This window comes from Chlorocebus sabaeus, chromosome 14 (assembly GCF_047675955.1).
Source record: "Chlorocebus sabaeus isolate Y175 chromosome 14, mChlSab1.0.hap1, whole genome shotgun sequence".
Classification (NCBI taxonomy): Eukaryota; Metazoa; Chordata; class Mammalia; order Primates; family Cercopithecidae; genus Chlorocebus; species Chlorocebus sabaeus.
Window position 1 is genome coordinate 55,089,945 of NC_132917.1, and position 576,716 is coordinate 55,666,660.

Below are 576,716 nucleotides of genomic sequence, written 5' to 3' on the forward strand. Positions count from 1 at the left end.
AGAATCACTTGAACCCGGAAGGCGGAGGTTGCAGTGAGCCGAGATCGCGCCACTGCCCTCCAGCCTGAGCGACAGAGGGAAACTCCGTCTCAAATAACAACAAGAACAACAACAACATAGTCAAAATGTGTGAGCAGTATGAGGTGAAGGAAGAGTTCCGGGAGAAAATGGATGGGAATGTGTTGTTACATATTCTGATCTGTGTACAACCAAAGTGGTGGAAGGGTGACATGCCCTTCCTGTTAAGCACAAACTCACCTAAAGCTCACTCTATTTATGATAGTATCTTTATTATCTGACCTAATAAAACAAGAAAACAGAATTTAGCCCACACAACTGTTCCTTGAGTGGAAAAGGTGGATCCTTCTCAGTGTGGCCCTAACACATTAATACACATGGGAGTTTAAAGGTAGAGTTTGCACCCAATGGAGAGCTAAAAATGCTTGGTGGTGATTATTGCTGCAGTTTACATACAACATGATAATGGAAACCCCCCCACAGCCACAGTGGAATTTCCACTGAAGAGCTAACTGGATAGAGACAAGGATCCACGTAGGCAAATCTTCAAAATGTAATTTTGTAGCCTCTATTTTAAAACTATACTACTACTTCTTAACCAAGCTTATGGCATACAGTTGGGGAAGAATACTATAGATTAATTTTTTAGAGTGGGGTTGGGGGAAGTCAAAATTACTTAAGGACTCTGTACCTTTTTCTCTTTCTACACACAGATTACATCTGTGTTATCTTACACGTTCCTCTGCATTAGAAACCAAAATGGCCTCCATACTGGATTGGCTTCCACATAGTAGCTCTATCCTTTATCCTCCCTTCTGTTACATCAGTAAATTGGGTATTCTGCAGTAGGCTTTTCCAAATGAGAAAAAAAGGTAATTTTTTTTTTTTTTTTTTGAGACGGAGCTCGCTCTGTCGCCCAGGTTGGAGTGCAGTGGCGCAATCTGGGCTCACAGCAAGCTCCACCTCCCGGGTTCATGCCATTCTCCTGCCTCAGCCTCCCGAGTAGCTGGGACTACAGGCACCCGCCACGATGCCCTGCTAATTTTTTGTATTTTTAGTAGAGACAGGGTTTCACCATGTTAGCCAGGATAGTCTCGATCTCCTGACCTCGTGATCCACCTGCTTCGGCCTCCCAAAGTGCTGGGATTACAGGCATGAGCCACCGTGCCCGGCACCAAATGAGAAAATATGGTAATTCTTTACTATCTTTATCCACTCAAAAAGCTTCATTTAAAGTTGATGGAGGCCAGGCATGGCGGCTCACGCCTGTAATCCCAGCACTTTGGGAGGCCGAAGCAGATGGATCACTTGAGGTCAGGAATTTGAGACCAGCCTGGCCAACATGGTGAAATCCCATTTCTACTAAAAATACAAAAATTATCTGGGTGTGGTGGTGGGCACCTGTAATCTCAGCTACTCAGGAGGCTGAGGCAGGAGAATCGCTTGAACTTAGGAGACGGAGGTTGTAGTGAGCTGAGATTGCGTCACTGTACTCCAGCCTGGGTGACAGAGCAAGACTGTCTCAATAAATAAATAAATAAATAAAAATAAAGTTGATGGAAACAAGAAATCAAATCTAGCCTCAGTTTAGGACAGAGGTTTCAAATGAGTGACCTGCAGGTCAAGTCTGGTCTGCTGATGTGTTTTCTTTGGCCCACACGGTATTCTGAAAAATCAGGACTGCTTACATCAAATCTACATTTCCAGCCTCCCAGAAGGTAACACCGAGTCCACAGTCCTGCATAATAAACGTTGCGTGGAATTTATCACAATTGTCCCTTTCAAAAAGTCCTCAGATCCTCCTTTCCCTGACTGTGATACATTTCACTCATTTACAGTAGTGCCAGACCTCTATAGGTAGACACAGATCCTCTAGCTAGGGAGGGTACCTGTAGATAATTATCAATAAAAAAAAATGAAAAAAATTATATAAAAAATAGTGTCTTTTTTATGTATCCAATATATTTTTATTCAAGAACACAACAAATTATAACTACTAGCAAATTGACAGTTTTATATTTTCAGTAGTGCTACACCGAACATTTGTTAAATGTTGTTTTTTTCTGAGAAAGAATGGAAGAAACGTACGCGCTTTCTATGAAATGTACAAAGTTAAAAAAAAAAAATAAGGCCTCTGCTATGATTTTTGACTTAACATATGCTTTAGCAATCCAACAGAATTCCAGGCACCTAAAAAGTATCAGTTTTTCATCTTTTAAAGTTAAAAAAGTGATTAATTTAATGGTCATTTCTTAGTTAATTCAGGAATTTGAAAAAGTTCTAAATATTAAGAAAATTTTTTTCATTAGATTAGATTTCTGTTTCAGAACATCTCTAAACCTTTCCAAATGAATGAATTTAATAGAAATTCATTCTGATACATGCATGACTACAATAAACAAAAATGTAGCTAGTTACAATTAAATATTGGAAAAAATACCTTCCTTTCCTCAATGGTATGGTAGAAAGAAAACCTAATGTGAAATCAGAGAAACTTACTTCATCATGGCTCTTGCTATGCAACTGCTATGTAAAGCAATCAATGGCAAGAAGAAAAAAAGAGAGAAGACACGCTCAAGACAGCAAGACCTAATGGAACACACGAACATTGGTTAAATCTTCATTGGAACAATTCAAATGTTAAAAGGCATTTTTAAGCAACTGGTGAAATTTGAATATGGACTATTAGATAATGTTAAGGAATTATTAGTAGTAACTTTTAAAATATGCTGTGTGTTTCCATTGAAGTTGTAATCTTGCTAGCAGAAATTGTATGCAAAATAGGTATTCAGTAGATGTTGTTGATGCTGATGTCGAATTGTAGTATTTCAAATTTAGGCTGAAGGTCAAGAAGCATTGGGAAATAATTTGTACCTTTTCAGAATTACTGAATTTTAGAGGTGGAAATGACAAGAGGAGTTATCTAGTCAAAATAAATTTATCTTAAGCATGAGGAAAAGGACACGCAGCTAGACAGTGGTGGGGCTGGTCTAGAATGCAGGTTTCTGTGCTGAGGCCCAGATGATACCTCCTTCAGTGTAGCTTACACGGAGGCTCTGACAGCTTCAAAGCCCTCTGTAGCTCACAACTCAATTCTTTCTCCTTTCTCATTTAACTTTATAATCTTGCTCTTCCTCCCAACTCCATTTTCCATCACCAGGCATTTTAATTTATATTCACTTAACAACTTTCACTTTCCTTGGGAAAGCTGCCAAAGGCAATGCTAGCTGAGAAGGAGTAATAATGAGCAAAGGAAAAACAAGGCAAAATTAGAAGAAGAACAACAACAGCTGTTTAAGCTTTCTCTAGATTTATATACCTACTTTATCCTCCCAGCTTTCATGGAGACATGTTTTTTCTAAGCTCTGTCAACGGACACATAATAGCTTTCTATCAATCATATAGGTCTCAAAGAAAAAAAAAAAAAAGGTTTTAAGCCATTGGTACACAAAGAACCAGTGCTGCTGAAATACCTCTCCCTCTCCATTCCTTTTTTCCATCCTTTATCTGCTCTTTTCAACAGCTAGCATGAAGGCCAAAAATCAAAATATTATTTTGATAAGCCTTTTAGTAATAAATTGCTTTTTAAACTATGCACATGTATTACTTTAAAAAAGCTATGTTTTAGAAAGCTGAATTATAATTATCCAGTACTCTGTTTAGCACCAAATGGAAAAATTAAAAACTCAGCTTGAATGCTTCTGAATTTATAAAATAAGCCAGGCAACCCTAATACGAGTGTGGACAGATAATATCAGCAGTAAGTTGTACCAATATATCATAAAGAAGGATAAACATATAAATACAAATGAATAGACATATGGGATTTAGTAAGTACAAACTAAGTAGAAAAACGTGTGTTTCTGGGGCCTATTACAAAGGAATTATAGCTATCTTTTACTAAGTTCCTCTATCATGTTATACACTTACACTACACATACATTATCACTAATCCTCACAACAAGCCTAAGGGAGGACTGCCCATATTTTATAAATGAGTAAGAGGTAGGACCAGAATTTTAATATGAAGCTGTCTGACTCCCTGTTCATCTTCTTTCCACTATAACATAAAAATACATATGCAATTTAAGTTTAGGAGGGGAAAAGTTATGCTCTTTGCTCTTATTCTAATAGCAGCTCATTTTCATTTTTTACTTGAAAATTTTTTTTCTTTTTTTAATAACAGAGATGGGATCTCACTGTGTTACCTAGCTGGTCTCAAACTCCTGGGCTCAAGTGATCCTCCTGCCTCAACCTCCCAAAGTGCTGGCATTACAGACATGAGCTACCTCGCCCAGCCAGCAGCTCATTTTAACCATGTTCCATGGTCCAGGCTAACATTTAGCTAGTATGCTGTGGTGTGGCATAAGGGCTAAAGGCTGTTCTGATTAATCGGGTATCTGTTCTGTTCGATTTGTGCCCATGCCATACTAATCATTAAATATTTTAAATATTACAACTGTCCACGGCACAGAACTTTCAGAATTTTCAATCAAATACTTATTCAGATACTTGAAATCATCCAAAACCACTTCTTATGACATATTTTCCATACCTATAGGTATCACAGGTCTACTTCTATGCAAAATTTGACTGGTCCTCTCTCTAAGTAATAATATGCCAAGATTCCCAGTTTTTATACTAGAAGCTTAAGCTTTGCCATATTTATGTATATCAAAGCATGGGGCACATCTTTAAATCAGCAATACAAAATTACTGTACTCCAGGTTTTTGCCAGCAAGTCCAACCTTGAAATGATATCCTGTTTTTCTTGTCAAGTCAGGCTTGTAGCATTTCACATTTGGGAAGACAGTCTAATACACAGGATACTACCTGCACCTTCTTTAGTTCTTGCTATCATATTACATCACCAGAAAGTAATATATCTGGACATTAGCTTATGTCCTTAGATAAAAATGCCTACACTGTTTCGCACAAAGTTATAATCTTGGATTTTATCAAGATTCAATATAAGAAATGACCATATGGGAAAAAGGAAGCAATGGTATAAATATTTCAAAGACAAATCCAAATGTCATCATAACAAAAGTGTGATTTATTTCTGAGAGCTTACTCTAAATTTATTTATTAGTTAGTTATGTTAAAATCCGTTTGCCCAACCAGCATACATAAAGTGTTGTACAAGCTCCCTCTGCTGGTTAAGATATAGAACTACCAAAACACATGTTCCATTAGGTTAACTGCGTCATCCTCTTCAGAAATTTCTGTAACTGCAGCCTGAGATCGAAGAATAGACATGATGTCATTAGATAATTTGTCAAAGCCATTCTGTGAACATATATTTGCCACTTCTTGCCACCTTTCTGTGGAGCAAAATGAATCATTTATCATAAGACTTTCTACTGCATCTGTGGGGGAAAAAATACAATATTATAGTATGGCACTTATTTGATAATCCATACTTTAGTGATTCTTCAAAAATAGAAAAGGAGATAATCTCAACTCAGTTACTGTTAAACTCTACCTGATTCCCCTAAGACTAATGATATAACATGCAGCAGTCTAGCTCATGGTAAGTATTCGTGTTAGTTCCTTCTCCTCCTCCCTTATCATTAACCTCTTGATGTCTCAATTCAACCCTTTACCACTTCTCACATTCCACGTCTCCACTCATTGCCTTCTTGTTATGGTAGCAGATGTTGAAGGCTATAAGGCAGGAGCTCAGAAAGTGATGAATGTGGGCTCATTCTTATTCAAAGAGTCTATAAGGCACCACTAGAAACTATCAAATAACTGTGGACCTATAGGTGAAGTTTTCATGATTTCAAACACTTATATAAATGCCTTAGTGCTGCTAACCCAAGGACTTAGGAAACTCTTTGACAAACTCTTCATCCTGTCTCTAGATGGAGACCTCTTAATGATGGGGCTTCTATAACAAATATTTTTCTTAAGGAAATAAAATCATTTTGTTAAAGAAATTTAATATTATTTACTTTTAAAAATATCTTAGTGATCTACCAGTTTATGGAACTCATTTCTTATCTATTACCTGCATTACTTATGGTACTTCATAAAAGAGGATCACTTTTTAGAACACTGTCATCACTATAATTTTATTTCTACCATAATTACCATTTTTCTACAAAAATATTTTAGTTGATATTTGTAATGATAATTTCAAAATATAGTTATCTTCCAAAATATGTTTTCAAGTAATTTAAAATCAAGTTGTCTGTTCAACTTCCTATATTAAATTAATGAAAAGAAAATAAAAGTGAGTTTTAATTATTCTCTCTCTCTCTCTCTCTTTTTTTTTTGAGGCAGGGAGCACAGTGGCACAATCACGGTTCACTGTAGCCTTGAGCTCCCTGGGCTCAGGCGATCCTTCCACCTCTGCCTCTCGAGTAGCTGGGACTACAGGTGCATGCCACCACACCTGGCTAGTTTTTGTATTTTTTTCATAGAGACAGGGTTTTGCCATGTCACCCAGGCTGGTCTTGAACTCCTGAGCTCAAGCGATCCACCCGCCTCAGCCTCCCAAAGTGCTGGGATTACAGGGGTGAGCCACCGCACCCAGCCTAATCAGTTATTCTCTAATCCACAGCAGAGTCAGGTTCAGAGTGAATATCACATGTAAACACACAGACATTTGGTTTAGGAATTAAAACATATAGTTTATATCTACATAACATTTAAAATACATATAAAAGATAGCTAAATATACACATGTCAATATATATAACGTTTTTAGTGTTAGTGATTACAATTATTGTAACATCTCCCTCAGGCTTCATAAAGATTATCTCTTCATTTTAATTCTCTCAAGAAACATATCCTATTGCCAACGGATTATTATTTATATGGCAATCTTTATATTTATAAACTCCTTAAGTTAACTCTTGCTAAGAAGGAACTCTTAGGGAAATTTGAGTTAACTCATGCATAATCATCTTGAACCTCTCCCTAAATAACCCACTACTATTTCTTCCACAACATTTTACTCTACTTACCTATCCCACCTTTATTTATTTCTTGAAGTAGCTTAATGCCAATTTTTTTCTTATCTACAGAGAACAGATGAAGTATGGCAAGACCAAAAGATAAAGATGTTTGTTTCTCATTCAACTCTTTAGTGAGACACTGAATTAATTCAATCTGGGGACATGACATTAATAGCTGCAACAGGTCATCTGAAGGCAAAAATGAAAGAACTTTATCTCAACATCCTAACATGATAAATCAACTAGAAACTAGGACTAGCTAATGTCTATACCTGCCAATCAACAGTTTTTCTAATCCTTTCAAAGCCCTCAATGACCCACTCCAACCTAAACTCAACAGTACTATCCCCTAGCCCCCCCGAAAAAAAATCATGATCAGCATAGCAAAAAACAAAGGAAAACTACCCATAAGAGTATCCAAAATACAATCAAATAATTATAACGAAAAGAAATGTGGTATAATAAAAATATAGATTGGCTCTCAGGAAACCTGAATTCTAATCATAGCTCTATCAGTCACTTACTCTTTTGGAACTCAGTTTTCACATCTGAAAAGCGCTAGAATTGGATATAATTTCTTTTTTTTTTTTTTTTTTGAGACAGTCTCACTGTCGCCCAGGCTGGAGTGCAGTGGTGTGATCTTGGCTCACTGCAAACTCCGCCTCCCAGATTCACGCCATTCTCCTGCCTCAGCCTCCCAAGTAGCCAGGACTACAGGCGCCCACCACCATGCCTGGCTAATATTTTGTATTTTTAGTAGAGACGGGGTTTCACCATGTTAGCCAGGATGGTCTCGATCTCCTGACTTGTGATCCGCCCGCCTCGGCTTCCTGAAGTGCTGGGATTACAGACGTGAGCCACCGCGCCCGGCCGAAGTGGAGATAATTTCAAAGGTTCCATCTAATACTACAGTTTGTTTGTCTATATCTTGTGGCTCATATTTGGACCAAATTCTGGTGAGTATAATGTCTTTCTGTGCCTTGCACAGAAAATGCAATTCAGTAATTTTTTTCCTAAAACTATCAAGTATTTAGAAATTCAAAAATGAAAACTTTAAGAAGCCATTAGCTATTTCAAGTAGCTAGAGGTGGAGCCATATGAAGTTGCCTATGTTTGACCACACACACACACAAAAATCCATATGGGTTAATCTACTAGTTAACCACTGAGGTAATCTAAAGCTACAATTATGATTTGTATTCTTAAATTTTTTCAAAACAAAGTCTCACTGTGCTGCCCAGGCTGGAGTGCATCGCTCATCATAGGCATAATGATTGTGTACTATATCCTCAAACTCCTGGGCTCAAGCAGTCTCCCGCCTCAGCCTTCCCAATAGCTGAGACTACAGGCATGCACCACCGTGCCCCACTCTATAGTCTCAAATTTGTAAACTTTGTATTAACTTCCTAAATTTTTTTAAGTAAAAATATTATTTTGGGGCCACAATAGAGGTAATTTTCAGAATAACTCTGAGAGCCTTTCAAGAACTACCATAAACATAATTTAACTCTGAAAGCCTTGGGTTTTTAAAATGTATTTAATATATAGAGACAGGGTCCCACTATGTTGCCCCAGGCTGGTCTTGAACTCCTCGTATCCCTTTCGCTTACTACATTTCAAAATCCATTTTCTTTTTAAAAAATTATTATTATTATTATGGGATAAGGTCTCACTCTTATGCCTAGGCAGGAATGCAGTGCCACAATCACAGCTCACTGCAGCCTAGAATGTCTGGGTTCAAGCGATCTTCCCATCTCAGCCTCCTGAGTGGCTGGGACTACAGACCCTATCCCTAAAATTTTTAAATTCTAAAAGTAATTAAAATCTATATCCCATGTCTAAACATTAACTAATATAATTCTTACCTATGGAAAAATAATAGTTAACAACCCAGAAACTGAAACTGTATACTTAGGTAATGGAATATTAACTAATACCTACTATGCCAGATTCTGTCCTGTCACTACACAACAAAATCACTTACCTCTAGCTGTGCCTTAGCCTCTGTATGGAAACATACTATTTTTTTCATCTATAAAATGGTACAATAACAAAATCTACCTCATAGAGTCAACATAAGGATTAAGTGAGATAATCCATGGAAAAAAGCCTAGCTATTATTACAATAATAGTATAGGGCATGCTGTTATTAATGAAGACATTTGTAACTCAAAAAATATATAGATTCTAAGAAAAAGTCAGTTAATTGCTTGAAAATGACCAGATTCAACAACCACTAAAACTCCTTTTTCCTGGAAGAATGTGACCTAAAACAGCTATGTTTGGTTCCACTTTGCATCTTCTTAGAACTGGGATACACAGCCTGCAAATCAGGACGGGCAGTGGCCTGGGAGATGGGGAGATGTCAGCAATGCCCATACTCAGAGTTATTGCCAAACTAGATCCAGAGTAACAGATCTGCTCATCCAACTAGGGTCACCCTAAGGTCCACAGTTCTCTTAGATGACTGCTCAATTGTAATCTCAGATTACTGTTCAATTGTGTTTTAAAATTTTGAAATAAATTAGAAATTCTTCATTTCTAATGCTTATATTACACTTTAAATATATCACAGGCTGGGCATGGTGGCTCACGTCTGTAATCCCAGCACTTTGGGAGGCCAAGGTGGGCAGATCACAAGGTCAGGAGATAGAGAACATCCTGGCTAACACGATGAAACCCCATCTCTACTAAAAATACAAAATATTAGCCAGGCGTGGTGGCGGGTGCCTGTAGTCCCAGCTACTTGGGAGGCTGAGGCAGGAGAATGGCGTGAACCCAGTAGGTGGAGCATGCAGTGAGCCAAGATTACGCCACTGCACTCCAGCCTGGCAACAGAGTGAGACTCTGTCTCAAAAAATAAATAAATAAAAAATAAAATAAAATATTACAAATAAGTTATTTTTAAAAATCACATATGTAGTATGTTACTCTGTATAAATTTATCTTTAAAACTGTATATTTCCAGGACTATCTGGTTTATTAAATGTTTTTATTTTGAGGAAATACATAATATTTTTGAACATCTAGCATGAAAGCCAATCAGCTCCAGCTTACTTATGTTCATGAAAAATTACAAAAGAAATTTCCCACTTATTGGTATATATAAAATTGATATTATAATGTAAGTTTAAAGTAGTGCCTGCTATCATGGGTAATTTTACAATTAAAGTCCAGAATTCAAATGTATACAAATGGCAGACATTTTAACTTACCGGTAGTAAAGTCCTTGAACTGCTGTATGTACTCCATGACCCTATGAGTCTGACCCTGTTTACACAAGCAAAGAATAACTTTGTTGTGCAGGCCACATTCACTGTAGATAATCTGAGCTAAAGCCAGGCACTTGGCCTTGTTATAAGTATCCTGCTCCCCATAATCACAAATCACATCCCCAGCCTCCTCAGAAAATGTCAGTCTAGAACAAGCAGATCAATAAGACATACGTTAGAAAATTCCTGATGAGTGGCTGAGGCTGAAATATTTGAAAATTCAGCACAGTAGAACTGGATTTTCTACTGCCTGCAAGAATTCCAAGTTACAATTTAATAGGCCATTTATTATGTAGGAGAAATTAAACATATCTGAGATTTAACAACAACAACAAAAAAAACAATCAGTGTGTATTCCCTTGGAGGAAGACATTTTGGCTCCTCAAAAGCTCAAGTTTCAAAAAAAAACCACAAACAAGATTAAAACTCTCCTAAAAAGACTGATAGGTCTAAAAATTATGAGGTAAACAAAAATGCTCTCATAATTGAGGGTCTTAATATTCTCAAGCAGTTATCGAGATTCTAAACCCTACGGAATATAAAAGCTTATTAAATATTGGTTATAGATAGTGACAACAATTTCAGCTCATAGAGGTAGATATTGCAAGCATTTTTACCAAAAGTAAAACAGAAAGTGTGACAGCACTGTTATTTTTTAAATTTGTTATAGATTTATAAGAGGCAAGACGGGAAAATGGACATAATTGTGCCTATTAGGAAAGACTGAAGAAGCAGTTCTTTTGAGATGGGTCAACAGAATAGATTTCACTTGTCCTATTTTAGTGTACCACCTTTATACACAACTGAAGTTAATCATCCGTTGTACTATCAGAGTAACTTCACCTAGAAACTATAAGCATAGCCAAAAGACCATCTGTGCATGATTAAACATATCACTTCTAATTACTAGTGGTATGAAAATTATATTTTATATTTTTAATTAATAGTTACAAAATAACGGCAATCATATGATATTGGTGTCTGTATACATCTAAAAATGCTGGTAACATTAAAATGAAATCCTGAACCCCCTACAAAATGTCTCTTTACTGAAAATTCAGTAAATAAAGCCTTCTGTGTTTATTGGGGTGGGCAGCAGAGGGGGGAGTCTAAATCAAAAGGCAGCTTGAGTACAAATCAATTATTTAATTAAGCAGTTCTCTGACTTCCACACTTTAATACCAAAATAAAGTTTAGTAGCTACAGTTGCCACAATTCCTGAGGCTGAACAAGTTAATTATTTCAGTCTATGTAGAGACTGAAATACTGTAGCAAAATCATAATGCCAGTATTTTAGTATTTATTTATCTTATTAATGCCATTTTATTTAAGGGTCACCACCTCAGAGAAGGCCAGGGCTGGGAAGTTTTTATTTCCCTCCAATCACCTCATCATACCCTCTTTCTATTTTCCTAAAGTCCCCTTGTTGGGTTTTCTCACCCTTACTCCTAACTCAAAGAGGACTGTTTCTGGGACTTCTGAAAGTGGATCTGAGACCAGGCTAGCTCTGGAGAATATGAACAGCTAATAAATAAAATAAAATATGCTTAACCCCACAGTAATCTAAGACATACTGGATTATAAATTTGGTTTAAAAATTTTTAATGTCAAAATAAAGGTAATATACAATCTCCAAATCCATGCATAAAATTTATTTACTGTTACTTTCTAGGATTGAGTTTGCAAAGTTAAAATTTCAGAGGATATTTATCTTCTTCTGGGAGCAATGTCTGCAATTAAGAGAAGTAATACCAGTAAAGGATGGTTCCTTAAAATTTAGACTTTGTAGACCAAGTGATTAGACTTTTCACAGGTAAGAATGACTAAGAGAGCCATGATTAGCCCATTAGGCAGGCTGCTAAAGGGCTAGCTCTATGCTGAGCTTCTGGGAATGAACTGGAAGGCTTTTTAAGGTAGCTATGTGATAGAGGCCAGATAATCAGAGGCAGAAGCCAGGAAACAGAGACTAAGTATGAAGAATGTGAATTGCCTTTAATATTCCCTGTTATATTATCTCAGGATCCTTAAAACTAGTGGCATTTCCTCAATGCATGTAGTCACAGAACTGCATAGTTATTAAAGAATTTAAATTCTTAGAACTAAGAGGTAGAATGGGTCAAGAACCATCACTATGTGTAAGAAACTTAATCTTGTCTGAAGTGTCTTTGCACTAGAACTTTTTAAAACAGGTTTTGGTAAAGAACATACACTTTCTGATGATGTCATCAAGTCCAAACCATTTCCAGTGCTCCCTGATAAGTACTTTTTGTGGAGGGTGTAGAAACATGATCAGGCAGAGAAAGAGAGAAGGGCGCAAAGAGAGAAAAGAAGGGCATACATATGAAGAAGAAATTTCCTAAAGCAAAATTAACAGGCCAGTCGCGGTGGGTCATGCCTGTAATCCCCAGCACTTTGGGAGGCCGAGGCGGGTGGATCACCTGAGGTCGGGAGTTTGAGACCAGCCTGACCAACATGGAGAAACCCCGTTGCTACTAAAAATACAAAAAATTAGCCAGGTATGGTGGCGCATGCCTGTAATTCCAGCTAATCGGGAGGCTAATACAGGAGAATCGCTTGAAGCCGAGAATCAGAGGTTGCAGTGAGCCGAGATTGTACCACTATGCTCCAGCCTGGACAACAAAAGTGAAATTCCATCTCAAAAAAAAAAAAAAAAAAAATTAACTATTATGTGGACAGTAAATGAAGGTCATAATAAGAATGGGTGGGAGAAACACTTCACACTGGTAAATAGTGCCATCAAGATAGCTTTAACAAGTTGTATAGGGGAAACGGTGATTTTGAAATGAGTGGTAGTAGGCAGTAGTATGCAAACCTACCATTTTTATGTTTGGGACATTTCTAAGTCATGAATTTATTTAGGAAGTGCTTGCTTACTAAAGTCCATTTATCTCTTTATGATACCCTTCTTAAAGATGAGAGCTCTTCATTATTCCCTAGTATGTGTTCTACATCCCTATGCATTCAGAGCCAAGTAAGCACAGCCCTTATGCTGCCAGCAGCAGGCTATAACTACTAGACAGATGACAGGGAGGCCTTTCCCTACTCTGCCTTCCAATATGCACAGCCCAGCCCATCTTCGCAAAGACACAGTACAAGCAGCTGCTATCTATTCTCTGACAGATCTTCGTAAGTTGTTCCGTTGTTATGGTAGACACTGTTCTGGTGCCTCATCCAGGTCCCATTTACTGAACTGGTGCCCCTTCTCCAGCTGACTACTAAGAGCTCACAGTTGCCTTCTTCTCTGAAGAATTGTCCTCAGGTGTCTGCAGCCTCCTCACCTAGAAAATTATGCCTATCCACAACCCCCAGTAGTCTATACTCAACCCCCAGGGACTGACTGATAGGGGTTACAAAAGGCCAGCCCCTTAATAAAAGGAAAGAACTCTGTGTAATGTCTATGCTCTATAACCCTCTCCCTGTGATAATGGCTAATACCAGACTTGAACTGAGTTCACATCCTGCTTGGCTCTTAGTTCTAAGTCCTATCCTATTTCATTCCCCTTAAAAATTTTCCTGAGGAGTAGTTTATTAGTAAATGATCTGCACCCTAATCTAAGTCTTAAGTTCTCTTCAAGGAAATACTGAGTGCCAAAAATATTCCTTTCTGCTCCATTATATAGCAACAGTCCTACCTGTTTATGATAATCAAGTCAGTCAAAACTTCCTGACTCACAAACACTAAAGTTGCAGACATGGGAAGCACACATTTCCTGAGATGGTTAATTTTATGTGTCAACTTGACTGGGCCAGAGGGTGCCCAAATATTTGGTTGAATATTACTCTGGGTGTGTCTGTGGGGTATTCTGGGATGAGATTAACTTTTTCTTTTTAGTTTGGAAGTATTTATTTTCAAATTGTAATGTCAATTTTACCAGTACTAAAAAAGAGATTACACTTATTATAATGAGTTACGTAGTTTGTCAATTTTTTTGTTGAGATGACAATGTTAATATATATACTTTTATTCATCTGATAAAGATATCATTCACACATTCTATAAAGTTTCATTTTAATTAATGGTTTCCTTCTCTGACATTAGTGCTATTATCAGAACAGGAAATTAGAAAGTATGTCAAAAGCAACGCAAGCTTTTACTCTGTGGCAACTGGCTCTGTTGTGTAGGTAATACTTAACATTCCACACTTATTTTATTCTTACACTGGGAAAAACAGTCCAGTGTTTTTTGTGAGAAATCAATGAGGGAGGGGCTGAAGACTATATAAAAATCTGATTTATTATAACAGCAATTTTAAATGACCACTCTAACAGAGTACATGACCTGTAAGTGGTACTAAAAAATACTGATAGACTTTCAAAATAAATTTAACATAATTCGTTTAATAATTTTCTCATTTTCCCTAGTGTATACTTTTGTTGTTGTTGTTTGTTTTTTGAGACAATATCTAATTCTGTTGCCCAGGCTGGAGTGCGGTGGCATGCTCAAGTTCACTGAAGCCTTGATCTCCCAGGTTCAAGTGATTTTCCCACCTCAGCCTCCTAAGTAGCTGGGGCTACAGGCATGTGCCACCACGTCTGGGTTATTTTGTTTTATTTTATTTTTTTCATAGAGATGAGGTCTCCTATGTTGCCCAGGTTAGTCTTGAACCCCTAAGCTCAAGCAATTCTCCCGCCCTGGCCTCCCAAAGTGTTGAGATTACAGGCATGAGCCGCCATGACCAGCCTTCAAATTTTCTTTATAAGCTAACAAAACGGATTTTCTTGTTTTGTTCAAGGCTGAACAAAATTCAAAATATTTCTAAATAAAAAGTCAATGTCTGAATAAACTGTATAATTTTGCCAAACATGGTAATTTTAGGTGCATGGGAATAGGCTCTCAGGCCCTAAGATGAGTTCCTCTTCTTTTTTTTTTTTTTTTTTTTTGTTTTTTTTTTTTTTTTTTTTTTTTTTTGAGATGGAGTTTCGCTCTTGCTGCCCAGTCTGAAGTGCAATGGCACAATCTCGGCTCACCGCAACCTCTGAGTTCAAACGATTCTCCTGCCTCAGCCTCCCAAGTAGCTGGGATTACGGGCAGGTGTCACCACATCCAGTTAACTTTGTATTTTTAGTAGAGACAAGGTTTCTCCATGTTGGTCAGGCTGGTCTCCACCTCCCAACCTCAGGTGATCCGTCAGCCTTGGCTTCCCAAAGTGCTGGGATTATAGGCGTGGGCTGCTGCAACCAGCCAAGATGTGGTTCTTCTTTGTGTGAAAATTGAAGACTGACTCTGCCCTACCCCAAGGTATTCACACAGGAATGTTCTATGAAAGGTCTTTACTTGCTCCCAAGCTTATAATTGTGATAGATATGTATATGAATATGTATATCCCCAGTGTCAGTATGTACTTACAATCATTCCTACAATCGCTTTATGGTTTGCTCATAATTATGAAAAGCCAGCAGGCATAGCGATTGTTCTACTTATAGCCAGAAGTATCCACGAGGAGAAAAAAAGCTTACAGGAAAACCTAGGATTCGTTTCTTAGATGACCTGATAGGATTTTCACCCTTTGCAGCTATGTGACTAGTGAGGAAAGTTCATAGACCAGAAAAGCCAAACATTTGGTTGAAATGATGCTGTTCTGTTCTCTGCTCTAGATGGGAGCCATCTTCCCGCAGATGTTACTTTAAAGGATCTCCTCTCCTTTGCCTATGTCTATTGATAACTCTTGTCAATTTCTATCACCCCGATAATAGTCAATATGAAAATAAAGTTATTTGGAATGTAGTTGTGTATTTGCTAAGAAAATTAGATTTCTATAGGAAACTAAATGCATATATATATATTTTTTAGACTGAGTCTCGCTTTGTCACCCAGGCTGGAGTGCAGTGGCGCGATCTCGTCTCACTGAAACCTCTGCCTCCCTGATTCACACGATTCTCCTACCTCAGCTTCCCGAGTAGCTAGGACTACAGCCGTGTGCCACCATACCTGGCTAATTTTTGTATTTTTAGTAGAGACGGGGTTTCACCATGTTGGCCAGGTTGGTCTTGAACTCCTGACCTCAAGTCATCTGCCCACCTTGGACTCCCAAAATGCTGGGGTTGCAGGCATGAGCTGCTGCACCTGGCCATCATGCCTGGCTAATTTTTGTATTTTCAGTAGAGACAGGGTTTCACCATGTTGGCCAAGCTGGTCTTGAACTCCTGACCTCAAGTGATCCTCCCAAAGTGTTGGGATTAGCGGCATAGGCCACCATGCCCGACCACTAAACACTTTCTGATTAATTGCAATAGGGACCTGAAGTAAATCTTCAAGTAACATATTGATAAAACTATTAATATTTTTAGAACAAACAACTTTATTAACCAAATGTCAAAATTAAGTTAAAAGCTTAATTTTGCTTACCTTTGCTGTGTAACCCAATTGATAACTAAATCTAACCGTTTTTCCGATAATCCACATTTGATTCCTTCCAGGGTTAGAGCTGCATCAACAGGACATCGAAAAGCATGACTTGTGATAAAGAGGGCCTCAAAAAATAAGAGTAATGGAAGAGGCTTTCCTCTAATTTTTCCAACAGCTACAGAAAGGAGAAAATTTTCTGAGTCAAATACTTTAAGAAATAGTTTGCTTTTTCTTATTTCATATTACTATTTTCGTGCCTTTGCTTTTCTAAAACTTTAACAATCTAAAATTACACATTTATAATTTTTAACTCATGCTTATAGATTAAACTTTATATTCTGGATAATGACTAAATATCACAGGCCATGTGAAGATGGAGGCAGAGACTGGAATGATCTGCTACAAGCCAAGGGAGGCTAAAAATCACTGACAACCACCAGAAGCTAGGAGAGAGGCATGAAATGGAATCTCCCTTAGAGCCTCCAGAAAGAATGAACCCTTGACACCATGATTTCAGACTTCTGGCCTCCAGAACTGTGAGAGAATATATTTTTCTTTTAAGTCCTAGGGTTCTCCTGTTAATGAGGCCAATTTACCTCATTCTTTGGTCATAACCAAAGAAAACAAAAGGTGCAGCTGCAGATACACTGAGGATAAAATTCCTAATGCAAACTAACCTGCTCTAATGACCAATCACATGAGGCAAATATAAAACTGGACATTTAAAGGTATATACTTAGACTACCATAACCTAACTTGGAAAATAATTCAATGAGAATGACAAATTAGGATCCTGAAATTTACATGTAGATTCAGCCAGTGACCAAATAAAGTATGCCAATCCCAAATCAGCATGACTACAATTCATTTTTTATTAAGCTGTATGTACACTCAATGCTTGAACTTGCAGGGGAGGAAGACTGTCAATTTGAATTCTTAATTAATCCATCAGATTATTTTCCTTTTTGTGAGCAGAAAATAAATTTACCACCATATCTTATTTCCTAGATTTTTATTTAGTTCTCCTCCTCAAAGTCAAGTGAGACAGTTTAGAGAGAACAACTGGATATGGATGTCTTGGAATTTAGAGAACAAAAAGACCAGAGCCTGATATTTGCCTGGAAAGTGTAAAGGTGAAAGGCTAGAGTGAGTAAAGAGAATTAAAGTACGAGCAAATTCTACTTCCACAAGATTGCATGTTCCTCCAGGGTGAAGGAGATTCCATGAAAGGCAGGTTGGCTGGTTGTCTTGAAAAGGCTCTCTCAGAGAGGTCAGATAACCCCACCTGAGAGTGTTTGGGGATACACACCACCAGAAGTAGCTAAAGGGGAGTCATAAGCAGCCAGCTAAAGTAATACCTCCTGAATCAATAAAAGGCACCACGGAAAGTCCCCAGTGAGGGAAGGCCCTAAAAAGCAAAGACTAAAACAGTCAACTAGGAGCCATCATTGGGCATCTACCACACCCAAGAAACATCAAAGCCAAATGACCACTGCACCAGTTGAGTAAGACCTTTCCTGTCCCTTATATAACCCCACTGTAAAGCTGCCTAGTGATTAGAAGAGGAGTGAGCAGCAGAGCAAAGAAGAAGCAAACATGTCTCCTGAGCCTCAATAGGTTCTGGAGCCAAACCAGAGCCAAACCAGGGTAAGGGGAAAATTTTTAGATTAAACAAGAGACTGCAGTTTCTATTTAGTTTAGACTAGACTTTTCGGTACCTAAACATAAAACTATTAACATCTGAAAGTGAGTGAAAAAAAGCTATGTGACATGACCAAGATATTATCCAATAAAATAAATAGGAACGTCAACACAGTCCTTTTAAAGGGCAATGGTGAGGAAGAAAAAAGTTGTTTCTTGCTTTGTACTCTTATCAAGTCTAGCTTGAACTTTAGACTCTATCATGTCTAACTGATTTATGATCCAGTTTTATAGATATCAAAGCTGGTAAAACCAGAATAAAAATTGATTCTACATCTGATTGAGGGTCTACTAATGAAATGTATGGATTTTCACAAGATAATATATGATATCTATTTTTTAATTGTTCACAGACTTTTTAAACTTATTTCTCAACTCTCAGATGTACTGTATTGTAAATAAAAATTAATTCTGAATAAGTGGTGTGGTGCTAAAAACCCCTAAAGCTTGTATAGTGCTTTGAAATTATCAACTGGTCTTAACCAATAACTCTAATAAGTTGGGTATCATTAAAATTCCTAGTTTTCTCTTTCTCTCTCTCTCTCTCTCTCTCTCTCTCTCTCTCTCTCTTTCTTTCTTTCTTTCTTTCTTTCTTTCTTTCTTTCTTTCTTTTGAGATGGAGTCTCACTCTGTTGCCAGGCGGGAATGCAATGGTGCAATCTCAGCTCAGTGCAACCTCTGCCTCCCGGGTTCAAGCGATTCTCCTGCCTCAGCCTCCCATTTAGCTGGTGCATGCTACCACACCTGGCTAATTTTTATATTTTTAGTAGAGATGGAGTTTCACCATGTTGGCCAGGATGGTCTCGATCTCTTGACCTTGTGATCCGCCTTCCTCGGCCTCCCAAAGTGCTGGGATTACAGTCATGAGCTACCACGCTCGGCCTGTTTTCTTTCTTTTCTTTTCTTCTTCTTTTTGTTTTTTCAGACAGGGTCTCACTCTGTCGCCCAGGCTGGAGTGCAGTGGTACGATCACGGCTCACTGTAGTCTTAACTTCTCAGGTTCAGGTGATCCTCCCACTTCAGCCTCCTGGGTAGCTGGGACTACAGTCACGTGCCACCAAGGCTGGCTAATTTTTTTGTATTTTTTGCAGTGACAGAGTTTCGCCATGTTTCCCAGGCTGGTCTTGAACTTCTGGGCCAAGCAATCTGCCTACCCCAGCCTCCCAAAGTGTTGCTATTACAGGCACGAGCCACCACACCTGGCCAACATTCCTGTTTTTCAAGTAATAAAACTGAGTTTCAAGTAGATAAAGTAGCTTGCTCAAAGAACACAATGCAAGTGTATACTAAAGATAAAATTGAAACAAAGGTATTGTGCCTCCTACCCAACATTTTATAACATTCTATCTTCTTCATGTTTTGTGATAAGTTAAATATATATACATTTACACATACATATGATGGCAGAAGATTTCTTAGGCCAGGCATGGTGGCTCAAACCTGTAATCCCAGCACTCTGGTAGGCCGAGGCAGGCAGACCACAAGGTCAGGAGTTCGAGACCGGTCTGACCAACATGGTGAAACCCTATCTCTACTAAAAATACAAAAATTAGCTGGGCGTGGTGGCACGTGCCTTTAATCTCACCTACTCAGAAGGCTGAGGCAGGAGAATCACTTGAACCCAGGAGGTGGAGGTTGCAGTGAGCTGAGATCGCGCCACTGCACTCCAGCCTGGGCAGCAGAGTGAGATCCGTCTCAAAAAAAAAAAAAAAAAAAAACAGATTTCCTATACCTACTATAGATTAACAAGATTAAGGACAATTCAATTAGACTTTCAGGTAAAGATGGTAGACTGAACACACACATTCAATTTTAGTTCATTAAAATCATTAAAATAATAGTAAAGGGATTTCATAAGAACAAATTTAAAAGGAAATAACAAACAAAATTCTGAAAACCAGAAAATAGAGAGTGGAAACTAGCAGAGCAGAGCCTTAAAAGTTTGATTCCTGGCTGGGAGTGGTGGCTCACGCCTGTAATCCCAGCACTCTGGGAGGCTGAGGCCGGCAGATCACGAGGTCAGGAGACGGAGACCATCCTGGCTAACATGGTGAAACCCTGTCTCTACTAAAAATACATAAAATTAGCCTCTACTAAAAATAGATAAAATTAGCCGGGCATGGTGACAGGCGCCTGTACTCCCAGCTACTCCGGAGGCTGAGGCAGGAGAACTCCATGAATCTGGGAGGCGGAGCTTGCAGTGAGCCAAGATTGCACCACTGCACTCCAGCCTGGATGACAGACGGAGACTCCGTCTCAAAAAAAAAAGTTTGATTCTTAAACTACCAATAAGGAAAACCAAGAAGAAGCAATCCAGTTCACACCAAACACAGAAAGCCTCAGGAATTGCCAGCACCAGGAACCTCTGTAATGAGATGAGCTAAAACTAGAAATCTTGGCTGAAAGGCTGTTTAAAAAGCTATCCCTTACCCAGTCAGATGATACCCCCTTCCAGCTAGAAAAAGCTGAGGATTATTCTCTGAAAAAAATAAAACAAAAGGTGTCTACATGAAGACAGCAGACACAGTTGAGGGTAGAAATGCCAAACTATTAATACGCCTTTTTTGAATTTCCAGAGAACTTTCTTCATATTACTAGAATCACACTACATATAAGCTCCATGATGCAAATCATTTTTGCAGGTTTTATTTTCTGCTACATCCACAGCACCTAGAACAATGCCCAGCATATATTAGATAATCAATTTTGTTGAATGAAGAGTAGATGAATAAACAAATGAATGAGTTGGTTCCACACTTGTCTGTCTCTTTATCTCTTTTCCCAGTTAGTCCTTTATCTCATTGAAAGGATTAGGTCTTACTAATCTTTGTATCTTAATACCTAGGTCATAACAGTTTAAGCTACAGTTAAAAATAGTCTATTTATTAAAATTTTCTGAAAATGTTACAGTAATGTACTTCTGTGAACATTTTATTGGAAGCTCTGCTTCTACCAATGATATCTTTGAGCTTTAATATGTCTTAAAAACTAGGTTTTATACAAACTTTTAAAAACAGAAAGCAACTATCTGAAAAATAAGTATTTTAAGATTTAAGTAATTTTAATCGATTCTAAGCTATCAAACTTCGGATGGGCCTTTAAAGATCTAAGACTCTGAAAACGTGACAGTGTGGATCACATGGACTACTATTTCTGACTATATCTTTCCCTCTCCTTAGATAAAATAAAACAACCTACATCCACATGGGAATGAAGTTTGAATTTCAGTTATGTATGTGATTCAGGAAGCTAAAGCCAAGAAATTAACAAAGATCAGTTTAAGGCTGTGAAACATCAGAGACCAGGCAGAGACAAACATAAAGCCTTTCTAGAGAATACATAGTTATCCCACAGTGGGGGAGAAATTACGTTCACAATATTATCAATGTAAAAAGCTTACAATATTATAAATAAAAATTATCAGTCACACAAATCAAAGCGCATCCATGAGCAAGAGTTAGGATACCCAATAATCTGGAGAATTTATATACTTCAGAACTACACACAACTGACTATAAAAGAAAGTATAAAATATCTATGTTTGGCTGAGCACAGTGGTTCACGCCTATAATTCCAACACTTCAGGAGGCCAAGGTGGGAGGAATGCTTGAGCCCAGAAGTTTGAGACCTGCCTGGGCAACACTGTGAGATGTCATCTCTACAAAAACAACAACAACAACAAAAAAACACATTAACCAGGCATGGTGGGTGTGCCTATACTCCCAGCTACTTGGGAGGCTGAGGTGGGAGGATCACTTGAGCCTAGGAGGTCAAGGTTGCAGTGAGCTATGATCACACCACTGCACTCCCACCTGGATGATAGAGTGAGACCCTGTCTCAAAAAAAAAATTATATGTTTAAAATTATTAGAAATATAAAGGTAGAAGGCCGGGCGTGGTGGCTCAAGCCTGTAATCCCAGCACTTTGGGAGGCCGAGACGGGCGGATCACGAGGTCAGGAGATCGAGACCATCCTGGCAAACATGGTGAAACGCCGTCTCTACTAAAAATACAAAAAACTAGCCGGGCGAGGTGGCGGGCGCCTGTAGTCCCAGCTACGTGGGAGGCTGAGGCAGGAGAATGGCGTGAACCTGTGAGGCGGAGCTTGCAGTGAGCTGAGATCCGGCCACTGCACTCTAGCCTGGGTGACAAAGCGAGACTCCGTCTCAAAAAAAAAAAAAAAAAAAAGAAATGTAAAGGTAGAAATGGAAGCCATAAAAAAGAGGAACAGATTTTTAAAACAAGCAGATTTGAAATTTTCTAGAAACAAAAGATATGATCATTGAGGTGGCACTACAAATTAGTGGAGAAAGTACAGACTTTACATAAATAGTACTAAAACAGAGAAACTATATATTTAAAAAAATAAGGCTGGGCGCAGGGGCTCACGCCTGTAATCTCAATACTTTGGGAGGCTGAGGTGGGTGGATCACCTGAGGTCAGGAGTTGGAGACCAACCTGGCTAACATGGTGAAACCCCGTTTCTACTAAAAACAAAAAAACAATAATAAAAGAAATTAGCCAGGCATGGTGGCATGCTCCTGTACTCCCAGCTACTCCTGAGGCAGGAGAATCGCTTGAACCCGGGAGGCGGAGCTTGCAATGGGCCGAGATCACGCCATTGCACTCCAGCTTGGGCAACAAGAGCGAAACTCCTTCTCAAATAAAATAAAGTAAAACTGGCCCTGGCACAGTGGCTCATGCTTGTAATCCCAGCACTTTGGGAGGCCAAGGCAGGAAGATCACTTAGACTCAGGAGTTCCAGACTAGCCTGGCCAACATGGCGAAACCCCATCTCTACCAAAAATATAAAAATTAACTGGGTGTGGTGGTGCATGCCTGTAGTCTCAGCTACTCAGTGGTTGGGGCACGACAATCACTTGAACCTGGGAGGAGGACGTTGCAGTGAGCTGAGATCAAGCTACTGCACTCCAGCTCAGGCGACAGAGCAAGACTCTGTCTCAAAAAAAAAAAAAAAAAAAAAAAAATTATTATTAAAGAAAACAACTGAACTCCCAAATCATACTGAACACAAAAACAAGTTTCAGGTAGCTTAAAAACCTAAATGTAAACAGCAAAACTACGATATTTTCAGACGAGAAAAAAGAAAAATGAAAAATGACTTAGGGTAGGGAAGGACTTTTACATAATACATAAAAATAATTAACCTAAGAGGAAAAGACTGATAAATTCCACTACATTAAAATTAAAAACTTCTGTTCATCTTAAGATATCATAATAAGAAAAGATTTTTGTAACTCATTTTAACTAACAAAAGATTAATATTTACAATACGTAGGTAACTCCTAAAAATCATTGAGAAAAATATAGACAATTCACTAGCAAAATGGGCAAAAGATCTTAAGTACTTCACAAAACAGGAAATCCAAATACAAAAATATATATGAGCTGAGTGCAGGGGCTCACACCTGTAATCCCAGCACTTTGGGAGGCCAGCATGGGAGGAGGGCTTAAGGCCGGGAGTTTGAGACCAGCCTGAGCAACACAGCAAGTCTCCATCTCTACAAAAGAATTTTAAAAATTAGCCAGGCATGGTGGCTCACAGCTGTAGTCCCAACTACTTGAGACACTGAAGTGGGAGGATCACTTGAGCCCAGGAGGTTGAGGCTGCAGTGAGCCATGTTTGTACCACTGCACTCCAGCCTAGGTGAGAGAGCAAGACCCTGTCTTAACAAAAGGGTATATGTGTACACATATATATGAAAAGATACTCAATTTCACTGGTAATGAGGCAAGTTCATATTAAAACCATAATAAATTTACATGACCACAAGAATGATAAATATTTAAAGGTCTAACACTACCAACTATTGTCAAAGACATGGAACATAGCTTCAAAATCGTATACATTACCATTGAGAACATAAATTAATACAGACACTTTGGGAAAATGTTTGTCATTATATTCAAAAGCTGAAAATATGCATACCTTATGACTCAGAAAGTTCAATCTTAGATGCATATCCCAGAGAACTTTACATACATGCACCAGGATATATTTTCATAGCAAAACTGTTTATAATAGCCCCAAACTAGAAACCGTCTCAATGTCCATCCACCACAGAACAGATAAATACATTGTAGTATATTTCATTCTAGAAGATTTAAAATAAACCACAGCTACATGTAGAAACAAGGCTAAATTTCACAACTAATGTTGAGTGAAAAAAAGACATAAAACAATATAATTATAAGCAATAGTACAATTCAGGAACACATGCAGTATTAAAGAACATATACAGTATAATTCAATTCACATTTAAGTGGAGTGGATTACAAGGATGTGATCCAGCTGCCTACCTCAGTAAATATAAAAGACATATTTTTATTTTCATAGTTTCCTTAAGACACATGTGAATATTTAAGGCAAAAATAGTAACAATGTATATGATAATAGCACAAAAGAAGAAAGGTGATGGTAAGGTTCATGCATTATATGTAGAGTAGTAAATTATTAATTCAAGGTAGATTCTGGCAAGCAGTGAATATTATAATCCTTAGAACAACTAAAACAATAGTACAAAGAAGCGTAGCCAAAAAGCCAAGATAGGAGAAAAGAAGGAATTCTTAAAAACTACTCAATTCACACAATATAAAATTGAAAAGAAGAAACTAAGGAACAAAGAACTGATGAAAATAATTGGGAAAAATATAGCAAAATGATAGGCTTAAGACCAAATATATCAATGCTTTTGTTAAATAGTTATTATGTTAATTATGTTTAGTTACAGCAAATGAACTAAACATTCTATGTTTAGTTGAGGACTAAACTCAATTCATGAGGACTAAACATGAATTGAGGACATGGAGCTGGAAGTCTGGTGAGGTCAATGTAGATAAAGATCACAGGGTAGACTACCAGAAGAAAGAGCACTGCCTGGGGTAAGAGCTTCAAAGATCTGCACAGAGTCCCCCACAGGTCATCAGCTGAGTACTGATTAGCACATGCGGGTGAGGAAGCTACCTAAGGCCAGGGAAAGAACTATTCAGAAGGATTAGAGGGACTAATCCCTAGGGCTTAGAAAGAGCTGAGAATAACTCTTCCACTGGAATGGGAAACTTCATAATCCTCAGGTATGAGGTAGAATATTCAGAAAGGTTTTTCCTCAAACCAAACACTGCTCCAGTCCTGCCTAACAAAACTTGAAAACAAGCTCCAGAAGGATCACATTGTTTCCAAGTAACTTACCTATATCCCAGAACAAAGGTTAAGAAGAATTTACCAAAATCCAGCACCATTATGGTAAAATTCTCTTTTTTTTTTTTGAGATGGAGTCTTGCTCTGTTGCCCAGGCTGGAGTGCAGTGGCGTGATCTTGGCTCACTGCAAGCTCCGCCTCCCGGGTTCATGCCATTCTGCTGCCTCAGCCTCCCGAGCAGCTGGCAGTACAGGCGCCTGCCACCACACCCAGCTAATTTTTTTGTATTTTTTTAGTAGAGACGGGGTTTCACTGTGTTAGCCAGGAAAGTCTCGATCTCCTGACCTCGTGATCTACCTGCCTCGACCTCCCAAGTGCTGGGATTACAGGCATGAGCCACCGCTCCTGGCATAAAATTCTTAATGTCTTGCATCCAATCAAAAATGAAACTTGCAAAAAAGCAAGAAAATATTACTCATAATGAGAAAAAAAGTAATAAATCAAAATTGACATGATAGAATTTATAGAAAAGGATATTAAAAGTTATTATAACTATATTATTTCATATTTATGAGGGAGAGAAAAGATGGAATATGTTAAGTGGAAACATGAGCTGTATAAGAGAAACTCAAATCAAAGTTACAGAGATGAAAACTACAATGTCTGAAATGAAAAATATACTGGATGGGATTAACTGCAGATTAGATATTGAAGATTAGTGAATTTAAAGAGAGCAATAGAAAATATCCAAAACAAAACATAAAAGACTAAAACTTGGACAAAGAATAAATGAGCTGTAGGACTGTAGGACAACTTCAAGCATATAATTCATGTCCCTGAATGGTGAGTGGGGAGAAGGGAGGCGGGGGCAGAAACATATTTGAAAAATAATGACTATGTATTTTCATATATGAAGAAAGTCATAACCCACAGATCCAAGAATCTCAATGGATTCCAAGCATAAGAAGCATGAAAATAAAACTATACTAATGCTCATAATCAAATTGCCAAAAACAAGTAAAAATGAGAAAATCTTAAAAGTAGTAATAGAGAAAAGATACATATGTACAGAAGAACAAAGATAAGATGAAATAACATTTCTCAGCAGAAATAATGCAAACCAGAAGACAGTGAAACAAAAATCCTTTAAGTATAGAAAGAAAAAAAAGTCTATCTAGAATTCTATACCCAGTAAAAATACCTTTCAAAAGTGAAGGTAAAATGCAGAATTTAAAAGCTGAATGAATGTATCACAAGCCAATCTGCACTAAAAGATTAAAGGTAGCTTTTCAAGCAGAAGTAAAATGATACCAGATGGAAATATATATATATATTTTTTGAGACAGAGTCTCTCTCTGTCACCCAGGCTGGAAAGCAGTGATCTCAGCTCACTGCACCTCCACCTCCCAGATTCTGGTGATTCTCTTGCCTCAGCCTCTCAAGTAGCTGGGATTACAGGTGCGTGCCACCATGCATGGCTAATTTTTGTACTTTTAGTAGAGACGGGGTTTCACCTTGTTGGCCAGGCTGGTCTCAAACTCCTGACCTTGTGATCCGCCCACCTCGGCCTCCCAAAGTGCTGGGATTACAGGCATGAGCCACTGTGCCCAGCCGGAAAAATAGATTTACACAAAGAAATGAAGACTAGATGTGGTATATGCTATGAATGTAAGTATTTAGATGTGTAGTGTTTTTATTCTATACATCAAGTGGTATACTATCACTTGAGAATAGAATAGGGTAAGTTAAAGATATAATCTATAAAACCTACAGCACAACCAAAATAAGACAATAATGAGTTATACAGCTCCTACATCAACAAAGGAGAAAAATATTCAATTAATCCAAAAGAAGCCAGAAAAAGCAGAAAAAAGGTTAAAAAAAAAAAAAGAAGAAGAAGAGACAAGAAAAATGAAAACAAAACACACCAGCAAAGTGTGGTGGTGTGGTGGTGCACACCTGCACTCCCAGTTACTCTAGAAGCTGAGGCAAGAGGACACCTTAAGTTCAGAAGTTTGGGTTGTAATGCACTATGACTGTGCCTGTGAATAGCCACTGCACTCCAGCCTGGGCAACATAGCAAAATCCTGACTCTAAAAACAAATAAATAAAAACAAAACATAACATGTCGACAACAACATTACATGTAAATAATCTAAGCACCCCAACTAAAAGGCAAAGATTGTCAGATTGTTGTTGTTGTTGTTGTTATTTTGAGATGGACTCTTGCTCTGTCACCCAGGCTGGAGTGCAGTAGTCTGATCTTGGCTCACTGCAACCTCTGCCTCCCAGGTTCACGCGATTCTCCTGCCTCAGCCTCCTGAATACCTGGGATTACAGACACCCATCACCATGCCCAGCTAATTTTTGTATTTTTAGTAGAGACAGGGTTTCACCATGTTGGCCAGACTGGTCTCGAATTCCTGACCTCAAGTGATCCACCCACCTTGGCCTCCTAAAGTGCTGGGATTACAGGCGTGAGCCACTGCATCTGGCCTCAAATTGTATTTTTGAAAAGTAGGATCCAAGTACACATTGCTTAGAAGAAACTGACCTTATATATGAAGACACTAATAGATTAAAAGTTAGAGGACTGAAGAAGATAAACCATGCTAATACTAAACTAAAGAAAGAAGGAATCACTCCTCTGACTTCAAAACTTACTACTAAGCTACAGTAATCAAGATAGTATACTACTGGCATGGGGTAGACATCTAGAGCAATGGGATAGAACTGAAAGTCAAGAAATAAACTCTAAATATTTATAGTCAATTGATTTTTGACAAAGAGGCCAAAATTCAATGGATTCAAAGTATTTTCCCAACATGGTGCTGGAAAAACCGGATTATTCATAAGCAAAAGAATGAAACTGGACCCCCACCTCACACCCTACACAAAAATTAACCAAAAGTAGATCATGTATCTGAATGTGTAAAACTCTTAGAAGAAAACAGGAGTAGATATCTGTGATCTTAAGTTAGGCAAAGATCTCATTGCTACAACACAAAAGGCAAAGCCATAAAAGAGAAAACTCATAAGTGGAACTCATCAAAATTAAAAACTTTTAATTTCGAAAGAAACCAGTGAAACACTTTTTTTTTTAATTAAAAAGAGTGAAAAGATAACTCACAGATGGGAAAAAAAAATTTGCAAATCAAATAGGGTTTTAATTCAGACTATACAAGGAACCCCTAAAACTCAATAATAAAAACACAAAAAACACAATTTACAAATTACTGGGGGGAACCCCACCCCCGATATTCAACGTGTGTTCTTTTCTATTTCCCTATGTGTCAGCTGGTCTGAGAAATAAAGGGAAAGAGTACAAAAGAGAGAAATTTTTAAGCCGGGTGTCTGGGGGAAACATCACATATTGGCACGTTCCATGATGCTCCCTGAGCTGTAAAACCAGCAAGTTTTTATTAGTGATTTTCAAAGGGGAGGGAGTGCACAAATAGGGTGTGGGTCACAGAGATCACATGCTTCAAGGGCGACAAAAGATCACAAGGCAGAAGATCAGGGCGAAACTAGAATCACTAATGAACTTCCATATCCCGCTGTGCACGAATTGTCAGGGTTCAAGAGGAGAGAACCGGTCTGACTAGAATTCGCCAGGCTGGAATTTCCTAATCCTAGCAAGCCTGGGGGCGCTGCAGGAGACTAGGGCGTGTTTCATCCCTATCTACATCTGCATGAGGCAGACACTCCCAGGGTGGCCATTTTAGGGGCCCTGCCCTGGGAATGCATTCTTTTCCCAGGGCTGTTAATTATTAATATTCCTTACTGGGGAAAGAATTCAGCGATATTTATCTTACCCATTTTCGGTAATAAGAGAAATATGGCTCTGCTCCGCCCAGCCCACAGACAGTCAGACTTTATTTTTTATTTATTTTTTTTAAGACGGAGTCTCGCTCTGTCGCCCAGGCTGGAGTGCAGTGGCCGGATCTCAGCTCACTGCAAGCTCCACCTCCCAGGTTTATGCCATTCTCCTGCCTCAGCCTCCCGAGTAGCTGGGACTATAGGCGCCTGCCACCTCGCCCGGCTAGTTTTTTGTATTTTTTAGTAGAGACGGGGTTTCATGGTGTTAGCCAGGATGGTCTCGATCTCCTGACCTTGTGATCCGCCCGTCTCGGCCTCCCAAAGTGCTGGGATTACAGGCTTGAGCCACCGCGCCCGGCCGACAGTCAGACTTTAAAGTTATCTCCCTTGTTCCCTGAAAATCGCTGTTATCCTGTTCTTAAGGTGCTCAGATTTCATGTTGTTCAAATACACATGTTCTACAAACAACTTATGCAGTTAACTCAATCATCACAGGGCCCTGAGGTGACATTCATCCCTAGCTTATGAAGATGATGGGATTAAGAGATTAAAGTAAAGACAGGCATAGGAAATAACAAGAGTATTGATTGGGGAAGTGATAAATGTTCATGAAATCTTCACAATTTATGTTCAGAGACTGCAGTAAAGACAGGCATAAGAAATTATAAAAGTATTAATTTGAGGAACTAATAAATGTCCATGAAATCTTCACAATTTATGTTCTTCTGCCATGGCTTCAGCCAGTCTCTCCGTTTGGGGTCACTGACTTCCCGCAACACAAATGACCAAAGGATAGACATTTCTCCAAAGAAGATACACAAATGGGCAAGCGACAAGTCAAAAGATGCCCAACATTATTGGTCATTATGGACGTGTAAATAAAAACCACAATGAGATACCGCTTCACACTTTGAGAAGTCTATAATCAAAAGATAGGTAAAAACACATCCTGTTCATAAGGAACCCTCATACATTGCTGGCAGGAATGGAAAATGGTGCAACCAAACAGATAAGCAGTTCCTCAAAGTGTTAATACAGAGCTACCATATAATTTAGCTCAGCAATTTCACTCCTAAGTCTCTACCTAAAAGAAATAAAAACATGTAACCACACAAAAACTTGTATACAAATGTTCATAGCAGCATTATTCATAATAGCTGAAAAGTGGGAAAAGCCCAGTGACCATCAGCTGATGAATGTATAGACAAAATGCAGTACATTCATACAATGGAATATTATTTAGCCATATAAAGAAATGATATGTGCTACAGCATGAGCAAACCTCAAAAACATGCTAAGTGAAAGAAGCCTGTACTAAAAAGACCACATAGTATATGATCCTATTTACACAAAAGGACCAAAACAGGTAAATCTATACTGACAGCAAATAGACGAGTGGTTCCCTACAGTTTGGAGAGGAAGAAGAGATCAGGGAATGAGGAATTAATGGGTACAAAGTTTATTTTTGTAATTATGAAAATGTTCTAAAATTAGGTTATGGTGATGGTTTCACAACTCTGTATTACAGTAAAATCACTGAATTTTGTGGAGATTTTCCCACAAAGGCAACATATCTATTATACTAATAGAAAAGAACAAAACTAACATAATCATCTCAATAAATGTAAAAAAGTATTTGACAAATCTAATATCCATTTCTGATTCTCAGCAACCACGAATACAAGAGAATTTCTTCAACCTCTTAAAGGGCATCTATGAAAAACCTATAGCTAATAATTAATGATGAAAAACTAAATGCTTTATCCCTAAGATCATGAACAAGGCAGAAATATCTGCTTTTATCACTTCTATTCAAAACTGTATTGGAGGATTTAGATAGTACAATAAAGCAAGAAAAAAAAAAAGTGATCCAGATTCAAAAAGAAGTAAAACTGTCTTTATTAGCTGATGACATGATCACTTATATAGAACATTCTAAGAAAGCCACAAAAGTACTAGAACTAACAAAGATTTAGCAAAGTCACAGGATACAAGACCAATATACAAAAGTCAACTGAATTTTTAAAGATTTCTTTTTTAAAAATAAAAACGGTATATCTGTATATATTTAAGGTCTACAACATGATGTTTGATATACATACTGAAATGATTAATATGTCAAGCTACTCAACATATCCATTACCTCTGTGTGTGTGTGTGCATGTGTGTGTTGAGAACACTTACACTCCACTCTCTTAGCAACTTTTTTTTTTTGAGATGGGGTATCATTCTGTTGCCAGTCTGGAGTACAGTGGTGTGATCATAGCTCACTGCAGCCTCAAACTCCTGGGCTCAAGCAATCCTCCTGCCTCAGCCTTCCAACTAGCTGGTACTACAGGTATGTGCCACCATGCTCAGCTATGCAATTTCAATTTTGCAGTATAGTATTATTAACTGTAGTCAACATGCTGTACATTTATCCTACATAACTCAAACTTTGTATCCTCTGACCAACATTTCCCTATTTCCCCCACCTACCCTGTCCTTAGTTACCACCATTCCACTCTCTGCTTCTATGAATTTGACTTTTTTGGATTCCACATATAAATGAGATCATGTACTATTTGTGTTTCTGTGCCTGGTTTAGTTCACTTAGTGTAATGTGCTCCAGGTTTATCCATATTGTTGTATCTGATGAAAGAAATTAAAGAAGACACAAATAAATGGAGAGATATACCATGCTATGAACTGAAAGAATTAATACTGTTAAAATATCCAGGAAGGCAGAGCAAGATGGCTGAATAGAAGCCTCCACTGATTGCCCTCCCCACAGGAACAACAAATTTAACTGTCTATATGGCTGGGCATGGTGGTTCACGCCTATAATCCCAGCACTTTGGGAGGCAGGCAGATCACTTGAGGTCAGGAATTCGAGACCAGCCTGGCCAACGTGGTTAAACCCCATCTCTACTAAAAATACAAAAATTACCCAGGCATGGTGGCAGGCACCTATAATCCCAGCTACTGGGGAGTCTGAGGCAGGAGAATCACTTGAACCCGGGAGGCGGAGGATGCAGTGAGCCATCGCACCACTGCACTCCAGCCTTGGTGACAGAGTGAGACTCTGTCTCAAAAACAAACAAACAAACAAAAAACAAAAACAAAAAAACTATCTACACAAAAAAGCACCTTCATAAGAACCAAAAGTCAGTTGTGTAATCACAGCACCTCATTATACCTTCATGTTACTGAAAGAGGCACTGAAAAGGGTAGGAAAGACAGTACTGAACTGCCAACTCACCACTCTCCCATTCTTTGGCAGTGGCCATGTGCCATGGAGAACCTGTGCTTTGGGGAAGGAGAGTGCAGTGATTGTAGGAGTTTGCATTGGAACTCAGTTCTGCCCTTCCACAGTGGAAAGCAACATCAGGCAGAACTCAGCCAATTCTCATGTGGGAAGCAGTTAGACCAGCCCTAGCCAGAAGAGAATCATCTATCCCAGCAGGTTGGAATTTGAGTTCTGGCAAGCCTCACCACCACACCCTCAACTGCTTTGGGGTCCTAAATAAACTTGAAAGGCAGTCTACACCACAAGGACTGCAACTCCTAGGTAAGTACTAGTGCTGTGCTGGACTCACAGCCAGTGGACTTGGAGGGCATATTTCCTAGTAAGAAATCAGATGATGTGACCGAAGGAGTGTTTGTGCCACCACTCCACCAACCCAGGGAGTACAGCTCACAGCTGTGAAAGAGAGTCCTTCCTTCCACTTGAGAAGAGGAGATGGAAGAGTAGAGGACTCTGTCTTGCAATTTGGATACCAACTCAGCCATAATAGGATAGGAAACCAGGGAGAGTCATGAGGCCCCTATTCCAGGCCCCCCAAGCTCCTGGACAACATTTCTAGACACACACTGGTCAGAAGGGAAGCCACTGTCTTGAAAGGAAGGACCCAATCCTGGCAGGACTCATCACCTGCTGACTAAACAGCCCTTGGGCCCCGAATAATCAGAAGCAGTAGCCAGGTAGTACATGCTGTGTGCTTTAAGACTCAGAGATATACTGGCTTCAGGTGTGACCCAGCACATTCCCAGCTGTGATGGCTATGAGGAGAGACTCTTTCTTCTTGAGAAAAGCAGAAAAGTAAAAAAGACTGTCTTGCAGCTTAGGTACCAGCTTGGCCATAGTGAGGCAGAGCACCAAGCAAGCTCTTGGGGTTCCCAATTCCAGCACTTGGTTCTTGGACAGCATTTATGGACCTACCCTGAACCAGAGGGGAGCCCACTGCCCTGAGGGGTGAGTTTCAGGACTGGTAGCATTCACCAGTAGCTGACTGAAGAGCCTTTGGGTGAACACTGGTGGTAGCCTGGCAGTACTTCCTGTGGGCCTGTGGCAGTGGTATCCATAGGGAGAGACTCCTTTGCCTGTGGGAAGGAGAGGAAAAAATGGGAAGGACTTTGTCTTATGGTCTGGGTACAAGCTCAGCCACAATAGCATATAGTGCCAGGTAGATTCCTAAAGTTTCCAACTCTAAGCCCTGGCTCCCGATGGTATCTCTGGAGCCACCCAGGCCCAGGGAACTTGCTACCATGAAGGGAAAAAAACAAGCCTGGATGGCTTCACCACCTGTTGATTGTAGAGCCCTAGGCCTTCAGCAAACTAGGAGGTAGCCATGTAGTGGTTACAGTGGGCCTTGGACAAGACCCAGTGCTGTGCTGGCTTCAGGTCTGACCTAGTATACTCCCAGAGCTGGTGACCACAGTGGTGCTAGTGTTCCACCCCTTCTCCAGCTCCAGGGAGCTCAGCACAGATCTGAGGCAGTCTAGCTCACAAGGACTGCAACTTGGAGAGACTCCATTTTGGGGGAGAAAGTAATGGAAAAGAACAAGAATTATCTGGCAATCCAGAGAATTCTTCTGGATCTTATCCAAAACCACAAAGGTGGTACCTCTAATGCAGATATGGTTGCAGTAACCAAAAACTTAGATCACAACACCCAAGTCTCCTTGAGTATCTGGAAAGCCTTCCCAAAAAGGACAGGTACAAACAAGCTCAGACTGAAGACTACAATAAATACCCAATTCTTCAATGCCCAGAAACAGATAAACATCCACAAGCATCAAGACCAACCAGGAAAACATGATCTTACCAAATGAACTAAATAAGGTAACAGGGACCAATCCCAGAAAGACAAAGTTATGTGACCTTTCAGGCAGAGAATTCAAAATAGCTGTTTTGAGGAAACAACAAAATTTAAGATAACACAGAGAAGGAATCCAGAATTCTATCAGATAAATTTAACAAAGAGTTTGAAATAATTAAAAAGAGACAAGCATAAATTCTGGAGTTGAAAAATGCAATTGACATGCTGAAGAATGCATCAAAGTCTCTTAGCGGCAGAATTAATCAAGCAGAAGATTAGTGATCTTGAAGTCAGACTATCTGAAAATACACAGTGAGAGGAGACAAAAGAAAAAAGAATAAATAAGAATAAGGCACACATTTAAGATCTAGAAAATAACCTCAAAAGTGCAAATCAAGGAGGTATTGGTCTTAAAGAGGAGGTAGAAAGAGAGAGATGGGGTAGAAAGTTTATTCAAAGGGATAACACCTGGCCGGGTGCGGTGGCTCACACCTGTAATCCCAACACTTTGGGAGGCCGAGGAGGGCGGATCACCTGAGGTCAGGAGTGTGAGACAAGCTGGGCCAACATGGCAAAACCAAGTCTCTACTAAAAAATACAAAAATCAGCTGGGTGTGGTGGTGCACCTGTAGTTTCAGCTATTCAGGAGGCTGAGCCAGAAGAATTGCTTGAACCCAGGAGGCAGAGGTTGCAGTGAGCTGAGATCATGCCACTGCACTCGAGCCTGGGTGACAGAGCGTGACTCTGTCTCAAAAAATCCAAAAGAAACAAAAGGGATAATACCAGAGAACTTTCCAAACCTAGAGAAAGCTATCATTATTCAAGTACAAGAGGTTATAGAACACCAAGCAGATGTAACCCAAAGAAGAACTACCTCAAGGCATTTAATAATCAAACTCCCAAAGGTCAAGGATAAAGAAAAGATCCTAAAAGCAGCAAGAGAAAATAAATGACATACAATGGAGTTCCAATATGTCTGGCAGCAGACATTGTAGTGGAAACCTCTCAGGCCAGGAGAGAGTGGCAAGACATGTTTAGAGTGTTGAAGAAAAAAAAACGTTTACCCTAGAATAATATATCTGGCAAAAAATATCCTTCTAACATGAAAGAGAAATAAAGACTACCCCAGACAAACAAGCTGAGAGATTTCATCAATATCATACTTGTCCCTTAAGAAATGCTGAGGTGGCCAGGTGTGGTGGCTCATACCTGTATTCCAGCACTTTGGGAGGCTGAGGCGGGAGCATTGCCTGAGCTCAGGAGTTCGCAACCAGCCTGGGCAACATGGTGAAACCCCATCTCTACTAAAATACAAAAAAACTAGCTGGATGTGCCAGTGTGCACCTGTAGTCCCACCTATCTGGGAGGCCGAAGCAGGAGAACTGCTTGAACCCAGGAAGCGGAGGTTGCAGTGAGCCGAGATCACGCCACTGCACTCCAGCCTGGACAACAGAGCGAGACTCCATTTCAAAAACAAAAAAAAGAAGGAAAAAAAGAAATGCTGAGGGGAGTACTTCAATTAGAAAGAAAAGGATATTAATGAGCAATAAGAAAGTATCTAAAGGTACAAAACTCACTGATAATAGTAAGTTCACACAAAAAAGACAGTATTATAACACTGTAATTGTGTGTAAATTACTCATATCTTAAGTAGAAAGTCTAAAAGATGAACTGATCAAAAATAATTACTATAAAAACTTTTTAAGACATTGACAGTACAATAAGAAATAAATAGAAACAACAAAAAAATTAAAAAGCTAGGGGACAAAGTTAAAGTGTAGAGTTTTTATTAGTTTTCTCTTTGTTTCTTTGTTAGTTTTTTATTTGTTTATGTAATCAGTGTTAAGTTGTCATCAGTTTACAATAATGGGTTATAAGATATTATTTGCAAGTCTCATGACAACTTCAAATCAAAAAACGTACAATGGACACTCAAAAAATAAGAAGCAGGAAATCCAAACATACCACCAGAAAAAATCATCTTCACTAAAAGAAAGTCAGAAAGGAAGAGAAGACCATAAAACAACCAGAAAATAACAAAATGACAGGAGTGGGTCCTTACTTAACAATATCAAGTGAATGTTAACAGACTAAACTTTCTAATCAAAAGACATAGGGTGGGCCACACAGAGTGGCTCACATCTGTAATCTCAGCACTTTGGGAGGCCAAGGCAGGAGGATCACCTGAACCCAGGAGTTAATGGCCAGCCCAGGCAACATGGCGAGATCCTGTCTCCACAAAAATTTTAAAAATTGGCCAAGTGTGGTGGTGCATGCCTGTGGTCCCAGCTACTTGAGAGGGTGAGATGGTAGGATCACTTGAGCCCAGGAGGTTGAGACTGAAGTGTGCTGTGTTTACACCACTGCACTAAAGCCTGGGTGACAGAAAAAGATTGTCTTAAAAAAAAAAAAAAGTGACTGAATGGATAAAAAAAATAAGACCCAATGATCTGTTGCTTACAAGAAACACTTCATCTTTAAAGACACATATAAACTGAAAATAAAGGAATGGAAAAAGATATTCCATGCAAATGGAAACCAAAAAAGAGCAGGAGTAGACAAAATAGATTTCAAGATAAAAACGATAAAAATAGACAAAGAAAGTCATTATATAATGATAAAGGGTTAAATTCAACAAGAGGACCTCTTGTTGAATTGCATATATATTCAACAATTATAAATATATATGCCCCTAACACTGGAGCACCCAGCTACATAAAGCAAATGTTATTACAGCTAAAGAGAGAAACAGACCCCAATACAATACTAGTTGAAGACTTCAACACCCTCACTTTCAGCATTGGACAGATCATCAAGACAGAAAATCAATGCAGAATCATCAGACTTAATCTGCACTATAGACAAAATGGACCTAATAGATATTTACAGAACATATCACCCAACAGCTGAAAAATACATATTCTTCTTCTTAGCACATGGATCATTCTCAAGGAAAGATATGTTAGTCCACAAAGCAAGTACTAAAACATTCAAAAATTGAAATAATATCAAGCATCTTCTCTGATCACAGTGAAATAAAACTAGAAATCAATAATAAGAGGAATTTTTGAAACTATACAAATACGGAAACTAAACAATATGCTCCTGAGTGACCAGTGGCTCAATGAAGAGATTAAGAAAGAAATTTAAAGATTTCTTGAAACAAACAACAATGGAAACACAACCTACCAAAACCTATGGGATAACAATAAAAGCCGTACTAAGAAAAAAGTTTATAGCTATAAGTGCTTACATCAAAAAAGAAGAAAAACTTCAAATAAACACCCTAATGATGCATCTTAAAGAACCAGAAAAGCAAAAGCAAACCAAACCCAAAGTTTTTAGAAGAAAAGAAACAATAAAGATCAGAGCAGAAATAAATGAAATTGAAATGATGAAAACAATTATAAAAATCAATGAAGAGTTTTAAAAAAAAAATCGACAAACCCTTAGCCAAACTGAGTAAGATAAAAAGAGAGAAGACCCGAATAAATAAAATCAGAGATGAAAAAAGAGACGTTACAACCAATACCACAGAAATTCAAAGGAGCATTATAGGTTACTATGAGCAACTATATGCCAAAAAATTGGAAAACCTAGAAGAAATGAATAAATTCTTAGACACATACAACCCACTAATACTGAACCATGAAGAAATCCAAAACCTGAACAGACCAATAAGTAATGAGACTGAAGCTGTAATATAAAGTTTCCCAGAAAAGAAAAGCCCAGGACCTGATGGCTTTACTACTGACTCTACCAAACATCTAAAAAAGAACTAATACGAATCCTACTCAAGCTATTCCAAAAAATAGAGGCAGAGGAAATACTTCTAAACGCATTCTACAAGGCCAGTATTACCCTAATACGAAAACCAGACAAAGATATATCAAAAAAGAAAACTGCATGTCAATAATTCTGATAAACATTGATGCAAAAATCATCAACAAAATACTAGTAAACCAAATCCAATAACACATTAAAAAAAATCATTCATCATGACCAAGTGGGATTTATCCTGGGGATGCAAGGATGGTTCAACATACAGAAATGAATCAATGTAATGTATCATATATCAACAGAATGAAGGACAAAAATTATATGATAATTTCAAGTGATGCTGAAAAAGCATTTAATAAAATTCAACATCCTTCATGATAAAACCCATAAAAATATCTGGGGATAGAAGGAATATATCTCAACATAATAAAAGCCATATATGACAGAACCATAGCTAGAATCATACTGAATGGGAGGAAACTGAAAGCCCTTCCTGTAAGTTCTGGACACAACAAAGATGCCCACTTTCACCACTGGTATTCAACATAGTACTGAAAGTCCTACTTAGAGCAATCAGACAAGAAAAAGAAATAAAGGGCATCCAAATTGGAAAGGAAGAAGTTAAATTATCTTTGTTTTCTGATGACATAACCTTATATTTGAAAAAAAATCTAGCCAGGCACGGTGGCTCACGCCTGTAATCCCACCACTTTGGAAGGCCAAGGCATGTGAATCACCTGAGGTCAAGAGGTTGAGACCAGCTTGACCAACATGGTGAAACCCCGTCTCTACTAAAAAAACAAAAATTAGCTGGGCGTGGTGGCAGGTGCCTGTAATCCCCGTTACTCGGGAGGCTGAGGCAGGTGAATTGCTTGAACCCAGGAGGCGGAGGTTGCAGTGAACTGAGATTGCGCCATTGCACTCCAGCCTGGGGGACAAGAGCAAGACTTCATCTCAAAAAAAAAAAAAAAGTGAAAGAAAAAAATCTAGAGACTCCATCAAAAAACTATTAGAGGCCAAGCGTGGTGGCTAATGCCTGTAATCCCAACACTTTGGGAGGACAAGGCAGGCCAATCACTTGAGGTCAGGAGTTCAAGACCAGACTGGCCAACATGGCAAAACTCCGTCTCTACTAATAATACAAAAAAGTTAGTTAGGCCTGGTGGTATGCGCCCATTGTCCCAGTGACTCAGGAGGCTGAGACAGGAGAATCACTTGAACCTGGGAGGCGGAGGTTGCAGTGAGCTGAGATTGCACCACTGCACTCCAGCCTGTGTGACGGAGTGAGACTCTGTCTCCAAAAAAAAAAACCTATGAGAACTGATAAACTCAGTAAAGTTGAAAGATACAAAATCAACATATAAAAATCATTGCATTTCTATATGCCAACAACAATCTGAAAAGGAAATTTAAAAAAGTAATCTTGCTTATCATAGCCACAAATCAAATACCTAGAATTAACCAAAGCATTGAAAGAGATCTATAATTAAAACTATGAAACACTGATGAAAGAAATTGAAGAGGACACACAAAAAATGGAAAGATATTTCATGTTCATGGATTGGAAGAATCAGTACTGTTAAAATATCTATACTACCCAAAGTAATCTACAGATTTAATGCAATCCCTATCAAAATACCATGAAGTTCTTCACAGAAATAGAAGAAACAACCCCCAAAATTATATGGAACCACAAAGACCCAGAATAGCCAAAAACTATCCTAAGCAAAAAGAACAAAACTGGAGGAATCACATTAGCTAACTTCAAATTATACTACAGAGCTATAGTAACCAAAACAGCATGGTAATGGAATAAAAACAGATGCACAGACCAATGGAACAGAATAGAGAACCCAGAAACAAATCCACACACCTATAGTGAACTCACTTTTGACAAAGGTGCCAAGAACATACACTGGGGAAAAGACAGTCTTTTCAGTAAATGGTGCCAGGAAAACTGAATATCCATATGCAGAAAAATGAAACTAGGCCCCTATCTCTTGTCACATAAAAAAATCAAATCAAAATGGATTAAAGATTTAAATCTAAGACCTCAAATTATGAAACCACTACAAGAAAACATTGGGGAAATTCTCTAGGACATTGGTCTGGGTAAAAATTTCTGGCATAATACTCCACAAGCACAGGCAATTGAAGAAAAAAATGGACAAATGGGATCACATCAAGGTAAAATGCTTCTGCACAGAAAGGATACAATCAACAAAGTGAAGAGACAACCCACAGAATGGGAGAAAATATGTGCAAACTACCTGTCTACCAAGGAATTAATAACCAGAATACATAAGGGACTCAAACAATTCCATAGGAAAAAAATCTAATAATCTGATTAAAAATAGGCAAAAGATGGCCAGGCACGGTGGCTCATGCCTGTAATCCCAGCACTTTGGGAGGCCAAGGTGGGTGGATCACCTAAGGTTGGGAGTTCGAGACCAACTTGACCAACATGGTAAAACCCCATCTCCACTAAAAATACAAAATTAGCTAGGCGTGGTGGCACATGCTTGTAATCCCAGTTACTAGGGAGGTTGAGGTAGGAGAACCACTTGAACCCGGGAGGCAGAGGTTGCGGTGAGCCGAGATCATGCCATTGCATTCCAGCCTGGGCAACAAGAGAGAAACTCTGTCAAAAAAAAAAACCAAAAAAACAAAAAAACACTTGATCATTAAAAAGTCAGGAAACAACAGGTGCTGGAGAGGATGTGGAGAAATAGGAAGACTTTTACACTGTTGGTGGGACTATAAACTAGTTCAACCATTGTGGAAAACAGTGTGGCGATTCCTCAAGGATCTAGAACTAGAAATACCATTTGACCCAGCTATCCCATTACTGGGTATATACCCAAAGGATTATAAATCGTGCTGCTATAAAGACACATGCACAAGTATGTTTACTGCGGCACTATTCACAATAGCAAAGACTTGGAACCAACCCAAATGTTCATCAATGATAGACTGGATTAAGAAAATGTGGCACATATACACCATGGAATACTATGCAGCCATAAAAAAAAAGATGAGTTCATGTCCTTTGTAGGGACATGGATGAAGCTGGAAACCATTCTCAGCAAACTATCGCAAGGACAAAAAAACCAAACACTGCATGTTCTCACTCATAGGTGGGAATTGAACAATGAGAACACTTCGACACAGGAAGGGGAACATCACTGTTGTGGGGTCGGGGGAGTGGGGAGGGATAGCATTAGGAGATATACCTAATGTAAATGACGAGTTAATGGGTGCAGCACACCAACATGGCACATATATACATATGTAACAAACCTGCACATTGTGCACATGTACCCTAGAACTTAAAGTATAATAAAAAAAATTTTTTTTTAATTAAAAAAAGGGTAAAATAAATGGCAAAAGATTTGAATAGACATTTCTCAAAAGAAGACATACAAATGGCAAACAGGCATATGAAAAGGTGCTCCACATCATTGATCATTAGAGACATGCAAATCAAAACTACAGTGAGATATCACCTCAGCCCAGTTAAAACAGCTTTTACCCAAGAGTCAGGCAATAAGAAATGCTGGCAACGATGTGGAGCAAAGGGAACCCCTGTACACTGTTGGTGGAAATGTAAATTAGTACAACCACTATGGAAAACAGTTTGGAGGTTCCTCAAAAAGCGAAAAATTGGGCTACCATATGATCCAGCAGTCCTATGATTAATGCAGCGCTATTCACAATAGCCAAGATTTGGAAGCAACCTAAGTGTCCATCAACAGACAAATGGATAAAGAAAATGTGGTATGTATAGGCAATGGAGTACTATTTAGTCATAAAAAAGAATGAGATCCTATCATTTGCAACAACATGGATGGAACTGGTGGTCATTATGTTAAGTGAAATAAGCCAGGCACTGAAAGACAAACCTCACATGCTCTCATTTATTTGTGGAGTTAAAAATAAAAACAATTGAACTCATGAACATAGTAGACGGATGGTTACCAGGGGCTATGAAGGGTAGTAGGAGAGTTGGGTGGGGGAGGTGGGGCTATTTAATGGGTTAAAAAAATAGTTAAATTGTTAAAATGGCCATACTGCCCAAAGCAGAGAAATCTACAAAGCAGGGAACTACAAAACCACAATGACATACCATCTTACACCAATCAGAATGGCTATTAATAAAAAGTCAAAAAACAACAGATGTTGGAGAGGATGTGGAGAAAAGGGAATGCTTATACATTTTTAGTGGGAATGTAAATTAGTACAATCTCTATGGAATACAGTATGGAAATTTCTCAAAGAGCTGAAAATAGAACTACCATTCAATCCAGCAATTCCACTACTGGGTATCTACCCAAAGGAAAAGAAACCATTATATGAAAAAGACACCTGCACTCGTTATGTTTATCATAGCACTATTCACAATAGCAAAGTCAGAGAATCAACCTAAGTGTCCATCAAGGGATGACTGGATAAAGAAAACACATACACACACAGAAACACACACACACCACCGAACACTACTCAGCCATAAAATAAAACTGAACGCCATTATCCTAAGTAAAATAACTTAGGACGAGAAAAGGACAAGAGAACTAGGAAGTAGTGGGAAGAGAGGGATACTGAGGGGCATGAGGGAACTTTTGAGTGATAATCTCATGGGTGTATGCATATGTCAAAGGTTATCAAATTGAGCCGGGCGCGATGGCTCATGCCTGTAATCCCAGTACTTTGGGAGGCCAAAGTGGGCAGATTGCCTAAGGTCAGGAGTTTGAGACCAGCCTGGCCAACATGGTGAAACCCTGTCTCAACTAAAAGTACAAAAAATTTAGCTGGTTGTGGTGGCACACACCTGTAATCCCAGCTATTCGGGAGCCTGAGGCGGGAGAATCACTTGAGCCCGGGAGGCAGAAGTGGCAGTGAGCCAAGATTGCACACTGCACTCCAGCCTGGACGGTAAGAGTGAAACTCTGTCTCACAAAAAAAAAAAAAACTTACCAAATTGTGTCCTTTAATATGTATAATTTGTTGTATTATGTCAATTTACCACAAGGAAGCTGTGTTTTAAAATAATGTGGAGCAAATTTGACAAAATATTAACATTTATTAAATCTTGACAGTGAGTACATTGGTGTTAATGTTTCTCCATACTTTTCTATATACTTAAAATCGTTCATAATATAATTCAGAAAATCTAATCAAACCCCTAATGTTACTGCTAAGCAAACTGAGTGAATGGTAGAGAGAGGGCTGGGGCCTAGACCTCTAGACTCCCAGTTTAATGCTTTTTTCATTTTATGAGAGAAAAAGTAGTAAATTTGCATACATATATAAGGTTCAGAGAGAAATGCTTACCCTTAAATGTATTCATTGTACCAACATTTCGAAGAATTCTTCTAGGACTGTTTGCTGCATAACAAGCTGCCTTTTCATATTCACCAAGTGAGATTAACTCATTAAATCTATAGGCATCACATTTTATAATGTGTTATGATGACACCAAAAGAGAAAAAACTGATTAGAAATGTTTAATACAGACCAAATATAGTGGCATAAAGATATGGAAAAACAAAAAGGAATTTTAATAAACTGTAACGAGAATCATTCACCCTGTAAGATGTTTTCCGAAATCTTTCTCTAATATTCTGTTGGGTTTTTTTTTAAGTCTCAGAATAAAACTCCCACCTGCTAGCTAACTTTGAACATGATCCTAAACTTTATTCCTATAGCACTTACAGCAAGCCATAGAGAATGGAAGAAAGAACTTGAATTTATTATGAACTCAGATTTTTTTCCCGCATATCACTTCCACATGAAAAAGTACTGGTATCAGAGGAAAGAAGGGCAATCTGCTTAGAAATGCCACCTAAAGGAAATACTAATTGAAGACAGAAGCTGCTAAATTGGGCTGGGCGTGGTGGCTCACGCCTGTAATCCCAGCACTTTGGGAGGCCAAGGCGGAGGGGATCATGAGGTCAGGAGATCGAGACTATCCTGGCTAACATGGTGAAACCCCGTCTCTAATAAAAATATTAAAAAAAAAAAAATTAGCCAGGTGTGGTGGCATGTGCCTGTAGTTCCATCTGCTCAGGAGGCTGAGGCAGGAGAATCACTTGAACCCGGGAGGCGGAGCTTGCAGTGAGCCGAGATTGCACCACTGCACTCCAGCCTGGGCCACAGAGCTAGACTCCATCTCAAAAAAAAAAAAAAAAAAGAAGCTGCCAAATTGGAGATCAAGAGGTGTCCTCGGTATTCAGAAGCCTATGTTGTTCTGCCAGGCAACAGGCTCCCAGTCAAAGATTAACACAAGAAGGAAAGATAATAGTTAAGATAACTTAAGCCTCTACTCCTCTTCCTATGGCAAAAGGTCTTCAAATCAGTCCTTACCTCACAATTAATAAAACTAGGATAAACAGAAGTTACATAGTGCTGCAAATGAACGTAGAGCCCCAGGCGGAAAACCTACTAAAGTAATATTAAGCAAAATACATAAAACTTTCAATCTCAATGAGGGTTTTTCTCTCATATCAAACTGTCAGACTTAGAGAAGCATTACAGTGTAAGGAAATAACATGAGCTTTTGTGCTCTCCCCAAAATTATCTTTACCCCCTTCTTTTTACCACACCAACCTTCCAATTAACAGTTGAAAACTGTTTAACATATAAAGACCTGGAATATTACATATGTTCATTACAGATAAGCCTTATAGCCTGTGAATTAACCTCTTAAAGAATACAGTCTTACTATGTATTAAAAATGTTTTAAAATGCAAGTGCATGTTAAACACCAAGGGAGCAGCTGTGTGGGGAAAAAAGGAGGGAAAAGGAATTGAAGACAGGAGGAATGATACACAGCGGGATGTCAACTATAACAAACTTCTACAAAAACAGCTGAAGCAAATACTGCAAAATGTTAACTTCTTGCTAAATTGGTACACAGAATAACATTTTGTTAATGTTATTCTCTGTATTTTTATGAATACTTGAAAAGATTTGATAAAAGTAATATTTGATAAAAAGTAAACAAGGTATAAAAAAGGATACAGTCTTAAATCTCTTTAATCTTCTATTATATACTATATATAATAACTTAAGTATTAGGGAGAAATATGCCTTCTTAATAAGTCATGGGATAGAAATAATGAGAAAGAAAGGACTGAATTGGCTAGAATAATCTGAATCAGGAAGACATTCTCAAAAACATTTTGTAACATCAGGTTGATAGCTAGGAAATGTAAGAAAAATACAGGCTGAGCTTCCCTTATCCTAAATGCTTGGGACCAGAAATGTTTCAGATTTCAGATTTTTTCATATTTTAGAATATATGCATATACATAATGAGATATCTTGGGGATGAGACCCAAGTCTAAACACAAAATTTATATTTCATATATACCATATACACATAGCCTGAAGGTAATTTTATGTAATACTCTTTTTTTTTTTTTTTTTTTTTGAGTCTTGCACCATTGCTTGGGCTAGAGTGTGCAGTGGCACAATCTCAGCTCACTGCAACCTCTGCCTCCCAGGTTCAAGCAATTCTCCTGCCTCATTCTCCCTAGTAGCTGGCATTACAGGCATCCGCCACCACGCCCAGCTAATTTTTTGTATTTTTAGTAGAGATGGGGTTTCACCATGTTGGCCAGGCTGGTCTCGAACTCCTGACCTTGTGATTCACCCGCCTCAGCCTCCCAAAGCGTTGGGATTATAGGCATGAGCCACTGTGCCCAGCCAGTAATTTTATATAATACTTCTAATAATTTTGTGCATGAAACAAAGTTTGTGTACATTAATCCATCAGAAAACACAGGAATCACTATCTCATGTCAGTGCTCAAAATTTTTTGGATTTTGAAGCATTTCAGATTTCAAATTTTTGGATTAGGAATGCTTAACCTGTATAAATAAAACATATCAACATTATAATCCTCTTATCTCCTCTGAAAAACCTCCTAGATTCCCAATCTGGTATTTTATTCACAAAGAATCTATGAAAAAATATAATTCTGAAAAATTAAAGCTTTGAAAATAGTTGCCTTTCAATGTAGTGAAGCATAATTTCAGCTTCTTTTGCCCTGTGCGGATCATCTTCCATTAGTTCTTCAACAATGCCTCGGTCACCTGTAAATATTGAAAGTACCACACTGGAAGATATTTAAGGTTACTTATCAATAGAAAACAATAAACATACATGTGTTTAATACCAACAACTTATTGCTATAGATCCTAACAGCATCAACCTCTTCCAAAACTTAGTGGCCTCCTCCTCCCTTTCCTCTTTATGTTGATGTACATTTTCAGGCATTCTGTCTTTGGCTCACCAAGTCTATTCTTTACTCATTACCTGTTAGTTAGCTGTTGAAGGAAGGAACCCATAGGGTAACAGAGAACTAGCTGAAGTATGTTTTTGCTTTATTTTAACTCGGCCTAAGAAAACCCCATTCTAACTTTCTAGGGGAAAAAAATGTCTTCCATTATTGCTACTAATTTAAAAATATAGATAATCTACCTTGTAAATATTTGGTTTTCTGAATTTGCTCCACAAAGTCTTGAAATGGGCTGCTCATATCAGATTTTACCCATGAAGTAAGTGCCTGTGAAATTATCTGCAGTCTTTGATGACTATAAAGATAAAAAACGTCAATAACATACTGAGCCTAAAATCAAATGGTGGAATATTAGAATAAACACAAATAAAACTCCAAACTTCAAAAACATATGATTAACTTCCATACCAAAACTGTAACTTTCTGTTCAGATTTTCAGCTACATCTCGCCGTTTTAATAACACAATCATTTCTTCATCTAAATCAGACTTCCTCTGAGCTGGCACATATTTTATCAACATAGCTTGTTTAATTTCTGCATATTTATCTTCAAGATGTTTCATGTATTTAGTGAGAGCATCTAGATTCATGGATTCTTGGAGAGTCATACCTATGGGAAAAGGGAACAAATCAAACAGGCCAAGCCATGTGTGGGACGCCTGTGTTCAAAGAGCAAGTCTTAGAAAGACAGTTCACTATGTTAAGAAACAATTTAGAAATGATAGTATGTACTTACAGCTTACTGAACATAGGTAAAATTAGCATAAACTTATAAATGGCTAGCAGGTTATGATTGATTGATTGATTGTATAGACAGGGTCTTGCTATGTTGCCCAGTCTAGTCTTAAACTCCTGGGCTCAAGCAATTTGCCCACTTTAGCCTTCCAAAGTGCTGGGATTAAAGGTGTGAGCCACTGTGCCAGGCCAGGCTAGCAGTTTTATTTTAATTTATTTTATTTTTATTTTTTTTGAGACGGAGTCTCACTCTGCTGCCCAGGCTGGAGTGCAGTGATGCAATCTCGGCTCACTGCAATGTCCATCTCCCAGTTCAAGCGATTCTCCTGCCTCAACTTCCTATAGTAGCTGGGACTATAGGCGCGTGCCACCATGCCCGGCTAATTTTTGTATTTTTAGTAGAGACGGGGTTTCACCATGTTGGCCAGGATGGTCTTGAACTCCTGACCTCAGGTGATTCACTCACCTCAGCCTCCCAAAGTGCTGGGATTACAGGCGTAAGCCACCACACCCGGCCTCAGGCTAGCAGTTTTAAACATTATCAATGAAGACTCAGTGAAGACTGAGAACACACAAACCTTAGCATCTGAAAAAAATTTTTTTAGTGATTTCATTAACATACCCTGAAGACCCCTAAATATCACTCTTACTCAGTAACGCCAAGAGCTTCTGCCTAACAATTCAGGATTTGTCAACTCATTTCTCTCTAAACAAATCTCTAATTACCCTATTATAGCTAACCCCAGAGTAATCAGTTTATTATTCCCAACACAAATATAAATGCCTGCCAAATCTTCAGTCCTCTCTCTCACTGTTCCCTCTACTTATTATTCCTCTCTCTCTTTCTCTTCAAATGCCTTTGAGAGAGAGAGAGAGAGACTCTCAAAGGGTCTACCCAGGCTGGTCTCAAACTCCTGGGCTCAAGAGATCCTCTCACTTCAGCATCCCAAAGTGCTGGGATTACAGGCATGAGCCACTGTGCCCAGCTCTAAATAATCTAACTTTCTCATCTGGGCCAACTGTTGACTTCAGTACATATCACAAAATACTCCTCCTCCAAAAACTTACCTGAATTGATTCTACTTGATTTTAACCAGTCCCTTACCCAGAATCTTCTCAGCACTTAGTCCCAATTTGCCAGTTACACTGTACTTATTAATGTGTATCTTATTTGTCATTTGCTAGTCACAATTTTATATTTGAAAGTGAATCTAGGCCGGGCACGGTGGCTCACGCCTGTAATCCCAACACTTTGGGAGGCCAAGGCGGGTGGATCACAAGGTCAACAGATCGAGACCATCCTGGCTAACACAGTGAAACCCCGTCTCTACTAAAAACACAAAGAAATTAGCCAGGTGTGGTGGCAGGCACCTGTAGTCCCAGTTACTCAGGAGGCTGAGGCAGGAGAATGGTGTGAACCCAGGAGGCGGAGCTTGCAGTGAGCCGAGATCGGGCCACTGCACTCCAGCCTGGGTGACAGAGCGAAACACCGTCTCAAAAAAAAAGAAAGTGAATCTAGTCCCCACTTTTATGAAACACAAGATGATTACTCAACCTCAGTTGAAATCCTCTAGTATAGAGTAGCTCATTACTTCAAGACATAGCTTCTTCCACCGAGACCAAATCTGGCTTCCTAAAATTCTACCTATTAATCCTGCCTCAGAATAAACACTAGCCAAAATCTTTAAAAGTTTGGAATACCATTATGTATTCTCAAAGTCTTTCTTTTTTCCAGGATGAATATTTGTAATTCCTCTATCCACTCATCGTAAAAACCTCTCCATATCCTAGATGAATTCCAGGATATACTACAATTTCTTAAAATATGGTAACAGTATTATGCTGAAGATGTGGAAGCAGTGAATGCTGACATCAACATGAATCAACAATATCCACCAAAACTTAATACACTACAGTTTACTTTATATTATACCAGTGGTTCTCAAACTTTAGAGTGTATCAAAAAAACCTGAAGTGGCTGGGCACAGTGGCTCATGCCTTTAATCCCAGCACTTTGGGAGGCTGAGGCAGGTGGATTGCTTGAGCCCAGGAGTTTGAGACCAGCGTGGACAACATGATGAAACCTCGTCTCTACTAAAAACACAAAAATTAGCTGGGCATAGTGGCACACACCTGTAATCCCAGCTACTTGGGAGGCCAAGGCACGAGAATCGCTTGAACCCTGGAGAGGGAAGTTGCTATGGGCCGAGATCTCACCACTGCACGCCCAGCCTGGGTGCCTGAGAGAGACTAGGTGTCAAAAAAAGAAAAAAAAGAAAAGAAAAGAAAAGAAAAAGAAAAGAAAATCCTGAAGGACTTGTTAAGACACTGCTGAACTCCACCCATCGAGTTTCTGACACAGTTAAGTCTCTGATCTGATGGGAACCATGAATTTGCATTTCTAAGAGGTCTTTAGGTGATGCTGACATTGATACAGGAACCACACTTCAGGAGTCACTGCATTACACTTCATATAACCCAGCTGACTGAAACTCAATCTTTTAGAGTTTGTTTTTCCATTCCCTTGAATCTACCTAGAGTCCTGACTAAAACTGTGTACAACACACATGTGCAAGATGCACATACATCAGCACATTTATAATAATGCGTGGCTTAGGTAAAAAATTGGAAATAATCAGGATTTCTCTCAAATATTTTAAACAAAATACAATACCTGGAATAGGTTTTGAAGGATCTTTGGAGAAAGTACAATATTTTACTTCTTTCGTGTCATACGCTGCCCTAGACTGCTTGATTTGATCTATTTGAGATTGAATCTTCGAGGAATTATTTTCAATAATCCTCATTCTGGAAAACAGAAAGTCTTTATTATGTCTTTCAACTAACTTAATTCTTGAACCACAAAACCTCAAGTAAAACAGTTTAAATCATTACTTTATTTTGAACCATTATGGACTAGGTGAAATGCCCTGAAAAAGTTATCTAGCCTCACAAATGAGGAACAATTTTCTTTCTGAGCATCAATAAAATCTCATACTACGATTCTGAACCCTACTGGAAATTCATAAGTGCTAATCACAATAATATGGCCACAAACTATTCTCTTTAGTAGAAAATTACTTTTGTAATTTAAAAATTCTTTTGGTAGGTAATTATATTAATTTCCTGTGGCAACTGTAACAAATTACCACTAACTTGGTGACTTCAAACAACAGAAATTTATTCTCTTACAATTCTGGAAGCCAGAAATTCAAAATCAGTATCACCGGACCAAAATCAAAGTGTTGGCAGAGCCATGCTTCCTTCAGAATCTGTTCCTTACCTTTTCCAGCCTTGGGGCTGCAGGTATTCTAACTTTATCACTTCACTCTCTGCCTCTGTGGTCATACCGCCTTCTCCTCTGCCTGTGGCAAAGCTCCTGTTTCCCTCTTATTAGGACATTTATGATCATATTTAGGGCTTACTTTTATAACCTTCCTATATCAAAATCTTTAATTACATCTGCAAAGACCCTTTGTCCAAATAAGGTTAACATTTAGGGGTTCTAGAGAGTAGGACCTGATGTCTTTGAGAACTGTTATTCAGTCCACTACAGTAATTTTGATCCTAGAGCTAGAGGAAGGACAGCACTTCCCTGAGATAAAATTAAGTTTACCTAGAAATGAAAATTTTGAATACCAAAAGGTAGTATAAACTTTTCTTAAGCATTATTTGAAGTTTTCTTCCTAGTTATGTTGGCCCAAGGGAGAAATAACATATTAAAATACACACAGAAAAATTATTTTTGACACTTGTTAAAGCATGGTAAGGAAGACCTTTTTCAAGAGGGGCCATGCCAATAGGTACAGGAACCACTGCAATGGAGAATGATTGGATTCAATCTGAATATGACATGGCAAGTGGGAATTTATAGCTAAGGAGCAAGGTGGGGTCAGTGGATGACAAATTACTAAAAGAAAACATGAGATGTGAGGAGAGAATCTGGATCAACGGACCTAAGAGGATTTCTGTTGAAGGCAGGCCATGGTAACTAGACATCACCTGGAGGATGGTTCGGGGATCACATGTCATAGATGGGGAGTTCTGGCTAAACTTACTTTACAGGATTCTTGCTAAAACAGAATGGTGCAGAGATGAATGTAGAAGTCCAAAAGTCGGGCCTAGTTGAAAAGGGTTCAGGGAAGCCTGAGTAAAATTTGATCAGGAAGATAATTTTTGTCAATATATAAATGTCACAGTGTTTTTGGCAAATTAAAAACAAGTTTGGGCCAGGCTCGGTGGTTCACACCTGTAATCCCAACACTTTAGGAGGCTGAGGCAGGCAAATCATGAGGTCAGGAGTTTGAGACCAGCCTGACCAACATGGTGAAACCCCATCTCTACTAAGAATACAACAATTAGCTGGGTGTGATGGTGGGCACCTGTAATCCCAGCTACTTGAAAGGCTGAGGCAGGAGAATAATTTGAACCTGGAAGGCGGAGGTCGCAGTGAGCTGAGATCATGCCATTGCACTCCAGCCTGGATGACAGGGCAAGACTACGTCTCAAAAAATAAAAAATAAAATAAAAAACAAGTTTGTCAGTAGATACTGCTGGCTGCTGCTTCTGATTATTATATAGTGTTCTTGGTAACTATTGATGGCTCAGAGTAAAAGCTTGCAGTATTAATGAAAGGATTGTGGGAATAAAATATCCACTGGCTTTATTCCAAATTGATTTGTGCTTATAAACGAAAGATATGTTAAAAAAAAAAAAAAAAAAGGCAGGTTTTCAAAAGAAACTGAAAGCAGATACTTGTACATGAATTTTCAGAGTGGCATTATTCACATAGACAAAAATGGAAACAATCCAAGTGTCTAAAAACAGATGAATGGATAAACAAAATGTAGTACATCCATACAATGGAGTATTATTCAGCCATAAAAAGGAATTAAATTCTAATACATGTTACCACATGGATGAGAAAGTATCTAACTGTTGCTCCCTTCTATGCTAATTTTATGATCTCTATTTTTGACAACTTCACTAAGATGAACCTAGTTGAGTATTTCTTAGTATTTATCATGCTTGGGATTCTTTGGGTTTGTTGAATCTGTGAGTCGGTATCTTTCACATATTTTCAGTGTTACATTTGGTAAATGATGGATACATTATTTTTATAGATAATTTTAAGTCAACTTGGACAACTATGCAAAGTTTGACCTCCATTTCTGGTAATATGACTGGCTAGATGCTGAGATAGATCTTCCTATTGGGAAAAAGTACTACATAATATATTTTTAAAAAATCTTTCCAAAAGCATCAGAAACTCAAAATCAGGGCAAAATCTAACAGAAGACAGAAAACTCGTAGTCATTATTTCTTCAAATATTGTCTGTGTCCCATATTCTCTTCATTGTAGAGCTGTGATTAGACAGAATAATATGACCTTCTCACTCTGTCCTCCATATCACTTTATAATAGCTTTATTGAGATATAGTTCACACACCTTAAGAATCATCCTTGTAAAGTATACATAATTCAAGGAATTTTAGTATAGTTGTGCAACCACAACCCCTATTTAATTCCAGAACATTTCATTGGCCCAAAATAAACTGTATACCCATCAGCAATCAACTGAGTAAAGGGCAATTTTCCCTGCATTCCCAAGGTTGGAGCAGTTTACCTGTGGTTCACCCTACGATGGTATACCTAGCCTTTTACCATCCTAGCTTTATATGGTGAGTGTTTCCCAATAGACTATACCATGTGGAGCGATCCTGGGCTTTGCCTTTTATTCTGCATGTGATAGTAAAAACTGAAAATTATGGTCACTAGTTTTTAAAAAAATGTTCTCAGGGTCAAAGCAGTTTTAGTGCTCCACTTATCTTTTGTCTTCTGTTAGATTATGCCTTGATTCTGACTTTCTGATGCTTTTGGAAAGATTTTTGAAAAAATATATTATGTAGTGTTTTTCCCCAGTAGGAAGGTCCATCTCAACATCTAGCCAGCCATATTACCAGAAATGGAGGTCAAACTTTGCATAGTTTTCCAAGTTGATTTAAAATTATCTATAAAAGGCTGGGCACAGTGGCTCATGCCTGCAATCCCAGCACTTTGGGAGGCTGAGGTGGGCAGATCACCTGAGGTCAGGAGTTCGAGACCAGCCTGGCCAACATGGTGAAACCCCATCTCTACTAAAAATACAAAAAGAAAAATTAGCTGGGCGTGGTGGCGGGAACCTGTAATCCCAGCTACTTGGGACACTGAGGCAGGAGAATCGGTTGAATCTGGGAGACGGAGGTTGCAGTGAGCCATAAGCCAAGATCACACCATTGCATTCCAGCCTGGACAAGAGCAAAACTCCATTTCAAAAAAAAAAAATTATCTATAAAAATAATTTATCCATCATTGACCAAATGTAATACTGAAAATATAAGACTACTCAACAAGACTGAGCATCTTATCCTCTCCCAGTAGGTCATTTACCTTTGTGAATAACAGGATTAAGTGCTCTAATTCAGATAGTAATTATGAAATGATACTATTAAATCTTCCATGGAGGAAATTACCTGGAGCAATTACCTGTATCCCTTATTTATTTTATTTTATTCCTTTTTTTTTCTTTTCCTTGAGATGGGTTCTCACTCTGTCACCCAGGCTGGAGTGCAGTGGCGCAATCGTGGCTCACCTGTCTCCATCTCTCAGGCTCAACCAATCCTCCCATCTCAGCCTTCCAAGCAACTGGGACCACACCCAGCTAATTTTTTTTTGAACTTGTAAAGACAGGGACTCACCATGTTGCCCAGGCTGATCTCAAACTCCTGGGCTCAGGCAATCCTCCTACCTTGGCCTCCCAAAGTGCTGGGATTACAGGTGATGAGCCACCCTATGTGGACCCTCATTTTATGATACGACAATGTGCTTTCAATTATACTAAGAGGGGCAGGAGTGGTGGCTCATGCCTGTAATCCCAGCACTTTGGGAGGCCAAGGCATGCAGATCACTTGAGCTCACAAGTTGGAGACCAACCTGGGCAACATGGCAAGACCCCACCTCTACAGAAAATACAAAAATTAGCCTGACATAGCAAAACTCCACCTCTACAAAAAAAAAAAAAAAAAATACAAAAATTAGCCAGGTATAGTAGCTTGTGCCTGTACTCCCAGCTACTTGGGAGGCTGAGGTGGGAGGATCACTTGTGCCTGGGAGACAGAGGTTGCAGTGGGCCAAGATCAAGCTACTGCACTCCAGCCTGGGCAACAGAGCAAGACCCTACTTCAAACAAACAAAAAAACTATAACTGCCCACTCTTGCCTTTTTGAGCCGGCACAGTGGTTCACACCTTCAATCTTAGCACTTTGGGAGGCCAAGGCAGGAGGATTGCTTGAGCTCAGCAATTCGAGACCAGCCTGGGCAACACAGTGAGACCCCATCTCTATTTTTTATATTAAAAAAAAATTAGCTGGGCATGGTGGCATGCACCTGTAGTCCCAGCTATTCAGGAGGCTGAGGCAGGACAATAGATTGAGACCAGGAGGCAGAGGTTGTAGTGAGCCAAGATTGCGCCATTGCACTCCAGCATGGGCAACAAGAATGAAACCCTGTCTCAAAAATATATATATATATATATATATATAAAAATATATATATATATACACACTAAGAGGTAATATTTTTTAATTGAAGTAAATAATACAGTAGCTTCAAGTTACTAGGAGAAGGTAACATAAAAATGTGTCTTTTAAATAAAATTGAAAAATAAGACTAAGAGCCACCAGCTAGAGTTATACTGGCTAGTTATTATAATCAAGCAACAACTACTATCTTTTGGGCTAGTTACTAAAATACTTACTTTGCTTCAAGTTGGATTGTTCTTTTCCTGTGATATACCAAAGCTGTAGGCTCTGCTGCCAAACCTTTAAGTTTTCCATGAAGACAAAATGCAGTTCTTCGGCCTTTCTTTATTGTCTCAATAAAGGCATCATATTCTTTTTTGATTGAAGTAAGAACGGATTTGTATGCAGTGACATGCTCTATTACCTGAAATATTATTTTTCTGCCTATGGTATTGATATTTTTTCTAAAAGACTATGGATTGAAATTCTCGCAAATAACATTATAGATTATTTTTTAAATGAAACATGATTAGCAATTAGAAATCTAAACTTTACCGCAAGCTCAAACATAATTGGACACTAAAGGCAATATTTACTAAATATGTGCTCTTTGTGGAACATTATGGTAGATAATGTGGAGTTTAAATATGAGAGGAAAAAAAGACCATATTTTTGTTCTACTTGGTATGAACACATACATTATATGATTCCAGTTAAAACTAATACTAGTTCTAATTTTCCAAATTCTGAATCTTTTAAATATAATTCTGTATCTTCTCTTACTCCCTCCAAATCTAGTCTCTAACTTCATTTAAACCTTAAAATCCTGGATTCTCTTCATCTCCTTATTTTTCTAACCCATCAGCTCCTATTGGCTCATCAATATTCTCAATATCTAATTGCATTTCTAATCCCAGGATGTCATGTGCAACTGTAAAAAATCCCTCATCACTATACATTCATGGCTTCAAATGGTGTTTAGGCACAGAAAATCTCTGGAAGGATAACAGAAGAAAACAGAAACAGTGGGTGCCTGCAGAGAAGGACAGGAGAAGTTGAATCTGAGATGAGAAGGGCCAGACTTTCCATTGTACAATCTCCTTTACTGGTTTATTTATTCATTTTTTGTTAATATTATATATGCAGTACCCATGCAAAAATAAAGAAACATTTTTTAAAAAGTCAAAAAATAAAAATAGAAAAGTTATAAATAATATATGGTTTCCAAATTCTGCACATGAGAATTTCAGAGGGATTGATGAATATAGAGAATAGACAGGCTCAATCTCTAATTTTCTCAGAAAGCTGCAATTATGCTTTCTATTCCTTCTACATCTCTAGCCTCTGATATCCCCCACTGGCTTTCTTTACCTAGGCAATATCTAGAAAAATTATCTAGGAAGGCATCTGGTCTATCAGCAAATGATATAAGGAGATTATTGATCTCCTGGCAAGTGCCATGGAGATGACCACACTACCTATCCACCCATATCAAGAATCTTTAATAAAATAGAGGTCATCAATCTGTGGCTTTCCAAATTAAGTACCCTGTTGCTCCTGGCCATCTGCTTCATACACTCCTCTGATATGCTCCAACAATCCAAGACAGTTCATATACATTAATGAGTAGAAAATAAATATGTAGTGGTATCATGATCAGCTCCCAAGTCTGTTTGCTAGAAGAAACAGATTTCAGAAGAGCACTCATGGGAACCTTTATGAATGCACAGAAAATACACTAAAGTAGAATATGCAAACTGGCACACCACAGGTTGAATACAGCTGGCAATTCTGCTTAACCAACAAAATATTTTAAAATTTAGGAAATTTCACCCCAAAACCACATTTTCAGCTTCTCTTGCAAACTCTGAAAAATCTACCTCCATGGAACCCCTATTCCTTAATGGCAATAATAGCTGGAGTTTTTGATTAGGTTGGTTTTTCATTTTACCACAATCCCCACCACTCCTTATTCTCTTATAGCCAGCCCACTTAACTCTTTTATATTACCTTGGTGGCCTCTGCAGGCATTTAAGTTTGAGACTCCTGCATTAAGGCTGCTACTAAATCCAAGAAAATAACCATAGCTATACTTACCAGTTACAGGGGTCTGAGGGAGAAGAGGTATGGTTTTCATTCCCCCTCAGCTACTACATACGGATCTGAACTATTTGTACAATATGCTACAGGAACACGAAAGGTCAGCCACTTTACAGAGTCCAGCTACCTCCATAACCCCGCCCCCCTTTTCTTTTTTGGTAGAGACAGAATTTTGCTATGTTGCCCAGGCTGCTCTCAAACTCCTGGCCTCAAGCAATGCTCCTACCAATCCTCTCAAAGTTCTAGGATTACAGACACGAGCTATTGCACCCAGCTGAGTAAGTCATCCATTTCTAAAAAAGCTCATTCTTTCAAGCTTTGGTCTTCTTTGCTTACTAGGTTTTTCATTCACCCTGCAATCCACCCCTAACTCTTGGTATGAGTTTCAAGTCCTCCTTGCTTTGATTCAGGCATGATTCTCCAGGTCAAACCATCTATCTTTGATTTTAAACACAATTTGGTATTTGTTCCCTGGTTCAAAGTACCCAGAGATGCAAGCTGACACTTTTATCTTCTGCCCAACTAGTTCCTTTTAAGAGGGTAGGAAGATCAAAGAAGACAGTCATTAATAGTTCATTAATAATCAAAGGTGCTAAAATAATGTGAAAATGAAAAAGGTCAATTATCTGTTATCAAGAAGCTAGAAGAAAAGTTTCTCAAAGTACCAAATGACTTCCATTTCTAGATCCCCTCTCAGTCCTGAAGAACAGAATTCTTTACAAGGTAAAATTTACAATTACGTAATGTGCAAATAGTATAAATGGAAATCTTTTCTCCTCACTAGGAGAAAAGAAACAGGGACTATAGACGTCAATATTATTTTCTTTTTAACACTGTATGTTTTCTCTAGGAATTAAAGTTACCAACAATACCTCCAAAATGACTTCACTATAACTACATTAATGCAAAGCAAAGAGCTCTTTATGTAAGAAAAATTCTGACAAGTGTTAGCACTCGGGCATGCAAAGATACACGTTACAGTTATGACTTTCCTTTGCTAATTTCACACAGTAGAGTCGCAGCATGACTCTTGATATTTATAAAACCTATTAAATACATTATCTTTATTTAAACATCCATTCAATACATTCCTTAACAACTAAAACACCAAGAGCAGTATCATTGATCATAACGCATATAAAATGAAGCTAACCTGCCAATGTACCAATTCTAAAAGATAGATTTTCTGTGTGATATAAAAGGAAGGAAAGGCCGGGCACAGTGGCTCACGACTGTAATCCCAGCACTTTGGGAGGCCTAGGCGGGTGGATCACAAGGTCAGGAGATCGAGACCATCCTGGCTAACACAGTGAAACCCGGTCTCTACTAAAAATACAAAAAATTAGCCGGGCATGGTGGCGGGCGTCTGTAGTCCCAGCTACTTGGGAGGCTGAGGCAGGAGAATGGTGTGAAGCCGGGAGGCGGAGCTTGCAGTGAGCCAAAATCACGTGATTGCGCCACTGCACTCTAGCCTGGGCCACAGAGTGAGACTCCGTCTCAAAAAAAAAAAAAAAAAAAAAGGAAGGAAGGAAAGACTCTGTTTCTCTCTATTACTCCTATGAATATGTATCAACGAATTTCCTTATTCTGGTAGGTATATATCACTATCATATGCTCACTTTCCCTTAGAGTGAGGCACTAGGTTTTTATTTAGAGCAGACATAAGAGTCATAGTGTATAATGTTTAAAAATTAAAAGACTGAGTTTCTATTTTGCCTGTGGCTGTTTACTCAGAGACCAACAGTTTACTGAAGTCTTAAGGTAAGTACTTCCTCTGGCAAAGAAGAAAGATGCTGATTTCATTTATTTCACTGTCAGGGCATCTTCCCGGAATGGGGTGGAAAAAAAAGGGCTGCATAAATAAATTAGGATTGGTGGGCAAACGGCAATTGTTTAGAAGGATAATAGGTATTTCTAAAACCTTAAAAAGCAAAATCAAATATGTTCCACAAAGTGATAGCATTTTCTAAGCTGATCTCCATATTTCCAATATTAAGTCCAGTCTAATTTCTTGTAAACCATGACTAGATAATTCGAGACAGAACTCCAATATACAAGGAACCTCAATTTAATGTTAGATCAAATCTAAATCAAGATTTTAATGATACCACAAACAAACTCAAAATAACAAGGAAGCATCATGCTCCTGTTGCAGCCCAATTCCTAATAAATCAGATGATACTTTTAGATGAAAAGGTCAAAATTATTATCAGAGAGCAGATACAGCCAGGTAGTTAATCAAAAACTGATAGTCTGGGCTAGGCGCTGGTAGTTCATGCCTGTAATCCCAGCACTTTAGGAGGCCAAGATAGGAGGATTGCTTGAGGCCAGGAGTGCAAGACCAGCCTAGGCAACATAGAGATCTTGTCTCTACAAAAAAAATTAAAAATTAGTCAGGAGTGGCGGCACAAGCCTGTAGTCCCAGCTATACAGGAGGCTGAGGCAGGAGGATCACTTGAACCCAGGATTTTGAGGCTGCAGTGAGATATGAGTGTGCCACTGCACTCCAGCCTGGGTGATACAATGAGACTCGGTCTTTAAAAAAATATATAAAGGAAACTTATAATCTGCTCTCAAGCTAAGATAACTGAAACACTCATTCACAGTCAGGAAATACAAATCCAGAAGTGCATTTTTCCCATTCATGCCTTTCTGAGAAACTGGATGAACGTCTCAAAATCAGCAAATGGAATGTGATCATTCAAACAGTAGTGTTTCTAAGGCAGGAATATTGGTTGTCAACATAGATCATTGCTATCTTCATGAAAACTTAATTGTTTTAAGAGCATTATGATACCTTATCAAAAACATTTCGGTATATGATATAATATTCATCAGCAGGTCCTTCCTCATTACAGCCCAGTCTTTCAGTTTCTGTAATTATGTATCTTTGCATACTTTCCAAAAATTCCTTGTCACTTCTACAAATGATAGGTGGGAGAACTGCACGTTTTCTTATTTGATGAACTGACATATTTGACAATCTGCACACTTGCTCACTGAAGAAAAGTTAAATCTTGACCTGCTCTTGCAACAAAGCCAAAACTTTGATAAGCCTGAAAGAAAAAGAGCAACAATTAATATAATAATTTTTAAAATTAAGTCACATATTGATCTGAAAATATATTTTCTTCAGAAAAAAATTTTCCATCTGTCGCTGTGATAAATACTTCAACCTATGTATTAAAAGGTCTATGCTGCCAAGTGTGGTGCCTCATGCCTGTAATCCCAGGTCTTGGGGAGGCTGAGGCAGGTGGATCACCTGAGGTCGGGAGTTCGAGCCCAGCCTGACCAGAACAGAGAAACCCCGTCTCTACTGAAAATACAAAATTAGCCAGGCATAGTGGCGCATGCCTGTAATCCCAGCTACTCAGGAAGCTGAGGCAGGAGGATCGCTTGAACCCAGGAGACAGAGGTTGCGGCAAGATCGCGCCATTACACTCTAGTCTGGGCAACAAGAGTGAAACTCAGTCTCAAACAAACAAACAAACAAACAAAAAACTATGTTATTCCACTGCCATATGCTGCTGCTCTGGGACAGAAACACAGAAATACCAAACACCAGTCAATGAAGAGCTGTTCTCTTCCTAACTGTGCACAACTCCTCTCACATGTATCATATAATTGATGGTTTCTCATGTATAATTCACACTTTCTAATAGAAGGTTTGGTATTTTATATTTATTTGTGTCATGTGGGAAAACTAGTTTGTAAGCCTCTTGACACAAACAAGGTCAAATACTTTACGACCCCTACGCTTATCTGGCCTAGCTTCATCCAGCACACAACAGCTATAAATAATGTATTTATTTTTGGCTCACGCTTGTAATCCCAGCACTTTGGGAGGCCGAGGTGGGCGGATCACGAGGTCAGGAGATCGAGACCACAGTGAAACCCCGTCTCTACTAAAAATACAAAAAATTAGCCGGGCGTGGTGGCGGGCGCCTGTAGTCCCAGCTACTCAGGAGGCTGAGGCAGGAGAATGGCGTGAACTCAGGAGGCGGAGCTTGCAGTGAGCCGAGATGGCACCACTGCACTCCAGCCTGGGCTACAGAGGGAGACTCTGTCTCAAAAAAAAAAAAAAAAAAAAAAAAAAAAAGTATTTATTTTATAATAAACTTTATTATAATCATCTTTAATATTAAAGTACTAAGCAAAAAGAGGTCAGGACTTCTGCAAAAACCCAACACTCAATTATATAAAAAATAACAGTATTTTTCAGCGTAGAGCTTTCAAGCAGCCACATAGAGCTTGCAGTGAGCGGAGATTGCGCCACTGCACTCTAGCCTGGGCGACAGAGCGAGACTCCATCTCAAAAAAAAAAAAAAAAAAAAAAAAAAAAAAAGAATCATAAGCGGCTGCGGCCTGGTGGGGGCGAGCACGCCGTGGGCCGGTCCAGCGCCGCCTCAGGGCACCTCCTACTCGCCGGGACTGAGTTCCCCACCTGCGTGGCCTGCTGTGCTCTGAGCGCCAGGGGTCGGCGCGGCAGCTCGGCTTTGGGGACCCGATGGAGGAGCGGGGTGTCGGCCTCGCGGGACGGTCCCCCCTGACCTCGGGCGGCGCTGGGGCGAGTGAGGGCGCGCGGAGGCTCGCGGGGACCACTACCGCCCCGGACCCGCTCAGCGGTCCCTGCTCACAGACGCCGCCCCCAGGAGCCTCGGCAGGGGCCTCGGACGCCCGGCTGTTCAGAAGAGAAGCGGGATCAGGTTCACTCACGCCCGCGATCGGATAGTAACTTTTTTTTTTTTTTGAGACGGAGTCTCGCTCTGTCGCCCAGGCTGGAGTGCAGCGGCGCGATCTCGGCTCACTGCAAGCTCCGCCTCCCGGGTTCACACGATTCTCCCCCTCTCAGCCTCCAGAGTAGCTACAGGCGCCCGCCACCACGCCTGGCTAATTTTTGTATTTTTAGTGGAGATGGGGGTTTCACCATGTTGACCAGGCTGGTCTTGAACTCCTGACCTCGTGATCCACTCGCCTCGGCCTCCCAAAGTGCTGAGATTACAGGCGAGAGCCACCGCGCTCAGCTGATCGAAACTTTAAAGTCATTGGTAACCCGCGCTTCCTGGAGTTGCATTTGGGGTCACCCAGTGGCGAAGCCCATACAACTTGATACGCCCTTACACACCAAGCTCAGTTCAGAAGAGGGGAGGTCACAACCAGGAGCCAGAGGCCAGCTGATAATGTTGTACTTGATTCCATAGTCAAAGGAGCTGGATGGCGTCTTATGCAGAGTGCCGCGCTCCGGAAGTGTTTGAGTATGAACTCTATGCCTTGACAGCTCCCTACACCCAGTCGATAGTCCTGGAGGAAAGCTGTCATGAAGGATCCCTTTATCTCCGACAAGGTCAGATTCCTGGTCCTTGGCTGGCGCTGCAGTTTGTGCATCAGGTTGTGTGGCCAGTGTACTCGGAGTGATCCAGGAGTCTGAGAAGTCCCTGAGCATCTGGCACAGGGCGACATGCACACAGGGGAGCTGTATCAACAGCCAAGGGGGCATGAGATGGCCAGGGCAGGAGGAGCCTCCGCAGTGCGGGTAGGGAGTGTCTGAGGCGCACTGAGGAGCTGGCGGTCCAGGAGAAGCTGAGAAAGGAAGACTAGAAAGGAGTGCAGTTTATTCTACTTCAAGAGATTCTGTTGTCCAGGAGAACATCGTGCTTTTCCTCAGGAAATTCAGCAAGGCTTGGAGAAAAGGAAAGCTCCGTCAGAGGCCCCCCAGCCAGCCCGGTTCTCGGACGTGAGTACAGCTGGGGCTGAGTCAACGGGCAGCACTCTGCAGGGAGCTCCTGGGCCAGCCTGCGCCAGAGATGCTGCTAAGCTGGGAGCCGCCGTGCCCGGCCTTGTTTCTGGACCATAGGGAGCAGCACTGCAGCCCAGGGGAGCTGGAGTCCAGCTTGGAGCAGCCACAGGCCCAGGGAACTGTGCTGAAAAGGTAGCCCAAAGGCAGACAGATGCCAGACCAGACACAGCAGGGAACTGGGCCAGGCGCCCCCGCATGACCCTCAGGGCCGAGGCCTGAGTGCTGCTCAGATGTGACTGAGAGGGATGACCTCCTTCAGCAAGGCAGCTCCTAAGAGGCTACCTGCAGGTCCGTGTGGGGGAAGACGCCATGCTGTGTCGGGGCCATGGCACACAGTAGGTGGCTGCAGTGGTTTCTCTGTAAGGAAAATCATTGACAGCAGCTGCCTTCTGGAGCCAGTCTGGAAGGTCTAGAGCAGGATATATAATTTTTACTTCCCATCCTTATGTGATGCTTGGAAAATGGTTTTAACATTGATCATGTACTCTGTTTATAATTAAAAACCCAAAGAACCAGCAAATGTTTGGAAAAAGAATCTTCCACTGAAATATGTGTGGATACCTGACGTTCTCCCAGGGCACTCTGGACCCAGCAATGGTTGGGGTCTCCTGGGAAGCTAAGTGCTGGCTTACAGCCTCTCCAGTTCCCTCAGGCTCTGGCTTCAGCTCAGGCCCCTCCAATCTGTCTCTTCCAACCCCAAGTCAGTAATGCTGTGGGCTTCCTGCCCTCACCCCGCACCTCATGACCAACACGCTACCTGCCTGCTTGCCCCCTGCCATCTTGAATTCAGTCCTGGGTGCCTTCGAAGCCCGACCCCACTGCCTGCCAGGGTTCCTGCAGCATCCCCTCTTCCAGGCTCCCCATCTCCCTGAAGCTTCCAGGTAGCAGTTGGTGTGGCACTGATCTGTAAGCTCTGGAATGTCTGCTTAGAGTTCTGAGAGGCAGGAACTGCTCTTTGTAAATACTCAAGGCCAACTGTCACACGATGAAGGAATGAATAAAGAGTTTTTACTGAAGGGCCGGGTGCGGTGGCTCAAGCCTGTAATCCCAACTTGATTTTGGGAGGCCGAGGCAGGCAGATCACGAGGTCAGGAGATTGAGACCATCCTGGCTAACACGGTGAAACCACGTCTCTACTAAAAATACAAAAAAATTAGCCGGCCATGGTGGCAGGCGCCTGTAGTCCCAGCTACTCAGGAGGCTGAGGCAGGAGAGTGGCGTGAACCCGGGAGGTGGAGGTTGCAGTGAGCGGAGATCGCACCACGGCACTCCAGCCAGGGCAACAGAGTAAGACTCCTTTTCAAAAAAAAAAAAAAGGAGTTTTTACTTAAAAAAAAAAAAAAAAAAAAAATCATTGTCTGACTGAAGTTGGATACAGAAGTTGGTTCCTAAGATTTAGTCACATTAAGTTCAAACAGAACTCTTGGCTTGCTTAATAATGGCTGGCAAGGCAAAACATCGTAACTTTTTCCCTAATTACAGAAGCATACTCTGGTATAAAATTTGGAAAATAAAAACCAAACAAAATTAATGAAATAAATATCTATTTAATATTTTGGAATATTTCCTTCCAAACATTATAAAACTTGAAATTAAACTCTATATTCAGTTGTGCATCACATTTTTTTTCACTTAATATTAAAAGCACTTTTTCATGTTGTTAAATCGTTTTCTAAAACATGACTTCTAAAGCTTACACAGTATTTCATGGTATGATGCTCCATTAATTTATTCCCCCATTGTCAGATAGTTTCACTATTTTTGTTTTGATTTGAGACAGTCTTGCTCTGTTGCCCAGGCTGGAGTGCAGTGGCGCGATCTCGGCTCACTGCAACCTTCACTTTCTGAATTCAAGTGCTTCTCCTGCCTTAGCCTCCCGAGTAGCTGAAACTAGAGGTACAGGGCACCATGTCTGGCTAATTTTCTGTAATTTTAGTAGAGATGGGGTTTCACCATGTTGGCCAGGCTGGTCTCAAACTCCTGGCCTCAAGTGATCAGCCTGCTTTGGCCTCAGCGGTTTGAAACCAGTCTGACCAATATGATGAAACCCCATCTCTACTAAAAATACAAAAATTAGCCAGGTGTGGTGGCACACACCTGTAATCCCAGCTACTCAGGAGGCTGAGGCAGGAGAATCACTTGAACCCTAGAGGCGGAGGTTGCAGTGAGCTGAGATTGCATCACTGCACTCCAGCCTGGGCAACAAAGGAAGACTCCGTCTCAAAAAAAAAAAAAAAGTAAAAGATAAAAGTCAAAAGAGGAAGAAACGAGTGTTGTCATTAGGGAGGGGGTAGTGACATTTGGACACCAGTGGCTTCCTATAGTATTACCCTTAGGATAAAATCCAAATTCCTTTACTTGGCCTATTAGTGCCCTTCAGGAACCAATTACTCTTGTTCTTTGAACAAATTTACTCTCTTCATGTCCTTGTCCTTTGCCCCATATCCCCATCCCCACTCCCATGAACTTCCTCTCTTACCTTAGGATCTTTCATAATTTTCTCCCCCTCCCTGCAGACCATCCTCCTACATTAGCCCCAACCCCCAAAATACATACATACTATCACTTTGATTCACTTGGCTTTTACTCTTTCTTCAGCTTCTGGAAAGCTGTCCTGGATTCCCTTAAAATTGGTCAGATGCCACTGCTATGTTCTCCCATAATACTGTGCACTTCCTCCATCATGGTATTATTCTTCCACCACACTGCCTTACAGACTTCCTGTTTATATTCTGTCTCATCTGTTAGGCTATAAGCCTGACAAGATTAGGAAACAAAATGTTCTCATTTCCCATTATCCCTCCTCCACCATATGCATGCAAGTGCATAATACAGTTTCTAGCAGAGCAGTACTCAAACATGTTTGCTGAATAATCAATAATCACTGAACAACAATCTAGTCTGTTTATAACATTGGACTTGTGGTGCTCTCAAACCATAACACAGCTAAAGTGATTGCTCCTTAGCATCTACAAAATGCCATTGAGTTACATAAACCAACCAAGATTACCATTCATTCATTCATTCATATGAGACGTTTAGGGATATGTTGACAAGTCAGAAGGGTTCCTAGTCAAGTGTTCCAGGTCTAGTAAATGAGCCACTGCTACAAAGCAGAAAAGGCAGTGCGACAGAGGTGAGCACAATGGGCTACAGAAGGCCAGAGGGGCATCTCATCAGCCTGTGGAAGGGGGCAAGGAAACATGAGGGAAAACATCTAGTAAAACAAAATCTAGGGCAATGCTTAAGTTGTGCTGCATTTATTTACTCAATATTTGGGGGGCACCTATTGTTTGTCTGCCATTATTTTAGACAATGGAGACACAGGATTGAACAAAACAAAGTCCGTAATGTCATAGAGGTTACATTCATGTAGAGACAGACAGCACGCAAGAAAAAAAAAAGGCCAGGCACGGCGGCTCATGCCTGTAATCCCAGCACTTTGGAAAGCCGAGGCAGGTGGATCACTTGAGGTTAGGAGTTTGATATCAGCCTGGCCAACATGGCAAAACCCAGTCTCTATTAAAAAATACAAAAATTGGCCGGGCGCAGTGGCTCAAGCCTGTAATCCCAGCACTTTGGGAGGCTGAGACGGGCGGATCACGAGGTCAGGAGATCGAGACCATCCTGGCTAACATGGTGAAACCCCGTCTCTACTAAAAAATACAAAAAACTAGCCGGGCGAGGTGGCGGGCGCCTGTAGTCCCAGCTACTCGGGAGGCTGAGGCAGGAGAATGGCATAAACCCAGGAGGCGGAGCTTGCAGTGAGCTGAGATCTGGCCACTGCACTCCAGCCTGGGCGACAGAGCAAGACTCCGTCTCAAAAAAAAAAAAAAAGAGAAAAATTAGCTGGGCACAGTGGCTCACACCTGTAATCTCAGCAACTTAGGTGGCTGAGGTATGAGAATCGTTTGAACCAGGGAGGCAGAGGTTGCAGTGGGCTGAACTTATACCACTGTAATACAGCCTGGGCGACAGACGGAGACTCCGTCTCAAAAAAAAAAAAAAGAAAAAAATTATATAGATAGATAGATAGAAAGAAATATAGTATGGCAGATGGGGTTAAGTTGTATGAAGAAAAATAAAACAAGGTATGGGGCATAGAGAGTAAGGAAGGTGGGAGGATGCTATTTTCTATAAGGGCAGTAAGTCATGACAGACAAAAGACCTCACTGATAAGGTGACATTTCAGAAATCTGAAAATAGCAGGTCATGTAGATTCCTGGGAGATGAGTGGTTGAGGCAAAGACAGTAGCCAGTCCAAAGGCCTCAGGGTGGGACAGAACATTTGAGGAACAGCAAGACAGCCCATGGGGCTAGAAGAGAATGAGAAAAGGAGAGAAGAGATGAGGTCAGAGAGGTAACTGCCAGATTATGTAGGATATAGGGTCTTGAGGGCAGAACTACTATCAGCCCAGGGGGTATCTTTGTGCGGTTTAGAAAAAGAGGTCCCTTCTCTGGGCAGACTTGGCAAGAGGAGCAACACTGGACTATGGCCTCTACTTGTTCCAGAGCTGGAGCAACAGCCTCAGTTGTAGGAATTTAGGCTTTCCTCTGAGTGAGATGCGAAGCCTTTAGAGGCCTGTGTGCAGAAGAGTGACAGCTGACTTAACATGTTAAATAATTGTTCTTGGCCAGGCATGGTGGCTCATTCCTGTAATCCCAGCACTTTGGGAGGCTGAGGCGGGCAGATCACCTAAGTTCAGGAGTTTGAGACCAGCCTGACCAACATGGAGAAACCCTGTCTCTGCTAAAAATACACCATTAGCTGGGCATGGTGGTGCATGCCTGTAATCCCAGTTACTGGGGAGGCTGAAGCAGGAGAATCACTTGAACCTGGGAATCGGAGGTTGCGGTGAGTCAAGATTGTGCCATTGCACTCCAGCCTGGGCAGCAAGAGTGAAACTCTGTCTCAAAAAAAAAAAAAGAAAAATTTTGTTCTTGTTGTTCTGTGGAAAACAGATTATAGGACGCAAGGGTCAAAGCTGGAAATACTGTTAGGAGGCTACTGCAATCAATAATCAAGGCAAAAGATGATGGTAGCTTGAATCAGGTTGGTAACAATGGAGGTAGTGGGAAGTGTTCTGAATATATTTTGAAAATAAAGCCAAGATCAGCCAAGGTAAGTAAGATGTGGGATATAAAAGAGCAGTCAAGGATGACCATCAAGTTTTTGGCCTTAGTGACTGGAGAAATGGGAATTGCTATATATAAAGATGGGAAGAGCAATTTCATGAAATTAACCGTTTGGGGCCTGCCCATTAGAGATGTTGAGTACATAGCTGGATATGTGAATATGAAGTTGAGGTAAGTGGTCTGAGTGACAGATAAGTTTATGAGTCATTTGCATATGATGACTTTAAAAGTTATTAAACAAAATGAGATAACCAAGAAAATGCAGACAAAGCAGAGGTCCAAAGACTGGGTCTTGGGGACCTCCATGGTTAGAGGTCTGGTAGATCAAAAGGAAGCAGCAAATGAGCCTGGAAAAGAGCCTCCAGGGTGGCAGAAAAACGCAAAGAGGGGAAGTCAGATAAAGAAAGGGTTTCAAAAAGAGATGGAATGAGCAACTGTGTCAAATACTGCTGACAGATCAAATAAGACGAAATGGCCATTGAATTTAGCAACATGGAGGTCATTAGTGACCATTACAAGAGATATCCCATCAGAATGGTGGGGACAAAAGCCTGACAGGAGTGGGTTCAGACAACAGAAGGGAAAGATTAGAGACAATGTGTACAAGCAACTCTGGGAAATTTTGTTGTAGAGACTAGTTGGCGGACTATGGTATGAAAAATGTTCCAGGAGGCAGGGCATGGTGGCTCACGCCTGTACTCCCAGCACTTTGGGAGGCCGAGGTGGGTGAATCATTTGAGGTCAGGAGTTAGAGAACAGCCTAGCCAACATGGTGAAACCCCATCTCTACTAAAAATACAAAAATTAGCCGGGTATGGTGGTGGGTGCCTGTAATCCCAGCTACTCGGGAGACTGAGGCAGGAGAATTGCTTGAACCTGGGAGGCGGAGTTTGCAGTGAGCTGAGACCGCACCACTACACTCCAACCTGGGCGACAGAGCGAAATTCCGTCACACACACACGCCCACACCCACGCACAAAAAAAAAAAAAAAAAAAAAGGAAAAAGGAAAAACGCTCCAGGAAGAAGAAATGATCGGAATCTTCAGAAATGCCAAAACACGGGAGAGCATAAGTCAGGAAATTAAATTAGCTTCATTTACTAAAATGTAAAGTAATGGGTTTAGCAGATTGGGTTGTAAGGAAGGCAGAGGCTGCATGTCATTCTAAGAGATTTGAATTGTATCCTGAAGGTGAGGTATTTTAAGTAGAATAATAACACACATTTACCTTTCAGAATGAATATTTTGGAGGAATAGTGAAGGGGGGTTAGAAAGGAGAAAAGACTGGAGAGAGAAAGAATTACATACGGAACCCCTACAAGAGAAAATGAAGGTCTGAATTTGGGGATGGGGTCGCAGGCGGTAGAGGATGAAGAAATAAATACAGAAGACATTAAGAAGGTTCCTTAGAAAGGACTCTGTGGTTTGTAGAGTGGAGAAAGGACAGGGGGAACTTGCTTCTAATTGGCCTCCTTGCCGGAAGAGCACCAGATACATATCCCCAAAACTTCCTCTCAGATCCAAGACTCCCAAAGCCCAAATTTGGAAATTCTACAACTAAATAACCATTCTGCAGGTTTCTTTTCCGTACGGCTTCACTTTAAAATTTGAAAACTCCTGAGATTTTTAAACATATTAAAGCTTGTCACACTAAGGAGTGACACACAATACTCAGACTCTTCTTCCCTAGGCTGGGAGAGAGTTGGCGGTTGAAAGCAGGGAGGCGCTACAGGCGAGAAAGGGCTGAACCCCCGCTTCCGAAGATTTCACCTATTTTTCAGTTTGCCTGGAGCAGGCCATGCAGATTCCCTTCCCTTGGAGGCCCAGGAGCGGCTGGTAGATCGCTGATTCTCTGCCCCTCACCGCTTCTGCAAGCGGGTGAAGGACACCTTTCGTACCCCGCACTCTCGGCCCGCCCCTTAACCTTTCTTCCTAGTCACTTCCGGCCCGTTTCCACGCTCCGGAAACCATTATTCCGCTTCATCCTCCCTCCAGTCCTCACCTGAGTCCCTTTCTCCAAACACCGACTTTAGTGCTTAGCGATAGTAACTAGGGAATCTGGGAGGCGGAACTGCATCTTGGGACAAGTAGTCCAAAGTAGAAGAAAGCAGAGGAGAACTACAATTCCCAGAATACACCTCCATTTCCTACCTCTTCCCCAATGAGGCCCCCCTCGACCCACCTCCTTTTAAAAATTCTCTTAGCCACGTTGACTGCACGGGAAAAACCTTTTTAAAACATTTTTTACGTTGCTTAAACCTACCATTTCGAAAGCATTCCGAAGGCTAAAGTGAGAAATAAGCCCCGGTTAGGGAGAGGAGAAACGAGTTTCACGTCCTGGTCTAGCACCGGGTTGGATTGTCGCTGGGATGGCAGTCAGGCATTTGGTGTGGTCGCCTAAGGGGTGGGTCTTTCGGCTGGGGCGCCGGGAAACCCCGTGGGCCTGCGCGGCGTTCTTCCTTTCCGATCCGCCATCTGCGGTGAGTGTATGCTCTTCGGCTGCTCTGGGGCTAGCGCCGTATGCCGCCTTCTGTTGTGATCCCTGACCTATCCCATCTCTTCCTTTTCCCCAACCTCAGGTGGAGCCGCCACCAAAATGCAGATTTTCGTGAAAACCCTTACGGGGAAGACCATCACCCTCGAGGTACGGGCCAGGTGGTCATGAGGAAGCCAAGGTCCGAATAAGGTCCTGAGGTGGATTTTAGGACCGGCGCTGCTTTCCATGACTTAGACAATGATTCCGAATTTGGGTTCTAAAACTTAAGCTTTGAAATGAGTATCTTTTGCTGAGCAACGGCCTCAAGGTGATTTTCGGTGGCCAAAGGCGGGCCTCTCACCTCTCGAGGGGTTCCAGCTAGTTAAAACGGAGGAGCTGCGCCGGGTAACTCCCCCCCGCCGGGCGCGAGCACGTGTGGCCCTGTGGCGGCCGCCCGCCCTGGGCTAGGGAGATGAAGGTGCTGCTTTCCGGTAGCAGACTTGGGAGGTTGCCCACTGGGTGGGTAATAGGTCTCTTGAGTAGGTTTCAGCCCTGTCGCCGGTTCGGTTCAGTGGTAATTGTCAAACTAAATGAGTTCTGCTGTAGTTCCGTAATGTGTAAGCAACATACTTTCATTTTAACATTCATAGGTTGAACCCTCGGATACGATAGAAAATGTAAAGGCCAAGATCCAGGATAAGGAAGGCAAGTAATATTTTGTAGTTAAGAAAACTTAACCTGTGGAGACTTCAGCCTACTTGTAGGTGCTAGACATATCTGCTCATGGTGAGGGGGGGAAGGGCAGATTGACAAAGCAAAATACTTGGGGAATAACACAATAAATGTTTGTGATCGGGGAGCACAGTCCCTAGATTGGAATCCTTAAGGTGTATTTCACTTGTGTGAATTTGGACACTTACTTAGTGTGAGATGGGAGTCTCCTCTGTTGCCCAGGCTGGAGTGCATTGGCTCGTCCCGGCTCACTGCAGCCTCCGCCTCCCGGGTTCAAGTGATTCTTGTGCTTCAACCTCCCTAGTAATGGGGATTACAGGCGTGCAGCACCACGCCCGGCCAATTTATTGTATTTTTAGTAGAGACTGCGTTTCACCATATTGACCAGGCTGGTCTGGAACTCCTGACCTCAAGTGATCCCCCCACCTCGGCCTCCCAAAGTGTTGGCATTACAGGCGTGAGCCACTGCAGACAGCCCAGTATTGTCCCTAAGATTAAATGCAGTAAAATGTGATGTGTAAAGATTTAGAACCATGCCTAACCTCTAGTAAGGGCTTATGGTCAGCTGTTAATACCATGTATTTAATTAAGGCGTGTTACCTTATAAATCTGGAGCACATGACAGGCTTCGTGTGCTGTGACTTCTTGTTTTTTTCTTATCAGGAATTCCTCCTGATCAGCAAAGACTGATCTTTGCTGGCAAGCAACTGGAAGATGGACGTACTTTGTCTGACTACAATATTCAAAAGGTCTGTCTAGGGGAAGAGCAGCCTCTTAAAAAAATGTTATTTTGGAAATTTTTAATTTTACTTTTTTTGAGACAGGCTCTGACTTTGGCACAGTCACTGCAGCCTCCATCTCTCAGACTCAGGTGGTCCTCTCACCTTAGCCTTCTGTAGTTGGACCTATAGGCACACACCACCATGCCCAGGCTGGTCTCAAACTCCTGGGCTTAAGTGATCTTCCCACCGTGGCCTCCCAGCCCTAGGATTACAGACGTGAGCCACTCCATGTGGTGTATTTTGGACATTTTGACACGCAAAAGGGGAGAATGGCATTAGATTAGCAGTAGATTTTTAGGTAACTCCTATACTGATACTTGAGAAGCGCTACTGTAGTTTTTCCCATTATGAATTTTGCAAGTTGCATCCCATGGTGTAATGTAATGCATTCTTTAATCTCCCTATAAACCGTTAAGAATCAGATACTTTATTGGGATGGGGGCAGCAGGATTACCTCATAAATGTTACTGTGTACTGCTACTGCTTTTAACTAAGAGATGCATAATGTTGGGTGTGCCCATTCTTAGTGGAATCATGAAAGCTTACATCATTCTTCCATTAACAGGAGTCTACTCTTCATCTTGTGTTGAGACTTCGTGGTGGTGCTAAGAAAAGGAAGAAGAAGTCTTACACCACTCCCAAGAAGAATAAGCACAAGAGAAAGAAGGTTAAGCTGGCTGTCCTGAAATATTATAAGGTGAGCCAGTTAAAGTGATGGGCAGAATGTCAGCAAAGTCTTGGCCTATTTGGAAAACTTTATAGTAACTTGTCAGTATTTTCTTGGACTTAAGTATCCAGTATTACCCCACTTTGGTTTAAATGAGGTATTCTGGAAATGAGAAATTCAGACTTCGTGGGGTTTTTCCTGTTTGGTTTTTGAAATCACTTATGTAATAGGGTTCTGAGTTTAAAGTCGGGTCTGGGTTCAGGTCTTTGTCTACGACTTGCAAAGCTGGCCTTTAGTGTTCAGAAGTCCCAAGACTAATGAATCTTTTCATTGTACTAATAATAACTGGTGAGAATTTAGGGTGCTTTGGTTTGTAAGCATGAAAACTACCAGTATTACATAGTAAAAACTTACTTTGAGTCACTTAAATTAGACTTCAGAATGTGTTGTAAAATTATCTTACAGCAGGTTTGTACTTTTCAGGTGGATGAGAATGGCAAAATTAGTCGCCTTCGTCGAGAGTGCCCATCTGATGAATGTGGTGCTGGGGTGTTCATGGCAAGCCACTTTGACAGACATTATTGTGGCAAATGTTGTCTGACTTACTGCTTCAACAAGCCAGAAGACAAGTAACTGTATGAGTTAATAAAAGACACGAACTAACATTTATTGTTGGATTTCATTGCAGTAAAAAGAACAGTTTTTAAGCACCAAATTGATGGTCACACCATTTCCTTTATTAGTGCTACTGCTATCACTGTATGAATGTTGCTTCTGGGGATTGTGTGACCCAGTGGTTCTGTATACCTGCCAGGTGCCAACCACTTGTAAAGGTCTTGATATTTTCAATTCATAGTAACTTCTTAGAATACCTATACTTTGGCAGAAGTTATACAAGCCAGTTTTTGTTTCTGTCCATCTTGACCTCAACACAATAGACATTTGGGGCCAGGTAAGTCTTTGTTGTGGGGTCTGTCATGTGATGAGCAGCATCCTTTCCCTTTACCCATTCAGTGGCCAGTAGTGCCTATCTCTTGTCTTTGAGAATCACGGTTTGTGTAGGTATTAAGACCTTGGCTTAAAAGAGACCTTGGCTAAGCATACTTCTGTTAAAGGCTAAAGTTGCCAACTCAAAAATGGATTCTGGCTGGGAGTGGTGGCTCAAGCCTGCAATCCCTACACTTTGGGAGGATCACTTTGTGTCCACGAGTTCGGACCGGCCTGGGCACCATAGCAAGACCCTGATCTCTGCAAAAAAACCCATAGGCTGACTCCTATGGTCCTGCCTACTGGGGAGGGTGAGACAAAAGGATCCCTTAAGCCCAGGAGCTGTAATCATGCATTGCACTTCAGCCTGGACAAGACCTGTTTCAAAAAAAAAAAGAAAATGCATCCGCAGTCTCTGGGTGGTTTCAGTGGAATGTTTGCTGTCTGTCGTACAACTCTTGGGAATTTAATGTTTGTTCAGGATGGATCCCTATAAAGGAATGATTACTTATTTGTACTGTTAACACTAAAAGACAGTTTAGTTTCAAGCAGGACTTGCGTAGCATATCTTCCTTTGGAGCTCAATTCAGGGAAAGCTGGTTCACTTGATAAGCCTCTTAACTAAAGCATCCACTTTAAAGAAATCAGTGATGTTTAAGTAATTAACAATTACCTTTTACCATATTGCCAGTCTTTCCATTAAAGGATTTCTAGCTGGAGGCATCCTTAAATAAGATTTCCTATTTCTGAGCACTTCTGACAGTTTGTGCACATGAACACATGGTAGAACAACTTAGATACTTTTTGGCCAGTAGTAGTGCATTTCTACCTTCAAAAAAGCAACACGTTGAGTTATTTACATTTTTAATGTATTTTAAAATCCTGGATCCCAAGAAGTCTTGGCTTGAATTTGTTTTTCTTCGTAACAAACAATTCTATCTCCCACTTTAAATTCCATATTTTCTTCATCTAAACTGAGACCACAATCCATTCCCGTTTTGACAATTGAAATGTCATCTTTATGGTGTTTCAGTGAGGTTAATGAACCTTAAAAAGATATAATTTGAGGTTAGTATATTCAATAAATGATAAGTACCTACTAAATACTACATTATATGGTGTTACCAGGAAATTACACTGAAATTCTTAAAAATTGCATGGTCCTGTCATGTTCAATAATGGGACTAAATACCAGGGGAACCCCCTGAAAAATGAAGTTTGCTGTAACTAAGACTTAAATTTGTAGCAAAATACCCTAATTCTCCTATTTCAAAGGTAGACACAAACTTTTTGCTGAGGATAGGATGGTACTTACCTGAGATATAAAACCAACATACATCTCAAGCAAAGGGAACCGATCAACTCCAGACAATTTAGGAGTTACAACAGCAATAAGAAATGGCCTGAGCTGAGATTATGGACGTGAAAGATGAACAGATTTCAGATGGTTATGTAGTCAACAGGTTTTGGTGACTGGATATAGGAGATTTTGATGTTGCTTACCCTTCCAAATTACATGTCCATCACGGGTTAATTTAAATTTTTTCTGTTTTTCTAACTGTCCCTTTTGGACTCTGCAGCCAGCCACAGGAACTTTTTTCTTCCCTTCTGTTATAGAGAAGGTAGCTAGTATAGATGCCTCACCTTTAGGAAGAAGAGAACATTAATGTGCAGAAAACTAAAGATTCTGAGATAATGCAATTTCTGACATTCTGTGGTATAAGAATTAAAGGTATGACAAAAATCCAAATTCATGCCTAGAAAAAAGTCTAGGTTTAACTCCAATTTTATTTTCCTGACCAATATTAAGAATAAAAATGCATGAAAATCTTTGGCTATTCCTTTTTTTTTTTTGAGACAATCTCACTCTGTCATCCAGGCATGATCTTGACTCACTGCAACCTCCACCTCCGGGGTTCAAGTGTTTCTCCTGCCTCAGCCTCCCAAGTAGCTGGAATTACAGGCGCCCACAACCACATACAGCCGATTTTTATATTTTTGGTAGAGACAGGGTTTTACCATGTTGGCCAGGTTGGTCTCAAACTCCTGACCTCAAGTGATCCACCCGCCTCGGACTCTCAAAGTGCTGAAATTACAGGCGTGAGCCACTGTACCCAGCCATCTTTGCCTATTCTTGTCTGCTCCATGAAAACGTTGTTTTAAGCTTTCCTTCAATATATTTTCAAGAGTAGATCATCTGTCATTACTTTATTTCTCTTTTATCTTTTTAAAAAAATTTTTACAGATGGGTCGCCCAGGCTGGAGTGCAGTGGCATGATCATATCTCACTGTAACCTCAAGCTCCTGGGCTCAAGCAATTCTCCTGGGCTCAAGCAATTCTCCTGGATAGCTAAGACTACAGGCACCACCATACCCAACTAATTATTTTATTTTTACCTTTTTTTTTGTGGAGGCTGGTCTTGAATTCTTGGCCTCACGTGATGCTCCTACCTCAGCCTCCCAAAGTCCTGGGATGACACACGTGAGCCACTGCACCTGGTCTCATTATTTTTCATTTTGCCACAGGTAATTTATATCTACTTAGAAGTACTAATTGAGTCTTTTTTTTTTCTTCTTTTTTTTGAGATGGAGTTTCGCTCTTGTTGCCCAGGCTGGAGTGCAATGGTGCAATCTTGGCTCACCGCAACCTCTGCCTCCCGGGTTCAAGTGATTCTCCTGCCTCAGTCTCCCAAGTAGCTGGGATTACAGGCATGCGCCACCACACCTGGCTAATTTTGTATTTTTAATAAAGACGGGGTTTCACCATGTTGGGCAGACTGGTCTCAAACTCCCAACCGCAGGTGATCCGCACGTCTCGACCTCCCAAAGTGCTGGGATTATAGGCATGAGCCACCACGCCTGGCTGAGTCTGTTTTTTTTACTGACTAAAAATTAATACAAATTCCAATAATGAAGTAACACACACTATAATGAACCAGTTTTCTAGGGAGCTATTTTACTGGTGGTGGTAGTGTTATCTGACTGGTGTGTTTGCTTAATCCTAGAAACCCTCATGACTTATTGTTCCAAATTGCTCTTAGCACAAGAACATAAAAATCTGTACGATCATGTTGAGCAGGTCAGAAAAACCTAAAATAATAAATCTGTTATGTAGATTAAAAATACAAAATCAAATCTCATGGGGAAACACTGGACAAATCCAAATCAGGGTACATTCTACAAAACAGCTGGCCAATACGCTTCAAAAATGTCAAGGTCAAAAAAGACAAATTGAAGAACTGTTCCAGATTAAATGGAGCCAGAGAGATATGACAACATGGATATATTATAATCCATGATCCTGGACTGGGAAAAAAAAGTACATTGTTGGGACAGTGGACAAAATGTGAATATGGACTGTGTATTAGATAACTGCATTGTATAAATAAACGTTAAGTTTCTTGAGTTTGATTAGTTCTATGGTTTTATAAGATAGTATCTTTTGCTTAGCAGATGTACATATTTAGAGGCAAATAGGCATTATATCTCAAACATTTTCAAATGGTCCAGGGAAAAAAAATCCGTGTGTATGGAGCAGGACAAAAATGAGGCAAATAGGACAAAATGTAAACAACTGGTGAATTAGGTAAAAGATATATAGGAGTTCCTTGTATTTTTCTTGCAATTTATCTGTAAATTTAAAACTATTATCAAAATTAAAAGTTAACCAAAAAAAAAATCTACCTGGGGAGGGAAAAAAAACAGATGAAGTAATTTAATCAATTTTAAATAAACTCAGTCTACTCTGGCTGATATATGCTAGAAATAGTATTTTTAAATATTTAATATTTCAATGTAAATTTTCTTCTTATGGTAGACTTCTCTGCCAGCCCTACAACAAGGTCAACAGCTCTTTCCATGACACTGTTAATAATCTTTATGCATTCAATAGTAGTATAATTTGTATTATAATTATTTGTTCATATCTAAACTGGAGGGCAAGTTCTTAATTCCTTATTTGCTTTTGTATCCTCAAGGCATAGGCACAATGTGTTACACAGGGCAGGTGTTTACATAAGAAGTTACAATGAATTCTCATGGTAGTCTTTTTTTTCTAGAACACAGGATATATCTTTCAACATTGAAAACATTTCCTCTAAGCTCTGAAGTGCTATTTATAGCACCTACTATACTAATTTTTAAAAGTAACACTCAGTGATCACTCACCTACTGGGTGCTCTTCCACAGCACAGGGTAATCTGCTGCTCAGTTCCTCTTGCAAATCTTCAACAAGACGGTAAATTATTTTGTGAAGTTTCATTTTTACACCTTTTTTTGCAGCTGACTCTTGGATAACTTTGCCTACATTCACATTAAAGCCATATATAACACCTAGCAAACAGAAATATGATGAATGAAGTAGCACAAAGATTACATTATAATCATTTATTTGTCTTTCAAGCAGAAACTTGAATCTAAATTGTTTTATTTTCTAAATTAAAATAGCAAATAAGAGGCCGGGTGCCGTGGCTCACGCCTGTAATTCTATCACTTTGGGAAGCTCAGGCAAGTGGATCACCTGAAGTCAGGAGTTCGACACCAGCCTGGCCAACATGGTGAAACCCCGTCTCTACTAAAAATACAAAATTAGCCGGGCATGGTGGTGGGCACCTGTAATTCCAGCTACTCGGGGGGCTGAGGCAGGAGAATCGCTTGAACCCGGGAGGCAGAGGTTGCAGTGAGCTGAGATCGCGCCATTGCACTCCAGCCTCGGCAAATAGAGCAAAACTCTGTCTCAAAAAAAAAAAAAAAATAGCAATTAGAGGAGGTTAGAAGGTCTATGATTTTTTTCTCACCAAAACTAGTAAATTTTCCAATTGATGAAAGAATTTTATAAATTGTATTGTGGCTTGTTTAACAAAATTTCTTTATAATTTCAAATCCATTCATTTAAGGACCATTAAGTGCCTATAACGTGTAAAGCAGTATGCTAAACAAAATTTGGCTTTTATACCAGAGAAATAAAAACACAAAAAATGACCAGGGCTAAAATATTATCGCTTCATTTTAATAACACTACATTATTAAATTATTATCTTATTGTCTACAATTTTTGTGGTTTGCACTTAGGTATTCAGACGGCCAAAAGATGCCCAAAAATAGTGACTTAAAGGGGTGGAGGGAAAAATAGTGACTTAATTGGTAAGGGTCAAGAGTTATTTTTAAGAAGCAAGTTTCATGGAGCTGACCATTGCACCAAAAAACAAATAATGTATTTAACTGTAAATACTTTGGGAGAAAAAAAAGCAAAACACTCTTGTCTTAAAAAAAGATGAATGAAAAAAATTAACCTGGACGGGCATGGTGGCTCATGCCTGTAATCCCAGCACTTTGGGAGGCCGAGGCGGGTGGATCACTGGAGGTTGGTAGTTTGAGACCAGCCTGACCAACATGGTGAAACCCTGTCTCTACTAAAAATACAAAAATTAGCTAGGCATGGTGGCAGACGCCTGTAATTGCAGCTACTCAGGAAACTAAGGCAGGAGAATCTCTTAAACCCAGAAGGCGGTGGGTGTGGTGAGCCCAGATTGCACCATTGCACTCCAGCCTGGGCAACAGCGAGACTTTATCTAAAAAAAAATTAACCCAAAAAGTAAGAAAAAAAAAAAAAAGCTTGTCTTAAAAAAAAGCTTTGTTTAAGACACTCTTGTCTTAAACAAAATGAATGAAAAAAAATTAACCCACACAGTTTAATACGGAGAAAAATACAATCACCTTGAAACTCCTATCATTAAGAAGTCATTCTGGCCGGGCGCAGTGGCTCAAGCCTATAATCCCAGGACTTTGGGAGGCCGAGGTGGGCGGATCACCTGAGGTCAGGAGTTTGAGACGAAACTGGCCAACATGATGAAACCTCATCTACACTAAAAATATAAGAATTAGACAGGTGTGGTGGTGGGTGCCTATAATCCCAGCTACTCGGGAGACTGGGGCAGGAGAATCACTTGAACCGAGGAGGCAGAGGTGGCAGTGAGCCAAGATTGCACCATTGCATTCCAGCCTGGTTGACAAAAGCAAAACTCCATCTCAAGAAAAAGAGCTCATTCAATTGGCTGGGCACAATGGCTCATGCCTATAATTCCAGCACTTTGGGAGGCCAAGGCAGGTGGACCACCTAGGTCAGGAGTTCAAGACCAGCCTGGCCAACATGGTGAAACCCTGTCTCTACTAAAAATACAAAATTAGCCAGGTATAGTGGTGCATGCCTGTAATCCCAGTTACTCAGTGGGGGCTGTGGCAGGAGAATCCCTTGAACAAGGGAGACAGAGGTTGCAGTGAGCCGAGACGATGCCACATGTCAGCCTGGGCGACAGAGTGAGGCTCTGTCTCCAAAAAAAAGAAAAAAAGTCATTTCAATATCATTCAATACACTGTCTATATTACAGCACAGTACTAAGCCAGTCAGTGCCTATGAAATACGTTTAATTAATCAGTTAGATGTCACCTCTACCCTTTTCAGTAGAGGTGACATCTAACTCTAATCAAGTCAGGTTTCAAAGAAATCTCTTTCCTAAATGATTCCTAATAACTCAACAATGTTTTTGCTTTACTAGGTGTTCCACTTATTTAACAGTCATGAGTCCCCCTTTTTGTGTATCATAAATTCAACTAATAAAGACAGTTCCATGCCTTCTAGGCTTATAAAGCTAAAAAGACCTTTTGCTCTAAAAAGATATGACATATAAAGTTATCAATTACCAAAGATAGGAAGCCAAAAGTAAAAGATGAAGGAAAGACTGAATAGGGTGATTACAGTGCTAGGAACATTCAGAAGTCTAATGAAAGATATGAGAATCAACCTTGGGATAGTAAAGAACTTGGAGGGAGAGGGGGCAGTAATGGTGCTTTGAAAAAAAAGATAAACGTGACTAGGTCTTGAAATAGTTCCCCAAAATTGCAATACAACCACAACAAATGGAGCTATGGCCACAATACTGCACATCCCATTCAGTTTAAATTGCTAGCTGGGACTGGACTATAGCAGGAAGGGTGATGCTGATGGGAATAAATGTCAGGTGTGACAAGCCAAGCAACAAAAGACAGAAGCAGATGGTTCAGTGTTATTTGGGGAACACAGATTAACAAGAAAAAATGGAATCCTTACCATTAAATGTTTCAGCAAGGTTAACATCATTTGCACTTATATCACCTACTCCAAAATGTACTAATTCTAGTTCACACTCGTGTGAAGCATCATAGGTATCTATAATGTTCAAAATGGCCTCAACAGAACCATCAACATCACCTAAATACAGAAAAAGTTTATAATTGTTGCTTTTAAGAGTTAGACATCAGCAGACATAAAAATGACAATAATCTATTTAAAGCCATGATAGGAATGTCATTTACCACTAAATCCACTTTTATGTAGGCTTAGCATTACATATATCTACTTGACTTAATAGCATATAATGAGCCAAAGGTTCATTTACAACAAAATCAGCAAGAAATATGTTGAATAAGAAAATCTCTCCTAAAATACTGAAATAATTTTCATGTAAATGTAAAGGACCAAACTATGAGAATAGTTAAAATATATATATATATGTATATATATTCAGAGAATGTAATGTAAAATCTTTAAAAAGATACCTTTAATAATCACAGGAAGTACATTTGAATCTCTTTCCATTTCCTGTTTTCGCTTTAAGGATGTTTGTTCTTTTCTTTCTAAATACTGTAGAAGTGATCTCTTCTTCCACTGCACATTGCTATACTTCTCACGGGCTTTCTGATATGCTTCTTGGTGTTCCTTTCGCTTTTCTTCTATTATTTTCATATCCTCTTTACCTTTCTCCTGTTCTTGTTCATACTTCCTCCAGTCAACAACTTCACGTGCCCTTGGCTTTATAGGGGAAAAATGCGTTATTTAATGAAGTAGACAACAATAACTGTTAGATTAAAGCCTTTGTGTTGTCCCCCATTAGGAAATTAGTGTAACTCATGTATGAAACTGCTACTTTTATAAGTTTCAAGAAACATGTAAAATTTTAATTTGAGAGCTTATATAATTGAAATGATTTAAAAATCTTATCCCCCCAAAATTCTATAGTCTAATGCTATAATAGCACAACTTGCGTCCTCACAGCCTCTTATAATCTAGAATTATTTGTTAACATTAATACACATATTTGGTATAACATTGTAAACTGACATTTAAAATCATTATATTACATCCTACATATAGGAATTAAGCTTGATATACCTCAGATTCTACTTCAAGAATTTCTTCTCCTGCAGAAGGAAGGTCTCTCCAGCCTGTAATTCCCACTGGCATGCTGGGATGGGCCTCATGGATTGTTTTTCCATTTTCATCAAACATTAAGCGTACTTTTGCCCAACAATTTCCAGCAACCAGAACACAACCTTTTCTTAAAGTTCCTCTTTGAATTATAGCTGTAGTAACAGGACTAAAATGAAAATAAAAGTATATTTTTAATGTCATAATCAGGATGTAATTGTACTTTAAGTAGAGCAAAGATATCTTTATGAAGTTTAAATTACATAAACGTGTATACACAAGATTAATTCCGCCACTTAACTTCTTAAGCAGTTTTTCATACTATAAAAACATTTCAAAGCTGGGTGCAATGGCACACCTGCAATCCCAGCTATTCAGCGGGCTAAGGCAAGAGGATCACTTGAGCCCCCGAGTTCAAAGTCAGCCTATCAAGACCATTTTAAACAAATTTATTTGCAATAGCCAAGAAGTAGAAGCAACCCAAATGTCCATCAAAAGACAAATGGACATTTCTTCCAAAGAAAATGTGGATTTTACATACAAAGGAATATTATACAGTCTTTAAAAAGAAGGAAATTGGCCAGGTATAGTGGCTCATGGCTGTAATCCCAGCAGCACTTTTGAAGGCCAAGGTGGGTGGACTACTTGAGCTCACGAGTTTGAGACCAGCCTGGGCAACATAGCAGGACCCCATCTCAATTAAAAAAAAAATAGACTGGGTGAAGTGGCTCACACCTGTAATCCCAGCACTTTGGGAGGCCGAGGTGGGTACATCAACTGAGGTCAGGAGTTCGAGACCAGCCTGGCCAACATGGTGAAACCCCATCTCTACTAAAAATACAAAAATTAGCCGAGTGTGGTGGCATGTGCCTACAGTCCCAGCTACTCAGGAGGCTGAGGCAGGAGAGTCACTTGAACCTGGGAGGCAGAGGTTGCACTGAGCCGAGATCACACTACTACACTCCAGCCTGGGTGATAGAGCAAGACTCCATCTCAAAAAAAGAAAAATTAAAAAATAAATACATATTAAATTTTTTTAAAAAAGGAAATCTTTTCACGGGCTACAACATGAATGAAACTCTAGAACATTATACAAAATGAAATAAGCCAGTTACAAATGGACACATACTGTATGATTCCACTCATATGAAGTATCTATAGTAGTCACAAAATAAAAACAGAAAACAATGCCAGGCGTAGTGGCTCACGCCTGTAATCCCAACACTTTGGGAGGCTGAGGCGGGTGAACCACCTGAGGTCAGGAGTTCGAGACTGGCCTGGCCAACATGGCGAAAACCCTGTCTCTACCAAAAATACAAAAAGTAGCCAGGCGTGGTGGTGGGTGCCTGTAAATTCCAGCTACCTGGGAGGCTGAGAAAAGAGAATCGCTTGAACCCAGGGAGCAGAGGTTGCAGTGAGCTGAGATCATGGCCACTTCACTCCAGCCTGGGCAACAAGAGCAAAAGTCTGTCTCAAAAATAAATAAATAAAAGAAAAACAGAAAACAGAAAGGTGGTTGCCAAGGGCTCGGGAGAAGGACTAAGGTAATTTTAAAAGGTATAGACTTTCAGTTTTACAAGATAAAATAGTTCAACAGATCTGTTGTACAACAATGTGAATAAACAACAATACTGAACTGTATATTTAAATATGGTTAACATAATAAATGGGATGTTAGGTGTTTCTTACCACAATTTTAAAAAAATAATTTCTTACAAGGTTATGCTAAGAGAAGAAACAGGGAGCAAAGTGTTCTGACAGAATCTTAACCCACTTTCTATCCCAGTCTCCATCAGCTAAGGGATTACTCACAGTTGTTAGAGAGTGTAAAACAATGAGAAAACCTCTCTTGCTGATACGGAGGAAAATTCAAGCACACCACTTCAAAGATCTTTCTGCGTATTATATTAATGGGTAAGGTATAAAGAATTTACAAACCCTAAAATGCAACTATTGGTATTTCATTCTAATTTATGTTATCTGTAAGTATAAAGAATTTACAAACCCTAAAATGCAACTATTGGTATTTCATTCTAATTTATGTTATCTGTAAGTATAAAGAATTTACAAACCCTAAAATGCAACTATTGGTATTTCATTCTAATTTATGTTATCTGTAAGACTTTACCAATTCAGTCGAGTCAGTGGGGGAAAAAAATAAAACAAATTGAAATACTTATGTCATCTAAATATGACTACTAGATGTATATGGATAGTTGCTATGGTCTACTGATAATAACCGCATTCTTGTGTTCTTGTGTCAGTACAAACAATAAAATACTTTTTAAAACAAATGCTTTGAAAATATTGTTCATGAACGAACAATAACATGCAACAAGAATACTATATCATCATATAATCAAGTCACAAAAACCACAGAGCAAATTAAAGAGGCAAGCAGTTTAAGAGTCCTACCCTCTTCCTTTGTCTGTGAAAGACTCTATTACTGTTCCTTCCACTGGACCATTGGGATCTGCTTTCAATTCTAATATTTCTGCCAGAGCAATTGTTGCTTCTGCCAAAGCCATCAGATTATTGCCCTTTAACAATAACAAAGGTTGTTAATACACATTAATAAATATTATCAGTAAATATAAATACCAAGGACAGAAAGTCACATAATCCTTGCAGGATATATTATACTTTTCTCTTTAATCATTAAAAGCATGATTACTCAATTTAACAAAGAAAGGAAGGGAGGGAGGGGAAAAGAAAATAAGAAAAAAGAGAATGGGAAGAATGGAAGGGAGGGAGGGATCAGCAAGAAAACCTGAGCCATGGACAGATCTTGCAAGGAATAAGTGGCTATTTTTTTTTAAAGTATGGCCACTGGTGGTACTTGTTACTATCCCTTTCATAAACACATGCAATGCTTCATTCTTTTCTTTCTCCTCCGTCTGTCCCTACAATTGTGTTTCCTTCCTCTTGCTTTCTTTTTTTAAGTTCTACCCAACTGAACGAGATTTCACATCTATTATTTCATTTGATCAACTCAAGAATCCTATAAAGTAAATCAAGCATTACTTACCCTTATTAAATAAATGATGAGAAAATAAATAAAAAAGAAATCACCTCACCTCCCTGGATCTTCTTACCTCAACCATAAAATGAAGAAGCTGGAGTGGGTGATTCTTTTACCTTTCATGGTCTATGTTTACTATGCTCTCTAGGGCTCCAAGATTACAAAGCCGATTAACTGGTGATGAAACTGGAACTGACAGGCAAGGTATTTTTCCACTCCTCGTATCAGCTAAGAGATTGCTCACAGTTGTTACCAAATATAAAACAACAGACAAGGGCCGGGCACAGTGGCTCATGCCTGTAATCCCAGCACTTTGGGAAGCTGAAACTGGCACTTAGGAGTTCGAGACCAGCCAACATAGTAAAACCCTGTCTCTACTAAAAATACAAAAAATCAGTCGGGTGTGGTGGCACATGCCTGTAATCCCAGCTACTCAGGAGGCTGAGGCAGGAAAATTGCTTGAACCCAGAGGCAGAGGTTGCAGTGAGCCAAGATCATGCCATGCACTCCAGCCTGAGACACACAGCAAGACTTTGTTTCAAAAAATAAAAAATAAAACAATAGACAACTGTAAAACAAAACAAAACAAAAAAAATTGACTATTTTGCTTACCCACCCACTTATTCCTAGTATTTATTCCAATTTACAAAATGCTGCTCCAAAAAGCAGAACTAGAGTTGTTAACTTGCATGAAGTAATCCTTTACATACCTTAGAAAATCATCTTACCTCCCTGCCACTCTCTTCCAATCCCCTCCATTCCCTTGGAATCATCTCTGACACACCTCCAAATCTGCCTAAGTAGCTTTATATCTACCTACTCATCTCATGGTATCTGGTCAGAAAAGGTAGTCAACTCTTCAAATATTTTAATTTTTTTTTTTTTAGACACGGTCTCACTCTGTTATAAAGGCTGGAGTGCAGTGGCAAGCTCACTGCAACCTCCACCTCCCTCGCTCAAGTGATCCTCCAGCCTCAGCCTCCCCAATAGCTAGGACTACAGGCACATGCCACCAAGCTAGGCTAATTTTTGTGTTTATATGTAGAGACAAGGTCTCACCATGTTGCCCAGGCTGGTCTTGAACTCCTGCCTCAATGGATCCAACCATCTCGGCTTCCCAAAGTGCTAGGATTATAGGCGTAAGTCACTGCGCCTAGCCAAATATTTTAATCTTATTGTAGTAAGCTTAACATGTGGCTTTCGGAGTGCAATAACAATTGAGAGATAGTGCAGAAGATAACAAAGTCTAAGTCAGCATTTTATAAATTTCAGAGAAAAAGATGCAGTTTTACTACTAATGGAGGCATAATTTCTAAGGATCTTGGAGGTTTAGTAAAAGTAAAGATGAAATTTAGGAAAAGTAAAGATGAAATGAGATTTAATTGGAGGAAGGTGTAGAGTAACCCACCATCCCTTCAGTGAATGATCAGGAGAAAAAAAAAAGGCTATATTATATAACAAGGATGGACAAAAAAGGAAATTGTTACTTAGCAGCAACCTCTACGGGGTAAAAGAATTGGAAAACACTGATATGAGGCAAGTACTGACTTTCCTTGGTGCTTATATTCAAGAAAGAATAGATGGTAATTTTAAAGAAAATGGAATTCATTTAAATAACATTTTAAAACATGTAGCAATTTAATCCACAAAAACATTCAGTCAATCAACAACAAAATCAACCTTAATATTTAATCTTGGTATTCATGAACTTTTTGTTTAAATCTCTTAAATGCTGTAAGGCCTGTTTTCCACTTGTAAGAGGCATGAAATATGAAATATAAGCACTTTTTTGTTAACAACTGGATTTCATTTCTGCTTAAGATAGTCTTTGGTCAGGCACAGTGGCTCACACTTGTAATCTCGGTGCTTTGGGAGGCCAAGGTGGGACAATGGCTTGAGGCCAGGTGTTCAAGACCAGCCTAAGCAACACAGTGACACCCTATGTCTACAAAAAATTTTTAAAATTAGCTAGGCATGGGATGGCACCTGCCTGTAACCCAAACTACTTAAGAGGCTGAGGTGGGAGGACAACTTGAGCTTTGGAGGTGAAGGCTGCAGTGAGCTGTGATAGCACCATGTCTTTATCCTACTATTTCCCTTATTCCCCATTTATTCTCATCCTAAGTATCTCATAATAAAAAACATATTCCATTTAGACTTGACTCCACACTGATCAGCTGGTGACTGACCTCTCTGAGCCTAATTCCTAATGTGCCAAACTGAGATAATACCATCTTTGCCTGACACCCGGAAAATGTTTTAAAAACAACACAAATTATGTACATCAAAATGTTCTTTAGATGTAATATACTGTGTGCATTGTGTACAGTGTTCCCATTCAGGCATATTCATATGAGGTCCCCACATTTACCGTAAGTGCGGAGACAGGCACTGCTTGAACATCACCTCCATAATCTTCACATACCACATCATAAGCCAGCAGCTCTTTTTTCACTCTTTCAGGATCAGCCTCAGCTTTGTCACATTTATTTATGGCAAGGACAATAGGAACTGAAAGAAACGGAGTTAAATAGAGTGAAAATGATGACACCTTCAATTCCAGGTATTCACAGTGAAAGACACCAACTTTCTGTTCCAGTTTTCTCTTTACTCAGTGGATGTTTTTATCTAACAAAAGGCCAAAATGACCCACTTTAGAGTCATATCACCCTACACTGCTCTCTACACATAAATAAATCCAGATGCAAGACGTTAAAAGTATAATTATAAGCAGATTCTGAGTGAATAACAGACACCTGAGATTATCAAAAAAAACAATACAGTTGGGCCGGGTGCAGTGGCTCATGCCTGTAATCCTAGCACTTTTGGAAGCTGAGGCGGGTGGATCACCTGAGGTTAGGAGTTTGAGATCAGCCTGGCCAACATGGAGAAATCCCATGTCTACTAAAAAATACAAAAATTAGCCGGGCGTGGTGGCACGCGCCTATAATCCCAGCTACTTGGGAGTCCGAGGCAGGAGAATCGCTTGAACCGGGAAGGTAGAGCTTGCAGTGAGCTGAAATTGTGCCACTGCACTCCAGCGTGGGCAACAGAGAGAGACTCCATCTCAAAAAAAAACACAACAAACAATACAGTCATTCCTGGGTATACTGGTGAATTGGTTCTAGGAACCCCCCACCACTGCCTGTATCAAAATCCCGGCATACTCAAGTCTTGCAGCCAGCTCTACAGAACCGTGTGTACAAAAAGCCATGTAAGGAAGTTTCAAATTCTGCGAATGCTGTTTTATTAATGTTTGGTTGAAAAAAATGTGTGTGTTAAGTAGACTCACACAGTTCAAACCCGTGATGTTCAAAGGTCAACTGTATTTTGGGTAGAAAAAGGCCTATCCTTAAACATAAAAGCAAGATCAACAAGTACACTGGAGATAATCTCCAAAAAAAAAAAAAATCATGAGAAGATTCCAATTCAATACTACTAGATCATTTGCCTCTTCTTTCCAGGGTTTATTAACACATTGTTAAAACCCAACATCTCATCCTAGGTTAAAACTAAGTACCAATATCACAAATTTCCTTTTAGGACTTATACTATTTATTCATACACCTAGGTCAGTGACCAACACATAGTCGACTAACACACAGGCTCTCAATAAATGTTTACTTAATGAAAGGACCAAATAATCTTTTAATCTACTTATCACTAGATAATCTACTTATCACTATTTCTCTCTTTAGAGAAATCACACAAAATTCTATGAGATAATTCTGTGGCTGCATTTCATCATCTCTGTAATTTTCTCAGGTATCAAACAGAAATTTAAAAATATACAAAAAAGTTTTGCAATCCACAACATACTATTACAAAAAAGTACATCCCAGCTGGGCACAGTGGCTCACGCCTGTAATCCCAGCACTTTGGGAGGCCAAAGCAGGTAAATCACCTGAGGTCAGGGGTTTGAGACCAGCCTAGCCAACATGGTAAAACACCATCTCTACGAAAAATACAAAAATGAGCCGAGTGTGGTGGCGGTCACCTGTAATCCCAGCTACTCGGGAGGCTGAGGCAGGAGAATCACTTGAACCTGGGAGAAGGAGGTTGAAGTGAGCCTGAGCCAAGATTGCACCACTGCATTCCAGCCTAGACGATAAGAGCAAAACTCCGTCTCAAAAAAAAAAAAAAGAAAAAGAAAAAGAAAAGAAAAGAGAAAGAAAAAGTACATTCCATGTTGATGAGCTGGAACTTAACAGGTAGGTACCAAGAGAAGAGGTGTACAAAGCATGATTTAATGTATTTATCCTATCTCAGCCAATTGCTTTGTAATGGGATCCCTGGCAAATTTATCCCTCTCTTCTTGCCATGTATTCCCTAGAATCATTAAGAACATAGTACATCATACAAAGGCAGTTTTAAGGAATTAGAAAGGAAAGAGAATAACATTGGAAGCTAGCAGATCTAAATTCCAAATGCAGACATACTGAAAATTAGTTGTATAATTGTATATAATTACGGAGAGTTCTGGCTGCTGTCTGAGTCTTACTTTCCATGCTGTAAAATAAAAGAACTGGACTAGCTCAATAACTCCCAACCTTTTAAAAATCTTGCCAGTAAATCTGGGGGGAATATGACACACTTCATCAAGTACATTTTCTCAGTAAGGGTAGGGGTACAGTCATTTCAGAATAAAAATGAATATATTGAATGTGTAACTTTTTTTTTTTTTTTTGAGACGGAGTTTTGCTTTCGTTGCCCAGGCTGGAATGCAATGGCATGATCTCAGCTCACCACTACCTCTGCCTCCTGGGTTCAAGTGATTCTCCTGCCTCAGCCTCCCGAGTAGCTGGAATTACAGTTATGCACCACCACGCCTGGCTAATTTTGTGTTTTTAGTAGAGACGGGGTTTCTCCATGCTGGTCAAGCTGATCTCGAACTCCCAACGACCTCAGGTGATCCACCTGCCTCAGCCTCCCAAAGTGCTGGGATTACAGGTGTGAGCCACCGCTCCAGCCTAGAATGTGTAATTACATGTGTGGGTATTTATTATTATAACTTTTAAATGAAGAAATAAAGGAGACGATCATTAAGTGATTTTCCAAAAGTTTCAATTTTATATGTCTGATCAGATAAGAACTTATTTATTTATTTATTTATTTATTTATTTTTTATTTATTTATTTTTTTTTTTTGAGGCGGAGTCTTCGCTCTGTCGCCCAGGCTGGAGTGCAGTGGCTGGATCTCAGCTCACTGCAAGCTCCGCTTCCCGGGTTCCCGCCATTCTCCTGCCTCAGCCTCCCGAGTAGCTGGGACTACAGGCGCCCGCCACCTCGCCCAGCTAGATTTTTGTATTTTTTAGTAGAAACGGGGTTTCACCGTGTTAGCCAGGATGGTCTTGATCTCCTGACCTCGTGATCCACCCGTCTCGGCCTCCCAAAGTGCTGGGATTACAGGCTTGAGGCACCGTGCCCGGCCTAGATAAGAACTTATTTAAAGCAGAAGGGAAAGTTTCTCTTTAGAGAAGAATTCCACATAATAAATTAACAGGAAATAACAGAATATAACCACTATGCAACTTGTAATGAATTTAGGTGATGGGTACATAGAATTTCATTATTATCTTCCTACCTTTGTATCTGTTTAAAATTTCCATGATAAAAAGTTGAAAACAAAACAAAAAAAAAAGCATAGGAAAGACTGTACCTGTGGTATGTACTTATGGTCACAAGTCCCAAGTTGAATCCTGCTATACTCTTCCTATTAGTTATAAGTCTGTGGGAAAACAATTTATCTTTGAGGCTTATCTATAATACAGGTATAACTCTGGGATTGTTGTAAAGACTAAATGAGCCATATGTAAATGGCCCCAGAACTTTGACTTTATGTAGTACATCCATTAAGTCAGCCACACAGTACCTTGTGCATCTTTGGCATGCTGAATAGATTCTACAGTTTGTTTCATCACCCCATCATCTGCAGCTACAACCAATATGACAATGTCAGTGACCTGAGCCCCTCTGGCTCTCATTGCTGAGAAAGCAGCATGTCCTGGAGTATCAAGAAAAGTTATCTTTTCCCCAGAAGGCAGAGAAACTGTGGAAACAGAAATTCAAGAACATCAAGGACTCAAACATGTACTTCCTTAATACCAAAGAATATATGTGACATTATCAGAAACCATCAATAATTCTTTAAAATAATTTTATTCCTTCCATTAATCTTAATCAGAACACAGATCATAATAATTTCACAATGAAAAGTGATAAAACGTCAGTGAAACTTTTATGGGTTTTTTTCCACGTAAAAATTTTAAACTAAAGTCTCCATATTTCTAGAACATAACTACTTTCATAAATATATCAACTGATAAATCTATTTTAGAGATAGAACAGACCAACTGTTGTACAGGGAGCCACCCTTTCATTAGCAAATCAGAGTTGCACAACCCCCTGAGCCACAGAAAGGCGATTTAGTAGGCAGTAGCTCAGGATTTGAGTCCAGTGACCTTGGGTTTAAATCCTGGCTATGCTACTTACAGGCTATATACTGTGGGAAAGTTACTTAACTCAAAAAAGTATCAGCTTCCTTATTTGTAAGTGCAACTATTAATACCTACCTTATGATGTTGTTGTAAGATAAAAAAGACAAAACATATAAGGTGCTTAGCACAGTACTGGACACATGCTAGGTGCTCATAATTGGGACTATTATTTAATTATTATCAGCAACATTATCACAACCTAGCAAAGGAGGTTATATAAACATAATTAATTAACAAAAAATTGTAGGCTCATTAAATCAAACTAAGAATAAGCTAGAATTAAAAGTTAACACAATTTTCAGCCAGGCACGGTGGCTCACACCTGTAATCCTAGCACTTTGGGAGGTCAAGATGGGCAGATCACTTGAGGTTAGGGGTTCGACACCAGCCTGGCCAACAAGGCAAAATCCTGTCTCTACTAAAAATACAAAAAAATTAGGCCAGGCACAATGGTTCACATCTGTAATCCCAACACTTAGGGAGGCCGAGACGGGTGATCACAAGGTCAGGAGTTTGAGACCAGCCTGGCCAACACGGGGAAACCCTGCCTCAACTAAAACTACAAAAATTAGCCAGGCACAGTGGTGCACACCTGTAGTCCCAGCTACTTGGGAGGCTGAGGCAGGAGCACTGCTTGAACCGGGAAGGCAGAGGTTGCAGTGAGCCAAGATTGCACCACTGTACTCCAGCCTGGGTGACAGAGTGATACTCTGTCTCAAAAAAAAAAAAAAAAACCGGTAACACAATTTTCTTGTCATAGAAAGTTAAAAAATAGCTTTACTAATCACTTGCTCTACATTTCATCAAACCAACGACTGTAAGCTTTAGCCTTCTCTTTTACTTTGAATTTGTATACTTCACACTATGACATTTGGTTTAAGAAAATAGTAAGTGGGGTTCCCAAGCACATTGTAAGGTAATTTGTGTTCATACCAAGAAAGGCACCAATGTGCTGAGTGATGCCTCCAACTTCCATTGCTGCCACTTGAGTTTTTCGAAGTTTGTCAAGTAATGTCGTTTTCCCATGATCAACATGGCCCATTATAGTAACAATCGGGGACCTTGGGATTAATAAAGCTGGATCTGCCTGGGGCCTACAATTAACAGCAAAAGAGTTTCATTTCTTAAATATCAGAAATATTTTAATATAGCCTGTGAATTGGTTGACATTTATCCCTGTGAGCTACCATTAACAATAAAACCCAATATTCAGTGTGGATTAGGCCTATTTTCCCTTCTTATACATATAATGACTTATGACAGACTATTTAATAACTGCCTACCTCCCTGTGGTTTACATTTTCATAAGAATGAGAATTAATCAAATCTGAAAATTCAGACCAATGTATACATTCAGCAAATTTAAAAAAACCTTACAGTTTTATAACTTGAATGTATTAATACACTTTCTAATGCTTTAAGTACTTTGAAGAAAAGTTTATAAACACGTATCTTTATTACAAAAGAAATTTTAAAGCCAATCTTTCCATTAAAAAGTGTGAATATAACTATGTAGTCTCTCCCAAACCCCACCAGTATATACAGTTAAGTTTTACCTTCTTACAGCATCTTTATTTTTTTTGACTTTGTCCTGTTTCAATTTACTCCACTTTAACTTCATCCCTGCCTTCATTATCACTTCCTTGATCCAGACTTCATCTAAATGTGAGTCTGCTTCCAGTGAATCTATGTCAATAGCAGTGTTCAATAAAGCTTCATATATATAATCTGGTTGGAATAAAATAAAACCTTTTAGGATCATTAATCAAATGCTCAAGAAAGTAATCTCTATTAATAAATGTCTATATGAATAGTACACTCAATGAGAGGAATAACTATGCAAACTGTTTCTCTAATATTAATAAATCACAAGGAAGCTAAAAAATGTTTTTAAATTATTCAAAATATGATACATTTCTATTTACTGACTTTTCTGCATATTCATAAATATTTGAATTTATGTATTCTAAGCCATCTGAATCATCAGTAAAATGTTAAGATAGATTTAGTATTTATAATAATTGATTGTAGTCTACTTCTCTAAAAATTAAAGTCACAAATGTCATGTATATATGAATGTGTGTGTGTATACAATCAATTCCCATTATTTGCAATAATTATGTTCTATAAAGTCACCAAAACTATTGAATTAGCAAATATTGAACCACTGTTCTGAGGGGAACTACACAGTTGGGTTCCTGCAAGCCTTTAGTGACATTTCATTAACTGATCAATACATAATTTTGTTTTACGCATTTCTGTTTAAAGATACTATATATATATTTGATTCATTAACATTGAACTCATAGCCAATTGCACTGTAACTCATGCCGGAACAAGCTTATTTGAGATGCATATTTTCTCTGTAAGGCATATCACAGCCTTCTTGAGCTTAGGAACACTAGATAGGACTTCAGTACCACATTTAGGAGCCATTTTAAACAGCAAAATTACCAACAAAAAGTATAAAAATGTGAAAAAAATGTGGCACTAAATAGAATACAAAAAGGACACTTGTTTGCAGTACGACAGCTGAAACAGAGTGTCACCTCATTCAACCTCAGCTTCAGAACATGCAAAATGCACAACTCACATTTTTCACTGTTCTGCACATGTCCAATAATAACTGCAAGAGAACCTGAGTACTGATTTTTTTTTTCTTTCTGGGACAGAGTTTCGCTGTTGTCACCCAGGTTGAAGTGCAGTGGGGCAATCTCAGCTAGCTGCAGCCTCTGCTTCCCAGGTTCAAACAATTCTTCTGCCTCAGCCTCCTAAGTAGCTGAGACTACAAGTGCATGCCACCATCCCTGGCTAATTTTTGTATTTTTAGTAGACAGGGTTTCACCATGTTGGTTAGGCTGGTCTCAAATTCCTGACCTCAGGTGATCTGCCTGTCTGGGCCTCCCAAAGTGCTGGGATCACAGGCGTGAGCCACCGCGCCCAGCAAGTACTGATTTTTGAGCTGCAAACACATTTTGTTGAGTAGGTGAATTTTCAAATACAGAATCCACACCTAAAATAAATAATCCACGCATAATGAGAACTGACAGTATGTACAGACACACACACTATATATCTCTCTCTCTCTCTGAATACATGTATCCTCAATTCATTTACCTGTTTATGTATCTAATAAAAAGTCTTTATTTTTTATTTAAAAAATTTTTTTGGCCAGGCATGGTGGCTCATGCCTGTAATCCCAGCACTTTGGGAGGCTGAGGCAGGCAGATCATGAGGTCAGGAGTTCAAGACCAGCCTGGCCAATATGGTGAAACCCCATTTCTACTAACAATACAAAAATTAGCCAGGCATGGTGGCAGCGCCTGTAGTCCAAGCCACATGGGAAGCTGCGGCAGGAGAATCGCTTGAACCCGGGAGACAGAGGTTGCAGTGAGCCAAGAATGTGCCACTGCACTCCAGCCTGGGTGAGAGAGCGAGACTCCATCACAAAAAAAGAAACAAAAAAAACCAAAAAACTTTTTTTTGAGATAGGGTCTTGCACTGTCATCCAGGCCAGAGTGCAGTGCCACAATCCTAACTCACTGCTGTAGCCTCAAATTCCCAGGCTCAAGCAACCCTCCTGCCTCAGTCTCCACTGTAGCTGGAACCACAGGTGCCACCACCACATCCTACTAATTTTTTGTAGAGAAGGGGTCTTGCCATGTTGCCCAGGTTGGTTTTGAACTCCTGGTCAAGCAATTCTCCCACCTTGGCCTCCCAAAGTTCTGGAATTACAGGTGTTACTGCACCTAACCCAAAAACTCTTGAAATATAGGAAAAATATTTACCTATTCTCTTTTTCATTTTATTTAATGTGCTTTGTTTTAATCTCAGTCATGTTTCCCTGTGGATGATAAACAAATGTATCTGTGATGATAATGAAACAAGTAGTTTTATGTTCCAGACTTGTAGTCACCCTATAAAAATATGTTTAAAGCTGGGCTTTAATATATTAATTAATATATATTAATATATTAATATATGGTGGCTCAAGCCTGTAATCCCAGCACTTTGGGAGGCCGAGGTGGGCAGATCACCTGAGATCAGGAGTTCGAAACCAGCCTGCCCAACATGGTGAAACCCCATCTCCATTAAAAATACAAAAAATTAGCTGGGCATGGTGGCACACACCTGTAATCCCAGCTGCTCCAGAGGTTAAAGCAGGAGAATCTCTTGAACCCAGGAGGCGGAGGTTGTAGTGAGCCAAGACTGAGCCACTGCGCTCCAGTCTGGGCAAGAGTGAGAATCCGTCTCAAGAAAAAAGAAAGGAAGAAAGCCATCCTCAGATAAGCAGAACATTACACTAAAAGAACATCCTATTCACTGGTGTGCTGGCAAATGTTTAATAACTATGCTGTCAAAAATAAACCTCTAATTTACAGCATTCCCCAATTTCCATGGTGCAAATATGCCCACCATGGTTGATTACAAGCTACCAACATAAAGTCACTGAATACAGAGTTGGGAAGAGATGCACAGTAGTAGACTACTATATAGTCTTTCTCCCATACAGATATGATAGGCATAAATAACCTTGAGAACACAAATAATTGTAAAATGCAATAAAATAATTGGGAAGTGAAGAGTTGGTTTTGTTTGTTTGTTTGTTTTGGGGTTTTTTGAGGCAGGGTCTCACTCTGTCGCCCTGGCTGGAGTGCAGCGGCACAATCTCGGCTCACTGCAACCTCTGCCTCCCAGGCAATCCTCCCACCTCAGCCTCCCAAAAAGCAGGAACTAGAGGCTTGCGTCACCATACCCAGCTAATTTTTGTATTTCTTTTGTAAAGATGAGGCTTCACCATGTTGCCCAGGCTGATCTCAAACTCTTGGGCTCAAGCGATATGTTTGCCTCAGCCTCTGAAAGTGCTGGGATTATAGACATGAGCCACCACACCCAGCCAGTAAAAGAGTTTTTGAGTTTTTACTACCTTTATGACTTAATTTTTTAAAATGGTTGTGTTTAACAACCAATAATGCCAAGAAACCATTTCCTATTTATCTTTCTACCACATGCTTTCCCAAGGAAACACATTTTAAGAATGATACAACTCAAATTTACTATGTGAATATGCTCTCAGAGAACTGTAAAACTATTTCAAAACAAAAATTATTAGTTGGCCGGGCACAGTGGCTCACACCTGTAATCTCACCACTTTGGGAAGCTGAGGTGGGTGGATCAGCTGAGGTCAGGAGTTTGAGACCAGCCTGACCAACATGGTGAAACCCCATATCTACTTAAAACACAAAAATTAGCAAGGCGGCTGGGCAGTGGCTCACGCCTGTAATCCCAGCACTTTGGGAGGTTAAGGTGGGCGGATCACCTGAGGTCAGGAGTTAGAGACCAGCCAGGCCAACATGCTGAAACCTCGTCTCTCCTAAAAATACAGAAATTAGCCAGGCGTGGTGGTGCATGCCTGTAGTCCCAGCTACTTAGGAAGCTGAGGCAGGAGAATCGCTTGAACCTGGGAGACAGAAGTTGCAGTGAGCTGAGATCATACCACTGCACTCCAGACTGGGTGAGAGAGCAAGACTCCATCTCAAAAAAAAAAACTTAGCCAGGCATGTTAGGCACCTGTAATCCCAGCTACTCGCGAGGCTGAGACAGGAGAATTGCTTGAACCTGAGAGGTGGAGGTTGCAGTGAGCCAAGATCACGCCATTGCACTCCAGCCTGCACAACAAGAGTGAAACTCTGTTCAAAAAAAATATATATACATATATATGAGTACAATTCTATTTCTAATAATGCTAAAAATACCTAATACTCTAGTTTTCCAATACATTATATCGAACTTTTGGGAAGTAGCTTACATAGAGAGATAACCATTTCCCCTCTGTATTAAATGCATATGGTATTAACATACTATTTTATTTTTACCAAAGACTTAAATATTTACATGTAGAAAAGTATCCAACATATTGCAACATTAAATATTACATCAAGCTACTTAAATGACCCAGGAGAAGAGGGAAAAAAAGTACTCATATCGCTAATATATATAGTAGTTAAAAAGAATCACCTCATGAAAACTATCTTTAATTCAGAAGAGATCTGAATATGAAATAAGCTTCAAATAGACACCCTTTATTTTCATCATAAACAATCAGTTTGGGGTTTAGAGTACTGCTCCATGAGACTAAATTTGTATTTTAATCATTCTATTTATTAGTCATACTAAAGAATTCTGGTTATGGGTTCCTCTATGTGTATAGGGGTAGGGGGTAATATTTGAAAAAAAAAAAAAAAAAAAAAAGGAGTACTCATCTTTTAGAGATATATACTGAAGTACTAATGGATAAAATAAAATATCTGTTGTCACTTACTTATGCATACATTTAAGCTTTTTCCATTCTTTCTGCTACCATATTTGTCTGATAATTGCTAATAATAAAAAGTTTTGCCAGGCACAGTGGCTCATCCCTGTAATCCTAGCATTTGAAAGGCTAAGGTGTGCAGATCACTTGAGGCCAGGAGTTTGAGACCAGCCTGGCCCACATAATGAAACTCTGTCTCTACTAAAAATACAAATATTAGCTGGGTGTGGTGGCATATGCCTGTAATCCCAGCTACTTGGGAGGCTCAGGCACAAGAATCACTTGAACCGGGGAGTCAGAAGTTGCAGTGAGCCAAGATCCTGCCACTGGACTCCAGCCTGGGTGACACAGCAAGACTGTGCCTCAAAAAAAAGTTTTAAAAATCAAGCCTATCATCAATACTATTTATAAAACCACACCAATACAATTTTCTGCAGAAAAAATTCTGAATGATATAGCCATATTCATTTATTTTCACAGTTTTCTAGCTATAAAATGACTGAATAATCCATCTGCAAAATTATTAAAAATGCCAAACAGGCCGGGCACGGTGGCTCATGCGTGTAATCCCAGTACTCTGGGAAGCCGAGGCGGACGGATCACCTGAGGTCGGGAGTTCAAGACCAGTCTGATCAACATACAGAAACTTCATCTCTACTACAAACACAAAATTAGTCAGGCGTGGTAGTGCATGCCTGTAATCTCAGCTACTCGGGAGGCTGAGACAGGAGAACTGCTTGAACCCAGGAGGCAGAGGTTGTGATGAGCCGAGATCGCGCCATTGCACTCTAGCCTGGCTAACAAGAGCGAAACTCTGTCTCAAAAAAAAAAAGGCCCAACAGTGTGCTAACAATTTTGTACTCTTTGTAAGGATGTACATGCACAAAAAGTAGTAACACTTTCAGGCAGGAAATACATTGAAGTTTAGCATTGCTGTGATTTACAAAATAATTCTTGAGAGATAATTTGGTTGATGAGTAACAGCATGTGCTCTGGAGCCATAATTCATAAGATCAAATATTCCCCATATTTCCGAGGTTCAAATCCTGGTTCTCCCACAACTAGCTGGAAAGAGTGGGTAATTACTTATCCTCTCTAAACCTCACTTTCCCAGCCTGTAAATAAGGACACCTAACTTTAGGGCATTGTGAGAAGAAGTACAAGAGTTAAAAAAGTACTGGTACATATTAATGGCTTAACATATATGAGTTACTATTAATTCTTTTTTTCCCCAAGAGTCTGTTACACTTTGTTACAATAACAGGGTATATTTCTCATACACTGAATTTTAATATCACTTTATAATGAAAACTCAAATTTTGTTTCAAAAATCCTAAACTGGTAATAAGCACATCACAATGAAGGAATATAAAAATGGCAATAATATGCTCCATTTATACATAAAAATAATATTATAACAAGTTGTAGTTATTATTATCAGTATTTTTTTTTTTTTAAAGACAGATTCTCACTCTGTCGCCCTGGCTGGAGTGCAGTGGTGCGATCTCGGCTCACTGCAAGCTCCGCCTCCTGGGTTCACGCCATTCTCCTGCCTCAGCCTCCCGAGTAGCTGGGACTACAGGCGCCTGCCACTATGCCTGGCTTATTTTTTTGGTATTTTTAGTAGAGACGGGGTTTCACTGTGTTAGCCAGGATGGTCTCGATCTCCTGACGTAGGGATCCGCCCGCCTCAGCCTCCCAAAGTGCTGGGATTACAGGCGTGAGCCACCGTGCCTGGCTACTATCAGTATTTCTCATATTGTCAAAATGAGTGAAAAGGCTGGGCGTGGTAGTTCACGCCTGTAATCCCATCACTTTGGGAGGCCGAGGTTGGCGGATCACTTGAGGTCAGGAATTTGAGACCAGCCTGGCCAACACGATGAAACGCTGTAACTACTAAAAATACAAAAATTAGCCAGGTGTGGTTGTGGGCACCTATAATCCCAGCTCCTCAGGAGGCTGAGGCAGTAGAATCACTTGAATCTGGGAGGCGGAGGTTGCAGCGAGCCAAGATTGTGCCACTGCACTCCATCCTGGGTGACAAGAGTGAAATTCTATCTCAAAAAAAAAATAATAATAATGATGAGTGAAAAAAAGGAAACCAGAAAATTATAGGGCCAGGCATGGTGGCTCATACCTATAATCCCAGCACTTTGGGAAGCTGAGGCAGAAGGATTACTTGCACCCAGGAGTTCTAGACAACATAGTAAGACTCTGTCTCTACAAAAAATAAAAAATTAGCTGGGCATAGTGACACATGCCTGTAGTCCCAGCTACTCAGGAGGCTGAGGCTGAAGGACTGTTTGAGCCCAGGAGGCCAAGGCTGCAGCAGTGAGCCATGATTGTGCCACTATACTGGACAAAGCAAGACCCTTTCTCAAAAAAAAAAAGAAAAAAAAAAAAAAAAAGGAAGAAGATATAGAAAATTATAGAAAAACAAAGAGAAAGTATATAAGTATAGACCCTCAGTCTAAAAACATTCTTTGGATTTATTCTAATAGCCCACAAAACTTCCACGAAAGAAAACTTAATTCATGTAAGAAAATCTTTTCCACTTTAATTAAAAGCAAAATCTTGGAGAACTACATTTGGCAGAGTCAAGAAACTAGGGATTATGACTTAAAAAGAATATTACGATGACTTAATATATTTTTTAAGTGCCAGTCTAGTTTTTAATCTTTAAATGCCTTAATCTCATTGCAAATAAAATGCCTGGTCTTCCAACATTCCCATATTTTGCTTTGTAAAAATATCTGACTCACCTGTGTTTTTTTCCATTGCCCTGGCCAGTTCCTCAACAGTCATTCCAATCCATACTTCTACCACCTTTTTAGATTTTGTTGAAGATAACTGAGATTTCCGTGGTCTTTCTTCCTATTAAAAAAATCAGAACATATAAACAAAAAGGAAGAAAAAACTTGTGACAATTTAGATTTATTCTGAAATATCTACCACAATCATAGCTACTATTTCTTTTTTTTGAGACAGAGTCTTGCTCTGTCATCCAGATCTCATCCGATCTCAGCTCACTACAACCTCCACCTCCTGGGTTCAAGCCATTCTCCTGCCTCAGCCTCCCCAGTAGCTGGGATTACAGGTGTGCACCACCATACCCAACTAGTTTTTGTATTTTTTTTGTTTTTTGGTTTTTTTCTGAGATGGAGTCTCTCACTCTATTGCCCAGGCTGGAGTGCAGCGGTGTGGTCTCGGCTCACTGCAACCTACAACTCTCAGGTTCAAGCGATTCTCCTGCCTCAGCCTCCTGAGTAGCTGGGACTACAGGCATGCGCCACCATGCCCAGCTAATTTTTGTATTTTTAGTAGAGACAGGGTTTCACCATGTTGGCCAGGCTGGTCTCAAACTCTTGACCTTGTGATCTGCTTACCTTGGCCTCCCGAAGTGCTAGGATTACAGGCGTGAGCCACCGTGTCTGACCATAGCTACTATTTCTACCAACAAACACTCCCATAAGTAGTTAAAACTTAGGCTTAAATTCCTACATCCTTAATTCACTGTTGTACACTGATTCCCAAGGAACCAAATTCATCAGCACCACACAATTAACCAGAACTTCCCTTTCTCACAAAGCGCTATTGCCTGGAATATAGCATTAAGTAATAAATATTCTGTAAATGATAAAATACTCAAAATGGATTTCTACTCATGGTTCTAGGCACTTTCATTTTAGATCAAATAATAAAATAACTTACAGAAATCTGTAACTATGCCGGGCGCGGTGGCTCATGCCTGTAATCCCAGCTACTCAGGAGGCTGAGGCAGGAGAATCACTTAAACCCAGGAGGCGTAGGTTGCAGTGAGCCGAGATCGCGCCTGTGCACTCCAGCCTGGGTGACAGGTTGAGACTCCGTTTCAAAAAAAAAAAAAAAAAGAAAACTGTAACTACCTTTTTTGTTACTAGAAACCTATACTGAGATAAAGCAGCCCCAATGAGCATTTCTGTTGGCCAGGGCCATGCATACAGCTGAGCTGTCCACACAGGGTAAGCAGATGAAAACCCATGGCTCCACTGTCTTAATGCTCTTCTTTGACACAGACTGTGCAGTTGCCTATAAATAGTGTGAAATCGTAGCAAGTTCTCCAATTTCAATAGCTTCTGGTTCATGTTTCTCCTAGGAAAAAAAAAAAAGGTTTTAAAATAATATTCAAATCAAGTTAGCAAATATTAATTGGATATTTACTATATGCATAGCACTGGGCTACACTTAGCTCACTAGACTTACAACAACAAGTAAAACTGGGTTCCTGCCCTGAAAAAACTCAGTCTCATCAAGAGATGGGATTCCATACCAAGTACTCTCTAGATACTAGCTATTATTATTACTGTTAATGTTACTACTATGATAGAATTGAAATACAATAACAACTTGTAAAAGGCTCTTTTTTCACTTTTGAAATATCAACTAACCAAATCACAACTAGAGTAATTTTTCTAAAGTGCAAATGTGAAATGATCACCTTTCTGTTAAACACCCTGAAACTTCTTTTTTGAAACTGGGTCTCACTATATTGTCCAAGCTGGAGGCTGGAATGCAGTGATGTGGTCACAGCTCATTGCAGCCTCGACCTCCTTGGCTTAGGTGATCCTCTCACCTCAGCCTCCCTAATAGCTGGGACTAGAGGTGCCCACCACTATGCCCAGATAATTTTTTGTTTGTTTTTTTGGTAGAGATGGTGTTTCACCATGTTGTCTAGGCTGGTCTCAAACTCCTGGGATCCAGTGATCCACCCTGGTCTCCCAAAGTGCTGGGATTACAGGCATGAGCCACCATGCCCAGCCTTACCTTATTTCTTACACTCCTAGAGTCTCTACACTCCTACCTCTCAAGCTTTTGTTATTATAACCCACCTATAATCTCTGATGGCTTGTCATCTCATCTCTGAAACTTTGCACACACTTCATCTAGTTGGAACTGTCTTTCAATTCTTAACACTTTTCCATCTTCCCATCTCACCCCCTAAAAAAAGATGCTTTATAGTAGGAAGAAGACACCCACTATTTATTGAACAATGCCTTTTGAGTTATTATTCTTAGAATGAAAGAAGAGTTTTTTGAGAGAAAATTGTAACAGAACTCATTAGTAATAGTTCTTTTCCTCCCAGTGGCCTCTACTGCCTCTGCTCTCAAGACTGCATTTCTATGGCTTTGCTTTTCAGTTTTTAGGGGCAGGAACGACAAAAACAATGTAAAAAGAACACGTTTTCCGGCCGGGTATGGTGGCTCATACCTGTAATTCCAGCACTTTGGGAGGCCAACATGGGCAGATCACCTGATATCAGGAGTTTGAGACTAGCCTGGCCAACGTGGTGAAACCTCGTCTCTAATAAAAATACATATAAAGCTATCTTGAACAAAATTATAAACTTTTACAAAGTTTTAAAATTTTTGGCCAGGCACAGTGGCTCATGCCTGTAATCTCAGCACTTTGGGAGACCAAGGCAGGCAGGTCATTTGAGGTCAGGAGTTCGACACCAGGCTGACTGATGTGGTGAAACCCCATCTCTATTAAAAATACAAAAAAATTACCTGGGCGTGGTGGCACAAGCCTGTAGTCCCAGCTACTCGGGAGGCTGAGGCAGGAGAATTGCTTGAATCTGGGAGACAGAGGTTGCAGTGAGCCGAGATTGCACCACTGCACTCCAGCCTGGGAGACAAGAGCGTGACTCTGCCTCAAAAAAAAATTTTTTTTTAATGATTTCTCTTATAATATGGCATTTCTACAATATGCTTATATTTTATATTTATATACAACATATACATTATATAAATATATTTATATTTTCTACTAGATATTCTTTAAAATTGTTCACAAATGATAATAGTTATTTGATGTGACCAAAGAAATCAAGGCTCTGGACGGGTGATCTTTGCTAGATAACTAGACATTAAATGTTACATTTCTTTCTTTCTTTTTTTTTTTTGAGATGGAGTCTCCCTCTGTTGCCCATGCTGGAGTTCAGTGGTGTGATCTCAGCCCACTGCAACCTCTGACTCCCGGGTTCAAGCGATTCTCCAGCCTTAGCCTCCCAAGTAGCTTGAACTACAGGTGTGCGCCACTGTGTCCAGCTAATTTTTGTATTTTTAGTGGACGCCAGGTTTTACCGTGTTGGCCAGGCTAGTCTCAAACTCCTGACCTCAGGTGATCCACCTGCCTCAGCCTCCCAAAATGCTGGGATTACAGGTGTGAGCCACCATGCCTAGCCTAAATGTTACATCTCAACCAATCTTCCCAAAGTGTATTTTATGGTTCTAACATAGTAAATTTATGGTTCTGACATGGCAAATAGAATATACTGAAATTTTTTTTTTGAGATGGAGTTTTGCTCGTCACCCAGGCTGGAGTGCAATGGCGCAATCTCGGCTCACTGCAACCTCCACCTCCTGGGTTCAAGGGATGCTCCTGCCTCAGCTTCCCAAGTAGCTGGGATTACAGGCGCCTGCCAGCACAGCCGGCTAATTTTTTTGTCTTTTTAGTAGAGACGGGGTTTCACCATGTTGGTCAGGCTGGTCTTGAACTCCTGACCTCAGGTGATCCACCCACCTTGGCCTCCCAAAGTGCTGGGATTACAGGGGTGAGCCACCGCACCTGGCCTATATTGAATACTTTTTAAAAGAAAGAAAATAAATCGTAACTGAAACAAGCACAGTATAGTGAAGAAAGTATCTTATTGGGCAACAAAGGAAACTTAGCTGGACACTCACTCTGATAGTAAGTGTTATCTGGACTCAGCAAGTCACTTGTTTCCTATGGGCCTCATTTTCTGGATCTCTGTTAAAAAATAAATAAATAAATAAGTGTTTGAATATCTGTCCTTCCTATTACAAGACTATGAGGAGAAAATGGGATGATGTAAAGACTTTATCATCAGCTATTTTAAAACCATATCACACATTTCAGTACTGGCTTATAAGCTTTGAGGATTCATTGCTTATAAGTTAAAAATATTCACAAGTCATTAACTTGTTTACCTTCAGACAATTAAGAGGTTATGTATGTGCGTGTAATCGAGCAAGCATTTTACCTTAAAAGGCTTATTCAAGTAAAGATCAAGGAAAAATCTGACTTAATGCCAACGAAATAAACACATTAAGATTTAGAAATTCAGGCCGGGCATGGTGGCTCATGCCTGTAATCCTAGCACTTTGGGAGGCCGAGGCGGGCGGATCACCTGAGGTCATGATTTCAAGAGCCTGGCCAACGTGGTGAAACCCCATCTCTACTAAAAGTACAAAAATTAGCCGGGCGTGGTGGTGGGCGCCTGTAATCTCAGCGACTTGGGAGACTGAGGCAGGAGAATGGCTTGAACCCAGGAGGCAGATTGCAGTGAGCCGAGATCACGCCACTGCACTCCAGCTTGGGCGACAGAGTGAGACTCTGTCCAAAGAAAAAAAAAAAAAATTGGAAATTCATTCAATAGTATTTACACACATTAAATACTTTTAAGAATGGCACATACTTACGGTTGTGCCCCTGGACCAAAAGTAGAGTGCTCGGGAAACACAGGATCCCTTGAGAAAATAATTTTTAAACGAGTATGAAACCAGATTTGAGAAGAGCACAGATTAAGGGAATGGGAGGAAGGACACTACAAGATATTAACCAAAGCACAGATATGTAATTGAGGCAGAAACTGGAAAGACATATTGGAGGCAATAACCCAAATGTCAAAACTGGAAGGAAATTTGTCACTTATTCCAAGCTCCTCATTTTACAGAAAAGGAAACGTAAATCCATAGGGGTCAAAAAGGCGTCTCCAGTGTCATACCGCTAGTTAATGGCAGTCAAGACTAGAACCCAGACGTTCTGACTCCCAGTAAGGTGGTGTTTGGTCACTAGGATATTCTTGTCAAGGAATCTGAAAAAAGTATGTTGCAAATACGTAGTTGCGTTAGTGGAAATGTCTGAAAGTGAGCTGGAAGCTTTCGAACTTACCTGAAAGGTAAAAATAAATCACTGCAGAAAAATTACGAAACTGGGGTGGCTTCGCCTCAAATTGGAGCCCAGAAGGCCTTGGGCCTATGGGAGGCTGGGACTTGAGGACCTGCGCCCGCAGCGGCGCCCGAGGAGGGGAAGCCGGCCGGCCGCTTCCGAGAGAACAGAGCACATGCCTTCGTGAATGCTTAACGTGAGTTTACGCAGGGATTAAATGCATCTTGAAAAGGTTTCCGAACGCACAATGTTTATGAGTTCGCGTGATTTGTGCCACTGACACGTTAGGCGAAACAACACACACCACCCACACCGGACAACCCTGGTTAAGGGACCCTACCCACTTAACTCCTACCTACTGTCCCGGGCCCCTGGATCTGAGCACGGGTGGAGATCACCTTCCGGACCCGGAAGAATGGTCGGTAGGTCAGTCCGTCCCCGCTACGGTCCCCGCCGGGCTTCCGGTCCCGCTGGAAAAGGTTCTTTCCGGTATTCAGAAGAGTCGCTGTAGCCGCCCGGGGTGGGGCTGTCTGCGGTGTCCGCAGCGGGCGTCCAGCCTGGGAGGCGCTCGTTCAACCTGTGGCTCCTCCCAGGGTCAGCCGCGCGTGGTGAATCGTTTCTGCAGGTCCCTTCCATTTCTTGTTTTCCTTTCCTTTCTTTCTCTCTTTCCTTTTTCTCTTTCTGTCACTCTCGTTTCTTTCCTTACTTCCTTCATTTCTTCCTTCCTTTCTTTCCTCTTCCTTCCTTTCCGTTTTTCGCTTTTTTTTTTTTTTTTTTTAAGAAAACTGCCTTTATTCAATTAGAAGTTGGAAAATTTAACTGTTACAGAAAAAAAGTGTAATCAGCTGGAGAAAAAAGTGCCACCCATGAGAACTGATGGCTCCTCTGGGAGGGAATCTGGATACAATGAGGGTTTCTAGGAAGCAAATTACTTCTACTCTGGGGCTGTGTGTGGCCTCGGTGGTGCTTGCACTCGAGGAAACGTTAAATGGAGAACTGTGGGAGAAATGATACCTCCTTCAAAGATACGTGTTCCTAACAAGAAGGAAAAAAGAAATGCAAGGAAACAGTGGCCGTAGAACCAGTTAGTATTGTGCGAACAGTACTTTCTCTTTTTTCAGAAGTCAGCTTGTATGTATGGCATTTGGAGTAATAGAGTCAGAGTGTCTGATTTCCTATCCCAGCTCATTCCTAGTGTGTGGTTGGGGATGTCTTGTCAACTGTCCATGTCCCAGTTTGTTCATCTACATTATAGTAATGACAGTAGCTAGTTCACAGGATTGTAATACGGTTTTTGTTTTGTTTTTTGTTTCTTTTTGTTTTTGAGATGGAGTTTCGCTCTTGTTGCCCAAGCTGGAGTGCAATGGCACGATCTCAGCTCACCGCAGCCTCTGCCTCCCGCTTTCAAGCGATTGTCCTGCCTCAGCCTCCCGAGTAGCTGGGATTACAGGCATGCGCCACCACGTCTGGCTAATTTTGTATTTTTAGTAAAGACGGAGTTTCTCCATGTTGGTCAGGCTGGTCTCGAACTCCCTATCTCAGGTGATCCGCCCACATCGGCCTCCCAAAGTGCTGGGATTACAGGCGTGAGCCCCTGCTCCCAGACTGTTTTTTTGTTTTTTTGAGACAGTCTCACTGTGTCGCCCAAGCTGGAGCTCAATGGCGCAATCTCGGCTCATTGCAACCAACCTCCGCCTCCTGGGTTCAAGTGATTCTCCCCCCTCAGCCTCTTGCTTGGCTGAGATTACAGGCACACACCACCACACCCTGCTAATTCACCATGTTGGCCAGGCTGGTCTGGAACTCCTGGCCTCAGGTGACTGCCCACCTCAGCCTCCTAAAGTGCTGGGATTACAGGCATGAGCTGCTGCGCCCGGCTGTAATAAGCTTTTAATGGGTTGATAAACTGTTGATAAATAGTGCCTGGTTCATAGTAAGTGTTTGCTGTTATGGTTATTACAGCCTGCCCCCAGAGCTTTCCCTCACTTGCTTGGACATTATGTCTTTCAGCTGGTCCTTTTGACCACAACCATCACCACCTCTCAAATATAAATATTGTTTTATTATCTGTGTCTTTTGGTAAAAGGAATTTGAGAAGAAAACAAAATCAATCAATTAATCTTTGTCTTTAAGATCTACCACTCCCCTAGGTAATTGGTATTGTACAGAAGTTCATTACTCAAAAGCATACTTGCCATCATCTTACCTCCTAACTCACGCCCCCACCCCAATCTACCACCCTCTTTTTTTCCCCCACCTTCCCAATGCCTACTACAAAGCTGTGCAATCGGTGTTACTGAATGATTTAATGCAAACTTCTCTCCTGGACATTTTTTTTTCTTTTTTTGAGATAGGATCTCACTCTGTCGCGCAGGTTGAGTGGCACAATCTCAGCCGACTGCAGCCTCCACCTCCCACGTTCAAGCGATTCTCCTGCCTCAGCTTCCAGGTAGCTGGGATTACAGGTGTCTGCCACCATGCCCGGCTAATTTTTTTGTATTTTTAGTATAATTGGCCTGCCCAGTTTTGAACTCCTGACCTCAAGTGATCCGCCCGCCTCAGCCTCCCAAAGTGCTAGAATTCCAGGTGTGAGCCACTGCACTGGGCCTGGAAACTTTTTTTAACTGAACCTAACATGCACAACACTTGAAAACTATTGAAGTTTATTCCAATTGCTATCATTTTACCTACCACTCACAGATATCTACTGAAGTTTAATTTCTGTGAGAAGTAATTCTTTGCTATCTTACTTGCCTTGCAAGGCAGTTGAGAAACAACCAGAAATCAGTTGGTAAACCATCAAAGTAGTTGCCAGGTCATTTTTCCACAATATTAAGGTGAAAATAACCATCTATGCCTCTATGTTCCTCTAATGTTCTAATCATTAAGATTTTCTAATCATGCTAATGCAGAAAATTAAAGCAATATACCAAAATATAGAAAGTGGCAAAAAAAAAAAAAAAAAAAGAGAGAGAGAGAGAATGAAAACAGTTCAAGGAACAGAGAAGCCAACCTGAAAGAGCTCCCAATGGCCAAAGCTGGAAATATTTGAGCAGCAAAATAACAGTACTAGATTATAACCAAAAGTATCAACTAAGTATACATATGTTCATACTAATATAAATAAATAATAGAATAAATACATAAATAGAGAAGGAACAAATCTTCCTTACAGAAGATGCCAACTTTTATATATATATGCATATATATAAAACCTTCACTAGGAAGTGAAGATTAATTCCTCTCCACCTTAGTGTGGGCTGGACTTACTAACTTGCTTCCAAAGAATACAGTATGGAGGCCAGGCACAGTGGCTCAATCCTAGCACTTTGGGAGGCTGAGGCAGATGGATCACGAGGTCAGGAGGTCGAGACCAGCCTGACCAACATGGTGAAACGCTGTCTCTCCTAAAAATTAGCCAGGCATGGTGGCACGCACCTGTAATCCCAGCTACTCAGGAGGCTGAGGCAGGAGAATCGCTTGAACCCACGAGGTGGAGGTTGCGGTGAGCCGAGTGCCACTGCACTGTAGCCTGGGCGACAAAGCAAGACTCCGTCTCAGAAGAAAAAAAAAAGAACACAGTATGGAAAGGGGAAATTAATAACTTTACAGTGGAGAAACTTGGCACACAATGCATTGACCAAATGATCAAGGTGAACATCACCTGCAATGTTGTGTTAATATCATGGGCACCCCCACACGAAATGATGTGATGAGGACACTTTACCCCTGTAATATCCTTTTCAAAACCCACAACCCTACTCTAATCATGGGGAAAGCATCAGAGAAACCGAATTAAAGAGCCTTCTACAAAATACCTGACCAGTACTCTTCAAAGCTGTCAAGGTTAGGAAAAGCAAGAAAGGACTCAGAAACTGTTACAGATCAGAAGAGACTAAGGAGACATAACAACTCAATGCAATATGGTATCCTGGATAGAATCCTGTAACAGAAAAGCACATTAGTGGGAAAACTGGTAAAATCTGAATAATGTCTGTAGTTTAGTTAACAGTAATACTTCAATGTTAATTTCTTAATTTTCACAAGTGTATCATGGTTAATGTAAGATGTTAACAAAATTGGGTAAAGGGCACATGGCAACTCTCCACTATCTCAGCAACTTTTCTGCAATCTAAAATTATTCTAAAATTAAAAGGTTCATTGCTGGGTGTAGTGGCTCACGCCTGTAATCCCAACACTTTGGGAGGCCAAGGTGGGCGGATCACCTGAGGTCAGGAGTTCAAGACCAGCCTAACCAACATGGAGAAACCCCATCTCTACTACAAATACAAAATTAGCCTGGCATTGTGGCACATGCCTGTAATCCCAGCTACTCGGGAGGCTGAGGCGGGAGAATCGCTTGAACCTGAGAGGCGGAGGTTTCAGTGAGCTGAGATCGCGCCACTGCACTCCAGCCTGGGCAACAAGAGTGAAACTCTGTCTCAAACAAACAAAAAAAAGTTGATTTAAAAAAGAAAGGACCAGACGCAGTGGCTCACACCTGTAATACCAGGACTTTGGGAGGCTGAGGCCACAGGATTGCTTGAGACCAGGAGTTCTGAGACCTGGGCAACATGGGAAGACCCTTCTCTACAAAAAAAAAAAAAAAAAAAAATTAACTGGGCATGGTGGTATGCACCTGCAGTTCTATGCTACTCTGGAGGCCAAGGTGGGAGAATCACTTGAAGCCAGGATTTCGAGCTTACAATAAGCTATGATCATGCCACTGCACTCCAGCCTGACTGACAGAGTGAGACCCTGACTCTAAAAGGAAGGAAGGAAAGAAGGAAAGGAGAGAGGGAGGAAGGAAGGAAAAAATATGGAGGGAGGGAGGAAGGGAGGGAGGGAAGGAAGGAAGGAAGGAAGGAAGGAAGGAAGGAAGGAAGGAAGGAAGGAAGGAAGGAAGGAAGGAAGGAAATCCTAAAACATGCATAAATATACCTACAGATACAATGTATATTTGGTGGCTCAAGCCTGTAATCCCAGCACTTTGGAAGGCTAAGGCAGGTGGATCACCTGAGGTCAGGAGTTAAAGACCAGCCTGGCCAACACGGTGAAACCCCGTCTCTACTAAAAATACAAAAATTAGCCAGGTGTGGTGGCTGCCTGTAACCCCAGCCACTCAGAAGGCTGAGGCAGAATTGCTTGAACCCACGAGGCAGAGGTTGCAGTGAGCCGAGATTGTGCCACTGCCCTCCAGCCTGGGCAATAGGGCAAGACTTTGCCTCAAATAATAATAATAATAAATATATATATATGCATACAATCTTATATAAATGGGATTCATACAGTAAATGCTGCCTTTTGCCTTTTCAACAATATATAATGGAAATTGGCCAGGTGCAGTGGCTCATGCCTATAATCCCAGCACTTTGGGAGGCCAAGGCAGAAGGATCACTTGAAGCCAGGAGTTCAAGACTAGCCTGGCCAAAATGGTGAAACCCTGTCTCTACTAAAAATAAAATTAGCTGGGTATAGTGGTGTGTACCTGTAGTCCCAGCTACTTGGGAGGCTGAGGTGAGAGGATTGTGTGGGAGGCTGAGGTTGCAGTGAGCCGAGATCACGCCACTGCAATCCAGCCTGGTTGACAGAGGGAGACCCTGTCTCACAAAACAAAACAAAACAACCAAAAAAATGTGTAAACTGTGTAACTTTGCAGATTATTGGTATTCTAAGGAATACATGAAACAATTATGCATATATGTGTGTATATATATGTGCATATATATGTGTGTGTGTATGTGTGTGTGTGTGTATATATACACATACGCTGAGAAAGAGAAATACACTTATCATAGCCTTATTTGTAATTATATTGAAAATTTGGAAATGACTAACATTTAGGTCATTGGACATTGGATATTTCCAAATTTGGAGTTGGATATGTAAATGGAATATTATACAGCCATTATAAGTAATAAAGTAGATCTGTTGACATGGACTCTTAGATGAAAACAGAAAAGCAGATTATAAAATATATAATTCTGTCTAGATTAGAAAAATTAGAAATAAATAGCATTACCAGCCTGAGCAACATAGGGAGACCCCCATCTCTACAAAAACTAAAAATATACAAAATTAGTTGAGTGCAGTGGTGTGTGCCTGTAGTACCATATACTTGGAAGGCTGAGGTGGGAGCATTGCTTGAGCCCAGGAGGTCAAGGCTGCAGTAAGCTATGATCACACCACTGCATTCCAGCCTGGGCATCACAGAGCAAGACCTTGTCTCAAAACAAAACAAAACAAAACACTCTTTTAGAAATAAACAGCATTAGAGTATGTACATTATGTGTGCAATGTGAATATTTTTATACACCTGTGATTTAAATTTTTGTATCTTCATATGTGGTCTAATTTTTTTAACTATATATATGTTGTTAACTTGTCTTTATTTTTAAAGTGTAATATTAAAACATTTATTTTAAAAAATAGGGGGCTGGGCACAGTGACTCACACCTGTAATCCCAACACTTTGGGAGACTGAGGCGGGTGGATCACGAGGTCAGGAGATCAAGATCATCCTGGCTAAGACGGTGAAATCCCATCTCTACTAAAAATACAAAAATTAGCTAGGTGGCGCAATGGCAGGCGCCTGTAATCCCAGCTACTCAGGAGGCTGAGGCAGGAGAATCACTTGAACCCAGGAGGCAGAGGTTGCAGTGAGCCCAGATTGCATTACTGCACTACAGCCTGAGCAACAGAGTGAGACTCTGTCTCAAAAAAAAAAAAAAAAAATGCATGCAACTTGTTAGAAAAGACACTATTTTATGTTTGGTAAAAATACTGAATATGAGTTTGTTTTTAATTGAACTGGCCCTTTTTGTTCTTAAAGCCAACACATTCCAAAATATATTTATTGACATTTACTCAAATCAGCATTTACCATCAGTAGGTAAATCCATCCAGCAGGGATAGAGGAATAATATGTGATTTCTGATCTCAACTTAATATTTTTATTAAAATTTATGCAAATATATTTCACTTGCAAGTTAATTAAAGCATTAAAATCACAGGAAATTTCTCTTGGCCAGTAACACTAGGACAGAAATTCCAATGTAGTTCCCACAAACCTAATCCAGTCGAACCAGTCACTGAAATCCACAACTTAAAATATCCATAGTCCATACATGCAAAGCAGGAAAAATATCTCTGTTATAGTACTTTTGTGTGGAAGTCAGTTTTCTTGGGTTGCTATGAGAACCACCTGCAGACCCTGTAATAATATTGAATATATGGCCAGGTGCAGTGGCTCACGCCTGTAATCCCAGCACTTTGGGAGGCCGAGGCGGGTGGATCACCTGAGGTCAGGAGTTTGAGACCAGCCTCACTAACATGGTGAAACCCCATCTCTACTAAATACAAAAATTAGCCAGGTGTGGTGGCGGGCACCTGTAATTCCAGCTACTTGGAAGGCTGAGGTGGAAGAATCACTTGAACCAGTGAGGTGGAGGTTGCTGTGAGCTGAGATTGCATCACTGCACTCCAGCCTGGGTGACAAGACTCCATCTCAAAACAAAAACAAAAAATGAAAAACAAACGAAAAAACCCCTGAATAGATGACTCTATTCATTAATTTAGTGGTCTAGGTAGACCCAGAAAATTAAGTGTGATTTAAAGAACAACTCAGGGCAGGTCTTGCTCACCTGACCTCCTTCTGCACGCTTCCTGAATTGCAGTAATTGTGGCTCTCAGGAGTTACACATTGGGAGTTTATAGCACAGCCTGGGGCTCAGCTGTGTCTTCTGTAAACAGTGCTTGTCCAAGGTAAAGCTTCCTTATAACCACAGAATTTTAAATGGGTGTTTTAAAGTGAATGGAAAAGAAAAAAAACATGCTCCTTCTCTGCTTAACCCAGTTGTCCTCTACTGTGTAGGTTTTGTTCACACTGCGTGAAACTAGTGTTTTCCCAGGCAGGCAAGCAATGTGTTTACCTATTTTATGGTTTAATGAGAAGGGAACTGGGGCCAGGTGCGGTGGCTCACGCCTGTAATCCCAGCACTTTGGGAGGCCGAGGCGGGCGGATCATGAGGTTAGGGATCGAGACCATCCTGGCTAACACGGTGAAACCCCATCTCTACTAAATAATATAAAAAATTAGCTGGGTGTGGTGGCGGGCGCCTGTAATCCCAGCTACTTGGGAGGCTTAGGCAGGAGAATGGTGTGAACCCAGGAGGCGGAGCTTGTAGTGAGCTGAGATTGTGCCACTGCACTCCAGCCTGGGTGACAGAGCGAGACTCTATCTCAAAAAAAGAAGGAAATTATATTATGTATGACCAGTTAACTAGTTATTGCCTTTTTTTTTTTTTTTTTTGAGACAGGTTTCACTTTTTCCTCCCTTCCTTTCTTCTTTCCTTTCCTCCTTCCTTCCTTCCTTCCCTCCCTTTTTCCTTTTGTTTTTTTTCTTTCTTTCCTTTTTATTTTTTGACAGAGTCTCCATCTGTCGCCTAGGATGGAGTGTAGTGGTGTGATCTCGGCTCACTGCAACCTCTGCCTCCCTGGTTCAAGCGATTCTCCTGCCTCAGCCTCCCGAGAAGAGGGACTATGGGTATGCGCCACCACGCCCAGCTATTTTTTGTATTTTTAATGGAGACAAGAGTTCACCATGTTGGCCAGGCGGGTCTGAAACTCCTGACCTCAGGTGATTTGCCTGAGGTGGCGTGAACCCGGGAGGTGGAGCTTGCAGTGAGCCAAGATCGCCCTACTGCATTCCAGCCTGGGTGGCAGAGAGAGACTGCATCTCAAAAAAAAAGAAAAAAGAAAAGAAAATTTGTCTATTAAATTTGAAAATTAAAAATATATATTCTGCAAATTTGGGCAAAAATATAGTAAAGTAGATTCATACATTGCTAATTATACATTAGAATAATTTTTGGAAAGCAATTTAGAACATCATGATTCATTAACAACAAGGATGTCCACCATATGGAAATGGTTAAGAAAATTATTAGATTGGTGCAAAAGTAATCGCGGTTTTTGCCATTGAAAGTAATGGCTAATATCAGCAGGGCTCAGTGGCTCTGGGCACTTTGGGAGGCCGAGGCGGGCGGATCACTTGAGGTAAGGAGTTCAAGATCAGCCTGGCCAACATGGTGAAACCCCATCTGTACTAAAAATAGAAAAATTAGCCAGGCATGGTGGTGTGCGCCTGTAATCCCAGATACTCGGGAAGCTGAGGAAGGAGAATCGCTTGAATCTGGGAGGCAGCGGTTGCAGTGAGTGGAGATCATGCCACTGTACTCCAGCCTGGGTGACAGCAACCCTGTCTCAAAACAAAAACAAAACATAATAGCTAGTATGATCCAGCTACATAATATATCTTTATTAAAGAAAGACACTGTGGCAACAGAGGAAAATGCTTATAAGTAATAAAAAGGCAGGACACAAAATTTAATATGTAGGAAGTTTCAACTATCTGAAAAAATCATTATGTATAGCCAAAATAGCAAGAATAAAGGAAACAAGACTGGAAAGATTGCCACCAAAATGGTAATAACATTGCATGAACACCATGAAAGTCTGAGTGATCTTTCCCCACTTTCCTGTTTTCTAAATCCTCTGTAATGTGATACATCGCTTTTGTTGTTGATCTGAATTTAGTAGACCATGGGAAGTGTGGCCTGTTGATTCTATAATCAGAGATCACAGAATTAGATGGAGTTTTTGAAGGGAAACCATGATTTAATCATTAAAGAGGTAGGTTAAACTGAGACATTTTAATATTCTGCTATCCAAGGCCAATTTTGGGTGAAACTGTGAGGTTGACTTTGAATTCCTCCTCTTTTGTAGCTTCCTCCAGGGCTGCGGGTAAGGACTAAGACATTTTACTGTGTCTTAAGAGGGTTCCTTCTCCAGCCGTTCAGTTTGCACCCCAGAAATGACCCATTCACACTAAGGTTAAATGTCCCTAGGTATATCTATGTGTTATCTGGGATTTGAGCCTTAATCTAAATTCATAAATGAACTCCTAAGGTGGAATTCCAGAACTCACACATGTGGGGAGTGTGTCCCAGGATAGCTGTGTTTGAAATGCTTGTTCCCCGCTGCCATAAAGAAACAGCACTTGAACAGTAATTTATTTAGTAAGGCTATTTTTACTTCCTGCAGAAAGGGTACACTCACCAGCAGTTTTGCCAGAAGAGTACACCCAGCAAAGGCGACAGCGTCATTTATAACCTGACACATCCACTCTACTGGTGTGTCCAGTTTCCACTGGCTGGAACGGGAGGTCACATTCTGTATTTGCCCCAATTGGCTAGCAACTTAGAACTTTTTAAAAGAGGCAAAGGTAGAGGAGAACAAAGGAAGGAGGAAGTAACTTATGGAATGCTGAGAAAGATAAGAACACTTTTAAATAGGGAAGAGGAATACACTATGACCTAATACTTGCTTGGACCAATATAAGCATGCCAGGGCAAATATTTAGGCTAAATTGTGGAAGTTAAGAACTTAAAGCACATTGATTTCTTTATTACGGCTAGCAGATATTTAAAAATGTTAGCACGGGTCTTTGAATAAATTTTGCATCTAAGATAAGTTACTATTTATTCCTAATTAGACGAAGAGGAAGGTCTTTGAAGAGGAACTGCTACTTTACTTTTTATAGCTGAAAACACCAAGATAGCTTAAAACTACCTGGAGGTAGTCAAACTACCTTGGAAAAAGGTGAGTCATAGTGGCACAGTCAATTATTCTTAGATCAATAATAAGAACTGTTGGCCGGGCGCGGTGGCTCAAGCCTGTAATCCCAGCACTTTGGGAGGCCGAGACGGGCGGATCACGAGGTCAGGAGATCGAGACCATCCGGGCTAACACGGTGAAACCCCGTCTCTACTAAAAAATACAAAAAACTAGCCGGGCGCGGTAGCAGGCACCTGTAGTCCCAGCTACTCGGGAGGCTGAGGCAGGAGAATGGCGTGAACCCGGGAGGCGGAGTTTGCAGTGAGCTGAGATCTGGCCACTGCACTCCAGCCTGGGCCACAGAGCAAGACTCCGTCTCCAAAAAAATAAAAATAATAATAATAATAATAATAAGAACTGTCAGAAAGGGTAAAATGTAAAATTATAATTTACAATAAAAGTTGAAAAGCCTTAGAACAATGTGGATCTGGGCCCCCTCCACACTCCCTAATCTGGGAGTTACTATGTGGGTGTGATTGACTAATGATTATTTATTTATTTTTAGAGACAGGGTCTCATTATGTTGCCCAGGCGGGTCTCAAACTATGGGCTCTGAGCGATCCACCTGCCTCAGCCTCCCAAAGTGTTGGGATTACAGACGTCAGCCACCGTGCACTGCCTATCTGCGGTTTAAACAATAAAAGCGGCCGGAAGCGGTGGTTCAGGCCTGTAACCCCAACACTTTGGGAGGTTGGAGGATCGCTTGAGCCCAGGAGTTCGTGACCAACCTGGACAACAAGGCGAGACCCTGTCCCTACAAAAAGTACAAAAATTAGACGGGCATAGTTGCTGGCGCCAGTAATCCCAGCTACTTGGGAGGTTGAGGCGGGAGAATCACTTGAGCCCGGCAGGCGGAGGCTGCAGTGAGTCGCGATCGCGCCACTGCACTCCAGCCTGGGTGACAAAGCGAGGCTGCGTCCCGAAAAACAAAAAAACCTCCCAAACTCCCAAACCCTCAACAGAAGATACGGCGATCTGGGAAACCTGAAGTGGGATCAGGGAGGGCTGTGAGATCGCAGGCCCCGCCGCAACAAGGCGCCTGATGAGAGCTCCCGCAGGCCTTCGCAAGCCGGTGCCCTCAGCGGACGATGTTCAGGGACCAGCAGGCGAGGCGCTCGGACAGGGCGGACCCGCCTCCAGCAGGCACCAGCACCACGCTGCCGGCATCGGCCGAGATCCCTCCTGGCAGTTCCGCCTCAGGCTCCGGTCTGCGCAGCCGCGGGAAGCAGTGCCCAGTTTTTCCGCCCACCGCCACGACAGCGACTGCATGGCGGGCGCAGAGTTGCGGGCGGCGCTGGAGCAGCGGCTCGGTGTCCTGGCCATCCACACCGAAGTCGTGGAGCACCCCGAGGTGAGACCCCTAAAAGTGACCGCCGAGACAGGCCCAGCGGGGTGGGCTGTGGTGCACGTCCGTCGGGCTAAGATCAGGTGTCTCAGGGTCAATGTACCGTGAGAACGTCGCTCCTGGAATATTTCCCCGGTCTCAAAATACGAAGGTAACCCTGCAGGGACAGCAGAGGACTTACGTCTTGGGACCATGAGGTTACTGCAAGGAAATCTTTCCTCTTGGGAGTGATTTGCTTACATTCCGTGTTAAGAACTAGCACAACATATGGAGGACTGTGCATCTCAAATCGGTCTGGGGTGTTGGGTCAGTCTGTCCACTTTTTGTGTAGATAAAATAAGCAAGTGGTTAACACTGTGTTCAGTAGGTACGACGTATCGGGCACCATACATAGAGCAGGACACTGAGGTTCAGAGTGATATTTTTCTACTGTGGTCAGGGTTGATCACAAAGCATGCACCATGGCAGAAACCACAACCCCTAAAAGTGCTTACAAAAACTGACAGGCCTGTATTTTCATAAATTGTAACATTTGTTGTGTTTTGATAGGAAGTCTTACTTGCATTTATTTATTTATTTGTGACGGAATCTCTCTGTGGCCCAGGCTGGAGTGCAGTGACGCGATCTCTGCTCACTGCAACCTCTGCTTCCTGGGTTCCAGTGTTTCTCCTGCCTTAGCCTCCGAATAGCTGGGACTACAAGCGCGCTGGCTAATTTTTGCATTTTTAGTAGATACGGGGTTTCACCATGTTGGCCTGGCTGTTCTCAAACTCCTGACCTCAGGTGATTCTCCCACCTGGGCTTCCCAAAGAGCTAGGATTACAGGCGTGAGCCACCGCACCTGCCCGGCCACTTGCAGATATTTCACAGAACGAATGTGTAACTTGAGTGGTGCAAGGACATGAAGTTTACCCAAGGCTTAACAGTTAATAATGGCTAAATATGGTGATCTTCATAGAGAAATATAACGTTAGTATTCCTCACCTTCACAAATATATCAAAACTGTAATCATTTTCTCTGACTTTCCTCCCTCCCATATAGTCCTATATTCTCCCCCTTCTTTATGTGTGCGTATCCAGCTTTTCTGATGTTGTTAGTCTGGGTTCTTATTGCCTCCCCACTCACCTTCTTTGTGGTTACATATTTGTAGAATGGAGGTTGTCACATGGTCTGGACATAAGGGAATGCTAAGGAATAGGAGTCTAGAACTGCTGTAAACTTTCAGTACTGAAAGCTTAAATTCAGAAATAACAAAAAGCTGCTGAGGAGGACTTGGCCAGTACACTGGAATAGAAAACTGACCAAAGAAACTGCCTGAGGTCCTGAGATGAGGAAATGAGATGGCATGGGCTTATAAGTAATTATTTGGTAATGGGGTGAAGATGGGTCTTTAACAGTGAAATTCAGGGCGATGAGCACTCCCTAACCTTGCTGTTTTCACCCAGCAAGCAAAATAGGTATAAATGTGTGCATATGTAAACATGCATATTACTTTATTTTAAAACTTATTATGTGATATTTTATAGGTGTTTACAGTTGAAGAAATGATGCCTCATATCCAACATTTGAAAGGAGCACATAGTAAGAACCTATTTCTTAAAGACAAAAAGAAAAAGAATTATTGGCTGGTGACAGTTCTTCATGATAGACAAATTAATTTAAATGAGCTTGCCAAACAGTTAGGTGTTGGGAGTGGAAATCTGCGATTTGCTGATGAAACAGCCATGCTAGAAAAACTAAAAGTTGGTCAAGGCTGTGCCACACCCTTGGCACTTTTCTGTGATGATGGAGATGTGAAGTTTGTTCTGGATTCTGCTATTCTCGAAGGTGGACATGAAAAGGTGTACTTTCATCCAATGACCAATGCTGCAACCATGGGATTGAGCCCTGAAGACTTTCTCACATTTGTGAAGACGACAGGACATGATCCCATAATACTAAATTTTGATAAAAACAACTAAATGGGCCAATGTTTAGAATAAATTTCTTTCTGAAAGCTGTTTTTCTTATTTGTAATTTATAAAAAGCATTGAAAGCGTAAGAATATTTGGTACACTTAGTTTGGTGACTAAACCACTTCAGGAGGAATATAGTATTTCATCTTAAAAGAGCTTTTTTTTTTTTTTTTTTTTTTTGAGACGAAGTTTCGCTCGTCGCCCAGGCTGGAGTGCAGTGGTGTCGTGTGATCTTGGCTCCCTGCAACCTCCGCCTCCCGGGTTCAAGCGATTCTGCTGCCCCAGCCTCCAAAGTAGCTGAGATTATAGGCGCACACCACCACTCTCGGCTAATTTTGTAATTTTAGTAGAGATGGGGTTTCACCATGTTGGCCAGGCTGGTTTCAAACTCCTAACTTCAGATGATCCACCCGCCTCGGCCTCCCAAAGTGCTGGGATTACAGGCGTGAGCCACTGTGACTGGCCCTATAAAAGAGCTCTTTTTAAAAAGATGTATGGAGGTACTTTTAGTCAGCTCCAAGATACAGTTTTCCATCTCCCATGATAACTACTTATTACAGGAATGCCTCCAACAATTAAAAACACTTCTAAGATTAACTAGCTTACATCTTTAGGGTGCTTATTGTACTTGAAAAAAACAAGTTGTAAAACAGTATGTATAAAATTATGATAGTGTACATAATACAGGGAAAAAATCAAAAGGAATATAGGAATTATTGTTGAGGCCAGGTGTGGTGGCTCCCACCTGTAATCTCTGCTTTCGGAGGCTGAGGCAGGAGGATCAGTTGAGGCCAGGAGTTCCAGACCAGGCTGGGCAACAAAGTGAGAGAACCCCCTCTCTACAAAAAATTGAAAAATAAAACAAGTGTGGTGGTTCACACATGTGGTCTTAGCATATTGGGAGGCTGGATCACTTGAGCCCACCAAGTCAAGGCTATAGTGAGCTATGATCACAGCACTGCACTGCAGCCTGGGTGACAGAGTGAGACTGTCTTTAAAAAAAAAAAAAATTGTTGATAGTGGCTATTTTTGGGAAATGGGGATTAAAGAATAAGAACTCCCTAGCAAGATAATTAAAACAAACATGAAGGCAAAGGTAAACACTTTCCATTACTGGGGTTTGTTTATAAACCAGTGATTTTTTTTTCCAGTGAAAAATAAGCTAACTTTCTATGAAAATATATCTTTACAAAATTTTAATCCAGAAAAACAGCTAGGGGTGGAATATATTATGTCATAATCATTGTACTATTAAAGTTACAGGCCGGGTACAGTGGCTCACGCCTGTAATACTAGCACTTTGGGAGGCTGAGCTGGGTGGATCACCTGAGGTCAGGAGTTCGAGACCAGCCTGGCCAATATACTGAAACCCCGTCTCTACTTAAAATACAAAAATTAGCTGGGCATGGTGGTGTGCGCCTGTACTCCCAGCTTACTTGGGAGGCTGAGGCAGGAGAATCGCTTGAACCCAGGAGGCAGAGGGTGCAGTAAGCCAAGAATACGCCACTGCACTCCAACCTGGGTGACAGAGTGAGACTCTTGTCTCAAAAGAAAAAAGAAAAAAAGTTATAGGCTGGCCTGATGGTATTAAGTTATCTCAACTGATTGTTCAGTCAGTTACAGATGGAACTCCTTGTTCCACTCTTTCCTCCCCTTCTACTACTACACTTGACTAGTCTTAACAAAGTATTACGTTTAAAAATGTTGTAATGGAATATGCATTGTTATTAAAAAGGATTTGGGGCCAGGCGTGGTGGCTTATGCCTGTAATCCTAGCACTTTGGGAGGCCAAAGGTGGGGTCAGATTGCTTGGGCCCAGGAGACTGGTTTGGGCAACATGGGGAAACCCTGTCTCTACAAAACACATAATAATAACCGCGCCTGTAGTCCCGGCTACTGTAGTCCCGGCTACTTGACAGGCTGAAGTGGGAGGATTACCAGGAAGTCCAGGCTGCAGTGAGCAGTGATCCTGCCACTACACTCCAGCCAGAGTGACAGGGTAAAACCCTGTCCCCCACCCCCAAAACAAGGATGTGTTTAGTCTTTGTTCAGAGGTTGGTACATACAATTAGCCAGGCGTAGTGGCGCGTCCCTGTGATCCCAGCTACTTGGGACGCTAAGACAGCAGAACTGAAAGAAATGTGAACATACCTGTCCAAGTTTCTTCTGTCCTCCAGTCTATACTAAAGTTTTGCTCGTCCCCTTTCAGTTTTTTTGTTTTTGTTTTTGTTTTTTTTTAAGACAGAGTCTTGCTCTGTTGCCAGGCTGGAGTGCAATGGCGCGATCTCAGTTCACTGCAACCTCCGCCTCCCGGGTTCAAGTGATTCTCCTGCCTTAGCCTCCTGAGTAGCTGGGACTACCGGCGTGCGCCACCACACCCAGCTAATTTTTGTACTTTTAGTACAGACGGGGTTTCACCATGTTGGCCAGGATGGTCTCGATCTCTTGACCACATGTTCTGCCTGCGTCGGCCTCCCAAAGTGCTGGGGTTACAGGCATGAGCCACCATGCCCAGCCTACTCATCCCCTTTCAGTTATGGCATTTGAGACAATATAAAATTTCAGGAAAATCTGGAGTCATCTGTTATATAAAAGCTAGCTCTAAAACAGAAAAGTTGACATTTTTAAAATCTCACTTAAATGTAAACAAAATCCTTCATTAGTGGAGGGAGGATCTGATGTAGGCTATTCCTGTTCTTGTTTGGTCATGAAAATTCTAGTATTTCCTTCTAGTACAACCAAATGGGATGGTCTTTTGTTTCAGTTTTTTTCTTTTTTTTTTTTTTTTTCTGAAATGGGATATTCTTAAAAGAACCACATTTTCCTAAGTTTGATCACTCAAAAAGTAGTTTCCATCTGGTAGAAATATTGTACTTAATCTGTACCAAGTTGTGTTACTAAAAGGCAAAATAAAAGGACTTTATTCTAAGGTTCCTCTTAGTTTTTACATACTCTGTATTCTATCTCTAACACAAAGTAGCTGTTTTAAGTTGCTCTGCATATGAAATGAAGGTACTAATGAATACACATAAATTAAGTACGTTAGGTGTTTGGTCTAATTGCCCTCCCCACTTTATGGTTAAAACAGGCCCAGAAAAACTGACTTGCCCAAGGATGAGGCCAGTTGCTTTGTCTCCTAAAGTCTAAGTGAAAATGAGAGATTTATTTGTGCAATCTATTAGATCACATTTAAACCTATTTTGGGACTGATAAAACTGACAGACGCTCTTTCTCTCCAAACCCCTAATACTTATCACAAAATGTTATGACAGAATCAACTAAACAAGGTCATCGGTTATGTCTGACAATAGTTCTCTAGGGAAAACGGAAAGAAATAAAATAACACTTGGTTAAAATGATATCATTTTTAAATGATTACTAACCCGTTGTTACAAAAATCACCTCTTGGTTTTATTTCTTTTTATATTAGTTTGATACGTGAATGTTAGTCCAACTTAATTTTTGAAGGAGTACCAAAATGAAAAATGTTTTTTAAAAAACAAACAGCGGTATCTCTTGTCATGAGTTGGATGCCTGTGACTGACATCAGGTATTGCCAAGTAATAAACATTTTGCCATTCAATTCTAAATCCCTTATTAGTTTTAAAGGAAATGTTACAGCTTTTATATTATTTGATTTGGTATTTAATAACAGTTATAAGTACAATGGTAGACACTGAAAAAGAAAACCCTTAATAGAAAAGAAAAAGACAATTTAAAATCAGATTTTGTTGAAGGGTGTTATAAGTGCAACTTTATCCATATGCATTCCTTTTAAGGCATTTTCATTGTCCAAATATCTCAACATGTACATCAAGGTTTATATTATAAAATGGGCTCCTTTTGTATTCATTCAAGACTTAAAGAAAAAATACATCTCAGGACTAAGTGTAGCTGAAAAGAAAAACACAAAAATTCACCACTCACAAAAAGTAACTTAAAATACAAAAGTCATTTAGCATACATTATTACTCCCCATTGTAATTCCAGATTTGGTACAGTATCTTTTTCATTTCCTGACATAAACCATTAAGACAGCACAGGCTGTAGTACTTCATTGGGAGGTGGCTACAATTCTATAATATGCACAGTGATTTTAAAATAGGCTTTTAGCATGCCTTGCATGAAAGGTGCTACATACAAACCTGTTTTGTGAACTCTTTAGTAACCACCAATTAAAAAATTTGGATGAAAGCATTTCCACATGGACAGATCTGAAGCATATTATTGGAGCTCTGAACCAAAACTATTACCCTGTATATTGATTCTGCAGTTTCCTTGGGGGTTTAGGTGTTGATTTAGAATAGAGCCAGATAATTTAAAGCATGTCAGGCCCCAGTTAAAATGGCTCCAATTAGTTTCCAGTTGACTTTATTATTGTTTGGCAGAAGTTTAAGGGAGAAGAGTGGCTTCCTACAAAGTTTGCTTCTCAAGGTATATTGAAGAAAGTAAAATATTCATGTGGTTACTCTTATCTAGTCTTTTCTTGAAATGGTATGAAAAAAGTGTGATGAATATAATTGAGATTATTCATATTTTTGTAGTCTCAATGTGTTCCCTTGGTTGTCTCTTTAATTGTCCCTTCTCAGGGTCAGCCTACTCAGATTCAGTACTTTACAGGCTGTTTTTCAGCATTTTCTGCTTGAAGCACTAATGCACTTAACGCAGCATGTTCTCTATTTTAAGATATTAGTGTTCTGGAGAGGTCAAGCTGTGATGTCATTCGCCCTCATTGGGCTACCTCACCACTCATTAAATTTCAGCTTTTCAGTAATTGTTCTGGGATGTGTTCTAGTTGTGCAAATTAGATGCTAGCTAATATAAATCTAAGTTACCCACTTACTGTATTTAGCCATAACATAATTTCTGTTTACTTTTATCCACCTAAAAATGAATATACATTTTTTGACATGCAAGTGTCTCTAGACTGCTCTGACACCTATTACCAATGTGCTACTTGAATCCAGGGAGTTATGACAGAGAGCGATGTTTCAAAGTCTACAGAATAGGTTTTAAATATTTCTGTTGTGCATTATTTGTATGTTAGTAAGAATCCTTTGTATTTACATTTACATAGCACCTTTCATCCAAGAGTTTCAAAATGATTTAATGTTAACAGCATTTGGTGGTAAAACCTAAGTTATCGGTGGCATTGAAGTATGTAAGTAAGTTCAAGTTCTCTTAAGTTCCATTTCAATTGAAACATGCTCTTTTTTATTGATGGTCTTTTGGAAAGTAGACTGTGAACACAACATTGCTACTGGCCTATGAAAGAGAGAGAGAGAGAAAGAGAGACAGAGGGAGAGAGACTTTTCTCATGGTTACTGGGTTAGTGATGAAACCCACAACTCATAAACCACACACTACGGAATATGGAATTATTCCAAAAAGTTCTTTAGAGCTGGTAATGAAAGCCTAAGAAGTACACTGTTAAAATTTTAAAAAGTCAGTATCTTTCTCATTTCAGACCTTGAAGATTACTCTGATATTGATGTTAAATAATGAATTTGCATTAATATCAATGCATTTTTTGATTTCATAAGAAAATAAAACTGTGATATAAAATTGGAACTACTAAAAAAATTGATGTTTCCTGGGTTAACTAAATCTATTTTTTTGTGCTTCTTCCAAATGTTTAAAGGTAACAAATGCATACAAATATTTCAAAAGTACCAGTAACAATTATCAACTTTAATGTAATATTATAAAGGAGAAAAAAAGTCATTAATAAATGATAGCCTTAATTATAAATGAGTTTCTGGCAAAATGCAGATCATAGTAAGTTATTTACATTCTTTTTGCCATAAGAAAACTTCTTAAGCAACAGTCAGCTCTCAAGTTAAAAAAATGCACACACATACATAACCCAATACCAAAGAAAAGAAATGAGTTAAAGCACAACAGCTTTATCTTGGGAATGCCATTTGCTGGAAAACCATCTTACTAAAAAAAGTTTCAGAAAAACACTCTTTACCATGGATTAACGCATGTATGCTTAGTGTTGCTTAATGGGAAATATGTAAAGATTAATATCACTATAAATTTTTTATAACTCCTATTTCGTTATGGATTTTTCAGATTTATCTTATAAACTGAATTTCTTTTGCATCAAAATAATTGGCTTTAAGAAAAAAAAGTACCAACACATGCAGTCTGCTAACCAAATAAGGCTCTGACATGCCAAAACAACTTTCTCTGTATCTTGCTATATAGTACATTCCACAAAATACTACAGCATTTAATTTAGGTTTACACAACTAAATATAAATGGCTAGATTTTGGCTAACATTTAGCAGAAGCATTAAGCAAACATGGATAAATTCATAAAACAAATGATGAAAAAAGCAGATTGTTCTTGGAGTACTTCTTTAAACACTTAACCTTAAAACACTTGGTCCTTAGCGAGAGAACGTCCTTTATTCAGTAGATCTTAACAGTACAAGGTATAGTAAGTCCTAAAACCTTTAAAAAATTTTGGCAGTTGAATCCAGTAGTGCTCCTTGATTCAAGGAATGAAGGTTTGTATTTCTTGCCTGCTCTATTCACGAAGGACTGTTAAAAGTCTCCTTAAAGATTTTTAAAAATGATTCCTATAGTTGCTAGGTGTCTTGTTACTTCAGAAATAAAGGCTTCATACTGAGAAACTGAAGGACACTTTTCTCTCTGTATTTAGTTGGAAGGTAGAAAGAAGAAAGAAAATATAAGAAAAGCTTGAAGAGAGATACAAAATACAGAGCAGCCACTATAAGAACAGCATGCACCAGATATTTCTATAAGAATGAGAATGACAGAAAATCAGAGATAATTTTTGAGTGGCTCATCATAGAATAGGCATTTAGTTTATTCTCATTAATTTTCAAGAAAACTGTGGGGAAGTTGTATTCCTACCACAAAAGGCTTCAAACTAAAAAAGTAATTCCTAGAACATAATTCACTAGTAAAATTAAATTTAAAGTGAGAAAAAGACTTAAAAAAAAAACAAAAAAAAAAAAACTTGTTCCTTGCGCTGACAAGTAAAAACCTATGGCAGCTAACTAATCTTGCTTCACTAGTAAGTAGAACAGAAAGTCAATGAATTAAGCAAGCAATATTTACATCTGTTAATGCAATGTGCTCGTTTCACACTTAATTTGGTTAGTTTGTATAAATGAGACTAATCTCATTTACATGTTAAGCAGGAAACTCACCACTTGGCCCACATGTCATGTAGTGGGTAATAGAATTAGGAGCTTTGTTGCTCCCTAGACCTGCTTTTTGAATTTCTGCTTTCTTGTACTTTGTCCACATCTGCAGGAGAAAAGCATTTCATATTATTTAGTCAAAGATGAAACAAAATACAATTCAGAAGATAAGAAATGCACTTTCACTGAGTAGGGCAAGGAGAAGGAATCTGTAACTGTCTGGGAAAATTATTAATCACATAGGCATCTCAATACTTAAAGATTGATTTTTATATTTTAAAGCTGTAAGTAATATTCCTAGGAAAGCTATAATTTTTTTAAAAACTATGACAATTACATTTTCCCCCCTCTTAGTGCCAGATAGCCTTACTATGTTTATTTACTAAATGGTCACCTATAGTTTTAAACATAATCTTGCATGCAGTAGCAAAACCATCTGGAATGAAATATTTGTATTATTTACTAAGAAAACCAGGGCTTGATGCATATTTTATAGGCAAATAATGTTCCTCCTTACATTGGTTATAACTAAAATTGCTTTGGTCAAACGGGATGCCGTGCATAAGAATATGTTTAAAATTTCTAGAAAGGTAGGCCAGGAATACTGAAAGCTATCCAGCTTCATCATTAATAAAATTAGGATATTGAATCTTCGAATAGTTTTACAAATAATCCTTTGGAAAACTGGAGGTGTCTTAGAGAAAATAAGTGCAACTGCTCAATTGAGTCAGAGTTGCTTCACTTTCACTTTAAATGAAATTAGTTTTTTAAAATTTGGGGCATCCATGTAAGATTTCACTTACAGAAAGTATTGTTTTTCTTAAATGTTTGGGACACATTGGTTCCATATGATTTCTAAGGTATTTCCACCACTAAAAATTTGATTCCAAATGTTATGATAAAACATTGTGCAGTCGCGGTGGCTCACGCCTGTAATCCCAGGACTTTGGGAAGCAGGTCAGGAGTTGGAGATTAGCCTGGCCAACATGGTGAAACTCCATCTCTGCTAAAAATACAAAAATTTGCCGGGCGTCGTGGCATGCTCCTGTAATCCCAGTTGCTCGGGAGGCTGAGGCGGGAGAATCGCCTGAACCCAGGAGGCAGAGGTTTCAGTGAGCTGATATCATACCACTGTACTCCAGCCTAGGCAACAGAGTGAGATTCCATCTTGAAAAAAAAAAAAAAAAAGGAACTAGTGTTGTTTTGGGGAAATTTTATGACGCCACAGCAGGTGATGATTTCTGAAGTCTAGACTGTATTTTCCAACAGTCCTCAGGACACATGGACATGATACATATTTCTCTTACATGCACAGTGTATTTTTTTTTTTTTGAAAACATGCTGCATATATACATATAGCTATTTGGGTAGTAAATAGTTCTTTCCTATAGGTCTAATTTTGTAAAATAATCACATAATTTTAATATCATGGCATGTGATTTTTCAATGAATTTTGAATTAATAAATATATTTTAAAGTGTTATGGTCAGAATTATGATATCTAAACAGTTGAAATAGCTGTGAAATAATCTGACTCAGTGTGGAAAAGAAATAACACTAATTATAACATTTGTGTCATATATTGCCCCCATTTAATTTCAGCTATGTTTACCATTAAGTTTTATTACTGGCTTATGAAAAAGCAAAAGGGAAAATATTAGCGCCAAATACATTTGAAATGTTAGACTGACCGGGAGGTAACTGACAATAAAATAGAAGGATGCAAAAGTATATTAGGTGGTACTAAAATATGACAATCCTTTGATTGTGTTCATTTGATTACCTGCACCAGAACCATTTTTTTCTTTTTTCTGTAATAGCTATCAGAAAAAAAGTATGATTATAAAGGAGACAAATTTCATTAGGCAAATATTCTCTACATATTTTTTCTTTGGTCCAGTTAATAACAACTTAATACAATAACAACAAGTATAATATAATTTCATCCCCACATGGTCACATTTCAAGGCGTTCCTTCCAGGTGCCAGGCTGAGTCATTATCAGTAATATATAGGCTAAATCCAAATGGCAAAAAACATTCCAGAGAGAACGCTAACATGTATTCCTCTGGAAGTAAACGGATCAGGGTTATGGGTTTTTTTGTTTTTAGCAATTTTGGGAGTTAGAGATTCAAATTTAGCTAATTTGCTTTAAAAGTGCTGTGAACACAAAAATAAAACTTCTTTGCACTGGAGTCAAAGTTAACAAATATTTTCTCTCTCTCTTTTTTTTTAAGCTAAAGAGTTTGTATTCATTCTTAGTTCTAAAATTTGTTCTACTAGAAACATACTTGTTTAAGTGGTTACAAGATCTAATTTTACATTTTAGTGTGATTATTCATTTTTAAAAATTGTTTTAAGGACATACGTGTATAATTTAATAATAGATTAATTATAGAAGTAACAATTTTTACCACTTTGTAAACTTGCTACCCTTTTTGATTAGAAGTAAAAATACAGATTTCCAACACAATCAGTATAATTTGGTTTATTTCTCTTTGACTCTATATAAAAAAAAAGAACTAGAAAAACTATTGTATTAACTGATTTCAAGTATAGAAGCCATCTTGAAAAAAAGACAGTTACTTAAGCTCTTGTATTTATCAGATGAAGAAAAGTGCAGAGAAGAAACAATAAATACAAATGTTCCTAGTCACTGTGTAAATCACATTTAAATTTGATGGGGTTTTCTAAGAATAACACTAAGTTTATAAGTATTAACAATCTTTTAAATCTGAAAAGTGTTTTATAAATATGGGTATTAGTTACTATTTGTTATATAAGGTATTGAATTATTAACTCTTTCTTTAAAACAGGACAGATGGCCTAATTAAATGACAAAAGAAAACATCTTTTTACATTTTCCCTCCCGATATTGTACATGTACAATATAAAGTACACATTCTGGAAGAAAAAAAGGAGTGAGAGGAAGAGCAAGTGAGGGGTGGGAAGAGGAGAAAGGGAGGGAGAAAATGAACTTTTTTTTCCAGAAGCAACAAAGCAAATATGACTTGAAAATGTCTTCTTGGTAAGACAGCATGCAACTGTTTTAACATGCTTCTGGATATCAAAGTAACAATCTTATCAGGCAACAAAAAATGTGAAGGAGGAGCATGTATGGTTAAGGTTTTTAAAGGCATGCAGCAAATGGACAAAGCAATTAATATTTCATGCAGACTTTGGTGTGGTTACACATTCACATTAATATACATGCCATCATGTACAGCTGAACACTGTGCAACAATTTTAAATAAAAAATATAAACCTAGCCAAATGATATTTTGTTAACAGAAACTTTTCAAACAATATTAGAGAAGTAGTGTATATCAAATAACATCAATATATTATATTGTGCAGTTTTGATCATATACAACCATATTCATACCAAACAGTTTGATTATCCTCAGAAACCAACAATGCAGCTTCTGTGTCATCAGGACAGAGGCATGCAGGAGTGACAAGATAGTTGCTATTTATAGAAAACTGTAGGTTACTGTTACTAGGGTTCTGATGATCAGAAAACTGTTCATTTTCTTTCTGTGCAGGTTTATCCAAAGAGGCAGAAGCCTGGTCAGTTATTCTGGTGACTGGCCTAGGAGGTAACCCACTTATGTTACTAACTAATTCTGTATTGAGGGATAAGAACGGCTGAGATGAATGGGCCACAGTAAATGGCCCTATGCTATCTTTTGCCAACATTCCGAATGCATCACTAGGCATCTTAATAGTGGCAAAAGTTTGGTTTAGAAAATGTGACCTTTCTGTTCTTGAATTTCTAGCCCGCACATATAGAGACTCAGGCATGTCTATAGCTAAATCATTTTGGGCACAAGAACCTATAGTATGTGTTGGGCTGTCAAGTATATCAGAGGACCACTGGTGTAAATGGTACTCACTAGATGCTGCAGTAGTGTTGCTGTCAGCAGCAGCTGGTGATGAATCAACTGATATAGGCAGTCTACTGTCCTTGGTCAAAAAATCATGGATGCTTGTCCTTCGTGTAGTTCCTTCGGCAGTTGAGATCACGCTGCTTGCACGAGGTAAAGTGGCATAAGGGTTACTATCTTTTGATTGTCGTGACAGAGAAGATTCTTTTACTAATTTTATCTTTCCTTGAGTGCCTGGTGTAGGTTTTCCTGCAGAACTAATGAAGTAGGTATCTTCAGTTTTTCGAGGACCAGGTCTCAAAAACTCAGGCTTAGTTGTCCATCTATCATAGAAGTCCCCTGGGGTTTTTCCACTTACTGACCTGGCCAGACCACAGCTAACTGGTTTGTCTTTTCCCAAAAAGTCAGAAGAGACAGATAGACTTTTCATTACTTCATCTAAAAGATTTTCTTGACTTGAGGACTTTATCTGTTTTAAAAAAAATTCAAAGCAGATTAGTGAATATAGTACCATGTTTTTACTTTCCTGATTTAGCAGACTGTACAATATATAATTGTGGGTATCTCTTAATACACCTTAACTTAAAAAAAAAAAGGCTCTGAAGTTCAATTATAGAAATTTAACTTGTGGTGTTCATCTAAATTAAGGTCATCATAGATAAAACTAACCTGTATTGAGGTAAGCTTATTGCTTTCTTCCAAAAACTGTTGTAGAGTAACAACTTCACTTCCAGGGGAACCAGTTTTGATTTTGTGATGTCGACTCTCCAGTGTTTCAGATATTTTGTGTTGGAGCACTGGACTTGATCTGGTCTGTCTTTTCAAGTACTGAATTGGACTGCTACCACTGCTGGACCAAGCCTCATGGTCATGAAGCAGGCTAAATTCTCCACTGCTGTGGCTTTGTGGCCTGCTTTGGTTATTAACTGCACCTGCTTTTGGAGTAAATGGGGTGTTGAGATTTCAATAATAGAAATGAGATTAATACTTTATGAGTAATAACATTTGTTGACTGTGAGCTAATTATATGAACAGCCAAATTTACTTTCAAGCTTTATTTAGAAATGCTTAGTAAACAATGTTAATCTTTTATCAGTGTAACAATTGTCTGCCATAGCCTGCTTCCTTATTTTGTCAAACTGACAACTATTGTAAACTCCACAAGGGCAAAGATATGCTTTTACTACCACACACAGAGCCTAAACAGAGCCTCATACAAAGCATTCAATACATTTGATGAGTAAATGAATGAATAAATAAATAAGTGAATAATACATTTTTTTTAAAAGTTAGGTTCAAATAGTTATAAAATGCCTCACAGGCCAGGCGCAGTAGCTCATGCCTGTAATCCCAGCACTTTGGGAGGCTGAAGCAGGCGGATCACGAGGTCAGGAGTTGGAGACCAGCCTGGCCAATATGGTGAAACCCCGCCTCTATTAAAAATACAAAAAATTAGCCAGGTGTGGTGGTACACGCCTGTAGTCCCACCTACTCAGGAGGCTGGGGCAGGAGAATCGCTTGATCCTGGAAGGCGGAGGTTGCAGTGAACAGAGATCGCACCACTGCACTCTGGCCTGAGACTGTCTCAAAAATAAATAAATAAATAAAAGTAAATAAAATAAAATGCCTCACAATTTAGGATAAGAACATGATTAGATGAAATATATATATATATATACACACACACACACACACGCACACACATTTTTTTTTTTTTTTTTTTTTGAGATGGGATCTCACTCTTTTGCCCATGCTGGAATGCAGTGGCACGATCACAGCTCACTACAACCTCCGCCTCCTGGGTTCAAGTGATTTTCTTGCCTCTGCCTCCCAAGTGGCTGGGATTACAGGCATGCACCACCATGCCAGGCTAATTTTTGTATTTTAGTAGAGACGGGGTTTCACCATGTTGGCCAGGTTGGTCTCTTAACTCCTGACCTCAAGTGATCTGCCCACCTCGGCCTCCCAAAGTGCTGGGCTTACAGGCATGAGCCACCATACCTGGCTCATTAGGTGAATTTTATATTATTTCAGTATGTTAAGACCAAAAACTGTTCTAAATGCAGAAAATTCTAATTTAATTCTTTGCTTATCTAAGAAGTCCTCATTACTACTTGAAGGCTTCTCTGTTCATCCTACATGAATAACTTTAAACATTTAAAAAAATTTAAATAGCATACATATAAGAAAAGTTAAATAAAGACATGAAGCAATTACTTACAACATTTCAGTAAAAGTATAAAATCAAATATGTAGTGCTTTATTCTTTTTTAAAAGTCTTGATCATCTTGCTGTCCACTGTTGATATGGTACCTATATAACCTTAAAAGACTCAGTTGACATTAGCAACTATATAAAATGCAAATTAGCTAGTTCTAGAATAAAACTCCCTCAAATCTTAGTGTTCCTTAAGAGTACTGATTTGATCACTAACAAACTGTACATCAAAACAGAAAATGCAACTTTCCATGGTTTCCCAGTCACAGAGAGTAAAGTGGGCCACGAAAGAATTTGGCTCAAGTTATGTAACATTTTACAAAAGTAAGAGTTTCTTAAATTTTCAAATCAGAAAAAAAATCATATTTTCAGACTACATTTTTCTACTGGATGTAAAAACATTTTTAATTAAATAATTTATTTCTTTTAAGGCTAGTCAAATGAAGTAGTGGGAGTGGGGAAGGAACAAACAAATCTGAAAAACATGATAAAAATTTTTTAAAAATCTCACCTCAAAATTAGGTATTTCAGATCACTGTACTAATGTCATAGCATTAACTGATAAAATAAAATTACAACTGAGACAAAATGATTTTATAATACAAAAAGGAACAAAACAAATGCATTCTTTGTAACCTGACAATTCTGGAGTACAGAGAATAACTATGATATGTTGGTTAAATAATTCAGAGGCTGGATGAGGTGACTCACTTGAGCTCAGGAGTTCGAGACAAGCCTGGGCAACATGGCAGAAACCCTGTCTCTAACAAAAATACAAAAAAACTAGCTGCGCATGGTGGCATGGGTCTCTGTAGTCCCAGTTACTCGGGAGGCTGAGGTGGTAGGATCGCTTGAGTCTGGGAGGTGGAAGTTGCAATGATTTGAGATAGTACCACTGCACTCTAAGCCTGGGTGACACAGTGAGAACCCATCTCAAAAAAAAAAAAAAGAAAAGAAAACCTTCTGGGCCAGGCGTGGTGGCTCACACCTGTAATCCCAGCGCTTTGGGAGGCTGAGGCAGGTGGATCACCTGAGGTCAGGAGTTCAAGACCAGCCTTGTCAGCATGGTGAAACCCTGTCTCCACTAAAAATACAAAAAATTAGCTGGGTGTGGTGGTGGTTGGCACCTGTAGTTCCAGCTACTTGGGAGGCTGAGACAGGAGAATGGCTTGAACCTGGAAGGTGGAGGTTTACAGTGAGCTGAGATCACACCACTGCACTCCAGCCTAGGCGACACAGTAAGACTCCGTCTCAAAACAAACAAACAACTTCCAGAATCTTAGTAGACAGAATATCTTTGAGGAAAAAGTTATCAGTCAAGGTTTCCAGACATTTACTTAAATACCTCACCTTGGAATGCATATTTAAACATTAAGAAAACAAATCTTGAAATAATTCCTTACATGAGCCAAATGCATTCATATAGTTCCTGTTTTATACACACACACACACACACACACACACACACACACACACAAATAGTTGTTTCTCAAATTAAACACAAAATCCATCCCTTATTTTGTGGATAAATTAAGTCAAACATATTTCTAAAATATGAGTAATGTGAGTTCAATGTCCATGCATCACAAGAAAATGAAGGACAATCATTTTCACGTCAAAGAAAAAATGTCAGTAAAATAAGGACCTATAGATAATTTTGAAGTACAAATATTACCATAAGACTTTTATCTGTGAAGATGAAAAACTGAAACTAAATAACTGCTCCTGTTTTTACATTTGTATACATTGAAATACATTTGTATTACAATGTGAAAAGTATAAAATGTTCCAAACAACTATGTTCCAAACATAGATGATTTGGATTTCATGCTTTACCCCAGAAACTTCATCCCATCTCCCACCTTTAAATACTGGAAATGGATGGAGTGCATTAATAAATTTACCTACAGCATACCTTTGACTTCATGTAGTGAAGCATTATTATTGCTATTGCTAGTGGATGTTCTGCCACTATCAAGGCTGGCTGGTCTTGAAGCTAAATGAAAAAACCAGGAGACGGTGTGATAAAACTTCTAGCTGATGATGCTGATGAGCTTTTACATTCTGATTACAGAATGCTTTGAGGAAGCAATCATGCATACTTTCACAAGATGAGCATGCCCACAGATTAGAAAGCAAATTTCCAGATAGTTCATTGAGACATGTTAGAACAGGACACTTCTGAAACAATAGTTGAGATTCAAAGAGGAGGATAAAGTGCCTATTTAGATTTGAAAATGAGTTCTAAATGGATATGCCAGGAGTGTTTTAGTTGAATAGAATGACATATCCCCCCAGATCCCCCAAAATGCTACTGATTGGGTCACTTACAAAAGATCAGACAAGGAACTCTGCACATTGCAGAGATGTCAAGAAGAGGAGGAATACAAGCATCTATACAGTTAATGTCCTGTATTCCTATCTGTAACAAGGGAAACAACTGTATAGTTAACACTACCCTATGCTAACTCTTAAAACCCTGCTTACATTAAAATTCCTTTAACATGTTATCCACTTATTGCTAATAGTTTGTAATCCCAGCTACTTGCGAGACTGGGATTTTCTAGACAGAAATGGAAAAATCTGAAATACTCAACATTGCCCAAAAATTGGTTTCTTTTTGAGTCAGAGTCTCGCTCTGTCACCCAGGCTGGAGTGCAATGGCACAATCTTGGCTCACTGCAACCTCTGCCTCCTGGGTTCAAGCGATTCTCCTGCCTCAGCCTCCCAAGTAGCTGGGATTACAGGTGCCTGCCACCACACCTTACTAATTTTTGTATCTGTAGTAGAGATGGGGTTTCTCCACGTTGGCCAGGCTGGTCTTGAACTCCTGACCTCAGGTGATCTGCATGCCTCTGCCTCCCAAAGTGCTGGGATTACAGGCGTGAGCCACTGCCCCTGGCCCAAAAATTGGTTTCTTAAAGTTCATCCTTTAAAACAAACATTTTTAATATTTTAAACTAGTATTTTAAATTGGCATTTTAAACCAATGGCAAAATACAACTCTTATAACTTTAACCTTATACAAAAATGGTAACAAAATTACCTTTGAAGACTGTGCAGGCATACTTTATAAATGACCTTGACTAAAATAGAGAATATTTAGATGAAGCAATTATCTTAAAAGAGGCAGAAGGGAGTATTAGGTTTGAAGAAATGGTAGAGGTAACTAAGAGATGCAGGATAGAGAAAACATGCTTGCTGGCAATGCCACATTCACCTATTAAGTGCAAGAGTCCTAGCATTCCCATTCTGTATTTAATGTGTACTCTCTAAATAAAGTTCATTATCTTACCATGAACTCTTGATCCCGTACTAGAATCATCACTAACACCTTGTGGACTTATGTCTTCAAAGGACGTAGTATCTATATAAAATAGCAAAATGGATATAAAGATATTTTTGCAATAAAAAACCATTAAAAAATTTTATTTACACAGAATATGGAAATTGTTTTTCAATCATGTATAATACAGCTTGACTTAACATATTTCATAGACTCAACCAGAAACTGGAACTAGGAATAAGAAAAATGGCAACTCTAATTTTGACTTGCTTAGGGAAAACACCAAAAGCAATGAAACAATCTCCCCTCTGACCCTGCAAAGCAAAACAAGAGCCTGGGTGGTTCTAGGTAGTTCTGTTGGAAGTTGTAGTGCTTTTAGTTTTTAGAAAACTAGCATTGCCTTCTTTTATCACTCTTTACCTGGTTTACTTCTCCTTTTCTTGTGAACTCATTAGCTGTTTATTATGAAAGGAGGCCTGGAAAAGATTTTAGTTATTTGTATAATGTTTAAAATTTTTTTAATGATTTGAAAGTTCCTCCAAATCCAATACAAATCATGTTTTGATAATTATTTCAGGTTGTTGCTTTTTAAAAAGTACACAGGGAAAAGTCAAATTAAAATTCTTGTTGCCAACAGTGACACCACAGTGCAAATAGCAGACGGCCTATACCTTTATTATTAACCAACTGCTTGGATCTGAAGCCTGCAGAAGAGTTGACAGTTGAAAAGTTGATGGCTGTAGTAGAGAAGGCCATAGCTCCCAATTCTTTTCTCCTTTTACCCGTTGAAATATCATCAGGAACCTCCAAATTCTCAGTACTACCTGTCCACTGTCCTGCTAGGACCATGGACTGCACCAGGTCATTCATGGCTGGGATGCAAATGAAAGCAAATGAATCAGCATGGTTAATGTATTTGTTTGTATTTCTATTTTGTAGTATAAATACTGTGGTTTTTGTCTATGAATTAATGCAAATGGACATTAAAAAATTATAACCAAATGTTCATTTAAATTATGACATGCATTCAGCTGAATGAAATGAGTAGGCCAAAGGCTGATACATTTAAATAAATACTTTTATCCCACCTCCACCCCCTTTAAAAGACAGAGAAAGGAATTTTACTAAGTACGACTGCCATGCTATTGCGCAGCAATGTGCTAAAACTTTAATTAGCAGCCTTCACAATGTGGTTTTGTGGTGACAAAAATGGAATAGATAAAGGTAAGATGAAGAGCAGTTCTTATATAGCATCATTATTGAAAATGAAAGTCCTTGGTCAGAGCAGGTTACTGAAGAAATTACTCATTTTATGACTCAATAAGTATACCATTCAATAAAAACCTGAAAGAGATGATATCCAAAGTGACAGACACTTAATGTGATTATGTAATTACCCATGCCACATAAAAAAAGAAAATCCAGAATATTATTATTTAAAGAATGACAAGCATTTTCAAGGGTTTTTGGCCATTTTATTTATTTAATTAATCTGGTTCATTAAAGGAAATTAATTTCTAATACTAAAAGTTTTGTTATATTCTCCTTAAGCAAACTTCTTTGGGAAAAAAATCTCTATGGCATAAAGAGGGTTTTTTTCTGCCAATTTTTAGAAAGCACTGGAAATTCACGAGTAAGTTACATGTATGACTAGAAATATGCATGTATATGTATAAGTGGACATATACATAATACAAATTCAGTGCCACTTGAAAAAAAAATTCTTCCAGCTCCTTATATTAGAGGAAGACTGACCTCTGCAAAATAAGGAAATTGGCACAGTCCAGAGAAAGGTTAGTGAAAAATTAGTAATGAAAGCCAGTGTAGTCAGTTGAAAGAAGCTGAACTGTCATAAAGTCTTACACATGGAACGACGGTAGCAGGCCTTCATTTTGTCTTTATCCTTCGGTCTGTTCCTCAAAAAGGGCAGTCTTTTCAGTGCAACCACTTTAATGTCAGAGCATGAGGAAAAACAGAAACAGGGAAATGAAAGAAAAAAGGGAGAAGAACAGATGGGAGTTAAATGTTGAAATTAAGGACAGAAATGAATGTTTGAGTTTTAGCTATGTATGCTATATTAAGGCTATTATTCTCATGCTGCTGAGTGATAATGAAATATGAAATATGTACTCTGATATTTTAAAATACTTGGAAAAGCACTGAAGACAATGATGAGGAACATATACTTTTTTTTTTTTTTTTTTTGAGACGGAGTTTCACTCTTGTTGCCCAGGCTGGAGTGCAATGGCGCGATCTTGGCTCACCGCAACCTCCGCCTGCGATTCTCCTGCCTCAGCCTCCCTAGTAGCTGGAATTACAGGCATGCGCCACCATGCCCGGCTAATTTTGTATTTTTAGTAGAGACGGGGTTTCTCCATGTTGGTCAGGCTGGTCTCGAACTCCCGACCTCAGGTGATCCACCCACCTCTGCCTCCCAAAGTGCTGGGATTACAGGCGTGAGCCACCACGCCCAGCCTGAGGAACATATACTTTTAAAGTTTGGATTGGTTACAGTCCTACAAAAACAGGAACTGACTAGAATTATTTATGCAGGGATCAATTTTCCTAGTTAAGTTGTAAAGGTAAACCTTTAAAATGAAGGCTATTGGTGGTTCACAGAGTCTACATGATGAAAATGTACAAGGCTTTTGAAGTCTCTATTTTAGCTACTTTAACTTTTTAAACATTAGTTAAAATATTTATTTTGGAAAACAAAAATAACTTAGGAAAATGCACCTTCTACCACAGTATTTTATTATTATAAAGCAACAAAAATTAGGGTGCCCAGGAGATGTTTAAAACAATCTTAAAAAATGGGCATGGTGACTTCTGCCTGTAATCCCAGCATTTTGGGAGGCCAAGGCAGGAGGATCGCTTGAGCCTAGGAGTTCAAGACCAGCCTGGGCAACAGAGCGAGAACCCATCTCTACAAAAAATTAGCCATGTGGTGGTGAGCACCAGCTGTTCTGGAGGGTGAGGCAGGAGGATCGCTTGAGCCCAGGAGTTCAAGGTTGTAGTGAGCTATGATCACGCCACTGCACTCCAGCCTGGGTGACAGAGGAGACCCTCTCTCAAAACAAAACAAAACAAAAACACTCGAAAAAACCTTTCATTAGTTTATTACACCTTAATAAAGAAAATAAATTCCTTCTTGGTTTAAACTGGATTCTGATGCATTATTTAGCAGCACCACTGAGATAAACATTCTTTTGACCAAAGTATTTCTAAAGATTAAATAAACAATCACATTAAGTTCATTTTACAAAACATTGGTTGAGGGAAAGAAGGGAAAAAAAGAGTATTCAGATAGTAGAAATAAGCATTAGCAATAAGCTCCAATAAACCTAAAAAATAAGGAGGTACCCCAAAGCAAGAAAAAACGAGAGAAAAGTATAACATTTTTTAGATATTTTGAAGAGCTTTTGAAGGAATTTGATCTTGTGAATAAAAGGATTATCACTAAAATATAGGAGTCATTAGAACAAAAATAAAAACGTTCACTAGAGTCACTAAGCATTCTTAAGCCACATTTTAGTAATATTTAACTATAAAAAATTATTGTATCTTTTTAGAAATGTAATTTAGGAATTAGGAAAAACAATTTGCATAAAGACCTAAAACATATTATACACTGTCTATTTAATAACTACATTCTTTCTCAGTGTTTGCTGTCATCGTGTAAATAATCAAAGTTCTTTTGACAAACTGACAAGTATCATTCATTAAAGAGAGTGCAATGGACATATAGCTCTTTAACCTGTTTGACTGCTATTAGGAGCAGTCATGATTCACTTAAGCTTTTAGTTTGACCTATTTCTTTTCAAGCTTAGTAAACACAGCTGTTTTCAATGATTAAAAAGAAATGAACTGAAAGCAATATAAAAATGGACACTTAGATAAAACAAAGCTGAGTGGTTGCAGCATGCATATGTTTTCTTGTTTACTTTTAAGTTATTTCTTTTTCTGTTTTTAATTTTTTTTCTAAGGACTGCTTTACTGACAGATACTCTTCCAAAACGAACAATATAAAAGGAGTTTTATATTTGTCAGGAAGAAATGATTCTTCTTATAGTAATGAGTTTGTACATATACAATGTTCATTTCCCAAAGCATACCGAAATTAAGGGAACATTAGTATTTGTTGGGTTTGGGGTTTATTTTAAAAATTCTAAAACTGAACAATTGTAGGAAAGGAGAATATCACTTCCTTCTGATTCTTATTCTGGATGTTTCAGCAGAGAATATGAAATGATGACAGATTTATACTTAAAACAGACAAGATGACTTCAAAAAAGACTTTTGTGCCTTTCTTGTGTATGCTTATATCTGAACTGACATTTCTTTCCTTTAAAGCCAGGCACAGTGGTTCATGCCTGTAATCCCAGCACTTTGGGAGACCAAGGCTGGAGGTTCGCTTGAGGCCAGGAGTTTGAGACCAGTCTGGGCATAATAAGTGAGACCCTGTCTCTAAAAAACAATTAAATAAAATAACAATTGCCAGTGCAGTGCTGTTTTCCTGTAGTCCCAGCTATTTGGGAGGATGACGCTGAAGCAGGAGGATCCCTTGAATCCAGAAGTTCAAGACTGCGGTGAGCTATCATTATACCACTGCACTCCACCTTGCGCAACAGAGTAAGACCCCATCTCTTAAAAAAAAATCTTCCTTAAAAAAAAAAATTAAGTATACCTATTACCATTTCTTTTTTTTTGAGATGGAGTCTCGCTCCTGTCGTGCAGGCTGGAGCGCAGTGGCACAGGGTTGGGGGTGCAATGGCACGATCTTGGCTCACTGCAACCTCCACCTCCTGGGTTCAAGCGATTCTTTTGCCTCAGCCTCCTGAGTAGCTGGGACTACAGGAGCACACCACAATGCCTAGCTAATTTTTGTATTTTTAGTAGAGGTGGGGTTTTACCATGTCGGCCAGGATGGTCTCGATCTCTTGACCTTGTAATCTGCCCGCCTCAACCTCCCAAAGTGTTGGAATTACAGGCATGAGCCATCACGCCCGGCCCCATTTCTTATTAAGATGTCAGATATTTTATATCCAAAAATAACAGATAAAATTAACTTATCTGCCACCTTTTAAAGAAAACTTGATCTCTCTAAAACAGTGATTACTTGGAGGATTTATGTAGATTTACTTGGTGGACAAAACCAGACAGCAAAAGACCCAGGGTAACCATAATTTTATGTGGGGATATAGAATTATAAAACTGCTTTCTTGAGACATATATGTGTATATATATATATACACATACACACATACACATATGTATATATACACACACATATGTACATATATATACGTGTGTGTGTTTATATATAGATACACATACACACAAATGTACATGTGTATGACTTTTTCTGTTGCTCACCTATGGATTCTACTTTTTAGACTGCTATACTTGCATTCTGAAATATATCCCATAATTTTATTTTATTTTTTTGAGACGAGGTCTCGCTCTGTCACCCAGGCTGGAGTGCGGTGGTGCAATATTGGCTTACTGCAATCTTCACCTCCTAGGTTCAAGCGATTCTCCTGCCTCAGCCTCCTGAGTAGCTGGTGCATGCCACCATGCCGGACTAATTTTGGATTTTTAGAAGAGATGAGGTTGTCACCATGTTCGCCAGACTGGTCCTCAACTCCTGACCTCAAGTGATCTACCTGCCTCAGCCTCCCAAAGTGCTGGGATTACAGGCGTGAGTCATTGCGCCCGTCCTATAGCCCATAATTAATGCCTAATATCCTATACCCTAAAATACTATGTTTTCAGAGATAATTCACCTGAGGCCAAAACACTGTGAATAGTTTTTTGAGTGTTTTGAGAACTGCCCATTTGGAGAGTCTACCTCTGGGAGAAGCAGCAGTTGCATTTACCTGCTATTTCAAAAGAATGGAGTGTGTGTGTGTATGTGTGTGTGCTCAATTAGTGACATTGGCGATAGTGTGAGAGGATTAAAAGTATCCTGTTCACATATTTTGTAAGAACTTTGATAGTAGTCAACTTCTTAAGACATCTTTAAAAAAATTTTCTCATTTTCTTGGAATATACTTCCAAAGCTTTTACTTTGCTTTTACTGTTTAAGCATACTAGTAATGAAATTAAAAGGTTATAATTGTATGGCGCATATTATAATGTGTACTTCTACATTTGTAATAAAAAATTACATCACAAGTTTATATACAAATGTTTATCTCTTCAACTTTTTTTTTTTTTTTTTTTTTTTTGAGACAGAGTTTCACTCTTGTTGCCTAGGCTGGAATGCAATGGCACAATCTCAGCCTCAGTCTCCGCCTCCCGGGTTCAAACGATTCTCCTAACTCAGCCTCCCGAGTAGCTGGGATTACAGGCATGCGCCACCACGCCCGACTAATTTTGCATTTTTAGTAGAGACAGGTTTCTCCATGTTGGTCAGGCTGGTCTCCAACTCTGACCTCAGGTGATCCGCCCACCTCGGCCACCCAAAGTGCTGGGATTACAGGTATGAGCCACTGTGCCCGGCCTAATTTTTTTAAATAATAGAGACAGTGTCTCACTATGTTGCCCAGGCTGGTCTTGAACTCCTGGCCTCATGTGATCCTCCTGCTTTGGCCTCCCAAAGTGCTGGGATTACGTGCGTGAGCCACTGTGACTGGCCCCCACGTCTCTATTTTATTTTTATTTTGAGATGGAGTCTTGCTCTGTCACCCAGGCTGGAGTGCAGTGTGCAATCTTGACCCACTGCAACCTTCGCCTCCCAGGTTCAAGTGATTCTCCTGCTTCAACCTCCTGAGTAGCTGGGATTATAGGTGCAGAACACTACACCAGGCTAATTTTGTATTTTCTTTCCTAATTTTGTTTTTGAGACGGAGTTTCACTCTTGTTGCCCAGGCTGGAGTGCAATGGTGCAATCTCGGCCTCAGCCTCCCAAGTAGCTGGGATTACAGGCATAAGCCACCACGCCTGGCTAATTTTGTATTTTTAGTAGAGACGGGGTTTCTCCATGTTGGTCAAGCTGGTCTCGAACTCCCGACCTCAGGTGATCCACCCACCTTAGCCCCCCAAACTGCTGGGATTACAGGTGTGAGCCACCGTGCCCGCCAGCACCTCTCTATTTTAGTAGATCCCTTACCAAGCAATCCTTCAATAATTTTCTTAACCTTCTGTAATTTCTAAATCATTGAATAACACCCCTTCAAATTCATACCTATTTTTGCTTCCCCAAATGTAACTGTGTTCCAATGTGACACCATCAAAGTATATGAGCAGAAACTTCATTATAAAATGCCTTATTATTCTGATTAAGTTATACATAATTATGAAAATGACATCTCATATTTCTCACTTGCTCCTTGCAACTGTTCTGTGAAGTATGAAGCAAAGGTAAAAGGCTTGCCCATATTAACAGAAATAGCAAGTGGCAGAGGTATTCCAGCTCTTATTTCAACTTTCTTTCTGCAATATTTTACCCCTCTGGCCAAATGATAGTATATCTGTGTATGATTTACCTCAGAAAATTGTGTGGCTGTATAATAATGCAGTACACAATTAATTTTATAATATGAAATTAAAAATAAATGCCACTCATCAGACTATTCCCCCAAAGGACTATTGAAGTTTTAAAAAATCTTTAGAAAGGATTCTAAATCAATACTATGTTTAAAGAGTTTAAGCACTCACTGCTGCTCTTCTTGGTCCCCAAGGTCTGGCCATCTTCTAAAGAGTTTGAACCTACTGAAGAACTATCTTGACTGTCTTGATGAGGGAGCTGAAGAAATCCTTCACTGGAGTCTGAGCGGGTAGGTGTTAATGTTAGAGATTTCTGGCGTTCCCGATTAATATCTTTCTTAGACTTTATCAATTTTCTCATTTTTAGAGTAATCCAGTTGCCTCTCCTAACAGAATTTTAAAAATTATTATCAGTTTAAAATTCAACATACAAATCCTTCACAAAATTAGAAGTCATCACAATATTAGAAATAACGTACAGTGTTTTTTTCAAAACAAGAATTCATAAAATTTGGTTAATGGTACCTTCTAGGAGGAGATGGGTCATAAAATTTGTATTGATCCATAATTTTCTCTTCTAATTTCTCCTTCTGACGTCTTAATTCATTTAACTTATCACTATAAAAATAAAAATTACCTTTTAGGACAGGCATCATATTTTGTAAAGCTATGAATATTAAATTATTTTGTGACTGTGATCTAACTTCTCCCCAAAACATAAAAAAATACAGATACCATGGTTGGCAACTAAGATTTTATCAGGTAGTTAACAATGGGAATTTTTCCATGTTTCTCCTTTTTTAAAAATTTACAACTTTTTTTTTCCTTTTTGGAAGAAAGGTGATCTATTACAATTTATATTAGCAAAAAATAAAAATATTTGGATAGTTTGCTTATAATTATAGATATAATGACTAATCCTGCAAACACATGTTCATGCAAATAGATTTTTTTCTTTTCGGCAGAATTACTTAGGCTTGTTTTACTTGTAGAGAATCATTTCCTGACTCCAGCAATGCATGAGTCATCACATCCTAGTCTCATTTTTATATTCTCAGTAGTATTTACTATATAAACATCAAAGATCACCAAAATAATGTCTCTAAGAAAACCCCACAATGCTAAAGAATACTATTTACTTAAGAAACATTAGTGATCATTTACAATGAGGAAGGCATGAGATATATATGAAGATGAATAATAAATAGCTTTGTTTATAATATAGGAGAAAGAAAATATATCCATAAATATAACATATAATATCGTGTGTATGCATATATATATATACACACACACACACACACACACAAATATATATATGTAAAATGACTATATAATCCAAGGAAGTAGCAGTACCAAAATAAAAATACTGTGCAAGTACAACAGGAAGGTAAATATATCCATCTTAGATCATGAAATAAATCCCCATGAAGAAAAAGGCCATTATTAGATAGGTTGAAAAGGAAAGATAAGAATGCTAAATTATATGTTGGTGTAGTGTAGGAAGTTAAAAAAATGCTAAGTTATGTTTAGCTTGAACGTTATAGGCTGAGACGAAGTAGTGAGGGAGAGTTTTGGTTTTAGATTCTGCTCAGTAGGAAATCAGAAGTATTCCAACTTTCATTACAAAGTGGTAAGAAATCTTTGTTTAAAGTACTTTAACCCAATGATGGAATAGGATATATCAGAAAGATTGGAGATAAGGCAGGGTGCAGTGGCTCAGGCCTATAATTCCAGTGCTTTGGGAGGTGGAGGCAGGTGGATCACTTGAGCTCAGGAGTTTGAGACCAGCCTGGCCAATGTGGCAAAACCCTGTTTTTACAAAAAATACAAAAATTAGCAGTGTGCGGCAGTGTTTGCCTGTAGTCCCCGCTACTCGGGAGGCTGAGGCAGGAGAATCGCCTGAACTCGGGAGGGGGAGTTTGCAATGAGCTGAGATTGCGCTACTGCACTCCAGCCCGGCTGACAGAGCAAGCCCAGAAAAAAAAAAAAAAAGGACTGGAGATAAGAAAACATTCAGGAAGCTAATGGGGTAGTCTATTGGAGAGGGAAGGCTGAATTACAGTGGTGGAGACTAGGAAGAACTAACTTGAGAGATTCTGTAGAAGATGCCTTGTGAACAGATATTGCCAACAGTTATACCACGGCACAAACAGCACACAGCCTACATTTATTATTCACCAACTGCTTGGATCTGAGGCCCGCAGAAGAGTTGACGTTTGAAAAGTTGTAAACAAGGCCATAGTTCCCAGTTGGTTTTTCCTTTTACTGGTTGAAATATCATTAACAACCTCCAAAATCTCAGTACTACCTGTCCACTGCCATCCTGCTAGGACCATATGACAGAGGCATTTAGCTAGAAATGTCTGACATGCAAGATGGGTATTTGTAATTTAAATTCAGTAAGTCATAATAGATAAAAATCTTTGGAAGTCAACTATTTAGACACAAGCACTTTCACCTGGAAATGTATTAGTCACCAACGGTCAGAATAGTTAAGACAACAAAGCTTTGGATAATGCCTCTGCTTAAGGGGCAGGAGACTCAAATGTCAAAAGTTTTATATATACTCAAAGCTTCCTAACCTAAAACAAGGCTTCTTTTGAAAGCAAGTAAAGGAATATATACCCCAGAAAGGACTAAAAGGACTAAAGGTGGAGTCCAAGGTGTCCAGCCACAAATGTGAAATTTCTTTGAGGTTTTACATTTACTTTGAAAGTTTATACAATTTCTGCCTTTGTTCCATGATACACCTGTGTATTAATAAAGAAATAATGTTCCCTGCCTGAAATTTTTTGGTAAGACTGGTGCTTCAGAAAAATGTATGATGTATCCTGGTTTCACATGTGCCCTGGCTATTTATGTACATCAAGTCTGAAAGGCACAGACATACTACTTCATGTACTCCTTGAATAATCTGGAAAGTAAGTGTCATCTCTATTTTAGAGAAGAAACTAATGATCAAAGAAATGAAGTGATTTGTCTATGGTCACATAGCTAGTGAGTGGATGAATTGGGACATAAATTAGAAGCTGTCTGATTTCAACATCTGTGCTATTTCTATTATACTGTGGTGCTTCTCATTTGTGGAGCAAAGAGATCTATTGAGTAAAGATGAATCATTGTGTAGTAATACAAAGACTACCCACTGGGCCGCACAGGCCCAAATCTGAGTGTTAATAGATTGTTTAATTCTCTGGAGACACAATTTACCAATAATTAAGCCTTGCCAATTCTCTTTCACACGTCTTGCAGCCTGATCTCAACTCCTTTGTATGGCATAGAACAACCTTTGTAAACTGGGTCCTGACTGTTTAGCCACTTCTCTATTGCACCACTCCTTTCCTCAGTTTTGCTCCAGAAAGAACAATTAATTTTTAGGTCCTATGCCACACCACAACATACTTTCATCACACCTCCATGACTTTGTATTGCAGCTCTCCTGGGCTGGTATGCCTCCTCAAGCAAACTCCTATTGAATCCATAAGTCTCTGCTCAAGTCTCATCTTTGGAAAGTTCACCTTGCCTCTCCCAGACTAAGATACTCCTGCCCTATATGTGCTGTTTCTATGGCCTCCTGCATATACTTCCATTATAGAATTACTGTATTTAAATGTTTATTTGTATTTCTCACTTTATATTACTAATTTCTTAAGAGCAAGATTCATGTGTTTTCATGATAGTATTTCTGATTATTAGGAGAGTGCCTGGAATATAAGCACTCAAAAATATTTGTTGAAATAATAATGTTGAAAATCAATAAAAATTAGCATGAATTTTCTCTGCCACTGGGTATGGCAATGATAAAATCATGAGTAACATATTTCAGAGTGCAAAATTATTTGGTACCTACATGTACTGTCTTTGTTCAACATGAAAAAGATCCTTGCTTTCCATATTCTGCTCCAAAAGTGTTCTGTTCTGTAGCATTAATGTCTGAATTTGATCTAGTAGATGTCGATTTTCTTCTTCTAAATTTCCTTTAAGTTGGCTTAGCAACTGTTTAAACACAAACATTTTTTTAAAAAAACATTTACATTTAACATAAATCAACTGAAAAATATGAAGTACTACACAAAGATTTAAGTGTTCCACTGTTTGAACAATTAGATGATTGTACTTTTATCAGAGCATGATTATTTTAGTGACAATGATACCTACAGCACTGGGTTACATGATATATGTGTGTGTGTGTATGTATGTGTATATATACACATTCGTACATACATATATACGTACACATGTGTATATATACATACACACACACACATATATTCTTAATTCTCACAAACACTGGGTCTAATTAATATATAATAAATTATCTAACTCCCCAGACACTGCTTTCTGTCTTTAAAATGGTTTAACTTACAGTCCGAAAGCTAGATTCAAATATCTAATATTTTATTTCTATGAAATGTTAGACAAGTTAGTTCTCAAATCTATGAAATGAGGATAGCTCCCACGCAACAAGACTGTTGCAAGGATTAATTAATATATGTAAAGTATCTAGTAGCATGTGTATAGCACACACTAAGTACTTAGTATGTCTCATAATTTCCCCATCTACTGTTTTCTTTCTTGTGAGACAGAATTTCGCTCTTGTTGCCCAGGCTGGAGTGCAATAGCCCGATCTCAGCTCACTGCAACCTCCGCCTCCCGGTTTCAAGCTATTCTGTCTCACCTTCCCGAGTACCTGGGATTACAGGCATGTGCCACAATGCCCAGCTAGTTTTGTATTTTTAGTAGAGATAGGGTTTCTCCATGTTGGTCAGGCTGGTCTTGAACTCCCAACCTCAGGTGATTCACCCACCTCAGCCTCCCAAAGTGCTGGGATTACAGGTGTGAGCCACCGTGCCCGGCATCCATCCACGGTTTTCAAGAAACCTTAAAAGTCTGTGTGTAGTTTTTGTGGCTTGATCAAGGGAAATCAGGTAATTTAGTCAACAGTTGGTATTAACAGCTGGCATTACTAGTAGTTGGGCTGCCAGCAGCATTGGGCCTTTTGTACGCAGTTAGTAGAAACTGGAAATATGCCTTAGCTAGGCCAGAGGTTCAAACAGAAGTTCAGAAGGCCCAAAGTAGTGATTCTAAAAGTTTGGCATCCCTTGTAGAGTAGATTTCTGGGCCCGAGCATTCAAATTTGGCAGGTCTCGAGTAGAGCCCAGAGATCTGTATTAAAAAAGCAAAAGCAAATAACACATACCTGCCCTGGCTACACCACCCACCCCACCTCCCCCGCAAAAAAAAACATTTTGAAAAATTTCAAAAAGTAGAGAGAAAATCAGAGAGAATGATACTATAATCATAAACAACCATCTAGATCTGTAACTGTGAATATCATACTATATTTATCTGTATGTTGTTAAATTGAAACAATATACATGGTAGATTTATTTGAATAAATTTATTTTCTTCCCTGTACCTATGCCCTCTTGCAATGTGACTTCTCACTTTGTCCATAAAGAAGTGGAATCTATTTCCCTTCTTCTTGAATTTGGAATGCTTTTGGCCAAGAGAAAGTGGTGGAAGTGATGGTGTAACAGTTCCAAGCCTAGGCCTCAAGTTGCCTGTGGACTTCCACTCAGACTCTCAGAGCCCCGCTGGAGGATGGAGAGACCACACGGAACAGAGAAGGGTTATCCCGGTGAGGCCACCATAGACCAGCCAGCCCTCAGCATACATGCCAGCTAATTACAGATGCAGGAGCAAACCCCTGGCAGTGAGTAGATTAGTATAGATGCTCAGCAAACTCAGACTCATTAGGCAAAAAGAAGTGTTTACTGTCCATTACCACTAAGGTTCTCCCATTGTTAAAGAGCATTATCGGTGTCAATAGACAACAGATAAAGCATATATAAAGAAAATAGAACAATTTTTTTGTTGTTGTTAGATGGAGTTTCGCTCTTTTGCCCAGGCTAGAGGGAAGTGGCGTGATCTCAGCTCACTGCAACCTCTGTCCCCCAAGTTCAAGCGATTCTCCTGCCTCAGCCTCCTGAGTAGCTGGGACTACAGGCGCCCGCCACCTCGCCTGGCTAATTTTTTTGTATTTTTTAGTAGAGACGGGGTTTCACCGTGTTAGCCAGGATGGTCTCGATCTCCTGACCTAGTGATCCGCCCATCTCGGCCTCCCAATGTGCTGGGATTACAGGCTTGAGCCACCGCGCCCGGCCCCAAGAACAAATTTTAAGTGTATATAGAGCTCAATGAATTATCACAAAGTGAACATTACGTTAAACCAGCACCTGGACCAAGAAACAGAACATTAATTGTATTCTAGAAACACCTGTGTTATCTTCCAACCACTATCCCTTCCCACCAAGATTAACTACTACCTCAACCTTTTACACTATAGTTTTTTCCACCTCCACTAAATCATGTCATTATGTGACTTAGCCCTCGGCCAATAATTAACATTTGACCCAAGTTGTGAGAATTAGCCAGGGATGCATAGATAGCCAGGGCCCTCTCTGGTCTCTCTCGAACAGTTTTCTGGACCACCAGTGACATGTGGGATCTTATGAAGACCCACTGAGGCTGACTCATTTCTTGAAAATCCTTTAATTTTTGACTAGTTCACTGGTCTGTTACTTGCCCCAACCAATATTTCAACCTCAAGCTATCTAAGAGTTGACCTTTGACAACTCTCCCAGGCATGGGGCTTTGCTATGCTCTGTTCCAAATCAAGTCAGTTTCCTCCAGTAGAAAGGCTGCTGGTTTTCACAGCCTGCTCTATGCTCTGTCAAAACTACCAGGTATAGGAACCAGGGAATGAGAAGAGGAATGGGAGAAGCCCCAAGATAAAATGCCTCAGACAATCACAGTTCCTTCCCAGGGTTGAACAGTTTTGCTTTAATAAATGCTTCTCAATTTGTTATATGCCCTTGTTGGGTTCCACAGTCCCAACATTGTTGTTTTTGACAGTTCCGTCCAATTGTATTGTTTCTTAAGGAGTTGATTTGCTGCATTCCTCACTCTACCATTCTAGAGGTATACCATCCTAACTACAATTTATTTAGACTTTTATAAACCATAGGTAGAATGAACTACTTTCTGAGCTTTGTTGGGTAATTAATTGTATGTTGTTTCCAACTAATTTCTCTATTGGTTTATAATTTCATGCCAGGTGTGAACATTTTTTCATTAAATGAATAATTTTACAATTTTCAAAGAATCTGGACATAAGTTTAAGCTAATACTTTTTAAGAGATTGTAATTAATGATATGGGAAGTTGTTCTGAATCACGTGTAGGTTTCAATGATCCTTGACCAAATTCTTTTAGATATACACCACTAAATATATACTAGTATTGTCATTGTAATATAGTCATTTATTTCTTAGGCATGTCTTGGTGCCTAAATGAAGGAAGCAGCGATTAAACTTATTAAAGCTCACCTCACACTGGTTATTCAGCTTGGTTGATGTAATATCCAGTTGTTGGTATTGTTCCTTTAGCTTTGAAAATTCAGCTTCTAATCTTGTTTGTTCCAGTTTGGAATTATTCAGAAGACTTTTCAAATTTTTATGGTCAGTTTGTAAAACTTCAGTCTCTTTTAAAAGTTGACTATAGGTATGATTCAACCTATAATTAGAAATCACAGAAATATAATTAGATTATCTTAATAGCTTTTGGTATAATTTATACAATATGAAATGATATAAATAACATTAAGACATACTTAGAATAAAAGACTGTTTTACAAGTTACTAAACTTATCAAAAATCAGTTTCTATTCTGTAAAAACTAGATTTTTAAAAATTCTGAGTACCTTTCCCTTGAAAATAATTTTTAATTTCCCTTTTCCATCCACCCATCTCCACACTTGGCAAAGAATTTTTTAGTCTTTAAATATGTTCAAGTATAGGTACTGAAAGTTTCAAGTATTAATAAGAAAGTACTGGCTGGTTACTGATGGTCCATGTCTGTAATCCCAGCATTTTGGGAGGTAGAAGCAGAAGGATCACCTGAGGCCAGGAGTTTGAGAGCAGCCTTGGGGATCAAAGGAGACCCTATTTCTACAAAAACTAAAAATTAAAATAAAATTAAAAAAAAATTAGCCAGGCATGTTGGTGTGTGCTAGCAGTCCCAGCTGAGGGGCTGAGGTGGGAGGATTGCTTAAGCATAGGAGTTTGAGGTTGCAGTAAGCTATGATCGAGCTACTGAACTTCTGCTTGGGCAACAGAGTAAGATCCTCTCTCTCTCTCTATCTCTCTCTCTCTCTTTTTTTTTTTTTTTTTTTTTTTTTTTTTAGGAGATGGGAGTCTTACTCTGTCATCCAGGCTGGAGTGCAGTGGCACGATCTCGACTCACTGCAACTTCCACCTCTCAGGTTCAAGCATTTCTCCTGTTTTACCCACCCAAGTAGCTCGGGCTACAGGTGTCTGCCACCATGCCTGGCTAATTTTTGCATTTTTAGTAGAGATAGGGTTTCACCATGTTGGTCAGGCCGGTCTCGAACTCCTGACCTCAGGTGATCTACCTGCCTCGGCCTCCCAAAGTGCTGGGATTACAGGTGTAAGCCATGCACCCTGCCTATTCTATTTTTTAAAATTCTAAATTCAAACTATGCTTGGTACTACAAAGGGACAGTATGTATTTTGGATGTAAGAAATAATACATAATAAAAAATATATATATACACACACATATATATGTATATACTTTCTACATAAAATGTTTGTTATATATAATAAGTATTTATTACCTATCATTTTCACCACAAAGTTTCTTGTATTCTGCAGCTACCGTTTCATGGTTTTTATTTTCAAGCAGCATTTTTTCCTGTTCTACTTTGAGCATTTTTTCCAAATCTTCCAATTGTCCTTTCTGTTTTAATAACTGATTGTAACTGGGGGAAAAAAGGCATTTGGTTTATAATATTTACAAAAGAGAAACTTTAGAAATGAAGGAAATGAGTAATTAATATCATTTAAAACACATGTAAATTTATATAAATTTCTTACGTAAACTAACATTAGATGTGTTTAACATATAAAATTTATTATACTACTTGAAGAAAATTCATTTTAAATTCACAGTACAACAAAATATAACAAATTACCGGTCTTCAAGGTCTCTATGTTCCACCTCAAGATTTTTGTGGGCAGACTTCAGAGTTCCATGTTTAGAGATAAGAGATTCATACTCTGAAGCCTGACGTTCATGAAGAAGTTCCAGCTTTTCATGATCTTTGATCAGAGAATCATAGAGAGATTTTAGGTCTTCTCGCTCTTTGATTACAGATTCATTTTCATTTTCTAAGGAAGACTGCTGGATTAGGAGTTGTGCATTCTGGTTCATAAGTGAGGTACTTTGGGAATTAAGAGTAGAATTTTCAACCTATAAGAATATGTATTGTTATCAGACATAAGAAAAATAGTTCACGTTCTTTTTCAAAATACAAGATTACAATGTTAAATAAAGCAAGCTCTAAATGAATCACAGCAGATATATTTACATTATACTGGGAAGATTCTGATTTTAGCTTCCCAAAGAATAAGGCTACCATTTAATTTTGATTTTTGGAAGTTTTATAATACACACATACATACGTATATGTGTGTGTGTATATTAGACATATATATGTATTTTATGTTTTGGGTTGAATTTATTTTAAATGAAGGTGATTAGCAACCATTTTATTATATTACAAATGAAAATGTATAGAATTTGAAGTGCTAGTTTATCATTTCTAGAATTTGGTGATAGAAGTTGATAGAAGTGAAAAATTACTTGTGGAAATTTTTCAAGAGTCCGAATTAAATAAATATTTTCTTTATCAAACAAAGTGTTGATGCTGATCAAAGAAAAGGGTTACAGAAAGAAGAATTCTTAGATTCAGAGAGGGAGAATCTGTTTCTGTTTCTGTTCTTTAAGAGGTTTCAGAGTTGAACTTCCCCCCACCTGATTGTTCTGTCTGGAAAGACACTGGCGGTGTTAAGTGAAAGATGGATCCTTTGAACTTAGGACAGGTCTAAAGACAAAATTCTCATGTTGTCCTGCTTTCCAGTAACTAAACTGATAAAAAAAAGCTATACAAATGAAATAAGGAATAGTATGCTGCAACCATACTCTCAAACAAGGGTTTCTACCTAATTTATTACAATCAACTTAATGAAATGGTAGAAAGACCACAAATATAATTTATCTTTATTTTGATGTATTGACTGAATTTATTAATATTTAAAGCCTTTGACATTTAAAAAATTGATGTGTGAAAGTTTAGGCATGGCACTAAATAAAAACATTTTCATTTATCTTTAAGTTCATTCGCTAAGAAACAATGTTTCCATGTTTACCCTCCCTTATTTTAATAGCATAATTCAAGAGTTTGGTTGCATATTCCCAAAATATTATATTACAACCTGAAGCTTGGCATTCTGTGTTTGAAGAGTGGTATTCTGTTCCTGTAATGATACTGTCTGCCTCTGAAGTGCAAGAATCTGAGCCTGCAAATTATTGTTTTGTGTCTCAAGCTGCTTCAGTTGAGTTTTCAACGCTTGCTTCTCTGCTTGCAGTGTAGCATTCTTAAAAAACAAAAACCGAAACCAAATATATTAACAATAATAGCAATACTAAACATATTTCTATAATATACTGAATTTTATACTATGAGTATTTATTAGCATTACAATCCATAAAACCCCAACAATCTTAAGAGCAAAAAAAAAAAAAATTTTCCCCATCCCAAATTGTAAACAGACATTCATCAGAAAGAAGGCAATAATACTAAAACCTTAATATTGTGCCTGTGTCTTGTCTGCACTATAATATCCTAAAAATAAAATATCCTATTCTAAATATATTTATTAACACAAAAACTAGAAAGGAATTGTCAGTTGTATGGTTTTAATACTGCTTGAAGGTTCCCAGAATGACCAGAATAAATGGGGCTGTGTCCAACCATGGAGGTCTATCTTTTCTAATTTACCCAAAGGCAAATATATACCTAAGTGAGTGGTGGTCCCAGAGATAGTGCAAAACTAAGTAATTTCCAAACACAAATATTTCAAAGGGAAGCAGGTTTACAGGAACAATCTTAACTATCTGTTTAAAATTTGCAGTCCACAACAGACCTAATGCAGATATTTTCTTATTTTTCTCACGATATAAAATGCTAATTAAAACTCTACTTCAACTGTAAGACTCCTGGAGCATTTCCAAACAAAACATAAAATTTTCCGTTTTTCCGTAAGGCCATATTTCAATTTTATAACAAATGAACTACTATGCGAATCAATGATTATTATATTTTAAAATACTTGTCATTAATCTTTTCAGGATTATTTCTAAATTAAATTTCATAAAAAATCAGCAACAGCAAAGTACAAAGAACCCTCCAGAAAACAGAAATAAAACTTTAATATACAAAAGGTCATAATTGGTCTACCCTGCAGTATGCATAAAAAGTTAACAACTGAATCACAACAGATCACTCTTAACATATCTATATGTAAATATAACATTCACTTTATTGGCTTTATGTTATATACACTGCATATCACTGTGTAAAAGGCAGGTCAGGATTTGACCCACATATTATACTATAAAATTGAAGCTGAGGAAACAAAATGCTTTAAGATGCGTTATGATTTTGTATTTCTCTTTTGTTCATTTGTTCAAATAAAAAGGATGAAAAAATGTATATTAGAAAAAATAAAATGGAATACTGACAGTACTGACGTATTTATATACCATCTCAGCACAAAGAGGTGAACCATTTTTCACATATATATGTGAAATACTATTGTAGTTTAGCACTTTAGAAACTAAATTGTACAAGCTCTACCGATTATTCCAGGTGTCTCTAGGAATAAAAAAAATTCCTATAGTCTATAATGAAGAGAAGAGATAGCTGAGAGGGTATCTTAGAGCAGGAAAAAATCTACAATAGAAAAGAAAGAAGTTAGCAAATATAATACTGGCAAACACAAAAATTACCAGCCTATTATATGGCTGACCGTCTTTATAACCCCATTATCTAAAATATGAAACGAAGTAATTTTTTTCCAATGGAAATTTATAAAGGAAGTCTACAAGAAAAAAAAAGATTCACCTTACAGAACTTCATATGCCAGCTCAATTTTCTAAAATGTAATTATGAATCCAAGCAATATAGGTGTATATATATCACTGATTAAAAATAGGTATTTATAAATGGCCAATACATGAAAAATGTGTAATGCCTAACTCATAATTTTAAATGTACACATTAAAATATTTTCTCCTATTGCTTTAACAAAAATTAAAGCACTAGGTACTATCCAGTGTTAATATGGAAAGATAGGTATACTCTTTTAGTGGGATTGAAAGTTGATGTGATTTTTAGGCTGGGTGTGCTGACTCACACCTGCAATCCCAGCACTTTGGGAGGCTGAGGAGAGCGGATCACTTGAGGCCAGGAGTTCGAGACCAGTCTGGGCAGCATAGTAAGACGCCACCTCAACAAAAAATACAAAAATTCGCTGGGTGTGGTGGTGTGCACCTGTGCTCCCAGCTACTTGGGAGGCTGAGGCAAGAGGATCACTTGAGCCTTGGAGGACGAGGCTTCAGTGAGCTATGATCTTGCCACTGCATTCCAGCCTGGGAGACGAGTGAAACCTGTCTCAGAAAAGAAAAAAAAAAAAGAAAGAAAGAAAATTGATGGGATTTTTAAAGACTAATAGAAAATATCAATTAAACACACACACACACACACGTATATATCCTTTGGCCTTGCAATTTCACTGTCAGGAATTTAGCATTCTATGAACATGTTTAAAAATAACCTAAATGGGCCAGGTGCAGTGGCTCACACCTGTAATCCCAGCACTTTGGGAGGCCGAGGCAGGTGGATCACAAGGTCAGGAGATCAAGACCATCCTGGCTAACACAGTGAAACCCTATCTCTACTAAAAATACAAAAATTAGCCGGGCGGGTGTGGTGGCGGGCTGAGGCAGGAGAATGGCGTGAACCCGGGAGGCGGAGCTGGCAGTGAGCCGAGATCACGCCACTGCACTCTAGCCTGGGCAACAAAGTGAGACTCCATCTCAAAAACAAAACAAAACAAAACAAAACACCTAACTGTAGAGAAATGTGAGCTTTATTTAAGTAAATTATGGTAACATTCACACTATGGAATAATAGGTAGTCATTAAACAAAATGAAATACACATACATCTGCTAAAATTGAGAGATCTCCAAGATAATATTAACAGAAAATGCAAATAGGAATTTTGTATAGCATGATCCCACAGGTATAAATTTGTAAAAGAAATATACTTCTATATACAGATAAATGACAAAAAAATTTTCTAGGAAGATAAACTGTTCATAGTGATTCTTTTTGAATGAGAAAGCAGAAATCAATGGTGTGGGGATTATTTTTTGGTTTTATTGTTTAGTTTTTAATTAAAGGTACTATTTTTGTGTTAAATTAAAAAAAACACCACCACAGCTATTTTACTTGCTATTGTGTAAGTTCCTTAAGTTTATTCATCTTTTGAAGGGTAACTATTTGTTGTTCAGCCTGTTTGCTTGTTGTTTACTGTCAAGTACGTATTGAACTAATTTAGCAAATATTTGTTAAGTGTCTACTACATACCAGGCACTATTCTAGATATTAAAGGCACGGCGGTAAAAAAAAAAAAAAAAAGAAAGACAAATTACCTGCTTTCATAAATGAATATGAAATTTAATTTCACTGTGAAAAGTGTATGAAAAAACTAAAGCAATGAACAATAGTGAATAGTTTAAGTTGGGGATAACAACTTTACTGGGGGAAGGAGTCAGGGAAGACCTTCTGCAGGACATATGATATGGCACCCAAATGCTGAGGGAAGCCAGTCATATGTTCCAGGCAGGAGAAGCAAAAGGAAAGGGCCCTGAGGTACGAACAAATAGAAAAAGGACTATATGACCAGAATTTTCTTATTAAGTGCCATCAATTGTTTAAATATTAGACAATATATCTAAGATAAATTTCTCCAGTGATCCTCTATTTCTAAAAAAAAGATTCCTACTAAAATTAAAAAATACTTACATTTCTTTCTACTTCAATTAATCTGTCTTTGACTTTCAGAAGTTCTCTAGTTGTTTCTTGACTTTCTCGCTCCCATTTGTTGTCTTCACCAGATAGTGGAGGAGAGCTCTGTACCATCCTTTCCTCATCTTGTCTCTGTTTGAGAGCTTCATAATTTTTTTTCACCTAAAATTTTATTTAAAATATTTTAATGGGGAAAAAAAAATCACCACAGTTACATTTCTCACAATTAATTTGACTCTGGGCTGATCTGGTGAATATGAGAGGCAATATACTTTTAAATGTGATGAATAACATGTATGATTTGTGCTTTTTAAAATGCAAATTGTTTCCTCCTAGAAATATAAAACGTACTCTGTTTATGTGCCAGAGTAATGTCAAATCCTATTGTTTGTCGTGCAAATGCCCCTGGATAAGAGTGGATATAGATATGTTGCTAATGACTAACAATTCTTTTTAGAGCTATCTGTAACCAATTTAGAAATTTCACAGAGATGTCTATGTAAAGCACAAAGATTTGACATTTTATTAATTTTAAGGACATATCGTATTCAGGATTTTTTAGTTTTGAGTTGGCTCTCTTAAAGTAGATTATAATCACACTAGAAAATCCTAGAGAAGATATATCCTTGGATTGTTCGCATGTATGATGTTTAACTCATCATATATGACCAACTTGCTCATCATATATGACCAAATTTGCCAGATTTAACTTAATAACTCTTTCTCTTCAACTCAAATTTACTATTAATATACTTATCTTGAATTATTAAACTATCTTGAAGCACTAGTTTATCCTAGGAGATTCTTATAATAAATTTCAAGTTAACCCCAACCTTTGCATTAAGGATAGAAATGTTTTATAGTTCAACATCTAATGCGCAACTTAAGAAAGCCTACAACTCAACAATTAATAATGCTACCGCTAAGTTAGAAAATAATGAGGTGAGACTAAAAAGATGCCAAGATAGAATGTAATGTCAAGTTTCGCAAGCCATCTAATGGGTACCCTATGATCCTAGTTTCCGGGTTTTGTTTGTTTTTACTTTTAACACCCTAATAACAATAGATAAGTGGCATCATTTCCAGTCTCTATTTTACATGAATTTCCCACAAGGTCTTTATTCTAGGCTTAGAAAAGCTATAAACATATGCAGTTATTAAGAAGGGGAGCTGAGAATAAAACTCAAGTCCTCTCATTTTATATTATTTTTTTGAGACACAGTCTCACTTTGTCACCCAGGCTGGAGTGCAGTGGTGCGATGTTGGCACTCTGCAACCTCCACCACCCAGGTTCAAACCATTCTCTTGCCTCAGTCTCCCGAGTAGCTGGGATTACAGGCATGTGCCACCATGCCTGGCTAAGTTTTGTATTTTTAGCAGAGACGAGATTTCACCATGTTGCCCAGGCTGGTCTCGAACTCCTGACCTCAAGCGATCCACCCACCTTGGCCTCCCAAAGTGCTGGGATTACAGGCGTGCACCACTGCACCCGGCCGAAGGCTTCTCAGTTTAAAGCCATTGTTCTTTCAAGTAAGTATTAAAAATGATTACTTTATGTATCATTAATCAAAATCTTTATATTCAGAGAGGAAATGAATACAGAGTCTAGATAAAAATAAATCACTGTAACAAAGTAATTTAGAGCTAATTAAAATATTGTGAATTATGTTATGAATTCAAATTTAAAATTTTCAACAGTTCCCAAAGATAACGTAGTCTTTAAAAATAGAATTATAATTTGCATGAAGTTGCTAATGTACAGATTTTAAGTGTAATTCGGTAATTTTGAGAATGGCAAACACCTATATAACCCATATATCAACATGACAGAACACTTCCATTACTCTAGAAAGATCACTGCACCAGGCAACCACTGTTTTCATTTCTTTCATAAAAGTTCTGCTTATACTAAAATTTTACACAAATACAATCACAGTGTATATAATGTGTGTGTGTGTGTCTGTGTGTTTCCGAGTATATTTCTAAGCTTTATCCATGTGTTGAGTACTTCAGTAATTTTTTTCTTTTAGTCATTATATCCAGTTTTTTGATTATGATGAAGCTGCTAAAAAAATTCATTTATCTATGTTTTCATTTTCCTTGAGTAAAGAGAAGTAGCATTATCACCTTCTTTTTCTTTTCTTTTTCTTTCTTTTTTGAGATAGTCTCACACTGTTGCCCAGGCTGGAATGCAGTGGTGCAATTTTGACTCACTGCAACCTCCACCTCCTGGGTTCAAGTGATTCTCGTGGCTCAGCCTCCTGAGTAGCTGGGACTACAGGTGTGCACCACCACGCCCAGCTAATTTTTGTATTTTTAGTAGAGACAGTGTTTCGCCATGTTGGCCAGGCTCGTCTTGAACTCCTGGCCTCAAGTGATCCGCCTGCCTCAGCCTCCCAAAGTGCTGGGATTACAGGCATGAGCTACCATGCTGGGCCATGGGCTAGGACTTTTTGAGATACTGCCATACTGCCTGCTAAATTAGTTATAACATCTTATATTTGCATCAGTATGCATGACAGTTCCAGTTGCTCCCAATTTTCACTAATATTTGATCAATATTTCCATATACATTTTAGAATCATCTTGTTAATCTGCCTGTTGGGATTTTAATTGGGATTATGTTGAATCAAGAGATCAATATGGGGAATCTGCCATTTTAACAATATTGAGTCTTCTAATTCCTGAACATGATTCTTATTTCCATTTACTGAGGTATTCCTTTGGTGTTTCTAGTAGAGTTCTTGCACACATTTCCTTAAATTCATCCGTAAGTATTTCATAGTATTATAAATGGTGTTTTTTTATATTTCATTTTCCAATCTTTCATTGCTAATATAGAGAAATAAAATAGACTTTTATATATTGACTTTTATCCTGTGACATTGATTAGTTCACCTTAGCTGTAGACATTTTTCTGTAAATTCCTCATGGTTTTCTGTAAATATAGTCATGTCACATGTGAAGAAAGACATTTTTACTTCTTCCTTTCAAATCTGTATGCCTTTCATTTCTTCTTATCTTAGTATACTGGTTAGGATAATCGGTACAGCATTTAATAGTAACAGTGAGAGCAAAATCTTTGTATTCTTCCTGATCAAAAAGGAAAGTGATTAGTCTATAGGCTGTTTATAGAAGCCCTTTATCTGGCAGATGAAGTTTTTTCTACTTATTCTCCAATTATTGAGAGATGAGTATTAAACTCTCTAACTGTAATTGTGGATTTGTCTTTCTCCATGTAGTTCTACAGATATTTGCTTCATCTATTTTGCAGCTCTGTTACTAGGTGTACCTCTGTTATTAGGTGCATAAACATTTAACCTTGTTATCTTTGTGCTGGAATGACCCCTTTGTAATTATGCAATGAACTACTCAGCTCTGGTGCTATTTATTGCACTAAAATTTACTTTGCCTAGCATTAATATAGCCAATCTAGCAATTTTTTGATATATCGTTTTCCATCAAGATTTCTGACAGGTAGCATATAGATGGGTCTTGCCTTTTTGTCTAATTTATTAATCTCTGCTTTTTAACTGGGGTGTTTAGACTTTTTATATCTAATATAGTTATTGCCATACTTTAGTTTAAAGCTGCCATCCTACTATTTGTTTTCTATTTGTCCAATCTGTACTTTGCTCTCTGTTTCTTCTTTCTTTTTGCCTTTTGGATTTTTTTAACAGACAGGATCTCCCCTATGTTGCCCAGGCTGGTCTCAAACCCCTGCGCTCAAGCGATCTTGCTGACCTCAGCCTTCCAAAGTGCTGGGATTACAAGAATGAGCCTCTGTGCCTAACCTGGATTTATTTTTTATGAGTCCATTTTATCTCCCTTTTTTGGTCATATTACCTATATCTCTTTGTCATACGAATTTAGTGGTTACTTTAACCCTTATACTATTCGTATTTAACTTTCACAGTCTATCTTAAAGAGAATACTTCTTCACATATAGTATTAAAAGTTTATAACAATATAAATTCAGTTGAATACATAGCAAGAAGCTAGTCCATAACAGTTATGTCCAAACAGCTGAAAGTGGAAGTCAGCGATGGCTTTTGAGACCGGGTCTTACTCTGTCACCCAGACTGGAGTGCAGTGGCACGATCTCGGCTCACCGCAACCTCTGCCACCTGGGTTCAAGTGATTCTCCTGCCTCAGCCTCCTGGGTAGCTAGCTGGGATTACAGATGCCCACCACCACGCCTGTCTAATTTTTGCATTTTTAGTGGAGACAGGGTTTCACCATGTTGGCAAGGCTGGTCTTGAACTCCCAACCTAAAATGATCTGCCTGCCTCGGCCTCCCAAAGTGCTGGGATTACAGGCATGCCACTGCACCCGGCCCAGTGATGGCATTTTAAATATCTACTTGAAACACACATACACAACCCACACCCAAACCCACTAATTTTCTGGTTGAGTAGCTTCATGAAGTTGATTTTATTTGCAACTCAGTGATACAGCTAATGGGGTAAAAAATTCAGGACAAAAAGCAGGTTAATGTGTTGTGTGTGTGTGTGTGTGTGTGTGTGTGTGCTTTTTTTTTTTTTTTAAATAATCCCTTTGGTTAACTAGACACAGTTCTAAAATTTATTCTCTGGCTCTGAGAATGTCTGGTTGAAAAATAAGTAAAACTTATTCTGTAACAATGTATGTTCCATGGCAATGTCTGTGACAAATAGCAGCAATGGTGTCAGCAAATAGTGAAAAAAAATTGGAACATTCTATGTTACTAGATAATATTGCTTATTGAGAAAAATGACTAGGAGAAGTTTAAAGACCAATAGGCAGCCCTATCTCTGAACTTCTCTGAGTACAGCACCTCCTATAATTGGCATGTGCACTGTGGGGATCTTAAATCTATACCTTTGGAGTTGCTGCAAGAGGTAATCACTACTATGAGCATGAGGATTCAAAGCCAGGAGAGCTACTGCACACACCCAACGTGAATCTTATCTTATACCTAAACCATCTGGTAGAAAGATTATTCTCAGACAACTACGTGAAGAGGATGGACTGACACGGCCCTGCTGTCTATTTGTATTTCTTATAGTGTTCTGAGTAGAATGATTCTAAATGTAGCCTATAGTAATCTTGTCAGTCTAAGTATTCAGTTAACCTTGAGACCACTCCTGGGGCACTGCAGAGGTAATAAAAGGGTGAATAAACCAGAACATGACTCTACCAATCTACCATCTGCCAGCCCTGTGGAATGGGAAAGTCTCTTATATTTTGATTTGCTTCCTTAGGGAAAATAAACAGTTGCCTCTGCCTTGCTTGCGTACTTCACTGAATACTTCAAAATATCAAAAGAAAACAGATCTAGAAAAGACCTCAAATTTATGAGATCAGGTGCTGTCATATTTTGCTTAGCAGAATTTTCCCTGGATCCTCAATAGGAAAGAGTGACAGAGTAAAATGTCAATATCACAATGAGAGCTTTTCCCAATAATATAAGACTGCCTCTTCCTCATTCCACCCACACACTTCTGATATATCCCTAACAGCATGCAGGATATCACACACATGAAATAGCACTGAATAAGCTATACCATATTCATATGACAGAGATCTGTTTAAGAATATTCTCAAGTGGCCGGGTGCAGTGGCTCACGCCTGTGATCCCAGCACTTTGGGAGGCTGAGGTGGGCGGATCACAAGGTCAGGAGATCGAGATCATCCTGGCTAACACGGTGAAACCCCATCTCTACTAAAAATACAAAAAATTAGCCGGGCGTGGTGGCATGCGCCTGTAGTCCCAGCTACTCAAGAGGCTGAGGCAGGAGAATGGCATGAACCCGGGAGGCGGAGCTTGCAGTGAGCCAGCATCACGCCACTGCACTCCAGTCTGGGCGACAGAGCAAGACTCTGTCTCAAAAAAAAAAAAAAAAAAAGAAAACTCTCAAGTTTATGAAAAAGGAATAAATATCAATAAAATGTTTTATATTTTTATTTTCTACTTTATATTTTTTCTGTCCAAATATTTATATAATAAATGATCCTTAAAATTCTTTCCAAGAAAATCACTTACTGTTTTAAGTTCTTGGCGCAATTGCTGGTTATAATTCGTGGATTCTTCTAATCGAGCTTCTAAAGCAGCAATTTTTTCTTCTTTTATTTCAAGAGACTTCTTAAGGGTGGATTCTAATTTTGATTCCAAAAGTTTATACCTACTATCCAAGTACAAAGTAATATAGTTCATCATTGGAGGTCAGAAAATTATTTTTAAAGATAATTTATGACCACAAATATTCATGCCATAAATGGGTCTTATAAAAACCTTATTGTTAAAGAGGCAAAAGAACTTATCCTCTTCTTACTGCCCCATTCTCCCTTTAAAACTAATCCTGGTAATGAAGCAACAAAATCATTGAGTGAATAGAGCTCCAGATTATGGCTTAGATTATCAAAAGCAATAATTAATTCTCAAGGAATCTGAAAGATCAAAGTCCCAAAATAGCCCCTTTTAGTAATTAAGACTCTTTTTTTTTTTTTTTGAGATGGAGTTTAGCTCTTGTAGCCCAGGCTGGAGTGCAATGACATGATCTGGGCTTACTGCAACCTCTGCCTGCTGGGTTCAAGCGATTCTCCTGCCTCAGCCTCCCTAATAGCTGGGATTATAGGCATGTGCCACCACGCCCAGCTAATTTTGTATTTTTAGTAGAGACAGGGTTTCACCATGTTAATCAGGCTGGTCTTGAACTCCTGACCTCAGGTCATCTGCCAGCCTCAGCCTCCCAAAGTGCTGGGATTACAGGCATGAGCCACCACACCCGGCAATGAAGACTCTTTATCTCAGGGTACAGAGTAGTTACAGTTAAAAAAATGACGTATTTGTGGCACAGGATACTGTTGACAGAGTGGCAAGAGGGAGACGGATGTGACTGTTAGTGTCGCAATTATCTTTCTGAATGGCAGATAAATAATTATTAATACTTTTTTTTCCACAAAAAGGATGGTATATGAACACAATTCAGAGTGTATCATAAACCAGTATTTATGATCCATTTCTTAAACCCAAAGACCCTGAAGACAAAACCAAATAAAAACCTAAAGTGTGTATATGAGAGTTTCACCACATTCTTTTACTGGAATTAATTTTTATGTAAATATTTTCTTCTCAATCAGATTTTAATTTCATTGAATATAGAGAACAAATCTCATTCATTTTGGTATTGGCTCAAGTCAACAAACATTTAAAAATCATTTACTGAGTCCGATTTTGGGTATGCCGAATTGGTGACGTCTGAGTTGCTTCTGGTCTATCCTGGTAGAAACATACAGTAAACAGAGAAAAAAAAAAGGATCTCAGGTGAGATGATGTATGGGAAGGCTCAGCATACAGAATGAATGGATAAGAGGCCTGAAAACATATGAAAACATAATCCTGTGAGCAACCAGATTGAAAGAAAAGACAGAAGACAAAGAGGTATTAAAGGAGAAAAGACAAGAGTGATCACCTCTGTTTACAACTCTATCACTTTATTAAGAGACAGAGTCTCACTCTGCTGCCCAGGCTGGAGTGCAGTGGCGCGATCTCAGCTCACTGCAACCTCTGCCTCTCAGGCTCAAGTGATTCTTGTTCCTTGGCCTCCTGAGTAGCTGGGATTACAGGCGTGCACCACGACGCCTGGCTAATTTTTCGTATTTGTAGTAGAGGCAGGGTTTCACCATGATGGCCAGGCTGGTCTTGAACTCCTGACCTCAAGTGATCTGTCCCCCTCGGCCTCCCAAAGTGCTGGGATTACAGGCATGAGCCATCGTGCCCGGCCTACTAAATTTATTTTGTTGCATTTAAATTTATCTACTTATACATTCAATTCAAAAACTAAACTATATATTCCTTGATGGCAAGAATAAGTATCATAATAATACTGTACCGTCAAAAAAATTCAGAAAGAATAACATGAATTAGAAAGATGGGAAAGTTAGGCTGGGCGCGGTGGCTCATGCCTATAATCCCAGCACTTTGGGAGGCCAAGGTGGGTGGATCCTGGGGTCAGGAGTTCGAGACCAGCCTGGCCAGTAAAAATACAAAATTAGCCAGGCGTGGTGGTGCATGCCTGTAATCCCAGCTACTTGGGAAGCTGAGGCAGGAGAATCACTTGAACCTGGGAGGTGGAGGTTGCAGTGAGCCGAGATTGTGCCACCGCACTCCAACCTGGGTGACAAGAGGAAAACTCTGGCTCAAAAAAAGAAAGATGAGAAAGTCAGACTAATCAAGGAATTAGGGACATCATTTGAGACTGATATACCTAAATCCCAAGGTGGAGGGAATGGCACATTAAAGGAATATATGTCTGTGAGCTTCTGGGTTTTTTTTTGTGACATAAAGACTAACTCCCTGGCTGAGAAAGAAGCTGGTTTAGTAGTTCAAGCCACTTTCTATTTCCAAAAAGCTTTAGTTCAACATATACCCTTACCTCCATGCCTAATATGTAAATAAATATGTGGAAATAATGAATGCCATCACATGTTGCCTAGACTATTATAATCACTTCCTAGCCTGTCTCTGTGCTTCCAAATTCATCCTTTTTGTAATCCATCTTTTATATACTCTAAAAATTGCTCAGCACATTTTTGTGCTTTTATACAAATGCTTTTGTCTACATGGAATGCCCTTCCCCACTGTTCCCACCTTGTAAAACCTCTGTCATTTTTTAAGATTCAGTTGAAATATTATCACTACTTTGATGCTAGATGATCAGCAGATAAGAAGAGCTCAATTAACATTGGCTAACTGTATGAATTAAGGTTTGGGACGAGGAGCCAAACTGTATAAAGGGTCCACCCAGAGCTGGGTTCATAAATTTATATGAACCTAGGGTCAATTAGCACTATAGGATGTACTCTACTTTTTCTTTTGCAAAGAACATGCAGTACAGTGTCTTACATATAGTAGGTAATAAATCTGTTTGAATAAAGAGGGGATGCATATTCAGTATCTATATTAAAAGACAGTCAATGAAATCTGCACTTAAAACTATCTGATTAATTCAAATAAAAATATTTCCTCATGAAATATCTGTATAATTAATTCAATAATCATTGCTTGACTTGAACTGATTGCTAGAATATATGCCTCAAATTATATCTCTGTTATTACACAACTAACTTTTTAAGTATCAATCTATCCTATTTACTTTGAACATTCTCAAAACTACATGAACAAATCACCATTAATTTTTCCAATATACATTTAATATAGAATATAAATACTGGAACAGTAATAATGAGTAGATAAAATATAAGTTATATAATTACAGAAATGGAATGAAAAATCTAGTCTATATAAAATAATGTTCTTAACAATATACAACCTCTATTCCAGCTGGATTCATGGAGCTGACTGGATGCTAAGTAATAGACTACTTGAAAATCAGATTAACTCTGTTTGACAGACTGTAATTACCATGAGAGAATACATATTTTCTTTAAACCTATACTGATCATTTTTAAAATTAAAAGGCATATGAGTTAATTTTTTAACTCATATCCAGCTTTTAAGGCTTTAGTTTTCCACATTATTTTTATACCTCAGTTGCTTTTCTTTTCCTTTGTTTCATACTTTTCCTCCATTTATCTTTAAGTCAACATTTTGGCAAATAAATGAAAGAACAGAGGTATTTAAGCACATGATTCAGATAAAAAATAACTTGCTTAATTGACTGTGTTTGATGAGCCGGAGGTTGGTTTGTTGTTAATGTCTTATTGTTTTCACAGTCAATTATAGCCTCTGATCTTCTGCTACCTGGGTAGCATCCTGTTTTCCTATTTTATAACTGTATTTATATAGTAACATTTTAGGTTTTTATTTTCTTATATCTATATTAGATTGTCTATGATTCCTCTTTTCTCCTTAAGAACTTTTTTTTTTTTTTTTGAGATGGAGTTTCACTCCTGTTGCCCAGGCTGGAGTGCAATGGCACGATCTCAGCTCACCGCAACCTCTGCCTCCCAAGTTCAAGCGAATCTCCTGCCTTAGCCTCCCGAGTAGCTAGAATTACAGGCATGCACCACCATGCCCAGCTAATTTTTTTGTATTTTTAGTAGAGATGGGGTTTCTCCATGTTGGTCAGGCTGATCTCGAACTCCCGACCTCAGGTGATCTGCCCGCCTCAGCCTCCCAAAGTGCTGGGATTACAGGCGTGAGCCACCACACCTGGCCACACAACTTTCTTTAAGGGAAGAAAGGAACCAGAAATAGGGTGAAATATATAAAAGTTTTCTATAGCTAATACAGAAAAGAATTAATGTATGAGCAAAAAAAAAAAAAAAAAAAAATTTCAACTGTTTGCCAAGTAGACTTAGTACTCACCTGTCATCAGTACTTTGCTCATCATGTAAGAGTCTCTCCTTATTTAACCCTATCTTCTCAAGCTCATGAGTTAATTTTTCAAGATCATTGTTCATCTGTTGGGTCTTCAATTTTTCACTCACCAAATCCTTATTTTAAAAGAAATGCAAAACTTACGTGTCAAGGGCATAAACATCTAAGAAAGTCAGCTAAGATTCTAATTACCACCATCTAGGAATACATGTAATTTGAACCAGGAAATGTCGTTAAACCATTCCTTCATTATTAAAATGTAGCTGAAGTTATAACCTAGTTGAAATAACTTTTTTCCTTTTTTTTTTTGCTAATGCGTTAAAACCTTAAAAGGGAGTAGTAACTCTTTACTTGTGAATACGCATTTAGGTTTGAAAACTGTGGGTGAAAACCATATCCATTTACTTTTTAATAACGAGCCTGAACTTTAGTGCACCTTTCTTCTTATAAATATATGTTGACTATAACACTTCTCTCCCACAAGATCCCTTCTCCCAGTGAAAGAGGTCTTACGATACTGATCTGAAGAACTAGAGGATGTTCTTAGAAGTTTAGGCACAAGGAACCTGTTGTTCATGTTTATAAGTCTACAGAAGAGAAAAATAAAAGGTCCCTCTCAATGCCTCTTTAGCAGAAATGCAGACTGCCCAATGTGACCTTCTGCCAGAATGCTAATATACTTTTAAATTGAACTTAAACGGTTATCACATATTATAATGCTTAGAGATGGGAAAAAAGAGCCAAACATACACCTTCTGACTTGCACCAACCATGTTTCACAGAACATACTGCCAATTTACTCCTGGAAGTTTCAGAATTCTTCTTGATACACAGATTCAAGCAAATACTAGTTGCTCAGTGTTGAACAGTTGAACCTGATTTGCATTCTCTGGCTTTGAGGTCAAAATTCATGGGGCTTTGGAGTCTGAAAAATCTGGATTTGAATCCAGTAATCCAACTGTGCTATTTATTAGCCATGTGATCCTGAGTAAATTATTTAATGTTTCTGAACCTGTTTTCTCATCTAAAAAATGGATATAATACTTATAAAGGATTAGTTGTAAAGATTATGTGCATGTATATATATGTATATATATTTGTGTGTGTGTATATATATATTATTTATATATATATACAACTTACATGAAGATTTTAGCCCAGTACTTGGCACATAGCACTCAATAAAAAGTAGCTATCATGCTTCTTTATTATACTTAGAATTTAGTAAGAGTTTTGATCAAGCATTTTATTATTATATTGAAATAAAGGTTTAAAATTATAATGTAATAAGTCAGATACCACTAGGAAACTTTATTACTACAAATTCTTTTAAAAATACAATTTATAGGTATTTCTTAGTTTAACAAAAGTAGGAAACTTGGAAGGTATTTCTAGTTCTAATTCCAAAATTCTACTGAACCATAAAATAGATGATGCAAATTACTGATAGATTCCAATAAAACTTAAAGAAACCTTGAGTTAAAAATATTAAAAATGATGCAAATTAATGATAGGTTCCAATAAAACTTAAAGAAACCTTGAGTTAAAAACATAAAAAATATTTGCCTTAATTTAGGTAAACATATTTACCTCACGTAGTGTAACCAACGTTTTTATATCAATAGTTGCTCTTTTCACAAGCTCCTTATTTTCTTTTTCTAGTTCTTTTAGACGGATACAAGATTCTTTATATACACCAATTTCTTTGGATAGAGTTTTGTTTTCTTTTTCCAAATTTCCAATCTTCACATTATTTTCTTCTAATGTGGTATCTTTAATTTCTGCTTGCTGTCGGAGTCTCTTATTTTCCTTCTCCAATTGTTTCTTATCCTTTTCCAGTTGAGAAGTCTCTTGCTCTAATGATTTATTTTCTTTTTCCAGTTGTTCTAGTCTTTTGCTAGATATTTTTAGTTCTTCTAGGTTTTTTTGCAATGTTTGATTTTCCATCTCTAAGTCTTGTAGTTCACTCTCTAATTGCTGGATTTTTTTATTGCTGTTCTCTAAAGCTTTTTGCAGTCTTTGATTTTCTATATCTAAACCCTGGTAGCTAACTTCCAAGCGTTCTGTTTTCTTGAAAGATGCTTTCAGGAGCTCCAAACCTTTTTTAAGTTGCTCTTTTTCACTTTCCAGTTCTTTGTTTTCTAGCTGTAGCTGAGCCATTTTCATGCTTGCACACTTCAAAGATTCTACATTCCTTCGCAGCTCTAAGTTTTCCTCATCAAGTTGGGAATTCTCTTTCTCTAGGGATTCTAACTGAAAGGTCAGATTTTTAAAGCTATCCAATGTTTTTTTTAATTTTCTATTTTCTCTTTCCAGCTCTGAATTTTCTTGTTCTAATGCCTCAATTTTTTCACAAGTAATTTTTAAATTAGTTATTTTTTTCTGTAACAATTCATTTTCCTTTTCAAGATGATGCAATTCATCTTCAAGTTCTTCTGCTCGTTCTCCTTTTTCTTTATAATGTTCCAATTCTTTTTTAATTTGTCTTTTTTCAAATTCAATCTTGCTTAGCTTGCTACTTGTTTCTTTGATGGATTCATGGAGAATTTTGTTTTCTTTTTCAATGTCTTTCACTCTTGCTTCTGCACTTATCTGGGACCGCTGCCTTAAAGAAGACACTGTTTGATTCAGATGTTCATTTTCCTGTTCCAATATCTTAATCTAATTTGAAAAAGAAAATAATTAAAAGCTGTAATTGAGGAAAAACTAACTATGGTTTATCTCTTCCAAAAACTACCAAGAAAAGGGGAACAAAAAAAAAGGGTACTAGAATGCCTGTCTTACTTTTAATTCTGACAAGTATTTACTGAAGACCACTGTGTACACATGCTGTCAGGTCATTAAAGTTCATGTCTTTAGGAAGTTCACAGTTTAAAGGAACGATTGAGAAATGTATTTTCTATTAATCATAATGGTCTTCAGATTATTTATAGTTACATGCTTCAAATACAAATAGGAATACCAGTATAACACACACACATACCTCCTTGAGAACATAAGGTTTTACTTTTACTGAGTAACTTTTGCAATGCCTACAGTGGGTCCTCAGTAAATACGTGCTCTATTGTATGTGTATATATCGGTTTGTATGTGTGTGTATTCATTCCCAAAAAGAATTCTAAGTAGGAAGCATCAAAATCACAAAAATTACTGGGTACATTTGAGAACTAATTCATCCAATTTATACCATGACCTAATACAATGATTCTCAAAATTTAGTGTGTTAAATAATCTCAAGAAGCTTGGAAAAGTGAAGATTGAAGCTTAGTCTAGAATTTCTGTTCGGTATCTCTAAAGAAACCTTCATTTTTATGGCTGGTCTGAGGACTACACCTGGATGATATAAACAAATAATCTTACTTCTAAAAAAATTAATGCTCAGGCATGGTGGCTGACACCTATAATCCTAGCACTTCGGGAGGCTGAGGCCGGAATATCTCTTGAGACCAGCCTGGGGAGCATAGCGATACTTTGTCTCTACCAAAAAATAAAAATTAAAAAATTAAAAAATTATCTGGGCATGGTGGTGCATGCCTAGTAGTCCCAGCTGAGGTGAAAGGATTGCTTGAGCCTAGGTGTTCGAGGTTGCAGTGAGCTATGATTGTGCCACTGCACTCCAGCATGAGTGACAGAGCTGGACCCTGTCTCAAATACATAAATATTTCAAAAACAAGTCAATTAATCTATCCAGTTCTCAGTTTCCTCAAATATAAAATAAGAATGAACATTAAACACTTGAAAACAAATTTCATAATATCCAAGACAGTGTGGTTGCCACCGCATTTCTCCCTCTTCGGTAGGTCAGAGGACAGCTGCATTTCCTGGCCAACTCCACTCAGGGACTCCAGAATCTGCAGCCCTATTCCATAGACGCTTGAAAGCACAAGTACTGCAAATGCTTATACTAGATGATTATCAAGCACACTAGCAGTTTAAAAAACTCTAAGCTTTCTCTTCAACTTTCCTAAGATACATAGGTTAGAAAATGAGGTAAAATTACAATTACTTTGAAATAAAAAAATTCTAAAATATTTCCCTTTAATGTTTATATCAACGTTTTGTTTGCATATATTTTAAATAACTTTTGCTAATAAATTTTAAAATACATTGTTTACTTAGTAAAAAAATGTATGAACCTGTCTCTCTGAATTTTCTCTCAGTGTTTCAATTGTTTTTTCAAGCTGAGCTTTCTCCTTCATTAGATCCTTGCTTAAATTCTGACAATTCTGAAGACTTTGCTTTTCTTGAACAATCTCATTTTCAAGAATTTCAACCTAGAGAAAATTAAATCACAAAACAATATGTTAAATATTCTACAATAGTGAAAACATGTCAAAACAAAAGATAATCACTGAATAAAGGATAAAATAGTGTTAATATCCAAATGCTAAAATTTAAGAACTCAGTATAGAAATTCAAGCAGCATTCCATGCTAATTTCTGTAGCTGTATAAAATCTGCAGACATGATTTCTTATCCTATGCATCTTTTGGGGTAAGTTTCATTTTCTAAACACAAAGACAAATCCAGCTGAATAAATGATAATGTGCTATATGAGAACTATATAAACTTTTTAAAAAGATTCTCTTGGCTTCAGTGGATTTGTAAAGTAAAATTTTACTTATACTCAGAGAATTTCAGTGAGCAAGAAGGGAGAAGATATAAAAAGCATGAAGGAAAAGATGAGAAATAGTACAGTATAAGTTCAATGAGGAAAAAAGAAAGGACTTGGTTTAAAATAAAAAAGAGGGAGAAAAAGAATACTACTATAAAAAATGACTAAGGAAAACAGCAGCAAATATTTATATTTCAGGTTCAAATTTCTTTTCAATTACACATTTTAGAGATAAAAAATACTGGTAGTTAATATGTACAAAATAGCAAATTAAAGTTAAAAATATGCTAAGACTATTGATTTTTCCATTATCATATATTCAAACTAGGCAATTAAAAAATCGAGAAGACTTTATAAAATATTCTACTGCAAGTTAAATGTTAAATTCTTATGTCAATAGTGAAGCACTCTAAAGCAATTTTAATTTTCCTATTTTAACATTAATGGAAATAACTACACATGGAAACAATCTTCCAATAATATTTCTAGCCTGGGCAACATGGTGAAACCATGTCTCTACCAAAAACAAACAAACAAAAAAACCACAAAAAAACAAAAAACTGAGCCAGGCATAGTGGCCTGTGCCTGTAGTCCTAGCTACTTGAGAGGCTGAGGTGGGAGGACTGCTTAAGCCTGAGAAGCGGAGGTTGCAGCGAGCTAGGATTGCGCCACTGCACTCCAGTATGGGTGACATAGTGAGACCCTAGCTCAAAATACTACTACTACCAATAATAATGGTAATAATAATAATATGAAAAGCACCAGGTCAAAAAACTTATCCAATAACTCAATTCAACATTAATTTACAGTTCAGGAAGCTTTCAGTTATGAATAATTAATCTGGTTCTCATATTACATATATGGAAATATATGAATGACAGTTATTGAAACTCATTTGTTGTTTTGTATCAATGGGATTAAAGTGAAACATTCAGTTTATAAAAAATCATTTTTACAATTAATTGATCAAAAATTGCTTGAATCACTAAGAATTTACAAATCAAACTTCAAAGCTAATTTCAAAAAGAAACTGTACTCTACAGGCCCAATTTTAACGACAACCAAAATAAAACTGTTCTAAATTCTAAATGGCCATCCTACTTTAACACTATATTGTCAAACACTCACTAAGATTATTTAGTTAATGGATTGAAGACAATGCAAAAATGTTTTAAAACAGTAAAAATCTTACAAGAATACCAAGGAGCCTCTGAATAATCTAAGGCAGTGGTTCTCAAAGCATGATTCCAGGACAGCATGATGAGCATCACTTAGGAACTTCTTAGAAACAATTCTTAGTCATGCATGTTTTTATGATGGGATTCTATTTATGTAGAATTATGTGCACAGAAAGATATGCAAAAACAAAACACTTGTTCTTCCATAACTAAGTATTTCTGTTCAATCAGAGTCTGATTAAGATTCAAGTTTCATAATACCTAAATTGTGGTCTCTAAATATTATTTCCCACTAAACGGAATAAAGGCTAATTTTAGAGAAATGGCTGTCTCCAGATCTGGGACAGAAAATATTCAAGATGAGCCTAGAATATTTTGTCATGGCAGAAAGTAAGACAACTCTCAAGGAGTGCTAAGGCCATGTAACAAGGATTCAGAACCAAAGCAGCTTTTAAAGAGGCTTCCACTAGCCCGAGTTGAGACAGTAAGAAAAACAAATGGAGTGGATTGAAACAATACAAATATTTTTAAATTCATGGGTTCATAATGATACTGAAACAACAAACTCACTCACTGTTCTCTCAAGAAGATATGAGAGAACCAATTCATTATTTGGAAACTGGCAAATATAACTCCTCTAGCCCTGCTGCCTCTTTTTTTTTTTTTTTTTTTGAGACTGAGTCTTGCTCTATGGCCCAGACTGGAGAGCAGTGGCGCATCTCGGCTCACTTCAACCTCCAGCTCCCAGGTTCAAGAGATTCTCCTGCCTCATCTTCCTGAGTAGCTGGGATCACCAGCACCCACCACCACATCCGGCTAATTTTTGTACTTTTAGTGGAGACAGGGTTTCACCATGTTGGCTAGGCTGGTCTCAAACTCCCGACCTCAGGTGATCCATCTGCCTTGGCCTCCCAAAGTGCTGGGATTACAGGTGTGAGCCACCGCACCTGGCCAAGATCAGCTAGTAAGTTCTTAATTGTTGAAGCTGAATAATGAGTATAGGATTCATTCACACCATATTTGTGTGTATTTGAAAAATTTCATAAGAAGTTAAAATAACATTGAGGGTGCATTTAAAAAGTGGAAAATAAATGTGCCATTTATTTACACTTTTACAAGTATTTTTTAACATTAAAATAAACATTACATTTTAATTTACCTTTTTACTGAGTCTTTGATTTTCTTTTTCAATTTTCAGGATTTTGGAAGCATTGCCTTCTACAGAATCCATAGTGGTCCGAAGCTCTTCTACAGTTTTTGTCAAACTTTGATTTTCCATCTCTAACTTCAATAATCTACTTGATGTCAACTCATTCACCTCATGGCCCAGGGATTTCTGTGGTGCTATAATATTGAAAAATACACCATTGTATTTACTCTTTACCATTTTTACTATGTTTACTCTTTACTATTTAAAAAGTTCAGTATATATGCATTGCATCATTTGATCCTTAACTTTATTAAAAATTCAATGAGATTATATAAGATAAACACGATAAGAGAGATAAATCTTTTTCTCCTTTTCTTTTTTTCTTTTTTTAAAGAGATGGGATCTCTCTCTGTCATCCAGGCTGGAGTGCAGTGATGCATTCCTAGCTCACTGCAGCCTCAAACTCCTGGTCTGAAGGGATCCTCCCACTTCAGTCTCCCAAGCGGTTGGGACTACAGGTACAGCCAACTAATTTTTTTATTTTTTAGTAAAGACTGGGTCTCTGTTACTTAGGCTGGTCTGGAACTCCTGAGCTCAAGCAATCCTCCTGCCTTAGCCTCCCAAAGTGCTGGGATTACAGGCATGAGCTGCTGCACCCAGCCAAGAGATGAATCTTTAACTTTTAATGCATCCACAGCATTCTAGTGAAAAAAAAGCATAAAATTTAGATTGAAGAAACTGGAGTTCAAGCAGACCCATTAAATATTTTGCTGATACAAGAACATTAGGATTTACAAATGAAAGATGAGACCTACTATTTCAAGAAAGGAAATGAATAAAGGCACTGGAGGGAATTTCCAGGTCTGCTTTTGTGTATGTTTCAAATTCTTCTTCATAAAAACCAAAGAAACACATGCACATCCAACATATCCCCCACCATGTATAAAATCTCTTCAAAATTAGATAAGTAAATAACCTCCATATTTAAGTAAAGAAAACCTCAATTTTTATTTCCAGCTTTTCTAGTCATCATGTTGTTAATCTTTTACTGAAAGCTGGTATACTGAATAATTACTGACTTTTAACATTCCATTAGTTGCCCAAGTCTTTTTTTAAATTAAAAGATTATTTAAATTTAATTATAAACTTACAGGATACATTATTCTAAGTAGCAACTAATGAAGGATTAAATGAATTTTGAAAATACAATACTACTTGTTTTACTTTGGCTAAAAGTTCAAAATGAATATTCTGAGCATGCTGAAATTATTTTAAAATCTTAAATCCACTTCCATTCATTATCCCTTTATAAATCTGATTCTGTCTTAAGATATCTATTAAAACACAGTATAGAGTTTAAATATATAATATTCCCCAAGAGTAGCATTACTGTTAATCTACCTGGATTAGGTGTTTTTAAATAGTCACCATGATAAACAATAGATCTCTTGAAATTATTTCCATCTAAGTGAAATCTTGTGTCCTTTGACTAACATCTTCCATATACCCTCAACCCCTCAGCCTCTGCTAACAACCATTTTACTCTGTTTCTATGAGTTTGAATTTTTTTGATACCACATATAAATGAGATCATGCACTATTGTCTTTCTGTACCTAGCTTATGTCACTTAACATAATGCCCTTCAAGTTCATCCATATTGTTGCAAATGACAGATTTTTTTTTTTTTTTTTTTTTCCTGAGACGGAGTCTCACTCTGTCACCCAGGCTGGAGTGCAGTGGCGTGATAGTGGCTCACTGCAACCCCACCTCCCAAGTTGAAGAGATTCTCCTTCCTCAGCTTCCCGAGTAGCTGGGATTACAGGAACCCGCCAGCACGCTCAGCTAATTTTTGTATTTTTGATAGAGATGGGGTTTCACCACGTTGGCCAGGCTGGTCTCAAACTCCTGGTCTCAGGTGATCTACCATCTCAGCCTCCCAAAGTGCTGGGATTACAGGCGTGAGCCACCATGCCCGGCCAAACTTTTTTTTTTTTTTTTTGAGACAGAGTCTCACTCTGTCGCCAGGCTGGAATGCAGTGGCACAATCTTGGCTCACTGCAACCTCCACCTCTTGGGTTCAAGTGATTTTCCTGCCTCCGCCTCCCAAGTAGCTGGGATTACAGGCGTGCGCCACCACACTCAGCTAATTTTTTTTTTTTTTTTTTTTTTTTTTTAAGTAGAGACAGGGTTTCACCATGTTGGCCAGGATGGTCTCGATCTCTTGACCTCGGGAACTGCCTGCCTCGGCCTCCCAGAAGTGCTGGGATTACAGCCATGAGCCACCATACCCGGCAACCCCCCCCCCCCCCACCTTTTTTTCTTCCTGGGACAGAGTCTTACTATGTCACCTAGGCTGGAGTGCAATAGGGTGATCTCAGCTCACTGCAACCTCTGCCTCCCAGATTCAAGAAGTTCTCCTGTCTCAGCCTCCCAAGTAGCTGGGATTACAGGTGCACGCCACCATGCCTGGTTAATTTTTGTATTTTTAGTAGAGACGGGGTTTCACCATATTGGTCAGGCTGGTCTTGAACTCCTGACCTTGTGATTCATCTACCTCGGCCTACCAAAGTGCTGGGATTACAGGTGTGAGCCACTGCACCTGGCCAGAATTTCATTCTTTTTATGACTAACATTCCATTATGTATATAAAACACGTTTTCTTTATCCATCATTTCATTGACACAGATTGATTCCATATCTTGACATATGTGAATAATGCTGCAACAAGCATGGGAATACAGATATCTCTTTGATATACTGATTTAATATCCTTTAGATATACACCCAGGAGCAAAACTGCTGAATGCCATGAGAGTTCTATTTTTAATTTTTTGAGGAACCTCCACACTGTTTTCCAGAATGGCCAAACCAGTTTACATTCCCACCTATTCCATAGAAACTTGAAAGCACAACTACTGCAAACTTTTATACTAGGTGATTATTAAACACACTGGCAGTTTAAAAAACTTCTAAGATACTTTTAACTTTCCTAAGACACATGGGTTAGAAAATGAGATAGAAAAGTTCTGAAGCAAATTTTCTGAAATTCTGTAAATTTTCTAGAAAGTCCCTTGTATAATTTAAAAAATAAAAACTACACCACAGTAAAGCAAATATTCTGTTCTACAACCCAAGCTAAGATCAATTACAAAACAACAGTGACAGAATAATAATGATATTTAATACTTGAATTCTTACTATTTACCAGGCACTATTTAAGGGCCTCACAAATACCAACAATTTAATCCTCAGAAGTCTAGACTAACAGAGTAGTAATTCTTAATTAACAGAGTAATTCTAACTACCTTTAGTAGAAAATACTTAAGTCTGAATTGCTTTCTTTGTAACTCAATTCACAAGGAATATAATTTTTAAAGTTTCACAAATATTTTAAGTAACACAGGTTCAATGATTGAATATCATCACTTACTCTATAGTTGGTACATGGGGCCCCAGAATTTGGTATTCGATTCTCAAGTGTAAAATAGGAAGAACCTAACTGGTAATCAATAGGAGGAATCATCTATAGAGGTAATTATTCTGTAAGCACCAGATTATAAAATCTCAAGAGTTTATGTCTACCTCAACAGTACATCCTCGGTGTCTGGTATAGTATTTTACACATGATAGGTGCTTAGTAAGTATTTGCTGAAGAAATGCAAGTAGAACAATCTAACACTGGGCAAAACTGACGAGTTTTGAAACTAGTCTAATTTGAATAAATGTGACCTAACTGGTGAATTTTTTTGTAATTTCAAAAATTCATATTGCACATCCAAAGCTATAATCCAAACAACTGTATAAAATTATGCCCAGCTTTGAGAAAGAGGACAAGTCAATGTGAAGCCCAGGAAAAAAGAGCAAAAAGTTAAAAATTTACTTGGGGGAATCTTTCATTAGGTCCATGGTATAACCAGGCTGGGCTGGTTGGCAGGTATAATCTTACAATGGAGACTATACATATTACAAGTAGTCATGAAGATCCTTAAATTAACTAATTCTAACTATATTTTCACCTGAAAATTTGCCCATTATGCTTTGACTCCCTATTTGGGTTTACCTATAGTCAAAGAACATGCTGACCACTAATATGACTTTTCTATTCTATTTACTAGATGACTATATTTCTTAAAATAAATTAATAAACTGGTATTGCAGCCTCTTAGGATACTAACATGAAATAGTGGATAAGAAACCAATTAAATCTCTTATTGCATTCATAAAATTCAGTTGTAAGACATGCAAAGCTAGGGACCAGACCCAAGAAAATGCAAACAATGTATTACTGTGTGAAATCGTATCTATGGAGACAGGTAGTCTTCTGAGATATCTCCCACTGCAGAAAATAAAGAACTGAAAGTAAACATAAATATAACTTCATGATTCAATTATCTATTTAAATTTTTAAAAAATTGAGAATACCTTCGGAAAGTTCACTAGTTCTGGATATCTGTTCCAGCTCCCAGCCAAGATGTAATGATTCATCCATACTTTGTTTCTGTGCCATTTCCAAAGTCATATTTTCTTCCATTAATTCTTCAATCTTTTTTCTATCCATATCTCGTTCCTTTTTTATTGGCAAGGATTAGGGAGAGAAAAAAGGCTAAGAAACAGTACAATTTCAAGCAAAAACTTTATTACTCAACTTTTATTTATCAGAAACTTAGTCATAATCATGAGTTCCTTAAATTGTTCAGTTTTGAAGGCACTTATAATTATGACTGGTAATCATACTGATTAAGTGTCTGACATCCTTTTAAGCTGATCTTTGGGGACACAATGAAAATTCTTCTTCATAGTCAACATACTGTTTTGGTGATATAACAAAAGAATTATGAACCAACGCTAAATTTTAGCAAACAGATTTCTGTATTTTTAAAGACATGTTTACACAATAGCTTATTTATTGTGGTACTGAAAGGTTGAAGACAAAATTAGTAAGTAACATGCTTCTGTAACAAAAGCAGAAATTTCTACTACTTTTATATTTATATAAAGTTGGAGGCATCTAACTTATTTAGCTCTCTCTTCTCTGTTAAAGCCTCAAGGACACTAGCCATCCTTGCCAATACAAGGAAATCAGTTGAATCTTGAAAAGTTTTCCTTAGAGGCCATGTAACTGATCTCTCTCTTAAAACTTACCATTTCCATATCATGAAGTTTAGCTTTTAGTTGTAAGTTCTCTTTTTCTAATTCATGTAATTTATCAGAACGAGCACGAGTTCCTTCTAGTTGGTCTTCCAACATGGTTTTTGTTTCTAATAAAACTTGATTGTCTTCTTTTAACTCCTATAAACATTTATCACAAATGTGTTAATATCTGTTAATTTTTTAAAGTTATGGAACATAGAGATTATCACAAAACATTAAGCCATCTTTATCAACAGTTTTATGCATGAGTAAACCTACTAATAGAAATACAATTAATGTTTTCTTGGCTTTTTACCCCAGAATGCAAACAAAACACTCAGTACTTAAGATATGAACTACTACTGTAACTTCACATTAAATTGTCGGGGCATATTTAACTTCCTCAGTCACAAAGATAAGGAATTAACTAAGTAGAAGTAATCTTCCAGATATTTAAGATACAACTCTCCATGGAATCAAGGCTTAATGTATTGACTGAAATAGATTTAAATATTTCTCTGTACTTTGGGCTATAACTTCGAAGTGAAGGGCTTGAGGTTTTTGCAGTAAAATACCAAGACTTGAATCAGAACTCACATAAATCATAAACCAAGGCTCTATTAATAAATATTTTACATAAATACACCTTGAGAAAATCCTTAAAAGTCCCTGCATATGTTTTGAAGATAAAAGAGTTCATAATTCTATCTTGCTAATTTATATACCTATGGTTTCTAAAGTCTAGAAAAAGTATACTAAGACAGTGATATTCATGAGAATCTCTTAACAGTGTCATGCATACACACACCTTTAAATAACTGACAAATAATTAATATGTACTTTATCTCTACAGTCCTATTGGGTCTACTTACTGGTAACCTTCAAGTTAGAATGTTCTAACCACTTTCTCTTACATTTTCATTTCTTGATTTTGTATACTCTCTCCTTCTTATCCTACTACTGAAATTGACCAAAATCTCCTGTTTACAGATAATGAGGAAATTAGCTGAGAAAGAAGAAAAAGATACAAGACCTGTCAAAGTCTTTTTTTTTGTTTTGTTTGAGACAGAGTCTCACTCTGTCACCCAGGCTGGAGTGTAGTGGCGCGATCTCGACTCACTGCAACCTCCACCTCCTGGGTTCAAGCGATTCTCCTGCCTCAGCCTCCTGAGTAGCTGGGCTTATAGGCATGTGCCACCATGCCCGGCTAATTTTTTTATTTTTAGTTGAGACGGGGTTTTGACATGTTGACCAGGGTGGTCTCGAACCCCTGACCTCAGGTGATCTGCCCTCCTTGGCCTCCCAAGTGCTGGGATTACAGACATGAGCCACTGTGCCCAGCCTGACTTGTCAAATTCTTGTCAAACTCAACTTCACGTAACACTGAACTGTAACTATCAAGTTAGAAAAAATTTTTTTCATTTGTTTGCATATATAGAGGCTTCATTAATCTTAATTTAGTGATCTCAATTAAGAAGCAATCTGAAATATGTTTCGCTTTCACTTTTGGGAAAAAGTTTGAAATTAATAGAAATAAATATTTTGACTATAAGAAGGACTTCAAAGGTCTGCTCTATATATGATGCTAAGAAAAGGAATAAAAGAAGAGCCCCAAAGAGTTCAATAAAACTAGTAATATCCACAGGTCCCTTTTGTAGAAGTCTAACTAAAAGCAATATGCTAATCTATCATAAAATAAACATACCCAAATGTATTTACTGTTTGTTCACCATTTCAAGAGTTTCTCATGTTTATTAACTGCATTTTAAATATGTTAAAATTCTAACACAGAAAAAAAAATCATGGTTAATTATGCAACATACCTCAACTCTTGCCTTATAAAATTCAATATCATGTAGTCTCTCTTTATATCTGCTGACTTCACTTTCAAGCTTATCAACTCTGACTGCTTTCTCTCGAAGTGCATCTAATTCATCTCGGTACATTCTGGCAGAGCGAGCATCCGAAAGCAAATTCATGTTCTAAATAAAAATTTAAAAATATATTTTAATTATTATTTTCCGTTATCAACTTGTTACTTTTTGTTGCACAATTTGATACATTTATTTATTTACTGAGACAGAGTTTCACTCTTGTTGCCCAGGCTGGAGTGCAATGGTGTGATCTCAGCTCACGGCAACCTCCGTCTCCCAGGTTCAAGCGCTTCTTCTCCCTCAGCTTCCCAAGTAGCTGGGATTACAAGTTCCCACCACCATGCCCGGCTAATTTTTGTATTTTTAGTAGAGATGGAGTTTCGTTATGTTGGCCAGGCTGGTCTCAAAACTCCTGACCTCGGGTGATCCACTCACCTCAGCCTCCCAAAGTGCTGGGATTACGGGCGTGAGACACTGCACTTGGCTAATAAATTTACTTTAAAAATCAATGAATTACATACTTTAAAAAGGTGAATTTTATGGTATGTAAATTATATCTAAATTTTTTTTTTAATGGGGAGATACAAACTTTTTTTTTCATTATCTTGGATACATTACTAAAATTTTTTAAAGCCTTTTTAAAAAAACGAAGTATTTTAAACATATATATATATATACACATTTATGCTCATATTTTTTAAACATGTTCTCTGTCAGGAATGTAAACAATATTCAGGATATTTTAAAATAAGTTAACATCCATGTAACACAACCATTTGCAATTAATTTATGGTGAAAAAGTTAATTTTAAAATAAAAGATGGTAAAAATACAGAAAAGGCAAACAATATTACTAAAATAAATCATTAATTACTGTATAGAAGTAAAGTTTCTATAGATATGTTGTGACATACCAAAATCTTGCTGACATTTTTTTAAAGCTTCCAAGTAAAATCATTAGGGCATATATTAGTATCATTTGAGACAAATATTAAAATCCAACCTTTAAAAAGGCTTATTGTAATCTTTTAGGATAGTAGTTCTTAAAGTATAATCCAGGGTCTTCTGTGGGCCCTGAAACCTTTTCAGGGAGTTCAGAAGGTCAAAACTATTTTCATAATAACACTAAGACATTATTTGTCTTTTTCACTTTCATTCTCTCATGAGGGCACAGCAAAGTTTTCCAGAGGCTACATGGTATGTGACATCTTAACAAACTAAATGCAGAAACAGCTATGAGAATCTAGTGGTAGTCATCTATTAAGCAAGGTATTAAAGAGATCTGCAAAAATGTAAAATAGTACCATTCTTTTCATTATTCTTTGTTTTGGAAAATAATGGTTATTTCATTAAAATACCTATGTATTCATCTACCTATTTTTTTTTTTTGAGACAGAGTCTCACTCTGTCACCCAGGCTGGAGTGCAGAAGTGGCACCATCTCAACTCACTGCAACCTCCACCTCCCAGGTTCAAGAGATTCTTGTGCCTGTCTCCCAAGTAGCTGGGATTATAGGTGTGCACCACCACACCCACTTAATTTTTGTATTTTCAGTAGAGACAGGGTTTTGCCATGTTGCCCAAGCTGGTCTTGAATTCCTGGTCTCAAGTGATCTGCCTGCCTTGGCCTTCCAAAGTGCTGGGATTACAGGTATGAGCCACCACGCCCAGTCTATTTGTTTATTTTAGAGATGGAGTCTAACATGAAATGGGTTATTTTTTTAATGAATTTTTTTTTTTTTTGAGACAGCGTCTCACTCTGCTACCCAGGCTGATCACTGGCACATTAACAGCTCACTGCAGCCTCAACCTCCTAGGCTCAAGTGATCTTCCCACCTCAGTCTTCCAAGTAGCTAGGACTACAAGCGTGTGCCCAACTACATGCAGCTAATTTTTTCATTTTTTTTGTAGCGATGAGGTTTTGTCATGTTGCCCTGGCTGGTCTTTAACTCCTGGGCTCAAGCAACCTACCTGCCTTGGCCTCCCAAAGTGCTACAATTATGGGCATGAGCCACTGTACCCAACCCAAGTGACTTAATTTTTTTTTTTTTTTTTTTTGAGACAGAGTCTCGCACTGTTGCCTGGGCTGGAGTGCAATGGCACGATCTTGGCTCACTGCAACCTCCACCTCCTGGGTTCAAGCAATTCTCCTGCCTCAGTCTACTGAGTAGCTGGGATTACAGGTGCCCACAAACACACTCGGCTAATTTTTTGTATTTTTAGTAGAGACAGGGTTTCACTATGTTGGCCAGGCTGGTCTTGAACTCCTGACCTCTTGATCCACCTCCCTCAGCCTCCCAAAGTGCTGGGATTACAGGCGTGTGCCACTGCACTTGCCCAGACTTAAGTTTTTAAAAATTCATAGTTTTAGTTTTTAATATGATAAATACCAATAGATATAATCCATATTCAACCAATCCTCATTAATTTTTAAGAATGGTGAGGAGGCTTGAGACCAAAAAGACTGAAAACTACTGCTTTAGAGAAAACCAACATACATTTAAAAAAAAAAAAACAAAAAAAAACCCCGCTGCCCACAAGTAGAAAAGCAGCCACAGCATGTCTAGAAATAAAGACTATGAAGACCAGTCTCATTTATCTATGAAGGTCCCAGTTTATGATCCGGCAATTACAGTATTCCCTGCATCTAAAATGGCAGGTATGGGGAAGTTAAGGGAAAAAAACAACTATCCAGCCTTATCCTAATCCTTAGCACTTATGGATTAAAGAGCTCACACACTAATCTCAAATAAAAATGAAACATTAGAGTGACTGTAAAAGTGAGCTATTAATTACTCTTGGTTTAAGGTGAAAAAAGAAGCTGCTGCTGTAAAATAAAGATACTTTTAAAATTTTTTAAATCTTATTTAATAGGAAAAGAGTGAAAAAAATCAAAAAGCATTCTGTCATATATAAATTCGTATAAAGCACTATCAGGCAGCAGAGACACAGAGAGATACACATAAAGAGCATAGTTTACAGTAGAGGTGTTCTAGCTTCCAAGGCCACAGAAGCCAAACACATCAAAAAGAAAAATCTGGAACTACCCCAGTCCTAAGTAGCTCTTTTGAATCTTAGCAGAGTTTGAACAGCATTAACATGGAAGAAAGTTTGGCTCTGGCATTTTTGAAGAGAGAGACTCTGAAAAAATCATCCAATCTCTGGAGGCCTCAGTAACCTCATTTATTTATATAAAGCATTGAAGGAAAGGTTATAAATTACAAGGAAGAAAATCAATTTCCAATTACTTGGTGGTCCTAAGTAATAGATATTCCAGGTACCAACCTCTTGTTGCAGCCTTTTGAGTTCTATTTCCATTTGCTCAAGTTCTTGTTTACAATCCAACAACTGTTCAGTCTTTTCCTCCCTTAAATGCAAAAATACATTCATTAAGCATATTATTTTTGAAAACTGTGATCATCATCTGCATTAATATAAATGTATTATCACTACTAGATAACTAGTTGAACATAGTGTTAGCCATAACCCTAATCTAGAAGAGAAAAAAAGATAGGTATTAGGAATTTATACAATTAGATGCCATTAATCAAACCTCTTCCCTAACTTTTTCCAAAGGCTAACCTCAATGGCTGATGTTCTCATAGTATGTAATACAGTTTTTCTCTTTCTCTCTTTTCATCTTTCCTGCCTTCCACCCCTTCCATTTCCACTCTTCTTTCTCTCTTCCTCACTCTCTGCAGTCACAGACAGTTAAGCTAAGAATTTTTTTTGAGACAGAGTCTTGCTCTGTCGCCCAGGCTGGAGTGCAATGGCAGGAACTTGACTCACTGCAACCTCTGCCTCCCAGATTCCAGCAATTCTCCTGCCTCAGTAGCTGGGATTACAGGCGCCCACCACTATGCAGGCTAATTTTTTTTATTTTTAGCAGAGGCGGGGTTTCACCATGTTACTCAGGCTCGTCTCAAACTCCTGACCTCAGGTGCTACCTGCCGTGGCCTCCCAAAGTGCTGGGATTGCAGGTATGCGCCACTGTGCCCGGCCTAAGCTAAGAATTTTTATGCAAGGCAGTTCTACCTGTGTCTGAGACTTATAAGGGTCTCCAACTATTTTCAACATTTACAGTGGCTGAAAGGAAATTATTACTTCCAATTGCCGTAAGATACTAAAATCTTTACTTCTCTATTGGTTTCAGCCTATAAACATCCTCGAATTTCTTCTATTAGTTTTTCTCTTAGAATTGCTTTACTTCTAATCTCCATTTTTTCTCTCTCCTTCACAATCAAGCTCCTTAAAATAAGCCTCCACTACTATCTCTACTTTTCTACCCTCTGTTCTTTAAGAATAAAGTAAATGTTCACTGTATAAAACAATTTATTGTTCTAATCTCCTCATGCCCTTACATTTTTCAAAACCATTATATATTAATACATATTATAAAATATAATGTTTATATTATTTAAAATATATTATTAAAAATATATATACTTATATATTTTAAGAGACAAGATTTCACTCTGATGCCCAAGCTGGAGTGCAGTGGCATGATCACAGCTCACTGCAACCCTGAACTCCTGGACTCAAGTGATTCTCCTGCCTCAGCATCTGGAATAGCTGGGACTATAGGCATGTGCCACCACTTCTGGCTAATTTTTTGTAGAGATGAGGTCTCACTCTGTTGTCCAGGGTGGTCTTGAGCTCCTGGCCTCAAGCAATCTTCCTGCCTCAGCCTCCTACAGCACTGGGATTACAGGCATGAGCCATGGTGCCCAGCCCAAAACCATAATTTTTAATGGTAGAAAAATATTCCCTTTGCTAGAGAAACCATACCCTATTAAATGGATTCCATTTTTCATTGTACTATATGATCTTTTAGTAAATAAGCTCATTACTATATATAAAATCCTGTGTATTTCAGGACAGTTTTCTTCTTCTTTTGTTTTTTAAGAGACAGGGTGTCACTATGTTGCCCAGCCTTGCTTTGAACTCTTGGGCCCAAGAATTCCACCCAGCCTGCTAAGTAACTGGGACTACAAGCGCACACTGCTGTGCCTGGCTTTTGGGACAGATTTCTAAAAGTGTATTACAAGTTAAAAGGCATTTGAAACAGGTTAAGTATCCCTTATCTGAACTGCTTTGGACCCAGAAGTATTCAGAATTTTTTCAAGTTTTTTTTCCCCCCTTTGAGACAAGGTCTCATTCTGCTACCCAGGCTGGAGTGCAGTGGTGCAATCCCAGCTCACTGCAGCCTTGACCTCCTGGTTCAGGTGATCCTCCTGCCTCAAGCTCCCACGTAGGTGGGACCACAGGCACGTGCCACCACACTGCAGCCTTGACCTCCTGGTTCAGGTGATCCTCCTGCCTCAAGCTCCCACGTAGCTGGGACCACAGGCACGTGCCACCACACTCCTAATTTTAAAAAATTATTTGCAGAGACGGGTCTCCCTGTGTTGCCCAGGCTGGTCTCAAACTCCTGAGCTCAAGCAATCCTCTTGCCTCAGCCTCCCAAAGTGCTAGAATTACAGGCGTAAGCCACCATGCCCTGCCTCATTTTAACCATTTTAAACATATAATTCAGTGGCATTAATTATGTTCACAATGTTGAATGATGGCCATTCCTTATGTATGTTAACACACAGAATTCAAAACAGATGTCTACACAAAAATATGCACCTGAATGTTTACAGCAGCATTATTCATAATAGCCAAAAACTGGATTCAAATGCCCATCAACCAAAAATCGGCTAATCAAAATGTGGTATATCCATTCAGTGGAATATTATTCAACTCTAAAAATAATAAAGTATTGATACATGCTACAACATGGATGAACCTGGAAAACATTATGCTAAGTAAATGAAGCCAGTCACAAAAGGCACGTACTGTATGATTTCGTTTATACAATAAAAAGTCCAGAATAGGCAAATTCATGAAAACAGAAAGTAGATTAGTGATTGCCAGGAGCTGACAGCAAAGGGGGATGGATAGTGACAGTTACTAAATATGGGGTTTCTTTTTGCAGTGATGAAAACGTCATGAAATTGGTGTGTGGGCCGGGCGCAGTGGCTCATGCCTGTAATCCCAGCACTTTGGGAGGCTAAGGCAGTGAATCACAAGGTCAGGAGCTCAAGACCAGCCTAACCAACATAGTGAAACCCCATCTCCACTAAAAGTAAAAAAATTAACCAGGTGTGGTGGTGCACACCTGTAAATCCCGGCTACTCAGGAGGCTGAGGCAGAATTGCTTGAACCCAAGAGGCAGAGGCTGCAGTGAGCCAAGATCACGCCATTGTACTCCAGCCTGGGTAACAGAGCGAGACTCCATCTCAAACAACAACAAAAACAAAACAAAAAAAAAAAAACACAAGAAATTGCTGTGTGATGACTGCACAACTCTTTGAATAGACTAAAACCACTGAATTGTTCACTTTAAAAGGATGAATTTTCTGACCTGCGAATTGTATCTCAATAAGGCTTTTATTTTTTTGAAAAACAACAAATAGTTTATATTAGAAAAATTCTTTCAAAACACGGGATTTATGGAGGCAGAGTTAAAGGGACTCTTTGGTAGTGCTAACTACTGCATAAAAGTGAAATTACTATTTTAAATTTAAAAATTACTTCTTTTACCCATATCACAAATTATACTTTTACACTATATGTTTATAAATCAAAAGCAATTATATCATAATGTCCTGCCCCATAAATGAGTATGCTGTTAATTTGCACTTTCTGGCTGTAATTACTTATTGTATAGTTTCCATTCGGTATAAGGCAACCTGCCGTTTTTGTCGACCATGATTTCTGCACTTCATTCACTTTAGCAGAGATTTGTCCCAATAAAAAGAACTAATAGGAGATTTATTTCTTTTTAATAGAAGAAATCCATAAAGAAACACATTTTCAAAGGGCAACGAAGATATTAGATGGTATTTGTTGAAAAGCTAGTTACTGAGAATACTTGTTACAATACTGGCACATTTATTTACCCATTAAAAATATCCATTTACATTTTCTAATCAGTATTAGAAAACCAAATTTCATCAATCTCCTCAAGTTGTTTGGAATTTTAATATACTCTATGTACAAGTAAATTTTATTTAAAAATTAAATTTGAACATAGTGCAAAACCTTAAACGAATTCACAGCCATCATTACGGTTCTAATTGCATGCTTTATCTAAAGACTGGAGAAATTGTGCTAAATTATATGGAACAAACTAGTGTTCACTATTTAGACTATCCATTAACTGCCAGTCAAACTAATAACAGCAATCTCTTCCCTAATTTTCCTGGTGCAGCTGTTTATAGAATATCCTGGGCGTGTTCATTTCAATAGATACATAATAATGCAGACATCCACAAATGAAAGCTGTTATTTTTTATTTTCAAATTTTCCTATGGACTGTAATATTTTTTCTACCTTGCATATTCAGTCACTTTCTTTAACTACTTTAAATAATCAGTAAATAAATTTAATTGCTACACTGTGGTTTTAAACTTAAAATCTGTATTCTGAAGCTCAAATTCCAAGAAACCAAACCAAAAAAAAAAAAAAAAAAACCGGCCGCCACAACAAAAATCCTTTGTTCTTTTAAAAGTACAAAATAAAAACAAATCTCCAGCAGAGACTGATCACATCTTTACTTGTGGTTCACCAAGGAATGCCTATGTAACATTTATACTTAGTTTTCTGTAATGGTCTTTTAAAATTAAGAAAATACAATTTCATCAGCACTATCCAAATCTGAATGCAGTCATGCATCGTTTAAGTATGGGAATACACTCTAACGAGTTAGGTGATTTCATCAATGGGCAAACATCACTGAGTATATATAGTACTTACACAAATCTAGACGGTAATACCCTACTATACACCTAGGCTATGTGGTATAGCCTAGTGCTTCTAGACTACAAACTTATACAGCATGTGACAGTACTGAATACCATAGGCAACTATAACATAATGGTAAGTATTTGTGTTTTTAAACATATCTGAACACAGAAAAGGTACAGTAAAAATAGGATATAAAATATTAAAAATGGTACACTTTTTTTTTTTTTTGAGACAGAGTCTCGCTCTGTCCACCAGGCTGGAGTGCAGTGGTGTGCTTTTAACTCACTTCAACCTCCACCTCCTGGGTTCAAGCGATTCTCCTGCCTCAGCCTCCCAGGTAACTGGGACTACATACAGGTGCCTACCACCATGCCTGGCTAATTTTTGTATTTTTAGTAGACACAGGGTTTCACCATGTTGGCCAGGTTGGTCTTGAACTCCTGACCTCAAGTGATCCACCTGCCTCGGTCTCCCAAAGTGTTGGAATTACAGGCATGAGCCACAGCACCAGCCATGTTTTTAATAAACTTTAAAATTTTTAAACTTAATTATTTTATAATAATGTTTAGTAATGTTTAGTTTAAAATGTAAACACATTGTACAACTGTACAAAAATATTTTCTTTCTTTATATCCTTATTCTTTTTTTTTTTTGAGACAGTGTCTCGCTCTGTCACCCAGGCTGGAGTGCAGGGTCATCATCTCGGCTCACTGCAACCTCCACCTCCCTGGTTCAAGCAATTCCCCTGCCTCAGCCTCCCGAGTAGCTGGGATTACAGGTGCACCTCACCATGCCCGGATAATTTTTTTGTATTTTCTAGTAGAGACAGGGTTTCACCATGTTGGCCAGACTGGTCCTGAACTCCTGACCTCAGGCAATCTGCCCACCTCAGCCTCCCAAAGTGCTGGGATTACAGGTGTGAACCACCGCGCCTGGCCTATATCCTTATTCTATCAGCATTTTTCTTTTCTGCTTTTACTTTTAAACTTTTTTGTTAAAAACTAAGACACACATTAGCCTAGGCCTACACAGGGTCAGGCACATCAAGGTGTTACTAGATGATAGGGATTTTTCAGCTCCATTGTAATCTTACAGGACCACCCACCATCATATACGTGGCCCACTGTTAAATAAAATGTCGTTATGTGGCACATGACTGTATTTACCTTTACTAAGTACGTGACTGAGGCATTTCAATGCAAGACACATACACGAAACTATCTTTTGGTAATAGTATAATGCCAAGAACTCAGTCTTTTAAAACATTAAGTTTTGGGGGGGGAGAATAGGTGCAAAACATTAATTTTAAAAGAGTTAGACTTACTGGTCTCCATCAGTAGTTCCTAGTAATTTGGATTTCAAGGAAAGTAAGACAAAAAATTAAGAGCTCCAATTTGCCAAAGGAGGACCTTATTTTAATAAAAAAATACATTAACACTAGAAAGCTAGAAAGGCCATAAATCCAGAATAACAGGTATCCTTTAAATTGGTAAGATTTAACATAGGAAAACCTTATGCCAACCTCCTTATTTTTCTCATTTTGACACATACTTGTGAAAACACTGACACAAGCTAGAAATATTTCCATAAGCTTAAAAATATTGTTTAAGTCACCTTTGGGACCACATAAATTCAATGAACCTCGAAAATCAGCAACTTACAATTCCTGCCTAAGCCTTCTTATCTTGGCTTTAGCATCTGCCAGTTCCACCGACAGATGTTGTCGACTTTCTGTTCGCTTCATGCCTGGAGAACCACAGGGTGACTGTGCAGATGAAGAGGCATGGGGTAGAGAATGAAGACCATCCCGCTCTTCAGAGAGTTCTATGATAGTCTAGAAATACACACAGAATCACTTTCAGTATTCTACATATTAGCAAACTAAACACATCAACAAGATCCACTAGGTCTAAGAATTGTACTACAATATCAAAAACAATTCATTGGTCAAAAACATCTTAACTATCATATTTAGTTGTCATTCTTAAAAGTTCCATTCAACAGTTCATGCATGAGCTACTTAGTAAATGATACTAAACAAGATAATGTTTTTCCCTTCCTAGTTTTTTTTTCTTATTTATTTATTTATTTTTTAAGTTCCGAGGTACACGTGGTAGGGTATGCATATTTGTTACATAGATAAATGTGTGCCACAGTAGTCTGCTGCACCTGACAACCCATCACCTAGGTATTAAGCCCAGCGTGCATTAGCTCTTTTCCCTAATGTTTCCCCACCTGGCCTCCCCCGAAAGGCTCCATTGAGTGTTGTTCACCTCCCTGTGTCCATGTGCTCTCATTGTTCAGCTCCCACTGAAAAGTGAGAACGTGTGGTGTTTGCTTTTCTGTTCCTACATTAGTTTGCTGAGGATAAAGGTGTCAAGCTTCATCCATGTCCCTGCAAAGGACATGATCTCATTCCTTTTTAAGGCTGCACAGTATCCCATGGTTTATATGTAACACACTTTCTTTATCCAGTCTATCATTGAGGGGCATTTGGGTTCATTCCATGTCTTTGCTATTTTTTCCCTTCCTAGTTTTTTTAACAAAAGAAATCAATTATGATGAAAATGATTAGATTAGACAGCCAATGGTGGAAAGGCATAAAAGACCTGCTGACATAGAAAAGAAATAAAGTGATTTGGCTGGCACTATGTTGTCCAATATAATAGCCAGTAGCATAGGTGGCTATTTAATTAAAAATTTTTTAAGTTAAAAATTCAGTTCTGGGCCGGGCACAGTGGCTCACACCTATAATCCCAGCACTTAGGGAGGCCAAGGAGAGCAGATCATTTGAGGTCAGGAGTTCAAGACCAGCCTAACCAACATGGTGAAATCCCATATGAACTAAAAATACAAAAAAAGTAGCTGGGCATGGTGGTGCACACCTGTAATCTCAGCTACCCGGGAGGCTGAGGCAAGAGATTACAATAAGCCAAGATTGCTTCACTGCACTCCAGCCTGGGTGACAGAGTGAGAGTCTCAAAAATATAAAATAAAATAAAATTCAGTTCCTTAGTCACACTAGCCACATTTCAAGTGCACACAGCCATTACTGTATGCACTGGGACAGCCCAGAAACACAATCTTGGACAGCCCAGAAATACAATCTTGCCATCACAGCAGAATTGGACAGCACTGCTCTTGAATTATGAACAGGGTTCTTGGAGGGTCCTAACAATACCTCAAAGGTTTAGCTTAATCTCTTTACTCTGCAGTAAGTAACTGAGGAACAGTGATTGATTTCTCCATAATCACACAGCTAGCTAACATGCCATGACTTCAGGCCAGCCTAACTCCACATCTTCTGCTCTCTCTAATAGCAGTTCCAATCTGCTTCCCATCTCAAAGATAGATTCCTTCCTTCCTTCCTTCCGCTTCCAGATTCCTTCCTTCCTTCTGCTTCCCATCTCAAAGACAGATTCCTTCCTTCCTTCCTTCCTTCCTTCCTTCCTTCCTTCCTTCCTTCCTTCCTTCCTTCCTTCCTTTCCTTCCTTCCTCCCTCCCTCCTTCTCCCCTCCCCTCCCCTCTTCTCTCCTCTCTGCCCCCCTCCTCTCTCTCTCTCTTTCCCCTCCATGGGACACAAACCTCCCTTTCATTTTCCTAAATCTAAACTTTAAGGGCTATATGTACTTATTCCTCCATTCCCCTAATTTTCCTTTTGTTATCTGTAAATTATCTTACTCTAAACCAATTTCTCAGGTTTTCTTTCAAACTTCTCAGGCAAATAAACTGTCTTATATAGAAATTTCAGCTGTACTACTATTCCAGAAAGAATGGTGGGGTTACCATCTTGGGATCATGAAATAAGCATCCTTGCTTTATTTTTCATCACCAAGTCTTATCTGCCTTCCCTGAATCATTACTTTCTTTTTTCCCAACATCTACCACAATTCATTTATTTATCCTCAGGATACATTTCACCTGTATCAAGGTCTGTCTTACCTTCCTGCCTGTAACTATTGCTTTCCGATTCCAGTATGTCTGTTGATGAATCTCAGAATGTTACTTCTCATTTCTTTTTCTCCCTACTAATTTCATGCCCACTCCTTATTCAATACATACAGTTTTCTCTAGCAAAGGAAGCAATTTTTCTATTGTAGCATGCCTCCTTTACTGTCATTTTCCTATGTCACCATACCTACTCCTGAATCTTTAATCACTCAACTCCTCCCTGCTTTTACTCAGTCCAGAAGATTATTCCTGGCTACTTTAGAGTTCCTACTCAGTCTGGAATTATAATTAGGCCCTTAAATGTCATCCTTACTGTGCTGTTACTGACTCACTCTTTGCAGAAAAAGAAAAAGGAATTAACATTTATAGAACTTGTGAGGGATTTTCCAACAAGATCTCATCCAATACTACAATTTGCAATAGAGGTATTATGCCAGTTTCAGACATGAGAAAACTTAGGCTCATAAAGATTAAATAACTTAACCGAAGTCACCCAACCAATAATACAGATAGCAGAGATTCAAATTCAAGTTTGACTCTAACACTGTTATCTTCCTGACCCACCATCAGTTTTCTCTATTTTTACTCCAAGATGATAAAGCTCTAGCAGAAAAACAAGAAGTTACGCAGTCCTACTATAGATCTTGCCATCCATTTTCAATTAAACTCTTTCCACTGCTCATCTATCCTTTTATTGAAATATTGCTGATCTCCTTTCAAATTTCCCTATGATGACTCTGTAAATGTATTACCTTTTCTCTACTTAAGCCTCCAACTGCAAACTGCTACCATTACTTCCAATAAATGACCTCTCCTCCAATTTGCCAAAGAAACAAAACCACCTGGGATTAACTCCTTTCTTCTTATGCATTTTTTTTGCTCCTAATACATATTCCTTACTTAAACATTTCAATTTCTTTCTTCTTATTGGCTTTTTTCTCTGTGTTCTTCAAAGATATACAAGTTTCTTTTACTCAGGAAAAAAAAAATCATATTCCCTTCTTGGCACTTTTTGAAGGATGGTTCCTATGTCCAATGACACTATTCAGTTCTATCCCTCTATCAGCGTGCTCATCCCAACTTCCCTATCTCTCTGTGAATAGTGTTATTAATTTTCATAGTTGACTGTATGCACTTGGAGTCAACTTTTATTTGTATATTTTCTTACTGTCTCAATCACCTTTAATCTTGCTTTCTAACATCTCCTGACTCTAACAAAGTTGACAGATAGTAGTAAGTATATAATATTTGTCTCATACACAAATAAACTAACACTTAATTATATGCTAGCTCATATTTTGTACTTACAAATAATGTAGTTTTCTCAATAAACCAGACACAATCTTTCTTACACCTCCTTTGTATCTCTCAATCTCTAATTTTATCTAGCATAGTATTTTACATAAAAATGGGTGCTCAAAAATATTCAATTAAGCAATTCACAAAACTAAGAACAGGAGAAAATATAGAAGACAGACACTACATGTGAACTTAGTAGGTGGTGAAATGGTGATATCTATCAAGAACTTCCAAAAGTCAATGAACTACATATTACAAAATATTAAAAAGAAAGAAAGAAACCTGGTATTTTAAAAGTTAAGAGTTCCCAGCGTATTTTCCATTAAAGATTATTTAGATATTTTGACTTTTCTCTAATAGCAGTAACTTCTTGAGCTCAAGGTTTCCCATACATTTTCAAAATAGTCTGATGCAAAAACAAACAAAACAAAATAATCTGATGGTAAATGTTTTTAAAGCATAACTAATTTCATATGCCCTCCCACTCCTGTAGCATATATGTAAGAATATATATAGGAATATATACTATATGCTACAGGAATATATATAAAAATGATATACATTATTTTTTGTACTTAACACTTTTACAATTTTATTACAGTTAATTATTTTAATAAAATAACTTCCTTATTAGACTATAACAATTTTTGGTTCTTTTTTGAAATAGTTTGTCAATTTTTTTGCTCCCAAGCACAAGACCTTGCAAAAACCAGTTGTTTCTTAATATATGGTGAAGAATGAACATAAAAAGACACATCAATGCTAAAGACAAAAAAAAAAAACAAAACACAAAAACAGGTGACCTATTAATTCTACTTGTAGAACTCATTATTAAGGAAAAGAAATTAGAGATGCGCCCAGTACAATCATGGATTTAGGCAAAGGTATTATAGTATTATGTTTCTAACCACAGGCAGTGGAGTTAGATCTGGCAAATTACTTAACTACTTGGGGCTCAAGTATCTTTATTTATAAAATGGGGTTTTCATGCAGATTTAATAAAACAGTATGTGTTAAACTTACAGCACAAAGTCTAGCATAAAATAAACAGTGATAATAAAGAGATCTTAAATTCATTAAAAATCTCCTATTTGGTTTTCAGTAAAAGGAGAGGACTGAAGACATACTTTTTCTATAGCATTAAGAATACGAAAGAGAAATGTTAAAAAAGGTGACCAAATATATACTTTTTAAGCTGAAGTGAAACAATTATAACAAAAGCTAATCAAAATTAAAAAAAGTTAAAGGGAAACTCTAAATAAGAACTTGTTTCAATCTAATATATGACACAGAATTACATTTACATACTACCTTTACATTTGTCTAACATTTTTCACAATTTTTTTAATGACCTTTTCAAGTTAGTCTACTGGTAGCCCAAATTGAGGGAAAAAAATTTCCCAGATGATTGGATATCTCTCGCCTACCCTATCCCAGCTAGCAAGTTGCTTCCCAAGTATCTGAGACAGAAGAGTACGACTTTTTCTTCCTTATTTGAAAAACAAATTCAACAAAAATGCTTAATTGGCAGGATAACATATTTTAAAAGGTTTTTCAAACAATCATTCTATACAGTATTTCATATTCCTTTTAGTTTACCAGAGTCACGTAATGGTAAGTATTCTGTTCACCCCACATTAATCAATTCACTTAAATGGGATCAAACTTTTTTTTTTTTTTTTGAGACGCCCAGCCCAAGATCTAACATTTTATATGCACCCATCAGTCATATAAAACCAAAGTATAGGCTGGGTGCAGTGGCTCACACCTGTAATTCCAGCACTTTGGAAGACCGAGGTAGGAGGATCACCTGAGATCAGGAGTTAGAGACCAGCCTGGCCAACATGGCAAAACCCTGTCTCTACTGAAAATACAAAAATTAGCCGTGCGTGGTGGTGCATGCCTGAAACCCCAGCTACTTGGGAGGCTTAGGCAGGAGAATTGCTTGAACCTGGGAGGCGGAGGTTGCAGTGAGCTGAGATTGCGCCACTGCACTCCAGCCTGTGCGACAGAGCCAGACTCCATCTCAAAAAAATTTAAAAAATAAAATAAAATAAAACCAAAGTATAGATTCTTAGAAATAATTTCTCAGAAACTGGAGGATACCTTACTGCAATACCTTTAACAACCTGAAATACAAATAAATATTCTAGAAAATGCATAAATCAGTAAAAAGACACTAAAAAATGATAGCATATAGCTAAATAATCTGATTGAAAATGAAATGATCTGAGTATCTCAGGATAAATTTGATGCGTAGTAGGAATGTTTTCCAATTTATTCTTTCCTTCCTTTTGTCTGCGTGTCCTAGCTTTTTAAAAAATTTAATTGTTGCTTTAAAATGTTTATCTCCTATATTTTTTGTTTAACGCCTGAAGAAAAATTGAAAATTCACATCAGAACTGACTAACCTCTACAGAGATAAGAAAGTTTTATTCTGAAAAAAATGTTTAGGAATTTTCTCTATGTAGTCTTTCACTGGTCTCAAGAGTATTGATACAAATTCTCTATAAATAAGCTCAAAACTGTCTCTCGCATGTAAATGAAACTGATAAAAGCTATACATTCTGCAGAATGGCAGAGTACTTCGCTCTGCTATTAAGAAAATATTATCCACCATCACATGCATTAAAAGTCTAGACTCTTTAAAATTATAAACTGCTTTCAGACACTGCAGATAGAAAACTTGGTACACTTTTACTCTTTTTAAAAAGCAAAGTTCTGTTTTAACAGACTTAAAATAATTCTCTTTTTAAAAATCACACCTCATTTGAGATCTTTTGTGGGACATTTTATTCAGAACACCTGTTATTCTCCTTTTATTAAAACTTACTTTTCCAACCTCAACATGTGGCAATAAAACTAAGAAATTAGCCTTAAGCAAATTCTTAAGCTTCACGGCAATGATTTTTCCAGTTACATCAACTATATTTTCAGTTTCACACTTTTGTATTGTTGCCAAAGCTGTGGGGATGACTTGAAAAACACACAGGAACAAAAGAATAATGTTGATTTAAAAGAAAAGGAGAAGAGAGGCCGGGCGCGGTGGCTCACGCTTGTAATTCCCGCACTTTGGGAGGCCAAGGCGGGCGGATCATGAGGTCAGGAGATCGAGACCACGGTGAAACCCTGTCTCTACTAAAAATACAAAAAATTAGCCGAGCGTGGTGGCAGGCGCCTGTAGTCCCAGCTACTCAGAGAGGCTGAGACAGGAGAATGGCGTAAGCCCGGGAGGCGGAGCTTGCAGTGAGACGAGATCGCACCACTGCACTCCAGCCTGGGCACAGAGCGAGACTCCGTCTGAAAAAAAAAAAAAAAGAAAGAAAAGGAGAAGAGAAAACCTAACTGCAATCTGTTTACTAGCAATTTGGGGTTCTTACACATCCTTTCAGGTTCCTGTGTTCCACACAAAAAAAGACACTCCTGTATTACCTGCCTCTAAGAAATAGTATCGTTTCTGAAAACTGCCTAAAGCTACTATTTTCTTTTTTGGAAAGCAGACTTTCACAATATACTGAAAGAAATTTACAAACCTCTGAATGTTCATCTCTCTCATCTATAAGTCTTTTTAGATGCAATGCCATATTTTTCAAGAGTGGTTCTATGTCCTCCTGCGACATATCAGTCACTTCCATCCATTGCAGGTCAAACACATTTTCCTGATTATGAGTTACCTTTAGAAAAGTAACCGAAATAAACAACCAAAAAAGTGGTTAATACTTAAAAATCTATTCCACTATAGTACAATATTAGTTCAAGTATTATATAACCCATATAAAATATGAAAAGCCAGTATGATGTTAAAAGGAGAACATTTGAAATTAATGATGAAAACACTACAAATAAAAATTATTTTTAACTAAATATAATCCTTAAATGAATTAATATTCATTTTCTAGTCAACAAAAATAAAATGCTAATATTTAACTCAAGGCATTCTTAAAGGAAAGTAATGTTGATATATCCTGACAACTTCTTTAACAAAATCAACTGAATTTTGTAGATAAGACTTTTAATTTATTGTACTTGAATTCAAGAGCAAAAGGTTTTTAATCTTGTAGGATATATGTTATTGCATTGTTGTTATTGAATATCTAGGTCTTTATAGATTCTGAAGATGACACTGTCACAGAAGCTTAGGAGAAAGGATTACCAATATAAAGATTTTTAAAAGAATGGAAAAGTTATATAAGTGCCTTCCATTTCTCACTATAATTCTAATATTTTGCTTTAACTTTCATAATAGCAAAAATAATTACACTTCCAAGGATGGTGGCAAATTCCATAACTTGCAATACTTAGCATTTATTCAGAATAAAATAAAACCATATAACTAGCGTAAAGCAAATATGTCTCTATAATGGGAGACTACCAATAAAACTACATCTTGTAAAGTACTAATATGCTTATGGTTGATAATAATGTTACTGATAAGAAATCTGGGCTTTACAAATGCTAAATAAGAGAAAAGATTACCTATGGAACACAAAAATCTTCTAAATAAAGAATATTTTAAATACTACCAATTTTCACCACTTTAAAATTTTCTTTTCCCTTTTCTAATAAACATGTAAAATTTAACATACTCTAATTCTAAAGTGTCTTTATAAGATTAAAAGCCCAAGAATAGATACAGAAATAGCTTTTAAAATGAATCTTAACAAATTTTAATTTCAATTATTTGACACTGCACAAAATGCCCTAGACTTAAGTTTTTACATGAATGCTACAAATCATTAATGGGTTTATAATTCAAGTAATATCTTTAATAAAAATTATGCTGTCTATTCATTCAAAAGAAAATCATTAGAATGACAATACTAAGCTTGTCATCTTACCTCACTATCGCTTTGAATTACAAGCAGTGTTCCACTTTCTGCTGTTTCCATTTACTGCTTTGTAATCTATTCTAACAAAGACATATATTCCTCAAATAACACTTTCTGCCCATATCACTATAGAATAAAGGCAACAGTATATTTATAGTTAACACTGTGCCATGTGTAAGGAACTATCTCTAAAGACAAGACAGTTTGTATAAAAGCAGGCTCCATATCTATTTGATCTTGATTTGTTCTTGCGTATACTATGACTTTTTAACACTTTCTGCCTATGTCACTATAGAATAAGGGCAACAGTATATTTGTAGTTAACACTGTGCCAAACTTAAGGAACTATCTCTAAAGAGAAGACAATTTGTATAAAAGCAGGGTTCATCTATATTTGATCTTGATTTGTTCTTGCTTATTATATTACTTTTAGGTATTTTAGGAGATAGACAAATAAGTACACCACAAGCTTCATAAATAGCACATAAAATTGTATATATTACCTCTTGAATATGTGCGGCAACTGCTGCTTTTGTATCAAAATCTAAACCTTGAATTCTTTCAATAAATTCTTCTTTTTTCTGACACTAAAATAAATGAATAAAATAGTTATTCATACTTTATAGGGTATGGTCCTTAAAATGTTGTATATAACTAAAATTTATGAGGTTTGCTATATTTTGAGAAGTATAGTAAGAGTTTTGTTTTGCATTTAAATTGTCTAACATACTTACCTAATAAACAACAACTTAGAAATAATTATTTTAAAAAGCAAGGCACTGAAAATCCATACTATTTTTATGCTGGAAAGTTCTAAAGTGGGAAACCATTACGCAACCCATCTGAGGTTAGCACAATATTATTATGCTAACTTTACACACAGAGAAGTAAAGAATCAAGAACTTGTTTCAGTGAGGATAAGTTACTTGCCAAAAAACACAGTGAGTCAGTGGCAGAATTCGGAATACAGCCAAAATGCTCAGTCAGTCTCTGACTATCACCAAACAACACAGCCTTTCTTCTTGGAAAAAAAATTTAAGCAATTTTTACTTCAAGCTTACAATTCATTCTCACATCTTCATTCCATCAATCTTAATAAAAAAAACCCACTTTTGTGGCCCAGTTCAACATTTATAATGTAATCTAATAAATATTTGATTTGTTTCTAACATACCAAAGTTACCGGGGCAAAATTTAAAAATATATATACGAGTACACATGTAACCAAATGGAATAAAGGGGGTAATTCTTTATTGTGTAACTTTTAGAAAGCTTTATATAAATTACAAATATTAAAATGCAAAACAATCTTTTTCTTTCCAGTCAGCATTAACAATTTAACATGCATTTTAATCTCTGCCTTCACCTACATCTCTAATGCTGCAAACCAACTGCTAGTATCACTGTATTCTTACAGCTAACAAATGAGAAGTGCCTACAAAATAGACAGCACTGCCTTGTCTCACTTAGATGCATCTCCTGGACCAATTACTGAACTACTAGTGAGGACAATATAGTCACAAAATTTAAAACTAGCTCTTTGATCATGAAACTTACAAGGCTCTGATTTATGCTTTACATGTTTATTTTATCAAATTGTAATGCTCTATTTTCTACTACTATACAATTTAAACACACTTCCATCAATGCAGAAAGTTCTGTATCTTGCAAACACAGAATTATTAGGATAATAAAATGGTTAAAACTAAATTACCAGAAATGTATAATTCCTAGTTGTGATTAGGAAGTCAGAGTTTTGGGTGGATGGAATACAAATTAGTGGGTTTAAACACAAGAATTTTTGTCTAGCAAACAATACTTGACAGGCCTTGTAAGAACAATTAAGAATTATGTTCTAATAATAAATTCGTAGCATATATAAAATAATTAACATTTCAGGTATAGTAACATCAATTTTAAAATTTAACACTACCAAAATTGCTGACCTATGCAGTTTCTGAGCCTATCAGAACACAAAACAGCAAAATTATTATCAAAGATATTGACTATGACTCACCAGAGTCCCTTAATTCAACTGCCATATCTTTCTCTGCCTTCAGTTTAGACTAAATAGATACACTTCCCTTTTCTAAGCCAGAGCCACTTGTATTTTACTTGTATTATCTTTAGGAACTCATCCTTTAGCACAATCTCAACACAAATCAATGAAAATTTTTCCTTTACCCTTGTAACACACACAATTTCTACTAAATCTCACACCTTAATTTAACTCTTAAAGTTAAGCATTCTCAAAATGTTTTATAAACACGTTAGGCTTCCCTAAAGATACAGAATAAATTTCATAGGCTTTTGAAGGATAGGAAAGGGAAAGACTGTCAAGATGGAAAAAAGAATAAAAGATTCAAACTCTGAAGTTGAATAATCAGATCAAATTTCTGTATCAGAGCTGCCCAATAAATATGGTGATCATTAGCTATATGCATATATGCAGCTATTGAGTACCCGATATGTAGCTAGTACAACTGAGAAACTGAAATTTTAATTTAATTGTAATTAATTTTAATTCAAATAGCCACATGCGGCTAGTGGCTACTGTATTGAATAGCCCAGGTCTACAGCGTGAGAAAGTCTGGTGTTAAAAACAGATATATAGCTTAATACCAGCTGTGAAGACTAAATAATATCAGCAAACTGTTTTTTCCAATTAAAATTAAGCTCTCTTATCTTTATGTAAAGTTCTTAAACTATCATGGACACTAAAATTAATTGTTTAACTCTGAGTTAAACAATTGTATTATAGTACCTGATTACTAAGCCAGTAGATTACCATGATATTCTAAGAATATGGTACGGAGGCCAGGCGTAGTGGCTCATGCCTGTAATCTCAACACTTTGGGAGGCCAAGGCAGCTGGATCACCTAAGGTCAGGAGTTCAAGACCAGCCTGGTCAACATGGTGAAACCCTGTCTCTACTAAAAATACAAAAAATTAGCCAGGCGTGGCAGCAGGCGCCTGTAATCCCAGCTACTTGGGAGGCTAAAGCAGAAGAATTGCTTGAACCCAGAAGGCGGAGGTTGTAGTGAGCCGAGATCGCGCCACTACACTCCAGCCTGGGCAACAGAGTAAGACTCTCTCTCTCTCTCTCTCTCTCTCTCTCTCTCTCTCTCTCTCCACACACACATACACGAGCACATACACACACACAAACACACACAAGAATATGATGTGGAAACTGGGACATAGCAAAAAAGCAAAAAAGTGATTAGGGTGGGAGGTGGGTGGGAGAGAGAAATGCATAAACCCTAAAGTTGTACATCTTCTACCGGAGAACTTAAGCCCTTGATACATTATTCCTCAAATTCTTCATATTTTCAATACATGCTCTATGATCTTAAAGAAAGAAGACAGGTTTATGTGGAAAAACTATACTAAAATAGAGGAAATGGCACCCAAAACAAGATATTGAACAAGAAAATAATAAAACAAGGAGCACATTACAGTGTTTTAAATAAGAAAACTGATAATATAGGTGTAAACAAATCATAGTTCTACCAAAGAGCAATAAGCAGGGCTTCGAACAGACATTTGTACACTCATGTTCATAGCAACATTGTTTACAAAGGCCAAAAAATGGAGGCAACTCAAGTGTTCATCAATGATGAATGGATGAACAAAATTTGGTATATATAAACAATGGAATATTATTCAGCCTTAATAAGGAAGGAAACTGACACAAGCTATAGCATGAAAAAACCTTAAAGACATTATGCTATGTGAAATAAGCCCATCAAAAGGACAAATACCATATGATTCCATTTGTATGCGGTACCTAGAGCAATCAAATTCACAGAGACATAAAGTAAAATGGTAGTTACCAAGGGCTGGTAACAAAGGGAGTCATTATTTAATGGGTACAGAGTTTTAGTTTTGGAAGATGACAAAAGTTCTTCAGATGGATGGTGGTAATGGTTACACAACAATGTGAATGTAGAGCAATCAGAGTACCACTGAACTATGTATTTCAAAAATTGTTAAAATTGTAAATTTCCAATTACGTATTTGAAAACAATACTCGTAACCACAAAAGTCTCCCTCTTTGAGCTATATTTGTATTTTTAAATATTCTCAGAAAACCAAATGCCTTGCTAGAAATTGTTTTATTTCCTTTTTTTTTTTTCTTAAGAGACTGGGCCTTGCTATGTTACCAGGCTGGAGCACAGTGGTTATTCATAGGCATGATCATTGCATACGGCTGCCCTGAACTCCTGGCCTCAAGTGATCCTCCCAAGTAGCTGAGACTAAAGACGCATCACTGAACCAAGCAGAAATTTGTTTTATTTCCTTAAAAAGTGATATGATAAAGTTCTAAAATGCTAACTTTTAAGATGCTTTACAGATCAGTGATAAGAAAACAACAGATTGTAGCCGTCAAACTGAACAAGTTCAAAACTGGTTTTCAGAATCAAATACTAATGTTAGATTCCCTCTGAGGTACATAAAAGGGTCAAATTTTTAATTCTAACCACACTTGACACTCAGTTACTTTCGGCACTACCCAACCTGGCCAAAGTCCAAAATAAGTAATATTTCTGGATACTAAGTAGCCTGCACTGATAGGTTTTAAGTTCTGCTAAAAAGGGTGAATTTCACATAGTCTTAGAACAAAGAAATTTCCAAACAAAACACTGCAAAAATTTTTCTTCTGCATAGGATGGTTTCACCTAGAACTCTCTTAACTACTTCAGGGCTAGGATGAAGAGTCACAGATGTGTGAAAATTCTAGGTGATGCTCAGAACTGGTTCAGAAGACTTGCGTTACCCATTGAAAAAGATTCTGGAGGAACCTGACTGAGTTGGACAGTCAATAACAAAAATACCCAAGCCCTGGCCTTGGACGGTTTTCTTCATATTTAAAGTTATTTCTGTGGCTTTTACTTACATATAATCAAGCATTAAAAGTTGTAATTTATTTTGTCAGGTAAGATCTTTGGATGGTGGTTAACGTTACCGTTTTTGAATGCTGCTTCCTCTTAAGAAATTCATTTTTTTTCTTCAAAAGAAGAAAATATTTTTCAATTTCCCAATGCTTATTTCTCTCTCCCCCCTTCCCTCTTTAACTTAAATTTTTTTTCTTTTCTTTCTTTTTTCTTTTTTTTGTACAGATAGAGTCTCCTTATGTTGCCCAGGTTGCTCTCAAACTCCTGGGCTCAAGCAATCCTCCCGCCTCGACCTCCCATAGTGCTGGGATTACAGGCATGACCCACTGCACCCAGCCCTATTTCTTTCCATTCATATAGTATCTCTTGAAACCTGTGGTCCACTGATTTCCTAAACTCTAGTACCATATCAGCAAATTTTACCTTGCTATTTCTACCTACAAATAACAATTGTAACAGATAAAATTGATTGACCTAGATGTGGGAAAACATGCTATTTACATATTGTACTAATCATCAGAATTTTAATCTGTCCAACTACAAGATGAACAAAATTTCTGTAATAGAGAGGACATTTTACAAAGTATTCCAACAATACTTGTTGGTTGATTGGTTTACTCAATAGCTTGTCGTCCAGAATAGCACAGTCTGGCTATTAAGTATTAACAAAGACTTCTAACTGTTTATATGATCATGGTGAAGGCTGACAGATTTTGGTCACACACTTTATATTATTATTAGTAGTGACTCCAAAACACCTACAGAATAATTTCTATTTTTTTTTTTTTTTTGAGATGGAGTCTTGCTCTGTCACCCAGGCTAGAGTTCAGTGGCACGATCTTGGCTCACTGCAACCTCTGCCTCCCGGGTTCAAGCAATTCTCCTGCCTCAGCCTCCCAAGTAGCTGGGACTACAGGTGCCCGCTACCACATCTGGCTAATTTTTGTATTTTTAGTACAGACAGGGTTTCGCCATGTCAGTCAGGCTGGTCTGGAACTCCTGACCTCAGGTGATCCACTGTTCCAGCCTCCCAAGTGCTGGGATTACAGGTGTGAGCCACTGCGTCTGGCCTGAAATCTGAACTCTATCTTAAAGTGGCAAACCCAATCCTTCATAACTCAATTCATGTAAACTCTCCAGTCTAATATCTTGCCATTCATCCCCATAAATCCTACATTTCAACCACATTTTTTTTTTTTTTTTGAGATGAAGTCTTGCTCTGTCGCCCAGGCTAGAGTGCAGTGAAGCCACCTCGGCTCATTGCAACCTCCATCTCCCAGGTTCAAACAATTCTCCTGTCTCAGCCTCCTGTGTAGCTGGGACTACAAGCACAAGCCACTATGCCCGGCTAATTTTTTGTATTTTTCTTTTAGCAGAGACAACGTTTCACCATGTAGCCAGACTGGTCTTGAACGCCTGACTTCAAGTGATCCACCCACCACCACCCCTGGTCCAACCACACTTTATGTTCCCTGAATAGGCTGTTTTCTCAACATCTTTTCTCTCATTTCAAATATTACCTTGTCAGAGGGCTTTCCTAATACTACAAGTAAACTTAAGAAAATACTTCTTCTATGCACCAATGTATATTACATTATGGTAATTATTACTTCAAATTCGTACTGTTTACTCTGTCTTCTCTAAAATTCAGTCTCTTTGAGCTTTACATGCTTTTTCTAAAATCCCTGTCCCTGTCCTTTACTATAGCACCCATAAGCATTAAAAAAAAAAAAAAAAAAAAAAAATTTAGGTCACTAACATTTTTAAAATACAGAATGATAACAACATTTTTCAAAATTGGATCTTTCCTCCTTTCTTGGTAGGTAAGTCATGCTGGCACCAAAATAGATGCAAGTCTTAAGGGCTCTCAAGTAAAAACATAATTCTGCTATGACTACATGGACATCAAATATATAAAAAGATGGGTCTCCAAGTTTCTTGACAAGCTGATATCACATCAAAGACCAAGGTCTGACACCCTTTCCATCTCCTCATTTCTAAAAAAACCTTGAATGATGTTAACATAGGTTAGAATGACAGTCTCCTTGAGCCTTTGCTTTGTTTTCTACAGTTGATAAAACTTATTCTCTTTTAATATGAAAAAAATTAGGCCGGACACGATGGCTCAAGCCTGTAATCCCAGCACATTGGGAGGCTGAGGCGGGCAGATCACCTGAGGTCAGGAGTTCGAGACCAGCCTGGCCAACATGGTGAAACCCTGTCTCTACTAAAAATAAAAAATTAGCCAGGTGTGGTGGTGCACGCCTGTAATCCCAGCTACTAGGGAGGCTGAGGCAGGATAATCACTTGAACTTGGGAGGCAGAGGTCGCAGTGAGCCAAGATAATATCATTGTACAAAAAGAATGAAACGCCATCTCAAAAAAAAAAAAAAAAAAAAAAAAAAAAAAGAATTAACTTGAGTATAATTAGTTTTTCTTTATTTTCAGATAAATTTACCCTTTGGGGCCAGGCAGGGTGGCTCATGCCTGTAATCCCAGGACTTTGGGAGGCCGAGGCAGGAAGATCACTTGAGGACAAGAGTTTGAGATGAGCCTGGGCAACACAGTGAGACCCTATTTCTTAAAAAAAAAAAAAAAAAAAAAAATTAGCCAGGCATGACGGCACATGTCTGTAGTTCCAGCTGCTTGGGAGCCTGAAACGGGAAGATCATTTGAACCCTGGAGGTCAAGGCTGCAGTGAGAGTCATGATCATGTTACTACACTCCTGCCTGAGTGACAGAGTGAGACCCTATCTCAAAAAAAGGTCCTTGGTTCTGCTCCATTCCTACTGTCAATTTTAGTAATCAGCAATAACGACCAAGCAGTAACCAGCAATAAAAACCATATTTATGCCATTGCTATGTAATCTAAATTTACACAACATCACCAACACAGGGTATTTTTTAAAGCAAATATAGTACATAAAGGCTGTAAATAAGAGTTGTACTTCTGACTCAAAATCTGATGACCAAATTAGAAGACTACAAACACCATATTCAACTTAATATTTAATCAGTTGTGAAGTAAACACCTGTACATTACACAGCATGAAATTTTAATAACATACATTATGTAAGATTATTGCTTCCAAACAGTCAGCTCTAAAAGCCAACACTCTCTGGGACATATAATTTCTGTTGTACGTATGTAAAAAAATTACTAGTAATCATATTATTTGTTTATAAATAATCTCATTTCACAAAGAAGACAGTTTAGAATGACACTATAATAATTCATCCAAAAAATGGCTGAAATGAAAAACTAACATAGTATAATAGAATTTTGAAGTCCAGAGCAGAGTTGACTCTCAGTTCTTTGGCCTACTAGCAATATGACCTAAATTTAAACTTAGAGTAACCATCCTGGTTTGCCTGGGACAGTCCCAGTTTACACATGCCATTCCACTGTAATTACTACATGTATTTAAAACAGAAATGGGATTTCATTATGTTGCCCAAACTGGTCTCAAACTCCTGGCCTCAAGTGATCCTCCCATTTTAGCCTCTCAAAGTGCTGGGATTACAGGCGTGAGCCACCATGCCTAGCCCACTATAATTATTAACAGTACCTTCTTTGATTTTCGCAAGTGTCCCAATTTGGATAATAACTTAAATATTACCCCACCCGATCTCCTGACCTGAAAGAAGATATTATGAGAAAATATATATAAGGGATAATATCTGACCAAAAGCAGGCATTCTATAAATCATAGCTATTATTATAGTCATTGATCAAAGAGCAATATAATAATAACCAAGATTCCTAAAACACTTTTCATAAATTCTGCCTCCTTTTTACCTTTTTTTTTCTTTTAAATAAATTCTGCCTCCTCCCTTCCCTTCTCTTTTCCCTTCCCTTCTCTTTTCCCTTCCCTTCTCCTAAAATATACACAAGTACAACAAATCACAAGGATGTTTTGGGAGAGATTTTTAAGGGCACCTCTGGAAAAAAAACTCAAAAATTTAGGGACACTATAAGCTTCAGAATAAGGAAAAGAGTAATTAAATATTTTAAATGATATGACTATGATAATGTAACTAAATTCTAAAATAAAGTAAGTGTTTTTCTTCAACATAATCTCCTTAGGAGGTTATATAGTTATTGAAAATTTTCTAACATGGACTTTGAAAACCAATGGTCCATCCTTAAGTCTTTCAGAAATGAGAGCCTGATAAAAAGATATAAAGAGGTTGTTAAAATGAAAATATGAAAAAATATTTTAACTTACCTGAACTGCACAACCCAATAAAAGTAAAAGCAGTTTTTTAACTTCTTCTGTGCCTTGTTCTAAAACAGAAACAATTATTAAGGACAACATTTTGCTACATTTTCAACTCTATTTGGAGAATCATTTCTAGAGGTAATTATGCACAGTAACTTGACTGAAGGATTCAGTGTAAGCATATATAGTGGAGAATTCAAAATAGCAGCTCTGTGTATGTACAAGGTGGTAACAGCAGAAGAAATGGGCAAGAATATCCATTTTGAAGGGCTAATGGATAAAGAGGTTTCAAGGCTCTGTGCAACAAGTATGCTAATTATGAATTTACTCCTTTTCTATAAATGATTGTACTACCCCAGCCTGAAAAATCAAGAACCTACCAAATCAGGTTGATATAGGGACATGCCACAAAGGCAGCCAAAATGACTCCTAATAGGTCTGGCTCCTCCTAGGCCTATTAGTGTTTTCTTACTTAAAATACAGATCTTATGATTCATCTCCTTATAAAATTTAAATGGTTTTCCACTGTGCATGCTCATGAAGACCAGAATCTTAAACGTCTGTTATAGTGAGGCTGTTAAATGTATATAACAAGCCAGGTAAAAATTAACAATCTATAACAGAAATGGAGAGAATATTCCCTGTCCAACAGCATTCAATTAAGATTTTCTTAAAATATTCAACTGGAAAAAAATTACTTCTTTGGGCCAGATTTTCACCACCGGGCCAAACTGTCTATGAAAAAGTCCAAATCTTCTTATCAGACATTTCCTTCTACTCTCCATGAAACAACCTACTTTCTAGCTACGCTGAGCCATTAATCACCATTCCTCCCAAATATGCATATATACACACTCCTCTGCCTTAATACTACTCCCTCTATCTGTCCTCCTTCCCCAACCTCCTCATCCCCCTAGTGAACTACTTGCTAATCACAATCCTAGGCACAGTTCTTATCATCTCTGTGTAGTCTTCCTTGACCCAGTCATCAATGGTCCCCAACTCTCACTTATATGTCAACTTTAAGAATAATTAATGGCTCCATATTTTATATGCCAGAACATTTGGTACATATTTCTACTTCATACCAATTATTACATGATTTCTCCATAATCTGTGTATCCTTTACCAAATCATAAGAGCTTCTAGAACATAGACCATTTATTTCCACTCCTGGTCCCTACAACTTGGTAGGTACTTACCAAAGGTAAGTTTTTTCATTTTTAAATTTATATAATCAAACATCCCATTGGATCTCTAAAAACTATCTAAGCTGCTAATTCACCACATCTAATTAATAGTTTCCTCTATAAAAATAGCTATTTGATTTTAGTTTTTATTTTGGTTTTGTTTGTTTTGACTGAGGGGGGTATGGGCTGAAGAAATACACTAATTTGGATAACATGTAGACTGTAAGGATAAGCCCATTGTTGAAACTGTTAGGTAGCTGCTAATTTCCTCAACTGTTCAAAAATTACAATTCTAAAATATCACATTTAAAATGTGATAAAGGGCAGAACATTTTGAAGAAAAAATCTGAATGATCTAAAACTGCCTCTCATCTTTCCATTCAGACTAAGTTTAATATAAATTAAAACATATCAGACCGGGCGTGGTGGCTCACGCCTGTAATTCCAGCACTTCGGGAGGCCAAGGCGGGCAGATCACCTGAGGTCAGGAGTTCGAGACCAGCCTGGCCAACATAGTAAAACCCTGTCTCTACTAAAAATACAGAAATTAGCGTGGTGGCCACGCCTGTAATTCCAGCTACTCGGGAGGCTGAGGCAGGAGAATCGCTTGAACCCAGGAGGTTGAGGTTGCAGTGAGCCGAGATTGTGCCATTGCACTCTAGCCTGGGCAACAAGAGCGAAATTGCATCTCAAAATAAATAAATAAACAAACAAAAAATCAATCAGTAAAACTTAAGATTCAAACAATTTTGGCAACGGTAGATAGTAGATATATAAATAGAAACCTGGAAATTATTTCAAAATCATTTCTTTTCTAAGGTAATATCTTTTAAGTTTGTAACTACATCATCTTCTATACTTCTTTATAACAAGACACTAAAAATCATCACAGAAAAGTATCTGTTTGGTATAGTAGAAAAAATACTGAACTTAATGTAAAATTTATGTCTGGTCTTACCTATAACTTACAAATATTCTAAGCTTGCGTCTTTCTAGAAAATGGAACGTCACCTCCAACTTCTACAGTTATGAAAAATCTAGTGAGTTAATGTAAATAAGCTCTTAGTAAAAAATAAACATCATATTATTACACAAAGGTTAGACATTACTATCACATTATGTTAATTTTAATACTTACCAGAAAAGGGATTTTTGCCAATGATTAAGACATTTGGCAACGACATCATGATCAATTGCTGCAAAGTCTCCTGTAAAAAAAAATCCAATACTTGTTATATGGGTAATGCTAACTAGGTAATTATTCACCAAGCTATAACATATGATTTGTACATTCTTCTATAGGTGTGCTACACTGCAATTAAACAAATATGGAAAAAGTTATATAAGGTCTTAAATCTTTTGTAACTTTAATGAATTAAATAACTAAAGTTATAATATCAGATAGACTTCAGTTAATAATATATCAGGCTGGGTGCAGTGGCTTATGCCTGTAATCCTAGCACTTTGGAAGGCCAGAGAGTGAGGATCACTTGAGACCAGCCTGGGGAACAGAGTGAGACCTTCGTCTCTACACACACACACATAATAATAAAAAAGTTTTAAAAATATCAGATGTCCTCAGATTAAAGCATTTAAGTCAAAATGGTCTAATTATTATTTGGAACTCTGAAGTTTTAGGTGCTAGAAAATTAAGAAACATTCCTCAACACAAGATTGAGCAAAATTAAGAAACACTCCTCAATAAAAGTTCGAGCATGTGTGTTCTTTTTGTTCTTGTTATTTCTCCCTGAGGAAACTAAAAATACATCATACAAATTTATAAGTACTGTCACTGTACATATATATATATATATATAAACGTGGTTTTTTTTTTTGAGATGGAGTCTCGCTCTGTCGGCCAGGCTGTAGTGCAGTGGTGTGATCTTAACTCACTGCAACCTCTGCCTCCTGGGTTCAAGCTATTCTCCCGCCTCAGCCTCCCGGGTAACTGGGACTACAGGTACCTACCACCACGCCTGGCTAATTTTTGTATTTTTAGTAGAGACGGGGTTTCACCACGTTGACCAGGTTGGTCTTGAACTTCTAACCTCCCCAGGCGGAGTTCAGGAACTCCAAGTGATCCACCCCCCTCAGCCTCCCAAAGTGTTGAGATTACAGGCATGAGCCACCACACCTGGCCATATTTTTAATATAATAAATAAGAGCTATATTTTAAAAATGTCAACTGATATTAAAATTAAGAAACCTAATTGCTTTATTAAAAACGTTGTCTAATGATCATTTCATGAAAGTCAGTTCCTCCTCAGTGAACCATTATTTCTCTCCTCTACAAAAGATGTTTAACTTCTGTAAAACTTTAGTGACGAGAATATATGTAGATTCTGAACATACAAGGTGATTCAGAAAGAACTGAATGCTTTCAAATTCTTCAATTTAGGTAATACATCAAGTATGCACCTTCGGTTTATACCACCTCTTCCTTGAAGAAATGAAGAAATACATTGTGTCTGCCATTACAACCACTGACACTGATGATACAAAAAGGGTCTGGGATGAATTAGACTATAGGATGGATGGGTGCCATGTGATAATTACTGAATCATTGTAATATTAAGGAATAACTATGACAGATTCTTCATAAATTGACTACATGTTCAGATATAACTAGTTACTAAGGAATAAGTTTTTGAAGGTATTCAACTCTTTTTGAATCCATTATTTAACTTAACACTATGATAAGAAAGCAAATAACCATGGAAAAACAACTATTAAAAGTTAACTTGTGCTGTTTTTTTTAAATTTATAATTCTAGATTCACTAGAGCACTTACCCATGGTCAGAGGCTGGCATGACACCAGATGTTAATTAGAATTCATCTCTTATCTATAATTCTTTATATATATAAACAAGAAAGTTTCAAAAAGTTTTCCTCAGTATTATATTAGCACTTTAAAAAACTATTGCCAAAATATGCCTGCATTTAAAGGAAAGTACATACTTGATATATGTATCACGTTAGAATAAGTATCAAAACTTGCTAAAATCACTTATTCCAGGAATGATATGAAGTTTGGATATTTAATGAATTAGTTTTCCAATTAAAAGCAAGTTATCTCAAGAGAGAATATGCTATAGCTATGTGTGCAACAGCTAAATGGGCTTAAAGGAATAAATTTCTGCTTCATTCTTTTTTTTTTTTTTTTTTTAAGATGGAGTCTCACTCTGTTGCCCAGGCTGGAGTGCAGTGGCACGATCTTGGCTTACTGCAACCTCCACCTCCCAGGTTCAAGCAATTCTCTGCCTCAGCCTCCCGAGCAGCTGGGATTACAGGCACCTGCCACCATGCCTGGCTAATTTTTTTTGTATTTTTAGCAGAGACGAGGTTTCACCATCTTGGCCAAGCTGGTCTTGAACTCCCGACCTCATGATCTACCTGCCTTGGCCTCCCAAAGTGCTGAGATTACAGGCTTGAGTCACCACGCCCAGTCACTTCATTCGAATTTTTAGTTTCCTTGCCTTGAAGCAAAATTATGAGGACTGTCATTATAGATTTTTTTTTTTTTTTTTTTTTTGAGACAGGGTCTTACTCTTGTCACCCAGGTGGGAGTGCACTGGTGCAATCACAGCTCATTGCAGCCTTGACCTCCCAGGCTCAAGCGATCCTCCTGCCTCATTTGTTTTTATTTTTTATTTTTTATGGAGACAAGGTGTCACTATGTTGCCCAAGCTGATCTTGAACTCCTGGACTCAAGCGATCCTCCTGTCTTGGCCTCACAAAGTGCTGTGATTACAGGCATAAGCCACCGTGCCCAGCCAGATTTTTTTAAAATCATAAATAAGAGAGCTGCATTTTTAAAAATCACTGTTTTGTCTATATCCTACTTTGTGAAGATAACCTAAGTCAGATGCAAGAGCCTTCAAATTCACCTTCGTAAAGAGAAGCTTTAAATTTTTTATTTACTTTTATTTTAATTAATTAATTAATTAATTAATTTAGAGACAGAGTCTCTCTGTCGCCTCGGCTGGAGAGAAATGGCATGATCTCAGTTCACTGCAACCTCCCCTTTCCAGGTTCAAGAGATTCTCCTGCTTCGGCCTCCTATCTGGGATTACAAGCGCATGCCACCATGCCTGGCTAATTTTTGTATTTTTAGTAGAGACAGGGTTTCACTACATTGGATCTCTTGATCTGCCCACCTCGGCCTCCCAAAGTGCTGAGATTACAGGTGTGAGCCACCACACCTGGCCGAGAAGCTTTAAATTTTAACAGACACTGAATTTTTTTTTAAGTTTTATCTTAAAGATGTTAGAGATAAAACTCATTTACGTCACTTACTTTTGCGTGTATATATATTTGAGTGTGTATGTGTGTGTGTGTATATATATATATATATTTTTTTTTTTTTGAGACAGAGTCTCGGTCTGTTGCCCAGCCTGGAGTGCAGTGGCGCATTCTCGGTTCACTGCAACCTCTGCCTCCCAGGTTCCTGCGATCCTCCTGCCTCAGCCTCCCAAATAGGTGGAATTACAGGTGCACGCCACCACGTCCAGCTAATTTTTGTATTTTTTAGTACAGATGGGGTTTCATCATGTTGGCCAGGCTGGTCTCAAACTCCTGACACTGAGTGATCTGCTTGCCTTGGCCTCCCAAAGTGCAAGGATTACAGGCATGAACTACTGCGCCTGGCCTGGATTCTAGCTATATTTTTGTAAAAAGTCTTTTTATTTCCCCATTCCAATTTTATGAATAATATTAAAAAATATACAAGACATAAAACAGAGATGCTTAAAAACTGACTGCTATTGTTAAGATTTATTATATCATCACAGCCTGCCTAGACTTAACTTAGCTCTAAAGAAATTCACCATTAAAGTATTAAAGAAATGGAAAAAGAATATATAAATGAGCCCAAGATGAGTTCACTAAAAGGAGGAACAAATTAACGAACAGGTCAAAGTTGATAACATATGTATATAAACTAGTGAAGATACTTCAATTTGTTAACTCAAGTTATAAGAAACCTATAAAAATAAATGGAGAAATAAATTATTTTAGCAATTCAACTGAAAGAGAAAAAGGTTTCGAGAAAATCAGAGCAGTCACCTATTCAACAAATATTTATTGAATATCAATTATCTGCCAGATGTTCTAGACACTGAAAATGCAGCAGTGAATAAACAGAAATCCTTGTTCTCATGGAATTTATGTTTTAGTAAGAGAAGACAGACAATAAAACAAGTAAGTGTTTTTGATGATAAGTACTAGTAATAAAAATAAAGCAGAGGGGCCAGGCACAGTGGCTTACGCCTGTAATCCCAGCACTTCGGGAGGCCGAGGCAGGTGGATCACTTTAGACCAGCCTGATCAACACAGAGAAACCTCGTCTCTACTGAAAATACAAAATTAGCCAGGCATGGTGGTGCATGCCTGTAATCGCAGCTACTCAGGAGGCTGAGGCAGAAGAATTGCTCAAACCCAGGAGGCGGGGGTTGCGGTGAGCCAAGATTGTGCCATTGCACTTCAGCCTAGTCAACAACAGCGAAACTCTGTCTCTAAATAAATAAATAAATAAAAAAGCAGAGGCCAGGTGAGGTGGCTCATGCCTGAAATCCCAGCGCCTAGGGAAGCCAAGGTGGGTGGATCACTTGAGGCCAGGAGTTCGAGAACAGCCTGACCAAGATGGCAAAGCCCTGTCTCTACTAAAAAAAAAAAAAAAAAAATAGCAGTGTGTGCTGGCACATGCCTGTCATCCCAGCTACTCAGGAGGCTGAGGCACAAGAATCACTTGAACCCGGGAGATGGAGGTTGCAGTGAGCCGAGACTGCACCACTGCACTCCAGCCTGGGCAACAGAGTGAGACTCTGTCTCAATAAATAAATAAATAAATAAATAAATAAATAAATAAATAAAAATAAAGCAGAGAATGGGAAAGAGTATTATAGGTGGAGGTGGAGAAGAGGAGAATGTTAAAATTTTTAAAGATATGTAAGTATTCAAATATAGAGATTTTGAATGTTTTCAGGGTCATTAAAGCAAAGTTTCACTAAATAAGTGGAAATTCTATTCTGGCATGAAGACATTTCAGAAAGATTTGGAGAACTACAATCATCAGGAAAAGACAGAAAAAAGAAATAACTGGCAGAGATTATGGTACTAGCAAAATAATAAGCAGATGTTCCTTGAAAGATATTACAATTTCATTTCCACCACATTAGCTGGCTTTGTATAACTTTTTTCATTTAAAAACTGGTATACTAACCATTTTTAAAAATTTTTTCTTTAATTTTTTGAGACAGAGTCTTGCTCTGTCACCCAGGCTGGAGTGCAGTGGCATGATCTCGGCTCATTGCAACCTCCACCTCCTGGGTTCAAGCAATTCTCCTGCCTCACCCTCCCAAGTAGTTGAGACTACAGGTGCGTGTCATCATGACCAGCTAATTTTTGTATTTTTATTGGAGACAGGGTTTCGCCATGTGGGCCAGGCTGGTTTCAAACTCCTGACCTCAAGTGATTGCTTGCCTTGGCCTCCCAAAATGCTGGGATTACAGGCATGAGCCACCGCGCCCAGCCAACCACAGTTTTTAGCTGACCATCTAAAACCCCTTTTTATTGATATATAGGCATGCAACATGTAATGACATTTTTGGTCAACAATAAACCATATATATGATGGTGGCCACATAAGATTATAAAACCATATTTTTACTGTACCTTTTCTATGTTTAGATGCACAAATACCACTGAGTTACAACTGCCTACAGTATTCACTACAGTAACATGCTGTACAGGTTTAAAGCCTAGGCGCCATAGGCTATACCATATACCATAGGTGTGTAGTAGACTATACCATCTACATTTGTGTAAGTACACTCTATGATGTTCGTACAATGACAAAATTGCCTAATGACACATTTTGCAGAACATATATTCGTTGTTAAGGTACACAAGACTGGCTGGGCATAGAGGGAGGCTGAGGTGGGTGGATCACTTGAGCTCAGGAGTTTGAGACCAGCCCAGGCAACATAGCGAAACCCTGTCTCAACAACAACAAAATTAGCCGGGTGTAGTGGCACGTGCCTGTATTCCCAGCTACTAGGGAGGCTGAGGTGGGAGGATGGCTTGAGCCCAGGAGGCGGAGGTTGCAGTCAGCCAATATTGTGCCACTGCACTCCAGCCTGGGCAACAGAGTGAGACCCTGTCTTGAAAAAAAAAAAAAAAGTACACAAAACTACACAGACTATGCATTATAAATTTTTGTGAATTAAAGCTTACGCTGCTAATGCATCGTAAGAAAGACTACTTCACGAATATGCCACATATAAACATGATTTAGTTACTATTCAAAGATAATTTAAATTAGCCTTTCCTTCTTCCTAGAAATTATCCATAATTCTTTCTTCACAGTAAGAAGTTAACACTTCTGGCAAAGGTCAGGCTTCACTTCGCTTTCCTGAATCACCACACAGAGTAAAACACTGTTACTAAAACTGCATAATTCTATAGAATTAAAAATAGGTTCAAAGAACTCTAAAATACACTGAAATGACAGTCCCTCTTTTGAGACCTTTATAATCTACTTTTGAAATTCAGTACATGACAACATTTATCATACTATTACGTATCTGTCATTTTATCCATGTTATTAGTGAAAAGAATACTAAATACTAAAATACTTAAAATACTTCGCCTCAAATACATCTTCTCAGGGGCATATGACATATAAAAAATTTAATAGTTTTCTACAGTCATTCCCCAAAAATCTGATTTTTGGGGGAAAAAGGTAATTTAAGGGCTGATGAGAACTCCATTGATTTGGAAAATATTAACTTGCAATGTGTCATATATTAAACCAGACCCTCTCTAATATAACAAGAACAAAAAAATTATTTCAATAAGTCAATTAACTGTATATATAAAATGTCTGACCTATTTCTGAAGACAAGTTAAAGTACTGGTTGGTGCAAAAGTAACTGCATTCAAGACTGTAGTGAGCTATGAGCTATGATTGTGCCACTGCACTCTAGTATGGGTGACAATACCAGACCCCATCTCAAAAAATTAAAAAATATAGCATAGTGACACACATGTGTAGTCCCAGCTACTTGGGAGGCTGAGGCAGAAGGACTGCTTGAGCCCAGAAGGTCTTGGCTACAGTGAGCTGTGACCTAGGCAACAAAGTGAGACCTTGTTTCAATCAATCAATCAATAAAAAACGTAAACACATAAAAACATAATTGATAAACACATAAAGAAAAAAAAAAAAATCCAGGTGGAGGCAGAGATTGCAGTGAGCTGAGATTGCACCACCGCACTCCAGCCTGGGTGACAGAGCGAAACTTCATCTCAAAAAAGAAAAAAAATATCCAGAAACATGAAATGTATACATATTCAGGTGACAACAGTGGTAATTTCCTGGCCCTAGAACTATGTCTGTATTATCTATTTTTTTTCTAATTTTCTATAGTACAACAATATTGCTTCTCTATGAACTTGCTTAAATGTACATATTTAATTATAAATATAAGTACATAAATATACTTAATTATATATTTAATAATATTTATATATATATATATTTTTGTTTGTTTGTTTTAAGACAGAGTCTTGCTCTGTTGCCCAGGCTGGAGAGCAGTGGCGTGATCTCCACTCACTGTAACCTCTACCTCCCTGGTTCAAGCAATTCATGTGCCTCAGCCTCCCAAGTTGCTAGGATTACAGGCACGCACCACCACACCCAGCTAATTTTTGTATTTTTAGTACAGGCAGGGTTTCACCATGTTGGCTAGGCTGGTTTGGAACTCCAGACCTCAAGTGATCCACCCATCTCGGCCTCCCAAAGTGCTAGAATTACAGGTGTGAGCTACCGCGCCTGGCCAAACTTGCTTAAAATAAAGGTGATTCAGGGTTGGTTGCACAACAGGTAACAAATCCTCTCTGAAGCAATGCATCCTTGACTTGAACACAAAGAATCCGCACAGATAAAGGCCCCCCAAAAATGAGTTCACAATTAAAACACACACATATCACTGCCACCCCCGCCACTGCCACTACTACTATCACCACCACTACCACAAGAAACAGCAAGCAGAAAACAAAGGACAGATTCAGATCTGTACATATTTCAGATTTTTAAATAATCAGATATGAAATCTAAAACAGAAAAAATTTAAATATCTGAAAAAGTAAAGAAAATGACTAATGAAAAAAACGAAAAGGCAATGTAAAAAGAACCAAATCTTCCAGAAATGAAAGATATAATCAAGGGGTTAAACAGAAGATTTGACACAAATAAGGAGTGAATTAGTAAATTAGAGAGTTCTGAAAACAAGACTCAGAATGCAGCACAAGCTTAATAAATGTTTAATAAGCAAGAAATAGAGTAAGAAAGACTAATATATATAAATAGAAATATTTGAAAGAGATCAGATTAGCAGAATAGGAAAGAGTAAATATTAGAAGAATAAATACTAAAAGCAGCTTGGAAAGAAAAAAGACAGCTTAGCCAGGTGTGGTGGCTCACGGCTGTAATCTCAGCACTTTGGGAGGCTGAGGCGAGTGGATCATCTGAGGTCAGGAGTTCGAGACAAGCCTGGCCAACATGGTGAAACCCCATCTCTACTAAAAAATACGAAAATTAGCCAGGCGTGGTGGCACGTGCCTGTAGTCTCGGCTACTCGGAAGCCTAAGACAGGAGAATCCCTTGAATCCGGGAGGCAGAGGCAGAATCCGCAGTAAGCCAAAATTGCGCCATTGCACTCCAACCTGGGAACAGAGTGAAACTTCATCTCCAAAAAAAAAAAAAAACACAGCTTAAATAACAAAAATTAGAGAGTTAATTTCTCCAGAGCAAAAAGAAACCACAGAGGCCAGGCGTGTTGGCTCACGCCTGTAATCCCAGCACTTTGGGAGGCCGAGGCAGGCAGATAACTTGAGGTCAGGAGTTCAAGACCAGCCTGATGAGTATGATGAAACCTGTCTCTACTGAAAATACAAAAATTACTCAGGCGTGGTGGCATGCACCTGTAATTCCAGCTACTCGGGAGGCCGAGACAGGAGAATCACTTGCACCCAGGAGGCAGAGGTTGCAGTGAGCTGAGATTGTGCCATTGCACTCCAGCCTAGGCAACAAGAGCGAAACTCTGTCTCCAAAAAAAAAAAAAAAATCCAGAAACAGAAGAATTAAGTCTGCAAAGTACTGAGAGAAAAATAATTGTCAACCTAAAACTGCATACCTAAAACTATTTCATCCTAGTGCAATCACTCATGCCTGTAATCCTAACACTTTGAGAGGTTAAGGAAAGAGGACTGCTTGAGCCCAGGGGTTCAAGACCAGCCTGGGCAACATAGTGAGACCCTGTCATTTTTATTTTATTTTATTTTATTTTATTTTATTTTATTTATTTATTTATTTATTTATTTTGAGATGGAGTCTCACTCTGTTGCCCAGGCTGGAGTGCAGTGGCCGGATCTCAGCTCACTGCAAGCTCCGCCTCTCGGGCTTACGCCATTCTCCTGCCACAGCCTCCCGAGTAGCTGGGACTATAGGCACCCGCCACCTCGCCCGGCTAGTATTTTGTATTTTTTTCAGTACAGACAGGGTTTCACCAGGTTAGCCAGGATGGTCTCGATCTCCTGACCTTGTGATCCGCCCGTCTCGGCCTCCCAAAGTGCTGGGATTACAGGCTTGAGCCACCGCGCCCAGCCTATTTTATTTTTTGTAGATGGAGTTTTGCTCTTGTTGCCAAGGCTGGAGTGCAACAGCATGATCTTGGCTCACTGTAACCCCCGCTTCCTGGGTTCAAGTGATTCTCCTGCCTCAGCCTCCTGAGTAGCTGAGATTACAGGTGCCCACCACCAAGGCTGGCTAATTTTTGTATTTTTAGTAGAGACAGGGTTTTGCCATGTTGGACAGGCTAGTCTAGAACTCCTGACCTCAAGTGATCTGCCCACCTCGGCCTCCCAAAGTGCTGGGATTACAGGAGTGAACCACTGCGCCCAGCCTTCCGACTCTATTTAAAAACTAAAACAAAGAAACTATCTTCCAAAAACAAGAGTGAAATAAAGGCATTTTCAGACAAATATTCTCAAAGAAAACATGCAGCGTGAGCTAAAGAAAAAGGGCTGGGCACATGGCTCATGCCTATAATCCTAGCATTTTGGGAGGCTGAGACAGGCGGATCACACGAGGTCAGTAGTTCAAGACCAGCCTGGCCAACATGGCGAAAGCCAGTCTCTACTAAAGACACAAAAAAATTAGCCAGGTGGAGTAGTGGGCACCTGTAATCCCAGCTACTCAGGTGACTGAGGCAGGAGAATTGCTGGAACCCAGGAGGCAGAAGTTGCAGTGAGCTGAGATCATGCCATTGCACTCTAGCCAGGGCAACAGATCGAGATTCCATCAAAAAAAAAAAAGAAACATTGGTTTTATTTATTTAACAGTACTTCTCAATATTTAATTTGTAGGGTAAAGAAAAAACCCTAAAATACAAGACAAGAAGAGCTTAAAAGTCATAAAAGAGAACGACTAGAATTAAAACATTCTAACGTCATAGCACTATTCCATTAAAGGATAAAGATACTCATTAATTTTGGCCTTTCCTGTGTTTAGGTATAAAATGTATAATTTCAAGTCACCTCTGAAAAAACAGGAAGAGTGAAAAAATTTTAAACCAGTAGAAAGGAAAACCATGCAGAAACAATTATTGATAGGCTGGGCATGGGGGCTCAAGCCTGTAATCCCAGCACTTTGGGAGGCTGAGGGTTGCAGATCACTTGAGGTCAGGAGTTTGAGACCAGCCTAGCCAACATAGTGAAACCCTGTCTCTACTGAAAACATAAAAATTAACTGGACACGGTGGCATGCACCTGTAGTCCCAGCTACTTAGGAGTCTGAGGCAGGAGAATCGCTTGAACCCAGGAGGCAGAGGTTGCAGTGAGATGAGATCGTGCCACTGCACTCCAGCCTGGGCAACAAAGTGAAGCTCCATCTCAAAAAAAAAAAAAAAGAAAAAAGAAAAAAAAGAAAAAAATAGGAAAAGGAACAATTACTGATAAATAATCAAATTTTTCAGGCAGATTTAACAATTTTAAATTTATTTGCAACTAATAACAGCTTTAAAGCCTATAAAAGAAAATTTGATAAATTCATCATATGGGATATTTCAACTCCTCTTTCTCAATAATCACTCAAAAGACAAATCAATAAGGCTGTAAAAGATTTGAACAATACAGTTAACAAACAAGGCTGCTCTCACTCTGTGTCCAAACAATAGGAGAATACATACTTTTTCAAGCACACAAAGAACTTTAAAGAAAACTGACAACAACATACTAGGCCAAAATAAGTAATTCTTAACAAATACCGAAGTATCAGTATTATACAAACCACATTCTTTGACCAAAAATCAAAACCAAAAAGGATACTTGAAAAATAGCATGTTCAAAAATTTAAAAGCATACTTACAAGGAACTCATAAGTGAAATAAATCATAGCAGAAATTAGAAAATGCATAGAAATAATATTTTAAAATATGCCAAACCAAAATTTATGTGACGCAGATATAACAATTCTGAGAGGCATACTGAAAGCCTCAACAATGTTCATGTTTAAAAACTAAAATATGCATCCAATTCAGTTTTCTTTTCTAAATGGAAGTACACTTTTCAAAGGCATAATTCCAGAAGTCTAACAACAAAATGTTACTCTATGCAAGTTCTCAGGAAACTGGGACCTGATTTTTAAAGCATAAAATACAGTAGTCATTTGTAACATTAGAAAATTATTAAGTGCTTGCTTAAGCCTTTAACATTCATAAGAAATAAACTATCTTATTTACTACTCTAACTCTAGCAAATAGATCAGAACCTAGCATATAATAAGCATTTAAATATTTGTTAGATGACTGATGCTAAATAATACAAAAATGTAAGTAGTTATTAAAACCCCGATTTTTAAAAACAGCACTTACCTGGTAATAAAATTTTATCTGTCTCACCAAAATGGATAGATTGTGCATTCTAAGTGAGGCATCATTATTGACTTTTTTATTTACTCTCTGACTCTCCAATTTAGGATTACTGTAAGAAATACAAAAATACTTTAAAATTACATAAAATACTACTATCAACCTATTTATAATTAAAATTAATCATATAATACTTTTTTACTTAAATAAATTGTGTGCTCACCTGCATTAACAGAGATGGTCCAAAAGGGCAGATTATTACTTTGACATGTATTCCGTGCTTCTAATTAATATAAATGCAACTGATTTCCCAAAGCAAGAACAAAATTAATTTCAAGCCTAAGTCAAATGTTGCCTTTCATTGTCATGTTGCCACTCCATATTCCTGGGATGAATAACTATTTCCTTTGAATATATAGTTCTATCACACAAAATAAATCCATTTAAAATATGGGCTAATAACCAATAAATGTTATTTCTCCTCACTGGGTAATAGGGATTATATTTGAACAGGCAATGTCCCAGAGAAATTCAAGGATAAAGTGGATGACACAGGTTAGTTAGTACTTTTATCTTGGGTAAAACTGTAGAGTCAATGAAAGCAAAGGGCTCAATAATCCTGAGGCAGCAGAAACTGCAGAAGAAAAACAGTCAAGTCATCCATGGTTCAGAATGGGAAATTGTGGCACCTCCACACAAGGATGCAGAAAAGTCAACAAATTGACACCCATCCAACAGGAAATAGAAAATGAATAGAAATGCCTCACTCTTTAATCTGTTCCCTTTTTACACAGTCCATTGCATTCCTAATGCCTTTAGTTCCTTCCCTAAACAGATTAGACTCTATGGTGCTTTCTTTCCATAATTCTCAAACTTTTAGGTCTCAAGACCCCTTTGTAATCTTAATTGATGACTCCAAACAATTTTTGATGTTGCGGGCTATCTTTAATTAATACTTAGTATGTTAGGAATAAAGACTGAGTTAGCGCATGGTGGCTCATGCCTGTAATCCCAGCACTTTGGGAGCCCCAGACTGGTGGATCACCAGATGTCAGGAGTTCAGGACCAGCCTGGCCAACATGGTGAAACCCCATCTCTATTAAAAATACAAAAATTAGCCAGGTGTGGTGGCGCGCAACTGTAGTCCCAGCTACTTGGGAGGCTGAGGGAGCAGAATCGCTTGAACCCAGGAGGCAGAGGTTGCAGTGAGCCAGGATCACACCACTGTACTCCAACCTGGGCTACAGAGTGAGATTGGATAAAAAAAGAAAAAAAGAAAGACAGACAGAACATTTCAAAGTTATGTATGCATTAACTCATTTTAACAAAATAATAAACCCATTACATGCTAACAAAAATCAAACAGAAAGAACTTAGAAAACTGAGTGGCATTGTTTTACTATTTTGTGTATCTCTTTAATGTGTGGTTTAACTTTTAAAAAACAGACTCTTATCTCTGCTTCCGCACTGAATCCATTGTTTATTATTTTGGTTCAAGCATATGAAGACATTTCACCCTCACATGTAGTTAGAAGTGGGAAGACCCTATGGATCCCCAAAAGGATCCTCCATCCATACTCTGAGAACCACTGCTTCAAAACCACTGTTTGCTTGCCACCACTCCCAACATCTTGACTCTTTTGTCCTTTGACCACATTCTTAATCCCCAACCTTGGATCAATTCAACCACTTATGCTGAGATTACTCAAGGGACTAGTTGAGAAAATAATGCAATCAAACTAAGCTATTAATAAAATAGGAAGGGGTAGCTATTACAGAAAGGAGGAAGATGCCTTCTTGCCATAAAAAACTAGAAAACTGGACAAAGCACGAGAAAACTGTTTTCAGACTTTGGACAGCAGGTAAAGCAAGACTAGGTTCTCTCTAGTAAGGCAGAGAGGTGCTTTCCAGAATGAGGTACGGGAAAATGGGTAGCCCAAGTCTTGTTGAATTTGAGGAGACAAAGCTGGAGTTCATGGATGCTGAACTGACTGACACATTCAGAAAAGAATACCAAAGAAAAGGGAGCTACACTAACAAAGAGCTCCAAAAATCTGCCTTTAAGATTTTGGCTGTGGCTTCACACAAGCATGGATGTAGTGGCTCACGCCTGTAATCCCAACACTTTGGGAAGCTAAGGTGGGAGGAATGCCTGCGGCCAGGAATTCAAGACCAGCCTGGGCAACATGGTGGGAGCCTGTCTCAAAAACAAAACAAACCAAAAAACCAACAAAATTTTGGCTAAATACTAAATTGTGCATGTATAACCTAAAACTCCACAAGGCTAAGCAGAGATCAAATACAAGAAAGCTGTAAGCTAAACAATTCTCAGAGCTCGCAATGTAAAGACAGAAATTTGAGTCCTGACAAGCAGAGTTAAGTAGACTTAATGAACATCCAGAACATACAGCAGAGACCGCACAACAGTCATGTCTTAGAAGGAGAACTAAATCAGCAGATGAGTAAAAGCTATTCAAGAACCCCACCCCCAACAAAACAAGTCTTGAAAGGATCATGCTGATTGCAAGTAACTTGACAACCTGCCAAAACAAAGTTTGTCACTCTAAAAGGACAAGGTCCAGACACTCCAAAATATAATCATTACAATATCCAGCATAAAATTTAAAAAAATGAATAGACACAAAATATCAGGAAAATGTGATCTATAACCAGGAAAGAAAATGGAAACAGTCAACAGAAACAGACCCAGAAATGAAAAAGATGACAGAAATAACAAACAAGGACTTTAAAACAGTTATTATAAACCTACAAAAGGATTTAAAGAAAGACATGAATGTTAAGCAGGAAGAAACGTAAATCATGTTTTGAAAAACTCAAATGGGACTTCTAAAGCTGCAAAATACAACTATTGGAAATGAAAAATTCACCACACGAGCTTAACAACGGATTAGAAACTGTATAGCAAATGATTAGTGAACTTGAAGACATTACAATAAAAACAATCCAAAGCAGCATGGAGAGGGGGGAAAAAAAGCTGAAATGAATGAACAGAGCCTAATGATCTATGGGGCAGTATTAAACATACATTACTACATAGTCCAATCTTAAGAATCCATTCACGTTTCCCTACTTGTCCCAATAATGAATGGATGTTGTTTACAGGAAATAGATCCAGTTCAGAATCACGCTTGGCATGTGGTAGTCTGAACTGCAATCTTTAATCTCTTTCAGGCTGGAGATTTCTCAGCCTTTTGTTGATGTACATGAACTAGACACTTTAGAAGGGTTACAGGCCACATACTTGATAGAATGACTTTCAGTTGGGTTTGTCTGATAAGACTGTGCTGACTCATAATTAAGTTCAGGATATATATCCTTAACAGGAAAAACACAGAAGAGATGCTGTGTTCTTCTCAATGCATCCTATTAATATATGGGCCTGGCTTGTTTCTGTGTTCTCCTTTATGTTTCACTGGTCTACCTATATATTCCCATGTCAACAGCACCACCTTAACAACTATAGTTATTTACATCTTGATGTGTAGGTAGGGCAAGATGCCCTGACTAAACTGTTTTTTCAAATTTATCTTAACTATTCATTCATGGTCCTTGATGATTTTTAGGATCAGCTTGTCATATTCTGCATAAACAAAAAACAAAACCTATTAAGATTCTGACTGAAATTGCACCCAATCTACAAATTTATTAAGAATGAACTGACAACTCTACAGCATTGAGTCCTCCCACTGATAAGCATGGTGTATCTCTCTACATTCATTCAGCTCTTCTTCAAAACCATTTTATAATCTTCTTCAGGAAGGCCTTTTATTAGATTTATTCCTAGATGCTTATAGTTTTTGCCATTAAAGTTAATGTAATATTTTAAAAATGTATTTGCTGATAGGTTAATACTGATATGTGAACATCAAATGATATGCTATCATTTTTTGTTTATTCTTCTTAATTTTAGCAACAATGCTAACCTTTTTTGCTCTAATAGGTTGTCTACTGGTGCTTTTGAAGGTCCTCTTGAATTTAATTTGTAGCTTTTCCATACTGATAATCAATTATGCCAACACCATTTTCTAAACAGCTTACATTTCTCACTGATTTCAGATTCCCACATTAAGTGTATGTCTACTTTTGGAGTCTATTCTGTCCCACTAAGCCATTTGTCTATCTCTGTGTCATTAAAACCTTGTTTTACTATAGTTTATTATTATAGCTTTATTATGATCTCAATTCTACTAAGACAAGTCCCTTTCTTTTGTTGTTGTTTTTTCTATACTGTCTTCATTAATTGAACATAGTGACCTTTTCTATCATTTTAGGATATTTATAAGGTTCTATGAAAAACCTTGTTGGGATTTATTGACATTAGTAATATTAATTTGATTAAAAACTGGCATTTCATTTCCATCAGTAAAAATTTAAAATTTCCCCACAGAAGTCTTACATATTTAAGGTTTTTTTTCTTACTTGGGTAAAGAAGCTTTTGTTGCTTTGTGAAATGGATTTTTTTTTCTATTACATTGTCTACTGGTGCTATTGTGTAACAGGAAAACTATAGCGTTTTGTTTTTGGTTTTTCGGGTTTTTTTTTTTTTTTTTTTTTTTTTTTTTTTGCCACAGAGTCTCACTCTGCCAGGCCGGAGTATAGTGGCACGGTCTCAGCTTACTGCAACCTCTGCCTGCAGGGTTCAGGCGATTCTCATGTCTCAGCCTCCCAAGTAGCTGGGACTACAGGCACGCACCACCACGCCTGGCTAAGTGTTATTGTATTTTTAGTAGTGACGGGGTTTCACTACGTTGGCCAGGGTGATCTCAGCCTCCTGACCTCAAGTGATCCACCTACCTCTGCCTCCTAAAGTGTTGGGATTACAGGCGTGAGCCACCGTGCCCAGCCAAAACTACAGAGTTTTTGAATGCTGAATGTCTAATTAACCACCTTTCAAAACTTAGTTTACTAGGTTCATGTTCTTGGGTTTTCTAGGTTAAAAAAAAAAAAAATCACACCATCAGTAAATGACAGTTTATTTCCACCTTTTCAATCTTGCATTACATTTCTAATTCTTTACTTGGTGCATTAACAAATAGAAATGGAGACAACAGATATCCTTCTCTTGTTGTTATCTAAGAGAACAGCATTTAATGTTTCACCATTAATGCATGATGTTTGCTGTAATTTTCTGATAGATACCATCAATCAGGCATTCCCTTCCATTTCTATTCACTGTCTGAATGGGTGCTGAACTTTATCCAGTATTATTTATTTTTTATTTTTTTGAAGACAGAGTCTCCCTCTGTTACCCAGGCTGAGATGCAATGCCATGATCATAGCTCACTGCAGCCTTTAACTTGTAAGCTCAAGAAATCCTTCTCAGTCTCTCAAGCACTTGGAACTACAGATGCGCACTACCACACCTAGCTAACTTTAAAATAAAAAGTTTTGATTTTTGGTTTTTTTTTTGAGACAGAGTCTCGCTCTGTTGCCCAGGCTGAAATGCAATAGCACAACCTCCGCTCACTGCAACCTCCACCTTCTGGGTTCAAGTGATTCTCCTGCCTCGGCCTCCTGAGTAGCTGGATTACAGGTGTGTGCCACCACACTTGGCTAATTTTAGTATTTTTAGTAGAGATGGGGTTTCACCATGTTGGCCAGGCTGGTCTCAAACTCCTGACCTCAAGTGATCTGCCCGCCTTGGCCTCCCAAAGTGCTGGGATTACAAGTATGAGCCACCGTGCCCTGCCTAAAAAATGTTTTATAGATGAGATCTCTCACTATGTTGCTCAGGCTTGCCTCAAACTCCTGGCCTCAAGTGAACCTCCTGCCTCAGTCTTCTAGCTAGCTAGGATTTCAGGCACAAGCCACAGCACACCTGGCATATCCAATTTTTCCTACATCTACTCCCACCTGATCCTTCTCCATTAATATGTTAATGTAGTGAGTTACACTGTTACATCACCCTCAAAGTCCTAGACTACATACTCTCTCAGCTCCAGTCTATGGTATAAATATTCCCCTTTATTTGTACATAACTCTGTCACGGGTCTTCCAGTACTTGGTCTTTTTGACTCCCACTTTCTCACTAGATTCTAAGTTCCTTGAAAAGAGGGACCGTACCTTCTTATTCATGTTTTTGTTTCTAAAAATTAGCATATTTCCTAACACAAATATTGTTTGAATAAATAAAAATAAGAATAAACAAAGACTAAGCATAGTGTTTTTTAAACCATTGCTTTCTATTGAGAGTTACAAGCTGACAATCTCCAAGCTAACAACTCACTTGGCAGTCTGGAATAGGTTCTCTTACTAAGGTGCGTATCAAAAATCAGTTGAATAATAGAGTCCTAAACTACAATTTGAGATCTGCAGAACAAGGAAGACTATTAGCAAGGCAAGCTAAATCTGACCTGTGACTGATTTATGCTTATTGCAAGACAAATAGTGAAAAAATCAGAACAGCCCAAGGCAAATGAGAGTTTAAATGGAAAAGCGAGTCTCTCAAATAAAAGCATCAACTAGAACTAGTTACTTACAAAAACAAGGAGACTATATTGTAGAAGTCAGATCACGTGTCATGGCAAACAAAGACAAACAGCAGCATGGTCAAGAAGTCATGGTAAAACTGAAGGAAAAACCCTGTTTTATTTAACAAATAAACCTGTTTTATTTAGGCAATCGACTCTGGTATCTTTTTTTTTTTTTTCTTTTTTCTTGTCTGGTATCTTTTTTAGTCAGTAAGTTAAACAAATACTCACTGAGTACCTACTGTACTGGTCACATTACTTAATGCATAAAAGCTCGGTCTAGTCAAGCTATCATTGTGGAGAAAATTATACTTGTAATTGGGAGAACAGAGTAAGAACAACACCAGTAACAAAAATTTTAGGTATATTTACAGTTATATAAATTTCATTTGCAAACACTAAATACCTTTCCTTTCTAGCCTTCTTCTATCTTTTATTTTTATTTTCTTTATTCTACATTTGAATCCCTTACATACCTCTCATCTATGACTGTCTCCTACTCATACACTAACCACATTTAGACCTAGAAACACTTTAGAGATACCTGGATTCACCATAAATCAGAAAACCAAAGTTCAAACTAGTAATCTGCCTAGGATCCTAGAGCTCCTTTACTCTCTCCTAGTTTTTCCTTTTATAGGATCATTCAAGAAAACAAAGAAAAGACTGACTTAAAAAAAAAAAGGTTTCAGCAATGTTTTTTCTAAAACCCAAGTGTACATCATACATCACTGTTTTATTGTATTGTTTGAGCATATTCCCAATTCTGTTTTCACAGTGAGTAATCAAACTAAAGATGATTAATTTCCTTCCCTCCTCCAGTTCACTGTGGTGATATTTTATTATAAACCTGGGTATTTAACTCTAACAATAAGTACTCAAGAAAAAAAAATTTTTTTTTTGAGATGGAGTCTCGCTCTGTCACCCAGGCTGCAGTGCTGTGGCATAATCTCAGCTCAATGCTCCTGGGTTCATGCAATTATCCTGCTTCAGTCTCCCAAGTAGCTAGGATTACAGGCACCCGCCACCACACCTGATTCATTTTTGTTATTTTTAGGAGAGATGGGGTTTCAGTATGTCGACCAGGCTGGTCTTGAACTCCTGGCCTCAAGTGATCCTCTCACTTTGGCCTCCCAAAGTGCTGGGATAGCAAGCGTAAGTCACCGCGCCCAGCCTAAGAAAAATTTAATATTAGAACTAAAAATATATATAAATTTTAAAACTGTATTATTTGTAGTGCAAGCTCATTACTACATGACCATATACAATTTGGATTATACTAATTTGGATTATCCAAATACACAATTTGGATTATATTATACTTTGGATGTGTAATATTCTAATGAACACATGGTGATATCATTCCTTTAATAAATTTTATAATGTAAATGCTACCTTTGTCCTTGACAGAGTTGTTACCAAGTTCTGTTTCCTTTAAAGCGTTTTTTCAAAAAAAGTGTTAATGCTTCTTAAATTTTGTGTCCAATATTCCTCACATGATATCTTGAAATTTATTCAGTTGTCAGGAAATTCTACAGTCTTTGCATAAAGCTCTTTCAAGAATTAGCAAGTTTTCTGAATTTAGAATTTTGGTTTAATCAAAATCTTTTAAAATTTTTTTGTAAAAAAAAAAAATGATGTTTTATATTAAGTTTTTTTCAGACTTTGTGAAAGACTGCTTTTAACAATTAAAATAATTCTGGGTATAAAAGGAAGGAATTATATAGTTATATACTAATGATACCAGATGAAATTTTAGAAATCTGAGGAAAAATGAAAAACGCAATTTAAACATTTGAGAGAAAAGTACTTCAACACCTAAAATTAACCTCACAATCAAAAGGGATCTTAAAGATAGGTGAATGAAAACTTTCTATATCCCTTCATAAAACTGTGCTGCTTTGTGTCTACAAATCTATGAAATGAGCACATGGGCTGTGAAGGGTTTCTATGCTCTGATTTGACTCTAGGAAAACCAATAGAATAGTGGAGTTCTTGAACAGGCTAATACCCTAAGCACTCCAAGTCTCTATCTATAACTTCTATACTGTACCTATTCGAGAGTTATTTTAGTATGAAAACAGAACTGAAAAGTTCCTATTTCTTTATAACCATCAGATGTTATATCACAGTCTATAACTTTCTGTACTTAGAGCCCAGGATAACCATTAAGCACTCTCGGCATGGATCTAGAAAGCAATAAACTTCCCATTATAAGGCTTGAGTTTCCCATTTGATGCAGGCCCAATATGAGTAAGGGTCATACTGACATATGTTAGGATCACAGAAAACAGGCCCTTTCACCCTAAGGATGTGATCGCTTTATTATCCCTATATATGGGCTAAATAACAGAAGAAATTGCTTTAAAAAAAGTTTAAAAAGTTGTCACTCTGGGCCAGGCGCGGTGGCTCATGCCTATAATCCCAGCACTTTGGGAGGCCAAGGTGGGTGGATCATGAGGTCAGGAGTTCGAGACCAGCCTGGCCAAGATAGTGAAACCCCATCTCTACTAAAAATAAAAATAAAAATAAATTAGCTGGGCATGGTGGTGGGTGCCTGTAATCCCAGCTATTCGGGAGGCTGAGGCAGAGAACTGCTTGAGCCGGGAGGCGGAGGTTGCAGTGAGCCGAGATCGCACCATTGCACTCCATCCAGGGCAACAGAAGGAGACTCCGTCCCCCACCAAAAAAAAAAAAAAGAAAAAAACCCCGTAAGAAAAGAAAACAGTATTAAAAATTTCTTCTATAAAAATAATGCATCCAATATAAAGACAGAAAAAAACACTCATTCCTGTGTGTGTGTGTGCTTTTATCAGCTTCCTCAGGTTGAATCCTGTATTCCAATACTTTTATTATAATAAAAATCACAATACAGTAATTTAAACAAACAGTATGGTATGACTCCAGAATGTTCTAAAAAGAAATATAGTCTATTAAGTATGACTCACAAAATTCTCTAAAGAGAAAATGTAGTCTATTAAATATTCCAAATATTCTGCCTTTCATTTTGTTTAATACTTAAAATGCAAAACAAAAATTAATTCAGAATAAATAATCACAATAAAGTTTTCATCAGGCTCTTTTTGAAAGTGTTACTATACCATTTTTTTCTACAGAATGTATCTTGGGAAAGGCCGTTTTCTAAAATAAAAGATGAGCTATTGAACAAGATACACGTGGCATGTGAAATGTGAGCAAGTACCTTTCCAATCACACACAGCTATTTCCAAGGCAGCACAATTTCAAGTCAACCATCTTCCTTTATAAGATGAAAAGTAAAAAAATGCTTTAGTGACAAATAGCCTAATACAGCTCAAATCTGTTCAACCAGGAGTTAAATGCAACATGGCAGTAAAAGATGGCCTCAAGCAATTTCACATTTATAAATGACCTACTTATGACAAGTTGCATTAATTTCAATTAAAATAATAAACGGACAGTAGTATTATCAACCATTGTATATAAAAATTTATAAATCAGGAAAAAATACGAAGTTAAAGTTAGCAATTTTGCAACACTAATACTCTTAAGATTTGGTCCCTGTATGACCAAGGATTATATCTTTACTTATTCATTAACTAATATATATAAGAAACAGAAATCTGATAGTTTTAATGGCTCTATGCTTTTCTCCTCCAGACTGTAAACCTGTTGTATGTCCTCTTAGACCATCTGTTCTGTGTTGGTGCTTAACTGATGGGGGTTTTTGATCATGGCACTGTAATTTAAAACTACAGTTGTAGTGTGTTTGTGGTCTTTTAAAATTTTTGAGATAAATTATATAATAACATAACTATGTAATATTTGCATGTTACCATGATACATCTGAAATAACTAATTTACGTATCTAACTTTAAGTGTGAATAAACCAGAATGTTTGCTTGATGAAAAATAATTAACTGGGTAAACAGCACCACCATTAAGGGTTATCCAAGTATCCAAGTAGTAAGGTATTTCAGGAAAATTAGTGGCTTTCTTATTTTGCAGCACTGTTTGGAGGGTACATTACAGAAAATCAGTGGTTTTAAGGGAAAAAATGTATTGGCTAGAGGAGGTGGCTCATACCCATAATCCCAGCACTCTGGGAGGCTAAGGTCAGAGAATCGCTTCAGGCCAGGAGTTTGAGACCAACCTGTACAACATAGCAAGACTCCCTGTCTACAAAAAAAAAAATTTTAATTAGCTGAGGATAGTGGTGTGTGCCTGTAGTCCTAGCTACGCAGGAGGCTAAGGCAGGAGGATCACTTGAGGCCAGGAGTTAAAAGCTGTAGTGAACTATGATCTCACCACTGCATTCCTGGATGAGAGAGCAAGACTCTGTCTCAAAAAAAAAAAAAAAAAAAAAAAAAAAAAAAAAAAAAAATATATATATATATATATATATATATATATATATATATTCCTTCAACTCAATTTCTTCCCACTTTCATAAATTCAATTACTTTGCATGACAGCCAACAAGAAGTCTAATATTAATATAAGCTTTTACCTACCTACAGAATATTTTCACATATATTAACTATCTTGATCTTCACACTGACTGAACAGGTCATTCTTGGAGAGGTATGTGACATATAATTACCATACAGAGATTACAGACACAGTCTTTCATGTTTTTGTTCGCATAATTTTGGACACATTAAGTTACCTTTTCAAAAGTTGGAAAATCTATGACATGTTCTAGTTAGTCCAAGATTAAGCTAGCAGTAAAGCATGATATTCACTGATTTAGCAAACAGAAGTAATGCTTTAATTTAAAAACTGCAAATGGACGCAAAAATAATTAAAATCCAGTACTATACATATACTTTACTTCAGTTTCATCTAAACTTAATAAAATGGCTGAACCCACCCTTTATTTATTAGAATGTCAACTTAGCCCTTCAAATATTAAGTTAGCAGTTTTTTAACTTTTGGTTTCAGAACCCCTTTTTACTCTTAAAAAATTACTGCAGATTCCCGAAGAGCTTTTGTTTATGTGCATTATATCTATCTATATTTACTATATTAAAATTTAAAATAAAGAATTTTTTAAAATATTAATTCACCTAAACATAATAGTGTTTGTTAACATAAGGAACATTTTTATAACTTTTTCAAAACATAACATTTTAGTGGGAAATAACATTCTTTCACTTCTTTGCAAATCTCAGTGTTTGGCTTAATAGAATACAGCTGTATTCTTAAACCTGCTTCTGCATTCAGTGTGCTGCGATACATTGTTTTTGCTTTAAGTATAAGAAATAATGACTTCACACAAGTATGTAATCAGAAAAAGGAAAATTATGATTGGCACATTCACATAATTATTGATATTCTTCTTTGATATTACCAATATCCAGTAAAGGTTATTTCTTAAAGGTTAAGTGCAATGTGGAATCTGAATATCAATGAACTTTTCTTTCTCTGTTTTACATTAAAATCCATTGGTCTATCTGGCACATTCAATGATCTTTTAACTATGTATGCATAACTTCTTAACATTATTCATTGGCCATTTAGAAATTATTGGTTCTCTGAATTATACAGATCTTCCAAATGTCAGCACATTTTATTACTTTAAAAAAAAAAAAAACAGCCAGGCACGGTGGCTCACGCCTGTAATCCCAACACTTTGGGAGGCCGAGGGGGATGGATCATGATCATGGTCAGGAGATGGAGACCATCCAGGCTAACACGGTGAAACCCTGTCTCTACTAAAAATACAAAAAATTAGCCGGGCATGGTGGCAGGCACCTGTAATCCCAGCTACTCAGGAGGCTGACGCAAGAGAATGGTGTGAACCGGGAGACGGAGCTTGCAGTGAGCTGAGATCAAGCCATGGCACTCCAGTCTGGGCGACAGAGCAAGACTCCGTCTTAAAAAAACAAACAAACAAAAAACAAAACACATTCATTAATATCACCTCCAATCTCATCAAAGCTGTCAAGCCCATGTTTTCTGTAAATCAAATTTCATCATTGACAACAATCAGTTGTTTTCCCTGAAGTGACAGGCTCACTTTATTCATTTCTGAGGAACTGTCTGCCCAGTACTCAAGTATTAACAACCAGTTTGTCTGTCATTCTTTCAAATAAAAATGGTGTTCCAAAAAACAGGGACTACTTCAACCTTGCAACTCAAAAATCATGAATACCTTTTCTTGAGATAATCATCGAGCAAGAACATTATATATGGTTCCCATTTTGCCCACGGAATGTTAAATAGATTCAAGGGTCAAGACCCAACAAAATAACTTTCACTGCTTCATCAAGGACATGGTGAAACTGGGTTTATTTATATATGTCTTACAAGTATATAATGAGAAAAATACAATGATTGCCCATACAATTTGGTACAATTCCTTGATTCATACTAAAATGTCAGCAGTTTTACTAACCTTTGCTTTTGCACCATCAGTGCTTTAGCAACACACAAAAAAAGGCAAAGGACATCCTTAGTAGTATTATGAAAATAATTCTGACCTGACAGACAAACCTTGAAGGAATCTCTGTGCTAGCAGGGGTCTGATCTCATTTGAGAACTACTGTATTAGGTAACTCAATTCCTGTTGTTGGTATAGAGACCTGGGGACTTAATATTATGCTAATCTAGAACATTCACTTATATGGTTGCCAACCTCATGACCAGTAACTGAAACAAAAGAAGGCTGTTTATAGATTCAATGGACAGCACTGATCTGTGATGGAACATTTTACCCATCGTCCCTAAGCCCTAAGATTGGGTCACAGAAGTTGGTTTTAATCAGTATTCTAGAGTAGTAATTGCTCCAGATCTACTTAGGCCTAGAGACTCAAAAAATTGCAAAGTGAGCTGATATACAGTCAGGTATTTCCCTTGATCAGTGACAGACTTACCTACTATGGCTTTCACTCCCATACTATCAATTCAGTATAGTAAGGCTTCTTAATCTGTACTCCCCTCCTAAGGTAATTTAAATAGTTCACTTGATTAATTATGGGTAACAAGTATCACTTTCATTTTTGAGAAGAAAGCCCTTTAAAATGAGAAAAAAATCCCAAAGAACAATCTCTTCTAATTAATGAATTAAATTTAGTCATGGAAACTTAAGTAAGCAGTTTTTAAATTTGGTAAGAAAATCTTTTTTCTGGCCGGGCGCGGTGGCTCAAGCCTGTAATCCCAGCACTTTGGGAGGCCGAGACGGGTGGATCACGAGGTCAGGAGATCGAGACCATCCTGGCTTACACGGTGAAACCCCGTCTCTACTAAAAAATACAAAAAACTAGCCGGGCGAGGTGGCGGCGCCTGTAGTCCCAGCTACTCGGGAGGCTGAGGCAGGAGAATGGTGTGAACCCGGGAGGCGGAGCTTGCAGTGAGCTGAGATCCGGCCACTGCACTCCAGCCTGGGCGACAGAGCGAGACTCCGTCTCAGAAAAAAAAAAAGAACATCTTTTTTCCAATCACCAATTTCTCTGATTTTTTTAAAAAGTCCCCATACAGGACAACTCTAAGTATATGAATAAGACTACCACAATATTCGTTTGTCTTTTTCAATGTACCAGAAAAGTGCTCCAAATGGATCAACGCTAACTTCATTATAAACCCACCAATTAAAGGCAAAATAATAGATACCTATTACAAAAGCACTAAGACAGACAAAAATTAAATTAGATATATAATAAAAAGTAAAATAGAAGACAAAAATAGCCACACATACATTCAAGATGAGATGAACCAAGTTAGAGGAAAGATACACATACAGAAAGGTAAGGAATTATTAATAGACAAGTTAACAAAACTTGCAGCCATGTTCTACAAATGGTCCATGAGAAAGAAACTGTTTTGGGGACCTCCAATTTAGCAAAAGAGTCGTTTTTTCGAGACAGAGTCTCGCTCTGTCGGCCAGGCTGGAGTGCAGTGGCACGATCTCGGCTCACTGCAACCTCTGCCTCCCGGGTTCAAGCAACTCTCCTGCCTCAGCCTCCTGAGTAGCTGGGGTTACAAGCATGTGCCACCACACCCAGCTAATCTTTGTATTTTTAGTAGAGATGGGGTTTCACCATGTTGGCAAAGCTGGTCTCAAACTGACTTCAGGTAATCTGCCCACCTCAGCCTCCCAAAGTTCTGGGATTACAGGCATGAGCCACCACGCCCGGCCACTAAATAGGTTTTAAAAGGCAAAGGAACAAATGACCTAAGATTTTAAAATACTGTATTGTACTATTCCTCAACTTGGTTCCTCCAGTAAGGCAAGTCTCCTCACCATTTCCCAAATCATATGTGCAGTATGCTTTCCCCCCAAAATGCTTCCTTGGCCTAAAATACCCTCTCCTCATGGATAGCTATCCAAGTCCAGTCACCTTTCAAGGTTTAAATCAAATCTAACTTCCTTCACAGATAGGTTTCCCTGACTAACCATACCTTCAGGGGCCAAACCTAACTTCTAGACATCGGGGCTCCCTAATTTATTCCAGTTCACACGCCCGTACAACTCACTCTCTCAGCACACTCTCTCTCTCAAAAGAAACATGAAACCCATACAGATTAATGAAAAAAAAGAAGAAGAAAAAAGCAACCTAATAACCAGAGATTTGTTTTCAAATACCTGGTTGGGATCATTCACTATTAACTACAGGTTTGTCTTAGTCAGTACACACATTCAGTACTATGCTTCGGGGTCCCCAACCCCTGGGCCAAGGACTAGTCTAGGGCCGTGGCCTGTTTGGAACCAGTTTGCACAGCAGGAGGTGAGCGGTGGGCAGGTGAGCTTTACCACCTGAGCTCCGCCTCCTGTCAGACTGGCGGCAGCATTAGATTCTCTTATGAGCACGAACCCTATTGTGAACTGCCATACGAGAGATCTAGGTTGCCCAATCCTTATGAGAATCTAATGCTCCCCGCCCTGGTCCATGGAAAAAATTGTCCTCCATGAAAATGATCCCTACTGCCAAAAAGGTTGGGGGCTGCTGCTATACTTAATACTTAAGTTTAAAAAAAAAAAAAAAAGATACAGGCCAGGTGCGGCGGCTCACGCCTGTAATCCCAGCACTTTGGGAGGCTGAGGCAGGTGGATCACGAGGTCAGGAGATCGAGACCATCCTGGCTAACACGGTGAAACTCCATCTCTACTAAAAATACAAAAAATTAGCCAGGCGTGGTGGTATGCCCTGTAGTCCCAGCAACTCAGAAGGTTGAGGCAGGAGAATCGCTTGAATCAAAGAGGTGGAGGTTACAGTGAGCCAAGATCACGCCACTGCACTCCAGTAGCCTGGGCAACAGAGCAAGACTCTGTCTCAGGAAAAAAAAAATAAATATATATATAAATTCTGAATCATTACATGTACATTCTATTTGCAAAGGTGGAAATATAGTCTAATTCATTTGCAAACATACGAAATAAAGAGCTGGAAAAAATTAAGTTAACCTTCAAATATAAGAAAACTCACCCCATTTTCCCTAATTATTCAAGTTAACTGAGATATTACTACAGTTCACCTTTTAAACCATGGATTAGGGGTTTTGTCTTTCCATTGGTATTTCCCTGTAAATTCTCATCCTCCACTACTTTGTAGTAGTTCAGGTCTTAATCAAGGACTAGTGGCCGGGTGCGGTGGCTCACACCTGTAATCCCAGCACTTGGGAGGCTGAGGCAGGCTGATCACTTGAGGTGAAGAGTTGGAGAGCAGCCTGGCCAACATGGAAAAACCCCGTCTCTACTAAAAATACCAAAGAATAATTAGCCGGGTGTGGTGGTACACACCTGTAATCCCAGCTACTCGTGAGGCTTAGGCATGAGAATCGCTTGATCCCAGGAGGCAGAGGCTGCAGTGAGCTGTGATCACACCACTGCACTCCAGCTTGGGTGACAGAGCAAGACCCTGTCTCAAATTAAAAAAAAAAAAATCAAAGACTAGTATCCAACATCTAAAACTAAACCAACTTCCTTGGTCCTTCACCACCCAGGGAAAGGAGGCATTAATAGTTATGTTATTGATGATAATGTGAAGTTCAACTTTTTTTCTAGCCTTCACTAGGAAAAATCAGTCACATTAAGAATACAGGCCAGGCACAGTGGCCAATGCCTATAACCCCAGGACTCTGGGAGACCAAGGCAGGAGGATTGCTTGAGCCCAGGAGTTCAAGACCAACCTAGGGAACAAAGTAGGACCCCATCTCTACAAAAAAAAAAAATCTTCATTAGCCAGGCATGGTGACACACACCTACAGTCCCAGCTATTCAGGAAGCTGAGGTGGGAGGATCGTCTGAGACTGGGAGGTCAAGGATGCAGTGAGCTGTGATCATCCCACTGCAGTCCAGCCTGGGCAACAGAGCAAGACCCCGTCTCAAAAAAAAAAAAAAAGAATACACTATCTAAAAATTTTTCATGAAGGACTACTGAGATACCTCACAAAGTTTGATTTTTAATGTAAGGACTATGTTAATATAAAAAGTTATGGGCTAGACACGATGGCTCATGCCTGTAATCCCAGCACTTTGGGAGGCCGAGACAGGTGGATCACCTGATGTCAGGAGTTTGAGATCAGCCTGGCCAACATGGTGAAAACCCGTCTCTACTAAAAATACAAAAATTAGCCGGGCATGGTGGTGGGTACCTATAATCCCAGCTACCAGGAAGGTTGACGCAGGAGAATTGCTTGAACCCGGGAGGCAGAGGTTGCAGTGAGCCGAGATCGCACCACTGTACTCCAGCCTGGGTGACAGAGGAAGACTCTGTCTCAAACAATAAATAAATAAAATAAAATAAAATGTTATAAACAATTACCTTTTTTTTCTTCCCCACTAATTATATTGCCCAGCTTTCTAGTTTAATTTTTTTTTTTTTTTTTTTTGAGACAGAGTCTTGCTCTATCTTCCAGGCTGTAGTACAGTGGCATGATCTCAGCTCACTACAGCCTCCACCTCCCAGGTTCAAGGAATTCTCCTGCCTCAGTCTCCCAAGTAGCTGGGATTACAGGCACTCACCACCATGCCCAGCTAATTTTTGTATTTTTAGTAGAGATGGGGTTTCAACATGTTGGTGTGGTTGGTCTCAAACTCTTCACCTCAAGTGATCCGCCTGCGTCAGCCTCCCAAAGTGCTGGGATTACAGGTGTGAGCCACCGCACCTGGCCCCAGCTTTCTACTTTAATTCAAAATGCTAACTTCTACCTGTAGTGTGAAATCAAGAGATCACAGTCTCATTAAAAAAAAAAAAAAAAAAAAAAAGGAAGAAAATTCCTACTCAGCTTACTTATCTTCATTTTATTCTATTTTATCAACCCATTAGTATTGTCTAATCATAGTCCTAACCACTATACAGAACTGCAACCTCCAAAATCTCAAATTCTGAAAATCTACTTTGACCTTGACCTCCTATCTTTTCACCCTCTCTCATGTCCTCACTTCTAACCTACTCTTCCTTCATTCTTTTTTTTTTTTTTTTTTGAGGCGGAGTGTAGCTCTGTCGCCCAGGCTGGAGTGCAGTGGCCGGATCTCAGCTCACTGCAAGCTCCGCCTCCCGGGTTCACGCCATTCTCCGGCCTCAGCCTCCCGAATAGCTGGGACTACAGGCGCCCGCCACCTCGCCCGGCTAGTTTTTTGTATTTTTTAGTAGAGACGGGGTTTCACCGTGTTAACCAGGATGGTCTCGATCTCTTGACCTCGTGATCCGCCCGTCTCGGCCTCCCAAAGTGCTGGGATTACAGGCTTGAGCCACTGCGCCCGGCCTCTTCCTTCATTCTTATTACAACTCTCAGAGGCATTTGAACCACAGCAATTCCATCTTGAATAGGGGCTAGGTAAAATAAAGCTAAGACCTGCTGGGCTTCATTCCCAGCCAGTGAGGCATTCTAAGTCACAGGTTGAGATAGGAGGTTGGCACAAGATACAAGTCATAAAGACCCCGCTGGCAAAACAGGTTGTAGTAAAGAAACTGGCCAGAACCCACCAAAACCAAGATGCTGACAAGAGTGTCCTCTGGTCATCCTCACTGCTACACTCCCACCAGTGCCACGACAGTTTACAAATGCCACGGCAATAGCAGGAAGTTACCCTATATGGTCTAAAAAGGGGAGGCATGAATACTCTACCCCTTGTTTGGCATATCATCAAGAAATAACCACAAAAATGGGCAATCAGCAGCCCTCATGGCTGCTCTGCCTGTGGAACAGCCATACTTATATTCCTCTACTTTCTTAATAAACTTGCTTTCACTTTATAGACTCGCCCTAAATTATTTCTTGCCCCAGAGAATCCTCTCTTGGGGTCTGGACTGGGACCCCTTTCCAGTAACACAACCTTTAATCTCTAAGCTTCCTACTAATCTTTGCTTTCTTCCTCACTTTAATGCTCACACATTATTATTCAGCTATTCAGCTAAGAATCTGTAGTCTGTTTTTTCTCTCATCCCACGTCTGTTTATTCAGAATTCTGAATAAATTCTACAGGTATTTTTGTCCGTTTCTGAGCAGCTAAGCATTACTGGCTAGTCAACCATGCTCACTGGCTCAACTACAAATGTGTGGTTTCCAAATCTCAAATAAGCCATCAACCCTGCATGACAATACTTGTATTCATCTTTAACTGACACTCTTTGTGATTTCCTCTTAGCAGCCTTGTAAAATGTTTCCACTTTTCTCAAACCTAATTCCTCCACAGTTATTTACATCTTCATGCCTCTTTTTCATGCTATTTTCTTTGCTTAAAATGTCCTTCCTTCCACTCTCCCACTGCTTATGACTCCTGTTCAGTCTGATTTCTCCTACGGAGCTCTCATGTCCAGCTCAAACAGCTCCTCCAAGAAGCCTTTCCTCCATGTAAATCATCACTTCCCTTTCTGTGCGAACACTGTCTCAAGAACATAATTCCTTATCATGGCACAGATACCACATTGCAATTTGTTTACATGCACCTCCCCCTTATCGTGGGCAAAGCATCCTATTCCTAGCATCTAGCAGTTTGTTACACAGTAAGCACTTAGAAACTATTCCCATATTAATTGATCTTTGAAGGAACTAGCCCTTCATCCCTTTCACCGAGTATTACACTTAGATCCTGACAAGAAAGAGCTCTGCCCTGAGTCCCACTCTGGCCCTCCTCGGCCCACATGCTTCCACTGGGAAAGGAGCCCATGTAAACAGGGGTATGTGCCTATATACTTCCTTTTTTTTTTTTTTTTTTTTTTTTGAGACAGAGTCTCACTGTCACCCAAGCTGGAGTGCATTGGCGCAGTCTTGGCTCACTGCAACCTCCGCCTCCCAGCTTCAAGCGATTCTTCTGCCTCAGCCTCCCGAGTAGCTGGGATTACAGGGGCCCGCCAACATGCCCGGTTAATTTTTGTATTTTTAGTAGAGACGGGGTTTCACCATGTTGGCCTGGCTGATCTTGAACTCCTGATCTCAAGTGATCCACCGGCCTCGGCCACCCAAGATGCTGGGATTACAGGCGTGAGCCCCCATGCCTGGCCTACCTACCCACTTTTAAATGACACTCCAGGTACCCAGAACTTTGCAATTTCTTGCCCAAACACTTTTAACTCAATTTCAGGGCTCACACAGACCTCTTTCCTAGGTCTGTCCTTAGAATAGACTGTGCCACACTTGTGTACACCCTTGGGCCAAGGAGTACTTGTTTGGGGATGGGAGTACAAGAGCTTAGACCTTGTGCATGCATGCAAGGTGTTCACAGCATGTACATGAGACCTCTTTGTGGTGCCAGAAAGAGCCAGGGATGGGGGGAGGAGGTTGGGCTTAACCACATTCTGCTGCAAAACTGTGAATTTATGAATTCTAAATTCCACAGATTTTAAATTTGAACCTTTCAAGTCATTATGAAGGTATATTTATCAAGAGAAAAGACTAGAATATAGTTAATGATTTGCTGGCCTGGTTTATAAGCTTTAAATATTTAGGCCTATTGTGGTAAATGAATGCTTATCCTGGATCTTACAAATGTTAGGGGCAGATCTCCTCTCACTCAGAGTGAAGTTAATCAGTTTTATCCACCAATTTTTATTAAACTAGGCCAGGCACAGTGGCTCATGCCTCTAATCTCTGCATTTTGGGAGGCTGAGGTGGTGGACTGCTTGAGCCCAGGAGATTGAGACCAGTGTGGACAACATGGCAAAACTCTGCCTCTACAAAAAAAAAAAGCAAAGCAAAGAAAATTCGCCAGGCATGGTAGTAGTCCTAGCTACTCAGGAGGCTGAGGTGAGAGGATCGCTTGAGCCCAGGATGCATAAGTTGCAGTGAACCAAGATTTCGCCACTACATTCCAGCCTGGGCAACAGACAGAGACCCTGTCTCAAAGAAAAAAAAAAAAAAAGACAGATTATTAAACTAGCAAAATAGATCTAAGAAGCCATAAAAATAGAATCAGGAATAAAGAGAACATTTAAAGTAATTTTCCAATTTCAATAACTAGCTAAATATTAAATGACTGATTGAGGATTTAAACTTTCAGGTCCATGTTTTTGTTTTTGCCCTCCTACCACTCTGACTCTCCAAAAGCAGCCAGTTTACTAATTAATAAATTAAGTATTACACAGATGTCCCAATACCAAGTATAATCTCAAATACTATTTCTAAATATTGAAAACTTCATGCCTAGAATGGTATCAAACTGTTTCGTGGATCCTAAAAGTCAACTGGTGTCCTGTTGAAAGAATTGGTCTTCCTTTACATTTATCCTGTGAGAACTAGTTTCCCGTAATATATATTAAGAGAAAATTTTCAGTTAAAAAATTTAAAAATACTCTCATGTATAACATCTAGTTCACCTGTTCTTCTCTAGGTTCTCATCATTTCTGTAGTTTAACTAAATATGAATCATACTGAGAACAAGGCAATCATGAAGGACTTTTCTTGAAGACAGTCCAATACAAAGCTGTGGACAAAAAAATCTCAACATGGCCCAGGTGCGGTGGTTCACGCCTGTAATCCCAGCATGAGATTTTGGGAGGCTGAGGCGGGAAGATCACTTGAGGTCAGGAGTTCTAGACCAGCTTGGCCAACATGGTGAAATCCTGTCTATTGGGCACCTGTAATCCCAACTACTCAGGAGGCTGAGGCAGGAGAATCAGTTGAACCTGGGAGGAGGAGGTTGCAGTGAGCCGAGATCATGCCACTGTACTCCAACCAAGGTGACAGAGTAAGACTCCGTCTCAAAAAACAAACAAACAACAACAACAAAAAACACAACATATTGGACAGGAAAGTTATTGGAAACCAAACTGAAAGCACTCTATACTCTAATACTATAAAAAACTATGGACCATGAAATCTTGTTCCAATCACCTTGCCTCAAAGGAGATACAACATAGGTGGGAAAAATATACAATAAAGGTAATTAAAACAAATACGGGGACAGAGAGAGAACAAATGAAAAGGAGAAACAGAAGACAAACTAAAAAAATAAACTAAATTCTACAGTACTAAAACTAGAAGGTATTCTCAAAATTTTGAAAATTAATACAATTATAGCTATCTTCACTTAGTTCTTCAACATTTACTTACAACTTACGACATGCTAACTTCTATGCTAGGTGCTGGTGATACATGCTAAGTACTAGGTTAGGTGCTAGCAATATATGAGACAAAACATCTAGCCCCTAAACAGTAATAAAGCAGAACAATAGCTACTCAGGTGAAGGTACTTCAGAATCATAAGCAAGAAAACAACTCTGCCTGGGGACTTCACAAGGTATTAAAGAAGAGCAGGAATTGGTTAGTCAAAGAAAAGGGTAAGGATAGTCTAGAACAGGAGTCCCTAATCCCTGGGCCATGGATTGGGTCCATGGCTTGTTAGGAAAGCCACACAGCAGGAGATGAGTGGTGGGCGGGCAAGCATTACTGCCTGAGCTCCGCCTCCTGTCAGATCAGCAAAGGCATTAGATTCTCACAGGAACACAAACCCTATTGTGAACTGCGCATGCGAGGGATCTAGGTTGCATGCTCCTCATAAGAATATAAAGGCTGATGATTTGAGGCGAAACAGTTTCATCCTGAAACCATCTCCCCTCAGCCTGGGTCCATGTAAAAATTGTCTTCCATGAAACCAGTCCCTGGTGCCAAAAAGGTTGGGGACCGCTGCTCTAGAGGAAAATAATTCTAATGATAATAATATAAATAAAATAATAAAGAGCTAACATTTATTGGACACTTTCTATATGTTAAGCATCGTACATACATTATTCTATTTGATTCTCATAATAATCCTGTGACTTTTATCCCACTTACAAATTAAGTAACTTACTAAAGATCATACAGCTATATAGAGGTGACACTAACATATCATACAAAACTAAGCTATAGGCCAGGCACAGTGGCTCATGCCTGTAATGCCAGCCACTTTGGGAAGCTGAGGTGGGAGGATCACTTGAGCCCAGGAATTCAAGACCAGCCTGGGCAAAAAAGTGATACCTGTTCTCTACAAAAAAATTTTTAAAAATTAGCCAAATGCAGTAGCACATGCCTGCAGTCCCAGCTGCTTGGGAAGCTGAGGTGGGAGGATTGCTTGATCCCAGGAGTTTGAGGTTGCAGTGGGCTGCGATTGTGCCACTGCAGTCTAGCCTGGGTGACAGAGTGAGATCCTGCCTCAAAAACAAACGAACAAAAAACTAAGCTGTGAACTATCATGATTTACTTGAGGAACCATAAGTAGCTAGATATAGTAAAGCACAAGATAATAATAATGACTGCAACCAGGACTGGGGATATAGTGGGTCAACAAAACAGAAAATAGACATATCTGTCCCTGTCTTAGTAGAGATAATCCTTCCCCACCAGGAAGGAAACATTATCTCCCATCTTATAAATGTAGGAACTGTAATTTGGAGATGTTATGTTCACATACCAATAAGTAGCACAGCTAGAACTGAACCCAAGTCTATCTAACATAAGGCCCAAATTCATTCTATTTTACTACACATGGCTCTATTATTCAATCATTCAACAGAAATACAGCAAGAACCTACTGTTTGTCAAGCACTGCCCTAGGAATACAGAGACAAAAGATAGAGTCCCTGGCTTCAGGAAACCCACAGGCTAGTCAATAGAGTCAAGCAAAGAGTCAGGCTGGTTCGCACCTGTAATCGCAGCACTTTGGGAGGCTGAGGTGGGTGGATCGCTGAGACCAGCCCGGGCAACATAGTGAAACTCCATTGCTACAAAAAATACAAAAACTAGTCAGGCGTGGTAGTGCGTGTCTGTGGTCCCAGGTACTTGGGAGGCTAAGGTGGGAGAACAGCTTGAGCACGGGAGGTGAAGGCTGCAGTGAGCGGTGATCATGTCCCTGCACTCCAGCTTGGGCAACAGAGCAAGACCCTGTCTCCAAAAAAAAAACCAAAAAAACAAAACAAAAAAAACAGGAGATGACTTCTGAAGTCCCTTCAAACCCAAGATTCTAAAGGAAAAGAAAGGCTATAACAAGTATATTACAATTACCAAGTGTTCCAAGTACAGTTCTCTATAACTATCTAATGGGTTTGGATCATAAATAATAATTCCAAATACTGTTCTGATACTATTAACAATTTTCTCAGTACTTAAAACCCTAAGACATCCATATTTTCAACCATTTGAGTAATATGAATTGCACATTTTTAAAATTTTAGGAGTATGAAATTAACTACAATGTCACAAATTCCTTAAAAACTCACAGCAAGTAATATTCAAAACTGGCTCCAGAACTAAATGACATCTTAAACAGGAAAATAATTATTTCTACTTCACTGTCACCACGCCCTACAACTGATAAGTAACAATAAAGATAAAAGATTTCAATCCACTGAAGTAGGAAAATGCCCTAAAATGTACAGAAGAGCTGGCCCATCATTCCAGATCTCTAAATAGCTTCCCTCTTCCTTCCCATTAGTTAAAGAGGATTGATGTCATGTTACAAGTTCTTACAGAGATTATTTGATTCAAAAAGCTACTCAATGAAATTCAGGATTCATCTCTGAATACAGTAAATCATAAGTCAGTGAACAGACTTCAAAATTGTGAGGCAGAGACAGTAAACAGTGTCGTGAAGAAGTTAGCTCTTCACTTTCAGAGTCTGGGTGCAAAACGGCAACACCAGAGTCATTAAATTAATCAATTTTCTTAGTCTTAATAAACATTTAAGGTGAAAAACTTATATAACAAGGTTCCTGGCCAGGCGCGGTGGCTCGCCTGTAATCCCAACACTTTGGGAGGCCGAGGTGGGTGGATCATGAGGTCAGGAGATCGAGACCATCCTGGCTAACACGGTGAAACCCCGTCTCTACTAAAAAAAATACAAAAAATTAGCCAGGCGTGGTGGTGGGTGCCCATAGCCCCAGCTACCCAGGAGCCTGAGGCAGGAGAATGGCATGAACCCAGGAGGTGGAGCTTGCAGTCAGCCGAGATCAAGCCACTGTACACCAGCTTGGGCGCAGAGTGAGACGCTTTCAAAAAAAAAGTTTCTATAACAAAAGTCCATGTCACATCTAAAAGCAATAATATAAGACTAGCAGAGCAAAAATGTAATTAAAAGTATATAAACAGCCAGGCATTGTGGTGCACGTGCCTGTGGTCCCAGCTACTCAAGTGTCTAGGGTGAGAGGATGGCCTGAGCCCAGGAGTTTGAGGCCACAGTGCACTAGGATCACATATTCCAGCCTGGCAACATAGCAAGACCCCATCTTGAAAAAAAAAAGTATATAAACATATTTTTACTGGTGGCCAGAGACCAAATTTGCCCTCCTCCCTGAAACAACTGGGGGGTGGGGGGGAGACAAAATACATAAAACATTTTTCAAGACATTGGACATCAGGCAACAAAAGACAGTGATCCCCAATAGATGGGAAACAAGCATGAATCCAACAACTGCTCCAGCATTACAGCCTTGAAAGAGTTTCCAGGCCACAGAACAGGAAGAGGGGAATCCAGGCAGAGCACAATGGTCTGAGCTGTGGAGACAGAACTGAGTCTGGAGACAGCAAGGTAGCTAAAGGTGACAGCAAGGTAGCTAAAGTACACAGGGCAGAGTACTTAAGAGAGCTGCACAGTGAGAAAGATCTGCAAAGGGTATCCCTCAAGTCTGAGTACTTATCAGAATGTAAGTGTGAGGAAACTACCCAAAGATAGTGAAAGAACCACCAAAAAGATTGAGAGCGAACACCACCAAGTAGGTACTGTTCCCACCAGCTAGAGTATTCGAGGGGTTTTGCCTCAACAGTGTGACAGAGTGGTACTGCCTAACAAATCTTAAAAGCATGTCCCCAAAAGATCAAACTGTTTTCAGGTAACTTAATGCATCCCAGAACAAAGGTCAAGATTTTTGTATTTAATGGAATACAAAAATATCCAGCACCAAACAAGTTAAAATTTCAAATGTCTGGCATCAAATAAAAAAAAAAAAATCACCAGGCATGCAAAAGCAAGAAAACAGAATCCATAATGGGGAGAAATATCAATCAACCAAAACCAACCCCAAAATGACACAGACAGAATTAGTAGACATAGACATTAAGCCAATTATAACTATATTCCATATGTTCAAGAAGCTAGAGAAAAGACAGAGCAGGAAAAACATAGACATGGAAGATATAAGACAATTTCTAGAGATGAAGCTATAATATCTGGAATGAAAAATACGGTGGGTGGGATCAAGAGCAGAATAAACATTGTAGAAGAAAAGATTAATAAGTTTGGAGACATCACAACAGACTATTCAAAATGAAACAAAGAAGACTGAAAGAAAATTGAATTAAACATCAGTAAGTTTTAAGACAACATCAAAGCGACTAGTATATATGTAATTGGACTTTCAAAAGGGTGAAGAGATCAAATATATATATATATATATAGTAGCAATAATGACTGAAACTTTTCTAAATTTGATAAAAACTACAAACCCACAGATCCAAGACACTCATCGAATTCCAAGCACAAGAAACATGGAAAATATATAAATAGTTTCACTTACAAAGGGTTCTTGCCCACAAATTCTGTAATTAAATGTACTGTAGAAATTAGACTAGGCCTAACTTTTACATTTACTAGGTACAGAGTTACAACTACAACTGACACTTTATAATAAAGTACATTAAAGCATACATTAATCTAAGTAAAGTGCTTAACAGAAATCCTAATGACTTCAAAATTAGCAAAATACAGCTTTTAAAACAATGTATATTTTGTTGCCCTATCAGTTAAATAATTAAGATAAATTTGTGTTTATCTTATTTTAGCAAATTATTCAAACCAAGCAAAAGTATACTTTTTTTCTTTTCTTTTCTTTTAATTTATATAGGTCATTTACAACAGAATTAGGACACCAAAAAAAAAAAAAAAAAAAAAAATCTAAAGAAACTGAGAGGTGAAACTGAAAATACAGAAGCAGATTTGTGGCTTGGAAAGGAGCTACCCCTCATGAAAAACAGCAACCTGGCAACCACTATTTTGGAATACCATCATTTTCAAAATATACATATATTTTTTAGCATAAAACTGCATTCGAAGTGGAAACAAACTAATGTATTTGTTTTTAGCACCTCAGTTAAGTATTTAGGATGCAAAAAAAAAACAACAAATTTTTTTCGAAAAAGAATCGTTCAAATAAAATTAAAATGGAAAACTAATCTATTTCCCTATTTTTGTGAACACACATTTTTTTTTAGTACACAAATTCAAAATTTTCTGTCTAAAAATAAGCACATAAAGAGACATAGGGGAACAAGTTCTGAATATCTAGTGTAATGGCTACCCTTTCTGTCATGTAGTTTCCCCAAAACAGAAGTCAATTTATTATCCTACCATTTTGCTTAGGAAATAGTTAGATATTTTGAGGATAAAAAATAATTCCATTACACAGCTGTCAAAAATATATTTACTAACCCTGGAAATAATGTCTACGCTCTTTTTTCCTTTCTTAAGGAAAACATATATACATATTCAGATAACATACATATTTCTTTGGGTGCCTATGAAAATAAAACACTGGTTGAAAATGTATAATAGTATAATACTTCCCTGTAGGATCAACACGTACATGAAAAACAGCCCACAAATCTCTTTGAGCACATAGAGAAGTTAACGAGAGCAATTTTTTATAGATTTGACTTCTACCGTCTTAAACATAAAAATTTAAATCAATAAAATACAAACTTGATAAGGTTATCAGAGCAGTAAGGTAGACTTATTCTCTAGTAACAACTATTCATTAATAACACACCGATTTCCCATACATATAAAAGTTCCAAACTACCTCTTCTAATCAGATTCTATTAAAGAGAAATAAGCCTAAGTACGCATTACTTTGAGCACAACTGAAAAATTCAGTTTGATAAACTACATTAGCGTACTTAGAATGCACGTATGCTACAATATCTGTAATTGGATAAAAACTGAGTTTTAATTTTACTAATCCAGCTACCAATATACTTTCACTATTCAATTCCCATCTCAAAAGCATACTTTCCTACTTAGTACAAACCCAATATTATAAACACAAAAGACAAAGATTTGCCCACTAAGTCGTTATCTAATTGTTATTAAGACTTGATACTTGCATTTCAAAACCTGTAAGAATACCTTAAAATGATCCCTAAAATATTAAGCAACCTAATAATTCACACAATAAATCATCTCATCAAGCTTTAGTTATTACAGGCATTTAAATTACTTACTACAGCAAGAGTCCTCACCAATCAGAACTGTTTGAAATTTTCCCTTCTGAAATCTGCTATTACTTAACGAGTTTCAAATTTTGAGCCACTTATTTCTAGATATAAAGGTTAATAAGAAACATTTCTGCATCGAATGCACATAACTTCACAGTAAAGTCTTTTTTCCTCTCTTAGGAAACCAGATTCTCATTCTCTCTCTTATGTTACCAAATTATCAAAGAAGACACAATGTGGCTTGGATTTCAGTACTGAAGACAAGTGACGATACATGGTTGACAGAATGAAAAATTAAAGTTTCACAATTTTAACAGGTAGAATTACTAAGCTGTGATAATGGGCTGAGCGCATAACATTATCATTCCTTTCAAGATCTAATTCTTAAACCACCTGAATTTTTCTGGCCAATGAAGCAAATTAGGGGCTTAAAACATCGTGTCTCAAAGTTCACCGTATGCTATTTCTCAAAGAAAACAAGTTACCTAGGAAAGACGGAAGAACTTACATTTGGAGCATGACCTGGTTCAGGAACACCCCATCCACCAAAGCCACATATTCATCAAGGTTGGTCCCATTTCCTGCAGTCAGAGGTCCAAACGTTTTAACCTAGAACAGAAGGATCACCACGACATGAACGCCCACCTCCATCTCTGCAGCCACAAATAACGCAGCAAAATATACAATAAAGGACACCCCACTTACCCAAGTGACCAAGGGGCTGGTCATGAACTGCTCCAGAAGGGGAGTAAAAATTTCGTTCTCCATTTTACAGAGTATGTATTTGAAAAAAGGAACTACCACAAAAATACGCCTAGGGAATTGGTCACTAAACGTGGAAGTAAGTAGAAATCAATGAAAGTCCATTTCGGCAAGGGAGGAAAATCCCATCGTGGAGGAGGGGGGCACTATCCCTCCTCAAAAAACACCCCAGAGGGAAACAAGCCGAAATCCCAAGAAGTGGCTTCGACGACGGACACCACGAGCAGCAGCCTGCGCTGGAAATGTCTGTACCGGGCGAGGAGCGGCAGAGAAAAGGCATCTGGAGGAGGAGGAAGGGAAAGGGGGCTGGAGCCCAAGACAAAAAGCCCGTCAAGGTTGTCCAGCTCCTGGAGGAGCCAGACCAGCGAAACTGCTCCCAATGAATTAATCCCAACGTGGGCTAAATGAAATACGTTAGACAGAGACCACGTTAAGGATTCCGAGGGGCCGCCAGACTCGACCTCGGCGTTCCGACCTCTACACGTTCCACCCACCGATGGGCATGGAGCCGCTTTCGACCCGCGGAGCCTCCACTGCCCGCAGCTCCTCAGCACCAACAGGCAGGGCTCACCCCTTCCCCCCGAACAGACACCATCCCTCCGCCGCCCTCAAGCCTTGCCTCCAGCCCCCTTCCCCTCCCGGGGGTGGGGGCTTGAATGTGTGTCCCTAACCCCCCAGCTTCCTAAGCCCTGCCAGCCTTTTCAGCGCTTCTCTGGGAATCCCTGGCACAAAATCACCGCCGCGCTCCAGCCTCCTCCGCCCTCTATGGAGAAGCCGGAGTAACGGCCTCAGAACCGCAGTGCCGCATCACACCCCACCCCTCGCCGCCCGCCAGAGCCGCCCGCCAATGCCGGGGACCGCCGTCAAAGGGAGCGCGCAGCTTCCTCCGCGCCGATATCCTTCCGCCGACTCCCCGCCCCTCCCGCGCAGCTGCCTCTGGATTGTGGGAGAAGAAAACCGCTGCATGAGCGCGCTCCCGAGCGAGCGCGCCCCCGGGCTAGCGCCGCCGCCGCCCAGATCCTGGCGGCGGGCGCGGGCGTGGACGCGCGTTCGCTGCAGCTGCTGGGGAGACACCCCGCTCCTCGCTTGCGCCCAGGACTGTTGCCAGGGCTTGGGGGGCGGGGACAGGGAAGGCAGAGCAAGGGGTCTGTCTGCTCGCTCGCTCGCTCATGCCTAATTATGGTTTGTTTCCTCCCCGAGTGCCTTCTTTGATATGTGAAGGAAAGGGAAAGAAATCCTTCTCTTTTAAACGTGAGGGTTGCAGACAACCTTTTTCGGACAGTTTGATGTGTTCTGTAAAGCATGCCTTCCCCCCAGCAAAATGGAATAGGAAAACTCACTGCAGCAAATGGCAGAGGGACTTGAGCCGCAACTTGGTGGGTTTTTTCTCCTTTTTTTTTCTTCCAAATCCAGTCCACTAACGCATGAATGTTCTTCAGAGTTGCAAGTGACATACAGTAAGATTTTTAAAAATCCAGAGCTGTCTGTCAGCACGTTGGTATTCCCTGACTGGAGCAAACGTGACTCAGACATTGTTTTTTGGTTTTGTTTTGTTTTTTGCTATTTGGCCATTGAGGGGTCGGGGTGGGGGGGAATCCCAAGCAAAATCAAGAACTACAAAGAAGAAACATTTGGAAGTCATCCAAGTTGGGTGACAAATAAACAGATTACATATTTGTCATAAATCTCCATGCCATGCACGACTGGAACCTCGACATAATTTTAAGTTCCCTGGCAAAATCAAATGTTACTCCTCATTTAAAAGGAAAATAAAGACTTTTTTCCTGGGGTAAAATGGGCATGTAGAATGCAATCTTTTTTGAGAAAAGATAATATAGTTTTATAATGTGTGCTATGTTTACATTACATAAATATTTACATAGAGTATATATTTTAAATTAGCAGTAAAAATGTTTCTGTCATCACACAATTAAGAAACAGCACAATTTCTTAATTGGGTAGTTGGGAACCTGGACTCTGAAGTCTTCCTGCCTAGTTCCAATATGCACCAGCTGTGTGAGCCTAGGCACGTTATTGAGGGTCTCTGTGCTTTGGTTCCTTCACGTGTAAAGCAGGGCTAATAATAGGGGTAAGTGAAATGGCAGCTTATAGTAAGTGTTCTATAAATGTCATTAACGTTGTTTTTAACATTATTCCCTCAAAATAAAGAACCTTTATGAAAAAACTTGAAATGTAACCTTTCCACTTCAGTTACAGGAGAAAGGATCTTGCTTTGAGGAGTAGGGAACTGAATGCCCTTTGAAAATCATCTTAATTAAAATTAGGATGCATTCATGTGGGACTTTGCTAGGTAGTGTACGAGTAGAACCTTGAATTTCCCTAGTCAGTACACAAGCCTTCAGACATCCTTATTGCTAGCAATCTTTTCCATCTGCTCTTGATGACTTTTTAAAAAGTCTTTTAGATATGGGAGTCTCACTATGTTGCCCAGGCTAGCCTCAAACTCCTGGCCTCAAGTGACCCTCTCACCTTAGCCTCCCTAGGAGTTGGGACTAGACGTGTGAGCCACCACGCCTGGCTTGGTGACTCCTTTTTTTGTTTGTTTTGTTTTTTGAGATGGAGTCTCACTCTATTACCCAGGCTGGAGTGCAGTGGCACGATCTCAGCTCACTGCAACCTCTGCCTCCAGGGTCCAAGCGATTCTCCTGCCTCAGCCTCCCAAGTAACTGGGATTACAGGTGCCCGCCACCACCCCCTGGCTAATTTTTGTATTTTTAGTAGGGACGGGGTTTCACCATGTTGGCCAGGCTGGTCTTGAACTCCTGACTTCAAGTGATCTGCCTGCCTCGACCTCCCTAAGTGCTGGGATTACAGGCGAGAGCCACTGCTTCTGGCCTGATGACTGTTTCTTAATAGTGGTCCTTTATTTGGCAAATGAAATGCAGACAGAAGGAGAGTAGGCACCAAGAAGACAGCATTGCTTTCAGGAGCAGCCCAGTGCTTGACATATCCACTTTTCTTTGTAATCCCCCAGATGCTTGACAAAACAATATGGAAGTAATTATGCCTATACTGGGTTTATCCTAGGACAAATCAATCTGCCTCATTCATAGAGAAAAAAACAAAAAGTATTAATACCAAATACAGCAGGTTAGGGGCATTTCGAAGTGGTGACTGAAGAGTTAGCACAGGAGTCATACATTAAGGTAGTATTGTTAATGCAATTTAGTACCCATCCCTCACAGAAATCTGGATTCTCCTGTAGAGCTAGATGGCCCCAGATGCTTTCTGGTCTATCTTTAGGTTTTATGCTCGCGCGCGCGCGCACACACACACACACACACACACACTCAACAAAGAAACATGAGGAGTTAATTGTAAAAACAGGAAACTTTAGACCAGACTGAGGTCTGGAGGAACTTATTTGAAAACCTACCAATTCACAATTCCCTAGTTTAACAGCAGCCTTAAAAATGCTTTATAATATCTCAAGAGTACAACCAGTAATTTCTCTGTCTGGTTAAAGAGGGATTGTATGTTATACCCAGTTTAATGGTCTTTGAATTGCAACATCCTATAAAATTAAATCCAAAAGTTTCCTATCCACCTTTCACTGAGGAAGAAATTTCTCAAGATTTCTTCAAAGTACTTTTGTTTTGTACTTTGTAGTCGTTTATGTGTCCTGAATGCATTCTTTCTTGGAATGTTAAATCCAGCACGAAAGGGGTTTGGAAAAATCATACCCATCTGGTTAGGATGTAAGTTGTTTGCTTAGCTCTCTTCTAATCCGAAACTAAACGGTTAGAATGGACCATGGTCCCATTTAGAAATCACTAGAGAAAGACTCTCCCCTGTGTATTATAATTGAGGCTTTCTCCTTCAGGTTGCATATGAATAACACAACCCATGTATCAAAAGCGCCCATATGAACTTCTACCCATGTCTATCTTGATCTACACTATAGGAAGTGATAGACTCACCCAGAACCAGGTTCCTTGGTGACAAGTATTTTTAAGTACGGATTTGCAAAGCTAATCACATTCATAAGCTAGTCCAGCAGCAGAATGGCAGCATTGTTTATAATAGACAATAAGTGGAAACAACCCACATGTCCACGGACTGAAGAATGAATAAATAAAATGTGGTATATCCATATAATAGGATACTATCTGGCAATACAAAATAATGAAGTACTAATACATGCTACAACATGGATGAAAGCATTATGCTAAGTGAAAGTCATAAAGAACAATATATTGTATTATTCCATTTATGTGAAATGTCCAGATAAGACAGATCTATAGAGACAGAAAGTAGATTAGCCTAGGGCTGGGGAAGTTGGGGGAGAATAGGAGTGATGGTTTAGGGATGTGAAGTTTCTTTTGAGAAAATGAAAATATTCTAAAATGATCATGGTGATGGTTGCAAAACTCTGTGAATACACTAAAAGCCATTGAGTTGTGTACCTTAAATGGCTGAATTGTATGGAATGTGAATTACGTCTCAATAAAGCTTTACAAAAAAGAATGGCACCATTCCCTCATGAAATTTGTTTTAAGTCATCAAGAAATCTAGTCTCTAATAGCCTTTTTAAAAGGGCCCCTTGATCTAATAAAAGATTTTTAAATCACCTAAGAACACAGAAGGCTTATATTTTAATTACCCAACATAGTTTTAAGAGGAAATATACAGAGAGAGAAAGAGAAATTAGGCAGGTTGCTTAACTTTTTTGAGCATCAGTTTCCTGGGTAGTTAATGAGCACACTGGTTTCATTCTCTACTGGACTTCTGCTTTGACCAGTGGACTTGTTCTGTCCTGTACCTCAACTGAGGAGAGGAAAGGTAGAAAGATATGACAGGGAAGAGAGAAGGGGTCCTCCTTTCAGGCCAGTATCAGTTGGTCTTCTCAAACATCCTACTTCCGTGTTCCAAAGTGAACCTTCTCAAATTCACAGTAATATCCCATATGCCTGTGCCTCTGCATATGCTTCCATACCTGTCCAGAATACCCTTTTCTGCTTGCTAGCTAGGCCAACTCCTACTCATCGCTTGGGATTCAAGCGTTACCTCTCTGTGAAGCATTCCTCTACATCAGACTCAGGTGACACTCCTTTTTGTATCTGCATAGTATCAAATCTTCCCTTCATTTCCGCAACTTGCTCTAAATGGCATGTATTTGCCTACAATTAGTTCTCCTTCATTCATCTTTGTGTCCCTGGGTCTAGGGCAGTGCCGTGCAATGGAGGGCACTCTCAGTCAATGGATCAGAGTCTTCCTCGCACCACGATGATTAGTGTAAAATCCTAACAATAGGCAAGAGCTCACAGCAGAGTGACTTCTGAGAACTATTTCATTAACGAATGACCTTGAGGAGCCTTTAGCTAGATTCTTGCTTGCCAGTGATTTTGAAGAATCAAAGGTTTTGCCCAGGACGTTGAGGTCATAAAATAAATAGCTTTCAAGAGAGCTTTTCTCCAAGTAATTTTTTTTTTTTTCAGAGAAAAGCTTAGAGGAATACATAAACATCGTATAATCTTTTATTTCTCAGTCAGCATGTAATGTCATATATCCTTCTCAACACCTAAAGTATTTTTTATTTTTTGTCATGTTGATGGAAATTTTGTAAAAATGTATCTAAGCTTTGTTGAACAGTATATTCTGAACAGAAATTGGTCTCTTAATTGTTTCACTGCATTTGACCTAGTTGTGTGGTGCTTTTAATGTTGTGATAAATTCAGAGGTTCTTAAAAGTGCAAGGGTGCGGCCAGGTGTGGTGGCTCACGCCTGTAATCCCAGCACTTTGGGAGGCCAAGGCAGGTGGATCATGAGGTCAGGAGTTTGAGACCAGTCTGGCCAGTATGGCAAAACCCCATCTCTACTAAAAATACAAATATTAGCCAGGTGTGCTGGCGGGCACCTGTAGTCCCAACTACTTGGGAGGCTGAGGCAGGAGAATCACTTGAACACGGGAGGTGGAAAAAAAAAAGTGCAAGGGTGCATTCACAGTCTCCAGATAACTAAGTTTTGAGTTTTATTTTACTTTGAATTTACTTTGAATAGTTTTCCTATCTTCTTTTGTGGCTGTCAGTATCTCCACCTACCTATAGTCCCCAGTCAAATGTGCTGCTTCTAATTTTCTGGATACTAGGAATACACAGACTGTTAAAACACTCTGAAAGAATTAACAGTCTTTGAGTGAAGTCCTGATAGGCTCTTCAGTGAGTGGAATTGATGGATTTCTGATAGGCCTGGAGTGTCTCTTGGTATAATGTTTTTGCTTGCGTTCAGTCGCCTGGTCTTTATTTAGGTAAGTGTGGTGCTACTCAGTTTATTTAACTAGTTTGCTATGGTGTGATGCAAAAGTTCTGAATGTTAATCGTCACTTACAAAGTATTTCCAGGGTATGACTGTCCTATCATATAGTCAGTCCTTGCATTGGCATTGTTCCTTCTTTAATTCTTCAAACCTAAGCAATAGGCAGTGACTCATTTCCTCTTAAGATGCTACTTGGGCAATATATATAGTGAGACCTTATCTCTAGAAAAAAATTAAAAATTAGCAGAGCGCGTTGGAGCACAGTGGTGGTCCCAGCTAGCATAATGGGAGGATTGCTTGAGCCCAGGAGATGCAGACTGCAGTGAGCCTGAGATGCACCACTGCACTCCAGCCTGGGCGACACAGTGAGTGTCTCAAACAAAACAATACGCTGCTACCAGAAAGATACTAAGCAAATGAAAACCTTATAGAGCTGTGGTCCCCAACCTTTTTAGCACCAGCAACCGGTTTTGTGGAAGACAGTTTTTCCCTGGGCAGGGAGGGGGGATCTTTTCAGGATGAAACTGTTCCATCTCAGATCGAGGTATGATATTCTCATAAGGAGCGCGCAACCTGGATCCCTTGCATGCGCAGTTCATCACAATCGGGTTCCCGCCTGTGAGAATCTAATGCTGCCGCTGATCGGACAGGAGGCAGGGCTCAGGCAGTAATGCTGGCTCGCCGCTCAACTCCTGCTATGCGGCACAGTTCCTAACAGGCCATGGACCAGTACTGGTCTACAGCCCAAGGGCTGGGGACCCCTGTTATAGAGGAGAAAATAAAAATGTGCAGAAAAGGACAAATACTGTAAAATAAACTTTTAGAAGTTGAAAAAAAATTAACTCTCCTATTCTGATCATAAGCCTATTCCCAACCTCTACTATTCAACTATTTACATCTTAGAGACAGACATTAGCAATACCTAGTTGAAAGAGAACCTAGGCAGAACACCTGATGGATCCTTAATAAAATACATAAATATTCCATGTAATGGGCCCTTTCCTCATGGTGAAGATCACAGTTATAACTGATGGGTAGCATGACACAAGAGCTCAAGATGTTCTAATAAAAGAAACACAAACCGGGCATTCTTGGGTATAATAATACCATCTTTAGAACGTGACTTAAATTTTTCACACAGCATTCCTTTTAAGATAAATGAGCAAAAAGATTTCCACATAAAGAACCATTGGTAGTTTTAAGGGTTCTGAAAATAAGCATGAGTTAAAACAATTAAATACTTTGAACCATAGGAAAAGCAAAGATCTGCTTCCATTTCAAAAATACAAATTACAGATTATAATAAACATTACAAGTGAGGATATCTGAAGATATTTTATTTCCTTCTAGTGAATGGTAGTAGGAAGATATTAAGAAATGCATACATTCTTAAGCGACCATATAACTGATGTTCTGCTGTTAAAAAGTTAAAATTCACATGAAACGTTTTAAAAATTTACAATTTGAATGTTATTTCCTAATTTTCAATCAATACGTGCTAATTGATTATTTTCTTAAAATATTAGTTTGAGAAGAGTTCTCAAACTCAATTTTATTTCAACAATTTTTTTAAACTAAAGATCTGTCTTTGGTTTCTTCAACTAAAATAGCGATATAAAATATTCAGTTACATTAGGTTTACTACTTTGCATATTTTGTAAACTATTTTATTTTCTCATCATAAAAATAATACATTTCATTGTCATATTTGGAAAAAAAATCCACAACACATAAAGAAAACACTTAAAAAAGAATAGGCCAGGTGTGGTGGTTCATGCCTGTAATGCCAGCACTTTGGGAGGCCAAAGCAGGTAGATCACCTGAGGTCAGGAGTTCAAGACCAGCCTGGCCAACATGGTGAAACTTCTTCTCTACTAAAAATACAAAACATTAGCTGGTTGTGGTGGCAGGTCCCTGTAGTCCCAGCTACTTGAGAGGCTGACGCAGGAGAATCGCTTGAACCCAGGAGATGGAGGTTGCAGTGAGCCGAGATCACGCCACTACACTCCAGCCTGGGTGACAGAGTGCCTATCTCTATAAAATAATTTTAAAATTAGCCAGATGTGGTGACTCATGTCTATAATCCCAGCTACTCAGGGGGCTGAGGTGGAAGGATAGCTTGAGCCGGAGGGTCAAGCCTGCAGTGAGCCATGATTGTGCCACTGCACTCCAGCCTGAGTGACCCAATGAGACCCTGTCTCTAAAGAAAAACAAAAACAAGCCTGAACATGCCTCTCAGTTTGAATTAAACAATAAATAGAATTCAAATGCATTTTTAGTAATGATATTTATCATATACTAAATGTGTAGTATTGCCAGATTAACAATTTTTTTTTTTTTTTTTTTTAAGACGGACTCTTGTTCCGTCAACCAGGCTGCAGTGGCACGATCTTGGCTCACTGCATCCTCCGCCTCCCAGGCTCAAGTGATTCTCATGCCTCAGCCTCCCAAGTAGCTGGGATAACAGGCATGGGCCACTGTGCCTGGCTAATTTTTGAATTTTTAGTAGGAGACGAGGTTTTGCCATGTTGGCCAGGCTGGTCTCAAATTCCTGGCCTCAAGTGATCTGCCTGCCTTCACCTCCCAAAGTGCTGGGATTACAGGTGTGAGTCACCACACCCAACCCAGGTTAACAATTTTTACAACATCAGAGTCCAAATTCCTATAATCACATATACGATTTGGCTAATAAATCTTATAAAAATATTAAAACAGATTCTCTATGTTTATCACAAAACTGAGGGTCATGAGTTCTAAGTTTGTCAGCGCATTCTCAATTTCTTCACTAATCAATATTTATTGAACCACCATATGTATAAGATAAGCATATTGAGCACAAAAGGTTGTGTCTAAATGAGGCCAAAAGAAATAAAACTACAAACTATATATTATTCAATCAATTAGTTCAGAGGTTGGCAAACTTTTTCTGTAAAAGGCCAGATGGTAAATATTTTAGACTCTGTGAGCCGTAAGGTCTCTGTCACAATGACTCAACTCTGCCATTGTAGCAAGAAGCAACCACACACTATAGGCAAAGAAATAGGCGTGGCTCTATCCTTGTTGAATACACAGGATGCAAAACAAAACAAAACAAAAAACAGGAATGACTTTCTTCCCAGTGAATTAACTGACTACAGATAATTAAATAAACTATCCAACTATATTGTATATAGTTACCTTCTGGAATTGCAGAAATTGTCTACGAGCTCCTTGGAAGCTGAATTTCATTGCTCTGTTGATTCAGATGTAGTTCAAATTGCTTTCATTCTTTCAGCATGTTACCATTGAGAACTTTTCTTCTGGATATAAAACTTTTTGTTTGTTTGTTTCTAGTCTTCTTGAGTTCTAGCAGGAAGCAGAGGGCACATTAAAATGTTTAACTTTAGGCTGGTTCAGACAAAAAAAAAGCGTTTAAGTGAAAAGAAAGTAATGAAGGGATGATTTAGAGAGGCATGAGAAGGTAAGTGAACCAACACGGGGGCAGGGAACCACCCAAGGATGAACAATAGCAGTGAGCACTTCTCACCCCTAGGCCTGAAGGGGCAAGAGGAGGAAACTGTGCTGCCAGAACCCTTAAAGACCTGGAGTCTTGGAAGAGGAGTCACTAAGTAGGAACTGTGTCCATAGAGTGTGGAGCCACTGCCATAATCATGATGCAGAAGAAAGGCAAATAAATATCCCAATCTCTCTGTACTCCTCACTTATATTTCAGGCCAGTGTTTCCCTTCTGGCTGAACCCCCTGGAAGCAAAGAATAAGACACCCCATATGATGGTGTCCATAGAGGTCAACCTTCAGGGCACAGAGGACAGAGTGGGACCAGAAGCCCCAGCAGAAGACTGTGTAGTACAGAGCTGCCTGTGAAAGGTATGGAGAACACCTAGAATCATTTCTGTAGATTTTCTGAAAGTCATATAGGAAGGCAATTATTTCCAATTTAACAGAAGCTTAAGCTTTTGGTAAAATGTCATGAAGAGATAGAGGCAGCTGATAAGTATGTTAACAAACTGCCATAAAATTTATGGCATATAGGTCAACATCTATGATCTATTGCCGCAAGGTATTAATTTTTTTTTTGACAGTGTCTTGCTCTGTCACCCAGGTTGGAGTGTAGTGGCATGATCACAGCTCACTGCAGCCTTGATCTCCCAGGCTTAAGCAATCCTCCTATCTCAACCTCCTGAGTAGCTGGTACTATAGGTGTGTGCCACCATGCCTGGCTAATTTTTTTTTTGAGAGATGGGGTTTCACTATGTTGCTCGGGCTGGTCTTCAACACATAGAGTCAAGTGATTCCTCCTGCCCTTGCCTCCCAAAGTGCTGGGATTACAGGTGTGAGCCACTGTGCCTGGCCAACAATTTTATTTTAACTGACAAATATATAGTATCAGTGTCCTGCAGTGTCTTGCATATAGTATGTGCTCTGTATTAGCAGAATATGTAAATTTGTTGAATTAATTAATTTTCAATCATTATGAAATTAACATAGTGGGCCGGGAAGAGTGGCTCACACTTATAATCCTAGCACGTTGGGACGTGAAGGCGGGATGATTGCTTGAGCCCAAGAACTTGAGACCAGCCTGGGCAACATGGTGAAATCCCCTCTCTATAAAAAGTACAAAAATTAGCCAGGCATGGTGGTGTGCACCTATAGTCCCAGCTACTGGGGACACTGGGGTAAGATGATCACCTGAGTCCAGAAGTTCAAGGCTGCAGTGAGCCGTGATCACACCACTGCACTCCAGCCTGAGCCACAGAGGGAGACCCTGTCTCAAAAAAAAAACAAAGAACAAACAACAACAACAACAAAAACCACAAAGGGGCCAAAAAGTCTCCTAACAAATCTTTTTTTGCTAATCATCAGCTAGATTGCCTATATTTTGCAATACATTCATCATGTGAGGATTTCGACTCTGAATTGGGAAGAAATTATTTGTGTCATGGATCACAAACTCCTACACTCTTTTTACGGAAATTTACTAGTAGACAGACCTCCAAGCTCTGGATTGGATTTATTTTGATCCCAGAAGGCAGCCTACTCTTAGTTTTAGATCTCAACCTCCTCATTCTGTTTAGTGTAAGACATTGCAGTAGTATATCTATTTTATTATGGTAGCTACAAACAGTTTTGATTTAGTCACAATTTTGAATTCCTCAGCTGTCTCAGTCTTTTTTATTTTCGTTTTTATTTACTATAACCCTATCTAACTCATGATGGAGTATTTTTTAACAAGGGTCATAAGGACAATGGCCATATTTTTCCTGCAGTGCAATGTGAAAGCATTTTTCTCTTACTCAATTAGCAAGAGCATATCAAATTACATAGAATTGGCATAACTCAACATGATTTTGCGAAGAGCAAATCCTGCTGAACTAATTTCTTTCTTTCTTTTTTTTTTTTTTTTTTTTTTTTACCAACTGCAACACCTGGCAGATGGTTTAGCAATGATCACCTCTGCAAAACATCAGCTGTGTCTACTTACTGGTATATACATCATGTGTTTTTAAATGTACTGCAGTTTACAAGTCTGAGGTAGAATCATGAGAGGAATACCTTCTTCTGTCACTGTGTGAATGCTAATCTCAGCAAACAGGCATCAATGAGACTGGAATTGGTTATTGAGTATGCCACGTACACACAGACTGTAGATCATCCCTTGTCTCCAGAGAAGCAGGAAAGTAGAATTCCACCTGGCTTAGAAATAGGTGACCTTGTGCAACCAGGATTTCTCTAAATTGTAAGTGACATAATATCTCTGTACTTCTGCACCAAAGAACCTTCATCTTAACTATACTACAAAAAAATCTGGCTGCTAAGAAGCAACAGGGAAATTAAAATTCACCAAAAACATCTATATATTTCAAAAATAATCTTTTAGTCACATCTGATGCTTCCTGAACTTGTGAGGAGCACCATCCACAAGGCTTAGCTGCAATGTCTGTCTAAAATTTTACACAAGGTGTTTTGTTCAGTATGAGAACTCTCCATTTAGTTCCTTTTCTTTGTTCATTCAACAAACACACATTATGAGTATTTACTGCATACTAGGCACTAGAGACATGAAGATGAATAAGACATTTTCTTTTGACACATGAACCCTCAGAGACCTTGTAGTCTGCTAAGGAATACAAACTGATTATTCTAAAACAATTCTATCTGTAATATATGCTATTTGTGGGAGAAACAAGGTTCAACAATGGGGAGTCAAGAAAGTCTCCACAGACAGATGACTTTTGAGCCAGGCCTTGAATGAAAAGTAAGTGTTTAATGGGGAGTGGAAGCACAGGGAATTTCAGGTGGAAGAACCACCAAAGCAAAGCATCATCAAGGTCTAGAAGAGTATATTGTGTTTGGGGAGCCATGAGTAGCTTGGCGTGGCTAAAGAAGCTTCCAAATGTGGACAATGGTGAGAAATGAAAGTTGAAGTCATATTGGGAACAAACCCAAATATCACACTAAAGAATTTGGCCTTTTATCCTGTGGATCATAGAGTACAACTGAGCTTTAAAAAAAAAAAAATCAAGGGAATGATATCAGATTTCTCTTTTAGAAAGGAATTTCTAGCAGCACTATAGTAGGGGGATTGGAAAGAGGTGAGGCTCTAGGCAGAGAAACCAGACAGAAGCTCCTCCTACTAACATTTTATAGTTTCAACCTGTACTGCTTTTGTTTGTCACAAGTTTAATACTGTCTGTTTTGAACTTTGCTGAGACAGGAGGTTTGAACACTACCATCAAGTCAGCAACTTGTTCATGTTGCCCTCTATTGGTAGAAAGGAAAAGAAATTACTATCAAGGGCATTATTTCACATTTCATTTGTTGATGGTATTTCGATTTTCCTGAAATAAGGTTTGTTATGTTTGGTAACATTTAAAAAATACGCTGGCATTATATTACAATTACAGGAATACCTCTGAAATTACACTTTGAGTAGCAAGGGGATAGTGTAAACAGTAACAACCACAGTAGTTCAAAGAGAGAAATAAATATGGTCTAGTATGGAGACCTCTCTCTAAACTTCACTTGCCTCTAATAATATGAATAATCATGTCTTGATTTATCTGCTTAGGATACACATACAGATATATTTTAAGAAAACAAATTAAGACATCATGATTTGAAGTACAGGCACACCTTGGAGTAGTTTCGTTCTAGACCACTGCAATAAAGCGAATATCGCAGTAATGCAGGAGATACAAATTTTTTGGTTTCCCAGTGCACAGGAAATTATGTTTATACTATACTATAGTCTATTAAGTGTGCAGTAGCATTATGTATAAAAAAGATGTATATACATGCATTAAAAATACTCTTGCTAAAAAATGCTAATGATCATCTGAGCCTTCAATAAGCCAAAATTTTTTTGCTGGTGGAGGGTCTTGTCTCGATGTTGCTGGCTCCTAATCAATCAGAATGGTAGTTATTGAAGGTTAGGGTGGCTGTGGTAATTTCTTCAAATAAGACAGTAATGAAGTGTGCTACATTGATTGACTCTTCCTTTCACAAAAGAGCTCTTTGTAGCATGAGCTGCTGCTTGATAGCATTGTACCCACAGTAGAACTTCTTTAAAAATTGAAGTTGATCCTCTCAAAGCTTGCCATTGCTTTATTAATTAATTTAATGGAATATCCTAAGTCCTTGTTGTCATTTCAACAACGTTCGTAGCATCTTCACTTGAGAGTCGATTCCATCTCAAGAAACCACTTTCTTTGCTCATCTATAAGAAGTAACTACTCATTCGTTCAAGTTTTATCATGAGATTGCAGCAGTTCAACTACTTCTTCAGGCTCCATTTCTAGTTCTCTTACCATTTCTATCACAGTTACTTCTTCCCTGAAGTCTTGAATCCCTCAAAATCAACCATGAGGGTTGGAATAAACTTCTTCCAATCTTCTGTTAATGTTAATATTTTGACCTTCTCCCATGAATCATGGATATTCTAAAAGGCATCTAGAATGGTGAACCCTTTCCAGAAGGTATTCAATGTATTTTTTCCAGAACCATCACAGAAATCACTATCTTTGGCAGCTATAGCATTATAAAATGTATTTCTTAATGTGACATAATGAAATATATATTTGGGTTTTTTCCCCCATTTTCTGGCACACAACTCCTAAAATCCTTGGAATCTCCGAAGTGCTGTCTTTTTGTACAGCTGATGTTGAATAATAGCTTCAGGGTGGGAGTGGTCACTGGAAAGACCAAAGCATGATTAGAGGATTGGGACTCTCAACCCCATCCCCCAACCTCTGATGAGGGGATAAGGTGACAAAGGTCAATTGAACACCAATGGCCAATGGTTTAATTAATCATGCCTATGTAACAAAACCTCTTTGAAACCCAAAAGAGCAGGATTTGGAGCACTTCCAGATAGCTGAATATGTGGAGGTTCCTAGAGTATGGTGCACTTAGAGAAGACATGGAACCTCTGTGCTCCTTCACCTATACCTCATTGTATACTTCTCTTCATCTGCATCCTTTGTAATGTCCTTTATAATAAACCAGTAAGTGTATTAATAAATGTTTCCCTGAGTTCTGTGAGCCACTCCAGCAAATCAATTGATCCCGAAGAAGGGTTGTGGGGGACTCCAACTTGAAGACAGAAGTTCACCAGGCCCAGACTTGTGACGTATGTCTGAAGCTTGGGGATTAGTCTTGAGGACTGAACCTTCAACCTGTGGGATCTGATCTGTCTCCAGGTAGTGTCAGATTGGTGTTCACTGCTTGTTGGTGGGGAAAAATCCCCACACACTGAGCCACAGAAGCCTTGTGTGTTGATTGTTGTGGTGTGAAAACAGAGGGAAAAAACACTTTAAGAGTTTTTCTCCAAACAAATAAAAAGATGAAAGTTGAATTATTCCTTGATCTGTGGGCTGCAGAATGGATGTTGTGTTAGCAGGCATGAAAACATTAATCTCCTGTATACCTCCAACAGGGCTCTTAGGTGACCAGGTACATTGTCAGTGAGCAGTGTGATTTTTATTTATTTATTTATTTTAGATGGAGTCTCACTCTGTTGCCCAAACTGGAGTGCAATGGCACGATCTCAGTTCCCTGCAACCTCTGCCTCCTCGGTTCAAGTGATTCTCCCGCCTCAGCCTCCTGAGTGCCTGGGATTACCCACACATGCACCACCATACCCGGCTGATTTTTGTGTTTTTAGTAGAGATGGGGTTTTACCATGTTGGTCAGGCTGGTCTCGAACTCCCGACCTCGTGATCCGCCCGCCTCGGCCTCCCAAAGTGCTGGGATTACAGGTGTGAGCCACTGCACTGGGCCCTAGCAATGTTATTTTGAAAGGAATCTTTTTTCTCCTGAGCAGCAGGTCTCAACAGTGGGCTTAAAATATTCAGTAAACCATGCTATAAACATATGTACTGTCAGGCAGGCTTCGCTGCTCCTTTAATAGAGCACAGGCAGAGTAGATTTAGCATAATTCTTTTTTTTTTTTTTAACTAGGCAAAGAACTTTATTAACCTTGGTTTCAAACTTGATTCCCAGACTTCTTTGGCTTAATTAGCTGCAAAGAATGAATTGCGTATAAGCAAAAACTGAAAAGAGCTGCGGTGTCCAAGGGGCTTGGGCTTAAAAATACTAGAGATCTAGATTTTATCAGATCCATAAACAAAAATTTCTTAAAAAGCAGTCATAATATAAAATAGCAGCTCCCAGTAACTTCAAGTTTTATCTTCAGAAGTTGACTCAATTCAGTTTGCCTCATTCTTGGAAGCCTCATCTAAATTCTCCACAATATCTGCAACTTCATCATCATCCTCCTCTCCAGTAGCAAGTGGTGCTTTTCCATCCACAGATTGTTTGGGCAGAGCTTCAGTCAGTCTCCTTAAACTAGTCAGACTGCCTGCACTAAGCTCGTTTAAGATGCTGGGTAGCGTTTCTGTCAGCTGCTTTGTCTCAGCATGGCTTGTAATGAATGGTGAAAGTGTTCACTGCCAGAGATGCCTGAACCTTAGGGTGGTTAAAGTGGTCACTGTTTCTTGGTTTATAAACATATTCGACTCTTCAATACCGGAGATACTGTTTACCCCTAACTTCTTTAAGGAGAACTGAAGTTTTTTAACATCCACTGCGGCTGCTCTATGAACCACCGTCTTTCTGCGAGAAGTTCCTTTCCCACCAATGCGCACTTGTGCCTGCAGTTTGTGAGTTTTTCCTGGTTCATGATTGTTTCATCTTGTCGGAGCGGATAAGGGGCTGCCTGGGGGACTAGGGTACGTGCTCAGCGGGTCTTGGGTGGACCAGCTGAGATTAGGCGCACACACCAATTTAGCGTAATTCTTAAGGCCTTAAAATTTTTGGAATGCTAAATGAGCATCGGCTTCAAGTTAAAGTCACTAGCTGCATTAGCCCCTTCCAGGAAAATCAGTCTGTTCTTTGAAGCTAGACATTGACTTCTCTCTAGCTATGAAAGTCCTAGAAGGCATCTTCCTCTCATAGAAGGCTGTTTCATATACATTAAAAATCTGTTGTTTAGTGTAGCCACCTTGATCAATAATCTTAGCTAGGTCTTCTGGATAATTTGCTGCAGCTTCTGTATTAACACTTGCTGTTCACCTTGCACTTTTATGTTATGGAGACAGCTTCTTCATGAAATTTCATGAACCAACCTTCACTAGCTTCCACCTTTTCTTCTGCAGTATCCTTACCTGTCTCAGCTTCACAGAACTGAAGAGAGTTAGGGCCTTGCTAACTCTCTTCCCTTAGGTTAAGGGAATGATGTGACTGGTTTGATCTATCCAGACCACTAAAACTTTCTCCATATTGGCAACAGCCTTTCTCACTTTCTCACATTCTCACTTTCTTATTTGCGTGTTAATTTCTTTCAAAAACATTTCTTAGACGGTACAGTGGCTCACGCCTGTAATCCCAGCACCTTGGGAGGCGAAGGTGGGCACATTGCTTGAGCCCGGGAGCTTTTGACCACCTTGAGCAACACGCAGAGGCCCAGCCTCTACGAAAAATTAAAAAATTAGCCAGGCATGGTGGCTCATGTCTGTGGTCCTAACTACTTGGGGTAGGCCAAAGTAGGAAGATGGCTTGAGCTCCAGAGGTCAAGGCTACAGTCAGCCATGATCATGCCACTGCATTTCAGCCTGGGTGACAGAGCAATACCCTGTCTCAAAAAAAAAAAAAAAGAAAAGAAAGAAAAAAGAAAAGAACTTTTCCTTTTCATTCACAACTTGACTGTTTGGCACAAGAGGCTAGCTTTTGGCCTATCTTGGCTTTTAACATGCTTTGAGAAAATGACAACTAACATTAATCTTAGTCGTAAAATTAATCATTCCTGGCTTTTGATTTAAAGTGAGAGACATCCAACTCTTTCTTTCAGTTGAATACTCAGAGGCTGTTGTAGGGTTATTAAATAGACTAATTTTAATATTGTTGTCTCACAGGAAGGCTGGAGGAGACAGAGAGAGAGAGAGAAGGGAGAATAGACAGTTGGTGGGACAGTCAGAACACACACAACCTTTATTGACTAAATTCACCATGTTATATGGATGTGGTTTGTGGTGCCCCAAAACAATTAAAATAGTAACATCAAAGATCAGTGATCAAAGCCAGCCATGGTGACATGTGCCTACAGTCCCACCTACTTAGGAGGCTGAGGCAGAAGGATCACTTGAGGCCAAGAGTTTGATGCCTTGGCCTCCCAAAGTGCTGGAATTACAGGCACAAGTCACCACGCCAAGCCTGAAGAGTTTATTTTGTATTAAATAACTTAAATGTATTATTATAAACCTTCCCACAAATAAAACCTCGGTCCCACATGGTTTCACTGGTAAGTTCTTCCAAACATTTAAGGAAGAAATAATACCAAGCTTACATATATTTTGTAGAAAGAATAATAGTACCCCAAAGGTATACATCTCCCAATCCCTGAAAACTGAATATGTTACCTTCCAAGGGGAAAAAGACTTTGCAGATGTGACTACATTAAAGATCCTGAGATGGAAAGAGTATCCTGGATTATCCAGGTGGGCTCAGTGCAATCACAAGGGCCCTTATAAAAGGAGATAAATGTGTCAGTTAGAGAGTGAGAGAAATTTGAAGATGTTATACTGTCAACTCGGAAGATAGAAGATCTTCAAAGGGATCAGGAACCTTGAAATATAGATAGCTTCTAGAAGTAGAAGCTGGAAAAGGCAAGGAAACAGATTTTCCCTCAGAACCTCCAGAAGGAATACAGCCTGCTAGCCTATTTTGGACTTCTGATCCCCAGAACTGAAAGATAATATATTTGCATTGTTTCAAGCTATTAAGTTTGTGGTAATTTGCTACGGCAGCAATAGGAAACTAATACTGGTGGCAGCAGCAGCCCATCTAGAGTGGCTGCTGCCATGATGGCTGCAGGAGGGAGGCACTGCCCAGCCTCCCTGGGTGCCGCTGCAGCTGCTCTGGTGCAGTTCCAGACTCCAGCATCTCTGTGGTCTTGAGTGCCCAGGAAGACCTCCCTTCCCCCTGCAGGCTCAGAAGAGGTTGCTCTCATTGCCTGGTTTCTCCTGCTGTCAGTGCCTGCTCCCATCTCGGAGGTGTGGCTGGGACTGCACACTCCATGGAGCTGGCGGGAGCCAGGGACAAACAGGAGCCTCACCCCTTCTGAGTTAGCGAGGCAAGATCTCCCTGGGTGCAGCTGCAGCTGCCCAAGCCTGGTTTCGGACCTGGGCATCTCTGTGCTCTTGGGGGCCCAGGAAGGCACCCCACAGGATCGAAGTGCCTGCTCCCATTGCCTGGCCTCTCCTTGTTCCCAGTACCCGCTGCAATTGTGGAGCAAGGTTGGGGCCAAGTCCAGGAACTGTCACAGTCCAGCCAGGTGGGCACGTGCTTGGGGAAGCCCTGACATGCCAGCCCCCTGCTGCCTCAGTCCCTTCCAGACTTTGGGCACCCATGAGTGCAGGAGGGAAGCCGAGGGGAGGCTGAGGGCAGCTCAGCATTGGCTTGCAGGTGTCCCTTGGCATGAATAGCCTGTGAAACATGAACAGCAGAGGGAGGCAGAGAGGCTCCTGGGAAGAAGGGAGCAGGAACCTGGTGGAGCCCCATCTTTAGGCAGGGGAAGGCCTGAAAGCTGGGGGCTGGGCTGCCAGTCCTGTGTACTGGAGGCAGAACTCATGGCACCTTTTCCTGGGCTCACCCATGGCTGCCCGTGGACCAATCAGCATGCATTTTGCCCCTCTGAAGACCATAAAAACCCCTAGACTCAACAACAGCAGGGCAGACAGTGGGAAAACCAGCTGCAGAGAGGAGCTACCTTCTCCAAGGCCTCCTCTCCACTGAGAGCTGCAGACAATGGGATGACCAGCTACAGAGAGGAGCCACCCTCTCTGCTAAGGGCTGAATGTTTGTCAGGACAACCTGCCTGCAGACAGGAGTCACCCACTACAGGTCTCCTCTGAGCTGTTCTAATACTCAATAAAGCTCCTCTTCATCTTGCTCACCTTTCACTTGTCTGTGTTCCTCATTCTTCCTGGACACAGGACAATAACTTGGGCAAAGGTGCCACCGACTGCAGAGATTTCTGGCCAGAAAAGCAATACCCCAAAGATCCTGTGACAATATAGTATATATTTTCAAAGAATAAAAAAAGAGAAAACATTTTATAACTCTTTATGTAAAGCTAATATAACCTTGATTTTTCTTCCTTCTTTCTTTCTTTCTTTTTCTTTCCCTTCCTTCCTTCCTTCCTTCCTTCCTTCCTTCCTTTCTTCTCTCTCTCTCTTTCTTTCTTTCTTTCTTTCTTTCTTTCTTTCTTTCTTTCTTTCTTTCTTTCTTTCTTTCTTTCTTTCTTTCTTTCTTTCTTTCTTTCTTTCTTTCTTTCTTTCTTTCTTTCTTTCTTTCTTTCTTTCTTTCTTTCTTTCTTTCTTTCTTTCTTTCTTTCTTTCTTTCTTTCATTCATTCATTCAAGTTTTTTCCATTGCCCAGGCTGGAATGCAGTGGTGTAATCACTGTGCACTATAGCCTTGACCTCTCGGGCTCAAGCAAGCCTCCCACCTCAGCCTCCTGACTAACTTGGACCACAGGCGTGCACCATCATGCCTGGCTAATTTGTTTTTAAATTTTTCTTGATTTAGCGATGGGGTCTTGCTATGTTGCCCAAGCTGCTCTCAAGCTCCTGGGCTCAAGCAATCCTCCCCGCTCAGCTTCCCAAAGTACTGGGATTACAGGCATGAACCACCATGCCCAGCCAAGAGCTGGATTTTACATAATATAATGCCAAATGGTTCCAATTTGATCTATTTTTTGAAACGAAATAGTTTTTTACTTTTCAGTTTGTAAATTTTCAAACATACGTAAAAGTAGATAAAATAGTATAATAAACCCATGACTTCGGTTTAACAGTGGTTACTATTTTGCTGATTTTGCTTTATCTATTTACACCTCCCTCCCCCACTTTTTGTCTCCTTTTGCTGATGTACTTTATTTTTATTTTTTTATTTTTTTAAGACAGAGTCTCACTCTGTTGCCCAGGCTGAAGTGCAGTGGTGCAATCTTTGCTCACTGCAACCTCTGTCTCTTGGATTTAATCAATTCATGTGCTTCAGCCTCCCAAGTAGCTGGGATTACAGGCATGGGCCACCACATCCAGCTAATTTTTGTATTTTCAGTAGAGATGGGGTTTTGCCATGTTGGCCAAGCTGGTCTTGAACTCCTGGCTTCAAGTGATCATCCTGCCTTGACCTCCCAAAATGTTGATGTTACAGGCGTGAGCCCTAGCACCTGGCCTTGCTGATGTACCTTAAAGCAAACCTCAGACATGCCATTTCAGCCACAAATACTTCCAATATGCATCTCTAATGCAAAAGGACTTTTTTCATAGAAACTTTTGAAATCTTCAAAAGTGATGTTTAAATGTGTCTGAATGATTCATCAATAAGCGTTTTAAAAAAGAAGAAAATAGGCCAGGTGTAGTGGCTCACACCTGTAATCCCAGCACTTTCAGAGGCCAAGGCAGGTGGATCACCTGAAGTCAGAAGTTCAAAACCAACCTAGCCGGCTGGTAAAACCTCATCTCTACAAAAATACAAAAATTAGCTGGGCGTGGTGGCGGGCACCTGTAATCCCAGCTACTCGGGAGGCAGATGTTGCAGTGAGCCGAGATTGCACCACTTCACTCCAGCCTGGGTGAGAGAGCGAGACTCCATCTCAAAAAAAAAAAAAGTAAACGTGGAGAAAGTCAGTTGGTCAATCCAGTTGAAAGGTATACAGGTGTTCCTTTGTACTATTCATGTAATTTTTCTACAGAAATTTTTCAATGAAAAATTGTTTATTCAACAAGTGTTTTCCTTTAGCACTTTCAGTTCATCAGTACCTAGTTAGCAATTCTTTTTTCTTTTTTTTTTTTTTTTTTTGAGACTGAGTTTCGCTCTTGTTCCCCAGCCTGGAGTGTAATGACAGGATCTTGGTTCACTGCAATTCTGCCTCCCAGGTTCAAGCGATTCTCCTGCCTTAGCCTCCCCAGTAGCCGGGATTACAAGTGTGTGCCACCACACCCAGCTAATTTTGTATTTTTAGAAGCGATGGGGTTTCATCATGTTGGCCAGGCTGCTCTTGAGCTCCTGACCTCAAGTGGTCTGCCCGCCTCAGCCTCCCAAAGTGCTGTGTACAGGCGTGAGCCACCGCACCTGGCCAGCAATTCTTTACATAAATAATCACAATTTTTTATAATTGGTTTTTTGTTGTTTGATGGAGTCTCGCTCTCTCACCCAGGCTAGAGTGCAGTGTTGCAATCTTGGCTCACCGTAACCTCTGCCTCCCAGGTTCAAGTGATTCTCCAGCCTCAGCCTCCCGAGTAGCTGGGACTATAGGCATCCGCCACCAGGCTCAGCTACTTTTTTTTTTTTTTTTTTTTTTTTAGTAGAGACGAGGTTTCACCAAGTTGGCCAGGCGGGTTTAGAACTCCTTACCTCAAGTGATCCACCCGCCTCAACCTACCAAAGTCCTAGGATTACAGGCATGAGCCGCCGCACCCTGCTTCAAATTAGTTTTGAAAATATAACTGATGTGAGCTCTGCCTCTTGAGAGCTGGCATGAGCCTTGAAGGAAATGTATTACAAGGATTCAAATGTGTCTTGTGGAATCCCACGGCAGAAGTCCTCAGAAAGAGCATGAGATAAGAAAATGGTTATCCACTAGGTTCCCAGGAAGTGCCTTCTCATATCCTGCCCCTGCTTCTCTGGTCTCATTTCTCTGCCTTGCAACTGTCTCTACTTTTCAATTCATACATCAGGTTACAGCTGTATCTCAGCTTTGAAGTTTTAAAATTTCTTTCACTCAGGAGAATAGCTCAGTCTGAATAAGAATATTATGGTCCCAGTTTCAAATTCCTGGTAGAAAGAATCTGATGTCCCAGTTTGGGTCAGATGTCCACACGTGGTCTGATTATCTGTGACCAAGGAATGATATCATATAGTAGAGATATGGTTGTCTGGAGCCTCTTTAAGGAGGAGGAAGCAAGCTAGGTCTTTGTGAGATAAGCCAACACCCAAAAAGGAGCTAATACAGTTGTTGAGTGGAAACACAAAAGAGTCATGTATAATGCAATTCCATTTCTGTAAAACAAATCAAAACAAAGCTCTATCTATATACAAATGTGTCTATTGCTAATATATATATTAGAAGAGTCTGGAAAGACTTGTAAACAGGAATATATATATTAATATATATTTTTAAAGTTTTCATCATGAAATAATTTTAGACTTACAAATGAATAGCAAAAATAGTACAAAGAATTCTTGTATACTCTTCACCCAACTTCCTCAAATGTTTAATCTTACATAATTGAGTAAAATGATCAAAATCAAGAAAATAACACTAGTAAATGCCACTAATTCATCTATGAACTGCATATAAATTTTGTCAACTGGCCTTATGTGCCCCTTTTCCTGGATCAGGATGCTATTAAAGATCACACAATGCATTTATTTATCTTCTTACTCTTTAATCTGGGATAGTTTCTTAATCTTTCTTTATCTTTTCTGACCTTCACAATTCTGAAGAGTGTGTGCCAATAGTTTTGTAGAGTGTCCTTCACTTTGGGTTTGTCTGATGTTTCTTTTTGATTAAAATCAGGTTATATATGTTGGCCTCATGGCTGCAATATTAACTTAGATACTTGATTAAGGTAGCGTCTGCCAGACTTCTCTACCGTAACATTATTTTTCCCTGTGTCATTTAATAAATGTCTTCTGGGGAGATACTGTGACACTATATAAAAAATCCCATTTCTCCTTTTAGCCCACCAGTTTTAGCATTTGTGAATGAGTCTCGCCTGAAACAATTTTTACTCTAGTGTCTGGCAAATGGTAATTTTGTTTCCATCACTTCTTCATCATTTATTACTTGGAATTCTACTGTAAAGAACAACTTCCTCCACTCCCCCAATGATTTATTTGTTCACTTGTTATCACTCTGGACATATGGATATTTGTTTTATTCCATGAGTTACAACCTATTACTATCATTATTTATTTTGTTGCTTAAATTGTCCCTGATTTGTCTTGGGATCTGCTTCAAGTTGGCTCCTATGTTTTTTCAACATGCCCCATCATTTTTTCAGTATTTACTTTTTGGCATCATGACATGTTCCAGGCAGATCTTGGTTTTTCTCTATTCCAGTCCTGGAACCAGACATTTCTTCCAAAATTCTGGTTTTTATTTTCTTTTCTTCTCTTTTTCGAGATAGAGTCTTGCTCTGCTGCACAGGCTGGAGTTCAGTGACGCGATCTGGGCTCACTACAATCTCCACCTCCCGGGATGAAGCGATTCTTGTGCCTCAGCCTCCAAAGTAGCTGGGACTAAAGATGTGCACAACCACAACCGGCTATTGTCTGGTATTTTTAGTAGAGATGAGGTTTTGCCATGTTGCCAAGACTGGTCTCGAACTCCGGAGCTCAAGTGATCCTCCCACCTTGACCTCCCAAAATGCTAGGATTATAGGTGTGAGCCAATGCCCCTGGCTGTCCTATTTCCTTTTCTCTTTTTTCTTTTGTAAAATTGCATATATAAAACAAGATCTGGCATCAAGCATGTTCATTGCTACTGATATTCCAATACCTGGAGGTAGGTAATATTTTTATCTGCATTTCATAGAAAAAAAATGTGAGGCATGAAGAGGTTAATGCGTCTATTAGGTGCTAGAGCCAATATTTGGACCCAAGCAGTCTGACTTGAGAATTCATGTTTTTGTTTTTGTTTTTTCGAGACAGAGTCTCCCTCTGTCGCCCAGGCTGGGGTGCAATGGCATGACCTCAGCTCACTGCAACCTCCGACTCCCAGGTTCAAATGATTCTCCCTGCCTCAGCCTCCCGAGTAGCTGAGATTACAGGTGTGCACCACCACGCCCAGCTAAATTTTGTATTTTTAGTAAAGACAGAGTTTCGCCATGTTAGCCAGGCTTGTCTTGAACTCCTGACCTCAGGTGATCTGCTCGCCTTGGCCTCCCAAATTGCTGGGATTACAGGTGTGAGCCACCATGCCCAGCCTCTTAAAAGCTTTTTAGTAACTGAGATAAGTAGAAAAATCATGGTGTCCACATTGCATGTGGTCACTACTTGACCTGGCACTTTATATCTGACAGACACTATGTGGAGTGAGCTATTACCAGCAATCTGTTCATGCTACCCTCCAGTAGGCACAGCACACAGGCTATGTTCCAACTAGGCCATAGGTCTCCTCAAGAGCTAAACACTACATATGACATTTGTTGAATCATTTTACTGTCCACAAGATAAGATATAATCAGAGGTATCATTCATCTGGAAAATCTCTGAGCTTCTTACCTATAGGTGGTGATTAAATGTGTAAACAAGCTGTTTTTCCTAGTCCCAAATTCACCCGATTATAATTAAGGAAATTCGTTTCGGTTGCAATATTCACTGCTATAGCATATTGGTGGCTTTTTCTGAATCAGTGTTAGCCTACATTTGCTTATAAAAATTTTCAGGTTTCCATTTTAGTGGTATTGCTTGAGGAAAAAAATCCAGAAAACTCTGATGCCAGCTATTCTACACAGTTTCATCTACTGAAAAATATAAAGTGGATCAAAGTTTATATATTACAAAATCTTAATGCATGGAAAGCTTGAATATTTCTTGTTTTTCATAACATCCAATTTAACACACATAAGCCAAATATTCCAAGTATAGAAAGGTAGGAAAAAGAGAACAGGAAGGGCAGACGGGGCTGTGGCAACTACAGTTTTGGGCAGTTTGGTAACACCGCTTCTTCTGTTGCTGCTTTAATAAGGTATATTTGACAAACTTGAATTGTATATATTTAAGGTCTACAACTTGATGTTTTGATACATGTGTGCATTGTGGAATAATCACCACAATCAAGCTAATTAGCCATCACCTGACATAGTTATGTTTTTGTGTGTGTACATGATGAGAACACTTCAGATAAAATATATGGACTGCTTTGCAAATTTTCATGACATCCTTGTGCAAGGGCCTTGCTAATCTTCTCTGCATTGTTCCTATTTTATTTTATTTATTTATTTATTTGTTTTTAATTTAATTTTATTTTTGAGACAAGGTCTTGCTTTGTCGCCCAGGCTGGAGTGCAGTGGCATGATCTTGGCTCACTGTAACCTCTTCCTCCTGGGTTCAAGCGATTCTCCTGCCTCGGTCTCCTGAGTAGCTGGGATCACACGCACGCACCACGATGCCCAGCTAATTTTTGTATTTTTAGTAGAGACAGGGTTTTGCCATGTTGGCCAGGCTAGTCTTGAACTCCTGACCTCAGGTGGTCCGCCTGCCTCGGCCTCCCAAAGTGCTGGGATTACAGGCGTGAGCCGTGGCGCCCAGCCTAGAATTCATGTTCTTGACCACTATGCGTATCTTATTAATAAAACCAAGGAAGCTAGCACAGTAGAAACCAATCTTACCCATATATAAATGCAGTTTTCTAACTAGAGATATTAAAGAATTAAATGTAATACATAAGCAGAAAATGCATAAAAAAGAATTAAATGTAAAATCTCAAATAATAAAAAGAAGGAGAAACTGTAAGTGAATATTCAGTCAATCTCAGGCTGAGAGAAAACTCTGTGAGAATACAGTTGTGCACTCCCCAGCTGCATCACTCACTTTAGCATATGCCCCCGACTTTAGCTGTGGCAGGAACCAGTTAAAAAAGGAAGTTGGCACTATGTGCATTTTTTTCTCAGGAATCACTCCTGGCTTGTCTGACTGTTTGAACTCTCTTTGCATTGCCTTCTCTGTCAGAATGATTAACTTTGAATTAGAGCTTCCTCTTTTTATTTATTTATTGCCCTGTCTGAATTTGGCATCCTGACCCTGGACTATTGGTCTCGGCATTACTGACCCAGAAACCCATAGGAAACTGACCTGGTAATGATTCTCTTGGCCCCATTCACCACAGCCTCAGGCCCACTTCCAGCCCAGGGACTCAGGGCCCCCCATCTGCCTGAGGCAGGAGTATGTGGTCAAAAAAAGAATAGAAAACACACATCCAAGCAAACATAGGAAAAGATGGACAGGCTTGACTAAACGGTAAAGTGTAAAATGATTATTCTTCAAGATAACATACAATTCTATGATTCTATACACACATATGTCCATGCATGCATATGATAATTGACTTCTCAACTACTAGTACTATTTGCTCAATACTACTCATTTTTCCATAAATTTATGTTTTGAAAAATGTCAAACTTACAGGAAACTTTAAATAATAGTACAATGAGGCAAGGTGCAGTTGTTCACACCTGTAATCCCAGCACTTTAGGAGGCCCAGGTGGGAGGATAACTTGAGCTCAGGTGTTTGAGATCAGCCTAGACAACATAAGGAGACTGTCTCTACAAAAAATACAAAAATTAGCTGGGTGTGGTGGCAAATACCTATAGTCCCAGGTACTCAGGAGGCTGAGGGGGGAGGATTGCTTGAGCCCAGGAGGTTGAGGCTGCAGTGAACCATCATTGTGCCACTGCACTCTAGCCTGGGTGACTGCAAGACCCTGTCTCAAAAAAAATAAAATAAAATAAAAATTAAAAAGAAGAAGAAAAATAAATAGTACAATGGACACCTTTACATTCTTTACCAAGATTCAACAATCAAGAATTGACTTTTCCCATCGGATTTTAATATTTATTGTTTCTTCCCAAAAATTCATGTGTATTTTGCATCTTGTCACAGGCCATATTTCAGGGGTGCCATAACCACTCCTAGTTTGGTGTTTTTTTAGAAAGACTCAGAAGGCTCAATATCAGGTTATATTCATGGCTAAGACTTATTACAGCAAAAAGCAGACAGCAAAAATTGCAGAAAGAAGATAAGCATTGGGTAAAATCCAGAGAGGTCAGATACACACTTCCGAGTTTTTTCCAGCCAGTGCCACACAAGACATGCTTTCCTTCTAGCAGAATCTCTCTACCCAATGCAAGTCTCAGGGCCCAAGGCTTTTATGGAGGTCTGGTCACATGAGTACATTCTGCTACATGACCATCCTTGACAACTGAAACTCAGGGCTCTAATAATGAAACCTGGCATGCATGATCAGTCTTGATGTCTGCGCAAAGCAATTCTGACAAGCTAGTAGGACATGGTTCATTGCTTTAGGTGCATACAACAAAATAATCAACATTAGCATAAAGAGCCTTCCAAGGGCCACATACCTAGGGTTGACCAACAGTAAATCATGGGTCCAGGTTTCCTTGGAGATATGCAAGGACAGAGCAACCAGAATTGCTGTGTAAACCTCTCATATGATACCTTTGGTTTGTTACATCCCTGCCATTTGAATTGCCTTTTCCAGAAGCCTAGTTCAAATTCCACATTCTCTCCAGCACCTGCCCAAGGCCCTTCCTGGAGAAGCTACTTCCTAAACATATGCTCAGTGAAGGAACCTTGAGTGATGTCTTCACAGACCTATTCAACCCAGGGATTTCTTCCTTTTCAGTGAATTTTCCCCTTATTTTATAATTAGTCATATAATGCCTAGGAATACTCTTGTGTTATTATCTGATATTGCCATTTAATTTTTCAAGTTTATATTTTCTCCTTAACCACAGGCTAAACAACAATCATCTTTTAGGTCACTTTGTATATATTTTGCTGCTCCTAGAACAAAATATAACACTTAATAAATACTTATTGATGCTAATTGATAACTGGTTCAAAAACTACCCTCCTACAACTTAGTCTTTAATATATAAATAATAAAGAGCTGGGCACGGTGCCTCACACCTGTAATCCCAGCACTTTGGGAGGCTGAGGCGGGAGGATTGCTTGAGGCCAGTAATTTGAGACCTGCCTGGGCAACACGGTGAAACCTTGTTTCTACTAAAAATACAACAATTAGCCGGTCGTGGTGGTGGGTGCCTATAATCCCAGCTACTTGAGGGACTGAGGCAGGAGGATCACTTGAGCCTTGGAAGTCGAGGCTACAGTGAGCTGAGATCATGCCACTGCACTCCAGCCTGGGTAACAAAGTGAGACTCAGTCTCAAAAAAAAAAAAAAAAAAAAAAAAAAAAAAAAAGTGGTAAAGAAAATGAGGCTGTTTTAACCCAGCTAACATCTAGGTTTGACCATTGGGTGAAAGGAGTCATTGCAACAGTGGTGGTCTACTAAGTTGATTTATTGCTGCAAGAGAAGCCTGTACATCAGGTACTTCTCCATGCTCAAGTCCCTTGCTTGGGCAGTTCTACAAGGCATCAGGAGAGTGCTTGTAACTAATTAGAATGGTGCCTCTCAATCTGTAGCATGCACTGGGAGCACCTGGAGGGCTTGTAGGACACAGATTTCTGGCCCAGCTCCCAGAGTTTCTGATTCAGTAGGTCTGGGGTGGGGCCAAATAACTTGCATTTTTAACAAGCTCCCAGGTGATACTGATTCTGCTGATCCCATAGCATACTTTGAGTCACAAGGTCCTAGTATATCATTCACACACACTCAACAGTGTATGTTTTCAGTACTCTAAGTGCAATTCTTAGTGATCGGCTAGGCCATAGTAGAATTTTGACTTTATTACACACTGTTCCACCTTTATATGTCTTGTCTACTTACACACAGCCACTATTTTTCATCTAAGAATAGTATTTTTTTTTTTTTTTTTTTGCTATAATGGCACTCCTCTTCAGAATATATTCAATGATGGAATTTCATGCCAGAAAATTGTTGTGTATCAATTATTATAACAGTTTCTGTTATAAAGAATTAAAATTGCAAAGGATACTATCTGTCCATTTTAAAATCCACACTGCTATAAATTAGTCATCATAATGTAATGGTCAAGTATCATACCACAACTTACTATTGTCTGATAGTGTTCTTGAAACTTGTTCTCTTTTTTCCTCTTTGAAGCTTTTTTTTTTTTTTTTTTTGGAGACAGATTTCGCTCTTTTGCCCAGGCTGAGAGTTAAGTGGTGTGATCTTGGCTCGCCTGCAACCTCCACCCCCTGGGTTCAAGAGATTCTTCTGCCTGCAATCATGCCCATCTAATTTTTGTATTTTTGGTAGAGACAGCGTTTCGCCATGTTGGCCAGGCTTGTCTTGAACTCCTGACCTCAGGTGATCTGCTCGCCTTGGCCTCCCAAATTGCTGGGATTACAGTTGTGAGCCACCATGCCCAGCCTCTTAAAAGCTTTTTAATAACTGAGAGAAATGGAAAAATCATGGTGTCCACATTGCATGTGGTCACTACTTGACCTGGCACTTTATATCTGACAGACACTATGTGGAGTGAGCTATTACCAGCAATCTGTTCATGCTACCCTCCAGTAGGCACAGCACACAGGCTATGTTCCAACTAGGCCATAGGTCTCCTCAAGAGCTAAACACTACATATGGCATTTGTTGAATCATTTTACTGTCCCCAAGACAGAGATATATTTATCAGGGGCATCATTCACCTGGAAAATCTCTGAGCTTCTTACCTATAGGTGGTGATTAAATGTGTAAACAAGCTGTTTTTCCTAGTCCCAAATTCACCCGATTATAATTAAGGAAATTCATTTTGGTTGCAATATTCACTACTATAGCATATTGGTGGCTTTTTCTGAATCAATGTTAGCCTACATTTGCTTATAAAAATCTTCAGGTTTCCATTTTAGTGGTATCGCTTGAGGAAAAAAAATCCAGAAAATTCTGATGCCAGCTTTTCTACATGGTTCCATCCACTGAAAAATATAAAGTGGATCAAAGTTTATATATTACAAAATCTTAATGCATGGAAAGCTTGAATATTTCTTGTTTTTCATAACATCCAATTTAACACACATAAGTGAAAGATCCCAAGTATAGAAAGGCAGGAAAAAGAGAACAGGAAGGGCAGACGGGGCTGTGGCAACTATAGTATTGGGCAGTTTGGTAACACCGCTTCTTCTGTTGCTGCTTTAATAAGGTATAATTGACAAATTTGAATTGTATATATTTAAGGTGTACAACTTGATGTTTTGATACATGTGTGCATTGTGGAATAATCACAATCAAGCTAATTAACCATCACCTGACATAGTTATGTTTGTGTGTGTGTATGTGATGAGAACATTTCAGATAAAATATATGGACTGCTTTGCAAATTTTCATGACATCCTTGTGCAAGGGCCTTGGTAATCGTCTCTGCATTGTTCCTATTTTATTTGTTTATTTCAGACAAAGTCTCGCTTTGTCACCCAGCCTGGAGTGCAGTAGTGCAATCTTGGCTCACCGCAACCTCTTCCTCCTGGGTTCAAGTGATTCTCCTGCCTCAGTCTCCCGAGTAGCTGGGATAACAGGTGCACACCACCACACCCAGCTAATTTTTGTATTTTTAGTAGAAACGGGGTTTCACCATGTTGGCCAGTCTGGTCTCAAACTCCTGACCTCAGGTGATCTACCCGCCTCAGCCTCCCACAGTGCCGGGATTACAGTCGTGAGCCACCACATCCGGCCTGTTCCAATTTTAGTATATGTGCTTCCAAAGCAAACACCTTACCCTTCTTCTCACAACAGTACTCCCCAACCCGCAAAACATAAGGTCAGCAACCCAGATTTAGACCGAACCTCAACTTCCTGGCCAGAGGAATTATCCAAGGATTATTATTAGGGCAGGTGACACAAGTTGAGAAAATCCAAGTTCTTCCCCAACAGGTACTCGAGGGGCCCTTTGGCTCTGGGGTCACAGAGCTAGATGAAGTGAAGCCAGAGGGGCTTGCACACCTCATGAAAAGGACTAGCAGAAATAGAAGAGAATGAGGCCAAAACCCAGAGAAATAGACCTGTGAGGATATACACACAAAGCAGAGGGGCAGAGAAAAAGAGAATGAGAAGACCTTTCAATGCCCTTGAGTCCCGGGGTTCAGAGTAGCTACGGTCAGGGCCTTCCCTATTCTCCCCAGGAACATGAACCACTAAATATTGTTTTTGCTTAAATTATTTTGAGTAAAATTTCTGCTCCTTGACTAATAGTAAGGCATATTACATTTTATCTATTTCTGACTAATGGCAACTATTTTTAAAATCAATCTTACTCCCACACCTAGGAGGAAAAAAAATACTGTTAGATATGAAATTAGGTTTAAACATTAATAGCTAAAGGTGTCTGAGATTTTTGTCTGGAATTCGCTAGTAAAAATGCTATTTTGAAGTGTATGTGTGTAAATTAATCCACACCCTGGGGACAATTATTTAACATTTTTAACACCCAGGTCAGGAGTCTACACCTGAGGCGGAGTGAATAACTAGACATCTAAGGGCCTTAATCTGTTGGCCACCCTCCAAAGGAGGCAGGTGTAGAACTTTAGATATCTCACTTTCTGAACCTGCACCATAAGTGATGTTGCATTTTTTCATAGTGAAATGAGCAGTATTCAAGATATACCGGCAGATGCCTAGCAGCCTTTTTTTTTTTTTTTTTTTTTTTTTTGAGATGGAGCCTTGCTCTGTCATCCAGGCTGGAGTGCAGTGGTGCGATCTCGGCTCACTGCAACCTCCGCCTCCTGGGTTCAAGCGATTCTTGTGCCTCAGCCTCCTGAGTAGCTGGGATTACAGGCACACACCACCATGCCCAGCTAATTTTTATATTTTAGTAGAGACGGGGTTTCACTATGTTGGGCAGACTGATCTCAAACTCATGACAAGTGATCCGCCCGTCTCGGCCTCCTAAAGTGCTGGGATTACAGGCATGACCCACCACACCTGGCCTAACAGCCTTTTAAGTAGCATCAAGGTCTAGAACTTGTTTACTTCCATGTTACCCTTCCTAATACTGGATTCTTTCACCTGAAGTGACTGGAAGGTTAGCTTGTCTTCTGTGAAAATAAAGTTGCTTTGACATCCAAGTGAATCTTCCATGCAAGGTATTTGTTAGAGTGCCAAGAAACGGGTATGGACTTCACTGACTTTATAGGAATCATTTGTACGACTGCTTTCTTTTGGCCTATTTGTTAATACTGGTGTGTGGAAAATTTAGATCTGAGATTAGTTTTCATTATAATAAATCACAATAACAATGTTGCAGAAGAGGAAGCATGACTCCCTCCTATCTCTAATCTCTGAAAGTATTTTTACTATAAGAAATGGACAGTCCCTGAATGGACAAATTGGCTTAGGTCAAGTCTTAAGGGTGAGAGAAGCTGCTCAATGACCTCTTATGACCTAGATTCTCAAACACTCCCTGGGTTTTCATCCAGTCTGGTTTCCTATTCTTCCTTCTAGACTGACCCTTCTATGAGCTCTTCTTCTTGGTTCTAATCCAGTTTAGTTCCTGGTATTAGAGGCCATGTTTGCTTGCAGCCCACCTCTGGTTTTAGACTTAGGCCAACGCACACCCACATTTGAATGCCACATAGCTCTATTCCTCCCCTATACTCCTAGGCCTGTTTCATTTTGCTTAAAGAAAGTGTTTGTTTCTCATTTGCATGTGGAAAGTCTTTATTATTGTACATATTACTTGCATCTGTCCGAAATTAGAGTATCTTGTACTTTAACATAAAGACAGAATGACAGAATTTTTTAAAGAGAGTAAAAGCACATTCCATGTATGTAAGTGAAGTTTTAAAAAGTCTTTAATTCAGAATAACATTTCACCATGTAATTTCTTAAGTTTCAGCCATAGGTATGTGTTCTTGAAGTAGAGACCCTTTTTTTTTTTTTGAGAGGGAGTTTTGCTCTTGTTGCGCAGGCTGGAGTGCAATGGCATGATCTCAGCTCACTGCAACCTCTGCCTTCCGGGTTCAAGCGATTCTCCTGCCTCAGCCTCCCAAGTAGCTGGGATTATGGGCATGCCCCACCACACCCAGTTAATTTTTTGTATTTTTAGTAGAGACAGGGGTTTACCATGTTGGCCAGGCTGGTCTCGAACTCCAGACCTCAGGTGATCCACCCACCTTGGCCTCCCAAAGTATTGGGATTACAGGCGTGAGCCATTGTGCCCAGTTGAGACTTTTCTTTTTAAGAGGCAAGCTAGTTTATTGATATAGTAGTTCCTGTCTAATTCTTAGACACTCAATTTAAGAGATTGAAAAGAATGGAAAGATAGTTCCAGACCCATCAGGAAAACTATATTTGGGCTCTTCTCACTATAAGAGTGAGAAGCTAAAAATGGGTTCATTTTTATTATTGGCCTGAAGAAAAAATACATAAGGAACCAACAAGGAATTAAACTAAGCTGCCCCCAAAGGAATGGAGAAGAGGGTTTGATTTTAGCAGAGACCTGTGTCCCACTTACAAACGATGTGTGGATGAAGAAATGCCTACATGGGGTATATAGCCACCAGTGCGGTGGCTCACACCTGTAATTCCAACACTTTGGGAGGCCGAGGTGGGTGGATCACAAGGTCAGGAGTTCGAGACCAGCCTGTCTAACATGGTGAAACCCTGTATCTACTAAAAAATACAAAAATTAGCCTGGCATAGTGGCAGGCGCCTGTAATCCTAGCTACTTAGGGGGCTGAGATGAGAGAATTGCTTGAACCTGGGAGGTGGAGGTTGTAGTGAGCCAAGATCGCCCCACTGCACCCCAGCCTGAGCAACAGAGCAAGACTCCGTCTCAAAAAAAAAAAAAAAAAAAAAAAAGTCTACATGGGATCCCAAAGTGAGTGGACGCTAGGCATTGTGGCTTGGGAGCACTGGGAGAGTTGCCCAAGCTTGGCATGGAGAGAGTGGAACCACCTGCTTTCAAATGACCATGAAGTGGCAACAATGGCCTGAAGACCAGGGTCCTTCCCTGAATATTCTGGAGTGTGTAAATTTCCCTTTCACCATTCCATCACTACTCCAAGATTGTGGTAATATGTATTGCACATCTGTGTTTTGGAGTAAGTTCACACCTATCACAAGTAAATACACAATTTTTAAAATCTAGATTAAGCTATTTACAATATATCTAAACCAATAATGACTACTTGAGGATATTCTCTTTAAATAATATTCATTACAGAAGGCTGAGTCTACAAGAGGCAGATGCGCGCTTTGCCTACTATATCAGCATTTCCTAAGCAGCCTGCTTGGTGCTACCTCACAGATATTGACTGCCCTCGGTCCTTGAGACAGTTGGTTGCTTTGGGTGATTATCTTCAGCTGTAAGCAGCCTCTTCCTCTTGCCCCAGTGAAACCGCCTTTGCAAAATTATGACTGAGACAGTGAAAGAGGTCCAACTTAAACGACTCCATCTTGCCTCTAACCTCCAAGCTGTGCTTGTTCATTCCTGGATACAGGCTGAATTAACTTTGAGAGGAACTTAGTTTATCTTTTAAAACAAAGATGATAGTAGCCCTTTCCCAGGACAAACTTCCTTCTTGCCCGGGGATTGTACTACTAACATTAGCCACAAAATTTAAAATTATGGTTTAGGAGTCACGTAGCTGGAGGCTACAAGATTCTGACCCTCCCTAAACTGCTCCTAAGATCAGTGCTTGAGGTGTTTTGCAGACTCTACCCTGGATGGATCTATCAGCACCACCCGGATCGAGAAACCAGCCATCTGATCTTGTGACTCCCCCCACCCAAGAACTGACTCAGCACAAGACAGGGACGCCCCATGATTTCACCTACGACCCAACCAATAAGCACTCCCCAACTCACTGCCCCTCCCCTCCCACCAAACTGTCTTGAAAAACTTTGATCCCCAAATGTTCCGGGAGACTGATTTGAGTAATAGTAAAACTCCAGTCTCCTGCTCAGCTGTCTCTGCATTAATTATTCTTTCTGTATTGTGATTCCCCTGTCTCGAGAAATCTGCTTTGTCTAGGCAGCAGGATAAGGTGAATCCACTGGGTGGTTACAAATTGGGTAAAGTCAACCCACTGGGCGGTTACACCAGTGTGCTATAAAACTACTGTATTATCATTTCTGTGTGTGCCGTTTGTGTTGGAAGCACTGGTTCATATATCTGTAACAGTTTAGTGCAAGAGGCAAAATGTTCCTTTAGCTGCATCTCTCCTACTGACAAAACAAATTTAAACGGTAACTGCCTGCATTCAAGAAATACTTTATCAGATGTAAGCACAGAGCCAGAGTTAAAGCAAGATTTAGCCTAGGAGACTCAGAGACTTGGTACAGTTTCTGGATAGCTCTTCTATTCAGAAGTAAAGATGTTAGATACATTTTTGGAAACAGTTTTGTTCTAGTTCTACAGTCATAGAAAAGTAGAGACTAATGGCTGAACAGAACTAAAATTCAAAAACAGCAGAAATAAAATTTAAGAATTGAGTTCAACCATTCTTTCCTCCCAGGGAGGTCAAACCTACCATAGGGTATCTGATTCACTCAGGGATTCTATCTGAAGTTCAAGTTCTTTCATTCATTCATCTGAAGTGTCCCGATTCAAGAGGGTCAGGCTTTCTGTACTTTCTGTTTCCCTGCAATTTGTGAGCCAGCAGTACTAGGGCAGTGATTTTTTTTTTTTTTTTTTTTTACTCTGGCTGCATGCACATTGAAAGTACTTAGAGATTTTTTCCGCCTAACAATCTGTGCCTGGGTCTTACCCTAAACCAGTGATTCTGAAATGTGGTTCCCAGATCAGCAGCCTCAGCACTGCCTGGTAACTTACTAGAAACGTGGATGTTGGCCCCACCCCAGCTCTACTGAATCAGAAATTCTGAGGTTGGTGCCCAGCAACCAGGTGATTTTGATGCCACCTAAATTTAAGAACACTTGACCTAGACTAATTAAATCAGAATCTCTAAAGTGAAGCCTGAGAAAATGATCATTTCAAGTGATTCTAATGTACAGCCAGAGTTGAGACCATTGCCTTGGACAAGTGGAAAGCCCTGGGAACTCAGTAGAATTCCTGGTCTGTCAAGTCTCCATTTTTCACATCAGACCACGCTCCCCACTTCCTGATGCAGGTCCCTTTCCAGGTAAGATTATCAGTAACTCTTTCAGCAGAATTTAGAGATGACTCCTGAATTTATTTCTGGCCTTGGGCAGATTTCATGTGTTACATCCTTGCCTAAACTGATTACTCACTTGTAAACACCTGTGGAAGTGAACTGCCAGGTCCCACAGCATTTGTTCTCTAAAGCATCTTGTAAGAAATGAGAGATGCATTACAAAAGGAAAGTAGAAGGAATGAGGGCTCTTACATTTTAGAGCACAAGTTCTCAATCTTCTCTGTATATTAGAATCACCTTTTAAAAACTCCCATTACAGACCATATACCAGACCAATTAAATACAATATTGTGGGATAGGGTCCAGAAATCAATATTTCTTAAAGCTCCTGAGGTGAGTAAAATTGGCCAAGAATTTCACTCTAGCAGGAGAAACTTGACTAAGAGGTTGGTCTTGAACAAGAGATAGGGAGACTGACAGGAAGAAGAAAAACTTCTCAGTGCCAGTGAGGAATTGGTATTCACATGCACACATTCATCCTGTAACATTTTAAAAAAATACTTTCTTCTCTAACCTTAACACAGAACTAGATGGGCCCCTTTCACACACTCTTAGGTTGCACGAGAGAGGGAGGGAAAGATAAGGAATAGATGAAGCAAGTCTAATGAACCCTTGAAAATTGCTCATCTTGATGATAAGTATGTAGGAGTGTATCGTGCTATTCACTTTTGTGTATATTTGAAAATTTCTAGTAAAAAAATTCAACTATATTTTTTCAGAAGTGGGGACATTATTACCAACTTATAGAAATAAAAAGGATTATAAGACTACTGTGAAAAATTGTACACCAATACATTGGATAACTTTAACTTGTAGCTTGAAAGTAGGGTAAATAGGGGTCCATTCCAAGATGGCCGAATAGGAACAGCTCCAGTCTGCAGCTCCCAGCGTGATCATCACAGAAGATGGGCGATTTCTGCATTTCCAACTGAGGTACCTGGTTCATCTCATTGGGACTGGTTGGACAGTGGGTGCAGCCCCCAGAGGGCGAGCTGAAGCAGGGCGGGGCATGGCCTCACCCGGGAAGTGCAAGGGGTCAGGGGATTTCCTTTTCCTAGCCAAGGGAAGCCATGACAGACTGGACCTGGAAAATCGGGACATGCCACCCAAATCCTGTGCTTTTCCAATGGTCTTAGCAAATGGCACACCAGGAGATTATATCCTGCACCAGGCTCTGCAGGTCCCACGCCCACGGAGCCTTGCTCACTGCTAGTGCAGCAGTCTGAGATCAAACTGTGAGGCGGCAGCCTGGCTCAGGGAGGGGTGTCCACCATTGCTTAGGCATGAGTAGGGACACAAAGCGGCCAGGAAGCTCGAACTGGGAGGAGCCCACCGCAGCTCAACGAGGCCTGCCTGCCTCTGTAGACTCCACCTCTGGGGGCAGGGCATAGCTGAACAAAAGGCAGCAGAAACTTCTGTAGACTTAAACATCCCTGTCTGACAGCTCTAAAGAGAGCAGTGGTTCTCCCAGCATGGTGTTTGAACTCTGAGAATGGGCACACTGCCTCTCTAAGTGGGTACCTGACCTCCATGTAGCCTAACTGGGAGACACCTCCCAGTAGGGGCCGATTGACACCTCATACAGCTGGGTGCCCCTCTGAGACGAAGCTTCCAGAGGAGGGATGAGGCAGCAATATATTTGCTGTTCTGCAGCCTCTGCTGGTGATACCCAGGCAAACAGGGTCTGGACTGGACCTCCAGCAAACTCCAACAGACCTGCAACTGAGGGACCTGTTAGAAGGGAAACTAACAAACAGAAAGGAATAGCATCCACATCAACAAAAAAGACATCCACACCGAAATCCCATCTGTAGGTCACCATCATCAAAGACCAAAGGTAGATAAAACCACAAAGATGAGGAGAAACCAGAGCAGAAAAGCTGAAAATTCTAAAAACCAGAGCACCTCTTCTTCTCCAAAGGATCACAGCTCCTCGCCAGCAACGGAACAAAGCTGGACAGAGAATGACTTTGATGAGTTGACAGAAGTAGGCTTCAGAAGGTCGGTAATAACAAACTTCTCCGAGCTAAAAGAGGATGTTCAAAGCCATTGCAAGGAAGCTAAAAACCTGGAAAAAAGATTAGACAAATGGCTAACTAGAATAAATAGCACAGAGAAGACCTTAAATGACCTGATAGGGCTGAAAACCATGGCACGAGAACTATGTGATGTATGCACAAGCTTCAGTAGTCAATTCGATCAAGTGGAAGAAAGAGTATCAGTGATTGAAGATCAAATGAATGAAATGAAGCAAGAAGAGAAGTTTAGAGAAAAAAGAGTAAAAAGAAATGAACAAAGCCTCCAAGAAATATGGGACTATGTAAAAAGACCAAATCTACGTTTGACTGGTGTACCTGAAAGTGACGGGGAGAATGGAACCAAGCTGGAAAACACTCTTCGGGATATTATCCAGAAGAACTTCCCCAGCCTAGCAAGGCAGGCCAACATTCAAATTCAGGAAACACAGAGAACACTACAAAGATGCTCCTCGAGAACAGCAACCTCAGAACACATAATTGTCAGATTTGCCAAGGTTGAAATGAAGGGAAAAATGTTAAGGGCAGCCAAAGAGAAAGGTCAGGTTATCCACAAAGGGAAGCCCTCAGACTAACAGCAGATCTCTCGGCAGAAACTCTACAAGCCAGAAGAGAGTGGGGGCCAATGTTCAACATTCTCAAAGAAAAGAATTTTCAACCCAGACTTTCATATCCAGTCAAACTAAGCTTCATAAATGAAGGAGAAATAAAATCCTTTGCAGACAAGCAAATGCTGAGAAATTCTGTCACCACCAGGCCTGCCTTACAAGAGCTCCTGAAGGAAGCATTAAACATGGAAAGGAACAACTTGTAACAGCCACTGCAAAAACATGCCAAATTGTAAAGACCATGGATGCTAGGAAGAAACTACATCAACTAACGGGCAAAACAATCAGCTAACATCATAATGACAGGATCAAATTCACATATAACAATATTAACCTTAAATGTAAATGTTCTAAATGCTCCAATTAAAAGACACAGACTGGCAAATTGGATAAACAGTCAAGAACCACAAGGGTGCTGTATTCAGGAGAGCCATCTCACGTGCAGAGACACACATAGGCTCAAAATAAAGGGATGGAGGAAGATCTACCAAGCAAATGGAAAGCAAAAAAAAGCAGGGGTTGCAATCCTAGTCTCTGATAAAACAGACTTTAAACCAACAAAGATCAAAAGAGACAAAGAAGGCCATTACATGATGGTAAAGGGATCAATTCAACAACAAGAGCTAACTATCCTAAATATACATGCACCCAATACAGGAGCACCCAGATTCATAAAGCAAATCCTTAGAGACCTACAAAGAGACTTAGACTCCCACACAATAATAATGGGAGACTTTAACATCCCACTGTCAATATTAGATCAACAAGACAGAAGGTTAACAAGGATATCCAGGACTTGAACTCAGCTCTGCACCAAGTGGACCTAATAGACATCTACAGAATTCCCAACCCAAAATCAACAGAACATATATTCTTCTTAGCACCACATCACACTTATTTTAAAATTGACCACATAATTGGAAGTAAAGCACTCCTCAGCAAATGTAAAAGAACAGAAATCACAACAAACTGTCTCTCAGGCCACAGCGCAATCAAATTAGAACTCGGGATTAAGAAACTCACTCAAACCCACACAACTACATGGAAACTGAACAACCTGCTCCTGAATGACTACTGGGTAAATAACGAAATGAAGGCAGAAATAAAAATGTTGTTTGAAACCAATGAGAATAAAGACACAATGTACCAGAATCTCTGGGACACATTTAAAGCAGTGTGTAGAGGGAAATTTATAGCACTAAATGCCCATAAGAGAGAGTAGGAAAAATCTAAAATTGACACCCTAACATCACAATTAAAAGAACTAGAGAAGTAAGAGCAAACAAATTCAAAAGCTAGCAGAAGGCAAGAAATAACTAAGATCAGAGCAGAACTGAAGGAGATAAGAGACACAAAAAACCCTTCAAAAAAATCAATGAATCCAGGAGCTGGTTTTTTTTTTTTGAAAAGATCAACAAAATCAGTAGACTGCTAGCAAGACTAATAAAGAAGAAAAGAGAGAAGAATCTAATAGGTGCAATAAAAAATGATAAAGGAGATATCACCACCAATCCTACAGAAATACAAACTACCATCAGAGAATACTATAAACACCTCTATGCAAATAAACTAGAAAATCTAGAAGAAATGGATAAATTCCTGGACACATACACCCTCCCAAGACTAAACCATAAAGAAGCTGAATCCCTGAATAGACCAATAACAGACCCTGAAATTGAGGCAAGAATTAATAGCCTACCAACCAAAAAAATTCCAGGACCAGACGGATTCACAGCCGAATTCTACCAGAGGTACAAAGAGGAGCTGGTACCATTCCTTCTGAAACTATTCTGATCAATAGAAAAAGTGTGAATCCTCCGTAATTCATTTTATGAGGCCAGCATCATCCTGATACCAAAGCCTGGCAGAGACACAATAACAAAAGAGAATTTTAGACCAATATCCCTGATGAACATCAATGCGACAATTCTCAATAAAATACTGGCAAACCAAATCCAGCAGCACATCAAAATCTTATCCACCACGATCAAGCAGGTTTCATCCCTGGGATGCAAGGCTGGTTCAATGTACGCAAATCAACAAATGTAATCCATTACATAAACAGAACCAAAGACAAAAACCACATGATTATCTCAATAGATGCAGAAAAGACCTTCGACAAAATTCAACCGCACTTCATGCTAAAAACTCTCAATAAACTAGGTATTGAAGGAACATATCTCAAAATAATAAGAGCTATTTATGACATATCCACAGCCAATATCATACTGAATGGGCAAAAACTGGAAGCATTCCCTTTGAAAATTGGCACAGGACAGGGATGCCCTCTCTTACCACTCCTATTCAACATAATGTTGGAAGTTCTGGGCAGGGCAATCAGGCAAGAGAAAGAAATAAAGGGTATTCAATTAGGAAAAGAAGAAGTCAAATTGTCTCTGTTTGCAGATGACATGATTGTACATTTAGAAAACCCCATCATCTCAGCCCAAAATCTCTTTAAGCTGATAAACAACTTTAGCAAAGTCTCAGGATACAAAATCAATATGCGAAAACCACAAGCATTCCTACACATCAATAACAGACAAACAGCCAGGTCATGAGTGAACGTACAAGGCATGTGAAGGACTTCTTCAAGGAGAACTACAAACCACTGCTCAACGAAATAAAAGAGGACACAAACAAATGGAAGAACATTCCATGCTCACGGATAAGAAGAATCAATATTGTGAAAATGGCCATACTGCCCAAGGTAATTTATAGATTCAATGCCATCTCCATCAAGCTACCAATGACTTTCTTCACAGAATTGGAAAAAACTACTTTAAAGTTCATATGGAACCAAAAAAGAGTGTGCATTGCCGAGACAATCCTAAGCAAAGGAACAAAGCTGGAGGCATCATGCTACCTGACTTCAAACTATACTACAAGGCTACAGTAACCAAAACAGCATGGTACTGGTACCAAAACAGAGAGATAGACCAATGAAACAGAACAGAGGCCTCAGAAATAACACCACACATCTACAACCATCTGATCTTTGATAAACCTGACTAAAACAAGAAATGGGGAAAAGATTCCCTATTTAATAAATGGTGCTGGGAAAACTGGCTAGCCATATGTAGAAAGCTGAAACTGGATCCCTTCCTTACACCTTATACAAAAATTAATTCAAAATGGATTAAAGACTTAAATGTTAGACCTAAAACCATAAAAATCCTAGAAGAAAACCTAGGCAATACCATTCAGGACATAGGCATGGGCAAGGACTTCATGAATGAAACACCAAAAGCAACGGCAACAAAAGCCAAAATTGACAAGTGGGATCTAATTAAACTAAAGAGCTCCTGTTGGGGTCCGCGTGTTTCCTAAACAAAGGAATGAACACACAAGACAACACAACTCAAGACAAACATGGTGGCCGCCCCAAATGGCACGCTCTGCTTTATTTTATACAGTCGTTTGTGGAATGTTGCCAAGTCACAAGACACATTGTTGTTTTTCTGACCTTTCCCTGACTTTCTGGATTTTCAAGATGTTTACACACAAACAAGCCCCCAGGGTCTGCTGTTTGCAGCTGGCTCCTTTGTCCTCCCTGTTTACAGGGAAGGAACACCCTGCTTGTTTACAAGAGCAGGACTTATCAGGAACGTCTCGTTTGCGAGCACGTAATCCTCTACAGCTTCTGCATGGCAAAAGAAACTACCATCAGAGTGAACAGGCAACCTACAGAATGGGAGAAAATGTTTGCAAACTACCCATCTGACAAAGGGCTAATATCCAGAATCTACAAATAACTTACACAAATTTACAAGAAAAAAATCAAATAACCCCATGAAAAAGTGGGCAAAGGATATGAATAGACACTTCTCAAAAGAAGACATTTATGCAGCCAACAGACACATGAAACAATGCTCATCATCACTGGTCATCAGAGAAATACAAATCAAAACCACAATGAGATACAATCTCACACCAGTTAGAATGGCGATCTTTAAAAAGTCAGGAAACAACAGGTGCTGGAGAAGATGTGGAGAAATAGGAATGCTTTTACACTGTTGGTGGGAGTGTAAACTAGTTCAACCATTGTGGAAGACAGTGTGGCGATTCCTCGAGGATCTAGAACTAGAAATACCATTTGACCCAGCGATCCCATTACTGCGTATATACACAAAGGATTATAAATCATGCTAATATAAAGATGCATGCACCATATGTTTATTGCAGCACTATTCACAATAGCAAAGACTTGGAACCAACCCAAATGTCCATCAATGATAGACTGGATTAAGAAAATGTGGCACATATACACCATGGAATGCTATGCAGCCATACATAAAAAAGGATGAGTTCATGTCCTTTGTAGGGACATGGATGAAGCTGGGAACCATCATTCTGAGCAAACTACTGCAAGGACAGAAAACCAAACACCGCATGTTCTCACTCATAGGTGGGAATTGAACAATGAGAACACCTGGACACAGGGCAGGGAACGTCGCACATCGGGGCCTGGCATTGGGTAGGGGTATGGCAGAGGGATAGCATTAGGAGAAATACCTAATGTAAATTACGAGTTAATGGGTGCAGCAAACCAACATGGCACATGTATACATATACGTAACAAACCTGCACATTGTGCACATGTACCCTAGGACTTAAAGTATAATAAAAAATACAAAATAAATAAATAATAATAAAAAAAAGAAAATAGGGTAAATAGGCCAGATGCGGTGGTTCACACCTGTAATCCCAACACTTTGGGAGGCCAAGGCTGTTGGATCACCTGAGGTCAGGAGTTCGAGACCAGCCTGTCCAACATGGTGAAACCCTGTCTCTACTAAAAATACAAAACTTTAGCCAGGTGTGGTGGTGGGTTCCTGTAATCCCAACTACTCTGGAGGCTGAGGCAGCAGAATTGCTTGAGCCCAGGATGCAGAGGTTGCAGTAAGCTGAGATCGCACTCATTGCACTCCAGCTTGGGAAACAAGAGTGAAATTCCATCTCAAAAAAAAAAAGAAAGAAAGAAAGAAAGAAAGAAAGAAAGAAAGAAAGAAAGAAAGAAAGAAAGAAGAAGGAAGGAAGGAAGGAAGGAAGGAAGGAAGGAAGGAAGGAAGGAAGGAAGGAAGGAAGGAAGGAAGGAAGGAAAGAAAGAAAGAAAGAAAGAAAAGAGTAAATAATTTTTTTTAAAAAAGCAGATTGGATAACCTACAGGAAATGGACAAATTCCTAGAAACATGCAGACTGCCAAAACTGACTCAAGAAGGAACAGAAAATCTAAATAGACCTAACAGAAGGAAATTGAATCGGTAATTCTCAAACTCTTCCAAAAAAATAGAAGAAGAGGGAACACCTAACAACTCATTCTATGAGGCAAGCACTACTTGATATAAAAGACAGATAACAACATCACAAGAAAACTGCAAATCAATATCCCTTCTGATTTTGGATGCAAAAATCCCCCCATTAAAAAAACAGATGCTCAACTGACAATGGGATTACATCTGATGAACCCATCCTATATTGAAAATATCGTAAGTTGACTATATATAATAAACCTAACCTACTAAACATCATACCTTAGCCTAGCCTGCCTTAAACGTACTTAGTACACTTATATTAGCCTACAGCTGGGCAAAATTACCAGGCAATCCAGTACATTGTAGAGCATCAGTTGTTTACCCTTGTGATTGTGTGGCTGATTACAAGTTGTGGCTTGCTCCCATTGCCCAGAAGCACAAGAGTATCCTACTACATATCGATGGCCCAGTGATATGGTTTGGCTCTGTGTCGCCACTCAAATCTCATCTTGAATTGTAATCCCTACATGTTGAAGGAGGGGCCAGGTGGGAAGTGATTGAATCATAGGGGCGGACTTCCCTCTTGCTGTTCTCACAAGATCTGGTTGTTTGAAAGTGTGTAGAACCTCACCCCTTTGTGCTCTCTCTCTCCTGCCCTGTCATGGTAAGAAGTGTTTGCTTCCCTTTTGCCTCCCGCCATGATTGCAAGTTTCCTGAGGCCTCCCGGCCATGCTTCCTGTATAGCCTGTGGAACTGTGAGTCAGTTAAACCTCTTTTCGTTATAAATTACCCAGTCTCAGGTGGTTCTTTATAGTAGTATAAGAGCAGACTAACACACCCAGGAAAAGATCAAATTTTAAATTTGAAGTATATGGTTTCTACTGAATGCATATAGCTTTGGCACCATTGTAGAGTTGCAAAATTATAAATTGAACCATCATAACTTGGGGACCATCTGTACTAGAAAATCACATCCAGCACATATTAAAAGGATTACATGCCATGACCAACCAAATGGGATTTAATCCCAGGAAAGCAAGAGTGGTTCAGTATAAGAAAATTAGTCATTGTAATATACTATATCAGTAGAATGAAAGGGGACAAAACATACAATCACCTCAATTGATGCAGAAAAGGTATCTGACAAAATTCAACACCCTTTTACAATAAAACACTTAAACTACAAATAGAAGGGAACTTCCTCAACATGCAAAAGGGCTTATATGAAAAACCCACAGCTAACATCATACTCAATGGTTAAAGACAGAAAGCTTTCCCCCTTATATCAGGAAGAAGACAAAGATGTCTGATCTTGCCACTTGTATTCAATATTGCACTGAAAGTTCTAGCCAGAGAAATCATGCAAGGGGCTGGGTGCAGTGGCTCACACCTGTAATCCTAGCACTTTGGGAGGCTGAGGTGGGTGGATCACCTGAGGTCAGGAGTTCAAGACCAGCCTGGCCAACATGGTGAAACCTTGTCTCTACTAAAAATACAAAAATTAACTGGGCATGGTGGCGCGTGCCTATAGTCCCAGCTACTCAGGAGACTGAGGCAGGAGAATAGCTTGGACCCAGGAGTTGGAGGTTGCAGTGAGCCAAGATCACTCCACTGCACTCCAGCCTGGGAGACAAAGTCAGACTCCATCTCGGGAAAAGAAGAAAAAAGAAAAAAAAAAAAAAAAAAAAGAAATTATTTAAGAAAAAGGAGGGGGTAAAACATCCAAGCAAGAAAGGAACAAGTAAAGCTATCTCTATTTGCAGATGATGTGATCTTATAAATAGGAAATATCATGAAATCTACCAAAAAACCCTCAGAGCTAATAAACAAATTTAACAAAGTAATAGGATACAAGATCAGCATGCAGAAACCAGTTATATTTCTGTGCACTAGCAATGAACCATCTGTAAAGGAAATTAAGAAAGCAATCCCATTTATAGTAGCATCAAAAGAATAAAATACTTAGGAATACATTTAACCAAAGAGGAGCAGAACTAATATGCTGAAAGCTGTAGAACACTGCTGAAAATAATTAAAGAAGACCAAAATAAATGGAAAGAATTCACATATTTATGGTTTGGAAGACTTGATCTTGTAAAGATGACACTGTTCCCCAAAGTGATCTACAGATTCAGAGCAATTCCTGTCAAAATCCAAAACCTTTGTTGCAGAAATGGAAAAAGTCTGTCCTCAAATGCATATGTCATCTCAAGGCACCCCAAACATCAAGACAATCTTGGAAAAGAAAGACAAAATTGGAGGACCCACACTTCACAATTTCTTTTTTCTTTCTTTTATCTTTTTTTCGAGACAGAGTCTTGCTCTGTTGCCCAGGCTGAAGTGCAATGGCACGATCACAGCTCACTGCACCCTCCGCCTCCAGGGTTCAAGCGATTCTCCTGCCTCAGCCTCTCAAGTAAACTGGGATTACAGGCACCTACCACCACACCCAGCTAATTGTTGTATTTTTAGTAGAGACGGGGTTTTGCCATCTTGGTCAGGCTGGTCTCAAACTCCTGACCTCACGTGATCCACCCGCTTCGGCCTCCCAAAGTGCTGGGATTACAGGCATGCCCGACCGCACCTGGCCTCACAATTTCAAAACTCACTACAAAGCTACAGTAATCAGGGCTGCGTGTGGTGGCTCACGCCTGTAATCTCAGCACTTTGGGAGGCCAAAGTGGGTGTATCACAAGGTCAAGAGTTCGAGACCAGCCTGGCCAACATGGTGAAACCCCATCTCTACTAAAAATACAAAAATTGGTGGCATGCACCTGTAATGCCAGCTACTCCAGAGGCTGAGAAGGAGAATCGCTTGAACTCAGGAGGCAGAGGTTGCAGTGAGCTGGGATTGTGTCACTGCACTCCAGCCTGGGCGACAGAGTAAAATTCCGTTTCAAAAAACAACAACGACAACAAAGGCTACAGTAATCAAAACACTGTGGTACTGGCATAAGAGACATATGAATCAGTGGAATAGAATTGAGCATCTGGAAATAAACCATACATCTATGGCCAATTGATTTTCATCAAGGGCGCCAAAACAATTCAGTGAGGGAAAGAACAATAAGTAGGGCTGGAAGAATTGGATACTCACATGCAAAATAATAATCTTGAACTATTACCACATACCATCTACAAAAATTAACTCAAGATGGACAAAAGACCTACATGTAAGAACTATGAAAGTAGGAAAGTGCAAAATATAAAACTCTCGGCCAGGTGCAGTGGCTCACGCCTGTAATTCCAGCTTTTTGGGAGGCTGAGGCAGGTGGATCACCTGAGGTCAGGAGTTCCAGACCAGCCTGGCCAACATGGTGAAATCTCACGTCTACTAAAAATACAAAAATTAGCCAGGTGTGGTGGCAGGCACCTGTAATCTCAGCTACTCAGGAGGCTGAGGCAGGAGAATTGCTTGAACCCGGGAGGTGGAAGTTGTGGTGAGCCGAGGCGCCATTGCACTCCAGCCTAGACAACAAGAGCAAAACTCTGTCTTTAAAAAAAACAAAAAAACAAAAAAAACATATATATATATGTATGTGTGTGTATATATATGTATGTATGTATATATATGTGTGTGTGTATATATATGTATGTGTATATATATATGCTCTCAGAAGAAAACACAGGCAAACATCTTCCTGGCCTTGGATTTGGCAGTCTTAGGTATGACACCAAAAGCAACAAAAGAAAAGAATAAGTAAATAGAGTTTCATTAAAATTAAAAACTTGTGTATCAAAAGACACTATCAAGAGAGTAAAAAGGGGCCAAGCAGGGTGGCTCAGGCCTGTAATGGGAGGCCATTAGAGGAGATGGAGGCCAAGGCAGGAGAATCAAATGAGCTCAGGAGTTCAAGAACAGCCTGGGCAACATAGTGAGACTTTGTCTCTACTAAAAATTAAAAAAAATAAAAAATTACCCAGGCCTGTAACCTGCATCTGTAGTCCCAGCAACTCAAAGGCTAAGGTGGGAGGATGGCTTGAACCTGGGAGATGGAGGCTGCAGTGAGCTATGATCACACAACTGCACTCCAGCTTGGGCAACAGAGTTAGACCCTGTCTCAAAATAAAATGAAATAAGAGAGAAAGTAGAAAGAAAACCCACAGAGAGGGAAATACATTTGTAAATTATACATCTGATAAGTATTTAGTATCCAGAATATATAAAGAACTCCCACAACCCAACAATTAAAAGACAAAGAGCTCAATTTGAAAATGGGCAAAGAGGGCTGGGAGCAGAGGCTCATGCCCTGCACTTTGGGAGGCTAAAGTGGGAGGATCTCTTCAGGCCAGGGGTTCAAGACCAGCCTGGCAAAACAGCAAGACCCTGTCTCTACAAAATAAAAATCAAAAATTTAGCTGGCCATGGTGGTGCATGCCTGTTGACCCAGCTACTTGGGAGCCTGAGGCAAGAAGATCTCTTAAGCCCAGGATGCAGCGAGCCATGATCATGGCACTGCACTTCCTCCTGGACAATAAAGTGAGACCCCCCAATCTCTTTTAAAAAATGGGCAAAGGACTTGAATCCACATTTCTCCAAAGAAGATATACAAATAGCCAACAAGCACATGAAAGGGTGCTCAATAGTATTAGTCATTAGGAAATCAGAACCGTGATGAGATACAACTTCACACTCACTAGATTGGCCATAATTTTTTAAGTAGAAAATCAGCATTGATGAGGAGGTAGAGAATTTGGAACCCTCATCTGTTGCTGATAAAAATGCAAAATGGCACAGCCACTGTGCAAGATAGTTTTGTGGTTCCTTAAAAAGTTACACATAGAATTACCATATGATCTAGCCATTCCATTTCTAGGTATATATTTGAAAGGATTGAAAACAGGTATTCAAACAAATACTTGTACACAAACGTTCATAGCAGAAATCTTCACAATAGCCAAAAGGTGTAAACAACTAAAATGCTCATCAATTGATAAATGGGTAAGCAAAATGTGGTATAATCACACAGCGGAATATTATTTGGCCATAGAAAGAATGAAGTACTGAGACATGCTACAACATGGATGAACCTTGAAAACATTAAGTTAGGTGAAAGCAACCAGACACAAAAGGTCACATATTGTATGATTTCATTTATATGAAATATCCAGAACAGGTAAATTATCAGGGGCTGCAGGTAGAGGAGGAATGGGGAATGACTACTAATGAGTACATGATTTCTTCCCAGGGGGAGAGTGACCGGAGGATGATGAAAATGTTTTAGAGTTAGATGGAAGTGATGGTTATACGACATTGTGCATGTACTAAATGCCACTGAATTGTACACTTAGTTAATGATTAATTTTGTGTTATGTGAATTTCATCCCAATTTTTTTAAAAAAGGAAAGAACATTCAAGCAAATACAAATCAGTTAAGGAATGTAAAAGTAGTCTGCAAAAATTATGATTTCATACGATGACTGTAGCTTAGCAGTTGTTTGTGAGCATATGTGGTCCTCTTTTTGGGGGATTTCCAGACAGAGGACTATGCAAGGAAATATGGCTCCTATTTTTCAAGTGAAAGCATGAATAGGAATATTGTGTTTTGTAAAGATAATGTGAAAACATTTGTATCAAAAGACTGATAGAGCCAAGCCATATGAAGTAAATAAAGGCTCTAATGTCGTGAGAACCTTGAGAGAGCTATAAGCAAAGTTCTGAAGGAATGAAATGGAAGAAATAATTATGTCTTCAGGAGAAAGTCCAAACTAACTAGGACAGCAATATGAAGTGAATTTTGGCTATACAGCTTCTTTCTTTTTTTCTTCCTTTTTTTTTTTTTTTTTTTTGAGTTGGAGTCTCGCTCTGTCGCCCAGGCTGGAGTGCAGTGGCTGGATCTCAGCTCACTGCAAGCTCCGCCTCCCGGGTTTACGCCATTCTCCTGCCTCAGCCTCCCGAGTAGCTGGGACTACAGGCGCCCGCCACCTCGCCCGGCTAGTTTTTTGTATTTTTTTTAGTAGAGACGGGGTTTCGCCGTGTTAGCCAGGATGGTCTCGATCTCCTGACCTCATGATCCGCCAGTCTCGGCCTCCCAAAGTGCTGGGATTACAGGCTTGAGCCACCGCGCCCGGCCCCTTTTTTTTTTTTTTGAGATAGAGAGTCTTACTGTGTCGCCCAGGCTGGAGTGCAGTGGCATGATCTCAGCTCACTGCAGCCTCCATCTCCCAGGTTCAAGCAATTCTTCTGCCTCAGCCTCCTGAGTAGGTCCCTGCCACCATGCCCAGCTAATTTTTGTATTTTTAGTAGAGATGGGGTTTCACCATGTTAGCCAGGCTGGTCTCGAACTCCTGACCTCAGATGATCTGCCTGCCTTGGCCTCCCAAAGAGTTGGGATTACAGGCATGAGCCACTGCGCCCGGCCCTATACAGCTTATTTCTTCAATTCTTCCTAATAACCCTAAAGGTTGAAATTATTATACCCATCTATGGCAAAGATTACTAGTCCCTTTCTCTACCATATGCATTTTCTCTTTCATAGAGATAGAAAGTTTTAGCTGAGGACATAGCTGCCCAAAATAAAAATATCCCCCAGTCTCCCTTGCAGCTAGGTGTAGTTTTATACAGTTGGCCATGTGACTGGGTTGGCCAGAATTTAGTCACATGGCCAATTGTATAAAACTAGAAGCATGTTATGGAAACTTCTGGGAAACTTCTGAGGAAAAAACTGATTTATGTCTTGTTCCTTCTTCCCTCTTTTTCCTTCCCTTCTTCTTGAAGGATATAATGTGTCTCCAGAGGCACCAACTTGGGTCATAAGATGCCTTCTATATTAGGAATAGAAGTCAAGCATGGCAGAGCAAAAAGATAGGAGCCAGTGCTCAAAACTATAGGGCCCCATATTCCTCTCAGATGACTTAATTCTGGACTCTTATTCGAAAGAGAAATACATTCTATCCTATTTAACCAATCCTATATGGAGTTTTCTTTCTTGTATGTGAATCAAATCTTAATGGATACATTATTTTGCAGATGACAAAACCGAAAGGATAAGTAAAGTGCACAAGATCCCACACCAGAAACTCACCAAGATGGGATTCAAATACAGTTCTGTAATTCCAGTGTAATTCCAGTGGTCATGCTATTCTGTCTTTGCTGATTCTTCTTTTAGGATTCTCCAGGGTTGTGGCCTACATTTCCAGATTCTTCTTTTGCTACTCACTTATACCCTAGGTTTTGCCTTTTCGAAAGATTTGGGCCAGTGCTTCCTTGGGTTCAGCTTCTCATGTTACCTCCAATAATACAAATCTTTCAGCTGGGTTGTTCTTATTGCAGCCTCCAACATCATAGAAATTACATGCTGGCATATAACGGTTGGGCTGGGAAGTGATCTGAGGGGCATGAACCACGATGCATTTAAAATTGCTTTTCCCTTTGTTCTTTATCCTCATCCTCAAAACAGTCCTGTCCCCCACTTTAGACTAAATTGATAAGAGCATTAGTTGGTATTTATTCACTCAATAAATATTTATTGAACATAGATATAGAATCTGTCAGCCATTATGTGAGAAGCCCAGGGTACAACAGTACCTACACTCAAGGAATTTACATATAAGTGTGCAACTTGGAGTGTGGTGGGCCTCAGATGTCAGCTTCCACATTGTGTTTTCTAAATTCTTTTTTTTTTTTTTAAAGAGATAATGTCTTGCTATGTTGTCCAGGCTAGAGGGCAGCGGCTATTCACAGGCGTGTTCATGATGCACCAGCTTGGAACTCCTGGGCTCAAGCAATCCTCCTGCCTCAGCCTCTCAACTAGCTGGGACTACAGACTCATGCCACCACGCCTGGCTATGTTGTCTTTTCAGTGAAGTTTCATGAGCTCTTGTGTACATAGACCCTTTCATTTGTCCTCTCATTTGCCTACAAATCACACCTGGATGTATTTGAATTCACACCAGCTATACAGATCTTTGCTTTGCGATTCCAGATACAGATAGGCAGGGTTTACATAGAGAAGAGGGGAGAGGACTATTGACCTCATACTCACCTAGTGACAGGTTCCCAGTGGTTCAAGTAAGAAATTCAAGGATCATCTAGACTCAGTCCCCATATCTAATTCATCACTAAATCCTCCCATTTCTATCTCTTAATCAGTCTCAAATTCATCTCCTCTCCATTTGTATTGCCATTGTTTTAGTTCAGGCAAATATTGTTCCTATTTTACATGTGTACAATCAACTCTGTATTATTAGTATGCTAAGGCTGCCATAACCAAATACCACAGGATGAGTGGCTTCAACAACAGAAATTTATTTTCTCACTGTTCTGGCAGTTAGGAGTCCCATATCACAGTTCTGGCAGATTTGGTTTCTGGTGAGGTCTTTTTTACTGGCTTAGAGACAGTTGCCTTTTTGTTGTGTATTCACATGTTCTCTTCTCTGTGTATGCAGGGATAGATCACTGGTGTCTCTTCTGTCTCTTCCTATTCTTATAAGGACGCCAATCCTATTGTATTAGGGCCCCACCCTTGTGACCTTGTTTAACCTTATTTACCTTCCTAAAAGCCCTATTTCCAAATATATTGGGGTTAGGGCTTCAGCACATGAATTAGGGGCAGGATCAGGGGCAAAGGGACACAATTCAGTCCATAAAAACCTCCACACTACATTCTGAGTAATCTTTCCAAGAGACAAAGCTGATCATGTCACTGCTTTGCTTTTAATTTTTTACAGTTCTGGGTCTCTTAGGGTTCTTTGGTTGGGAAAACAACTAATCAGGATCACCTTAAGGGGGTTTCAGGAGCTTACAGAACTGAAGGGGAGGCTGAAGAGCCAGGCTTAGAATGAGGTAGTTCCTGAGGTTTCAATAACAGGGATTGGTGCACTGACTTGGTTGGGTACTTATGCTGCTAGGAGCAGACTCTCTCTGGTTCTCTCCTTATGTTACACTGCTCAAGATACAAAGTCTCTGGTTGCACTGAATGTACTTCGTGCACTGAACTGTACACTTCAAACTGTTAAAATGGCAATTTTTTGGCCGGGCGTGGTGGCTCATGCCTGTAATCTCAGCATTTTGGGAGGCCGAGGTGGGTAGATCACCTGAGGTCAGGAGTTCGAGACCAGCCTGGCATTTTTTTTTTTTTTTTTTTTGCGACAGAATCTCGCTTTATCACCCAGGCTGGAGTGCAGTGGTACAATCTCAGCTCACTGTAACCTCTGCCTCCCAAGTTCAAGCAATTCTCCTGCTTCAGCCTCCAGAGTAGCTGGGACTACAGGCGCCTACCACCACGCCCGGCTAATTTTTGTATTTTCAGTAGATGCAGGGTTTCACCATGTTGGTCAGGCTGGTCTCAAACTCTTGACCTCAAATGATCCAGCCACCTGGGCCTCCCAAAGTGCTGGGATGACAGACGTGAGCCACCGCACCCTGTAAAATGGCAAATTTTATGTTACATATTTTTGTACCACAATTTTTAAAAAGTTAACAGTGGCCTTCATGTAGCCAAATGCTTAAAATGTTCTGGAAGGCAATTTTAGAGTGATGAAATATAAATATAGCTTTTTATCTCTAGGGATTAGATGACACATGGTAATACATGAAGTTAAATAAATGTGATCAAGCTAAATAAAATTGATATAGTTGTGTTTGACTTTGGAAGTAACAAAAAAAGATAAATAGAGAAAGACAGAAGATGATCAGACCTTGACATTTCTTCCTTCTTTCAATAGACACCTCTTTCTTTCAGGCTTTGTTATTTTTAGTACTAAGCACTAAAAGGACTTTTGTAAATCATTATTTCCAGTACAAGGAAATATTTTCATCAAACTAAGTTTGATGAAACTTGGCTTATGTTAATAATATTGGAAAAAAATCTTCCTGGATATTATACCTAAGATTTACTTCTAAAAACTCTGGGGACTGAAGCAAATGGAGAAGTTTACAGATAAAGCAGATTGACCATGAATTGATCATTTTTCAGAATGAGTTTGGGTTCATGGAGATTCATTATACTATTTCCTCTACTTTTGTGTATGTGTGAATTCTCCACAATGAAAAGGTTTTTTAAATCCTAAAAAACAAAAATCTCTGAAACAGAAAGTGTAGTGAGTGTAGTTTAGGTCACCTGCTTACCCCTTGACTATGTCAGAGAGGTGAAGGAAGAAGCCTCTAGGGACTCCTTTGGTTTCTGAAATAGGAAAGCATTTGTATTTATCATCCTGACAATGAGACACAATGAGGGTGAGGTAATTCTCCCAAAAGACATTGGGGTGCAATTAGGAAGAGGGATGAAGGCTGGGTGTCCATATAATGACAAATACCCACTTCTGTGCATGACAGATGGGGCACTTTATCAACTTTCGTCCCTCATCTCTTACCTCCTCCACTACAGCCTGCACTCCAGCCAGGCCAGCAACCTTGTGCCTTTCTGTACCCTGCCCTTGACTGTGTTTGTGCCCTGATGAAAGTCTACTCAGACTGTAGACTCAATTCAGATGTCATCTCGTTCGACTTTCTAAGCAGGAGGTGGTAGATTTTGGATGGCTCTTGACTCTTCATCTCACAGTGTATTTAGAGTAGTGGTCCTGCATCAAAATCAGCTGACAAACTGGTTAAAACACATATTGCTGGGCCCAGTCCTTAGAGTTTCTGTTTCAGTAGGTTTTGGGTGGGCACTTGAAAATTTGCATTTTTAAGTTCCCAGGTGATGCTGATGCTGCTGGTCCAGGGACAGCACTCTATGAACCTCTGATTTGGAACATTCTTGTCCAAATCTGACTACGTATCAGCCTCAAATGTGGAATGTTAAAAGTATATGACTTCCTGGATTGGCTGTAGGCTTGAAGAATCAGATACTCTGGGAGTGGGAGCCAGGAATCTGCATTTTGAAATAGATTCCCAGCTGTTATTTCTGCAGTGGTCCTGACAATTTTTTGGATAGGTACTGGGGACCACAGCATCTGAGGGCACTGATTAGTCATAGCACCTCCCTCCACCCTTTAGGCAAAGTGAAGGAGAGGCTGGTATATTTCTTCCTAACAGGATGGAAGCAGCCCTGAAGAAAACGATGCCTTCTTACTGGTTAAAAGATTATAGTGGGCCAGGCACAGTGACTCATGCCTGTAACCCCAGCACTTTGGGAGTCTGAGGTGGGAGGATAACTTGAGCCCAGGAGTTCACAACCAGCCTGGACAACAAGGTGAGACTCTGTCTCTACAAATAGAAAAAAATTAGGTAGGCATGGTGGCTCATGCCTATAGCTACTTAGGAGGCTGAGGTGGGAGGATCAGGATCACTTAAGCCACAGTGGTCAGGCTACAGCAAACCATGATCGTACCACTATACTCCAGCCTGAGCAATATAGTAAGACCCTGCCCTGTCTCAAAAAAAAAAAAAAAAAAAGATTATAGTGAAGATTAACATAATCTCAAATATTCAGAAAGTGCCCTTGTTAGTACTTTAAAATTTTTAATTGAAATCAGATGTCAATTTCTACCTCTTAAATGAGCAAAGTATTGAAATAATTTAATAGATAGAGATAGTGAGTTGAAATACACACTCTAATTTATTACTATTGGCACTATAAACTGATACACTTTCTTCGAAAACCAATTTGGTAACCTACATCAAGATCCAGGAAATGGGCCAAGATCCAGAAAATAGGCCAGGTGCAGTAGCTCATGGCTATAATCCCAGAACTTTGAGAAGCCAAGGTAGGAGAATCATCTGAGGCCAGGAGTTCAAGACCAGCCTGGGTACCATAGCAAGACCCTATCTCTACAAAAAATAAAAATGTAGCCCATGTGGTGGTGTGTGCCTGTAGTCCCAACTACTTGGGAAGCTGAGGTGGGAATTTCCCTTCACCCAGGAGACTGAAGTTGCAGTGAGCTGTAATGGTGCCACTGCACTCCAGGCTGGGTGACAGAGCAAGACCCTGTAGAAAAAAATATATATATATAAAATATATATACATATTATAAAATATATATAATATATAATATATATAAAAATATAAATGTGTGTATAAATATATAAAATATATATAAAATAAATATAAATAAATAAATAAATATATATATATATATATATATATATATATATATGGCCGGGCAAGGTGACTCACTCCTGTAATCCCAGCACTTTGGAAGGCCAAGGCGGGCAGATCATGAGGTCAGGAGATCGAGACCATTCTGGCCAACATGGTGAAACCCCGTCTCTACCAAAAAATGCAAAAATTAGCTGGGCATGGTGGTGTGCGCCTGTAATCCCAGCTACTTGGGAGGTTGAGGCAGGAGAGTTGCTTGAACCCAGGAGGCAGAGGTTATGGTAAGCCGAGATTGTGCCACTGCACTCCACCCTCGATGACAGAGCAAGACTCCATCTCAAAAGAAAACAAAACGAAACAAAAAGTATGTGTGTGTGTGTATATATATATAATTTAAATTTAAAAAACAGAAAATATTTTATTTGATTTTGTAATCTTGATTTAATGACTTTTTTTAAAATTTTTTTCAGACAGAGTCTTGCTCTGTTGCCCAGGCTGGAGTGCCGTGGTATGATCTCAGCTCACTGCCACCTCCGCCTCCCAGGTTCATGCAACTCTCCTGCCTCAGCCTCCTGAGTAGCTGGGATTACAGGTGTGTGCCAGCATGCCCAGCTAATTTTTGTGTTTTTAGTAGAGGCCAGGTTTCACCATGTTGGCCAGGCTGGTCTCGAACTCCTGACCTCAGGCAATCCGCCCACCTCAGCCTCCCAAAGGAATTACAGGCATGAGCCACCATGCCTATCAATTTAATGACCTTTGCTTCAGTAATCTCACTTCTGGGTATTAATCCAAAGAAACTAATCCATAATATATTAAAACACACAAATGAATACATATTACAGTATTATTGTAATAGTAAAACACTATAAGCAGTTTGAATGTCTAAAAATAGGGCATTGATGAAGTAAATACATATACTTGATGGACTTTTATAAGGAAATTTAAATACTGGTTGTTTATTCATTCATACAAAAAAATAAAATAGTTGCCAAGATGTCCCCAAAAGGTTAATTTGCACTTTTCCCAGCATTGTATTTGTATCTTCAATAATAATGGACGTTATCATTTTTTAAAATAGCTGTCAATGGTATTTGTGCTGTTTCATGTATTACTTTTATAGTGGAAACATGCTATTAATAAAATTATATTTTTACAAGATTATGTCAAGTAGGGAGAGATGCATATCAAGTGCCAGGGCTGAATATCAGTGTTTTTATTTCTTTTAGTTCCTGTAATTGTATGCAGCTTAAATTTTGAATTGGTCTAATTCAGGATAGCTTTTGCCTCTGAAAAGAACTATTCATTGAAGGCCTGATGGTGTCTTACTTGTTTTCCTCTTACTGAACCCTATATATTCGTTTGATTCATTTAACTTTTCTTGCCCATGAAGGACAAATTTCTCATGTGTATATACTTGTATTCATTGAAATAAGGAATCATATCTAAAATATATCAGGAGCCTTTAAAATATTCTAATATTTAGGCCTATTAACTAGATTGCTGAAAATAAATAATAAGGCTCTAATGCAAAATGGTTTTAATATTTTAAAATTATCCAGGTAGTAGAGGAAATGTAAGAAAATTATATTTATAAGGCAGTTTAAGAAAATGGGAAGATATAATAACGTTAAATGGAAAAATTATGATTGTACTACGTAAAATAAATTCATTATTATCATAGCTGTCTAAAATAAATGTACTATGATCATAACTATGAAAAAATAAGCATTTAAAATACTACAAAAACTCTAAAATGCTAGCCTGGTTCTACTTGAAGCATGAGAGAATAAATTATTTTTTTCTTTATACTTAGATGTATTTTCCAAATTTCTTCTATAGTGAGTATGTAGTGCTTTTATATTTAGAAAAATGAAAATATATAAAGACTATTTCAGTTGAAATGGACAGAAATACAACTCTAGTTTAAGCCAAAAAGAGAGAGAAATTGAAGGGAGTAAGGAGGGAGAAAGAGAATTATTTCCTGGATGAATTTGGCTTCAGGCCCAGATGGAAATTATATTGTCAGGTCTCTCACATTCCCCCTCCCCCAATATCTCAGCTCAGCTTCCTCTGTGTGGTGACCTCATTTTCTTCCATTTTCCAGGCTGCCAGAGAAGTAGGTTGCCCACAGCTCTAGGCTTACATCATCTGCTTTAAGAATCCCAGTGGAAAGAGACTGCTCTCTCCCAGTGTCTCTATATCAATTCCAGAGAAGAATTCTTAGAGGCGCTGCTTGACCCACAGGTCTACCCCTAAACTAATCACAGTCTCTGGGGAATAGAATATTAAGATTGGGCAGGCTTGTGACATACACCCACATCTGTCCCAGAGAAGAACATCCGGCACTGGAAGAGAGAAATAGCATGATGGCCAGACAAATTAAGAAAGATATTGGGGACTGGGAGTAGTGGCTCACACCTGCAATCCCAGCACTTTGGGAGGTAAAGACTTGAGGATTGCTTGAGGCCAGGAGTTCAAGACCAGCCTGGTAAATAGAGTGAGATCATGTCTTAAAAAAAAAAAAAAAAGAGGCCAGGTGAGGTGGCTTACATCCCAGTATTTTGAGAGGCCAAGGCAGACGGATCACCTGAGGTCAGGAGTTTGAGATCAGCCTAGCCAACATGGTGAAACTCCGTCTCTACTAAAAAGACAAAAATTAGCCAGCGTGGCATATGCCTATAGTAACAGCTACCTGGGAAGTTGAGGCAGGAAAATTGCTTGAAGCCAGGAGGCAGAGATTGCAGTGAGTCGAGATCGTGCCACTACACTCCTGCCTGGGTGACAGAGCTAGAAGCCAGCTCCAAAAAAAAAGACAGAAAGAGAGAGAGCACAGTGACTGAAAGTCTAGGAACTGTGGGCCATGGTCCTGCAATGCAAATGCATCTAAATTTGCTTTCCAGGCAGTGAAATAAGTTCTCGCTGCCCTGGATCTGTACATGTGAGGAACAAGTCTCCCTCACCTATCCTATTCCAGGACTGCACCCCTTTAGCCACCAACTTCTTGTTGGCGTGATTATGGAGACTGGGTATATTGTGTTAGGCTTTTAACAATTATAGGCTTATTTCCAAGGTGGGTTTTCAGGCTATACAACTCCCTTCCGACCTTAGCTGACTTTTTGCCAATTTTATACAAGGGGATTCCATAGCCTAGGCACTAATACCAGAAATCTTACCATGCCTTTGCAGTTTCTGTCTCTCAACACATCTCAGCTTTGCCCATCCTGTAGGCTCTCAATGTGCCCATCCTATAGTTCCCCGTAATGACTAACCTGCCTCTGGTGTATCCCGGTGGATAGTGTTTTGCCACAGGTATGAATTTTAATTATGGTTGGCAGGGAATAACAGAGTTGCTTGAGAGAACGGGATGAGGGAAATGGGATTCCCTAATATGTAGGCTCTTATCAAGTCCCTAGTGCATTTTCTGCCTCTCTCCTTTATGTTAGTTTCATGTTGGAGGACACAGTTCAGCTTTTTCAAGTCAGCAAGAATAATTATTGTTTGACACCTAGTGGTTCTGGATTGCTGGCTAAAGGCAGAACAGGCCTTCCCACGTGCTGTTGCATTTTTGCTTTCAGACAAGTGAACGTGGATTCAAACTTGTCCCTTCCTTCTAACTTAGCAGGGCTTTCTCTCAGTATCTCCATGTTTGCATCATCCTGTTTGGCAGTGTGTTCAGAGAAATGGGGCACTGTGTTTGACTGAGCCTGAGTCATGTGCCCATTTCTGAGGGGGTGGAATTTATTGGAGAAAGAGAGAAAGAGTGGGAATACATTCTGAAGTAGACTACAAGCTATAGTTTAACCAACCCTCCCTCCCTTCCTTCCTTCCTTTCCACTGGCATGAAAATCTATAATCTTTTTAAATTGTTTTATCTATTTATTTATTTATTATTTTGAGACAGAGTCTCGCCCTGTCACACAGGCTGGAGTGCAATAGCATGATCTTGACTCACTGCAACCTCCGCCTCCTGGGTTCAAGCAATTCTCCTGCCCCAGCCTCCTAAGTAGCTGGGATTACAGGTGTGCACCACCACACCCAGCTAATTTTTTTGTATCTTTATTAGAGACAGGCTTTCACCTCGGCCAGGCTAGTCTTGAACTAGCCTTCTATAGTGAGCACGTAGTGCACGTGAGTCACCGTGCCCAGCCTATATATGTGTGTGTGTGTGTGTGTGTGTGTATATATATATATATATATATTTTTTTTTTTTTTGAGATGGAGTTTTGTTCTTGTTGCCCAGGCTGGAATGCAATGGCATGATCTTGACTCACCACAACCTCCGCCTCACGAGTTCAAGCGATTCTCCTTCTTCAGCCTCCCAAGTAGCTGTGATTACAGGTATGCACCACCACGACCGGGTAATTTTGTATTTTTAGTAGAGATGAGGTTTCTCCATGTTGGTCAGGCTGTTCTCAAACTCCTGACCTCAGGTGATCTGCCTGCCGCAGACTCCCAAAGTGCTGGGATTACAGGCATGAGTCACCAGCCTATTTTAAAGAAAAAAAAAATTAGTATTTCACATAAAAGTATTTATTTGTTTGTTTATTTATTTATTGAGACAGGGTCTTGCTCTGTAACCCAGGCTGGAGTGCAGTGGCTCAAGCTCAGCTCACGGCAACCCCCACCTTCCAGGCTGAAGCAACCCCCCTACCTCAGCCTCACAGTACCAGCTACGAGTAGAGACTGGAGATGGGGTCTCTCCATCTTGCCCAGGCTGATTTCAAACTTCTGGGCTCAAGAGATCCCCCTGCCTCGGCATCCCAAAATGCTGGGGTTACAAACATAAGCCACCGTGCCCGGCCATAAAAATCTTTAAAGCTAAAACTGTAAATACATGAGTAGAAGAGATTATTAGGATCACATCTTAATCTTTAAAAATTACAAGGGCCGGGCGGAGTGGCTCACGCCTGTAATCCCAGCACCTTGGGAGGCCGAGGTGGAAGGATCACGAGGTCAGGAGATCGAGACCATCCTGGCTAACGCGGTGAAACCCCGTCTCTACCAAAAAACAAACAAACAAAACAAAACAAACAAACAAACAAATAAAAAAAAACAAAAAAATTAGCCGAGAGTGGTAGCGGGCGCCTGTAGTTCCAGCTACTCGGGAGGCCGAGGCAGGAGAATCGCTTGAACCCGGCAGGCGGAGCTTGCACCGGGCCAAGATCACGCCACTGCACTCCAGCCTGGGCGACAGAGCGAGACTCCGTCTCAAAAAAAAAAAAAGAAGAAGAAATTACAAGGGGAGGCTGGGCACAGTAGCTCACGGCTGTAATCCCAGCACTTTGGAAGGCTGAGGTGGACAGATCACTTGAGTTCAGGAGTTCAAGACCAGCCTGGCCAACATGGTGAAACCTCATCTCTACCAGAAAATACAAAAATTAGCCAGGTAGTGGCAGGTGTCTGCAGTCCCAGCTACTCAGGAGGCTGAGACAGGAGAATCACATGAACCTGGAAGGCAGTGGTTGCAGTGAGCCAAGATCATGTTACTGCACTCCAGCCTGGGCGTCAGAATTAGACCCTGTCTTAAAAAAAAAAAAAAAATTACAAGGTGATCTCAAATAAAATGAGAAAGAGTCGGAGCCAGAGAAAAAGGAAAACAGCAGAAGACTTTGTCACCCTATCTTCACACTATCAGAAATACAAGAGCCAATCCTGTAAATATTCATCAACTTCCTTAGCTTTTCTTTCAACAACAGCTTCCAAATGTTTAACATGTAGAGTCTAAATTTCAAAAGTACTTTTAGAATGTGGCTTGTTTAGTGCTATATCCATCATTTTCATTTACATATATGTTTTGTTTTCATAACAATATGTTTGATGTTTTGTTTTGTTTTGAGACAGAGTCCCGCTCTGTCGCTCAGGCTGGAGTGTAATGGCGTGATCTTGGCTCACTGCAATCTCAGCCTCCCAGGTTCAGGTGATTCTCATGCCTCAGCCTCCCAAGTAGCTGGGATTACAGGCGTACACCACCATGCCCAGCTAATTTTTGTATTTTCAGTAGAGATGGAGTTTCACATGTTTGGCCAGGCTGGTCTCCAACTCCTGACCTCAAGTGATCTGCCCGTCTCAACCTCCCAAAGTGTTGGGATTACAGGCGTGAGCCATGCCTGGTCAATATCTACTTTTAACCTAAAAAACCTCATTTTTAGGTTTATAGTATCAGAAGATTTCCTCCCCAGTCAAGAGCTTTCAGCCAGCTTTGAACTTCCTCACCCAGAGACTCTTTTGCATCTTGGTTCTCTGTCTTGTTTTTCTTCGTAGCCCCATGTTCAATCCAGATCCCTGTTACAGTGAGCCTAGCCCACTTATTCATGGAGATAGACTGGAAAATATAACTTCAACATGCTGTTAAATTTTTTTTGAGTTTTTAAAAATAAACGTTTTACTTCAGAACAATTTTAGATTTACAGAAAGTTGTAAAGATAGTACAGAGAGTCTCTGCATATCCTCCATCCAGTGTCCCCTAATGTTAACATCTTATCTAGCCAGGATATATTTGTGAAAACCAGGAAATTAATATTGGTACATGACTATTAACTAAACTCCAGACTGTATTATTTCAGCAGTTTTCCACAATTTTTTTAAAATTCCAGGATCCTTTCCAAGATAGCACATTGTGTTTAGTGAGCTAAATTTTAAAACAAATTATTTTTTCAAGTTGTTCCCTGTTAAGCTATAACAATTACGAAGAATATGGCCTTTTAATATTTAAGATAAACTATTCATTAGCAAAAACAACACAAGTTGTCAAGATGCCACTTGTTCTGTGATTATAAGCTCCTCAGGGAAGAGCCTCTATTATTTGTTTGGCACATTCTAGCTATATATAGTTTCGTACATTCTCTACAGGATGTAGTTTTCACAGCAGTAAGAGCTGAGAGAAGTATAAGAAGTTTAAAGCTGCCTTACAAGAGACCCTGAAGGAAGCACTAAACATGAAAAGGAACAACCGGTACCAGCCATTGCAAAAACATGCCAAAATGTAAAGACCATCGAGGCTAGGAAGAAACTGCATCAACTAACGAGCAAAATAACCAGTTAATATCATAATGGCAGGATCAAGTTCACACATAACAATATTAACCTTAAATGTAAATGGACTAAATGCTCCAATTAAAAGACACAGACTGGCAAACTGGATAAAGAGTCAAGACCCATCAGTCTGCTGTATTCAGGAGACCCATCTCACATGCAGAGACATACATAGGCTCAAAATAAAGGGATGGAGGAAGATTTACCAAGCAAATGGAGAACAAAAAAAAGCAGGGGTTGCAATACTAGTCTCTGATAAAACAGACTTTAAACCAACAAAGATCAAAAGAGACAAAGAAGGCCATTACATAATGGTAAAGGGATCAATTCAACAGGAAGAGCTAACTATCCTAAATATATATGCACCCAATACAGGAGCACCCAGATTCATAAAGCAAGTCCTTAGAGACTTACAAAGAGACCTAGACTCCCATACAATAATAATGGGAGACTTCAACACTCCACTGTCAACATTAGACAGATCAACGAGACAGAAAGTTAACAAGGATATCCAGGAATTGAACTCATCTCTGCAGCAAGCAGACCTAATAGACATCTATAGAACTCTCCACCCCAAATCAACAGAATATACATTCTTCTCAGCACCACATCGCACTTATTCCAAAATTGATCACATAATTGGAAGTAAAGCACTCCTCAGCAAATGTAAAAGAACAGAAATTATAACAAACTGTCTCTCAGACCACAGTGCAATCAAACTAGAACTCAGAACTAAGAAACTCAATAAAAACTGCTCAACTACATGGAAACTGAACAACCTGCTCCTGAATGACTACTGGGTACATAACAAAATGAAGCCAGAAATAAAGATGTTCTTTGAAACCAATGAGAACAAAGATACAACATACCAGAATCTCTGGGACACATTTAAAGCAGTGTGTAGAGGGAAATTTATAGCACTAAATGCCCACAAGAGAAAGCAGGAAAGATCTAAAATTGACACTCTAACATCACAATTAAAAGAACTAGAGAAGCAAGAACAAACACATTTGAAAGCTAGCAGAAGGCAAGAAATAACTAAGATCAGAGCAGAACTGAAGGAGATAGAGACACAAAAAACCCTCCAAAAAATCAATGAATCCAGGAGTTGGTTTTTTGAAAAGATCAACAAAATTGACAGACCGCTAGCGAGACTAATAAAGAAGAAAAGAGAGAAGAATCAAATAGATGCAATAAAAAATGATAAAGGGGATATCACCACCGACCCCACAGAAATACAAACTACCATCAGAGAATACTATAAACACCTCTACGCAAATAAACTAGAAAATCTAGAAGAAATGGGTAATTTCCTGGACTAAACCAGGAAGAAGTTGAATCCCTGAATAGACCAATAGCAGGCTCTGAAATTGAGGCAATAATTACTAGCCTACCAACCAAAAAAAGTCCAGGACCAGATGGATTCACAGCTGAATTCTACCAGAGGTACAAGGAGGAGCTGGTACCATTCCTTCTGAAACTATTCCAATCAATAGAAAAAGAGGGAATCCTCCCTAACTCATTTTATGAGGCCAACATCATCCTGATACCAAAGCCTGGCAGAGACACAACAAAAAAAGAGAATTTTAGACCAATATCCCTGATGAACATCGATGCAAAAATCCTCAATAAAATACTGGCAAACCAGATTCAGCAGCACATCAAAAAGCTTATCCACCATGATCAAGTGGGCTTCATCCCTGGGATGCAAGGCTGGTTCAACATTTGCAAATCAATAAACATAATCCAGCATATAAACAGAACCAAAGACAAGAACCACATGATTATCTCAATAGATGCAGAAAAGGCTTTTGACAAAATTCAACAGCCCTTCATGCTAAAAACACTCAATAAATTCGGTATTGATGGAACGTACCTCAAAATAATAAGAGCTATTTATGACAAACCCACAGCCAATATCATACTGAATGGGCAAAAACTGGAAAAATTCCCTTTGAAAACTGGCACAAGACAGGGATGCCCTCTCTCACCACTCCTATTCAACATAGTGTTGGAAGTTCTGGCTAGGGCAATCAGGCAAGAGAAAGAAATCAAGGGTATTTGGTTAGGAAAAGAAGTCAAATTGTCCCTGTTTGCAGATGACATGATTGTATATTTAGAAAAACCCATTGTCTCAGCCCCAAATCTCCTTAAGCTGATAAGCAACTTCAGCAAAGTCTCAGGATACAAAATTAATGTGCAAAAATCACAAGCATTCTTATACACCAGTAACAGACAAACAGAGAGCCAAATCATGAATGAACTTCCATTCACAATTGCTTCAAAGAGAATAAAATACCTAGGAATCCAACTTACAAGGGATGTAAAGGACCTCTTCAAGGAGAACTACAAACCACTGCTCAGTGAAATAAAAGAGGACACAAACAAATGGAAGAACATACCATGCTCATGGATAGGGAGAATCAATATCATGAAAATAGCCATACTGCCTAAGATTATTTATAGATTCAATGCCATCCCCACCAAGCTACCAATGACTTTCTTCACAGAATTGGAAAAAACTGCTTTAAAGTTCATACAGAACCAAAAAAGAGCCCGCATCTCCAAGACAATCCTAAGTCAAAAGAACAAAGCTGGATGCATCACGCTACCTGACTTCAAACTATACTACAAGGCTACAGTACCCAAAACAGCATGGTACTGGTACCAAAACAGAGATATAGACCAATGGAACAGAATAGAGTCCTCAGAAATAATACCATACATCTACAGCCATCTGATCTTTGACAAACCTGAGAGAAACAAGAAATGGGGAAAGGATTCCCTGTTTAATAAATGGTGCTGGGAAAATTGGCTAGCCATAAGTAGAAAGCTGAAACTGGATCCTTTCCTTACTCCTTATACGAAAATTAATTCAAGATGGATTAGAGACTTAAATGTTAGACCTAATACCATAAAAACCCTAGAGGAAAACCTAAGTAGTATCATTCAGGACATAGGCATGGGCAAAGACTTCATGTCTAAAACGCCAAAAGCAACGGCAGCAAAAGCCAAAATTGACAAATGGGATCTCATTAAACTAAAGAGCTTCTGCACAGCAAAAGAAACTACCATCAGAGTGAACAGGCAACCTACAGAATGGGAGAAAATTTTTGCAATCTACTCATCTGACAAAGGGCTAATATCCAGAACCTACAAAGAACTCAAACAAATTTACAAGAAAAAAACAAACAACCCCATCAAAAAGTGGGCAAAGGATATGAACAGACATTTCTCAAAAGAAGACATTCATACAGTCAACAGACACATGAAAAAATGCTCATCATCACTGGCCATCAGAGAAATGCAAATCAAAACCACAATGAGATACCATCTCACACCAGTTAGAATGGCGATCATTCAAAAGTCAGGAAACAACAGGTGCTGGAGAGGATGTGGAGAAATAGGAACTCTTTTACACTGTTGGTGGGATTGTAAACTAGTTCAACCATTATGGAAAACAGTATGGCGATTCCTCAAGGATCTAGAACTAGATGTACCATATGACCCAGCCATCCCATTACTGGGTATATACCCAAAGGATTATAAATCATGCTGCTATAAAGACACATGCACACGTATGTTTATTGCAGCATTATTCACAATAGCAAAGACTTGGAATCAACCCAAATGTCCATCAGTGACAGACTGCATTAAGAAAATGTGGCACATATACACCATGGAATACTATGCAGCCATAAAAAAGGATGAGTTTGTGTCCTTTGTAGGGACATGGATGCAGCTGGAAACCATCATTCTTTGCAAACTATCACAAGAACAGAAAACCAAGCACCGCATGTTCTCACTCATAGGTGGGAACTGAACAATGAGATCACTTGGACTCGGGAAGGGGGACATCACACACAGGGGCCTATCATGGGGAGGGGGGAGGGGGGAGGGATTGCATTGGGAGTTATACCTGATGTAAATGACGAGTTGATAGGTGCTGACGAGTTGATGGGTGCAGCACAGCAACATGGCACAAGTATACATATGTAACAAACCTGCACGCTATGCACATGTACCCTAGAACTTAAAGTATAATAATAAAAAAATAAAATAAAATAAAATAAAATAATAAAAAAAAAGAAGTTTAAAGTATTTTTACTTTTAGTGGAAAACAAGCCCATTCTTTCTAATGTAATTAGCAGAGTTAGAATTTTGTTCTTATGTCATGCTAAAAAAGATAGTGTGAATATATAGCTTATTAATACATTATAAAACTAATCTAATTATTGCAGTCTGAGCCACAGACTCAAACTGCAACAGACCACAGAAACAGATTCTTTTTCAACCAGCTTCTGCAGGGGGAAAAGGACACTTGACAACAAAACCCAAAATCTCTTTCTAGGAGTCATATTTGGAGTAATCTGGGGGAAAGTAAAAGTTATTATACTTTGCAATTTTAAATAAAGACATTTTCAGACTGGTGGAAGCTATCTTATATTCAAGGCTCTTTAAAAAAAATCTACATATAACTTTCATTTTAAGAGACCAGTATTTTATTTTTATTTTTATTTTTTTTTCACAGTTTATGTTGACTTTATTTCTTAAAAGCAGGAATATGTAAAGGTTGAAGACATGAACTACACATAAAAGGAGCTCTAAGAATTCTAAACCATTAAAACTTACCTTGAAAATAAGTATATGCAGTGAAATCCAGTGTGTATAGGGGTCAACTAAATGATCTGTAGTTTTTCAAAGTAATTGATTTGTAGCATACAATATTTATTTTAAAAGTTAAAAGTTGTTCTAATTGTGTATCTATGTATGTAGGTAGACAGACATCTGCCTCTGTATCTATATAAAAATTTAAACTCAACAGAAACTACAGCACTTATTCAGTATGAAACCAACAATACATTACCTTTTGGAAGAATTTTTATCAAATGGTCCACAAAAATAAGGTTTTTTTTTTTTATAATTTATTTATTATTATTATACTTTAAGTTGTAGGGTACATGTGCATAACGTGCAGGTTTGTTACATATGTATACTTGTGCCATGTTGGTGTGCTGCACCCATCAACTCGTCATTTACATCAGGTATAACTCCCAATGCAATCCCTCCCCCTCCCCCCCTCCCCATGACAGGCCCCGGTGTGTGATGTTCCCCTTCCTGAGTCCAAGTGATCTCATTGTTCAGTTCCCACCTATGAGTGAGAACATGCGGTGTTTGGTTTTCTGTTCTTGTGATAGTTTGCTAAGAATGATGGTTTCCAGCTGCATCCATGTCCCTACAAAGGACACAAACTCATCCTTTTTATGGCTGCATAGTATTCCATGGTGTATATGTGCCACATTTTCTTAATCCAATCTGTCACTGATGGACCAGTATTTTAGGCATTAAAACAAAAGAGCTATAAAGAATTCCACTTGAAGTCAATTCAAGGACTTATTCAATACAAGAGAAATACAGAGCTTAGCTAAGTATATATTCCAATCTAGTTCCTGCCACAGTTAGCAGGTATCTTCAGGAGCTATCATCAATCATAGGATGACATGCAAAATTCTTGTAGAAAGCATGCACTCACTCTCTCCCAGGGAAAAAAAAAAAATTGTGTTACCTAAGTTATTTTGTAAAACCCAAAGAAGGCAAAGACAGAGGAAGAATGCAACAAGGAACAACAAAATATTTTGCCAAGCATTAGAATATAAAGAAGACAAATGAAGATATTATATATTTAACTCTTCATTTAGCAATTTATTTTCTGGAGGAATAAGGAATATAGTAATTTACCTAATAAATAAAAAGAGAAAATAAAATGTTTACATAGCACCTTATTACATTCTAATCACTTGCTCGTGTATAATATCTTGAATTGTTAACTGATGACTTTATATTTTAGGCACAGCTACCGTGGGTGCTGGCACAAAGTAAGCAAGGTCTCATTGTCCTCTGAAGGCTTTTCAAATATCACTTTCTCTGGGAAGCTCTTTGATTTTTCCCAGCTCCAATATGAGGGTAGTATCTGCTCTCTGTCCTGTATGTTCCTAACATACTCAACCAATTAATTTTACCAGTTAATTTCTATGAAAGCACTTATCACATTGTCACCTCTTTAGGGACACTATTTTGTGCAACTTTTTATCTTCATAAAAAGTAAAGCTGGCCATGGTGGTGTGCACCTGTAGTCCCAGCTATCCCAGAGACTGAGGCAGGAGGACTACTTGAGCCCAGGGGTTTGAGTCCAGCCTGGGCAACATAGCAAGACCCTGTCTCTTAACAAACAAACAAAAAGTAAGTGACAGTGTTATGGGCTGTCACTTATGTTCCCCCGCCCCACCTATATTTGAAATCCTAACCCACAGTACCTCAGAATATGACTGTATTTGGAGATGGAAGAGTCTTGAAAGAGGTGATTCAGTTAAAATGAGATAGTTAGGGTACGTCAGTTAGGATACAACTGATGTCCTTATAAAGAAGTGGAAATGTGGACACAAAGAGAGTAGCCAGTAGATATGAATACAGAGGAAAGGCCATGTGAGGTCACAGTGAGAAGGTGGCCAACCGCAAGCCAAGAAGAGTGGGAAGAAACAAACCCTGCTGACACCTTGATCTCGGACTTCTGGCCTCCAGAACTGTGAGAAAATAAATTTCTGTTGTTTAAGGCATCCAGTCTGTGGTGTTTTGTTATGGCAACCCCAGTAAACCAATACAGACAGTCACAGGTAAATGACAAATAGAAAATGTTTTAAAAATGAGAGCTATTATGTGTAATTGGCAGTTACTATGTATATACATCTTGTATACAGATTATTTATGCACAGGCTTAGCAAGCTTTAGGAATTTATGTCTCTGCATTCGTGCTCCCCTTGTGATTGTCTTTAAGTTCTATGACTGTCTCTTTGTCTGTTAGGCAGTTGAGTGAATTATTGTTTTTCAAGATTTGCATTCAAGAAATTTTGAGAGAACTCTTAACCATTACAAAGACTTCTATCATACATAAAATTGATTCCCTGAGGTAAATCATTGTGTCCTACAATTCAATTGTATGAACATTTTATTTAGGTAAGGGGCATAGAAAATTATCAGGATTCAAATTAATTCAGAAGGAAAATAGCTCTGGATTTTTCATAAATTTGTATTAACTTTTTTCATAATTCATTTAGGTTTTTCATAAGAAATACAGTGAGAAAATAAGGTAAGAGTTTTGATAATTTTTTACATAAAATGGGGAAAATTAAATTAAAAATGAAAATGCTTAAATTATTGCTGTTAGGTAAAATAATAAATAAATAATTTCAAGTCTTACCTGTATGATTCATGGAATCATAGCTTAAAATGTAACTGATCGCATCATTCTCTGCTCTCAATACTGCAAGGACTTCCCCTATTGACCTTGTCTCGAGGGCTCTGAATGACCTGGCTCCAGGCTACCTGTTCTGACTTCATTTTCTACCTTTTCCCCCTTTTCTCTCTGGGCTTTAGCCACAAAACCTCCTTGAGGATCCCGAAATACACTAATTCCATCTACCTGGAGAACGGCTTTTTCTGAGTTACATGACTTGTTCTTTCCCTTTATTCCAAGCTCTACTTAATGTCACCTGATCAGGTCTTCACTAATCATCCAGATAAACAGCATCTCTGTCATTCCCTTTCTCCATATCTATTGTTTTCTTCTTTTTTTCAGAGCATCTCTTAATACCTGGGCATTATATCTTTGTTTATCCATTTATTGTCTCTCTCCTCCTACCCGATTTTCAGCTCCCCAAGGACAAGAGCTTTGTCAAGAAATACTGTTGGATGAATATCTGTAGCATTACACACTGAAGTCTGACATAACAGCTTTTCATAGTCCTTAATGATATAATAAATACTGGAATGTAGCACATAATGCTGAAGAAATGTATCCAATTATACACTGATGACATTATGTTGTCCCAGAAATCTCTATATTTGTCATTGTGTTCTGTGTGTTTGATACCTTTGAAGGTGTCTTCTGCTCAGAACTTTCACCCAGTCTCTCACAACTGCCCCCAACTGCCCCTGGTCCCCAGAAACAAATCTTTGGTAAAAGCAACACTGTTCAGTAGAAATAAAATACGTGCCACACATGTACTTTAAAATTTTCTAGTAATAGTAATGCTAATAGTAATTAAAATGAAATGTAGTTCTACCAAAATAATAAAGCTGTGTGTAATGGAAAAAAAATTAACATTGCCTCAGTTTTAAAATTTAAATCAATAAAAAGTAAATAAAATAAAAAATTCAGTTCCTCAATGACATTTCAAGTGCTCCATAGCCATTATGTGGCTGGGAACTTCTGTATTGGGCAGTACGGGATATAAAGCACCTGATGCTACCTCCAGGGCATACCTGATTGGAGTGACAGCAGCCTGATCCAATCAGATTCCTCTTCCCAGGATTTTGAATTTTGAGCTGAGATACAGAGAGATTAGAGAAGTTTGGCGCTGAGTCATGTTTGTGGCAGAATTACAAAGGAAGGTTCATGAGCAGCTGTTGCCAGGGTCCCCAGAGCTTCCTTAGCTCCCACCCTTCATGGCTTGTTCAGTTCTTTGGATTCTGTGAGAGAGCCAATAATTTCCAATAAATTATTTTCTCCCTTGAGCCAGCTCAAGCTGGTTTCTGTTACTTGCAAAGATACTAATTTAAATAAATAAATAAATCTTAGCAACAAAGTTTTCTTAAAAAGAGATACATAAAATAACATAATTAGGCAGATGTGTATGCAAAACTGCTTTGACGACTTTAGAAAATCTTAATTGTCCAGGGTGTTATCGACTGTGAACAAAATGGAACACAGTGTAGATAATTCAAGAGTAAACTGATACAAAAAGAGCATTTATTTGGTCTTGAAATGCATTTGTGTGAATTGGGGTTGGGGATGGGGGCAGAGCAAAAACAAGATACAGCTTTCTAATTGTTTTACAGAGAATTTAATCAGCACGAATTCTCCAAGAATGACGCTGATCACACAGCAGGTGCTTGATAAATGCATGTTGATTAATTGATTTAGAATACACCAGCTGTCGGTGAAAGAATGTGATCCACAATCAAACCATTTGACAGAAGAAAGCCAGGATGTCTTTTAAAATTAGTAACAACATGGAAATCTACATGCAAATAATCCAGAGATGGTGCTGCTGTCTTTGGTTCCCTTCCTAGATGAGAACAAGATAAATCATACTCTGCTTTGGGAAAAAGGTATTTAGTGTTTAAGGCTGTAAACAGAGGAACACATTCTCCAGTCATTTGTTTCTAGCAGTATGTGTGTATCCGGAAGGCCTTTTGATTGCAGATACCAAGTTGTGGGAGGGAGAAAGGCAGTGAGAAGCACATGTGATCATAAGTGATCTCCCCTGATCCTGGTGAGCTTTGAATTTTCCTCCTCTTAAATTTCACAAGGTTGAAAAAGAGAAGTAAAAAAGAATTTTGGAAAGCCAGGCTTAAAATGGGTGGAGGCGAATCTAATCAAGCCTCTAGAACTTCTACCAGCTTACAGAAAGTATCAGATAAAGAATGCACACAAGGACATAATCAACCAAATCTAGGAAGTGGGAAATTCTACAGGACAAATGACCTGGTTTTTTCAATAGATACTAAATTCTAGAATTATTTTGTAAATAACATGATTGTATTGGATGACAGTATCCCCTGGTAGAATACTGTTTTAGGCTGGGATTCCTAGATACAAATTCTGGGTGGAGAGTTGAATGCAGAAGTTTATTGCAGCGAGACCACCGTAAGGAAGTAAGGAAGGTGGGACTGAACACTGAAGAAAGTGACCCCAAGGCCAGGTGTGGCAGCTCACACCTGTAATCCCAGCACTTTGGGAGGCTGAGGTGGGAGGATCACCTGAGGTCAGGAGTTCAAGACCACCCTGGCCAACATGGTGAAACCACATCTCCACTAAAAATACAAAATTAGCTGGGGATGGTGGCGTATGCGTGTAATCCCAGCTACTTGGGAGGCTGAGGCAGGAGAATCACTTGAACCCAGGAGGCAGAGGTTACAGTGAGCCGAGATTGCACCATTGCACTCCAGCCTGGGCAACAAGAGTGAAGCTCCATCTCAAAAAAAAAAAAAAGGAAAGTGACCCCAGTGAGGTTTCAGCTATGGCCTCAGTTTTCCTATGGAGAGTTATGGAGTGGGGATGGCCCTTCAGGATTGTCTCAAAGTAAGGCAAGGGGTCCAGGCTATGTATTCCTACCCTCAGCCAGTCATTTGACATAGGCCACCCCTGGTAAGGGTATAACTTTAGGAGAGGCAGTTCATTGCAGCCAAGAAGTGTTCCCCACAGAAAACAATAATATCCAATACAATAATATAAAACAATTAAATCCTGAGAGTAGGCCAGGTGTGGTGGCTCATGCCTGTAGTCCTAGCACTTTGGGAGGCTGTGGTGGGCTGATTGCTTGAGCACAGGAGTTCGAGACCAGCCTGGGTAGGCAATGTGTCAAAACGCTGTCTGTATTAAAAAATACAAAAAAACTAGCTGACCATGGTGGCACACAGCTATGATCCCAGGGTGAGGTGGAAGGATTGCTTGAGCCTGAGAGGTTGAGGCTACAGTGAGCTATGATCGTACCACTGCATTCCAGCCTAGGTGACAGAGGGAGACCCTATCTCAAAAAGAAAAAAATAATGTATCCTGAGATTAGTGACACTTTGCTATTATTCAAACCATAATTTGCATAATAATGGAATTTTATTTATAGAATTCTAAAATATCATTACTATAAAAGGTCTGGCATTTTATATCAATTATCTTCCGTTGTTCTATATTTTGACATAGAGAAATAAAGAACTGTGTTATACTAACTCGTTAACCTTTAATTATACTACCATTTCTGGAACCCTAGGTAGGGGCACTTTCTTTGCTTGGCTCTCAGGCTGCCATACTTGTTTTTTCCTACTTCACTGGCCACTTCTTCCTCATCTTCTCCAATGACTGCCCATGTCTGGCCTCTGAATTTTGGAGTGGTTTAGTAGGCTTAGTCCTCAGACCTCTTTTTTTTTTTTTAAATCTACTTTCATTTTTAAAATGTTCTCATCCTCATCCAGTCTCATGGCTTTTTGTATCAGGTATACCTTCATGAATTACAGATATTTATCTCATCCATGAAATCCAGGCTGGTGTATCCAAATGCTTACTCAATATCTCTACTTGAGTATCTATACATATCTTAAACTTAGCATGTTCCAATCAAACCCATTATTTTTTCCCAGATGTTTTGAAATCTCCCACAGAGATTTCAAAATCTCTGCAAATAATAGTTCCACTCTCTAATTGTTCAAGCCAAAAATCTTGAATTCACTCTTGAGTAATTTAAAGAAAATTTCAGACATTGTATCAATTCACTCATCGATACAGCATTTCGCATCTCTAACTGATAAGAACTTTTATTTTTCACATAAATGCCATACCTACCAAAATTAATGTAATTAATATCATCTAATACTTGGTTTGTATTCACATATTACTAATTCTTTTCTTTTTCTTTTCTTTTCTTTTTTTTTTTTTGAGATGCAGTCTCCCTCTATCACCCAGGCTGGAGTGCAGTGGTGCCATCTTGGCTCACTGCAACCTCTGCCTCCAGGTTCAAGTGATTCTCGTGCTTCAGCCTCCCAAGTAGCTGGGATTACAGGCACACACCACCACATCCAGCTAATTTTTGTATTTTTAGTAGAGATGGGGTTTCACCATGCTGGCTACCCTGGTCTCAAACTCCTGACCTCAAGTGATCCGCCTGCCTCGGCCTCCCAAAGCACTGGGATTACAGGTGTGAGCCACCGAGCCCAACCCAAATATTACTAATTCTTTCAAAGATGCCATTTTACAGTTGTTTTGTTCAAATTAAGACTGAATTATAAGGGATAGTCTATAAACTAATATAAAATATGTCAATTGGTTATTAATACTACAGAGTAGGGAGGTAAAGTAAAAGGGACTATTTGGTTGGCTATTTAACCCAGAGAGTTCAGGAAAGTCCTCTATGAGAAAGTGACATTTAAACAGAGGTGGGAATAAAGTGTTTCAAGGAGAACATGATCAACTGTGTCAAATACTGCAAATGGGTTACAGGTAAGAGGATGACTGAGGCTTGATCTTTGGATATGACAACAGGAAGGTCACTGGGTACCTTGACTAAAGCTGCTTTTGTGGAATGGAGGAGGTAAATGCCTGATTGAAATGCGGTCAGGAGAGAATAGAAGGAGATGAAGTGGAAACAGTAAATATAGACAAATTTTTTCACATAAGGGGAGAAATATAGAAGAAACAGTAAATATAGACAAGTTTTTTCACATAAGGGGAGATGACAAGTGGGACATTGGCTAGAAGGGATATGGAACAATGGATAGTTTTTTTTTTCTAAAAGGGAATATTAGAGCATGTTTCATACTAACAGGAATGATTCAGTAGGAAGAAAACATTGATGGTGCAGGTGACAGAATAATTGCTGGAGAGAGGGCCTTGAGAATGTGAAAGAGGGCCGGGCACGGTGGCTCATGCCTGTAATCCCAGCACTTTGGGAGGCCACGGCAGGCAGATCACCTGAGGTCAGGAATTCGAGACCAAGCTGGCCAACATGGCAAAATCTCATCTCTACTAAAAATACAAAAATTAGCTGGGCGTGGTGGCACACGCCTGTGATCCCAGCTACTCACTCAGGAGGCTGGGGCAGGAGAATCATTTGAACCCAGGAGGTAGAGGTTGCAGTGAGCCAAGATCGCACTCCAGCCTGCACTCCAGCCTGGGTAACAAAGCAAGACTCTGTCTCAAAAAAAAAAAAAAAAAAATAGAGTGTGAAAGAGGATGGAATTCAGTGCACAACTGTAGAGTGTGTCTTTAGACAGGAGGATGGACAGTGTATCCACAGTAACAGGAGAGAAGGCAGAATATGTGGGCACTGACGCTGGTAGCTATGGAAATTTTCTCAATGAAGTAGGAAGCAAAGTCATCAGCAGAGGGATCAGATGATGGAGAGTTGAAGAGGGAAAAGGAATGAAATAGCCCTTTGGGAGAGTTGGAGAGTAGATGGGCTAGGGAATGTACAGGAATCTATTAAGACTCATTTGAAAGTGGAGCCATGAATTTGCAGTATTTTCTGCATGGTTGGTTGTTTTTCTCTAGTCACATTTAATTGCTGGGTGTGACACAGGAAGAGAGCTGGATTTAACTGGGCCTGGAGTTTGGCCATAAAGCACAGTGAAGGGAAAGAGAGAAAAGATATTTAAGAGTGTATGCAAAAAGTAATTATAATGATGGACCATGAAATACAAGCTGGAGAAGTAGGAAAGAGGGAACTTAACAGGGAGTGATGGGCAGTGAAAAGGCGGTAATGGCCTATAGGTTTCAGGAGTGGAAAAATTGTGATAGTCAAGGAATAGTTAGAGTGAGCTGGAAAAATAGAAGGTGCTGGTAGATTTAAGGCAAAAATAAGGAATCTAAAATTAAGATAATTGAGAAAATATGGAGTCATATGAACTGATAGTGGTAATGTAAATTAGTATCACCTTTTTTGTGTGGTAGCAACATGGCAATATCTAAAATTGCCATGTTACCGAGCATGGTGGCTCACACCTGTAATCTTAGGACTTTGGGAGGCCGAGGTGGGCAGATCACCTGAGGTCAGGAGTTCGAGACCAGCCTGGCCAACATGGTAAAAGCCCATCTCTAATAAAAATACAAAAAATTAGCTGGGCGTGGTGGCGGGTGCCAGTAACGGGATTGCTGGGTCAAATGGTATTTCTGGTTCTAGATCCTTGAGGAATTGCCATACTGTCTTCCACAATGTTTGAACTAATTTACATTCCCACCAACAATGTAAAAGCATTCCCATTTCTCCACAGCCTTGCCAGCATCTGTTGTTTCTTGACTTTTTAATAATCGCCATTCTGGCCAGGTGCGGTGGCTCATGCCTGTAATCTCAGCACTTTGGGAGGCCGAGGCGAGCAGATCACCTGAGGTCAGGAGTTCAAGACCAGCCTGGCCAACATGGTGAAACCTTGTCTCTATTAAAAATACAAAAATTAGCCAGGTGTGGTGGCAGGCACCTGTAATCCCAGCTACTTGGGAGGCTGAGGCAGGAGAATGACTTGAGCCCAGGAGGTGGAGTTTGCAGTGAGCCGAGATTGCGCCATTGCACTCCAGCCTGGGTGACTAAGGGAGACTGTGTCTCAAAAAAATAAATAAATAAAAATTTTTAAAAATCACCATTCTGACTGGTGTGAGACGGTATCTCATCGTGGTTTTGATTTGCATTTCTCTAGTGATCAGTGATGATAAGTTTTTTTTCGTATGCTTGTTGGCCGCATAAATGTCTCCTTTTGAGAAGTGTCTGTTCATATCCTTTGCCCACTTTTTGATGGAGTGGTTTGTTTTTTTTCTTGTAAATTTAAAACTCTGTAATCTTAAACTTGAATAGCCTTTTAGAGTACCTATAGACTCCCTGTGGAGAGGAGAATAAAATCCTAGTATCTAATTTTTCTGTCAATAATATTTACATAGTTATAATGTGTCAATGATTATTAGTGGTTTTCAATTTTTAGCAGTAGCCTAAAAACAAAACAGAGAAAACTTAAATGTGGTTATGTTAACCTTTGTAATGTCAAAGTAACGGTATAAGCACAGATAGCAGGAGGAAGAGGGAAAACACGAAAAGTTGGGAATTAACCTCATCTACTACAGTGTTTACCAGTAAATCAAGAAATAGTAGTAAAGGCCCATTGTTTAGAATTAGAGAAGTAACCATTAAAAAGCCTTGGTAGGAGGGTCTGATGGCACATACTTGTAGTCCCAACTACTTGGAAGCCTGAGGCAGGAGGATCGCTTCAGTCCAGGAGTTCAAGGCTGCAGTGAGCTATGATGGTGCCTGTGAATGGCCACTGCACTCCAACCTGGGCAACAGAGCAAGACTCCGTCTGTTTAAAAAACAAAAAACAAAACAAACAAACAAGAAAAATGAGAAAAAGAAAGCCATGAGATAGCAACAGTTAAAAGTGGTTTCCTCTGAGAAGTTCAATGAGGGGTGAGAGAGGGTGGGGCAGTAGAACACATTTTTTATTTTTCATCACAAGCCCTGTTACATTATTGTTTTTTTTTCCCATGTATGTAATTATTGTGATAAAATGTTTTACGATAAGAAAATTTTAATAAAGAAAGGGGAATTACTTACAATTCATTATGCCTGGAGTTTAAATTTTATCAGTTTCCACAGAAGTTCCTGGGTGGGACTGGTTATTAGAGGATCTATGAGCATGAAAAGCAGAGGAGGGAGGAAGAGGGAGAGGGTAATGGGTATATTCAAATATAAAATTTGGTTGTCAGAGGTAATTTTCAGTATGGTACAATGTATATTTATCATATTTTTTATCCAACTGTGTCCTAGCAACTAGGGCCTTGGGCCAAATCCCTAAGGAGAGATAGCTATTACTTTAGAAAGCGTGAAATCCCTGGAGTCTCTAAAACTGAGATGTACAAAGGAACACTGTTCTGTAGAGGTCTGGAGGTGACAGGGAACACTGCAGTGGTGTTAAGGGACTAGGGCTCCAGTCTGGCTATGTACCAAGAAGAATCCTGGGCACCAGGGCACTCCTTGCAGAAGCACGTGTAGTTAATTTTGAGGGAAAGACAAGGCTTTGCATTGCTGTGGGTATAGGTGACACTAGAAAAATACTGTCCCCTTAATGTTATTATAACTTATAGTAGCCATAGCCTGGTGTGGTCTATAAAAACATGATAAGCACAGTTGATTTTATAGCAAAAGCATTTAGGAAGACAAGCAGCATTATACCATGATTAAAGATACATTTACAAATGAACACATAAATGCTATAATGGTAAATCTCAAATATAATCCAACAACAGAATTTTGATTTGACAGAGATGCAAGGATAAACCTTTCTGGTTGCAGCATTATGGGGGATAACATGGGATAGAGTATGTTATTTTTCCCTATTATTTGCTGTCCTCCCTATGAAAGGATTATGTTTATCCATTTTCATCAACATTAACCTTATGACTTGCTTTGCTTATGGAATGTGTGCAGAAGTGATATATGCCCCACATCTAAGCAGAAGTTTTAAGAGACATCTGGTGATTCAGACGTGAGGTCTGTGTGTCCTGGGTCGAGGTTGCTCCTGGAATAAAGATCCTAGAACAGAGCTATAACCACCATGTATAGTGGATGAGTAATTAACCTTTGTTGTTGTCAAGTCACTGTGATTTTGTTTTTTTGTCATTGTTGTTCTGCAACATAACCTACTGAAAGCTAACTATTATATAGCGTAAGCTTAAAACCCTTTTGTTACCAACACCCAGAAAAGCTAGTTTCATTATAGCAAACATAATTTTAAATGCATAAACTCCCAAGAAAGTAAGGGAAATATCCAGGACCACTAAACAAAGGGGATAATGAAACAAAGTGTAAGTTCTTGAAATGATACTGCAGTTATAAATAGTAATAAGAAACAAAGAGAAATGAAATAAACGAAACTTTAAAAATCTACAAAAGAAAATGGATATTATTTTTTGAGATGGAGTCTCACTCTGTTGCCCAGGCTGGAGTGCAATGGCATGATCTCAGCTCACCGCAAACTCCACCTCCCAGATTCGAGCGATTCTTCTGCCTCAGCCTCCTATGTAGCTGGGATTACAGGTGGGTGCCACCATGCCCAGTTAAATTTTGTATTTTTAGTAGAGATGGGGTTTCACCATGTTGGCCAGGCTGGTCTCGGACTCCCGACCTCAAATGATCCGCCCACCTTGGCCTCCCAAAGTGCTGGGATTACATGCGTGAGCCACTGTGCTTGGCTAGAAAATGGGTAATTTCTTAAAGGCAAGTGAGAAAAAGGGAAATATTAAAAGCAAAAGCAGAAATAAACAAATTGAGTAATAGAAAACTGAACATAAAATACATGTAGCCAATAACTATATCTATTTGTTTAAAAATGGTTTCTAGAGCATTCCATTTCCCTGCTGTGGTCCCACTCTCTGATAATTAGGCTTGATTTCCAAAGTGTCATGGGTTTGATATCCACTGAGAGAAAGCAAATACATATTTGGCACATTAATAAATACTATTTAACAACAATGAATTATGGTTACATATAGAAATAATTTACATTCTGAACAAATGTTTATGCTTCTGTAAAAAAAATAAAGGAAAATATTCTGTATCAGACACTCTACATCTTGACCATAGACTTGTCACGATCTAGGTCAGTGTTTTTCATTTGAGGATAGAAACCTACTGGTAAATCATAAAATCAGTTTAACAGGTTATAATTTACATTAAAAAATAGAAAAAGTGCTCCCTTTGGCAGCACATATACTAAAATTGGAATGATACAGCGAAGATTAGCATGGCCTCTGTAAGAAAAGAAAAAAAGAGTAGAATTTGAAAATATCTTTGTGCAGTGCATGTAGGTAAGTGCTATTTCATGAAATATTCCTCTTATTCCAAAGCTGAGATTAAAACGTATATTTTACTGTAGGAGGAGTAGGGTTTAAAAAAAAAGTTTGAAAGTTGCTGACTTTGCCCCCTGTAATCAAGTGACGCTCAAAATATTTCACAACTGGTGATGCTTAGTCATAGCCCAGTCAGAACTAAAGCTGGCTGCAATATTGGAATCCTGCTATGCCAGGGGTTACTCCTTTTATGCTAGACTGAGGGTCCTAAGGGAAGGGTCAGGATGGCCGAGGCACTAGGGGGAGCTGGTACAGTGACTTTATGGGTGTATTAGTTTTCTATTGCTGCAGTAACAAATTACCATAAACTTAGTGGTTTAAAATAACATAAATTTATTATCTTACAGTTCTTTAAGTCAGATTTCTAGTCAGGCACAGGTCTCACTGATCTAAAATGAAGGTGTTGACATGGCTGCATTACTTTTCCGGTGCACTAAGGAAGAATAGGTTTCCTTGCCTTGTTCAGCTTCTAGAAGTTGGCCGCATTCTTTGATTCATGGTCCATTTCCCCTGTCTTCAAAGCCAGCAACATTGCATCTCCCTGTGATATTTCTCCCATAGTCACATCACTGTCTCTGCAGCTGGGAAAGGTCCTCCACTTTGAAGGAGCATGTAATTAGATTGGGCCCACCTGGATAATCCAGCGTACTCGCTCCATTTCAAGATCCTTAACCTTAGGCCGGGCGCGGTGGCTCAAGCCTGTAATCCCAGCACTTTGGGAGGCTGAGACGGGCGGATCACGAGGTCAGGAGATCGAGACCATCCTGGCTAACACGGTGAAACCCCGTCTCTACTAAAAAATACAAAAAACTAGCCGGGTGAGGTGGCGTGCGCCTGTAGTCCCAGCTACTTGGGAGGCTGAGGCAGGAGAATGGCATAAACCCGGGAGGGGGAGCTTGCAGTGAGCTGAGATCCGGCCACTGCACTCCAGCCCGGGCGACAGAGCGAGACTCCGTCTCAAAAAAAAAAAAAAAAAAAAAAAAGATCCTTAACCTTAACCCCATTTGCAAAGTCCCTTTTGCCATATAAAGGAACATTTTCACAGATTCCAGAGGATTAGGGAATGGGCATTTTTGGAGGTCATGATTCTGCCTATCACAATGGGTATGGAAAAGTTTCATATCTGAACAATCAGCACAGCCACACCTGTGAAATGACCCATTTGGAGTCTCCATTGCAGTATTCCATGAATGCATCTTGAATGTTTACCCTATCACTTCCAAGAGGAGGGAGGGGAAAGTTTATGCTTCACAAATATAACTCAATCCATTGCTTTTGCATATCGGGTATTTTCCTAGAAGGTTTAACTATGAAATGGGTTGACTACCTCGGACCCAGGAGAACTGAGAGATAATTGTGCACAAACTTAAGAAAAGTATATAACAGAAATATTCTTCCTTTTATCACAAGTGAAAAATTTAAATGTATAGATGAGCTTATTTTAATACCTATATCAGTATTAATTTACATTAGTAATATTAGGCATTTTATGATGACAGCAAGTGACAGCTTTAAAAAATTAACTTTTATAATTCTAAACTGTTTCATAATTCTGGAAAAAGTCTCTGGAACAGCATTTCAGAATAGTATCTCACAAAATATACTCATAGATGTAAGATGTCTGTGCACATACACATATGCCCTGGAAAGGAGAAAAGCTTATTTTAAAAACTAGTGTTTTAAGTTTATAAGATCTTTTAAAATTAAATGTGCTCTACTATACAGTAGAATTTTCAAAACAATCTTTGAAATGATTTATGCATGTTTACCATTAGTGTAATCCTTCTGCTCAGCATTGCTCATTGAATGCTTTTTATGATAATTAACAGAATAGGAATTAACTCATTTTCGAATCATTTAATTCCGGCCACAAACCCTCAGTGAACTCTAACAAAGCACTTTATGAATCACAGTGAGGGTGGAGGAAATAAAAAGAAGCTTAAAAAAATTCCACATCAGGTATCAAATGATGGTAATGTGAGCCTTTCACAAATGCTTGTGGATCTGCCTGAGTGGTATATGAAAAGGAAGTTAATCTTGCGACATAACTCTATTATGCTGTTTTACTCAGTTGTCTAAAGACATTGAAGGATGCTAATTTAATCTAGCTTTTGTATTTTTGGTGACTTGCTCTTCCTCCATTATAAAGGAGACTTTACATATAATTAGTAAGCTAGATTTTTTTTTTTCTTATGAATCTCATTGGCTCTTGCCACTTAGACAAAAGGAAAGGTTTCAATTGTTGCTCCTCTACCCCCATCCTCAATTTTGAAGACAAAATGCTAATTGGAAAAAATGGAGTCTTTTTCAAAATCCATGCTGACTTTTATCAAGTTAATTACCTGTAAATCTACTGTTGGACCTGTCCTGCACTGTTCATTTTTCCTTTCCTCATCCATCCTTAACTACCTATCTCGGTCTTGTGTTACTGTCATCCTTTTTAAAAAAATTTTAAAATTTTTGTGGGCACATAGTAGGTGTATTATTACATCCTAATAAACCTCAACAGTAAGATTTCCCAAGAAATGATTGGGAAGTGATTAATGTTTTATATTTGTTCAGTCATTCAGAAGTAATTTCCTATCAAATGTAACTGATTAAAAATTATTTAACATTCTTTTAATAATTTTTTGAGATGGAGTCTTGCTCTGTTGCCCAGGCTGGGCAGTGGCAAGATCTCAGCTCACTGCAACCTCCGCTCCTTGGGTTGGAGCAATTCTGCCTCAGTCTCCCTAGTAGCTGGAATTACAGGTGTGCGCTACCACGCCCAGCTAATTTTTGTACTTTTGGTAGAGACCATGTTGGCCAGGCTGGTCTCAAACTCCCGGCCTTAAGTGATCTGCCTGCCTCGGCCTCCCAAAGTGCTGGAATTACAGGCGTGAGCCACTACACCCAGCATAATTGATATTATTGTGCCAGTTACATTTCTTGGCTCAATGTCACGTTCCCTTTCTGCACTCTGTTTTATAACTGCAGGGCCTGGAAGCCTGTATACTCCATTTCCCAGAATCCTTTACTAACTGGCTTCCAGTCAAGTTTGGCCAATGAGAGTTACTGGTGGGAGGAAAGATGCCATTCTGATCTGGCACCAGTGGTGGAGGTGTCTCAGTGGCCAATTCGGCACTGGCTACATAATGCCTCTTCCGTGAAGGTGGAGAATAGGCACTGGCCACACCGTAACCTCTAGCAGCAAATGCAGCTAGAGGGCTCCAGCCTAAGACTGGTAGCAGCTCTCTCATCTCTGGGCAGTGTTCCTTCCTTTCTCTCCCTTTCTCCTTTAGTGCTTCCAGTGCCTTTGCAACCACTTCCCAGAATTAAATCCCTTTGTGTTTGAATTATGAATAGTGTTTTTTGTTTTCCTGATTGGGACTGACTGGCTGATTATAGACCAAAGTATTCAGAAAACTACCAAAGCTTTGGGAAACCAAGGTGTTTATAAGTCAAAATAGTGTAATACTTTTCTGGAAACCAGTCTTCCCGCCAAACTATTATCAGGCAAGTTTTGTGCAGTTCTTAGTCCTAAACACTTGAGGCTCCACCCAAATGCAATGGATTAGGGAGTTTGCCTCCTGTTCCAGTGTGTGGTTTGCGCACCCTGGAAAGTGGCTATGGGCAACATAGTGGACATCCTTGGCTTTTGGGCAGTACAAATAGCTAGGATCACCTGCTGTTCAGGGATACCTGACTGAGGTCTCAGGCTCTGCTGGTTCCTTGAAAAGTGTTGAGAATATTTAGTAACTTGCAAGTGAGGAAGGAAATTGGTTAGGCAATAGAAGGTTTAGGCACCTAACTGAAGGTGTAGTGGTGGTGTAGGTGCTCTCCTACCCAGGTCTTCATCTGTTTGACAACTGTGTCCAGTAGGAATATTTCTGGCTTTTGTTTCACAAACCAGGGACTTGGATGGGAAACCCCAAAGGGAATAGTGTCCATTAGGGTTACATTTCCTCCGGGTGGTTAAGGCTACATTGGGGAGGGTGCCTGTGGCTGCCAAAATTTCTGGGCTCCTCAAATTCTTTTCTCCAGGACCAGATGATGCATTTACCTTGGTCTTTACTTAATGTCTCTTTCTCCCTCAGATCTGTTTTCGCTTATCATTGTACCCTCTGGGCATAGCAAAGTGCTACATATATTCATTCACTGAATTCTTCATTCATTCAATTAATATTAAATACCTAATTTATTCCCCAAACATCAACATACCAATAACCTCTTCGAAAGTTTCAGAATTTGGGTGAAGGGCAGTGGCTCATGCCTGTAATCCCAGCACTTTGGACGACAAGGTCAGAGGACTGCTTGAGCCCTGGAGTTCAAGACCAGCCTGGGCAACATAGTGAGACCCCATCTCTAAAACAATAATTAAAAATATATAAAAATTTAAAAATTTTTCAAAAGTTTATGTCAATACATATTAAACACTCTTAAGGTGACTCTCTGTAACCAAATCTTCTCTATACATCCTTGAATCTCTATGCACATATACATACAGAAATTATGTATTTCTTAATTATGTATTTCTTAATTGATCTGTAAATCAGTGAAGAGATTCATAAATTACTATTTCTTAATTGATTTACTGATCTTCTGGAATGTTTTCCTACTGTTCTTCTAACTCTGCAGGCAAGAGCCCTTTGTCTATATGTGATAACTCCAGCGCTCACAACTCCAGTGAGTCTCAAACTTCAATGAACATAGCATAAAAAGTAGGCATAACACTTTTTTATTTTTATTTTTTATTTCCATAGGCTTTTGGGGAACAGGTGGTGTTTGGTTACATGAATAAATTCTGTAGTGGTGATTTCTGAGATTTTGGTGCACCCATCACCCAAGTACTATGCACTGTACTCAGTTTGCAGTCTTTTCTTCACCACCCCCAACCCTTTCCCTTGAGTCCCCAAAATCCAAAAGTCAGTCTAACTTTTGTTTAAGCAAATGGATAATAAACAAAATTTCCATTTTTTGGGAGACTAAAAAGCTTAGTAAAATGTTTGGAAATAAGGTAATAAACATAAATAAGGAAAAAACATAAATAAAATATATATAGTATATATAAAATATTCATGTATAAATTAAATACCATTTACAGGTACCAAAAATACTCAGTTTGAAATAAGTAATCAAAAAGGAATCCTAATTTACAATAGCAGCAGACGTGAATAAGTTAATGAACTTTGAGGGAAAATATATCACCAATATGAAGAAAACCAGAAGATTTTTCTGAAAAGTATAAAGTACAAGAAAAGCAATATCATATTTTTAGAAGATGACTATTTTAATAATGTCATTCTCCCACCAATGAATTAATATGCACGGAGCAAAATCCCAATAAAAAATAATTTGGGAAAACTCAACAAAATAATTCTGAAATTTATCAAAAAGAATCAACAGATAAGAATAGCTAATATCTCCAGCTATCATAGAAAATGATCTAACATTACATTATCTTTTTTTTTTTTTTTTTTTTTGAGACAGGGTCTCACTTTGTCACCCAGGCTGGAGTGCAGTGGCACATTCACAGCTCACTGCAGCCTCGAACTCCTCAGCTCAGGTGATCCTCCCATCTCAGCCTCCTGAGTAGCTGGTACAGGCATGCACCTACAGGCGTGTGCCACCAGGCCCAGCTAATGTTTTGTATTTTTTGTAGAGACATGGTATTGCCCTGTTTCCCAGGCTGATCTTAAATTCTTGGAGTCAAGCAATCCTCCTGCCTTGGTCTCCCAAAGTGCTAGGATTACAGGCATGAGCCACTACTCCTAGCTACATTAATTTAAAAAATACATACAAAAATAACGAGGATTATCTCATGTTTTATATTATTTTTTGTGTTCACACTGTTATTTTAACAAAATATTTTTCTACAAAAAATGCAAGCATACATTTTATATCATAAATTATAAATTGGTGAGGTTCAGATGCCATGAGTAGCATAGTAAAAATAAATAAATAAATAAATAAATAAATAAATAAATAAATAAATAAAGGAGCACCAAGGTAGTAACATTATATTTTATCAAGAATTGGGACCAGGCACGGTGGCTCATGTTTGTAATCCCAGCACTTTGGGAGGCTGAGGTGGGCGGATCATTTGAGGTCAGGAGTTAGAGACCAACCTAGCCAACATGGCAAAACCCTGTCTCTACTAAAAATACAAAAAATTAGCTGGGTGAGGTGGTGCATGCCTGTAATCCCAGCTACTCAGGAGGCTGAGGTAGGAGAATTGCTTGAACCCAGCAGAAGGAGACTGCAGTGGACTGAGATCACACCACTGCACTCCAGCCTGGTCAATAGAGCAAGACGCTGTCTCAAAAAAAGAAATCTTAATAGGCAATTTTCTCCATAATAGAAAAATATATTTTAAAACTTGAGTTTGAACTGTTACATATTCAGCCAGTCGAATATTTCAACGTTTTCAATAGCTGGATTGCAGTCACATATAATTTCATTTAAAATTAGCTTAGCTTTTGGTTTTTTATATGTAGGCAGCTACCATTATTCCTAACTACTGAAAGATAATGACTTAAATGATGAATTCATTTATTAAATGATGAAGTTTCAGCATCAAATGAATGGTTGGTCCAACCTCTCTCCAACCTCTCTAAAAATGGTACTTTGATATCTGTTAATCAAAAGATAATTCATTGAAATAATTCCTTGTGCATGCCACCACTCCAAGCATTTTTTTTTTTTTTTTTTGAGACGGAGTCTTGCTCTGTTGCCCAGGCTGGAGTGCAGTGGCCAGATCTCAGCTCACTGCAAGCTCCGCCTCCCGGGTTTACGCCATTCTCCTGCCTCAGCCTCCCGAGTAGCTGGGACTACAGGTGCCCGCCACCTCACCCGGCTAGTTTTTTTATTTTGTATTTTTTAGTAGAGACGGGGTTTCACCATGTTAGCCAGGATGGTCTCGATCTCCTGACCTAGTGATCCGCCCGTCTTGGCCTCCCAAAGTGCTGGGATTACAGGCGTGAGCCACCGCGCCCGGCCCCCAAGCATATTTTTAAATAATTTTTTTTTTTTTTTGTAGAGATGAGGGATGGTGGGGGCTGAGGGAGGGCTGACTTGCTATGTTACCCAGGCTGGTCTCAAACTCCTGGTCTCAAGCCATCCTCCTGCCCTCCAGCCCTCCTGCCTCAGCCTCCCAAAGTGTTGGGATTGCATGCTTGAGCCACCACACCTGGCCTGTAAGGCTTTTTAAAATTTGTATTTTTCCGTACATGTGAGCTAACAAGTTACCAGAATGTGTTTTAAATATACATTTATACTCCTACAGAAATACAAGAAGCAATATATGCAGGATTGTTACAATAGTATAAACACCAAATCTTAAAGTTTCAGTAATAATGGATATGGCTGTGGATACTACATGTAAAACTGGTGTTTACTGAAGTGCATAGTTTTAGTGAGTTTTAAAAAGAGTGTAATTATGGTAATGGATTAGTACAATGGATTCATCTTTGAAAAGTAGTTCAATGATATGGGTGCAATTTCAGTACTAAAGTGTTGATTCTATTCTTATAGCTCTCATTAAAATTTTTTTTGTAAACTTTTTTTTTGTTTGTTTTGTTTTTGAGACAGGGTCTTGCTCTATCACCCAGGCTGGAGTGCAGTGGCTCAATCTTGGCTCACTGCACCCTCCACCACCTGGGTTCAAGTGATTCTCCTGCCTCAGCCTCCCAAGTGGCTGGGAGTATAGGTGCACGCCACCACGCTCAGCTAATTTTTGTATTTTTTGTAGAGGCAGGGTTTCCCTGTGTTGCCTGGGTGGGTCCCAATCTCTTGAGCTCAAGTGATCTGCCCACTCGGCTTCCCAAAGTGCTAGGATTACAGGCTTGATCCACTGCACCCGACCGCCAAAGGCATTTTTTAAAATCACAAGACAGCCAGGACTAAATGATTAATATGTCCCTGGATGCTCAACAAAATAAGAACACAATTTAAAGATTAGACACAATAACCCATAAATAGTTGTAAAACCATTCCTTAGATTCTAGAGTGGAGGAGATAACTACTCATAAAAATGAGATATTCAGGGAACCCGTGGAGATGGATATAACTGGCACTCTCCCAAAAAGCTAGGATGCCCGGCCAGGTAAACTCTTTTTTTTTTTGAGACTGAGTCTTTCTCTGTTGCCAGGCTAGAGTGCAGTGGTGTGATCTCGGCTCACTGCAACCTCTGTCTCCTGGGTTCAAGTGATTCTCCTGCTTACCCATGACCATTTTTTGATATAATTATCCCTAATTTATACATGGCAAAAAACTCATGTCCAGTATTTAAACCAAATCACCTATTAAAAAAATAGCAAAAATTCAGTAGGATTAGATGTAAAAGTAGAGACAGAGCTAAAAGCAAAGTTAACCAAGGGAAACAGCAGCAACAAAATGCCAAAGGTAGGAGAAACAGATCCTTCTCAGAATGACAAAATAAGGAAGCTCAGATAGGAAGTGTCAAACCAAATTTTTAAAATGCCAGCATAAATAATTTTGGAGACATCAGCAGAGAATGATACTGATTCTCAATTGTCAAAATACTGGAAATGAAAATTATTTATGCACAATAAGGACATGTTTAGTGGTGAAACATTCTGAGTTTTTAATGTATTCATACTGAGTAAATTTCATACTTTGAAGCTGCACTGTCCAATATGGTAGCTACTAGCTGCATGTGACTACTTAAATTTAAATTAATTAAAATTAAATAGGCCAAGATGGTGCCTCACACCTGTAATCCCAGCACTTTGCGAGGCTGAGGTGGGCGGATTTCCTGAGGTCAGGGGTTTGAGACCAGCCTGGACAACATGGTGAAACCCTGTCTCTATTAAAAATACAAAAATTAGCCAGGTGTGGTGGCGCTCGCCTGTAATCCCAGCTACTCAGGAGGCTGAGGTAGGAGAATTGCTTGAACCCGTAAGGTAGAGGTTGCAGTGAGCTGAGACTATGCCATTGCACTCCAGCCTGGGCAACAGAGTGAGACTCCTTTTCAAAGTAAATAAATTAAATTAAATTAAAAGAAAATTCAGTTTCTTAGTTGTACAAGCCGTATTTCAAGCTCTCAGGAGCCACACTGGACACAGACACACATTGGACATGCAGAAATAGAACATTTTCATCATGGTAGAAAGTTCTGTTGATGCTGTCATGGAGTATGACTGGTTGTGAGTGAAAAGGTCATAATTAAGCTTTATCAATATTACTCACCTGGAAGTTTATCACAACTACTTTTTAATTATCCATGCCATGAGTTACTTCTATTTTTCTTTTCTTTTTCTTTATTAACACACCATTGCTGGCTTGAAAAGTTACTTCTAGAGGCAAGATATACAACTAGATAAAACAAGGGTCAAATTCTTTACTGCCTTTTTTCTTCCAAGGAAGACTTCCTTGGAATTTTATTATCTATACGCTAGGAAGAAATGTAATGGCTTATTGTGGCTCTTATCTTCCAGCACCTAAGAAATGCAATAGCTTATTGTGAAAAGTAAATATGCAGCAACTTTTGACTTGGTATAACATTTCAGATGCTGAATCACTAGGCATCATTTTATTCTTTCCATGATTGAGCAGAACAGCTGAGGAAAATAAAAGGATTTTGTCTGCTTTATGTAATAGTATAACCCATAGCACACCCAGACAGAAATAATCTTTTATAATGGGTTTGGCAGGCACTTCTTTAACATGTTGGGGTAGAAAAAAAATAACCTCTATTAACAGTTAAAGGTGTTGAATTATAAAACGTCTCTACTGTGATATAGGCATTTATTTATTTTCTACTTTTAAATTTTAAAAATAGCATTCTTTTCAGAAATGCCTTAGGAATATATAAAACTGATATGGATAAAAATCATTATATATTTTTCTGGAACAAAAGAGAAAATAATTGTTTATTATCTAGTTCTTTTATGAGCTAAACATAGTTCTGACACTATAATTCAGTAAAGATGTGATACACCAAAAAATTTTAGTAAGGCAAATCTTACTATAAATATTAGATACAAAATAGTTAAAATGCCAACAAACAGTTCAAAAATACATTAAAACCTTAACCTGGGCTGGGCAAGGTGGCTTATGTCTGTAATCCCAGCACTTTGGGAGGCCAAAGTGGGAGAACTGCTTGAGCACAGGACTTCAAGACCACCCTGGGTAACATAGTGAGACCCCCATCTCTACAAAAACTTTTTTTTTCTTTGTTATGAGGCAGAGTCTTGCTCTGTGGCCCAGGTTGGGTGAAAAAAAAAATTAAAATAAGCATAATGAAGAGTATTTCTTACTTTTTTTTTTTTTTTTTGAGATGAAGTTTTGCTCTTGTCACCAGGCTGGAATGCAGTGGCACGATCTCGGCTCACTGCAACCCTCGCCTCCCAGGTTCAAGTGATCCTCCTGTCTCAGCCTCCTGAATAACTGGGATTACAGGCTTGCACCACCACACCCAGCTAATTTTTTAATTTTTAGTAGAGACGGGGTTCCGCCATGTTGGCCAGGCTTGTCTCGAACTCCTGACCTCAGGTGATCTGCCTGCCTCGGCCTCCCAAAGTGCTGGGATTACAGGCATGAGCCACCATGCCCAGCCTTTCTTACAAATTTTAAAAAGTCAGTTATACCTGGTAAAGATGTATTCTTTTGTCTTTTTCTTTTTTTTTTTTTGAGATAGAGTCTCCCTTTGTCACCCAGGCTGGAGTGCCCTGGTGCAATCACAGTTCTACTGCAGCCTCCACCTCCTGGGCTCAAGGGATCCACCTACCTCGGCCTCCCCAGTAACTGGGGCCACAGACGCACACCATGCATGCCTAATTTTATTTGTATGTTCTATAGGGACAGGATCTCAAAATGTTGCCCAGGCTGGTCTGAAACTCCTGGGCTGAAGCAATTCTACCACCTTGGCCTCCCAAAGTGCTGGGATTATAGGGTGTAAGCCACTGTGCTTGGCCTAAAGATTTATTCTTTATCATCATTACTAAACATTTCACATTGTTTATCATCTTTAGTAACTGTAATAAAATACGAAACAGAAAAAAGAGAAACAGTGATAGGGCAAAAACAACAAAAAATATTTTTTAGAATATATGTTTGCATAGCAAGAAAATTAAAAAGAATCAACTCATAACTACTATAATTAATAAAAGAACACAGATATTGACCAGGCATAGTGGCTCACGCCTGTAATCCCAGCACTTTGGGAGGCTGAGGCGGGCTGATCACAAGGTCAGGAGATCGAGACCCATCCTGGCTAACACAGTGAAACCCTGTCTCTACTAAAAAATACAAAAAATTAGCCAGGCGTGGTGGCAGGTACCTGTAGTCCCAGCTACTCAGGAGGCTGAGGCAGGAGAATGGCGTGAACCTGGGAGGCAGAGGTTGCAGTGACCCGAGGTTGCGCTGCTGTACTCCAGCCTGTGAAACAGAGCAAGACTCTACCTCAAAAATAAATAAATAAATAAATAAGTAAAAACAAAGATATTAAATGTTAATGCTGCCAAAATCAATACATTTCTGTAAAATCATCAAAATCCAATTAGAATATATGTAAAATAAACTCACCCAAGCAAAATGAGTGATATGCATGATCTTTATAAGGAAAACTACAATGCTGATCGAGAGATACAAATGAAGACTTAAATGGGGAAAACACCATATTCTTCAACAGGAAAAATAAATATCATAAGGACCTTTATTTTTTTCAAGCTGTCTTACAGATTTGATGCAATTCTAATTAAAACATTATTTTTGGAGGCCATAAAAGAATGATTAGAAATTCATGAGAAAACATAGATATTTTATCTGATAATAAAATACATTACTCTCAGATAAGTAAATATATTACTATCAGATAATTAAATGCATTACTATGGTTTAAAACAATGCCTCTGATTAATCTCCCCTCCTCTCCAGTATTAATGGTAGAGCAAGCTCCCCAAGACCTCTGGGTCACACTGAAGCAGGATCTTGGTAGATGTTTATTTCCTTTCCTTTTTTCTCTTTTTCCCTGTGGTCTGCCCTCTGGTGACCTAAATCAGCAACTACGTTTTCACTGCTGCAAGACAGTTCACAACTTGTTATGGAAAGTCAAGGAATTAGGAGTGAGTGCCTGGGTCAAAAGGGCATTAAATCACATCTTCCAATCTTCCTATATAAAATAATATGATGTCTTGGTTTGGCAAAAACGCTGACAATTTTTAAAGCATGTTTCTTTTGTGTATGCTTGCAAATTTCCATAATGAAAAGTTAAAAACAGAAACAACAAAAAAGTATTGCTCCCACAAATATAAGTGACCAATATATAAAAGAATCCTCAGTCACATTAGCAATTAAACAAAGGCGAATTAAAACAAGTAAAATTTTTTTTTCATTCCAGACCAAAAAGAACATTGAAACATTAATAGCTTTTAGCGCTAAAGAGGATGTGGGAAAATAAGCAGCCAATCTTTTGGGGAGGGTATTAGTGCTATCTTTTGGAGGGCAATTAAGTAACACCAATGGAAAATATTATTGTTCCAAAAATGTTTCATATCCTTACACTCAGAATTCCACTTTTATCTTATGAAAATACTCATGGAAGAATGCAAAAATATATGTACATGAATGTTTGTTGTACCATTGCTTATGAGAGCAAAACATTGGAAATGAGTATGAATAAATACTTATTAAATAAGTTAAGATACATCACGTAATGGAATACATGCATCCTTTTATTTATTTATTTATTTATTTATTTATTTATTATTTTTTAGAGACAGGATCTCACTCTGTCACCCAGGCTGGAGTGTACTGGTGCAGTCATGGCTCATTGCAGCCTTGACCTCCCAGGATCAAGTGAACATCCCACCTTAGCCTCCCAAATAGCTGGGACTACAAGTGGGAGCCACCAAGCCCGGCAAATTATTGTATTTTTTGTGGAGATGGTAGTTTCACCATGTTGCCAGGCTGGTCTTGAGCTCCTGGGCTTGAAAGATTTGCCTGCCTTGGCCTCCCAAAATACTGGGATTATAGGCATGTGGCCCATGCATCCTTTTAAAAGAACAATCTCTTTTTATCAACACAGAAAGATATCCTTGGAAAATTAAGTACTGAAACAACTTGTATAAATGAGAATGGCCACATTTTGGTTAAAGAAGATAATAATATATGTTAATATGTTCATTTAAAACAAATTTGGAGGCCAATAACCAATTACAATGGTTTCCTTTAGATAGTAGGAAAACTGGGAGACTTTCACTTTCTTCATTGTATAGTTCTGTAATGTTTGATTTTTCAAATGCACATATATTACTGTTCAGCTTAATGTCCTGGGTTCCAAATATGCATCTTGAAGTTATTGTCATCATTTTCCTCAGAATATTCTAAAAGAGACTAGAGCAAATAGGACACTCAGTGACTTCTTTACTTGTCTGACAAGCATAAAGCCCAAGCTAGTGGCCTCCACAGTGGTGCACAAGATGATCCACTGATGCTCAGAGAAGAAGTACTAGAACATCAACATATATATTTTAATCTCATCCTTTGCTAATTTCCATTGTCAACTTTTGTTTTTAAATCATACATTATATAATTAATTATATTCATAAATGTATATTACATGTATATCATTTGTACATAAATATATACTCATATATTGGGGGAGCGTTCAAACATTTTTTTACTGATGGAGTATCTGATCAAAAGAGTTTAGGGTCCATTAATTTAGGCCAGAGCTGCCTTCAAGAGAACTAGAATTAGAGCTAACATAGATATAAACATTTTCCACAAGTTAGTTGTCCTCCCCAAAGTCACTAATACAGTACTTAAAGGGAAAAAAAAAAATCAGGAAAATAGGTGAGAAAACACAATGGAAGACATATGAAAGAGTCAACTCAGTAAGTAATAAAAGGTAGAAGAGAAGAGAAGAAAGTAAAATGGATAGAATGATTATTTACCTATACACAAATCAAATAATAAAACAATGGGGGAAAACTTTAACGAATAAAGAAAAGGAAGTCAAAAAGCAGGAATAATGCCACAAAACATTTAGGGATGAAAAAACCACATGCTATCCTGAAAAAAAAAAAAAAAAAGCAAATTGTCAAACAGTTAGAATTTAGAATGTAACACATATGTAGTTCTGTTTTTAGCATAATGCTTCAAGCACAGTATGCACTCAAGTAAAGAAAGAAAGGATTTTAGGTTATAGCATTTTACACCAAAGTGAGTGTGTTTAGCTGCAATTTGAAGGGTTAATGCATTTTTGTTATTTCTCTATTTTAAATTGAGCTGCTGAATATTTTATAGATTATGAGAAACAGAATTGAAAAAACAATGGAAATTTTGTGATGCTACATTTGCAAATGCAATGAAAAAGGTAACAATTCATTGGGAGAATTTGAAGATATGACAGGTAATTATTTATTTGCCAACCCTTGGAAACCTTCTCTATTACTTTGCTATCATATAAGCCAAATAATCAAATAAGAATATTTGCAGGCCGGGCACGGTGGCTCAAGCCTGTAATCCCAGCACTTTGGGAGGCCGAGACAGGCGGATCACGAGGTCAGGAGATCGAGACCATCCTGGCTAACACAGGGAAACCCCGTCTCTACTGAAAAATACAAAAAACTAGCCAGGCGAGGTGGCGGGCACCTGTAGTCCCAGCTACTTGGGAGGCTGAGGCAGGAGAATGGCGTAAACCCGGGAGGCAGAGCTCACAGTGAGCTGAGATCCAGCCACTGCACTCCAGCCTGGGCGACAGAGCGAGACTCCGTCTCCAAAAAAAAAAAAAAAAAAAAATTTTGCAATGAACTTATAATTTAGAACTTCTAAAATTTCTATAGTCAGAATAAAGGCAATTAACAGGATTAAAGCGGTGAACTTTTTCCTGCTCTTGAAAGCTGAATTCATTAGTGATGTTCTATAAAGTCTATAAATTATTTTTTAAAATGACACTTCCATTGTGTGGGTATTTTTAAGCCTATTGCTAATAGTAACTTTAAGCTATCTGATCTGGAATGTAAGCATGTTTTCTTAGAGTTAAAACAAAATGAAATCCTATTTGGCCAGTAGTTACAACTTTACCATCTCTCCCAGGGGCAGCAAAAAGAAATAGATTATTTTTAGGCAAATGTGAGGCACTATATTCTTAGATTATCATTCAGATATTCATCAAATATTCAATGAGGGTCTCTCAGTGCCAAACATTGTGTTGGAGTTGGAGATCCACTCATGAAATTAATGAGTCAGCCTCCTCCAGAATTCACAATTTCTCTAGTCCTTCCTTGATTAATTTTGCAATCTCCAAACTATTTGAGATATATCTGTGCATGTGTATGGATGTGTAGACTCATGAATATAAAACATTACTATAAAAAAGATAACTACTTAACATTTAACCATGATTATTGTAGGACGTGCAACACTTACTCTTAAAAAATGTAAAGTACAAGTATCTTTAAAAGCCGCATAATGTGGGATTCAACAATTCTACTTTTAGGAATTCATCTTCACAAAATGATAAAGGTTAGCAGCAAATATTTAATTACAAGGATGCTCATAGTAGAATTATTATTATTGTTATTATTATTATTTTAAGACAGGGTCTCACTGTGTTGCCCAGCTGGAGCACAGTAGTGTAATCAGAGCTCACTGCAGCCTCGAACTCCTGGCTTTAAGCAATCTTCCCATCTCAGCCTCCTGAGTAGCTGAGACTACAGGTGCTCGCCACCACTCATTGATAATTTTTTTTTCTTTTACAGCGGCAAGGTCTCGCTATGTTGCCCAGGCGTTATTTTTTTTAAGGGCAAGAAACATCTTAGATCAATACAGGATTGCTTACATAAATTATGTTCACACAATGGGAAACTAGGTAATATTAAAAAGGATTATGTAGAAATGTCTTCATTGATACGGAAAAAATTCCATGATATATTAGAAAGTGAAAATTAGAAGTTTCCTTGTTGCTTAGGTGTCCAGTACGAAAACAAGTCCCGACTGTGCTCTGAGCCTGGGCAAGACACTTGACCTCACAGACTCAGTTCTTCCGTCCGTTATGTGTGGAATTTGTGTTACCCTCAAACTCATATGCTGAAGTCCTAATCCACAGTGCCTCAGAATGCAATTGTATTTGGAGATACAGTTTTTAAAGAGGTAATTAAGTTAAAATGAGGCTATTAGGGGGCCTTAATCCAATATGGCTGATGTCCTTGTAAGAAAAGGAGATGAGTACACAGGCTGTACAGGGGTAAGACCACGTATAGACACAGGGAGAAGACAGCCTTCCGCAAGGCAAGATGAGAAGCCTCAAAGGAAACCAACCCTGCCAACAACTTGATCAGAGACTTTTAGATTTCAGAACTTTCAGAAAGTAAATGTCTGTTGCTCAAGCCACCCAGTCTGTGGTAATTTGTTACAGCACTCCTAGCAAACTAATACACTATCTAGAAGAGGGAGAAAATCTTAATATTATCTTTATTTAGCTCACAAGTTTGCTGTAAGTCAAACAGATGTAATCCCTTTGTAAACTGTAAAACACTACATAAATGTGAACAATTGTTATTCACATGGTCCTTGAAAATGCAGTCATGTTGTTATGATTTGAATTTTATATTCCTTTAGTAGGGCAGACACTCAGTATCAGTACAGGAGATGGGGAGAAGCAAGAGATTTCCTAGGGCTGTAGCAAAAAACACAAATGATTTGTCATTGAAAGAAGAGGCAAAATAAAAGGAATAGTTCCTTACATTCATGCTGCAAATTTGAAAGCAAACAGATACCTAAACTACATATAATAACAATATCTAATATGTATTAAGCATTTACTAAGTACCTAGCATAATCCCAAGTACTTTTAATATGTGTTCTTGGCCAAGTGCGGTGGCTCACGCCTGTAATCCTAGCACTTTGGGAGGCTGAGGCGGGCGGATTGCCTGAGCTCAGGAGTTCAAGACCAGTCTGGACAACATGGTGAAACCCTGTCTCTACTAAAATCCAAAAAATTAGCCGGGCATGGCCGCATGGGCCTGTAGTCCCAGCTACTCAGGAGGCTGAGGTAGAAGAATTGCTTGAACCCGGGTGGCAGAGGTTGCAGTGAGCCAAGATTGCGCCATTGCACACCAGCCTAGGTGACAGTGAGACTTTGTCCCTCTCTAATTAAATCTCATATCATATGTTCTCTAAATCTCATATCAACCCTATGGTAAAAGTGCTTGTTGTGTGTATGTGTGTAGTGCACCGTGTGTGTGTGTGTGTGTGTATATATATATATGTTTATTTATGTATGTGCATCTATTTTCGTTTTGTTACATGTATTTTTTTTTTTTTTTTTTTGGAGACGAGGTTCACTCTATCGCCCAGGCTGGAGTGCAGTGGTGCAATCTTTGCTCATTGCAACCTCTGTCTCCCGGGTTCAAGCAATTCTCCTGCCTCAACCTCCCAATTAGCTGGGAGTACAGGCGCCCGTCACCACACCGAGCTAATTTTTAGTAGAGACGAGGTTTTGCTGTTGGGCAGGCTGGTCTCAAACTCCTGACCTCAAGTGATCCACCCACCTTGGCCTCGCAAAGTCCTGGGAGACAAGAGCGAAACTCCGTCTCAAAACAAGAACAACAACAAAAAAAACAGTTCTTTTAGGATGAAATACTATATTCCTCCTAAAGTGGTTTAGATGGTCACCAAACTAAGGATACCAAATATTCTTACACTTTCAACTGCAGTGAGCCGAGATGTCACCACTGCACTCCAGCATGGGTGACAGAGCAAGACTCCCTCTCAACAAAAAAAAAGGGGGGTGGGTTGGCAGGGGGACTATCATTTTAACCTAGTAGATTGGCAAAGATAATTCTTAAAAAATATTTAAAATAATTAGTTCAGTAATTTTCCCTTGAGAATTTGTTCAAGGGAAATAATGAGACTAGAGTTCAAAAACATATGTGCAAGTATATTCATTACACAATTGTTAATGGGTTTAAAAAATTCAAGTAATTTAATGTAGCAATTGACGTTTGGTCAAATTAACCAAGATATATATTCTTTCATTTAGCAATTCTGTTGGAATCTATCCCTTGGAATAGTAAATAAAACCAACAGTTCTCAGGATGCAACATTTACAACAGCAGTTTGTAGAAGCAAAAAATGGCAAATCCACAGCACGGAGGAGGAAAAAGAAAAAAATTGCACATGGCCAGGCACGCTGCCTCACGCCTGTAATCCCAGTTCTTTGGGAGGTGGAGGCGGGCGAATCACCTGAAGTCAGGAGTTCCAGGCCAACCTGGCCAACATGGCGAAACCCTGTCTCTACTAAAACTACAAAAATTAGCTGGGTGTGGTGGCACATGCCTGTAATCCCAGCTACTCAGGAGGCTGACGCACAGGAGAATCGTTTGAACCCAGGAGGCTAAGGCTGCAGGGAACCGAGATCACGCCACTGCACTCCAGCCTGGGCGACAAAGCAAGACTCCGTCTCAAACAAAACAAAACAAAACAAACAAACAAAAAAAGGACACATAATGATCATCTTTATGCATTCAGGTAAGATATTGTGTGCACATTCACGAAATAAAAATAGACTAAAGGGTGGTTTATGGAATACCATGCAGTTGTGTATGTGTATGTGTGTATATATATGTGGTTGTCTGAAGACATTTTGGAACTCCAAACACCTTGACAACGACCACTGAATACCCCCATTCCACCTAAAAGCTGAATTGGAGTTACAAGATTTGGTTACCAAGGCACTTATTTGAGCATTAACTTTTATTTTGCCCTTGAAAAGCTCCTAATTCTAGTTATCTTTATCCAAGCTTAGTAAGAGGTTCAAGACCTGACTGAAGATACAGATGCAAACTGACTAAGACAATGAGCGAGTCTCACACACCTCGGCTTTGTATTTTCAGACAACCCTTTACTTACAAACTTCTGGGCCAATGGTCTGAAAATGGTTGGGACTGAGGTGCTGGGGATACAATGATGAACTGCAGCCGCTGAAGCCCTGTCAGGTGGAGGAGGCCCGGTTACCTCAGACCCTCACTGAGCCTTTTCTTTTTTTTTTCTTTTGAGACGCAGTCTCCCAGGCTGCATTGCAGTGGCTCACTGCAACCTCCGCCTCCCGGGCTCAAGCCATTCTCCTGCCTCAGCCTCCCGAGTAGCTGGGATTAAAGGCGGCGCTACCACGCCAAGCTAATTTTTGTATTTTTGGTAGAGACGAGGTTTCACCATGTTGGCCAGGCTGGTCTCGACTTCCTGACCTCAGGGGATCCGTAAGCCTCAGCCTCCCAAAGTGCTGGGATCACAGGAACCAGCCACTGCGCCCGGCTACTGCGCCTTTTCTAAACCTTGGCTCCTACGTACTTATCAGAAGAGAGAGCGCCGAGAATCTGTCTACGACTTCCAGCCAATGGCTACACTTCTTTTCTCAGCCCTCGTCCACTCTTCTATTTTAACCAATCAGAAACGTTTTTCAAACGTTTGCCCTCCCCCCTAAGTGCGCAGGCTCCTGGAAAGTTGTCTTCACTTCCGGGCCGCGGTCTAGGGCGGCTACGTGTGTTGCCATAGCGACCATTTTGCGTTAACTGGTTGGTAGCTTCTCTCCTGGGGGTTGAGCGACTGCGGGCCAGCTCTTCCCCTACTCCCTCTCGGCTCCTTGTGGCCCAAAGGCCTAAGCGGGGTCTGGCGGTCTGGCCTAGGGATATTGCCCGTTGCCCCTTTGGGGCGGAATGGCTGCGGAAGAAGAGGACGAGGTGGAGTGGGTGGTGGAGAGCATCGCGGGATTCCTGAGAGGCCCAGACTGGTCCATCCCCATCTTGGACTTTGTGGAACAGAAATGTGAAGGTAAAAACCAGAGTCCGAACCGACAGTCCTCTTCTCCTCTCTCACACCAGCGACGGGCAGGGGGTTGGTAACCACAAATTATCTCTCGTCTCTCCCATCCCCTGTGTCCACCCCTGTCGCCAGGTCTTGTTCCCCTCACCCCCTTCTCCACCCCCGTCGTCAGGTTTAGAGCTGGTTATGTAGGAGCAATTCCTTTCACCCTGCCAATGTGTTGTTTCGCAGACCTGAAAATGGGGACCGAGGCTCCCCTTCCCTGGGGCCCAAGCGCACGTCCGAAGAACATTAGACTTGAATCGTAAATTCGGTCTCTCATCCTGTCCCGAACGTTTCTGCCCTGGGCAGGTGGACTATTTGGCTGGGCTTCTTCAACAGCTTTCCCAGACTTGAGAGGAGAAGCGTCGGTTTACCTGAGTTCCTTATGATCCCTAGCATTTCGCCCGATGTAGTCAGCTTAGGAAATGAGAAATGATTCACTCCAAACCAACAGTTAACTGAAAAGGAGGGCATGTGATAACTCCAGGAAGCCCAGAGCCGGTGATCTTGGTGAGCTCTCTACTCTTGGCTATACCAAAACTTTGCGAGGTGGGGCCGGGAACCATTCTTGGAACAAATGAGGCGTATAGATATGGCATTATATTCCCTGTGAAGGACAGACACCTCCGGGTTCTGAGCAGTTCTTCACGCTTGGAGTTCTGCATTCAGTTCCTGGAGACTTTGCAGCCCATTCGCAGAAAAGGAACCAGAAAACACGTCATGTAAATGAGTGCCCAAGCGTTATTGTGGTTGTTTAGTCGGGCAAGACTTTGAGGGTAGTAATATTAATCAGTTATTTGAACATCTGTTTTGTGTTGTAAGGTTCAATGAAATAGAGCTAGGGTCAGTTGGTACAAGCTACAGGGAAACAAATTTCAGTGAAGGAAGTGCTTCATGACAGAATGTATCCAAGATGAGTCAGCCTGTGTCGGAAGGTAATGAGCTTCCCGGCTCCAGCAGTGTTTGAATGGATCTGATAGCGACTTAATAGGGTTAGAGGGATTCAGCTATTCAGCTATCAAATGGTCGGTTATCCTGGATGACCTTTTAAGACTTCTTTAAATTCCAAGATATCATGAATCTGGTAAAGATGAAATTCAGTTTGACCACTGAATCTTTTTATTACATTTTCATTGCTATAATCGAAATTCAAATCATAGTTATTAAAGGGTTGTTTTTACAGGTAATTTTAAAACAGTGTTCAAAAACGAAATAACTTCTATTTGTACTCCTTTTTTTTTTTTTTTTTTTTTGGGAGACGGAATGTCGCTCTGTTGCCCAGGCTGGAGTGCAGTGGCGCGATCTTGGCTCATTGCATTGCTTTATACATATGATTATTCAGTAAACACTTGTTTTGATTTTATTTAACTTCATTATTTATCTGTGGTAACAAAAATGGACTGGTCACTTTCCATAACATTTACATCAGCAAAATTCCAGTACAATAAAATAATCTGGAACCGATTGTAAAATGATTTAACCATTAACAATAATATTCCATTAAAAGTGATGAAGAAATTATTGCCTCATATTGATTGAAATGTGTTTTTGTCTTAAATATGAGGTAGTATTCATTTTAAATATTTTCTCGAGTAGGCAAAAAAGCTGGTTTACAATTAATAGTATATATACATGTGGTGTGTATATATATATATATATATTTTTTTTTTTTTTTCTTTTCTTTTCTTTTCTTTTTTTTTTTTTTTTGAGGTGGAGTCTCACTCTGTCGCCCAGGCTGGAGTGCAGTGGTGCAATCTCGGCTCACTGCAACCTCCGTCTCTCGGGTTCGAGCAGTTCTCTTGCCTCAGCCTCCCAATTATCTGGGTCTACAGGTGCGCGCAACCACGCCTGGCTGATTTTTGTATTTTTAGTAGAGACAGGGTTTCATCACGTCGGCCAGGGTGGCCTTGAACTCCTGATCTTAGGTGATCCACCCACCTTGGCCTCTGAAAGTGCTGGGATTACAGGTATGAGCCACAGTGCCTGGCCAATAGTATATATTTTTAGATATATTTGTTTATATATTTTTCAAAGATAAACCCTAAGAATTCAAAGCTGAAGAGCCAGGTTGTAAGAATGATAGTTCTATTTCTAAGGAATAGATTTTTAAATTTGCATTAATAAAATGATTTGTTTTTTACACTGTGTAATATCTTCTTTTAAATTTAGTTTTTGATGATGAAGAAGAAAGCAAATTGACCTATACAGAGATTCATCAGGAATACAAAGAACTAGTGAGTATTTTTTTTTTCACTGATCTTTAAGGTAATTAGGCTAATATTACTTATAGCTTTTCTAAATGAAGAAAAATAGTTTTACATTAAAAATCCTTAATTTTACAAAAATCCAGTCTACCTTAACAATAGTGCCAGTTATATCTGTCTCCACAGGTGCTCTGAGTATCTCATTTGGATGACTTCTTATCTCCTCTACTCTATGTAATAGTTTTACAACTCTTTATGGGTTCTTTCATGTGTTCTTTATATCTTATTCTAATTTTGTTGATGCATCCAGGGACATATGATTCACTTAGTCATGGTTGTCCTGTGATTTTTTTGTTTTTTATTTTTGAGACAGGGTCTTGCTGTGTCACCCAGGCTGGAGTGCAGTGGCACTATCACAGCTCATTGTAGCCTCCACTTCCCCAGGCTCAAGTGATCCTCCCATCTCAGCCTCCAGAGTAGCTGGGACTACAGGTGTGCACCACCATACCCTGCTAATTTTTTTGCATTTCGTAGAGATGGGGTTTCTCCATGTTTCCCAGGCTGGTGTCGAACTCCAGAGCTCAGGTGATCCACCTGTCTGGGCCTCCCAAAGTGTTGGGATTACAGGCATGAGCCACTGTGCCTGGCCTGTCTTGTGATTTTAAAAAATGCCTCTGGCAGTGGGGCAGGTGGATTGCTTGAGCCAAGGAGTTCGAGACAAGCCTGGGCAACATGGTGAAACTCCATCTTTATAAAAATTACAAAAATTAGTCAGTCATGATGGCATGCGCCTGTAGTCCTAGCTGCTTGGGAGGCTGAAGTGGGAGGATGATCTCTTGAGCCCAGAAGGTCAAGGCTGCAGTGAGTCATTACTGTGCCATCATACTCCAGTCTGGACAACAGAGTAAGACCCTGTCTCAAAAAAAGAAAAGAAAAGAAAAGGCCAGGCGTGGTGGCTCATGCCGGTAATCCCAGCACTTTGGGAGGCCAGGGTGGCAGATCACCTGGGGTCAGGAATTCAAGACCAGCCTAGCCAACATGGTGAAACCCCATCTCTACTAAAAAATAAAGATATAAAAATTAGTCAGGTATTGTGGCGGGCGCCTGTAGTCACAGCTACTCAGGAGGCTGAGGCAGGAGAATTGCTTGAGCCTGGGAGGCAGAGGTTGCAGTGAGCCGAGATCACACCACTGCACTCCAGCCTGGGTGACAGAGTGAGCCTCCATCTCAAAAAAGAAAAGAAAAGGAAAAAAAAAAGGCCTCTGGGTAGCAGAAGAGTTGTGCCACACTGAACTTTATAATCCTGACTTCAACTATTTCTGTTGGAAGAAATACAATTTCATGTGATTTTCAACAAAAATATTAACTTTTAATTTGTGTTTTGGTGAAAGACAATGTCACTGCCTTGTAATATTATGTAGATTAATATTTGCAAAAAATTCGATGATACTTTTCTAAACTCAATACTTAATATGCAAACTGTCATGTAGAATTTTTCTATGTAATTATAAAAGTTAAACTTTGTTTTTTTAGGTTGAAAAGCTGTTAGAAGGTTACCTCAAAGAAATTGGAATTAATGAAGATCAATTTCAAGAAGCATGCACTTCTCCTCTTGCAAAGACCCATACCTCACAGGTTTTTGCTTTGTGCTATTATGCTAACAAACAGTTTTAACAAATGCCCAGGGTTTCACTCAAATTTGAATGTTTGATTGACAAAGCGTAATATTTTAGACATTGTGAGAGGTAGAAAGATAACTCATCACATAAGAGTTCTTTTTGAGAGCAACCCTGAAAAATGATACTTTGAGGCATTAATGAACTGATGCAACTCAAAGTGACATTTCTAAACTCAGAACTAGAATACGATCACAGGGTTTATACAAACTACTGCTTTATTTACATAGATCTCCAATCATTCTGCAGTTGCTCCTTTTATAATTTTAGCAGATCCACAGTCAGTTGCTCCTGCGGCTTCCTTCTCTTGGAACTACTTATATTATCTTACTGGTTGTGTAGTGCTAGGCTGAAGTAGTAATACATATGTTTATAAACTAATGTTTGTTTTTGTTGTGTTTTTTGATATGGGGTCTCACTCCGTTGCTCAGGCTGGAGTGTAGTGGTGCAATTGCAGCTTATTGTAGGCTCAACTCCCCTGGGCTCAGGTAATCCTCCCACCTCAGCTTCCCTAGTAGCTGGGACTACAGGTGCCACACCAGCACACCTGGCTAATTTTTGTATTTTTTTTTGTAGGGACAGGGTGTTGCTGTGTTGCCCAGGCTGTTCTTGAACTCTGGGCTCAAGGGATTTGCCCATCTTGGCCTCCCAAAGTGCTAGGATTACAGGCGTGAGCCACCACGCCCAGTCTATAAACTAATGTTTATTGAGGGCTTCTGCTAGTTGATATTTTGAGCACTTGACATGTTTTGTCTCATTTAATCTTCCTGACACCTCTTAAGAAACTGGTACTATATAACTTCCATTTAGAAATGAGGAAACCAGGCCGGGCATGGTGGCTCACGCCTGTAATCCCAGCACCTTGGGAGGCTGAGGCAGGTGGATCACTTAAGGCTAGGAGTTTGAGACCAACCTGACCAACATGGAGAAACCCCGTCTGTACTAAAAATACAAAATTAGCTGGGCATGGTGGCGCATGCCTGTAATCCCAGCTACTCGGGAGGCTGAGGCAGGAGAATCACTTGAACCTGGGAGGCAGAGGTTGTGGTGAGCTGAGATCGCGCCATTGCACTCCAGCCTGGGCAATAAAAACAAAACTTTCTTTAAAAAAAAAGAAAAAGAAAAAGAAGTGAGGAAACCAAAGCACAGAGATATTAAGCAAATAGTCCAAAGTCCACAGCTAAATAAGTAGTAGAGCCAGTATCCCCAGTCCAGGCAAGCCAACTGAGTGTCCTTGCTTAGAGGGTGAGGACTGGGATATGTTGCTACTACCCAAGTAGCCTTCTGCTCAAAAACTGAAAGCCAGGAAGTGGCTCACGCCTATAATTCCAGCACTTTGGGAGACCAAGACAGGAGGATTGCTTGAGGCCAGGGGTTTGAAACCAGCCTGGGCAACATAGTGAGACCCCATCTTTAAAAAAAATCTTAAAAGTTAGCTTGTTGTAGGTTGTGGTGGTGTTCTCCTAGAGTACCCCTACTCAGGAGGCTGAAGTAGGAGCATCACTTGAGCCTAGGAGGTTGAAGCTGCAGTAAGACAAGATCATGCCACTGTACTCCAGCCTAGGCAACAGATTAAGACCCATCCCCAAAAAACAAACCACTGGCTTTGGCATCTCATTTTCTACCAAATAAACTGTAATTTCTTAGCAATATATGATAAGAATTAAGATGAGACTCCACATTATATTTTTAGCCATGATCTCTTGCTATAGTTCTCTAATATATTATATTCTACTGCCATTCCAGGTAACTTTCTCTTTTTTTTTTTTTCTTTTGAGACGGAGTTTCGCTCTTGTCGCTCAGGCTGGAGTACAATGTCGCAATCTCAGCTCACTGCAACCTCTGCCTCCCAGGGTCAAGTGATTCTCCTGCCTCAGCCTCCCAAGTAGCTGGGATTACAGGCACCCACCACCATGCCAGGCTAATTTTTTGTATTTTTAGTAGAGGCAGGGTTTCACTATGTTGGCCAAGCTGGTCTCGAACTCCTGACCTCAGGCGATCCACCTGCCTCGACCTCCCAAAGTACTGGGATTACAGACGTGAGCCACCGTGCCCAGCCGCCACTTGCTCTTATAAGCATCTGTGCACCTACCTTTGCTCATGCTGTCCCTTGACCTGGAATATATGACCCCCTCCCCAGATCACTCCATCATTCCTTTCATAATGTGAAGAAATCCTCATTATCAGGGCCTGGTTGAAATGCTACTTGTTATAGCAGCTTTGCTGCTTATTCTAGTCAGACCAGAATTCATTCTACTTAACTAGGCCAATTTTAAATTGTTATTTTTGTTACTCTGCCTTGAATTATAGTTTCCTACAAGTCTACTTGCCCTACTAAATTGTAAGTCCTTTGAGCTGTTTTTAGTATCTCTGCACTCCCTGCTGGTAGAACAGAGATGAAAACTTAGTTCTTAGTACATAGTTCTCAATAGATGTTTATTAATTTAAATTATCTTATTATGATGGCCTAGAAGAGGTTGCTTTGACTACTTTTTAATCCAGCACTTCCTCTTTTGCACAACTTTTCATTTGATGATCACCCTTAATTCTAGGAATAGAAAATATTTTTTGTTTGTTTGTTTTTGTTTTTGAGACAGGGTCTTTCTCTGCCACCCTGGCTGGACTGCAGTGGTGCAGTCATAGTTCTGTGCAACCTCTAACTCCTGGGTTCAAGTGAATCTCCTGCCTCAGCCTCCTGAGTAGCTAGGACTATAGCTGTATACCATTATGCTTGGCTAATTTTTCAGTTTTTTTGTAGAGAGGGGGTCATTCTGTGTTGTCCAGGCTGGTCTTGAGCTCCTGGCATCAAGCAATCCTCCTGCCTCAGCCTCCCAAAGCTCTGGGGTTACAGGTATGAGCCACTATATTTTGGCTGGGTGTGATAGCTCCTACCTGTAATCCCAGTACTTCGGGAGGCTGAGGCAGGAGGACTGCTTTAGGCCAGGGGCTCAATACCAGCCTAGGCCACAGTGTAAGACCCCATCTCTACAAAAAATAAAAATATAAGAATTAGCTGGGCATGGTGACACACTGCTGTAGCCCTAGCTACTTGGGAGACTGAAGTGGGAGGATTGCTTGAGCCTAAGAATTTGAGGCTGCAGTGAGGTATGACTGTACCACTGTACTCCAGCCTGGCCTGCAGAGTTTGACCCTATCTCTAAAAAAAAAAAATAATAAAATAATTAAAATGTTATTGGTATGCCCACATTAATGTGAAAAAATCTGGCAGTTTCCAAGAAGACATAACAATCTTTAATGTGTATGCACCTAATAACAAAGCAACAAAATGTGTGAGGCAGAAACGGAACTGCAAGGAGAAATAGATGAATACATGATTATAGTTGGAGACTTCAACACCCTCTATCAGTATCGGACAGATCCAGTCATTAGGAAATCAGTAGAGACATAGTTGAACTAAACAGCGCCTTCAGGCCAGGCATGGTGGCTCATGCCTGTAATCCCAGAACTTTGGGAGGCCGAGGTGGGTGGATCACTTGAGGTCAGGAGCTTGAGACCAGTCTGGCCAACATGGTGAAACCCCATCTCTACTAAAAATACAAAAATTAGCGGGGGTGGTGGTGGGCATCTGTAATGCCAGCTACTTGAGACTGAGGCAGGAGAATTGCTTGAACTTGGGAAGTGGAGGTTGCGGTAAGCTGAGATTGCGCCACTGCACTCCAGCCTGGGCAACAGAGCAAGACTCCATCTCGAAATAAATAAATAAACAAACAAACAGCACCTTCAGTCAACTGAATTTAATTGACATACACCAGTTCATCCAATAATCAAAAATACACATTCTTCTCAAGATCACGGAGAATGTTCATCAAGACAGACTACATGATGGGCCATAAAACATACCTTAACAAATTTAAAAGAAGAGAAATCATACAGTATCTGCTCTCAGACCACAACATAATTAAACTGGAAATAAATAACTAAAGACAGTTGGAAAAAAACAAAATACTTGGAGATTAAACAACACACTCTAAAACTAAACACATGTGGGCCAGGCATGGTGGCTCATGCCTATAATTCCAGCACTTAGGAAGACCAAAGTGGGCATATTGCTTGAGCCCAGGAGTTTGAGACAATCCTGGGCAACATGGTGAAACTCCATCCCTATAAAATACAAAAAAATTAGAAGGGCATTGTGGTACACACCTTCCACCATGTTGACGAGGCTGGTCTCAAACTGCTGACCTCGGGTCTGCCCACCTCAGCCTCCCAAAGTGCTGGGATTACAAGCATGAGCTACTGTGCCTGGCCACAATTTTTGTTTTATAGAATCATAAGGAATTATATAATTATACTATATATAAAATATATAATCAGAATAATCATAAAGTATTATATTTTATAGAATTATAAACAAATGCCCCTCTTTATTCCTGATCATCTTTCTTGTTCTGAGGTCTACTTTATCTGAAATTAAATTAAGCTACTTCACCTTTCTTTTTTTTTAAACAACTTTATTGAGATATAATTGGCATATCATAATATTCATCTTTTTGAAAACTTTTTTTTTTTCCGAGAAGGAGTCTTGCTCTGTCACCCAGGCTGAAGTGCAGAAGTGTGATCTTGGCTTACTGCAACCTCTGTCTCCTGGTTCAAATGATTCTCCAGTCTCAGCCTCCTGAGTAGCTGGGACTACAGATGTGTGCCACCACGCTCTGCTAATTTTTTAATTTTTTTTTTAGTGGAGACGGGGTTTCACTGTATTGGCCAGGCTAATCTTGAACTCCTGACCTCAAGTGTTCTGCCTGCCTCGGCCTCCTGAAGTGTTGGGATTACAGGTGTGAGCCACTGTGCCCAGCCGAGAACTCTGTTTTAAAGGCTATTAAAATACATTTTAAAATTGTCCTTTTGAGACATCTAATCATAAATAACAATGTAGCATTCTTGAATTAATCTACTGTTTTGCAGTAGAAATGGTTTGAATGTGTGGGAAATAGTTTGAAAACTTGAATCTTCATTTCACTTGAGACTTCTTTCCACAGGCCATTTTGCAACCTGTGTTGGCAGCAGAAGATTTTACTATCTTTAAAGCAATGATGGTCCAGAAAAACATTGAAATGCAGCTGCAAGCCATTCGAATAATTCAAGAGAGAAATGGTAAAATGTTGAAGTTAGAAATCTAAGTGCTAAATGCTTTTTTAAATAGTTTTGACTCATTCTAATATAGTCTTAAATGTGGCTGTCTCGTGTACATTTATTTCAAGTTTGAAAGACTTCAGCTGACTTGAGATTTCAGAGTATATGGCTTGGCACAGTGGCTCACACCTGTAATCCCAGCACTTTGGGAGGCTGAGGCGGGCGGATCACGAGGTCAGGAGATCGAGACCATCCTGGCTAACACGGTGAAACCCCGTCTCTACTAAAAATACAAAAAAATTAGCTGGGCGTGGTGGTGGGCACCTATAATCCCAGCTACTCAGGAGGCTGAGGCAGGAAAATGGCGTGAACCCAGGAGGCGGAGCTTGCAGTGAGCAGAGATCAGGTCACTGCACTCAGCCTGGGCGACAGAGTGAGACTCCGTCTCAAAAAAAAAAAAAAAAAGTATAAACTTCCTGATTTGTATTTGACATCTCAAAAAAAGGAGACCAGAATTCAGTGATGCTTTGGATTTCACAGAGTTCAAATTTCTGCCCAGCGATTATGTTTATGAAACTGAGTATTTTTGAATGGTTGTGGTTGTAGTTACTGTTGAGAGGTGTCCATCCTTTTTCCAACTTATGATTGTTAGGACCTTGGTAGGAAGCAGTGGTTCTTTGTTTTTTTTTTTTTTTTTTTTTTTTTGAGACAGAGTCTCGCTCTGTCACCCAGGCTGGAGTACAGTGGCGGGATCTCAGCTCACTGCAAGCTCTGCCTCCCGGGTTTACGCCATTCTCCTGCCTCAGCCTCCCGAGTAGCTGGGACTACAGGCACCCGTCACCTCGCCTGGCTAGTTTTTTGTATTTTTTAGTAGAGACGGGGTTTCACCGTGTTAGCCAGGATAGTCTTGATCTCCTGACCTCGTGATCCGCCCGTCTCGGCCTCCCAAAGTGCTGGAATTACAGGCTTGAGCCACCGCACCCGGCTTTTTTTTTTTTTTTTTTTTTTTTTTTGAGACGGAGTCTCGCTCTGTCGCTCAGGCTAGAGTGCAGTGGCGTGATCTTGGCTCACTGCATGCTCTGCCTCCCGGGTTTACACCATTCTGCCTCAGCCTCCCGAGTAGCTGGGACTACAGGCGCCCGCCACCACTCTTGGCTAATTTTTTGTGTTTTTAGTAGAGACGGGGTTTCACCGTGTTAGCCAGGATGGTCTCGATCTCCTGACCTCGTGATCTGCCCACCTAGGCCTCCCAAAGTGGCCGGAAGCAGTGGTTCTTAAGCGTTAGCAAGCATTGGAAATGTTTGGAGGACTGCTGAAGCACATATAGCTGCCTCCCAGTTTCTGATTTAATAGGTCTGGGGTACCGATAGTTTGTATTTTTAACAATGATATGGTTTGGCTGTTTCCCCACCCATATCTCATCTTGAATTCCCACGTGTTGTGGGAGGGATCCAGTGGGAGGTAATTGAATTCTGGGGGCAGGTCTTTCCCATGCTGTTCTTGTGATAGTGAATAAACCTCATAAGATCTGATGGTTTTGGGAAATGGGAGTTTTCCTGCACAAGCTCTCTCTTGGCCTGCTGCCATCCATGTGAGACATGGTTGCTCCTCTTTATCTTCCGCCATGATTGTGAGGCTTCCCCAGCCATGTGGAAATGTAAGTCCCATTAAACTTCTTTCCTGTGTAAATTGCCCAGTCTCGGGTATGTCTTTATCGGCAGCATGAAAATGGACTAACACAAACAAGTTCCCAGGTGATGCTGTAGCTGCTGGTCCTGGGACCACGTCAACACTCACTGTTCTGGGGCACTGGGCAGAGACAGATAAGCTTGTACCAGCATCATGTGGAAGAGAAAATGGAATTCAAAACCCTATTAACCCTCGTTGGCTTTATCTTTCCCCTGACTCTGTGCTTAAGTTCACTTTCTCTCTAGCTCTTCCTGCTCTTGTTCCCTTACTGTGTACCTGAGCTACATTTAACATCCGGACTCAAAACAGCTGAGTTTCTAACCATGCTACTTGTTATTGTGCCATCTCCTTTCTAACCCAGATTATCACGTCTGTTTCACATTTCTTGCTGTGGTAACCTCACCTTAATTTCTATGTCTTCCTTAGCTCGATAGATTGCCATGATATTTTTTTACCATGGCCCCATAACCTCTTCAATGGTTTGGCAGCAGGACCTTTCCTTTGATTGTTTCTTGAAGATATGAGATCTATAGTTCAGTTGTATCATTGGCTCTTAAGGGCCTGGAACATGCAACAATAGGGCTTCTGTTGTTGCATGGCAAACATGAGAATTTTGCAGGGCCCTTCTTGGGAAGTTTCCTTCTCATTTGGCTGATGTGAGTAGAGACTATTAGAGCCAGCTGCCATCATAATCATCTGCTAGAATCCCAAGATGCTTTCCCTGGCAGCTAATAGCACTGTTGTCTGTGGGTAGGGGAAGAACACCACCCTAACCCTGAAGAATGCATGACATGGTGCTATTACTTTGATGAAAATAAGTTTGGAAAATAGTCTCTTTCTACTATGGTTTGCTCTCTAAAATCCTTTCCTCTGAATTTTCCTGAAAATATGCTTTATTCTGACTTATGGGTTAGATAATTTTAATAAGAATGTTAGTAAACAAATTTTTTTAGGAGATCAGGAAAAGAAATAGTGAACTTGACAATGGCATTCTTTAGTTTTCAGTTTGGAATTTTATTGGAAACTCATTTAGATTTTAATAAAAAGGGAATAAATACATATCTTGTATCATGCGGATGCCTCAGGCTGTCAGTCACAGAACACTCCAGTGAAGAAAAGATCTCCCAGAACAAGAAGTCCAGAGGAAGGGAGAGAAGGAAGACAGGTTCGGGGTTGGTTAATTTAGTGGCTCCGTGATGTAATCAAGGACCCCGACACTTTGCATCTTTATACTCTGCCATTCTCAGGATCTTCTCTCATGATTGTACTCTGGCTGTATTGAATGCAGACTCAACAGTGTCTTATGAAGAAATGGAATATTTCCTCCTCTATATCTCTTTTTGTTAGCAAGACAACAATTTCATGGAAACCCTCCAGTTTTTCCCTCAAGTCCTATTGATTAGGATGGGGGTCACTTGCCTTTCTTAAACCATCTGGCAAGGGGAATGGGACCATTATGATTGGCTTGAACCAATTAGGAGTCACTTTCCTGGGATGGGGGAGGGCCCTGCCTCTAAGTAGTTAGCTGCCTGATAATTCTGCAAAAGCTGACTCCTATTAGCAAGGAAGGAGGAGGGGAATTATGTAGAATAATGACTGTTGTCAGGCCACAGCATGGGGCATTTTACTTACATTTAAACATAAGCCAATACTTAGTTTCTGCTACAGAATTTCTAATACATGTACTTAAGAGTTTTGCTGGCTGGGCATGGTGGCTCATGCCTATGGTCCCAGTGCTTTCAGAGGCTGAAGCAGGAGGATCGCTTAAGCCCAAAAGTTTGAGGCTGCAGTGAGCTATGATAGCACCACTGCATGCCAGCGTGGGCAACAGAGCAAGACCCTGTCTCAAAACTAAAAAAAAAAAAAGAATGTTGCCTAACTAAGATCCAGGGTTGGATACCTTAGATTAATGTCGATTATACTCAAAACTGCAGACTAATTTGAAAATAGTTCTAATGATGAGAAAAATTCAAAGGTTCTCTGGATTCTTTTTATCTTTTTGGTATCTCATTAAATAATTTAGAGAAATTGCAAATGAGAGTATTATTTTGATGGTTTCTAACTACTTCATACTGTTGTGTTATTCTTAGTACTTTGAGTTTTCCTCAGAAATATTATTAGGAGAATAATAGTTTTATATCTTTTGACTGAGCAAAAATGCACTTAAGATTAATGGATTATTTAAGTCAGTTTTCTGGTTGTGATATTGTACTACTATAGTTTTGTTAGATGTTACCACTTGGGGAAACTGGGTAAACAGTACATGGCAGCCTTCTGCATTATTTCTTACAATTGCACTTACCTCAGAATAAAACATTTAATTTTTAAAAATGTGTTTAAACATCAGGAGGATTAGAGTAATAAAGCTACTTCAGAGTGGATCCAAAATCCTACAGTCATATGTGGATAAAGAAATGGAAGGTAAAAATTAAGAAGCATTCTGCTAATGTCGTGGAATGTAATAATTATAGATGCAAACAGAACAATTATTACCAGTCCACCTGCTTCGAAGGAAGATAAAAGTAATGAAGTAAATTAAACCAATATTTTAAGTTACCTTTTATTTTCTTGGGCTGAAGTTGCTACTTCCCTGGTTTATAATTATTAGACCAACATCTGAACAGAAGCTTCAAGGGCAGAGATTGTTTATTCATCTTTGTATCCCCCCAAAGTGCTTAGCACCATGGTTTTATTACGCATAGTAAGCAGGGCCCTTTTCAATATCATCTGTTATAATATAAATGAAGACTTCTAATGCTATTTCAATTAACAAAATTATATTTTGTTTTGTGACTCTTCTCATTTAAGGGACACCTTTGAGAGCAGTTTCATTATTAAGCCTAACTCAATGATTTCCATAGTATATTCTTAGACACTATATGATTATGGAAGAGAAAAACATATTAACTTTTTGTTGCCATATATTATTTTTAATTGCCAATAAAATAATTACTAAGAGATATTTCTAGTTAAAAGTGTGGGGTTTTTGGTGGGGCTTATTCTGTAAAATAGGAAAAGGCTTAAAAGATGATAGTTAAAAATGGCTGGGAGTGGGCCAGGTGTGGTGGCACACTCCTGTAATCCCAACACTTTGGGAGGCTGAGGCGGGCAGATCACGAGGTCAGGAGATCGAGACCATCCTGGCTAACATGGTGAAACCCCGCCTTTACTAAAAATACAAAAAATTAGGAGGACATGGTGGTGGGCGCCTGTAATCCCAGCTACTTGGGAGGCTGTGGCAGGAGAATGGTGTGAACCTGGGAGGCAGAGCTTGCAGTGAGCGGAGATCATGTCACTGCACTCCAGCCTGGGCGACAGAGCAAGACTCCGTCTCAAAAAAAAAAAAAAAAAAAAATGGCTGGGAGCAGTGGCTCACGCCTGTAATCCCAGCACTTTGGTAGGCCGAGGGGGCAGATGACTTGAGGTCAGGAGTTCGAGACCAGCCTGCCAACATGGTGAAACCCCATCTCTACTAAAAATTAGCCAGGCGGGCCGGGCGCGGTGGCTCAAGCCTGTAATCCCAGCACTTTGGGAGGCTGAGACGGGCGGATCACGAGGTCAGGAGATCGAGACCATCCTGGCTAACACAGTGAAACCCCGTCTCTACTAAAAAATACAAAAAACTAGCCGGGCGAGGTAGTGGGCGCCTGTAGTCCCAGCTACTTGGGAGGCTGAGGCAGGAGAATGGTGTAAACCCGGGAGGCAGAGCTTGCAGTGAGCCGAGATCCGGCCACTGCACTCCAGCCTGGGCGACAGAGCGAGACTCTGTCTCAAAAAAAAAAAAAAAAAAAAAAAAAAAAAAAAAAAAAATTAGCCAGGCATGGTGGCGGGCAGCTGTAATCCCAGCTACTCCGGAGGCTGAGGCAGGAAAATCGCTTGAACCTGGGAGGCAGAGGTTGCAGTGAGCTCAGATCGTGCCACTGCACTCCAGCCTGGGTGACAGAAAGAGATTCTGTCTCAAAATAAATGAATAAATATAAAATGGATGATAGTTAAAAAGATAATAGCTTAGGATGTTACAGTGATAGATCTAAAGGTAACTTGTACTTAAGGAACTAGAACAGTGAGAAATATATGTTTTCAATTGAGTTGATACTATTCCATGTGGTCTTTGGTTTTGAATAGGTGTATTACCTGACTGCTTAACCGATGGCTCTGATGTGGTCAGTGACCTTGAACAGGAAGAGATGAAAATCCTGAGGGAAGTTCTTAGGTACCATTCTTCAATTATTTTTAAAATGAATCATTATTATATGATCTGTACATATGCTTTTTGCCCAACAAATATGAACTAATAAAATTGCTAAATTATCTACTGAAGACTATCAAAATGATTTATCATTTTATGACTGTGAATATATTTCTTAATGACAGAAAAAGTTATTTTCAGGTAACTTATACCAGATCAGCCCAAATGAGAGGGTCTTTTTACACCCCCATCATAGGAATAGGAAAGTAGCCACCAGTGGGAAAAAGTTGCGGTAGACCTAGCCTGATCTCTGGAGAGAGGTGTAATAACTTGAGCTAAACAGCTTACTCCATGGCTTCTGGATCTCACTATGGAGGTGGCATATTCTAGGTGTCACATAGTAGGAGGCTGGGCATTGAGACTCCACAGATTGAATAGCTGACTTGGTGATAGTAACCTTCAAGGGAGGGAGGACAGTGAGAGGGGTCTATCCCAGATGAGTATCTTGCTGGTCTCTTTGTTTCCCCAGTTACATAATTCTCAGCCAAATGCCTGACAAGGAGTATGCAGACCACTAAGGGGGTCCACACACAACTAAGAAATGTTAATGGACATTTCTTTTTCTTTTGGGCCTGTTGTGCCCTGACCTTTACGGGAATTTTGGAAGGAAGGAGCAGTAGTAGCTCCTAATTTTTAAATCTCCTGTGAGAATATGTTAGGTTTAGGGCAAAAGGATGCCTATAATCACAGTGTCACCTGCAGACTTGGCCTTGGCCTTTGGGGTCACTTCTTCTCCAACTATACTACCACACATGACCATCTTCTAGCATCCTACAGTTCCCCCCACTTAGGTACTTTGTCCCACCTCCGAAGCAGAAGAGAGGATCCACCGATGGGCCTGGTGGGAAACTATGGCAGGAGCTCCAGGACACAGTGCTTAATTTCAGGGGGTTTGAGTGATTATGGAGAGGGTGGCAGATATGCAGGTAAACTCAACCCTTTCTTGCCAGATCCCTCTTTGGATGGCAGGGGCAAATGGGAGCCTGAGACAACACAGAATGCTTTGAGTTTACAGGTTTGAGAGGTAAGGGTGTTTGGTTCAGAGGACTGGTAAAGTTTTGATTTGGACTGGTTGTGTTGGTTGATTGGTGGCCTGAAAACTGGTCAGCACTGTATTTTCAGATTTTATTTTCCAAGAGCTTTTGAGGGTATATACCACTGTGTAAGTAATAGAACTTAGTTATGAACATGTATAACAGTTGAACTTGGTTACTTTCCAAAATCAGACTGTCTCAGCAGTTTACAAAAGTTGATGGGCTCAGATGATAGCTCAGATGCCACTGGAACAATGACATTTTATCGAGAGGGGTGTACTGGCTCTTATCAAGAGGGGTGTAATTGATCACTCGAAAGAGGGAGATTGAAGTCCTTATTAATGAGATTTGCCATTCAAATTTGGGTTCAGGATTTCAAATCTGTTGATCTTTGTTCAGCTAGGGTTCATTCAGAGTTCTAGAAGGAATGGGTAGACCTGTATTTTATGCTACTAACTGTATTATGCTGTATGCCTATGTATGTCTTTCCCAGTTGACTATAAGCCACTTCAGAGCAAGGTTTGATTATCTTCCATCTTTGTGTCTAATGTGCCTTTTATTGTAAGCTTAGGTTAGCATGTTGCTTAGTTGAATATTTGTTCTTTGACCAAAAAAGGAAATTTATCTTTTTACTTTATTTTTGTGTATTTCAGAAAATCAAAAGAGGAATATGACCAGGAAGAAGAAAGGAAGAGGAAGAAACAGGTGCCTAAAGAACATATAACAGAAGTATTTTATTGCTATTATCTCTTATTAAATTTACACCTAGTTCTTACTATTAAAATTTATACTTATGTGGAACTACATAATTTTAAGTACAATGTAAATATTGACCAATAATATTAATATATCAATAATTCTATGTACTTTGTGCATTACTGCTAGCCACCATGAATATTATATAGTAATGTATATACTTAACTGTATATAGTACATACAAAGACAACAGTACTAATTAATCTTACAGGACATGCATATAAGCAAGAGTAGTCATTTTTTTTGGCAAGTTTAAGCATTTGTATTTAACTTTTTATACTTTTTTCCCTTTATTTTTGTCCTGGTAACTCACAGAACAACATTTTTTTTTTTTCTTCTTGAGACAGAGTCTCGTTCTGTCACCCAGGCTTTAGTGCAGTGGTATGATCTTGGCTTACTGCAACCTCCACCTCCTGAGTTCAAGTGACTTTCTGCCTCAGCCTCCAGAGTAGCTGGGATTACCGGTGCATGCCATCACGCCTGGCTAATTTTTGTATATTTAGTAGAGACAGGGTTTTACCACATTGGTCAGACTGGTCTTGAACTCCTGACCTTGTGATCTGCCTGCCTTGGCCTCCCAAAATGCTGGGATTACAGGCATGAGCCACCATGCTCGGCCAGAACAACCTTTTATACATTTTTTCTTCTTTTTTGGAGACATCGTCTCACTCTGTCACCTGGGCTGGCGTGCAGTGGCAGTCTCGGATCACTGCAACCTCTGCCTCCTGGGTTCAAGCGATTCTTCTGCCTCAGCCTCCCAAGTATGTGGGATTACAGGCGTGCACCACCACGCCCAGCTGATTTTTTTTGTATTTTCAGTAGAGACGGGGTTTTACCATGTCATCCAACCTAGTCTTGAACTCCTGACCTCATGTGATCCACCTGCCTCAGCCTCCCAAAGTGTTGGGACTATAGGCGTGAGCCACTGTGCCTGGCCAACTTTTTATACTTCCTAATATAGAAAGTATATACCCTTTCTTTTTTTTTGAGACTGAGTCTTGTCGTATTGCCCAGGCTAGAGTGTAGTGATGCGATCTCAGCTCACTGCAACCTCCGCCTCCTGGGCTCAAGCAATTCTTGTGCCTCAGCCTCCCAAGTAGCTGGGATTATAGGTGTCTGCCACCACTCCTGCCTAATTTTTGTACTGTTAGTAGAGACAGGTTTTCACCATGTTGGCCAGGCTGGCCTTGAACTCCTGACCACAGGTGATCTGCTGGCCTTGGCCTCCCAAAATGCTGGGATTACAGACATGAGCCACTGTGCCTGGCCGAAAGTATATACTTTCTTATAAGAGTGTATACTTTATAAAGAGGCCAGACCTGATGGCTCACTCCTGTAATCCTAGCACTTTGAGAGGCCAAAGTGGGTGGATCATTTGAGGCCAGAAATTCGAGACCAGCAACATGGCAAAACCCCATGTCTACTAAAAATACAACAGTTAGCCGAGCATTGTAGTGCACACCTGTAATCCCAGCTACTCAGGTGGCTCAGGCATGAGAATCATTTAAATCCAGGAGCCAGAGGTTGCAGTGAGCCGAGATCGCACTACTGCACTCCAGTCTGGGTAATAGAGTGAGACTCTGTCTCAAAAGAAAAAAAAAGAAAACTATATCTTTGGATTCTGAGGTTGCAGTGAGCTGAGATCACACTACTGCACTCCAGTCTGGGTGACAGAGTGAGACTCTGTCTCAAAAGAAAAAGAAAAAGAAAACTATAATATCTTTGGATCGTTTAGGTAGTGAATTAGTTAAAATGAATCTAAATTGTGTGTGTTTTTTTTAAACTGTATTATGGAATCCTGAAGTTATCAGAGGCTAAAACAGAAGAGCCCACAGTGCATTCCAGTGAAGCTGCAATAATGAATAATTCCCAAGGGGATGTTGAACATTTTACACACCCACCCTCAGGTAAGGTTGAGGTGTACTGAACTTTCTCTAATAATGTGAATACATAAACACCATATAGAATGTGCCACCTTCTCATTTAACTTCAAAAGCCCTGGGAGGGAGTATTGAATGTCTTTGGTATTTAACGTTCTTTGTGAATTTGGTTAAAGAGGTTGCAGATGAGATGCTGACCTGAAAGAGAGTGTGTAGTCCCCAAGTTTCCACGTGAAGTCTGAAACCCAGAGTAGAAAGCAAAACTCCTTGAGGGAGTACCTGGCCTTTGTGCACGGCTGCAGCTTACAAGAGAGGTTCACATAACATTTGGTATTCTCTTCCATGCTCACAGTTGTATGGTATTTGAGAGTGAGAAGCTGAACTTGAAAAGATAATATCAAATTTCTTTTCTAATGAATTAAGTACAGCTAGAAAATAAGAGGTAGCCATTTTGTTCAGATATTTGGTCAGAAATCATATCTTTGAAACCAAAATTGATAGGAATCCTTGTAGGAAATATTAGTGGATGACCTTTTCAACATGTGGCAAATCTATTTTCAGTATGAACTGATGTTCTATATAAGAAAACAAGTAATTCTGAAACAGAAATTATGGTCATGAATTCAGTTCATTTTATTATGGATGCCTGTGGTTTTAAATAAACGTCCTTTTCTCAGTTAAAAAAATATATAACTCTGTGAGGTAGATATTATAATCCTTGTTTTTCTTTTATTTATTTATTTATTTATTTATTTATTTATTTATTTATTTATTTTGTGAGACGGAGTTTTGCTGTTGTTGCCCAGGCTGGAGTGCAATGACGTGATCTCGGCTTACCGCAACCTCCACCTCCTGGGTTCAAGCGATTCTCCTGCCTCAGCCTCCCGAGTAGCTGGAATTACAGGCATGTGCCACCACGCCCAGCTAATTTTATATTTTTAGTAGAGATGGGGTCTCCATGTTGGTCAGGCTGGTCTCGAACTCCCAACCTCAGGGGATCCGCTTGCCTCGGCCTCCCAAAGTGCTGGGATTACAGGCATGAGCCACTGTGCCTGGCTACTCTTATCTTCTTTAAAAAAATTATTTTTGTTGGGTGTTGCTGAGTTGCCCAGGCTGTTTTCAAACTCCTGGCCTGAAGTGATCCTCCTGCCTCAGCTTCCCAAAGCGCTGGGATTACAGGCATAAGCCACTGTACCCATCCCTTCTTTTTTTTAAAGAAATTCAAGGAAGCTGAGTGACTTGTCCAACCAAGATCACCGAACTCTTCAGTGGTGAAATTATGGCTTACCTTTGTCTTCTGACACCAAATACATTCTTCTAAACCTTAGTTGAGAAGAACTTCTATAATTGAGATTAGTGTGATGTTTACCCATTAATTTTTTAACGGAGGTTGGAGAACAACTTTCTTTTTTTGATATGCTTAATTTAAGCTGTTTTAGGTTCACAGTAAAATTGAGCAGAAGGTACCGAGATTTCCCCCATATAGTCCCTGCCCCAGTACATGACTAGCATCTCCCATTTTTGACCCCCTCGAAAGTAGTACATTTATTATGTTGGTGAACTTTCCTTGACACAACATTACCAACCAAAGAGCATAGTTTACATTAGGGTTCACTCTTGGTATTATATATTCTGTGGGTTTTGACAAATGTATGATGACGTGCATTCACCATTATAGTATCGTGTAGTATATGGTTTCACTGCCCTAAAAATTCTCTGTGCTCTGCCTGTTCATCCTTCCCACCTCCTAACCTGTGGCAACCACTGATCTTTTACTGTTTCCAGAGTTTTGCCTTTTCTAGAATGTCATGTAGTTGAAATCATACAGTAGTATGTAGCCTTTTCAGATTGGCTTCTTTCACTTAGTAATAATCCATTTAAATTTCTCCATGTCTTGTCATGGCTTGGTAGCTCATTTCTTTTTAGTGCTGAATAATATTCCATTGTCTGGATGTGTCATGGCTTGTTTATTCATTTATCTGCTGAAGAATATCTTGGTTGCTTCCAAGTTTTGACAATTATGAATAAAGCTGCTATAAACATCCATGTGCAGGTTTTTGTGTGGACATAGCTTTCAGCTCCTTTGCATAAATACCAACGAGCATGATTGTTATATCTTACAGTAAGAGTATGTTTAGTTTTGTAAGAAACTGCCAAACTGTCTTCCAAAGCGGCTATACCATTTTGCATTTCCACAGCAGCGAATGAGAGTTCTTGTTGCATCCTTGCCAGCATTTGGTGTTGTCAGTGTTCTAGATTTGGACTATTCTAGTAGGTGTGTAGTGCTATCTCATTGATGTTTTATTTGCATTTCCCTGATGACACGATGTGGGGCATATTTTCATATGCTTGTTTGTCATCTGTGTATCTTCTTTGGTGATGTGTCTGTTGAGGTCTTTGGCCCATTATATTTGTTGGGTTGTTTGTTTTCTTATTGTTAATCGGGTTCATTTTCTTACTGTTGAATTTTAAGTGTTTGTATATCTTGAATAACAGTCCTTTATCAGATTTTGTCTTCTGAAAATATTTTCTTCCAGTCTGTGGCTTGTCTTCTCATCCTCTTGATACTGTCTTTTATATAGCAGAAATTTTAATGAAGTTCAGCTTATTAATTATGTCTTTCATAGGGTGTGCCTTTGGTGTTGTATCAAAAAAGTCATCATCATACCTAAGGTCACCTAAATTTTCTCCTATGTAATCTAGGATTTTTACAGTTTTACATTTTACATTTAGGTCTGTAATCTATTTTGAATTATTTTTTGTGAAGGGTATAAAGTTTATGTCTAGATTCATATTTTTTCTTTCAGATGTCCAGTTTCCTTTCGTCATCGTATTGCCTTTGCTCCTTTGTCAAAGATAATTGATTATATTTATGTGAGTTTATTTCTGGGCTATTATGTTCCATTGATCTATTTCTCCATTCTTTTGCAAATACCACACTGTCTTGATTACTATAGTTTGAAGTCTTCAAGTTGGGTAGTGTCAGTCCTCCAATTTTGTTCTTCAATATTGTGTTGGCTATTCTGGGTCTTTTGCCTCTCCATATAAATGTTAGAATCTGTTTGTCAATATCCATAAAATAACTTGCTGAAATTTTGATTGATATTGTGTTGAATCTGTAGATCATGTTGGGAAGAACTGACATCTTGACATTGAGTTTTCCTGTCCGTAAACATGGAATAGGCCAGGCATGGTGGCTCATGCCTGTAATCCTAGCATTTTGGGAGGCCAAGGCGGGAAGACTGTTTGAGCTCAGGAGTTCAAAACCAGCCTGGGCAATTTGGCGAAACCCTGACTCTACAAAAAAAATACAAAAATTAGCCAGGCATGGTGGTGCATGCCTGTAGTCCCAGCTTCCAGGGAGGCTGAGGCAGGAGAATTGCTTGAGCCCAGGAGGTGGATATTGCAGTGAATCGAGATCGCATCATTGCACTCCAGCCTAGGTGACAGAGTGAGACCCTGTCTCAAAAAAAAAAAGAAAAAGGAAAAAAAAAAAAAAAAAGGCCAGAAGCAGTGGCTCACACCTGTAATCCCAGCAGTTTGGGAGGCCGAGGCAGTGGATCACTTGAGGTCAGGAGTTCAAGACCAGCCTGACCAACATGGTGAAACTCCATCTCTACAAAAAATAAAAAAAAATTAGCTGGGCATGGTGGCAGGTTCCTATAATCCCAGCTACTCGGGAGGCTGAGGCAGGAGAATCGCTTGAACCCAGGAGGAAGAGGTTGCAGTGAGCCAAGATCCTGCCATTGCACTCCAGCCTGGGCAACAAGAGTGAAACTTCATCTCAAAATAAAATAAAATAAAATAAAAACCATGGAATATCTCTCTATTTGGTTCTTTGATTCATTAGAATTTTCTAGTTTTCCTCATATAGATCTTGTGCATATTTTGTTATATTTTATATCTAAGTATTTCATTTTTAGGGGTGCTGTGCTAATGTAAATGGTATTTTTAATTTTAAATTCCATTTATTCATTACTAGTATAAAGGAAAAAGATAAACTCTTGTTTATTAATTTGTATCCTGTAACCTTGCTATATAATTATTCATTTCAGTTTTTCTGTCAGTTCGTTTGCATTTTCTACATAGATGATCATGTATTCTGCAAATAAAGACATTTTTATTTATTCCTTCCCAGTGTACATTTTATTTCTTTTTCTTGTCCTACTGGATTAGGTAGGACTTCTAGTATGATGTTGAATCAGAACGGTGAGAGAGGACATTTTTGCTTTGTTTCTGATCTTAGTGAGAAACCTTCTAATTTGTCACCGTTAAGTATTGTGTTAGGTTTTAGAGTTTTTTGTAGATACTCTTTATGCAGTTGAAGAAGTTCCCCTCTATTCCTAGTTTACTGAAAGCACCATTAATTTTAAGGAGGTAGATTCTTATTTGACAAAACAATAAGAGTATATTGAACCAGAAGCAGATTTGTGAAGTTACTTTGCTGCTTTCTTTGCACCAAGTCAAACCACTTATTTCTTTTTTATATATATGCTACAGATTGTAAGTAGAAATATCCTCATTTTAATTATATCCATGAAAGCCCCTGCTTTAGGTTTGTCTATGCTCTAGTTTGCTGACCCAAATTAACTTTGTTTTATATACACCTAAGTACATATACTATTTAAATCTTGTGTCTAACCTAATTTGAATAAATTTGCTTTGTCTGCTTTCTTATCTAAGTGAAGCTATAGAAAACTTGATCTCAAACCACATATGATTCAGTTATACATATTAATGGCACAGCATAAATGGTAGATAATTTCAAAAGTAATGATATCAGTTTTTAAAATTATTTTTTTAAATGGGCATATCTGATATTTCAGAGAATCACTTCATACAAAGTGATGGAAGCCTGGTATGAAGACCTGAGTTTGGAAGAATCATGAAGTTGTTTGAGCTCCTATTTTGTCCTTTTGCCTGTCTTTCCCTCATTCCTGCTAGCAATTGATAGTATCTTTTCTCAGATTGATGCAGAGTTGCCAGAGATGAGATGATCTTCCTTTAGGTTTTCTGGCTGTCCAATCTTCCCTTCCTAGAAATTAGAGAAGCTAAGTATTTTGGCTTCCAGTACTTTCCTTTCTAGGTCTGAGAATGTATGTCTGTTCATAATTAACCCAAGGCAAGAACTGTCCAGAGAAAGAACATGAGTGGAATATATATGCTTATATGTATGGGTTCCCCAGGAATTATTTGAACTGTCCCTTCTCCAGTTCTGTGAGTCCATTGAGGGCTAAGCCTACCTCTGCTAACATCGCTATCAGTAACAACAGCAGTGTTTTACCTCTATCTTTATTTGTTAGTTATATAGCTCCCTGTCTAGGTTGGCTTGGAGTGCTGGTTCCAGCTTGTCTCTTCCATGGAGATTTCCCCTATTGTCCAAGGGCCTGGAGAGCTTTTCTTCCTCCAACGTCTCTGGCACTGTAGTCAGTCTGGTCAAGAGCAGTGGTCTGCTGTCAAGTTTCTTGAACAGACAAAATTCTGTTTTCTGTTTTAGTATGTATGCTGGCAAGGTGTTTTTTGTTTTGTTTTGTTTTTTTTAACTGGCAGAATCAACCAGGTGTGGCAAAAATTTTAATCATTTAGAGACATGTGTGCCATGTTTTCCCATCATGCTTTTAGATCTTAGCATCATTTTAATGTCTTTGCTTGTCTCACTGTGCTTTCTTTCATAGCCCATGTGTTTACACTGAAAATGTTTTCTCTTTTTAAAAACAATCACCTTATAATAATAAATGGCTCAGAGGAGCAATTAGAATGTTAACCTCTGTCTTGGTTGGCACGGTCACCAAATGGCTGGAAAGTATTTAGTGCTCATGTTTATATGTGCTTCCAAGTTCTACTTGCTTTAGAAATCTTTACATTTTCATAATGCACTGGCAGGTTTATAGCTATCTTCAATACATAATTATAAACAAAAATTATTGACATTACTGGCACACACTCTTGCAATACAAAAAATTATAGTTTTACATTAATTGTTCTGAAAATGTAGGGTGACTTTTTACATGCAAGCAAAAGTTTGGAAACCAATTACATTGTAGTAAGGAATTAGTATACTGTTTATTTGGCTTATGTGGCAATCTTGTATTATGTTATAGTGTAGTTCTAATCTTTAGACAAGGATTTTACCTTTTTGTAGCTATAGTACTGTACAAACAGCAGGAGCGTGGTACTTGTTGAGATGTAGGTGAGAAACTGTAGTTCCAGGCTCCTTAAGGGTAGAGATGTGATGTTTACTGTTCTTACCCAGTGGCTGGCACAATATAGGCATTGAATATATGTTGACTGAATATGAGGAAAAACAAGTATTATTAACATTAGCTCATTTTGGTAAGCCTAGCCTAATACTTAATATTTCTCATAATATTCTAATTGGTCTTATTGTCTACTTATTGCCAGAAGTTAAAGTGCATTTTGCTAATCAGTCAGTAGAACCTTTGGGAAGAAAAGTGGAAAGGTCTGAAACTTCCTCCCTGCCACAAAAAGGCCTGAAGATTCCTGGCTTAGAGCATGCGAGCATTGAAGGACCAATAGCAGTAAGTAAAAGACATCACTTTTGAGAACTATAAACAAAATGACAAGGAAATCAAACTTCGAATTGAATCAGTCAGTGGGCATCTGTGCTACTTAATAAATGGACTTGAATTTAGATAGCTCCTTTTCTTACTTGACCCAGAGTTTATCAGTACTTGGAACAGAAGAACTTCGGCAACGAGAACACTATCTCAAGCAGAAGAGAGATAAGTTGATGTCCATGAGAAAGGATATGAGGACTAAGCAGATACAAAATACGGAGCAGAAAGGAAAACCCACTGGGGAGGTAGAGGTATGGCTAGCCTTAATATGTCAAGATTTACAAATTGGTACTGGAACTCTCAAAATCAGAATATGTGCAAGAAAGCCTCTAGTAAATTTTGCTTGCAGACCCATTCCTATTAACCACCTCCTAGTGCAGTAGCTGCTAAGTCTTTTCTAGGAAGTGAAATTGTTGTCATAAGGATTTTTTGAGGCAGAAAATAAGAGAGGTGTCATTATACATTTTTTTCTTATGCTGTTTCTTTACTTGCTCTTCTTTGAGTATGTCAGGGTCAGTAGTCTGTTTCACCTGAGCATTCTGAAATGTTTTATCATAGAGCAGCATCAGTACCCCAGCCCCCACTTCCAAGAGGGCTTCTCTAAGAAGAGACTTTATGAAGAATAGATTTAGGAAACCTAGTCTATGTCTGTCTCTCCCTCCACCCCACAAGAAAGTGCCCCTGATTTTCGTTCATGTGAGGCAGTATGTTGGGAATTTTAGACAAATGATCCTATTTCATACGGTAGCCAATTTTTTCTTTTTTTCAGGAAATGACAGAGAAACCAGAAATGACAGCAGAGGAGAAGCAAACATTACTAAAGAGGAGACTGCTTGCAGAGAAACTCAAAGAAGAAGTTATTAATAAGTAATAATTAAGAACAATTTAACAAAATGGAAGTTCAAATTGTCTTAAAAATAAATTATTTAGTCCTTCCACCGAGGTTTTTAGTTTCAAACACTTTTGTAAATCCAAATATCTTATTAAACACTTTAGGTAAAGGACAATAGGGAAGGCAGCTACTCATACTGATTAGTTTAATACAAATTCCTGAATGGTGTCCCTTGGAAAGAGGGTATAGAAAGAAACCAGTTGATAGTATGTTCATTCATTCAAACTCGGTTACCTACTGTTTGTGCCAGGCATTGTGCTAAGCGCTAAGGATACAGTAGTCCACGAGATTGACAGGGTCATTGCCTTCATGGGGCTAGTGGAGAAGGCCCAAAGACCAAACTGTTAGAAAGGCAAAGTGTAAAGTCCTATGAGCAGGGCTGGCTAAGCCTCTTTAAGCTGAATGGAAGGTTAATTACACAAAGAATAGGTAAGGAACAACTCAGGTTCTGCAGCAGGAAATAAAGCATATACTGAAAACCTGGAATATACATATGAGTGGAGAGGGTTAGCATATGGAGACAGGTGGGGTACTGATAGTGCAGTCTTGTAGGGAATGTGAGGATTTAATTTTTTTTTTTTTAGAGACAGGATCTTGCTTTGTTGCCCAGGCTGGAGGAAGCACAATCCCAGCTCTGTATTTTAAATTTTGTAATACCAGCAGTGTCAAGTCATTGAAAAATTTTAATGCAGGGGCTGGGCATGGTGGCTGACACTGTAATCCCAGCACTTTGGGAGGCCGAGGTGGACAGACTGCTTGAACCCAGGAGTTTGAGACCAGCCTGGGCAACATGGCAAAACCCTATCTCTACTAAAAATACAAAAAAATTAGCTAGGCATGGTGGCACACACCTGTAGTCCCAGTTACCTGGGAGGCTGAGGTGGTAGGATCACCAGAGCCCTGGAGGTCAAGGCTGCAGTGAGCTATGATCACAGCACTCCACTCCAGCCTGGATGACACAGTGAGACCCTGTCTCAAAAAATAAATAAATAAAAATAAATAAAGCATGGAAGCTACATGATCAAAATTTTCATTTTTATTACTGTATGGCGACTAGTGCATGAGGTAGAGTAGTTGTGGGTGTACCATGTATGAGACAGTCCAATCAAGGGTAGAGATACCCTGGGCAATGGTAAGGTAGATTTTACATTTATCATTTACACCTATATAAGGCAGGAGCAAATAGGACTTGGAAAATAGATGTGCAGGATGTAAAAAATCATCACTCTTTCTAGACAAACTATTACTAACACACAGGCAAAGGGAATAATTGATTGAGCCTGTTGAAGGAGATGCCACCACTGGGTGTTGGTGTTTAAGAGAAGTGACCCTAGGATAGTTTTCTGTAGTCTATTTAAAGATAAACACAATAATAGGAGACCTTTCTTTCAGAAACTTCCAGGCCGGGTGTGGTGGCTCATGCCTGTAATCCCAGCACTTTGGGAGGCCAACGCAGGAGGATCACTTGAGGTTAGGAGACCAGCCTGGCCAACATGGTGAAACTCCGTCTCTACTAAAAATACAAAAATTAGCAGGCATGGTGGCGGGCACCTGTAATCCCAGCTACTTGGAAGGCTGCGGCAGGAGAATCGCTTGAACCCGGGAGGCGGAGGTTGCGTTGAACTGGAGCTCACACCACTGCACTCCAGCCTGGCTAACAGAGCCAAGACTCCGTATCCAAAAAAAAAAAAAAAAAAAAAAGGGCCAGGCACAGTGGCTCATGCCTGTAATCCCAACATTTTGGGAGGCTGAGCGGGGGCGGATCACTTGAGATCAGGAGTTCAAGACCAGCCTGACCAACATGGTGAAACCCCATCTCTACTAAAATACAAAAATTAGCTGGGCGTGGCGGTGCATGCCTATAATGTGCCAGCTACTCTGGAGGCTGAGGCAGGAGACTCGCTTGAACCTGGGAGGTGGAAGTTGCAGTGAGATCACGCCACTGCACTCCAGCCTGGGCAACAACAGAGCAAGACTCCATCTCCAAAAAAAAAAAAAATTTCCAATCTTGTAATATCCCATGTCCACCCTTTTCTAAGTACAGGATACTCCTGAGATTTAACTTATAATCACATTTTATCTCCTTAAGTCTACGATTATAAGCTTTTAAAAAAGGATACCAAAATTAGTGTAACAAGAATTACTCAGTTTCAGTTACACAATTCCAACCTTCAATCTGCAGAAAAACCAGTATTTACGTTTGTTGTATTTTCATCACTAGATGGATAAGAGGAAATGCTAGTGATTAAAACACAGAAATCTGTTTCATGTAACTTTTTATTAAAAATAGTTTTTATATTGGATACATGTTTACAGATACCATTTTAAGAGGACCTAAGGCATACAAATGTGGGCTCTTGGCTTGCTTCACTGAGTAAAGATAAAGATACAAAAATCCAGATCTGTCTGAGGGTAGTCATTTAAAGACAGCTGCTAACGTGGAATTCTCACAATTGTTCTTTTAAGGGATATTTTAAGCCTTATTCTCTTATCGTCATAGGTAAGCACTTGTACCATGAAAACTGTAACCTGTACTTCAGGAAAACATTCACATTTCTGCTACAAGAAAAGGTTCAGATGATGATGTAAATGTTTAAGACTTATGGCAGCTCTTCAGAAAGAAAAAGGAAGTCTTCATAAGATACAGAGACAGGGAGGCTGAGGCGGGTGGATCACAAGGTCAGGAGTTCAAGACCAGCCTGGCCAAGATGGTGAAACTCCGTCTCTACTGAAAATACAAAAATTAGCCTGGCATGGTGATGGGCACCTGTAATCCCATCCACTTGGGAGGCTGAGGCAGAGAATTGCTTGAACCCAGGTGGCAGAGGTTGCAATGAGCTGAAATCGTGCCACTGCACTCCAGCCTGGGCGATGGAGCGAGACTACATCTCAAAAAAAAAAAAAGAAAAATAGTACTTCCTACTAGGACTTAAAGTTACTTAAAAGGAGTCAAGAGTAATGAGGAGGGCTGGACACGGTGGCTCACACCTGTAATCCCAGCACTTTTGGAGGCCGAAGCAGGCGGATCACTTGAGGTCAGGAGTTCAAGACCAGCCTGGCCAACATAGCGAAACCCTGTCTCTACTAAAAATTAGCTAGGTGTGGTGGTGGGTGCCAGTACTCCCAGCTACTCAGGAGGCTGAGGCAGGAGAATCACTAGAACCCAAAGGTGGAGGCTGCAGTGGGCTGAGATTGCGCCACTGCATTCCAGCCTGGGCAACAGAGCGAGATTCAAACAAACAAACAAAAAGTAACTAGGAAACTGTTTTACATGTGGGCTTATTATAAGAAGAAATTTAATAAAAGCTAAGAGATGGGTCTGGATAAAACTTGCTGATTCAAAGAAAGTGGATGGGAACTTTACTGATCTTGGTTTAAAATATCCTGAGTCACCTGCCTTATGAGGTGGAAGGTCTTTCTTTCTTATTATATGTACACCTTTAACTGAAGAGGGGAGAAAAGCTCTATACCATGATGCTTTGATTTCCCCAAAGCTTACCTTCTATAAGTAGTCAGTGATAAAGTGCCGTTGACCCGCATTTGTTTAGAATTATTTCATTAAAACTGGGGTATGACCTGGTAGTTTATAATAAATATTTATGTATAATTTTATTGCCTTTTAAAAGATACTGTAAAATTGACATATCTCAAAATGGAGTTAATTTATATTTACAACAAACCAAACACAAACATCAATTATGGAATTACAGGGTCACATTTTAATTCCTGAATTTTACAGTTTAGCATTAATATCACCACATGTATACAAATGGTGTAAAACAAGTACAGTGGTATTTTTAATACAAAATAAACATCTGTTTTATGGAAAAACTATACTTCATATCTACACAGACAGCTCATCTTTTCCAAACAATAGCCAAAATTAAAATTAACTACAAAATCTCCAAAACAGGGGAAACTGCTTCAGATTAAACTATTCCAGGAAAAATGGACCCATAACACATTACAAGGGTGATCTAAAGATTGTGGCTGGAATTACTATTAAAAATTTTTTTTTCCCAATGCATTAAATTGTATTTTGGGGACATTTTTCTCACTTCGGCATGATCTCAGATCATAGATGAGCAAACTAACATTAAAATATGTACAGTTAACTTGTTGCTCTAAAAATAAAACGTAACTGTTTGCCTCAATTTAATTTTAAAATTCACTTACGTACATGGAATGTGCTTTTATTCTTCTTAAAAAAGCAGCTTTCATATCACACCCTTGTTTACAGAAAAGCTACATGTGCTGCATGCTGACTTTGACAAGTCGCTTCTTGGATCAAAATGGCTTCTAGATACTAAATGCCACTTAATTCAGCACTATTCTTTGTTGGTCTGTATAAGTAACACTTTAAAACTTGCAGCTCTGGAAAGAGAGAGAACTTTACTAACAAAGCAAAAAGTGATTTCAAAGTATCTTCCACAAAAGATTGTACTGGTAGGTGGTTGAAAACATTCTGTTCTATCCACTTTCAAATTTCTAGAGAAAATCATTTTGGAATACTACTGTACTGATTCTTGGCCTTCATTGTCTCTAAAAGTGCTGATTTTAACATTATCTTAAAACTGTCCAGTTTGAATTGAGCTTGTTTTCATCAATATACATATTGAAAATTCTTGGTGTAGAAAATTCAACATGTGCTGAATATGGGGTGTACTTCCCTTCAACTACCTAAAAGGCTGAACTTTTGTTAAATCTTAAATAAATGGTCCCAACAGCTTAACTTCATTTTTTTAATGATAGTTGAATGTGTTTTCCATAAAAATTTCTTTTAAAAAGAGGCAACTGATTAAAACAACAACATGGCCAGCACCATTATACAAGTAATGTTATTGAGTTTACAACTGAAGTTCTATAAAATTGTTTTTAGATCAATACCCCGAGGAGCAAACCTGCATTATTATATCAACCTTTTCCCCTCCCCTAAACCATCCCAAAACCTGTGACTTTTCCTTGCTGAGAATCTGTCTCCCAGGTTCTGGTTACTAACGTTTGTTTTGACAGCCTAAAAGGCAAACCCCTTAATTACTAGCAAGCAATGAAGTTCCTGGGAAGCCTGTTTTTTTATTAGAACTAAACTCCCTTAGCTGATATATTGAGTGTCTTTTGCTACTCCTTGTATATTTTCTAAGTTCAATTGAGAAAGCTTTCTGATTCGGATTTACAGCTCATTGAACAGTTGCAGCATTTTAAGACCACATGTTGAGGGTCTCCTAATATTTTATGAGCCAAGACGAGGTCTTTTCCTAGGGGATGTTTCTTCTTCTTCATCTTCCTCTTCATCATCTGGATAATCCACTAGGCCAACCAAACTTCCCTATTGAAGAATTTAAAAAATTTTTCTTTAAACATATATAACAAAAAAGAGCTTTTAGTACAAATCCAATCACTTGTAAAGATATCAGAAATCGTTTTTCTAAATGATATCAGAAATTAACACATTTGAATTTGATAAAGGAACTGCTTGAAATTACAAACATCTGAGTACTAATTGGTAGCACTTGCAGTAACCCTTAATTTTTCTATCTGGTTCTTGGATTATTAATGATACTTCAAAACTCAATTCTGCAAAATTTTACTGTGGGAAAATGCCTACTTTTCCAAATAGAGATAACAATGATAACATTTGGAAGCTGGAAAGGACATTGGAGATGCACAAGTGCATTTCTCTAATTTTATTACCACAAGAAATCCCTTTGTAGTCTTTGTTCATCTTGTGTATATTTCATCACTAAGTACACATCATTGTTTTCATTGTGCTTTTGAAGTATAGCTTAAATGGCTGAAGATAGACACATGAAATGATTCCTATAAAATAATAAGTAAAACATTCAGGGCTAGCTCTCTGACCAAAAGAAAAATAAGCATGAGGTAATTCATGGTCTTGGCCTTTGATGAGTAACAGACTTCTGTGAAAATCCTAGAAAAACTCTGGGTATTCTCCAGAAAATTATACATCCACAGCGTTTCATTCATTTTGAGCCAATCCCATGAAAACTTATGTCCTATAGGTTAAGAGGGCTTCTGTAAACACTGTATTTAGTTCAAACCCTTCAGACCTCTAGGAGATAAACAAATACAACAGAAGTAACTCATTTTTCATATCTAAAGTACTGAGATACCTGGTTTTACCAGAATGTAACCAAATCACTATAACATTAACCAACCAAAAAAAGGCCCCTGGGCAGCTAGAAACAGTTATCAGAAAGACTTACATACCTGTCGGAGAATCTGTTTCTCAACTTAATCACACACACATCTTAAGTCTGGATATGCAAGAAGCAACATGGCTAAATTGTTAAAAACAGGCTAACTGTAGGCTGATGTCAAATTCTAATGACAGCACGTTTTATGTAAAAAAACAAACAAACAAAAAAAACTTTGGGGGTGGGCACCGTGGCTTATGCCTGTAATTCCAGCACTTTGGGAGGGTGAGGCAGACAGGTCACCTGAGAGATGATGAGTTCAAAATCAGCCTGGCCAACATGGTGAAACCCTATCTCTACTAAAAATAAAACATTAGCCCAGCGTGGTGCCAGGCACCTGTAGTCCTAGCGACTCGGCAGTCTGAGGGATGAGAATCTCTTGAACCCAGGAGGTGGAGATCGCACCACTGCATTCCAGCCTGGGCAACAGAGCAAGACTCCATCTCAAAAAAATAAAAAAATAAAATCGCAAACCCTTGGGCAAGTGGTTTAATATCTCTGCCTCAGTTTGTCTGTAAAATTGGTATAGTAGTATTTAGGCCTCAGTGGACTATTTTGAAAATTAAATTGATGGCCAGGCGCAGTGGCTCACGCCTGTAATCCTAGCATTTTGGGAGGCCAGGGTGAGTGGATCAACTAACGTCACGAGTTCTAGTCCAGCCTGACCAACATGGTGAAACCCCGTCTCTACTAAAAATACAAAACTTAGCCAGGCGTGGTGGCGCATGCCTGTAATCCCAGCTGCTTCAGAGGCTGAGGCAGGAGACTCGCTTGAACCCGGGAGGTGGAGGTTTCAGTGAGCCAAGATGGCGCCACTGTACTCCAGCCTGGGCAATAAGAGCAAGACTCTGTCTCAAAAAAACAACAACAACAAATCAATAAGTTGACAACAAAACATCTAAAGCACTTTAGCACAGTGCTTGGTATGTAGTTAGTGTTCAATAAGTGCTATTAGCTGCTATTACTACTATCATTTTGTTTCTAAGCCAAACAAATTGGAAGAGAGGAAAAACAAGAAATAATTCTCGTATAAAAAGTCACCAATCTGATAATCAAAACGATGACAGCAAAGTTGCAAAGTTTTAATTATGCTTAGGATTACATATCATAATATATAAACATATGTATTCCAAATGGTTAATACTTGTTTTTGCCCAAGATTAATAAATTGTCTGAAAAACTCAGTTATACAATTTGAGTTTTACTTATATTATCTCTGCAAACTAACATACATTTAAAACATGTTTACAATAAAAATAATAAAAATGCAAAATGTGAAATGTTGGAAGTAAAAAGGCCTGAATCTAGAGATGGACTTTGTGAAGCTGATTCCATACTTTTAATATGTATCTAGAAATGTACTGTTTTAAAATACCAGATTGAAATTATACTTACTCTTTTACAACCATGTTCATATAAAAAAAGCTTTTGATGTCAGGACATAAAGTTCCATTTCATTGTTTTAAACCCTTGCATTCCATGGTATGAATATATATATATATATGTGTGTGTGTGTGTTTGTGTGTGTGTATATATATATATTTATAGTCTTGCTCTGTCGCCCAGGCTAGAGTGCAGTTGTGCGATCTCAGTTCTCCAGGGTGCAAGTGATTCTTGTGCCTCAGTCACCCAAGTAGCTTGGACTACATGCACGCACCAACATGCCTAGCTAACTTTTGTATTTTTAGTAGACAGGGGGTTTCACCGTGTCTTTTACCAGACTGGCCTTGAACTCCTGGCCTCAAGTGATCTGCCTGCCTCAGCCTCCCAAAGTGTTGGGATTACAGGAATGAGCCACCATGCCCGGCTTCATCATATACTTTAATTCCTGAGTTTGTAGTGGGACATTTGGGTTGTTTTTGCAGGGTATTTACGTAAGGAATTTAAAAAGTAAATACCAGCAAAGAAAACAGGAGAAGAGAAAACAGCAGTTTAGAGTTGCCAAAGCATTTCTGGAAAAGAGAAATCAGAGGCAAGGCAACTCATAACAACAGGAAGAAGCCAAGAACTAAGTATTTGCAGACGGATACAGAAACAAGAAACTGGCGTGTCTTAAGAGAACCCCAGAAAGAAGCTAGGCAGTAAAGGCACCAAAATACTGGGGAAAGCAGGGAAGACAGTTAAATTATAGTAAAACAGACAACTGGGTCATTGATTCTACACCTCTGACAGCCAGGAGATTTCTGTTCCTCCACCGTCACCAACTATAGGGAATTCTACAGATAAAATGATTCTATAAAGAATAAACTCTATAGAGAATGTAATGAACTTTACAGAGCGAAGGACCGTATATTTCATGATTTTAGGCAAAGAAAAGGGCATGGGTAAGGCCAGGCTGAAAATGAAAGAATACATTTAAATTTTGTATACTGAGCAGACATGCTACCCTACAATAAGCTTTGCTATGTAGGCTCTCAGAACACTAACAACCACGCTTATACTTACAAGGTGTAAGAGACTAGCTTTGTCTGTAAAAGTTAGATGGCTCCACAGAAGGGGTATGGGGGGAACTAAAAACAACTAACACCTCCCCAAAAAAGCAGGGCACTACTAAGTCCATACCATAAAGTCAACTTTTTAAAGTGTGTAATTTTCACACACCATAAACTCACCCTTTTAGAACATATAATTTAGTGGCTTTAGTATATTCACAAGTTATGTAATCACCACTAATTCCAGAACATTTCCATCATTTCACCCACCAAGAGAGTCCCCATAAACAGTCCTCATTCCCCCACCACACCCCCCACCACCCAGCTCTTTGCAACCACTAACCTACTTTGTTTCCGTGGATTTGCTTATTCTGGACAGTTCATATAAATGGAATCATACAATATGTGGTTTTTTTGTGACTGGTTTACTTCAATTACCACAATGTTTTCAAAGTTAATCTATGCTTAGCATATCAGGACTTTATTCCTTTTTATGGCCAAATAATATCCACTGTATGAATATGCCACATTTTGTGTATCCATTCATCATAAACTGAGAGACATTTGGGTTATTCCCACTTTTTGGCTATTATGAACAATGCTGCTATTAACATTCATATACAAGTTTTACAGTGGACATGTTTTTAGTTTTCTTAAATATATACCTAGGAAATGAGGTAGTTGGGTCTTATGGTAACTCTGGGTCATACGGTACACTGACTTTTTAGGGAACCTCCTGACTATACTCCAAAGCTGCTATACCATTTTATTTTTATTTATTTATTTATTTATTTATTTATTTATTTATTTATTTATTTAATTTATTTATTTTTTGAGATGTGGTCTCACTCTGTTGCCCAGGCTGGAGTACAGTGACGTGATCTCGGCTCATTGCAACCTCTGCGTGCTGCGCTCAAGTGATCCTCCCACCTCAGCCTCCTGAGGGACCACAATCATGTGCCACCATGTCCAGCTAATTTTTGTAGAGACGGGGTTTTGCCATGTTGCCCAGGCTGGTCTCGAGCTCCTGGGCTCACGCGATCCTCCTGCCTCGGATCTCCGAAAGTGCTGGGATTACAGGCATGAGACTCTGCACCTGGCCTGTTGTGCTATTTTATATTCTCACTAGCAACGGATGTCACAATTTACATTCTTGCTAACACTTGTTTTTGTGCATCTTTTTTATTATAGCTATCGTAGAAGATGTGAAATGCTATCATATTGTGATTTTGATTTGCATTTCCCTTACTAATGATGTTAAACATCTTTCCACATGCTTACATGGGCCACTTGTGTATCTTCTTTTTAGAAATGTCTATTAAAATCCTTTGCCCATTTTAAAACTGGGTTGTCATGCTGAGGTATGAGTTCTTTATATATTCTGGATACCAGTTACTTATCAGATACATCATTTACAAATATTTCTTCCCATTTTGTGGGTTGTCTTTTCAATTTATGGTAGTATCCTTTGGAGTACAAAATTTTTAAATTTTGATGGAGTCCAATTTATTATTTTTCTTTTGTCACTTGTGGTATTTGTGTCATATTCTAAGAAATCATTGCCTAAATCCAAGGTCATAGATATTTATGCCTTTTTTTAAAAAAGAGCTTTAGACTTATAACTTTTACATTTGGATCTTTTCATCCATTGTGAGAGTTTTGTATATGATGTGAGATAGGCCTCTAACTTCATTCTTCTGCATGTGGATATACAGTTGTAACATTTATTGAAAAGGGTATTCTGGCCAGGTGCAGTGGCTCACACTTGTAATCCCAGCACTCTGGGAGGCCGAGGCGGACAGATCACGAGGTTAGGAGATCAAGACCATCCTGGGTAACACAGTGAAACCCCGTCTCTACTAAAAATACAAAAAATTAGCCAGGTGTGGCGGGCGCCTGTAGTCCCAGCTACTCGGGAGGCTGAGGCAGGAGAATGGCGTGAACCGGGAGGCAGAGCTTGCAGTGAGCCAAGATTTCGCCACTGCACTCCAGCCTGGGCGACAGAGCGAGACTCTGTCTCAAAAAAAAAAAAAAGAAAGAAAGAACAGAGTACTCTTTCCCCCATCAAATTGTCTTAGCACTCTTATTAAAATCTGCCTTTTTTTTTTTTTTTTTTTAATGAAAGGAAATCCTAAGATTACCACTTGAGTAGTTTCCAATGTGAATGAAAGGATCAAAGTAAATGACAACAATAACCTATGAAAAAGCACTTTGGGAGGCCGAGGTCGGTGAATCACTTGAGGCCAGGAATTCCTGATGAGCCTGGCCAACATGGCGAAACCCCATCTCTACTGAAAATACAAAAATTAGCCATGCATGGTGTCGCACACCTGTAATCCTACAACATTATAATAAATGCACATTCTATACAGAAATACACATGTATATGAAACGATGTATGTAAGTGGTCACACACTGCAGCAATGATTGTAACTACAAAAAGCTGGAAACAACTTGAATGCCCATCGATAGGGGCTAATTATAAATTAAGGTATATCTACACTTTTGAGTTCTGTGCAGGAAATCTCTAATGTCCTGATATGCAGAATTCACCAAGATAAATTTGCTACATAAAAAAGTAAGATAACAGGTTTCTCTACTGTGAATCTGTGACAAGTGTTTATTTTAGTATCCACAAATGGCTTCTCATTCTGATTTTATATATTTTTCCTCATAGAAAACATGTAAGTTTTACAGTTATACAACTAAAGAAGTATTTTGTGTCTTTATGGCATTTATATCATAAAAACAAATGTTCTGTTTAAATTCATTACTAGCTAATGTCTAGCCAGCCTTCAACTATAGCAATTAACACTGTTGGTGAAACTGGCTAAACCAAAGGGCAACTGGTGATAAAGAATCTGCCACTCCTTAGGAATGTGGGCATGCTTTGTTAAGAAGGCTGAGAGCAAATTAAAGTAGTGCTTAACTACTGTCAACTCCTATCTTGCTTAATTTCAAAATTCTGTATCTACAGTGATTGAACAACTGTTTTCCAAGAACATTGTTTTTATCCCCGTCTCTAAAAAGGATGTATAACAGATGTATTCTGTAATCTGCTGTTAAGTGTCAAGAAGAGTGAAAAAGGTGTTGGTGCTTGCATTTAATTTTGCTCATTCATAAGTAAATTATCTGGAAGGATAATAAAAACTCAGGGAAATATCACAGAAAATATAATAGGAAAACAAAATGAACAGGATATAAAAGTAGGATAGAAAAGGTATGCAGTATTGACATATTATTAGAAATAAAAGACACAGCTAAAAGAGTTCAAAGGTATCTTTGTGGAGGGGAACAGAGGGACTGATTTTTTTCTAATATAAATTTGCCTTTTGGTAATATTTGACTTTTGAAAGTAAGTGCATGTATTACTTCGATTTGAAAAAAAAAAAAAAAAAAAGAAAAGCTAACATATATAGAGAAGGTGTCAAGCAGTGTTCTCAGCATTTTACATTTGTTAAATAATTTAATCATCCCAACAAGCTTATAAAGTAGGTACTATTTTATCCCTTTTTAAAACAAGAAAGTCAGCCAGGCATGCTGGCTAACGCCTGTTAATCCTAACACTTTGGGGGGCTGAGCAGGACTGCTTGAGCCCAGCAGTCTGAGACCAGCCTGGGCAACATGGCGAAACCCATCTCTACCAAAAATACAAAAATTAGCCAGGCATAGTGGCATGCACCTGCATCCCCAGCTACTCGGGAGGCTGAGATGGGAGGATCAGTTGAGCCCAGGAGGTAGGGGAGGCAGTGAGCTGTGATCGCACCACTGCACTCCAGGCTGGGTGACAGAGTGAGACTGTCGCAACAACAACTGGGAAGCAGGAAGGCAGGCAGCTTAAGGCCCAGAGAGATTAAATAACTTATTCAAGGTGATACAGCTAGAAAGAGGCAGAGTCAACATTTGAATCCAAACAACACAACTCTATGGCAAATACTCTTTTTTGAGACAGGGTCTCACTCTCTTGCTCAGGCTGAAGTGCAGTGGCAAGATCATGGCTCACTGAAGTCTCCACCTCTCAGGCTCAACCGACTCTCCTGCCTAAGACTCTTGAGTAGCTGGAACCACAGGTGTGTGCCACCACACCCAGCTAATATTTTAATACTTTTTGTAGAGATGGCATCTCACCTTGTTGCCCAGACTGGTCTTGGACTCCTGGGCTCAAGCGATCCTCCTGCCTTGGCCTCCCACAGTCCTAGGATTACAGGTGTAAGCCACTGTGCCCAGCCCAAACATTCTTAATGTAGTGTCACAATATCACTCTAAATTGTCCTACCATAAAGTTGAAAATTAATTTTAAAATTTTCCAGTTAAAAAACATAAAATATATTTCAAATACAGAATACCATGAAAATGCTATTGTCAAGAGCCTATCTCACTATACTACTGAATGAAAATTCTTCATTTTTGTAAAATAAACTTAGACTTGTATTTTGTGTTCCAAACAAGATGCATTCCTTCAGCTAGGTGTGCACTACCATGGTGTTTCTGCTTGTCTATCTTTATACAATAGTTGTCCCATATTTATGCCTTTTTATTTTAAGCCACTCCTTTTTGGGGAAAAAGGATGATTTCATATAACATATGGACAAGAAAAATGTTTCATATAAAATTTAAACTTGTTTATAAAAAAAGGTAACCAAGGAAAACACATTTGTTATAAGAACAACAGAAAGTCTAATATCCTTAACTGAAGATTCATCAACAATAATATAATCCAATTTGCAGAGAGGAGCAGATTCAAAAGGCTAATGTTTAGCCTTACTACTAATAAAGTATACACAATTGGAAATGAGATATTATATACTGTCTCCCCTACCTACCTGGCAAATACTAAAAATAATTACAGCACTGGCAAAGCTGCAATTGGCCAGGCACACTCATATACAGTTTATAGTAACATCAACTGGCACAGACCTTCTGAAGATGAATGTGACCGTATGTATGAAGATATTCTACTACTCAACTATCCAAGAAAATAATTTAAAATGCAGTAACACTAAGTAGTCAGTGAAATATTAGAATCAACTTAAGTGCTCCAAAATAGAATGGGGACAAGGAGGAAGGATGCTTACATTTATTATCATAAGCCTAAATAAAATGAAATTCTCCTTGGGAGGCTGAGGTGGGTGGATCATGAAGTCAAGAGATCGAGACCATTCTGGAGAATGTGGTGAAACCCCGTCTCTACTAAAAATACAAAAATTAGCTGGGTGTGGTGGCACGCGCCTATAGTCCCAGCTACTTGGGAGGCTGAGGCAGGAGAATTGCTTGAACTCGGGAGGCGGAGGTTGCAGTGAGCTGAGATCACTCCACTGCACACCAGGCTGGCGACAGAGTGAGACTCTGTCTCAAAAAATAAAATAAAATAAATAAAATAAAATTCTATAATCAACAATGTTTTGATAACAAAAATTCTATTGAAATTGTTTTGATTATCCAAATTTTTTTCAGTAAACATGAAAAAATCTCACAGATGGGAAAAGCAAAGTTTGTGTGTAATGCTGTTTCACCTACCTTGGTGGCTGTTACTGACGTAGCCAAGTTTGTGGTTTTGGAAGAGGATCCATTAGAAGTTGCTGGCGGTGTCTGAGCCACTACAGATTTACTGTTTGTTCCATTAGCAGCACTGGCAGAGTGGGAGAAAGTAAATTTGAAGCCACCAGGAGATGTCCTTTTGGGAAGGTTTTCCTTGTCTTCACTTTCTTTTGCTAAAGCAAAAGTAAAATTTTGAACGTATATCAATAAATACTGCTAAGTCAAAACATCTAAAAAGAGCAATAATTTAAAAACTTATAAAACATTGCTGCCTGGGCATGGTGGCTCATGCCTGTAATCCCAACACTTTGGGAGGCTGAGGCGGGCAGATCACCCGAGGCCGGAGTTCGAGACCAGCCTGACCAACATGGAAAAACCCCGTCTTTACTAAAAATACAAAATTATCTGGGTGTGGTGGCGTATGTCTATAATCCCAGCTACTTGGGAGGCTGACGCAGGAGAATCGAACCCGGGAGGCAGAGGTTGTGGTGAGCCGAGATCATGCCATTGCACTCCAGCCTGGGCAACAAGAGCGAAACTCTGTCTCAAAAAAAAAAAAAAAAAAAGAAAAAGAAAAAGGAAAAGAAAAAGAAATTGCCTTTGTTTCCTAAGAACTTTTTAAAAAGTAGAGCATGATGTGTACAGTGATGATACGGTTTGGCTCTGTGTCCCCCCCTCAAATCTCAAATCAAATTGTAATCCCCATGTGTCAGGGGAGGGACCTGCTGAGAGGTGACTGGATCATGGGGGTGGACTTCCCCCTTGCTGTTCTTGTGACAGTGAGTTCTCACGAGATCTGGTTGTTCTAAATGGTGGCATGTCCCCCTTGCTCGCTCTCTCCTGCTGCCACGTAAGACATGCCTTGTTTCCCATTCACCTTCCACCACAAGTTTCCTGAGGCCTCCCCAGCTATGTGGAATTGTAAGTCAATTATACCTCTTTTCTTCATAAATTACACAGTCTCAGGTAGTTCTTTAGAGCAGCGTGAAAACGAACTGGCACAGAAAATTTGTACCAGGAGTGGGGTACTGCTATAAAGATACCTGAAAATGGCAAGGCGCGGTGGCTCACGCCTGTAATCCCAGTACTTTGGGAGGCTGAGGAGGGTGGATAACTTGAAGTCAGGAGTTCAAGACCAGCCTGGCCAACATGATGAAACCTCTTCTCTATTAAAAATACAAAAATTAGCTGGGGGTGGTGGCAAACACCTATAATCCCAGCTGCTCTGGTGGCTGAGGCAGGAGAATCGCTTGAACCCTGGAGGCAGAGGTTGCAGCGAGCCGAGATTGTGCCACTGAACACCAGCCTGGGCGACAGAGTGACACTCCATCTCAAAAAAAAGATACCTGAAAATGTGGAAGCTACTTTGGAACCGGGTAATAGGCAGAGGTTGGAACAATTTGGAGGTCTTAGAAAAAGACAAGAAGATATGGGAAAGTCTGGAACTTCCAAAAGACTTGTTGACTGGTTTTGACCAAAATGCTGACAGTGATATGGACAATGAAGTCCAGGCTGAGGAGGTCTCAGATGGAGGTAAGGAACTTATTTGGAACTGGAGTAAAGGTCATACTTGCTATGCTTTAGCAAAGAGACTGGCAGCATTTTGCCCCTGCCCTAGAGATCTGTGGAACTTGAACTTGAGAGAGATGATTTAGGGTATCTGGTGGAAAAATCTCTAAGCAGCAAAGCATTCAAGCGGTGGCCTGGGCTGGGCATGGCACAGTGGCTCACGCCTGTAATCCCAGCACTCTGGGAGGTTGAGGTGGGTGGATTACTTGAGGTCAGGAGTTCAAGACCAACTTGGCCAACATGGTGAAACCCTGTCTCTACTAAAAATACAAAAATTAGCTGGTGGTCATGGTGGCACACACCTGTAGTCCCAGCTACTTGGGAGGCTGAGGCAGGAGAATTGGTTGAACCTAGGAGGCAGAGGTTGCAGTGAGCTGAGATCATGCCACTGCATTCCAGCCTGGGCAACAGAGATTCCATCTCAAAAAAAAAAAAAAAAGCCTTCTGGCTGTTTCTGAAAGTGTATACTCATATGCATGAAGAAAGAGTCTGAAATTAGAATTTATATTTAAAAAGGAGCAGAGCATAAAGTTTGGAAAACTTGCAGCCTGACCATGCAGTAGAAAAGAAAAACCCATTTTCTGAGGAGAAATTCAAGCTGGCTGCAGAAATCTGAATAAGTAACAAGGAGCCAAATGTTAATTCACAGGCCCAGAGGCCTAGGAGGGAAAAATGGTTTTGTGAACTGGGCCCAGGGACCTATTGCTCTGTGCAGTCTTGGGATACTCTGCATCCCAGGTGCTGCAGCTCCAGTCATGGCTAAAAGGAGCCAAGGTACAGCTTGGGCCATGGCTTTAGAGGGTGCAAGCCCCAAGTCTTGGTGGCTTCCATGTGATGCTGGGCCTGTGGGTGTGCAGAAGGCAAGAACTGAGGTTTGGTAACCTCTGATTCTCAAGCCATCTAGATTTCAGAAGACATATAGAAATGCCTGGATGTCTAGGCAGAAATCTGCTGCAGGGGCAGAGCTCTTATGAAGAACCTCTACTAGGGCAGTGCAGAAGGGAAATGTGAGGTTGCAGCCCCCACACAGAGTCCCCACTGGGATACTGCCTAGTGCAGCCATGAGAAGAGGGCCATCATCCTCCAGACCCCAGAACAGCAGATCCACCAACAGCTTGCACCATGTACCTGGAAAAGCCACAGGCACTCAACTCCAGCCCATGAAAGCAGCTATGGGGGCTGTACCCGGCAGAGCCATAGGGGCAGAGCCAGCTGGGGCCTTGGGAGCCTACCTGTTGTATCAGCATGCCCTGGTGTTAGACATGGAGTCAAAGGACACGATTTTGGAGCTTTAAGATTCAAAGACTGCCCTGCTGGGCTTCAGACTTGCCCAGGGCCTGTAGCCCCTTTGATTTGGCCAATTTCTCCCATTTGGAATGGGAGCATTTACCCAATGTCTGCACCCTCATTGTATCTTGGAGGTAACTAACTTGTTTTTTATTTTATAGGCTCATAGGCAGAAGGGATTTACCTTGTCTCATATGAGACTTTGTGCTTGGACTTTTGAGTTAATGCTGGAATGAGTTATGACTTTGGGGGACTGTTGGGAAGGCATGATTGGTTTTGAAATGTAAAAAGGACATGAGATTAGGGAGGGGCCAAGGTGGAATGATAAGGTTTGGCTCTTGTCCCCACCCAAATCTCACTGTGAATTATAATTGTGTTGGAGGAGATGATTGAATCATGGAGGCAGAATACCCCCTTGCTATTTTTGTGATAGTGAGTTCTCATGAGATCTGGTTGTTTAAAAGTGTGTGGCACCTCGGTCGGGCTTGGTGGCTCACGCTTGTAATCCCAGCACTTTGGGAGGCCAAGGCGGGTGAATCATCTGAGGCCAGGAGTTCGAGACCAGCCTGGCCAACATGGTGAAACCCCATCTCTATTGAAAATGTAAAAATTAGCCGGGTGTGGTGGTGCATGCCTGTAATCCCAAATACTTGGGAGGCAGGAGAATCGCTTGAACCCGGGAGGCGGAGGCTGCAGTGAGCTGAGATCACGGCACTGCACTTTAGGCTGGGCAACAAGAGTGAGACTACATCTCAAAAAGCAAACAAACAAACAAACAAACAAACAAAAGTGTGTGGCACCTCCTCCTTCACACTCTCTGTCTCCTGCTCCACCATGGTTAAGATATGCTTGCTTTCCTTGCACCTTCAACCATGACTGTAAGTTTCCTGAAGCCTTTCAGCCATGTTTCCTGTTAAGCCTAAGGAACCGTGAGTCGATCAAACCTCTTTTCTTCATAAACTACCCAGTCTTAGGTAGTTCTTTATAACAGTATTAAACGAACTAATACAAGTGATAAGTCTTTATCAGCTAGAATCTTAGAAATCTCAGTATTAGGAAGAACCTTACGGATCATAACAAAATTAGCCATCCTATGCTAGAACTCTACATTGTGGTATCTAGCATATCCATCTAAAATCTCATGAGCTGTCTGACTCTTCCTTTTATTGTCTCCCTGTAGCTTCCACTCACTGATTCTACACTTCTTTACTCATTGTAAAAACCTAGTAATTTCTCTCACAAGTCAATATTCCAAATGCCTAATGACAATGATCAAGTCTGTAAGTCCTAAATATTCCAGGTTCCTTTTTCTGTTTGTTTTATGACATAGGTGTCCAATCCCTTTTAACATCTGGTTATTATTTTTATATATGATTCTTAACAGCATCTCACTCAACACTGGATACAGAACTTCAAATATGGCTGTATTGCTTCTTTTGACTGTAGTCAGGGCAGTACCTATAATGAGTAAAGGCAGAAGAATTTGTCTAGCAAAGGTACCCATTCCTTAGGACATTTTCATAGGCTTTTTGCTCCACCATGCTGAGGCAAAAAAAACTTATCAAATTAATGAGTTGAAAATGAGTAGGAACAATAGTTTCAAAGAAAATGTAATAAATAAATTTTCTGAGAATTGCCTTCAGAAAATGTCACATTCAAAATCACAAACTTACATAATAAATCCAAGACAGGCTTTTATCTTCTAAGACATAAATTTTTTGTTTTGTTTTTGAGATAGGGTCTTTCTCTGTTACCAAGCTAGAGTGCAGTGGCAGCTCATGGCTCACTGTAGCTTCGACCTCCTGGGCTCAAGTGATCCTCCAGCCTCAGCCTTTCTAGTAGCCGGGACTCCAGGTAAGTGCCACTGTGCCCATCTAATTTTTGTGGTTTTTTTGTAGAGACAGGGTTTTACCATGCTACCCAGGGTTGTCTGGAACTCCTGGGCTCAAATGATCCACCTGCCTCAGCCTCCCAAAGTGCTGGGATTACAGATGTGAGCCACCATGCCCAGCAAGGTATAAATTTTAATTAAATATTTAAATGACATACACAGGGCAGTATTCCAAAAAATGGTAATTCCTCAGGCCACAGAAATAAAATGATTAGTTCTTTTGAAAGATATAGTACTAGCAAGATCTTCATTTTATAAAACAAGTTAAACACATCTGAAAGCCAAGGGAAGTTTTACTTTTTCACTTCTCTTGATAGTATATCTTTATGCAACTTTCGTAATTTTAAAATTTCAAAGAGCAAAGTTACTTGTTTGAGTTCAGTTTATCAGCTGTAAAAGACACAGGCAAAGTACTCTAGAAGGTTTCTATGAAGCTATATGGTCTCTGTTATTACTGAGAACTTCAGTATAGAAATAAAGCCAAGACTATTCACAGAAAGAAAAGTGTAAGTAGGTAACTCAATGTCTAACTAGCAAATTAATAGCATTACAAAATGGCAAATTTGAAGAGAAACATTTTAAACATGAAAAGAATTCCCAGACAGATTTGGAAAAAGTACATAATTTTAAAAGAATACAATTTGGTATAAAATTCTTGTCTTTCTTGCTTTATAAACTACAAACAAAACTTCACAAGCAACAAAATAATTTCTGCACCAAATAAGAGGGTACACTGCGCAAAAATTCAGAATTTGAATACCTTTTTTAGTCTCCATAAACTTTTCATAATTATCTGGAAAATCATCTTCTGGTTTAGATTTTTCCACTGGCGCCACAACCACTTTTCCTTCCTCTTCTTCATCTTCATTAAACCACATTTCTTCATCTTCTTCCAAGGCTTTTGCATCTCTGCGAAATCTGTTACTACGCAATATAGATGGTACACTGTAAGAAATATATCACAAATACTGAGTAATGATTTAAAGGTCATAACCAGATTGAATTGAAGGAAAGATATGTATAACCAAGAGGAACTGAAGTAATTTTAACTGACTATAATTTATATCAAAATAATCTCTGTAATGATAGAAGATGTAGCCAGAGAACACTCCAAAATATTTTAGAATGTTGTAAATTAAATATTCTTCTTAAGTTATAATCTTAATACAAAAATTAAACTAAATATTCTTCTTAAGTTACAATAAAATACAACTACTTAAGATAAAGTAGTAATTTATCATATAAATGATATGGGGTAGTGGGGGACACCTTACCCTCCTATTTAACTCTATGCTATCCAGTGATGAAAAGAAACTTCCTCAATAAATTTCACACAGAAAATCTGAACTACAGACAATTTTGGACACAATTTTTTAGGCTATAAAAGCAGTATACTTAAACCATACCTGTTCAGTTTCTGATTTTGTCTGTCTTTTTCTTGCTCATATTTAGTCTTCAATCCTTTGAACGTCTGAACATATTCAATCGATTCAAGTGCTTTATAAAAGTTTTCAACTATATGTGCAGTAAGAGACTTGATATCTTCCTGTATAAGCACAAAATTTACATTTAAAATATAATACAATGCTTATTAGAAGAAAAACTTTAAAATTTTGTTTTGTAGTTCTAAAGCTGATCAAAAAAGGTTTTTCAAAATCACCTTCCAAAACGTAATGTCCTGGTTTCTTTACACATGAGTCAGGACTGCACAGAAAACTTGAAAAAAAAGGAGAAGCAATTTACTGGAGCCCTTTTGTAGGACTATAAAGAACATTGGAAAAGTAAATAGATTTATTTTACATCTTCTGTTTATTTTTTGCATTTTATATATATATATATATATAGCACCTTACAACTTAAAAAGCACTTTTACATACAATTTCATTTGATCTTCACAACAATTCTTTGAGATAGGTTTTATTATCCCCATTTTAGAGAAAAACAAAATTGAGGCTCTAAGAGAGGCTGGATGGTTTGATCCAGAGCACACAGCTGGTTAGAGGGCAGATGTTAAAATTACGTTTTCAAAATACTCACGGTGATGGATATCCCAAATACCCGGACTTGATAATTACACATTCTATGCATGTTAAAATAAATACGTGTACCAAATACATCTGTACAATATTATGTATTAATAAAAGAAAAACGTATTTTTCAACAAACAGGTGTTATTTAATGACTTCCTGTTTAACTGCTATCAAAATGGGATATGGCTGTGGTGGTTTTCTTTCTGGTACATTTGTTAAGTTTTTGAATGAGCCTAACTCCACCACATGTATTACATAGGAGCTGGCAAAGGCTTGATGACAAAGAGATCTCTCACAAGTCTTTCTCACATCAGCGGCTGGCTCTCACATATAGAAGAAGAAAAAACAACAGAGGATACATCTTACCTAAGTAATGAGAAGCACAGATTTCTCTGACTATATTATACACACAGATCTGATAAACTATCTGGAATTCTACTTGTCTATTCCTATAGTCTTCCAATAGTATAATCTTTGTGAAATAAACTACTTGATAGTAATAACTTCTAAATTCTAAACCATCACTGCAGATGCACACATGCCCAGTAGGCTTATTTAAAAAAAAAAATTAAAGATGTGATTCAGGACTTTATAGATAATACTACATAGTAAGAAACACACAGGCCATTTCTTAAAAAGATACACTATAATTTGGTTGCATTATGGAACTTAAGTCTTAAAACTAGTTCTCCTGTACATCTCAATTAAAAACATGCAAATCAGAAATTAGAAACCTAGGCAATGGCTCTGTTATATGTGAAACGAAAAAACACTTTAAGTTTTGGGGCACAAGGTACACAAATCAACCACTCAAACTTATTTTCAGAAAAACAATTCCATCATGGGCATAGGGACGGGGTTGTAAACCCTACAATTTGCTTTATCTGTATCTCACCAAAATGTTAAAGGATAAAAATATAAAGTAAATAAAACAGAAAGCTTTGATTTATTGTAGCAGTACAATGGGAACTAGTGAGCTAGTTAACCATGTTTCTTCTTTTACAAGGTTAAAGACTTCTATCCTCTTCATCCTTTTAAAAATCATATACTTGGCAATTGACCACTTTTAGAAAAACAATCCAGTCAGCCAAATAATCTTCACATGAGAACAGCATGTTTTCAGTAGATATCTGATTTGTAAGAAATAAAACTAGAGAATGAATTTCTAGCTTCGACTTTCTTTTTTTCAAATTATTTCCAGCCAGGTGCAGTGGCTCACACCTGTAATCCAACACTTTGGGAGGCTGAGGTGGGAGGACTGGTTGAGCCTAGGAGTTTGAGACCAGTCTGGGCAACACAGGGAGACCCCATACCTAAAAAAAAAATTAAAATTTAGCCAGGCATTTTAGTGAATGCCTGTATTTCCAACTACTCAGAAGGCTGACGTGGGAGGATCTGCTTGAGCCCAGGAGGTCGAGGCTGCAGTGAACTCTGATTGCATTATTGCACTCAAGCCTGGGCGACAGACAGCATGAGACCTTGTCTCAAACAACACAAAACAAAAAATAAAACCCAAATTCTTTCCAACCATGTGGCCATTTCCTCAGTAGAATGATTTCAGCATGTTTAAGTACAGGCGAAGTAAATTTGTTGTAGTGGTTCTACAGTTATCTGTCGCACTCCTGTTATTCACATAGATTGCCCTCCAGACTGTTTATGACAAATCTTCTGTTGCCTAAAACTAAGCTGGGACAAAGCTTCAAGTTCTGACTGGTCCTGATTGTGCTACTATCCAAATGGATGTTCTTGAATAGGTCACTTAATAACTTTGGGTGTCTTAATTCCCTGATCTATAAAATACGGTAATTGGAGTAGTCCATCTAACTTCCTGATCTCTTTAACTTAAAATTCTAGGATTCCATTCTACCTTTTATGGACCTTGTATAATGTCTACCAAATGAATTTTTTTTGAGACAAGAGTCTTGCTCTGTCACCCAGGCTGGAAGGAAGTGATGTAATCTTGGCTCACGGCAACCCCACCTCCTGGGTTCAAGTGATTCTTGTGCTTCAGTTTCCCAAGTGGCTGAGACTACAGCTGTGTGCCATCACACCCAGCTCATTTTTGTATTTTTAGTAGAGCCAGGGTTTCATCACGTTGGCCAGGCTGGTTACTAACTCCTGATCTTAAGTGATCGGCCCGCCCAGGCCTCCCAAAGTGCTGGGATTACAGATGTGAGCCATCACACCCAACACCAAATGAATTATTTTTCCATCTTTATTCTTTTTAAATCACTACCTTTACAATAAAAATATCACCTTCTCCTAAAAGATCACATGACTAAGGCATGATTGACTGAAATGTCCACATATACCAAATGAGATCATAAAACATTGGGCCAATAAAAAAGGAACTGAGAAAATCAAGTAAATATGGGCTGAAAGACTACGCTGAATTTCACTTTCATATTTCACAATTAAAAATATTAGCATTAAAAAATATTAGCGTCAAAAATAAAAACCACTAAACTATAACCATGTGGCAAATAAGAATTAAAAAGCTACTGATTTTTTAAATTTCAGTTCATTAGAAATAGATTCTAAGACACATGGAATATATAATTTCAGGGGTGAAAAGGGAATGAAGTCACTTTGCTTACATATAATTCTTTTACTTTTACATAAAAAATTATTTATTTACATAAAATTACATATAATAACCGTTGTTTTATATAAACTTACCACTCTTATAAATTCAAACAACTCAATAACAGCTGAATTCAATAGATTGTACCGAGTTCCATTATCCAGAAGTGCATTTATAACTGGCTCAAAAAGATTTCCCTTGGTGATGTAACGATTATAAAATTCATCTTTAAGTCCAATTATCCGCCTCATAAAGCGAAGAGCACCTAATAAAACATAATATAGGGGATAAGTTAATGATCTTACTAAAATCAATTATTATACAGGTGTTTTCCCACTATAAAGCAATGTATACGCTCTTCTAAAATGAAAAGTAAAACTGTGCATAAAGTAAAAAGTAAACTCCTCTAAAATGAAAAGTAAAACTGTTCAGTAAAACTGGACTTTGAGGAAAACAGAGCTGCAGAGGACCGCTCAAAACCTGTACAACTCTGTAGCCAGAACTAACAACAACAACAACAACAACAACAAACAGTAATTGGAATCTAGGAGATAAACTACCCAGGCAGGTAGCTCTACGACAGAGATTAAAAAATATGCAAAATGCTAGCAGTATTTAGAGCAGTGCTGGTAGATGCTGAGACAATGTAGTGAAGGCAGCTCAGAATCAGTTGGGGGCACTGTCATTAAGGTGGGCACAGGAGTAGGCAATCTGCCATGAGCTAAGATTGCCTTGCCTCTCTGAGGGAGTGAGCTTTAGAGGCAAAAGCTTGTTTTTAATTTTCTGAAAATACAGCTAAAGAGGCTCCTGATGCCAGATGCCAATCACATAACAGGAGATCTAAAGGTTTTTTACTTCTTTGATCAAGGCTATTTCCACTCACACTATTCTACTTCTCCTTGCCTTGAAAAAAGATTTGTGCCGAGGCGGGCGGATCACGAGGTCAGGAGATTGAGACAAGCCTGGCCAACATGGTGAAACCCCGTCTATGAGACTCTGTCTCAAAACACAAACAAACAAACAAACATTTGTGAACCAATCCTATCTCCATATTATAATGACATCATTCCCTTATGTACCAATTGCTTACAAGCTATTTTACCTGGCTAAACATGCACTGTGGCAGATCAGATTGTATTTGTTAAAAGCAAAACAGAGTAAGGAATAAGAAGTACAACTTCACTTCACATTTTAGGATACTGAAAAGAAATCTCCTTTTTAACTCGTGAGTAGCTAAATATAGCTTACTAAATTTAGCAATATTACTGCTAAAAATTTTATGGAAGAGGAAGGACTGTAATTTCAATCCTTTATTTTTATATTTGTTGATCCTTTAACTTGTATCCTTCCCCCTAAGTAGTTTAATTTATTCTACAGATACCACTAGCCAAATCTTCAAAACATAAGGGTTCTGATTTTATAAGTCATTTTCTCATTCCAACCCTCTGTTCATAGATGAAACTCATTAAATAAAGAAGTGTGCCTGTCACAAGAGGTTCTAAACATTATCTGAGAATAAAACAGAAATAGGCCACATAAGGGATAAATGTTAACTGTAACACCAAATAAGTATGGGGAGAAATGTTAGACTTGCAATCTCCCCTCTTTTTATGGCAGGATAAGAAATGGTTTACTTAAGATGCAACAGAGTGAAGCACTGGCAAGTGTGTGAGCAAAGAGGCAGATTTATACACTGCTGGTAAATGAACTGATATGTACACAGAACTATAGTTACAACAGCCCTGCTTACAATAATAGAAATCTTGAAATGATATAAACATTTAAATATTGGAAATTGTGGCTGCGTGCAGTGATTCACGCCTGTAATCTCAGTGCTTTGGGAAGCTGAGGAGGGTGGATCACGAGGTCAGGAGTTCGAGACCAGCCTGGCAAACATGGTGAAACCCCGTCTCTACAAAAAATACAAAAAATTAGCCAGGTGTGGTGGCAGGTGCCTGTAATCCCAGCTACTTGGGAGGCTGAGGCAGGAGAATCACTTGAACCCCGGAAGCCCAAGTTGCAGTGAACCGAGACTGCACCACTATACTCCAGTCTGGTCAACAGAGCAAGACTCTGTCTCAGGGAAAAAAAAAAAAAAAAAAAAAGGAAAGGCACTCAATTGACATGTTCATATTAAGGGAAGTACTCTGCAGTCATCAAAAAGTACTATTTATAGAGAACCAAATAGGAAAATCCGTCTTAAGAACATCAACCATTCCAAAATTAATATAAAAATATAATGTAATTCCAATCAAAATGAACTGGATATAATCATTTAGTTATTATGAAAGAAATAAATGTCTAAGAACAACCAAGAAAAGTATGAAAAACAAAAGTGAAGGGGTCTCAGTAGGTATTAAACCTTACAACAGAGACACGATAATGCCTGGCATAATATAATAAACACTGGGTTTTTTTTGTTTTATTTGTTTTTTTTTGAGACGGAGTCTTGCTCTATTGCCCAGGCTAGAGTGCAGTGGAGTAATCTCAGCTCACTTTAACCTCCGTCTCCCGGGTTCAAGTGATTCTCCTGCCTCAGCTTCCTGAGTAGCTGGGATTACAGATATACACCACCAGGCCTGGCTAATTTTTGCATTTTTAGTAGAGATGGTCATGTTGCCCAGGCTGCTCTCAAACTCTGACCTCAGGTGATCCACCCACGTTGGCCTCCCAAAGTGCTGGGATTACAGGCGTGAGCCATTGCGCCTGGCCAACACTGGTACTTTTTCATTTGGTGAAATTAAACGACAATCCAGAAATAAAACAAAAGTATACATATGTTAACTTATTGTATAACAGAAATTATATTTCAATTCAGAAAGAGGCCGGGCGCGGTGGCTCACACCTGTAATCCCAGCACTTTGGGAGGCCGAGGCGGGCGGATCACAAGGTCAGGAGATTGAGACCACGGTGAAACCCCGTCTCTACTAAAAATACAAAAAATTAGCCGGGCGCGGTGGCGGGCGCCTGTAGTCCCAGCTACTCAGGAGGCTGAGGCAGGAGAATGGCGTGAATGAGCCGAGACCGCGCCACTGCACTCTAGCCAGGGGGACAGAGCGAGACTTCGTCTCAAAAAAAAAAAAAAAAAAAAAATTTTTTTTCAGAAGGAAAGGAGAAAGGTATGCTTGCCTTAATAAAGGTGCTGATACTGTTGGCTATATATCTAGGAAACACTCATTTCAAACACTCTGAAAGTACATGCAAAAACAAATTTCACATGTGTTACATATATAAATGTAAAAAAGGAAATAAAGATATTAGAAGTGAGAATATCTGTATAATCTTAGGACACAGACTTTCCTAAGCAAAACAAAAAACCTAAAAGTCATAAAAGGAAAACAAAGACACTTTTGTCATCACAAGGAAATTTTAAAGTTATTTGGAAAACAACACTATAAATAAAGGCAAAGACAAAAGACAATGAAGATAGACATGCTCTCCTCAAAACATGATAAACCGTTAGTATCTCTAATATGCAAAAAGCTCTAAGAAAAAGATAACTGGCAATTCACAACAGATAAAAATGCAAAGTACACTAATATATGAAAAGATGCTGTCAGGGAAAATGCAAATTAGAGTAACAATGAGATACACATTTTCCATTATCAGATTGATAACATTTTAAAATTAGTAACACTGAATGCTGGGAGAATGTCAAAGTGCTTCAATTTTGGGGGAAGTAATCTGGCAGCTATATGGTAAATTAAAACTTAAAGGGATACATTAAAAAGTATAAAACAGATAAACATTTTGTCTTACCAGTTCCATTATTGAGAATCTATCCTATACAAAGAAATAAATCAGTACTTAAAAGATTTATGTATTAGACTATTTACCACAGTGAGGTTTGGAGTGGCAAAAAAGCAAAAACAATCTTGTAATTTATTCACTGGAGAATGGTAGAAGAATCTGTGGAAGAGCCATACTATAAAATCTTACTCAGCTATCTCCAGGAATAAAATCAGTCTACACAATATTGAATAAGCTAGAGTAGTATTAGGGGGCTGAGAAATGTGTTGGTATGATCCTGTTTTGTAAATATAAAAAACACAAAAAAATCCTCTATACATGTGTGAATATGTTTATTATCTAAATTGGTACGGGTATAAAGAACGCAGATAGTTAACACTGGCTATTTTAAGTCCATAAAAATAAAGATTAGGGAGATTAACATTTTCTCTTTACATTAAATTAAATGTCTATATTTAAGCTATAATTTTTATGGTCAGAATAAAATCACAAAATCCTTTTCATTTGGAGGGAGGATGTTTCTTTCTCTGTTTGCAGGCAGAATTATGAAACTTTTTTAGTTTATAGTCTGCCAAAAATCAACATTGATGCAAATATCAGGATAATTATAAAGAGTGACTACTAAATGACAGTTTGATGAAGTAGATGTAAAAAAAACAGCAGGACTGGTTCTGTTAGTAAAATGCTATCACTGCACATGGTATTGTATCACAACAAAAGTTAGGCTCATTGAATCTAAATGTGAGCAATATGTGGGTGGGAAAATCACTACAACCTAGTCCTCTCACCCTTTACATAAGAACAAAAGAGTAGGACTTCTCACAATCATCTCATTCATAGAATATACACTGCTAATAAATAACTTCAAATGGGTAACTTCAGTTTTATCTCTATTAAAAATGTTGCTCCTTAAAACATTTTATACTTACACAAGGCCAGAAAAGTGTGCTTTGAATTCATCAAGACCAAGACTCTTCTTAGCAAGTCCTTGTTCATAATATAGTTTTTAATGTGATATGTGTGATGTTCCACACAAAATGTGAGTAACTCTAAAATTAAGGCAAGTAGCTGTGCTGTTTGATAATTATCTACAAAAGAAAGTAATCTCATGAAAATACTGAATATATCTAAATAAAGAATAAATAAAGCTTACATCCTATTTTATAACGAAATCTAAACTGTAATTCCTCCTTTTTTTTTGAGACAAGGTCTCACTCTGTCACCCAGTTTGGAGCGTGGTGGCGTGATTATGGCACATTGCAGCTTCCACCTCCCAGACTCAACTGTTCCTCCCACCTCAGCTGCCAGAGTAGCTGGAACTACAGATGTACACCACCATGCTAGCTAATTTTTTTTTTTCAATTTTTTGTAGAGATGGGGCCTCACTATGTTGTCCCAGCTGGTCTCAAACTCCTGGGCCCAAGCAATCCTCCCACCTTAGCCTCCCATAGCGCTGGGATTACAAGTGTAAGCCCCTGCACCTGGCCCATTTCCTCCATTTTTCATATCCATTAAAAAGGCTGTAGATTTTTACTTTTTCATTAGGCAGAAGCATATTATCAGTTTTACCTACTAGATAACTAAGACTCATATTTGCATAAAATATGAAATACAGAAAGAGCAATAAAAATATATGAACATGATAATAATACCTTGATGGCATTGAGGAGTTCTTGGTAATGTTTCTGTAATAAATGCTATATTATTAATATTAATAAATCTATAAAAGGGCCCACCGTTAAAAAAAAAAACTTAAAACATTTTGCCTAAAGTGGCTCAATACAAATTTCTCAAGAAAAATTATATGCTTTTAGAAAAGCCATTTTAAGAAAAGGATATTTTTGGCTGTTTGAATATCAAATGAAAAATATTACATCAAGATTCCTTTTTTTTTTTTTTCATACGGAGTCTTGCTCTGTCGCCCAGGCTGGAGTGCAGTGGCGCGATCTTGGCTCACAGCAAGCTCCACCTCCCGGGTTCACCCATTCTCCTGCCTTAGCCTCCTAAGCAGCTGGGACTACAGGCGCCCGCCACTACGCCCGGCTAATTTTTTTGTGTTTTTAGTAGAGATGGGGTTTCACCAGGTTAGCCAGGATGGTCTCAATCTCCTGACCTCGTGATCCGCCCACCTCAGCCTCCCAAAGTGCTGGGATTACAGGCGTGAGCCACCACGCCCAGCCTAAGATTCTTAAGCATAATTTAATATAATTTCATATACAACTTTTTTTTTTTTTTTTTTTTTTTTTAAGACAGAGTCTGGCTCTGTAGCCCAGGCTGGAGTGCAATGGCCCTATCTCGGCTCACTGCAAGCTCCGCCTCTCGGGTTCACGCCATTCTCCTGCCTCAGTCTCCTGAGTAGCTGGGACTACAGGCGCCCACTACCACTCCCGGCTAATTTTTTTTTCTTTTTGTATTTTTAGTAGAGACGGGGTTTCACCATGTTAGCCAGGTTGGTCTCAATCTCCTGACCTTGTGATCCGCCCGCCTTGGCCTCCCAAAGTGCTGGGATTACAGGCATGAGCCACTGAGCCCGGCCTATATACAACTTTTAAAATATCAACTCATGATATCCATAGAGAGGGACTTAATGAATAAACTTGCATTTTTCTTTTCCTGAGGCTTTGGTTTATACATCCATGAAATGATTTTGAACTACTTCCTGAACATCAAATTTTAATTTATGTCAAGGGCTCATATGGACAATCATGCACCCCTATTATAAGTGTTTTAGACAAGGAAATATTTTCTTGTTGTTTGAGACAAGGTATCACTATGTCACCCAGGCTGGAGGGCACTGGTACAATTTTGGCTCACTGCAGCCTCAACTTCCCAGACTCAAGTGATCCTGCCACCTCAGCCTCCCTAGTAGCTGGGACCACAGGGACATACCACCATGCCCAGTTTATTTTTTGTAGAGACGAGGTCTCACTATGTTGCCCAGGCTGGTCTCTAACTCCTGGGCTCAACCGATCCTCCCGCCTCGGCCTGCCAAAGTGCTGAGATTACAGGTGTGAGCCACCACGCTTGGCTAGACAAGGAAATATTAAGCTGTAAGGAAATTATAAAATCACAGTCTTACGGAATTTTTTAAAAAATGACATCATCTAGTACAACTATTTTATTTACTTGAGATTATATACATAAATATTTTGGGGAACTACAATGCTATTGGGAATAAATTAGCATTCTTTCTAATAACAGAATGACCATCACATATAAATACACAAAATAAAATTCTGATATTTCAAGGATTGTTTCTACTTTAAATGCAAGTAAAGAGTTTCACTTGCTCCAGACCAATTTCTATAACAGCCAGTACCACAGCCAAAATTTGAACTAATCCCTCACCATTAAAGGCAATTCCTGGCCAGGTGCGGTGGCTCATGCCTGTAATCCCAGCACTTTGGGAGGCCAAGGTGGGTGGATCGCCTGAGGTCAGGAGTTTGAGACCAGTCTGGCCAACATGGTGAAACCCCATCTCTACTAAAAATACAAAAAAAATTAGTTGGGCGTGGTGGCATGCACCTGTAATCCTAGCTACTTGGGAGGCTGAGGTGGGAGATTGCTTGAACCCAGGAGGTGGAGGCTGCAGTGAGCCGAAATCATGCCACTGCACTCTAGCCTGGGTGACAGAGTGAGACTCTGTCTCAAACAAACAAACAAAAAAAAGCAATTCTTCTTTATTTCTCAATTCCCAAATTTTATTACAAAAGATTTTTTAACCTTGACCCTCAATGCTGTATGTGGAAATTAAATTGAAAAAACAAAAACAGGCCAGGCGCAGTGGCTCACACCTCTAATCCCAGCACTTTGGGAGGCCAAGGCAGGTAGATCACGAGGTCAGGAGATCAAGACCACCCTGGCTAACACGGTGAAATCCCATCTCTACTAAAAATACAAAAAGTTGGGAGGCTGAGGCAGAAGAATCGCTTGAACTTGGGAGGCGGAAGTTGCAGTGAGCCAAGATTGTGCCACCGCACTCCAGCCTGGGCGACAGAGTTAGACTCCATCTCAAAACAAAACAAACAAAAAAAAAACAAACAAAACAAAAAACAATGACCTACAGTGTTAAACAAATGTCTTGTCTTCATCTTTATAACTGGGACAAGAAAGTACTCATATCTCTAAATAGTCCAATCTCTGAACAGCCTCCTTATTTGAAACTGGCTCCCCTTTGAGATTTGATGAGGCTGGCAGAAAAGGCATGGGACACTAGGTGTACACAGCACATGTCTTTATTAGTATCAAGCCCATACCTAGTATGCCTGTTCTAAATAGGAACAACTACTTTTTGACTCAGATTCATGAACAATAAGCATAAAGTGGTCATGAAAGTTAGTTGCAAAGTAACTGGTCTTAGTTTACTACATTTCAAAAATAAGAACTAAATCCTCGACTTTCAGACAATGCCTTCTCATAACAACGTCAGAAAACAAGCTATACATTTTCAGGGAAAAAACAACAGAATTCCAACTAGTTTTCTATTTTTAATACTGGAGATAGTGGAATTTTTTCTTTACAATACAGACAAAAATAAATTTTTGGATTTTGTTTTTATGCCAAAATATGCTTTTCTTAGCCTTATATAATAAGTGTATTACACTTAAAGTAGAAAAAAAGTTTATAATTTGCATGTATTCGTAAAGTATGAATTTATACTTACCAGGGCAAATTGTGTTGTTTTTGTTTGATCCAACTATATTATCTAATAAAAAAATTAAAAATTAAAATCAAATACTTCAGTAATAATAACCCACCTTTCCCTAGTACTTTATAATATACAATGCATGACTTCAATCATAATCTCATTTTACCCTCAAAATAACCATTAAGACTTGGTTGCTTCAGCAAAATTATAACTATATCTGCAATCTTTTACAAAAGTGGATGTAGCTATAGAATTATTAAAAGACAACATAGCATATATATTCTGATAAAAAGTAAGATTACAACCAGGGATAAAACCGACATATCTTCTTTTACCTTCTCCTATTCATCATTCAACAATTAGGATATTTCTCTTCATCTCATTTTTGTTTTTTTATTTTTAATTTTTTAAAATAATATTTGCATTTGATCATCCATTATACATCTCATTTTTAAAAACAGAAAATACAGGAATTTTTGAAACTCCAGAATAATAAATGTGTTTATGCTTTAAATTTAAAAAACAAAAAACTCAACTAAGTAGGCCATTATAAATAAGTTCCAATTTCTAGGCATACATTCTAGAGCACATCAAGGCACATGTGCATAGGGAAACACAAGAATGTAACTGGAGCATTATTTGTAATAGCAAAAAGCTAGAAACAAATGCACATTAGAGGCAGAATGGCTCTATTACAGCATACTCATAAGAGAGGATTATGTAGGAGTTAAAATTAAATAAGAACTCTATTTCAATATGAATTAGATCAATATGAACAGATCTCAAAAATAACACTGGATAAAAAATATGCAGAATAATACGTATGACAGACATTAAATTTATAGCAACTTTGAAAATACGAAAAATAATACTGTATATACACATCACAACAACATAAGTAAACACAGGAGTGATAAACTCCAAATTCAGCATACCTTGAGAGATGGAGGAAGAGGGGGTAGAATGGGAATGGGAATGTGAAGGGGTACATACGAAACTCCAACTATATCTGTAATGTTTTAAAAAAAAATCTGAAAAAAAATATGGCAAGTTAGTTTTGATAAAGCCAACAGGGAGTATATGAGTGTCTGTTATACTATTATCTATATATTTCTGTAAGCCGGAAGCGTTTTATTAAAATGAACATAAAAAATGCATTATTTTTATTTATATAAATGGAACCATTCTGCAAGAAAACCCTCTGTGATGTGCTTTTGTACCCATTCACCTTGATATTTTGGGGAATTATTCAGTTGATACATCAAAATTCAATTATTTTAACTGCTATATAGCATTCCATTATTTGAAAAAAACATATTTTATTCATTTTCCTACCACAAACAATGCAGCAACATTCTTGTACCTGCATATGCACAAACATTCCCTAGAGTATATACTCAGAAATGGAACTGATAGTATTACACAGGGTGTGCTCATGTTTCAACTTACTAGTTTCATAAAATTCTCCTAACTAACTTCCTTTTAAGTGACTCTTCAGGTTAGCAAATATTTTCAGATAGTGGCTAATGTTCTATTATGCTCCCCATATTTCTGATTTCACTAATTAAGTTGTAAGCTTTTCAAAGTCCTTTGCTTATATTAGTATGTATTATGGTCATATGGTAACATATGAGATTGATGAAATCTCTGAGGTTGATGAAATCTCAGAGAACTGTAATATCTATGGCTAAGTTGAATATAGTAGAACTCAATTTAAAAATTGCCTCCAAATTAGATATATGCAAGTATGATTACCTGGAGGGATATACTAAAACCACAGTAGGATTCTACACTCAGACTCCTTCAAAAATATTTTTAGATTTTCACTCCATTTTAATAAACTGAAACAGAAATTGCAGCTGCTGAATTACGGGTGCTGATTATATAAGAAAGATAATATGGAAATGCAATTTAAAAAATACTAATGAAAAAGCCTTGCCCATATATATTAGCATATATTGGCATATGAATGTGCATTTGGAGACTAAGTTAAAATATTTATACTATTTGCTCCTACTCATTCTAGATATCAACTCTCACAAATTTGGGGACAATGCTTTCTTTTGATAAGTGTCTACATCTCAATTCCTTAGTGTGTAATACTGTTTGCCACATTTTCTTTTTTTGTTTTCTGCCAGTGGTCTACACATTCAGAGAAACTTCTGTAGTAACAAACTATAGAAATGGCCCCTGAAAGAATAGTCACTTCCATAATCCTAAGAAACAAGAAAATCGTAATTTTATATTGCAGTTTAAGTTTTTCAGTCATAATTTCCCTGTCTCATAAAGTTTCAAGTAAATTGCCTGTTAGTTTAATATTTATCTCATCCTTCTTTAAAAACAGAAATCATAGCAGATAAATAAGAGATCCTACCCTTTTCACATTTGTCTTCTGAAGTATTGGTCAAAAGTGGTGCTGTGAGAACATGCATACAATGGTTGTAGAAGAAATTTAGAAATTCACTTTTTTCAGTTTTCTGAAACAGAATTTTTAAAAGAATACTGTTACTTTTGTAAATAAAAAACATCTTCAAGATCAGCAGTACATACCTTTTCCAGAACCAAAACAAAACAAAAAGAATTAGCAGTACAGATCATATATAAGCAGATACTTTAAGATACTGTGAAAAAAATCAAACAGTTATATATTGTGAAAGAACCAAAAACTAACTATATTCACTTTAATCTTATTTCTGTGGAACTGAAAATTACGTCTACTTCATATTATATACTAAGTAAAACTGAAGGCAAGATAAAGATCAGATAGCATCTGAGGAAAATTATTCAAAATAATTTTTTCCAAAAGATGCCTGTGATATGAATATGAAATTCAATGAAGAACCAATCTATTGTACAACATATATAATAACATATTACTAACAATTTATTACACTTGCAAACTACTAAGAGAGTAGATTTTAAGTGTTCTCAACACAAATAGAAAACATATAAAACGCACACAAAATAAATAACATGTAAGTCAGAACAGCATACACCATAATCACTATGGATCCCATTTGTCTCTCTCTCTTTGCAGTGTATTGAGTTTTTCCCAAGAATGTAACAAAGAAAGAAAATTCTCTCAACTTTAAAAATAACATTCAAATGTGGGGAAAAGGCACATATGAATCTGTTTTGGAAGAATAAAAATTTTTAGAAAGAAAAAGAACCAATTAAGCCCATGTGATAGCAACTTAACTACTTAAAATTTGGAACCCCAGATTTCACCAACTCTATCCAAATTTTAAAAACCACTGAATAACGTTATCAAGCCACTAGATGAAAAGACAAAATTTAAATCAATTTTTAGCATTTTAAAATTTTATAATTTGAAAATTTGGAAAATAATGTCTATGGATTTTGCCACTATTTTTTACACAATTGGGCATACAAATTTGTAATGATTTAAAAACAATGTACATATTCTTTAAATATGAAGGAAATTTTATAAAGAAAATATCCCTCCATATTGAGAGAATGACTTAATATTCTGGAGTATCTAATCCTTAAGTATTAAGGATTTACTCCTTAAATCTTTTTAAATGTCTTATGTAATTAAGATCATTCAGTATAAATTTTTCCTTTTTTATTGTGATAAAATCACACAACATAAAACTTGCTATTTAAAAATTTATTGGTCAGGTGCAGTGGCTCACACCTGTAATCCCAGCACTCTGGGAGGCCCAGGTGGGTGGATCATCTGAGGGCAGGGGTTCAAGACCAGCCTGACCAACATGGTCAAACCGCATCTCTACTAAAAATACAAAAATTAACCAGGTGTGGTGGCATGCATCTGTAGTCCCAGCTACTCAGGAGGCTGAGAAAGGAGAATTATTTGAACCCAAGAGGCAGAGGTTGCAGTGAGCCAAGATTGCGCCACTGCACTCCAGCCTGGCGACAGAGTGAGACTCCATCTCAAAATAGTAATAATAATAATTTTATCATTTTTAAGTGTACAGTTTAGTAGTGTTAAGTATATTCACACTGTTGTGTATTAAATTTTAAGAAATTAACACATAGAGGCCAAGGGCCATAAATGGAATTCTTAACATTTTACTAAGATTTTAATAGATAACAATTTTGTATTTTACCACAAATGAATTGCTGTAAGAATCCACTGCTACTTAAATACCAACTGAACAAATACTTAAAATACTTGTTTCTCAAAACTTTATTACAAAGCCACCTAAAACTGACTAGGTCAAAACATTTTTATCTCAGAATAATTTCTTACATTAGCTGTAGCCAGCATGTTCTCTGGATCAATTAGAGTACGAAGAAGTCCCATTAACTGAACAGCGCCTCCTAGCTCAGGATCAGTATCACAGATCATTTGTTCAATTACCACATTAATAAGAAGAATATCCTGGTGGCAAAACAAAACAAAACAAAAGAAAACAAAACAAAACATGTTTCCATTAGACCTGGTATAGATCTAAGACAAAAACACCAACTGAAAGAGCAAAGTGAGAATTATATAGAGAAAAAAACAAAGAATGGAATAGCTTATTTAAACTTTTATTCCTACTGCTTTTGAAGGTTCTATAAAATACCACACTAGAGTGAAAAAAATGCCACTCCAGAAAAAAAAAAAAAAAGAAGAAGAAGAAAAAAAAAACCCACAAAAGCAGAGCATGCTGCAACTTATAGGAAGTGGAAAACAATTCTTTAGCAGTAACTCTTACTCATTTTGAGTTTCAGATTCAGGCATAAATTTAGAGGTTGACTAAACAAACAAGATCATGTGACCCTAAGACATAAATTATCTCAGCCTCTAACTAGTAAATCCTTCCTAGCAAAAAAAAAAAAAAAGAAAAAAACAGAAAAAATGACCAGAAATAACCCAGTACACAACTCTTCATGCAAGAAGACACTGTGTTATATAACAATCTAATATCAGCTAGATTTGCTACATTAGTAACATGCTCTTGGGTTTTATTTATTTATTTATTTATTTATTGAAACGGAGTCTCATTCTCTTGCCCAGGCTGGAGTGCAGTGGGGCAATCTGGGCTCAGTGCAACCTCACAAACGAGTCTCCTGCCTCAGCCTCTTGAGTAGCTGGGATTAAAGGCGTGAGCCACCATGCCTGACTAATTTTTGTATTTTTAGGAGAGACTGTCCGGATTCTAAGCTGCCATCTCTATTTTCTGATTGGGAAATATAAATAAAATTAGATGTTTACATTTGTTTCACTGATTCTAAAACAGATTTCTTAAAAATTTTAACCTCTTAAAATTAAGATACATTTTGTAATTGACGGCATTGGACAGTCACTATCAGCCAAGTGGTAATCATGACAAAATTACATAAAAATCTTTTACTGACACTGTCTTGTAAGATCAAGGAAATATTAGCATCTGCATATCTTAGGTTTGATGGATACAGTAAATAAGAGGAGAAAAGAAGAAATGGCAAGAGCAAGAATATTTTGAACCAGAGTAAAAATAACTGGTGGATGTTGTGAAAACATTTCCAGTTTGCTTAATACAAACACAAGAATTTAATAAAAAGTCCATTAATTGGCTGGGTGCAATGGCCCACGTCTATAATCCCAGCCATTTGAAAGGCTGAGGCGGGAGGATTGCCTGAGGTCAGGAGTTCGAGAGCAGCCTGGCCAACATGGTGAAACCTCATCTCTACTAAAAATATAAAAAAATTATCTGGGTGTGGTGGTGGGTACCTGTAAACCCAGCTACTTGGGAGGCTGAGGCAGGGAGAATTGCTTGAACTCAGGAGGCAGAGGTTGCAGTGAGCCAAGATCGTGCCACTGCACTTTAGCCTGGGTGACAGAGCAGGACTCTGTCTTAAAAAAAAAAACAACCACTAACATAATTTGCTTTACAGCAACTTTAATGAATGCTTCTAAGTACGTGTGTGTGTGTGTAAGTAATACAGTTGGTCCTCTGCATCTGTAGGTTCCATACTCATGGCTTCAACCAAGTAAGGATGAAAAATACTTGGGAAAGGAAAAAAAAAAAAAAAGAATGGTTGTATCCATACTGAAACATGTACAGATTTTTTCTTTTATTACTATTGTTATTATTCTCTAAACAATGTTTATTCTCTCAACAATATAGTATAACAACTATTTACATAGCATTTGCATTGTATCAGGTATTATAATCTAAAGTATAAGGGAAGATGTGCATAGGTTATATGCAAATTTTATGCCATTTTATATAACGGACTTGAGCATAAGTGGAGTTAGGTATCCTAGTGTCCCAGTGGGAGGGGAAGGTGGTTTCCTGGAACCCATCCCCCACAGATACTGAGGGATGACTATATGTAACATATATATACACATACATATATAAAAACCAATACTTCTTTCAACTCATTCTGATTTGAAGAGTGCAACTATAAGTAGCTCCTCAAGTTCTACAGAACGTAATGGTCCAAATTCTTAAGTCTGTGGAATGACAAACAGCCTGGACAGAAAAAAATGAAAACTCAATTGTTTTGTTTTGTTTTTTTTGTTTGAGCAGGATCTTGCTATGTTGCCCATGCTGGTCTTGAACTCCTAGGTTCAAGAGATCCTCCCACCTCATCCTGCCACGTAGCTGAGATTACAGGCATGCACCACCACCACATCTGGCACATTCTTTTTTAAAAGTTGGGGGGATTTCCTGATATGACACACTGAAGGAAATGATACTTCTATGCCATTTCTGCCACAAAGAAGTAACTAGAATCTATCTAATTGTGAGGAAACAACAGACCAACCAAAGTTGTTGGATAATAGATCAGAAACTTTTTGTTTTTGTCTTGGTTAAAATGGACATTACTGAGACAATGAATAAAATATGAATGAGTACTGTAGTTAGATGACAGTATTATAAAAATCTTAATATCATGATTTTGATAATTATACTGTGGTAAGAGTTTTTAGTTGGTGACAGTGAAGTAACTAGGGGTAAAGGGACAGTTTGTCATCATTTCTGCACCTTATTCCTCAATGGTTCAGAAAGAAAATAATACCCATGTATGCATATGTATTTATACAAATGCAAGCATAGAAAGAATGACAAAACAAATGACAGATAAAATATTAACAATTGGGCCGGGTGCGGTGGCTCACGCCTGTAATCCCAGCACTTTAGGAGGCCGAGGAGGGCGGATCCTGAGGTCAGGAGTTCGAGACCAGCCTGACCAACATGATGAAACGCCATCTCTACTAAAAATAGAAAAATCAGCCAGGCAAGGTGATGCGCACCTGTAATCCCAGCTACTCAGGAGGCTGAGGCAGGAGAATCGCTTGAACCAGGGAGGCGGATGTTGCAGTGAGCCGAGATCGCGCTACTGCACTCCAGCCTGGGTGACAGAGTGAAGACTCCGTCTCAAAAAAAAAAAAAACAAAACACACAATTGGGGAGGGAATTTATATGAAGGGTATCTGGGAGTTCGTTTTATTATTATTGTGACTTGGAGAAATTTTAAGAAATAAAATGTGACCTAATTCAAAATACTGAAAGGTCAATCTATAGAGATTAACTTATGTATTTCCTAACTTCTTTTTATGATAAATCTCAGATATATAAAGAACTAGAGAGGATAATAAATCCCATGTATCCACCCCAGCTTCAACAATTATTAATTCACAACCAATCTTGTTTAATACACCAACTTATCTCTACACTACAGAATTTAGTTTGAAGCAAATTCCATATAAATATGTCAGCATAAATGTTTAAAATATAAGGATTCTTTTAAAATAACACAAATGTTATTATCATATCTAAAAAATTAACATGAGATTTTATTCTTAAATGAGAAAACATCTAACAAATCCAGTCAGGTTCTCTAAGTTTTACAGAATGTTTCAAAGGCCATTAATATAAAAATATTTGCAATCTGTGGCATAACAAAAAGACGACATTATTGCTAAATTTACTCTTTCTGCTTAGATAGAAACAATGACTATAGTAAAATATGTTAATATTTCTTTTTATCTTAATACATATTTAAATATTGTAACCCATGTTGCCATAATCAAATCTGCTCCATAATACTTTACCAAAAGGAAATGTTTGAATGCTGAGCATTTATTTTAAAAGGGCACTAAAATATCAACTGCCACTGAATATACAGATAAATCACTTTCTGTTTTCTTCCTAAAGGTCACCACCAGCCCAGTATAGAATTCAGCATGTAGAAGACTTAATTTGGGTTTTTTTTTTGTAATTAGATTTATCTTCTCTTGTGGACTAAATTATTTTGAGGCAACACAGTTTTAAAATTGTAAAATTGTTAGCTCTCAGAAAATTCAGGAAAATGAAACCCCTTGAAGGTTGTTATAAGAAAAAAAAAACACTGAGAAAGGAACTTTTCATAGTGAAAAAATCAATCGCTGCTTTTCTAAGTCTTATGCATCAATTAAACAAGAAATATTTCTAATTAAAACAGGAACCAAAGCTTGAAGAGTTAAGAATTCTGAAGTTAACAGTTTACTATGATCATGGTCTGAGATTGATTCATGGTCATTTTATGATAAATGCCTTTAATCACACACATCACTGAAGATGGAGCAATGGGAGTGTTAAATTTCAAAGTTATCTTTTGTAAAGGGTGGCATTAAGATAAACCAATGAGATTATAAAATTATTAATAAAGTAGGCATTTCTTTTTAAAGTCAGAATTAGCATTGTTTGATTTTTAAAATATATAGAGAGAACACAAAATATTACTTCTCTACTGACTATACTGCATTAGCCCAAGCTGATTCTAAAATAAAATCACTTTAAAAAACATTGAAAATAACTAACAAATACAGAAAGCATAAAGCTAAGGACACATTACAAGATTAAACACAAAACACATAAAACAACTATAATTTAATTCAATGGTAACTCATGTAAGCATCAAATTAAAATTGAGAATCAAAAACTTTCCTTAAGAAGAGGATCAGACATGGTGGCTCATGCCTGTAATCCCAGCACTTTGGGGGGCTGAGACGGGTGGATCACCTGAGGTCAGGAGTTCGAGACCACCCTGAACAACATGGTGAAACCTCGTCTCTACCAAAAATACACAATTAGCCAGGCGTGGTGGTGCACAGAGGTTACAGTGAGCCAAGAATGCGCCATTGCACTCCAGCCTGAGCAACAAGAGCGAACCTCTGTCTCAAACAAACAAAAAGGAAGACAATTATAATTCCCTTCTACTTAAAACTAAGGCATTTTTAATGTAAAAAAAAAAAAAGTACTTTAAATTATAGCTCTACGTTCATTTTGTCCTTAAAATAGCTTAAGGGGAAAATTTAAATATATCAGTAGTGGGAAAAGACAATATTGGTCTCATTATTAAACTTTCTTTTTTAATTTCTTTTATTTCTACAGGTGGTTGGGGAACAGGTGGTGTTTGGTTACATGAGTAAGTTCTTTGGTGGCGATTTGTGAGATTTTGGTGCACCCATCACCCAAGCAGTATACACTGCACCCTATTTGTAGCTTTTTATCCTTCACCCCCTTCCCACCCTTTCCCTGAGTCCCCAAAGTCCACTGTGTCATTCTTAGGCCTTTGCATCCTCATAGCTTAGCTCCCACTTGTAAGTTGAGAACATACGATGTTTGGTTTTCTATTCCTAAATTACTTCACTTAGAAAAATAGCCTCTAATCTCATCCAGTCATTATTAAACTTTAATTCCTACTTAAAACATATTCTTTGAACAAACAAAAGCAACTTTTTAGCTATCCTAGGTAAGTACCTGACCTGTAAATCTCCTAAGGCTTGAAATCACATTTTATTAACACTTGAAATTTAAGACCAATATTTACAAATCTGATTCTATTATAACCTGTTTATCTCAATACTGGTTTGAATATCTGGGTTTTTTTGTTTTTGTTTTTGTTTTTTTTAACAATAAACAAAATCAGTTGCCACATATTCTAATTTGGTCAAAGTCACAACTAGTCAGAAATCTATTATTTTATTTCCAAGAAAGATTAAGATTATGTTATGTTTTTTCTCTCAATAGTTTGCAAACACCCCTTACTCTACAGGTAATTCACATAGAACCACAGCATTATTACTTACGTCATCACTCTGCTGAGCTTCTTGCATTACAAACTCTCGGACCATAGATGGACTAAATTCTACTAGATAAGAAAATATATCTGTAGCAGCTGATCTGACTTGCAAATCATCCATGCCCTGATAAAAGGAAAACTAGGTTACTTAAGAGACTGTTAACAAAAGTTATTCTCACATTTCTTTTTTCTTTCCCAAATCCATACACTAGCTCTCAATTTTTTGGATTAAGATGTTTTACTGCAATCAATATGCATAATCTCGCCAGTATGGTCTTCCTTTCTTTTTATAAATATTAAAACGTTTAGGCAATTCAATGATCAGTTTCTGCAGATTTTTACCACTGCAAATAAATATTCAGAGATTTTAAATATAAGAATTGGCATAGGATTATAAGGCAATGCTTTACAAATGCTGTAAAATATATGGGAAGGGGTTTTATTTAAATATATGTAAAAATTTGAATAATGTCTCCTAGCCAAGACTTCAAAGTCTTCCAGAATCTGCCTTTTGTCCTGAATTTGCCAAGGTTACCCTTAGTAACTGTTTCTATTTTCTGTGACTCACCTAATAGAGCATGCTTTTGAAAACTCTTTTTGGGCATTTCTACCCTTTTGTGCAACTTAGTTTTCTAAGGTAGTAACCCTAAATACTTTTCCCCTCCAACACATGAAGAGTATGTGACTTATAAGTTACAAAATCTTGAGGTGATTCTGAAAACACTCCCCAACCCAGCAGTTCTCAAAAGTGTGGTCCAGGGAATCCTGGTGAGAGGAGTCTAACATCCTTTTAGGAAGTATACAAGATTAAGACTATTTCATAATAATAAATAATACTGAGCCTTTGTCATTTTCACTCTCATTCAATCACAAGTACAGTGGGGTTTTCCAGAGGCTGCGTGACATATCATATCACCACAAATTAAATGTAGAAGCTGCTTTGTGAATCTAGACACCTTCTATAAAGCAAGGTATTAGAGAGATTAGCAGAAAAAAAAAAAGTAAAAAATGGTACTCTTTTCACTAAATTTTTTGTTTTTAAAAAATTATTTTTTCATAGAAGTTATATTGATTTCAATCTCAAGAAAATGTGGTGAAAAAAATTCTATTATTTTTGTTAACATATAATGGTTATCATTTTTAAACGAATACTTTAAAAATTTGTTTTAATTTTCCATAAAGTAAATACCAATGGGTAAAACTCATATAAACAAAAGTCTAAGAATTATGCCCTAACCCTGTGTTGCAGCATGAATCCCCTTGTTTCAGTCTGTCCTCATTCCACTCACTGATCTAAAACCAAAAGATATTTTACTGGCTTCTATGAAACACAATACTGTTACAGAAAAGAACATTCTTGCGAAAACGTGGGTTTTTTTACTCACTTGAAAGCATACTATATGCAAGTGATTACATACTGATATTTAAAATTAAATAAAAATCTGAAACTGAAGATATTCTTGTAGTAATTCAATAAAAGATAGCTAAACTATAGAATTGAATATACATTATTATAATATATAGTTTCTCATCCATAATATAAGTCTATTACAAATTTACAACTTCAAAAACATGAAAAGAAACGGCATAATTACCATTACAATTTCAAGAGCAGGAAGAATTCCCAATTTTGCCAATGTTTTGAAAAATGCATCCCTGTTTTGAGGTTGTAATGTCTGAGAAAACGCACAAAATTCCTTGAAAAAATTAACCTGTAATGTTAGAAATTTTAGTGAGACGTTGATAAACATAAACTTGGGGCACACTATAGTAATAATCTACCATGGTGTGGTATTCACCCTTCTGAAGGATCTCATCTTTTTTGGAGTATCCTGGCTCCTCAAAACTACATTAAAAACACACTAAAAATTAGCACCCCATTAAAAGTAAAACTTGCATTACTGGACGCTGTTAAGCAGAAAGAGAAATCCACCCATAAAAGGGAAATGTAAGCTGGCTTTCTGAAAGATGCATCGCAAGCTGCTTTTTTCTTTTTTTTCCAGTGAATAGCAGTGTTTGACAACACATCTTTCTAAGTGAACCTTTGAAATATGTTATTAGAACATTTTTCTTACTCCATTGGGACCTTATAGGTCAACAGAGATATTTGGTGATAAAAGGCAAATGAGAGTATGCATACTTTGTTTAAGATGCTGGATTTGCCTATTGATCTATTAGTACGCAAAAATGCAAGATATACTTTTAATGGGGTGCTAGTTTTTAATATGTTTTTAAATATCAGTTGTGAGGCACCAGGCTACTCTGAAAAGATGACATCTGGCGGAGGCATAGTGGCTCGCGCCTGTAATCCCAACACTTTGGGAGGCTGAGGCAGGTGGATCACTTGATTCCAGGGATTTGAGACCAGCCTGACCAACAGGTGAAACTCTGTCTCTACTAAAAATACAAAAATTAGCTGGGCATGGTGGCACGTGCCTATAATCACAGCTACTCGGGAGGCTGAGGCACGAGAATCACTTGAACCCAGGTGGCGGAGGTTGCAGTGAGTTGAAATCGTGCCACTGCACTCCAGCCTGGGCAAAAGAGCAAGACTCTTTTTCAAAAAGAAAAAATAAAAAAAGATGAGATCTTTCAGAAGGTTAACATTGACCAATTAACTCTTTAAAGACATTCAGTGCAAAAATGCCAGGTAAGAAATTTGTTTTGAATTATGAACACATATTTTCACAGAAACCATCCTGTAACTCAACTCTAGCTGGGTCCCCAGTAATCTCTCAAAAACATAATACTGGTTTAAGGACTGAAATGTACATCAAAGCTTCCCTAGTCTAAAACACCACTATTACAATTGAGAAAACTAAGTAGGTTACTAGTAAGTAACTACACTAAAGATGACTTACAGGTTTTAAATCAGCCATCTTTCATTATTTTGTGAAATCCCAATAAATAAAAATCTGAAACTGAAGATATTATTTTAGTAATTCAATATCAGATAGCTAAATTATAGAACTGAATATGCATTACTATAATATATACTTTCCCTTCTCATCTCATTATATTTGAAAAAAAAGTCAAACATCTGGCAAATGGCAATCACTATTCTCTTCCTCAAAATGGTTTATATCTCAAAGAAAATGCTTATAATAAAAACCAAAAAATTTCCAAAGAACCAAATTATTTACATCATTTATTCAGGAAGCATTTTCCTTATCTCTTGTTTAAAAAGAAAAGCATTGTGGCTGGGCGCAGTGGCTCATGCCTGTAATCCCAGCACTCTGGGAGGCTGAGGCAGGCGGATCACCTCAGGTGAGGAGTTCGAGACCAGCCTGACCAACATGGAGAAACTCCGTCTCTACTAAAAATACAAAATTAGCTGGGCGTGGTGACGCATGTCTGTAATCCCAGCTACTCGGGAAGCTGAGGCAGGAGAATCGCTTGAACCTGGGAGGCACAGGTTGCGGTCAGCCGAGATCGTACCATTGCACTCCAGCCTGGGCAACAAGAGCAAAACTCCGTCTCAAAAAAAAAAAAAAAGAAAAAAAGAAGCATCGCTATAATGTAAACTTTTGCAACTATAAAAACGTCTGAGTTTTGTAGTTGTGTTCTAACATAAGGCACTTATCTGGTTTGGGGATTTATAAGGCATACAATGGTGGGGGGTTATACATCAGAGCATCCTAAGAATTTTCTAAAATATACAAATTCTAGAAACAAACAAATTTTAGAAACTCTGAATAATCATTTTGTAGTTCAATTTACATACACACTTTTCATCTCTTACTAATCTAATTACAAAAAATTGTCTCAAGTTAGCAAATTCAAGATTAAAAGCTGTGCATGTCAAAAGAATAAGTGCTCTATAAGAGTTTGAATTTCATAACTTACCAATTCACGCCGTTTATCATCATCTGTAGCCTCATCTGTTAATTGTGCAAAAACTTCAGACAAAAACTTCTCATCTTCCTGCATGAAAAAAAAAATTACTATGAAATATTAACAAAAAGATAAGGTTATACTCATTTATATGACTTACACAAATTATAAAAAATAGCTGACAAGTAGCATTTTCATTATGAAACCTAATATTCTGGGGTATATTTGTGTGTTAAAATTTTGTAAAATTTGACTACACCATTCAATTCTTGTTATAAATACATCAATATCTACTTTAACTAAAAACCTCAACTACAAATAACTTTTTGGAAACCAAAAATATTTGTTCTAGAGGTGTTATGTGAAAACTCACTGAATTTAGATTCTCTAGCCCCCTTTCAGGGTCTACTTTCTCTTAATTTAAACATAATTCAAACAAGTCTAAGGATCTTATTGTTAGTCCATAACAGATTAGAAAAACAGAAGAATTATAAGACAAGGAACAAGGAAAACAGTAAAGGAGGCTGAATTCTGGCAGCAGATAAAGTTACAAAGCTATTTAAAATACAAGAACTCATAAAATACAGTAACCTACAACTGGTGCAGAGTCTTACACGTTCTTGTGGTCCCCAAGGATATAACTAAATGACAAAACACTATAATAACTGCTTTTCATACTAATGACTCTGAGGTATTAAAAAGAAAGACAAGTGCTAATTTCTCCAGGCGTTGTTTAAAAGGACAAACAGAAAAATTTAGTCAAGCATGTACTTTTAAAAAATAAATTTGTAGACTGGGTGCGGTGGCTCACGCCTGTAATCCCAGCACTTTGGGAGGCTGAGGTGGGTGGATCACCTGAGGTCGGGAGTTCGAGACCAGCCTGACCAACATGGAGTAACCCCATCTCTACTAAGAATACAAAACTAGCCGGGCGTGGTGGCACATGCCTGTAATCCCAGCTACTAGGGAGGCTGAGACAGGAGAATCGCTTGAACCTGGGAGGCAGAGGTTGTGGTGAGCCGAGACTGTGCCATTGCACTCCAGCCTGGGCAACAACTCAACAACAACAACAACAAAAAATTAATAATAATCATAAATAAATTTGTGTGTCTAAAGTCTAGAAGGAGTACAGGTTAGAATGTTAACTATGGTTATTGCTTGGTGATAGGTTATGAGTGATTTTCTTTTTTGGTTATCTATATTTTCTAATTTTCTACAAAGACTATTAAATTACAAAAGAAAAAATGAGCATAAATATTAAAATTCACCTTAGAGAAGATTTCATCAAAATCTGCTAAAAAATTGGTGGAAATTATTGGTGGTTTTAAGCTTCAGTTATCTTCAAAATTCATTTTTATGAAATGTAATTTCCATTAAAGTAACTTGTTCTAAAAAAGTTTATAACAATAATATCTGTAGAGTTGATAGTAAAATAAAACCCTAACATTTAAAGGATACACCCCAACTACCTGTCCTTTTTCTTACTGAGGATCATACATTAAGTGGTATCAATCCCTTAAGTCCTTTTTGAAACAAGGTGGAACATATATTTTTAAAAAATGAATAGAAACCACTACATACAATCAGAGAGTATAACATGCTATTCCACTAAAAATCAATTGGTGCTACTCAAAGACAAGACACTGGTAGATAAATCATTTAGTTTGACTCAGAATGGTGTTTCCTTTGGTATTTCATTGACTCCTTTTGGACCTTATGCATTGCAGCCTGAACATCCATCTTTTGAGGGAGTTTATATGCATATGTAATCTTTTATTTAGCCCTTAAGTTACTTTTTCCTTTTTTCTTTTTCTTGAGTCTCACTCTGTTGCCCAGGCTGGAGTGCAGTGGTACAAACATGGCTTACTGTAGCCTGGACCTCCTGGACTCAAGCAATCTTCCTCCCTCAGACTTCCATGTAACAGAGACAGCGGGCACGTGCCACCACACCTGCCTAATTTTTTAAACTTTTTGTAGAGATGGGAGGTGGTTCACTTTGTTGCCCAGGCTGGTATCAAACTCCTGGCCTCAAGCAATCCTCCCACCTCAGCCTCCCAAAGTGCCAGGACTACAGGCATGAGCCACCACGCCCAGCCTACTTTTTCCAAATACTTTTAGTCTCAATATTTTAGGTTAGGGTGAGTAAGTACATATTTACCTCCATTCACACCTTTTATAAATTTCTATTTTCCTGCATCTGTTGTAGATTACATCTTCATCCTTTACTACCTGAAAATTTAACTTTTTCAAAATATTTTCATAAGAAAAAAGTTCCAACTCCTTGATAAATGCAATTTCCCACTTGAATTCTTCTTATATGATTCGGTACTTGTGAGCTGATAAGTAGAACTGCATAAAATATTACAGATAGAAGCAATCTCAATTATTACAGTCCATTAAGAGAATGTGGATTCCTAGTATTTTTTCCTGATTTCCAGCATTACTCTTGCTATTATTCATTAAGCTATAAAAGCACTCTGTTCCAATATATTTATGAAGGAAGCAAATAATCAGTAACTTAAAGCCTATCATATAGTTGAAATACTTACTCCAAAATCTCTGGTTCTCCAAGTAATCAAACTAATCTCTTTAGTTTTTCTTTTCTATTTGGTTTTAACAGCTCTTGTTTTAATAAAACCTATATATTTAAGTCAAAATTTGTGTGGCTGCTTTTCTGGATAACATTAAAAAAAACACTGTGGGGAAAAAAAGAGGTTGCTTCTAAACAGTCTAAATCAAACTCTTTTCTTTGCAGTAATATAAATACAGGCCAAACAAAAGAAAAAATAGAACCCATTCATTTTTAGAAACATATAAACACAGAAACTTAGAATTAGATCAGATTTTGCAACATTGTTACAGAGACTGTCAAGTGCAATTTTAAATTTCAAGAGACTGAGGTCCAAAAAGTAAATTTTTCTGAGGGTAGTTAGTGACAGATGGATTTAGAATCCAGGCCTCCCAAATAATTAATGAGGTTTTTGTCACTCCTACTAGGTAAACCACAGGACAGGTTCCTAAGTATTTCAAACTTCAAACATAAGTTTGAAGTTGAATCAAACATGAATCAAATCAAAGCAAAAGATACACACACAAGCTGGAATGGGCCAAATCTAGTAAGATAAAATTTAATATATTAAATCCTGTACTTGAATCCAAAGAAAAATCCTAAAAACAAAATGAAAAGCCCTATTACTCTAAACAGTCTTTCAAAGAGTATTTGAAGATTTTACATATTTAATTTGTAACTGGGATGGAAAGTTAGAAATTTTTCTCTCTTGGTGCCAAAACCTTAGTATCTGCAAAATATGTTAAAAGGAAAACTAAACCGCTGATCCTGCTGGGCTAATTTTAAGCTTAACTCTTACCTATGGAATAGCAGAAATATGTATATAATATAATACATGTAAATGTGTTAACATGTCAACATTTGAGATTTCTGTCCTCTATCATTTCTAGTAAGGAGAGAAATTAAAACGTTCTGTTCTGAAAAGGATCTTATTCTGTAGCTGTTTGTGCAGAAACAACCTCACTTTATTTGCTTTCAAAAATTTAATTTCTGGCTGGGGGCAGTGGCTCATGCCTGTAATCCCAGCACTCTGGGAGGCTGAGGCAGGCGGATCACCTGAGGTTGGGAGTTGGAGACCAGCCTGGCCAACACAGTGAAACTCTGTCTATACTAAAAATACAAAAATTAGCCAGGCGTGGTGGCTGCTGCCTGTTATCCCAGCTTCCGGGGAGGCTGAGGCTTGAGAATCACTTGAACCTGGGAGGCAGAGGCTGCAGTGAGCCAAGATGGCGCCACTGCACTCCAGCCTGGGCGACAGAGGGAGACTGTCTCAAAAAAAAAAAAAAAAATTAATTACTAAAACATTTTAAAAGAATGTTGCTCAATTCTGGGCTCAGGGGATTTTGATCTGCAATTAGGTAGAAAATTCAGAGTCACAAAAGTCTTCTGTCCCTATCATGCTTAAGACATTGTCAACATGTATTAGCACACATACTAGGAGCCAGTGACTATGCTAAGTACTTCCATATAATGCATCACTTAATTAACCTAATTTAGGCTAGGATTTATAAGGACCTTTGTACTACCTCACTTTGGCCCAGTTACATAAAATTCTTACATATTCACTTGCCTTCTACAACTCACACAGCAGCAAGTTAATGCTCATTTAAGAAACCATAGGTGGCCAGGCGTGGTGGCTCACTCCTGTAATCCCAACACTTTGGGAGGCTGAGGCAGGCGGATCACGAGGTCAGGAGATTGAGACCATCCTGGCTAACGCGGTGAAACCCCGTCTCTACTAAAAATACAAAAAATTAGCTGGGCTAGTGGTGGGTGCCTGTAGTCCCAGCTACTCGGGAGGCTGAGGCAGGAGAATGGCGTGAACCCGGGAGGTGGAGCTTGCAGTGAGCCGAGATCATACCACTGCAATCCAGCCTGGGGGACAGAGCGAGACTCCATCTCAAAAAAAAAAAAAAAAAGAAACTACAAGTGAGTGTACTAGATAGCTAGATAGGTATCTGGAAACACCTACTACCTAGCCAAAAATTTCTACATGGAAATCTCAGAGTGAGACTTTAGGAAATAAGGGCTTAGAGGCCACTGCAGGGCCAGGTATGGTGGTTCACGCCTGTTATCCTAACACTTTGGGCACCAGGATTGCTTGAGGCCAGTTAAGAACAGTTTAGGCAACATAGCAAAACCCCCACCTCTACAAAAAATAAAATAAAATAGAGACCACTGGCCACAATCTTATTTCTTTCCTTTTCACACATAGTTGAAAACACAATTCATACCCAAAGGAAAAAAATGCATTATATTAAAAAGACACTTGCACTTGCATGTTGATCGCAGCACTATTCACGATAGCAAAGTCATGGAACCCATCTAAGTGTCTACCAAAAGACGATTAGACAAACAAAATGGGGTGTATATATATATTGTGGAATACAAACGAAATGTTAAAAAAGACTGAAATCATGTCTTTTGTAGCAACGTGAATGGAGCTGGAGGCCATTATCCTAAGTGAACTCAGAGGCAGAAAATCATACAGTGCACGTTCTCACTTACAAGTGGGTATACATGGACATTAAGATGGAGATAACAGACACTGGGAACTCCAAAAAGGGGTAGGATGGGAGGGGAGTGAAGGTTTAAAAGTTATCTACTGGGCACCGTGTTCAACATCTGAGTGATGGGTACACTAGAAGCCCAATCTCCACCATTACTCATGCAATACCCATGTAACAAAGTACCCTCTGAATCTAAAAAAAAAAAAAAAAGAAAAAAATCAACATCTTTGCTGGCACATAAGAGATAATTAAGTAGTAAACCTTACGTAAATAACAGTTCACAGAATCTGGCTATTTCATGAAATGCATCTCATGAAGCAGAAATGATTAAGTCTTCTTTTAGGAAAAGAAAAAGCTGCACTTGATTTACGTAATTATAGCCTTCACAAATAAACCTATTATAAAATACATAAAATGACATACAAAGGTTTACAAATACTTATAGTTTACATAATTTATTTTCTGAATATATAAAAGTATTTACAATTTACTATTATGAATTTGGAAACCCTTCTGAAGACAAGAACAGTCATGTGAAAGCTACATTTGAGCTTCTGTTACTGGGTCCCCTTTTTATCAACTATAGACTGTGACTCTATTTCCAATCTCATAAGATTATTAAACGTTTTTCTGTCAACAAGTGAAATAGCACCCTGAATTGTATACTATGGTTTAAAAATAAACAGGTCCTATATATTATAAAAAGAACCTGATGTGTACATCTAACCTTCCCCACACGCATTATTGGGGAATAACAAAAAATTGGTAGGTGAATAAATGATCTGAAAGAAAAGTAAATCCTACATAAAAAAATAAAGTAACAATAATAGGCGGCTATTAGTGGGAAATGTCACACAATGAAGTCTATTAGCTGGCACTAAGTCAGAGACAGAATTCAATTATTTGTATCAAGACCCTTTTAAACTCTTTTTTTTTTTTTCCAGATAGTCTCGCTCTGTCACCCTGGCTGGAGTACAGTGGTGCAATCTCAGCTCACTGCAACCTCCGCCTCCTGGGTTCAAGCAATTCTCCCACTTCAGCCTCCTGAGTAGCTGGGATTACAGGCACGTGCCACCATGCCTGGCTAATTTTTGTATTTTTAGTAGAGATGGAGTTTTGCCATGTTGGTCAGGCTGGTCTCAAACTCCTGACCACAAGTGATCCTCCTGCCTTGGCCTTCCAAGTGCTGGGATTATAGGCATGAGCCACCACACCTGGCCTAAACTCTTAAGAATTATGCAGAGGCTGGGTACAGTGGCTCACACCTATACTCTCAGCACTTTGGGAGGGTAAGGAGGATCACTTGAGGCCAGGAGTTTGAGACCAGCCTGGGCAATACAGTCAGATCCTGTCTCTATATAAAAAATAAAATGAATTTTAAAAAATTATGGAGGACCCTGAAGAGCTTTCATTATGCACGTTATGTTCATCAATATTTACCATAATTACAATTAAAACCAAGACTTGTGAAAATATTTATGAATTCATTTTTAAAATAAGTTATTTTATGTTTATATAAACGTTTTAAGAGAAACGGCTATATGATCCAAAATTTTAAACTTTTAGTAAAAAGAGTAGCCCCTTTTACATTTTTGCAAATCTCAATATCTGGCTTAACAGAAGACAACTAGATACTCATTTATCTTTTTTGTCATTCAATTTGTTGCAACATGTTCTTTAGGCAAAAGTACATGAAAAAAAAAAACACACAGCCTCACACTGACATCAAACTAGAAAAAGGAAAACCTCATAAATGCCTCCAAGAGGGTCTCAGGGACTTTCAGAGGTCCACAAACCACACTCTGAGATCCATAACACTAAGTATATAGTAGCTGCTCAATAAACTTAGTGATGATATGGAAGTAACAAAAGCAGTTATTCAGAAAGCTTAGTATAGTCTACCGATACAAGTACTTTAAAAGCATGCTTTTTATACTGTTAGGGTGTAAAGGATTAACATGATAAATATAGTATAAAGCTCCTATTTCACAACTCAGTGAGACAGAATAAAATCACACCTTCTTATAGCAAATAGCCACATACTCATATACACCCCAATAATAACAGTATCTCTCAAAATGGAAGAAAAGATACTTTTAACCCTTCTCCCAATTAGAAAAAAAAAGTGCAGCTTGCTGCCAGCACTCATTTCATTTTACATAAACACGCTCTTTGAGGCTGAAGCAAATCTGATTTTCAATGTGAAAATAAAATATAAAAACTGTTCCTGGAGTTACTTCTAAACAGAACTAACATCAGAATTGTTTGAATCATCAAAATCGTCTATTTAAAAAAAAATCAGATTCATCAAATGAATCTTTGGCCAACAAATGTTTGAGAACGACATTAATATCATGGGCAGGAATGCTATGTTTTCTAGAATTAATATACCACAGCAATGCGAAAATAATAATAAAAGCTAGGTATTTTGTGGCAAAGTTGTCTCAGGGTAAATGCTGCAGTCAAGCATTATTGGCGAGTATTCGCGGGACAGACAGGAAAAACGTTAAATATAGCTGCATCAGCCAGGTGCGGCGGCTCACACCTATAATTCCAGCACTTTGGGAGGCAAAGGAGGGTGGATCACCTGAGGTCAGGAGTTTGAGACCAGCCTGGCCAACATGGTGAAACCCTGTTTCTACTAAAAATACAAAAAAATTAGTCGAGCGTGGTGGCACACACCTGTAATCCCAGCTACTGGGGAGGCTGAGGCAGGAGAATCGCTTGAACCCAGAAGATGGAGGTTGCAATGAGCCAAAATCACACCACTGCACTCCAGCTTGGGCAACAAGAGTGAAACTCCGTCTCAAAATAATAACAATAATAATAATAATAATAAATAGCTGCATCATCGATATATATAATAAACAAATTCATAAAGAGTAGAATAGTGATTACCAAGAGCTGGAAACAGGGAATATGGGTAGTTACTGTTCAATGGGTTGAGTTTCTGTTTGGGATGATGAAAAAGTTCTGTAAATGGATAGTGGTGACTGTTGCATAACACTGCGAATATACTTAATGTCAATGAATTGTACACTTAAAAATTGTTAAAACTGGCTGGGCGCAGTGGCTCACGCCTGTAATCCCAGCACTTAGGGAGGCCGAGGTGGGTAGATCACCTCAGGTCAGGAATTCGAAACCAGCCTGACCAACATGGAGAAATCCCCCTCTACTAAAAATACAAAAAATTGGGCCGGGCACCGTGGCTCACGCCTGTAATACCAGCACTTTGGGAGGCCGAGGCGGGTGGATCACAAGATCAGGAGATCGAGACCATCCTGGCTAACACGGTGAAACCCCATCTCCACCAAAAACACAAAAAATTAGCCTGGGGCGGTGGCAGGCGCCTGCAGTCCCAGCTACTCAGGAAGCTGGGGCAGGAGAATGGCCTGAACCCCGGAGGCGGAGCTTGCAGTGAGCCAAGATCACACCATTGCACTCCAGCCTGGGCTATAGAGCAAGACTCCATCTCAAACAAAAAACCAACAACAACAAAAAAAAATTAGCTGGGCGTGCTGGTGCATGCCTGTAATCCCAGCTACTCAGGAGGCTGAGACAGGAGAATCACTTCTCTCTGCCAAGAGGCGGAGGTTGTACTGAGCAGAGATCATGTCACTGCAGTCCAGCTTGGGCAACAAGAGCAAAACTCCATCTCAAAAAATAAATAAATAAATTGTTAAAACGGTGAATTTTATGTTATGTATATTCTACCTGAATTTTAGAAACACAAATATTATATTTTATAAAAAGCTGAAACATAGACCACTTAAAAATATAAAAGGCTGGGCCAGGCACGGTGGCTCACACCTATAATCCCAGCACTGTAGGAGGCTGAGGCAGGCGGATTGCCTGAGCTCAGGAGTTCAACACCAGCCTGGGCAACACAGTGAAACCCCTTCTCTACTAAAAATACAAAAAATCAGCCGGGCATGGTGGTGCACACCTGTAGTCCCAGCTAATTGGGAGGCTGAGAAAGAAGAATTGTTTGAACCCGGGAGGCGCAGGTTGCAGTGAGCCGAGATTGTGCCACTGCATTCCAGCCTGGGTGACAGAATGAGACTCCAATTCAAAAAAACAAACAAATAAAAGGTTGCACTAAAACCACAAGATATAAAGTCCTAATTTCTTTTGTTTACTTTAAATATACTTAATAATGCATTTAAACAAAATAAATCTTTCAAAAAATAGAGGGTAAAAACACCAGCTTGAACTATTAAGGGAACTAAGTATCTGAAAAATGGAATTGTGAAGAATATCTTTTTACTTACCTGCAACATGCTGACTATCTCAACTTTGTTGAAGAAAATAAAAGACGTAAGAGTAGAAAGAAAATTCTCTTCAAAAACAGATGGTGTGGGCAAAATGATGTCCTGAATGTACTGTACCCTGTAAGTCTGATGTATTTTTTGCCTTAGTTCAGAGTCTGTTATTGGTATAACTTCCTTAAACTTTGCAGTTTTGGTCAAGAATTCTCTATGTCTTTTTGGCTGAGCCAAAGCAGGGTCATATTCAAGGCATCCTACGACATCCATGATACACTCATCAGAAAACATTACCTCAAAAAGAGTTGCCTTATTTAGGAATAAGATTCCTCTAATAATTTCATACAAATGGTGTAAGCCTTCAGTGTTTTCTAGGTTCTCACAAGCTTGGAACAGCTGCAGTAGTTTTTTAATATAGCCTTCATTTTCCAAGGCGAGAGCCAGCTTTTCCCTACGGATAGGTGAGGAGAGCACTGAGGTAACTAAGTCAGCAATCTCTTCAAGTTTATTGAGTTCACATGTGGGCAAGTCAATCAGATGACTAGTTTCAGGCATTTCTTCAAATCGTTCTTCTTCAGATTCATCAATGAGGTCCTGTGTGACTTCCACTGATGGGTCTTTACCTTGAACCTAAAAATATCCAAGTATACAGCTAATTACCTTAAAATACAAAAGAATTCAAAATTTTGGAAAGCAAATCCCTGACCACTGAATTTAAGTAAAATATCTTGCAAAGAATAAATATTAGTAATAGTCACTACTAATTTATTATTATTTTTAATAGAAACAGGATCTAACTCTGTTGCCTAGGCTGGGGTGCAGCGGTGCAATCACAGCTCACTGTGACACTAAACTCTTGGGCTCGAGTGATCCTCCTGCCTCAGCCTCCCAAGTGGCTGAGACTACAGGCATGTGCCACCACACCTAGCTAACACTTTTTCTTTTTGTGGTGACAGTGTCTCACTATGTTGTCACTATGACTAGCCAGGCACGGTGGCTCACGCCTGTAATCCCAGCACTTTAGGTGGCTGAGGCAGGCGGGTCACTTGAGGTCAGGGGTTCAAAACCAGCCTGGGCAACATGGTGAAACCCCGTCTCTACTAAAAATACAAAAATTAGCAAGGTGTGGTGGCATATGCCTGTAATCTCAGCTACTCAGGTGGCTGAGGCAGGAGAATCACTTGAACCTGGAAGGTGGAGCCTGGAAGGTGGAGGCTGCAGTGAGCTGAGATTGCACCACTGCACTCCAGCCTGGGAGACAGAGCAAGACTCTGTCTCAAAAAATAAAATAAAAAAATAAAATAAAATAAAATGAATTCTCTTCCAGCTTGGTCCCTGAATGACTCACATGAGCAGGTCCCCTTCCCCTATTGGTCAAACAGCATTAAGGAGAAATCAACTTTTGTTGTGACAAGCCACTGAAATTTTAGGATTGTATTGCTACAACACAATCTGATTATAACATCTCAAAGATAGCCAATGAACTCTGCTGTATGGATTCACAATAAATCTACACTATAGATAGGGTTTTTCAATAAAAATTCTCTATTCCATAATCCTATCGTCATCCCTTACAGCTGCTGCTTTAAATTTTTTTTTTCACTTTCCAACTTCTCAAACATTACCTTCACCTTTAAGTCTCAGAAGAGGTTTCCTTTGAATAAAAAGTCCATCAATACTCAACTTCCTCTAACATTTCTCCATCTCATAACTTACCTTCACACATTTCTTTCATTCACTTCAAAGAAAATGTCCATACCATTTCCTAAGGTTAACATTTCCATATGTACTTCTAAATTTATGCTTTCTCAAAGCTAAATATATCAAAATTATCTTTGCTCTTGTTTTTATAATTTATTTATCTACAATGGTTCCTTCTATTTCATCATTCTCCATTCCCCTTAAGACACTCTGAACCATCTGAACCATCAAACTTTTTCAGGAAAGCTTTTTTGTTCTATTTTCTCATTATAAGGGGTTAAGCTTGGGCATGGTGGCTCAATCCTATAATCCCAGTACTTTGGGAGGCCGAGGCGGGCAGATCACCTGAGGTGGGAGTTCAAGACCAGCCTGACCAACATGGAGAAATCCCATCTCTACTAAAAGTACAAAATTAGCTGGGCATGGTGGTGCATGCCCGTAATCCCAGCTACTCAAGAGGCTGAGGCAGGAGAACCACTTGAACCCAGGAGGCGGAGGTTGCAGTGAGCCAAGATCACGCCATTGCACTCCAGCCTGGGCAACAAGAGTGAAACTCTGTCAAAAAAAAAAAAAAAAAAAAAAAGGGGCAGGGGAGAGGGGTGGTTAAGAAATAATTAAGTAATATGGCGCTTATTGAAACTGAAATTGTTCTTTCAAAGATCAGCAATGACTTCCCAGAACCGAAAAAGTAAAACATGACATATGATTCTGTGAAATATCATGCAGTAGTTAGGAGCAAAAAACTAAATACATATTCAGCAACATGCATAGATTTTTAAGAAGTAGAGTACTGAGTGGTACAGTAAAGAGTTAACTTTGCTGGATCATCCCTTCCATCTAATATCCCTTCCAAAGGTGGAAAAGTCTGAATAAAAATCAATGACAAAGAATAAATATAAAATTTTTAAAAATAACGACAAATGGAAAGAAGAAACAGTAAAAGAGGAAAAAAAATGAAAAAGTGAGTAACGTAAGAAGGAAAATTCAGTATTAACATTGGTGCCTATGCTGGGGGCTGTGGCTCATGCCTGTAATCTCAGCACTTTGGGAGGCTGAGGCAGGCAGATCACGAGCTCAGGAGTTCAAGACCAGCCTGTGCAACATGATGAAACCTCGTCTCTACAAAAAATACAAAAATTAGCCAGGCATGGTGGCGCACACCTGTAGTCCCAGCTATTAGCAGGCTGAAGTAGGAGAATCCCTTGAGCCCGGGAGGCAGAGGTTGCAGTGAGCTGAGATCACACCACTGCATTCTAGCCTGGGGACAGCTAGACGATGTCTCAAAAAAAAAAAAAGCAAAAAAAAAAGCAGTGATACCTCAAGAAAGGCTGAAGGCCAAGAGATGACATTGTCTCTTGGTTCAGTTATAACAGATGCCTGGAAGGGTGAAGCAATAGGTTTGCCAAGACCACCCCTCCTCTTGAAACCTGACTAGGTTAAATGGGAGCCGGTAAGCTTCGAAGAATGACACTGCTCTGGGAGACATTTCGTCATACAATATGATGATGAACCAGATCAACTGTTTTTTTTTTTTGAGACAGAGTCTCGCTCTGTAGCTCAGGCTGGAGTGCAGTGGCGCGATCTCGGCTCACTGCAAGCTCTGCCTCCCGGGTTCTCGCCATTCTCCTGCCTCAGCCTCCCAAGTAGCTGGGACTACAGGCGCCCGCCACCACGTCTGGCTACTTTTTTGTATTTTTAGTAGAGACGGGGTTTCACTGTGTTAGCCAGGATGGTCTCGATCTCCTGACCTCGTGATGTGCACGCCTTGGCCTCCCAAAGTGCTGGGATTACAGGCATGAGCCACCATGCCCAGCCCCAGACCAACTGTTAATGACTAAGTGGGATTCTAGTAATGTGCTAGAATCTATCAACTCTTACTTTTCAGGTTACATCTACTACCATACTGTGATATGGTGTAACACTAGTATTGTTCATCCAACTACCTTATCTACATAAATCTTATAATACTGATATTGATGATCAAGTGTACTGGGATATTGAGTTAAAGCTTCCTGAGGATGTAATGCTGATAGAAAAATCACTGGCCCATGCTGAGTTATTTGAATAATTAAACTAAGAAAAAGGAAAGCCACTGGCCCTACAGAATCATGGTCTGGAACCTAAGAAGAAAAAAAAAATCACTGGACTGACAAAAAGCTGGATTTTGTTGACTATCAGTTTCTATGGTATACAGTTCTGTACAAGTTTATCATAAGGTAAAATCTGCAGATCAAGGAGAGAAATAAGAAATCAAAGTAGTACAAAAATACAAAAGGTATGACACGGTTTTACAGGAAAAGTTAGTTGTTTCTTCAAACCTGTTTCTACTCCACACTGGCCCCAAATGCTAGGTATATTCATACTGATATTATTTCTCCATCTGTGATATAAATCCTATGCTAAATGTAGATGCTCACAAATATGATCATTTTGGTGTAAGAGAGTCTTGGTCAAGGAGTGGCCTGTGCAGTAAAGGACTGACCTTGCCAAAGGAAAAGTTTGGCCCTTATCTAGCTCCAGAGAGGTAAACTCTAAGCACTCAGAATATCCTGCTTCATAATAGTGTTTTTGTTTACCTGGGGGCCTTCACCTATGCCAGACATACTATGCTAACAATGTGGTATATGGTGGGGGTCAAGATATTCTTGACCTCTGGAGGTGCTGGAATAAGGTTAGCCACACAGGTGGTAAGCCATGCTTACATAAACCCTAATCCCCAATGAAAACCCTGGACACAAAGGTTTGGGTAAACTTCTCTGGTTGGCCGTACTGAATGTGTGCTGCCATATATCACTGCTGGGAGAAGTAAGTGCTGTCTGCATGATTCCACTGGGAGAGAGAATTGGAGGCTTAAGCCTGGAACTCTCCTAGACCCTACCCTATGCACCTTTTCCCATTGGCTATTTGAATCTGTATCATTTTGCTGTAATAAACGGTAACTGTGAGTATAACGTTTTGCTGAATTCTGTTGAGTCTTTCAGATGAATTATGCAAATTGAGAGCATTCTTGGAGACCTCCTGAAACTACCTAAGTGAAAGCAGTAATAAACAAATTTCCACAAAAATTTCTAGGACGAACACTTTTTTTTTTTTTTGAGACAGTCTCACTCTGTCGCCCAGGATGGAGTACAGTGGCATGATCTTGGCTCACTGCAACCTCCCTCACAGGTTCGAGCTATTCTCCTGCCTCAGTCACCCTAGTGGCTGGGACTACAGGCATGCGCTACCACGCCCAGCTAATTTTTGTACTTTGAGTAGAGATGAGGTTTCACTGTGTTAGCCAGGCTGGTCTCGAACTCCTGATTTCAGGTGACCCGCCTGCCTCGGCCTCCCAAAGCGCTAGGATTACAGGTGTGAGCAATTGCATCCGGGTGGACAAATACATTTATATCCAAGAACATGTATTAAAAAGTAGGTGTTGACATATAGAGGTGGGGTAGTAGGATGGGACAAGGTATAATCTTATATAGAAATCACTAGAATAAATTATCCACCATATAAATTTATGTTCCAGCAGATATGTAAATCAATATCTTAGTTATAAATAAGAGATGTTTGTCTTCTCCATTATAGTTATATTTTCTGTAAATCTAAAACTGTTCTAAAATAAAAGGTTTCTTTTAAAAAAATTCTAGTTACTTAAGAGTTACCACATATTCTATATATCCTGCTACACTCTAAGTTCCACATAAACTGAAGTCATGAATACTGTTGATCATTAGTGCCTCGTACAGTATTCATAAACATCAGGTAAACATATGACCAAATATTTATTATTTTTAATCTAAAAGCCTGACTTAATTACTTAATCTTCTTTTGGTTTGTTTAAAGTACTTGCCACTCTATAATATAAGGTATTAATTATGAGTATATGCTATCAAAATCTAAAGTGGTAAAACAAAACTATGACAAAGTTGTTTTTAAAAAACTTGAAGTAAAATAATTTGCTGTAGAATATAAAAAAATTTCAAGTTATATTATCAAGTCTCACATTAAGACACTATCTCTCCACATCCTAATACATGTTTGAAGTAAAAAGGAAACAAAAATTCAAGAAAAGATGCAAATGTTAAGTTAAATACTATAAAAAGAAACTCACCTGACAAATTTTTTCCCAGATCTCATCACAGCCAGCTTTTTCCTGAAAACTCAGAGCCAAATCATAGTTCTCTGCTTCTGACCAAACAATTAATGTATCCTGTTTAAAAATAAATATTTCTATATCATCACACTAGAAAAGAGATATCTACAAAGTATAAATAAAAATCAAGAGGACTGAAAACACAGCAATGACAAATGTCCCGATAAGAGTAATAAATGTATATTCGATTGGCATTATTAGTAATATATTGGTAATAAAATAGCTTTGGTACTAAAAATGACACTGAGCAATTTTCTAAAACAAAAAATATTAAAACAGGTTAGTAGGCTCTGACTCATGTTACCCAAATAATATTTATAAAAAGGCTAGCCATTCTTGGTTAAAACTGTAACAAAGACATTCCAACCATCTACTTTGTTGCTTCTAGAAAATCAGCTGTCCCATTCACTAACCACCTATGTATTTATCCTTCCCTTTGAGCTGGTTAAAAGTAAGCTAACTAATACCTGAAAATAGGTTAAGGCTTAACTCTATTTTTGCCATTTTTTTTTTTTAAATCTGGAAAAGACTTCAGGATCTTAAGAAATGCAACACCATGGTGAAACAAAGCTATTTGTTCTTATTTACAAGTGCTACCAACAGCACCCAGTTCAGTACCTTAGGGTGTAGAAAAATTAGCCCAAGGTTTAGGTAAGCAGTCTCCTAGAATGTCTTCGATTACATGCCTACCAAAGGGTTAGTTACGCTTTTAGGAAAAGGTCATCAGCCCTTGTATTAGAAACTAAAGTTTGGATTTAAAATAAAACATACACCCCACACACACACACACACACACACACACACACACAAATATACATATATATATTTTGTTGTTGTTTTTTGTTTCCCCCCTGAGACAGGGTTTTGCTCTGTGACCAGGCTAGAGTGTAAGGGTACAATCACGACTCACTGCAGCCTTGACCTCCTAGGCCCCAGCAATCCTCCCACCTCAGCCTCCCGAGTAGCTGGGACTACAGCTGCACACACCATGCCACACTAATTTTTTGTAGAGACAGGGTTTCACCATTTTGCCCAGGTTGGTCTGGAACTCCAACTCCTGGGCTCAAGCAATCCGTCTGCCTCGACCTCCCAAAGTGCTGGGATTACAGGTGTGAGCCACTGCACCCAGCCTACACACACATTTTTAAACACTAAAAACACTATGCAATACTCAAATGAACAATCTTTAAAGGATATATAATAATGAAAGTTTAATATGGCTAAAACTTTGATTTCCAAACAAATACAAATTGAGTTTATACTCTACCAAAAATATAATCTACAAAACACCTTATATGTAATAATTTGTTCATTTAACTAGTACTTATAAATATGATGACCTGACATGAATACAAACTAAAAATCATCTCCAGATCAAAGACAAAGTTTTGAAAATGGGAACATTTCAGTACTTTTTGGCTTTAAACAGTAAATGAAAAATATTATTTAATTAATCCAGGCCTCAGATTAATACTTCTTATTTTCTGTGTCATCAGGTAAAAATAGCTAGAAATCGGTGTTCTACCTTCTTCCTGGCTATGCTTTTTGGGAGAAACTTGCTACCAGAGTTAGTCTAAAATTCTCTCAAGTCACTCCTTTGTCTAAAATCCTTCAGTTTCAGCCAGGCGTGGAGGCTCACACCTGTAATACCGACACTTTGGGAGGCCGAGGCAGGCGGATCACGGGGTCAAGAGCAGACCATCCTAGTTAACATGATGAAACCCTGTCTCCACTAAAAATACAAAAATCAGCTGGGCGTGGTGGTGCACGCCTGTAGTCCCAGCTACTTGGGAGGCTAAGGCAGAAGAATCGCTTGAACCCGGGAGGCAGAGGTTGCAGTGAGCCGAGATTGTGCCACTGCACGCCAGCCTGGCGACAGTGCAAGACTCTGTCTCAAAAAAAAAAAAAAAAAAAAAAAAAAAAAACCTTCAGTTTCTCTCATCATCCACAAAAGTTTTCAAACCTTTTTTTAAAAAAACAGAACCCCTTTTACAAACAAAAATTTACTAAGAACCTCCATATATAAAAAAGATATAAATAGAGCTACTCTGGTCAGTGCTGGTTAAAACACCAGGGTACCCGCTCAGGCTCCCTACATTCCCAAGTCATCTTCTTAGAGCCTTCCTCAAAATAGCTTCACAAACAGTGATCTCCAGAACATTTTTGACTGTAGTTTAATTAGCTTATATATTATATACAAGAATATGTTAGTATATTAATGCATTATAAAACACATGCTGAAATAGAAAAGGCTTATAAGAACATAAGCAAAATTTTTAAATGTTTGAACTGTAATGGCTCCATATCATTAGTTAGTATTAAAACTCAATACACACTTAAGGCATAAGATACCCAAACATAACAGTGGATATAAACCCAAATTTAAAATTATCCTTTCGTAGAATGCAATGGCTCAAGTCTGTAATCTTAGCATTTTGGGAGGCTAAGGCAAGTGGATCAATTGAGGCCAGGAGTTTGAGACCAGCCTGGTCAATGCAGTGAGACTCCCATATCTAATTAAAAAAAAAAATTATCAGTCAGGCATGGTGACTCACACCTGTAATCCCAGCACTTTGGGAGGCCGAGGCGGGTGGATCACCTGAGGTCAGGAGTTTGAGACCAGCCTGGCCAACATGGTTGAAACCCCATCTCTACTAAAAATACAAAAATTAGCCGGGTGTGGTGGCAGGCACCTGTAATCCCAACTACTCGGGAGGCTGAGGCAAGGGAATCACTTGAACCCAGGACGTGGAGATTTCAGTGAGCCGAGATTGCACCACTGCACTCCAGCCTAGGGGACAAGAGCGAGCCTTTGTCTCAAAAAAAAAAGAAAAAAGTTAAAAAAATTATCTTTTTAATAACTGAACTTTCTGAGGGAGGTAACTTCTTGTCAGATCTATTACATCATTGTTTCTGCTTTGTCGCATGGTTGACAGTTAAGCAGTAAATGTTAATTTAACCATTATGTAGTTCATTTGTACTTATATCATTAGCAACCCCTTCTAAGGCACCTATCCATTTTGTTTGAGTTAGGACAGTTTAAATTACAAAATATTTGCAGTTATCTCCACATATAGGCTACAATAATTCACAAAAGGTGGGTATGAGAATATACGAATGAATAAACTGTTTCTCATACTACACTCTCACAATACAAATCACTGCTGTCACCTTCATCACCAAAAAGTGTGGGGATTTCTCCCCACCAATATCAATCAGTTCTATACTAGACACCAGGTGGGTATTCCCCAATTCACCTTTGACACTGTTTACCTGGAGACACCGTCAGATACCACAGTTGAGGGCTCAGCCCTACAAGACTGCCGCTACTTCTAACGCCAACTGCAAGACTGGGTTGTTTTACCTATGCTTCCAACCAAATGGCTATAAATCAGGATTCCCATGACCCCCTCCTTGGATTTGATTAATCTGCTATCACAAAATGCAGGGAAACAGTTGTATTTACCAGTTTATTATAATATAAAGGATATTTTAAAGGATACAAATGAAGATAGGTATAGAGCAAGGTATGGGGTAAGAGGCTCAAAGGTTGCATTACCTCTCTGGGGACATCATCCTCCAGGAACTTCCACTTAGTTATCTGGGAGCTCTCCAAACCCAGTCCTACTGGGCTTTTATGGAGGCTTCATTAAACAGATATGATTAAGTAAATCACTGGCCACTGGTGATTAATAAACCCCCAGCCCCTCTCCCCTTCTGGAGGTTGGGGGATGGGGTTCAAAGTCACAATTTTCTAATCATGCCTTGGTCTTTCTGGTGTCTAGATCTATAGACAGTAGTATCTACAGTTAGGTCAATGGATATGACTAATAGAATGAAATCCAAAACGCTTTATCCAGCCATCCAGTGCCTTTCCCATTTTGGCTACAATCAATGTTCTGAGAGAAGGTCCAGGTAAACACTGAAATCTGAATTAAGGTAACTGAGCACCTTTTCATCATCACTTTCTTTTGCTCTTCTTTTTTTTGATACAGTGTCTCACTCTGTTGCCCAGGTTGGAGTGCAGTGGTACAATCCTGGCTCACTGCAACCTCCACCTTTGGGTTCAAGTGATTCTCCTGCCTCAGCCTCCTGAGTAGCAGGGATTACAGGTGTGTGCCCCCACACTTGGATAATTTTTGTGTTTTTAGTAGAGACAGGCTTTCACCATGTTGGCCAGGCTGGTCTTGAATCCCTAACCTCAGGTAATCTGCTGGCCTTGGGCTCCCAAAGTGCTGGGATTACAGGTGGGAGCCACTGCACCCAGTCCCTCATTCTAAACTTCAACTTAAATTATTTTCTCTGATCTCGTCAACATACCAGAAACTAAATGGGGTTTATATTTAGAGTTATTTTCCAATGCTAAGGACTGACCTTGGGAAACAGTCAATGGTTACGGATCTTCCTTCTTCCTGATTACCAATAACTGATCCATCGCACGCCCTGTGAATTCTACCTTCAATATGTATCACAAAATCCATCCATCTCTCTCCATCTCTATCACCTCAATCCAATCCAACATTATCTTTTGCTTGGACTATGCAACAATCTCCCAATGAGTTTCCCACTTATTGCTTCTCTTTAATTCCACAGATCGATATCAAGTATTCTGGATCATGCCATCACTTTGCATAAACTCTTCAAAGGCTTACTTTAAAAATCCCAATGGCCAGGCGTGGTGGCTCATGCCTGTAATCCCAGCACTTTGGGAGGCCAAGGCAGGCAGATCATCTGAGGTCAGGAGTTCAAGACCAGCCTGACCAACATGGAGAAACCCCGTCTCTACTAAAATACAAAATTAGCTGGGCGTGGTGGTGCATGTCTGTAATCCTACTAGGGAGGCTGAGGCAGGAGAATCGCTTGAACCCGGGAGGTGGAGGTTGCAGTGAGCCAAGATTGCGCCACTACACTCCAGCCTGGGCAACAAGAGTGAAACTCTATCTCAAAAATAAACAAATAAAAACAAAAATCCCAGCTTGGCTGGATGTGGAGGCTCACGCCTGTAATCCCAGCACTTTAGGAGGCCAAGGAGGGAGAACTGTTTGAGTGCAGGAGTTTGAGACCAGCCTGGGCATCATAGTGAGACCTCATCTCTACTAAAATTAGCCAGGCATGGTGGTATGTGCCTGCAGTCTCAGCTACTCAGAAGGCTGAAGTGGGAGGATCGCACCTAGGAGGTCAAGGCTGCAGTGAGACACGATCATGCCACTGTGCTCTTGGTTGGGAGACAGTCTCATCTAAAAACCACCGCCCTGCCTCCAAAAAGTTCCAAACAAAAGATAGTGACCAGCCAGAAGCAGCATTCAATGAGGTATTTCTGGATGAATGAATAAATGTGGTCAGAACAAGACTCAGTCTTGAGCTCTGTTCTTTTCTCAATTTATAGCTAGTACCTCAAAGGAGGTTACCTTGCAGCTAAAAATTCATAATTAATCTGATTTTTTTTTTTTTTAAGGCTGGAGTGCAGTTGGCTATTCACAGGTGTGATCATCACGAACTACAGCCTCAAACTCCTGGTCTCAAGCGATCCTCCTGCCTCAGCCCCAAAAAGCTGGGACCACTACTGGCACGCCAGGCCTTTTATGATTCTTAAATTATAAACTCCTGCTGGAAAGTCTTACCCTATCTCTATTCCCAGATGTTCCTTTTGAGACCTTTTCATGGGCTGGGTGTGGTGGCTCATGTCTATAATCCCAGTACTTTGGAAGGCCAAGGTGGGTGGGCTGCTTTAGCTCAGGAGTTCAAGACCAGCCTGAGCAACATGGCAAAATCCCATATCTACAAAAAATTAGCCAGGCATCGTGTGCACACCTGCAGTCCCAGCTACTCAGGAGGCTGAGGTGGGAGCCTGAGTCCAGAAGTCAAGGCCATGATCCATGATCCATGATCATGAAGCCATGAGCCATGATCGCGCCACTGCACTCCAGCCTCGGCAACAAAGCAAGACTGTGTCTCAAAAAAAAAAAAAAGAAAAAAATCTCTTTCCATTTATTTTACTATATTTATTATAAGCCCAGATGGAAAAAAAAAAAGCAATGCACAAAACAGTACATAGTATGCTACCATTTATACCAATAAAAGGGAAAAAATACATACAATTGTATGCATATTTGCTTACATATGCATATCTCCAGCAAGATATATAAGAAACTGGTGTGAGTGGCCTCTAGCGAGGAAAACTGTATGGACAGAATCTGGCATGGGAAAGAGACTTCAATAAATACCTTTTGAATTTTTAACTGGGCTAATATATTACATACTAAAAAAAAATTTTTTTTAATAAGCCTCAAACCAAAAGATTAATGTAAACCTGCTTAACTTCCCACTTTCTGGAAAGAACCATCATTTTCCTGGCCAGATTCAAAAACACTACCAGTGACCTTTGATTCCTTGTCTTTCATATTTAATCATTTACCAAATTTTCCAGCACTTTCTTGAAAATATACTGGAGCTCTGTTCCTTGACGTCCATTTACCATGGTGGAACAGACTTTCATTTTTTGTATCTGAATTATTGTAAAAGGTTTTGCTACTCAAAGATCTTCTGCTCCACCCTATCCCTCCTCCCCAATTTATTATTCATAACATTGCCACACTCTTTTCTTTAAACACAGTATCACTTTAGGCCCCTACTCAAGAACCTGTAATGTCCCCTTCTGAACCTGTGTATTATCACATTTGGGATTAAGGGGGGAGAAAAAAAGAAACCACTGCTACAAATAGGCTTAATACCTTTTGTAGCAGGTATATTTCCTTCCCTATCACAGTTCCTTCCACAACCACCAGGAATGAAGTTTTTCTTAATGATTCCAGCTTACATTAACCTCTTCCTTAATTTTCTATTGCTTTAAGTCTGTGGAATACAAGTTTACTTTTTATATTTTGTGTCAGCACATACCTGCTGTATAATCTCAGTCAAGAATTTTACCCTTTCTGTACCTTTGTTGCCTCATGTGTGAAATGCTTTCATGGGCTTTCAGTGAAGACTGTGGTAAAACATTTGTTATCAGCTATCTTACTATCATTCTGTATCTGTTTCACCTGTTATGTCCTGCCTCCAAATAAAATTGCAATGAGGATTTTCCTAAACCCAGTTAATACACAACTGTGTTAAATAGGTACACATTCTTATGACTTTTTTTTTTTTTTGAGACAATCTTGCTCTATCGCCCAGGCTGAAGTACGGTAGCACAATCACAGCTCACTGCAGCACTGCCCTCCTGGGCCCAAGCAATTCTCCCACCTCACCTTCCCAAGTAGCTGGGACTACAGGTGTGTGTCACCATGCCCGGCTAATTTATTTTTATATTTTTTGTAGCGACAGAGTCTCAGTATGTTGCTCAGGCTAGTCTTGAACTCCTGGATTGAAGTGATCTTCCTGCCTCAGCCTCCCAAAGTGTTGAGATTACAAGTGTTGAGCCACTGTGCCTAGTATGACTCGTTTTTATTATTTTTTAAAGATATGTTGCCCAGGCTGGGGTGCAATGGCCACGCACAGGCACAATCATAGCATAGTACAGCCTCAAACTCCTGGCCTTAAGTGATCCTCCAGCCTCAGCCTCCCAAGTAGCTGGGACCACAAGCACAAGCCACCATACCTCGCTTTGACTCTGCTTTTGATTTAGTCAGTATTAGTGGGACTGATGTTAAGTAACTTAAAATTTCTGTCACACCTATCAGGTATCTTATTTCACGTTGTATCATATAATGATTCTCTTCTCTTTCCAACATGTTTAAATGCTTAAGTTTATTGAGTAAGTACATCTTCTTCCATTAACTACTTCAGTATTGTGCACAGTAAGGAAGTGATATGAATCAATAATGACTTTTCAATATCCAGTCATATGACATTCAGCTTGACGCATTCTAACTCCTTTTAAGCTCACAATTCGGTACTTCATTTTTGAAAGAAAAGATGTATCTTGAGCACACAATTTAGTAGTTGGCTCATTTTAAAACTGTAATGTTAAAAGAAGAATGTTAAACATTCCCCTCTGAATTTACTCAATTTTTTTTTTTTTTTTTTTTTTTTTGAGACAGGGCCTGGCTTTGTCTCTCTGACTGGAGTGCAGTGGCACAATCATGGCTTACTACAGTCTTGACCTCACAAGCTCAAATGATCCTCCCGTCTCAGCTCCCAAAGTAGCTGGCACTATAGCTGCACACTACACCTGGACAATTTTTGAATTTTTTTTTTTTTTTGTAGAGATGGAGTCTTGCTATGTTGTGCAGGCTGTTCCCGAAATCCTGAGCTCAAGGGATCCTCCTGCCTTGGCCTCCCAAAGTGCTGGGACTGCAGATGTGAGCCACCATGCCTGGCACAGTCAACATATTTTAATACAGTAAAATGGCCTATAAACATCTCATTCACTTACTCATTAAGTTTTTAATAAAAAACCCACTAATGGAAACAAAAAATTTTTTTAACCCATTACTATAGTCCCGAGAGGATCATTTGAGTCTAGGAGTTCAAGCTCAGCCTGGGCATCATAGTAAGATCCCATCTCTGAAAACAAATTTAAAAAAAAATTTTAACTCTACTAATGAACAACAGACTTCATGTAAAATTTGGAAATCAGTAACTTTCTAATTTATTGAATAATCTAAATGATGCCTTTTACAAAGGATAATTCTAACAAACATAGAAAAATATTACTGTATTTGGAAATTTCAATTTGTTCAACTTCAAAAAACTACAAATTAAGCTGAATACAGTGGCTCACACCTGTAATCCCAGCACTGTGAAGGTGCTGAAGCAAAAGGATCACTTGAGGCCAGGAATTCAAGATTAGCCTGGGCAAACATAGTGAGACCCCGTCTTTACAAATACAAAAAAAAAAATTTGTAATAAATTTTTTAAAAGTGCAAATTTAGCCTGGACAACATAATGAGACCCCATCTTTACAGAAGTTTTTAAAAATTAGTCAAGCATGGTGGCTCACATCCATAATCCCAGCTACTCAGAAGGCTGAAACTGGAGGATCACTTGAGCACAGGAGGTTGAGGCTGCAGTGAGCTGTGATCAAACCACTGTACTCCAGCCCGGGGGACAGAAGACCCTCTCAAAAAAATTATTTTCAAAAGTGCAAATTGAAAATTTGGGTGAAAATACGAAAAACCACATCCATTACAAGGAACTAAGTTTAACATAACCCCTAAATGGCCCTATGATTTCCATTAGAAAAGTGTACTCAATTCAAACAAAACTAAACAGGTAATATCATTCACACAAGTTTTTCACTCTTTTATAACGTTTCAATATTCTTCTCACTACCAGAGTTATCTTATATACCTGAATGTTATGTTGGAAAAAAAAAAATTAATAAATAAACTATTAAAAAAAAGCCCAAATATTGTATTATTTATATGTGATTACAGAAAACATTTCCAAATGGTGTAGTTTTTTTAAATAATGCAATTTTTCCAACACTTTATACTTAGTGTATACAAAAATACTAATGATCTAGAACTAATTTTCTAGTAGAGTAACACACATGAAATTACCTACATGTCCTAATGATTCTAAAGTATTCATAGAACCACTGTGTATTTTTAACTTACGCTGGGTGACTATTTTAAATACAAACCTACTCCATAATGTGATCTTTCCAAAGTAACAACAGCTAAAGGATCTTAAATACAATCTGAGAATCCATTATTATAACTAAATTTGTAGGGAACTGCTTATGACTTAGTTACATTCAAGAACAAAGTTCCTGATAACTTTATATTCATGCAGATAAGTGAAATACTGTAAAAAAAAAAAAAAAAAAAAAAAAAAAATTAGTATTTCTTTCCCCACAAAGAAGCAAGCAAACGAAAACAAACTAAAAGTGATTATCTGGTAAAAATTCGGTATAAAGACAGAGAGTAAGAGCTGCTTGGCTAACTTAGAAATTAAATTTACTTAAATATCTACCTTAAAATGTCTAAGGTATAGGAAACATCTTCAGGTTTTCAATTCAGGACAAATGTTTAATTTGTTTCTCCATCAAAAAAGACACACAATATTTTCTAAACAGAGAAAATAAGCTATGAATTGAATATTGAAAATTTTAAAATATTTCAAATAACTGATTAAGAATGTGTTGTATACATAAAACAATTGTTTAACAGTAAGACTTTGTATTAATAAGCTGCACAACAGACAGAAGTTTATTCCTCCCACTATGAAGTACTTGTTTCTGGGCATCCAAATTTTCATAAACCTTGAAGTGGGCACTGATGCTGTAAATGTAATCCTAAAATAATTTATCTTCCTTCAAAAATCTCTGCCATCGTGACTTTACATACCACACACACACAAAATACCTGGAAATAATTCAAATGTATAACAATAGGTGTATGTCATACATAAGAATACTATACAGAGTTTAAAAAGAAAACTATATCTACATTGTTAACATGAACAAATATTCAAAATGAATGTGTGAAAAATGCAAGCTGCAGAATACACGTAAGAGTACGATATCAACTGTGTAAAGTTTAAAAACACACAACAGACTACATATTATTTATGGATACATACATATGCAGAAAAGGTATAAAAGCATGTACACAAAGAATACACATCAACTTCAGAATAGTGGTTACCTATGTAGGGGATGGCGAATGTAAAGAACGGGATGGATACAAACAAGCTTTAACTCTATCCATAATGTTCAATATTACAAAAGTATTTGAAACAAATATGGCATAACGTTAACATTGTTAAATCTGGTGGTGTTACAGTAGACACCCATTATTCTCTGTACTTTTCAATTTTAATATATTTCATAATAAAAATAAAAACATTCACAGAATAAAAAAAGCTCGAATCACTGCTACCATTTTCAGATTAATCAGGCATGCTAAAACACAACACACATTTTCTTTCCCAAATAAGACAATAAATATTAACAGAAGATGTTACATAATTGGCAATGTACACTTTTATAAGGTATCCATTGATTACTATATTAAAAATACACAACAATTAAACAGCAGGATTTAATGCTTCTACTTCAAAACCTCTACCTTTACTTGAGTCAAAGGATTTAATTTCACACCACAAATAGGCTTTCCTTGCTTTAAGAGTATCCCTTTGAATTTTGTTTTATGTTATTTCCTTTAAACATGACTCAGAACAAAAGGTTTCGTGTACAAGGTATAGAAGAGACTTGACTAACTACAGTTAAATAATACTAATAAATACATCTTAGAATAAACCGACAGTGGCTCAATCCCAAAATGGTAATTACCACCAGTACAAAAACTTTCACTTTTCATTCTGAAACTTTTAACCTGCAAGAGAAATACACATGATCTCTGTTTACCAAACATGTTTTTTTCTTGTCAGGAAAGTTTTCCCACCTTTGTCAGATTAATACTTCCTTGATCACAGATGAAGTCTTTCAAATTAAAGATAAACAACTACTTGCCTGTTGTTTCTGATATGCAGTATTTGGATTTATCTTTGATTCCAAGAGTAGTGATCCTGAAAGATAAAAAATAATATATAATAAGTCTCAGATGATAAAACCCTGAAAAAAATAAGAATACACATTAAAGTCGGGCACGGTGGTTCACGTCTGTAATTCTAGCACTTTGGGAGGCTGAAGCGGGCAGATTACGAGGTCAAGAGATCGAGACAGTCCTGGCCAACATGGTGAAACTGTCTCTACTACAAATACAAAAATTAGCTGGGAGTGGTGGCGCGTGCCTGCAGTCCCAGGTAGGCGGGAGGCTGAGACAGGAGAATCGCTTGAGAGAGAGAGAGGAGGCAGAGGTTGCAGTGAGCCCAGATCACGCCACTGCACTCCAGCCTGGCAACAGAGCAAGACTCTGTCTCCAACAACAACAAAAAATACACATTAAAAAAACACACACCACCCCCAAACTTTTCATGTCTTTTTACCCAGTTGGACATCTTAATAAAATGTATTCAAATTCACATTTTCTCTCCAAATCTAGGCTTCATATTTAATCTAAAATATTTCACCCTATTCCCATACACCCTTAAAGAAAATATTCATCTAAAACCAACATTCAAATCAAGGAATAAGGAGACTAGATGACTATTAAAATTTTATTGAAATAAAAATTTTAAGGTCTAAATGACCACTTCAAGCCATTCTTTTCAACAAAAGTTGTTTTATTGCATTCCCAGTTTAACAAATAATGCAAATTACAAAACAAAATCATGACAGGGATTAAATACTTAGTGTAGAAATTACAGTGCTGCATTTATCCTTTTCTCGTGAAGAACAAAAGAATACCTTCTGTAGAAATAAGTGATAACTATTTAAAATAAAAGGGAAGGGGCAAGAATACAAAATATGTCAAGAATAAACCTAAGATTATTTTTCTAACTGCCCATATCAGTTGTTCAAATCAAGTCCAGATTACACTATAAAAGGCATTTTAATTACGGCTCTACATTTTGTAATTTAAAATACTTCACATGACTACAATAAACCAAAGAATACAGCAGTTTACAACCCGCTCTGCTGTCCCAACTTGCTTAGATTGTAAGGCATTCACTTTCTCATAGCGCCTTCTACAAAGGCAGCCCCAAGAAATCCCAGACTAAAGATGTATGTGCTTGTGTGTCCATGTATCGTGGCAACAGTCAGCAAATACAGCCAGGAAAAGGTGCCTTTTGGTTTTCTCCAGCACCTGCCGACTGTAGCACCTGGTTGGTACAAGTGGTGTTTTTTTTTTTTTTAACGACACTCGGAAAGAAAAGTTTCGCTAAACCGTTTGTACTAGACGTATAATGGATAAGAAAATAAAGGAATAAAGGGGGAGGAGGGCGACAACAGTACCTAGTCTCTCACTAGTTCCTCCCTTCTCTCTCACACTCTCCCCTCTTTAAAAGAGGAGGGACTGGAAAGGAAGGAGTCCAATCCTTAAGAGGGATGGGAGGCGGACAGAGTCTCGGTCTCTGAGGATAAGTCCAGTCAAGAGTACAGTAGTTTGTTTTTGCCGTACACAAGAGTCAGCTCAGAACCAACGCGCTGTCCCGAAGCGGTAGCAACGGTAACGGGCCCAGGGCCCTAAACCCCAGGCTGTGCCCGGATCAGGGGCACTATCCCCTATTCTACGGTTCCGATAACCTTACCGTCGGACTCTGCCCGAACGAGCAGCGACATCCCCTTGAGCTCCTCCACGTAAGTGGAGGAGACGTGCCCGGTGCCTCGGTCGTCCCATTGCCGGTCTTCGTTCAGGGTATAGACCTTCACTCGCCGCCGCGTATCCGACATGGTGGCTGCTGTCTCCACCGCTCCAGCCGCCGCCTCCTCGCTCACCTCGTCCGCGCCCCTCACTCTTGGGAGACGGTAGACGCGGTAGTGGCAGTGGCGGTGGCGGTGGCGGTGGCGGCGGCGGCGGCTCCGGAGAGGCCCGAATTCACCATGGCTTCAAAGGTTCAGCCGCGAGAAAGGGTGACAAGAGCCACTGAGACCCTCCGCCCGGAGGCCTGGTTACCTCTCACTTCAACCCCGCATACACCCACCCTCCCGTCCCTTTGCCCCACAGGGCTCGCTCGCTCTCCCGCCGCCGCCGCCGCCGCCGCCGCCGCCGCGGTAACTACTACAGATCCGCCATCTTGTAACCCGACTCTCTCTGCCTTTCTCTTCCTCCTCCAGCAGGCTCGCACGGGCTGGCCTAGCAGGGGCTACGGCGGCCGACAAGTCCCATGAACAGCACCTCCGCTTCTGCACGCGCTTCCCAGGCCGGAGTGCTCGGCGCTCTCGCGAGGAGGGGTACCCGACTAGGGCGGGAGTACTTCAGCGAGACTTCCTCCTCTTTCGGCCCCGCCTTCTGGCACGGGGTCGCAATTGGGCGGGAGGTTCTCGCGATCTCCCGGTGCCCGCCTGAGCCGCGAGAGGCCGCTAGGTGGAAGGCTACTGCCGTTCTGCACTTCGTCGGGTTGTTGGCTTGCAGCGGGGTGTGACGTTCTGAGCGACTCATCTCTGAGGAAAAAGCAAAGCAACCCGGGGAAGTACGTAGCCTTGAAGCGGAGTAACCACGGACAGAAAGGAAGGAAAAGTGCTTTCATTCCTTGACGGAAGGAAGCTCACTCCGTCCGCCTGAGGGGGAAAAAGAAGTTTAAGCCTTTCTGTGAAAAAGAAAAAACGTGGAGCCCTTTCAGCCGAATGGAAGCCCACTAAACCTCGTTATGAAGTCTGTTACAATTAAGCACTTGCCCAGGAATTGTCTATGGACACAACTCTCCAGGCAATTTGTGCAAAAGTGTGTTGACGAATTCCTGTTTCCCGCAGATCGCCTCACCGTTAAGGCTCTTAGTAGCTGGCGATTGAAAAGCACAATTTCCGCTTCATGAAAATACAGTGCTCTTCTTGTTTTTGTAACCTTGCAAAGTAAATCTGCAGATAAGTTTAGGGAAGTGGCGGGGAGCTACTTTCCTAACACATCTGTGATTTTTTTGATACTTCTGAGTTTCTCGTGGGCATTTTCTGCGTTCTCTATAGGGGTCTTCTGCACTGAATAAGGGAAGGAGGAATTCTCTGCATTGAGGTTATTATCGAACATTGTGCGGTGGATATAGTCACGCGCTAGGTCGTAGTAGCGTGTCGTTTATTTCAGTACCAGCTCGCTCTTGGTAGAATCCCTTTATTCGTTTTGTTGTTGTTTTTGATAGTCTCCTCTCTGCCGCCCAGGCTGGAGTGCAATGGCGGAATCTCGACTCACTGCAGCCTCAGCCTTGAGGGCTCAAGCGATCCTCTCACCTCAGCCTCCTGAGTAGCTGGGGCCATAAACGCCGGCTCCCCACTCCCTATATTCGTTCTTTAATATAGTCTCTCAGCTTGTTCAGCTGCCACTTCTGTGCAGCTCGTTAGCCAGATCGGTGAAAACCAGGCGAGAAGAGCACACTGACCCTGCAGTGCATCTTGGGAGTTGTAGTCATAACAAATCAATGGTCTTGTTAAAACGTGCTTATGTTTTGACCAGATCCCTTATGTGTGGACGCCCTTCAGCAGTACACTACAACGTGGGTCAGTGTACAGAACACATGCTGATAGAAATAATTTCAAAATCTGGATTCATCGTTTTTTTTAAATCTACAGACCTCAGAAAATGTACTAAATCATCATAATATAGTACATAACAATAGAGCCAGTTAATCGATGTGATGAATGTGGACAAAATGTATTTTGACCTTAGAGAAAATAACATTGCTGCCTTGGAAGAATCAGAATGCTTCACACAATTTTTGAGCCTGATGTTAGACACTCCAGCCTTCTGTCCAAGCCTCACCCTTTGGTTATTCCTCAGGAAGACTGAACTTGGGAAGAGGATTATGCAGACCCTGGAGTCAGGCTTGGCTTTTGGGGTAGGGAATTCTAGAGTGCTCACAGCATGGTTTGAAAAAGGGAGAGTGGGCTACATGTGGCTGCAGTCCCATGATTCCATGGATTTCAGACCCCTCCAAAGCACAGCGCCTAGTGCTTGCCCAAGTCTGAGGGCCCCCCACAACCACATTTCCCCAGCAGATGTTCTTTAATTCAGGCAGTCATCAAAGTTCCACTTCAAAGAGCTGTTAACCAAATAAGCCCACAATCTTCCTTTTTGTTGTTGTTTTGAATAAGTAATGCCTTTACACATATGAAATTAAAAAGACAGGCTGGGCATGGTGCTCACACCTGTAATCCCAGCACTTTGGGAGGGCGAGGCGGGTGGATTGCCGGAGGTCAGGAGATCGAGACCAGCCTGGCCAACACGGTGAAACCCCGTCTCTACTAAAAATATAAAAATCAGCCGGGCGTGGTGGCGGGGCCTGTAATCCCAGCTACTTGGGAGGCTGAGGCAGGAGAATCGCTTGAACCCGGGAGTCAGAAGTTGCAGTGAGCCAAGATTGTGCCACTGCACTTCAGCCTGGGTGACAGAGTGAGAGACTGTCTAAAAAAAAAAAAAAAAAGGCAAAGGTATATAGTGAAAACGAAACGAAGTCTTCTTTTTTAGTCTTTGTCTCCTGACACTCATGGAATTTTCCTCTTGGATCACTTCTATTCCATTTTCCTGTGTATGTTGCCAGAGCAGGGCTGGCTTCATGGAGGTGACCTGTACAGATAGGCACTTGGTTTAAGTTTTGCTATCACTAACTTGAAATTCAGAAGTTTCTGAACAAGGGCCCTGCAGTTTTATTTTGCACTGGGTCCACAAAGTATGTATCTAGTCCTGTTCCAGAGATAGTCTATGCATATACAGGTAACTATATATAAATGTGTATGTAGTGGTCCAGTAGTGGTCCGGGGCCTGTTAGGAACTGGGCAGCACAGCAGAAAGTGAGTGGCCGGGGAGCCAGCATTTCGGCCTGAGCTCCGCCCCCTGTCAGATGAGCAGGGGCATTAGATTCTCCTAGGAGCAAGAACCGTATTGTAAACTGCACATGCAAGGGGTCTTAAGTTGTGCACTCCCTATGAGAATCCAACTCCCCCCTTCCATGGAAAAATTGTCTTCCACAAAACCAGTCCCTGGTGTCAAAAAAGGTTGGGGACCTCTGTAGTAGGCTACACCATCTAGGTTTGTTTAGGTACATTCTATGATGTTCACACAACAAAAAATCACCTGATGATGCATTTTTCAGAAAGTATCCCCATTGTTAAGGGACACATGACTGTAATGGAATACTATTCTTTTCCTTCCTTTTTATTTTATGTATTTTTTGTGGAGACAGGGTCTCTACATATTGGTGCCCAGGCTGGTCTCAAACTCCCGAGCTTAAGGATCTGCCTGCCTTGACCTCCCAAAGTGCTGGGATTACAGGTGTGAGCCACCATATCTGACCCCCTGACCCCCACTTTTTTCTTCTTTTTTTTTTGAGACACAGTCCAGGCTGGAGTGCAGAGGCATGATCTCAGCTCACTTCACCCTCTGCCTCCCAGATTCTAGCGATTCTCCTGCCTCATCCTCTTCAGTAGCTGGGATTATAGGCACCCACCACCACACCCAGCTAATTTTTGTATTTTTAGTAGAGATGGGGTTTCACCATGTTGGTCAGGCTGGTCTCAAACTCCTGACCTCAGGTGATCCACTTGCCTCAGTCCCCCGCAATGCTGGGATTACAGGCGTGAGCCACCGCACCTGGGACAGCCTTTTTTGGGTCAGTGTATATATAGAGCTAACTCATTCTACTTAATGGCTACATAGTATCCCACTGTGATAGCCGCAAGAGGCAGACAAATCCTAGGCAGACAGGGGCAGGTCCCTGGTGAAACCATTCCTTCAAGCCGAGGACAGTTTAAAGGCTAGCCACAAATCCAGGATAAATCCACAGACCGGATTGAGAACCTCTCTTCCCATTTGGTGTGCTTTCTTCTGATTGATCCCCACCCTTCACCTATTTTACACATACCTAACCTTCCCTAAATGTTTTTTTACACTGTCATGCCTACCTTTGAGTGGTGCCGTTGTTTTAGCCTTTTTTGCATACTCACAAACCAATCAGCATGCACTCCCTCATTCTGAGCCCATAAAAGCCCTGGACTTAGCCACACTGAGAGAGAGACCATCTGACTTTGAGTGAGGGAACACCCTTGCATCCTTTCTTCCCTGAGAGCTGTTTCATAGTTCAAATAAAACTCTTCTCCACCCTCCTCACCCTTTGTCAGCGTAACCTCATTCTTGGACATGGAACAAAAACTTGGGACCCGCCAAACGCAGATACAAAGAAGGCTGTATACACTGTGGCCCTTTGCCCTCTACTGGTGGAGGGCAACCACTCCATGCAATGCGATAGGAAACAGCAGTGGGGCAGAGCCAGTCCTGAAGCCACGGGCCCGAGTGGGGCAATGGGACTAATAGAGCTGTTAACATGCCACTGTCCATTGGGCTGCAGACGGTGGAACTAAAAGAGCTCTTCGCATACTGTAACACCCCCTTCTGGGGCTTCAGGGTCATGAGCCCCCCTGTTTGGGTGCCACCACATTTCCCTCAATGCGACACACCTGGTCCATCTGCAAGCCCCGCAGAGAGCCCACTCTTGCCCTGCACTCACTCACACACCCCCTCCTGCCAGGGGCTGAGGCCGTGGTGGCTGTAGGATTCGAGTCTGAGCACAAGCCAAGTAGATGGGGTGTTGCCAGCCAGAGGTCTCCGGGTGTCAAAGTGGTCAAGAAAAATCCTGCATCAACTGTATAGATGTACCCCAATTTATTTAACTTATTTCTTGTATATTTGTGTCATTTCCAATGGTTTGTAATTTCAAACAATAAATGATTGTGCAAAAGTTGTTTTATGGGTGCCAATATCTTTGTAGGTTAATTTCCTAGGGCAAAGTTTTTCAACCTAAACACCATTGACATTTGGGGCTGGATAATTTGTTGTGAGGTGCTGTCATGTGCATTATATGATGTATCCTGTCCACCCCTATATATTATGAAAAATATTTCAGTGGCCAGAATCCTTTCAATGACTTAAAAGGCCCTTTTTATCCTGCTTCTACCTACCTCTCCAGCTGCATCTTAGAACCCAAACACTCTTTTTTCAGACTCATGCCCACGCTTGCTGTAGTGTCTTTGCACAGGTATTCTCTTTGTCTGGAGTTTTCTTCCCCACCAATCATCTCCTAATAACTCCCATTTTATCTTTTAAATGTTGCCACTATTATCACTTCCTTGGAGGATCCTTCTTGGACTCCCTAACGAGTTCAAATCCCTTGGGTATGTGTTTTTTTTTCCTTTGACAAAAGCCACGTTCGAACAAATCCCCCTTGGAATGTTACGATTGCCAAAAAATCCAATTTAAACTAGTTTAAATGATAAGAGAATTTATTGGCTCACATAAATGAGAAGTCTGAAGATAAGGTGAACCTCAGGTTGATTTGATTGAGTGACTTAACAGTATCAGCAAGAACTTGATTTCCTTCTGCCTTTCAATTTTCTTTCTGCTGTCAGATTTATCCTAAGGCTTACTCCTTTTGTATCATAAAATGGTGGCCAGGAGCTCCCAAGGTTATGTAGTTCTTTGTCCATATCAAAAGACAGTTTCTTTCACATATTTCACAGTTTCAGTGTGATTAAACTAATTTAGGTCACATGTCCACCCTAAACCTAAAGTTCTGTGGTATACAGAATGTCAAGCACTGATTGGCTAGGGCAAATCAGGGCCTATCCCTGGAACTGGAAGTTACATTAATCCCACCTAAATCCCATGAATGTTACTCTGTGAGGTATGGGTAAAATTGATACTAGGAATACAATCAGAGAATCCATTATATCCTGTTACACACTCATAGCACCATGCACCCTTCCATTGTAGCAGCTGTCATACTTGTAGCTTTATATTTATTTGTATGATTTCTGATTAATAACTGTCTTCTCATCTAGATGAAAAACCTCTATTAGTTCAGGGAACTGCATTTTTTCTCAGCATTGTATCTCTAGTCTAGCATAGGGTGTCAAAAATGGCAGGTTCTCAGTAACTGTTCAAAGAATGAAACTTTCCTTAGAAGTTTACTACTCAATTTGACATTCCCTTTAGCAGGCAATTTAACAGCTACCATATCAGACTTATATTACATCTTTGAAAGTCCCAGACTGAGATCTCTAATTTCTATCTCCAGGCAGTCAGTTTGTGACACACCACTGAGTCAGATTCATGGAATAAATCTGACCATATTATATTCCCTTGACATCTTTCAAGTGTTCCTGATTTCTTTTAGGATAAAGTTCTTTATGACGCCATTCAAAGCTCTGCATGGTTTGGTCCCTATCTGGCTTTCTATTCTCAAGAGCAGAACTATAGACTTCTGGCCTTCTTCAGGGTGATCTTTCTCTTTCAATCATAGTCCCTCTCCAACCACTCACCAAATATCAGTTTTTAGAGGTCTTTTCTCTTGCAGGAAGTAGAGAGGGGGCAGTAATAGTTTATTCAGGGATTCCCCATATCCTTCCTGGGTGAAGGTATTCTAGAAGGAGGCAGAGGAAGGAGGCTAGAGGTCCCACTGTTTGGCATTCAGGCTTTCACTTAATGCTTACTTTAGCTCTGCTTCACAATCCCCTACTATCTACTGTGACTAATGTTCTCAAGTCAAGAGTCTCTCCCATTCTAGAAAATAAATCAGGATCCTGGGATGTGGTGGTGGTGTTATAGGGGCGTGTGTGGGTATGAGTGTGTGTGGGGGGGTGGCAGTCCTTTGGTTATATGGGACTGGGAAGTAGACCCAGGGCTGTAGCTGTTCTTTATGTAGGCCTTCACCTTTCCCCAAAATTTTCTGCCCTGATCCTTTCCATTTGTTTTTTGTGGAAATAATTAGCTCTTTTTATTTATTTATTTAATTTTTTTGAGATGGAGTCTTGCTCTGTCACCCAGGGTGGAGTACAGTGGTGTGATCTCAGCTCACTGCAACCTCTGCCTCCCGGGTTCAAGCGATTCTCCTGCCTCAGCCTCCCGAGTAGCTGGGACTACAGGTGCCTGCCACCATGCCAGGCTAATTTTTTTTATTTTTAGTAGAGACGGGGTTTCACTGTGTTAGCCAGGATGGTTTCAATCTCCTGACCTCGTGATTCTCCTGTCTCAGCCTCCCAAAGTGTTGGGATTACAGACGTGAGCCACTGCACCCAGCCTTAGCTCTTTTGTTTCTTTAATCACCTGTGGGGGCTTTTAGATTGTGCCTTTTGCTGTTAAGTCTACTTCTACTCTTCCATCGGCTTGTCATACAACCATTTGTTGAAATTGCTTTTGTATTTTGTTTGCCTTTTGGGCTCTACACTTCTTAAAAAATTTACTTAGCTGTCAAAGAGATGACATACTGTGTATGGTTAATTTTCCATGTATTCTGGTGTTCTAATATATTTTTATGGTTTTTAAATGTTTAGTTCTTTAATCCAGTTAGAATTTTACAAATATATATGAAGTAGGATGATGCTAATTTACAAATTTTCCTCCAAATGGATATCCAGTTGTCTCAATATCATGTACAGAAAAAACAATCTGAAAATGCTATCTTTTCATATGATATACTAAATTTACATGCACACACATATAGTTACATATATATAGGTTTGAGTCTGAATTCACTACTGTTTCAATTGCTGTAGTTGGTCAATTCTAGTATGATAATTTTTATTGCTACAGTTTTGGAGTGATTGTGGGGTTATTTTTGAGACAGGGTCTGGCTATCTTGCTCAAACTGGTCTGAAACTTACGGGCTCAAGCAATCCTCCCATCTCGGCCTCCTAAAGTGATGGGATTATAGGTATGAACCACTGCACCTGGCCCTGGATTGCATTTTGACAGTGGCCATAGAAGTTTCCACTCAGATCTTCAAGAGAACCTACTCTGGGGACTACAGGTCACTGACAGCCTGTAGTCAGTGCCACCCCTTTGGAACTACCATGCATTCACATCAATGCCAAATATCTCGAGTCGCCCCCAGCTAGTGGCTGAGCACAGTAGGAGTACCAAACTTGTTCTTTCTTGCCCAGTGCAGAACTCCTCTAATGGGCAACTTTGGCTTGGGGAAACTTCTCATCAGCCTGGATGAGGCTGTCTTAGAACTACAGTGTAGTCCAGGCTCTTTCTACCCAATATTTCCTTCTCTTCTTTTTACAGAAGTCAGGCCTGTACCACAGTCTGAAGGCTCTCTGCCAATTCCTGAGCCTTTCCACTTTATCGTTCACAAACATTTTCCCCAATAAATATCTTGCATGTCTAATCCCTTCTTGGCATCTGCTTCTCTGAGCACCAGGACAGGTGGTTTACCAAGTGGTGCAAGAAAACAGATAGTAAGATGGGTTTTGGGGAATGGTTTATTTGGTCCCTGGCACAAAGCAGCCATTTGAGTCCTGATTTAGCTAGCAGTGACCTAGGAAAACATCCTAGAGAAGGGAAATCCTCTTGCCTGTGCAATTCAGGCATTTAAAAGATAGGGGGAATAAGATGCCTACAAAGACAGCAGAGCTGGCCAACTGTTACTAAGACAATTAATGCCTTGCAGATGGATAATGAGAAACCGAGAGCACTTAAACAGTTAAAGGCTAAGTGTGGGAGCCAGGGGGCTTCTCTGGAGCTTAACAAAGAAGCTTTTATTTCCTGCAATGGAAGAGCAGAAATGGGATTTGATGGTCACAGAGCTCTAAAGATATTTGAATGCTCAGCCTAGGGAGATCCAGTATGTAGTCAGGGCCCTGGTTGGGGAAACCAGCCTGAAGCTTTGAAACATGGGATGGGTGCCCCTGAGGATTTTGGCTCTGTAGATACCTGTGGACACTCAAGAGCTTGCAGAACTGGCTCACACTTCCTAGTAAGAGCAAGCACTTCCCTCATTACAGAAAGCCCTCTTCCATAATTGTTCTCAGTTCTTCTCCTGGCTGCCAGGCCATGGTAATTGGAGTTAACATCTCAGCATAATCTGCCTAGGAAGTGTTGGCCCTGATAAGAAAGGAAGGATTACACACCGAAGGAATTGAAGTAAGTTAGCATGACTATCAGGAGCCAGAGAAGCACACTTAGAATTGGATTTTAAGGATGTTCAATTAAGGGGGCTGGAATTTAAGACGAGATAAGCAAGACTTTATGGACTTGGAGTACTTTTTTGGAACAGATTTAACCTCAGCAAGTAGTCCCAAGGTTAGCTTTTCAAAGCCTGGAAAAAGTGACGGCTTTGAAAAAGTGGAAATGAATTCACACCATGGCAGCTTTTAACTTGAGGAGAAGATAGCTATTTATTTTGGCATACTTACGTGGTTACTGCTCACTTACTAGTCACAATTGTTTTGTAACCACTATTTATTTATTTATTTAGAGATGGTCTCATTCTGTTGTCTAGACTGGAGTGCAGTGGTGCACTCTTGGCTCACTGCAACGCCTACCTCTCAGGGTTAAGCCATCCTCCCACCTCAGCCTCCTAATTTTTGCATTTTTTTGTAGAGATGGGGTTTCCCTATGTCACCCAGACTGGTCTTGAACTCCTGGACTCAAGTGATCTGCCCATTTTGGCCTCCCAAAGTGCTGAGATTACAGGCGTGAGCCACCACACCGGGACTGTTTTTTTTTTGTTTTTTTGAGATGGAGTCTTGCTCTTGTTGCCGAGGCTGGAGTACAATAGCATGATCTCAGCTCACTCCAACCTCCACCTCCCAGGTTTGAGCAATTATCCTGCCTCTGCCTCCTGAGTAGCTGGGATTACTGGCGCCTGCCACTACACCTGGCTAATTTTTGTATTTTTAACAGAGACGGGTTTTCGCCATGTTAGCCAGGCTGGTCTCGAACTCCTGACTTTGTGATCCACCCACCTCAGCCTCCCAGGAGTTTGAGATCAGCGCCTGGGCAACAGAGCAAGACCTCACCTCTACTAAAAAAAAAAAAAAAAAAAAAAAAAAAAAAAAAAAAAAATTAACCAGGCATGGTAGTGCATGCCTGTAGTACCAGCTACTTGGGAGGCTGAGGCAGGAGGATCCCTTGAGCCTAGGAATTCGAGCTTGCAGTAAGCTATGATTATATCACTGCACTCCAGCCTGAGTGACAGACCCTGTCTAAAAAATAAATAGTGGTTTTTAGGTGATCATCTGCAAATATTTTTGTTCTTTCCCTGTATCTCTTTTTAATCTCATCACACTGATTAGGACATCCAGAACACTGGTGATTCTTGTTTTGTTCCTGACTTTAATGGCCATGTTTCCAGTGTTGTATACATGTTCCTAATTTTTGATACATACCACTTGTGACGTTAAGGACATTTCCTGATATTCTAAACTCTCTAGGACATTAGGACATGGATACTGAATTATAAGAAATGTCTCTTTTTAGCCTGGGCAGCATAGTGAGACCCTGTCTCTAAAACAACAACAACAACAACAAAATTGGCTCCCATGCTGGTGCATGCTTTTAGTCCCAGCACCTCAGAAGGCTGAGGCAGGAGGATCGCTTCAGCCCAGGAGTTTGAGGCTACAGTGAACTATGATCCTGCCACTGCACTCCAGCCTGGGCAACAGAGCAAGACCCTGTCTCTAAAAAAGAAAAAGAAAAACAGGACCATTTTTTGCATCTGGTGACCATATGGTTTTCTCTTAATATTATGACAATTTATAACTGTTCTCATAAATGATAATGATCTATAAATTTTTATGTTTCCTTTTTTTTTTTTTTAATCATCTCTTCTAGGTATGAGTCCTGGGCAATTGCATTAAATTTTATAACCACAGTATTAAAAAAACTATTTATAGTCAACAACTCAATTTTGGTTTTCAGGAAACACTGGGTATTTTTCAATGCTTCCCATCCCATGCAGGATGAAGTCAGAGTCCTAAATCTCATATTCTAAACTCCCACACAATCTGACCTCTACTTACTGGCTTCTTCATCCATTGATAAAACTGTCCCTACTCTACAAACTGCCTTTCCCTTTATAATTGTCCTTTAAAGCCCAGCTCAAATACTAGCTCTCTATATTGAAATCCAATTCAAATTCCACTTCTTAGAAACCTTTATTTTTCCTTCTAGTTTACCTCTTCTGTATCTTTTTATAAAGCATGACTTTTAAAAAACCTTCATTAGAGTGCTCACCAACCTGCCTTTCATTAATTAGTAACTCTGTATTAGACTATATTTAAGTCCCTTAAGGAAACAAATTATTCTACAGCAGAGTACTGTGCTCCTAATAGGTAGTTTTAAAGTTTTTATTACATTAAAATTAACTTTATAAATTTCAGTTATATTGAAGCCTCTTGCAATGATTTGAGATATGCTTGAGATGGCAAAACTTGAGGTTGCTTTAAATATTGCCTCTACAAAAGTCACTTATGACCAAATTGCTTTTTAGATCATTTTATCTATATGTTGGTTGATGACATCATACTCATATTTAATGAGTCAGACATCTCTCTCTTTTTTTTGAGACAGGGTCTGGCTCTGCTGCTCAGACTGGAGTGCAGTGGCACAATCACAGCTCACTGCAGCCTTGAATTACCAGGCCCAAGTGATCCTCCGACCTCAGCCCTCAGCCTACCAAGTAGCTGAGATTACAGGTGTGCACCACCATGCCAGGCTAATTTTTGTATTTTCTGTAGAACGACGTGTGACCATTTGGCCCAAGCTGGTACTGAACTCCTGGGCTCAAGTGATCCACCCACCTTGGCCTCTCAAAGTGCTGGGATTATAAGCCACCACACCCAGGCCATCTTTCTCTTTAAAACTATTTTGTTCATTGGCCAGGTGTGGTGGCTCACACCTGTAATCCCAGCACTTTGGGAGGCTGAGGCGGGAAGATCACGAGGTCAAGAGATTGAGACCATCCTGGCCAACATGGTGAAACCCCATCTCTACTAAAAACACAAAAATTAGCTGGGCATAGTGGTGTGCACCTATAGTCCCAGCTACTCGGGAGGCTGAGGCAAGAGAATCACTTGAACCTGGGAGGCGGAGGCTGCAGCGAGCCGAGATCACACCACTGCACTCCAGCCTGGCGACAGAGCGAGACTCCATCTTAAAAACAAAAACAAAAACAAACCCCTATTTTGTCCCTTCTAGTTTCTATTTACGTAACAGATCCTATTGTCCTCACAATCCTCAGGCTGAAATCCTTAGTCATAACTGCTTCTCTCTTTCCTCCACTTTCTACTCACTCCCCGTTTTATCTGGGTTAAATCCATCCATTATCCCTTACATTTGCTCTGCAACATCTTGGTATGTGCCCAGCCCACTTTTTCTGAGTATACTCTCTTCTCAGAAGTAAGCTCTTGGTAATTGCCTGACTAGTTTCTTATACCAGGTTTAGGGTTACCAGAGTTAGCAAATAAAAATATAGACAATTGTCTGACCAGTTGCTTATATCTGGCTTATGGTTACCAGACTTAGCAAATAAAAATATAGGACATTCAGTTAAATTATTTGAATTTCAGATGAACAAGGAATAATCTTTTAGTGTTACATGGGACCTACACTGAACATCTGTTTATCTGTAATTCCAATTTAACTTGGCATCATTATTTTATCTGGCAATCTCAGGCAGATTTAACACCTTTCCCAAGCTGAGCTTCTCATTTCCTCCAAACGAACACAACCTTAAGGACAGGTAACATCCTGTGGGACAGCCATCCTTTTCCCTGTGCTGAGAAAACAGGTTTGCAGAGAATAAAAACAAATAAACAAACATTTAAAAAAGCAGTTGTATGGAAAGAAGCACAAAAGAGAGGCCATGAGACTCCATAATTAAGCAGAGATGAACTGCCCTAGTTCTTAATGGCTTGTTAGTCCTCATTCCAGTCTTCCACAGGGTGTGACTTGGCTTCCATAAAATAAACTCACGGTCCCGTGATCATTTTCCCTCTTTGCTTTAGCAAGAATCTTTAACTAAAACAGCTCTCCTTTCATTTCCACTGTCTACCACTCTAGTCTCAACTCTCACAAGTCTGAAATTTTGCAAAAGCCTGATAAACTTGTCACATGATTCTAGTGTCTACCAATTCCTTGTAAGTAACCAAGATATTCTTGCCTGATTAAATGCTTTGAAAATATCATCCTGGGCCGGGCGCAGTAGCTCACGCCTGTAAGCCCAGCATTTTGGGAGGCCGAGGTAGGCGGATCACTTGATGTCATGAGTTTGAGACCAGCCTGGCCAATATGGTGGAACCCTGTTTCTCCTAAAAATACAAAAATTAGCCGGGTGTGGTGGTGGGTGCCTGTAGTCCCAGCTACTTGGGAGGCTGAGGCAGGAGAATAGCTTGAACCCAGGAGGCGGAGGCTGCAGTGAGCCGAGATCACGCCACTGCACTCCAGCCTGGGCGACAGAGTGAGACTCCATCTCAAAAAAAAAAAAAAAAAAAAAAAAGAAAATATCATCTTGTACTGGCCATCCCTTGTTTCATATTCATTAACAAACTTTGCTTTCTAATTTCGGTGAAGAACAAGCACAAGATTAAGGAGTAAGACTATGTGAAATTGGGTTATAAATTGAAAGGCTGTTGTATCTTGTAAACATACAACGCAATGCCAAGTGAAAATGAAGTTGTTAGTCCCTCTATCTATAATTCGTTCCCAAATAGCTGCATATCTTTTTCCTTTGCTTCATTTAAATCTGTGTTCAACTGTTATCTCCTCAGAGAAGACATTCTGGATCATTTCATATTAAATAGTAACTTTTATCACTGTATCCCTTTATCCAGTTGTTTTTCTTTAAGGTACCTACCACTACCTGACATGTTGTATACAGTTAAGTCCTTACTTAATGTCTTCAATAGGTTCTTGCAAACTGTAACTCTAAGATAAACCACATAAAATGTAACCAAATTTACCACAGGCTAATTGATATAAACAAGAGTTAAGATCCTATGGCACATTTCTGGTCAAAAAAATATTACCAAACTTGCAAATACAGACCAAAACATTTCTAATGTTAAACACTGAAGTAAATGTGAGCTAGACAACATTTAAGAAAGATGAATAAAAACAAGATGATTTATCAAATTACAACAGTTCAGGGTTTTGGGTGGTTGGAGCCCATGCTGGCAGCTCAGGGTGCCAGGTGGGAACTGATACTGGACAGGACAGCCATCCCATTGCACGGCGCACGCACTCACACACACATCCACGCTCACTCAGACTGGGCAACAAGAGCAAAACTCCATCTCAAAACAAACAAACAAACAAACAAACAAACAAACAAACAAACGAAATAAAATCAATTATCCAGTCTCAGGTATTTCTTTTTTCTTTTTTGAGATGGAGTCTCCCCCTGTCACCCAGGCTGGAGTGCAGTGGCATGATCTAGGCTCACTGCAATCTGTCTCCCAGGTTCAAGCGATTCTCCTCCCTCAGCCTCCCGAGTAGCTGGGATTACAGGCATGCATCACTACGTCCGGCTAATTTTTGTGTGTTTCTTTTTTTAGTAAGACAGGGTTTCACCATGTTGGCCAGGCTGGTCTCAAATCCCTCACCTCAGGTGATCCACTTGCCTTGGCCTCCCAAAGTGTTGGCATTACAGGTGTGAGCCACCGCGCCTAACCTCAGGTATTTCTTTATAGCAATGCAAGAATGGACTAATACACTCCTGCAGACATGGGAAAAAGTGCAGACTCCACAGAGACAATAGGTCTGGCCAGGAATCAATGTTTTGTTTCCCTCTCAACATTGTAATGCAAATGATGTTGAAAAAAATGTTATTCAAGGACCTGCTGTATCCTAATTTGCTATCAATTTCCAAACTCTAGAATATGAGCATTGGAACTTTAGCTGTTTTGTCTGTTTTTGTTATTTTGAGATGGAGTCTTGCTCTGTTGCCCAGGCTGGAGTACAGTGGCGTGATCTCGGCTCACTGTAACCTCTGCCTCCCGGGTTCAAGTGATTTTCCTGCCTCAGCCTCCCGAGTGGCTAAAATTACAGGCATGTGCCACCATGCCCGGCTAATGTTTGTATTTCTAGTAGAGACAGGGTTTCTCCATGTTGGCCAGCTGGTCTCGAACTCCTGACCTCAGGCAATCCACCCGCCTCAGCCTCCCAAAGTGCTGGGATGACAGGTGTGAGCCACTGTGCCTGGCCTAACTTAGGTGTTTTATTTACTGACACATCCCCTGCATACCTTATAATGCCTGGCACATGTTAAATGATGAATAAAACAATGTTATGCTTGGCTGAACTGAACTAAGAAAGATATTCATGCTTTCATTTTAGATCCAAGAATGTAAGATACTCTGTAAGAAAAGAAAAAATGATTATATAAAAACTGCACTGTGATAGAACAGTAACTTATGAAGTATGTGTGCTTGTGTGTCAAAACAAAAGTCATGGGAAAAAAGTCTTATAAGTACTTGTATTGAGCTAACCACCAAAGATGGCATTCAATTTGATCTGGGTCACTATAAATTAGAGTTTCCAGCATATAATATAGCCGTCATAGAAAAATTTCACTGGGGCCAGGCGCAGTGGCTCATGCCTGTAATCCCAGCACTTTGGGAGGCCAAGGCGGCCAGATCATGAGGTCAGGAGATCAAGACCATCCTGGCTAACATGGTGAATCCCTGTCTCTACTAAGAAATACAAAAAACAAACAAACAAACAAACAAAATTAGCCAGGAGTTTTGGCAGGCGCCTGTAGTTCCAGCTGCAGAGGCTGAGTCAGGAGAATGGCGTGAACCAGGGAGGCGGAGCTTGCAGTGAGCCAAGATTGCACCACTGCACTCCAGTCTGGCAACAGAGTGAGACTCTGTCTCAAAAAAAAAAAAAAAAAAAAAAACATGAAAGAAAGAAAAAGAAAATCTTCATTGGAAAGTAGGGAAAACTACCAACATTTAAATGAAGACAAAAATATGACAAGTTCAGACATAAAGTGTAGGCTCTTGGTTTAAGCAGAAATGGGGTTCTTTTGGTGGTCTGCAGTTAGTAAGCTATATTTGTACTTTGTGTCACTACAGGTTTCTGGAGTTTGTTTAAGAACTACCGGTCTCGAACTCCTGACCTCAGGTGATCTACTCACCTTGGCCTCCCAAAGTGTTGGGATTACAGGTGTGAGCCACCACGTCTGGCCAGATTAACCTACATTTTGTGAGATTTAAAATTTTTTTAGAGATAGAATCCTGCTATGTTGCCCAGGCTGGAGTACAGTAGCTATTCACAGGTATGATTTTTGCACACTACAGTGTTGAAACATTCACAGGTATGATTGCTGCACACTACAGTGTTATTCCATATTAGGAGTTAGGAGTTCCTTTGAAAAAGAACAGAAAATTTAAGAAAAACATAAATTGCAATTTTGAAATGCTACCATTAAGGATGATATCTTAAAGTAAGAATTATGTCTTAGAAAACAGAAGTGAGAATAAAAACTTTTGTTACTGTGATTAAATAATAGTCTATCAATTATAGAAAGCAAATACATTTAATCTTTCATTTTCAATTAATCTTTAATATTTCAGAAAGTATATCAACATTGCCTAACATGCTGTTTTACACACAATAGATATATAATCAATGTTTATTGACTTAAAAATCTTTGGTTTAGCCAGCTAAATTTGTAATATTTTTTGAACTAGTTTAACCTGAATCATGAATTCACCTATTTGTTGTTTTTATTTTTTTTTCTCAAGACGAGTCTTGCTCTGTCACCCAGGCTGGAGCACAATGGTGCAATCTCGGCTCACTGCAACCTCCGTCTCTCAGGCTCAAGTGATTTTCCTGCCTCAGCCTCCCGAGTAGCTAGGATTACTACCACCATGCCCTGCTAATTTTTGTATTTTTAGTAGAGATGGGGTTTTACCATGTTGGCCAGGTTGGTCTTGAATTCCTGACCTGAGGTATTCCACCCGCCTCGGCCTCCCAAAGTGTTGGAATTACAGGCATGAGCCACTGTGCCCGGCATTTTTTTTTTCTTTTTCTGAGATTGAGTTTCACTTTTTTTGCCCAGGCTAGAGTGCAGTGGTGTGATCTCAGCTCACTGCAACCTCCGCCTCCCAGGTTCAAGAGATTCTCCTGCCTCAGCCTCCTGAGTAGGTGGGATTACAGGTGCCCGCCACCACACCTGGCTAATTTTTGTATTTTTAGTAGAGACAGGGTTTCACCATGTTGGCCATTCCGGTCTCGAACTCCTGACCTCAGGTGATCTACTCGCCTTGGCCTCCCAAAGTGTTGGGATTACAGGTGTGAGCCACCACGTCTGGCCAGATTTACCTACATTTTTGTGAGATTTAAAATTTTTTTAGAGATAGAGTCCTGCTATGTTGCCCAGGCTGGAGTACAGTAGCTATTCACAGGTATGATTGTTGCACACTACAGTGTTGAACTTCTGGGCTCTAGTGATCTTCCCACCCCAGCCTTCCAAGTAGCTGGGACTACAGGTACGTACCACTGAATCTGGTGTATTTTTATAAGATTTTAAAAAAGATTACACATTCTAAATTATGACGTCCACATACCATTTACTTTTGTGTGGAATTATAAAGTGATTTTTTTTTTTTTTTTTTTTTGAGACCCAGTCTCGCTCTGTTGCCCAGGCTGGAGTGCAGTGGCCGGATCTCAGCTCACTGCAACCTCCGCCTCCCGGGTCTATGCCATTCTCCTGCCTCAGCCTCCCGAGTAGCTGGGACTACAGGCGCCCGCCACCACGCCCGGCTAGTTTTTTTTTTTGTATTTTTTAGTAGAGACGGGGTTTCACCATGTTAGCCAGGATGGTCTCGATCTCCTGACCTCGTGATCCGCCCGTCTTGGCCTCCCAAAGTGCTGGGATTACAGGCTTGAGCCACCGCGCCCGGCAAAGGTGATATTTTAAATGATGGGAATGAACAACTTGACATGTGTATCAGTAACCTCTAAACATCTATTTCAAACACCTATTAACCGAAAGTCATGATCCTCCAGTTCTTATACTAAGAACTTCCATACATTAGAGCAATATACATATTCAAAGTGACCTAGTTCAATTTGACAAGTAAATTATTTATTTATTTATTATTATTTTTTTGAGATGGAGTTTTGCTCTTGTTGCCCAAGTTGGAGTGCAATGGTGTGGTCTCTGCTCACTGCAACCTCCGCCCCCTGGGTTCAAGGGATTCTCCTGCCTCAGCCTCCTGAGTAGCTGGGATTACAGGTGTGCGCCACCATACCCGGCTAATCTTTGCATTTTTAGTAGAGACGGGGTTTCACTGTGTTAGCCAGGATGGTCTCAATCTGCTGACCTCATGATCCGCCCGCCTCGGCCTCCCAAAGTACTGGGATTACAGGCATAAGCCACCACGCCCGGCCAATAATTTTTCTATGTTTAGGTAAATTTGAAAAATATACATCATTACTACCACATTCATCCTAGTTAGAATCTCATATTTATTCCACTATGTTTATGATTTAGTAACTAGTTTGAAAGGCATCATATTATTCAAAGTATATCAGATTAGCTCCCTCAACTCACTATATCTAGTAACTGTTCTGATGAAATAGGCACTGGCTTTGAATATGGCCTGTTCCAGTTTGTGAGTCATTGCAGGCAAGTAAAGTTGTTACGCAAAGAGGTGAGACGTAGGATGATTGAGTGTAAATTGTCACTACTGTATATAAAGAAGAAAAATAAGATGTAGGAAGAGCTCTGTTAGAATAACATATATGACATATTCTATCTAAGTTTTTCATATATTTCAGAATTATAGAAACAAAAGTATGTAATCTTTTCTAAGATATATAAATGACTTACTTTTAACAATAAATATTTTTTGATTTATAATGTAAATAAGATTAAACGAATATGGCTTACTCTTGAATTTAAAAAATGGCACGTGTAAATGAGCATTTTAGTACAAATAATTAGAATGTATTTATATTACATATAAATCTACACAATGGAAGACACTACTAAAATGTTGCTCTACAGCACATCACCCTAGGCAAAATAGAATTCTAGAATTCTCTTTAAAAAAATCACTGAGAATTAGATGATGACTGTGAAATAGCTTCTCCCATTACAATACTATTTCTGTCATTCAAAGTTCTGACCACAGTTGTAGCTGGCGACTGAAGCACTTTACGAGAAAGCCTCATTCTTCCATCGGCTGGATCACGTCCAAAGTATTTCACCTATGTTAAAGAAACAGATCTTCCTTTAAAGTTACAGCACACTGAGTGACATCTAAATAGACATTTAAATTTACATGGTCCAAATAAGGCAATGATTGTTTTTACTTGTTCACTGAAAGCATAGTTCAGTGCTAAGTCAACTTTTTGCAAAAAATAATGGAAGCTTCAAGAACAATTTACAACTTTAAGGCTAAAAGGTGGAATACAAGTACCTGAATTTCTTGGCCAACTTCTAATCCTAGGGCAGTAGGATGTTTAATCTGGGAAAAAAAAAAAAACATGTTAATCTATTAGTTATTGTGCATAATTACGTAGTGTCAACGGAGGTACACATTTTTTTTCTCAAGCTTTATTCATTTTTCTGATTAAACAAATCAGTTAGCAGCCGGGTGTGGTGGCTCACGCCTGTAAGCCCAGCACTTTGGGAGGCCAAGGCAGGCGGATCAGGAGGTCAGGAGATTGAGACCATATTGGTTAACACGGTGAAACTCCGTCTCTACTAAAAACACAGAAAAATTAGCTAGGCGTGGTGGCAGGCGTCTGTAGTCCCAGCTACTCAGGAGGCTGAGGCAGGAGAATGGCCTCAACCCGGGAGGCAGAGCTTGCAGTGAACCGAGATTGCACCACTGCACTCCAGCCTGGGTGACAAAGCAAGACTCCGTCTCAAAAAAAAAAAAAAAAAAAAAAAAAAAATCAGTTAGCCAGGCATGGTGGCTCATGGCTGTAATCCCAGCACTTTGGGAGGCCGGGGCGGGCAGATCACTTGAGCTCAGGAGTTCGAAACCAGTCTGACCAACATGGTGAAACCCTATCTCTACTAAAACTACAAAAACTAGCTGGGTGTGGTGGCACACACCTGTACTCCCAGCTACTCGGGAGGCTGAGGCAGGAGAATTGCCTGAATCTGGGAGGCAGAGGTTGCAGTGAGCTGAGATTGTGCCACTGCATTCCAGCCTGGGCAACAGAGTGAGACTCTGTCTTAAAAAAAAAATCAGTTAATTATAAGGATTTAAAATATAGATGTATTAAGAACATAAAAATTATCCAAAACAGGCTGGGTACAGTGGCTCACACCTGTAGTCCTAGAACTTTGGGAGGCCGGGGTGGAAGGACTGCTTAAACCAGACGGGGCAACATGAAGAAACCCCATCTCTACAAAAAATCCAAAAAAATTAGCCGGGTGTAGTGGCTTGTGCCTAGGTTCCCAGCCCCTCCAGAGGCTAAGGTGGGAGAATCACTTGAGCCTGGGAGGCTGAGGCTGTAGTGAGCTGTGATCATGCCACTATACTCTAGCCTGGGTGACAGAGCAAGACCCTGTCTCAAAAACCTCTCAAGTTGTAGATAACTACTGCTAACATTCCAATGAGTATCCCTTCAGATGTCTATTTAGTGTATGTGTCATGCATTTATAAAAATGGACCCGCTGTGCTTATTGTATATCTTAAGGACATTTTTTTTTTTTTTTTTTTGAGATGGAGTCTCGCTCTGTCATCCTGGCTGCAGTGCAGTGGCATGATCTCTGCTCGCTGCAACCTCCTCCTCCCAGGTTCAAGAGTTTCTCCTGTCTCAGCCTCCCAAGTAGCTGGGATTACAGGTGCACGCCACCATGCCCAGCTAAATTTTTGTATGTTTAGTAGAGATGGGGGTTTGCCATGTTGGTCAGGCTGGTCTCAAACTCCTGACCTAAAGTGATCTGTCCACCTCAGCCTCCCAAAGTGCTGGGCTTACAGGCGTGAGCCACTGCGCCCGGCCCAAGAGCATCTTTTAATATCAGTAAACTAAGCATTACTGTTAAGTTTCAAACTATATAGTTTATTTAAACAATCACCTAAAGACAATAATTTGTTTTAAATTCCAGTGTTGCAAATGTTAATGACTGATGAACATAGGAGAAATATATGAGGGTTTAGTGTATTATTCTTTCAACTTTTTTGTACATTAAAAACTTTTCAAAATAAAAAGGTGAAAAAAAAAAATAAGCTGTAGTGTAGCACAGATCATGGATTCACCTACTCTAATTATCCTCTCCAAACAAAATCCTACAATGTCTAGGTCCATAGACATTTACCAAACACTCTCTAAAAAGTTTGTCCCAATTCACACCTCCATCAACAGTGCATAAAAATATCCATCTTTTCTCTTCTACACACTGAGAATTTTAAACTATCTGAAAGTTAAAAGTGATATATTAATTTCGTTTGCAGTTCAAAAATTGCTGTTGATATTAAACATCTTGGTTGGCTTTTTATAAAATTAATTTGTTCATGTTCTTATTTTTCTATTGATACTCATCATTCTTACTGATTTATAAAAGCCGTTTGTAAATTAAGCTGCTGTCCTATATTATAAGCATTTTTCCTTTAGGTTGCTGATTATCTCTTAACCTTATTGAATTTTTGCCATACAATTAAAAAATTATGGGGTCAAATTTTATAAATTTATTTACTTTTTTGGCTTTGATATCATGTTGAGTTCTCCAGTACTAATTTTATTAAAATATCCAATTTTCTTCTAGTAAACCCTCCTGCCCCAACAAGATTATCTTTTCCCACCACCTTTTTTAAAAGCACATTTAGCTCTTTGATCCAGACAGGATTTTGGTATAAAAATGAGTAGAGATCCTGTTTTAAGATAACCAGCTGTACCAATGTAATTTATTAAATAATCTTTATTCACTGACTATAATACAACTTCTAGCATATATTATAATCCCGTGTATATTATTTCTGGTCTTTGTTTTCTTGTTGAATGGATTATCTATTTCTGGGTGGGTAATATACTGTTTTATTGTCTATGGCTTTATAATAGACAAGAATATATATACTAATATATTTTAATATATGGTACAACAGACCCCCCCCCCCTTTTTTTTTTTGAGACAGAGTCTCACTCTGTTGCCAGGCTAGAGTGCAGTGGCACAACCTCGGCTCACTGCATCCTCCGCCTCCTGGGTTCAAGCGATTCTCCTTCCTCAGCCTCCTGAGTAGTTGGGACTGCAGGTGCACGCCACCACGCCCAGCTAATTTTTGTATTTTTAGTAGAGACTGGGTTTCACCATGTTTGTCAGGATGGTCGTCATCTCTTGACCTTGTGATCCACCCACCTTGGCCTTCAAAGTGCTGGGATTACTGGCGTGAGCCACCACACCTGGCCAACAGACACTCTTATTACTCCCCTGATCCCACTGTTCTAGAGTTGTCTTAGAGTTTTTACTTACTGGATGTATGAACTACAACAAAGATTACATTTCAAAATATTCTGAGAATTATCTAGTCATGATTGGTTGGTCAGTAGAAAACTGGGAAAACAGCTATATGTAGGTATTTTTAGTAACTGCTAGCTCTAGATGCTGTTCTCCTTCAAAACCGTCAGTGTTTCTATTCCATCATGGAAAGAAAAATATCTGGTGTTTATTTATTTACATACTTATTTATTTTATTTATTTATTTTTTGAGACGGAGTCTCGCTCTATTGCCCAGGCTGGAGCGCAGTGGCACGATCTCCACTCACTGCAACCTCCGCCTCCCAGGTTCAAACAATTATCTTCCTCAGCCTCCCAAGTAGCTGGGATTACAGGTGCCCACCACCATGCCCAGCTGGTTTTTGTATTTTTAGTAGAGAAGGGGTTTCACCATCTTGGCCAGGCTGGTCTTGAACTCCTGACCTCGTGATCCACCCACCTCGGCCTCCCAAAGTGCTGGGATTACAGACATGAGTCACTCCACCCAGTGAATTTTTATTTATGCTAAACAATGTAAAACTTTTTGCCAGCAGCATCTCTGCCACTTTTGTTTTCTCTGTTTAGGCTAGTAGTAGGCAAAGTGTATAATTCTTACCAACCTAGGTAATTTCAATACGGTATTTTAAGGTGTTTTAAGGAAGTCATAAAAATAGTAACATCTGTCTTTTTACCTTTCGTTGATCAAGTTGTGTGTTATGAAGCAGTACCGCAGTCATATTTGGATATAATTTTACCATTACACCAGTATCTCTACAAAAAATAAATAATAAGCCTGGTTAAACCAATAAGTACCTGTATATCCATTGACAAATAAAACATTATGTTTTCATAAGAGGAAAAAGTAAAAAACAAAAAGAAACCCATTCTATCATGTTTTTAGAACTATAAAAAGTATACATTTCAACTGAAAGTATGCCCTATAAATAAATATGTGTGAATCAAAGAATGAAGAAAAGATAAAGAAAAAACACGCAATAAAAAAGCTTTTAGAGCCAGGCACGGTGGCTCACACCTGTAATCCCAGCACTTTGGGAGGCCAATGCGGGCAGATCACGAGGTCAGGAGATCAAGACCATCCTGGCCAACATGGTGAAACCCCGTCTCTACTAAAAATACAAAAATTAGCTGGGTGTGGTGGCGCATGCCTGTAATCTCAGCTACTCAGGAGGGTGAGGCAGGAGAACTGTTTGAACCTGAGCGGTGGAAGTTGCAGTGAGCTGAGATCGTGCCACTGTACTCCAGCGTGGTGACAAAGCGAGACTCTGTCTCAATAAAAAAAGCTTTTAGAATATATATTCTTCTGTATTTCTCTTCATAATTGCCAAAAACATTTTTTTTTTTTTTTTGTCACCCAGGCTGGAGTGCAGTGGTGGCATCTGGGCTCACTGCATCCTCTGCCTCCCAGGTTCAAGTCATTCTCATGCCTCAGCCTCCCAAGCAGCTGGAATTACAGGCATGTGCCACCATGACCAGCTAATTTATGTTTTTTTAGTAGAGATGGGGTTTCATGAAGTTGGCCAGGCTGGTCTTGATTTTCCAAAAATTTTTGAAATGACATTAAATATTTTAAACACAGTATAGAATATCATATCATTAACCTATAAGATAAGGATTTAAGGAAGGTGGTCAGGTAAAATGGGATACTTATTTCATTAAAAAACTAATCTTCCCTTTTTCTCTAGTCTATGAAAATAAGCCATCCCATTTCTTATTTGTCACCTGCAATATTAAACAAATTATCTGATTGCTTTTTATTTCAAATAGCTTTGAACATTTTTTGCTACATTTGATAATATTTTTTCTTAAAAAAGGGATTTTCTGATCCTAAAAATACAATCTCTTTTAGCTGGTCAAAAAATCGTTTGAGATTGAAATCGGCTTTTTTTTTTTTTTTTTGAGATGGAGTCTCGCTCTGTCGCCCAGGCTGGAGTGCAATGGTGTGATCTCATCTCCCTGCAACCTCCGCCTACTGGGTTCAAGCGATTCTTCTGCCTCAGCCTCCTGAGTAGCAGGGATTATAGGCATGCACCACCACGCCTGGCTAATTTTTGTAGTTTTAGTAGAAATGGGGTTTCACTATGTTGGTCAGGCTGGTCTCGAACCCCTGACTTTGTGATCTGCCTGCCTCGGCCTCCCAAAGTGCTGGGATTACAGACATGAGCCATGGTGCCTGGCTGAAACTGGCATTTAAAAATATGTGCCAATTAAGCATTCAGACTATGTTTAAAATAAGCCATCAAAAAAAAAAAAAAAAAGGGCCGGGCGCGGTGGCTCAAGTCTGTAATCCCAGCACTTTGGGAGGCTGAGACGGGTGGATCACGAGGTCAGGAGATCGAGACCATCCTGGCTAACACGGTGAAACCCCGTCTCTACTAAAAAATACAAAAACCTAGCCGGGCGAGGTGGGGGGCGCCTGTAGTCCCAGCTACTCGGGAGGCTGAGGCAGGAGAATGGCGTGAACCCGGGAGGCGGAGCTTGCAGTGAGCTGAGATCCCGCCACTGCACTCCAGTCTGGGTGACAAAGCAAGACTCTGTCTCAACAACAACAAAAAAAAAAAAAAAAAAAAAAAAAAGAAAAGAAAAGAAAAAGGAAACAACGAAATATTGATAGGTCTATTTTGGGCCTATTTAATATTTATTGGGAAAATTAATTTGGGGTTTCACCAATTACTAGTAGAAAATTCGGTTAAAGAATTCAGTTAGGAGAACCTACCATAATTAGAACCACAGAACTGTTACTGAAATTTTATAAAATGATATAGAAAATAAAATATACCACACCTTAAAAAGTAATGATTATATGGCAATTGGCATGTAATCTAAACACTTTGATTTCAAAGCAAATAAAGTAAATGTAAAATTAAATTGGGATTATAATAGAAATCTGTCAAAAACCAACACAGGGCTGGGCATGGTGGCTCATGCCTGTAATCCTGGCACTTTGGGAGTCTGAGGCGGGAGGAGGGCTTGAGGCCAGGAGTTTAAGATCAACCTGGGCAACATAGTGAGACCATGTCTTTACAAAAAATGAAAAAATCAGCCACCTGTGGTGGTGTGTGCTTACAGTCCTAAATACTCAGGAGGCTGAGGTGGGAGAATTGCTTGATCCCAGAAGTTTAAGGCAGCTGTGAGGTACTATGGCACCACTGCATCCCATTGTGGGTGGCAGGGTGAGACCCTGGCTCTAAAGAAATAAAGGAAAAAGCTCAGTATAGTATATTACTTGATATTACCTGATTTCAGTTATTGTGGCGGTATACACTGCTCCAAATTCTAATTGCTGCTCCTGCTATAAGTGCAAAATAAGCCATAAGATTCATAAAGAAAATATCAACAAAAAGTAGAAGAAACATATCTATATGATATGTAATTAATATGATCTATACTTACATCATCCTTACAGATTTCAGTAATGAAGTCTCTTGCCTCATGCATAGCACTGGGTGTTGGTGCAAATACAGAAAACGTTTCTTCATCCACCTGACTAATAGTTACACCTTTTAAAAACATAATTTAACATATTAAAGTTAACTTGGCTGGGCATGGCGGATCACATTTATAATCCCAGCACTCTAGGGGGCTGAGGTGGGAGGATCACTTGAGCCCAGGTGTTCAAGGCCAGTCTGGGCAACATAGGGGAGAGCCTGTTACTACAAAGAAATAAATGAAAAAAATTAGCTGGACATGGTAGCATGTGCCCAACTACTTGGGAATTACAATTGGAAAGATCACTTGAGCCCAGGGATAAAGGCTGGAGTGAGCAGTGATTGTGTATTGCACTCCAGTGTGGGTGACAGCAAGATTCCGTCTCAAAAAAAAAAAAGTTAACTTGCTAATTCCAGTGGAAACTAGTCTTAAAAATAGATGTGAGAACAGGAGGGACCTGTTAGTAGCTGGGTGGAGTTATGCCATATTTAATCATTACTTTAGGAATGAAGGAATTCATTCATCAACAAATATACTCTGCATACGTGTTAGATGCCTGGCATTATACTAGGTGGCCCTGGGGATACAATGGTGAGCCAATATGCTTGATTTCTTGAAGTGCACCATCTGGTGAAATCAAATATATCTATACAGATTTTGGAGAGTCTGGTTCTGCTCTCTTAATTACAAGTAGAAACCATAATAGAACCCTTTCATCACCTTTTTTTCTTTATCCCGCTTACTCTTAGGAGGGGTGAATAAATGAATAAGGGACAGAATCATATCAGTTTCTCAATGTTAGCAAATGGCTAAGGTGACTCTGCTTCTCACTCTCCTGCAATAACCTCAAACCTTGAAGTACTAGGTAATTCAAACACTGCTTCAGGAAAAATAAATTAAAGCATACTGTTTTTATATATACTCTTTAAATAAAAGAGTATAAATGAAACTAAGTGAAAGTAGCAGAATAAAAAGAAGTAACTGTAATAATTCCTCTAAAGTTAAAAACTAAAAATTATTCTAGATGTTCAACTATAAAATGTTGCAAAAAAGTCCTGATGAATTCTTGGCTATCCTTCTTGAATACAGTTAAGAATGACCATTTGCTAATTCATTAATACTCAGTCAAGACATGTCATATCCTTTTCTCCTGGTCTCTCATTTCTCCAATAAATATATATTTAAAGCAACATACTAGAGATGAAATAGCAAACTTAAATGGTCTAGCATTTAATTAAAAAACCCCAAACTTCATACAACTCTTACCTGTTTCAGCCTGAAGTTTTTTTAAGTTATATCCACCTGGTCCAACAAATTTTGCTCGTTTTGATAATGGAACCTGAACAGTTTCTGGAATGTAATACAGACAAATATATAAACAATTCAACTCCATACATGAACCTAAAACATGCCATGGTCACCTGAGATTCTTTTTTTTTGACCTAGACACATGTAAAAATATTTTACTATAAAACAGAAAAGTAGATGATTAAAATTACTGAAAACTGTTAAAGAATATTCCCTAAAATTTAAAGCATTTTAACTATAAAAGCATTTAAAATATTTTTGTTTTGTGTATCGGGTAAAAACAATTTAAAAGTAGTAATATTCGTTCATATATTAATGTTTATTTTACAAGTATCACCAAAATTTTAATGTATTACCTACAACAGGTCCATTTTCTTTTCTAGATGCTCGAGGTTTTGAAATAGTTTTGTTCATGATCTGTAATATCTCCTTTTTTGCCACTAGAAGAGAAAAACACAAAAGTTATAACTACATAAAACAAATATGATCTGAAATAGCTGCACTCTTAGTTTTTACAGTGTACCATCTAAACCCTGTGGCTTAATAATTAAACTCTCCACATCCCTATTACCTTGAAAATTCACTCATATTCTCTTCTCCATAAATCCTATTTTAAAGAGAGTTGCTTAATTTGTAAAAATTGAAATTCCACTGGTAACCCACTTTGGTGTTTATTCATGTGTTCCAAAAACTTAAGTTCTTCTTCTTTCTTTAAAATAGATATGGGATCTCACTATGTTGCCCAGGCTGGTTTTAAACTCCTAGGGCTCAAGCAATCTTCCTGCCTTGGCCTCCCAAAGTGCTAGGATGAGCCATCATGCCATGCCTGGCTACTTAGTACTTCTTTTTTTTGAGATAGTTTCACTCTGTCACCCAGGCTGGAGTGCAATGGCATGATCTCAGCTCACTGTAACCTCTGCCTCCTGGGCTCAAGTGATTCTCCTGTCTCAGCCTCCTGAGTAGCTGGGATTACAGGTATGCGTCACCATGCCTGGCTAATTTTTGTACTTTTAGTAGAGACAGGGTTTCACCATGTTGGCCAGTCTGGTCTCAAACTCCTGACCTGAAGTGATCCGCCTGCCTTGGCCTCTCAAACTGCTGGGATTACAGATGTGAGCCACTGCACCTGGCCAGTACTTCTTGATTTAAGTTTTGTGAAATTCCACTTTTTAAAGCAATATTTTATAATAAGCCTAATGAGAATTGTAGTTCCCATTAGCAAAGTGGGAAAGAATGAAAGGAGAATCAAGCATACTAGCTCACCTGAAGCTTGCTGAATAGCCTCCATTACAATTTTTATTGGTATTCCAGGTAATTTAATATCAGCCTAATATGGAAAAGTCAAACAATTATATAAACATTGACTCATGGCATTATTTTAATGTTACAAAAATGAAACAAAATGGGTTTTAAAAATACCTGTAATGCAGTTATTCCTTTATTAGTGCCAGCTATTTTGAAGTCCATGTCACCATTGTAATCTTCAATTCCCTTCAGGAATTTAAAAAGTTGTGACATAGTTTTAAACAAAAACAAAAGTCAACATATTCACCATAGAAACATTTCAAAAAAACAGCTTTAGAAGTAAACCATATCCTAAGTCCAAACACAAAGCAATGTTTTCTACATTAACTACCGCTTCCAATTTGTGACTTTTTAAGCTACAATTATTTTCACCAGAAATATCATTTTATTTTTAGATCATTTCTTTCCTTCATAAATGCGTAAGAATGAATTTATGACCATCCTAAAGTGAGCCACTATGAATACTTACACTGTGTAAGTATTACTGCAATACTTAAGGGTAAGCATTACTGTTTTTTTAAAGTAATCATTTTATTTTATTTTATTTTATTTATTTTGAGACAGAGTCATGTTCTGTTGCCCAGGCTGGAGTGCAGTGGCACGATCTTGCTTACTGCAACCTCTGCCTCCCGGGTTCAAAATAATTCTGCCTCAGCCTGCCAAGTAGCTGTGATTACAGGTGTGTGCCACCCTGCCCGGGCTAATTTTTGTATTTTTAGTAGAGATGGAGTTTTGCCACATTAGCCAGAATGGTCTCGAACTCCTGACTTCCCAAAGTGCTGGGATTACAGGCATGAGTCACCATGCCTGGCCTGTTACTATTAATATAATACCTATTTTAAATTCATATCCTATAAGATACAAGGTGAACACGCAGAGGAGGAAGGGAAGAACAAGTACCTGTTCTTCAAATACTAGCATTCTTCTGAGCATATGCTACATGCAAAGTACATATAGTCTTCATCATTATTTGATTTGTTTTTATCTTTTAATTTTTATTTATTTATTTTTAGTCTTCATTAAGTATTTGAAACTGGGAATATACTTGCCAGAATATCTGTCAGCAAACGATAATCTTCTATTTCACCCTTCTCAGGATCAGTTTTGGTGACCAATCCTATTGCTACACCTGCAACAGCAGATGAAATTGGAACCCCTATAATTAGGAAAAAGAACTTCTGTGGGTAATGTGTACATGAGCTTAAAACACATATTTATCTTTCTATCAATTTTATTTTTTTTTTTCCGAGAGGGAGTCTCGCTCTGTTGCCCAGACTGGAGTGCAGTGGCATGATCTTGGCTCACTGCAGCCTCTACCTCCTGGGTTCAAGCGATCCTCCCACCTCAGCCTCCTGAGTAGCTGGGATTATAGGCACCCGCCAACACGCCTGGCTAATTTGCTTGTATTTTTAGTAGAGATGGGGTTTCAATCATGTTGGCCCTGTTGGTCTTGAACTCCTGACCTTAGGTGATCTGCCAGCCTCGGCTTCCCAAAGTGCTGGGATTACAAGTGTGAGCCACCGTGCCCAGCAGACATTTTATTTATTTATTTATTTATTTTTTGAGACGGAGTCTGGCTCTGTCGTCCAGGCTGGGGTGCAGTGGCGCCATCTCGGTTCACTGCAAGCTCCGCCTCCCGAGTTCACACCATTCTGCTGCCTAAGCCTAACGGGTAGCTGGGACTACAGGTGCCTGCCACCACACCTGGCTAATTTTTTTGTATTTTTAGTAGAGACAGAGTTTCATCATGTTAACCAGGATGGTCTCGATCTCCTGACCTTGTGATCCGCCTGCCTCGGCCTCCCAAAGTGCTGGGATTACAGGTTTGAGCCACCGTGCCCAGCCTAGACATTTATTTTTAATGTAAATGGATATTCTTATCTAAATTAACAATCACTGAAGCTGAGTTGGAAGTCTTAAGAGGTCATTTGACTACTTCATTTGTTTTTGAACATATAATAAAGTTCCCTAAAACAATGTAAGCAAGTACTACATCCAGCAAAAACTTCTCTAACAATAGCAAACTTTATAACTTTTAAATTATCCATTGCTCTGCTTTTTGGCTTCAGGTGTCTTATTTTCTTTTTGCTGGAAAGTAAGCATCTATTTGGTAAATTCTTCCAGTCTGAACCCCTCAGTTTACCCCCCTATGGCAGCTAACATTAGTGTATCCTCCTAGAAAATTTCTGTGCACAAGTATGAATGTAAATATAATCTTTTGTTGTCTTTACTCATGGTGGCAGACCCTATGCATTTACTGTTTTGCACCTTGCCCTTTTCACTTAATAACATGTCTTGGATAGTGACACATACCACCACACAAAGCTCTACTTTATTCCTTTGAATAGTTGCATAGTACTCCCTATATGTTTTATAAGTCACACACAGAAGTGCGATTGCTGAGTCAAAAGGTATGTGCATTTACGTTTGTTACAGTGTCAAATTGCCTTCTAAAGACATAGCATTTTAAACTTTTTCCAGTGGTATAAGAAGGTACATGCTACTCTATATTCTTATTAATTCTTGTCAAATCTTTTGATTTTTCTCAATTTAAAGGGTAAAAAATGGTTATTTTAAATCTGACTTGTTTTCTATGATTGAGGTTGAAAACTATTTCATGTTCATAAACCTATTTATGTCTTATTTTGAGAACTCCCTGTTCATGACCTTCAACATTTTTCTACTTGTTTGCCAGTCTTTTTATTATTGATCTTCTTTCAATATGGACAGATCTTTATTAAAATGTAAAGATAAAATATTACGTTTAATAACATATAAATATAAAATATTTTATTTCCTAGTTCGTTGACTTTGCTTATGGTCATTAGTTTTCCGTGTAGAATTTTTAGTTTATGTAATCATAGTTCCTGGGTTTTGCTTAGCAGAGCTTTTCTTCTCCAAGATTTTGATAAAACCTACCATCTTTCATTTGTTTAAAAATGTTTTGGAATTTACTTTGGTGTAAAGGAGTGTGTATCTCATTTCATTTTCTCTAAGCAACCTCACCTATACTTATGGTTTTAACCACCATCTATAATGTTGATGACTTAAAAATCTATCCCTTCTGTCCAGCGCTCTGTGCCAAACCCTGGACCTGTATTAGTAAACTCCTTGTCAGACATCTCCAGCTAAATGTACCCAAAGCACCTTAAATATATATATTCAAAATTGAGCCAGGCCCAGTGGCTCATGCTTGTAATCTGAACGCTTTGGTAGGCCGAGATGGGAGGATCACTTGAACTCAGGAATTTGAGAACTGCCTGGGCAACATAGTGAGACCTCATCTCTATAAATAATAATAATAATAATAATGATGATGATGAAAGAAATACATATATGTTCAAAATTGAATCACTATCAAAAAATCGTTTACCTCCTGCATTCTTTGGTTTAAAGCAACGAAGACACTCACGCCAGAATCAACATTTCTTTCCTCATTTCCTATATCCCATCAAGTTACAAAGATCTGTTTAATTTTTTAGAAAGCTGTCCTTTACCCTAAATATTAAAATACCTATTGCTACTTTTTAGTCTGAGTCCATATCATTTCTTGACCTGGCAACAAGCTCCCTGTCTGGCCTCCCAGATTTTAGTTTCTCTCTTTACTTCTTAGTCTCTGCCATCTCATTCCCCAGGGCTATTCATCACTTAAGCTGGGAAAAACTATTTGGAAAAAACAAAAGCAGATTCAAATCATGCCACTGTTTTCCATAAAATCCTTCAAGTTCCTCACTGACTGCTTTCAGGAAATTTTTGTACATATTCTGAGGTCAAATAAATTTGGAAAAATATTACATGTCCTATTCCTAGAGAGTCAGTATTAGAATTAGCTTATTAAAGTCTATTTAACCCACATTAAATAAACCTGCTTAACCCTGCTGAAACTTACTTTAGAACAGGACAAACTTTTTCATGGTATACAATAATCAATGTCCTGTGGAACACTATTCCATGGAATACTGAATTGGAAAAATGCTGGCTTTAAGTTCAAACTCCTTAGCATAACAATGACCTTCAACATATGGTTCTACTTTATTACCTTAACACCTCTTTCAAGGGCATTCCTGAAACACACTACACTGTTTCATAACTTCTTAACTTTGCACATGCTGGTCCCTTCATGTGAAATACAGGCCCTGCTCCTGATATGCCCAGTCAACAACTACTCAGCCTTTAAAATCAAATGAAATGTAGTAGTCTCTCTAAGCCAATTATGCTCAGCCTAGTTCATCAATCACCCTGTATGCCTCATACATATTTGTATTATTACCTCTTCGATCTATTAGTATCTTTTTGTTTGTTTTCAAACCTTTAAGCTTTTTCAAAACCTGGGTACAATTTGTATCCCCGGGCCCAGGGCATAGGACAGTGCCTGACTTAGAGCAGGGCAAGCCCTTTTCAAGCAATTCAAAATCATATTTGAATTGAACTGTATATCCTGTATTGGCCCATCCCACAGGACTTGACATTCATTCTTACCAAATTTAACTTTTTTGAGGTTTTTGGCTTTATCGCTTCACATTTAATTTTTAAACTATTAAGCTCCATATTTTTTTATCCTGCTCAATTTTGTCATTTAACAAATCAGTCACTCATTCCTTTTAATCAGTATCCTTTTTATTGGCAGGCCAGTGTTCTCAGTCAACATTGAAAAAGACACAGCTGAAACAAGCATCCTCAAGTCTTCAACCTGAGATCCTCCTCTGACCTGCTGATCACATTAAGCAGTCCCTTTGCTCATCCCTTAGCCAGTATGAATGGTGCACCTATTATCTAGTCTAAATTTCTGCATCATTTACACAAGGTATCATAAAGATATCATAAACCATAAAGCTGAATTACAGATACATCACACCAACAGCAATACCCTCTACTGCAAATCCAGTAATTTCTTCAAAACAGAAAGTGAATTAAATAACTATGGCATGACTTGTTTTGGAGAAGTCTCTCCTGGCTTCTTTCTGTAGTCCGTTTCCTTCCTCTTTTTTTTTGGAGAGAGTCACTCTGTCACCCAGGTTGGAGTGCAGTGGCATCATCTCAGCTCACTGCACCCTCTGCCTCCTGGGTTCAAGTGATTCTCTTGACTCAGCCTCCCAAGTAGCTGGGATTATAGGCGTGGGCCACCACACCCAGCTAATTCTTGTATTTTTAGTAGAGACAGGGTTTCACTATGTTGGCCAGGTAGGCCTCAAACTCCTGACCTCAAGTGATCCACTGGCCTCAGGCTCCCAAAGTGCTGGGATTACAGGCATGAGCCACCGTGCCTGGCCCCTTTCCTTTCTAAACTACTTACAAACCATTCTTTTTATAACTTCTTAAGAGTCTTGTTGAGGGTCACAGTCAAGTTCATTGTGTTATGCTTTATAGAAAATACTTTTCTTCTCTTCCAATAATAACGTTTTCTGTCCTTGGGATACCAGTTTCCATGATTTCTCAATGCCTGCCATCATACTTCAGTAATCTAATCCTGAAATTCTCATCATAATCGAGGATGAGTTTTTGTCTAGACCAAAAGATCTGAATTCATATAAAAATGGCAGGTAAAGACTCTCCTATGATGTCATCTTTTATTTTTCAGTTTACCTTTTTCAAGATTTGTTCAGTGTTTTCCAATATGAGATTTGGAATGGAAACACAAGTGCCATGAAGACGAAGACTGTTTTGTTCATCACCATGTCCTAAGAACTTAGATCAGTGCTTGGCACATAGGTGCCACAAAGTAAAGATTTGTAGAGTGAAAGACTGAAGATGAAAATAGTAGCAGCAGTATTTTACCAGCTACCTTAAACATCAGATTATGTTTTCCTTTATTGAATAAATTAGAAAAGTGCCTTTAGCATTTTTTGCTTTGGCCTGTTTTTAATTTTTCTAGATAATATTACTATATATTCACACCATGTTTTCATTTTATCCTCTCTTACGGCCCTCCTTTCTATCTTTCATGCCAGTACTGTAAATGTATGAACTTATCAGAGAACTCCTGTGGCCTCTTTAGTGTCTTTAGGTTCCTTCTCTCTTTCTTCTTGAATAGCAGCATTGACGACAGTTTGGCACGAATTGGTTTTAAGAATCTCCTAGCAGCCAGGCGCTGTGGCTCACGCCTGTAATCCTAGCACTTTGGGAGGGCAAGGTGGGTGGATCACGAGGTCAGGAGTTTGAGACCAGCCTGGCCAATATGGTGAAACCCCATCTCTACTAAAAATATAAAAATTAGCCAAGCGTAGTAGCACATGCCTGTAATCCCAGCTACTCAGGAGGCTGAGGCAGAAGAATTGCTTGAACCCAGGAGGCGGAGGTTGCAGTGAGCAGAGATTGCACCACTGCATTCCAGCCTGGGCAACAGAGCGGGACTCTGACTCAGAAGGCAAAAAAAAACAAAAGAAACAAAAAAAAAAACCTCCAAGCATAATGCGTTCCTTTTTGGCGTTTCAGACCTGGGGATTATAATGAACCATTTGTAGTCCGCCTTCCTAAAATTGTGTGTACGTGCCTCAGTGGCATTGTTCTCTCTTGGCTTGTATAAATTGACTGAAAGAATACAGTTGCTTTCTCTTATGAGTCCTAATAGTACTTACTAAGCAAAACTTCCTTGGTGATTGGAATCAATTCTGGAGCTCTCTACCTTTTGGAAGGAAATAAAGTTTACTAGGTCACCAATGCAAATAAAAATTTTTCAGTGTACTGCTTTTAGCTAAAAATAAGAATTCCAGCAGATATCTGGATATCTGAAGCTCTACTTTTCAACCATCTTGCTCTGGCTTGATTTGGTCATCTGTAATCTGACTTTGAGTTTTACTAAAACCCAAATTTAAAGAAATCTTATATTTTATACTAACAGGTGTGTATAAAAGGTTAGCATGTTTTTTTTTTTTTAATCTTTTTTGTAGAGATGGGGTCTTGCTATGTTGCCCAGGCTGGTCTTCAACTCCTGGCCTCAAGTGAGCCTCCTGCCTTGGCCTCCCAAAGTGTTGGGATTACAGGCATGAGCAATATCAGCAGTTTTGAGACATAATTCTTTTACCTGAATCCATTAATGCTAAACTTCCGCCACATGCAGATGCCATAGAAGATGACCCTATAGAAAAAAAAATACCTGCTTTATATTATACTGATTTTTTAAAATGTACCAAAGTATTACTAGTGGTTATTTCCTTATAAATATTCAATTACAATACAAATATTCAATAGTCTCTTCTTTTTAAAAGCACCTAAGGCAAGTTCTTTTAAGCTATAAACTATGGGGCTGCATGGTCCAATATGGTAGCCATTAGCCATAAGTGGTGACTTAAAGTTTAATCAACTAAAATAAATTTAATTCTTCAACTAGATAGCACAGAGAAAGAGGATTTCTATCATCACAAAAAGTTTTATTTTATTATTATTTTTTGAGATGGAGTCTCAACTTGTCACCACACCCAGCTAATTTTTTGTATTTTTAGTAGAGACAGGGTTTCACCACGTTAGACCCTCGGAACCTTGTGATCCGCCCGCCTCGGCCTCCCACAGTGCTGGGATTACAGGTGTGAGCCACCACACCCAGCCCATCACAAAAAGTTCTATTGCACAGTATTGCTACAGATATTCTAACAGACTTCCTAGGGCATATCTTTTTTCTTGCTTATCAGAAGTAGTTAAAGATATAGGGCTTTGGCTCTCTCACTCGAATAAGCCCATTAGTTTAGTCACACCCAGTAGAGAACCACAAAGTCTTAAGTTTAAATTCTGAGTTTACTTTGGTATTTTTCTCTCAAAATCTGTGACTAACTGATTTATGTCTGTTACACCTTTAAGAACTCCATGACCTTTCTGCCTTTAATGACTGCACCGTACCTTGACCCATGGACGAATTTTTTATTTAAATGTGACCTCTTGCCTAGACTCCCTCTGTGATGTCCACTTATTATTATTCATGTGGATATGTGACAGGTATCCCCTGCCTAATGATCACTCTATTTTGGCCCTTCTCCTCTCTGATAACCTTGTTCTGTGGTTTGTTTGTAAAAATAAAGAAACAAGCCAAACTGGATCTACTGTAACAGATAAAGAAAAGCATTTGTTTTATATTACTTTCAAAACAACTCATTAGCTAAGAACAGAGATTAAGACAAGTATATGATTAACTCAATACATTTTTCTCTTGCAATATACTTGGGTTCTGTAGTAATAAACAAAATGTAACACTACATTTGAAAACTTAATAATAGAATAGGGAATATGGTCTTTTCTACTATGAAAGAAGTATTTCAATACTGTACCATTTGACTCTAGGACTTCAGATGTAACTCTTATGGTGAAAGGAAAATCTTTGGGAATAACAGGATACAAAGCTTTCTCAGCAAGAGCACCTAAATTAGAATAGAAAACAGTAAGTAAAAAAATGTATTAAGTCTCTGTAAGAATACTGTATAAGTTTACAGATCTGTACTTACCATGCCCAAGTTCTCTTCTATTTAAACCAGAGACTTTGCCAATTTCATTAGTTGCATAAGGAGGAAACTTAAAAAAAACACACACACATATATAATTGACATAGAAAGATGTCCAAGTTATATTACCAAAATAATAGAACTTACAGAACAGTAGAATCTCATTTTTGTTTTTTAAAAAAGTACATTCACAAATATTCAGAAAATGTATGATATAAATTTAACATACATACCAAATTGCTAAAAGTAGCTATTACAAGTATGTAAATGGATTAGGATGTGGGAACTGGAGGGGTATGGAGATTAACACCATAAATTTCCATTACATTTAAATTATTAACAATAACAAAATGTTATATTTTTGTAATAAGAAAAAATATGTACATATTTAAAAAGTACACATTGAAGAATCAGATTTTTTTTCCCATAGCAAAGCCCACATTTATTTCACTAAATTGAAATTTAATTTACACTGATACTTTTTAGAGTTATCTCTCTCCACTACCTTTTTCAGATATGAAACAAAATACATGAATGGGAAAGTTGCATATTTTGAAGTATTTCTCAAGCAAAACGTAATGACAAAAATGTATGGAGGAAACAGCTTTTCCGTAAGAGTTTTATTTTAGACAGTGGTTGCAAACTGTTTTATTTGATGTATATGTTATCTTGAAGAAATATGAATTAGTTGTGATCATTTGACAATAGGAAGACTTCTGATAAAAATCTGTACTTTCAGGTCGGGTGCAGTGGCTCATGCCTGTAATTCCAGCACTTTGGGAGGCCAAGGCAGGCAGCTGACTTGAGCTCAGGAGTTTGGGGCTAGCCTGGCCAACATGGTGAGACCCTCTATCTACTAAAAATACAAAAATTAGCCGGGCGTGGTGGTGCATGCCTGTAATCCCAGCTACTCATGAGGCTGAGGCACGAGAATTGCTTGAACCCAGGAGGTGGAGGTTGCAGGGAGCTGAGACTGCACCACTGCCCTCCAGCCTGTGCAACAGAGACTCCGTTTAAATTAAAAAAAAAAAAAAAAATTTCCCCAAATATCTATAATTCCAGTTTAACAATAATTTTTTTTTTTTTTTTTTTTTTGAGACGGAGTTCTGCTCTTGTTGCCCAGGCTGGCGTGCAACGGTGCGATCTCAGCTCACTGCAACCTCTGCTTCCGGGTTCAAGCGATTCTCCTGCCTCAGTCTCCCAAGTAGCTGGGATTATAGGCATGCACCACCATGCCCGGCTAATTTTTTATTTCTAGTACAGACGGGGTTTCATCATGTTGGTCAGGCTGGTTTTGAACTCCTGACCTCAGGTGATCCGCCCACCTCGGCCTCCCAAAGTGCTGGGATTACAGGCGTGAGCCACTGCTCTTAAAAGCAGTGGATGAAGCAGTAATCTGATTAAACCTCTGGATCTAGCAGTCAATTTGCAGGAAATAGAGAGGGCAGAGGAACACGTTGAATTGCACCACGAGTGAGCAATCAGCAACCCCCAATCTGGGAGACTTTAAGTCAAATGGTTATGGGGCTTCAACAGATAGACTGTAAGAAAAGAATGTAATGGAGGAGAAATGTATAGATTTAAAAAGACTTAAAGAAATATCAGGCCAGGCATGGTGGCTTACGTCTAGAATCCCAGCTGAGGCAGGCAGACTGCTTGAGCCCAGGAGTTTGAGACCAGCCTGGGCAACATGGCAAAATCCCATTTTGTAAAAAATCTAAAAATTAGCGGGTTGTATGGTGGTGCCTATAGTCCAGCTACTTAGGGGGCTGAGGCAGGAGGATCACTTAAGGCCGGGAGATGGAGGTTGCAGTGAGCCAAGATGGTGCCACTGTACTCCAGCCTGGGTGACACAGTGAGACTCCACCTCAAACAAACTAAAACAGAAAAGGAAATACCAAACGTTTTAAAGAAAAAAAACAAGACTAAACTATAGTATCTAGAAATGGAGCCAGGAAATCCAAGATGATTACTATAAAATTTGAGTAGTTACCTACTTTTAGGAGACGAAGGGTATTGAGATTGGGATGAAAAACATGGAGGGGCTTTTGAGGTGGCTGGAAATGTTAAATTTCCTGACTTGGATGGTGGTTACAAGGGTATTTGCCTTATAAAAACTTATTAAGCCATCCTTTGTTTCATACAGTTTTCAGCACCTATGCTTTATTTTATAATAAAGAGAAAAAAAATAAAATATGGCAATAATGGCCCATATCCTTCTCCAGCTCCCTCCCCAACCCCCTTACCCAATAATCAGCTAGACCTCCATTTTGCACAGCTGCCCTTTTAAGACTGCCACATGCTCTCCAGCTCATGACAAAAAACCTGCTTTACTCAATTACAATTCCTCTCTGGCTTCTGTAGCACCAGGGTATATCCAGAACAGGATATTTATAAGGGATTCAAGACCTGTATGAATCTCGATGTTTATGGATATTCTGTAGCATATACTTTCTACGAAAAATGTTCTCTATTGATTACAGCAGAATCAGCAAAAGTGAAATGCTGGGATTCTGGGCAGCCAACAAGGGTTACACAAAAACGAAATGACTTGCTACTTTACATAAGTCTCTCACGTTGTATTCCTTTTATTTTTATTATCTGAGACAGGGTCTCACTCTGTTGCCCAGGCTGAAGTGGAGTGGGGTGATAATGGCTTGCTGCATTCTCAACCTCTTGGGCTCAAACAATCCTCCCATCTCAGCCTCCCGGGTAGCTGGGACTATAGGCAGATGCCACCTTGCTTGGCTAATTTTTAGATTTTTTTGTAGAGACAGGATCTCACTATGTTGCCCAAGCTGGTCTTGAACTTCTGGGCTCAGCAATCTTCCCTCCTCAGCCTCCCAAAGTGCTGGGATTACAGGTATGAGCTACCATGTCCTGCTCTCCATGTATATTCTTCAAATAATAAAATTAAAAGTACTTTATATTAGGTCTAGTCCCTTAGGATTTGTTGTGAATAAAGTCAATCACAAACTCAATTATCTAGAATCATCTCATATAAAGTAACTTAATATTAAATGTCTCATCTTTCACTACCAATCAACTGAGTATAAATATGAACATTTCAATGAGCGAATAAGGTGATTTGTCACTTGAGGTATTTAAAAAACTCTACTTTTGTTTGACACACATGTATACAGGCATGACTTTTTTTTTTTTTTTATCTACAATGATATTGTCTGCTATACTTTCTTTAAATTTTATGCATGACTTAATGACTTAGAACAGGAAGTTGTTGATTAGAAAAGTACTATTTATCTCTCTAAAGTACTTATGTCTTAGCTCTCTAAAGTAGTACTTTAGAGACTTTAGTACTTTAGTAGAGAGTGCTAAAGTACTCTCTAAAAATACTACATCTCTATTTATCATTCTACACAAAGCTTGCCATGCCTTCTATAAGCAATAACATAGTAGCCCCAAACTGACCTTAATAGATATATGATAAAACTAGAAAAGTAAAATATTATTGGTAAAACCCAGATAGTGGATATATGGATAGTCACTGTAAAGTTCTTTCAACTTTACTGTATCTTGGAAGTTTTTAAAAATAAAATGTTCCAGCCTGAGCAACATGGCAAAACCCCATCTCTAGAAAAAAAATATAAAAATTAGCCAATTGTGGTTGCACAAGCCTGTAATCCCAGCTACTTGGGATGCTGAGGCGGGAGGATGTCTTGAGCCTGGGAGGGAGAGGTTGCAGTGAGCTGAGACTGCACCATTCCACTCCAGCCTGGGCAAGAGTGAGACCTTGTCTCATAAAAATTAATAAAATAAAATTTTGGGGGAAAAAATTCACCTTACCTCATAGTGCAGCATGAAATTTTTATCTTTTATCCCACTACAAATAAAAGGCATAATATTAAAAACATCATAGGGAAAAAACATATTTATTTCAAAACACAACTAAAACAGGTTTAAGGGGATTTTACAGAACAACTAGGTGTTAATGAAAAATCAGACTGAAACTGAAAACCAAAGAATTAATTAGAAGGATGATTGTGACGTGATATTTTCTTTTGGGGCTCATGAATGAATTGTACAGATTTAGGAAACCAATTTTGCCTTAAATATGAGTCCTTAAATATCCAGATTTGAATACTAAGGCAAGACAATAGATGTATTTTTAAGCATTAATAACTACTGAGAGAATCCTAAATGCTATACTCACCTTAGTTAAATCTCAGAGCTACAATGCTTCTCCCAGTCAATATGTGAAATGAAGAAAAAGTCCTGGGATGGGGCAGAATCTGCATGATCATAAACTGTAGCTTTGGAGAAAGAAATCTAAAAACCAAACTCCTTCAGAGGACTAAAGGAATCACAGATTTTGGGAGCTAGAGAGGATTATAGCAGGTCATTGGCCCAGTTCATTTTATAAGAAATAGAAACCTGAGTGACCATGTGTGCCCCTTTATTTACACAGGTTATAGACCTAACACTAGAATATATGGAGGTACCCTGACCAAGCCCAGTGTTCTGCATTCCACCTTCACGCACACAGCTGCACTGTCGATCCTATCAGATACATGGAAAACAAGTACAGCGGCTATCCTGAAGATACTGAGAATTATCCCCATCAGTTGGGCAGCAGGCAAAGGGAGGCTAGGCCCTGTGGTCTTCTGAGACCCTTAACCAGGAACAGGAAGTAGCCGTACTACGCACTGAGGAAAATAAAGAACTGGCTATGAGCGTCAAGACTCTATGCAATAATGCTGGTGAGGACTGCAATACAGATTTTTTTTTTTTTTGTGAGACAGAGTCTTGCTCTGTCGCCCAGGCTGGAGTGCAGTGGCGCGATCTCGGCTCACTGCAAGCTCCGCTTCCCGGGTTCACGCCATTCTCCTGCCTCAGCCTCCTGAGTAGCTGGGACTACAGGTGCCCACCATCACGCCCGGTTAATTTTTGCATTTTTAGTAGAGATGGGGTTTCACCGTGTTAGCCAGGATAGTCTCGATCTCCTGACCTCGTGATCCGCCCGTCTCAGCCTCCCAAAGTGCTGGGATTACAGGCGTGAGCCACCTCGCCCAGCCTACAATACAGATTCTTATCATCAAAATTTATCAGCATGATTTTACTGTTGACTTTTTAGGGGTAGAGGAGGACAGCCAAGTATTTCTGAACACAAAATCACAACGGGATTCGACAAGGCTTTTCATTAACAAGGTTTTTCATTAACAGCCTCCAGATCATTTTCAGCAATGGGGGCTTTCGTGCATTTATTTGCTCTCTTGTTTCGAATAGAAAAACCAATCCATTCAAGATTACCAAGGAAGTCTGTCCTAAGAAATAATTCTAGAGAGAGAAAACGAACTAAATGTACTCACATTACAGAATTAAATGCTTTACTAACATTTGTTCCAAATCAGTAATTTAGAAGACAATCTAGCACACACACAAAATCCTTTGAAATCATGATGATGTAATCAGAAAAATGAATTACAAAAACATGGTTAAAAAAGTAACAATAATTAATAATATACCACGTAAGCTTTAATTATATACTAGGACATCATAAAACATAACAAACATCATAAAAACATAACTTACTTTATAGCTGTTATAACTTGATCTGACTTAATACTGGATTCTAATGAATCAAATGTAACGGTACAAAGCACCTAAAAAAGAAAAAGAATTCCTCATGCTTTAATATACTAACCACAAAGATGAAAACTAAAAACACTTGAAGAATCCCACTCACTCTTAAAAAAATGGGATAAGTACATCCTACACAAAGCTTGCCATGCTACTAAGTGCAGTATACACTTATTTGTTCTATAAATATTCATACTATGTGTAAACCTCAATAATCCAAAGTTCTAACATTGTACAGACTACGTATGTAAAGCACTGCAATAGAAGTGCTGGGGAAAGAAAGCATGAAAAGAAAGCAATATTTTTAAGAACTATGTATGAGAGTACGCAAAGGAAGCCTCAATACAGGTTCAGCCAATACAACTGCCTGCTTAAAATTAAAAAAAAATCAGGCCAGGCGTGGTGGCCCACACCTGTAAGCCCAGCACTTTGGGAGGCTGAGGCGGGCGGATCACGAGGTCAGGAGTTCGAGATCAGCCTGGCCAATATGGTGAAACCCTGTCTCTACTAAAAATACAAAAATTAGCTGCGCATGGTGGCGTGTGCCTGTAGCCCTAGCTACTTGGGAGGCTGAGGCAGAAGAATAGCTTGAACCCGAGAGGCGGAGCTTGCAGTGAGCCGAGATCGCACCACTGTACTCCAGCCTGCGCAACAGAGCAAGTCTCCATCTCAGAAAAAGAAAAAAAAAATTAAGAAAATCAGCCTTCTTTGTAGAGACATAACATAATCCAGAGACTCTACAATGTATCATTCACAACATCCAGAAAACAACCTACAAGGAAACAGGGCCCACTCTCAAGAAATAAGAACAGGAATGGAGGCTGATTCTGAGTAGATTAAGATGGTGGATCAGCAGACAAAAGATTTCTTTTTTTTTTTTTTGAGACACAGTCTTGCTCTGTTGCCCAGGCTGGAGTGCAGGGGCATGATCTTGCTCACTGCAACCTCCGCCTCCCGGGTTCAGACAATTCTCCTACCTCAGCCTCCTGAGTAGCTGGGACTACAGGTGTGTGCCACCACACCCGGTTAATTTTTTGTATTTTTAGTAGAGATGGGGTTTCACTGTGTTAGCCAGGATGATCTCAATCTCCTGACCTCATGATCCACCGGCCTTGGCCTCCCAAAGTGCTGGGATTACAGGTGTGAGCCACCACGCCCGGTGACAAAAGATTTTTAACAGCTATTATAACTATACTCAAAGGACATTAAAAAAAAAAAAAGTGGAAATGCTACAATTGAAAACTTTAATATCTCATAATGGAAAGAAGATAGCAAGAGTCAGTAAGCATGAAGATGAATGAACCGAAATTGTCTAATTTGCAGAAGAGAGGAAAGAGAATATAGTGGCAGTGACCTGTGGGACCGTATCAAAAGGATACGTGCAGCTGCAATTCCAGAAGGCAAGAAGAGAGAAAATGAGCCAGGAAAAAATATTTGAAGAAATAATCGATGAAAATTCTCAAGTTTGGTGAAAGACATGAATGTACAGATTTAGGCTCAGGACACTTTTAGCAGGATAAATTCAAAGGAAATCATACCTTTCAATCATAATGCTGAAAACCAAAGATAAGGAGCAAATCTTGAAAGCACCCACATGAAAACAATAATAATATATAAAGAAGAATGATTTGAATGTGTCTTTTTCATCAGAAAAACATGGAGAACAAAAACCACTGAAACATATTTAGGTGCTAAAAGAAAAAAAGGCTCACCCCAGAATTCTATACCCAGCAAAAAGATTCTTTGTACACAGAGGCAAAATAAAGACATTTCAGAAAAACAAAAGATAAGAATTTGTTAATAGACATTAACAAATTTCTATTAACTTGGGCTGGGCGCGGTGGCTCACACCTGTAATCCCCAGCACTTTGGGAGGCCGAGGTGGGCGGATCACGAGGTCAGGAGATCGAGACCATCCTGGCTAACACGGTGAAACCCAGCCTCTACTAAAAATACAAAAAAATTAGCCGGGTGTGTTGGTGGCCAGCTGTAGTCCCAGCTACTCGGGAGACTGAGGCAGAAGAATGGCGTGAACCCAGAAGGCAGAGCTTGCTGTGAGCCGAGATCGCGCCACAGATCACCCCACTGCACTCCAGCCTGGGCAACAGAGCAAGACTCCATCTCAAAAAAAGAAAACTCACAGGATGATATTAAAGGAAGTCTTGTCAGAATGAAGGGAAATGATACTGGATCCACACTTGGATCTTCAGAAAGGAATAAAAAGCACCAGAAATGGTAAATATGTGGGCCAATATAAAAGCCTGTCTTTTTCTTATTACTTCTTTAAAAGACATGATTGTAGGAAAGTTGTAACACCGCCTTGTGGGGGTTTATGACACATACAGATGTAACTCATAAGACAACTGCAATATAAAGGATAGAAGAGGTGGGAAACGCACCTAAATGGTTTCAAAGTTTCTTCATTTTATATTAAGTGGCACAAAATTAATTCTAAAAAGACTGTGAGGGCCTGGCATGGTGGCTCACGCTGGTAATACCAGCACTTTGGGAGGCCAAGGCAGGAGGACTGGACTGCTGGAGCCCAGGAATTCAAGACTAGCCTGGGCAATATGGCAAAACCCTGTCTCTACAAAAATTTTTAAAAATATATAAATAAAAAGACCTGTGAGAAGTTATGAATGTATGCTGTAATTTCTACAGTAATCGCTGGAAAATAATTCAGAGGTACAGCTAAAAAATAAATAGGCAAATTAAAATAAAATTCTAAAAAAATATTTAATTCATTGAAAAAGAAGGCTGAATGAAAGTAAAAAATAGAGAAACAAAAAACAGAAGGTCAAAAGAGAAATAATAAAATGACAGTAAATTCAATCACATCAATGTTTAAATTCAACATGAATGGACTAAGTACTAGAGCTACAAAGCCAGATTGTCACAATGGATAACAAAAGTATGCAGAACATCTTAATAAAGGCATTTTAAAAACTTGACTAAAGAGCATAAAACAAAACCTGAATCAAAGATGACACACACTATATTCACTGTAAAGACTCTAAATTAAATTGTAAAAGTATCATTCTTCTCTCAGATTAATATAAAAATTTAGTGCAATTATAATTGTAAATCCTAAAAGGATATTTTGAGAACTTGATATAATACTAAAATTCAAACAAAGGAACAAATGTACCTAAAGTTTAAGATAATTTTGAGGGGATTAAACAAACAGGGAAGATGACTTGCTTCTCAGATATTAAAATATATCCCTAAATCATAATAATTAAAATAGTTTGACAGTGGCCCAGAAAATTCACATAACAATGAAAAAGGATATAGCTTAACAATGTGTTTATAAACTCTGACTATCATAAGGTAACATCTCAAGTCATTGAGAAAAATAAAGTATTAGTAAATAATGTAAAATTGGCTCACTATGGAGGTTTTCATTTTATACAACGTGTAGGAATAAACTCAAAGATCGACTAATGGTCTAAATTTGACAGCTAAAACTAGAAAGCTAATAGAAAAAGTAGGTGAGTAACTTTGTGACTTTAAGGTACAGAAGAATAAAGATTTCAGGTTTACTCTAAACATAGTAGACTACCGCAGGCAAAGTTAAAAGGCAATCAATAAAAGAGACATATATATATAAAGTTTGTTACCAAAAAGAATTAATATTTAAAACACTTAAGAAATTACTGCAGGCCGGGCGCGGTGGCTCACACCTGTAATCCCAGCACTTTGGGAGGCCAAGGCGGGTGGATCACAAGGTCAGGAGATCGAGACCACAGTGAAACCCCGTCTCTACTGAAAATACAAAAAATTAGCCAGGCGCGGTGGCGGGTGCCTGTAGTCCCAGCTACTCAGGAGGCTGAGGCAGGAGAATGACATGAACCCAAGAGGCGGAGCTTGCAGTGAGCCAAGATCGCGCCACTGCACTCCAGCCTGGGCGACAGAGCAAGACTCTGTCTCAAAAAAAAAAAAAAAAAAAAGAAATTACTGCAAAATAGCAGGTAAAATACAGTAAACCATATTAAAAAAAGGAAAACTGGCCAAAGGATATGGACAGAAAATTCATAAAAGGGCAAACCTGAAGCAGGGTCACCACACTGCACAACTCTAAGGGACAATATCCATGTGAAAATAGTGCCCTGGAGGTGTGCAGTTCTCCAGGGCATGGTTTGTGCAGTGACCATGTTGACTGGCTGTCATATAAATAATGCTCAGCCTCACCAGTAATCAGGAAAATACAAATTAAAGCAAAAAGATACTACTTGGTACCTATCAGATTGATAGAATTAAAGAAACAATGTGGGAAAGAAGTATAAAGCATAATATGGTACATAGAACAATGAATACAGAGGTAGGTAAATATTAATAAACGAACAGAAGGAGAACCAGAAGGCTACCTGTTAAATACAAGAGTGGGTGCCTATGTAAAGAATAAAGAATAGAAAAAGAATAGAACTGTACAGGCTACATGGAGAAAACAATGTGGGCCTTGAATAGGTCAACAATGACAATATGCCATAAACTGGAGTCTGAGTTACTCAATTTTGTATACCCAATATTAAAAGAAAGATATAACAGAAATATCAGATAATTCTAGAAAATGCAAACTAATTTATAGTGACAATAGCAGATCAGTAGTCTCTTGAGGAGGTGGGGGGCAGGAAGAAGGAATTACAAAAAGGCATGAGGAAACTCTTGGGGGTAACTGATATGTTCATTATCTTTTTCATTTTTAAATTTTTTAAGAGATAAGGTCTTGTTCAGTTGTCCAGGCTGGAGTGCAATGGCACAACCACAGCTCATTGCAACCTCGAACTCCTGGCCTCAAGCAATCCTCCCTCCTGGGCCTCCCAAAGTGCTGGAGAATTATAAGCATGAGCTACCATGCCTGGCCCATTCATTATCTTAACTGATTTCTCAGTTGTATACATGTGAAAAGTTACCAAAACACACATTTTAAACAACATAGTTTATTGAATAGCAATTATACCTCAAATAAACTGTTAAGATTACATAAAAAACACACGAGAGGCCAAGCGTGGTGGTTCATGCCTGTAATCCCAGAACACTGGGAGGCTGTGGTAGGAGGATTGCTTGAGGCCAAGACTTTGAGACCAGCTTGGGCAACAGAGTAAGACTTTGTCTCTACAAAAAAAAAAAGTTTTAATTAACCAGGCATGGTGGCACACGGCTGTAGTCCCAGCTACTAGGGAAGCTGAGGTGGGAGGATCACCTGAGTCCAGGAGTTCGAGGTTTCAATGAGCTATGATTGTGCCACTGCACTGGAGCCTGAGTGACAAAGCAAGAACCTGTCTCAAACTAAACAAACAAACAAGAACTGCCAGATATTAATTTAAATAAATAATATATACCATATGACAAAACCTACAGCATCTACTAATGTACTTCTATTAGATCTAATTAAACATTCTTAATTCAGCAAATAATCAGAGCTTTTTACATAAATTACCTGTGTTTGTCCTCTTTGAAATAATGCTGATCCATGAAGGGTTTTAAACGTATCTACCTCACAACTTATATTCCTAAGTGAAGTCAAATCCCGACCATCACACCTATAGTGATACAGGAAATAAATATATGAAGTCATACTGGAAATCAGATAAATCACCCATGTGTTTATTTCTGCCAGGAAGTTCTCAGTCTCAGTTGCGTATCATAATCCCCTGTGGAACTTTAAAAAATAATAGATACTTGAGCACTATCCTGAATATCACTGCATCAGAATGTCTGAAGTTGAACCTATATTACTGTGTTGTTAAAAAGCTCTATAGGTAGGCCAGGTGCGGTGGCTCACGCCTGTAAACCCAGCACTTTGGGAGGCCGAGGCAGGCAGATCACGAGGTCAGGAGATCGAGACCATCCTGGCTAACACGGTGAAACCCCGTCTCTACTAAAAATACAAAAAAGTAGCTGGTCGTGGTGGTGGGTACCTGTAGTCCCAGCTACTTGGGAGGCTGAGCGGGGAGAATGGTGTGAACCCGGGAGGTGGAGCTTGCACTGGGCCGAGATTGCGCCACCGCACTCAGCCTGGGCGACAGAGCGAGACACTGTGTCAAAAAAAAAAAAAAAAAAAAAAAAAAAAGTGCTCTACAGGGAATCCTGAAGTGCAGTCACGGCTGGCAAGCACTGCTTTACACACAAGGCCCAAGACAGATGGTCACATATCTATGTATCTTCTTTCTTCAATAGGTGTCCATTTATATAGCAAATATTATAATTCTTTACTGTTCACTTGAAAAAAAACAAACTTTCTTTGATCAAGTTTCTATTTTCAAGGCAACTTGCAGAGACAGTGCATACTTAAATTTCAACAAAAAAGGGTATGTTTACCTTTTGTATTCATTCAAAATAATACTTCTAAAAACTTCCTTTGCAACAACATTGAAGGATTCTATTATTTCATATGGATCGGCCTCCGGAAATTTTTCTATAGAAAAAAGACAAACCAAGACAAAGTTTTTTACTTTTTAGGAGATAGGATTTCTCTAAAGGTCATAGCATAAAATCAACTAACTACAGGAATCAACCAAGGGAGATGACTCTGAACATGTAGTCCTCAGGCCAACAAAGTAGATAAATGTTCTCAGGCAACTGTGACGTATCAAGTACCAAGTACCACAATGGTGTGGTTATTGAGAACTTAATTTTCTTTCTTTTTTTTTTTTTTGGAGACAAAGTCTCGCTCTGTTGCCCAGGTTGGAGTGCAATGGCGCAATCTTGGCTCACTGCAACCTCTGTCTCCTGGGTTCAAGCAATTCTCCTGCCTTAGCCTCCTGAGTAGCTGGAACTACAGGCGTGCACTACCATATCCGGCTAATTTTTTGTATTTTAGTGGAGACAGGGTATTACCATGTTGCCCAGGCTGCTCTTGTAACTCCTGAAGTCAGGCAATCTGCCTGCCTCGGCCTCCCTAAGTGCTAGGATTACAGGCGTGAGCCACTGCGCCCGGCCCATCAGTTCCCTTTTCTATTATGTTACCAGAAGAATCCAGCCAACCTTTATGGAAAGGTCTGACAGTCTTTTTTTGTTTTTTTTTTTTGAAACGGAGTTTTGCTCTTGTGGCCCATGCTAAAGTGCAATGGCATGATCTCAGCTCACCGCAACCTTCGCCTCCTGGGTTCAAGCAATTCTCCTGCCTCAGCCTCCCTAGTAGCTAGGATTACAGGCATGTGCCAACACAGCCAGCTAATTTTTGTATTTTTTGTAGAGACTGGATTTCTCCATGTTGGTCAGGCTGACCTTCAGGCTGGGCTCGAACTCCTGACCTCAGATGATCCGCCTGCCTTGGCCTCCCAAAGTGCTGGGATTACAGGCGTGAGCCACCGCGCCTGGCCTAACTGACAGTTTTAAGAGTAGTCACCCTCACTCTTTTGCCTTTAATCTAAATCTGCAAATTGGGGAACAATTTAAAAAATATATTATAAATCCCTACAGACTGTTTTCTATCTAATATTTGTCAAATGCTTTCATGAGCCAGGCACTTTATTGGTTTTTTAATACTTTTAACTTTCATAATAACTTATGAAATAAATTTTATTATTCCTATTCTACAGAAGAAAACACTGAAGCTTAAAGGGGTGGAGTGCTGTGTAAGAGATAACCAGAGTTTAAAAAAATAAATAAATAAAAAATAAAGAGGTGGAGTAAACTGCCTGAGACCACACAGATAGTAACTGATACAGCTGTGACCTGAATACAGATCTGTCAGCCTCAAAGGCTTATGGTTTTATTTTATTTTATTTTTAGCTTAGGGTTTAGATGTTAAGCTACTCTACCCTATCAATTAATTTATGCCAAGTTTTAAGTACTGTTCTCTCATGTGTATGGTTTATCAAATATAACTTCAAAGTAACCAAAACATAAGAAATGATCACAGAAAGATATATTAGTATCATATCTTCCTCAGATAAGAATAATTTTTAATATTAGACTTTAATATCTTTTCTGCTTTAACTGAGTTGTACTTAGAAAAGAGAACAATCACTACCAAAACATTTAAAATATCCTATCAACCCAGAGGGTCGTGAAGCTATTCTACTATGTATAATACAAACAAAAAGTCATTTTTCTTTTAAAATAAGACAATATTTGCTATAAAATTTCTTTCTTAACAACTAGGATGAAATGTAGTGAGAAAGGACTAAACTTATTCAATGACAATTACAATTAATGGCCTTAATATCAATGTCAACAGCATTTTTTTTTTTTTTTTTTGAGATGGAGTCTTGCTCTATTGCCCAGGCTGGAGTGCAGTGGTGATCTCAGCTCACTACAACTTCTGCCTAACAGGTTCAAGTGATTCTCATGCCTCAGCCTCCCGAGTAGCTGGGATTACAGGCGCCTGCCACCACGCCTGCCTAATTTTTGTATTTTTGGTAGAGATGGGGTTTCACCATATTGGCCAGGCTGGTCTTGAACTCCTGACCTCAAGTGATCCACCTGCTTTGGCCTCCCAAAGTGCTGGGATTACAAGCATGAGTCACCACACCTGGCCAGTTTTTATCTTAAAATAAATATTCATGTGAAAGTATATTTGTCTATTAGAAAAATTAACAAAAACTATGTCATACTTCATTTATATTTAATTTGTGTTAGGTTGATATTATGCAGTAAGATCCTTTGCTTAATAATTTCTGGAGAGCTAAGTTACCTAAGTTCTGTATCTTATGATTCCACTAGGTATTAAGAATAAGAATAGCATCAGTTAACATTTATTGAACACTTACTGTGTGCCAGGCACAGATGTAAATGATTCACTCATTTAATCCCCATAAACCAGGTATTATTAACACTGCAATTTCACAGATCAAGAACTCAATAATTTTAAAGAATATATTTGCGTTTTCAAATGACAAAATACCAGGTTACATTTCTTGTATTATAAGAATTTGATTCAGAAAAGATCAGGAACATTCACATTCAACATTTACTAGGTACCTACTCTGCATCAAATGTAGTGCTAGCCACATTTATAGAAGTTAATTTAGCAGTAACCCCGTGACCTATCATTATTGCAAGTTTACTGAAAATAAAGCTGAGAAGCAATGAGAGTAACATTTATTTGAGATCTTCAACCAAAGTTTTTTAAAAAGTCTATTATTTCTTTCAACACTTTTAAAATTAAAAAATACATAGTAATAGCGGTTCTGTGCAAAGAGGACTTTCTCTTTCCCTGAAACAGCTCGGGGAGGCTTTGGAGAAGAGGTGACATTTGAACCTTGAGCTAGAAGAAGACCACCTGCCATGAGAGAGCATTCCAGGTCTAGGGAACAGCAGCTGTAAAGTTCAAAGTCCTTTGAACTCTTCTTTTCCTACGGATGTGATGCCTTTCCTCTTTGATCTTTAATCCCAAGAAGCAAGAGTCAGGCCACGCCTTATTAAAGCTGCCCTCAGCAAAAAAAATAAAATAAAATAAAATAAAATTTACCTTTTAGTTGTTCCTCTGTATCTAATCTTATTTTGTTAATAGCTTCATCTCTGGAAACCTAAAAGAAAGTTGAGGTTCAGTTATTACATATACATGACATTTAACATTTCTATTTTCTAATTATTATACAATGAACACATTGTGAATTACTCAGATTTATCTAACTATAATATTCTTTAAAACACTGGAATTGGTTATTGATTTATGACAAATATTACCTGTTAATTCATTCAAATACATTTGTGCACTCCCCTAAAACTTACACTAAAAAGAAAAGAACTTTGGGTGGCCAAAGTGGGCAGATCACTTGAGGCCAGGAGTTCAAGACCAGCCTGGCCAACATGGTGAAACCTCGTCTCTACTAAAAATACAGAAAATAGCTGGGTGTGGTGGCGTGCACCTGCAATCCCAGCTACTCGGGAGGCTGAGGCAGAAGAATTGCTGGAAGGCGAAAGTTGCAGTGAGCTGAGATCACACCACTGCACTCCAGCCTGGGAGATAGAGAGAGACTGTCTCAAAAACAAAATAAAACAAAAGAATGGAGAAACAATTAGGCTTTTGTTAGCTTTTCGTTTAGAGATTTTTAATAAAAATAGGACTAACATTCATAAAATTACATGAGTTATGACAAAAATGTATTCCTAGGGCAATTATAGAAGACACAACTCGGGTATACCTACTTTTTCATGTTCATAATCTGTAAAAACTGCATAGAGTCTCTCCATAGCGAGTCTATTTAAGCACAAAATAAATGTTAGCATAATAATATTTGGAAACATGAGGCAGTTTCTATTATAAACAAAGCTGAAATATTTAATAATCAGCTAAAACTTTAATAAATACTTCAGAAAGAATTAAAAATTTATATTGCTATTTATCATTGCTAATCTGTTTACTATTTACGGCACAGAACCCAAATTTCTTTCTCTCACCCTCTCAGGGGAAACCACATGTGGTATCCTGTTCTCGTCTTTTTAATTGTTCAATTAATTTCACCTTTTACATACTCTTTTTAACCTCTTCCTTTCTTCATTCTACCCATTTTGGCTCAATTATCACAGGAAACTCTTTTGCTAGGAAGAGTTAATTTAATTTCTGACTGATGGCTGTGCAGCTGACATTAAGGGAAAGTTTTAACCTTTTCAATTTTTTCAAATAAAATAATTTTTCAGTGATTCATTTACATTTACTGAGTGTCTGCCTAATGTTCTAAGCACTGGGCATGTAACAGTGATTACATCTGATTTCTTTTTGAGAATTCCAACAGCTCCCTTAGATATTCAAATATCTTATTTATTTTCTTTTTCCCAGACATGGAGAGATGTGGTGATCACCTGAATCTTGACCAATAAACACCCTCTTTCATTTGAGATTCAAAGTTAGGCCTTACAAGTGTGATGTGGGCTTATCCTTTTTAAGGGAGTAAACAGATATTTATGAAAATGACTCTTAAAACAGAAAAGTGCTATTTACGAAGTAATGGATGGGCAGTGCTTCCATGGGAAGTTTCTCTCCCACGAGGAAATTAAATCTGATGACAATTTCATATTTTCATTTGCACAGATGTTCTTACTTATGAGTATGTTTCACAATCTCTGGCAAAGGGGTAAATAACTTCTGAGGCGTCCTCTTGGTAACACCAATTTCTTTTACCAACTGCTGAATGCCCTGAATTATTTGCTGGGTATATTTCACTCCCACTTTGATAGCATGGCAAAAGTCCTGCTGTAAAATGTTCTCTGCAGAGGCTTCCAACATGACTATTTAAAGGAAAAAGAAAAAAAAAAAAATGACTGCCATCAAAGTTCTTAGTAATATAACAGTTTCAAATACCATGACATGACATAAATATTGTGGATCAATTTGACTTCTTAGTGATAGATCCACCTTGATTTCTTTCCTCAGAATCAACATACTTCCAAAATGTAAGCAGCAGTAAATGAATAAAGACACCTTGATATTCGTATTTAGGTTTATATTCGCCTTAAGTTTAAGGAGGGATTTCCCATAAAAAATGAAACAGAAGAAAAAAAATAAATTATGTATATATTTAAAAAATAAGATATTGAGCTATAAGTCACGTAAGATAAAAATTAAATCTTTTAAAGTATACAAGTGCTTTTGTTTTTAATACTTTTTTTTTTTGAAATGGAGTCTTGCTCTGTCACCCAGGCTGGAGTGCAGTGGCGTGATCTCGGCTCACTGCCAGCTCTGCCTCCCGGGTTCATGCCATTCTCCTGCCTCAGCCTCCCGAGTAGCTGGGACTACAGGCGCCCGTGACCACGCCCAGCTAATTTTTCGTATTTTTAGTTAGAGATGGGGTTTCACCATGTTAGCCAGGATGGTCTCGATCTCCTGACCCTGTGAACCACCCGCCTCGGCCTCCCAAAGTGCTGAGATTACAGGCGTGAGCCACCACGCCTGGCAATACATATTTTAAATAAAATGTAAAAATATGCAACACAATAGGAATCTAATAAATATTTCCTGTTTAACAATTAATTGTCACATTGTCTAATTCTTGCACAGATGGGGAAATCTTTGCAGTGATCCTGTTTCAAGTAAGCCAACTAAAGGACTGTAATGACTATCATAAACAGATATCTTTTATAACAATTAAACTCCTGTGTAATACAGGTAGAAGTTAGGCTTCTAAAATCTACTATTCAGTTTCAGTTTTGCATTCCAGGAGGCTGACTAGCCTCCTGCCTACTTGTGTGTCAGTTCTGGTGTCTCTCAACTTGTACAAAGTCAAAGATCAGGCAAATGCATAGTTATCAACATATTTTATATATTTAACCACATCCTGTTGTCATTAAGATTTATTATCTAACTCATCACTTCTAAGGTTTCTAGGTTCAATTTATAATAGAATGAATGCCTCCACCCTCTCAATGTGCTTTATATGTTGGAATTCCATCAGCCAACGGAAGTAGACTCATGAAAGGAGCTAATATTTGTGTTATCAGAATCATGGAAGAATAGGAGAAAGAGGTCAGGGCTAAAAAAGTACTAGAAAAAATAATTGCTGAAAACTCCCCAAATTTGACAGACACAAACCTACAGATTCAAAGTAAACTCTCAACTGGGTAATCCCCAAAAAAGCCAAGCCAAGAAACCTCATAATTAGACGTCTGAAAAAAAAAGACAAAAACTTGAAACCAGCCAGAGAAAAATGACACCTTACCTCTAGGGGAAAAGCAATTCAAATAATAGCAGATTTACCATCAGAAACCATGCAGGCCAAAAGGAAGTGGCACGGTATTTTTCAGGTGCTGAAAGAAAAGAACTGTCAACCCAGAATCCTACACCCAGTGAAAATACTAAGGAAGGAAGGGGAAGTCAAGACTCTCAAATACAGGAGAAATAAAAAAATTTGTTGCCAAACAGAAATGAAAAAATAAGAGAAGAAATCGTGGACTGTTAGAAAGGAAAGAAAATCAGTATGCAAACTAAGAATAAACATAGAGGTTGGGCATGGTGGCTCACACCTGTAATCCCAGCACTTTGGGAGGCTAAGGTGGGCAGATCACCTGAGGTCAGGAGTTCGAGACTAGCATGGCCAACATAGTGAAACTCTGTCTGTACTAAAAATACAAAAAAAAATTAGCCAGGCGTGGTGGTGGGTGCCTGTAATCCCAGATACTCAGGAGGCTGAGGCATGAGAATCGTTTGAACACAGGAGGTACAGGTTGCAGTGAGCCAGGATCACACCACTGCACTCTAGCCTGGGCGACAGAACAAGGCTCCATCTCAAAATAAATAAATAAATAAACAAGAGAGAAAAAGAGTAAATACAGAGCAATAAGTTTTTCTTTCCCTCTTGAGTTTTCTAAATTATGTTGACATTTGAAGTAAAAGCAAAAATTTTTAACGCTGCCTGACGTGGTTCTAACCATAGAAGAAAATGAAAACAACTGCATTCCAAATGGGAGAGGGTAAAGGGAAATAAGGTTTCCATATTTTGCACCAGGCCTGAAGAAATTTCCTATGATAACATGATACTAAGATGGCTATATTCTTTTTCTCATCTGTATTTCCAGGATACCCTCTCACTTTGACAGAATTAAACAGGAGATTTTTAAAAATTCATTTAATGGGTGTAAATTATATCTCAATAAATTGCTTTTAAAAATAAAATACGTGGCCAGGTATGATGGCTCACGCCTATTGTCCCAGTACTTTGGGAGGCCAAAGTGGGAGGATTATTTGAGGCCAGGAGTCTGGGATCAGGCTTAGCAACACAGCAAAGTCCTGTCCTAAAAAAATAACAACTAGAAGATAAAAAACTCAGCTGTGGTGGTGTGCCTGTAATCCTAGCTATTTTTCTAGAGGCTGAGGCAGGATGATCGCTTGAGCCCAGCAGTTTGAGGGTACAGTGACCCATGATTATGCCACTATACTCATACTCTAGTCTGGACAACAGAGTTGAGAACAGTTGAGAATCAGATTTAAAAAAAAAAAAAAAAATATATATATATATATATATATATATATATATATATATATATATGGCTAGACATGGGGCTCATGCTTGTAATTCCAGTGCTATGGGAGGCCAAGACAGGAGGATTGCTTGAGGCCAGAAGAATAGCCTGGGCAATATAGTGAGATGCTATATCCAATAAAAATAATGATAAAATTAAAAAAAAAAAAAGTATGACAAAGAAAAATGGGGCTGGGCGCGGTGGCTCACACCTGTAATCCCAGCACTTTGGGAGGCCGAGACGGGCGGATCACGAGGTCAGGAGATTGAGACCATCCTGGCTAACATGGTGAAATCCCGTCTCTACTAAAAAATACAAAAAACTAGCCGGGCGAGGTGGCAGGCGCCTGTAGTCCCAGCTACTCGGGAGGCTGAGGTAGGAGAATGGTGTAAACCCGGGAGGCAGAGCTTGCAGTGAGCCGAGATCGCGCCACTGCACTCCAGCCTGGGCGACAGAGCGAGACTCCGTCTCAAAAAAAAAAAAAAAAGAAAAGAAAAATGGATACCTCCCCCCAAAATATATTTTGTTTTCACTCATTAAACTTTAATGCAATTCCTTTTAAAAAATATTTTATAAGAAAATTCCTTTACCCAGGTGTGGTGACATATGCCTGGATTCCCAGCTACTCAGGAGGCTGAGGACAGAGGATCGTTTGAACCCAAGAGTTTGAGGCTGTAGTGATACATAATCACACCATTGCATTACAGCTTGGAGACAGAGAAGGAAGGAAGGAAGGAAGGAAGGGAGGGAGGGAGGGAGGGAGGGAGGAAGGAAGGAAGGAAGGAAGGAAGGAAGGAAGGAAGGAAGGAAGGAAGGAAGGGAGAAGGAAGGAAGGAAGGAAGGAAGGAAGGAAGGAAAGAACACTCCTTACAGTTGAGTCTATAGAGCTGTGCTGTCCAATATGGTAACTACTAGCCACATATGCCTATTTGCATTTAAATGATTTAAAATTAGACGAAATTAAAATTTTGGTTCCTCAGTTACTCTAGCCACATCTGAAGTGCTAAGTAGCCACATGATCAGATATAAAATATTCCCTTCACTGCAGAGAGTTCTACTGGACAACACTGCCACGGATGCTAAAAATTTAAACATAAAAGCTTGTCAAAATGATTGCTATAGGCCCGGCATGGTGGCTCACGCCTACAATTCCAGTACTTTGGGAGGCCGAGGCAGGTGGATCGCCTGAGGTCAGGAGTTTGAGACCAGCCTGGCCAACAGGTGAAACCCTATCTCTACTAAAAATAAAAAATTAGCCAGATGTGGTGGCACACACCTGTAGTCCCAGCTACTTGTGAGGCCAAGGCAAGAGAATCACTTGAACCTGGAGGTGGAGGTTGCAGTGAGCCGAGATCGCACCACTGTACTCCAGCCTGGGCGACAGAGTAAGACTCCATCTCAACTAAAAACAAAACGAAAACAAACATTGTTATAAACTGTCAACCATTTTAGCAGTTGAAGATGAAGTTTTGAGATTAGCTGAAGCTATAAATTCTAGACACAAAATCTTTTCTAAAAACATGTTATTGGTATACTTTTTCCTGACTTACATCTTCTGACACACAGAAATATTAGTGATATTAAATATACCAGTTGAAAACAAGCATCTAAATGGCACTGTTCAGAATGTTGGTGTTGAAGTAATCCAGCAGCTGACAGCATGGAGTAATTATTCTTGCCTTATAAGATTATACTCTAAAGATCTGGATGACTGCCCAGGAGTGGTGGCTCAAGCCTGCAATCCCAGCACTTTGGGAGGCCAAGGTGGGTAGATCACCTGAGGTCAGGAGTTCAAGACCAGCCTGGCAAACATGGTGAAACCCTGTCTCTACTAAAAATACAAAAATTAGCCAGGTGTGGTGGTGCACGCCTGTAATCCCAGCTACTCAGGAGGCTGGGTCAAAAGAATCACTTGAACCTGGGAGGCGGAGGTTGCACTGAGCCGAGATCGTGCCACTGCACTCCAGCCTGGGCAACAAAGAGAGCCTTGGTTTCCAAAAAAAAAAAAAAAAAAAAAGATTTGGACGACTAAATATTTTAATAACAAAATAGTAGCAATTACTTTTTTGTATTTTTGTATCACAAAAGTTCCATGATGGTGGTATTTCACTTGGGCCCCATGTTAAGTTTAACAGGTAAACAAGGGGTTAAAATGCATATTTGATGCATCTTTATGAATGCAGAGAGCTGGTTAAATAGCTGCATGGAAATAGTGATACAAAAGTCATGAACTGGAGGCTGGTAATTCCTAAAAACCATCTCCTTATAAGTTGGTTCTGAATTACTCTCAGTCTCCCTCTACCCAAGACTACTCTCTGAAATTTATGCAGTCTCTAGAGTCTCATTCTTCCCTCCTGAGAGCAACAGGTGAGAAGAGCCAGCTGGAAGTCTGCCTATGGGGTTTCTATGGCATGCCATATGTGCAGCAAAGATTCCTTGGTTCTGCTGGGTGCGGTGGCTCATGCCTGTAATCCTAGCACTTTTGGAGGCCAAAGCAGGTGGATCGCTTAAGGCCAGAAATTCGAGACCAGCCTAGCCAACATGGCAAAATCCCGTCTCTACTAAAAATACAAAAATTAGCTGGGCGTGGCGGCGCATGCCTATAATCCCAGCTACTTGGGAGACTGGGCAGGAGAATCAATTGAACTTGGGAGGCAGAGGTTGCAGTGAGCTGAGACTGCACTGCTGCACTCCTCTACCCTGGAAAGACAGAGCGAGACTCGGTCTCAAAAAAAAAAAAAAAAAATTGTGAATTAGTCCATTCCTCTAATGTCTACTTACAATTAGAAGAGTTCAAACTCTAAGGCAGATAGCGGCTATATGACCAATTAGCAACAGGTTTATTTCTGTGTCTTAATGATAATAGCAAGTATTAACTGCATGCTTATTAGGTACCAGTAACATGCTGGGCACTTTGCAAACCTTGACTCCTATCTTCATAACTACCCTGTAAAGTAACCAGATTAGTTTACTAATAGAGAATAAACGAACACTGTAACTTTCAGCAAAAAATTCAGATGCAGATGAACAGGAAACCAATACTTTGCTCAAGGCTCCGAGATGCTCAAACATGAAGTAGACATCATCTATTATTCATAGCTTCCTCATTCTTTCGAAAATCCTCTCTACATTTTGACAGTTACCCACAGTACGAATCCCACCTTCCGGAGGCAGAATACAAAAATCATTTCCTTGCCTTCCTTGCAGTCGAGGGTATAGTCATGTGCCACAGTTCTGCTCAATGAGATGTAAGTAGAAACTGCTGTGTGGGGATTTCTGGGAAAGCTGCTTAAAACGCAGGTTGACTCACTCAACTGCCACACACCTTTTTGCTATTCCCTTCTTTTTTCTTCCTCCTGTCTATAAGTCAGATATGTTGGCCAGAGCTCTTCATGCCAGTTCATAAGCATGAAGATGAGGCCACATCTTGAGGATAGCGGAGGAGAAAGCTAAAAGGAATCTAGATTTCTTAAGATGTCATGGAACCACTATCACTGTCTTAGATTTACCACCTCTGAATTTCTTTTACTGGAGAGAAATATAACGTTTCCATCCTGTTTAAGTCTTATTTTGTTCGACAACACAACCCCCAACTAATACATGGGGATTTTTCTTACTTATAGAACCTAGTTTTAACTTTATCACTGGCTAACATACCAGAAGCAGAAGCTGGAAATGAGATGTTTCACATATTACTTGTACAAAAAAGCAGTAATAGTTGAAGTTTGTTTCATCAAAATGTTCCCACATCAGAAGACCCTATGTCAAAAAGTCCCACACATCAAATATCACATAGTAGAATAAACCAACAATAAAAGCCCTTAAATAATTTGTCCAAGATCACACGATTATAGTGGCAGAGACAGGTTTCAAATCCCAAGGTCATTCTGACTGCTAAAGTCCATTTTCCTTCCACAGAACAAGGACTTGATTTTTCACTCATGCAAGTATGGCATTTCTGTTACAAGGAGTATGTGAAAATGGCCCATGGTCAATGCATTTCTTCTATTTTATTACTCGTTTTCCACCTAGTAGAAATGCGTCACTTCTCAAGAGGATACCAAGCAGACTTAGAAATAGCTAAATTATAATATTTAAACTAATAAAATGGTTACTACCAGACTTAGAACTTCTATTTTTAAACTAAGTTATTTAGACTAATAATTATTAGTCTAAACATAATTACTGAAATTGGCCGGGCACGGTGGCTCAAGCCTGTAATCCCAGCACTTTGGGAGGCCGAGACGAGTGGATCACGAGGTCAGGAGATCGAGACCATCCTGGCTAACATGGTGAAACCCCGTCTCTACTAAAAAAAATACAAAAAACTAGCCGGGTGAGGTGGCGGGTGTCTGTAGTCCCAGCTACTCGGGAGGCTGAGGCAGGAGAATGGCGTAAACCCAGGAGGCGGAGCTTGCAGTGAGCTGAAATCTGGCCACTGCACTCCAGCCTGGGCGACAGAGCGAGACTCCGTCTCAAAAAAAAAAAAAAATAGAAATTATTCTTAGACAAAATATTAGTCTAAAAATAATTACTGAAATGGTCTTGGTAAATATTTTTGTATATTTTAAATAAAATTGAGTAAAATCCTGTAATTTTAGGTATCATTTGATATGAAGCAAGAGCACTACAAAAATAGGACAGAGATAAAACATAACCAAAATTTTTATGGCTACCGACAAAACATACACACAAAGAGTTTAAGTTTAAATTTAGTTTAAGAAGAAAGAACTTGTAAGTAAAATCCAGAACAAATGAGGTATTTAAACAACTTACCAATCTGACTTTTAGGTGCTCCAGCAACCACTAAATTTAAAGTACTGGAAGACATTTCTTTTCTTGTTGGGTTAACAACATATTCTCCATCAATCATTCCTATTCGTACTGCCCCTAAAATGTATTAGAACATTGGCAACTGTTTAATGGAAATTCCCAGTTTTCAAGACATTATTCCAGTGATGGCTTCAACCCCATCTTTGATTGTGACCACAGAATAAAATCCATGTTTCTAACACGGTATTCAAGACCCACAGAACATCCTACCCCACTCTACCTTCTGGCCTCATTGGACTACTCTGAATTGGTCAAATATACCACTTCTTCCACACCTCTGGGATTATGCTTATGATTGGCCCTGGTCTAGAGAGCATTCTCCCTAAGGCAAATGCTTAACACCAGACCCTACTAAGGTTCAGCTTACACAATGACTATTCTGAGGAGCCCTCCTTGACAACCTGACCACACAAAATCAAACCTGCTCTTCTCTATCATATTCTTAGCACTTTAACTATGTTTTTATAATACCACTGATTATAAATAATTATCTGTCTTCTTTATGCTGAAAGCAATAACTGCACCTTTCATTGTTGTATTGCTAGGGCCTGGTCTGCCTAGGACACTTGATAATTATTTACTCAATGAGCCATTTTTATATTGCATGATTATGACTTGTAACAGCCATAAGTTACATTAATTTTATCCTGAAGGAGTATATACTCTGATAATTTCCCAGTTAAAAAAAAAGAAAAAAAGAAGTCCTCTAACGGAAAGAGGCAATTATGAAGTCAAAATATCTGGGGACATAAAATCTATAACACCGTAACATACTGCTATTAGAAACAGAACCCACGACAAGGATGAAAACGTCTGAAAGACCTGAAAGGAGACTTAGAATGTCATCTAGTTCAATTCATGGTCGCTAATACTTACTGAAAAAAAATATACATATGATTTCTTATTTTTAAATCCTAACTTACCAACAGGTCCATTCCAAGGAATATCTGATAATGACAGGGCCACGGAAGCTTAAAAATGGAGAAAAATAAGGGCTGAAATTAAAATTTCATTGCTTTAAAAAAAATCAACACTGATAACTTTTCATCTCTACTTTTATACTTACCGCCATTAATTGCTAGGACATCAGGCTCATTAACACCATCTACTGCTAACAGATTACACAGAACCTGGTAAAAGGGAAAAAAGTTGAATCACTTAAAATAATCTGTTTGATTTGGAAGGGTTATCATTTAGGTTAACATCCTGGCCTAAAATACAAGAGCACTATATGGCTAAAAGCAGGGGCTTTGTAGCCAAACCTCTTAATTTTGGCTATCATTTAACTAAAGGCTTGACATTGGATAAATTACTTAAATTAAACCTGAAAAGCTTTCTCATCTTTAAAAGGGAAAAATAGGCCAGGCGTGGTGGCTCACGCCTGTAATCTCAGCACTTTGGGAGGCTGAGGAGGGCAGATCACCTGAGGTCAGGAGTTTGAGACTAGTCTGATCAAAATGGTGAAACCCTGTTGCTACTAAAAAGACAAAAATTAGCCAGGTGTAGCGGCCAGTGCCTGTAGTCCCAGCTGAGGCAGTCCCAGTTCAGGAGGCTGAGGCAGAAAAATCTCTTGAACCCAGGAGGTAGAGGTTGTAGTGAGCTGAGATCGCGCCATTGCACTCCAGCCTGGATGCCAGAGTGAGACTCCGTTACTAAATAAATAAATAAATGGGAAAAATAATGGCATCTTCCCAAAGGGTTCCTACGAGGATTAGAGAAATACTGTAGGTAAAGCACTTATCACAGTCCTCACATGTTACAAGTATTCAGTAAATGTTAGCTCCTTCTATCATATAAAAATATTTTCTAGGCCAGGCATGGTGGCTCATGCCTGTAATCCCAGCACTTTGGGAGGCCGAGGTGGGCGGATCACCTGAGGTTGGGAGTTCAAGGCCAGTCTGGCCAACATGGCAAAACCCCGTCTCTACTAAAAATATAAAAATTAGCCGTGCGTGGTAGTGCACGCCTATAGTTCCAGCTACTAGGGAGGCTGAGGCGGGAGAATCACTTGAACCTGGAGGCAGAGGTTTCAGTGAGCTGAGACCGCGCCACTGGACACCAGCCTGGGCAACAAGAGCAAAACTCCGTCTCAAAAAAAAAAAAAAAAATTCTGTTGGGCAGGGTGCGGTGGCTCACACCTGTAATACCAGCACTTTGGGAGGCTGAGGCAGGGGATCACTTGAGGTCAGGAGTTCAAGACCAGTCTGGCCAACATGGCAAAACCCCATCTCTATTAAAAATACAAAAAAATTAGCTGGGTGTGGTGGCGGGCACCTGTAATCCCAGCTATTCAGGAGGCTGAGGCAGGGAGAATCGTTTGAACCTGGGAGGCGGAGATTGCAGTGAGCCGAGATCGCGCCATCGCACTCCAGCCTGGGTGACAGCGGGAGATTCCGTCTCCAAAAAAAAAAAAAAAAAAGTTCTGTTTATAAGCATAGATGAAACAAACTTTATACTGTAATAATGTGCCCATGTCATGCACCTAAGAAAAAAACTTCTCTGACTGGGTGTGGTGGCTCATAGCTGTAATACCAGTAGTTTGGGAGGCTGAGGCAGGAGGATTGCTTGAAAGCAGGAGTTCGAGACCAGCCTGGCTTACATAGTGAAACTCTCTCTCTACAAAAAACAAAAAAAAAACTTAGCTAGGTATGGTGGTTTGTGCCTGTAGTCCCAGCTACTTAGAAGGCTAAGTGGGGAGGATCACTTGGGCTCAGGAGTTTGAGGCTGCAGTGAGTTATAACCATGCCAACTGTACCCCAGCCTGGGCAACAGAGGCCCTGACTCAAAATAAAACAAAAACCAAAACTTTCTGAGGTTAAGGCTGTGATATTCTTGCAAAGGCATATTTGCAAGGTGTATTTATTTATTTCAAATGAATAAATGGTTACTTAAGTATATGTGTCATTACCCTGAAAGAAAATATTATTCAGAAAGTATTAACATATAATAAAGTAGAGGTTCAGAGGATCCAGCAATAAAATTAGGTAATAAAAATTAGCTACGTTGGTTGTCCTATTCCCAGCCTGATCTGGTCTCTACTCACTCTAGTGACCTGATCTTCTTTTTAAACTCACTAATTTCTTTCCTGCCTCTGGACTTTCAATGTTTCCCTGACACACCTTGGTTGGCTAACTCCTACTCATAACCAGGTGTCAACTCAAATAGACACTGAATAAATGTTAGCTTTGTAAAAGTACTATCTTTTGGCCGGGCACAGTGGCTCATGCCTGCAATCGTAGCACTTTGGGAAGCCGAGGGGGGCGGATCACGAGGTCAGGAGCTCGAGACCAGCCTGACCAACATGGTGAAAACTGGTCTCTACTAAAAATACAAAAATTAGCCAGGTGTGGTGGTGTGTGCCTGTAATCCCAGCTACTCAGGAGGCTGAGGCAGGAGAATCACTTGAACCTGGGAGGCAGAGGTTGCAGTGAGCTGAGATCGTGCCATTGCACTCTAGACTGGGTGACACAGTGAGACTCGGTCTCAAAAAAAAAAAAAAAAAAAAAAAAAAAGTACTATTTTTTTCGAAAACTTACTGTAAAATATAACAGTATCATAAAAAATTCTTATGTTCTTTCTAATGTTTAGTCTAGGAAGTATTACAGAGATTCATTAAGTAATTTTTGATTGATCTGGCAACTAAAAAACCTAAAGCAGAACCTACCTGTGTATCATAGAAGTAGCCAGCTGGAAAGAGCGGTCTAATTGAACGATCTGCCAAAAGAAAAAAAAAGACATTAAACCGTACTGACAGAGTTGCTTTACAGTTCAAAACTTTTGAATACAGATAGCCATTCAATATGTTTTCAAGAAAAATCCCCTTGGACCAATTTACTAAGAGGGACACAGATAAATGTCAGTGCTTCCACTATTACATACCATGCCCTAACAACAAAAAACAAACACAGAAGGAGTACATTAACAATAAAGATTGGGGAGCAATTTTTCATTCTGGTTCCACAGGCAACAGTTACATATATAAGCAGAGCAAAGACACTTAAGACCAATAGCAGACCAAAAGAAAATGCTTCCTTGCTACTTTCTGTCTGAAGACTGTATATGAATATACCTAAAATAGCAATTTCTGGCCGACTGTAGTGGCTCCGCCTGCAATCCCAGCACTTTGGGAGGCTGAGGTGGGCGGATCAAGAGATCAGGAATTCAAGACCAGCCTGAGTAACATGTAGAAACCCCGTCTCTACTAAAAATACAAAAATCAGCCAGGCATGGTGGTGGGTGCCTGTAATCCCAGCTACCCAGGAGGCTGAGGCAGCAGAATCACTTGAACCCAGAAGGCAGAGGTTGCAGTGAGCCAAGACTGCGCCATTGCACTCCAGCCTGGGTGACAGAGCAAGGCTCCGTCTCAAAAAAAAGCAATTTATGGGTAGAAGAGCTATAATTACATATGATCCCACAATATGTAGGGATGTTAAACATTTGAAAGATTATGGACATTATTTCAGTAGCTGATAAATATAATGTTTAGGAATTACTATTCTGAACATGAAAAAATGTACTAGGAATAGATTCAACAGAGTAGAGGCATGGACCGTAAAATTCATATGCTCAATAGAAATTTACTCATTTAGTCAACAAATATTTATTGAATGCCTATTCTGTGCTAAGCAGTATAACAGGTACTAGGGATTCAACAGTGAAGAAACAAAAGCTTTTTTCTCCCATAGTGACCACATTTGAGTGAGGGAAGAGAAAGAGTGAATAATCTTAGGTGGCGTTAATGCTATGAAGGAAAACAAGATATACTGTAGAACACAGATGCAAAAGATGCTAATATAGGCATATCAGAGAAGATGAATGCGTCTATGTTAATATCTTACCTATTATTCGACTTGTAAGAATTTCTTTATCAGAAGTACCAATCTCTCTTCTCAGATAGTTTGTGGGAATTCTACCTGCTGCAGCAGCTTTTTGTCTGTAGTCAACCTGAAGCAGCAAAAAAAAAAAAAGTTCATATAATTCTTTTTGTAGAAACAAACTATACTGTAAGAACTACTATATGAATGCTAATTCTCCTGAGGTCACCAACAACACAGTCTAGACTCAGAGCAGAAAATATGTTACTTACTTAGCATTTTATATCTTTTGGGGAAAGGAAAGTTGATAGAAATGTTTCCGCAAAGTGAAATAAAAAAATGTTCAGGTGTAGTGGCTCACACCTGTAATCCCAGCATTTTGGGAGGCCAAGGCAGGAGGATCGCTTCAGGCCAGGGGTTTTAGAACTGCCTGGGTAACACAGAAAGATCTCGTCTCTACCCTCCATAAAAAAAAAAATTAGTTGGGCACAATGGCCTGCGCCCATAGTCCTAGCTACTCAGAAGGCTGAGGTAGGAGGACTGCTTGAGCCCAGGAGTTTGAGGCTGCAGTGAACTATGATCACACCACTGAACAACTCTAACCTGGGTGACAGAGCTAGACCCTGTCTCTTTTAAAAAAAAAAAAAAGGCCGGGTGCGGTGGCTCAAGCCTGTAATCCCAGCACTTTGGGAGGCCGAGACGGGCGGATCACGAGGTCAGGAGATAGAGTCCATCCTGGCTAACACGGTGAAACCCCGTCTCTACTAAAAAATACAAAAAACTAGCCGGGCGAGGTGGTGGGCGCCTGTAGTCCCAGCTACTTGGGAGGCTGAGGCAGGAGAATGGCGTAAACCTGGGAGGTGGAGCTTGCAGTGAGCTGAGATCCGGCCACTGCAGCCCGGGTGACAGAGCGAGACTCCGTCTCAAAAAAAAAAAAAAAAAAAAAAAAGTCTTCTACTCAATAGTAAGAGTGGAAGACTCACTATTTCCCACAGATACTCATTCTGATCAAGTCAAACATTGCTTTTTTGGGTATCAACTCTGTTAAATATAATTGTGCCCTCCTTTTCATAATAGAAGGGAGCAATAACATTCAAATGAACTCATTACTAAACATACAGTTGTCTCTTGGTATCCCTGGGAGATTGGTTCTAGGACCTCTTGCGGATATCAAAATCCATTGATGCTCAAATCCTTGATGTAAAACACCATAGTATTTGTTTATAACCTATGTATATCCTCTCATATACTTTAAATCAATCTCTAGATTACATATAATCCTTAATACAAAGTAAATGCTACATAATTTTTATACCGTATTGTAGGGAATGACAAGAAAAAAAAGTCTGTACATGTTCAGTACAGATGCAATTTTTTCCCCAATATTTTCGATTCATAGTTGGTTGAATCCATGGATGCAGACCCAAGGACATGGAGGGCTGACTGTACTTGCAGAGTCATACTGAAGGGAAACTATGAGGGAAATGAATTCATTGCTTATTCAGTGTCAAAGTAGTCATGCACTTCCAATCTTCTTGTCAACTTATGCATCTGGACGCTCCAAATTCTAAAGCATGCTTAATCCTAGTATTTGCTTATGAAGCAGTTTATACTCTTTTAATGAGTCAGCATCAAAAAACTAGGAAAAATTCTTTGTTGTGCAAGTTCATATTTTCCACTCACTAGACATGTATTTTCCACTCACTAGACACTGGACAAAAATATTATACATTCTACACTTACTTACACCATATTACAGTTCAGATAAATCAGCAAAAACTTACCACCAAAGGCATAAACTGGGAAGGCGAAGGTTTTGTTTTACTGACCGCTGTGACCATTACTGCAGTGTCACCTGACTTAAACATAAAGAACAACACTGGTAAGTTCATTTGAAATCAGGTATCAGCATCTAAGTAGCAATTGAATAAATCCTTACTCCAATTAAACTCAAGAAAAGATATGTAATTCTACGACATGATTATGAAATAAAAATAGTTATTCACAAGTAGTCCAATCTTGATCTCTGAGCTTTTCAAAAGCTATGGATAAGGCAAGATTAACAGGTAATTTAGTCATATCCAATGAATTGAATAGTATTCTCTACTTCTTATATGGCTATACATAAGGAAAAATTCCCCAATTATTACTATAGAAGAAAATACCAAAATCACTTTCTCTAGAAAAGCACAACAGAATTTACTAATGCATAAAAGAGAAGCCCAAGTTTGGAAAGGATGTTAAAGGTCACTTAAAATGGCCAGGCGCGGTGGCTCACGCCTGTAATCCCAGCACTTTGGGAGGCCGAGGTGGGTGGATCACGAGGTCAGGAGATCGAGACCATCCTGGCTAGCACAGTGAAATCCCAACTCTACTAAAAACACAAAAAATTAGCCGGGCGTGGTGGTGGGCGCCTGTGGTCCCAGCTGCTCGGGAGGCTGAGGCAGGAGAGTGGCGTGAACCCAGGAGGCTCAGCTCACTGCACTCCAGCCTGGGTAACAGAGCGAGACTCCATCTCAAAAAAAAAAAAAAAAAAAAAAAAAAAGAGATCGAGACCATCCTGGCTAACATGGTGAAACCCCATCTCCACTAAAAATAAAAAAATTAGCTGGGTGTGGTGGTGCACACCTGTAGTCCCAGCTACTCGGGAGGCTGAGGCAAAAGAATCGCTTGAACCCGAGAGGCAGAGGTTGCAGTGAGCCGAAATCGCACCACTGCACTCCAGTCTGATGACAGAACAAGAGTCCATCTCAGAAAATAAAAATTAAAAAAATAGAAAAAAATAGGTCACTTAATGCATGCAGCCCTCTGGACTCTGGTTGTCGGGAATGATTGTTACAGTATAAACTACCTTAGTAGTACGTGAATTAATTTCCAGTATCAAAATTCTAAGTAGTTACACGATGTTGTAGTTACACATTTAGTATGAGTCTCCGTACCCATTTTTAAGACGAATTTTTAAAAATCTGGACTTTTTACCTGTACTACAGCAGAGCCATCTGCAAATCTGGCCAGCTTTCCAGAGGATATTTCTAATTTCCTGTTTAAAAATAAAAATGCAATACAAGAAGACTTAGGTTATCTGTACAATTCCTGCTTAGTATAAAATAATAAAAGATTCTAAGGGAAGATTCTAACCCCCTCCCACCCATCCCACCAACAAAAAGGGGCAGAATCCATGATCATTATCAAAAGTAAAAGGGGAATTTAAGAGTGGCTTAAAGAAGAATACAGAAACCAAGGCACAGGATTGATCTGAACAGGAAAGCATTTTGGAGGTTCAGAAGTTAACTTCTTCCCTAAATGTTAATTCCCATGTACCATCTATGTTTTTTTTGGGGGGGGGGGCAGCGGGGGGGTGGTCATTGTGCCTTGTATCTTCTTTTTGTTTTCTTTTCTTTTCTTTTTTTTTTGACAGAGTCTTGCTCTGTTGCCTAGGCTGGAGTGCAATGGCACAATTACAGCTCACTGTAACCTTGAACACCTGGGCTCAAGCGATCCTCCAACTCAGCTTCCTGAGTAGTTGGGACTACAGGTACACACTACTACACTTGGCTAATTTTAGTTTTTGTCATAGATGAGCTCTCACTATATTGTCTAGGCTGGTCTTGAACTCCTGGCCTCAAGCAATTCTCCCGCCTTGGCCTCCCAAAGTGCTGGGATTACAGGTGTGAGTCACGATGCCTGTTTACCATCTTAGTACAGTCTCTTATCATCTCTCACCTTGTTGACTACAGTAACATTTTAACATACAAACAGGATTGTTTCCCTACTTAAAAATCCTTTAGCTAGGCGTGGTGCCTCCCAACTGTAATCCCAGGACTTTGAAAGGCTGATGCAGGCTGATCACCTGAGGTCAGCAGTTCAAGACCAGCCTGGCCAACATGGTGAAACCCCATCTCTACTAAAAATCGCCAAATTAGCTGGGCATGGTGGTGCCTCTCTATAATCCCAGCTACTAGGGAGGCTGAGGCAAAAGAGTTGCTTAAACCCAGGAGGGGGAAGTTACAGCGAGCCGAGATTGTGCCAATGTACTCCAGCCTGGGCGAGAGTGAGACTCTATATCAAAAAAAACAAAACAAAACAACAACGACAATAAAAAACTTTAGAATCTCCCCCAATACTTTTAGGACAAAATATAAACTCCTAAATATTGCCTATTAAGGACCTTCATGTTCAACAGAAGGGGAAAGAATAATCTTTAATTCAATGAGGAAAGAGTAGTCTTGTGAGGCAATAGTGAACAACCGGATGCAAAAAAGAATGCATCTTCATAAATTAACTCAAAATGGATCCTGGACCCAAACATTAAGAGCTAAAACGATAAAAGTCTTAGAAACAAAACACAGGAGTAAATCTTCAGAGACTTGGGCCAAAGTCTTAAATATGACATCAAAAGCATAAATGACAAAAGAAAAAATAGGTAAGTTTGATTTCATAAAAATTTAAAACTTTAAGAAAGTAAAAGAAGTGCCAATATATTAAGAGAAAAATATTTGCAAACCAAATATCTGATAAGGGACTTGTATTAATATCTAGAATATTTAAAGGATGCTTACAATTCAACAATAAAGACAACTGAATTTTAAAACTTGGCAAAGGGCTTCAACAGACATCTCTCCAAAGAAGACATACAAATGGCCAGTAAGGACATAAAAATATGCTCAATATCATTAACTATCAGCAGGGAAATGCAAATCAAAATCACAATGAGTACCACTTGACACCTGTTATGAATGTTCCTTGTAGCATTATTCATAGTAGTTCCCAAATGTCCATCAACTGATGAATGGATAAGCTAAATGTGGTATAATTCATACAACAGATTATTATTCAGTGATAAAAAGGAACAAAGTACTTATACATGTTACAACATGAATAAACATTGACAACATTATGTTAAGTGAAAGAAGGCAGTCACAAAAGACTATGTTTCCACGTAAGAAACGTTCATAATAGGCAAATCCACAGAGATGGAAAGTAGATTAGTGGTTGCCTGGGGCTGGGGAGAAATACTAAGTGACTACTACTAATGAATTTCTTTTTAGGGTGATAGAAGTGTTCTAAAATTGATGGTGGTAATGGCTGCAAAACTTTGAATATACTATCCATTGAATTATACACTGTATTTATCTGTATTTATTTATTTTGAGATAGGGTCTTGCTCTGTTGCCCAGGCTGGAGTGCAGTGGTGCCATCACAGCTCACTGCAGCCTTGACCTCCCAAGCTCAAGCAATCCTCCCACCTCAGCCTCCCGAGTAGCTCGAAATACAGGTGTGCGCCACCATACTGGGCTAATTTTTAAATTTTTTGTAGAGATGAGGTCTCACTATGTTACCCAGGCTGGTCTCAAACTCCTGGACTTAAACTCAAGCAATCCTCCTGCCTTGGCTTCCCAAAGTGCTAGGATTACAGACATGAGCCACTGCTCCCAGATGAGTTGTACACTTTAAATGAACTGTATGGTATGTGAATTATATCTTAATAAAGCTGTCTTATATACATGAAATAGGCAGCACTATCAGCCTTATTCCCCAGTTTCAGCAGAGAATGCAAAAAGAGCTTACTGAGGTCTTGAAACAGACCACCAAAACTTGTCAAAGAGCTCAAGATTCATCAAAAGGTGTTTTGAGATGAAACCAAATCAGTGACCCCTGAAGATACAGAGGAAGATGCCCTGTCACATGAACTCAGCTTCAGCAACCTTCTTTCATAGTCTGGTGCTGAAAATGCACAAACCAAACACAAGCATGCAGACAGGCCCAATGCCCTGCCCCAAATAAGATTATTCTGTCCTTCACATACCAAAGAGATGAAGGAACAACCCTTAATATTTTCACCTGTTAAATACCTTTGCCAGAAGCCTGAGTTAATGAAAAGCATATTTATCTGTTCAGTTAGACTCATTTTGTTAAGTTTGAAAGTCAGAACAAAGTATGTACATTTAATACATGTTAATAAATACAGTGATTTTGTAGTATCAAATTCTTGACTCTGAAATATTAGTTTTTTTTTTCAAATCAGGGAATATTTGATAAGTTCTAGTTGGGTTTCTACTTAGTCAACACAGATGGTATAATGATGAAAACCTACAATAAAATGGGTCTCCTCTGACTAATGGGAATAATGAGGTACAGAGAGGAGGCTGGTGCTGGATTAATACGTGGAGTAGATGGAAGGAATGGGATACTCAAAACCAGTCATACTGTGTAGTACCACAGACCTGCAACAACCTATAGCTGAAATCAGCATTAAGTAATGGTTTCCTGTGGCAAATGTAAATTTGTCATCTTGAAATTTTGTTTAACCCCAAGTAAGATGCTACCAATACTTCTCAAAACCTACCAGGAACTGGCATTCTGTCTACCAATGTGAATTCTGAATACCTAAGTGATCTCTGTGAAGGGGAGTGGAGGATTTTTAACTAGACTACAGTGGGCCCAAAACACAGGGAAGAAAAGCTGTGAAAGCTACAGGTCTACTCCATTAATGGGGCTACTGCCTTAGCATTTTGCCCACAGTGGCATACTCTGTTGAATATCCTCAGTGATTTGATGCATAGTAGATGCTCAATAAAAGACTGCTGAAATGAAAATTAAACACCTGCCTCCAAGGTTACCGTGAGCATTAAATATACTATCTGAAAAACACCTACAATAATTATATAATCTTCTAGAATGCAGTAAAGAATACATATGGTAACAAATATGTCACTCAATAAATGTTGCCAATGGCAAACAAGACAAAAATGAAAGAATTTATCCAGCAAGTATGATATTTATGAGTCTAGTTATTTCAATACATGACACGAGTTTAAAGAGAACTATCTACAAAAGAACAGGTTGATTAATAAAAGAAAGAGTCAAAGTAGATTATTTATGGAAAATACGGAGGGTAGGAGCTGCATCTTGTTTTGAGTATCTAGTGCCTATCTCACAGTACGTGACTGTTGAATGAAATGTTCTGGGCATTTCTTTGAAGCATGTGCAGTCCTTGAAGAATGGAAAAGATGTCCTCTTCCCTCAAAAATCAGAATTAAGGAATGCTAGGAGTGGAATGAGCCTTAGAGACAACCTAGTTTAGGAGTGACCAAACTACAGCTCATGGCCTATTTCTGTATTACTCTGTAACTAAAAATGTTTTTTTATTTTTATTTATTTATTTATTTTTGAGACAGAGTTTCGCTTTTGTTGCCCAGGCTGGAGTGCAATGGCACAATCTCGGCCACTGCATCCTCTGTCTCCTGGGTTCAACCGATTCTCCTGCCTCGGCCTCCCAAGTTACTGGAATTACAGGTGCCTGCCACCATGCCCAGCTAATTTTTGTATTTTTAGTAAAGATGGGGTTTCACCATGTTGGCCAGGCTGGTCTCCAACTACTGACCTCAGGTGATCCATCCACCTCAGCCTCCCAAAGTGCTCGAATTACAGGTGTGAGCCACTGTGCTGGGCCGTTTTAAAAAACATTTCTAAAGGGTTTGTAAACACATACACACAGTGTATACCCCAAAAAGCCTAATATATATATTATCCGGTCCTTTACAGAAAAAGTTTGCAGACCCTTAATGGAATCCAGTCTCCACACTTTGCACAAGAAAATGGTGAATTAACTTGTTCAACGTGAATTACTTATCAAAGTTAGAGTGGGAGACCTGGATTCAAAACGATTTTTTTGCTTTTTGTATGAACTGGGGTCAAAATGTTTTCAAAGTACACGTAAGAAATTTAGATATATGAAGTTTGCATTAGCAATTCCATTTATTCTAAAAACGATTAAAGCATAAGTTTTTTTTAAACGGTCCCTTAAAAAAGTACGGGTTTTGTAAGCAAGAAACAGAAATTCAAAAACCACCTAGTCCCATAATACTTTTTAATTGGCTCTTAGAAAGTTATCTAACCTTTTTTGAGCCTCTGTAGTCTTAACTACAAAACGAGGGTAATAGTACCTTTACGGCCGGGCGCGGTGGCTCAAGCCTGTAATCCCAGCACTTTGGGAGGCGGAGACGGGTGGATCACGAGGTCAGGAGATCGAGACCATCCTGGCTAACACGGTGAAACCCCGTCTCTACTAAATATTACAAAAAACTAGCCGGGCGAGGTGGCGGGTGCCTGTAGTCCCAGCTACTCGGGAGGCTGAGGCAGGAGAATGGCGTGAACCCGGGAGGCGGAGCTTGCAGTGAGCCGAGATCTGGCCACTGCACTCCAGCCTGGGCGACAGAGCAAGACTCCGTCTCAAAAAAAAAAAAAAAAAAAAAAAATAGTACCTTTACGACAGGTTTAAAAAGATTGCGAGGATCCTATAACTGGCGTTCAAAAAACTGACTTTTCCTTTCCCTCCTAACCCGGGATCATAGTGGCCACACTTTAGGCAATCAATTAGATTGGATGACGTGATACATCCACGTCAACTCGTTATCCCTAGGTGGAAAGTTTCCCACTTAAGAGTCCAGTGGTCCCGGAAAGTAAAGAGATCGGAAGTCAGGTGGAAGGACAGAGTCGGATGGAGCAAAGAAGCCCGGCACACACCAACAGAGGGCATGAGATAGCGCGGGAAGAAGGAGGGTCCGAGGAGACACATTCCAAACCCGGAAAGAGAAATTTGGAATTTAGATTTAGGGTAAACAGAGATTAAATAGACCTAGGATACTGGGTTTCTACCCTGGGAGACGAATACGCTCAGGCTGGCTGGACAGGACGCCTTATGACAATACAGGGAATGCACGCCACTCCTTACCTGTTGCCTAAGTCCACGGCCACAGCTCGAGACCCTGCGCTACTCCATAGTGCACGCGCCTGCAACTGGGTGAGTGCCCGATCCCGCCCTGGCCGACGGAAGGGACCATCGCTCAGGGGCCGGAGCCGGAGGCACGAGCTGCAGTACCTGCAGGCAGCCATGACACCCGGCACGCGATCAACCCAGGCTGTGTCCTGATTGGCTCACTCTTCAGACCGTGGGGCGGAGCCTGATGCAGTTTCGTTTTCCGCGGTGCCCGAGGGACGCCGGGACAACGGAAACGTTGGCCACCTTCTACGAAGACTAGAGAGGATCAAACCTATCAGAACGCGATTATGTTGTAAACGATCTTTGTTTTTATCTGCCAATGAAAGGCAATTAGATAAATAAGGTTTTTGTGTGTGTACTATCGTAATTTAAAGGAGAAGTAATAGAATAATGTAAACGTGTAATATGCAGAGTAAATTTATATTTACTTTTATTACTAGAAGTCATAGAACAACACATTATTATTATTTGACTCTGTGAACTAAGAATTAGAATTTGTGTGGTGGACCTTTGGAAAGAGCTCTCCCTCTCCCCTTCTCCGCCCTGGTTTTTATTTTATAAATTTCACATAGCAGATATGTCACTGCAGCGATTTGTGTTAACCAATTTACAGCAAATTAATTAATTTTTCATCGACTTGTAATTTTAGAAATATTTATTGTCATTTCTGATTCATTTTCATTCCCATTGCTAATAATTAGAAATTTATATTCCTGTCCCTTTTGGTCGGACTTTTTTTTTTTTTTTTGAGACGGAGTCTTGTTCTGTGCCCCAGGCTGCAGTGCAACGACGAGACCTCGGCTCACTGCAAGCTCCGCCCCCCGGGTTCATGCCATTCTCCTGCCTCAGCCTCCTGAATAGCTGGGACTACAGGTGCCCACCATCACGCCCGGCTAATTTTTTTTGTATCTTTTAGTAGAGACGGGGTTTCACGGTGTTAGCCAGGATGGTCTCGATCTCCTGGCCTCATGATCCGCCCGCCTCGGCCTCCCAAAGTGCTGGGATTACAGGCTTGAGCCACCGCGCCCGGCCAGGTCAAACTCTTAAATGCAAAATGCCAGCTACTGTTTGAAGTAAATATTTTGTAAAATGAAAAAAAAGAAAGTTTTTGGGATTTGAACAATTTTTAGAGAGTGGGTAAATTTCTTCCATCCCATTAATCCGTTCCGTTAGAAATTCTTTATGTTGTTCCTTTAATGAACCAATGAGCATTTTCATATTATGATGTATATTTCTTGTGTAAGGTCATAACCGCCTTCCCCCAAAGAAAACCAAGCAACAAAAACCTAACACTCATTCAAACACAGTTTTCAGAATTAAAAACGTTGGCTGGACGCGGTGGCTTGTAATCCCAGCACTTTGGGAGGCCTGTAATCCTAGCACTTTGGAAGGCCGAGGCAGGCGGATCATCTGAGGTCGGGAGTTCGAGACCAGCCTGACCAATATGGAGAAACCCCCGTCTCTACTAAAAATACCAAATTAGCTGGGCGGGGTGGTTCATGCCTGTAATCGCAGCTACTCGGAAGGCTGAGGCAGGGTAATCGCTTGAACCCGGGAGGCAGAGGTTGCAGTGAGCTGAGATCGCGCCATTTCTACAAGAGTGAAACTCCGTCTAAAAAAAAAAAAAAAAAAAAAAAAAAAAGGCCTGGCGCGGTGGCCCGCGCCTGTAATCCCAGCACGCTGGGAGGCCGAGGCGGATGGATCATGAAGTCAAGAGAGCCAGTTCATCCTGGCCAACAGGCTGAAAACGCGTCTGTACTAAAAATACAAAAATTAGCTGGGTGTGGTGAGGCATGCTGTAATCCCAGCTACTCCGGAGGCTGAGGCACAAGAATTGCTTGAATCCAGGAGGCGGAGGTTGCAGTGAGCCGAGATCACGCCACTGCACTCCAGAGCGAGACTCCATCTCAAAAAAAAAGAAAGAAAAGAAAGAAAAGAAAAATGTTGATCCATGATTTAAAAAAGAAAAAAGAATGATGAACTCTAAACAGACAAATGATTTGGTGGCAAAGCAGCTTTCTGACACCTTGCTTTCATGAGCTATTATTACTGATTTGGGATTTCCGTGCCAATAGAGGGATTACCATTAACCTTGTTTACAGATTTTTAGTGTTAAAGCAGTTTTTGCGTCTTGTCCGTTTTACTTTACCTTGAGTTGCCACAGAGTTTTCAAGACCAATCAATCTATTGAAATCTGTCATGAAGATAAATGTCTCAGAAAACCTACTTGCCACAGTTGAACATGACTTGATTTATAGAGTAAGAACACAAAATCATCTTTTGGTAATATACTTAAGTACTATGTAATCGTTTTCATTTAGGCAGTATTGCCTAATAGTTTAGAGCATAGACTTGGAGTTAGTCCCAGCTGGTTCCGATCTTGTCTGTTAATTACCAGTTGTGTGACCCTAGCTCTCTGAGCCTCAGTTTCCCCATAAAAATGGAGAGTAATATGAAACTAACAGGGTTTTTGTGAGGATTAAACTTGTCAGATGATATAATAGTACCTAGCACATTGTCAACATCAATAAATGGTAAATTTAGCTTTTATCCTGCCTTTTCCTTTTTTTTTAAGATGGAGTTTTGCTCTTGTTGCCCAGGCTAGAGTGCAGTGGCATGATCTCAGTTCACTGCAACCTCTGCCTCCAGGGTTCAAGTGATTCCCCTGCCACAGGCCTCCTGAGTAGCTGGGATCACAGGCATCCACCACCATGCCTGGCTAATTTTTTTTTTTTTTTTAGTAGAGATGGGGTGTCATCATGTTGGCCAGGTTGGTCTCGAACTCCTGACCTCAGGTGATTCACCCGCCCTGGCCTCCCAAAGTGCAGGGATTACAGGCGTGAGCCACCGCACTCGGCCTTATCCAGCGTTTTGTTAATTCTTCCTCCAGTTTCCAGGTATTCTGAACATCTTTCTCTTCTTCAGAACTCCTTGAACTCCTTGAATCGGTTAGCTTTCATCCAGTCAGAAATAATGGAAAGCAGCATTTACCTATTAAGAATCCCCCACCCCCATTTCCTCACACAAATCTGATATAATTCAAATAGTAGTAATTGGATCGTAAACTCAAAAGCAAATGTAGGCACTAAAATCTTGTAGCAGAGCTTTGTTATGAAGATATAGATGATACAGAATACGTTTATATGTTTATATGAAGCATTTTTAGATTAGCATAGAAACAAAAACATAAAAAGTTTAAATTCTTGTAGTTGTTACTACTGAAGCTATAATCCATGAGGTTCAGTCTGAGATGTTATTCTGGAAGTAGAGTTATGTTTCCCTCAAGTATAGTTCAACAGCCAAAATATAATTTAAAAGGAATTTATTTACCTATGATTGTTGAAGGGCATTAAAAATGATCCAACTTAAATCCACTAGCAACTTCTCAGATCTCCTTTTCCCTTTTCTTCAAACTCCAATGAACCTGCATCAAAATAGTTAATACCACTACACGCTCTGAATAAGCAACTACAGTTAAATAAAACATCATTGCATTAAGTTGTGTTTAACTACTTTTTTTTTTTTTTGAATTGGAGTCTTGCTCTGTTGCCCAGGCTGGAGTGCAGTGATGTAATCTTGGCTGACTGCAACCTCCGCCTCCTGGGTTCAAGCAATTCTTCTGCCTCAGCCTCCCAAGTAGCTAGGACTACAGACGTGCACCATCACGCCCAGTTAATTTTTGTATTTTTAGTGGAGATGGGGTTTCACCATGTTGGCCAGGCTGGTCTCCAACTCCCGACCTCAGGTGATCTGCCTGCCTTGGCCTCACAAACTGCTAGGATTACAGGCATGAGCCACAGAGCCCAGCCCTTTAACTACATTTTAATTTAGTTTGTAGTTTAGTTTAGACAGGGTATACATTTATATTGCTTTTATGACTGAAAGCTGTAACAATATGGAAGTTATATTTTGTTATATGGTAACATTATAATTAAAAGTATCAGCAGACCCTGAAGTGTTCAGGAATCTCAACTCTAAGGAAGTCTGCTCTACACCACTACCAGAAGGATCTTTCTCAAACACAAATAGAATTGTGCCTCCATCCTGATTAAACTTTTTTAGTGGCTTCCTAAGTCTTTAAGGATAGAATTTAAACTGCTTTGCGTGGACTATAAACCTTTCCTTTCCTATTGGCCTCATCAACTTTGTCTTACTACCCTATTTCCTTCCCGCCCTCTTTTCACTTTATACTCCAAGTAAACTGAACTGCTTGTTCCCTTGCACCACTTTCTCTTGCCTCTGTGGCTTTGCAGGTATGATTCTCTGTGCTTGGCACACACTCCTCACATGTATCAATCAGACAAACTCAGTCTTCAGTACTATCCTCTTTACTTCCCTAGGCAGACTTATGGATACAATCTATGTCTGTCCTTCCACTTTATTAATTTATTTATGTAGTTATTAATTCATCTGTGGAAGTGAATGTGGGAATAGGTATTGCATAGTGGTTAAAAGTGCTGTCTCTGGCATCAGATTGCCTGGGTTTGCATCTTACCTCTTTCCCCTCCTAAACATGTGACTCTTGATAAGGTACTTACCCTTTCTATACCTCAGTTTCCTGTTTTATAAATGGGAATGATAGTAAATACCTACCTCCCAGGGTTGTTTTGCAGACTTAATGCAGTCTTATTTTTATGAAACTATGGATAGTCCCTAGCATATGGAAAGCATGATAAAGTGCTCTAATATTTATTGAATACTTATTTTATGCCAGGCACTGTGTTGGCTTGAGACCATAGAGATGTCAAGAGAGCCATAGGGCATAATCTTTGCTTTATGGAGCTTGCATTCTAGCGAGAGACTGACAAAAACACAATCAAACATATAAACACGTAAATTAGAATGTAGTTTATGGAGCTTGCATTCTAACGAGAGACTGACAAAAACAATCAAACATAAACAGATAAATTATTATGTGGTTAATACTAAGAAGGAAATAAACTAGGTAAAAAGAGAATACTGGGATGGAGAGAGGACAAACTTCAAAAACAGTGGCCAGGGAATGCACTCCTGAGGAGATATTTTAGCCAATCTGAAGGACGAGAAGAAGACACCTTCTGGAACATGGGGGCCAGGCAGGAGCAGTGACTTGTAGCGGGAGGGGTACCACGAGTCAGGAGAGAATTTGGCTTCTCTGAGGATGTGGAAAAGCCAGTGTCACTAGAGAGTAGTAAGCAGGAGAGTAGTAAGCAGGTGGGTACGAAGTAGAAGAGGAAGGCAAAGCATAGCACGGGATTTGGGAAAACAACAGAAAGTTTAAACAGGGAAGTAGCATGATCTAGTCTACATTTTAAGATGGTCCCTCTGGCTGCCAGGTCTAGAATGGATCAGAGGAGGACAAGAGAGAAATGTTGTGATTGGGAGTAATGTGATGGCATGGACTGATGTGGTGGCAGGGGTGACAAGAAGAAAGGATGGGCAGATTTGGTATATATTTTAGAGGTGGAATTGATCAGACTTGCTGATGAATTGGATACAGAGAGAGAAGAATTAAGACCATTAATAGGCTCAGATGGCTCAGAAATGCAAGGTCTGAGGCACCAGAGTGTAGCTGTCAGCAGACAGTTGGATCTGAGTGCAGGATGCAGAGGAGAGGACTAGGGTAATGTAAATACAAAAGTAATCACTGTGGGAGTAGAGATTAGAGAGAGGGAGCAGAGAGAAAAGAGAAGACGGCCTGGTCTGAACCCTGTGGAGGGAGAGGCTGCCGTGGCTGTGAAGTTAGAGCCAGCGTTGTGTTGATGCAGGAGGAGCATGAGCATGTATTATGCTAGGTATTTTCCATTTGCTTCCATTCATCCATTCTCTACCTTCCTTGGCTTTGCTCTATGCCCCAGGGAACTGATCATTATGGATTGCAATGCCCCAACTCCCTGGCCCCTCTGGCTATTGGTTGGATTAGCCAATGGGAAGTACTAGCGGGAGATACAAGAGAAGAGACACACTAAAAGTTAGGAAGCCATAATTCCATATGGTGAAGCAGTGGCTGTATTAGTGGCTATATTTCTCTGCCACTGTGGCTCCTACTAGGCAGGCCCTGTTTGCTTGCTTCCAACTCTCACTCCAGGTCTACTGCTTCTCCTCCTTGCTGCTCGGGCCTTAACAGTTCCCCATGGTCGCTAGTCCCTCAGTGCTGCAGCACTCTTGTTAGTCCTGGAATCTGCCTGCCACCCTGTAACTAAAATTCTCTTCAGAATTCACTTGAGTATGCAATCTGTTTCCTACTTCCCTTGCCACCTCAGAGACACCTCAGAGACGCCTATCCATACTCTCTCCTAGCAAGAGGTCATTGTTACTTGTCACTGGCAGCTTGTTAGCCTGGAGGTGGGAAGTCAGGGGCTTGTGCTGTCTGTTGTTCTGATTAACCCTCAGTCTCAGGCAGGCACTGTGTCTCAGGGTCTTGAGTGCTGGTGGCATTCTCTGGGTTCATACTCCCATCCCAGCTGTCATTCTGAGCCCAGCATTCATTCTGCCCCTTCCCCAGGGGTAGAGAGTCTTGTTCTGTTTCTTCCCTGAGCTGTAATGTTTCCACAGCTTTTTCTTTCTTTTTCCTTTTTTCCCCTTCCCTTCCCTTTGCTTCCCTCCCCTCCTCTCCCTCTCTCCCGTCCCCTCTCCTCCCCTGCCTTCCCCTCCTTCTCTCCCCTTCCCTACCCTCCCCTCCCTCTCTCCCCTCCCCTTGCCTCCCCTTTCTCCTTTCTTTTCCCTCCCTCTCTGCCACCCTCCCACCTTCCCTTCCCCTCCCTCCCTCCCTTCCTTCCTTCCTTCCCTCCTTCCTTCTCTCTCTCTCTTCCTTTTGGGGGAGGGGGGGTTTCACTATGTTGCCCTGGCTGGATTCAAATTTCTGGGCTCAAGGGATCCTGCCACCTCAGCGTCTGGAGCAGCTGGGACTACAGGCATGCTCCACTGTGCGTGACTGTTTTTCACAATGTCTTGGGCTAATGGTATTTGTTGCCTTCCCACAGCGCCTAAGGCTTCTATTCGTTTGGAGAGATGGGGAAGAAGCATCCAGCGAGGCTTCTGCCTTTCCCACAGTGACTGTGTACTCCTTCCCCAGGCCTACACCACGAGGGACACTTTCTCAGGATTCTTGCTCTTACCTGAGTCTTTTTTGTAAGGTCCAGTGAGGTCCATGGAGATGAGCTTTTGAGTGATTGCAAATTCCTCTTGTGTCTATGGTCCCCAGGGGTTCTATATTCTCTGGGTAGCTGTCCTAGTCAGCTTGAGCCAGAAGGCCATAGACTGGTTGGCTTAAACAACAGAAATGTATTTCTTTCTTTCTTTTTTTGAGACAGAGTCTTGCTCCGTTGCCCAGACTGGAGTGCAGTGGCGCGATCTCAGCTCACTGTAACCTCCATCTCTTGGGTTCAAGTGATTCTCCTGCCTCAGCCTACTAAGTAAGCTGGGATTACAGGTGTGCACCACCACGCTGGGCTAATTTTTGTGTTTTAGTAGAGATGGGGTTTTACCATGTTGGTCAGGGTGGTCTCGAACTTCTGACCTTGTGATCTTCCCATCTTGGACTCCCAAAGTGCTGGGATTACAGGCGTGAGCCACCGCACCTGGCCCAGAAATGTATTTCTTATACTTCTGGAGGCTGGGAAGTCCAAGATCAAGGGGCTGACCAATCCAGTTCCTGGTAGGGGTCCTCTTCTGGCTTATAGTTGGTCCATTTCTATTTGTGTCCTTACAAAGGAAAGAGAGAGCAGGGTTATAGGGAAGAGAGAGAGGCAGAGAGGGAGGGGGAAAGAGAAAGCAGGGAAGGAGAAGGAGAGAGAGGGAAGGAGGGACGGAGGATGGAAGGGAGATAGAGAAAACGTGAGCAAGTTTCCCGGTCTTTTCTTATAAGGGTATTAATCCCTGTATGAAGATACCCTCACACCTTCTTCTAAACCTAATTACCTCCCAAAGGCTCCATCTCCAAACATTATCATATTGGGGATTAGGGCTTCAAAATATGAATTGTGGAGGGACACAATTCATAGTAGCCCATACTCAGGTTTTAGCAATTAAAGCATTTGGTTGAATTCTTCTTCTTGCCAGTGTTTGGTGGTGACTGCGCCAGGTGGCAAGAGCTCATGCCCCAGTTCTCTTTGCAGGTGCCCATCTTTCCTAAGATTTCGGGTTAGTAGGTTGTTCTGTCTCTTCAGCTCTCTGATGGGCTCAAGAAGAGTTGTGAATTTTCCGATGGTCTGGCTTTGTTGTTGTTACTGTTGGGATTGTTTTTGTTGCTCTAAGAGTGGGATGCTCTCTCCAGATTTCTAAAGCCTAAGCAGAAGCCATAGACCTCTCATGCAATTCAAGACCTCTCCTCTCTACTACTCAGGGAGGTGAAGAAAGAGTCTAATTTGTTCACTCACAAGTTTTGTTTTTGTTTTTGTTTTTGCCTCCTCCTGCCTCCATAATTCTTATGGCTCTTCCAGGATTGGGACATAGGATAATAGAATAGAGGAAGGTTGAAATAATTCAATTTCTGGAGCCAATGGAATTCTTCTTTGACCAACACTGGATGTTTTCCATTTCTGCCATTACTACAGACATCCAAAATCTGGCCATGATATGGGTTATAGGTATGGGTTACATGGTGACCTCTGCTAGGACTGCCAAACTACACTGTTTTCCAATGTGGGTGCTCTCTGGGTGATCTTTTGTGACTCTCCCAGCCTCTGCTCCTGGGGGTCTATTGTACAGTTTTGTTCTTTTTTTAAGATGGAGTTTCGCTCTTGTTGCCCAGGCTGGAGTGCAGTGGCGCAATCTTGGCTCACTGCAACCTCCGCCTCCTGGGTCCAAGTGATTCTTCTGCCTCAGCCTCCCGACTAGCTGGGACTACAGGATCACGCCACTACGCCTGGTTAATTCTTTGTATTTTATTAGAGATGGGGTTTCACATGTAGCCCGGGCTGATCTTGAACTCCTGAGCTCTAGCAGTCTGCCTGCCTTGGCCTCTCAAAGTGTTAGGATTACAGGCGTGAGCCACTGCCCCTGGCCAGGTGTATTTCTTTCATAATGAGGCTTCTTAGGGAGAGCAGGACAGGCTTCACAAGCTGGTCTAAAGGTGACTTGAGAGAGTAGGAAAGGGAGACTGGCTTGGAGTTTTTCTTCTGGTAATTGGGTGGGGTGGGGGGGTGAGGGTCCCTGCGTATGGGGAGGCAGAGGCTTGTGTGGTTAGAATCTCCCACGAGTGCCAAAGGAGGGAGCACCTGAGCTTTCTTATCAGCTTGCCCAGATGTGGGCCACAAGGGGACTAGAAAGTGGTGAGCATTAAAAATGACCAGGAATCAAACATCAAAAAATGAATTTAAACTATATTAAGACTTAGTCTAACTCTAGGGGACATGTGGCAAGACTTCCTGATAACTCTCTTCCTGGGCCTGGGTTTGGCTTCTAACTCATGATAGCACAGGACTGTTGTACAGCTTAATAAATGTCTAGTTGGAGAGGGAGATGCCAATCTTTTCCTCATTCTCTACTGTGGTTCTCTTAGGCTTCTATTGCTTAGTTTGGAGGGGAAGATAGGGAAGAGGGACTCTGTCTTCCTCTACAGAGGGGAGAAAAATGTCACATCATTTCTAACTAGGCTGGCAACTCTCTACCTCAATGTCTCTCATCAATCCATGTTCCAAATTTCTACTATTCAGCTTTTTGGCTGCAGTGAGTGATAGGAGTTGATAATTATGGACTAATTCTGCTATCTTAGATTTTATAGAGTGTTGGGGCAATTATTACTCATTGTTTCAGTTTTACAGCCTTAACTCAAATTCTGAGATGATGGGAAAAGCGCTCATTCAACATCCAGTTATACACAGAGGAGGAGGGAAATTTCTTTCATTGGGATAGCAGAGAGTGTAAGGCTGAGAACAGATGCAGGTGAATCCCTCCCTTCCCTCCCTCCCTCCCTGCTTCCTTCCTTCCTTCCTTCCTTCCCTCCCTCCCTCCCTCCCTCCCTCCCTCCCTCCCTCCTTCCTTCCTTCCTTCCTTCCTTCCTTCCTTCCTTCCTTCCTTCCTTCCTTCCTTCCTTCCTTCCTTTTTTTTTGACAGAGTCTCATTTTGTTGCCCAGGCTGGAATGCAGTGTCATGATCTCAGCTCACTGCAACCTCCACCTCCTGGATTCAAGCTAGTCTCCTGCCTCAGTCTCCCTAGTAGTTGGGATTACAGGTATGTGGCAGCACACCCAGATAATTATTTTTATTTTTAGTAAAGATGGGGTTTCACCATGTTGGCCAGGGTGTTCTCAACTCCTGACCTCAGGTGATCCACCTGCCTCCCAAAGTAGTAGGATTACAGGCATAAGCCACTGTGCCCAGCCAGATGCAAGTGAATTAGAAGGTTTGCTTAAGGGAGGATGGGAAAAATTTATTTGGCTTCAGTCTCTAGTGAATTTTGAGGCAAGGGGAGCAGCTGAGAGTAAATGGGGAAAAGAAGGTATGTGAAGTTAAGGGAGGAAGTTATTTTGGGAGATGGAAGAGTAAGTTTACTCAAGAAACACAGTGGGATTGCTGGACAGTGGTGCCTTACTACATGCCCTTTGAAGTTTGTGATCATGAATTTCAAGAGAAACCAGTCTATTCAGTTGGGTGACTTTTTTTTTCTAGCAAATTTGTACCTGTTTGGTGCAGGCATGGAAAAAGCGAATGGTAGGATTCATCTGGGGTTGGGGTTTTCCAGGTGCCATGGACTAATTTTGTCCCTCCATTCTTCAAATTCATATGCCGAAGCTCAGCCGGCACGGTGGCTCATGCCTGTAATCCCTGCACTTTGGGAGGCTGAAGCGGGAGGATCACTTGAGGCCAGGAGTTTGAGATCAGCCTGGCCAACATGGTGAAACCCTGTCTATACTAAAAATACAAAACAGTCAGCTGCAGTGGCATATGCCTGTAATCCTGGCTACTCAGGAGGCTGAGGTACGAGATTCACTTGAACCCAGGAGGTGGAGGTTGCAGTGAGCCAAGATTGGGTGACTGCACTCCAGCCTGAGTGACAGAGCAAGACCTTGTCTCAAAACAAAAAAAGAAGAAAGAAAGAAAGAAGAAAGAAAAGAAAAAGAAAAAATTCATATGTTGAAGCTCCAACCCCCAATGTTGCTGCATTTGGAGTAAGGCAGTAATTAAGTTTAATAAAATCCTGAGGGTGGAGCTCTGATAGGATTAGGTTCCTTATAAGAAGAGACACTGGAGAGCTTTTGGGCTTTCCCTCTCTCTTCATCATGTGAGGACTGTGAAAAGGCAGTTATCTACAAGACAGGAAGAGAGCCCTTTCCAAGGACAGACTCTACCAGACCTTGATCTGGGACTGCTAGTTTCCAGAACTGTGAGAAAATACATTTCTGTTGTTTAAGTCACCCGGCTTATGGTATTTTGTTATGGCAGCCCAAGTGTACTAATATACTAGGCAAGGATGACTGAGGGAAAGAGGGGCAAAGGAGTTATGGATGTTTGCAGAAGAGTGATTATAAGGAGGGGACCGTGAAATCTAGGCTAGACAAGGCACTCTGGACATGAAGCCAAGGGAAAGCTGATGAACAGTGAGAAATGGTGGGATCAATGGATCAAATGCTGAATTATAGCAATGAGGATAAAAGGTGGTGGTTGTTTTCAAGGTTCATTCATGTTGTAGTATATATCACTATATTCTTCCTTTTTGTGGCTGAATAATATTTCATTGGATGGATATACCCTGTTTTCTTTATCCATTTATCAGTTGATGGGCATTTGGTTTGTTTGCAGAAATGTGAATTATTGGATTTTCTTTTTTTTTCCCAGTTAATTTTTACTGGGCTTCTGACATTTGCAGTTTAAAAAGTTTCACATACTGGTAAGTGTGAATGTCATAACAATGTCAATTGCACAGAGTTTTTATAGGGATTATACATGTAATGGACACTGCTGCACAGTCCAGAATACAGTCTGTGTACTTGGGAAAATCAAGGAAGAGTACGTTCACACATTTAGTTATCCAATTGGTCCAGAGCCCCAGAACTGCTCAGTTTGTTTGTCCTTACGGAAGATACAGAAGATATATCTGCTACTAATAGCAGTGATATCTGCTATTTTCACTGTCTGTGAAAAGTAAGCATTTATCTAAAAATTACGCTTTCCTGTTTAATTTTTGTGTTTTACTTTTTAATATTTTTATTTAAGAAACAAACCCACCACCTATTCCTCATTGTCATGGTTCAGTAAGAAAGCTGTGACTGGATAGCACCGCTGGCCCACAGTTTCCGCTCTGAGGAAAGCAATAACAGAGGTTAGAACATTTCCTTCCTTTGGAATGGTCAGCCAGCCCTGCTGGTGCAGGTAGCAGATATCTCTTCTGTATCTTCCCTAAGAACGAACAAACTGCGCAGTTCTGGGGATCTGGACCAATTGGATAACTAAAAACTCCTACTTTAAGGCAGAGGGTAGCAGCAGGTTAGATATGCCTGGAAGATACTTGCTGCAGTGTTTTTTTTTTTGTTTGTTTGTTTTTTTAATTGACAATAAAAACCTCTTTCAGCCTGTTTTTGTCTCTTGGTATACTGAACTTTTCCTTCATTCCAACAGAAGAGAATCAGAAAGGGTCTGCCTCCAAAAAGGATCACCCCTAATTTTTCCAGATGGTAAAACAGTAAGGTTCAATGTCTAGACCCTCAGTGTCATGAGTGTTACTCTGTGTCATGCCACCGCCAATGACCATTTTGGTTATTTGCTACTTCTACCACCACCCATCATTGTCATTATTCCCAGGGAACAGATTTTTCCTGTGCTGACCACACTTCTGATGCTTTCATACATGCAACTGAGTCACAAACTGCTACAGAGACAGATTTACTGATTTGTGATAAACAGACTCAATTCACAAGTGATCTTCGGTGTTTACTTGTGTGTTCATAGGATTTTAACTAAGTGCAGCGCCCCCCCTCCACACCCCATGCCACTGGATTGTTGTCTAACTTTTCACGTTGGTTCATTGTTCTTAGGATATTGGGATCATTGTTCCTTCTCACAAAACAAAACAGTTTCTTTAAAATCAGGATGAATGAACAGTAATTGAGCACAAAAGCCTGACCTTGCCAACATTGCATTGCATGCTTAGTCAAATTAGTTTAGACCATTACAGTTTATATTAATTGTGTTTGTCATTTGTAATTAATGTGATTTAAAATTTGGAGAATTTTGGGATTGTTTTGGTCAGTTATGCTAGTGGGAATTTCAGAACATATTAACATTTTCTCTTGCTCCTTAAAATTGTTCTGTGTTTCCGTGTTTTGCTAACAGAATAATTATGTCTTTGACCTGATTTTGGAATAGGCTATCTTTAAAGTTAGCTCAGGGATAATGTGGAAACCATCTTTCACCCAATTTTCTCTGGTTTCCTTTGACGATCGACATAAGGCTGATGGGGAGAGAAGCAATCCATACATTTGAATTTTGGCTCATTGTGTAAGATGATAACATTGATCCAAATTTAGAATGTCTTAGAGTAACTTAAGACTTTCTACTAAAAGATACTTACTGTGTCTTGGATATGAAACAGGTGGCTCAGCAGACAAGCATGAGCTGTTGTAATAAATGAACTGTTATATGCAAAAAAGCTTTACGTTATCATCGTTAACCCTCATTAAAATCACAAGCTTTTAGCTTCTCACAGCTTGTTTTCTTTTAAAGAGATGATATTCAAGGTCATGCTGTAGTCTTTGAAATGTTTACATTTAAAATAAAACCTCGTGGGCCGGGTGGGGTGGCTTAGCACTTTGGGAGGTCAAGACGGGTGGATCATGAAGTCAGGAGTTCAAGACCAGCCTGACCAAGATGGTGAAACCCTTGCCTCTACTAAAAATACAAAAATTAGCTGGGCATGGTGGCAGGTGCCTGTAATCCCAGCTACTTGGGAGGCTGAGGCAGGAGAATCGCTTGAATCTGGGGGCCGTAGGTTGCAGTGAGCCGAGATGACCCCAATGCACTCCAGCTGGGTGACAGAGTGGGACTCCATCTCAAGAAAAAATGAAAATAAAAATAAATTAAATAAATAAAGCCTCTGGTTTTGCTTGTGAATTAATCTTATGAGAGAGGTGGCTTTGAAGTTGAGCAGTAATATCAACTTTAATTTTTTTTTTTTTTTTGAGATGGAGTCTCTCTCTGTTGCTCAGGCTGGAGTGCTGTGGTGCAATCTTAGCTCACTACAACCTCTGCCTTCTGGGTTCAAGCTATTCCCCTGCCTCAGCCTCTTGGGGTTGTTGAGACTACAGGTGTGTGCCACCCTCCCAGCTAATTTTTTTTGTATTTTTAGTAGAGACGAGGTTTCACCATGTTGGCCAGGCTGGTCTTGAACTCTTGACCTCAGGTGATCAGCCTGCCTCAGCCTCGCAAAGTGCTGGGATTACAGGTGTGAGCCACCACGCCAGGTCAACTTTAATATTTTATTATCCTTTTCAGTCTCTCATACAGCTTTCAAAAAGTATTAAGTTCACAGAAATTCACCCAAACCCACATTTGCAGTTTCTCTTTCTTTTAGCAATCCTTGTCTCTTTTTTTTCCCTGGTTCTCATATGTGTCATTCTCTTTTTTTTTTTTTTTTTTTTTTTTTTGAGACGGAGTTTCACTCTTGTCGCCCAGGCTGGAGTGCAATGGTGCAATCTCGGCACACCGCAACCTCTGCCTCCCAGGTTCAAGCAATTCTCCTGCCTCAGCCTCCCAAGTAGCTGGAATTGCAGGCATGCAGCACCACGCCCGGCTAATTTTGATTTTTAGTAGAGACGGGGTTTCTCCATGTTGAGGCTGATCTCAAACTCCGGACCTCAGGTGATCCACCCACCTCAGTCTCCCAAAGTGCTAGGATTATGGGTGTGAGCCACCACGCCCTGCCTGATATGCATCATTCTCAATACCACTAACCATGCATGGAGCCTATATCATTACATGAGAAAGCACAGGAATTTCCTTAGTAAATGTGTTCACATTTTATCACTTTAAATACAGACTCTGATGGACTCTAAGCAAAGCAGTGCCAGGGTGAAAAGGGTATATGAGATTTGTCTCAGGCCTCTGCCTGGTTCTCATTAGGCCTCACTTAATCTGGTTTTGGCTTTAGCTACACAACCCAGTTTAACTTACCTCCCCTGCCCCAATATTTTCTTGTGGAAAATTTTAGTTTTAGTTTTTAACTTTTGTAAAATTTGGTTGCTTTTGTTAAAAGAGAAACTTAGGCACATTAAAATTTGGAAGAATTTATTTGTCCAGGCAGAGATTCATGAATTGGGCAGTGCCAGACTTCAAGCAGTCCAGGACTCCACCAAGGGGGTTTGACGGGAAAACTTCTATAAGGTGTTTGTGGAAACAAGACAAAGAAAATATTTGATTGGTTAAAGTGGAAAGTCCCTAGTTAGAGGTTAGTTGGTGGTTTCTGATTGATTAAGCTTAAGTTTCATTTTACTGTTGACATTGAGTTAGGTTTTGGGCTCACGCCTGTAATCCCAGCACTTTGGGAGGCCGAGGAGGTTGGATCACCTGAGGTCAGGAGTTTGAGACCAGCCTGACCAACAAGGTGCAATCCCATCTCTACTAAAACTACAAAAATTAGCCAGGCGTGGTGGCAGGCCCCTGTAGTCCCAGCTACTGGGGAGGCTGAGAAAGGAGAATTGCTTGAACCCGGGAGACAGATGTTGCAGTGAGCCGAGATCATGCTACTGCCCTCCAGCCTGGGTGACAGAGGAGACTCCGTCTCAAAAAAAAAAAAAAAGAAAGACTTGAGGTCTATACACACTGAAATTGTTATCCCTTTTGATGAAGAGGTAAATTTGGAAATGATGCTTAAAATATTGGGGTTTGGGCCGGGCGCGGTGGCTCAATCCTGTAATCCCAGCACTTCGGGAGGCCAAGACGGGCGGATCACGAGGTCAGGAGATCGAGACCATCCTGGCTAACACGAGGAAACCCCGTCTCTACTAAAAAATACAAAAAACTAGCCGGGTGAGGTGGCGGGCGCCTGTAGTCCCAGCTACTCGGGAGGCTGAGGCAGGAGAATGGCGTAAACCTGGAGGCGAGCTTGCAGTGAGCTGAGATCCGGCCACTGCACTCCAGCCTGGGCCACAGAGCGAGACTCCATCTCAAAAAAAAAAAAAAAAGATAAAAAAAAATTGGGGTTTGGTTTCAATAATTTATTGAATTTGTTGAATATAGGCAGTATGTTGTTTTCACATTTATCATTTAAAAAGTTAATTTTAGCTTTAATTTTAAGTTCCGGGGTATATGTGCAGGATGTGCAGGTTTGTTACATAGGTGAACATGTGCGGTGGTGGCTTGCTGTACCTATCAACCCATCACCTAGTTGTTAAGCCCAGCATGCATTAGCTGTTTTTCCTAATACTCTCCCTTCCCCCATCCCACACCCTGACAGGCCCAAGTGTGTGTTGTTTCCCTCATTTGTCCATTTGTTCTCATTGTTCAGCTCCCACTTATAAGTGAGAACATGTGGTGTTTGGTTTTCTGTTCCGGCGTTAGTTTGCTGAGGATAATGGCTTCCAGCTCCACCCATGTCCCTGCAAAGGACATGATCTCGTTCCTTTTTATAACTGCATCGTATTCCATTGTGTATATGTACCAGATTTTCTTTATCTAGTGTATCATTGATGGGCATTTGGGTTGATTCCATGACTCAAGATCTAGAACCAGAAATACCATTTGACTCAGCAATACCGTTAGTGGGTATATACCCAAAATAATATAAATCATTCTATTACAAAACATACATGCACATGTATGTTCATTGCAGCACTATTCACATTTATCATTTTATTTAATTGTAGAGAATAGGGGAGCATGGCCATGCAGACTTGGCCTAATATAAATTCATGAGCAATGTGCAACTGGGAATTCAAGTGATATAGAAGACTTTCTTTCTTTCTTTCTTTCTTTCTTTCTTTCTTTCTTTCTTTCTTTCTTTCTTTCCTTCCTTCCTTCCTTCCTTCCTTCCTTCCTTCCTTCCTTCCTTCCTTCCTTCCTTCCTTCCTTCCTTCCTTCCTTCCTTCCTTCCTTCCTTCTTCCTTTCGAGTTTTGCTCTTGTTGCTCAGGCTGGACTGCAATGGTGCTGTCTCGGCTCACTGCAACCTATACCTCTCAGGTTCAAGCGATTTTCCTGCCTCAGCCTCCCAAGTAGCTGGGATTACAGGTGCCCACCACCACACCTGGCTAATTTTTTTGCATTTTTAGTAGAGAGGGGGTTTCACCATGCTGACCTGGCTGGTCTAAAACTCCTGACTTCAGGTGATCCACCCACCTCGGCCTCCCAAAGTGCTGGGATTATAGGTGTGAGCTGCACCTGGCGAGACTCTGTTTTCTCTTGAGAAATTTGCAAGGAGACATATGAGTATAATGAGACTATATTTTGAGATATAAACTTATTCCTCTCTCCTAATATTTTATGCTATCCTACCATTCTCCCCAACCTAGGAAGTAACTAGGGTACTTTAAGTGTCCCTAGGAGAGATTGTTAAAAAGAAGAAAGAAAATAATAAATACTTTTTGAGTTTCAAAATAGATACAGACCATATTTTGAAAGAAATGCTTTGTGAGACAAGGGGCATAAAGTTCTGCATGGCATAAAAAGTAGATTAAGAAGAATATGGAATTATGTGAGGAGCGTTTTTCCAGTATTTTGAAAAGACAGTCTAGAGAGAAGATAAACGCAGGTTGGGGAGGGGTGGTAGTAGGGAGGGACTTGACACTTGAGGATCTGTAATAGAGGAGACTTGAGTTGAATGAGTTTTCAGTCCCCCAAAGAGCCATATTCACTCAAGCCTCAGTGATTTTGCTCATGCTGCTTCTACATTTGTATGCGGCTCAGCTGTTGTTTCTGTTGGGAGACCTGCTTTAGCCTACCCTAGTCTACCGAGTTTCTGTAATAAGTAAAGGGTTAACTCAGTAGGCCTGGGTTCCTCAAACTCTACATTTTCCAAAGGTCTTCAGGAAGGGTCCTTGAATAGTTCCTGGGAGGTAACCTCTGAGCCCTTGAAATATCCTTTCTGACAAGACTGTCTTTGTGTACCTGAGACTTTGGTTTACATGGATCGTTTATGCTAACAATGTGATTTACGATTAATGCCTTTTTTTTGTGTGCCTGAAGTCCTGGGCCACAGTGTATCAGTTTTACCTCTGGACGGAGGCTGGAGATAGAGTAACTAGAGTTGGTCATGCAGGAATCCCACACCTATGTGACTGAAACCAATAAAAACCCCTGAACCAAGGCTTCGTTGTGGGGGGGGGGGTTCCTGGTTGGCAACACTTTGCGCTTGTTATCACGCATTGTTCAACTGGGGGAAGTAAGTGCTGTCTGTGAGATTCCTCTGAGAGATGACAACTGGAAGCTTGTTCTTGGTTTCTCATGGACTCTGCCCTATGCACCTTTTTTTTTTTTCTGATTTAAGTCTGCATTCTTTTGCTGTAGTAAACCATAATTGTGAGTGTAATAGCTTTTCTGAGTCCTGTGAGTCCTTCCAGTGAATCATCAAACCTGAAGGTGATCTTGACATTCTTCAATAATTTTTTTCTCTAACACTTACCACGCTGCTCATCCATCCATCCATCCATCCATCCATCCATCCATTTAACCAATGAACTATTGAATGCCCGCCATGTCCCAGGCATTGTGTTAAGCCTAGAGGTATAGGAGTAAACATAATAGGCACAATCCTTACCATCAACGAGTTTATAGTCTGGTGGTGAAGGAGAGAAGTAAACAGATAAATACAGTTCAGCATAGTAGCAGCTGTGACGGGCATAGTGCAGGGTGCCATAGGGAGCAGAGAGATAAGAGGCCAACAATAGCTAGTGGGGAGGGTGTCAGGTCAAGCTTCCTAGAGTGGGTGAAGAGCTGCTTGCTAAGTAGGCAAGTGACAAAGGGTAGAAAAGGGTGATTAAAGCAGAGGCAACAAATATAAAAACCAGGAAGTGAGAAGAGTGAAGTAATTTTATTGTATCTGGAAAGGAATTTTTGTTGTTGTGTTGTTTTGAGATGGAATCTTGCTCTGTCACCCAGGCTGGAGTGCAGTGGCGCGATCTCACCACAACCTCAGCCTCCTGGGTTTGAGTGTTCTTGTGCCTCAGCCTTCTGAATAGCTGGGATTACAGACGCATGCCACCACGCCTGGCTAATTTTTGCATTTTTAGTAGAGATGGGGTTTCACCATGTTGGCCAGGCTGGTCTCGAACTCCTGACCTCAGGTAATCCGCCTGCCTCGGCCTCCGAAAGTGCTCGGATTACAGGCTTGAGCCACTGCGCGCGGCCTGGAAATGAATGTTTGAGGGAAACAGTGGCAAGAGATGAGGCTAGAGAAATATGTAGCGGCCACAGTCAAGTAAGACATGATATGCTTCTCTTAGACAAATGTGAAGAAGTCTGGATTTGGGAGAAAAAAGGTGAGTTCAGGTTTGGTCATGTTGATGTTGTTTAATGGTTTCTTCTTCCCTTCATCTGTAAATTCTATGAGGTCAGGCAATACTATTTATTAAATATAACTTATTCTGCTGTAAGTCAATAGTATCATTCCTAAGATGCTTATTACTACAAAAAGTATATTATTGAAACCATTGTCTCCGGAGATTAAGGAAATTAGGAGTTAGAGAGTTTTTAGAGGGGCAATATCAAAGTGATTTTTGCTGCAGGAATTTCAATAATAAAGGAATTTTGAATATAAGTATATTTAGTTATTAGATGCTAAAAATGATAAATTATATTAAAACTGACAGAATAAACTTCTTCACTTTCGTTCCATTCTACTCCCTCCACTTATTATTTTCTTTAATCTTTGGCCTTGACCTGGCAATTTTACTTGCAGCACACCTCATAAACATCAAAGGTAAACATAAGAGCAAATGCATTGCACAGGTGAATAAATACCTGAGAGTAGCCATTCATTCCAGCAAGGTGGCTCTGTGTCCTATGCTTTGTATACATGTTGTCTAAGTAGTCAGCGTTAGTTCTCTATCACAATCAAATTATTAAACTACTGATTGTCAGGCCTCTGAGCCCAAGCCAAGCCATCACATCCCCTGTGACTTGCACGTATACACCCAGATGGCCTGAAGTAACTGAAGAATCACAAAAGAAGTGAAAATGCCCTGCCCCGCCTTAATTGATGACATTCCACCACAAAAGAAGTGAAAATGGCCTGTCCTGGCCTTAAGTGATGACATTACCTTGTGAAAGTCCTTTTCCTGGCTCATCCTGGCTCAAAAACCTCCCTGACTGAGCACCTTGTGACCCTCACTCCTGCCCACCAGAGAACAACCCCCCTTTGACTGTAATTTTCCTTTACTTACCCAACTCCTATAAAACGGCCCTACCCTTATCTCCCTTCGCTGACTCTCTTTTCGGACTCAGCCCACCTGCACCTAGGTGATTAAAAAGCTTTATTGCTCACACAAAGCCTGTTTGGTGGTCTCTTCACACAGATGTGCATGACACTGATCACATTATGGCCTAGGGAAATTATTAAAATTAGAACTACTGGAGAAATGGTTGCTATCCATTCCCCCATGATATGAAATGGCATCTTTGTAATACGCTCATTTCCTGTATATATATACATACGAATTTTTTTTTTTTTTTGACAGTCTCGTTCTGTCGCCCAGGCTGGAGTGCAATGGCATGATCTCAGCTCACTGCAACCTCTGCCTCCCAGGTTGAAGCGATTCTCCTGCCTCAGCCTCCTGAGTAGCTGGGACTACAGGTGTGTGCCACCACACCTGGCGAATTTTTTTGTATTCTTAGTAGAGACAGGGTTTCACCATGTCAGTCAGGTTGTTCTCAAACTCCTGACCTCAAATGATCTGCCTGCCTCGACCTCCCAATGTGCTGGGATTTCAGGGGTGAACCACCATGCCTGGCCCAGGAAGCTATATTTAAAACAAAACAAAACAAAAAACTCTTCAGGAGATTCTGATATTTACCCAGCTTTGTGTATGATGACTGTAGATGATGTAAAGATATGTACTATAAGTCAGAATTCCTCCCTAGCAAATCAGTCCTGAAAGTGAGATGGCATGAACATAACATTTCAGTTTAACCAATATTTATTGAATGTATGAGACACTGGGCTAGGAGTTGGAGCTATAAAGATTAGTAAGTCATGGACTTTGTCCTTAACTCTGGTAATGAAAGAAACAAACACACAGCCAGGTATCTTCAAAAGAAAGCATGGCGGCCCGGCATGGTGGCTCACGCCTGTAATCTCAGTACTTTGGGAGGCGGAGGTGGGCAGATTACTTGAGGTCAGGAGTTTGAGACCAGCCTGGCCAACATGGTGAAACCCCATCTCTATTAAAAATACAAAAATTAGCTGGGCATGGTGGCAGGTGCCTGTAATCCCAGCTACTTGGAGGCTGAGGCAGGAGGCTCGCTTGAGCCCAGGAGGCAGAGGTTGTAGTTAGCCAAGATCATGCCATTGCACTCCAGCCAGGGTGACAGAGCTAGACTGTCTCAAAGCAAACAAACAAAAAAACAAGGTAAGGTGCTATGATAGAAGCCATGTGCACAGACTTCTGCTTGCTGAAGAATTCCAGGGAAGCTTCCTGAGAAAGATGAATTTTGAACTGAACCAGAATGACATCACCAGGTACAGAAGTGGAGCTGAGGGTGCCAGAGGCCACTGCTGGCCCGACTCATTGTATTCTGTGTGACTAGTGCTCCTGGGGTAATGCAATGGGGCAGTTCTGGAAGAGGAGTCTTGAAGGGAAGATCAGCCCAGGCAGAACAGAGGTGGAGGGTTGTAAAATAGCAGAGTGTGTTTAGGGAACTGGAATCAGTTTGCTATTACTATACTGTAAAATTAAGGTGGAAAGTGGTAAAATGCAAAACTAGAGGATGGGTGATTCTGTGCTGTGGATCCGGGACTGCACTCTGTAGGCAGTGGAGAACTATAAGTGGGTTTAAGTAGCAGAGAGATGTAAAGGTCTGAATTTCCAAAAGATGTCTCCTGTGGTAGTGTGGAGGGTGAACTTGAGGGGGTAAGATCAGAAGACAAGAAAGAGACTAGTTGCTGTAGTTCTGTGAGTGATGAGGATGACAAGAACTAGGGCATTGCAAGAGGGCAGAATAGGTGTGAATGTTAGAGATGTTCAGGGCATCCAGAATTTGGTTTATGATTACAGTAAAGGCTGAGGGGAAGGGGGGACTCCAGGATGACTCCCAGGTTTCTGAGAGATTTAGAGTGTGAGAGAAGATGATGTCTTTTTTTTTTTTAAAGACAGTTTTGCTCCTGTTGCCCAGGCTGGAGTGCAGTGGCGTGATCTTGGCTCACTGCCAGCTTCGCCTCCCGGGTTCAAGTGATTCTCCTCCCTCAGCCTCCCAAGTAGCTGGGATTACAGGCACCCACCACCATGCCTGGCTAATTTTTGTATTTTTAGTAGAGACGGGATTTCATCATGTTGGCCAGGCTGGTCTCAAACTTCTGACCTCAGGTGATCCACCTGCCTTGGCCTCCCAAAGTGCTGGGATTACAGGCATGAGCCACCGCACCCAGCCATGATGTCAGTTTTTGGTCATGCCAAGTCTGAGGTACTTGTTAACCACCTTTGCCTTATAACACAAGATTTAAAGTAATAAATGACACAGAGAAAACAGAAATAGAACTCAGAGGAATAAAATAAAAATAGGACGCAGAAGAGAATAAATAATTTCTAGTTTGCAGAATTAGGAAAGATAGAATTGTGACTGGAATTTGTAGGTTCTTGGTCTCACTGACTTAAAGAATGAAGCCATGGACCCTTGCGGTGAGTGTTAACAGTTCTTAAAGATGGTGTGTCTGGAGTCTGTTCCTTCAGACGTTCAGATAGTCGTGTCTGGAGCTTCTTCTTTCTGGTGGGTTCGTGGTCTCACTGTCAGGAGTGAAGCTGCAGACCTTAGCGGTGAGTGTTACAGCTCTTAAAGGCAGCATGGATCTGGAGTGAGCAGAGCAGCAGCAACATGTACCACACATAGCCAAAGAATAATGCTTCCACAGTGTGGAAGGGGACCTGAGAGGGTTGCAGTTGGCTGGCAGGGGCAGCCTGCCTTTATTCCCTTATCTGGCCCCACCCACATCCTGCTGATTGGTTCATTTTACAGAGCGTTGATTTGTGCGTTTACAATCCGTGAGGAAGACACAGAATGCTAGACAGAAACGTTCTCCAAGTTTCCACTAGGTTAGCTAGATACAGAGTATCTAGCTAGACAGAGTGCTGATTGGTGTATCTGCAATCCCTCAGCCAGACATAAAAGCTCTCCAAGTCCCCACCAGACTCAGGAGCCCAGCCGGCTTCAACCAGTGGATCCCGCACCGGGGCGCGGGCAGAGCTGCCCACCAGTCCCCCACGGTGCGCCTGCACTCCTCAGCCCTTGGGCGGTCCACGGGACCCAGCGCCGCGGAGCAGTGGGTGGCGCTCGTTGGGGAGGCTCGTGCCGCGCGGGAGCCCACCGTGGTGGGGGGTTGGGTCATGGCGGGCTGCAGGTCCCGAGCCCTGCCCGGCGTGGAGGAGGCTCAGGCCCGGCGAGTATTCGAGAGCGGTGCATGCGGGCCGGCAGTGCTGGGGGACGCGGCGCAACCTCCGCAGCTGCTGGCCCGGGTGCTAAGCCCCTCACTGCCCTGGGCTGGCGGCGCCGGCCGGCCGCTCCGAGTGCGGGGCCAGCGGAACCCGCGCCCGCGTCCGCCGGAACTCGCGCTGGCCCGCAAGCGCCGCGCACAGCCCCGGTTCCCGCCCGCGCCTCTGCCTCCACGCTTCCCCGCAAGCAGAGGGAGGCGGCTCCGGCCTCGGCCAGCCCAGAGAGGGGCTCCCACAGTGCCGTGGCGGGCTGAAGGGCTCCTTAAGCGACGCCGGAGTGGACGCCGAGGCCCAGGAGGCGCCGAGAGCCAGGGCTGCTAGCACGTTGTCACCTCTCAGAATCACAGAGGACTGGTCTAGGCCTTGAAGGATTGGTAAGATTTGGATATGGGGATATGATGGGAGGGAATTGTCCAAGTGAAGGCACAGTCAGCCTCAGGATATTGTTGTGGGAACAACTGAGACTTCTTGTTTGTGTGACGATAGAGTAAGTTAAAGCCAGATGAGGAGGATGTGGCTGCCACGGTAAGTCAGAGCCAAGTCCTGAAAGGCTCTGGGGTTCTGTCTCTAATGAGCATTGGGCTTCACGTTAGGCAATACTTTGAATGGGACTACACTTCAGGAAAAATAATCTCAGGTATTATATAAGATACGTTAGAGGTAGAAAAATTAAAGGCAGAGAGGAGTCAGGACACTACACCAGGATGCCAGAAACAGGAATGGAGAGGAGGGACCAGTGATGAAGAAGAGTGGGAAGTTATTGCATTTGAGAGTGTGGCTCAGGTCAAAGGTTACAAATGGTTGGATTACAAGGGATTGAGAAGATGGTCTGCCTCTATAGAAATAAAGGCATCTAATAGAAAAACAGGTTTATACTGAACCCCTAGATCTGGCTCTGAACATTTAGGTACGTGCTATACTAATTTGAATCCAGAGAGATCCATGTAGTGGGTCGAGACACCTTACAACGTGTAAAAGTTAGCTTTACAAAATGTGAAGTAAATGGAAACAAGGCCCCTCCCTCCCTCCCTCCCTCCCTCCCTCCCTCCCTCCCTCCCTTCCTTCCTTCCTTCCTTCCTTCCTTCCTTCCTTCCTTCCTTCCTTCCTTCCTTCGAGTTTCGCTCTTACTGCCTAGGCTAGAGTGCAATGGCACGATCTTGGTTCACTGCAACCTTCGCCTCCCAGGTTCAAGTGATTCTCCTGAGTAACTGGGATTACAGGTGCCCACCACCACACCTGGCTACCTTTTTGTATTTTTAGTAGAGATGGGGTTTCGCTATGTTGGCTAGGCTGGTCTCAATCTCCTGACCTCAGGTGATCCACCCTCTTTAGCCTCCCAAAGTGCTGGGATTACAGGTGTGAGCCACCGGACCCGGCCACAAGACCAGTGATTTCTACAAAAGTCGTATGTGTTTTCAAATGAGACCGGCATAATATTTACAAGTTGAGGTAATCTCAAGAGTTTACTAGAATTCTGTATTAATAAATTAATATATTGTTAAAGTGCTTTGGATTCTATAATGTAAGTAAAGATACTTTCTGCCATCATAAATAATTGATTGAGGCAAGCAAGAATCATCAATGGATGCTTAAACTAGTGGGTGAACTTTTGAAGAGTAATAGATATTTACATGATCTAAAATTTAGCTTTCTTCTATTCTTCTTTTTCTTTTTTTCTTTTTTTTTTTTTGAGAGGGAGTCTCGCTCTCTCGCCCAGGCTGGAGTGCAGTGGCATGATCTCAGCTTACTGCAAACTCCACCTTCTGGGTTCACACCATTCTTCTGCCTCAGCCTCCCGAGTAGCTGGGACTACAGGCGTCCGCCACTGCGCCTGGCTAATTTTTTGTATTTTTAGTAGAAACAGAGTTTCACCGTGTTAGCCAGAGTGGTCTCGATCTCCTGACCTTGTGATCCACCCGCCTCGGCCTCCCAAAGTTCTGAGATTACAGGCAGGAGCCACCGCGCCCGGCCTATTTTTCTTTATATTTGTTTTTAAGGCACAAACCATTCACCAGCTTCAAAGGGTTAAAATAAAATAATGGCAGTCTCATTTATTGTTTAGCGTACTACAACCTTCGGACACTAGGAGAATTCATTTCCCACTAGAGGGCGCTCAGGTGTTGCTTAATTCACTTCTTCAGGTTTTGGGACCTCCTTTGTAACTCAAACTGTAAAATGGAATTTTTATTTTTATATTTGTGGGTGAACTTAACTAAGATTTTAGGATTAATGTAGCAACAACATTTTATAGCTTGGGGGTGTCTTGTTTTTCCTTTTGTATTAAAAGTAATTACCCAAATGACAACAATCAAAACTCCCTCCAAAAAGAAAAAAATAAACTTCCACCATCCCCCAAATAAATTGTTTTTGTTTTCCAGCAAACATTTCTGGTCCTGGTTCATCGCAGGTTTGAGAGCCACAGTGTCTTCTCCATTATTTACCTACTCTAGAACCACTTTATAGAAGGTGGAGGTGGGGTGGGATGGCCAGGGTGAGATAAACTCTCCGTGTCAGAATTTGGTGCAAGGCACTGACACTTTTGTGAGTCTTGCCTTACGTTAGACTATGCTAATGGTTCTCAACCCACCAAGCAACATCAGCATCTCCTGGGAACTTGTTAGAATGGAAATTCTTGGGCCCCACCCCAGACCTATTGAATTAGAACTTCTGAGGGTGGACCCACTGGTCTGCATTTGAACAATTTCTCTGAGTGATTCTGATGAATGCTACAGTTTGAGACCCACTAGCTTAGATACTTGGTTTTTACAGGGCACACTGCTTTTGGGCAATCAGAGCCCAGGTTTTATCAGTTAGTGTCCCCTCTAAGAATCAGGAACAGACTGCCTCCAGGCTAGGTCTCAGACCCTTAGGCAAATGGCAGTCAGGGTCAAGGTGGTTTTCTACCTGCTTCAAGTTTCTAAAGAGAACTTGTCTTTCACCAGTCTCAGCAGGGGCACTAGTCCATAGACCATTCACATATAGAGGGCACCATGAGAGTCAGTTAAGAATTTATGGGCAGGTGCGGTGGCTCATGCCTGTAATCCTTGCATTTTGGGATGCGAGGCGGGTGGATCACCTGAGATCTGGAGTTTGAGACCAACCTGGTCAACATGGTGAAACCCCATCTCTATTAAAAATACAAAAAATTAGCCAGGCGTGATGGCGGGTGCCTGTAATCCTAGCTACTTGGGAGGCTGAGGCAGGAGAATCGCTTGAACCTGGGGAGGTGGGGGGCGGAGGTTGCAGTGAGTCGAGATTGCACCATTGCACCCCAGCCTGGAATTTTCTTTTAATCCCAGCTCTCCCACCTAATAGGACTGACTGTGAGCAAGTTACTAAACCTCTTTTTAAATTTTACTTTCTTTCTCATTTGCAAAATAGGAATTATAATAATCATGTAACAGAGTTAGTGTGAGAGAAAGGAATACAATCAGAAGGTAAATTGTGGAAATAAGGCACCATTATCTGTATATTACTGTTCCAGGAAATGCTGTACAGTTAATAGGGTAGTTCTAGCCACATGATAGGGCTAGATACACATTAGTTCCTTTTCTTTCAAAGCTTTGTACATTTTGAGTATTCAGGGCCCTTTTAAATTGTCAAAGTGGGCTGGGACTGGTGGTTTATACCTGTAATCCCAGGACTTTGGGAAGTCAAGGTGGGAGCATCACTTGGGCCCCGGTTTTCAAGGCTGCAGTGAGCTATGATTGTTGCCATGGTACTCCAGCCTAGGCAATAAATAAATAAATAAATAATAAAAATAAAATAATAATAAAAAATAAAAAAATCATCAGAGTGAATTATGTTCTTGTACTGTTTACTTCCAGCTTCACACTCCAGCTCCTGGATTTCTGGAGTGACTGGGAGAGGGTCCTATTTTCCCTCCTTTTCTCACACAGGGGTCTTTTGGGCCAGATTTCCTATTCTTTTTCCCTCCAGATCACAAAGCTTATATTTTTACTGTAGAAAATGTGCAATATTCAATAAAGCATAAACGAGGAAATGAACATCGCCAGTCCTTCTCCAGAAGAAAACATCATTCATGTTTTGGAGTATTTCCTGCTAGACTTTTCCCCCTTGGCTTACATAAAATTGCTATCATAACGCACGTTCAATTTTCCTTCCTGCGTCAGGGCTGCTTTAGATGTGATTCTCTTGGCTGGGCACGGCTTTCTCTGGCTTGGGTTGCTCCTTCTTTCCCTACCCTTTCCTCCCATCCCAGCCCACCCTGATGCTTCAGATAAGGTGAGGACTCCCTGCTAGATGCTTTCAAAGTGTGCTGTGCTCACTCTGTACCGTGTTGCTCATGGTCTGTAATTATATATTTACCTGTGTGATGGTGTGAGTTGTCTCTGTCCGTGGCTGAACTGCAAGCTCTGGGAGAGTAGGAGCTGTGTCTGGTTTACTCACAACTGGATGCCAAGTGCTAGCACAATGCTGGACACATAGTGTGCCCTCAACAAATCATTTTTGAAGGAGTGAATAAGTAAATGAAGAATTTCGTAAGCATTTTTCCCACACTGGGCATGATTTTATTTTATTATTTATTTATTTTGGATGTGATTTTAAGTGGTGGATGTTCGGGGATAGATGAGGTGTTCTCTCAGGATTTCAGATAAATCCGTGGATGTCTGAAGCAGCCTATTATGGCAGAAGGATTCCTGCGCTGGAACTAAAGAAACCCACGTTCTGCTTTTTGCTCTACCAGTTCCTCTGCTCTTGAGCAAGTCACTGAGCCTAATTTTCCTTATTTATACTCTGCTTCTCTCCCAGATGATCTCACACATAAAATAAAAAAATGCATGAGAAAGCCCTTCTCAATTGCAAAGGTCCATAAAAATATATAGGGAAGGTTGTTCAAAAGATATTTTGCTTTATAAATAAATGGAGCCACTTGCTAATTTGCGCTGAGGTGCTAACTTTAAAACTTGAAATTGTTTCCAAGACAGTCTCCCGTTTCAAAGCTTAATAATTGGAAATAATTGTGAGTCTGAATGTCTTTAGTAGCCAAAATACATTAACTACTACTTTATTTCTTAAGGGCAGACATTGTAGAGTTTGTTTCAATTTTGTACTTAAAGATGGCAATAAATAATTATGATATGTTGTGACAATAGAAACTTAGATTTATGTTTCTTTCAAATTTCATTGTGCTGAGGCAGTCAAGATATTTTTTGGAAGACTAGCCAATGAATGTATATTACATAGATTATTTTAAAAACACAACCTATGTTTTAAATTTTTTCTTTTTTTTAATTAAGCTTTTTACTGATGTATAGTATACATACAAAAGAGTGCTTAAATCATCAGTATTTTGAGGAATGTTCACAAATGCAATAGGCCTAATGTAATCGACAGTGAGATAAGAAAATAGAGCATGTCCGGCATCTAGAAGCCCCTCCCCTATGCCTTTCCAGATACCACCCCAAGAAGAAAACCTTTATTCTGACTTCTATCATCAGAGACTCATTTTTCTTGTTTTAAACCTTTACAAATGAAACCATCCACTATGTTGTCACCTTTTATGCTTGGCTTCTTTTACTCAAAGTTATTCATCCGTTTTGTTGCCTGTAACAATAGTGTGTGTTTTTTTTTTTTTTTTACACTGCAGGAATATGTAATTTTTGAGATCTATTGCACATCATGGTGAATATAGTTAATAATAGAACATTGTATGTTTCAAAATTGCTAACTGTGCATTTCAAATTATCTCACCACAAGAAATGTTAAATATGTGGGGTGATGTGTATGTTAACTTGGTTGATTCAGTTATTTCACATTGTATTCAAAGACCGTAATAGCACTTGGTATCACATTACATATATAGAGTTATAAGTGGTCAACTTTTAAATTTTTCTTATTTATTTATTTTTTAATAGAGACCGGATCTTGCTATGTTACCCAGGCTTGTCTTGAGCTCCTGGGATCAAGTGATCCTCCAGTCTTGGCCTCCCAAAATGTTGGGATTACAAGCCTGGGCCACTTAACCCACCCAAACCCTAGTTTTTGAATATACTCTGTACCTTATTCAATAGGAAAGGAATATGGTACAATTTGGAATTTCCAAAATGGAGCTGATATCTTTGTGATATGATTAATATTCATATTTAAAGGTGAGATGAAAGAAAGTTTTCCACCAAGGTCTTAGATGCCAAGAATTAGAATAAATAACCCCTATAACTAAATTTTATTGGTTGATTCTTTGGTAGTTTTCCATTGTATCTTAAATAATTTCCTTTCTGTTTTAGGTTATGTGATAGTACTTGAAATGTATATACATTGAGGACATAAAACATTTTGGAGAACAGATAAGAATTGAAACTATGATAGAAAGAAAGACCAGTCTCTTACTATCTGTGAAAATTTGTGAGTTCATGGATAAAATGAGGCAGTGTTTCCTGATTTTATTTTTTGATAACTCCAACACATTCTATTGAAAAAGAAACATTTTTCTTTTCTTTCTTTGTAACACCAGTTAGTAAACACATAGCATTTTAGAAGAGGAAAATACTTTAAAAGTTCCATGTCCTTGTTTCATAGATAATATCTAACATTTACAAAGAAATTTACAATTGCTTCCAGATAACATGATTTCATAGAATCCTCAGAACTCTGTTATTACCCTCAATTTAAAATGAGGAAATGGAGACTCAGAGGACTTAAATGACTTATCTAAGGTCACAGAGATAAACATAATAATGATGGATAATATTAATTGAGCACTTACTCTATGCCAAGGCTTCCTCTTGCATGATCACATTTAATCCTCACAATAGTCCTATTACCTCTTACATAATATGTGACAAGCTAGCATTTTAAATCAGTGCTAAGAAACGGGCATAACTGACTTTTTTCCTGCATGCTCTTCTATAGACACAACCTAAAAAATAAAATCAATATGATTTTATGTATTTAGGATAGTATCACATTGCGATGTATGAGGTTGATTGGTTAAGTAAATAGTATTCTCATTTTACAGATGAGAAAATATGGACATGGAGAATTAAAGACTCCCATAGTAGTACTGTGTTAGCTGACAATGATGAGCAGAGGCGAGAAGCCAGTTCTTTTCACCACACTAGCTTCTTTTTCTCTGACATGTGTCTCAGAATGTGGAGTGGGCAATTGGTGACTTGGATCCAAAGGTAAGGACAGAGAGGCACCAAGAACCTCATTCCGAGTACTGGAGGCCAAGTACCTTCTCCGGGATTTAGTAAGAGTCAGGCAAACTGACTGGGCATTCCCCTAATCATCATCTGAGACTCAACCACTCCTCATGCCCAATCTGTTTACACTTTTGACTAGACAGGGAAGACAGGCATGTGATGAGAGTCTCAAGTCTTTGGTGAAAAGTACAGTGGCTCCTGCTTTGAAGCCAAAGACTGGGTGCCCTGAGGACCACCTACAGAGAGTGGGACTAAATGAGAAGAATGACATCTTATTTCTTAGCTCACACCAGCTGATCTGACCCCAGTGCCTCTGAGAGTAAGGGAATGGAGAATTGAGATAATGAGGCAGAGGGAAGTGAGGCAGTGGAGCAGGCTGCACCCACCTGGTGGTATGGCAGTTCTGTATGGGTCTTCCAGGGGTCAAAAAGCCACCATGGAAGTAGCCGGACTTGACTTAACCTGCCAGTACTCTACTCAAAAGGAGTTGGGGGAATGCTAGGGGAAGCAACTGAGGGGGTGGTAGAAGAGCCAGGTGGAGGGTGCTCCCACAGCAGGAAACTCTGCCCTGGGGAGACTCCTGCAAGTCCCTAATGTAGCCCATGGAAGAGCCTGTGTTGGGACACCCACCACACAGAGACTAATAGCACCAGCCAAGAGAAGACCACAGCTGCAGCACTGAATGAGACGGTTCCTTTCTGTCTCTGCATCTACTACAAACCACCACCCCCAAAGTCAACAACTCAAGAGGGAAGGAAGGTGGAGACTGCACCCCTTTTCCATTTCAGGCCCTGGCCACAAATGCCTGAGCTCTCTACAGGAAGGGAGGATTGGATTTCTTCATTTCAAAGCTGTGAGAGCTTCCCAGAATGTTGTTAAGTGGTGAGAAAGGGAGGTTCAGCAGAGCACGGTTAAGGTAGTAATTGGGGGGAAAAAGGATACTTTATACTTTTACTCTACTGAATTCAGGTTGGGTAGAATAGACATTACATATGCTTCTCGCTCTATACGTAAATATAATAATGTTTATTGATAGCTTTGCATTGTTTTCAAATATGCAGAAAGTCTTATGGGATGATATTGTCAGGAACCAAGTAAGCATTTTAAAAATTATTGCATATCCAAGTGGTGAAATTAAGAAAACATGGGCCAGCAAAAAAAGGTAACCACCTCTTTTCTTCTGAGTTTTCCTTTTGCCCCAGCAGATGTGTTGGCATCTGACCTGCCAGGATGTTAAGAAATCCTGACTGATAGACTAATAGACTCAGTCAGTATTCAGTTGGTACCTTCCATGGCAAATACCATAGGAATGAAAGAGTATATAAAAAATGGTCCTGGCCAGGTACAGTGGCTCACACCTGTAATCCTAGCACTTTGGGAGGCTAAGGAGGCTAAGGCAGGTGGATCACTTAAGTCCAGGAATTCAAGACCAGCCTGGAAAACATGGTAAAACCCTGTCTCTAACAGATATACAAAAAATTAGCTGGGCTTGGTAGTACATACCTGTAGTCTCTGCTACTTAGGAGGCTGAGGTGGGAGGATCACTTGAGCCCAGGAGGTCGAGGCTGCAGTGAGTCATGATCATGCCACTGCACTCCAGCCTGGGTGATAGATTATGATCCTATCTCACCAAAAAAAAAAAAAAAAAAAAGTTCCCTACTGTAGATAAACGTATATTCATTAAAGATAGGGCAGCGTATGACAAGTGCCAAGTGAATCTCAAAGTGACAGCAAAGGTAATGTGTGACTTTAGATTACCTAGAGACCCTCTTGCACTGGTTGCCTGATCGGAGAAGGTGAGGCTCGAATGGTGCCAAGAAGGATGGGTGAGAATAAGAGGGCAGAGACTAAAGGGCTGCTACATGAGCAAATGAGCAGAGATCAGGGTAGCTGGGAAGTCACATTTGGGGACAGATTTATTAGTTGATATTTATTAGTTGATATAAGTAAAGAGAACTAGAGGTAGAGTGTGCAGGAGTGGGTTAATTTGGGTTGTAGCTCTGTTTCTCTGTGAGCCTCACTGCCCTCTCTACCTTCAGCCTGGTGTTCTTGGTTGTTAGATGTTCCCTGGGTGTATTGGTTATCTATTGCTGCATAACAAAACCCCCTCAAATTTAGCAGATTAAGCAGTAAACTTTTTTTTTTTTTTTTTTTTGAGACAGAGTTTCACTCTGTCAACCAGGCTGGAGAGCAATGGCACGATCTTAGCTCAATGTGACCTCCTCTTCCTGCGTTCGAGTGATTCTCATGCCTCAGCCTCTCGAGTAGCGGGAATTACAGGCACGCACCACCAAACCCAGCTAATTTTTGTATTTTTAGTAGAGACGAGGTTTCACCATGTTGGCCAGGCTGGTCTCGAACTCCTGACCTCAGGTAATCCACTCGCCTCTGGCTCCCAGAGTGCTAGAATTACAGGTGTGAGCCACTGTGCCTGGCCAAGCAGTAAACTTTTAAATTTTTATTTATTTATTTTTGAGACAGAGTCTCACTGTGTTGCCCAGGTTGGAGTGCAGTGGCACAATCTTGGCTCACTACAACCTCCGTCTCCTGGGTTCAAGTAATTCTCCTGCTTCAGCCTCCTGAGTAGCTAAGATTACAGGCGCCCACCACCACACCCAGCTAATTTTTGTATTTTAGTAGAGACAGGGTTTCACCATGTTGGTCAGGCTGGTCTCAAACTCCTGACTTCAAATGATCCTCCTGCCTTGGCCTCCCAAGGTGCTGGGATTACAGGTGTGAGCTACCACACCTGGCCAGTAAACTGTTTTTGTTATTGTTGTTACAGTGGCATGAACAGGTTTACTGCAGCCTCTACCTCCTGGGCTCAAGTGATCCTCCTGCTTTGGCTTCCCAAAGTGCTGGGATTAAGGGTTTGAGCCACCACGCCTGGCCACAATAAACATCATCAGGCTGGGCACGGTGGCTCACTCCTATAATCCCAGCACTTTGGGAGGCTGAGGTGGGTGGATCACTTGAGGTCAGGAGTTCAAGACCAGCCTGGGCAACATGGCAAAACCTTATCTCTACAAAAGCTTGCAAAAATTAGCCAGGTGTGGTGCCACGTGCCTGAGGTCCCAGTTACTTGGGAGGCAAAGGTGGGAGGATTACCTGAGCCCAGGAGGTTGAGGTTTTAATGAGCAGAGATTCTGCCACTGCACTCCAGCCTGAGTGACAGAGTGAGCCCCTGTCAAAAACAACAACAGCAACCAAACAAAACATTTATTCTCTGGAATAAATGTCAGGAATCTCAGTGCAGCTTAGTAGGTGGCTCTGTCTCAGGGTTTCTTATGAGGCTGCAATCAAGATATCAGTCAGGGTGACCATCTGAAACTTTATGGGGGCTGGAGGATCAGCTTCCAAGGTAACTCATCCTGCTGTAGTGGAGACTTCACTTCTTATATGGGCCTCTCTATACAGTTTCTCATGACATGGTAACTGGCTTCTCTCAGAGCAAATGATGAGGGAGAGGGGTGTGTGTTATAACAGAATCTCGGAAGTGATATTCCCTCACTTCTTCCCACTCTGTTGATTATGCAGACCAACCTTGCCAACCCTGATATATTGTGAGGGGGAATTATTCAAAGGTGCAAATATCAGGAGGCTGGAATCATTGGGGCCATCTTAGAGGCTGGCTACTACATCTGGCCTATAGGATTCCTTATTTATATCCAGAATAAAGTTGCTTCTTTTAGCCATTGAACAAAAGTTCTCAGATTTTCTCTGATTGTGCCATCTTTAAACTCAGGGGCTGGGAGAATAACAGCTACTATGTGGCTTAGGTCTAGGTTACTGAGCCAATGTCTGTTTCAAGGGGAATAGGATGATGATGACTGGCTTAGACAAATTAGGATACACCTAGAGCTAGAGTTGTGGGTTGCTGCATGGTTCGAACAGCATGGTTGATTCATAGAAAGGAGTGGATAATATGTGGGGAGGCAACTGCAAAGTCCTCAGCATCCATCTATGTGAGTTTTTCGGTGTGAGGATGCTTACCCAAAGACGTCACATGGTCACGTGTGTTACGACCCTTCTCTAATGAGGCAATCCAAAGTCTAATTCAGGTTCCAAGTCCAGGCTCTCTGGGTGTTGCTCTTTCTTCTCCATCAGATCTGGATACAACTTTTCACAGTCTAAAGATTTCAGGAGTCCACGTTTTTTTTTTTTTTTTTGAGATGGAGTCTCTGTCACCCAAGCTGGAGTGCAGTGGTGCGACCTCGGCTCACTGCAACCTCTGCCTCCCGGGTTCAAGAGATTCTTCTGCCTCAGCCTTCTGAGTAGCTGGGACTACAGATGCACACCACCACACCCGGCTAATTTTTGTATTTTTAGTAGAGATGGGGTTTCACCATATTGGTCAGGCTGGTCTCAAACTCCTGACCTCGTGATCCACCCACCTTGACCTCCCAAAGTGCTGGGATTACAAGCATGAGCCACTGTGCCTGGCCTCAGGAGTCCACTTCTAACATAACTAATATGGAATTGTGAATAAAGAATAGGATAACTTCAATAAAACACTCATTAGGAAAAGTGGATGGACCACAATACACAGTTTCCCTGGTCCACAGCACATATTACATCCTGCTGGAAAGGAATTTTAAGTTCTCCCTACCCTGGTTGTAAGAGAGTCTGGGTAGCAATAATAGAAAGTAGGGTTCCCATCATTAATTGCCCAGATTGTGGAGGGCCTTTTGGAATGTTAGCTTGTAGGCAATGGAGGAAGAAAGAGGATCATTGAAGGTTTTTGCACAAGGTAGTGACATGATTTTGGTAAACTTAATTTTGGAGGCACTATGCAGTATAAATTAATAAATCCCCTTGAAATAATGCCCTGGGGACACAGAAATGTTAACTGATTCCACAGTAAAAGACCATGTATAATCTAGGTTTGTCTCTTTCCAAATAGAAATTATAAGTTGTTTCCAGGAACCTACGTGGAACTAGCAGGGTGGTTCACATTGTGTCACTTCCTTGGTATTAATTCCAAACTAGAATGAAAAAGCTTTAAGGCTCTTTTGGAAAGATTTGTAATAGAAGTAGACTTGGTAGGTGGACAGTGACTGGGACTAAGTTTAAGTAGAAAAAGTGAGAAAAAAATTACTAGAGAAAGCATTTTTGAATAGCTATACTCCTTCACTTATACATAGTGAAGGAAAAAATTAAAAAATTGTTTAAATTATTGTTGTAAGTCCTGCATAAGTTAGCTAGCTACAAGGTCATATGGGCAGTGAAACATTTGTACTTTAAACAGGATCGAGTTGTGGGATAGGCAAAGCTGTGAGCCACTGCACTATCCGCTATTGTGAGGGGCTTTTCTTAGTTTGGGATATGAGGAATAAAGCCTATGAGATTTCTTCTCAGATGGCCTGGAAGAAATCCAAAATGGAAAATGGTAGAAAAACTGAGTATTCCTATTGGAAATTTCAGATATTATGATTTAAGTTGCATTTGACTTATTGCTGAAAAACATGATAGAAACAAACACCCCCATAATAAAGTTATGTTATTCCTCTAGTCTACAGACTCATGTATGGGTGAGTGAAATGTATGAAAGAAAACATTTTTTTGAGGTAGGAATAGATTCATCATTGAGTTCCTCTGCCAAATTCAGAATTAGATAGTGGAAAAATTCTATTTATTTTGAGTTTGTTAATCTGCCAGCAAACTGTTGGGAAAAATAAAGACAAGCCAGATGAGGACTTGGGTTATGGAATGAACCATAGATGACATATGAGTGAACTTTTTAAGAGAATATAGTTGTTCCTACTTTTATTTCCTGGTTGTAGTTTAGAGTGTTTAATAACTTTGATTTGCAGGGTGCATTTCTACTGTACTAAACTATAGCAGCAAAATGGAAAACACAGTATACTGCTGTGCTGAAATCAACCTTAAGGGTCAGGAAATTGAAAATATCACGTTTCCATAGTAACACTAATTTAGTCAGATCACACATGTTGTTTCTGAGCCATTAGTTTACTCTTATGATATTCTGGATGGGAACACAATATTTACTCTGGAATGTGGTTAAGTTCATGTTACAATGCAAAGCAATTTCATATTTTCTTTATGTCCGTTTTAAATTCTTTATTATGGTTGGTTTGATATCTGATTCCTTGTGCTATTTGGAAAATGCAAAAATGTAACAGTTTTTAAAAAAGTTTCTGAAAATAAATAGGAAATCATGAATATATCGTATTTATGTAACAACTATGGAAAAATTATAAGAAAGAGGAACTGGATTTTGAAAGTTTGCATCAGAATTTTTTGGTAATTGTTAGATAATTTATTTGGTCTTCCATCTGGGTGGCTCTGACTTGATCTGATTTTAGTTTTCATGGTTATCAAATTCCGTATGATATCTACTAGGGCTTTTCCCCATCTTCTTTTGAATTCCCAATCATGAATACTGCTATAGCTCTGTCTTTGGCTGACATTTCGGGCCTACTTTTCCATAAAGAAGCCTCTCCTGCCACAACTTCATAGGAATTATTACCAAGATAATGACCTATAGAAAAGGGCAAATCTGCCTTCCAAGTGGGCCTTTTCTCAGTGCACACACCAAGCACATTCCTACACCTGGCCTGTACACATCAATCTCGTGTTGTGAGTGATTCAAATCTGCTTCTTAGTAAAATGACAAAATACTGCATGTCGTATCTTTGAGGCTATTCATGATTATCACATCGATTTTCAGCTGTGCTTTTCTGGGATAAATCTCACTTGATCATAATATATAATTCTTTCACAATATATAATATTCACAATATGTAATCACAGTATATAATACATGTTGCTGGATTTGGTTTGCTAGTATTTTGTTGATGATTTTTATTTCTATTTTCCTAAGCAATATTGGTCTGTAGTTTTCTTTTCCTTTTTTGAAATGAAGTCTCACTCTATCCCCCAGGCTGGAGTGCAGTGGCGTGATCCCGGCTCACTGCAACTTCCACCTCCTGGGTTCAAGCAATTCTCCTGCCTCAGCCTCCTCAGCAGCTGGGATTACAGGCACCTGTCACCACGCCTGGGTAATTTTTGTATTTTTAGTGGAGACGGAGTTTCACTGTGTTGGCCAGGCTGGTTTCAAACTCCTGACCTCAAACGATCTGCCTGCCTTGGCCTCCCAAAGTGCTAGGATTACAGGCGTGAGCCACTGGGCCTCGCCAGGTCTATAGTTTTCTTGTAACATTCATGAACATTAGAGTGTACTCTGTTACCCAAACTCTTACTCAGTTCACTTAAATTAAGAAAAACAAAAGCAATGAAGAAAATGACAATCGTGCCTTTTGGTATTGTAAATATGAATACAATTTATTTGATTGTTTGGACAGTTCCCATCCTTTCCTTTCCTTTTTCTTTTCATTTTCTTCTTTTTGACACGGTCTTGCTCTGTCACCCAGGTGGGAGTGTAGTGGTGCGATCACGGTTCATTGCAGCCTTGACCTTTCGGGCTCAAGTGATCCTCCCACCTCAGGTTTTGATTTTTTATAGCGGTGAGGTCTCACTGTGTTGCCCAGGCTGGTCTTGAACTCCTGGGCTCAAACAGTCCTCCTGCTTTGGCCTCCCAAAGTGGTGGGATTACAGGTGTGAACCACCGCGCCTGGTCTGGACAGTTCACTTGCTTGCCAGTCTCAGTGCTAAGTAATGTGGAGAGATTAAATTCAACATAATACATTATTTATTGAATGCCTAATATGCTAGGCTTGTGCTTGGTACTGGGGGTATACCGATGAGTATTGAATGGTAGTAGTTACATAGTGGGTGAGGGTAGTTGGGTTTGGGTCCTACCTTTACTACTTCCTGATGGACCACAGACAAATTACTTAAACCTCAGTTTCCTCATCTGTGAAATGTGGCTACTAATAGCATGCAATATAGGATTGCTGTGAAGTTTAAATTAAGAATACGGGTAAACAGTGCCTGACACTTAGCTATCACTAGATACAGTTTAGCTTTATTATTATTTGTCTGTCTTATACCAGAACTTACACACACCATTTCATTTAATTCTCATAACAACCCTGCTGAGGAGCTTAGTATTAGCTCCATTTTCATAGCTGAGAAACCTTTGCCTTTAGAGGCTAACCAACTTGCCTGAGATCACAGATATGGCGACTGGTAGAAGCATAATTCACATCCAGCATATGCTTGACTGCCAAGCCAGTGTTCAAAAACATTGTATAGTCTTTCCCTGGCTTAAAGGAGCTCTCATCTAGATTTTCCAGGTAGCCCTGTCCAATAATTAGTTTAGATTCTTTAGGTTTCCAGAGAAGATGTTTTGGTGCCATATTCCAGTGACTTGTTCACCTAAAGTCAGTTAAAAAAAAAAGTCTAATACAAACGTCATCTATTGTATTAGAACTCTGTTTCTTTTCTTTTTTTTTTTTTTTTGAGATGGAGTTTCACTCTTATTGCCCAGGCTGGAGTGCAATGGTGCGATCTTGGCTCACCACAATCTCCGCCTCCCGGGTTCAAGTAATTCTCCTGCCTCAGCCTCCTGAGTAGCTGGATTACAGGCATGCACCACCACATCCGGCTAATTTTTTATTTTTAGTAGAGATGGGATTTCTCCATGTTGGTCATGCTGGTCTGGAACTCCTGAGCTCAGGTAATTCACCTGCCTTGGCCTCCCAAAGTGCTGGGATTACAGTCACGAGCCACCGCACCCGGCCTAGAGCTCTATTTCTTCCTCAGTATACAGAAGAAATGTATCTATGTGGCAACTTAAAGTGAAGGTATTCTGGTAGTTTCTCTGACATTTACCTAGAGAATTCATTGTTCAATGGGGGAAAAGCACATTCTATATAGAAAGCTTTGTTTTTCTGGATTTCTCTTTAAGGTTAAAAAGCTAAAATAAGGATATTTTATTGTCTTTCTTTTTTTTTTTTTTTTTGAGACAGAGTCTTGCTCTGTCGCCCAGGCTGGAGTACAGTGGCGAGATCTTGGCTCACGGCAAGCTCTGCCTCCCGGGTTCATGCCATTCTCCTGCCTCAGCCTCCCGAGTAGCTGGGACTACAGGCACCCGCCACCACGCCTGGCTAATTTTTTGTATTTTTAGTAGAGACAGGGTTTCACCGTGTTAGCCAGGATGGTCTCGATCTCCTGACCTTGTGATCCGCCCGCCTCGGCCTCCCAAAGTGCTAGGATTACAGGCGTGAGCCACTGCACCCGGCAGGATATTTTATTGTCTTTCTAGACCTCTCTCTGCCCTTGATTTTGATCCTTGTTTTGACCAAGGATTGTTTTCCAGGGTCTCAGACTACCTGTTCATGGGTTTGGTTCCCACCTTGTTATACCTTCTAAGTGCTCTGTTTTCATATCACTTGAGGGGCCTCAGAGGTCCCCTCAAAATAAAGCCTTATAATAAGTAATATATACTTAGAATTGAAGTTTCTAGGAAAGATGAGTGAATACCTAAAATTGAGAAAACTTTATGAAAGGAAAAATAATCCTTATTTTAAAGGAAAAAAAAAATTCCAGTGCATACCAAATATGACACAAAGCTGATACCCACCCAGTGGCCAGATATGTTTTCCTGAGGGATTTCCTTGTGTTTATTCCTCTAGCATTTTTTCATTCCTGACTTTTGGGGTGGCCCTTCTGTGAAGAGTTTCCTCATCCCAGCTGTTATGATGTTTAATCTAGAGTTGCCAACTTCTGATCCGGCAGTTCCAAGACACAGGGTGAGGAAAACAAAGCTTTCCAGTATTTCTGAATCTGATCCCCCACCCGCATTGGAATTAGTGCTTTAATCTCTGGTCAATCCTGAATTGTTTTCAGCCCTAGCTTTATCTCTCCTCTCCCCCGGAATAGCAGAAGAATTACTAATGGTAAAGATCTATGCCTGTGTCCAGGGTTCAAATTACTTATGCTCCACACAAACCTCAATTTATGTCTCTTTTCTTTTTCTTTCCCTCCCCTCCCTTCCACCCAAGTAAACTATGGTGTTTTTGGGTCTGTGTGTGTGAAATAATTTACTTTCAAGAGTTTTTTATTTTTTTAAGATAAAAATTAGATTATAGTTTTTAAGCTAACTAGGGTTATTTTTTCTTAGGAAAAACAGGGTAATCTTTAAAACAGGCTAACCATCTGGTTTTGATCCTAATGTTAGTCCATGAGATGGCTTGACACTTTAAATAAGCAAAGTCATGACTTTTCGTTTTAGAAATATGCAAAGATGGCTACTCCTGGCTCCTTCCTGCCCTTGGCCTGATTGTTTAATGTTAAGGTGGAATAGTCCTCACTGGGCCTAACCTGCTGCAGGACTAGGCAGATAAGGAATTAGGGAAAAGCAGAATTACTACTCAAAGGCAGAAAACAAGGCACAGATTTATATGAAGAAACAGCTCCTTTTCCAAACATGAGAAATACAAAACTTACAGTACGGTAGCATGTTGCTTTTTTCTGGTACATTCAATCGATACCGTTATACTGTGAATGAAGCTACCTCTGGCAGTGAAAAGTATTTAGGAAATCAAATGGTAAAGTAGGAAATGGTGTTTTTTAGTTCTCTTACTGTCCCCAAGTTTCTGGTATAACATGACTATTCCCTCATAGCTTTGTTTGAGGACACCCCCCTCAAAACCCTCACAGATTTGCTTTTAGACCATACCCCATGCTCTGGGTCTCTTCATTACCCTACTGTCCTTGGTAAGGATGGGCAGCTGCTGACCTGGAACAGTCTATTTATTATTTATTTATTTATTTATTTATTTATTTATTTATTTTTGAGGCACAGTCTCGCTCTGTTGCCCAGGCTGGAGTGCAGCAGCACAATCTCAGTTCACTGCAACCTCTGCCCCCCGGGTTCAAGTGATTCTCCTGCCTCAGCCTCCCAAGTAGCTGGGATTACAGGCACCTGCCACCACGCCTGGCTAATTTTTGTTTTTTCAGTAGAGATGGGGTTTTACCATGTTGGCCAGGCTGGTCTTGAACTCCTGACCTCAGGTGATCCTCTCGCCTCGGCCTCCCAAAGTGCTAGGATTACAGGTGTGAGCCACAGTGCCCAGCCACTGACCTGAAATAGTTGAGTGTCCCCTTCCCTTATGTATTTGCTCCCAACCAGGCATAGCCAGCTAGCTTACTGGAAAGATAAATAGCAGGAATATACTGTTTTGCACTTTAATACAGGAATCTTTTAGAATTAACTTCTGATCCCCAAAGAAATTCTGTAAGTGTAACCAATTTGTGGAAATTTTAGGTGATGTCAGGCAAATTGAACCTGTCTGTCTGGGAGCAGGCAAGTTTTCTAGTGTCCCATAATATATTATATATAGGGTTAGAGCTGCCTTTGAATCTTCACTTATTTTCTCTTGAGAAAGATCCTTATTCCTTCTATTAAAAGGTCTTAATGAAAGCTTCAAAGAAAAATGCAGATTTGTAATGAAAGAAGGATGGGTGCTTATTGGAAAGATGTTTTAACCAAAAAGTACAAAGTGTTTAAATGGTGTTCCAAATATTTCATAGCAGTCTAGATGAGAAAAACCCAGATTCCTGTATTGTTTCTGCAGTATGACTCTAGCTCTTTTATATGATTGACAACTAATTCTCTTGCTCATGTTTCCCTTCTTTTTGCCTTGTCCTTATTATTTATATGTTTGTTTTGATGCATGAAAAAACATTCCTTCCAAATAGAAAGTCAGAAAGTTGAAGTTTCCCTACTAGAAAATAGTTTTGTTGTTTTTTAAGAATTAGGGTAGAAATCTACCTTTGGCAGAATGGAAAATATTGAGGAGAACTGAGTCACATTTATACTATTATTGTATTGACATTCTATTTTGACTTATCTTTCAAATAACAAATATTGTGGAACGTTTTATGAACTTGATTTGAGTGAATTTGAATATCTGACTTAGAGACTGGGCATGACTTCTTTGGAATGTTTGTGTTTATGAAGATATACTTTATCTGCCTGAATTTGTTTACCTGAATTTGTATAAAAATGAATTTCTGAGAACTTAGGAAAATAATTCCTTTCTATTTAAACATTAACATGTGTTTCTTAAATTGTACTTTAATATAAAGCATAATTATTTTGTTTAGTATTAAGAAGCTACATTGATTAAAATATTAAACTATTTTTGGTTTGTTTACTCATTTTCAGTTGTCAAAATAAGTATAATTGGAAACAGCTGCCTTCATATTATTTTTGACAATTCTTCACATTTGAATCTAAAATGGGCAACGTTAAGAAAATGGGCCTTATCTAATTACAATTTTTCCTAAAATATACATTCAGATTGTTGTTCTGTAAATTAGAAGATAATTAAAAACAGAAACTGATTACTTTAAAACTAGTACCACAGTTTTATAGACGGATATTTTCTGTGGCTTCCTCATTTTTATGACTTGATTAGCCTCATTTGGCTATTTTACACATATTAACAGATTTCACTATTCTCTGGTATGATTAAAATGTGGTAGAAGACTAGTGAAGTGTTTCTTTACCCTTTTAGTCTTGTCTTCAAGCTGCACTTAAACTTCTTTTCATTATCAAAACAACTTAATAATGTGATTTGGTATTAGCAAGAGATTTGAAATTTTCCCATATCTTAATAGTATCTTAATAACTTCTGTGATTAAATAAGTACGTTTATTTTAGCTGTTCTTAGGATTAATTTAATGCAAAGTGAGTTCTTGATTAGATTTAGAAATTAGGAAGCTAGAAATATTTTTTAAAATACCAGTTTAATATAAAATGCTATACTATTAGATAATTTTTTCTTCTAAATTTATCCCTATAACACTTATAACTTTTTTTTTTTTTTTTTTTTTTTTGAGACGGAGTCTTGCTCTGTCACCCAGGCTGGAGTGCAGTGGCCGGATCTCAGCTCACTGCAAGCTCTGCCTCCCGGGTTCACGCCATTCTCCTGCCTCAGCCTCCCGAGTAGCTGGGACGACAGGCGCCCGCCACCTCGCCCGGCTAGTTTTTTGTATTTTTTAGTAGAGACGGGGTTTCACCGTGTTAGCCAGGATGGTCTCGATCTCCTGACCTCGTGATCCGCCCGTCTCGGCCTCCCAAAGTGCTGGGATTACAGGCTTGAGCCACCGCGCCCGGCCTCACTTATAACTTTTTAAATGAATTTAAAAAGAAATACTGTGTTCCTCTCCCCAATCCCCCACACCAGAAAGTCTGGCCAAGACCAGAAGAAGTATAATCCAAGGTACCTAACTTGCATTTGAAAGCATGGGAAATGCTTGTTTTACTGCTCATGCTAGGATTCTATTCCTAGGCATGTATTACATAACTCATGAAGAAGGAATTGGGGTCTAAAGGACTTTGATTTTACATGACAAAATGGTAAGGCTTAAAGAATACTGTCCTATGTGTTGATAGCCATATAGTTCAAACTTTGCTTTTCAGTAAGTCATTTCTCTAGGCCTCATTTTTCCCAGACATATATTGATAAGGATGGATTGGATGACTTTCCTGTTTTCACCATCTCTGATATTTTATTTTATTTTTAATTTTTTTTGAGATGGAGTCTCACTCTGTCATCCAGGCTGGAGTGCAGTGATGTGATCTTGGCTCACTACAACCTCTGCCTCCTGGATTCAAGCAATTCTCCTGCCTTAGCCTCCCAAGTAGCTGGGATTACAGGTACCTGCCACCACGCCTGGCTAATATTTTTTGTATTTTTAGTAGAGACGAGGTTTCACCATGTTGGCCAGGCTGGTTTTGAACTCCTGGCCTCAAGTGATCCACCTGCCTCGGCCTCCCAAAGTGCTAGAATTACAAGCGTAATTATAGGCCATCTCTGATACTTTGGAATCTTTGAAATCTATAATTACTTTCTCATATTTCTCACACTGGCCTTCTCAAGCATTTTGTGTTTTCCTCAACACTTTTTCAATGTGATATTTACTGCAGATGACCTCAACTTTGAGAGCAACATAAACAGTACATCTTGAACCACAAAAAGGACAAACCGAAACAAAACAAAAAGCAAGAACGCTTTGTCTAACATAAGCCCTGAAATAGTGAAGCCTTGTTTGAGTCCTTTCTGTAAAGTTCCTGTTTGGAAGCAATTGTACCCCGTCTTCTGCCATCTACAGATAGTTGGCAATCCTTGCCGATACGCTAACCGTGTGAGAAAATGGCTGCTTTTGCCATAAATAGGCATACTGTTATCTTGGTAACTTTGCATCTCTCCCCTTAAATATCTGCTTTTTCTTTTTTTATGGAGCAAATTCTTTTAGACTACACTAGACTTCATTTCAAGACATTGGAAGTAAAAATACTTACCTATTACTAGTACTTTTGTCTCTGACTTTTCCTTTAATACTGCACACTTTAATATCCAAGGTCTTCTGCATCAGACAAGGGTGTGTTCTTCCTTCTTTCAAAGATTAGTTCCTGTACTTGTATTCTTCCAGCTCCCAGAATATTGTTTCTTCACTTATCTACTCTGACCCCATCTTGCTTCTTTAATATTTCTTTGTGGTAGCTTTCCTATCTGCCTAAAACCACAAATGTCTTTCTTTTGATTTTATTCATCTCTCATGTTACTTTCCTTTAGTCCACCTTTTCATTAACAAAAGTGTTGAAATAATCCTCTATTTCAATCCAGAGGAATTCCAACATTCCATAACCATTTGTAGCCTGGCTTTTGCCCCCAAACATCTACTGAAACCACTCTTATAAAGTTGACTGAGAATTGGTCAGTGACTAAGTACAATGCACTTTTACTTCTCTTCCCTGCTGTCATCTAAATCTGGAAACTCATTGTATTTGTCCATTCTCATGCTGCTATGAAGAAATAGACAAGAATGGATAATTTAAAAAGAAAAGAGGTTTAATAGACTCACAGTCCCATATGGATGGGGAGGCCTCAGGAAACTTACACATGGCAGAAGGCACCTCTTCACAGGGTGGCAGGAGAGAGAATGAGTGCTGAGCAAAGGGAGACTCCCCTTATACAACCGTCATCTCCTGAGGACTCACTCACTATCATGAGAACAGTATGGGGGAACTCCCCCAATGATTAAATTATCTTCACCTGGTCCCACTCTTGACATGTGGGGATTAGTACAATTCAAGGTGAGATTTGGGTGGGGATGCAGAGCCAAACCATATCATTCATTTTCTCTTTTGGCTTCTTTATATTTTCCTGGTTTTCCCATTTCTCTGCTAGCACCTTTTCTGTTTCATCTTTCTTCTATAACTTTAGTTGTTTCTGAAGGATTTGATCTTGGCATTGTTTTCTTCTTATTCCCCATTTTAATCCAATTTCAGACTTACCTGGTCTATGGGGATCCATTGTTAGCTGTCTGTGATTGGCTCCTGAATCTGTATATACAGCCCAGCCTTCTCTAATAAATGAATCTCTCTCCCTATTTTTCTTCCATATTTATCCAGTATCTAACAGGTCTATGACTTTAATGGTCAGCAAAATATCAGCAGTGGGATATTATCCAGTACCTCTGCATCATTATGTATAAAATATAACTTGTCATCTATATGCTTAAATCTGCCCTACCTTGCATGACTCCCTTTTGAGTTAATGATAGAACCATCCATGAAAGTTACCCAGGATTGGGATCTCGAGCCATATTTAATTTTTCTCTGCCTTATTCTTTGCTCTGTTGACCAGTTGCTAAGTTGTATACAGTTTACCTCCCTGCAAGCTCTCATACCTACCCAGTTCTAACAGATGCAATCCAATTCTGAGCCCCTATCTCTCTACAATTTTCTTGCCTTCAGACTGTTTACTGTCCCGTTTCTAGCTTCCTGAAGCCCAAGTCTGATATTTTTTTTATTCCCTGCTCAGAAAATCTTCAGTGATATATCCACTTATGGCACTTACAGGGGTCTCTTTTCAAAATCACAGGCTTCTCTCTTGACTAAAAGATTGACTTGTTTATTCTCTTCCAGACAATTTGGGCTTAAAAATGTTTTATACAACTTAAATATTGTGAAATATAGGATACAAAAAGTGCATACAACTCATATGTATAGCTTAACAAATATCTGGAAAGTGAACATCCATGAAAACTACCACCCAGGTGAGGAAATAGAACATTATTGACACATAGGAAGCTTTCTATGTCTGTCTTCCCAATTGTCCTTCTCTCAATCCCAAGTTCCTTTTCTTTCACCAGGGAAAATCACTCTCCTGACTTTTATAGAAATACTTTTCTTGTTTTTCATTATCATCTTACTACTTGGGTATATACCCCTGAGTAATATAGTTTGTGTTTGCCTGTTTTTGATGTTTATATAGATGGAGTCATTATTGTATGTATTCTCTGTGTGACTTTTCTTTTCTTCTATTGACTTTGTTTAGGAATTATTCCTGGTCAGACTCGGTGGCTCATGCCTATAATCCCAGAACTTTGGGAGGCTGAGGTGGGCAGATTACCTGAAGTCAGGAGTTCGAGACCAGCCTGGCCAACATGGCGAAACCCTGTCTCTACTAAAAATATAAAAATTAGCTGGGCATGGTGGCAGGCATCTGTAATCCCAGCTACTTGGGAAGCTGAGGCAGGAGAATCGCTTGAACCCAGGAGGTGGAGGTTTCAGGGAGCTGAGATCATGCCACTGCACTTCAGCCTGGGCAACAAGAGCAAAACTCCATCTCAGAAGAATGAAAAATTATTCCGATTATTATTTATAGTCATGAATTGTTCATTCTCATTGCTGATTAGGGGCACACTTGCTGGGTGGAGTGGAGCACACTTGCTGGGTGGAGAGGAGCTTCCTGTAATCACAGTTCCTCAGGAAACTGAGACAAGAGGATCACTTGAGCTCAGGAATTTGAGGCCAGAGAGAGGCAACATAGTGAGACACTGTTGCTAAAAAAAAACAAAAAAGATCATGCTTTATTTATCCATTCTTTTGCTAATGGACATTTGAATTGTTTCCAGTTTTGGGTGACGATAAACAATGCTTCTGTGGATATTCTTGTACATATACCCTGGTAAATTTAAACATACAATCTCTAAGATAAAGATTTGGGGGTAGAATTTCAAGGTCATGAGGTAAGCATATCTTCAACTTGTTTAGATAATACAACACATTTTCAAATAATTTGTAGCAATTTACATCATTCACATTATGTAAGTTCCTGATGCTCCATATTTTGGTAACACAGTTATTACAGTTAATACAGTTAATTCCATCTGTATAATGTAGTCTGTATTATTAGACTTTTATATTTTTGCTCATCTGATAGATGAGTAGTAGTATTTCATTGTGGCTTTAAAATACATTTCCCTGACAAATAATGACACTGAAGATTTAAAAATACGGCATTGGTTGTTGGGATTTTCTCTTTTGAGAAGTGTTTGTTCAAGTCTTTTTCACTAGTTTTACTCCTGGTTTTCCTTGTTATTTGTAGGAGTTTCTTCATGTCCTGGATACTAATACTTTGTCAGTTACAGGCATACCTTGTTTTATTGTAGCTTTGCTTTATTGTGCTTCACAGATACTGCATTTTTTTTTTTTTTTTTAACAAATTGAAGGTTGTGGCAACTCCATATTGAGCAGGTGTTTGAACAGCATGGATTCCCTTTGTGTCTTTGTGTCATATTTTGGTAATTCTTACAATATTTCAAACTTTTAAATTATTATTATATTTGCTTTGGTGATCTGTGATAAGTGATCTTTGATGGTACACTGTAGTTGTTGTGGGACACCATAAATCATGCCCATGTAAGATAGAGAACTTAATTGATAAATAAGTTAGATATAAGTTAAATGGTGTGTTCTGACTGCTCCACTGACTGACCCCCTATCTCTCTCTCTCTCTGGGCTTCCCTATTCCCTGAGACACAGTAATATTGAAATTAGGCCAACTAATAACCCTTCAGTGACCTCTAAGTGTTCATATGAAAGGAAGAGTCATACGTCTCTTACTTTAAATCAAAAACTGAAAATGATTGAGCTTAGTGAGGAAAGCATGCTTAAAGCCAAGATAGACCAACCTCTTGTGTCAAACAGTTCATTGTGCATTGAAAGAAAGTTCTGAAGAAAACTAAAGTACTCCTGTGGTGAACACATGAATGATAAGGAAGTGAAACAACCTTATTGTTGATATGGAGAAAGTGTGAGTAGCCTGGATAGAAGATCAAACCAACTATAGCATTCCTTTAAGCCAAAGCCTTATCCAGATCAAGGCCCTAATTCTCTTCAAATCTGAGAAGGCTGAGAGAGGTGAGGAAGCTGCAGGAGAAAGGTTGTAAGCCAGCCAAAGTTGGTTCATGAGGTTTAAGGAAAGAAGCCATCTCCTTAACATATGAAGTTCAAGATGATGCAGCAAGTGTTGATAGAGAAGCTGCAGCAAGGTGTCCAG

The 576,716-nt window shown here is 39.3% G+C and overlaps 8 protein-coding genes, 3 non-coding genes and 3 pseudogenes across 65 annotated transcripts; 6 read left to right on the forward strand and 8 right to left on the reverse strand.

Moving 5' to 3' along the window:
* Positions 1–5,051: 5,051 nt before the first annotated feature.
* Positions 5,052–70,154, reverse strand: CLHC1 (clathrin heavy chain linker domain containing 1). Of its 6 annotated transcripts, none has more exons than XM_073023002.1 (13): positions 69,792–70,015; positions 61,983–63,063; positions 59,655–59,913; positions 54,994–55,181; positions 49,873–50,006; positions 46,872–47,073; positions 46,646–46,758; positions 46,173–46,257; positions 43,493–43,599; positions 16,623–16,797; positions 10,199–10,401; positions 6,993–7,172; positions 5,052–5,387 (listed from the first exon to the last, which is right to left on the reverse strand). In XM_073023002.1, the coding sequence occupies exons 3-13, from the start codon at positions 59,829–59,831 to the stop codon at positions 5,191–5,193; spliced, it is 1,761 nt and encodes a 586-aa protein (XP_072879103.1). In that variant the 5' UTR covers positions 59,832–59,913; positions 61,983–63,063; positions 69,792–70,015; the 3' UTR covers positions 5,052–5,190. The 6 variants fall into 6 exon arrangements, with proteins under 6 accessions (XP_072879103.1, XP_072879104.1, XP_007968792.1 ...); XM_073023003.1 differs by lacking the exon at positions 69,792–70,015 and adding an exon at positions 69,560–69,765; XM_007970601.3 differs by lacking the exons at positions 61,983–63,063; positions 69,792–70,015 and adding an exon at positions 70,053–70,154.
* On the forward strand, positions 62,072–62,595 carry LOC103221005 (cysteine-rich DPF motif domain-containing protein 1-like; annotated as a pseudogene).
* A 47-nt stretch (positions 70,155–70,201) lies between the features above and the next one.
* On the forward strand, positions 70,202–73,161 carry RPS27A (ribosomal protein S27a). The gene is made up of 6 exons (XM_038006949.2): positions 70,202–70,269; positions 70,369–70,433; positions 70,916–70,970; positions 71,661–71,746; positions 72,345–72,476; positions 72,930–73,161. Exons 2-6 carry the CDS (start codon positions 70,386–70,388, stop codon positions 73,077–73,079), a joined length of 471 nt encoding a protein of 156 aa, XP_037862877.1. The 5' UTR covers positions 70,202–70,269; positions 70,369–70,385; the 3' UTR covers positions 73,080–73,161.
* Positions 73,162–74,280: 1,119 nt separating this feature from the next.
* On the reverse strand, positions 74,281–105,922 carry MTIF2 (mitochondrial translational initiation factor 2). 27 transcript variants are annotated; one of them, XM_007970593.3, is made up of 17 exons: positions 105,812–105,921; positions 105,293–105,382; positions 104,988–105,035; positions 104,229–104,295; positions 101,412–101,637; positions 100,269–100,380; positions 92,750–92,921; positions 92,127–92,287; positions 90,569–90,745; positions 87,069–87,208; positions 84,091–84,215; positions 81,640–81,844; positions 81,027–81,279; positions 80,539–80,679; positions 77,601–77,765; positions 74,937–75,077; positions 74,281–74,480 (listed from the first exon to the last, which is right to left on the reverse strand). In XM_007970593.3, exons 5-17 carry the CDS (start codon positions 101,628–101,630, stop codon positions 74,308–74,310), a joined length of 2,184 nt encoding a protein of 727 aa, XP_007968784.2. In that variant the 5' UTR covers positions 101,631–101,637; positions 104,229–104,295; positions 104,988–105,035; positions 105,293–105,382; positions 105,812–105,921; the 3' UTR covers positions 74,281–74,307. The 27 variants fall into 27 exon arrangements, 26 of the variants coding, with proteins under 26 accessions (XP_007968784.2, XP_072879100.1, XP_072879099.1 ...); XM_073022999.1 differs by lacking the exon at positions 105,293–105,382 and adding an exon at positions 103,053–103,120 and having other exon boundaries at positions 105,812–105,869; XM_073022998.1 differs by lacking the exons at positions 104,988–105,035; positions 105,293–105,382 and adding an exon at positions 103,053–103,120 and having other exon boundaries at positions 105,812–105,922.
* An 11,406-nt stretch (positions 105,923–117,328) lies between these two features.
* On the forward strand, positions 117,329–119,475 carry LOC103220237 (putative prolyl-tRNA synthetase associated domain-containing protein 1). The gene is made up of 2 exons (XM_007970575.3): positions 117,329–117,484; positions 119,006–119,475. The coding sequence occupies exons 1-2, from the start codon at positions 117,401–117,403 to the stop codon at positions 119,438–119,440; spliced, it is 519 nt and encodes a 172-aa protein (XP_007968766.3). The 5' UTR covers positions 117,329–117,400; the 3' UTR covers positions 119,441–119,475.
* Positions 119,476–123,056: 3,581 nt separating this feature from the next.
* Positions 123,057–252,541, reverse strand: CCDC88A (coiled-coil domain containing 88A). 13 transcript variants are annotated; one of them, XM_007970585.3, is made up of 34 exons: positions 251,701–252,541; positions 251,504–251,604; positions 222,902–223,010; positions 211,110–211,179; positions 208,788–208,846; positions 200,164–200,247; positions 198,365–198,505; positions 191,243–191,415; positions 185,073–185,154; positions 181,739–181,897; positions 179,928–180,074; positions 179,208–179,352; positions 174,794–174,978; positions 171,979–172,116; positions 169,433–170,503; positions 167,831–167,958; positions 163,544–163,682; positions 157,516–157,680; positions 153,859–154,020; positions 152,556–152,833; positions 152,199–152,342; positions 150,889–151,075; positions 147,349–147,494; positions 144,021–144,113; positions 143,667–143,881; positions 137,868–137,951; positions 136,676–136,876; positions 136,014–136,085; positions 134,634–134,714; positions 131,171–131,436; positions 130,864–130,970; positions 130,511–130,641; positions 126,622–126,721; positions 123,057–126,097 (listed from the first exon to the last, which is right to left on the reverse strand). In XM_007970585.3, exons 1-33 carry the CDS (start codon positions 251,761–251,763, stop codon positions 126,657–126,659), a joined length of 5,391 nt encoding a protein of 1,796 aa, XP_007968776.1. In that variant the 5' UTR covers positions 251,764–252,541; the 3' UTR covers positions 123,057–126,097; positions 126,622–126,656. The 13 variants fall into 13 exon arrangements, with proteins under 13 accessions (XP_007968776.1, XP_037862881.1, XP_037862880.1 ...); XM_038006953.2 differs by adding an exon at positions 246,435–246,512 and having other exon boundaries at positions 130,511–130,970; positions 251,701–252,317; XM_038006952.2 differs by adding an exon at positions 246,435–246,512 and having other exon boundaries at positions 123,057–123,328; positions 130,511–130,970; positions 163,544–163,685; positions 251,701–252,317.
* Positions 252,542–267,606: 15,065 nt separating this feature from the next.
* On the reverse strand, positions 267,607–270,717 carry LOC103220236 (transcription factor BTF3 homolog 4 pseudogene; annotated as a pseudogene).
* Positions 270,718–277,447: 6,730 nt separating this feature from the next.
* On the reverse strand, positions 277,448–277,546 carry LOC119623703 (U6 spliceosomal RNA; annotated as a pseudogene).
* A 5,018-nt stretch (positions 277,547–282,564) lies between these two features.
* LOC119627392 (U6 spliceosomal RNA) lies at positions 282,565–282,668 on the reverse strand. The gene has a single exon (XR_005243591.1). It is a non-coding gene; the product is annotated as a U6 spliceosomal RNA (small nuclear RNA).
* Positions 282,669–332,568: 49,900 nt separating this feature from the next.
* LOC119627397 (U6 spliceosomal RNA) lies at positions 332,569–332,672 on the forward strand. Its single transcript, XR_005243593.1, has one exon. It is a non-coding gene; the product is annotated as a U6 spliceosomal RNA (small nuclear RNA).
* A 19,546-nt stretch (positions 332,673–352,218) lies between these two features.
* Positions 352,219–380,660, forward strand: CFAP36 (cilia and flagella associated protein 36). 4 transcript variants are annotated; one of them, XM_073023012.1, is made up of 11 exons: positions 352,219–352,505; positions 354,708–354,772; positions 356,276–356,377; positions 361,419–361,533; positions 367,327–367,414; positions 369,138–369,189; positions 371,045–371,147; positions 377,523–377,659; positions 377,800–377,949; positions 378,468–378,565; positions 379,983–380,660. In XM_073023012.1, the coding sequence occupies exons 1-11, from the start codon at positions 352,391–352,393 to the stop codon at positions 380,017–380,019; spliced, it is 1,062 nt and encodes a 353-aa protein (XP_072879113.1). In that variant the 5' UTR covers positions 352,219–352,390; the 3' UTR covers positions 380,020–380,660. The 4 variants fall into 4 exon arrangements, with proteins under 4 accessions (XP_072879113.1, XP_072879112.1, XP_007968764.1 ...); XM_073023011.1 differs by having other exon boundaries at positions 369,138–369,213; positions 379,983–380,034; XM_007970573.3 differs by lacking the exon at positions 379,983–380,660 and having other exon boundaries at positions 369,138–369,213; positions 378,468–378,640.
* A 1,626-nt stretch (positions 380,661–382,286) lies between these two features.
* On the reverse strand, positions 382,287–452,972 carry PPP4R3B (protein phosphatase 4 regulatory subunit 3B). 8 transcript variants are annotated; one of them, XM_073023010.1, is made up of 18 exons: positions 452,685–452,972; positions 451,003–451,058; positions 439,542–439,640; positions 433,748–434,371; positions 424,410–424,487; positions 422,159–422,275; positions 420,571–420,687; positions 414,769–414,900; positions 412,909–413,011; positions 411,470–411,565; positions 410,550–410,591; positions 407,539–407,571; positions 406,816–406,974; positions 402,232–402,401; positions 398,929–399,068; positions 398,283–398,467; positions 392,755–392,948; positions 382,287–383,916 (listed from the first exon to the last, which is right to left on the reverse strand). In XM_073023010.1, exons 1-18 carry the CDS (start codon positions 452,824–452,826, stop codon positions 383,821–383,823), a joined length of 2,583 nt encoding a protein of 860 aa, XP_072879111.1. In that variant the 5' UTR covers positions 452,827–452,972; the 3' UTR covers positions 382,287–383,820. The 8 variants fall into 8 exon arrangements, with proteins under 8 accessions (XP_072879111.1, XP_072879110.1, XP_037862888.1 ...); XM_073023009.1 differs by having other exon boundaries at positions 434,036–434,371; positions 452,685–452,931; XM_073023007.1 differs by having other exon boundaries at positions 383,319–383,916; positions 398,283–398,446; positions 452,685–452,931.
* Positions 399,737–399,884, forward strand: LOC119627439 (small nucleolar RNA SNORA12). Its single transcript, XR_005243632.1, has one exon. It is a non-coding gene; the product is annotated as a small nucleolar RNA SNORA12 (small nucleolar RNA).
* Positions 452,973–471,618: 18,646 nt separating the features above from the next.
* On the reverse strand, positions 471,619–527,861 carry PNPT1 (polyribonucleotide nucleotidyltransferase 1). 2 transcript variants are annotated; one of them, XM_007970562.3, is made up of 28 exons: positions 527,669–527,861; positions 521,914–521,974; positions 520,719–520,793; positions 518,959–519,064; positions 517,785–517,834; positions 515,187–515,250; positions 515,044–515,091; positions 514,064–514,177; positions 506,374–506,560; positions 505,481–505,532; positions 504,801–504,858; positions 501,704–501,800; positions 500,823–500,925; positions 495,335–495,405; positions 493,589–493,625; positions 489,788–489,854; positions 489,614–489,703; positions 488,380–488,433; positions 482,408–482,514; positions 481,473–481,544; positions 481,317–481,380; positions 480,410–480,493; positions 480,012–480,095; positions 478,710–478,816; positions 478,553–478,608; positions 475,991–476,069; positions 472,291–472,338; positions 471,619–472,078 (listed from the first exon to the last, which is right to left on the reverse strand). In XM_007970562.3, exons 1-28 carry the CDS (start codon positions 527,827–527,829, stop codon positions 471,923–471,925), a joined length of 2,352 nt encoding a protein of 783 aa, XP_007968753.1. In that variant the 5' UTR covers positions 527,830–527,861; the 3' UTR covers positions 471,619–471,922. The 2 variants fall into 2 exon arrangements, with proteins under 2 accessions (XP_007968753.1, XP_007968754.1); XM_007970563.3 differs by lacking the exon at positions 527,669–527,861 and having other exon boundaries at positions 520,719–520,789.
* Between the last annotated feature and the right edge of the window lie 48,855 nt (positions 527,862–576,716).

Excerpts from the sequence above, each read along its gene's own strand:
- CLHC1 (XM_007970601.3), bottom strand. The coding sequence starts at position 59,831 with ATGTCAGTTCATCAAATAAGAAAACGTGCAGTTCTCCCACCTATCATT. Across the intron at positions 50,007-54,993 it reads ACAATCCAACTTGAAGCAAA|AATGAGGATTATTGAAAATA; the intron begins GTAAGTATTTTA and ends TCTGTTTTCCAG. Across the intron at positions 46,759-46,871 it reads AACAGAAAGTTACAGTTTTG|TCATCAAAGACTGCAGATAA; the intron begins GTATGGAAGTTA and ends TTATCTTTATAG.
- RPS27A (XM_038006949.2), top strand. The coding sequence starts at position 70,386 with ATGCAGATTTTCGTGAAAACCCTTACGGGGAAGACCATCACCCTCGAG. Across the intron at positions 70,434-70,915 it reads GGAAGACCATCACCCTCGAG|GTTGAACCCTCGGATACGAT; the intron begins GTACGGGCCAGG and ends TAACATTCATAG. Across the intron at positions 70,971-71,660 it reads CAAGATCCAGGATAAGGAAG|GAATTCCTCCTGATCAGCAA; the intron begins GCAAGTAATATT and ends TTTTCTTATCAG.
- MTIF2 (XM_007970591.3), bottom strand. The coding sequence starts at position 101,630 with ATGAACCAGAAGCTATTGAAATTGGAGAACTTGCTACGATTTCACACT. Across the intron at positions 81,845-84,090 it reads TTCACAGACAAAGGAAGAGG|TCCTGTTACTACAGCTATAA; the intron begins GTAGGACTCTTA and ends TTTTCATTTTAG. Across the intron at positions 74,481-74,936 it reads TGGACATGTAATTTGGAAGG|GTTCATTAACCTCACTGAAA; the intron begins GTAAGCAACATC and ends TATCTTTTTAAG.
- LOC103220237 (XM_007970575.3), top strand. The coding sequence starts at position 117,401 with ATGGCGGGCGCAGAGTTGCGGGCGGCGCTGGAGCAGCGGCTCGGTGTC. Across the intron at positions 117,485-119,005 it reads AAGTCGTGGAGCACCCCGAG|GTGTTTACAGTTGAAGAAAT; the intron begins GTGAGACCCCTA and ends GATATTTTATAG.
- CCDC88A (XM_038006950.2), bottom strand. The coding sequence starts at position 251,763 with ATGGAGAACGAAATTTTTACTCCCCTTCTGGAGCAGTTCATGACCAGC. Across the intron at positions 174,979-179,207 it reads AACTAGTGAACTTTCCGAAG|CACCACAGAAATCCCTGGGC; the intron begins GTATTCTCAATT and ends TCAATATTATAG. Across the intron at positions 154,021-157,515 it reads TAATTGAAGTAGAAAGAAAT|AATGCTACACTGCAAGCAGA; the intron begins GTAAGTATTTTT and ends TTGTTTTTTAAG.
- CFAP36 (XM_073023011.1), top strand. The coding sequence starts at position 352,391 with ATGGCTGCGGAAGAAGAGGACGAGGTGGAGTGGGTGGTGGAGAGCATC. Across the intron at positions 361,534-367,326 it reads AATAATTCAAGAGAGAAATG|GTGTATTACCTGACTGCTTA; the intron begins GTAAAATGTTGA and ends GGTTTTGAATAG. Across the intron at positions 371,148-377,522 it reads TTTTACACACCCACCCTCAG|AAGTTAAAGTGCATTTTGCT; the intron begins GTAAGGTTGAGG and ends ACTTATTGCCAG.
- PPP4R3B (XM_073023010.1), bottom strand. The coding sequence starts at position 452,826 with ATGTCGGATACGCGGCGGCGAGTGAAGGTCTATACCCTGAACGAAGAC. Across the intron at positions 411,566-412,908 it reads AGAAGACAAATGTGAAAAGG|ATTTTTTTTTAAAACATTAC; the intron begins GTAGGATCTCTT and ends ATTTTTTTTCAG. Across the intron at positions 392,949-398,282 it reads GTTTATGGAGACTAAAAAAG|CAAAAGAAAGTGAAGACAAG; the intron begins GTATTCAAATTC and ends CTTTTGCTTTAG.
- PNPT1 (XM_007970562.3), bottom strand. The coding sequence starts at position 527,829 with ATGGCTGCCTGCAGGTACTGCAGCTCGTGCCTCCGGCTCCGGCCCCTG. Across the intron at positions 520,794-521,913 it reads ATGGCTCTGCTGTAGTACAG|TCAGGTGACACTGCAGTAAT; the intron begins GTAAAAAGTCCA and ends TTTATGTTTAAG. Across the intron at positions 480,096-480,409 it reads AGAAAATGGACCTGTTGTAG|AAACTGTTCAGGTTCCATTA; the intron begins GTAATACATTAA and ends ATTACATTCCAG.